The sequence below is a fragment of the Lithobates pipiens genome, unplaced genomic scaffold (assembly GCF_037356315.1).
Source record: "Lithobates pipiens isolate NorthernLeopardFrog02 unplaced genomic scaffold, aLitPip1_a1.2 Scaffold_18, whole genome shotgun sequence".
In the NCBI taxonomy this organism is placed as follows: domain Eukaryota; kingdom Metazoa; phylum Chordata; class Amphibia; order Anura; family Ranidae; genus Lithobates; species Lithobates pipiens.
In genome coordinates, this window is record NW_027507758.1 from 282,266,541 (window position 1) to 282,843,256 (window position 576,716).

Here is a 576,716-nt window from a genome sequence, read left to right on the forward strand (position 1 = left end):
AGTCTCGTTTTTTTGCGTTTATATGCAGTTGCGTTTAATCACGTTTTTCCAGAAGCAAAAAAATGCGTTCAGAGACAAAAATTTCTGCGTTTCAGACGCAAAACGGGGCTAAACGCGGCTAAACGCGGCTGAACGCGGCAACCGCGTTTAGCCGCGTTTGCGTTTATATGCGTTTTTAAAGGTGACCTTTTTTTTTACATTAAAAATCTCAAAAATGATTGCAAATGATGAAAAACCATTAGAAAAATATTTTAAACAATTGCAATTGCAAGTGGACAATCCACAACTTGTGGCAAGTGACGTGGCAAGTGGACAATCCACAACTTGTGGCAAGTGACATGGCAGGTGGCAAGTGATGTGGCAAGTGGACAATCCACAACTTGTGGCAAGTGACATGGCAGGTGGCAAGTGATGTGGCAAGTGGACAATCCACAACTTGTGGCAAGTGACGTGGCAGGTGAAGTGGCAAGTGACGTGGAAAGTGGACAATAGACAACTTGTGGCAGGTGACGTGGCAAGTGACCTGGCAGGTGACGTGGCAAGTGACTTGGCAGGTGACGTGGCAAGTGGAAAATCAACAACTTGTGGCAGGTGACTGGCATGTGACGTGGCAAGTGGACAATCCATAACTTGTGGCAGGTGACGTGGCAAGTGACGTGGCAAGTGGACAATCCACTTGTGGCAGGTGACGTGGCAGGGGACGTGGCAAGGGACGTGGCAAGTGGACGATCCACAACTTGTGGCAGGTGATGTGGCTGGTGACGTGGCAAGTGGACAATCCACATCTTGTGTCAGGTGACGTGGCAGGTGACGTGGCAGGTGACGTGGCAGGTGACGTGGCAAGTGATGTGGCAAGTGGACAATCCACAGCTTGTGGCAAGTGACGTGGCAAGTGGACAATCCACAACTTGTGGCAGGTGATGTGGCAGGTGACGTGGCAAGTGAACAATCCACAACTTGTGGCAGGTGACGTGGCAAGTGACGTGACAGGTGAAGTGGCAAGTGACGCGGCAAGTAGACAATCCACAACTTGTGGCAGGTGATGTGGCAAGTGACGTGGCAGGTGATGTGGCAAGTCACGTGGCAAGTGGACAATCCACAACTTGTGGCAGGTGATGTGGCTGGTGACGTGTCAAGTGGACAATCCACAGCTTGTGGCAGGTGGCATGGCAGATGACGTGGAAAGTGGACAATCCACATCTCGTGGCAAGTGACGTGGCAGATGACGTGGCAAGTGACATGGCAAGTGGACAATCCAAAACTTGTGGCAGGTGACGTGGCAGGTGACGTGGCAAGTGACGTGGCAGGTGACGTGGCAAGTGACGTGGCAAGTGGACAATCCACAACTTGTGGCAGGTGACGTGGCAGGTGACGTGGCAAGTGAACAATCCACAACTTGTGGCAGGTGATGTGGCAAGTGACGTGGCAGGTGATGTGGCAAGTGACGCGGCAAGTAGACAATCCACAACTTGTGGCAGGTGATGTGGCTGGTGACGTGGCAAGTGGACAATCCACAGCTTGTGGCAGGTGGCATGGCAGATGACGTGGAAAGTGGACAATCCACATCTCGTGGCAGGTGATGTGGCAAGTGACGTGGCAAGTGGACAATCCACAATTTGTGGCAGGTGACGTGGCAGGTGATGTGGCAAGTGGACAATCCCCAACTTGTGGCAAGTGACGTGGCAAGTGGACAATCCACAACTTGTGGCAGGTGCCGTGGCAAGTGACACGGCAAATGCAAGTGTACAACTGCTCTCTATGCTGCTGCTGCTCACTCTGATCAAAATAGCAGAAATAGTTAAAAAAAATGCTTTGAGAGCTTGGGGAGGGTCTACATGATGTTATCTTTATAAACGCGTCTAAACGCAAACGCGTCTAAACGCGTCTAAACGCGTCTAAACGCGACATGCAAACGCGGCAAAACGCGCGTTTCTAAACGCGCGTTTCAGCTTTTTTTTGACAGAGGTTTCATCTGCGTCTCGTGTGCATGAGGCCTAAATCGAAATTTGCTGTCAAAATTAACACGGCTTGTAATAGGAGTAAAAGTGATCTGTTTAAAGGGACAGTGTAAAAAAAAAAAAACGAAAGCGCCCAGTCCCTCCATGCTGGTGCAGAGAAGCGAACGTAGAAATTTTTAAACGTTGACTATGGAAATTAAGTGTCAAACTTTGTTGTCCTTCCACAAGCGGATACAATTTCGAAGAATGACATGTTGGGTATCAATTTACTTGGTTCAACATGATCTTTCACAGTGTGTAAAAAAAAAAAAAAAAAAAAAAAATTGGTCTAACTTTACTGTAATTATTTTTTTAATTCAAAAAAGTTTTTTTTTTTTTAAAACAAATTGCGTTTTTTAAGACTGCTGTGCAAATATGGTGTGACAAAATATTGCAAGGACCGCTATTTTATTCTCTAGGGCAGTGATGGCGAACCTTGGCACTCCAGATGTTTTGGAACTACCTTGCATTGTAGTGGAGCATCATGGGAAATGTAGTTCCAAAACATCTGGGGTGCCAAGGTTCGCCATCACTGCTCTAGGGTGTCTGAAAAAAAAAAAAAAGAGACCTATAGATAGCGATAGATGTTTGGGGGTTCTAAACGAGCCCAAAGACCCCATCGCGACTGCCTGCATCAATCAACTAGAAGAACTGGGTCTCCAGCAACTTATAAAGACTCCCACGCATGGGTCAGGACACACCCTGGACCTCATTTTCAAACAGAACATTGATGTCAACATACTCGACAACATAACATTGCCATGGACGGATCACCATGCCATCAAATTCAAAATCGCTACCAACAAGATAACTACAATAACCTTAAACCACTCTACGGAGGAAACACTCAACTCCCTGAACAGGGCATTGCTGCAATCAGCAGACTCTGTAGCACTAAAACGCAGGGCTCTCATCAGGAAGAAAAAAAATGGATGGTTTAATAGCTCCCTCGCCGTACTAAAGCAAGAACGCAGAAGAGCGGAAAGAACTTGGAGAAGAAATACCACAGAGGAAAACCACTTTAACTACAAAGGTCTCACAGAGAATTATCGGAAAGCAATCTTCAAAGCAAAAGGACCACTTCTCATATACAATCTCAACGGCCGCAAACCAACCACGGAAACTGGTTAATCAATCAATGAATCCGGTGTGCATAGAAGCCCCAGAAAGTGAATCCCAGGATTACTGTGACAAACTGTCGGATTTTTTCATCGATAAAGTCAAAACCATCAGGGAAACAATTTGTCATAAGAAAACATCCGACCTCAGCCAGCAAATACATAAAGAGGATGTCTGCACCAACATACCGCAACCGCCGAAATTTTCACTATCCCCAATTACCGTAGACACCGCAAAAAACATCATTAATAAACAGCGTGACAGTACCTCACCTATTGACATCATCCCCACAAAGCTACTGAAAGAATGCTCCGACATCGTGGCTCCAACCATAACCCTCCTCATAAACCGATCATTCCACAAAGGGATTGTTCCCAGCATCCTCAAACAAGGCATCGTCAAACCTCTACTTAAGAAACCAAACCTGGACCCTCAGGATCCAAACAACCGTAGGCCAATTACGAGCCTCAACACCATTTCGAAGATCATGGAGAAAGCTGTAGTACATCAGCTACAACTTCACCTGGATACTCACAAACTCCTGGACCCGCTGCAATCGGGCTTCCGCCCGGGTCATGGAACAGAAACAGCTCTCCTCAAGATTTGGGATGATGCCCTCGAAGCAGCAGATGGCAGAGAGCCGTGTCTCCTTGTACTGCTAGACCTAAGTGCAGCGTTTGATACAGTAGATCACAATACTCTACTCGTCCGTCTCACAGAAGTAGCCGGAGTCCAAGACACAGATCTCCAATGGTTCGTGTCCTTTCTAGGAAATCGGTCACAGACAGTGAAAAAAGAAAATTCCCCTCCGAAACTTGGGCAGTCACCTGCGGAGTCCCTCAAGGCTCTCCTTTGTCACCCATTCTCTTCAACATTTACATTCGCCCACTCCTTCAAATCATCAGATGATCAGATCTCTGCTTCCACTCTTACGCTGACGACACGCAACTTTATTTCCGGATCAATGGAAAAAAACATCACCAACAACAACTTGAAAACTGCCTCAAATCAATAGAGGACCGGATGACCACTAACTCCCTCCAGCTGAACGAATCAAAGACAGAGCTTCTTATCTTACACCCAAATCATAAGCCCGCAACCAAAACCTCCTGGTCTCCACCAACCGTCTTTGGGCAGACTATCTCCCCAAAGCGAAGAGTCTCGGGGTTATTTTAGATGCACAAATGTCAATGGATGCGCAAATAGGATCTGTAGTCAGTGGATCTCACCATCTGCTGCGCATGCTTCGCAGACTCCTCCCTTTTATCCCAAAGAATGACAAAGCAGTGGTAGTTGGAACAATCATTAATTCACGACTGGACTACGCAAATTAGCTTTACATAGGATTACCACAATATCAATTTGTGCGATTACAACTGATCCAAAACACGGCGGCAAGGCTGATAACAGGAAAAAAAACCTGGGAATCCATCTCTCCTTCACTGAGGAGCTTACATTGGCTAACCGTAAAAAATCGGATCACGTTCAAGACCCTTTGCCTCACCCACAAATGCGTACATAGAGAAGCTCCGCAATACCTAATGGGGAAAATAATCATTACACACCAAACCGCAGTCTTCGATCAGCCAACAAAAACCTCCTCCTCGTGCCCAAAGCCCGGTATAAATCCAAGGGGGATCGGAGATTCGCTGTCCAAGGCCCTCGGCTATGGAATGCTCTACCAATCAACATCCGCCTGGAAGAAAATCACCTGGCTTTTAGGAAAAAACTCAAGACCTTCCTCTTTTAGCAGGTGATCAAAGCTCGCCACAGCGCCTAGAGGCGATTCAGTTCGCATTGTGCGCTATACAAGTATTTCATTCATTCAATTAATTTTCGAGCAAAAAAAATAAAGATTTTAACTTGTAAAGTGTAAAAAAAAAAAAAATTGGTCCTTTTAAGTGTTTAAGGTGCATATTGGACTTACCGTGTAAGGCAACTGCTGAGCATGTTTGTGTATGTAAAAATTCTTCCACCATTACAATCTTTTGAATGTATTGGCATTTTTTTTTTTTTTTTAATCTAGTCAGCCCACTGTGCCCTGATGCTAGCGCAGGGTCTTTTTACCTATGCTGAAACAAATAGAACTGGTAAAAATAAGGAAAAAAAAGCCCATCCATTGTTTTATGGAACCTGAATGCTTTACAGTAATTGACAATGCTTTTAATTGGGCTTTAGCTTAAAATAAAAAACACCAAACATCAAATCTGAAGCAAATGCGTAGTATAAAAGTGTATTATGCATTTGAATGCATGTCCTACAGAGTAATGGTAACCAACCAAATGATTGGTGTAATTCCAATTAAATTTGTAAAAAAGGTAGTAACACTCTAATCTCCCAATTGGAAGTATCAATTAATGGCATGTGCTAGGCTAGGACTAACTAATTTGGCAAAGAGGAAAAGTTATACATTAAAGTTAACCGATAGGAATAACTGGACATTTTGGTGAAATTTAGCCCTAAGTACAGATTCCATAATTGCTACAGGATTAAAGCCAAACTCCAGGTTTACTTTCACTTTAAATAGTTTGTGTAGGCCAAGCTGGCCTAATTTAACTCCTTCCTTTACAAAGTGATGGTTAGCACCATATAAACTGTAGCATCAGCTGTGTTGCACAGGGCCTTCCTGTTTGCTGCTCTAGTAAAATCGACTTTGTCCTTTTCAGCCATTGGCAGGAATCATTGTATTCATTAATAAAATACAAGGCTTCCTTTGGATAAAAGGAGTAGGCCTGGTTTTGTTCCAGTAGCTGATAGGAAGTTCCTATACTACTGCCTGGATTCCAAAAACATCTGGACACTGTATAAAATCTACATTCAGAATACAATGATTTAGAAATATCATAAACACATATTTTATTCACAATGGGAAATAGAAAACATCAAATGTTTAAATTGAGAAAATGTGCCCTTAAAAAAAAAAAAAAAAAAAAAACTTGAACAAAAAGCTGGGAAAGTGGTACTAACAAGGAAGAGATGAAACATTTGGCAACAGGTTAGTAGCATGCATGGGTACAAAAAAGGAGCATCACGGGGGGCGGGAGGGGTCTCAGAAGTAAAGGTGGGCAGAGGTTCACGAAACAACTACAAAATATTTATCCTCGATGTAAAATTGCAAAGACTAAATATATCGCCACCTACAGTACATAATATCAAAATATTCAATTTCAACCTTGTTCCTTGTGGACAAATATTTCTCCAGATTCTCTGAATGTTAGATGCCTGTCATCTTTGGGTCCTTAGCACTGCATTAAAAGCAGGCATGATTCTGTGATGGACATCACTGCATGGGTTTAGGAATACTTTTAGAAATCAGTCTCTGAGCACAGTTTGCCGCACCATCCAAAAATACAAGGTACAGCGCTATCATGCAAAGAAGCATGCCTGATCCATCAAAGCTGCCATCTTCTCTTGGGCTAAGCTCATTTAAAATGTTCTGGGGTCAGATAAATCAAAATTTTACAGTCTTTTGGCAACCATGGGCACCACCTTCTTAGGCTTAAAGCGGAGTGGGGGACTGTGGCTTGTTATCCGAGCTTAGTTCAAAAGCCTGCATCTCTGATGGTATAGGACAGGGGTGTCCAAACTTTTTTCAAAGAGGGCCAGATTTGATGAAGTGAAGATGTGCGAGGGCCGGCCATTTTGCCTAACATTCTTTGATCCATTAAAAGTCGGTCTAAGTGTGTTTGTTCAAGCACTAATACACAGCCACAAAGGCAAGAGAATTCTTGTTGGGCAGTGTGTGGTGAAGAGATGAACTTAGGCGTATTATTTGGATATACCATATTTATTGGCGTATAACATGCACCTTCACTTTAACCTCCCTGGAGGTGATCCCAAGTCTGGCTCGGGCTGGGATTTCAGTACCATAAGCGGTAACCCCGAGCCAGATTCGGGATCGCATCGCTGGACACAGGGAGAAGTTACTTACCTTGTCCCCTGGATCCAGCGATGTCCTCCGTGCTGTGTGATCGAGCTGTCCTCCGCTCGATTCACAGAGTGCCCGAGTGCCACCGAGCTCCGTTCCCTGCGACGTTACGGCCCACGGGAGCGGAGATCGGCGCCAAATTCAAAAAAGTAAAAACACACACAGTACTGTAATCTTACAGATTACAGTACTGTATAAAATAAATGACACACCCCTTTGTCCCTAGTGGTCTGTCCAGTGCCCTGTATGCACTTTTATATTATAAATACTGTTTTTTCTGCCTGGAATTTGGAGATTGCCCATAGCAACAAAAAAGTTTCCCTTTATGTCACAAGTAATTTTAGACCAACTAGAAAACAGCGATAATAAATTATAATCACTTGCAGAATTGAGCGATAGCGATTTGTGGGGAAATTCGTCATCAAACACTAAATCTAATGGCAGCGACAATTCTGCAAATGAGCAAATTTCAGTGTTTTTGGATTTGATTAATTATTGAATAATTTTTATTAAGATTTATAATATAATAAATAATGATAATAAATAATATCATACCCGGGATGTCTACTAGACGACTCTGGTTTGAACAGATTTAAGAGAGTTATTCCTAAGAATTGCAAGCCTACAATATAAAACCCCAAATTTACATGCAAAATAATTGTACCGCTTTCAGCACCTAAAATCAGAACTAATCATACCGCCAGGGAGGTTAAGAGGGAAGTTTCACGAAAAAAAACCTTAAAATTTTAAATAAAGAACTGTGAAGCAAAATAAGGGTCAGTGCCCATCTGCAGACCCACAATTGCCAGGAATGCAGCCATTATTGCTAGGAATTCACTCACTATTGCCAGAAAAATGCACTCACTATTTGCCATCAGTGCAGCCTTGGAGGGAGCAGGACGAGCGCCAAGGAGATCCTACAGGAGAATCTCCTGTTTACACAGCGGCCTCTTTAAGGGAAAGTCCCACCTCCTTTGATGGACAGAACAGTCGTGCAATGGCAGCGATGGAGACAGGACTTCCTATTACAGAGGCTGCCGTGTAAACAGGAAAAACTAATCCTGTGTGCATGGCACTCGTCCCCCCTCCTCCCTCCGAGGCAGCCAGCCTATATATCTTTTGTGGCCCTGTCGCTGGGAGATCGTTGGGGGCCACAAAAGATATACATGTTTAAATAACCAGGCGGACCGTTTAAAATCTGGCTGTGGGCCACGATTGGACATGCCTGGTTTAGGGGGTGCATTAGTGTATAAGATAGACAGCTTGCACATCTGCAAAGACATCATCAATGCTGAATGATATCCATGTTTTAGAGCTGCCAAAACTCCAGCAACTGGTCTCCGTTCCCTGATGTTTAGAGAGTGTTGTTAAAAGAAGAGGGTATGTTATACCATGGTAAACGGCCCTGGTCCAACTTTTTGGAGATTTTCTGTTTAAACCAGACTTTCTCAACCTTAACAGAGAGGAGCCCTTTCCGTTCATAGGGAATCCTTCCTAAAAAAAAAATGACTGTATCTACAACTCATGATATATTATTGTGATGATTAGTGGGAAGAATGGTCCTTACACTTGTGGTCATCGGGAAGAAGTACCCCCCTCCAGATAGCTAAAGAGATCAATGGTGTCAGTGGGAACTTATCTGAGAGGCAAAAATTGCTCAAGGAACCTCGAGCAACCCCATGGTGCAATGGAACCCTGGTTTAAACATATGCTGTTACTACAAAAACATTACATTGTTTTTATGTAGATTTTACACAGTATCCCAACTTTTTTTTGTTTTTGAATTGTGGTTGTATGTAGTTTTTTTTTTTTTTTTTTTAGTTCTGACAGAGTGCCCTCAGCATTTAGTAAAGCAAAGAGTAACGATTTAAAGTGAGGTAAACCTGGAGTTTTGGTCACAATGGTGTTACTTTAACCACTTCCCGCCCAATATGACGTCCTGGACTTTCAGTGGGAAAATCTGAATGATGCCAGCAGCCACAGGCATCATTCCAGATATCCTTGTTTTCAGCCAGCGATTCTGTACACCATAAGAATGATCATAGCGGCAGATCTGCTGCTTGATCGTTCTTACAGGCGACAGGAGGGGACATCCCCCCCCTTCCTGCCGCCATCTGGTGCTTCTCCGGGCTCTCCTGTGCCATCGGGGACCCGGAGAAAGAATCGTCCGGCGCCGGATGATGACGATAGGGATTTCTGGTGACCAAATGGTCACCAGTCATCTCTATGACCGCCGGAGGCCCAGGCGCGACGTTATGATGTCACGCCTGGGTTCCCGGAAGTAAACAAAGCCACGAACGCGGCTGTCAGCATGGGATCAGTGACATTTTTTTCACAATCTCATGCTTTTCACCCTGGAGGAGAGATGTGGGGTCTTATTGACCCCACATCTCTCCATAAAGGGGACCTGTCATGAATGATTCTTATTACAAGGGATGTTTACATTCCTTGTAATAGGAATAAAAGTGATCCAAAAAAAAAAGTTGTAAAAATAAAGTAAAATGTTTTTTTTAAAACGCCCCTGTCCCTGGTAGCTCACGCTCAGAAGCGAATGCACACGTTAGTCCCGCCCACATATGTAAACGCTATTCAAACTACACATGTGAGGTATCCCCACATGCGTTATAGCGCAAGCATCAATTCTAGACCTCCTCTGTAACTCTCAATATGTAACCTATCAAAAATTTTTAAAGCGTCGCCTATGGAGATTTTTAAGTACTGAAGTTTGACGTCATTCCATGAGTGTGCACAATTTTAAAGCGTAACATGTTAGGTATCTATTTACTCGGTGTAACATCATCTTTCACATTATATAAAAAATTGGGCTAACTTTACTGTTTTGTTATTTTTAAATCATGAAACTGCGTTTGAAAAATTGTTGTGCAAATACAGTGCGAGATAAAAAGTTGCAATGACTGCCATTTTATTCCCTAGGATGTCTGCTAAAAAAAATATATATATAATGTTTGGGGGTTCTGAGTAATTTTCTAGCAAACAAATTATGATTTTTACGTGTAGGAGAGGAGTGCCAGAATAGGCCCCGTATTGAAGTGGTTAAAGTCAGTCTTGACAAAAGCTGCTGAAACATTTTTTGAAGCACAATTCTTTCCAAAACAGTGCACAAGACATTACCTGGTGTAAGCTTAACAAAACCTGGAGCCTAGAGTGATGGAAAACGAAAATGGTTTCAGAGTCATCTGTTGCTATTTATTCATACATATATAAAAAGAAAACTAAAGAATAGTTTCAAGCCATAATATCTTGTGTCAAGTTTAATTCAGCCATCCAATGGGAGCCATTAAAGTGGTTGTAAACCCTTACAACACACTTTGACCTACAGGTAAGCCTAGATTAAAGCTTACCTGTAGGTCCAAGAAATATCTCCTAAACCTATACGATTTAGGAGATATTTGCCTGAATACAGGCACCGCTGTCTACGGCGCACTGAGCGCGGCATTTTCAACGACGGAGCTGCCGCGCGTGTCAGCTCCCGTGCACAAATTACCTGTAATGGTAATTTTCAACACTGTGTAATCTTAAACCTACTACACACTACTAGTATTTTTTCATTCAACCCAGCAGGGCTGAAAAACAAACAAAAACCTGACCTCTCAGGAGGAGCTGCTGCACTAACTGTGCGATGTACTAGTCTTTAGACTATGTAGTCATGGTCCTTTGGCTATGGGTTGCTAAGACTATTGTTATGTAGCATCTTTCACAGCTGATCTTGAAGACAGTAACTGAAAGCTCATCAACAATAAACACCCTGCTATAGAATTAGCTTATGCACCTCAGTGTTTGCTCATTTGAAAGAGAGCATTTACTTTGTGGAATGGCAACATGGGCTAGAGAGATGTGTGCAGGTGTGCTTTGTAAATATTGTCCTATCTAGTATCCCTGATAAATACTATGTATGAACTGATACAGTGCAATGTACATTTTGCGCTATGTTGGTGGCACTTGTAGGTTTATATGCTGATAAAGCAGGCACAAGCTTGAGGTTCCCTGCTTATCAAACTGGTCCATCTCAGAATAAATGCTGGGAAAATGGATAGGAGGCAGCAAACAAAGCTGGCCTTCAACTAGCCTAGGAGATATGAGGAAACTAGAAGGACCTGTTCAGTCATCTGTGTGCCAGCCCTCCATCACAAAGGGCTAGAGATTAATCTTGTGGCAGCTCTGTCCATGTTTTCTAAAGCACATATCCTCTTTTTTTTTTATTTATTAAAGAAATGTTTAGGCTGCTACTGCTAACCTAAAGATGAGATCTAATGGGCTCATACACACAAGTGTATATAAAGAAAACCACATCTCTGTACATTAGAGGTGTTGAATATAATCAGGGCATCGCGATTCAGTCAGGGAACTCTCCCCAGTGGGAAGTAGAAGATTATTTTAAATCCTAGAATACAGTTGTTGGGGCAGTGTGCTGCAGGCTGTCAGGTGTCCATTGTCGGCCTACACTTACCCCTCCTCTGCCTGGAGATTGCCTGTCTGATTTAATCCTAGGATGTCGAGAAGTCGGGCAGTGGGCATGTCCCTACATCAGTAGGAAGTGGCTGCCCGGTCTCTCAGCTCACTCTTCTGTGATTGGCTCTTGCGAGTCCTGGGCTATGAGGGCCGCCGTTCTGGTGGCAGTGATCGGGATCCTATTAGCTCGGATCTGGCAACAATGGCTGATGAGTGCACAGTACATCTTCTCCCAGGAGGAAATCACCCTGGCCCAGAAACATGCAGGTAACCACACCCCTGACTGATCACTCTGTGATCATTCACATATTTGTGGTGTCTGAGGAAAGGCAGTGAGGGCCCCCAGGCTGGTTGGTGGAAGAAGAGAGGACCCCTGGGTGGCTGAAGAAGAAGAGGGTCCATGGGTGGCTGGGGAGAGAAGAAGAGGGCGTGTGGTTGGTTGGAGAGAAGAAGAGGGCTTGTGTATGGTTGGGGGGGGGGGGGGAAGAGAAGAAGAGAGCCCGTGGGTGGCTGGAGGAGAAGAATAGGACACCTGGGTGGCTGGGGAAGAAGACTCCTGGTTGGCTTTTTGGAGGAAAGGGCCTCCAAGGTGGTTGGGGGAGGAGGAGAGGGCCCTGGGTAGTTGGTTATATATTCACTGTGTGCTAGCTGCTAACTAATCATACAGCTCCCACGTTAGTTTGTTTTTAATGCAGATATCACAGCATGTTTCCCTAGCTGGCTGTCAAACTGCCTGATGTCCTCCACAACCCAATCCTCCCTCCTCAGCTCCCACTCTCTCTCCGCCACCCCCCCCCCTTTTATATGTCTCCAAATTCTTCCGGTCACTAACCCCATATCACCCAAACTCCACATCAGACGGACATGGCTCCCAGCCCTTTCCTCTTCCACCACCCTCACCCACCCCACCTCCATTCAGTCTCCAACTCCCACCCCATGCAACCCTGAACAAGCTGAGGTCCCATCCATTCTTAGCTCTAGACCCCCCCAACTCCTCTATCAAATAATATTCCTGGACTCTTCCAGCCTTCCATTCCTATCCTCTGATTTTTCCATCCTTCTTATTCATGGATTCCTCCTTCCCTATCCCCAGACTTTTCCATTCTCTATCCATGGATTTCACCATCTTTCAATTATTTTCCAAAAGTTTTATAAACATTTTTCAGGTTTACGGAAAATCACAATTGTCAGGTGAACATTGAATCAAAAAAACCCAATACAAACAAAGGTCTTTCAAATTGTCGTTCTAACGGAGATACAGAGTAAGTGTGGAAATGTCCGAGTCGGTCTATGTTTGTATGAAAATACGTCGAGTGTCACGTGTCTAAACTGGGGATCTTTATCATCTCCATGTGAGGGAGGAGGAGTGGTATAAACCGACAAAGGCCAGTCCTGGACCCACTCACCCCTAAAAGGATCTCACTGTGAATGGGTGGGGGCCACAAGTAATGGCGTATGTGGTTTGAACAAGTTTGGTATCTAAAGGTTTAAGAGAGCCATGTTGGAGCATTGTGTTTTCCAGGGATTGGGGGGGGGGGGGGGTGAGGGATCCAGTGACCGTTAAGGCTTGTGCACCTACCAGCACACAATGTGAGTAAGTTAGTGTAGGGTTAGGTACCTGTGGATAAAGCCCAAGTAGATTAAGTGAGGGGCGAATGGGTGGGAAGAAGGTATGGGAGAAGGGAAGGTGTAGTGTGGGCGGTGTTGTGACGCTTCCGGAAACCTGTCTGTATCTGTCATGGTAAAGGGGGTAGACCAGTTTTTCTCAACTCCAGTCCTCAAGGCGCCTCAACAGGTAATGTTTTCAGGATTTACATTATTTTGCACAGGTGATTTGATCAGTTTCACTGCCTTAGTAATTACCACAGCTGTTTCATCTGAGGAAAATCCTGAAAACATGACCTGCTGGAGTGCCTTGGGGAATGGAGTTAAGAAACACTGGGGTAGGCTGTGGGATGGCATCTTTAAATTCTTTCCTTCTTCTCTATCGCCAGGATCCTCCCTTTCCTATTCATGGATTACTCCTTCCCTAGCCACAGACTCCTCAATCTTTCCTTTAATTCTTCCATCCTTCAGTTCTCCTGACTACTTGACTTTGTTAATGAAAACCATGGGCAGTAATCGTGATGCATTGTGGAGACCATGGACGATGCGCACCTCTACTGTACATATCTACGCTCTTGTGTAATGCACGCCATCTGTGTCTGACGAGTTGGACACAAGGTCACATGTCAATGAACTTTTGGTTCTGTAAAGTACACGGAGGCACTAATCTGCCATGTGTATTCATGGTACACTGTGCTCCCTGTATGTCCACTTCCCTGCACTTACGGATTCATGCCAGAATGGTGGACAGAGCTCTGATGCCCAGTGGGGCCCTCAGGTCCCAGTAGCAGTATGAAGTGTTCTAGGACTCAGGGTCATGTGCTTTGAAAAAAGCCTTGCTCTAAGTCAGTGGTCTTCATACTGCAGCCCTTTGCCTCCTTTTATCCAGCCTTTGGGATATTACTCTCTCCGCCCACTGTCAGCAACAGTGTGGTATAGTTCCTGACACTCTATTCCTCCCACTGACACAAATGATGGGGCATTAGTTCTCTTACACCAAAGATGGCGCACTGCCACCGGACATTTTCTACTCCCACTGGCCACCCTAAAGTTTAAAGAACAGTAAACTGGCCCTTTGCTTGGTGAGTTTGGAGACCCTTGCTCTAAGTAAACACTGGGAAGGATAGATAAAGTGCTCTCTGTAGCATATGTGCATGATGAGGACTGTTGCATCCTACCATGGTTCCTGCATTGTCAGAAGCAGAAACTGGGACCAGTGCAGACAAAACATGATTGTGCAGACTTTTCCTCCGTAAAGTGTTTAGGTGGATCTTATAGCAGGTCATATAAATGTAGAGAGCAAACGTGGAGCCATTCATCTGTAAAGAGGTTATATTTAGGGCCGGACTGGCCTACCGGGAGATTTTCCAGTAGGCCTGAAAAGGCACCTGCCCTGGGGTCACTTTGAGGGCAGCGGTGCCCATAAAAAAAAAAAAAAATAGTGCGGGCCTGGGCTGACACGCGCATGCACTGTTCCGAAGCTAGCCCATACACACACTGCCATTGTCAGGCAGATGGGCGCATGCGTAGTGACTTAATGGCACTGTAAGTCACTCATCTCAGTGGTGGTGCGCACCTCTCCACATCACGGGCGGGTAAGACCAGACCCCTCCGCCGCCTCTAATCACTTCCTGTTACTCTCCTGTACTATGTCCACACTGCCTATGAGGCTGGTATGAAATTATTTCCAGGGCTGGTTTTTGCCAGTTCAGCCCTGGTTGTAATGGTAGTAGTGATCTCCTGTCAAGTTTAGAGACATTAAACCCTTTAGATGGGTGTTTGGTGGTTTCCTTGCCACCAAGACTAAGTTTCAACCATGCCCAAATTTATAGAAATTACATACACAGCCTCAGATATTTTTAATCACACAGGCAGCAGAATGGAAAATGGTATTTGACCCAAGCATCAGTAATCCAAATAATGCCCACAAAGGGACAGCACATGCAAACAGCTGCAGCAGAAAATAGTGCCATGTTTGTGGCTGCATTAACTATTTTGTGTGTGTTAGTCCAAAAACGTGCTTTGCTTTTGTGGTATAATTCATTTTTAATAGCACGCCCGAGCTGGCAAAACATACACTTGAAGCTCATAAAGGGTGCATAAGCTACTCTACCATACGTAGGGTAGTAGTCCATTGACATAAATAGGCCACTCTATGCATGTATTGGAGCCCAAAAAACACATGTGCAATGCCATTTTGCATCCTTTTATAAAATGCTGTACTGTGTATTCAACCTAACAATCAGATTGTTTCCATTTTTAGGCTAGCTAGAAAGAAAATAGTTAATTTTGGCCATTTCCTTTGTGCATATGCTTGCAACACAGTCTAATAGTAAATATATTCATACATTATTACTATTGGTATATACCCAGCAGGGGCAGCTATATATATAAACTAGAAAAATATAAAAATACTTTTGTATCAAGAGTAACTTAAAAAAAATAAAAAATAAAATAACAGTAGCAGTGTATAATTATATATACACACACTCTGTTAAGTTAATAAGGGAAAAAAAATAGGATTTTTGTACTCACCGTAAAATCCTTTTCTCTAAAGTTCATTGACGGACACAGCAGCTCATCTTGACCTTAGGGTTATATCGCCCCTTTAGGAGGACTAGGCAGAAAGTGTTAAAAACAGCAACACTTGCACAGTACCGCCCAGGGGGTGGTCCTACTGGCTATAACCGCTCACACTGCATCCAGCAGCTCATTTCGTCAAAAGCAGTACAAACATAAATAGGAGGGGTGGGTGCTATGTCCGGCGATGGACTTCAGAGAAAAGGATTTTAGGGCGAGTACAAAAATCCTATTTTCTCTATCGTTCATTGATGGACACAGCAGCTCATCTTGACCTTAGGGACGTCCCCAAGCAGTGGGAACAGCAAACAATATCTCCACCCATAACAACCAGAGCTCCTCAACGGAGGAGTTGCAACCTTAAACAGCTGCCTGCAAAACCTTGCGGCCAAAGCAAGCATCCAAAGATACACTCACATAAAACTTGTGAAAGTGTGAACGGACGACCTGGTTGCCGCCTTACACACCTGGGAAACAGACGGTTGATGTTGGAAAGCCCAAGAGGCACCAATTGCCCTGGTAGAATGTGCCGTGACAGGAAATTTAGATGAAAGGCCGAAAAACAACCTTTGGATGAAAGGCTGTGGACACAGCACCGCCTTATCCATGTGGAGGATCAAGTAAGGAGACTTGCAAGACAAGGACACCAACTCAGAAACCCTCCCGACAGATGTAATGGCCACTAGAAAGACTACTTTCTGAGAGAGAGTGTCAGTAAGGGAATCTCCCTAATGTTTTCAAACAGCGGTTTCTGAAGCACTGAGAGCACCAGATTCAAATCCCACAGCGGTAGCGGTGGTTGAACTGGAGAGACCACATGTCGAACCCCCTGAACAAAACGTACTCACCAATGAATGAGTCACCAACGGACGATGAAAAAAAAGACAGCCAAAGCTGATATCTGCCCCTTAATTGTGCTTAAGTCAAGTTTCTGATCCACTCCTCGCTGCAAAAACAGCAGGATCCTGGAAACTGAATATGTACGTGGACGCTTCCCCATCTACTCATACATGGAGATGTAGGCCTTTCACGTATGATGATAAATTTTCAGAGAAGATTACTTCTGTGCCCTCAACATAGTGGATATTACCGAATCTAACAGACCTCGGTCCCTTAACACCTGACTTTCAACAGCCATGCCGTTAAAGCCAGTGACGTTAAAGCAGGATGAAGTATTGGACCTTGTGACAGAAGGTCCTCTCGCATCGGCAATCGCCAAGGAACATCCGCCACCATTCACACTATGTCGGCGTACCACAGATGCCGAGGCCAATCTAGGGCAATCAGAATTACCGGAATCCCCTCGGCCTTCACTCTGCAAAGCAGACGTGGTAGAAGTTTGTGTGGGGGGGGGGGGAAAGCATAAATCAGTCAATAATGCCCCCATGGAGCCACCAATGCATCTTCCGCGTCCGTCCAGGGATCCTTTGACCTGGTTACAAACCTCTGTACCTTCCAATTGAGTCGAGAAGCCAGGAGAGCCACATCTGGCGTGCCCCACCTTAGGCAAAGGAGCCAAAATACATCCGGATGTAGCGACCATTCCCCTTGGTCCAGCATCTGACGACTTAGGTAATCCGCCTGCCAGTTTTCTACACTTGGAATGTACACAGCTGACAGAGCTGGCACGTGCCACTCCGCAGGATGGGAGCGACCTCCAGGGCTACATCCAAGCTCCTTGTTTCTCCTTGATGGTTGACATACGCCACTGCTGTGGCGTTGTCCGACTGGATCCTGAAAGGACGCCTCTGCAGCCTATGACCATGTGGAGAAGCACCGCCTGATTGACAGAAGTTTTAGCACGTTGATCGGGCAGGCAGGATTCTTCCTGGGTCCACCGACCCTGGGCTGACTGTACGCCCCAAACTCCCCCCCCAAATCGGTCAGGCTGGTATCCGTTGTGATCACCGTGCAATAAAGAGGAAGGACCGACTTCCCAGCGACCTCAGCCACCAGAGCAGGGAGTCCCCGACTAGCTGGCTCACTAGAATTTGAAAATCCAGGGACAGCGAAGATTTGTCCCATTTTGACAGGATCTCCTTTTGCAAGACTTGAATGTGGAATTGAGCATATGGCACAACTTCACCACAGCTAGAAGAGTCTGCAGCTTGTCTGAAGGAAGAAAGACGGTCGCCTCTGAGGAGTCCCGAAGCAGGCCCAGGTACTCCAGGCATTGAGTCCCTTCCACCAGAATCATGGTTACCTTATTTAACCTGGATACCGAGGGGGTCAAGAGTTGGAGGAGATGTCCATTTCTTCAGGAGACTCTCCTCAAAGGGGTAACGCACAACCATGCGTTTCGGAACTGAAAGGGCCTGCTGCAGTTTTCCCCACTCCTTGCAAATAAACTTATCAAAATAAGTTTGACAAGGAAACCTTCGCCATGCAGGGCAGCTTGTGGGACCCTAAAGGGACCAACACCTCTGCAGATGCTCCCACCGTATCCTCCATTTTTAGGGTATCCTGCACCGCTATAATAAGTGCTCCTACAAGCACCTTTTCCTGTGCTTACCCGGACACGGAGTCATCCTCCCTGTCCGAACGGTCCTGGTCCGCATCCTCGGATACATCTGAACAGGGGCCACCTGTCATGGCGGGGCCCGAGCCCCAATCAGAGCCTTTCCCAGAAGACAGTGGGGGAGGGGCCATTTTTTAATCCCCTTGTGCCCACACACCACTTCCACCCTGGCAACTAAGGCCTCCAGGACCGCCGTCAGAGCGTCCATAGGCACCGCAGGTACAGAGGAACCAGTTGCAATAACAGGGATGTCTGAAAAGAAGCGCCAGCTTCAGACTCCATGCTGACCCACACTCACCTGTCACCACTTAGGGACCCAAGGCAAGTCACACAAAAAGTCCACCCTCCTAGCTGCCACAGACTGAGGGACCCCCGCAGGACTCCCCACCCTGACCCAGGTACTGCGCTGTGCTGCTGCTGTCGGCCCTCCCCTGTGTCATCCATGAGGTGTCTGTGTGGAAAGCACACTGTTCTAGAAGGAAACAAGCACCCAATGCTAGAGGCAAAACTACTAGAGGCTACTAGAAAATGGCCCCTGGCCACCTCAGCAAAAACATCTGAGGGTGCCAAGAAAATGGCTGCCGAACTACTAGAAAATGGCTGAAAGGCAAAAAACTGGCTAAAAGTGGCTACTGGCTGTGGCTACCGCAGAGCACGCGGCGGCCTCCCCACATGACACACACACACACAGCACAAACACCCCACCGTGGCCCAGAAACAGGGAACGGGATGAGCAGACCCCCCGACACTCAGTGCAGCCCCCCCCCCCCCGGAGGACCCCCGGCCAGGTACATGCACTGCACCCCCATGTGCCCAGTCACACAGTGGCCCATAGCATGGGGAGGAGGGAAGGGACAGGGAGAGAAGAAAGGGAGAGTGAGAGAACCCCCTAGTCGACCTCCAGGGAATGCCCAGCTGCTTTATCCTGCTGAGACAGGTGGAACCATACTTACCCCTCCTGCAGGGACTGCTGGACACATTCCACAGACAGACCCATCACCCAAGCAGTACGGGGTGGCTGCCAGTCACGGCACACTGACACAGACAGCAGTAGCCCGGTCATGTGTGCCATGGAGCATATAGCTCACCGGTCGCCCCTGGAATTGATGGGGCATATCGTGGCCGACCCAGCGAGTAGTTAGGGCCTGCTCACACTCGATGGCCAGGCTGGAGAGACTACAAGGATCTATATTATCCAGCCTGTCTGTTGATTGTAGATCACAGGAATCAAAAAAAGCAGAAAAAAGAAAAAATTCCCAGGACCAATGGTCCCAGCGGGAGCCAGGTGCTTCTACACTAGGCAGAAAAAAAAACTGAACTGCTGGATGCAGCGAGAGAGGTCATAGCCAGTAGGACCTCCCCCTGGGCAGTACTGTGCAAGTGTTGCTGTTTTTAACACTTTCTGCTTAATCCTCTCCTAAAGGGGCAATATAACCCTAAGGTCAAGATGAGTTGCTGTGTCCATCAATGAATGATAAAACACAATATATCATAAGCCGTGTGTCAGTGTATCAAGTAGTGTGGAAAAGATTTTTTTTTTTTTTGTAAGGCTAAATGTACACAGGTTGTTTAACCTCTCCTGAACGATTTAACTTGATAGCTAGAAACCAGAGTCTAAAAATTTCATTTAGCCACGTTTGCATCTAGAAGAGTTTGTAAAAAAAAAAAAAAAAAAAAAACACGTTTAGCAGCATTTACAAGCTGTTACAGGCATTTGGCATTTCAAATGCCTCTGAACATCCGTCTGAGCCTATTTTTTTGCGTTCCAAAAAATGCTTCTAAACTCAACTGCCTAGAAATGACTATAAATGACCCTGTGTACATGTAGTGATAAGATACCAGAGGAGAGTTTAGGGGCAGCTGAAAAAAATGCCCAACTGCTCCTAAACATCCGTTTACCAGCAGCAGGGTACATGAGGCCTAACAGTGCCACCTGCAGGGTAGAGAGTTGCCTTGAAGGCTTTAAAAAACCCATGTAAACCTGGTATTGCTTTAAACCAAGATTTTTTTAAACCGTATTGTTAACATTGCAATGCTGGACTATTAAAACAGGAGAGAGCCTAAATCATAATTCTGAACCCAGGATCAAGTTGGAGATTAATGCCACATCAATTTGTTGCTCAGTTGTTGAGGAAAACATTCTTGATTCTGCTAAGAAATAGTTATAAAATGTGCTGTTCTGTTAACCTGTTTGGGCATGGAAATCCACCATTTAGAGTAGGCCATTTTACACCTATATTTAGGGTATAACCTGGTTGCAAGCAGACCCCAGCCCCTCCACATCATCCCCTCTGCAAGCATGCAGGGTTCTTCTCCCTCATGACAACTGTCACTTTTGAATTTTGTGTGGCTGTACCCATTCTTTCAGAGATCTGAATGAATGGACAACCAAGTTCTTTTTGCACTTGTAGTCTATTGATATCTCCTCTGGCTCCAACTTAATATCTGACCTCTGTACAGGCAAGGAGCTGGAGGAAGAGTCTGCAGGAGCCTGGGGATTGCACTCGCAATCCACTGATCATGGTTGCAATGTTTTGAAAGCTCATTTGGAAAAAAAAATATATATATGGGTGCATTTTTTTTTTTTTTGAGCAAAAGGTGGACTTGGCCTTTAACTCATCCCTCAAGTTGGATAACCAAATAGCCAACATGCTCTAATCCATTCCTACCCAGCGTCCCTTTAACATGGTCTCTACAGCAGGGGGGGCCATAAAAGACTGGCAGATCACATAATCACGGATTTGGTTTCAACAGTGGTCATATAATCAGAAGCTGGTCCCGCCAAATCCCAATCATTAACAGAGACGAGGAGTGTTCTTTAAAAGCTTGGTCATGGAGTTGGGAGTGCACAATGAGAAAGTGCTCTCACCACAGAAACTTTGGTCACCCATGGATGCATATGTGTGGGTGTTAAAGCCCATCCTGTTTGGTGCTGCATGTTTTACATTATGTGGGTGGCAAGAGGTTATGTGGGTGAAAATATTAACATTAAGTAGAACTCAATATTCATATTTGTACTCTATAATAAAACTGACTGAAGCAATGCTAAATATGAGCTTGTTCATGTACATTTACTTTTAATAAGAATATACTATTGAGGCATATTGCACAGTTTTATTCTTTTTGGAGACTATACAAAATGTTTTAAGACGGGAACCATACAATTTGTATCTTTTACAACTTGTCATTTAACATTATACAAACATGCCTTTTTGTAAATATATGAACAAAAAATTCTAAGCCATGGAAAGGAGAGCAGCGATGACCACCTTTGATCCCCTGTATAATAGGTTTTGCAAATTTTCTCTAGGACAGAGAAATTAGGAGAACATACAGTTGTGATGGATCCTCAATTCATTTTATTGAACAAGTTGTGTTTTCTTTTTTTTTCTATCACTTTCACACAGAAAAGTAAATTGGAGCTCCAGCCAGAACGGTTTTTAGTATTAGATGGATTACAGATGAGGTAAAACCTCGAGATCTTTGATGGTGTCTTGTTTTTCCACAGGGATGTTGGAGTAAGGGGAAATCTTTCCAGTGGGACAGACAACAATGAAAACTTTGTGGCAAAGATTTCAAACCTCTACTAGGTTTTACTGTTTTCTTGTACCCTGGAGGTGGTTTACCCTCGCTTCTTGGCATGTCACTGGAACGAAGACTAAATTGCTTCAATGGAGGCATGCCAATTAAGGAACATACAAAAAAAAAAAAAAAGTATTAAAAACTATTTTGGAATGGCGCTCTTTCATTTCCATGGAGTATGGTAACCTATAGATTCCTGGTGGAGGTATATTCACTTTGAGCTGACAACATAATTTGTAGAGGGTCTCACTTTAATTTTAATTGAAAGCTTACCTTGCTAATCAAACTACAAGCATTTAAGACATGGTGATATAAACTCACTTTGTGTAGAACAACATAGCTCAAGTGTGTCTATACTGTTATTGGTATGTAAGCTGTCACTAACACGTTAGCGTAGGCATCAGGAGGTGTATGTATAAATCCTCCAGTATTTTTTTTTTTTTTTTTTTTTTAAAGTGGCCTCTAAATGTTGGGTGGTCTAATACTTAAATATCCATATCAAATGAGAACATTGGATATTGGCTCATCCCTTAGCTCCATATTTGCCATCAATGCACTGGGAGGCTTCAGTGAAGAACAGAAAGTCATGAAAAGAGGTGGAGCCAAGTTGATGTCTACATCAAAGGACCCCATGCTTAGGGGCTCCCAGTTTGACCTACAAGGTAAAAGACAATATGTGCCTACATTAACATGCTAGTGCCTATCTCCAGATCACCTATTACTTAAAAACAAAACAAAAAAAAACAAACACATGCAGGCTTGTAGGTTGACTGAAAATTAAGAGGATTGATGTCTCCAGTTAGCGACCAGCAATTAAGAGACATGGAACCAAGTCAATATACAGAATGTCCTTGCACAATTGATCCAGTGTAGAAAATAGGTAAACTCTACAATGTGTGCTACTGTTTAACAAATTACTTTGTATAAGATTTACATTGACAATTATGTTCTGTACTGTTTTAAAAGTGTCTGAAATAAGAACTGTGTGTATTGTTCTGTAGAATAGATTTCAGCTTTTTTTTTTTCAGAAGAGGAATCTGACGACTGCTAGTAGCAACACAGGCAGTTTCTAATGCAGGCGCTATGTTGAGAGGCCAGATGAGACCATTAACTTGAATTGAACGTCAAACCTTCTGTGCAAATACAAATATTATAATAATATATAAAATATATTTTATAATATATAAAATATCTTTTGAAAACCTAAATTTATTTACAAAGTTGCATATTAAGGTAAAACCAAACTGTAGTAATATAAAGTGATTATTCCTTCCAGACGATGCCCAACTTGAGAGAAGACATGCATTTGGAATTTAGGAATACTTTTGCAGATGTGGCAGGGTTTACAAATACAGATCATTTCATCATACAAGACTCCACATGACTTTTCCATTGATCCCCATATTAAGTTAATCTTTAACCTCTTGGCGCCAGTGCCTCCCGGCCCTCTAAAAGGTTTATAATGCCCGGGAGGCAGGGTGCAGTTTAAGATCACGTGACCACCGCGATTAGCTGTCGCGTGGTCCGAAAACTCCCGATCAGTTAGTCGACTGCAACTATGCTGGGTGCACGCTCTCAGCACAAGTGCATAGGCAGCAATTAATTTAAATATGTGGACCCTTGGCGCTAAGGAGCAGGTGCCAAGAGGCTACATATTTGCATATGACCGGCGCCAAGGGGTTAAACAAAAAACACAAAAAAAGGTGAAATAACTCCAAAAATCCTGGCCACTTCTCTGGATTCCACTGACTCATAGTGGCCGTGATGCCCCATGCTGCCGATGTAGTGGTCTGTAGACTAATATACAGCCCTTGAGTGAGCATCCATCATATTGCACACAATGGTAAATGCTTATTGGTTAGCACATGACCATGCTGACCAATGAGTAAAGCATCTGAGGCTTCCTCTACCAGTATGGGTAGTAGTAAGGAGTACTTTTCATTGGTGGTCAATGCAGTCATACGGTTGCACTGATTAATGAGTGATAGCCATTGCCAGCATTATGATTGGTATTGACTCCGGAGCTGTACACTGGCAGCACAGGGCGTCACGACTGCTATGTGCAGTAAAATGCAGAGGGATAGCCTGGATATTTGGAACTAGTTCATATTTTCATTTTTTGTGAACTTACCCTTTAAAATGGTCAGCTCCACTCCAGTGTGGTTGATGAAACTGAATGGCAATATTCTAGGCACCTGTCTGAGTATGCATTTGTAGTCTAGCCATGCAACTGGCCAAATAACTAGATCACCCAATTTTTATTTTTTTTTATCGTCCCTCCCCTAAAAAAGGTACTAGTTAAACCAAAATTTTGAATTTGGGTATCGATATACCAATCCTGTTTTACAGGTAATATAAATTAAAGCTAGTTTACATGTTAAACATTCACAGTGTTAATAATCTGAAAAAAATAATGCACCAGAAAAGTCACATTTTTAGCTAAAAGTGACTACATAAAAGTCAATATAAGATCAAGTCTGAACAAAAAAAGCTGTAAAGCGATTGAGGTCCTCTTAAATATCTTCTGTACACATTGCACAAATCTCACAGTAACATGGGCCTCTGATACTGTACACAACTCACTTCTGAAGTTTCCTATCAGCCTTGAGCAACATCACTAAAAAGAAAAATGTAGAAAAGTCATGTAAACAACGCAGATGTCCAGCAGCTGGGAAGTAACATTCATAGATGTTTTTTTTTTCAAGTCTTGTCCTCTGAGGGGAGTCATAAGAGAGCCGTTATAGCAGTCTGGTTTATGGGCTTTAAGCAGTCTCTTGGAGAAGAGTAGCCTTCTGCTGCTAGTGTACAGTATTGTGGCTTCTGGTAATCGCCACAATCTGCCACAACCCAAGTAGTACTATGGACTTTTGGCCTGTCGTATTCACACTCCTCTATGTGTATCCTGTGGGGTGTTTGGTAGTCCCCTCCACTGTCTTCTGCACTGGATGAGATGGAAAAGCTGACACCAGAGAAGGAGTGCTTGCGGTCCAGTGCCACCACAGGGACGTTGTAACCACACTCTGGTGAGAAGGTATGGTCCCGCATGACATGGCGCTCTATAATTGGGGTGGCATACTCCGGCTCTGGGTACGTCAGCGGCAGTGCGTATTCATTGGTCCTGAGAGGGCAATCATAGTGGTTCTCCCTTTCTAGGCTGCCGTTATTGGCATCTTTGTCCATAGGCTTGAATGTGGATCCTTTCCGTGACACTGTGCCAGTGCCAATCATGAGGGTCTGCTCATAATCTATGTAAAGAAAGGAGATTTAGAATAATGCAATGAAACCGGAGTAATGTGTAGGAATATACTGACTTTGAAAAGCTTCCATAAAAAGATTTCGTAGAGAAGTAAACAATGATTAGATTGAAGGTAAACATACTGGAAAAAGATGTGCATTTTTTTTGTTTTTATTTATTATTGCTTTCAAGCGTCCACCATTTTGGCCCATTTTCTGGCAAATTAGACATTAGTCTATGGTGCTAGTCAGAAGTCAGTCAATCGTGTACAAATTCCAATGGGATGCCACTGATTTACATTACATGCTGCTAGTTTATTCTGTGTTTAAAGTTTTTTTAATTTGAGGTCAAAAGCTAGCATTAGTTTTGGCTTTAACAAAACAGGCGATCATACAAATCCATCTGTTTACCTAGAGATGAGATGTGATCAGTTATACATTCTACATCCTGCATGCGCTTTAGTTTTGTATACCCAATCCCTGTTTTTTTTGTGTTTTGTTTTTTAAGCATGCTGCCACTAGGTGGCACTATAGCAAAGGAAATGCATGTTTCTTCAACCCCAAGTAAACCTGTGGAAATGGCAATATGGGAGCTCTTTATTTTATATTCAACATCGTATGGGAGTTTAGCTACCAAAGCAATTACCTACAGTTTGGTTGTTCAAGGGTGGACTAAAAACAAAAACACAAGGGGCAAGCACTTTTTCTTATAGGATATTTAAACCCAAGAACAAAATGTATTGCAGCTTGCCAGTCTTTACATATACATTCATTTTTTTTTTCTCAGGCCAAGGACATTTTCTGCAAGAACAGAGAAAATCCTTTTGATCCTGCTAGAAATCCAGTGTACTTGTCACATTCTGTGCACTAAACAGAAATCTCAGACAATGTTATCAGTCTTCTTAGTGGTTTTCTGTGAACTACAGAAGACCTCGGCCCTATTTAATGAAAATGAGACGAGGAGAGGAGAAGAGAAGGGGTCTGTGTACTATTCATGAGAGCAGCCTATGGAAACAACGCTTCTCCTTCCCTGGACAGGAAGTGTTTTACTGGCAGGATCACTGCATGCAAATAAGGGGAAATAAACTTGAAAAAAAGAAAACTAATGCAGCCACAGCATATAAGAACTGACAAGCTGTCACATTTTGTTTCGCTTTTGAGTTTAGCTATGCCTTCCGCAGCCAGAGCCAATTTTGCATGTTATTTTAAACACTTAAAAAAAAAAAAATAATAATCTTTATTAAGCCCGGTTCGCACCAGCCGACTTTAAAGTCGCGCAATAGTCGGTGCGATTTTAGATTAAGACTTTTATATGACTTTTACACACATTGGCACTAAAGCCGTATCAAAGTAGTGCAGGGACCTTTTCTGAAGTCGCAGTGAGTTCAACCTAATAGTGGAAGTTCCGCTTTAAGCAATCCTGACCCCCCTGACATGCCACATTTGGCATGTCATTCTATTGGAGGGGGGAGCGGGTACCTAGTTTTAACAGGTACCCAGCTCCCAATTCTGGTCATGCCGCCTAGGCAACTCCCCCCCCCCCCCCCCCCGCAATCTTCTGGGACACGTCACAGACTTGCAATTGCACAGCAGGTGCCCACACTTGCAATGCCGGCACCGCTGAGAGGAGTGGGAGAGAAACAAGGCTTTGGGCGCCCACATCGCTGGATTGTGGGACAGGTGAGTATGTGTTTATTATACAGTGCCTTGCAAAAGTATTCACCCACTTGGCTTTATACCTATTTTGTTACATTACAGGCTTTAGTTCAATGTTTTTTTAATCTGAATTATATGTGATGGATCAGAACACAATAGTCTAAGTTGGTGAAGTAAAACTAGAAAAGAATATATACATAAAACTATTTTTCAGAAATAAAAAAAATGATAATTGCCATGTGCGTATGTATTCATCCCCTTTGTTATAAAAAGGTCTGGTGCAACCAATTACCTTCAGAAGTCACATAATTAGTGAAATGATGTCCACCTGTGTGCAATCTAAGTGTCACATGATCTGTCATTACATATACACACACACCCTTTTGAAAGACACCATGACACACTGATCGTGATTGCAATTTTGCAAGAGTGTAATAAATGCATTTTTTTTTTATTCAATGTTGGTGCATTTATTTAATTTTTTTATATGTATAAGCGTGTAGGGTGTGTATTTTAAATGTGTGTAGTGATCTAAATGGGAGGCTAATCAAATCAGTGCTATATACCCTGTTTCCCCTAAAATAAGACCTAGCGTGATTGTCGGTGTTGGCTGCAATATAAGCCCTACCACCCAAATAAGCCCTACTCTGTTTCCTCAAAAATAAGCCCTACCCTGAAAAGAAAACCTACAAGGACTTTAACCAGGGCTTATTTGGGGGGTAGGGCTTTTATTGCAGCGATCACCGACAATCACACTAGGTCTTATTTTAGGGGAAACAGGGTAGGAAGTGTTTGAGGTTTGCTTCTTACCTTCTGTGTCACACTTGACAAAGTCAAACTTCTGCATCACTTCTTTGTCATTGGAGTAGCTGATGGTAAACTCTGTTGACTGTTGTCTCATAATGGGCTGTTCCAATTGCTTCCAGCACCCTGCACCATAGAATATTCATTAGACACTTGTACATTGTAATAAAATCATAGGAAAATAAAGGCTGTCAACTTACCACCTTTTTGTTCCTCAGTTTTGTAAGTGTCTGTTTTCAATCTATTCCTGCAAGACAAATAAATTCACAATTTAAAATACGATTCTAAGAAAACATACATGCCTTTGCAATGAATCCATAGTTGATGGTGCTGACAGCTTAGCGGCAGTATCTTTAGGCAGACAGGAGGATTTGGCATTGCAATTTCTGTAGCAGGATGAGGAAAGTATACAAAACAAGGGGTTGGTTTAGTGGTGGGGAATAGCTTAATCTTACATGAGGTTAGGTTATAGTTAGAAATCATGGGAGTTTTGTTAATGGGTTAGGCTTAAGGTTAGGTTCACATTGCAGCAATGCGGGAACGCCGCAAATCCACGGCGGGTTCCCGCATCGCATTCCTCCCGGCGGCAGTTCACACTGCCCTATACGAACTGCTGGGAGTGTCAGTGAAACATTAATGACACCTCCAGATCAGTTCGCATATCGCAGTGCGATCTGCAAACTCGGACAGGAATCGGATCGCATGGTGTGAACACCCATGCGATCCGATTCTGCTGCGGACCAAAAAAAGGGTCCTGTGCGAGTTTGGGCCACGTGCGATGCGAATTCAGCCATACTATCTGTATGGCTGAACTCGCATCGCACAGAGATCGGATGTGATTTGCACTGCAGTGCGGTGCGAATCACATCCGGTTCTCGTAACCGCTGCAATGTGAACCCAGCCTCAAGAGGAAGTAAACTCTCCCACTCTGATGCTTCTTTTCATTTAGTCCATTATAATAAACTATCAAAACTATAGCCACTGTAATCCAGCCCAAATTGCATATTACTTACTGTATAAAGAAACTTTAAAAAAACTTGTTTCCAGAGGTAAGGCAGTGCCATCTTAAGTATTGTTTTCTGAGTCCACAGTGGAGTGTATTTCCGCCCTTACATTGAGCACTTCCTGTACTGTTAACCAAGCTCTTTCTCAAGCCAACGTTTCTATGGTAACCCTGTTTCCCTGTTCATAGCTGACTTGTTTTATTTCATAGTATTTATTTGTGCTGATTATCTGGTGTTTGCCTGTGTGAGTCCTATCAGCTTCAGCTGACGAGTCTGCAGTAAATGTGTCCCATGCCCTGCTTTACACTGCATGTGAGGTCACACGGTGTGTAGGAGGAAGCTCTGAGTGATTATGAAGCCTCCTGGGATATCAGTGTTGTGTGCTGTAGGAAGTCCTGATAACAGATAGATAGGACATATAGAGTGTGCCGTAAATCAGGGGAGATCTGGGCATGCTCAGTGACATCATTCTAAAGAACAAAAAGGGATTACAATACTAAGCAAGGAGATATCTACAAGCAGTGTTCATTAGGGTTTTTTATGCTGATTTACATGGGACAAAGTTGTGGGGGAGGGTTTACAACCACTTTAAAGTAGAACTAAAGGCAACATTTTTTTCTTCCCTTTGGATAGGGCAAAGCCGTGTCAGTTTTTATTTCCCACTAGGAAATTCCTCCTGTCCCACAGGTGCCATTGAAATGAATGGGATTTTGCTTGTTGAGCATTTGTTTGGGCATTTTACAAGCGTTTTATCAGCAGAAAACGCTCAGGTGTGAATGCAGCCTAATCATACAATTTAGGATTTAACCTTCATGGTTGTCACAGCAAAGTATTTCAATAGAGAATTCTTAAATACAAACTTTGCCCAAGGAACTTTGGAAGAGTTGATTTTGATTATTATCCGAAGTGGTGAACATTGATTCATGAAACACAGTTTTAAGATATCAACTGAATTATTCTTATATGCAATCATACAACTATGCACTTTTTTTATATACTCCATGCAATTTTAATAGGATTTTAATCATGCATGGGTTTTTTTAAACATGTACTGACTTGTTTTTGTTTGGCGCAACTCTTCCAAGTCCCTTGGGAAATATTTGTATTTTTAAAAGTTCTCATATTTAAGGACTGAGCTCTTGCATTGTGCATATAGTATTTCAATAATCTTTTACCCCCTCACCTGTGGTACTTTGGCGAGGGTGGTGTCTTATTCCTTCCAGTAAGATCCTGAGGAATGCAGAGCAGCCCAAATCTCACAGGAAGACACTCTTGCAATGGACTGGAGTGTCTTCACACAAGATTTAGCCTAGTCTGTACTTCCCAGGAAGGATACTGACATCAAAAGCAGCAATGTGGAAGACTGGGGGGATACAATCTAAATCTTTTCTTTACAGATATCTTTTGGGTGTATCAGCATGTGATTTTGACAGACATTATAAGCCAAATTCAAACTGCAATGCAAGGATTTTCACGATTCATAGACTAATCCGGAGACTGTATTTTATTGGTTCTTTGATCAGAAATTATTCCCCTTCAGACTCCCATCTCCATGACAAGTTTCGAAAACATTGGAGATATGGCAACATCCTTATACCACCAAAACTATTTAAAAACAGAAGACCAAAATTATTGCCAACAATAAAGAGAAATAGATGGCCAAGAACTGATGTGACAGAATGCAATTCTATATGTTCCACAATCAACAGTGTTACAATCAGTAAAGAGAACAATCATCTACACAAAAAAAAAAAATCTGCAGAATTAGAACGTTGCCCAGTACAGACTATATACCTAATAAAAGATTTAGACTTTTTTGGGTATGAAAGTATAGATCCCAACCAGTATGTTATCAGAGTAGGAGAACCTACCTTCGTGTTATGCATATACAGATCCCAGCTACAACTAAACACAGCACCAGCACCACTGCGATGAGGACAACGACGAGTTTCCACCCTAAATTGGAAACAAGGAAAGCATTTATTTTTCTGAGAATAAAATCTTGCTGGATAAATTATGAAGTTCGCTAAAGGTCATAATTCTTATGAAACCATACTATTTCAGAAAGAGATGCATACCAAAGTCATTTTCCTCTGAAGGAACTGGCTCAGTGATGTTCTCTTCCTCTTTTACTGGGGTTTTGGCCCTCTTCTCGTTTGGCTTCTTCCACATAGGATGGGTGGATGAATTGTGAGCTGCGGAGGAAAAAAAAACATGGATGAGCTGTGAAAACTAATGCACTCCTGCACCTGGTCATGGTTAAAGCCCAGTGTCAGGGAAGAATTCAGAGAAGAACTTGCAAATATCCAATACGGCCATGCTAATTCGCGCACGCGCATTACCGAACAGGCACATGCTGGCAAATCTTCCTACGCATCAGCGCACCAGTGTACGCAAAGCGTGCCAATTGCCAGTGTTCAAGTGTTCACTGGCCTATATAAGGACACTAGTGGCTCTCACAAATTGCTGGATTATTGTCAGCCTTGTATACTGTGCCTTGTGCTTCTGCTCAATTACCCGTTACCACCAGCTTACCCCTGACCTGGTCCTCTCCTGGCTCTGAACCCAGCTTGCTTCACAGACCTGCTCCTGCCTATTCCAGATTGACATCCTGGGTTTAACCCTGGGCTTGATCTCGACTATGCTCCTGACTTCCGGTAACCCCTGGCCTGGCTTCTGACCTTGCTCCTGCTTTACCCATCTGTCAAGATCCGCCAGCACCTGCAGAGACTGATTTGCTGTGACCACCTTCTCTGCCCTTGGGTTTCCTCAAATTTGGAATCATCAGCCAGCTTCATCTCCAGGTGACCCGTGCATCTTTGGGCACAGCACCCTCTGTTATCACCTTCATGGGTACTCTGCACTCAGCCTCAAGGGGAGCCCTCTCGTCACCTCAGCCTTCAGTCTGGTACATGACATTGACACCTAGGTAAGCTCATTTCAGGTGCATCAGAACAAAGTCTTAGTTATTTTCTTTAGAAAGCAGCCACAGCCCAAGCAAAAACACCTGTCCCCTGCCAGCATGTGGTAGAGAAGAACCCCTACTCTCCCTGTGGAAGATTATCTCACTGCAGAGGTCCTATGTGTCACTTGCGGAGTCAGAACTAGAGCTCTCTAATCAGCAAGGAGCATGAATTTTGCCGATAGCATAACTATTGGTGTTACTCATGGAGTGTGGACCACAGCTGCTAGAGAGCAAGGGTCTTTCTCTACAGGTAGGGGACAGGCTTTTCTACTCTACTTTTCTAGGCTGGTGCTGCTTTTCTGGACAAAGATTGTAAGATCTGGAATACCTTTTGTTTGAATGCATCTGGAATGTATTTGGCTGACTTAAACTTAAAGTTCAGTTGAGCTTTAAGGCGTTACTAGCAAACAGCCTAAAGCTGGTCATAGATGGTCCGAATCATTTATGGGCAAGCTGATTGTATCCAAGTCAATCGATGGATCGACTTGGGTATAACCAGCATGCCAGATTTTTAATGCGATTATTGCCAGTGGCTATATCTGCTAGCAATAATCAATGTATTCTCCCGACAGGGACGGCTCCCAGCATCTCTACTGCTGGGAGAACACAGTAGCACCACAGGAGGGATTCCCCCCCATCAGCACTGACTGTGTTGATGAGGAAACTGAGCGACTTTCTTTCCAGCAACCGCAGGTTGCCCCATCTATGGTCTGCTTAAAACATTTAGAAATAAGATTACAGGGAAGATACCAGTAATGTTTATTTAAAGATGACTTATTCTGTATTGTGTTGCTGCCAATTCTGCTCTACAAAATACGCAGACCTGTCTACCTATTCCTATCTATGAATACTTTTCATTTAAATTGGATGTAGCTGCTATCTGTATAGTATTCCACACAGAACAATGTGGTGTAAGTGATGCTTCTTGAACTTACACTGTGTAAGAGCGCATCCTATAAGTTCAACTTTCATAGCAATCCTTTGGTTCCAGGTTCGAGGTATTATACGGAGAGCTCGTGCCACAACTGGAGGGATTAAGTTGTTACGAGTCTGATCTTGATAGTCTGAGTTCCCCTCTAATACCTAAAGAATAGTACAATACATACACTTTACTTCACTATAGAATAAAAGTAGTCACACAAGTCATTAGAATGGAAGATTAAAGGTTGCATTGTGAGTTTAGAGAGTCACTTGAACCATTTTCCCAGATAAATTGATAGTTCTGTGTGTTTTGTCTTTAGCAATCTGTCAGATTTTTCTCTTGTATTCAGCAGAGACAAATCTCAGGGGCTGCATCTGACTTGTGCTTTGCACATTCATACATGAGACCCAAACTAGGTTTGAAAGCACAAAACAAATATTTTGAAATAAATGTAAAGTAGGGATTTTCCAGCATGTATTTTAAAGTGAATCCACAGGTAGACTGGCATGACACATACTGTATATTGCCAGTTCTGAAGGACCACAATGCTTGGTGCTGAAGGTCAAGGTCTACTGCACAGAGAAGGGTGACAAATGTTATGATGACCATACACTCAAATTAATAGCCATCATATGGATACAAATTTTTCCACCATAGTGAGCTCATATACAAATACATACATTACACAATTAACTATCAGGGCTTGTTTTCACTGCTGCTCCTTTAAAAAGCAACCTGTATTAACTCCCTAAATGAAACATTACCAAGCTGCAACCATGTGCATTGCATGCGGTACCATCTTGGTCCCATTCACTTGAACGGGATGTGTTCAGCCCAGTAAAAGTGACAAGGTATCATTTCTGCTGTGACCGTGATACTTGTACACCTCCTGCCACTGCCTTTGTAGCTAAGGGTGGAGTAGTTGGTAAACACGCAACTCAAGCATGTGGTTTTAACTGCCCTCAACTGCTACAGTAAGTGAGACCTTAGGATACATTCACATGAGCCTCCAGTGTATGATTTATTTAAATGCAGAAGATATGATCTGGGAGCAATAAAGCTTTTTACTTCCCAGATTATTTTCTTCTGCGTTTAAATGTACCTGTGTTTATGTGCATTTAGACATGTTCAGAGTATCTAATCTCCCCCAAATGCACAAAATTGTATCTTCGCTAAATTAAACTGAACAAATGTAAAACGCAGATAAAACACAGAGGGCTAATTTAAGTTTGAAAACACAGTATGTGTTACATAAATTTAAAAATAATGCATGCGTTTGTATGCATTTAAAAATATCCTACAAATCCATATAAATTGATACAATTGCATACAGCTTATTGCCCACGTGGATGAGGCTTTACTGATAGCTAGGTCATCACTGGGTGCCATAATAATAGTCTTGTAATGCTGTACACAGGCAACATAAATAGGCAGAAAGCAAAAGAAAAAAATTGAATTAAATAATAAATGACCTTTTCTTCATTGTTCATTGCTCCCTTGTAAGTCCTCCACTTCAATCCATCTCTTGTAAAGCTGATTATATAGGATTTCACATAAAAGTTAAAGTTCGGCAAGGTGGATCCTGTAGTGACAATACCTGAAGCAAACCAATGGAAAGGCATGTGTTTTAGTGAATACCAAAAGAAAAAAAAGGGCTGGTTTTAATTTCCAATAAGTGGTCATTTAGAAGCAGGCATCTAGCAGAATCAAATATATCTAAGTCTAATGTATTATGCGCTGTGAACTACATCACAGGAGACCCATAAAACAGCCAAAGCAAAATGTATGTATAGGCAAAGCGATTCGTTTAAAAAGAGTAGGGAAGGGTTACAACCCTTATCAGTTTCTTTTTCGCCTTCTGTGTACTATTGGGGAAGTTGTCAATTAAACAGGTGCCCCTATTGGAAAATGTGCTCTTTGCTCTGGGGACCGCTCTAAAATTTTGGATCTCTCTTTATTTTAGATGACAATGTGCATCAGTAAGAATAGAAGAATGAATTTCCATTATAAGTGCATAGACAGCCATATTTATCTCCTCCCCATTATCTAAAATATTTTTTTAAATTTTTGCCTCTACACTTTAAAGTGGTAATAAACTCTTCATTAAAAATAAAAAATCTTGCATACTGAAAAACTTACCATGAAACAAAGCCCTCACCAATGACAGAGCTGCCATCTTTACCCGGTCTTCCTTCTGGGGCTGCGCCCACTTGAATAGCCATGGCAAAGAACTCTGAAGGGATGGCACGAGTATGCCGTCCCTTCAGAGCGCATGCACCGGTAACATCAGCTGCAGCAACAGTATCTCCTAAATGGTGCACATTTAGGACATATTCACTGTACCTGCAGGTAAGCTTATTATAACCTTACCTGTAGGTACAACTAAAAAAGTGGAGTTTACTACCACTTTAATGAAGTGTACTACACAGCAAACGCTAATCCTCACTTAGGGATGAGCTTGGAGTTCGAGTCAAACTCATGTTCGACTCGAACATTGCCTGTTCACTGAACAGCAAACAATTTGGGGTGTTCGCGGCAAATTTGCGGAACACCCTGTTCTAGTCTATGGGAGAAATCTAAAGTGCTAATTTTAAAGGCTTATATGCAAGTTATTGTCATAAAAAGTGTTTGGGGACCTGGGTCCTGCCCCAGGGGAAATGTATCAATGCAAAAAAAAAAAAAGTTTTAAAAACGGCCATTTTTCGGTGGCAGTGATTTTAATAATGCTTAAAGTGAAACGATAAAAGTGTAATATTCCTTTAAATTTTGTACCTGGGGTGTGTGTATAGTATGCCTGTAAAGGGGCGCATGTTTCCCGTGCTTAGAACTGTCCCTGCACAAAGTGTCATTTCTGCAGGAAAAAAAAGTTATTTAAAAGCACTCGCGGCTATAATGAATTGTCCGCTCCCCGTAATACAGATAACAGTCATTAATAAAAAATAAAAAAAAAATAAAAAAAAAAAGTGTGGAGTTCCCCCAAATTCAATTACCAGGCCCTTTAGGTCTGGTATGGATATTAAGGGGAACCCCGCATCATTAAAAAAAAAAAATTGTGTGGAGATCCCCCCAAAAATCCATACCAGACCCTTTATCTGAGCACGCAACCTGGCAGGCCTCAGAAAAAGAGGGGGGACAAGAGAGCGCCCCCCCCCCCCTGAACCATACCAGGCCACACGCCCTCAACATTGGGAGAATGCTTTGGGGGTCTGTGACCCCTCAAAGCACCATGTCCCCATGTAGAGGGGGGACAAGGGCCTCATCCCCACAACCCTGGCCGGTGGTTGTGAGGGTCTGTGAGCAGGGGGCTTATCAGAATCTGGAAGCCCCATTTAACAGGGGACCCCCAGATCCCAGTCGCCTACCATTTCACAAAGCTAAGTTCCTCAGCTAAGAAGTGTCAGGCTCCCGGGATTCCCGCAGTGTCTCCGGTGGAGACAGGATGGATGCGCTGGAGGGAGAGACCACCCATCGCTGGATCAGATCAGCCATCACTGGACCCCGGAGAGACGATCATCCATCACTGGATAGTAAGTGTCGATTACCACCGCTGGAATCTTTTTAAATTTTTTTTTATTTTTAATAAAGGATTTTTCCCAACGGTGTGTGTGTGTGTGTGTGTGTGTGTGTTTTAAAAAATTTTTACACTTTCTTTTGAAATGGTGGGGGTACTTTTGTACCCCCTTACCATTTCAAACGGGGAGGGGAGGCGGGATCTGGGGGTCCCCTTGTTAAAGGGGGCTTCCAGATTCTAATAAGCCCCCTGCCCACAGACCCCCCAACAACCACAAGCCAGGGTTGTGGGGATGAGGCCCTTGTCCCCATCAACATGAGGACATGGTGCTTTAAGGGCCCAAAGCATCCTCCCAATGTTGAGGGCATGTGGCCTGGTACGGTTCAGGAGGGGGTTGCTCTCGTCCCCCCCTCTTTTCCTGCGATCTGCCAGGTTGCATGCTCGGATAAAGGGTCTGGTATGGATTTTTGGGGGGGGAACTCCACGCCATTTTTTTTTTATTTGACGTTGAGTTCCCCTTAAAATCCATATCAGACCTGAAGGGTCTGGTATGGATATTTGGGGGGGACCCCACTTTATTTGTTTTAAAAAATTTGATGCGGGGTTCCCTTTAATATCCTTACCAGACATGAAGGGCCTGGTAATTGAATTTGGGGGAACCCCACGCTTTTTTTTTAAATTTTTTTTATCAATGACTTTCAATGACTGTTCTCTGTATTACGGGGAGCCGACAAGTTATTATAGCCGCGAGTGCTTTTAAATTACTTTTTTTCCGTGCGAAATTACACTTTGTGCAGGGACAGTTCTAAGCACGGGAAACATGCGCCCCTTTACAGGCATACTATACACGCCCCCAGGTAAGAAATTTAAAGGAATATTACACTTTTATTGTTTCACTTTAAGCATGATTAAAATCACTGCTCCCGAAAAAAACTTCAGTTTTTAAAACTTTTTTTTGCATTGATACATGTCCCCTGGGGCAGGACACAGGTCCCCAAACACTTTTTAGGGCAATAACTTGCATATTAGCCTTTACAATTAGCACTTTTGATTTTGAATGTTCGAATTCCATAGACTTTAATAGAGTTCTAAAGTTCACACGAAGTTTAGGTCTGTTCGCTGGTTCTGGTGCGAACCGAACCGGGGGGTGTTCGGCTCATCCTTAACCTCACTGAAGCATCCAAAGTTCGGTCAGGAATCAGCAAGGCTAATGTTTATTTTTTCCACATTTTCAGTAATTCAAAAGAGAATTACATTTGACAAATTAAAATATTCTTACCAGTTATTTTTCTCTTGTCTCCCAGGTCTATTTCTAGCCATTCACGGTCAAACTGATGACTGGAAGCCCAGGATACCCCCTGTGTATTGGATTGGGCCCTTCCTGGGGACCAGACCGTTGTCTCCCCATTCTCACTTCTCCATTCCCAGGATGAGGTAGCTAAAAATTTCTCTTCTCCGTTCCCTGCAGTCAATGAAGTGTTGCAATCTAAAAAAAAATATATATATATTATGTATGAATTTGATTAAGACGATTTATAGACATGTTAAAAACATACCCATTCCTCTCACTGAACAACAAACCTTACAAAAGTTATCCAAGGAAAGAATGAGTAGTGCTACCTTCAATTTGTATAATTATTAGTGCTTAAGGCAGAAGTTTGCATATTGCTCTATCCTTTCAAAGAAAAAAAAAAAAAAGAAAAAAAATTGAAGGAGCAACTCCACCTGGATCCTGATGTGCTAAATAAGCCACAGATTTGTTTTAGGTCTTGGGATTTAAACAAAGATCTTCCTGCCATAATTCCAGGCTCTCCTTCTTCCTAAGAGTTTCAGAATACATAAAAGGGGAGTGGGGCAAGTAGAATTTTTCTGGTTCCGCCATGAGACATTACAATGACTTTTAAAAACAATTATGTTTTATTTCACAGTCAACATTACTATATAAAAATTCATTCAAAAACACATAAGTTCCTCTGGGCTGGGGGTCAGAAAGCAGTAGATCTTGATCTACCAGTATATCACGGACAGGTGACTGGTAGATTGTGTCTGGGCTTGCTGACCCGCTATTCCAGAACATCAGAGTGCAATGCCGAGGGACTACTTGTAAAGTTGGAGCTGTAGTAGGGAGCAAGAGCCACATAAGCCGATGTCTCCTCTGTAGTGCCGGCTCCTATGCCATGCGGAGCGATACCTTCAGCTAACATGAACGTTAAATCTTCTTATCCAGGTACTATATGTTTGATTGGCATTACTGCACATCTAATTGACTATATGTGTATACAAACAGACATACCCATTTCTGACAATGCTGTAAAGGTTTTTCTTGAGTGCTTACTTATGGCTTACCTACCCTCTTAGGATCTGTCCTGGGACAATAGAAAGTCTCTTCCTACAATCACTATTCCTATCTGGCAGAATTTTAACCCAGTTTATCTAACCTGGGTAAGTTGTGTCTCTATCTTGCTTGCTGTCCTTCATGATACCTTACTTGCCATCTAGCTTTTCATACTATCATGTGCCTGAAATGGAAACTGGAATTGTTTTGTATCTTTATTTAATTTTAGATACTATAATGGTGTGGTCATGCCATCAACATTGATGGAAGCAATACTGAGATGTATTCAGCTCTCTGATATGAAATTCTCCCATCCATAATTCCAAGATTTAGCTGTGCTTCAACCACCCCACCACCAAACAAAAACTTGTGATTTTTTTAAATATCGTTTGCTCAATGGAAATGTCATATTGATATGTATCTTATACTTGCATACTAAATGATGACTGTTTTAGGTTTATAAGCTTAAATAGCAGTAAAGTCTTATGTTACATAGCACTTTGGCCCCTTTGGATATGCGCCCATGCATGTGACCTTGATGCCTCTTTTGCTTGTTGACCATGATTCAGTCTTTGAGGTAAAGATCCTTCATACCAATGTCTCTAATAACTGTAGGCTATGTGAGATAATTGCTATTGATTCTATAATGTTTTCTACTTATGTCTCTTCTTCTTATTCCTAGTGTATGGCGGTCCTACTTTTTTGTTTTCTCTACTGAAGAAGCTGGAAACCATGAAACATGTTGAGAGTGTTTGACTATCCACACAATCATATGATCCCTGGAGGTATCCGTAGCTTTAAGTGACCTCCCAATAGAGGTGTAATAACCGCCTAGAGGAACTTCTGTATCTTGAATGTATTTTTATACTGCAATATTGACTCTATGTGAAATAAAACGTAATTGTTTTTAAAAGTCGTTGTAATGTCTCCAATGTAATGTACCAAAAAATGGGATGTAGGTAAAAAAAGGTCTGCATCACCATTGCAGTTCTACATTCATATCCAGATATAGCGTTAGGCATTTCTTCGTTTTGCCAGGACATGCACTGGACATGGAATGGATAATGAACAAAACTGTACACTGCGAGAACAAAGTTGTGAAAAGCAGACACCTGAAAAATGAGCCCTTGTACAACAAGAAATCATCAAGAGACAATGCTGAGAGTTTTCACATTTTCCAAAAATCCCATTCATTTGGCCTTCCATCATGTTCAGTGAAAGCAAGCTAATCAGCAATAGAAGTAATTATTTCTCCTTCTGTCTCCCAGTAACAGTATGTATTTATACACTATTGGCAGGGGCTGCCCTGCAGGCAGACTCAACATGTGGAATTTGTACAACCTTCGCTCATTGCCTCAACAAGCTAGATATTTACTGAACAGCTGCAGAATCATTCTAACCCCAGGTGACTGCTAGCTGGAACGCTGTCAGAGATCCACATAACCATTTTATTCTGCACTGTGTAAATGCTTCGCTTATAGAGCCTGCTAAGGAAGCTCACGTTCAGATCGGTTCATCGCAAATCTAAAGTAGCCATTTAGACTACGTATTCATGTTTGTGAAAAAAAAAAACATGCACTATGGCTGCATATTTAGAACAAGGCTCTGTTGCCAGACAGTTCGTTTAAATCCTTACAGGAGTATAAATGTGTAATTTATGCATGTTAATTACCTTGTAAAGAATTCCCTTGTGTAAATATTAAAAAGCACTGCCATCTTGGATTTGATTTCAGCAGTCCCAGCAGACAGAGCCATCATGCAACTGACACTCGGGTCAGTGGCGGCCCATCCATAGGGAGCACCGCCCCCTAATCCATGGGGCTGGCCCCTAATCTACACACAGGGCGCCAGACGCATGGATTCCAATGTTTTTTTTTTTTTTTTTAATTATGTGATTAGAGCCCAAGGCTCTGATTGCTTCAAAAAAAAGGATGGGCTCAGGGCGAAGTGAGCCCACCCAGTTGTGTGACCATAGCAAATTAATATTCGCTATTGTCTTCCTGATTCTTCTCCCGGCCAAACAAAGTGGATCCTGAGACCCATCAAGCCTCCAAGGAGAAGAAGGGCCAAACCCAAGAGAAGGCAATGCAGGGTAAAGCCGCCATCCGCCAGGAAGGGGCTGGTGACTGGCTGACCGGGTGGTGGCAGCGAATGGACGGTTTGCCCCCCCCCCCCAAAAAAAAATATACCACCAGCCCCCACGGCACTCTGTAGTAGTCCCCTTCAGTCCTCCCCTGACAATTACATAACATTTGTGCTGCCACAGCTCCATCCTTCACCTCCCATCGACAGTAATGAGAACCTTTCAGAAGAAAAGAGGGTCAGAGCATGCAAGGAGAGTGAGATCTGTGCTAAAGATTTGACATTTCCTAAAGAAGTCAAATTTACTAGCACGTTCGGGGCATGTTGCAAGTCAATGCAAAATAGTTTATGGGAAAGAAAAAAATACTGTAAGCATGTAAATACTAGATTTGTCAGTGCTACATGTAATTTTTTGAGTTGGTGACAGGGTCTCTAACTTAAGCCTCATTTTACTTGTTCCAAACGATAAGTCAGATTCCACCATCTACATCTGTCCACAAATATAGCAGGTGGTCATAGGTGTAGGTTGGATTCCCCTGCCATCAATGCATCTTCTGCAAAGTGCAATTATGTTTTTGTAACATAAAAAATTACTGCCGCTGAATTGCTTTTGTATGTTTAAAGTGGAATTTCACTCGCTCAGTCAACATTGACTATTTTTAATCTTCACGCTGCTAGCATTAGTAAATAGATAAGGTATATTTACTTGTTTTGAACTTTTTTTTTTTTTTTTTTACATTTCTTCAGTTACTTTCTGGTTTTCAGGCCTAGACAAATTATGTCATACATCCCAGGAGTCTTCAGCTGGGCAGGAGGTGTTTTCTCAACTAAGCACATCCACTTACACGACTGCCTGAGCTAAGAGCAGATGGATTACAGGACGTTAACACTACATGAATCATCTGCCCTTACTCAAAATGGCCAGACAGACAAATACTAGTGCAGTGTTTTACAAAGTGATTTCTCAACAAAAAGCATGGATACTTGGATGGATGGGGGAGTTTGCTTTGAATATTAAAAATTAAATAGCCATTTTGGTTTGTTTTCTCCAATGCAGTGTAATTCCGCTTTTAACACCATCTAATGCGTGGCCCTACTGCTAAATGTCTATAGAGTAGACCCTGCTAACTTATGCTCCGGTACTTCCATGGCAGAAAAGCTAAAATGATTTGCTTCACTGTGTGCAATGGCACTACCCAGGAAAAAGAACACTGCTTTCCAAGTTTCCCTTTTGGACTCAGAAAACCCTATATACTGTCTCGGTACTCTGATCACTGTAAAAAAGAATGGAAACATTGTAACAGTGATGCTCTCTGAGATACGTATAGAAACTAGGCCCGCAATGTAAACTCCTTTTTATATTTTTTTCCTGTGTTGAGGATATTAAAAACACAACACAAGACACTACGATCAGGTAAATATTAGATCAGTTGAGTAGGAAACTTTTACACAGCCCCCGATTGCTCTCAAGTGTTGATGGATAAGAGTATCTGTGCGTATTTATAAGAAGATGAAAAAAACACGTTACATTTCAGAAGTGAGCAGGTCACTTCTAAACAACTAACTTACTGTATGTCTCAGGCTATGTATACATTGCGTGGATAGTGTCAAATTCCATGACCATGCTCAATTACTTATGTACATTTTGGGGTGTGTCCAAGGAAGGCAGTACTATCTATGTTCATTCCACAGATGTGGACTGTGGCAGATCTCAGCACTCTCGACCTGTGACTAAAAGGCGGTTTGCAGCTAGGACGCAATATGGTTGATTCACTAAGGGCAGATAGGTCTGTTCACTTTGTAAGGGAGTATTCCCCAGTGCTTAGTGAATGTGGTGAAATTTCACTTTGTAAACAATGCCCAATCAAAACAAGGTTTTGCTTGCACAAGGTTTGATTATGAAAGCCAGCAAAACTTCACTTCATTTATTAAGCTCTGGGGAAAATTCCCTTGCAATGTGAACATGTGTCTATTTTCCCTTTAGTAAATAAACCTTATGGAGTGTCTACCTCACCTTTAGGCTCCATGCACACTGGGCTTAAAGTATTTTCGTGGGAGTAAAAAAATACTAATTTAGAGCATTTTCTGTACAAAGTTTGGATGAGTTAAGGAGGGTTTTAAGCTTTTTTCTGCTAATAAACTACCATCAGAAACGCAAACCAGAAGGGCTTTTTTCCCTGCCTCTAAACTGTGAACTCAAAATATGCCTTTAATCGTCCTAATGTGCATGGACACATAGAATAACACTGAGCTGCTTCTACAAGCAGAACACAAAACTCCTGTAGAAGCAACATTTTTTAGGCTAGTGTGCATGAAGCCTTAAAGACAAATTCACAGCATGCAGTTTGGATGGAAGATATGGCCTTAGACTGGCCAAAAATACTAAACGTATAGTTGGACGTGATAATCTGTGCTGGTGTGTGCACCCTGAAAATGAGCAGTCTCCTTGAGTTACCAATTGTGTTTAGGCCTCTAAAACTTGCCATAGGTGGCTAGTTATTTTCATTTAGCCAGTAAGCTGAACAGAAAAAAAATTCCCCATCCACACAAGTGAACTGAATGGAAGAACCCCCCCATTGAAACATTGTATTTTGACAGGGGCACCAGTCACTGATATATACTGATCAGTGCCTACAGTCGATCAACAATAAAAGTTTTCCAGCATGTCCCTCTGACAAATGTCAACCAAGTGATCATCTTGTGTCAAGTGGAGGTGGCCACACACTGACAGAAATACTTCTGGTCGCTGCTGAATCAACCGAATTTCAATTGCTGTATGGCCAGTTTAAAGTGGAGTTCCACCCAAAAGTGTAACTTCCGCTCATTGTACTCCTTCCCCTTCAGGTACCACATTTGGCACCTTTCGGGGGGGCAGGATACCTTTCTTTCACAGGTATGCTGTCTCCACTTCCGGGAGCCTCAGCCACGGGCATCAATGTCACAGTGGGACCCCCTTCTCCCTCCTCCTTCCCCAGCCGCCAGGCCAGTAGGAGAGAGGAGTGGCACCTCATGCATGCGCAGTAGGGTTCCCGGCGTGAAGCTGTAAGGCTACACTGCCGGATTCCCCTACTCGCAATGGAAGCGGCAGCACCTGATAGCTGAAACATCAGCTGCTGTGCCGACATTGCTGGACTCCAGGACAGGTAAGTGTCCGATTATTAAAAGTCAGCAGCTGCAGGCTTTTAATTTTCCCAGCGGTAGACAGACCTCCACATCAGGAAAGGTGGGGCATGTATGCTGTAGACATGCTCCACACCAGCATATCAAAAGGAAAGGCAGCCATAGATGGTTTTTGATCTTGGCTGGTTCAGCAGGGACCAGCTGAGATGCAAATCCTGTATGGGCAGGCTTGATTGATCAACTTGGGTACAACAAGCCTTTTGGATTTTTCATGAAATCATTGCCTAGTAAAAATCACTGTTTTCCCACCTGGGACGGCTCTCCAGGGAGTAGAGTCAATAAGTATTAACATAAAAATCTATATGAATGAAAGGCCTGGGCCAAAGATGGTAGGGTCAGGGAGATGGTTAGAAACATAGGATGGCAGGGGGATACTAGCAAGTTACAAGATAGAAAAAGAAAGAGGAAAGAGGTGGACTGTGATTGTCTAGTAGTAGTGCACTGATGTATCCATAGAGACCTTGTTAGCCCATGAAAAGTATATGCTGTAAACATGAGTATGTTTGTCAGGCATCTGAAGTAGACACACCCACTCCTGAAGAGTGATCTGGATCTCACGAAAGGGGTCGGATAGTATGATGCCCATGAACTATGACTGCTATTACATTAAAGCGGAGGTCCACCCTAAAATGGACCTCCGCTCATCGGAATCCCCCCCCCTCCGGCGCCACAATCGGCACCTTTCAGGGGGGAGGGGGGTGCAGTTACCTGGATAATCCAGGTAACTGCACCCACTTCCGGGCTAGCTCTCTGCGGAAAGGGGCGTACGTTACGCCCCTTTCCGCAAGCGCCCGCCCCCTTCAGCAAGTGCCCCACTGCCTGCTGGGAAACACACAGCTCCCAGAGGCAGCGGGGACCGTCCGGATTGCGCCGCGCGGCTCGCGCATGCGCAGTAGGGAACCGGGAAATGAAGCCGAAGGCTCCATTTCCTGATTCCCATACCCAAGATGGCGGCGGCAGGACCCGATAGACGAGCGAGCGATCGGCTTCGGGTGCCGACATCGCGGGCGCGCTGGACAGGTAAGTGTCACTATTTAAAAGTCAGCAGCTGCAGTATTTGTAGCTGCTGGCTTTAAAAAAAAAAAAACGCGGAGTCCCGGTGGACTCCCGCTTTAATGTATCAATATTCCTTGTTTATGCATCTTTTTTAAATTGGAAATTGTTGGTGATATCTATGCATGTAAACAATGTTACTTGAATAAACCATATACTGCATTTACTACTGTTTTGCTTACTGACGGAAATGGTACCCACTTCATTTAAAGTCCCAGGGCAAACCCTTCATTTTATTATATGTTACAGGGATGGAAGTTGGTTACTGGGGACACCAGACCTTTCCCTTTTTCTCATGTCTACACGTGCTTTAAAAAAATAATCCAGCTCCCGACTGGGACATTTTCCAGTCTTCCTCAACTTCCAGTGCTCAGCATTTCATGACCTATTACAGAGCTGATGTGTAAATCATTTTTGGGGTGTCTTTTTCCTGCCCCCTTAGCCTCATTTTATTGATTTAAGTAATTTGGAATATATTTCATATTTTTTGTAGATATGCAGTCTGCATTAGAACTTTATTCACGAAACGCTTCACGCCTTTAAATGCAGTTTTTTTTTTTTTTACCAATTATGCGTTTACATCCATCCTATACATGGATTTCATTCATAATGTGTAATAATGGAATTTTAATTGTTAATTCTGCACATCAGCTCATCGTATTTGCAATGTACCATGTGCAATTTATGAATAAACTTTTGTAATATTGTGGAATAATTTTCAACTGTGCAAACACACATCTCACTCAAAGTCCCAACCCCCTCTTCTTATTAATCAACAGGGATGGAGGCGTATGCTCGTTTGACCATATGCCTCATTCAAAGTCCCAAACCTACCCTCTTTTTTTATAATAAAATCAAGCAATGACTGACTGTCTCTAGGGTGTTAGCGAGTCCCTTAGAAAAACTACTCAATGACTGTTAGATATACTAGTACTGTATTTTTCACACAGAAGCTTCATATTGGATCAACAGAGGCACTCTATTCAACAGTATTTGTTTTTCACTTTCTCATTTGCCAGAGCTCTGGCCTTGTTCAAACACATAAAAAAAAAAAACACACACATGCAGGAGTTTACAGTGTATTATTCTTACCAAGGCTGTTAAACACAAACCGGCGGTCTGAAAGTGAGCCACTGCAACATAAAACAAAAGGGGAGCCGCGATTAGTACAAACGAGACAAAGCATTCTTTCACAAGGCAGTTAATCTCATTATCTGGGAGAGTTACAAAGCATTGCTCCTATCGGTGTCTCCGCTAGAGATGACAGATTATTGAACACGACTCCTCTTTACTCCTGAAAGGCCTTTGCCCCACGTCTGTTTGCATAGTGTCCTCTCATTGTCATGGATCATTGTCATGTTTGCCGAGTATTCAGGGGCTGCATTTAAAGTGCCATCTCCTGGTGATTTAACAGCTGCTCTAATGACAGCATCTTGTCTGATGGGAAAATGCCAAGGTGACTGTCATATGGTGGGTGGTAGTCTTTCAACTGTAAAATACATTCCAGAATAATTCTACTGGTGTAATAAATCCAGGTATGAGGGTTTCTGAATGTTCCACCAGGATTCATTGGGAACTCAAATGTGTTTTTAATCCACTGTGTGCGGTGGGATCATGCTGAAACGGTCAGGTGATACTGTTTGAATCATATACATTTTCAATTTTTAGAGATAAATTGCATTAAGTTACCATTTGTATAAATAAAAATGTCTCTCATTACTTATCTATGGCTAAAGCTGTGATTTACTAATGCATCTGTCAGTATATGCAGTCATCCAAGGATTGCATGAATGTTTGGCTCAAGCAGCGAATGTTACATCATTAGGATTTGGCCATCAATGTCTACGGTCCATTATCCTACTCAAGTATTGCACATTATATGAATTTTCATTAAAAAAGCCTATTAATAAAGCTTTTTCATATTTAAAGTGTAACCCTGGGCAAAACCTGTTTTTTGAATAGAGTGGGGGAAGGATTAGACCCTTTGCCATGTTTTTATTGTGGTTGGTTTTCCCAATGGGTAGAGTAACCACCTCTATTTGTACTGGTGGCCATTATTACCAATCATAGATATTTTGGAGTTGTCCCCAGAGCTAGGGGTGTTGGGAAATCTTCCAGTGGGGACAACTGTCTAATGGAAATTCTTGTCACTTTGGGAGATTTCCTTACTGTCGAGTCTCTGACAGGAAGTGAAGGGAAATTTCCCCTATGAAAAACGGTAGAGATTTTGCCTCTTCCCTACTCTATCCACACTTTATGCTTGATACAGAAGCAGTTTAGTGTGATACAAATTAACATTTGAAGGTCTCACTAATAATGGGAAAAAAAACCCAATTGGTTTAGTTAATGAAACTGCAGTCTGTTAAAACAGTTAACAAAATAGCAATATATTCCTATCAGATTCTGGTTGTGCTGATTAGAAAAAATAAATAAAAATAAAATCAGATGGGCTGCCTCACTTTCATACACAAAGGCCAGTGCTCTTAACCGTTAGACATGTCAAACAATAAATTAGTGTGTACAATATTAACAGCAATGTACTGTCTTTTTAATTTTATATACACGTAAAAAAAAAAAAGAAAATAAGTCACCTTGCTGTAAATATTATTCAACATACATTTTACCATACTGTGTTGCCTTCTATAATTTGTATTCATATTTGTTTCCCGATTAGTAAAGCTGCACAGTGGTTGTGTTTTATTGCTCCTTCTTACAATCCAAGTCTATATGTTGACTGAGTGTTGCAAATTGAAGGTTTTCTTTACCTCTAGTGGCTAATCTACAAATGTGTATAAAGCTGAGCTTACGCTTCATACAAAAAAAAAAAAAAAAAAAACACACCCGTTGTAGTGGGTACCAGATGGGAAATTTAAAGAAAATATTTACCCTTCCCATGTCTTCCATGGTTGGTATCCCGGTAAAAACCAAGTAGCCCAAATCTTATGAGATGATGCTACAGCACAGTGCAGTGACATCGTCTAGCAAGATTCGGACTGGTTGGCATTTCCTGAAATGTTGCCTGCAGGTTACAGACATCCTCCTCACCATTGGTGGAAGTGGGTGTATTAAGACTTCCCTTCTCCTTCCCCATAAGTGTTGTTTATTTTGTAGTGTTTACAGATTATTATTTTTTTTTGGGGGGGAATCGTGTTAAATAATAAGTGGACCTTCATCTTTAATAAAACAATAATTAGAACAAGCCTGTAAAAATAAGAACATCCTTAAACAAATGTTTGCAATATTGAAATATGTAATCAGTAAAAATATGCTTCCAGCCCTTTAAAAAAAAAAAAATACCCAGCAGAGTGAAGGTGCTGGAACAAGGACTTGCAGTCTAAAGCAGAACAGACATATGGCCATCTGTACTAGATTTGTAAGGCCCCTTAGCATTTAACCCCCAACAATACCCATTATGTGTCTGAAAGAGGACACTATTGTGTGCCCACACGGTAGAAAAGGACTGCAAATTACTTCCAAGCCAGTGGAATGATCAGACTGGAATGGCAAGGTCAGGTCCATACATTTAGCAAGAAAGCCATTCATGTCGTCACATTACAACTCTTACTTCCAGCCTGGCTACACATTGACATGTCACGGAGATCATTAGAGAACAAGTGACTAAATGTGAAAGTTTAAGCCAGTAAAACACTGAACTGAAAACTGCGAACACAGGGAAATTAACTACATGGGGTTATCACCCACAGGCATTTGTAAAGCTTAACTTGTACTGCTAGTCAATGTTAAAAAGAACCTGTCAGGTTTTGTCAATACATTTTATGACACGCATGGCACAATTATCATAGCGATGCATACTTTGATCTTTCATCCGAAGGGACACCTGCTTCAACATTTCTGCAAGAATCTTTGAATCTAAGTGAAACAAGTCAAATATGACTACACAATCATTGCCCTCAATGTTTACACTGGTAAGGTTTAGACAATAGATGTGAGACTCAGAGTCCCAAATAGGCTAAGTAGAGTCACATGTGGCTACCATTAAGAGTATCAAAAATCTTAATAACTACAGCCAAAATGTAGAAGTATATTTTGGACAGACTCAGGCAAAGCTAGACTGTCAGGCTCTACTGCTGTGTCTCCTATTGTAGAAACCAGGTTACAGGGAGGGAAACTTATTTATATTATTGTAGCTTCTTAGGGGCTTTTCGCATGGGCAGACCGATCAGGGCTGCCTGTCTTTTAGGCAGACCCAATCAGACCAACCACTGTCCTTTAAGGAGTGGCGAATGTCAACGGACATGTCTGTTGACATCTGGTCTCATCCTACCTGCTAAAAACAGACAGATAGGGAATCTGTTCCCCATCCATTTGGCGAGTTGGGTGTGAATGGACAGGCAGTCTGCTTACATCTGACCGCCCACAGAGGAGAGCAAGCAGTGTCTGCTCTGCATAAGCGGACTGGACATAGACCAGCCACCTGCCTGCTCAGCACGAATTAGCAGATTCCTACCTGAGCTGGCAGAGCCTGCCCCATGTGAAAGAGGGGCCTTAGATGTGTCGGCTACATTAGTTTTCTTTTTTTGGGGGGCTTTTTTCACCTGGTAATTCAGCTAGTTTTGTCATGATTTTTTGTTCAAACAATGGCTGGCTTGAATGAAAAAAAACAAAAAAAAATGGACCCAATTCCCCATCATCACATTCGAGGTGTATGCGGGAATCCTCCCCGATGACTTATTGTATTCTGATGGCGAGGAAACTTCCCTATCAGAATACACAGATTGGCACTTGTGTATAGCCTGCAGCACTGATTGACAGGGCAGTTGTAGAGAAGCTGATCAGTAGATCTACTTCTGTTCAACCAGCGTTCCCATACATGGATTGAAATTCAGCTTCAGCTTGTATGGCCAGCTTAAGTCTATTTTTCAACTTTAACAGACCAAGCTGTCCAGAAAAAGTGGCAGAGGATTGAGACAAACTATTTCACAATGACAGTGGTGCTTACAATGGTGAGCTTTTATCCAAGAAAAAAAAAAAAAACTGTTGCTGTAACCGCATAAAAGGTGTTAGCTGGAGTTGAGCTTTAAATTGGTTAGTCAAGTTCACCTAAATCTGCTAGTCCATCTAACACTACCCTCTCCACATGTAGACAGTGCTGCTTTTCAAGGGTGGCTCCATTGTTTCTTCAGTGGAGTGGAGACACCCCAAGACAGGAAATGTGTTACTGGATCAACAGGTAAGAATGAAGTGAAAAAAGAATGTACCCACATTTATGGATTGGTAAGCTGCAATATATTACATTTTTGTGTTTAAGGGCTCTTTCACACATGTGGACCATTTAGGTTCAGTTTTTCAGGTAGACCTGAATGGACGCTCCATGTACCTCAATGGAGTGATGGATGTCAGCGGTGTCACATCCGTTGACATCCGATCCGCTTCGATAATTGCAGATGGATGGAAACCCTATTTTCCCATCTGTCTGGTGGATCGGATGAAAATGGACAGGAGGTCCATTTTCATCCGATCCCCCATAGAGGAGAGCAGAGCTCTGACAGGTGCGTCAGAACAGTGAGCAGTGACCTGTCATCCGCCGGCTCAAGGGATCGATCCCTGCTGAGCAAGCGAAGTCCATCAAAATGGACATATATGTGTGAAAGGTGCCAAACACTGCTTTAAGGCTGTTTGCATCCTCCTCCCCAATGACATAATTCTTCTAGTTTGTGGTCCAGGAATCACTGGGACTGGAAATTAGGAAATCTCCCCAACAGAATCAGAAATAAACATTTCCACTCTATTGAGAATGCAACTCTTGCAGTGTGGGTTTTCAAAAATAAAAGGAGCAAAAAGTCACATAAGCAGAAGACCAGAAACACACAGCAACCTCAACTTTATATATTTCTTCATAATAGAACACAGGGACTCTCCACTTCACCTACAGGGTGCACAGTTTTCTTGTCTGTGTGCAAGCTTATTTTATTTTATTTCATTTCTTGGTAAAGTAAAAAAAACAAACTAAGCTATTATTCAAGAATCCTCTATATTAAAAAAGTCTGCAGACTAATAATCCAAAGACAGTTGTATTTTAATATCTCTTTAATACTCTTATTTGCTTAAAAATAAGGAGCTCTCTGAAAACGTAGGTACAACATATATTACTTACGCTTTTGAAAAAATTCCATTTGCCAGAACCCCTCGGTATCGACTTGCACCTTTCTGATGTGTTACATGAATCCGACCTCCAAGTTCATCTGCAAAAACACCTGCATGAATCGCAGCTTTGCACAGCAAAGAAGTCTATAAGGAAAATAAACATTTTAGATTGTTAACCATTTATACTGATCAGCAAAAATACACATTGCATATTATAAAATACAAAAAAAACTCAATATTTTAGCATTACTGATCTAGTATCTCAAAATTAGGTAAAGTATCCACCTACTAAGCAGTTACAAATCTAAAACAGAATGGCAGGAATCATTAATTTCTATTGTCAGTCATGATAAAAAAAAAAAAAAAAAAAAAAAAAACGCACACAGCTATCTGTCTATTGGCATGAGCACCTAAATTATGGGAGATAAATTCCAACTCGTTATTAAAATATGTTTTTGTTTCTCTCGGTGCCAAAATTCCATCCCTAGGATAAACTTATTTATGTACAGACATATGCCAGATCTGATTTGTTTCCTTAAAGGGAGTTCCAGGCTTTTTTTGTTTATTAAAAGTCAGCAGCTACAAAAAGTATAGTTTCTGACTTTTAATAAACAGACAGTTACCTGTTCCACGGTCCAGCGATATGGCCGAATGGGGTGTCGCTCCTCTCCGCCGACACCTCCATTGCCACTCTGGGCACCCGACTGTGACAGCTTTCGGCTTCACAGTCGCACTGCGTTCCCAGAGTGGACAGGCGATCTCCTGGGACCTGTCACATGTCCCAAGAAAATCACCTAGAGGGAGGGGAGAAAGGAGGAGTCACCTTGCTGGTCCCTGGGCGGAAGGAGGAAGTGGGACAGGAAGTCCCCCTCCTAACAAAGTCCTCACTCCTCCCCCCCCCCCCAAAAAAAAATTACATGCCAAATGTGGCATGTAAGGGGGCGAGGAGTGCTAAAAGCGGAAGTTCCATTTTTGGGTGGAACTCCGCTTTAAGTTGGCCATAGCCGGTTGGAATCTCAACCGGTTCAGCAGGAACCGGCCAAAATTCAAACAATGTATGGTCAGGCTGATTGTATCCAGGTCCATCCACTGATTGACTTGAGTACAACCAGCATGCCTGGTTTTTGCATGCGATTATTGCTGGCGGCTATCACTGTGTTCTCCTGACAGGGACAGCACCCCACGCAACCCCCCATCCCAGGAGAACACAATAGCTCCGCTGAAGGGATTTGCCCATTAACACACAATGTGTTGATGGGGGAATCAAGTGATTTTCTTTCCTGCAAAAAATGATATAATCTTTGGTCAGCTTTACGGTAGATCAGCTTTTCTGATCTGTTTTACCACAAAATAACCATTTTAAGCTGTTAGGGAACCCCTGTTAAAAATAAATTCATTGGGGTGAGTGGGAAAAATGTCTTACTTTGGTGGTCAGTAGGAAGAAAGCACCTATTACAGTGGTCACCCTTACAGACAGCTATCATGTGGGTGATGCTGCTAAGTGGCGTTAGCCCTGAATCTATGTAGGCACCATAAAAATAGGAGGTCAATTAGCCACAACTCAAGGAGCCACTAGCAACATTTAGACGATCCCTAGGATTCCATGGAAGCCTGGTTGATAATAGCTGCTGCAGATTATTATCCGTATGCATGTTAACCAATATTATAAGAGACATGCAGGTTTTCTAGGCCAAAACATTGAACATACCAACAGAGCATCATGCAATACAGGGTTCTAAAGCAATAGCAAAAAGCCAAAAGCATCACAGTTTAAAATGTATCTACCAATGTGGGGGTTGCATTAGTTTACCTTTTTCAGGGTTTATTCCCTTTATTTTCAACTGGTGAACGTGACAGTCATACATAGTCTGTTTTAGGGTATCTACAAAGAACCAGCATGGTCACCCTAGAACAGGAAGCATTACAACTACACAACACCCCCAACCTCTCCTATTCTCCACAACTTAAGGTGGAGGGGTTCTGTAGACCACAAAGAAAAGTGCATTCGATGCAGGGTGTACCAGAACACATTTTTGGCAGAATCAACGGGTATTTTTTTTTTGCATTTCTCAATAAGCTTTAACAAAATTATTTCAGCTGTATAATAGACCAAAAAAGGAGCAAAAGAGCAGCTTGTATTGTTATGTGTAAACCCAAAGTTGATGGTTTATTCAAGCCATACAGACAGGAATCGCAGGCCAGGTAAGCTTTCATATGTTTTTACTAAATATGTAGCACTATCTATCCTCTGAAAACCCAGCCTATTCAATTTGGAAATGATCTTCCTAATGTAAAGATGGGGGGGCCTGTGTCAGGCGCATTCATCCAGTGACATTTCTTATGCGAGTAGAATGCAGTAGATTTACTTCTAGGCACCCTGCCTGTCAGCTGTCCACTGATGTGTAAACTAGAGCACACAATACTAGCTGCAGATGGACAGCTCTGTGAACTGGAAGACCAATAAAGCCCCTCACAGCTGGATGACCTGGACTCATTCATTTGGATCAATGAAGTAACAATGCAGGCAACGTACTCATATGAACTTATTCTCTAGGCAAAAGGCAAACTTGATTTTAATAGTTTGCTCACTCAAGTCATTCGATAGGAGTTTCTACAAATTAGGACATGCCTGCCAGTCAATGTCAGCAGGCCAATTCTAATTCTGCTTTACAATGTCTAAGTGCATTTCTTGTCAATAGTCTGTTGCACAATGATGAAATATTTGCCCACCAATATCACAGACCTCTATCAGGGTATAAGTAAGACAGATAAAATGCTAAATTGGCATGAAATTTGTTTGAATGGTAAAACTGTCCTTGCCATAAGACACTAGAGATTAGATAAAATGTTGGACAATAGCATTTTATCCAGTTGACAATGTGTTTTTCTTCACAACATGTTCACAGACATGCATGTTCCTATATACAAATACACTATATTACCAAAAGTATTGGAACACCTGCCTTTATACATACACACACACACACACACACACACACACAAAACGTTAATGGCATCCCAGTCTTAGTCCATAGGGTTCAATATTGAGTTGGCCACCCTTTGCAGCTATAACAGCTTCAACTCATCTGGGAAGGCTGTCCACAAGGTTTAGGAGTGTGTCTATGGGAATTTTTAACCATTCCTCCAGAAGCGCATTTGAGAGGTTAGGCACACCGACGTGGATGAGAAGGCCTGTCTCGCAGTCTTTACTCTAATTCATCCCAAAGATGTTCTATCGGTTTGAGGTCAGGACTCCGTGCAGGCCAGTCAAACTTGCTCATCTATGTCTTTATGGACCTTACTTTGTGTACTGGTGCGCAGTCATGTTGGAACAGGAGTGAGCCTTCCCCAAAAACTGTTCCCACAAAGTCAGGAGCATGAAATTGTCCAAAATGTCTTGGCATGCTGACACCTTAGGAGTTCCCTTCACTGGAACTAAAGGGTCAATCCCAACCCCTGAAAAACAACCCCACACCATATTCCCCTCTCCACCAAATAATTTGGACAAGTGCACAAAACAAGGTCCATAAAGACATGAATGAGCGAGTTTGGGGTAGAGGAACTTGACTGGCCTCAACCTGATCAAATTCATCCCAAATATGTTCTATCAGGTTGAGGTTAGGACTCTGGGGTGGAGGAACTTGATTGGCCTGCACAAACTCGCCTATCCAAGTTTTTATGGACCTTGTTTTGTGTACTCGTCCAAATTATTTGGTGGAGGGGGGATTATGGTGTAGGGTTGTTTTTCAGGGGGTGGGCTTAGCCCCTTCCTTCCAGTGAAGGTAACTCTTAAGGCGTCAACATACCAATACATTTTGGACAATTTCATGCGCCCAACTTTGTGGGAACAGTTTGGGGATGTTCTGTTCCAACATGACAAAACAAGGTCCATAAAAGACCTAGGATGAGCGAGTTTGGGGTGGAGAAACTTGACTGGCCTGACCTCTCCCCGATAGAACATCTTTAGGATGAGTTAGAGCAGAGACTTTTAGCCAGGCCTTTTCATCCTCATTGGTGTCTAACCTCAAATGCGTTTCTGGAAGAAAGGTCAAAAATTCTCATTGACACACTCCTAAACCTTGTGGACAACCTTGCCAGAAGAGTCAAAGCTGTTATAGCTGCAAAGGGTGAACAATACGGATGAAGACTGGGATGTGTGTGTAAAGACAGGCGTCCCGATACTTTTGGTAATATAGTGTATCTCTGTGCCACTGGGTCTCTGCAGTTATTTTGAGAACAATGAATTGGTTGAGAAACTCAACCTTGCTAAGTTTTTTCCAGAAAGACGTCCATTGCAAAGGTCATTGGCTTCCCATAGTACGCACATTTGCCATCTGAACCTGGTCATATATGGTATAAATGGGAAACACTTGAAAAACTACCAGCATCCATTCACTCCCCATGAATTGGTCAGTAAAAAGCATGCAAAGAATCTGCAGCAGACAAGAAACAAGGCACCTCTCAGCAACAACAACGTCTATCTCGAAGACACAACAAGATATCCCTGCCAGAGATCTGCTTGCCGGACTCCATTCTCTCTAAACAGCTAAACTGGCCACACCAAATTCTGATTGCACAGTCCTTCAGATTCATTTCCAAAATGTAGAGTGAAAATCTAGCTGTCTGGGTTATAAACTCGTTACCGTTTAGGTAGGTCTTCTCAATAAGTCATTTTTAAAGGATTACTATGGTTATGGTGGGGAATCAGATTCAAACTTGGGTACAAAAACTTTCACCAAAGTAGTTCACATAAAAAGTGTGGAGCAACTACTTTTTATTTTAAGTTGACTACACATCAACACAGATATGCGCCTTGTTCGCTCACATATTTTACTGAAAACGCGTAGAAAAGTAACACAGTGTTAGTGACTCATGGTATGTTAACCTTGAGAGTAAAAGATATAGAAAACAAACAAGGAATGGTGTAGTGCAGTCAAATCTTTCTACATAGGTTAAAAAGGAAGGCAAACCTGTTAGAGATGGAATTTATGCCTGAGGTCAAAGTACTAATCATAGACAAGACATGACAGAAACTATGCAAAAGCTTAATGTTTAAAATAACACAAAGACATACAAAGCAAAATCCTGCTGTGGGAAATTAAGGTTTACTTCCCCAAACTGAAATACATGGTAAAAGAAAAATGGCTTTACTTTGAGAAAATGTAATGGCGAGTTGGGCTAAAAGGAGCCAAGAAGTCCTCAATACTTAATATAGAAGCATTGCAACATTTTATCCTAGAGACAAGCACAATTAAACATTTAGCTTGAGCCTCGCGAATTCACTGCAGATTGCACACCACATCCAAATCACAACCCGCTCAAGCGAACAGATTGCGTAGTGTATGTTAAGTTGACAACACCCCAGGATCAGTTTGCAAAACGCAATGTGATGGGACCCGATTCTGGTGTGAAGAAAAAAAAAAAAAAAAAAAAAAAAAAAAAGAGTCCTGCACGGGTTTGGTGAAAATGCAGTGTGATTTGAGCCGGAAAAAAAAAAAAAAAAAAAAAAAAAAAAAAAAAAAAAATCGCACCAGAGTGTGAACCTGGGCTAAAAATTATAGTCCAGGTTATAAAGATACAGAGATAATGAAACAGATGACAAACATTACCAATTACTCCCTTACTCATTACCCATTCCTGTGTGTGTGTGTTTTTTTTTTTTTAGATTGTTATGCTAATATACAATAGAGAAACAGTTCGATTATATACTTTCGTTATTGCCACGACTAAAAAAAAATATATATAAAAATGGTAAACTTCTGGATATGAATCTTATGGTTATTTATGTAGCCAGCAGGCAGCGCTTTAGACTTCTTTCATTGAGCTCTCTGCCTACCACTGTAGTATAAAAAGGAAGACTGAGAGGCGAAGGTGAAAGTTAAAGTGGAACTTCAGTCAGCCAAATCAACATTATTATCCTCCTGCTGCTAGCACTAGTAAATAGATAGTAAAGTTTATCTTTTAGATTGTAAGCAGACCTCATGCATACTGGCCATTATAAAAAAAAAAAAGCCAGAAAGTTAGCTGTAGAAAGCTATAGCTGTGAGTTTCAGTGTTTAGCTTTTTTTTTTTAAGCAAAAGTATACTCCCATACAAGCTTATGGCTCAAAAACGCTGATAAACTTAGAATAGTTGCGTTCAATGTTTTTAAGCTGTTTAACTTTTTTCTGAGTTAGAGCGTTTTTACAGCTAGAAAACGCCCTTGCCAAAAACTGCTGATAACAGCCTATGGGGTTGATTTATTAAAGGCAAATCCACTCTGCACTACAAGTGCACTTGGAAGTGCAGTCGCTGTAGATCTGAGGGGAAGCTCTGAAATGTGGGGAAGCTCTGCTGATTTTATCATCCAATCATGTACAAGCAAAAATGCTGTTTTTTATTTTCCTTGCATGACTCCCTCAGATCTACAGTGACTGTACTTCCAAGTGTACTTGTAGTGCAACGTGGATTTCCCTTTAGTAAATAACCGCCTATGTGTGCATAGATACAGGATAACATGCCGTGGAGTTTATTGGCTGTAGAAAACAAAGAAACCAACATCTGATGCCAAAAACAGCAGCTGTAAAAAAGTCCAGTGTGCATGAGGCCTCACAAGCTGCTCAAACTGTTGACGCTAGGCGACTCAAGTCCCTCTCTCTGCAATCTTCTGGAACACGTCACAGGTCCCAGAAGATTGTCCGGCCATTGAGGAGGTGCAGTGCGACTCTCACATGTGCAGTGTGCACCCGGCTATGAAGCCACAAGCTGTCACAACCTGGTGCCCACACTTGTGATGCCAGTATCGAAGAGAACCGAGGGCTAGGGCAGCCGCATCGCTGGACTGTGGGACAGGGGAGTGTGTTTATTAAAAGTCAGTAGCTACACTTTTTGTGGCTGCTTACTTTTAATAAAACAAAGAACCGAGTGGAACTCCGCTTTAAGCTGGCCAGTTCAGCTGGGACCGGCTGAACATCAATTACTGTGTGTCACTTGATTAACTTCTGTCAAAGAGAGACACTGGAAAAGTTTACGCAATCAGAAGCCAAGATTCCTCCATCCACCACATTTGTGTGGATGGAAGATTCTGTTTTTTATTTTTTTATTTTGTTTAACCTACTGGCAACCTCTGCTGTCTCTTCAGCTAACCCATAACGCCTTTGACGTTTTTTTTTTGTCATGAAATGTGTATTTGTATGCAGAAAAAAAAAAAAAAAAAAAAAAAAAAAAGTATCCATGTATAGTAAAATATACATACTAAACCATTTCGATTCCCTTTATTCCCCAATGCTATTGTGTAAGATATTTTTTAAAGAGACATTAGTTGCTTAGAGCATTGCCAGGTAAGATCTTATGGATACAATTTTTTTTCTAACCCAGGCTAGGGGAGAGTTCTTATTTAATTAAAAATGAAGGTACCACAGCATTAAAAGACAGTTCACAAGCAAGTTAAAGAAGTAAACCCTGGTGGGTTTTTCCTCCTTTAGAATTCCCTGTAAAGTAAAGGCATAATGTGCTAGCATGCATCGCATATTAGCACATTATGTGACACTTACCTGCAAACGTCCCTGCTGCAGGCTGCATCTATCTTCGCCCGTCTTCCTTCCAGGGCTGTGGACTCCAGCTCTGTGACTGTCCGGAGTCGCATGACATCACTCCCGCGCATGCATGCGGGAGCCGCCGGTCATGGCACACTCGCCTGAAGAAACGGCATGGGCATGTTCCTTCTGAGCGCATGTAAACAGTAGATGTTAAGGAGATATTTACAGTACCTATAAGTACAACTTTCAAAGGGAGGATTAGAACCTCTTTAACAGTGACAGAATAGCCACAGAATATAGCTATACACATCTGAACTGTAGCAACAACAAACTGCACCCCGTAGTTAAACAATAAACACCAGAATAATGCACTAGTCTGAACAGAGGTTAACATTGTGGTCAAAAATGTTTGATTCAATCATTCTTGACCGTTTACTCATCCTGCCAGGACAACTACCAGTATATATTCCTTTGTAACTCCTGTTTACTGTATGTTCCTATTTGGCAGTGTCAATAGGTTAAAGTGACATTAAACAATAGCTTTAGCCCCACAAATAATCCATAAACCTCCACTGAATAGTCCCGTAATTTATTTTCTATAAGCCCTTGTACACACGGTCGGACATTCCGATGGACAATGTCCGATAGGACCGTGTTGTCGGATAATCCGACAGTGTGTGGACTGTTTCCATCGGAGTATCCGACGGGCCAAGTTTTCCAGCTGGGCTATAAAATTTTCCGACAACATGATCCGATCGGACTTTGTCCGATCATGTGTAGACAATTCCGATCGGACGAAGTGCCACGCATGCTCAGATCAAATTCCTAGACCAAAGCTATTGGCTACTAGACTGAACGTAGTCCCGTCCTAACGAAATAACGTCATCACGTTAAGTACAATCGGATTTTCTGACAACTTTGTTCGACTGTGTATGCAACAGTTTCGGACAAAATCCATCGGATTTGGTTGTCTGAATGTCCGACTGTGTGTACAAGGGCATAGAGTGTTTTTCTGCCTCCTCCGTGAGCTTCCAAACCTCTGCTTTCCCCCCTCATCTTCATTTGCTTGGAACAAGCAGTGCGATGGTTGCGATCACCTGCACTGCTCTATTCACACTACAAACCCCATAGTTCATCCTAGTCCATAGTCAATCTCAGGATTGTGCAAGAGAGGGTGGCTCTGTTTGTACATACAGTGGGAATATGAAGACAAAATGTAACCACCCTCTAACTGGAAGTCAGATCGTGGCCAAAATAATAATAATTTGGAGGCTGAAAGCAATAGAGGTGCTTTTTTCAGTTAGGAATACATACCTAAATAGGATTTTTTTAAAAACAGTTTGGTGTCACTTATATACAATACATTGTCTCTGTCACAATGCTGATAGAGGGATCAAAATTTGGCCGGTTCAGCAGAGACCGGCTGAATTCCAATCCATCTATGGTTGCTCATGATCGACTTCGAATGAGACTCGTGGATTAGTCGCTATAGCCGCTGAGCAGTGTATTCTGGCATCGGAGAAGTCCTTGCTGGCATAATACAATGGCACAGGTCGGAGGATCCCACCATCCACCTGTCCACCGATTCCCCCATCAATGTGCGATTGGCCCTCTAACTGATCGCAAAAAAAACAACCAAAAACATTACTTTTTTTTTCTTATTATGTTATAATACAATTAATCATATGGACTTATTTAATTAAGCCCTTGAAACATTGGTGACCCATATCTATCAATCAGATTTAAAACAATCTCAATTGGTTGGAAAGTGATATTGAATTTTATGCATGTGAGAATCCAATCCTAATAAAAGATTTTGTGCCCGTCTTACAGCAGTTTCTGTGATGATCTTGTAACTACAACTTCAGAGGTCTCCATAAAACGACTGAAACTAGACTGGTATTGGTCATCAGTTGCTGAGAAAGCAGGCAGATCAATTAATGTACAAAGAGGGGAGGGCACCCAACACCCTTGTGTTATTCTTATAAGTATCATATATAATTGTCAGGTGTGGCTTCTCTCTTTGTTTCCTGAGTCAGCTAAAGGCTCTTCAAAAGAGTACGGGACACACCAAGCAATCTGTGTAGGAAATGCAGCCAAGATCTTAGAGGTCACTAATCTCAGCTGCCTTCATGTGGTTGGGGTTGGCTGCAACAACATTAGGTGTGGACCCTACAGCATTCGGAAAATGAGCGTCTAGAGGCCTGGGTTTCACCCCGGTCATGATCTGTGCCTGACCTTGACAGAACTCTATAATTTAAAGCAATGTCTGCCCATCAAATCACTAGCTTGTCCCAACGTAAAAATTTGTACACAACTAAATTGCAATGTTTAGATCGCTTTAAATAGTCTGAACTATATAATTGGTTTAAGTTATAAAGTATCATACAACTATAGTTACTATACTGGGAGAGCTACTAATAACATTATTCTGCAATCTTACACACACACACACACACACACACACACACACACACACACACACACACACACACACTATAATCTAGATGTAAATACAACTTTAGCTTAACTGAATTAAAAAAAATTGACCAGTTTCACACTGTTCTCTGCTGACCAGATATAGTCAGGCCAGTATCATTTCTTCACAAGCAATGTGTTAATAACAAACAATGACAAGTAAAGCCAACATGATATTGGCATGCATTATAAAGGGGGTTAACTCCAGAGATAAAACAATAATTCTCCCACTCTGCATGACCCTGGTCTGGCAGCACCTGGAGAATGCCGACCAGTTCTGGGCACCAGTCCTCAGGAAGGATGTACTGGAACTGGAGAGAGTCCAGAGAAGAGCAACAAAGCTAATAAAAAGGGACTGGAAGATCTTAGCTATAGGGAAAGACTTCAAGCATTGAACTTGTTCTCTCTGGAGAAGAGACGCTTGAGAGGGGATATGATTTCAACACAAAAATACCGTATCGGTGACCCCACAATAGGGAACAAACGTTTCCACACAAGTGAATTTAAAAAGACGCGACCATTCACTAAAATTATAAGAGCAACGGTTTAACCTTAAACTGCATAGAGGGTTCTTTACTGTAAGAGTGGTAAGGATATGGAATTCTCTTCCACAAGCAGTGGTTTCAGCAGAAAACCCTGATAATTTCAAAAAACGATTATATGGTCACCTTAACGACCACAACATACAGGTGTATACAATGTACTACTAGCATAACACACACACATAACACACACACACACACAGGTTGGAGGTTTTATCAACCTCACCAACTATGTAATGGACGCCCACATCAGACTTGTCCCAATCATTCACAAAAAACAATTAGATAACTTGTATAGTGCCAACTAAACAAGCAGTTTATCTTCAGCTATAATGCTAGGGTCACGATTATTGAAAGTACAAGTAGAAGTAAAAGAAAAATTCCAAACTTTGGGTTTGTCCCCAGGAAAGTAATTTAGTGGAAATCTTCCAATGGGGAGACTAGTTCTGGGGAGCTAGGGGCCCCCAAACAGTCCCTTTAATTTGCAGAAAGTATATATATATATATATATATATATATATATATAAAAGGACGCAAGCAATAGCAGTGTTCATACTCTTTCAGTAGAGGTCTCCCTTTTAGATTGCCAGACCCCCTTTTCTGTATCCTCCACATCAACAGATATTTGTAGATACCCAAAATATACGTTTTTTTATCTGAGACTTGTGCATCCCTAAGCCACCTAATCTTGAATGTGATTTCATAAAATGAATAAAAAGTCTCAATACTTACATCCCTATATCCTTCCACTATATCCCCAGATATATCCCCTGCAAGATCTCTGCATCCAGCCGGACAGTACCTGCTGCAAGCACAAAGAAACAGTACAGTCACATGCATTTTTTTAAATGAGAGTCAATACAACCAGATGAAAACATTACAGGTTGCTTCAATGACAACAGTGGTCTCCAAACTGCAGCCCTTTGCTTGCCTTTATCAGGCCCTTGGGACACTATTCCTCTACTCGATACAAGGCGCCATTCCTTCTACGCCAACAATGGGACATGATTCCTGTCCCCGATACCAACAATAGGGCAATATTCTTACCACTGACCCCAACAATTGGGCACTATTTTTCCCACTGACACCAACTTCAGGGCCCTATTCTTCCCACTGATACCAATGATAGGGCATTATTCCTTACCCTGATACGAATAATGGGGCACTATTCCACCCAATGACACCATTTCTTCCCCTAATACCAATAATGGGGCAATATTCCACCAACTAATACCAATGATGTGGCATGGTTTACTACCAAAGATGCCAGGGCATTTTCTACTCATACTGGCCACAATCCAGCCCCCTAAATGTCTGAAGGACAGTAAACTAGCCCTTTGCTCGTGAAGTTTGGAGACCCCTGTTCTACAATCATCAATGAAAAAGACATCAAACAAGGGGCTACATAACAGTATCCATATGAAAATGATAAACATTCCTGTTCATATGACATCAATACAGGTAGGCAATTCATAAAGCCTCAATATATGAGACTAGCACACACAAGTTACATATGCAATCAGTTGCTTTACTCATTATTGCTAAAACAATGCTTATACAGTATGCAAATCTTTCTGAACTGTAGAATACAGGGAACATAATCCTTACCTGAACTCTGTCTCTATGTAATGGTTGGAACGAGCCAGGCAGGTGATCAAATCTGTTGGAGAAATGTTTGTAAAATAAAACAAAATAATTAAAAACACCAAAAAAATTTACATTATATATTTCATGTCAGAATGAATAAACCAGGCCGCCGATCTTAAAATCAAATTTATTACAGCATCAAAAAGGTTCACATATGATTCCGCCTGTCCTCCTCCCATTCACCCAAAGATGTGCTTAATCATGCCAATCTGATGGCAGTCAGAGCATCAAAGTGAGATGAGTGTTTGGAGAATTGTGTTTTAATTGATGTATCCATTATATTTTATATGAACATATATTTCTATATGAAATGGTCAGCCCAACCAAAACTGTTATTTTAGTTATGAGACGGTTACGTGGAGGTCAGTGGGTTGATTCATCCGTTGGGTGCTTATTTTTTTCTTTGGGTAGCCCTGTAATGAGATCTTCAATGGACTTCCTGACTCCAAAGACCTACTGCAGCAGAAGGAAGAATCTCTCTCTCTAAACCATTTCCTGTCATTTAAGTTTAAACCTCTTTCCAGACAATAGATGGTCTGACAACAGGCAGGTTTCCTACAAAAGATTCTGCCATAAATAATCACATTTGGACCTCCCTGGCTTACATGTTAATGCTCAGAGGGAGGACAAGAGAGCATTTTTCAGGTACTGTACTTCCAGCAACAGTTTATACACACACACACACAATAAATATATATATATATATATATATATACACACATACATACACACACACATACACACACACTAATATATATATATATATATATATATATATATATATATATATATATATATATATATATATATATATATATATATATATATATCCTGCAGACTATTCTAATATATCTGGTGAAGTGAGTACCCACAGGTCTCCAACAGACCTGCAAGGGTAGTCAGATGTGCATGCAGTCCACATCATGCATCGGGAGGGAAATGTTCTACTGGAAAAACGTTCCTGTTTATGGAGGATAGGAAGGAGGTGACAACACCAGTGCTGCTCATTTCCAAGGAAAAGAACAGCAGTGGACAAATCTGTCTGAAAACGGTCACATTAGGAAACCGTCACTGCATGTCTAGGGGTACCTATACACATCCAATCTTTTTACAATCCTGCTGTAAGCAGCCAGATCAGGGAAACTCCATGCACAGCCTGTGGGCAACTTTATAGCTGCACTAATTAAGGGATTGTCCACATTGGCCTGCACGATAAAACACAACATTTTACCAGTGTTCAAGGCACTTTTTTTCTTTTACCTTTTATTGAAGGGTCACATAGTGCCATCCAGCACACTGCAGAAAAATGTAGCATGTGCACATTTTTCACGCACTATACATCACACCAGCATTGTTGTATGAATGTGGCACAAAGAAAACAAGCAGGCATCTGCATTTTTCTTGAGCATACCCTTAGGCAGGGTTTACACTTGTGCGACACAACACTCGTCCTACTTTGGATCCGACTTTGCCCTGTGACTTGAGGCCAAAGACGTGTCCGACTTCAATGACCGGGGGATCCAACTTGAATACCCGCCAATACCAGGCACTGTGTTTGGTATGAATCTTGAGGGGGAACACCACGCCAAATCTTAAATAAAAAACCGCCATGGGTTCCCCCTCCAAGGGCATACCAGGCCCTTCAGTCTGATATGGATTTTAAGGGGAACCCCTACGCTAAAAAAAGGGTATGGATTTTGGGGGGACCCCACACCGTTTATCAGAGCATGCAGCCTGGCTGGTCAGGAAAGGGGGTGGGGACGAGCGTGCGCCCCCCCCTCCTGAACCATGCCAGGCCGCATGCCGTCAACAAAGGGGGGGGGGGTTGGGGGGCTCTCCGGCCTCTTCTCTCGGTCTCCGGTTTTTCTCCCAGGCTCCTCCGCTATCTTTTGCCTTGCCTTTCGCTAGCGTTGGCCTGGTCTTCTCCATCTTCTTCCGATGTTGACACGATGCTCTCTCCCGCTGTAATGCCATGTGCGTGGTGCACAACTTATATAGGCATGGTCGCCGGGTGATGTCCACGCCCCGTGCCTATACAAGTCATTGCGCACCGTGCACACAGCATTACAGCGGGAGAGAGCATCGTGTCAACATCGGAAGACGACGACAGAGAAGACCGGGCCAACGCTAGCGAAAGAGCGGGCAAAAGAGCAGAAGATAGCGGAGGAGCCCGGCAGAAGACACCGGAGAGCGGGAGAAGAGGCCGGAGAAGAAGAGACCCCTGGCGCTGCCTAATAAAATTACTTTAAAAACCTGTCAGGTGTGTTTTTTTTTGACACTTTTTCCCCCCAGGTGAATGGGTAGGGATATGATGTAACCCCATACTCATTCACATAGGGTGGGGGGCCCCTAATTCCGATAAGCCCCCCGCCCGCAGACAACCAACGGCCAGGGTTGTCGGGAAGAAGCCCTTGTCCTCATCAACATGGGGACGAGGCGCTTTGGGGGTGGGGGGCCACAGGGCGCCCCCCTGCCCCAAAGTACCCACCCCCCCATGTTGAGGGCATGCGGCCTAGTACGGTTTTCCCCACCCCCTTTCCTAACCGGCCAGGCTGCATGTTTGGATAAGGGTCCGGTATGGATTTTGGGGGGGCCCTTAAAATCCAGATCAGACCAAAGGGCCTGGTATGCTCTTGGAGGGGGAATCCATGCCGTTTTTTTATTTAAAATTTGGCGTGGCATTCCCCCTCAAAGTCAGAGCACAAGTTGCATGCCAAAGTCGGATCAGGCAAGGCGGCGATCCGTCTTCAATGATATTCAATGGGCTGAAGTAGGATCTAAATCAGACCAAAGTAGTACAGGGAGCATTTTCAAAATCAGACCGACTTGTGTCTGACCAGTTAAGACGACTCCCATAGGGAAACGTTGATTTTAAAACGTCATGCGACATGAGCTCTCAATGTTGGCGCGTTTGACGCACCAGTTTAAACCCGGTCTAAAACTACATGCACTTTCCATTTCAGGTGTGAAAATTTTGTAGGATGCTCCATTCCCTCGATGGCCACTACACAATAGTTTAGAAATTCAGAGACAGGTTTTTACCTGGATAATCACTGCTGGCAAAATTTATTAGGAATCCTCTTCCAGATATGTGGATCCTGCTTTCGAAACGTATGATGGCTTCATTACTGTCCAGATAGAGATCTTTAGCAACATTATTCTGATTACCACAATAGCTAGCTGCAATACAAATACATACATATTTCATTAGTGTATATAGCCATTATAAATTAAAGTAAAATACTATACTACATCACATTTTTATGTCCTAATAAGTTGCACAAGAGTAAGGTCAAAATTAGAAAAATTAGTCGAACTTCGTTCAGTTCCATCCCACCCCTTGTACGCCTCTCTTCTAGACAGGGAGGTTACTGATCACGTTAAATCCAGTAGGGAAGCTTGTGAGTTGGGAAAGCCAAGCTAGACTTTTAAAGCTGAGATCAACTTTCTGGTTCACTTTGCGATTTCTGTATTCCGGATGCATTTCTCCATGTGCCTCTTCATCTCAATTGAGGACATATACGTTCTCGTGCATTTTTTTATGCATTTGGCCAAGTTCCAGATGCATTCCATACAGAAAAAAAAAAAAAAATGCAACGTGTTCTACTTTTGCTGACTGCACTGGTGTAAACTGGGGCCATTGAAATCCATGTTAAACACTTCAATGCGTTTCTGATGCAGAATAAAAAAACTGCACTGGACTGCATCTGGCATGAACTAGGTCTTAAATGCACCTGCCTAAAAATTCTGGATCTTTATGACTTGCGCATAAAGGTTCAGCGAAGGTAAACAAATGATGTATGAACTACTACACACACACACACCTAAAAACACAACTTTCCCACCAGGCTCAGATGGTAATTTTTTTTTTTTTAAAGCATTACACACTGAAGCACTGTTCCTATGGGTTAAAGTAGATCCAAACTGAATAACTATGGACAACTGCCATTAAAAAAAAAAAAAAAAAAAAAAATTGATATATATATATATATATATATATATATATACATATACATATATATATATATATATACATATATATATATATATATATATATATATACACACACACACACACACACACACATATACACACATACATACACACACACACTTATGTTATGTAGCCACTTCTATCCCGTCTATACGCATACACTCTACTTATGGCTGCATGCCATTTTCTCAGGTTCGGCTTCCTGATGGTGACAACAGTGGACCATGTCTGCATAATGCGAGTTGAAAGGTCCATCAGAAGCCGTCTTCACTGTGTTCCATGGGTGTACAGACTTTTTATACATATATACACACACCCCTATAGATAGATAGATAGAGAAAGAGAGAGCGATATCTCTATCTATATATAAACACACATATATATACACACACACACACACACACACACACACACACACGTGAATGTGATTGTTTAAATTCAGTGATCGATTCACCTTCAGTAAATGTTACATACATTGCTTTACAAATATGACCCAAGGAGTTCAAAATAATAAAGTCATTTAAAATAATAAGACAAAAAAAAAAAAAAAAAAAAAACAGGGTTGTAAATTTGTAGGTTTTCTTTGAACGTGCTGAAAGCATTTGCATTGTAGGATTAGTAGCAACACATGTAAGACTGCAGCCTTACTTCTCATTAAACACAAACTAGGACAACAAAACTAGAGGCAACAATGCACCTTCCTTTTTTATATTTTACTAGACAAAGATGACACACGGGTGTTAATGAGTGTGCGTTCACATATTTCATAATGTCATAAATCCACAATGCAAATTAATAAGAGTGGGATTAAGCTCATGAAAATAATGCCATGCCACATTCCCCCGTTTATAACCAAAGCTCGTTTGTCTATATGAAAATCTACAGTCACAGTCCTTTGTGGCTCCACTGACACAGTGGACACACAACAAACAATGTCAAATAACTTTCCATTGAGGTATTTACAGAACATGGAAGTACACTGTACAGTGACAAACACAGGAAGCAAGTCTTTTCATATGTACTATTTACAGTAAGTGGCCTAAACCTCAACCAGAAAAAAAATGTGAATACAAAGGATTGAGAAAACACTGAGATCATTTGTATGTGCACATAAATCTGCAACACTGTCTCCGATATATAAAACTGCTGAACCACACCTGAATTTCATAAAGAAACAAAAAACACATGTTGGCCCCTTTTAAGGTGAATTCCTAGGCTGATATTAATAAATGGCATTTTAGTTTTAACTTGGTTCCTGGCCCATTGATCTATTGGCTGGCTTTTTTTTTTTATTCCTTAACCACTTCGATAATGAGATATGCTCAACAGGACCTGTAGGGTTGCCCAACTGTCAATATATGGTAGCACACTCACTGGATGGAGTCTCCGAAGAATAGAAAAATAGTAGATTGTTCAAGCTAACCATGCCCACCCAAAATCAAAGCATCAATTCCAGATGGGGTTTGCCTTGGTATATAACCACACATTGTTAGTTGTCATAATTCTCCAACAGTACAAGGTATATAAGTGAACAGTGACCTATGGCCCTAAGCAGGAATGACAGATCGGCCAGTGCAAGATAAGCAGGAATCAACACAAACTAGAATACAGCGATCACACTATAATGAAAAAAAAATCTATAGGAGAATATATTGCCGTTTTCTCCACTATTCTGCCATAGAGCTCAAAGTTAGAACAAAGGGGTAATACATTTCCTTATAGATTTTTGTTCATTATTATTATTGACAAAGAATAAAAATAAAGGGGGCAGGTGAGAGGCCACGAGTCTTACAAGATTACTAACAAGCCATGGGTAATATATATGACAAATGATATATATACACACAGTGCCATGATGGAGGTCTCCCCAAAGGAACTCTTTATCAACATTCTATCAGAGACAAGTAATAGATGTGTCAGTAGCAGTCTTCGCATTGAGCCACACAGGCTCAGTGGATTAGAGCGCACACAGTCTGCGACAGATAAGAGGCCAGGGATAATGATACGAGGTGGATTGATCATATGCTGGCACAGGCAAGATTTCTCATCCATGAAGGGTACTGCTGCCTTTATCTTTTCTCTCACTCACCAGACAAATCCTAATAATTCACTGGCTGCTGATTACATGACATGACTTATGGACCTTTCAGCCAAAGGAAGGAAAATGCAGTTCTGTCCTTCATTAGAGATCATGAGCTGGAGCAGAGGGATGTGTTACTGCAGACTGCTAAGGTCAGGCACCAGTCACTACTTTGTTCCATCAGGCGGGTAAAAAAATATATGTGACAAAGCTCTACAAAGTCACTTTCAATAGAAAAGAGAGACTATTTTCTGGCACATAAGGTACAGATCAATAAATACTCTAACACACGTTTTATATAAAAACAAATTCAAGATGACAGGGAAATAAAGGATCCAAGTTATCTTATGGTGACCAGTCACCAGTATGGAATACAAAAACATACACCACACATTTTTGTAAACTGCTGGTCCACATTAAAATGGAAATTTCCAGGGAGAGAAAAGTAGACTTTGTCATTGCAAATCTCCTTCTGAAAAAGCTACTTGCCCGATTGTATCTGGCTTTAATATTTTCTGAATCATTGACCAGAACAAGCACACAGCAAATGATTTCTAAGTGAGGTCAGAAAACTAGGAAGACGCTCAAAGAACTGAACCCAACAAATCAACCTGACAGCCAGGCAACCAGCATTTTGAGAAGGAGAGGGCTGCAAAGGCAGCCTACATATTCAGCGAGACACAAGTGGGCTGAATAACTAAAAATTAAAAAAACAAAAGCCTCCATCCACACAAACAAGGTAGATGGAGGAATGCTTTCACTGGAACACTATATTTTGACAGCAGCACTCACTGCTGACAGAATACACCGATGAGCTTCTGACTGAGGGAAATTTAACAACATGTCCATTTGACAGAAGTTGATCATACAATTGACTTCTGTTGAGCGGGGAAAAGCGAAATTCAGCCAGTCCCCTCCGAACCGGAGAAATTTTGCTCAGCCAGCTTATCTTGTTTTTTTTTCAGCAGGATAGTCACTAGAGGGAGGATCCAGAAAACTGTTCATGAAATACCATCAAGAAACTATGGTGCAGCACGCAACTAAAATAAGAACGTCACTAGAACATTCGAGTAAACCTTACAATAACTGAAAATGTGTTCTCACTTAAAATAGACCGTTTCGTTATAAGCAAAAGCACATACCCGGTACATGCATACTCCCTAAAGCACCCCAAAATGCAATCAGGACTGGTCAAATTAAATAAACCAGCATGTGGGACAAGCACAAGCTTTTATCTCTCAGATAAGTTGCAAGTGACACCAATTATCTTTTTAGACGTGTGTACGAGAAGCATTTCTTGATTATTAGTGTAAGGAAGTTCCTCTTCCACCGACCACCACTGTTAGGGGACCCTCCGCCCACTAACCATCAATGTAACAGGGGGGCCCCTACCCAACTGAGCAAAGTGAGAACTGCTTGGACCAACAATTAAAAGGGGCACTATGCCAATGACCACACTACAATTCTTTATTCATCACATACTGTACACTGTTATCTGCGACTTACTGATAATAATAGTGTACCATGACTGTAGATATAATAAGGATATCCCTAGACCTTAAAATTTACTTCAAGAGTCTCTCCACAGTAGAAAGATCGAGAAAGACTTCTGTATAGGCTTTTAAAAGTTTCATAGTCTTCAGGAAATATCAATATAAAAATTATTCGGATGTGTAAACAACTTAGAGATTTTACAATCTAGTGCATTAGATAAACACAGCCAAAAGCTTGCATGAATTAGTTCACATGATAAGAAGCCTTTTTATTTATAAAATCTGTTTGTAACAAAGACCAATTTATATCTTAATGAGCCAACATCATATTTACATGGTGGAGTGACACAAACGGCAAACATCTAAATTGGCTAAGGGTGCATGAAAGCAACACACCTACAAAACTGTACTTGAGAGACTTTGGCCTTAATTTATCAAGCTGCAGAATCACTATAAATGCACATTTCCCCATATACATTAAATCCCAACTCGAGGCAAATACAAAAAGTTGTCTCTTGGGGCAATGCCTGCACTGCAAGATTCATTCGTGTAGAGGAACACTAAACGTGTGTATATAATAATTTTTTTTTTTTATATACATACTATACATACATATATATATATATATATATATATATATATATATATATATATATATATATATACACATACATACACACACACACACATACATATATACATACACATATATACACACATATACATATATATACACATATATACACACACACATATACACACACACGTGTTCCTCCACTCCTCCTCGCAGCTAGACCGGTCCCCACAGCATCTGCACACCCATGTTCTATCAGTCTAAGGTCCAGGTGGCATCAAAACCAGAGCAAGTTACACAGCCCTGCTCTGGACATGAAGATGCCAAGGGACAGTGCACCCCTCAAATCGTGGGGGGGAGCGCCATCTGCTCGGGGAGTTGAGGATCAGGCAAGTAAACCGGTTTCTCCTCTCCCCTGGAAAAATTAGCCATTAATCTTTGTAGTGCGGGCACGACTCCGGTGCACGGGATAACATTTTATTTGCCTATAGATGGGTTTAATAAGTAAAATAAGCACTCAGCCATTGTTATGACTACTTTTTTTTAGCACCCCTTAAGTACCAATTAGCACTTCTTAAATGATATTGCAGCTTGGGTCGTTATCACTTTCAGTCTGAACAATATAATAGAACATATGTTGCATGGGGTCCTACCAGATTAGCGTCAGACAAATTCAAAATGAATGCCATCAGATTAAACTTCTAGCCAGTCCAAATATGTGTCAGCAAAGCCAGACTGGCAAAACCTGACATAGCAGAACCCAATTGTATCACCATGTGATGCTGCCAATTAATCCATACTTAATATTTCTTTATTCCTGATTCCATATGGTTTCCATACAAAAACCAGTAATGACCAGATCTATGCCTTACAACCTGCACGTTTGCAGTCAACCGATATTAATAACACATGTGTATGACAAATTCAGCTTCCTGAGACAAAAGACAACTGAGACAGTAACATCCGCTAGAAATATCTGCCATGGACACACACAATGCACAGTAAACCTCTAATATGACCATACTTTTGTTCTGGTTCCTTACATCACACAGATGAAAAACAGGAAACCATCCTTTGTCCAGGAATAACCTTACCCAAACATTAACATCTCTTAAAGCAGAACTCCAGACAAATAGCCAAATACACAGTTTTAATACACATAATTGTACACGGCTTTATCTGCCAAAAGATTAGTACTTGTTCAGTCGTGTGATTTATGATTTACACACTTCTACACTGAACAGCCAAGCAGGTAACAGACTTCATTTCATATTCAGCAATGCAGCTTCCGGTCCCCTTACTGTACAAGGGAATCCATTTTTACCGAATTAGGACCAAGCTGAACTAGGATGTAGAAGAAGAGTGATCTTCCTGGCTGTGGTAGGTTTGTGGAAGTCATAAGACTGAAAATACAGAAATACAAACCTATACCCATTTTCTGGAATTCCACTTTAAAGATTATGTATCTGCCAATTCTAATAAACTCAGAATGTTAGTTTAAAAGGTGTATACCAACAGTTCAATTAACCATTTAACTGTCATGTATCAAAGTAATGTAAAAACAAATGCTCATCTGTCCCGATTCTTGTCCTTAACCAATATAATGCAGCAGCAACAGCTGTTATGGAAGGATCAGACTGACAAAGACCTGCAGACCAGAGTATGCAGAAATGAAAATTAAGGTCACATGAGGGCAAGATAACATATGTTAGGAATCCTTAAGCTCAGTGCACAACCTGTTAAGTGTTAATTCTTTGTTAGGGATATAATGCGTAGTTGGCCTCTAATCACATTTACTGGATTTGGGTAAAGAGGTTTGCCACACATGACAGTATGATAGGCTGTGAGACAGCCACCTCTTGTCAAACCTTAGAGGACCGAATACAAGTCTATAGGACTCAGATAATATGCAATATGGCCCACTCTGTTACCTTCTTAATATATATCTAAACCCAAGAACAAATGGTATTTGTTTCAGTTTACCAGTCTGCATTCATTTCTAAAATTTCTATAAGCACAGATAATACCCGTTAAGCCTGCCTGTGTCTTTGTATCTTCCTGTGCATTAAGCTGAAAGCTTGGACCATTTTATTGGCCCTCTCAAGTATTTTCAGAGTGCTACAAAACATATCCCATATATGTAATAAAAAAAATAAAAAATAAAAATAAAAAAGGAGGAGAGCATTTGTAGTCCAATCAGTAGAGCAGCCTAGTGTAACAACACTGCTCCTCCACGGTATGGTGAGTGAACATTGTCAGCCTAGGACAGGAAGTGTTTCTGGCAGGATCACCAGGTGAAAAGAATGCTCAGCCTAGGACAGGAAGTGTTTCTGGCAGGATCACCAGGTGAAAAAGAAAAAGAAAAACAAATACAGCCACCACAACTAAGACAAGTAAGTTGCAATGAATAAAACATTTTTGGGTTTGGGTATGCTTATCAGCAAATCAAAACCCTTCTGGAAAAGCTTGCTGCCCACTAAACAACCCTAATTGGCTTGATCCTCAACATGATTGGCAAGTACACTATTGGAACAGGGCCAGACTGGGTGTTATATGACCATACCACCAGCTGGAAAGCCAGAGTGTGAGAATAGCATTTTTTCCCCCATGAATACATAGAATTATACTATGATTAGCAATACTAAAGTAAATTTTGTCCTTAATGTCACCTCATTAATATTTAAAGTCACAAAAAGAAGACAACCGTTTCAAGCAGTGGCGGGCGGTCAATAAGGGGTGCAGGGACATCTCCTCCTCCTCCCCCCCCCCCCCACAGTTTTGACCAAAAGGAAAGCCAATAGTAGAACAATTTATTTTAAATACATTATATTACTAACATTTAACAATTTGTTAGTTATATTAACATTTATTTAAAAATAAATCATTCTATGTGTATGCAGTGCACTGCGTGGGGCGCATGACTAACAGAGGTCTAGTAGGTCCGTCAATTTTTAACAAGCATGCGATTAGAGCCTGAGGCTCCAATTGGCTCGTTTTATGCTGTCCTCAGGGCACTCAGCAATGCACCCCGAATCCCTCCCACTTTTGATTTTACTGAAGGACCTGGAGGGATTTGTTTGCGCCCCCCCCAAATTATCACCCAATTATCACCAGTTGCCACTGGATTCAGGAACTTTGTTTTGCAAACAGCGCAAAACTGATAAAAACATGCCGATTGCCGTTAAAGGGGAGCTATAAACAAAAAAAAAAAAAAAACTGACTGGTTGCACTGAAGTTGATCAATGGATCAACTTCAGTACAACCAGCCTGCCCATAGACTGATTGAAACTCGGCGAGTTCCTGCTTAACCGAACAAATTTCAACCCCTCTATGGCCAACCTAAGAGTTTAAAGACAGGCTAGTTTAGTTAAAAAGGACAGTCATACTTAGAGCGCAGACGCAAGGGAGGAGATGATCAAGGGTCGCACAATTCACTCACAAGCCTGAAATTGCTCTCCGCTTTAAAAACACCTTCCAAGGAAGTGATGAGAAAAGGCCAAATTGACAAATTTATCATTGTTATTTTTGAAACACAAATATTTTGTAAATAATCCAATATTGCACAAGGTAAAAACTGAACAGAGACCTCCAATAAAGAAATAATTATCCACTGTGTGGGGCAATACCTATACAATGCTAGCTGGGATTCCTTCTCTAATCAACCGCTCCTCTTACTTCACAGCATAGCGCATGTAAGGGGGAAAGCAAGTGACATCTTTCTATACTGTTTTACATTTAGGGCTTTTTTCCACCAGTGCGTTTTTATTCTGCATCAAAAATGCATGGATAGTATTTAACAGATTCCAATGGCCCTAGTTTACGCCATTGCAGTACATTCCAGCGCAGTCAAGAAAAGTAGAACATATTTCTCTTTCTGTATGGAACGTGGCAAAACACACTGGAATGCACATGCCCTCAACTGAAATTAAAAAAAAAAAAAAAAAAAGGGAGGGGAAAAAATAGACTGAAATGCATCAAAAACGTGTCCAGTATGCAGAAATTGTGGTGTGAAGTGACCCTAAAGCAAGAGAAATTCCTTCATAAGAAACAAGCATCTTAAGCCTACAAGGCACATGATCAGATTGTTGGCCAAACTGTATTTATACAGAGATTAAATTACACACAGGTGGACTCTATTTTTTAATTAGGGGATGTCTGAAGGCAATTGGTTGCACTAGATTTTAGTTAGGGGTATCAGATTGAAAGGGGGCTGAATACAAATGCACACCACACTTATTTGTAAAACATTTTGAAAACCATTTATCATTTTCCTTCCACTTCACAATTATGTACCACTTTGTGTTGGTCTATCAAATAAAATTCCAGTAAAATACATTTATGTTTTTGGTTGTAAAATGGCAAAATGTGGAAAATTTCAAGGGGTACGAATACTTTAAGGCACTGTATATACACATTGTACATTTGTATCAGTCCTTGCCCCCAAAAATCTTAAAATTTCTGTTGCCATCAGACATCATCCTTGTGTATTTCTCTCCCATTAATACAGTACCTGTATTACTGCAAACATCCCTCAGATCTTACCTGTGCCTTAAAATTAAAACCGAACATTATAAAAAAAAGGAGGCTGCCCAGTTTTAGAGCAGGTTAGCAAAGCAGAAATGCCAGAGACTCACCAATTTCTTCACTGGATGATCCTTTGTATATTTTGAGATAAGCAGATTCACAGTCTTGGGATTCGATATCCAGATCTGCCAGCTTTAGGTATAGGCTTTTACCAGCAGGCACTTTGATTTTTATTAAGCACAGGGTGTAGTTGGGGTAAGTGCCAGGATAGTTCTTAGATGTCAATGTGCCACTCTCTCCATTAGTAACCATGTGTCCACATCCGTCCACTGCAACAAAAAGGAAGGAAAGAACATCAGAAAATGGGCTGCAGCACGCTAAACATCTAGGAATACAATATGTAAGTAATGACGATTGTATGTTATAATATATATATATATATATATATATATAGATATATAGATATATATATATATATATATATATATATATATATATAGATATATAGATATATATATATATATATATAGATATATATATACACACACACACACACACACACATAATATATATATATATATATATATATATATATATATATATATATATATATATATATATATATATATATATATATATTAGAAGTGATCAGATTTGACTTTGTAAGCTTAGATTTTTTTTTTTAAAAGGTAGCCAACTGTAGCATGTTAGGAAAAATGACTCCTAAAAATGCCAGTTTCTTAGCCAATAACAATTCTGAAAGAAAACAGTAGGACCTTACAAGAAAAACTCAGTCCAGCTGAACGATAAAATTTTAATAGGTACAACTGCTCAGAGCATGGAATTTAATGAGCCGTAGATAATCACTGGCACAACAAACAGAAGAGCACAAGAGTTACAAAGTTTCAAGTTACTATGCTCTCTGTTTGTATGTACATCACTGTACACAATTTTACTGTAACCTGAAATGTGGCGTCTTTGTTTTGTCCAAGTTTAACTAATAGCACTATATAAAGGTCACCTCTGAATCAAAATCCAGGTCTACACTTAAAGCTAAACACTCTCAATCAGCCAATTTTAATCCTTAAATCCCAGTTCACACTGATGCGAATTCTCATGCGATTTAGATCCATTCAGAATGCATAGATTTGCATGTCAGGCTGTAAGGCTGCTCATATTAATGTGGTACAATTCTAATGCAGCTAAAAAAATGGTCATGCGCAAGTTTGATCTGGTAGGGTGTGAATTCAGCTCCATAGACTTCAATCCGCATCAGGTTCGCATTAGAATCGCACTTGCCACACAATATTTGCACTGTGAATTCACACCGAAATCGTACTCAAAAACAGATGTAATTCACACCGAAGCAGTGTATACCGAGCCTGAACCGGCCAAACATGGGTCGGAATGGATGGTTTAGCAAGGACTTGATGGGATTCAATCCATCTATGGGCAGGCTGGTTGTACTGAAGTTAATGCATTGATCAACTTCGGTACAACCAGCCTGTCTGATTTTATTGCATGTGATCACTGCCGATGCCTATAGCCACCGGCAGTAATCTTTGTGTTCTGCCGGCAGGAAAGGCTCCCCAAAGGCAGAACACAACAGCGATACAGGAGGGATTCCCCAATCAACACCGACTGTGTTTGATGGGGGAATAAAGCAATTTGCTTTCCTTACATCAATGTGGTGATCTTCAGCCTCATATATATATTTATTAGTCAAATGACAAACAATGGAGAATAAGCTATGCCCCTCCTGCTTTGGAAGATAAAGTTCTGACAGAAGTTTAGTTACTTTTAATTCAGTACAGATATTCTTTAAAAGGGGTTGTAAAGGTTTGTCTTTTTTTTTTTTTATTAACAAACTTAATCTATCCAATGAAGAACCGAAACAGCAGCTGTGCTTGTCCCAATCGCTTGAATGATCGGGTTCAGGTAAGTAAAAGGGGGGTGGGTTGCTGCACTACAGAAGGTTTTTTACCTTAATGTATAGAATACATTAAGGTAAAAAACCATGAGGGTTTACAACCCCTGTAAAGCCAGGCAAAAATGAAACTTAAAAGTGGGAGTAAATGCCCATGTGTGAATTTTACCTATAGGCAAGCCTATAATAAGGCTAACCTATAGGTGCTGTAAATATCTCAAACATGCACCATTTAGGAGCTATTTACTGTAGAAGCAGCCACTGAAGTCACCAGCACATGCACTTTGAAGGAACGGGATACCCGTGCCGTAAACAATGCCTCTCATGAGCATGCGGGAGTGACGTCATTGCAGTTTTGGTCGCTCACACAACCAGAGACCAGGAAGGATAACTGGGCAAAGATAAAAGATGGAAGCGCCTTCAGAGGTGACATTGTGCTGCTGGAGGGCTTCATTCTAACGTAAGTTTCACATAATGTGCTAGTCTGCAATGAACACTAGCACATTATGACATTGCCTTGCGGGTTTAAAAAAACAAAAAAAAAAAAACAGTGGTTTACTCAAGTAGTGCATTATACATCAATTACCTTACTTATTACTCCCATTCTATATTCCAGATACCTCTTCCAAAGCCATCCCACACTATAATGGCTCAAAGTCACAATGATTTAAATCCAATATCCTGTCCTGGGGATCATTTCTCCTGCTCATTACCTTCTCTGGCACTGGTCCCCTCACCGCCCTCTCCTGCCTTAGGAGCCTATGAGTAAGGCCCTGGCAGTGTCATTTACACCAGTGTTCACATAACACATGTGGACACCCTTCAGGTAAGTAAAATAGACATTTGTCGTTTTTTTTAATACCAGCAGTTAGAGAGGGAAGAGTGGGGGTTGCTAATATCCTGGAGTTGGCATTTAAACAGGGTGACCCAGGGTACTAAAGCTATGCCTACAAAAACAAAAATGTTTTTACATTTTGACTGGAATGAGCCATCAATGCTAGCATGTTTGGAGTTCACTTCCAATCTATAGTGTCAATTATCTCATGATAAATTATGTAGTTGTAATGTAGTCATAACAGTATATAAATTGTACAGTGAGTGTAGACATAGTAGGCCGAAATAAAGGGAAAAGTATAGGGATGTAATCAGGAAAGTTTTCTTCTACTGGTATGTGACAAGTAAAAGGAGGCTGTGAAGTATCATGTATTCTATGCATTCTTCCAGAAAAAAAAAAACAACTCCCATTACAAACCTCACCCATCAGGGATCAGGCAAAGCAGATAAACAGGAACAAACCGCAGGCTATTGTTTGGACTTTGGACAGCAAATACGGAATGCAAATCACAAAAGCATTAAAATGATCCAACTGCTTCAGGAAAATGAATGGCTACAAATAAATATTGCTTTACTCAACCTGCTTTCAAAACGCTTTTGTTTTAAAGAGGAAACTTTTTTAAATAAAAAAAAAAAAAAAATATACAATACAAAATTTAAAGCAAACCTGTGCTTTGCCTATTCAGGGTGAAGAACCAGGTTTGCTGAAGGGCTCATTCACAAAATGGGACACACAGCATTTTTCTAACACCATGCACGGAAAGTAAATTAGTCTGGGTGTATTGTCTGCTACTGTAACTCTGTGCTGTCGCGCTGTTTAAGAGAATTATGAACAGAGCCAAAATAAAAAAAAAACCTCATAAGTATGCGACTCTCAATGGTGTGACAGTGCTGGGAAGACCATAGCCCTGTGTCCACTATGACTCCAGTGACTTCTACTTACCTTCACTTTCGATGGCTGAATACAGTGGAAGGCCAACAAGAGAAAGCTAAGTATATGCTACTATGATGATCTATATTAAAGAACACAACACCAGTAGCTTTTGCCTGTGTGGGCAAAACACAGGCTCACATCTATGCAGTTTGCACGGGCACAGCAGCCCATTCCATTTGAATGAAGTGGGCTGTACCCACTTAAAATGCAGATAAAAAGGTCCCTGTACCTTTTCAGAAAATGCGTCCACAGGGAACCTGCATAGTACAGTGTGGTTTCCATTGTGCGGGGGTGCGGTTAGGATTATGATCCCCTCGCAACTCCTAAACTGCTTTTTTTTTGTGGGTGAGGGAAGGTGTGCGATTGCACACCTACCCGCAGCCTGCACCAATGTGAATCTAGCCTAAAACTGAACTCCAGGCTGGAGCACAAAAAACACCTTGCAGTGCCCCCCTCATCTCAAGGGTTAAATGCTCATCATGTCTAGGGGTGTCTGACAGAAGCCCTCACCTATGTAGAGTGGCTAAAGTTGGCTATAACTAAGAATGCATTTCAGGTATTCATATTTTTACATAGTTACATTGGTCCAACTTTGACCAATGTAACTATGCATATACCATACGTGTGGGAGGCTCCTGGAAGCTAGAAATCACTGTAGTACGCTGTGCTACTACATTGATCTCCACTAGCTGCATTATACTTGCTGCATTCCAAACACAAGAAGTTGCTCATTCAGTAGGGGCGTCATTCAGAAAACACCTTTCAATTTCTTAATTATTATTATTTAAGGTACTTGTATAATGCTGTCAATTTACACACCGCTTTACATATACGTTGTACATTCACATCGGTCCCTGCCTTCAAGGAGCTTACAATCTAAGGTCCCTAACTCACATTCATATACTAGGGCCAATTTAGACAGAAGCCAATTAATCTACCAGCATGTCTTTGGCATGTTGGAGGAAACGGGAGTACCCAGAGGAAACCCACGCAGGCAAAGGGAGAACATACACACTGCAGGCAGGTAGTGTCGTGGTTGGTATTCGAACCAGCAACCCTTTTTACTGTTAAGCGAGAGTGCTACTCACTACACCACTGTGCCGCCCTACGATGAATGCATGCAAAGTATTCTCTGGATTGGATGAGGTGGAGAGGCAGGGCGATGACATCATAATCTCCACCTTGTCCAGAGAACACTTTGCATTCATTGAGAAAATGCATAGCGTTCTCTGAATGGCACCTGTGCTGAGCAAGCAAACCCCTGTGTTCATAACGCAGCAGCTAGGCACGGGACCCAAAAGCTAGTGGAGCTCACTGAAGGAGCAGTGCCTACTTCAATGATTTCCAGCTTCTAGGGATATTGGCCAGGTATGGTATATGCATAGTTGCATTGGTCCAAGCTGGATCAATGTAACTATGTAAAAATATCCACAGCTTCTTTCTCTCTTAGAAGATAGCTTCAAGAACTTCCCCAAGCACCGTCTCTTGGCTTTACACCCTACCCACCTCCCAGTTCCACCCCTTATAGAAAATACAGAACCAAGTATCATTTTGTACAGCATTCAATAGGTTCCTGCCTCAGCAACAGTAGACTCCCCCAGCAACAACAGACCTTACCCCAGCAACAACAGACTCCTCAGCAACAAAATATCATCCCAGCAGCAATAACAGATCTCACAGTGGCCATTCTCAATAGACCAACTATAGACCCCTCCCTCAACAGTAGAATGACATAAGATACTCCCCCACCAGCAACAATAGACCCCTCACACAAAAATAGACCCCCCCAGTAGCCAGCATCAACAGACCCTCCAGGACACCACAGCAATCCTTGCCATAAAATACATTCAGTGCTGGAGGTGCCGGAACTGTGTTCCCACTGAAAAAAAGCCCTGAAAATATCCATATTTTAAATATCCATACCTGGAGTTTTTATTACAGTCAACTTCAGTCATGCACCCCTCGACAAGATGAGCATTTAACCCTTGAAATGATGGGGTTAAAAATATCCATACCTGGAATTCCTCTTTAACGAATCATATGAATCTATACGATTAATGCATACTTAATGCAAAACATAACCAACTAGAGTGTTTTTCAATTGTATACCTGTTTACTAAGCATGCAGCCACATAGTAGTTGCACTGCTATATGCATAAACAGGCGAGTGCCTATAAACACCTACACTTCCGAGTAAACCTGAAAATCTAATACCAAAAAACAAATTCCCCTGTATGTCCAAGTATCTGACAAATGCTTTAAACAGTTCAGTCATTTTTTTTACCAGCTCATTGTGAAAGGTGATGACTGAAAAAAAAAAAAAAGCGTAATTAATCTGCAAGTCCCTGAGAAACTATTTTATGAATGTGACAGCAAAACTTCCTCATATAATTCATTGCAACGCCACTCCCAGGGCACGGCCTTCACTACATTTCTTCTATTTTCTTGTTTTGTGAAATTAAGCAAACCTTTTCTTTAGGGGTTAATCCGATGTCACGGATTTTTCTCTGCTGTTAAACCAAGGGGATTTTCTAGGGTTCATACCGATTTGTGTAATCTGGAGCAGACACGTGCTTTCTGCAGTGCTCATAATCAGGCAATGTAATGTGTTTAATCAGACTGCCAGACTTGCCTGTAAAATTCAAATTTTTAAAATTAAAAAAAAAAAAAAAAAAAAGACAGTTGGAATTTAGATGGTAAAGGCAACAAAGACAATACCACATGCCAGAGCAGAAGAATGTCACCTGCCTTTGGCTAGCACTTATTACTTGACACGTATCCGTCTGACTCTTTTCGGGAAGCCCTCTTCCGGCAGTTAAAGAATGTATCCCCTACTCTACTATTTAAGGTTATACTCCCTTTCAAAAAGAATATATAAAATGCTCACTTGTACCTTACTAAAGCCTTATACACATGGGCCCATGTGTACACCTACCTACCTATGCCACAGAAGCTGGATGAACGGCTTGCTTCTGTCAAAAGGACATGCTGGAAAATCAGCATCCGATCAGCGCTGGAAGCCAAAGGCTGCGAGTGCTGACTGGTGTGTTTTGGTGGGGGACAGTCCCCCTGTCAGAACACAAAACCTCACCTGTACTAACAACGAATAGCAAGTAAAGCAAGCACCTTAGGTTTTTTTTTTTTGTTCAGTCCACTGGGTTGAACGAAATGTTACAAAATGGGAGAGCTCAGTAGCCATTCCGAAAACCCAAAGAGTGCTTCCAAACACTAGAAGGAGATGTAAGGAACCAAATTGGTTTATTAGTTCGCGGGAACCACCCCCTCAACATGGTTATTTTTTGATGCAAAAGTGAGTTATTTCCTGGCCCGCAGTAACACATACACACGCTGCCTATGATTGGCAGTGTGCAGTGATGGCTTCCTGGTGAGATTGTTCAGGTGGGTTGGGACTACGATCCGAACACACCTGAGCCCATCCGTACTCATGACAAAGTAAGCTACACAGGATGTGTTGGTTGGAAAAAAGGTTAAAGCTGAACTCCAAGGAAAAAAACAGCTAACCATGCACATGAAATACTGTACATATGTGGTAGCCATTTTACCTGCCAAAGGATATGTAAATTACAACAAGCCATAGGATTTAGATAATCAATGAAGATAGCTGAACGCCTTTTGTGGCAAAAACAGTATTTAAAAATCCAAAGCTGTCACATCATGGCTTATGTAGGTATAGAAAAATGGCTAACGCATCTCACATCATGGTAGATGCTTAAATCGTAGCTGGTGACCATAGTCTGACTATAATATATATATATATATATATATATATATATATATATATCCCACAGCTCCTCCCATATATACATATATGATCAAGCTAAAATGGAAACCTGGTGTGCAAGAGTGGACAACAGGAAAAAACAGGGACACAGTACCAAACTCTGGATGTATGGCATGATGGTTTGATCATATAATTGTTCAAATTCAAACATTATATACAACCTAAAAGCATGATAATACACTAAACAATGCATTTGAATATATCTGCAGAGCTTTGTGCAATCATATCACAGACAGCAAAAAAGTTTTTTCACCTTGGGTACAACTAGCCTGTTGGATTTCTTATGAGATTATAGCCGCTAGCAATAACCGCTGTGTATTCTCCCAGCCAGGAGGGCTCTCCTCGCTGGGATAACACAAGTGGGAGGGAATTCATGGTTGCAGGAAAGAAAATTGCTCCATCTATGCCCAGCTAAAGCATTAAAACTTTGGCACCCTCTTACCTCCAGCCAGTGACTGAACAATGAGAGAACAGTAGTAGATTCACAAGGTTATCTCTCACAGCTCAAGCAGGAAAATATATGTTAACACAACACAAAGCTAATTGACTCTCACTTTCATGTGCCTGGGGAGCCACACATGTCGTATAGTCACCAATACAAGTGAATGGCTGTGAGCAGTCTTTCTCAGGTAAAACTGCAGACTGCTTTAGTATCAGTATTTACCGGTGTATGGCATTTCTCTCCAAACATGTTTTTGTGGAGAACCACCGTAGGCACATGAATGGGTAAATGCAGATGCACACATATGTCCGTGATCACCTGCGCACATCTGTACATGATCATTTGCGTACATCTGTCCGTGTTTACACAAACTTATTATTATACACTTAACGGGATTTTTGTTGACCAAAAATATGTAGCAGAATACATTTTGGCTTAAATTTATGACAAAATTCGATTTTATTAGATTTCTTTTAAAATATAATATTTTCTTTGTTTTTTGTTTTTTCCCAAATTTCTGCTCTTTTTTCACTTATATTGCAAAAAATAAAAAACGGAGTCACGTTGTAAATACCACCAAAAGAAAGCTCTATTTGTGCAAACAAAATGATAAAAATTTCATTTGGGAACAGTGTAGCATGACCGTGCAATTCTTATTGAAAGTGCGAGAGCGCTGAAAGCTGAAAATTGGTCTGAGAAGGAAGGGGGCAAAAGTGCCTGGTATTGATGTGGTTATGTTTTTTTTTTTTTATTTTTTTTTTTTTTAAATACATAGATATTACAATTGGTTTATTTAATCAAGTTTTGTATTTTTTTTTTAAAGTACCCCATGAAACTAATGTTACCCTACAATTGCATTAATACAGGGATGATGGGGTTGTAAGGAAGAGGGTGGAAGGAACCATTTTATACAGATAAGAACATATCTTCAAAAAATAAGAAAAAACAATTACGTAATTATATGCATTTAGCATCAGATCTGTTACTATTTTACACACAATATGACTTTTTACGCCATCCCACACAATAACGTATATACAGTTTTTTTACATCCTACATGCATTTCTACTTGATAAGCAATATACCCTAGTTCCTGTATAATTTGCACATGGATACCAAAAATTGTCCATAACAAAACTGTGCCCACTCGCTAGTTACACTAGTCCTGTTAAATGTTGCATAGCGCTGCTAACATAATTATGCTCAAGCTGGAGAGATATATCTTTGTGTGTGGGAAGGAAAAGTGATGATTGATGTTACTATCCAACGAGCCTGAATAGACAATGTACTGAAAAAACAAAGACAATACAGAAAACACGAGTGCAAACTGTCACTAAGACTTTACATACTGAAAACTCCAGTATTATATGGTATATACTATTTTTCAAGGTCACAACTGAGACAACTTAAAATGTCTATCAAATACCTTACATGTTAGACTGTAGGGGGTATAGAAAGTTATTGAAAATCGTCACTGCTCAAGTTATAATACACCATGTGGGTGAAATATTTTGGTGCTTCCTGTACATTAAACCTTCTTAAATATTTTGATATCAGGCTTTTTACAGCGATGTACAACACAGTATGACTTCAGCCGTAGTTTCAAATCTGGGCACATCTAGGATACAGCAAGAACCAACTATCATTAGGGTAAAAAGCCTACTTCCTTTTGGGTGAACATTGGCTTAAAAGTGGACAAGTCTTTTCAAGGTGGGTATGGCACCAAAGATGAATCAACTGGGCATTTCTGTCTGCATCTGTGACTTTATCAATTTGTTTCGGGTCACATACATCATTTCAAGAAATAAACACACACAGCCATATATTGTACAGATTACGAACAGTCGCTTTAGAAAGGTAGGTGGAGAAAGGAGCGCAAGTTGAAATAGGAGTTAGAAGGCATTAAAAAAATAAACAAGTACGGTACATCGAGCTAATGTATTTCATGGGAACAAGAACTCTATCAGGGCTATTTCTGCATACTAATAGATGGAGGAGGTTCCCAATTGGGTTTGGTAATAGCAAAGAATCATCGTCAGGTTGGCTTTGGTTGCTGAGGCAGCATGCCCCCATCTTTTAGCATGCAGCAACAGCTCTGGAAAAGGGGAGTGCTTGTTCCCTCAAAACACATTGGCTCAATGTACTTGTTTCTATTGTCAATAAATGCCTTCTAACTCACCTTTCAGCTTGCATATTATTGGACACCGGGCGCTCCTTTCTCCATCTACCCAAGTCTACATGTGGAAACAACCTTAAGGCCATACTAAAAAGGCAGCAGCCTAAGCCCCACTGGAAGAGACTTCTTCCAGATTACCTACACCCACCACAACCAGTGAGTGATCGAGTAAGTCCAGGGCAGATTCCAGCCCCAAGAGTCACTTTGTAATTCTTTGACTCAATTAAAAAAGTGATAATTATGCGATTTAATGCATTTGTATGTTCTGATCTTGTGAATAGATCCCAAAGTTATTTTATTTACAGCATGACGTCCACTTGCGCTAATTAGATATTCTGATATTTACTTCAAAAAGGCACATAAACATTGGTATGAGCCCACGTTCCTACTAAGGGCTGGTTTGAAATCGTGCGAGTTCAGCTGCACTCGCACGATTTGAAACCGGCATTTCAGTCTGATTTTGAGGGCAATTTGACAGACATCTGTGCTGGGTCCTTTTTTGCATAGCAACTGCCTTAGAGAAGATTTCTCTTAGCTCTTGCCCACTTCTGAAGGGTAAAATCTATAAAAGCTTTTCAAATTTCTAGCCCCAGCACTGGGGATGTCTGCTAAGCCCTCCACCTCTTTTTCAATAGGCAAATGTTCGCCAGTGCGAAGATTCATGTTTATGGCACAATCATTTCTTAGATTATTCAGTGACTAGGATCTTGCATGGTCCAACAGCCAAATGTTTAATGCCCACAGGTACTCTATTTCCTCTTAGTCACAATGGTAACATCTGGTTTAATCTGGTGGCACACAATAGAAATACTGTGCAGGTCTCTTGAAAACTGTTGGTACCATATTTTCAAATAAAACACAACAAATGATACAAGCTAGTTAAAAGTGTGACTATATTACATCATTAAAACAGTTGATAACATTGACCACAGATCAACAAGATGGATATTTTATCAATGTGTGCCATATACCACATTCTTGTGGCTGGAGCCCTACACATACAAGAACCCCAGCAAATCCTTTCTGGATTAGAATATAAAAAGGAAAAGAAGCAGAGCAGCACATGAATACCACTCCCCCACAGATGTTACTGCCTCTCCGGGACACACCATTTACTCCCAATTTAATTATCTCCACTATGGTTTGACAGGAGCTATTGCTGCAGGCCAAACTGCCTGGCCTTTCTGTGTGATCGAGTCCCGCACTAGCACAGCTGTGTTCATGTGCTCAGCATAGGACTGAATGCAGAAAGGAGTTTATATATTTTCCAATTCACTATTTTATACACAATATAATAATTATATAATTCCCATCTATGCTAACCCTATGGATGCTCACAAATTGACATCTCAATAGCCTAAGTTCACACATATGTGGGGCAGGAAATGCAGCAATCCCTGCGTGTTTCTCACACTGCGTTTGTGATCTGATGTAGGTGTCAATACAAAGTTAAAACCCCAAATGCATCCCAAAATCAGTGCAGGTTGCCTGTACCAGATGGCATGGTACAAAGATGACCATGCAATCCAGTTATGGCCTGGCTCCAAAAAAGGTGCCTGCGCCTCTTTGGTGCGATTTGAGCCCATTCAAAATGAATAGGCTCAAATCAAACTATACTGAATCACATGTGACTTGCACAGAAATGTAGTGTGGTTCCTGTGTGATTCACATGGGGGTATTATGAGAACTTAAGAGGGGTTCAAGAGTCACTTAGGAACACACAAGCTTACTTCCGTTTGGGTGGAAGATATAACAGACACAAGTCGATAAGTGGCTCTTCATAAGTACACGTTTAGATTTTGGATGGAAATCACCTGCACTGTATGTACATTTCAGGATGTAGGAAATAAACAGGCTTCCGAGTTTTCTTCTCTAGCAATAAATTGATACATTGGACAACTCCAACAGCTAAACAGACTTTCCAGGCTCACACACAATGCATTTCCATAGATTTTCATCAGCAATCAAAGTACATGCTTACCAGAATAAATCCTGCTTTTTAAAAGGATAATTTAACTTAAAAAAATAATAAATGTACTTTTTTTGTAGGTAAAAGAAAATGTGCATTTTTCTTTTTGGAGCCTGTAAAGCATTGCACCAGTGATCAGCAGTTCGCTGGTGCCATGCAGGTCTCCTGCAGATCCTTCTGTATATCTGTGTGCCCATATTTCCCGTACAGGCAAGCAGATATACTGACAGGAAGAATCAGTGAACTACCATGGCGCTCCACAGCACCGTGATGGTTCTTTGAGAACTACAAGCCGACAGCCTCAAAGGATGCCAGGGCTTGTAGTTCATTCACACACAGAGCTGTGGGAATAAACTATGCGGCCATGCGAGTGGAGCCCTGCATGGGCATGCTGATTTCAAAGAGTGACAGCTAGTATCTGGGAACTTCTTCCCGTACTGCAGTCACAAGGACTCAACTAGGGTTCTGTGGAACCCCAGGGTACCTCCAATGGTTGCTGTGGCTGATTGATCCTCTCTTACTGGTGACGAAACATACTTCCAACACCACTTTGCAAAACCAGCAGTATCACACCAATTAACTTTCTAGCTATCTGCAAGGGTGGCATTTTGACTAACACTGTAGGGGTTTTATTCATCCTACTAACAATGTAAGGTGCATTTTCTCATTGCCCCAAGATTAACAGGTTTCAGTAAGGGTTCCTAGACACATGAAAATGATTTTAGGGTGTTCTAGTGTATAAAAAAAGTTGAAAAAAAAAAAAAAAAAAAAAAAAAAAAAAAGGCAGATTTAGAGCTTTTTTTAACCCATGTTACCACTGTAAGGTGAATTTCAAAATAAAATTAGATAGAAAGTTTTCATCAAGCAACTGGCTTTTTAACCTGAAAAGATAGAAGTCAAATGTGGGCCCTGCAGGTGTATCTCTATTCAGTATAAAAGACTGGTATGGAAATTCCCCTCTATTACTAAGCCAGGAAACCTTTGCTGAACTAAAACGGGACGTTTGGGACTTCCACTCTTTGTGAGATCACCAAGCTTAAGTGTTTGTGTCACCTGTAAGGAACAGATATCAGGATGCTGGGAGGTTGTTGGATTACATTAGTCTACTAATTCCAGAAACAGATGGGAAATAGAGCCACAGGAAGTGGAGTGCAAGGGATGATCAAACTGCATTTAATGGGTCCCCAATATTCAGCCACATGATTTTATTGATTAGGTTTAAACTTGTGGAGATCCAGATGTTACTGCGTTTTGGGTATTGTACACACAGGCTTCATATTGTAAGACTGCAGTTCCATTGTCACGCTCCTAACGAGAGCGTTGATTGTCTGTAAGGCTTTATACGTGTTCAGTAAATTTCAGCACTACATGAAACTCATAAAAAAAACTGTCTGCTGAAGCCTGCTAGCAGCACGTGTAAAGAACCAACCAGCAGCATTCAAAATTATGACCAGTTTTTAACATTCCCAAATTTAACCTGAAGGGTGCTTTAAAGTATTTCCACATTTGCAGCCAAATTGGGATAACACATACTTTGAATTTGTTACTTGTCCCTATTCATATAGTATAGCTTAAAAAATATTTAACCATTGCAGCGTACCTTTTTCTGCATGTAATCCGTTGTTTAATTCGGTAATGTAGTAAAGCATGCTGGTTATACTCACCATGGAACCTAAGGGGTTAATCCCCTGCATTGCGTAAAAAGACTTTTTGGTCCTGTCTTCTCTGATCATCCCCTTTTTCCACAGTCCCCAAACCATCTCCTGACAGAACAGGGTCTTGGGGACAAGCTGCACATGCTCAGTTTGGTGTGTATTGCTAGAGAGATTTTTTTCTCCAGACAGAGGGTCAGGGGTACTGCAGCCTTATAGGACAGTCAGAGGAGAATGAAAACTCCTGCTATAAGACATAATGAGACACTGATAGAAGTCACAAGGCTGCTCTAACTGCTGATTAGAAAAGGTATTTAGCAGTTTATATATTTACTAAAACGATTGCCTTTCCACGTTCTGTGGGAGACCAGATATAATGCATGCAGGGTCCTGGATTTAGGAACACTTTAAGGCCGGTACACACAGGCCGAATATCAGCCCGTTCAACAGAAATTGGCCAACATTCAGCCCGTGTGTACAGCAGCCTGTCCGGAGGAAGCTTGTCCAATGACTAGCTTTAATCTAAGGGCATACAGGAAAACCACCATCCGATCAGCGCCTGCAGCCAATGGCTGTGAGTGCTGACCAGTGTGTTCTGGTGGGGGTGCAGTTCCCGGCATAACACAATAGCACAGGGGGGGGGGGGGTGAGATCCCTGTAATAACATTGCTTGTATTAGTACAGTGATCTGTCAGGTTTTTTTTCCATTCAACCCACTGGACTAAACTCCCTTGTCAGCCAGGCATTATTTGATCACACATCACCAAAGTACAACGTAAAACATTTATTTCTCTACTCTCTATTATGGAGTTGGTGCACAACGTTGGCAATGGTGCAAAGCTTAATATGACAGCTTTTTTCTTTAACCAAAAAGATCAGACATTTTGGTAAGACCTTTCAGGGGGTTTACTCCCTTCTTTTGGGTCAGAGCACTGATTGGCCACAAAAAAGGGTGTATGCCCCAAAAGTGTGTCCTGAAAAATGAACTCAACCTTCACTAGCCTGCAAATTAAGTTTAAAGTTATCTAAAACTTGAAGCACATCATTGTTTCAGGTCAAGGGATCTGCATTATAATGTGATTTATAAGACCCTTCCCTTGTCCCCAGAAAACACACTTTTAAAACATGGGATCTAACGCTAAGAGTAAAGCCAATGATAAGGCAAATGAACACCAACAAATAACTACAACACACCAACACTATTACAACATATACCATGAGGTAGCATGGGGTGACAGCTTGGTACCTCACAGGTTACCATCCAGAAGTACTATGGGTTGATTTACTGAAATTGGAGAGTGTAAAATCTGGGGCAGCTGTGCATGGTAGCCAATCAGCTTCTAACTTCAGCTTGTTCAATTAAGCTTTGATAAAAATCTGGAAGCCGATTGGTTTCTATGCAGAGCTACACCAGATTTTGCACCCTTCTGTTTCAGTAAACCAACCCCAAAGCTACATAAGATATTAGTTCACAGGCATAAAGGACTAACAGTTGGGCTGCCATTAATCTATATGCTGAAATGCATACAAGTGAACATTTGACCCTCTCTTTCTGCTAAACATTAACATGCATTTTTAAAAGCACTGCTCCAAGAAACCAAAAATCTCTCCAATAATGATCAATTGCGTCATCACTAGGAATTTACATAAGACATAAGGCCATCTATAAACAGCAGGGCATGTTGTGTTTTATTTCACCCAGATCAGCATACTAAAGTGCCATTCAAAGTCTACGAAATGCTGAACTCAGCTTTGACTCATCCAGCTGGTGCGTCTCCAAGTCTGTTTTCATGGAAAGCAGCAAAGTTTTCTGAGGAAATGACGAGCTGCAGGTGTTAACAACAACCTGTTGGCCACGTACACAATGTAAGAATATTTGTTCACAGAAAAACATTGAGCTATGATCATTTATAGTATTGGGTAGATCCCATAGTATGAATGTGAGTTAGGGATCTTGAGGTGTAGGGACTGATCTGAATGTACAATGTATATGTAAAGCACTGTGTAAATTAACGGCGCTATACAAGTACCTGAAATAAAAAATAAATAAAACACACACAAAGAACAATGTGACATCTCTCTAAAAACTGATCAGAGTAGAAATGTTTTATGGTACAGACGCTATATTGGTGATGCCGCTAAAGCTTTCTATAGTCCATTAAATGACGTGAGAGGATCAGGCAGCATCATGCTTTCATAGACATGGGAAGACCTTTGTTGAGCACACTTAAAAATCTGAGCATATTTGGCAGTACCCAAGTGAAAAAATGGCTATTCACGCTCTTCGCAAGTCAGATCTTTCACTAAAGCCCTCCAATGTCATAAATGTAAATAATTTGGGGCCTTATGCGAATGCCACAAAATATGTCAGCGATATGCAAAATATTTGCATACATTTTTAAGATGACATCCAAGACAAAAGTATTCCCCTTATGCGCTCAACGTTATGTAGGAGTATGAATTAGGCTTCTTAGAGAGCGTATGTCAGTGAAGATAGCTTGGTCCGGAGTCTTGACAATGATCCAATTTTATCTGTGTAGAACAGAGACCCTGTGACATTATTCTCTGTGTCCAGGCCTAAAGTGGCCTTCAAGAAGAATGCTTCTCAGTCTGTGGGGCCTGCTCAAAGTTTGCAGCAGGACCGCTGTGCTCACACAATCAGCTGTAATTAAAAATTCTTTCCTTGGCTACTTTGCTGTCCTGACAGTTTGGTATAATATGCCAGTACTATAAAAGGGTTTAGATCCTTGTAAAATGTAATTATACAAACAATAAAATATAGAACTCATAAGTGCTTAGAAAGTGTGTACTTATGTCATCATTATAAGCCAAATGTTCTAACATTTAAAATGGCAATGCAACCTACACTAATGTTTTGGTCATAATTTTCCAACTTAAACCCTACACTTTGCCAACAGATCACGCTTCCAGGATTGTGTTAATCTTGCAAAAGCCATCTCTTGCACGCAGGGTGTTTGCCCAGCTCTCCTAACCACCTTTCCCCCTGCCTGCAGCATTTTGGCAAAAAAATGCATGAGATGTATAAATGCGTCAAACGCTTAGGTGTGAATTAATTTCATTGGCCAGAATAATAATTTATTCTACTTGAGACCTAGCAATAACGTGCGGTTTTTGGTAAGGTTTTAAACACGCACCAAATATGCATTAAAAATGCAGCACTTTTAACTGACCCACAACTGGCTGACGTGAAGAGTTCCATAGGATTTAATGGTCATTCATTTTTGCATTACAAAAAGCAGATGAAAAAAAAAACAAAAAAAAAGTTTTTATACTTTTTGCTATAATAAATATATATATATATACACATACATACACATATATATATATATATATATACACACATACATATACACATACACACACTTGTTTACCCCAGTTTAGGCCGATACGTATTCTACATATTTTTTGTATAAAAATTGCAATAAGCGTATATTGATTGGTTTGCGCAATAGTCTTCTTTTTTTTTTTAACACTAGTAATGGTGGTGATCAGCAATTTTTATCAGGACCTCGACATTATGGAGGACACGGACAATTTTGACACATTTCTGGGACCACTGGCATTAATACAGCGATCAGTGCGATTAAAAATGCATTGATTACTGTAAAAATGGCACTGCCAGTGAAGGGGTTAATGTGTGTCCTAGCTTGTGTTCCAACTGAAGGGGGATGGGACTGTGCCATGAAACAGATCGTCTGTTAATACTCTGTATGAAAGATGATCTGCCAGCTCTCCACTCAGAGAACCGCAAACTGTGTGTTTACACATACAGTTCTGGGTTCTCCGTGTGCCCTGAGGGATCACAGGAGCCAGGTGGTGATGGAGACCACCGGGCACTCGCATTGGCGTGGGGGCGTGCGCCCCCTAGTGGTCACAGGGCGAAGTGACATTACACAACGTTGTTTCGCCCAGCCATGCCATTCTGCCGCAGTACAACTGTGGCGGCTGGTCAGCATGTGGTTAATGGGCATGTAATTGAAGCACATGTCATCTGGTAGCTTGGCACGTTTCGTGGCTTTAAGTCACTCTTTAGGAGCAGACATGTGATGTATCTGCAATGGGAAAGTAAATTAACTAAACTAGCTTATATCAATACAGGGGAGGATAGATGGAAAGCACCCCCCGCCTCTTTTTTTAAACAAGACCACTTACAGGTGTATGTGCACTAACTGGCACAATGTCAGGGACGTGTGTCACCCACACACAACAGCCTGCGTGTCCAGGAGCAGAGGCTGTTGAGCTGGAAAAATGGCAAAAAAATGCTACTAAACACTAACTTTTACATTATAGGGAGTGTTTTTACTGAAAAAATACCAAAAAAATGCCCATAAACGTTATTCAAAAAACACAGCTAACAGCGCTTTTTTAACACAGTTTTTTGCTGCCATTTTTTAAATGTCCTGTGTGCATGAGGCCTAATTTAACAAGTTGAAGTTAGAAGCTGAATGGCTGCCTTGCAGAGCTGCACCAGATTTTGCACTCTCCTGTTTTAGTAAATCAATCCCAATATGTCAAACAAATGACTTTCCCATAAAATACAAGTTTTCACTTTTTTTTTTTTTTATTCTCTTTGTGCAGCTACTAATGATGCATAATTGTCATCTAAATTGCCCTCAACCAGCTTCCTGATAGTGACAACCATGGACCATACCTGCACAACCTGTGTCAGCATGGCTACTTTAGTCTCTACCAGGGTGTTTGTGACAGGGCGAGAAGACAGGAGCACAACTAGCACACAAGGAAGGTGCGTTCAGAGCGTTGTCACCTTATAACAGGAAGTGCCTAAATAGGAACCTACAAAACTGGATCATTGGGTAGTTAAACAAAACAAAAAACAAAAAAAACTCATTCATTCAATTACATAAAATTTCAAGATTTTATTGAATGAGTTTAGATCTACTTTAAGCTCTCTGCAAAGCACAACAGATCATTCAAACAACTGTAAAATCCTAATACAACGTATGGAGCAAAAAAGCTACCCGTCACAAATCCTTGATGAAAATAACTAAAAAAGGAGTTGTTTGGCTATAAAAGAGAAGCCCTTGAAGCGATTTAATATGCTTTGTAGTATGGAGTGGTAGAACAAAAGAGAAAAGCAGGAAATCCTATGGACACTGTTAGCAGACAGCGTGCTGTAACCACGCTGAGTGGGATGTTATCTCTCAGACAGTAATCAGTGAAAACAAAGCATTCCCCTGACAATTTGTGCTGAAACAGTGCAAACAGATAAAATAAAGTCTGTGTGCAGAATTCTCCACTTCATATGCATAGTCAACAGTCATGACAAAAGAAGAGATTTCCAATCAGCAGATGCTCAATTTCTTATTAAATAATTTTATTGGCCATTAACGCCAAACAATTGATAATTTATTTAAATGAGAAAAGACTGATAAGATCCACCATTAATAAATTGGATTATAGTAAGTAACCATATGCACAGTTTAATTGCAATGTATAGCTTCACTCTCATTATCTGCCCAAGTGCAGGCTATACCAAAGGCTGGTCATATTTGCTCCGATAGAAGGAAAGGTGGCCATAGACATTATGATAGTCTCCTGACCTGGGATAAGGTGGCAGTCCATTGTCTATGGGTCAATAGTGATGGGGCAGTTTAGAAAACCCATGCCCGATTGCTATTTTTTATCAGTGGTGGCATTATCTGTATGATTCAACTCTATGCGTACGTGACTAGGAAACACTGACCCAGAGCACATCATGGAGATGTTGAATTCTTAATACAGGTCAAAACATTTGCCAGTGTCTATGCCCAGCTTAATGTAAACCTGTCATGAAAGAAATAAGGCGGCTACTTGGTTGACCACCTGAAAATGCTAGTTGCCTAGTGGTCATGTAAACCTGCTGGCCTAAATACTTTGAGCCACTGACCTGTGACAAGTATGCAGATTGTTGAGAAAAGTTAGTCTGGCCATAGACAGTGTGAATTTCTTCTCTGCAACCACGGGTTGCAAGAGAGAAATATGCACAGACAGTGTTAGCAGGGAAATCCATCCTGCTGCGCAATTGTCTTCCCCCGGTGGGGGCAGCCTGTGATTATCGCTAGTGGCTATAGCAGCAGAAAACGGCAGGCTGGTTGTACCCAAGTTGAACGATTGATCAATTTGGCACATTCAGCCTGCACATTAACGGTTGGAACATCAGCTGGTTTCTGCTGAACTGGCCGAGATTTGAACCGTGTATGGCTGGCCTTAAGCTCATCACACATATTGAAACCTGACTGTACAATCTTCTTTAGATCTACCAACAACTACACAATGCCTTCCTGACTGAATTCAAATTGCAAGATGGGGACCTACCTAAGCTAACCAAAGTATTGTGTTGTGCATAGGGCAGCCTACTCATTGCCACCCAAAATAAACACCTGCTCCTTTTTTTGGTTGACAAGCTTGATGCGATCTTTAAAAGGCAAGTTTTGCTGCGATTCTGCCCAGAGCACCAATCTCGGCAAAATGACCACATTTGGGTTACCATTTAGAATGAATGGCACCTAAACACATGCCTTGTGTTTCGCGATTAACGTGCATTTTGAATTATGGGCAGAATCGCAGCAAAATCTTAATGTATGGCCTAACCTAGGAGATTGCACAGAGCGTGGACAGTAAATGTGTACGGCAAGTTTTTGAAGCATCAACATATTTTTTTTTAACAGTTCAGGCAGCTAGCATTTCCAGATGGAGAGGTCAGCAATACCAGCCTGAATGTTTCTCTCTTGATAAGTTTTCTAATTAGGTAATCTGTACTGAGAAAATATGGCGGCTTCCATTATTAAGATGCTAGATAACTGGCTGCTATGTTGATTAAGGCCCCTTTCACACTTGTGCTACTTGTCCTGCGCCTTGGGATTGCAAAGTTGCATTACAAGTTGTACCCCATGAGTTCCAATTAGGGATGCACCGAATGGGTTTTTTGGTGCCAAAACCGATACCGAAAATGAAAAATGCACTAGGCCGAAAACCGAAACAGCACCGATACCGAAAATTACTGTTTTTAAAATATATTTTTATACAGGAGGTGGTCAGAGACTGGCGACATGGTACAGGAGGTGGTCAGAGACTGGCGACATGGTACAGGAGGTGGTCAGAGACTGGCGACATGGTACAGGAGGTGGTCAGAGACTGGCGACATAATAAAAGAGATAAGTGCCGCCAGCTATGCCCCCCTCTGATGCCGCCAGCTATGCCCCCCACTGATGCCGCCAGCGATGCCCCCCACTGATGCAGCCAGCGATGCCCCCCACTGATGCAGCCAGCGATGCCCCCCACTGATGCAGCCAGCGATGCCCCCCACTGATGCAGCCAGCGATGCCCCCCACTGATGCAGCCAGCGATGCCCCCCACTGATGCAGCCAGCGATGCCCCCCACTGATGCAGCCAGCGATGCCCCCCACTGATGCAGCCAGCGATGCCCCCCACTGATGCAGCCAGCGATGCCCCCCACTGATGCAGCCAGCGATGCCCCCCACTGATGCAGCCAGCGATGCCCCCCACTGATGCAGCCAGCGATGCCCCCCACTGATGCAGCCAGCGATGCCCCCCACTGATGCAGCCAGCGATGCCCCCCACTGATGCAGCCAGCGATGCCCCCCACTGATGCAGCCAGCGATGCCCCCCACTGATGCAGCCAGCGATGCCCCTCTGCAGTGAAGAGAGTCATCTGGTTGAATAGAGCGCCGGGAACATCACAGCTTTAATTTCAATAGCTGTGTGTTCCCCGTCGCGCGCCGTCACACACAGCCCCTCCCCCTTGTCCAGGCACTTTGATAGACAGATCACCCGTCCAATCTAGACAGGTGATCTGTAATATCAAAGTTCCCCGGACAAGGGGGAGGGGCTGTGTGTGACGGCGCGCGACACGGAACACACAGCTATTGAAATGAAAGCTGTGATGTTCCCGGCGCTCTATTCAACCAGACGACTCTCTTCACTGCAGAGGGGCATCGCTGGCTGCATCAGTCCTGCGCTATTCACCCCCATCATGGGCGGCACCAGGGGCGGGGCGGGGGCGGAGTTCCACCCCAGGCCCCGCCCCATTTTTGGCTCAATTATTGGCCGTTTTTTTTCTTTCGCCAAATTGCTGAAAAGGGCATTTTCGGCCGATATGTTTCGGCGGCCGAAATTTCGGTGCATCCCTAGTTCCAATGACTACCAGTCATATCCGTGTGACTTCAAAGTAGTCCCTGCTCTACTTTGGTCTGACTTTGATGCGACTTGAGGTCCATAGACATCAAGATTACACAGCAATTGCTTCAAGTCACGCCAGTCACATGACCTTTAGGTCGTACAAGTGTGAAAGGGGCCTTAAAAGCTTTAATACACTCTGTGCCGCCAACCCAGAACATGTGCAAGTCAACAGTTCCGAATTTCCTCTGACTTCATTAGTTGCATGCTTGTTTTTGGTCAGTGGCTGAGCCCTGAAACAGTCAAGCAACTAGCATTTTTGAATATGGTCAGCAATAGCACCTTCTGTTTTTCTCTTAAAACAGGTTTTCCTTTAAACTATATGACCAATCTTTTTAATTGAATGGGCTGTCTCCTAATATGTGAGAATCATTTTACAAGTAATGGGAGATTGTTCCCTTTTTCTAAATAAAACAGAACATTGCTTTAATGGAGTGTGTACTGCACCCATCCACCAGCTGAAGTGTAGAGAAGATCATGCAGTTCCAGTGCGCTTCCCATTCAAGGTCAGTCCACTTTTCCTTTTTTTTTTTTTTTTTATAAATTTCTTTTTATTAATTTCAGTAGAAAATATACAATACAAATGTACAAAACAAAAACTAAACTGCCAGTACGCGACTGAACTGGTCTCGCAGGACCAACAACTAAGTATGGCAAAAAAGATAAATGAAACCGTAGAACAGCCATAACAGGCCAATTAAAGTGCTCTAGGCACAACAGCATCAAAGGGGCAGCCAACATTTAATACCTGTTCATGGCCACCCTAAAGTAATCTATTTACATAAAAGAGTGCAGTTGCAATTTCAGTAAAATTCTGAGATAAAGTATAGTCAAAGCAATCATAAAATTTGAATCTGTAAACTACGCTGAACACTTGAGAATGAAGTAGCCAAATTATTTGCTGCTACAACATACTGACAAAATAATCTTACCACATATGTCCAGTATAGGAGTAACAATGTGACAGAGGCAGTAACTGGTTATTAGACAGGTGTATACAGGCAGTAATACACGAGACACAGCATAATGAATGCTAATCAGATGAGGTGGAGGATGTTCTGCTAAATTTCCCACGTACAGATAACAATAGGACTGATTAAGCTCTAGACACATGGGCTATGGAAAGGGAGATGGGGAGGTTATGAGAAATCACTATGCAATACTGTTTATTTTATGCTACAAAATATCATCTCCTCCTCAATGCACTCACTATTTCAGCCTTGGTTCCTAAAAATCATACGTTGTCTGTTGCTTCATAAACGCTACACCAAGTGCACAACGACATGACCTGTGCTTAGTAACACTCCTTTATAGCTAATATACAAAAATTAATAAGTCAGGATCATCATGGTGGTCAGGCAACACATTTTCTCTTGACAAAGTTTAATGTAACAGAGATCACAGTAATGTCCTGTACACACGGTCAGACATTCTGACCACAAAATCCATTGGATTTTTTCAGACGGATTTTGTCTGAAACTTGTGTTGCATACACACGGTCGGACAAAGTTGTCAGAAAATCCAATCGTTCGGAACGTGGTGACGTTCGTTGCATACGACAGGACTACATAGAGGCTAGTAACCGATAGCTTTGGTCTCCTAATTTGATCTGAGCATGCGTGGCACTTTGTCCATCGGAACTCTCTACAAACGATCGGAAAAAGTCAGATCGGATTTATTTTTTTGTAAAATTTTAGATCCTGCGCTCAAATCTTTTCCGTCGGAATTTCCGACCGTGTGTACAGGGCATAACACATATGAAGTGCCACACCTGTGGCGTGAAAGGATGGGGCAGCTCATGGTTGAGGCATAGAGCCAACTGATATATAGTCTTTAAGATACTTCACTTGCTTACAGTGCCTTGAAAAAAAGTATTCACACCCCTTAAAATTTTCCACATTTTGTCATGTTACAACCAAAAAACGGAAATGTATTTTATTGGGATTTTATGTGATAGACCAACACAAAGTGGCACATAATTGTGAAGTGGAAGGAAAATGATAAATGGTTTTCAATTTCTTTTACAAATAAATATCTGAAAAGTGTGGTGTGCATTTGTATTTAGCCCCCCTCAGTCAATACTTTGTAGAATCACCTTTCGCTGCAATTACAGCTACAAGTCTTTTGGGGATGTCTCTACCAACTTTGCATATCTAGAGAGTGACATTTTTTGCAAAATAGCTCAAAATCTGTCAGATTGAATGGAGAGCATCTGTGAACAGCAATGTTCAAGTCTTGCCACAGATTCTCGATTGGATTTAGATCTGGACTTTGACTGGGCCATTCTAACACATGAATACGCTTTGATGTAAACCACAGTGTGCATTTTTCACATATTCGCAGGTCGAAAAAAATTTTTTTTTTAAATGAATCTGCAGCAGAATAAAAATAAAAAACCTGTATCCTCTGCCCGCACCTAAAAGCTGTAACCTCATGCACGGGGACTAAACAAACACACCTCTCTTCTTCCCCACCCCCACACAGTGTCCCTATCAGACCCCCACAGCATGTGTGTCCTCATCACAGGCCTCTCACATATTTATGTCCAAATCAGAGCCCCATTGCATATTTGTGTCCCTATCAGAGATATTGTAAGCATAATTACAGCCATAAAGGACACTGATGCTAACAGAGGGGCGGGAGCCAGGAGGTGCAGCAGTCCTAGCAATCAACAACTAGTTCGGCAGGCATCGCCGGGCAGCAGGACCTGCACTTCATACTGTCAGGGGCGAGTATGCAGAGCAGTTCCTGCTACCCGACATAGCTTGAGCAGGAACCGACCATGCAGTCTGATGACTCAAGCTGCAGGCAGGAAAGAATTTCCCAGCGGGCCAAATTTTGGAGACCCCTGAGCTAAACTATTTAATTGTAGCTCTGGCTGTATGTTTAGGGTCGTTGTCCTGCTGGAAGGTGAACCTCTACCTCTCCAATCTTTTACAGAGTCTAACAGGTTTTCTTCCACGATTGCCCTGTATTTGGCTCCATCCATCAACTCCGACCAGCTTTCCTATCCCTGCTGAAGAAAAGCATTCCCACAACACGATGCTGTCACCACTATGTTTCATGGTGTGTTCAGGGTGATGTGCAGTGTTAGTTTTCCACCACATGCAAAAAAAGTTCAATTTTGGTCTCATCTGATCAGAGCATGCTCCTCTCGCCTGACCTGTCAGTTTAGGTGGACGTCAATATCTTGGTAGGTTTGCAGTTGTGCCATACTCTTTCCATTTTCAGATGATGTAATGAACAGTGCTACTTGAGATGTTTAAAGCTTGGGATATTTTTTTTATAATCTAACCCCCGATTTAAACTTCTTCACAACTTTATCCTATACTATAGGGGAGAGAACAGTTAATCATTTTCCTTCAACTTCACAATTATTTGCCACTTTGTGTTGGTCTATCACATAAAATACCAATAAAACACATTTATGTTTTTTGGTCGTAACATGACAGAATGTGGCAAATTTTCAAAGGGTGTGAATACTTTTTCAAGGCACTGTATATCTCAGGTTGACCCAACCTTGTATAATTAGAAGTAGAGGAGAACCCACATCTTCCCCACTACCTCAGGTTTAGCTTATTCTGCCCAGAGCCAGGAAAGAAGACACCAAATATAACACAGGAGTAGTAGTGGAATAAGTGACTGTCATCGTTCCTTGAGGGGGGCACAAAATGGTATGCAACCATAACACTGGTACTCAGTAGTACCAGAAAAACTTGTAAATTGAGCTGCAATCTTGTAGCAAATGGTGTCATATTCTGGGGGAGATTTTCTAAAACTGATGCACACAAAATCTGGTGAAGCTGTGCAATAGTAGCCAACTTCTAAATTCAGTTTGTTCAATTAAGCTCTTACAAAAAAAAAAAAAAATGGGAGCTGATTAGTTACTATCCAGAGCTGCACCAGATTCTGTGTGCATTGGTATTAGTAAATCTCCCCCTCTGTCTCTTTTCACAGTTTTTTAGTACAGGAAGAATTGATAGATCTACCCCATTAAGTAACTATGCTGGCTCTTCAGTAGACAACAACTGAGCAGGTCTGAACCAAGAAAGTCTTCTCCAACTTACATGATTATCTTACTTTTCAGCATGTTAATGAGGAAAAATGCAATGATTCAGGGTCTCTGAAAAGCTTGTTCATTGTAGAGAAAGGTGGTAAAGCTATTAATTGGTTAAAATTTGTAATTTCTGCAGCTCCAGTTTTGAATTAGGCTGGAATTTCCCACATCCAATTCGCTTTACAGGAGATTATGACATCAATGGATCGGTTCACACATCTCCGGGACAGCCGCAGAGCACATTGCACGGGGGACCTGCGCATCTTTTGCTCCGTTTCAGGTCTGAATTCAGGCAAAAATTCTGGCCTAAATTGTCCCTTAAAAAACGGAGAACAGGGACACACCTGACCCCTGTTGTGAGCCGCATTTGTATTGGGTGTGAACTCAGCCTAAATCCTAGCCTTGCACCAAATTGGAAGGTCAACGTATTCACTCCAATGTAAAAATGCCAAAGTACAGCTTTAAAGATAGCACACATCTAGGAGAAAAGAAAATCATAAAATATACTTTCTTTGGAGGACTTTCTTGCTTCTCATGCCACTGAGATCCTGTAGCCCAGGGATCCTCAAACTACGGCCCTCCAGCTGTTGCAAAACTACACATCCCATGAGGCATTGTGCAGCTCTGACATTCACAGACATGACTAGGCATGATGGGAATTGTAGTTCAAACTGCGGCCCTCCAGTTGTTCAGGAACTACAATTCCCATCATGCCTAGTCATGTCTGTGAATGTCAGAGCTGCACAATGCCTCATGGGATGTGTAGTTTTGCAACAGCTGGAGGGCCGCAGTTTGAAGACCCATGCTGTAGCCACTTTCTACCTACAACGCCTCCAGCGATAGCTACATGACATCTCCTGATACTAACAGTATAAAGGTCTGTACACGCGAAAAGAATAATCGGACAAATAAACCGCCATTCGAACGATCATCTAATAATCAAATTTGTTAGTACACAGCTTTAGAAAGCTGATCACGAACGACAGATACAAAAATATTCTAAAGGACAGCTACAAAATTAAGATAACAGAATGAACAATCTTCATGTAATTTCTATAGTATTTGTATGATAAAAATTGTGTGACCAAGACCATGCATGCTCGGAAACGAAAAAATACAATACATCACTTCTGAAGTTATATTCGGTCTTACAAGAATTTTCGTAACCTAATTTTTCATATGAGACTAGCATGCAAAAAAAAAAAAAAATAAGACAATCATTTGTCCGACAGTCTCATCGCGTATGCTAGGCTTAATCGGTTGAATTGGCCCAATACCGGGACAGCACAGAAAGATGCCTACCTTTTGATCCCCTTTCTTACTAACAATCCCCCCCCCCCACTCTCTAACAATATTAACTCTGGAGACTTTCCCTTAGTCACTCATCCACCACCTTCTGAACGCCTGGTTCAATTTGTCTCTAAATCCTCACTCACCATGTCCTCTTCCCGTGATACCTTTTGAAAAACTAGCCTTTTCGCCTGCAGTTGGAAAACATACCTTCCATTCATGGGATTGCTAAACCCATGAAACCCTAAAACCACAGACTATCACAAATACTTGTCAATGACTCCTACCACCCCTTTCCTTCCTAAAAATAAATTCAAATGACTCTGTTCTCTCTCCAGGCTTGATTACAGACAGATTCAGCGTTTCCTGGCCTCATACCCTAACTATTCAACAACTAAACAAGACCTCTCCCCTCTAAAGAGCTACTCACACAGGAAGCTATAACATTTCCTGGGAACGGGAGCTAAACATTTCACCTATGCCAAAAGAATGGGAAGCAGCATACACTCTACAACAAACTCTGTTGTCTGCTACATCAAGGAGAGAAAAAAAAAAAAAACACGTTCTTGCACTGGTATAAATGCCCAGTGAACATACCCACTATAATTCTTCTCTATCAGACATATATATGGCACTGTCAAAAACCTAAAGGAACAATGACCCACATATTGTAGAAATGTGGGACAAAGGATTGTTGGACACAATTTTACACATATACCAACAAGTCACAGTTATAGCCTTTATCCAGGTGCCACTTTCTTGCAGCTGCCAGATCAGTGATCACTGGCATTCCCAATCCTCAGGTTCTAAAATTGCTGAATGGATCACGGAACCAGACCATATAAAGCAAAAAAAGCAATTGTTGATGAAAGACAATAATGGTACGGAATTGTTCACCCACACCTGGGCGCCACATATAGCATTTAAGCAAATCCCCACCAACTCTTAACCTCCCTTTTGGAGCCATGGCAGGGATAGACCTCCTCCTCCTCCCTCCCTATGCTCTCTCACCCCCACCTAACCCAATTCTACCCCGACTTCTTCTCTGTACCTTCGTACCCCAACCCCTGCAACCTAGCAAATTCCTTCAATCCACCACTTTTGCCTCCATCTAAGGCTATTTTTTTCACAGCCCTATAACAAGTGCAACAAGTTATCCCAAGAAAACCTCTATACTATCGCCAATCTGCAACTTTGCTTTTTTAACATCTCCTCCCTTGGTGACCCCCAGGTATTTTTATATTACCACAAACTGAGAACGTCAGGGTTTAAGCCAATAGTTTTGGATTTTTACACACAAACCTATGTTTCTAGATCTTCCTAACAAAAAAAAAAAACAAACAAAAAAAACAAACAAAAAAAAACCACCACACACACACACACACACACACACACACACACGGGCAATAACACAATTCTATTTTATCTTAAAACTGGCAAGTCATGTTGGCCACGTAATGTGGGTATGGCTATACAATGACTGCATATATAAATGCATGCAGTCCTCATGCATCCTTGTCTATTGTTATGATCTCCCAGCTTCAATAAGGCATTTAAAACCAGCCAGCCAATGGCCCATGTTGTCTGATGTCCTACATGACTTGTTCTTGTATGCTTCCAGTGGTACTCTACCTATTCCACTTTATCACTCCCCCTTTCCAAAAGCCAAGCCATAAAGTAGTTTTACAAATGTTTCTATCCTAAATATATACAGTACAGGGTTACCAAATTTGAATTACTCTTAACATTTACCAATTTAGAGGGAATCAACATCTGGCTCCCACACTCAGTAGGCCAGTCATTGTTTTATGCTTTTTCCTCCAAACTTACACGATACCGTTTAGAAATATTTTCTCACGCTAATTATGTATTTCATAATGGATTTTCCCGTGATCTGGAGGAACGTGTCATTAAAGTTAGACACACAACCTGTCTGGAAAGCTAGTCAGACAACAGCTAATAAGCTTGTAATCTACAACTATGACAGAGCAGTTACTAATTCATCAATGAAACCTATAGAAGTGTACCTGGATGAACAATACTTTGACACAGACAACACCATCACCTGACGAATATCCTAGGGTATACGTCACATCTCTGAAACCCAGAAAGAAACAAATGAATACCTGTCGAGACAAATGTGGGGCTGCCACTGCATTCCTTCTGAAAATGCTAATATACTGGCTATCCTCAATACATTTGAGTAAACAAGCCTGGAATAAACCCTCAAAAGAAAGTCAGAATTTGTTACATATTTTTTTGTTACACATTAAGCTGGCCACATACAGCAAAGTTTTTTTTTTTTTCCATTCAGTCGACGGGCTGAAGAAAAATAAACGGAACTGATTCCCACATTAACGTATTCAAGGTAGATGTGGCAATCCTCCCCACTGTGTCATTGTATTCAGACAGCGGAGGGGTCAGCTGGATTCCTCCACTGTCAAAATACACTGATCAGTGCTGCATCCTACTGCCTGCAGTGCTGATCAAACTAAAGTTTTCCAGCAAGCCCATTCATGAACAATTGATCAGTAGATCAAATGCTTTCCAACAAGACCAGCCATAGATGATCAAAATTCGTCCGATCCCTGCTGAATCAGCTTAATTTTGGTCCAATCTTTGGTCAGGTTAAGAGCTCTGAAACCAAAGTAGTGGCAAATCATGCACAATATTTTCCAATTCTATTTTGATTCATAAGGTCTTACGTTTGTCTTGGGACATCATCCAGTAAAAACGATGGCCTAACACTTCAATATTATCCAATTAATGTGCAACTTGATCAAAATGATTAAATGAGCACACAATAGAATAGACATAACTTACTTTCTGATCGATTTAGGCCTGATCAAGCTAATTCGATCAGTCAGGGCATACATTTTTCAATTGTGTTGCAGTGAATACCAGCACTAAAATGTAATTGTATTTTGGTTGATCAGTGCCTGCATGTTGAAAAGAGAGATGGTAACAATAACTTATGATCGTAATTTACAATCAGATCTTTCAACTATTGATTGAAATCCACATCCGAGTTTGTGGCATATCAATCGAGCAATCAACATTCCTATCAAGAGAGATCAATTGGAAAATAAATTGACCATGTGCCAGAGCATGTAATGCCATCATAGAACTAGAGCTTCAGGGGGTTTCAGTAGTTCAATCATAGCCCAGAGTAGATATGATGGAACATTTGGCTTCTGATGGGGGAAACCAGGGGTCCCCCACCCCTGGGCTGAGGACACCCAAGCCGATAACTGCCTTTGCCTGCTGAAGGTAGGACTGTGCAGGGAAGGCAGAGATTGAAAGGGGGCACTGTGATGTAAGAAAGGAAGGGGGGGGGGGGGCATGACTGCAAGTTGCACTGTAATGTAAAGAGTCACTGTGATATAAACGGGATTGCACTGTATAGGGACACTGTAATCATTACAGGGCACTCCCCTTTACATAATGTAACGGGGAGTGCCCTGTAAAGGGGACCACGATATAAAGGAGCACTGTGATGTGAAGGGGAACTGGGGACACTGATATAAAAGGGGGGACTATGCTGTAAAGTGGGGTTGTGATGTGAAGGGGGGGCTAAGGATTGACTCAGTGAACACAGACCCCCTTCCCCAGTCCCTGGTGCCAAAAAGGTTGGGGACTGCTGGTGTAAACTACAAAAGCAGCAATATATTTTGTTCTTTGCTCCAATTGCATGCAAGTGATTGCTACTGCATGCTACTTGTGTAGCTTACACCACAGGGAGCCATTTGTTCAAGCTGTGAAGTCATCTATTGCTACCCCCCTAATAATTTAGTAACATTACTAAACCACTTTAAAATTGCCCTTGAAATTCTAACCTTAGTAAATGGCCTTTAGATCACATTTGACTATAGACTGCTGTGATCAATCCCACAAACCTCCTCCCATCTGATTCTTCTCGAGATGGTTGTGGGGATTGTGCACAAACAGCAATTGCAGGACAAGTCAATGGCAAGTTGGTTTGTGTGACTGATTGCAGCAATCTGTTACTAGTCTGGTCTGTGTAGTTAAGGCCACAGTGACAGCTAAAGATAATCCAAAAGATATGACGTACATACATGCCTTTACTCAGCAATCGTGTGAGAGGTACAAACATTCACAAAAGGTATCCGAAGACTGCAGCACTGCAATACTAATAAAAGGAGTGGGAAGTTTTCATCTAATGCCTTTATTCATAGTAGAGATAACCTGGCATCACAGTTTACAGCTATGGGGTGTTCAGCTGGCCATACTTTGGTAGATTTTTGTTCACACAGAAAAACATCAGTACATACCATACTGCCATCACAGATTTGATGAATGAATTCAAAATCTAGTTTGCTTTTGGAATACATATGGAATTCCCTGAGGAAAACCACATCCACTGTAAAGCCCCATACACACCATCAGACTGTCTGCTGATTTTTTCCTTCAGATTTACCAAAACTATATAATATGAGGTCAAACCTTAGGAGTTTCAATTTGTATACAATCAGGCAGGCCCTTGCACTACATGGTTTTGGTAAACCTGAAGACAAAAAAATAAAAATAAAAAGACAATCAGCAGAAAATCTGAAAAAAAAAAAAAAAAAAAAAAGTGTGTATGGGGCTTTAGAATTTCATTTGATGAACATTTTCCATCCTGATCCTTCAATGTTTATGTTACTGCAGTTGAAAACAATTATCCATTGACCTCATTTCCTATTAGAAAAATCAAACAAACTTTCCAAAAAAAAATGAAAAAAAAAAAAAAAAAATCCTAACTTTTTTACTGACAAAATTATACCCCTGTATGGTAAAAAAAAAAAAAAAAATAAAAAAAATAAAAAAAACACCACACAAGAAAAACAAACAAACATTCTTCCATAGATCGCTCACATAAAGCCATGAAAAAAGGTCCAAAATTTTTTGAAGCGGAAACCAAAAGAAAAATGATCCTGAAGCTAGTTTATATATGTATGATCATCATCATCATCATCATCATATCTACAATATGCAGTCCCTGTCCAGTGAGATTTTGTCCATCATTTAGGTGTATTGTTCCCGGTCCTATGGTGACACCACTTAGCATTGCAGCCTGTTCATGTATAGTCAGCACTTGCACTTTTAACTATTGGATGAGTACCTAAACACACTGCACTCCTTACAATGTGATTGTATAGTTTACTTGATCCATGTCAAATGCTACAAAACCAGAGCACAATACAACACTAAACCAAATCAGATATCATATTAAAAGCATTCATCTTAAAAAAATTAATAAAAAATGTGTTAACTCCTTTAGTATTGTACAATATAATGAATGAACAGGAGGCAAGGTTCTCTATAAAAGCTGATTGCTTTCTATAAATATATATGCAAGATCTGTGACATGATCTGTAGTGAAAGAACATTTTACTATATTAAACTCACCTATTCGAGTCAATTTTGTTTTATACACAAAGCACTATAATGTGTCTTAGTAACAATCATTTTGGTTTTTATAGTACCTGCACCTTATGAATTGTTCTGCAATTTATTGGCTTTTTCCAAAAAACAAAAAAAAACAAATAATATTTAAAACACAACATTTCTGCCTACAATAGAGGATTTCACAACATAACTTTGAGGTCTTCTAATGTAAACAATTTCTTTAAAATCCATTAAAAAATAAATTTGGTAGATACTCGATAGTGACTTGCATGCTGCCCATAATACAAACATGCAAAAGCTGGGGGAGAAGCCACACTTCAATATGTATATGTTACTGACAGTCAAGTGTAAAGACCTCTAGTTAGAGGTCTATTCATCAATGTTTTCATTCATTTTCTCCATGAGATTCTATATGGGTAAAAGGGGTAATAGTTGGGTGAATCGTGGATAAAGCTTGGGTAAAAGTCAGGTAAGGCTCCATTCGCACTTTTGCGACTTTGGACGTGGAAGCTGCACCCCATGTTTTTCAATGACAACCGTTCAAATATGTGTGACTTAAAGTCATAGCAAGTTTAAAAAGGATTCTGCACTATTTTGGCCTTACTTTCAAGCAACCTGAGTGCTATAAACTGCAAAGTAAACCATCTAAAGTTGCATTAAAGTCACACCTGAATGTTATACATGCGACAGTTGTGTAACAGATGTCCATTGTCATTGGCCAAAGTCACATCAAAGTCTCACCCATCCAAAGTTGCACTTGAAATCGCACTACTTTGGAGTCATACAATCTAAAGGCAGGGCAAAAGTCAGGTGAATCTTGGATGAAGGTTGCATAAAAGATGGGTAAATCCTGGCTAAAGCTTTAAAAAAAAAAAAAAAAAGTTGGGTAAATCTTGGGTATAGGTTGCATAAAGGTTGGTTAAATCTTGGGTATAGGTTGCATAAAGGTTGGTTAAATCTTGGGTATAGGTTGGTTAAATCTTGGGTATAGGTTGCATAAAGGTTGGTTAAATCTTGGGTATAGGTTGCATAAAGGTTGGTTAAATCTTGGGTATAGGTTGCATAAAAGTTGGTTAAATCTTGGGTACAGGTTGCATAAAAGTTGGTTAAATCTTGGGTACAGGTTGCATAAAAGTTGGTTAAATCTTGGGTACAGGTTGCATAAAAGTTGGTTAAATCTTGGATGCAGCTTGAATAAAAGTTGGGAAAAATCTTGGAGTATAAATTGGGTGAAGGTTGCTTAAAAGTTAGGTAATCTTGGGTGAAGATAAGGGAACCTTGAGGCTGGCCATACATTATATAATTTTCCTTCAGATTTACCAAACACCATACAGTATAATAAGAGGTCAAACCTAAAAACAACACTTTCAATTTGTATCCAATCAGATGGGCCCTTGCACTGCATAGTTGAAGGAAAAGCTATAGGAAATTGTACAGAAAATTGTAAAATATATGGCCAGCTTTATTAGTGATGGTGCCCACTGAGAAATAAATGTGTAGAGAGGGCACCTACACATAATCATATAAATCTTGGGTAAACGTTGCATTAAAGTTGAGTGCCCATTGGGTGAATCCTGGGTAAACACATAGATAACCTGCCCCCCTATTAGCCTGTAGTGCCCCATAGCTGGCTGGGAGTATAGGGTGCCCACTTACCGAGAGTCTCAGCCCGTAGTTGTAGCGGTGCGGTGAGTGCAGTGAGCAGTGCGGTAAGTAGTAGTGTGATCCCAGCCATGTCTCTGAGAAGTGGCCACTCTCCGGGAAAGTTGTGAGCGGGCTGTCACTAGACGTAGGATATCCTCTCCAGACAGGGAGCCCCCGACTCTCCATACAGAGACACGATGAATAGGAGCCGAGCTGGATAAGAGAGGCGCACATAGACATAGAACAGTCCTCCTCCGGTGTGGACGATCCTCTCCTACCCCGGCTCACTCACACACACTCCACTACTCCTCCTGATCCCGGGGAGGGGACGAGGGAAGCTTCATCACTGGCCGCAGCAGCGACTCCTGCTGGTGACTCAGGAGAATAGTCAGGCAGGGAATTCAGGTAAGAGAACGCGCTGATATGGGGAATGGGAGTGAAAAAGGCAACAGAGATCCTATGTGTGTGTGTCTTCTAATTATAGCAGTGGTCGAATGGTGCTCAAAACTTTTGGAAGGGGGTGGGGGGGGGGGGGGGGGCGCACAAGCAAACAGAAAAATTCTGAAAAAAAGCCCCCACCAATTGCAGCCACTGTGCCATCAAACACCGCCACTGTGCCATCTAACGCAGCCACTGTGCCATCAAGCGTAGCCACTGTGCCATCAAATGCTGCCACTGTGCCATCAAATGCTGCCACTGTGCCCATCAAACGCAGCCACTGTGCCCATCAAACGCATCCACTGTGCCCATCAAACGCAGCCAATGTGCCCATCAAGCTAGGGTTGCCACCTTTTCTTCAAGTCAAACCCGAACACTTTTGCGGCGCACAGCAATTTTTTTTATAGTATAAACTATATATATATTTTGCTATTAAATAACATTTCTAATCATATGAAGTTAAGAACAAGAGCCCCCCTTTACATCAGAGTCCACAGAGTTCCCCTTTTACATCTGAACACGCAGAGTTCCCTTTCACTGTAAGAGGGGACTCTGCAGACTCTGATGTAAGGGAGAACTCTAACATAAGGGATGCTCTAGGAACCCTGATTTAAGGAGGGACCCTGAGACCTCTGATGTACGGAGAAGACTCTGATGTAAAGGGGAAACACTGTGGCCTCTGGTGTAAAGGGGAAATCAGATGTAAGGGGGGCTCTGAGAACCCTGATTTGCCTTAGTGTACTTACTCAGAGGCAGGAGAGAGAAGGGGGAGACTTCAGTCACAGACAGGGATGGATGGTGAGCTCACTCACCACCTCTCATCCAGATGTATCTGAGGCTGCTGGACTTCAAATTTCCAGCCCCGACTTACTTTCCTATTCTGGGGCTCAGCACCAGGGATTGGAGTGTGGGCAGACACTCCTGTGTGTGTGTTTGGGGGGGATTGTTAGTGTTGGCTTTGGGCAGTGTTAAAGAGTATAACAGACACTCTCAGCTTAGACAACTGCATGCAGCAACCCTGCTGGGAGGCCATAGTCCAGTTTAAATAATGTGTCCGGGTTTCAGGCAGTCTGAAACCCGAACACATGATTCCAAACCCGAACTGTCCGGGTGAATCCTGGACAGGTGGCAACCCTACATCAAGTGCAGCCAATGTGCCCATCAAGCGCAGCCACTGTGCCATCAAATGCTGCAGCTGTGCCCATCAAATGCTGCTACTGTGCCATCAAATGCTGCAAGTGTGCCCATGAAATGCTGCCAGTGTGCCCATCAAATGCTGCCAGTGTGCCCATCAAATGCTGCCACTTTGCCCATGAAATGCTGCCAGTGTGCCCATGCAATGCTGCCATTGTGCCATCAAATGCTGCCAGTGTGCCCATCAAATGCTGCCACTGTGCCATTGAATGCCGCCAGTGTGATCCCCCGCCAGCTCGCCGTCTGCTCAGCACTTACCCTGTCTCAGTGGGGCAGCGGGTGACAGCGACGAGCAGTGTCCTCCATGCATTTCCTGCTGTCCTCTCCCGCTGTACTCTCCCGCCGTCCTCTCCGCCTGATAGGCGTCCAATAGCGGCGCCTGTCGTTTCAGCCAATCAGGTGATGGGTAACAGACCTGAGCACCTGATTGTTGGAGAGGCTGTTCAGTGTTAGGAAAGCAAATATTCATTCGCTGCTCTAACACACCTATTTTGAAGCCTATGGCTCTAATCAGGTGCTTCAAAAACACCCCATGCCTCTGGAATTCAGGCGCCCGGTGCCCGAAAAGGTGCCTGCCACCTGAAAAGGGGGTGGCAGCGGTGGCCATGGATAGATTCATGCAAAGCATGAATCTCTGCATTGGTCATAGAGAGGGTGGTTAGAGAGAGGGGGCACACTGCCACTGAATTATAGTCATAGACCAATACTGTACTCAGGTGTAAGTGTAACCAGGTCATTTGAAGTAGAACCAAAGGCAAAACTTTTTGTTTTGTTTTTGTTTGTTTTTTTGGATAGAGTAAGGGAGGAATGTAAACATTTTTGCTGCACGTGTCCCATTAGGGAGATTTCCCTTCACTTCCTGTTCTTGAGCCAAAACAGAAAGTGAGAGGAAATTTCTACAAAGTGGTGAGGCTGTACTAATGGGTGCTAGTAGACTGCATTGATGAGCGCTGGTGAGGCTGAATTTGATAGGCACTGGTGAGGCTGAATGTGATGGGTGCTGATGAGGCTGCATTTGATGGGCACTGGTGAGGCTGAATTTAATGGGTGCTAGTAGACTGCATTAATGGGTGCTGGTGAGGCTGCATTTGATGGGGCGCTGGTGAGGCTGCATTTGATGGGCGCTGGTAAGGCTGCATTGATGGGCGCTGGTGAGGCTGCATTTGATGGAGCGCTGGTGAGGCTGCATTTGATGGAGCGCTGGTGAGGCTACATTGATGGGTGCTAGTAGACTGCATTGATGGGCGCTGGTGAGGCTGCATTTGATGGGCGCTGGTGAGGCTGCATTTGATGGGCGCTGGTAAGGCTGCATTTGATAGATGCTGTTGAGGCTGCTTTGATGGAGCGCTGGTGAGGCTGCATTTGATGGGCGCTGGTGAGGCTGCATTGATAGGCTCTGGTGAGGCTACATTTGATGGAGCGCTGGTGAAACTGCATTGATGGGTGCTAGTAGACTGAATTGATGGGTGCTGGTGAGGTTGCATTTGATGGGCGCTGGTGAGACTGCATTGATGGGTGCTGGTGAGGCTGCATTCGATGGGCGCTGGTGAGGCTGCTATTTAATGGGCGCCGGTGAGGCTACATTGATGGGAACTGGAGAGGCTGCTGGATTGTCTGGGCCAAAACAAAGTCATGCCTACACATACACATGGAAGTCACACCATAAAGCTGGGTTCACACTTGTGCGAATTGGATTCTGCCCCCGCATCCAATTAGCATGGCAGGAGAGTGTTCCTGGCTCGCAATAGAGCTGGTTCACACAGCTCCGGGACGGCCGCAGACCGCCTTTGAAAAGGGTCCTGTACATCTTTGGCTCCGAATCAGGTGTGAATTCAGGCAGAAATTTGGACCTGATTCACACCTGAATCAGTGAACGGGGACACTCCGGACCGCTGCTGGGAACTGCGGCCGCAGCAAGTGTGAACCCAGCCTCACAGCAGAGTCGTTTTTATAAATGTACTTTGAACTGCATGTGTGTGGCTCACTTTACACAAACGCTGATCAATAGGGTCTCTTTTGTCATGAAAATCCAACCTTTTGGCAAAATAGGTGAATTTATAGCACACCTTTCCCTTCCATCGCTCCCGGCAGATCATAAAGAAATTTTAGATAGTAAAATCATGAGGGAAGAATTTTTGGAAGTGATTAAACAAGCCAGATGGGTTTTCAGCCCCTTATTATAAAAAAAAATCACCCCTATTTTGTGCTCCATTTACTGAAATTTTTGAATGCTCTTCAAGACCACTTGATGCAGATTTTAACAGCGCCCACATCTGCATGATACCCAAGCCAGCCAGGGATCCAGATGATGTATCAAACTGTTACCAAATCTTGCTAATCAATAGCGACCTATAATTGCTGACAAAAATATATAACACATTTTTTAAGGGGTTTTATCCATGTAGAACAGGTCGGGTTTGTCCCCAGATAACAATCGGCAGATCAGATTCAAAGAGCAATTAATCTTGTCTTGATATTACACTCCCACCGGGATGAAATGGGAGTCAGACAGGGAATGCTGCTATTGTTGGATTCACACAAGGCTTTTGATTCCCTGTCCTTGTCTTTTCTCTTCCATATCTTGTGGAAATTGAATTTTGATCCCAAGTTTCTCACCTTGTAAAGCACTCTATACTCAAAACCCACATTTTCGGGTAAGGTTACAGATCGGATCCAATTCAAATACAAACAGGTACTATGCTAGACAGGGTTGCCCCCTATCACTACTACTATTTATCATTGCAATAGAAACAATTAGATCCATCCCGAATATTCCTGGTATTCCAAGTGCTGGTAAGATCCACAAATGTGCTTTATTTGCTGATGACCTGTTGATGTTTATCCCAGAATTATTTATAGCCTTCAAGGTTTTAAAAGATTTTGGAACCGTGTTGGAACTACAAGTATACCCAGAAAAATCAGAAACACTTAATATTAACATTTCTTTTTCAGCACTAGCGTGTCTTAAGATTTCCTTCCCTTATAAAGGGTGTACACATACATTCGGACATTTCATTGATACATCAGGCCAACTATATATACCTTTTTATGATTGCCTGGAAACTGAGTTCAAAACATAGTCTACCTACCTACACTTTTTCCTGGATGGGCAGGATAGCTGCAATAAAATGACTATACTCCCTAAAACAGTGATGGTGAACCTTGGCACCCCAAATGTTTACTAAATTTCCCATGATGCTCAACTACACTGCAGAGTGCATCATGGGAAACGTAGTTCCAAAACATTTGGAGTGCCAAGGTTCGCCATCACTGCCCTAAAATATTGTACTACTTTCCATCTTTGCTGGTTTCTGTTCCTTTATTTTACCTTTAAAAACTTCAAACATTCATCTTTATGAGTTTATATGGGGTTCTAGAAGATGCCAAGTCACCTGCTCAGCTCTCAGTGTCACTGAATCCAATGTGGTCTTGGGAGTCCCACATCTCCAGAGATCTTATCGGGCAGCCAAAAATTACCCAGTTGACACAAATATTCTCCAATGGTTACAGACCGAATTTGATTACACTTGAGGCTCAGACAGGCTCTCCGCATCCAGTAGATCTTTTTATGTGGTTCAGTCCCAAGGATTGCAGGGCGAAAATATGCCCTACTTTATCACACTCTCTTTGTCTCTGGGACATCGCTTGTAAAGTTTATCCCCTCAGGTCCGTCTGTGGCCCCTCTTTTCAACAGTCCACATTTCCCCTCAGGTCTTTCGCCTCACCTCTTCCAGCGGTGGACTAAAAAGAGCCTATATAGGATAGGGCACTGTTTGGATTATTGTTGGGTTAAACCTTCAGAGTACTTCCTTCAAACCTCAAAGATGCATTCCTCAGAAATGCTTCACCTTAAAGAGGAACTGCAATCTGCTCACATAATTTGTAATAAAAACATCTTTGCCATTCTGAAGCTTCCCTCCAACCACTTTGCATATTATTTTATATATACCATAATTCTGTGCTTGCTAAATATGCTGCAGAAATTTCCCTCCACTGAGTCTGGCTGCAGCCATTTTAACTGTGGGCAGCTGAAGCTGCTGCCGGTTCACTTCCTGGATTTACACAGACACACCTCCCACTCTGAAGCTCTCATTGGCCCTCTTATGACTCATCCCCCCTCCCTTTCTTGCAAACTCTCACAAGAGTGAGTGAGAGAGAGAGAGAGAGAGCTGTGCATGATGTCATAATCCTAGGCTATTTACCAGACAAGAAACAGTAAGTGGACTGTATAAGGTATTTACTGGCATAAAAAAAATGATTTACTATCCAAAGTTAAAACAACAAGGGCAGAAGATTTAATAGATGGAAAGTTGAAAAAAATTACTGAAGTTCCGCTCTACGCGCTGAGCTCCCTCAAGCACTTAATTGAAAAAATATAACAATGAGAACACATGCTTGTGGGACCCTGGAATAAAGGGGGGCATCTGGGTGCTGTAATCCAATTTTTCCACTCCAGTGTCCAAGCTTTCTTAGCAAGGTGCATGGGAGATTGATCTGGGTATGAAGATTGAAAAGGAAGACTGGTCACAATGGTTCATCATGGTGCACAGGGGGAATCATAAACATTGCACTCATCAAAATAAACTTTAAAGTACTGTCTCACTGGTACCTGGTAACATCAAGGATTGCTAGGATCTTCCTTGAAGCCTCTCCTCTGTGCTTTAGTGGCTGTGGACTTGAAAGCACTCTGTACCACGTTTGGTGGTCTTTCCAAAAAGTCTAACAAGTTTTTAACTTGATTCACACAGTGACTGATGTGTACATTTCTAAAACATAAAGCAACATGTTGGATGGCATATCTAAACACCCTCGGTCCCTTTATTTTTATTTTTTTTATCCTTTTTGGCTACAAAAATGTATTTTGCTAAAGCCTGGAAAACGGCAATGATTAACATTGTCATGACCAAGAACAAAACTTGTTGGGTAATGCTCCATGAAAAGCCGGCCAGTTTTTTACTGGAAAAACAAGCCAGATTCGGAAAAGTCTGGGATTCCTGGATCAGATTTATAATTGTACTGGGTGCTTCTTTTCTACGCCTTCCTTGTCTTTTTTCTTTTACTCTTCTCCTTTTCCTATACATTATTGGCAGGCCATATGGAAATATACTGTTATTAGACTGTTGTTTGACCCTTTGTAGGCACTGATTTACCACTTGCTGTTGAGCGGGTTGCACTAGGAGCAGACATAGCTCATATCCTCGCTATGTCTAGGGAGGGCAGTCTAAGCCCTTGTACACATGGTCGGACATTCCGACAACCAACCAACGGATTTTGTCCGAAACTGTTGCATACACACGGTTGGACAAAGTTGTCGGAAAATCCGATCGCACAGAACGTGATGACGTTATTTCGTTACAACAGGACTACCATCAGGCTAGTAGCCAATAGCTTTGATGTAGGAATTTGATCTGAGCATGCGTGGCACTTTGTCCGATCGGAATTCTCTACACATGATCGGAGTATGTCCGATCGGAGCATTTTGTCTGAAAATTTTACCAACAAGTTGGAAAACTTGGTCCGTCGGATACTCCGACGGAAACAGTCCGATGGAGACCACACACAGTCGGAATATCCGACAAAATGGTCCGATCGGACACATTCCGTCGGAATCTCCGACCGTGTGTACAAGGGCTAAAAGTAATTATGTCTTCTGCTCAGATTGAATACACAGGATATTGCTTGTGCAGCTGTACCTTATTGGTATTGAAATGAATGTATCCTCCATGGTTAATAATTACCTTTAGATATGACCAACATAACCAAAGCTTGGTTGTCAAATCTGATCTTTGCACTTGTACCTGTCTTTTTATTTTGCCTTAAAGCCTTAATGAAAAATATTGGAATAAAAAAAATCCTATCTGTTAGCATTTTTTAGATGTTTAGTTTTAATTCCACTTAAAGCTGAACTCCGGGCTGCAACAAATACCCTTGCAGTGGGACCCCCCCACTCACACACTGCAAGAGTTAAATTATTATGTCTAGGGGTGCATGAAAACAGAAAATAGCTACCCAGGGGTGGACTGGCAACTCATGGGGCCCCCGGGCAATAGGAGATTATGGGGCCCCCAGGCAATCCGAGTTTATGGGGCCACACAGTATACACACACACACACACACACACACAGTATACAATCACACAGGTTACACATACATGTACACACAGTATGCACAGACATGTTTCTATTGGCTGAGAAGGTACTGGAGAGGTGGGGCAGCTATAATCTTGGGATTTTTAGACCAAAAGGATGTCGGTAAGGGACATTTCAGAGACAGATGTAAAAAAACATAGATTTTTACATACTGTCCCTGGTTTTACTGAGGCTGGCAACCCTGATGGGGCCCCCTAGTGGCTCTGGGCCCTCGGGCAGTGCCCGAGTGGCCCAATGGTCAATCCGCCCCTGTAGCTACCTTATTCTGAGCCAGCAGGCGCCCTCTGCCTGTACAATATTAAAGCTACAAGTCCTGCAAGTCCCAGTCAACATAACATGTATTAATGGATGAGAATGGAAGGAGTCGCTGGTATTCTCCATTAACATACAAAATCTAATTAAGAAAAACCTGGCTTAGACTCTACTCCACCTTGTTTACTGAATATATAACGTGAGAAAATTTATTCAAACATGTTTGAAAACACTCCAGCGTCACCATACATCAATTACAAAGTTATACGACATATTTTTACTCAAAGCCATAAATATTTCAGAAGAAACGTACAAAATGATAAAACACACAAGCATATTGGACAACAAGTAAAAACTACCAGGCAAAAGCTTATGCTCTCTGAAGATTGGGTGTTGCAAAGTATCATAATAGGAACACACTGTATCCAACATTAACAGGAGGAGTCTTTATGAATGTAACCTGTGCTGGGTCCCAATATCTGTAGGATCATATGGGAATGTGTCTTCCAGATTGGATAGTATTGTAACTTAATTAAGGGAATGGCCCAATAGATCCCACAGAAGGTCCACGTATTATAAGACTGGCTTCAGTTAGAAATCATAAGGTACATGTGATACGAGTGTTATAAATGTAATCATTATTCATGTGCCCCCCAGAACTTAATGGATCCCACCTCAAGCCTGAGGACTGATAACCCAGTGCAGGGGATGGCGATTTTAGTCTCTGTTCACATCTGGCGATCCGTTGTAATTCTGCCCGAGAGCTCAAATTGCACTGCAATAGTGGCAAAACACACCATGAGTGTTTGGATGGCATTCATTTTTAATGGCACCTCATACACGGTGCAGTTTTGTCACGAATGTTGCATGTTAAATCGCATTGCAGACTGCACTGAGCGAAGCTTGTCACCCAAAAAAGGAGCAGGAGCTTCTTTTTGGTGAGAAGTGTCATGTGATGCAGTTTTCTGCAATTGCCACGCAATTTATTGTGTGAAAATTGTGGTAAAACTGCACTGCATTTGAGGTGCCATCAGTGGCGTCACTAAGGGGTGGCTTCTGGGGCTATAGTCCCGGATCTGGGGCCCATAGCCCTGAGTCTCTTACCACAGGGGTCCCTAACTACCGGGCCGTGGCCTCTCTGTAGCCAGGCATCATGAGAGAACCAGGGGGCGAGTGGATGAGATAGCCAGGCAAGCGGATGAGAGAAGCAAGCGGGCTGGCGAGCAGAGATAATATCATCTCTCTCCACCTGCCCTGCATCACTGCTCTTCCGCCTTCACAGCCAGACCTCTTCAATCCACATCTAGTGGCAGGCGGTGTGGCAAGTGACAATCCGCATCTGGTGGCAGGCGACGTAGCAAGTGACAGTCCGCAAATGGTGGCATATGACAATGCGCATCTGGTGGCAGGCAACATGGCAAATTACAATCTGCAAATGGTTGCAGGCGTCGCAGCGAGTAACAATCCGTATCTGGTGGCAGGCAACGTGGCAAGGGACAATCCGCAAATTGTGGCAGGCAACATGCCAGAATTTTCTTCCACGCAGATGGTCCCCATTGCCAAAAAGATTGGGGACCGCTGCTATGGGCTGTAGCCGCAGATCTTCTGTAGACCTAGCAAGGCCATTGAAAAAAAAATGCCACGCAAACATACATGGTGTGTTTTGCCACTATTGCAGGTGAATTTGGAATCCAAAATCACCAGATGTGAACAGGGCCCTCATTGTCAATATCAAGAAACAGCACAAGGAGAAGTGTCAAGTTGACACATTTTACACTCTCCTTAGTGCTTAATTGTACACTGGCCATTTACACCTGGCCGACCATAGATCTGTGTGGTCCACCCGTGCCCACTCTGCATAAACAAAACCAAAAAAAAAAAATCCATGCACATCCATTATTTAATGGCCCTGTAATCTATTTTATATAAAATAGTTTTATACCAATTTGTAACATGAGCTCACAAACTTCTCCTGTCCCTCCCTCACCTGTGTTTGTTAGGATGTTAGTTGTGTTCATGTGCATTTCTCTATAGACCTTTCAAGTCCCATAGTCTATAGTCACCTATTCATATGGGGCGCCAGCAGTAGAAGGTGGCTATGCTCCTACATACAGTGGGCCCACAGAGAATGAACATAGTCACAGCAGCAGCAACAGCAAAAAGAAAAGGGGCAGCACAGTGGTGTAGTGGTTAGCACTCTCACCTAGCAGTAAGAAGGGTCGCTGGTTCAAATACCAACCACGGCACTACCTGCCTGGAGTTTGCATGTTCTCCCTGTGCCTGCGTGGGTTACCTCCGGGTACTCCGGTTTCCTCCCACACTCCAAAGACATGCAGGTAGGTTAATTGGCTTCTGTCCAAAATTGGCCCTAGTATATGAATGGGGACCTTGGATTGTGGGCTCCTTGTGGGTAGGGACCAATGTGAGTGTACAAGGATAGGGACAATTGTAGACACTCACTCAGGTTGAACTGGATGGACTGGTGTCTTTATTCAACCTAACTAACTATGAAACTATCAAACTATGAAAAGGAGGCTGAGAGTAATAGGAGGTAGGTGTCACTTTAAGTTAGGTATTGGGGGCACTGCTGCTGATTTCTATTTACATATTTAGTACCCTCATATAAAAATGCCACACTGCATACACTCTAATACAGCCTTTCTCCGCCAGGGTGCCTTGAGGTTTCTTCAAGGGTGCTTTGGCAAAATGCCGAAAAATTGATCTAAAATTGTATACAAGCCAGCATGTTGATTAAAGTGGTTGTAAACCCTTACAAACCACTTTGACCTACAGGTAAGCCTAGATTAAGGCTTACCTGTAGGTCCAAGCAATATCTCCTAAACCTACACGGTTTAGGAGATATTTGCCCGAAGACAGGCAAATTGCAACTTTCTAGACACTGGAATCCTAACAACCAATACGTCATGTCCCTCTGCCTCAGCACTGGGGTAACATTAGCTGTCTGAGGGAGAAGGGAAACATTGGAATACTAGTCAGTACCAGTGTGCTAAAGTTTATTTGCTTTGGAAGAACAAATTGCCTCTAATGTTGGGTGTCCTACATGTGGATGTTGCTGCATTGTGTAAAGCTATTAGAATGGGGTGCCTCAAGACTGTCCATCATTTTAAAAAGTGCCTTGAGATTATTTTTTTTTACAGGGTGACTCGACTAAAAAAAGGTTGAGAAACACTGCTCTAATACCATCTCAGTATTTTCTGTCATCAAGGCTCAAAGAAGTAGTGTATATACACAAACATACTATACCACCCACCCCAAACCATTCCAGCTATGTCAAGAAGATGTAAGAGCCATAGCACATTCCACAAGAGCAAATGACAGCCAAGAAAAGGTGTCATCTTCTCCAGTGAAATATGCACACATTTGTCCCTAGGCAGCCATCACATACATTCCTGTCCCATGTTCTACACTGAATGCTTGAGAAGCAGAGCTTGAGCTCTTACAAAACATGACAATGCTGTAAAAAATGATTTTGTAATTAAAAAACGTGCTCAATTCTTAGGTTTTAGTATTTGCAGTGGTTGCCGATCAATAAATTGATGCAGTCATAGGCGGTGCGCAGGGGGTGTTCCAGGTGCATAGCTCCCAACTGTCCCTGATTTGGAGGATTGTCCCTCTGTCCCTATTTCCTCCTCATTTGTCCCTCATTTTGGTCTGATTTATATACGGTAGTTGTATATAAAATTCACTTTTTATCTATCAAAAGGTGTTTTCCCGTGCTGAACATTTCATCCAGTTTCTAAATTCCTGCATGTGTAAATTCCAAAAGCCAGTATAAAGGAATAGTAGTGGTAAAAAAAGGCACTTGTGGGTTTAACCAATCTTGTGTTTTTGTACAATTCTTTTTTAACTACTTCAATACCAGGCACTTATACACCTTCCTGCCCAAGCCAATTTTCAGCTTTTAGCACCGTCGCACTTTGAATGGCGGTCATGCTACACTGTACCCAAACAAATGTTTTATCATTTTGTTCCCACAAATAGAGCTTTCTTTTGGTGGTGTTTTAATGCAATTTGAATTTTTTGTGCAACAAATAAAAAAAGGAGATAATAATGATTAATGAAAATTGTGATGCCCAGCCATGCCACCCAAATTTTGAAAAAAAAAAAAGTTTTTCTTTGTTTCTGTCAATTTTTTTTGTAAATAAGTGCGTTTTCTTCTTCAATGATGGGCACTGATATGGCTGCACTGCTGCACTGATGGGCACTGATGATGGGCAATGATAGGCGGCACTGATGGGCACTGATAGGTGGCACTGGTATGCGGCACTGATGGGCTCTCATAGGTGGCACTGATGGGCACTCATAGGTGGCACTGATGGGTACTTATGGGTGGCACTGATGGGTACTTATGGGTGGCACTGATAGGTGGCATGGATGGGCACTGATGGGCACTGATAGGTGGCACTGATGGACACTGATGGGTGGCATGGCTGGGCACAATTTTTTTTGCCACAGAGGTGCCAGTCAGTGCCCATCCACATGTTAGGAGCTTCCATGGTGATCCTAGCAGCTTCCCTGGTGGTCTAGTGTGGGCATCCAGGGGGGGGGGGGGCTGCACTGATAAACAATCAGCACAGACCCCCCCCCCCCCTGTCAGGAGAGCTGCCGATCAACTCTCAGATTGTTTACTATGTTTAACTTTGTGAATGAACACGAAGCCACTCAGCAAAGAGCACCCCACAATCATTCACTGTACCGTGCAGCTGAGGCTGCAGAGAAAAGCATGTGTGTTTGAGTTTGGGGTTCACACTATAATGCAATAGTCTGTGCATGGATGCAGTTCTTCATGAATATAATACTGTAGAAATGAGCAGGGCTGCTGTTAGTGGGCACCGTACAGCCTACCTGACAAGGATCCCCCTCACATGATAGTTTCACTAAAATGCCACGGCCACGATGTAATGCTTTGCAGCTATGGCAGAAGTTATACCGTCATTGATCAAAACCCATTCAATTGAATAGGGCTACTCTGCAAGGGGGGAAGTATTTAAATCGGAGGGGGGGGGAGCATTATGTCTCCTCACTGCTTGCTGAAAATTCTGACAGAAATGCATATTTAAACAAATCCTTAATTTTATTTTAATTTTTTTAAATGTTAAATTTATTTAAAATTAGATTTTTTTGGTTGAATAATGTTTTGATTTGTTATATTTTCTGTATTTTTGGATGCATAGAATGCACTTTTTTTAGTTAAAGTGGAGCTTCCGCTCATCGGATTCCTCCCCCCCTCCGGTGTCACAATTGGCACCTTTCGGGGGGGGGGGGGGGGGATACGTCACCACAGGGCTCCCTCCCTCCTCCCTCGGCCGCTGGGCTAATAGGAGAGAGGAGCGGGGCCTCGCGCATGTGCAGTAGGCTACACACCCGGGTTCCCTCATTCACAATGGTGGTGGCAGCACCCGACAGCTAATGGAAACATCAGCTGTGGTGCCAACATCGAGGGACTTCAGGACAGGTGAGCGTCCATTTATTAAAAGCCAGCAGCTGCAGTATGTGTAGCTGCTGGCTTTTATTTTTATTTTTTTCCCGGAACACCACTTTAAGTTCTATTGGCAGATAGCATGTCTAATTTTATTTGTTTTCTTTTTTTAATTCCCCCATTTAAAAATTGTGGAGAATAATACTTGGCTATGTGTTTTACTTCAAATGACAGTTTGGGAGTAGGCAGTTACATTTAAAAAAAATACAATGGAAAATTGACAAGGGACATCAACATAGTTGTATCTTTGGTCTTAAAAACTACGGGATAATGGTGTTGTGGTAACTTGCCCAAAAAAAAGCATAATAATATTATTCCTGATATCACTAGAAAAAAAAAAGCATTTGAAAATTTGTTTGCAATAACTCCATCAGTATCACCAGCAAAGCAGCTTCCCGACCGCCTCACGCATATACTGTGGCAGAATGTCCATGGGGATACCCGCGATCGTCTCACGATGAGGAAGATCGGGGAAATGCCAATGTAAACAAGCATTTCCCCATTCTTCCTAGTGACACTGTAACTGATCAGCTCTCCCTATAATCCCCTATAATCGGGAGCGCTGATCAGTGACGTGTCACACACAGCCCCTCCCCCAACAGTTAGAATCACTCCCTAAAACACATTTAACCCCTACAGCACCACCTAGTGGTTAATCCCTTCACTGCCAGTGACATTTTTACAGTAATCAATGCATTTTTTTAGCATTGATCGCTGTATTAATGCCAGTGGTTCCAAAAATGTGTCAAAATTGTCCGATGTGTCTGCCATAATGTCGCAGTCAAGATAAAAATCACTGATCGCCGCCATTACTAGTAAAAAAAAATTATCAATAAAAATGCCATAAAACTATCCCCTATTTTGTAGACGCTATAACTTTTGCACAAACCAATCAATACAAAAAATATGTAGAAGAAAACGTATCGGCCTAAACAGAGGGAAAAAAATGTTTTTTGAAATATTTTTTGGGGATATTTATTACAGCAAAAAGTAAAAAATAGTCCTTTTTTTTTCAAAATTTACACTTTCTTTTTGTTTATAGCGCAAAAAATAAAAACCACAGAGGTGATCAAATATCACCAAAAGAAAGCTCTATTTGTGGGAAAAGAAGGATGTCAATTTTGTTATGGGTACAGCGTCGCACGACAGCGCAATTGTCAGTTAAAGTGACGCAGTGCCGAATCGCAAAAAGTTCTCTGGTCAGGAAGGGGGTAAATTCTTCCAGGCTGAAGTGGTTAAAAAAAAAGAGAATTGTGAGCTGCATTTCGAGATTTCATAATTTGCCTCCTCACGAATGTTAATTCTCCATTACGAGTGCTAGTTTACAAGACCCACCGCCTCTGGCTTGTCCTTGCTTCCGAGCATGCATGTTTGTACTTTGGACTTTTGTCCGATGGACTTGTGTGCACGCGCTTAGAAAATCCGACCACAGACATTTGTCTACAGAAAATTTGAAAACATAGTTACATGTTTAGTCAGGTTGAAAAAAAGTCCATCCAGTTCAACCATAAAAAATAAATAAAAATATAATAAAAAATATCGTACAATCCAATATATCCCACAGTTGATCCAGAGGAAGGCAAAAAACCCCAGCAGAGCATGCTCCAATTTCCTTCCTGAGCCCCCAAGAGGCAATCTGATTTTCCCTGGATCAACTTTACCTATAAATGTTAGTACCCCGTTATATTATGTACAAAACATGTTAGCCAACATTTGTTGGGCGGAAAGTCCGACAACAATTGTCTGATGGAGCATACACACGATCAGATTTTCCTCCAACAGCCTGTCATCGAGCATTTCCTGTTGAAAAGTCTGATCGTGTGTATGAGGCTTTAGGCTGATGGCACACGTGCAACGATTATTCCTCGTTTTGATTTGTTACTAAAAAAAAAGAATGATTCTCTATAGGATCGCTAACGGCGTCATTTCGAAAGTGATTTGTCGCTTTGGTGTTCAGCGATCCTAATTCAGCATTTCTGCATTTTTACGCAAAGCACTATGAACCCACCTTAATACAGTGTGATGGTGACAACATGGCACATAGAAAACAATTGTTTTCAGTGCCCTTGTGTTGATCCTGCATTGATCTTTGCAGCTCAATGGGGATAGCGTGAATGATCTCTATGGGAGAATCTACAAGTCTGCGTATAAAATATGAAAAGGCAAATACAGAATAGCAATCATGTAAAAAATAAACATTTTGGTAGTAATACAAAATGTTGCGAAGGTCTTCTGAGAATGCACTATAATTTTTCTCTTAAAGGGCTCCTTTACACTTGTGGTTGGGAAGCAGTGAAAAAAAAACAGTAGAGATGGATTTTTACTGCCTCCTGACCAGGGCTGCTGTTAGAAATCACTGGGCCCCGTACAGCCCACGTGACAGGGCTCCCCTGAAAATATCAAATAATATTCTCACTAAAAATGCCATGACGCAATTGCTATGATTTACAGCCATGGCGGAAATTATACTGCAATCGTCCTACAACTGCATGCAAAGTGCTAAAGCGGGGGATGCCTTCTCATCACTTGTCAAATGCTCTCTGAAGAGTGATCTGAATACTGACTGCTCTTCATAGAACAAAGCATATTTGAATAAGTCCTTCATTTCTTTTTTACTTATTTTTTAGAATTTCACTGGCATTGGACAGTGAATGAATAGGAAGCACTCTGAAGCTTCCTGTTACTTGACAGACTGAAGCAGAATAAACGCAGTTTACTCTGCTTCAGTTATGAATGAACACAGGGGGTAATTTGTACCGATCGCTCACTGGGGATTATTTAATAAAGGAAAATCCACTTTGCACTGCAAGTGTACTTGGAATAAAGTCGCCATAGATCCAAGATGGACATGCAAGGAAAATAAAAAACAGCATTTTAGCTTGCACATGATTGGATGATAAAATCATCAGAGCTTCCACTCATTTCAGATCTATCCCTTAGATTTAGAGCGACTGCACTTCCAAATGCACTTGCAGTGCAAAGTGGATTTGCCTTTCGTAAATAACCCCTGCTGTGTTCCTTTAGGTAAGGAAGGGGCCAGTAAATATGACATATACTGGCCCTCTCACTTTCTATCTAGAACCTGATCCTCCTGTGTACCTGCAGCAGTTCCCAGGTGGAGAGGAGAGGGGGGAAGCTGCAGGGCTTGGCAGGAATACAGGTGGCCTGGACAGCAGGGAGTTGGGGGCACAGATACTCATTCCCCTACTACACAGCCGGAGGAAGAAAAAGTAGAAGAATATGGCGGTGCTTCAGGAGGAGACACAAGAGTCTACTTGGCAGGTGCCTGAACCCCCCTTTTGAACTAATGGGGCCCAGGCCCAGTACAGGAGGGCTGGTTGTACTGCCTTATCAGCGACCCTGCCCCTGACCACCCCCTTAAGCCTAAAAGGCGGGGTTGTACACATGCTGATGCTGGCATGCTTTGCTTCGTAGCCACAGCAAAGATGATCCCCGATATCGTGTTCACCGGACAGGACCTCCATCGAACATGATCTATTCAAGCACATAGGGCTGCACTGTAACTGCATGCAATGCAAGCAGTTGAGGCTTAGTAGTGCAGCATTTAAAGGGTTTAAACAGACAGTGAGGAGGTGACATAACACTTCCTAAACACCTCTCAAACACGTCTGAAAATAAATCCACCAGAGGGGCAGCAAGGGCAGTGACAAATCTAAATTTAGCCTTAGGTTGATGATACATGGGAGACTCTGCAGCTAGCTATTCTGACAATTTGTCAAACTGCAGCGGCAGGATTGCAAAGATGTTGCTTTTTTTTTTCTTCCTATGGAATCACTTCCTATGTTAGTGAGGCAATGAGATATTACTGCCATTGCTAGGGATCAAGATTCAATTGCGTTTAGGCCCATGGACAGAGTGTCATGTCTTTGTGTGTGAGGGATTTAATCGATACAGACACAACTCTGTATTAGGGATGGGTTTAGGCATGTTCTGGTACTAGTCCGAACCAGCCTGGGCATTCCCACCAGAAAGTTGTCACCTCAGACCACCAATCATAAGTGGCTGAGGCATTCCCAGTTCTGCAGAATGCATGTTATGGTTGCCACCTCATCCCTTTAAACCCAAACACATATTAATTACACAGGTTCTGTGGCTGATTAAGGTGGTAATTAAACTCACTTGGTGCCTTATTTGCACTTAATTAGCCTCAGAACTTGTGTAATTCAAAGGTGTTTAGGTTTAAAGGGATGAGGTGGCAACTCTAATGCACATGCCCCTGTATATGTGTGGCTGTAGGAAGGGGTATGCCTCAGCCGCTTATGATTGGCAGCCAGCAGGGACAGCTTTCTGGCAAGATAGCTCAAGCTGGTTTCCGACTATTATCAGAACATTTCTGAACTCATCCCTAATACCGAGTTGTGTCTGAGCACTTTAGTTCAATCCTTATCTTGAGTGTAGCTGCCGACTGATAGTTAGGGGATTTAGTGATTGGGTGTAGACATTGGTTTCACTAGAAACTCACTACAATCTCCTTGTTGCCCAATCTGTTTAGTATTCAATTTGTTGTATTTACCAATGACAAAGACCCGCCGCACTTCTGTGTCTTCCTGAATGACTAAAGACGACTTCATACTGAGAGTGAATAAATAAAGTTCTAGTCATGTGCGAACCCGAAACTTCTCACCCATTCAATGAGATTCTCTGCCTTCTACTACTGTGAGGAGACTCGGGGTATTCTATGCAATTAGACGCAAATTCAACTCAACATCATTTAGTCACACGGACAAAGCCATGGACTTTTGTATTTTTTTTTTTGTAATAGGATTGGCTTCTAGTTATTGCTGAAATCAAAGTGGACATGCATTGTAACGTTGGATGTAACATTGCATGAAAAGACTCTATCTCAAATCAGGTGGTTTGATCTTTAACCACTTAATGACCAGGCCTATTTTTCAACCTTGTTGTTTACAAGTTAAAAATCTTTTTTTTTTCTAGAAAATTACTTAGAACCCCCAAAACTTATATATATTTTTTCAGACACCCTAGAGAATAAAATGGCGGTCACTGCAATACTTTGCCATATCATAGATGCGCAGTGGTCTTACAAACGCATTTTTTTTGGGGAAAAAATACACTTTTTAAATAAAAAAAATAAGAAAACAGTAACGTTAGCCTATTTTAAAAATAAAAGATAATGTTACACCGAGTAAATTGCCGCTCGTGGAATGGCGACAAATTTTGATCCTTAAAAATCTCCATAGGTGACGTTTAAAATTTTCTAAAGGTTACCAGTTTTGAGTTACGGAAGAGGTCTTTTGCTAGAATTATTGCTCTCGCTCTAACAATCGCGGCAATCGCGGCAATACCTCACGTGTGGTTTGAACATATGCGGCATGACTTACGTATGCGTTCGCTTCTGTGCGCGAGCTTGGGGGGACAGGGCGCTTTAAATATTTTCATTTTTTCTTATTTATTTTACTTTTTATTTTTACACTGTCCATTTAAAAATTTTGGGTCATTTTTATTCCTATTACAAGGGATGTAAACATCCCTTGTAATAGAAAATTGCATGACAGGACCACTTTAATGTGAGATCTGGGGTCAAAAAAGACCTCAGATCTCCCATTTACACTTAAATGCCATAAAAAAATAAACAAAAAATGTTTTTAAGACCTTTGGGTGGAAGTGACGTTTGACGTCGCTTCCATCATCCAATGGTATGGAGCCGGGTGGGGGGCCATCTTTCCCTCACTCGGCTCCATGTCTCACAGGGGATAGGACCCGATCGTCTCCGCTGCTACTGACGGCTCTGGTAAGTGGAGGAGACCCCTGAGGAGCGCCCGGAGGGGGGGCACCTCTCTCGCCGCTGAAAGATACCTGGGTTATGGCAGCTATCTGCTGCCATAACAACAGTATATAGCTTCAAACTGCTGAAATATAATGACGGCGGGCGGGCCAAAAGTGGTTAAGTGATATTAAGCATTTTTAGCAGCTTAAAGTGTTGTAAACCCTTACAACCAACTTTGACCTACAGGTAAGCCTAGATTAAGGCTTACCTGTAGGTCCAAGAAATATCTCCTAAAAGTACACTGTTTAGGAGATATTTGCCGAAAGACAGGCACTGCTGTCTACGGCGCATGCGCCGTAGACAGCGGCGCGCCGCTGTCAACGGCGATATGCCGCGAGCGGCGGCTCCCGTGTGCATGCACGGGAGTGACATCATCGCGGCTTCGCCAAATGACAGCGGCGGAGCAGCGAGACCCACCGAGAAGATGGATGCGCTGGACTACAGGGGACAGCGGTGACTTCGCTGGCTCCTGTGTCAGGTAAGTGACACATAATGGACTATGCGATGCAGTAGTCCTTTATGCTTTACCTTTGCAGGGAATCAAAGAGGAAGTAAACCCATCAGGGTTTACTTCCTCTTTAATCTTACTAAGTATGCAGCTTCTTTATCTTTTATTCCCTGACTATGTTATTGTTTAACTTGTTGCCCCTGGTTTCTTGTTTTAGGGTGGCTCATTTCTCTTGAAGCATCCTAATGAATCACTCATGTATGCAGGGACTAAAGTTGTGTCTCCGTACAATGTGAGCATTAAAAGAGAAGTATGGGAACAAAAAAAAAAAAAAACATTTATACTGACCTAGGTGGATGCTGCAGTGTTGTTAACCTACCAGATTGAAATTTACTGACACGACACCCAAAATTTACTGGCACAGTTAAGTTTTTACTGGAATTTCCAAAAGTTACTAAATTACTTGCCAACCGCCGCACGCCGATGTACGTCTTGCTGCCATAACCCCGGTATCCCCGTGTTTGGCCGGTGGTCGGCTACAAGATAAAAGCGAGATCACTTTTATTGGTGGTGGGAGAGCCCCCCCCACCCCTTTTCCTGCTGCAATTCGGTGCCCTCTGCCGCTTACCGGAGCCATTGGCAGCAGTGGAGGCGGTCGCGTCTGTCTCCTTGCTAGGTATGGAGACGAGTGAGGGGAAGATGGCCTCCACCTGTCTCCATACCATAGCAGGGTGGAAGCGACGTCAAAATGTCACTTCAGCCCATATGTCTTAAAGGCACATTTTTTTGTCAAAATGACAAAACATTTTTTTTTGCATTTAGGTTTTATTGACCCCAGATCTCATATTTAAGAGGTCCAATCATGCTTTTTTGTATTTTTGTATTACTAGGGATGGTTACATTCCTTGTAGGAATAGGAATAAAAGTGACACTTTTATTTTTATTTTTTTGAAAACAGTGTAAAAATAAAAAATAAAAGGTAAAATAAATAAGAAAAAAACATTTTTTTAAATGCGCCCCGTCCCGCTGGGCTTGCGTGCAGAAGCGAACGCATACGTGAGTAGCGCCTGCATATGAAAACGGTGTTCAAACGACACATGTGAGGTATTGCCGCGTTCAGTAGAGTAAAGCCTCATACACACGATAGGACTTTGTACAAACTTTCCTGTGGATTTTTGTACAAAGGGCGTCGGCCGAGAACTTGTATTGCATACACACAGCAGGACTTTTTCAGCCAACTTTCACCAAATCATGTGGTTTTTCTGCTCTTTACCGCCACCTTTGGTCAACTTCTGTATTGTTGTCTGATCTTTTGCATTGGTTCTGAGCATGCCTGTTTGTACTTTGTACAAAAGTCCGATGGTTTTCTGTACACACGATCAGACTTTGCTCCATCGGACTTTTGTTGCCAGAAAGTTTGTCCGTTCACACATCCAACAAAAGTCCGATGAAAACCAAAAAGTTTGTCCGATGGAGCGTACACACGGTCGGATGTTGCTCCAAAACAGCTAATTTGCATGTTTGTTGTTAAAAAGTCTGATCGTGTGTATGGGCCTTAAGAGCAATAATTCTAGCCCTAGACCTCCTCTGTAATGCAAAACATGCAACCAGTAGAATTTTTTTAATGTTGCCTATAGAGAAAAGTTTGTCGCCATTGGGTATCAATTTACTCGGCGTAACATTATTTTTCACAATATAAAAAAAATTGGGCTAACTTTACTGTTGTCTTATTTTTTAATACAAAAAAGTGTATTTAAAAAAAAAAAAGTGCACTTGTAAGACCGCTGTGCAAATACGGTGTGGCAGAAAGTATTAAGCCCCATACACACGGTCGGACTTGTACAAACTTTTCCGTGGACTTTTGTACAAAGTGTGTTGTCCACAAGTTTGTATTGCATACACACGGTCGGACTTTTTGACAACAAACACGAACGTGGTGACGTCACAACGTACGGACGCCACTTCAAAAGAGGACGTTCAATGACTCCAGCGCCACCTTTGGTCAACTTCTGTATTGTAGTCTGATCGTTTGCAATGGTTCTGAGCATGCGTGTTTGTACCTTGTACAAAAGTCCGATGCTTTTGCATACACACGGTCGGACTTTGCTCCATCGCACTTCTGTTGTCAAAAAGTTTGTCCGTTCGCAGAGCCAACAAAAGTCCGATGAAAACAGAAAAAGTTTGTCCGATGGAGCGTACACACAGTCGGATGTTGCTCCAAAACAGCTAATTTGCATGTTTGTTGTCAAAAAGTCCGACCGTGTGTACGGGCCTTTACAATGACCACCATTTTATTCTCTAGGGTGTTAGAAAAAAAATGTATAATGTTTGGGGGTTCTAAGTAATTTTCTAGCAAAAAAAACTGTTTTTAACTTGTAAACACCACATCTAAAAAAAGAGGTCCGGTCTTAAAGTGGTTAAGTACAAGTTTTAGTATTTAGGTAACAAACAAGTGTAATATGCAATCAGCAATGTGATTTAAGGTAGATATTAACATCTTGCAGACAGCCCCACCATAGGCGTGTGCGCAAGGTTGTGTGCCAAGTGTGCCTGGGCAGGAACATGGATCTTTGCCTTCCCCTAGTCAAAGCACCTCCCACACAGTGACAAAGCACAACTTAGGCATACATTCAACCCTTTGATCGCCCCTGATGTTAACCCCTTCCCTGCCAGCGTTATTAGTACAGTGACAGTGCATATTTTTTAGCACTGATCACTATATTAGTGTCACTGGTCCCCAAAAAGTGTCAGTTGGGGTCCGATTTGTCCGTGGCAATATCGCAGTTTCACTATAAGTCGCTGAACACTGCCATTACTAGTAAAAAAAAAATGTGCGCAAACCAATCTAAATACATTTAATGGGATTTTTTGTACCAAAAATATGTAGCAGAATACATTTTGGCCTAAATTGATGAAGAAATTAGATTTTTTACATTTTTTATTGGGTATGTTTTAACCACTTGCTGACCGCAGCACACACATATCCGTCAGCAGAATGGCACAGGCAGGCAAATGGGTGTACCTGTACGCCCCCTTTGAATATGCCGCCCGCAAACTCAATGTGCCGCCTGCGATTGCGGCGAGGAGAGGCAGAACGGGGAGATGCAAACAAGGCGTTTCCCTGTTCTGCCTAGCAACATGACAGGGATCTACTGCTTCCTGTCATGTTGTAGTGAGACAATCCCCTCTACAGTTAGAATCACTCCCTAGGACACACTTAACCCCTTGATCCCCCCTACTGTTTAACCCCTTCCCTGCCAATGTCATTTATACAGTAATCAGCGGCTATTTGTCGCTCTGATCGGTGTATAAATGACAATGGTCCCAAAATAGTGTCAAAAGTGTCCGATGTGTCCGCCATAATGTTGCAGTCCCAATAAAAATCGCAGATTGCCGCCATTACTAGCAAAAAAAAAAAATTTTAAAACTAAAAATGCCATAAATCTATCCCTTATTTTGTAGACACTATAACTTTTGCGCAAAAACCAATCAGTATACGCTTATTGCAATTTTTTTTACCAAAAATATGTAGAAGAATATATATTGGTCTACACTGTGGAAGAAATGTGTTTTTATATATTTTTGGGGGATATTTCTTATAGCAAAAAAAAATAAAAAATCGCTTTTTTTAAAATTGTCGCACTTTTTTTGTTTATAGCGCAAAAAATAAAAACCGTAGAGGTGATCAAATACCACCAAAAGAAAGCTCTCTTTGTGGGAAAAAAAGGACGTCAATTTTGTTTGGGTACAACGTCGCACGACCGCGCAATTGTTAGCTAAATCAACGCTGTACAGAATCGCAAAAAATGTGGTCTTGTGCTACTTTAACTGACAATTGCATGGTTGTGCGACGCTGTACCCAAATAAAATTTTTTTTCTTTTTATTCCCATAAATAGAGCTTTCTTTTGGTGGTATTTGATCACCTCTGTTTTTTTTTTGCAAAATTGTTGGTCTTTTTTTGTTTATAGTGCAACAAATTAAAACCACAGCGTTGATCAAATGCAACCAAAAGAAAGCTCTATTTGTTGGGAAAAAAGGACAAAAAATTTATCTGGGTACAGTGTCGCACAACTGCGCAATTGTCAATTAAAGTAACACAGGGCCGTATCACAAAAAATGGCCTGGTCATGGGGGGGGCAAAAAACATATTTCCTATTTTATTTTCTATATAGAAAGTAGCTGAGAAACAGGACTCAGGAGGGAAAGAAATTAGAATGGGCAAGCACACACATGACATTGACTAACACAGTGACAATGACAGCAGTGTGCAGATCACCAACACGACACATCTCCTGAGTAACAATGACAAGCTCTCTCCACGCCAGGTGGTTCCTTCGGTCCACTCCAGTCCAAATAGCACTGACAGTCCTACTCCCGGCCTGCTTTGCTCCCCGACCCGCATGCTTGGCTCCAGCTGCTTACCGCGCTCAGGCACCGCCCCACCGGCACCACCCGAGCACACTACAGCAGGCACTTGGATGGTCTCAGCCTGCTTCAGACTGAAATTGCATGTGCAGTTTCGAGCCGGGCATCACAGCCATAGTTTTTACTGGCAACACTTGGCAGGATGAAATTGCCCCCTTTTTTTTACTGGATGCCAGTAAAAATACTGACGGTTGTCAACACTGCCCTGCTGCCTCTAAGACCGAGAACCTAGCGATCAAAGAACGCTGATTGCTCAACTCTCAGTCTTCAGTCACTAGCTCTCTGCTTTACCCCTCCAGCGCTCACTGCAGTGCCAGGCTGTGCAGGGGGTGGGAGCAGCGCTCCAGCAGCTCGCTAATAGGCTGAGCCATCTGCCGGTCCAGGGGCCTGTGTGGATCCCGACATTAAAGTCTTTAACCTGCTGTCTGCTAAAAGCAGGTTACAAGAGTGTAGAACAAAGTACACTCCTGTGACCCACAGGAGAAGTAGTGCAAAAATTGTTTTGGCCCTACTTCTCTGTAGAAACACAGAACCCCATAGCCTAAAAAGCACTCCCCTGTTTAATCCTCCTCTCCCTCCCTTCTCCAAGGTAACAGACTGACTGGAGACTGCACTATCCATTGTTAACTCTTTACTTTGAAGACAGGAAGTTCAGGGAAGCAGCACTGAGAGAGCATGAGCAACCACCCACCAGCATTGAAAGTTGTAAAGGGCAAGTGCTGGAGTAAGAAATTAAACAAATACACATATTTATTTTATTGTGCTCAATGCATACCTCCCAACTTTTTGAGATGGGAATGAGGGATAGTGATGGACGAACTTCCGACGGGACGTTTCGCGAACGCGAAACGCGAACGGACACAAACGTTCGCGAAAACGACCGTTCGCCGCGGGCTCCATTGACTTCAATGGGAGGCGAATTTCGCAAACCTTTAGGTCGAATTTGCGGCCACGGGGTAATTATTAGGGGGTAGCACGTAGTCCCACCACCTGGACAATAGCATAATACATGTATGAGGTGAATTTGGGATCGATAACTACAAGCATTTTTTTTTTATTTGGGAAATTGTTCTGACAATTCAGGACTATGGAGCTAATGAAGGCAATGGAGGAGAGGGAAGGTCAGGGACCAGGGTAGGCAAACAAGAGGGTGCAGGAGATACAGAGCACTGACAGCAGCACCGTAATACAGAGCACTGACATCAGCACCGTGACATACAGCGCTGACAGCAGCTCCGTGACATACAGCGCTGACAGCAGCTCCGTGACATACAGCGCTGACAGCAGCTCCGTGACATACAGCACTGACAGCAGCTCCGTGACATACAGCGCTGACAGCAGCTCCGTGACATACAGCGCTGACAGCAGCACCGTGACATACAGCGCTGACAGCAGCTCCGTGACATACAGCGCTGACAGCAGCTCCGTGACATACAGCGCTGACAGCAGCTCCGTGACATACAGCACTGACAGCAGCTCCGTGACATACAGCGCTGACAGCAGCTCCGTGACATACAGCGCTGACAGCAGCTCCGTGACATACAGCGCTGACAGCAGCTCCGTGACATACAGCACTGACAGCAGCTCCGTGACATACAGCGCTGACAGCAGCTCCGTGACATACAGCGCTGACAGCAGCACCGTGACATACAGCGCTGACAGCAGCTCCGTGACATACAGCGCTGACAGCAGCTCCGTGACATACAGCGCTGACAGCAGCTCCGTGACATACAGCGCTGACAGCAGCTCCGTGACATACAGCGCTGACAGCAGCTCCGTGACATACAGCGCTGACAGCAGCTCCGTGACATACAGCGCTGACAGCAGCTCCGTGACATACAGCGCTGACAGCAGCTCCGTGACATACAGCGCTGACAGCAGCACCGTAAGCAGCCCCAGGAGGAAGTCAGCACAGCACAGGGATGGTGTGATCCCCTCATAATAAGAACCCCCAGGAGGAAGTCAGCACAGCACAGGGATGGTGGGAGCCCCTCATAATAAGAACCCCCAGGAGGAAGTCAGCACAGCACAGGGATGGTGGGAACCCCTCATAATAAGCAGCCCCAGTAGAAATATGACACCGCTCAACCTCTTCAAAGAGGAGGGTAGGGGCATATAGTACGGTGTGCTTTTTTGGGTCAGGGAAGTGAGCCAAATGAATTAAGAAGGTCTGTGTGCTTGATTCCAAAAATTGTTTATAGACATATACATGGTCTACTGATCACATGTGTTGAATTCCTCCGAGATCCATGCCTCATTCATTTTTAGAAATGTGAGGTAGTTAACACTGTCGTGAGCTAGGCGAGTACGCTTATCGGTCACAATCCCCCCTGCTGCGCTGAACGTCCTTTCGGACAGGACACTGGATGAGGGGCAAGCCAACAGTTCGATTGCAAATTGGGCAAGCTCTGGCCAGAGGTCAAGCCTGCCCACCCAGTAGTCTAGGGGTTCATCACTCCTCAGAGCGTCCACATCGGCCGTTAACCCAATGTAGTCGGACACCTGACGGTCTAGGCGTTCCCTGATGCTGGATCCGGATGACACCTGTCGATGGGTCGGCTGAAAGAATGACCTCATATCCGAAGTCACCAACACATCTTCAAACCGGCCTCTTCTTGCAGGCGCTGTTGGATTGGTACCCGCAACTCCTTCTCTGGGAGTGGGAATTGCTCCTCTGCCAGCGCACGCAAAAGCAGAATGCAGCATTTCTCGAAGCAAGGCCTGGAAGTGCTGCATTCTGACAGCCCTCTGCGACGGCGGTAACATTTCCACCATTTTGTGTTTGTACCGGGGATCTAAGTACGTTGCCACCCAGTACTGGTCCTTGACCCTCATGCTTTTTATACGGGGGTCCCTATTAAAACACTGGAGCATGAAGGCCCCCATTTGCACTCAAGCGGAAGGTATGTGGTGGTGGTGGTGTTGTTGGTGGTAGTGTCTTTGGGGGTGCACATAGCAGAGAGTGAAGAAGAGGGTGCAGATCGAGAGGATGAGGAGGGTGCAGAAGAATAAGGCTGAGTGAGCCACTCAACCAAGTCTGGTGCGTCCTTTAAAGTAATTGAACGCACCTTCTGCAACTTCCCACTTTGGCTCAAGGCTGTTGCTCCTGCCCTACCCCTACCACCCCTGCGGAAGGGCCTGCCTCTTCCTCTGCCTGTCATTTTTTAAATCACCCTGTGACAAAACTCTTAGTCCCTATACCGCTGAAGGACTGCTGCAGTATAGGGCAGCGGTCAGCAGTAGTGCACGTCAACCCTATGTATTGTGGACCGATAGCGGTCCTTACAGAACAGCAGACTGTACTGCACTCAGGCCTATGTACCGTAGCACCCTATACCAAGTTACCAGTCCTTATAAAAACTTTTGTGGACCAAGCAGGTTGTGTGTTAGTGTTTAGCAGACTGTGCGTCAGTCCCTATACCGCTGAAGGACTGCTGCAGTATAGGGCAGCGGTCAGCAGTAGTGCACGTCAACCCTATGTATTGTGGACCGATAGCGGTCCTTACAGAACAGCAGACTGTAACGCACTCAGGCCTATGTACCGTAGCACCCTATACCAAGTTACCAGTCCTTATAAGAACTTTTGTGGACCAAGCAGGTTGTGTATTAGTGTTTAGCAGACTGTGCGTCAGTCCCTATACCGCTGAAGGACTGCTGCAGTATAGGGCAGCGGTCAGCAGTAGTGCACGGCAACCCTATGTATTGTGGACCGATAGCAGTCCTTACAGAACAGCAGACTGTACTGCACTCAGGCCTATGTACCGTAGCACCCTATACCAAGTTACCAGTCCTTATAAAAACTTTTGTGGACCAAGCAGGTTGTGTGTTAGTGTTTAGCAGACTGTGCGTCAGTCCCTATACCGCTGAAGGACTGCTGCAGTATAGGGCAGCGGTCAGCAGTAGTGCACGTCAACCCTATGTATTGTGGACCGATAGCGGTCCTTACAGAACAGCAGACTGTAACGCACTCAGGCCTATGTACCGTAGCACCCTATACCAAGTTACCAGTCCTTATAAGAACTTTTGTGGACCAAGCAGGTTGTGTATTAGTGTTTAGCAGACTGTGCGTCAGTCCCTATACCGCTGAAGGACTGCTGCAGTATAGGGCAGCGGTCAGCAGTAGTGCACGGCAACCCTATGTATTGTGGACCGATAGCGGTCCTTACAGAACAGCAGACTGTACTGCACTCAGGCCTATGTACCGTAGCACCCTATACCAAGTTACCAGTCCTTATAAAAACTTTTGTGGACCAAGCAGGTTGTGTGTTAGTGTTTAGCAGACTGTGCGTCAGTCCCTATACCGCTGAAGGACTGCTGCAGTATAGGGCAGCGGTCAGCAGTAGTGCACGTCAACCCTATGTATTGTGGACCGATAGCGGTCCTTACAGAACAGCAGACTGTAACGCACTCAGGCCTATGTACCGTAGCACCCTATACCAAGTTACCAGTCCTTATAAGAACTTTTGTGGACCAAGCAGGTTGTGTATTAGTGTTTAGCAGACTGTGCGTCAGTCCCTATACCGCTGAAGGACTGCTGCAGTATAGGGCAGCGGTCAGCAGTAGTGCACGGCAACCCTATGTATTGTGGACCGATAGCAGTCCTTACAGAACAGCAGACTGTACTGCACTCAGGCCTATGTACCGTAGCACCCTATACCAAGTTACCAGTCCTTATAAAAACTTTTGTGGACCAAGCAGGTTGTGTGTTAGTGTTTAGCAGACTGTGCGTCAGTCCCTATACCGCTGAAGGACTGCTGCAGTATAGGGCAGCGGTCAGCAGTAGTGCACGTCAACCCTATGTATTGTGGACCGATAGCGGTCCTTACAGAACAGCAGACTGTACTGCACTCAGGCCTATGTACCGTAGCACCCTATACCAAGTTACCAGTCCTTATAAAAACTTTTGTGGACCAAGCAGGTTGTGTGTTAGTGTTTAGCAGACTGTGCGTCAGTCCCTATACCGCTGAAGGACTGCTGCAGTATAGGGCAGCGGTCAGCAGTAGTGCACGTCAACCCTATGTATTGTGGACCGATAGCGGTCCTTACAGAACAGCAGACTGTAACGCACTCAGGCCTATGTACCGTAGCACCCTATACCAAGTTACCAGTCCTTATAAGAACTTTTGTGGACCAAGCAGGTTGTGTATTAGTGTTTAGCAGACTGTGCGTCAGTCCCTATACCGCTGAAGGACTGCTGCAGTATAGGGCAGCGGTCAGCAGTAGTGCACGGCAACCCTATGTATTGTGGACCGATAGCAGTCCTTACAGAACAGCAGACTGTACTGCACTCAGGCCTATGTACCGTAGCACCCTATACCAAGTTACCAGTCCTTATAAAAACTTTTGTGGACCAAGCAGGTTGTGTGTTAGTGTTTAGCAGACTGTGCGTCAGTCCCTATACCGCTGAAGGACTGCTGCAGTATAGGGCAGCGGTCAGCAGTAGTGCACGTCAACCCTATGTATTGTGGACCGATAGCGGTCCTTACAGAACAGCAGACTGTAACGCACTCAGGCCTATGTACCGTAGCACCCTATACCAAGTTACCAGTCCTTATAAGAACTTTTGTGGACCAAGCAGGTTGTGTATTAGTGTTTAGCAGACTGTGCGTCAGTCCCTATACCGCTGAAGGACTGCTGCAGTATAGGGCAGCGGTCAGCAGTAGTGCACGGCAACCCTATGTATTGTGGACCGATAGCGGTCCTTACAGAACAGCAGACTGTACTGCACTCAGGCCTATGTACCGTAGCACCCTATACCAAGTTACCAGTCCTTATAAAAACTTTTGTGGACCAAGCAGGTTGTGTGTTAGTGTTTAGCAGACTGTGCGTCAGTCCCTATACCGCTGAAGGACTGCTGCAGTATAGGGCAGCGGTCAGCAGTAGTGCACGTCAACCCTATGTATTGTGGACCGATAGCGGTCCTTACAGAACAGCAGACTGTAACGCACTCAGGCCTATGTACCGTAGCACCCTATACCAAGTTACCAGTCCTTATAAGAACTTTTGTGGACCAAGCAGGTTGTGTATTAGTGTTTAGCAGACTGTGCGTCAGTCCCTATACCGCTGAAGGACTGCTGCAGTATAGGGCAGCGGTCAGCAGTAGTGCACGGCAACCCTATGTATTGTGGACCGATAGCGGTCCTTACAGAACAGCAGACTGTACCGCACCCAAGCCTATGTACCGTAGCACCCTAGACAGACCAAGTTACCAGTCCTGATAAAGAGCTTTGTGGAACAAGTGAGTTGTGAATGATTAGCAGACTGCAGCAGAAGGGCAGCAGTCAAGTATAATATTCTTTCTATATTTGGAAGAAAGAATATTATACGTGTACAAGCCTATTACCGTACCACTGATACCAGTCCTGAAAAGAACCTTTGTGGAACTAATAGTAACAGCAAGTCTTTAAAATTATCCTCACTGCCTGACACACTGCTTCCTGCCTGTCCCTATACAAATTGGCAAAAAAGAGTAGGCTGGAACGATTAGCTGGAATAGCTCTTTTGTGGACCTGATAGTAACAGCTAATGATGATGATGATGATGATGATGAAGAAAGACTAATCTGGCTGAGCTGTCCCTAAAATAGCAGCATACAGCGCTCTGTCCCTTTATCTAAACTGACAAAAGAAACTCAGGCTGCTGACCTAACACCTATACCAGTCCTGAAAAGAACTTTTGTGTACCAAATAGCTAGCGTTTTCTCTGTCCCTACTCCACACAGGATCCTTTCCCTACAGTGACAGAAGAAAGAATGTAAAATGGCCACCGGATCGGGTGTATTTATAGGTTAGGGGGAATGTCCAAGTGTCCATGAGCTGTCATGTCTCAATTGGTTGTCCTGTAACACATGATAAACGTGTCACGAAAGGTTAAAGTTCTTGTATACATTAAACACGTAAGTCCGCCGGGGCGAACGACGGAAAAAGGCGTTCGAACCCGCGGACGGCGAAAGTCGGAAATTCGCCGCGAAACGACCGCCGGGCGAAACGTTCGTCCATCACTAATGAGGGACACCTATCAGCAAAAGTATGCAGGAGTAGGACACACCCCTTGCCACACCCCCTTAAAGGAGAATTGTGCACAAAAAAAACAAGATTGTTTAAACCCACAAGTGCTATTTTTTACCACTACTATTACTTTATATTGGCTTTAGAATTTACAAATGCAGCAATTTAGAAATCAGATGAAAGGTTTAGCACTGGAAAACACTTTTTGATAGAGAAAATGTGCATTTTATATACATCTATATAGAGCAGACCAAAATGAGGGACAAATTGCTCGAAATGAAGGACAGTCCCTTGAAATCAGGGACAGATGGGAGCTGTGTCAATGTACTAAGCTGAAAAATAGTTGAGGGTTTTATACTACTTTAAGGGCTTGTTCCATAGGTGTGCGCAGCCTATTGCATTAGGGTGTGCAATGTGCACCCTAAAGCTCAAAAACACATGTGTGCATCTACCTTCATATATATGGCCCGAGACATTGCACAGTGAAAGAGAAGTGAGTAAGCACTTCTCTTATAGCAGAGCCAGTAAGAGATCTTTCCAATCTTTCAGCTGGCACTGAGAGCGATAATGTTAATGCACATGGGGTAATTAGGGTGTGCCCAGGCACAGCAGACACACCCTAAAGCTTGTTCACACTTGTCCCGAGATCTGCGATGCACTAAAAAAATACCGATCTCCACAGCGGCTCACAGAAAACTATTTTTTCTATATGCCCGGTTCACATTAGAATGCAGGCGGTAACTGAGCATTGCGGTGGGCTGATTGCTGTTCAGAAAAATCTGCCTGTGCACATGTGATCACGGCATCAGATTTAGCTGCAGGAGCAGACAGCCTCTCATTGCATTCAATGGGGCTTCCCTCTGCAATAAATTGTGGGAAGCCCCGCTGGGGTTCTCGCATCTAATCAGAGTGTGTGTGCATTCACAGGTGTGACTACACTCTAATGCCGCGTACACACTCTCATCAGGAAAAAGCTCTGATGGTTTTCCCAACGGAATTCAGCTCAAGCTGTCTTGCCTACACACGATCACATCAAATTCCGATCATTTATAACACGGTGACGTACAACGCGTAGGACGTGATTAGAAAAAGGAAGTTCAATAGCCATTAGCCAATAACTTCTGTCTCGTAGTTGAATCTGAGCATACGTGATTTTTGGCGTGTCGGAATTGCATACACACGATCGGAATTACCGATAGAAAGTTTTTCCGTTGGGAAAATTGAGAACATGCTATCAATTTTTGGCTGGCGGAAATTTGGACAGCTAAATTCCGATGGAGCATATGCACGGTCGCATTTTCTGATGAAAAGCTCTCATCGGTCTTTTTCCGGATGGAATTCTGATCGTGTGTACGCAGCATTAGAACCCTTTCACACCGATGAGTTTTTGATCAGTTTTTCAGTAAAAAAAAAAAAAAACACAAGGAAAATGCATAAAAAATGCATCAATTTAAATCCTATGGAACTCTTCAAACTGTTCAGTTGTGTTTCAGTTGCATCTTTAAAACTGCTTGCTGCGTCTTTGGTGTGCTTTTCAAAACCGCACCAAAAAGGCAGCTCCCCATTGAAATGAATAGAAAGAGGGTCAAACATATGTTGAATCAAAAGCACAGCTCAGTTATGTTTGTGGTGCGTTTTTTGAATCACATTGTGAACATTTCACAGGTGCACACTGGGAGTCTTGCTTACTGGGCACTTAAACCCCCCTCCTGCCCAGGCCAATTTTACGCGCTGACGCACTTTGAATGACAATTGCGCGATCATGCACACTGTACCCATATGAAATTTTTATCATTTTTTCCCCCCAAATAGAGCTTTCTTTTGGTGGTATTTAATCACAGCTGGGCTTTTTATTTTTTGCTAAACAAACAAAAAAATTAAAAATTTTGAAAAAAAAGAATGATGTTTAATAGTTTGCTATAAAATTTTGCAAACAAGTAATTTTTCTGCTTCATTGATATGTGCTGATGAGGCGGCACTGGTGGGCACTGATAGGCATAGTTAAGGCGGCACTGAAAGGCACAGATAAGGTGGCACTGATGGGGACAGATAAGTCAGTACTGATGGGCACAGATAAGGTGGCACTGATGGCCACTGATAAGATGGCACTGATGGGCCCTGATGGATGGCATGGATGGGCACTGATAGGTACCACTGATAGAGGGCACTGATAGGTGGCACTGATGGGCACTGATAGGTTGCACTGGTAGGTGACACTGATGGGCACTGATAGGTGGCACTGATGTGCCGCACTGTTCAGGCACTGATTGTGGGCACTGACAGGTGGCACTGTGGGCACTGACTGATGGCACTGTGGGCACTGACAGGTGGCGCTGGTGGGCACTGGTAGGTGGCACTTGTAGGGGGCACAGGTGGGTGCACATTGCAGTGATCGGGACTGATGTCTCTCTCACTGCCGCCAGTGATCGGCTGATTACCGACTGTGTTGACATCACATGATCAGCTGTCAGCCAATGACCCCTTACGCCGATCTGTGATCCAGTGAGTCTCATAGACTCGCTGATCACAGAGCGCCCCCTTCAGGGGGCGTGCAGGCTGCTCCTGCACGGGACGACGTCAATAGATGTAGTCCCCGCAATGCAAGTCTGCTCTGTAGCTGTCAATCGGCTATAGCGCGGATCTCTAGAGGTTAAACCCAAACACCTTTGAATTACACAGGTTCTGAGGCTAATTAAATGCAGATAAGGCACCAAGTGAGTTAAATTACCACCTTAATCAGCCAAAGAACCTGTGTAATGAATATGTGTTCGGGTTTAAAGGGATGAGGTGGCAACCATAGTGCATATGTATTTTTTTTTTTTTTTTTTTCAACGGTGCACATCAGTGTGCTGGTTTTATGCTGCCCATTCACAGGGTGGGGGAAGGGGAGGGGACCTGTAAGTGAAAGGGAAACTGCAGTAGAGAAAGATCAGGTTCCCCGCCCCAGACAGGGCAGTGTTGTATGGAAGGGCTGTGTAAATCTCAGGACTGAGTGGACAATAAAGCAAATCTTTTGGCAGGTAAAACAGGGTTCATGTATTTATTTCATCAGTGTATTTAGCTATTTGCTTGTAAACCCAGCTCCAGCTGAACTTTGTGCCAGACCAACAATCAACAACAACCTTCATATAAGATTATATCTGCATTTAACATATTTTATTGATGTTTTGACCTGTAAAAGCTTCCTTTTGTGTAGACATCTATAAAACCTAATGTCCCATACACACAATCCGATTATCAGACGAATGATCGTCCGGTTTGTTTTTTATTTATTTTATTTTTTTTTTTTTTTGCATGCTAGTCCCGTGTCGAATCTGATGAGTTTACTAAAGTCACGAAAATTCTCGCACGACAGAAGAAAAATTCGGAAGCGATGTCATGTGTTGTAATGCATTTGTATTGCATTTTCGAACGACAGCTGTACTGCTTAAACAAAAATCGTACGATTTTTTTTTCCATGCATGATAGAATAATATCGGATGAACTGTCTTAATCGGCTCTCGAAAGCTCTGTACTAACGATCCGATTATCGTACGATCTATTAAAATGCGGCACGATTTTTGGATCGTGTGTACGGGGCTAAAGACTGCTGCTGGCCGCTGCCTGAGTGTAATGTGAGTGACCCCAGCAGACTATAGTATTCTCCTTTACTTCTCCCCCACCTACTATATAAAAAGTTATGTAGGGAGTTGAGGGGAGTTTTTTTTTTTAACATCAAAAAGGTACGCAAACCCTTTGCATTATAAACCGTTCTTATTTATTGCAGGAAATAGACCAGAACAAGTGCAGGATTCAGCTAAGTGCAGGGTCACCAGAACTATGTTACAGCAAAAAAAATAAAAAACTAATACTGGAAATACTGAGATTAAACTATTGATGATTTTCTTTTATGTTCCAAGTTATTACTATTTTCAAAATATAATTAAAAATACAGGAAGAGTAATGTATAATTTTTCCCTTATACGCACTCATTTAAAAAATAAAAATAAAAAACGGTGCAGGTGCAATAGTCATAGACTTTCAGACACCGTTGTTTAAAATGTGTTAACTAGATTACAAATAACTGTGAACGTGTGAATTAAAATCTAAGATTGAATGTCTTGCATAGTGTTAATTTTATTCTGATGCTTTATTGAAAAAAAAAAAATAAATGGGCTCTACATAATATGTGTCAGACAGCTATGAAAATGATCTGAGCTGGCATCTAGGTGGTGATTTGAAATTGTTTATAGGGTTCCATAGGTTTTATACAAAATTAACTTATTTGTAAAGGATTATTCACAATGACTCCTCTTTAGCTGCCCATAGATGGTTCAATGTATGGGCATTAGCTCCATGGGAGGGGTTCCCCTGTCAACACCATCTGTATTGATGGGGGAATCAAGCAAATGTCTTTCCTCGCTGCAATCCGCGGTTGCAGGAAAGAATTTGCTCTGCCTAAGGCCCCATACACACGATACGAAAATCAAAAAGGAAAATTTGTAAGATGAGCTGTCTGCAGATTTTCGGTTTGTTAGTACGGTATTTTCGACAGTCTTTCTTCGTCAGACAAAAGCTGGATGAGCGGACTAGTAAATTTTTGACGAACGACAGCTCAACGTCTGATTTTCCGATGGTCAGTACAGAAATCCATCACACAAAAGTCGAAAGTACAAACACGCATTAAACGACCGGGAAGAGTTCGGTCTTGTAAACTAGCGTTTGTGACGTGGCAAATGATGAAATGTTGAAATGCAGCGTATATTCTCTTCTTCTTTAATGGGATAATAATGAAGCTGCTTTGCTGGTGATCCCGATGATGTTATGCCAAACGTATTTTATAAGGCATTTGTTTCGTAGTGATATGAATATTATTATTATGGCTGTTACGGTTTTTATTGTGCAGAAAAAAAAACCCTACACAAATTAAATTAGAGATGCTATCTGCCATCCAAATAAAAATAACTTAACAAAAAAGTGCAATTCAACGCTCACCAAACTTCTACTAACATGAAATTAGCAGAAAGGGCACAAAGGGTGGCACTTGAGAAATGAACTTGTTCTTTATACTCTCATAGTACATCACTACGTTCGTGTTTGTGGACCGACAATTCGTGGATAGTTAGTATGCTAGACAAAATCCTGCACATGTGCTTTTGACACTCGAACTGTGTGTACCACGCTTTAGTCTGTTCGTAATCTACAAGAATCCTATTGGAGTTTTCCTCTTTCAGGTACAACTTCCCCTTCCGGCTTGGGAATTCCATCCCACTGATACTTTTACATGCATTAATTCTGCCTCAGGACATTATTATTATTCAGGATTTATATAGCGCCAACAGTTTGCGCATCGCTTTACAATATGAGGGCAGACAGTACACTTACAATGCAAATCAATACAGGAGGGATCAGAGGGCCCTGCTCGTTAGAGCTTACAATCTAGACATGCATTCCCCAACTAATATATTTAACAAACATAAATGTGCCTGTTTGTGGGGAAGTGCAGCATGGTGCGTGGCAGTAAACACTCAGAGTCCAGTTGCAGAGAACAGAGCTTGTATAGATGATAAAGTTTAGCAATTCACAATAAGCCGGGTGGGAAGGGGCCTGACAGGGAACGCACACAGAAACTAACAGCAATGTGTAGCAGAGCAGGTCTCAGAAGTGCCAGCGTCTGTCTTGAGGGGTGGAATGTGTCCTGGTTGAGCCATACCTAAATCTGGAGGTGTTCAGGAAGGATGGAGTGTCCCTATTCTTTCCCTACTGTTTTGGAACTTCTCCCTGCTTCTAATAATTGTCCCTACCAGGCGCGTAACCTGCCCCTACACTACCCACGCCCGAAATGCCCACCAAGCCTAGGAGCCAGGGCCTTAAATAGGCTCTGCCTGACCCAAGATGGCTGCCAGTCACATTTGGTGGCATCATCCAATCAGATAGCTTCCCCAGTGACCCAGGAAACCATAGAGGAACCATGTTCCTCTTGACTTCCCCTTCAAATGCAATGTCGCTATGGACGAACAAAACCTACAGTGGAGAAAATAGACATGTTGATGTTGGAGTTGTAGAGTAAGTTGAGAGACACCAGTTTGCTGGTGTAGAAAAGGGAAAAAGTGAGTGTTTAGGTGTTATACATTTAAAGAGTTTGTGCTCTGGTGTACTCAATGTACATGTATTATAATTATTTAAATATTGTATTAGTTGGTAAAGAATTTGTGTTAAGTGTGCATGGCTGGTTCGGCAGTAGGGGCATGGGGCACGATCTGTCCATCAGTCTGTAGGTAGGGTGTTGGGGAGGCTGTGTCAGGACTGGGCTCAGCCCTTTCTTATCTGAACTGGCCGCTCAGCTGTCGGCTAATTGCCAGCTCCTATCTCTCCACAGTGACTCACCTGTTGATGATATCCCGTCTGTTAGTTCTGTCTACTTAAGCCATCCAGCCCAGATGATCTCTGTCTTCGCCTTGGTCACATCTCTAGAGATGCTTGTGGTCATGTTAAAGACTTGCTTGGCTGACATCCTTCTGGCTCCAGATCCTGCTTGCTGTTCTACTACGCTCATCTCTGACTATATGCGCTGGTTCCTGAACTCTGACTATGTTTTGACTACATTTAACTTTTTTTATTAAATAAGTGAGATTTAACTGTACTTCTGTCTCAGTCTGATTCATGGTTTCTGACAGGCTGTCAGATTGGGGGATATGTCTGTCACCTTGTGGACAACACATTGCCGTCATATCTGCAGGTGTTTTTATAGAGGGATGTAGATCGAGTGCATGTTTGCAGTGATGAGCTGTATGCAGTACACTGTACAGTATGTATTACAGTATATCATTTATATAGACACATAAATGTATGAATTGATGAACTATATGCATTGTAATGTGTACACTACATTAATTGTGCACTGTTGAATCATATTATCTTACATTACCATGTCATATTTACACGTTTGCAGTCTATCACACAAAATTTGTAATGTTAGTCTTAGTTTTATATAGGAAGTCATATATACATATCTTATCATGTGTGACATTTTGTTACTTGTTTTGATATAGCTTGTATACTAACAGCGACCATCAATATCCCCTGATGAAGCCTTGACATTGAAAGTTGTAGTCCTGCGCATCCATCTTCTCGGTGGGGTCTCGCAGCTCCGCCGCTGTCATTCGGCGAAGCCGCGATGACGTCACTCCCGCGCATGTGCACGGGAGCCGACACGAGCGGCATCTCCGTCGTTGACGGTGCCGCGCTCAGTTCGCCTGCGCGCCTCTATCTACAGCGCATGCGCCGTCGACAGCGGTGCCTGTCTCCGGGCAAATATCCCCTAAACCGTATAGGTTTAGGAGATATTTCTTGGACCTACAGGTAAGCCTTAATCTAGGTTTACCTGTAGGTCAAAGTGTGTTGTAAGGGTTTACAACCACTTTAATTCTTCTCACAATGATTGTGTAGACCGTTATATGGCACCTAGAAGATCCCATATTACCATAACCATTTTCTATATACAGTATGCTATAGAAAATATAACACCTGTTTTCTGAATGAGGACAAAAAGTAAAGAAAACCAAATCTAGTGTCCCTAGTACAACATTGTTTTTCTAAAACAAAGGGTTAATGTATATCATCCAATGGCTAAAAGATATGTAGACTGTCACTAATGAGTTAACCTGAATATTGATTAGTCACTGAGGGGCTAATGCACATATTCTGTAGACTGGTCACAGAGAGGTTAATAATTCACATGCTCTGACGACTTGGCACTAAAGGGTTAAAGTGATATTATTAACTACTTAAGGACCGGAGGGATTTTCTCCCTTAACAACCAGTCCATTTTTGCAATACGGCTCTGCGTCGCTTTAACTGACAATTGCGGGGTCGTGCAATGTTGTACCCACACATAGAGCTTTTTTTTTGTGGTATTTGATCACCTCTGCATTTATTTTTTGCGCTATAAACAAACCTAGAGTGCCAATTTTGAGAAAAAATAATTGTTTTACTTTTTGCTATAATACATACCCCCCCCCAAAAAAAAACAATAAAAAAAAACAAATCTATTCCTCAGTTTAGGCCAATATATATTCTTCTACATATTTTTGGTAAAAAAAACAACAAAACGCAATAGGCGTATATTGATTGGTTTGTCGCAAAAGTTATCACATCTACAAACTTTCGGGAAGATTTAGGGAAATCTGCCAATACATTCAACACTCCCCTACCCCCAGATTAACAATGATATTGTCCCATATGCTCCTTCATCCAGAGTGTAGGCACTCTAATACATGAGGTGCGTTACTGGTTGGATCACCAGGCGAAAACAGAGGGGGAAAAAAAAACAAAGAAAAGAAGACTAATGCAGCCACCACATCTAATAATTGGTAAGCTGCAATATATTACATTTTTGGTTTAAGCTTTAATACCGCTTAATGCAGAGAACCTATTAAGGTAAAAAGCCTTTTGACTTCAGAATCACTTTAATGGCCAAACTGTACACTGCTTGTGTGAATTGCGTGAATTCTGTGTACTATAGACTCCTTATCACTGATGATGGTGTCATCCTGCCAGTAACACACTTTTTATCCTAGGGTGACTACGCTCGCTCACTCACTATTCTGGCACAGCAGGAACAGCATTGCCCTGCTAGTACAGGAAGTATGCTGGGACTACAGAACATCTCCCCCCACTCCTCATTTCCATAACAGGTGAGGAGGTCTTCAGTAATCCACAGGGATAACTGATGACACAGCTAACTGGTAACATGTAATTATCAACTCATTGGATTTCTGGCAGGATCAACAGGTATTTTTTTTTTTTTTTACACCTATTGAACAGGTCTAATAAAATTCTTTCAATAGTATATTTTATAGACAAGGGAGCAATTAAGAGATGTTTCATTGTTAAGGTTTACATTTATTGCAATATAGGCAGTGGGCATTAACTAGTCAGAATTCGTTTTTCATGAAATAATTGACTACACTCACTGACTTCAGTAAAATTAAATCTGATTGACTGGTTAGTGCATTTTTTTACTATACTAGGAGAATAATGCAACTACTAAATTCTTCACATAGAACAAGCACCATTGTTCTGATGTTATATAACCCAGGGATATATATATATATATATATATATATATATATATATATATATATATATATATACATATATATATAAATTATATTCCAAAAAGTCCTGCTGTGCTGATTGCCATCTCTGGAGAGTAGTGAATAGAAGGTCTCCCCTCCTTGTTGACTTGTGATCCTAGTGATGCCTGGATGGATACCTGAATCTGAATTAAGGCCGTCGTATGCTAGGCATTTCCCATTTGAGACATTCTTCATCAAAGCCCAAGCCAAACATCATGTGAGTTGTGTCCTTCAGAGCTCTACAGATTTATCTTGAACAACCATGCTAATGTTTTTAAATAAGATGTATTATTTTTTTTTCTCACTGTAAGGCCTTTTTCGGAAGGTCAGGCGAGGTACCGTAAAAAAAACAAGTGGTTGAGTCATTGTTTCATTGCCCCATGATCACCAAGCTGCAGGTAGACATGGCCAGCAGCCAGGTTAGTACAAACTGCTGTGGTCACAGTCCAATAAGGCAACATTTTTAAAACAGGTTGTGATCGGCAGGCAGTACAGCTACCAAACGTGATACACTCAAATGTATAGGGCCACATCGCTGCTTTGCTACAGTTATGTGTAATGCACTCAGTTGTGGCGTGAAGCTGCTGGCTTTCAGTGGTTAATACAGGCAATGAGCAGGCGACATTTCATCTCTGAGCCTCCTGTCAAATGCGTTCCAGAGGGGCAAACACAACTGCATATGTAAATGAGTTCTAAGTAATTGGATCAGATGGCTCCTTCCCTCCGCTTCTTTGGACCCCTCTGTTATCAAACCAAGCACATCAAATATAAACAAAAAATGCAGTACTACTGAAACATATCCTCTAAGCCCTTGTACACATGGTCGGACATTCTGACAACAAAATCCGTCGGATTTTGTCCAAAACTGGTGTTGCATACACACGGTCGGACAAAGTTGTCAGAAAATCCGATCGTACATAACGTGATGACGTTATTTCGTTACGACGGGACTACGTTCAGGCTAGTAGCCAATAGCTTTGGTCTAGGAATTTGGTCTGAGCATGCGTGGCACTTTGTCCGATCGGAATTCTCTACACACAATCAGACAAAGTCCGATCGGATCATGTTGTCGGAAAGTTTAATAGCCCAGTTACAAAACTTTGTCGGTTGGATATTCTGACGGAAATGGTCCGATGGAGCCCACACACAGTCGGATTATCCGACAACATGGTCCGATCAGACATTTTCCGTCGGAATGTCCGACCGTGTGTACAAGGGCTAACAGATGTCTATAGGAGAAAATGGTTCTATCAAATATTATCCAAAGTCAAAATAAAAAAATTTATATCAAAATATGCGCTGTGCAGCGCCGTTACAGTGAACACACAAATAAAGTCTCTAAATAAACAGAGCAAAAAGGTTCACCAAATATAAAATAGTGATGGAAATAGATAACACGGTCTCTTTTGCAGATGCCCTGTGTAAATATCCCTTGTGACAATGCGACAATTAATATGTGCAATTCGTCTTCAAAGAAGGTATGCAACTTCATGCGATGGGACTCTGTGATATAGATATGTATTAAATACTCTTACCCTCCAGTGGACCCACACACACATATGGTGGTGAATCGATAAAACATGGGAGACGATCATCTCTAGTAAATCCTCCAAACGATTGTCCAGGTAAGATGGTAGGGCTTCAGATCTCGTGTGGAAGGAAGGACATCACAATTTATCATGGACTGCATAGCCAACTTCCAAACTCCCGTGCCAGTGCCGATGAGGTTGACCACAACTCAGATAGTGTACAGGGAAAAAAAGGGAAAGAAAAAAAGCCTCTATATAGAGCAGGTCACTCCGATAAATGTTTATTTAAAAAATAACAACATAAAAAATTTAAAAACGGTCATTTGTACAATTAAGTACAGCCCGAATCAATACAAAAGCGTGGTAAATCCAGCCAGCAGGCTATGTACCCGAAATGTTTTGAATAATAATACTTCAACTGGAGCATAAACTTGCTGTTTGATCCCACGCTATATATATATATATATATATATATATATATATATATATATATATATATCAAACATATAAATTAAATACATATGGATCAGCTGTTATTTCTAAAATGGTCCCACGCTGTGTCCAATCAAAAAACTCACAAGACGAATTGTAACATACGTTGCTGACACTAAAACTTTTCCACCAATGAACTATGCCACAAGCCTCTATGTCACCACGGCAGCACGTCCACGTCATTACGATATCACCAAGAAAGATGTATGCGTTCCAAGCCTCGTTTTAAACTCGCATATTTCAAGATGGTTACGAGGAGGGCATGCATGGGTGACGCGGCAGGCATTGTGTCTTGGCAAATCATAGCCTGGCGTCAATATGTCATCACGTTGCGCCGGCATGTAATGGATAAAAATCAAGCCTTGTTTTCAACTCCAATAAACGGAGATAGATCAAAGGCAAACAGCGACACCAGTGGAACGCTAAGGGAAAATGAAACCCCAGTGTCAAAAACAGACAAGATGGAGCTACGCAAACAAATCAAAAAGAAGGTTTGAACAAAAAAATGGGGAAAAATGCGGGAAACCCCATCGACACTTATAGTGCAGTTATAAGTGAATTATAGTGCAGCAACCGGGACCAATTGAGAAAAAAGAGTCCAACATAAATAACCAACCATAAATACCTAAAATAGCTATTCCTCATTCCAAATAGGAAGGAAAGGGAGAGGCCCAGGCGCTACCTGACGTAGCTAAATGAAATATATGAACCGTATATGTGTGAGCAAAGTAATACCTCCAGCAAGAGGGAGAGAAGGGAAGAGAAAATTCCAGGTGAGTAATAGTTATATCAGCACACACAGAAGATCACAGTAAAAGATCTTGTAGAGAATGTCTCTTATAGAGTTATATCCAGAGCAGGCTGCACAAAGGTATTAAAGACAGGTGACTCTCACGGAGGAGCAAATTATGCCCAGATTATCTGTAGATGTATAACCAGTACGTAAATAATAAATGTAAAAGATTCAGATTTACAATGCTAACTACGCAGTGTATAGGTACAGTCTAAGTGCCACTATAGGAGGTCATAGATGTATTTAAATACCAGAATGTAACTATACTCAATGTCCCATAAGTGCTGTAAATATGTATAGGAGAAGTGCAAACAATTATATATCTGTGCAACGATTATAAAACATATATACCAAATAATGTATATTATGTGCAAAAATAGCAGACAGTATACACTGTTGTGCAAAGAATGCGAGAATTGTACAAAAACAGGCAAGAATTGTGCAAAAAGCAGGCAAAAAATTGTGCAAAAAGCAGGCAAAAAAGTGTGCAAAAAAGGAGTGCAAAAAAATGTGCAAAAAAATGTGCAACAGTTACGCTGAATACATAAATTAATCAGAGAAAAGTCCTCCACAGACAATGAATGCAGTCCTTGTGAAAAACAGAAAACCTAAATCCAAAAGAAGGCCAAAAAAGGGCAAAGGATATATATATATATATATATATATATATATATATATATATATATATATATATATATATATATATATAATTATGTAGAACCTGGAACAAATCCAGGAACAATATCAGAGGGCAAAAACATAAAAAGGAACAAACTAAAAATAAAAATAAAAATAAATAAATGAATAACAAAATTTCTATTTGTTTTTATGTCACATCTCACACTCCTTCGGGTCTTTGAGATATAGGGGCTGCGACACCTGTTTTCGATAGCTGTAGTGTCTGGTTTACTTATATATACCATTTAGCGCGGCTGTGGTTTGAGACCACTCTTATATAGTTTCTTATTCCTCATTCCAAGGCTAGTATTTTAAAAAGCGGAGAACAATTTTTTTCCCGGTACACTATCTGAGGTGTGGTCAACCTCATCGGCACTGGCACGGGAGTTTGGAAGTTGGCTATCCAGTCCATGATAAATTGTGATGTCCTTCCTTCCACACGAGATCTGAAGCCCTACCATCTTACCTGGACGATCGTTTGGAGGATTTACTAGAGATGATCGTCTCCCATGCTTGATCGATTCACCACCATATGTGTATGTGGGTCCACACTGGAGGGTAAGAGTATTTAATACATATCTATATCGGAGTCCCATCGCATGAAGTTGCATACCTTCTTTGAAGACGAATTGCGCATATTAATTGTCGCATTCTCACAATGGATATTTACACCAAGAACCTACAAAAGAGACTGTGTTATCTATTTCCATCACTATTTTATGTTTGGGCACCTTTTCGCTCTGTTTATTTAGAGACTGTAACGGCGCTGCACAGCGCATATTTTGATATACATTTTTTTTTATTGTGACTTTGGATAATATTTGATAGAACCATTTTTCTCCTCTAGACATCTGTTAGGGGATATGTTTCAGTAGGGCTGCATTTTTTGTTTATATTTCTGTTTACACAATTCAATCGTTGTTGATGCTAGCTGCTGCACTTCACTTTTTTTTACTTTGTTTGCGCAATTATATTTGTTTTGTTTGTCAAGCACATCAAAGCCTTCTCCATTTCGTAGGAAGACACAAGAGTGCTGTTAGGAAATAGATATCTTGTACAGGGCTGGACTTGTGACGTCATCACGCCGGATGCAGCGGCTATAAAACTTTTGTTTATGTAAATGTGAGTGCAATATCTGCTTAATAAAATTACTTTTTAATAATTAATGTACTATGGAGATCTGTTTATGCTCTTGTGAGGTGTATCTCTACATACCCTGAAGCTTAGCATTTCAAGTGACTTGTGGTTGGTGCCTTGGCAGGTCCTGGTGGTTCTTTCTGAGCTGGAGGTTCGCTCTGATGGAGACACATTTGCTTGAGTGGATGGAGTGGCCCAAATATATTTGAAACCAGAGAGTGTGCGATTCTTAGGCCTCTTGCACATGATACTCCTGTTTGAGCATCTACTTTTTCAGACTTTTTCTCCTGTATGCATTTTCACGCAATTTCACTGGTTTTCACGCATATGCGCTAAATTCGCGCATGTGTGCGGAAACCCATTCTCGTGTTTTTGTGCGTGATCACGTGTACATTTTTTTTTTTTACTGTAGAATACATGACATAGGCATAGTGTGCATACTATTACAATTACTGGGCTGTATTTTAGCTCAGTAAAAAAAAAAAAAAAAAAAAGCTGTACTGAGCTTTTTCAAGCTGAACTTTGCAAGAGGCCTTAAAGGAGACACATTTAAAGCATAGTTGACTGCTCTTTAATTTGAGGGTAAGCGTATTTAAATACAACTGTGGTGCTGTTTAGGATCATCTTCTTTGCACTGAAGCTGGTGTCTGGTTCCTCCTCTACTTTATTTTGGATTTATATGTGTTTTATGGATATTTATAATTTAGACATATTGTTTTTATTTTTTATTTTTTTTAGCACTGCATATTGAGCTAATACCTGGTAACCTGTAAATGCTTTTTAAGTATTGTCTTAGGCAGGTTGATCGATTAATCAACTTGGGCACAACCAGCATGCCGGGTTTTACCAGTGTTTTTCACTAGCAACTGCTATAGCCGCTAGCAATAATCACTGTCTTTTCCTGGTGTAAACGGCTCCCCCCTGACAGGATTTCCACATCAACACTGTCTATGTTGATGGGGGAATTGAGAAAATTTCTTTCCTGCAACCCATGGAGGGACCAATAGAGTCCCTGAGGGAAAAATTCCCTCTAATGACTCATTCCACCTGTATAATGGTGCAGTGCCACCCATGAAGGAAAATCTGTACCTGTCGACAACCGCTCTGTATGTAATTTTCTGGATGTTCTGAATATTACTTTTGCTTGTAATCTGGTGGCCCTGTCCCTTGTGGCATCACTGACCCAGCATGCCCCCAGAGGCAGATCTGTCAGACAGCAGGAGCCTTTGTTGGAAATGGAGCTTTTTTTCTTCTGGTTTGCCGTGGCGACGGGCATCATGAATCACGATGGGGACATTTATTTATTTTTTAAATAAAGGACTTGTTAAAAACTGCCTGTGTTTTTGTACACTACACTTTTTTTTGTTTGGTGAATGAGTAAGGGTATAAAGGTCTGGTATGGATTTTGGGGGGACACCACATGACTTTTCCCTTAATTTTTCATTTCCGGCAATTCTTTATTTTACATTCAGCTGTCAGCGGGGGAACCTGCGGCCACCCTCTCCTTAACAACCATGTTGTTTAGTGGTTGTTAAGGATGCTAACAAAGAAACAACAAGGCCACGTGTGCTTACCCCAAGGTAGCACTCCGTCCCCAATAATTAGTAGAACAAAAAAAGTAAACTATTTGCCCATGGGACTTTAAGGAGTGGTGCCAAATAAAGTAACAGGATATTAAAAAAATTAAAATGTATTTCATATATAATAAAAACAGACGGACATGGACATTCAAATACAGTATGTCCGGGGTTGCCCGCAAACTCGGAAAAGGGAAAAGGTCAGACCAAAAAGGTAAAGGTATTTTAAATATCATGGTAAGTAAACAGGGTCCGAAAATGTCAAATAGGAACCATACCTGTAGAAGGGGCACCCAGAGAAAACCTTTTGTGTGCCCACGGCTGGTTACGTGCCACTTCTGGCTGGCATTTTGCTGCCATTTGGCAGCATGGCAATGGGCTCAGGCTGTGTCTTCTCAACTGGGCCCATTTGCCCACATGATGCTTGGTAGGGGGTTGGGTCCTTGTAACCAGAACAAACTACAAAAGTGGCTCTTCCCTATGCCTTCTTTCTCTGCTGCTACTCAGCTGTCTTGGTAGGAATATATGAATTTTGAAAGCTTCCACAACATTGCTAATATTGCACTATTTTCAATGTATCGGTTTATTGTGATATGCCTTTTTTTTTATATTGGCATATTTGAATGTCCATGTCTGTCTCTTTTTCTGATTATATGAAATAAATGTTGTGCTTTTTAAATATCTTGTTACTTTGTTTGGTACCACTCCTAAAGTCCCATGGGCAACTAGTTTTCTTTTTTTTGCTCTGTTAAGGATGCTGGCAGCTGCCAGTTCCTTTACATATCACATGCTGGGACCACTACTTAAATATTTATTTATTTTTTTAAATGTTTTTTTTTTTTACATTACATTAGTACATGGTAAATAGACTGTGTAACATTTTTATAACATCATGTTGAAGTCACAGAATAATATAGTGCCTTTAGGAGTGGAAGCAACGTTTGGAGAATTAAGATAGTAATCTTATGTATTGATCTAGTCAGAGCAGTGGTGGTGGGTGAAGTTTACAGGTGATGGTATTAAATAATCATGAACTTCAAGGAGCCTCCAAGATTTGTTTTTGTAGTTCAGGGCGGAAAAAAATGCAGAGGGGTCCGACAGATTGGATAATTTAAGGTTGCCTAGGGAGTTTGTAAGGTCTCATTTGAGATACTAATCCGTGTAGTGAAATGGTTGCATGAGTTTTTGTAGATCTTCTTGGGAGAATGTGTGTTCCATGAATTTATCTCATGAAAAATCGTGAGGTGGGGCGAAGGTTCAATACAATGGTATCTAACCTTTCCAGATAAAAGAGTGACAAGAGGGCTTTTTTGACTTTATCTCCTGTTTTATGCGGTATTTACCGATCGTTTTTTTGCTTTATGCGGTAATCACAGCATGAGGCAATAGTGAAATTATATTTTCATGATCACATGCAGTATTTGGGAAAACACCTAAATACCACATGCGATCTGCTTTTGTGAATGGAGCCCAATATCTCTGCATGGAATTTATGATGTTTTTTCAACTGATGAATTGATGATTATGTGTGTTATGTAACCTCAGCCTGGACACATGCCACTCTGTACCGCACCGCTTGCACATAGCTGACCTCTGCCCATTCATGGCTTATGGCTGGGTGATTTGCTGCTGTCGACCCTGGCCTGTGACCTGACCGTGTCTGAGATTCGTACATCCTGGGGGTAATGCCAGCTGTACTCCTGTACATCTGATACCAATGCTCTTGTGTTCCGCCACCTGGGTACTTGTGCCCTTTCATCATTCTTACAGGCACTGCCTTAGTTTCCAAGGATGTTTGGATTGGGGCTGTGCAAGAGGCTACCCTCATCATCTTAAGCTCCACATACAGTGAGGGAAAAAAGTATTTGATCCCCTGCTGACTTTGTACGTTTGCCCACTGGCAAAGAAATGATCAGTCTATGATTTTAATGGTAGGTTTTTTTTTAACAGTAAAAGACAGAAAAATCCAGAGGATTAAAAAAAAGTAAAAAATTGATGAGTGAAATAATTATTTGACCCCTTCGCAAAACATGACTTCATACTTGGTGGCAAAACCCTTGTTGGCAATCACAGAGGTCAGACATTTCTTGTAGTTGGCCATCAGGTTTGCACACATCTCAGGGATTTTGTCATTCCTCTTTTTAGATACTCTTCAAGTCATTAAGGTTTTGAGACTGATGTTTGGTAACTTGAACCTTCAGCTCCCTTCACATATTTTCTATGGGATTAAGGTCTGGAGACTTGCTAGGCCACTCTAGGACCTTCATGTGCTTCTTCTTGAGCCACTCCTTTGTTGCCTTGGTCATGTGTTTTGGCTCATTGTCATACTGGAATATCCATCCACGACCCATTTTCAAAGCCCTGGCTGAGGGAAAGAGGTTCTTACCTAAGATGTGATGGTACATGGCCCCGTCCATTGTTCCTTTGTTGCAGTGAAGTTGTCCTGTTCCCTTAGCAGGAAGACACCCCCAATGCATAATGTTTCCACCTCCATGTTTGCCAGTGAGGATGGTGTTCTTGGGGTCATAGGCAGCATTTCTCCTCCTCTTCCAAGCACGGCGAGTTGAGTTGATGCCAAAGAGCTCGATTTTGATCTCATCTGACCATAACACTTTCACCCAGTTTTTCTCTGAATCATTCAGATGTTCATTTGACGGGCCTGTACTTGTGCTTTCTTGAGCAGGAGAACCTTGCGGGTGCTGCAGGATTTCAGTTGTTCACAGCGTAGTGTGTTACCAATTGTTTTCTTAGTGACTATGGTTCTACCTGCCTTGAGATCATTGACAAGATTCTGCCATGTAGTTCTGGGCTGATTCCTCACCGTTCTCATGATCACTGAAACTCCGTGAGGTGAGATCTTGCATGAAGCCCCAGACCGAAGAAGATTGACAGTTATTTTGTGTTTCTTCCATTTGGAAATAATCGCACCGACTGTTGTCACCCTCTCACCAAGCTGGTTAGCGATGGTCTTGTAGCCCATTTCAAACTTGTGTAGATCTACAATCTTGTCCCTGACATCCTTTGACAGTTCTTTGGTCTTGGCCATGGTGGAGAGATTGGAATCTTATTGCTTCTGTGGACGGGTGTCTTTTTATACAGGTAACAGTAACAAGCTGAGATTAGGAGCACTCCCTTTAAGAGAGTGCTCCTAATCTCAGCTTGTTACCTATATAGAAGACACCTGGGAGCCAGAAATCTTGCAGATTGATAGGGGAAAAAATACTTATTTCACTCATTAAAATGCAAATCAATGTATAACTTTTTTGAAATGCATTTTTCTGGATATTTTTGTTGTTATTCTGTCTTTCACTGTTAAAATATACCTACCATTAAAATGATAGACTGTCAGTGGGCAAACAAACAAAATCAGCAGGGGATCAAATACTTTTTTTTTTCCATCACTGTACATCACAATACCAGTAGACTAGTGTCAAAATTGTTCATTACAACACTGCAGTTGTTCATGGAAACCATCCTTGTAGTTTGATTCTGTGGGAAACCGAAAGAATGTATTTACATTACAAAAGTAGGTTTTGAAAATACCTTCATGAAAGGAAGGGTGGTCACACATTGTGCAAAACAGATATTTATAGAGTCATGTCATTTCAGGAGTCCGTAAAACCTGAGATACTAGTTCCTCAAGTCTGATCAGTGCAAGACAGGATATGGCGAGATCCAGGAAGAGTATCATCCCACTACCGCTCATTTTGCAGTGCTTGCAATTAGTCCAAGTGACTGATTGTCTGTATGTCATAAACAAGTTTGTATAAAAAAAACAACAACTCCCACCAATTCTGAAGATAATTGATTGTTTAATAAAAGCTAGAGATCGTATGTGAACCTACCCTCAGGTTCAGTTCGCATAGGTGCGATGCGGGAAAATTGCGAATACCCTGCAGGTTCCCGCCATCACGCCGGACTCGCAAGGCAGTTCACACTGCCTTATGCAAACTGCTGGGAGTGTCAATAGAAAGTTAATGACACCCCCAGATTGGTTCACATTTCACAGTGCAAACTGTCAGTTCGGACATGAATTTGGATCGCATAGGTGTGAACACCCATGTGATCAGATTCTGGTGCGAACCAAAAAAAGGTTCTTGCATGACTTTGGTCTAAATGCGATGCAATTTCAGCCATATTATCTGTATGGCTGTAATTGCATCGCACAGACATCGCATGTGATTTGCACCATGGTGTGAATCACATGCGAGGTCGCACAGCTCACTGGTGTGAACCGAGCCTTAAAGAGACACTAAACTTTGCTTTAAAATAAATTCTATTCCATTATACTGCATATTCCTAAAATATTAAATTCCACCACACTTCTTTTTCCCTTTTATTGGCCCAGAGGAGCTTTTTTCAATAATGCGCTAGTATGCCTCATAGATTATGGCTGATTTACCTGTTAAAAAGAACACTCCAGCACTGTGCAGTCATCGCTCCAGCAGGCCCTGGGCTTGTCCACCTTCCCCTAGTCTTCCTTCATGGTTTGCACTCTCCAGCTGCTTGAATAGCCAGGCCGCGATGATATCACTCCTGTGAGGGCGCTTGAGAGGCCTCTTTACCATGGCACAAAGCTGGTGCCATAAATGTGGTGCAGCTGCACATGCATGGCTCAGATTACTTTGCCGCTGATAGGCCAGGAGAGTCATTTATGACAGAAGAGACCACTAAGGTCTCTTTTCTTATTGAAGTGTTTTAAAAAAAAAATTGACTTCAATACTGCCTTAAAGCGGGAGTAAACCCGCTGCCGTTTTTTTTTGACCTGCAGGGGAAAAGTCATAATGAGCTAGTATGCACCGCATACTAGCTCATTATGAAATACTTACCTTAGAAAGAGGCCCCGACATCTGGCCCGATCTACGGGGAGGGACCTGACATGTTCCCTCTGCGTGTCTTCCAGGTATCGCGGCTCTGGCGCTGTGAGTGGCTGGAGCCACAATATCATCACTCCCGCGCATGTGCGCGGGAGATTTCCTTCCGGCAGGGTCTGGCATCTGCCGGGCTTCCAGCCAAGAATCCCCTGTGCGCATGCGCCACTGCAGTCAGCGGTGCATTGCAAGGGTAATATCTCCTAAACCGTACAGGCTTACCTGTAGGTTAAACTTATAAAAAAGACTATACAACCGCTTTAACTCAAAAAAGTATCTTCTATTGCTCTCAGCTTTCTCCAAATTCCTTTTTTTTTTTTTTTCTTTTTTTTTTTTTGCAGCTGTGATCTGATTTTCTGTTAGAAGGTGGCTACATTCATTCTCCATGGTCCCAATGTGTGTGGGAACATAGCCACCCTCTCTTGCTTGTTCCCAAGATGGGCTACGAACTATATAGGATATAGGATCTGTTGTATGTATAGAGCAGTGCACATGACCACAACCATTATGCATTTCTGTTTCCAGACCAATGGAAGTGCAAGGCAAAAGGAGACGTTATGGGAATTTTCAGAGGATGTTACAAGGAGGCTGAAAAAAACACAGTGAGAAACGATTTAATGACAAATAGCTTACAGGGCCTTTGGATAATGGATGTGCATGGATTAGCAACGCCTTCCTGTTTTGAATTATATTGTAAGTATAATGTTTCCCTCCATTTTGTAAAGTGCTATGCAAACTGTTGGCACTATATAAATCCTGTATAATAATTATATTTGGAGAATAGAGGATAGTAGTGTCGCTTTAATAGTTGATATACCCTATAATACCAAAAGTATTGGGACACCGTACAGGCAGATGAATATTAATGGCATCACAGCCTTAGTCCATAGGGTTCAATATTGAGTTGGCTCACCCTTTGCAGCTTCAACTCTTCTGGGAAGACTGTCCACAAGGTTTAGGAGTGTGTCTATGGGTATGTAAGACCATTCTTTCAGAAGAGCATTTGTGAGGTCAGGCACTGTTGTTGGACGAGAAGGCCTGGCTCGCAGTCTCTGCGTTAATTCATCCCAGATGTTTTCTATCAGGTTGAGGTCAGGACTCTGTGCAGACCAGTCAAGTTCCCCCACCCCAAACCCGCTCATCCAGTAATGTTTACACAGTAATCAGTGCATTTTTATAGCATTGATCACTGCATAAATGTTAATGGTCCCAAAAATGTGTCAAAAGTGTCCGATCTGTCTGCCGCAATGTTGCAGTCCCACTAAAAATTGCAGATCGCCACCATTACTAGTAAAAATAAAATAAATAATAAAAATGCCATAACTTTTGCGCAAATCGCTTATTGCGATTTTTTTTTTTTTTTTTTAGAAGAATATATATAAACTAATAAAGAAATTTCTTCTTGGGATATTATTATAGCAAAAAGTATAAAATATTGTTTTTTTTTGTTTTTTTTTCAAAGTTGACACTCTTTTTTTCTTGTTTATAGCGCAAAAAATAAAAACCGAAGAGGTGATAAAATACCACCAAAAGAAAGCTCTATTTGCAGGAAAATAGGACGTCAATTTGGATGATCACATGACTGAATGTTGCATGACCGCGCAATTGTCAGTTAAAGCGACGCAGTGCTGTATCGCAAAAAATGGCCTGGTCATTAAGTGGGAAATTCTTCCAGTCCTTAAGTCATTAAGCTGGGATAAATATACCTAAATCCATGAAGTTGTATAGATTCCCCATCATATTAAATACTTTCTTGTGTACCTTTTATGTACATCATGTTTTCTTCTTGCACCACATGCCAGAAGTAAGCTGTGCTATAATGTCTCTCACCAGGGCTAACGTATCACCAGCAGCTGAGAAAACCAAACAGCTCTGTTTATTTTCTCTTATATTTGTGCTGCTTAGATCCTCATTCACAGTCGGAAGTTACATTTTTCTAGACTGGAATCTGGAACAGCTATACAACTCAAATTACATTGTGGGGAATTTCCAGTTGTTCATAAGTAAACTCTCTACAGGGCCTATGTAAAGTTTTAGCATAGTGCCCCAGATGGATATTATGATTTCTACAAAATTTTCAGGAAAGACCATGGTGGCATGTTTTGCCTATTTTAGTATGTTAATTTGCTTGATGTAATTATTTCTAAATGAAACAAATGTCACCAACTAATTTGGTTGGTAATTCAGGTGGAAAACGCAATTTATCGGTGTGAAAATGTATATAATTGCAAGTACAGGATGATGGTGCTACATTTGTGGTTAGACTTTTGAGGATCTTGGTTTGTTGAGTCATTTGGAATCACCATATTGTGTAGGTATAAAGCAGGGATGCCCAACCTTTTGAAGAGCAAGGGCCACTTAAGCGTCTTGGTAACCGGTCGCGGGCCACAATGAGTGGAGCGGGTGGATGGCATGTCCGTGTCTACTCTGCATTTGCGTAGCCCATGATACTTTTTAGCGGATCGTATTGGAGGTAGAACACAAGTCCGTTTGTGTCTGCCACTACTTAGAGGTGAATGGAGGGTCCAATTGGTCGGACTGACCACGTGAAAGGGGTCCAAGGCTGCTTTCACACTGATGTGCTGTGGTTTACCCGCCCCTTGTGTGCAACACAGTGTACACTTTCAGAAAGCTTACCAAACTCGCAGGTAATAATAGAAGTCTATGGCTCAGTGCAGGTAACCCACAGGTAAACTGCTCTGCACCTGCGGATCAGTTTGAAAGCAGCCCAATAACCACCGCAAAAAGATATGCCCATATATACACTGTGGTTTTAGTAATAAACTGACCTTTAATAACAGTCTTCTTTCAATTCTATCCCAGAGCAGGGGGTCGCGGGCCCCATCAGAGGACCCCACGGGCCACTGGTTGGGCACCCCTGGTATAGAGCTATGTGTGGCTCCAATGTCGCTTAATGAATCTACAAATGTATGGTCATGGCGCATCACCCTGTAAGCTAAGTGATCTGAAAAGGATGTTGAACTGGACCAATTCAAAAGCTTCACACTCAATTCGTACAATCCTAGGGAGTTCTCATGAGAATAGGTGTTGTAAAGAAACTAAAGCCTCGTACACACAATCGGATTGTTGGCCAACAAAACCGTGGACTTTTGTCCAAAGGGCATTGGCCCAAACTTGTCTTGCATACACACAGCCACACAAATTTTGGCCAACAATCATGAACATAGTGATGTACTCTACGTGATTTTTCAGCTCTTTAGCGCCACCCTATGGGCTCCTTCTGCTAATTTCGTGTTTCCCCGAAAATAAGACCTAGCGTGATTGTCGGTGATGGCTGCAATATAAGCCCTACCCCCCAAATAAGCCCTAGTTAAAATCCTTGTAGGTCTTAGTTGCAGGGTAGGGCTTATTTTCAGGTAAACAGGGTAGGGCTTATTTGAGGGGTAGGGCTTATATTGCAGCCAGCACCAACAATCATGCTAGGTCTTATTGTTCGGGGAAACAGGGTAGTAGAAGTTTGGTGAGTGCAGATTTGCGCTTTTCATTTGGCGCTTTTCAGTTAGTTTCTGAACAGCTGTTCATCAACCAGACATGTTGCGGAATCAGGGGAGATAACATGTTATTTATTATTGCCCTCGGAGTTATTGCTTTGACATTATTTTTTGGGTTGAATAATGATTTGATTTTGTGTATTTTTGCATGCATAGACTGCACTTTTTGGTTAAAGTGGTTGTAAACACTTTGACCTACAGGTAAGCCTTAATCTAGGCTTACCTGTAGGTCCAAGAAATAACCTACACGGTTTAGGAGATATTTGCCAAAAGACAGGCACCTCTGTCTACGGCGCATGCGCCATAGACAGCGGCGCGCAGGTGCACTGTCAACGGCAATATGCCGCGAGTGGCGGCTTCCTTGCGCATGCGCTGGAGTGACGTCAGCGCGGATTTGCCAAATGACAGCTGCGGAGCGGTGAGACCCACCGAGAAGATGGATGCGACGGACTACAGGGGACAGCGGTGACATCACTAGCTCCTGTGTCAGGTAAGTGACACATAATGGACTACTATGCAATGCATAGTAGTCCATTATGCTTTACCTTTGCAGGTTTGAATGAAAAAGGTTTGAATGAAAAAGGAAGTAACACCCATCAAGGTTTACTTCCTCTTTAACTTCTATTGGCAGATAGCATGTCTAATTTTATGTGTTTTACTTTTTTAATACACAATAAAAAAATTGTGTAGAATAATACTTGGCTATGTGTTTTACTTCAAATGACAGTTTGGGAGTAGGTAGTCATATTTAAAAAAAATACAATATAAAATTGACAAGGGACACCAACATAGTTGTATCTTTGTTCTTAAAAACTACGGGATAATGGTGTTGTGGTAACTTGCCCAAATAAAAAAAAAACCATAATAATATTGCTCTTGATATCACTAGGAAAAAAAAGCCTTTGAAAATGAGTTTGCAATAACTCCATCAGTATCACCAGCAAAGCAGCTTCATTATTATCCCATTAAATAAGAAGAGAATGTGCGCTGCATTTGGAGATTTCATAATTTGCCATATCAGGAATGTCAATTCTCCATTAGTTCCGGTTCACACCGCTGCGGGTGAGAGATCCGGATGTGCAAATCACATCCGATCTCTGTAGCGATGCGAGTTCAGCCATACAGATAGTATGGCTGAACTCGCATCGCACCCGCCGCAAACTCGCACGGGACCCTTTTTTTGGTCCGCAGCAGAATCGGATCGCATGGGTGTTCACACCATGCGATTCGATTCCTGTGCGAGTGTGCAGATCGCACTGCGATATGCGGACGGATCTGGGGGTGTCATTAACATTTCATTGACACTCCCAGCAGTCCGCATAGGGCAGTGTGAACTGCCGGCGGGAGGCATGCGATGCGGGAAAACGCAGTGGATTTGCGGCGTTCCCGCATCGCTATGGTGTGAACCTAGCCTTACAAACGCTAGTTTACTAGACTGACCGCTTCTGGCTCGTCCTTACTTCCGAGCATGCGTGTTTTGTACTTTGGACTTTTGCCGATGGACTTGTGTACACACGTTCGGAAAATCTGACAACAGACATTTGTCTGCAGAAAATTTTAAAACCTGCCACCCAACATTTGTCCGCGGAAAATCCGAAACAATTGTCCGATGGCGCATACACACGGTCGGATTTTCTGCCAACAGCCTGTCATCACACATTTCTCGTCGGAAAGTCTGATCATGTGTATGCGGCTTAATGGTTATTTTTGTAAAGAAAGCATTCATTACTATGCACGCAAATGTCCCCCATTCCTGCACAACTAGGCCTTAATCATACAGCTGGAAAAAGCAGGTGGTTGATCCATGTTTTACCACCCTGTTTGCCACCTTAAAGCCTAGTGCAGATGGGCCAAATGTGGGGTGACATTGGCCAGTTTCTATTGAACCGGCTGATGCCACCCAACATTCAGCCCTTGTGTACTTTGTTGAAGGGACATGACCCAAAAAGGTCTGCCCATCAGCTCCCAATCAGCACTCTGAGCCAAAGGCTAAGAGTGCTGACCAGAGTGTCCTGGTGGGGAGGGCTTCCCCCTGTCAGAGCATAATAGCACAGCAGGGGAGGTCACTGTCCCAACATCGGATTGTCAGTACAGCAGCTCCTCCTGAGCTGTGAGGTTTTTTTTTGTTCAAAAAAAAAAAAAAGCTAGTAGTGTGTATGGGGCTTAAGCCTACCATGGAAGCCACTTTGATTAATGGCAGCCTCACTGAAGCTTTGACTGATGGCTACAGCAAATTTAACTTGACTTGTGAGGCGACACCACCTGTGTAGGCAAATTCAGTGCAGGAATGAAGCCTGTACAAGACTGAAGGTATCGCTGGAGTTCAGCATAAATCAGAGCTCTATGCAGCCACCCAGATCACTTTTCTTTAAACTTTAGGAGCTGAATGAACAAAACAGATATAAGCTGCTAGCTGCCATGAGAATTTTAAAATGCTTCAGGCTCTTTACGCACTGCGTACATGTAGAGAGCTGAAGTAGCTTAAAATTGTCTATCTATCTATACAAAATGGCAATACACTTTATCACTAAAAAGATGTGGTTAAATCATTTTAACAATTTTCCTTTTCTTTTTTTTGCTGCCATAACTTTCCTAGGTTCGATCCACCTATGGACAGGTTGATTGTACCCAAGTCGATCCAACGATCGACTTGGGTACAACTCGCATGTTGGATTTCTAGCCTGTCCATGGGCTGTCTGAGGATAGCGGCCTCTCAGGCTTTGGAACCCTTCCTTGGAGAAGGAACTCAGCTCTCCAGTGCTTCAGACAATTTATCACCCTTCCAACCCCCTTCTGGACACTAAAGTCCAGGGATTGGCTGGAGGGAGCATGATAAATGGGTATTTGCATCTCCCTCCCTGAGCTCTGGAAGCTTCTTCCAGATGCAGGGGGGAGCAACCAAACTGCCAGCCTGTGAAACCCTGAACATACCAACAGACGCTCTCTGCTCCCTTGATTACAGTAGTATCCTAAGCTATTAGAGTGCTAGAATTTGTTACAAGTGTGAGAAAAATAGTAAGGTTAGAGTTGATTCAGGATAAAACTAGGATGCAGGGTGGGTGGGGGAGGTAGATGACCCTTGTCAGGGCTATCTTTAATACTGATTGGGGGTTGGGCAAAACTTTCCCCCCCCCCCATGCAGTTTTGCTCTCCGCCTGCTCTAAGACATATAATAAATAGCAGCTAGACTCAAAATCAGTTTACTGAATCAGATCAGGCAGCTATTGCGATTGGTTGCCAGAGGTTATAGTGTATCATTATTACTCACTGACTGGTTACTAGAGGTTACAGCACATGATTTCTGCTTGTTGATTGGTTGCTAGAGATTACTGTGGACATGACCTCAGGGGGGCATGATATACATATGAATGCCACCGGCTGTCGCTATTTACATATGAATGCTGCCACTATTTACATATGAATGCCGGTAATTGTAAACACAGGGTCTGCAGGTGAGTCATCTGTAAACAACAATAGGGCCAGAGCTGGGCAGCATTAGTAGCATCACTTCACACTGAGATATTTGGGACACAGCACAGGACTAAAACCTCAAGGGATGAGGGAATTTAAACCAGGATAGTTGGCAAGTATGAGGCAGCTGTTTTGGGCCCCACAACAATGACAGGGCCCAGGGCGGCTGCCCCTTTTGCCCTGCCTTAAAAACGGCCCTGCCCCTTGTTCCAAAAACGAGGGGTTGCATATTTATTGAGAAAAGTAGAATTCTCTGTTTGAAAAAAAAAAAAAATCCCATCCCAGAGAATCAATTAAGTAGATTAACAGTAATATCCCCATTGAATGTAGTCTAATGTAAAGTTGCCCCATAACAATGAGTTACTCACAGCTTGTTCTTCTCAGTATGTTTTTCTCCTTGATGCACTTTCTATTGAAAACAACATGCATTGTTATATGCTTTTAATGTGTGATCCAAGGCACTTTTGCATTGAATGTCAACGTGTATGGTAACATGCATAGACAAGCGTTGATGCGCATAATGATGTATTCATTTGCGTCACGACATGCATTGATGCACGTCTTCATGCATGCTTTAAGATGCATTTCCATTGATTTCAATTTTAAATCGCATCAAGCAAAAACACAAAGGCTTGATTTTGGCTTCAGCCCAAGATAATTGTCATCTGTATCAGCTAATTTTGCCTAAGCAATCAGCAGAGATATAGCTGGCTCTGAACTTGTCAGTAAACTTCCTCCTTATTACAGTGCATGTTTAGCCAATAACTGATTAAAAACAATTTTTTGGCTATTGTATTGTACCCGCAACCCACATGACCAACCTTCATCACGAGTTTGTAGCTGGCTTTTGAAAGAACAAACTGCAGCTTTTGAGGACCAGATCAGAGCTGATGAATGATTCCTTTAATTCTGCTGCTGTATGCCAATTTATTGTTACAGTGCCATCTAGTGGTTTGTGGTGGTTTCTTTTAAATTATACTGTTTATAGCAAAAACTTTTCCTAATAGTCCTGAATAGAATGTGGACATGTTATAACCTCTGTGTGTTTTTTTTCTGACAGTATTCTCTCTGGGAAGATTCACCCTCACTACTGGTCTAGGTGACTATTTCTTAAGACCCCTTTCACAGTGGGACCACTTCCAGAGCGTCGGCGGTAAAGCGCCGCTCTTTTTGCAGTGCTTTACAGCTGTTTAAGTGGCACTTTTCGGGATGCTTTTAACCCCACACTAGCGGGCGACGTAGGGGTTAAAAGTGCCAGTGTTGCGGTGCTTCCGAAACCCTTTTCAGGCGCTTTGGAAGCACTGTCCATTAATTTCAATGGGCAGGGCCTTTTGAGGGCACTGTATACAGCGTTCCCAAGCCACCCCAAAGATGCTACTTTTTCTAACTTCCAGCAAGTGCACCACCCCAGTGTGAAAAGTCACACTAAAATGAATGGGAGGCGGTTTACAGGCCCTTTTAGAGGCGCTATTTCTAGCTAAAATGCCTGAAAACTGTCTCACTGTGAAAGGGGTCTTATAGTTCTGAAACTGATGGGAAAGCCAAAATTTTTGAGCTGACTAAGTATAGGAAGAGAATGGAAGTATACTAAAGGGAAAACATGTTCTAGTGACAACAGAGTGGCTATTCCCTTGCTTTTGAGACACTGCCTGCTGTGTTTTTTGCGAAGAAAAATCCCCCGAAAGAACAGAAAGACAGAAATAAAATGTTTTTTAACTATTCCCTACTTTATTTAAAGCGGAGTTATACCCAAAAGTGCAAGCTCCACTGATCTTCTTCCTCTCACCATTCAAGAGGGGTGGGGGAATGGGTACCTGTTTTCGACAGGTATCTGTCCCCACTTCCAGAAGACTGCGCTGCAGCGCTGTCCCTCAGAAGTTCGGTCCCCCTCCTCCTTCCTCCACCGCCGGATCAGTTAGAAAGGTGCAGCACGCATGCTTAGTAGGGGACTGGCTATGAAGTCGAAAGGCTTCACTGACGGTTTCCCTTACCAAGAATGGTGACGGCAGCACCGAAGAGTCGATCTGAAAATTGTCTAGGGTGCCGACATTGCGGGCTCCCTGGACAGGTAAGTGTCCTTAAATTAAAAGTCAGCAGCTACATGTATATGTAGCTGCTGACTTTTATTTTATTTTTTTCCCCATGCTGTAATAATGCTTTAAAACTAAAAGGAAAGTTTGGGTTTTACATACATGTAGAGCAACCCCCACAGGAGCTGTCATGAATTTGCTGGTTCTTTCCCATGGTTAGTGCAGAGGCAGTCAGGCACACAACAGTTCACTCATTCTGGTCAAATATTAACTCTATCAGAATGTTTTTTTTGCAATTTATTGTTAAAGAATAGCAGGGGAGGGTAAAGTGTTGTTATGTACTCCAAACACTTAACACAGCTTGAAGAGAACACTTCATTGTTAGCAGTAGCAGTGCAAGGACAAATTGACGAGTACAATCTGAGGATGCACAGCTTTTGATTTAGTCTGGATTCTTACTTTTGCATGGTGGTAACAAATATTATGTGCATTGATTCATTCTGAATACCAACCCAATACACCTACGTTGCAGCGAATCGCAATGCATGCTTTCATGCTACTGTGTGCTATTTTGCTAAACAATTGTACATGTGTGTTATACTGCACATTCAAATCAATAGGCTACCTTACAAAAATACACTTTTAAATAATAATAATAATAATGAGTTAATTCATGCACAGATGTAAGTGGGCCCTTACCAGATTGTAATATGAATGCGGATCAAAAGTCCGACTTTCACTCTGACTAGTCCAGGTAGGGCTGGCAAAGGGGGAAAAAAAGCAATTGCTTTTTAGCGTTTACTTTTTCTTTCTTTTTCTTTTAATAAAGGAGGGCTAATGCTGAAAAAAATGGTTAAAGAGGAACTGCAGTCTGCTCACATAATTTGGAATAAAAACATCTTTACCATTCTGAAGCTTCCCTCCAACCACTTTGCATACTATTTTATATATATTGTGATTCAGTACTTGCCAAATATGCTGCAGAAATCTCCCTCCACTGAGTCTGGCTGCAACCATTTAACCATTTTAATTATGCCTAGTGTACAAAAGAAGAAAAGAGGTCCTGTGTAATATCACTACATGCAGAATAATAAAGATACTGATAATTACACTAAGAAGAGGATAGGTCATTCAGCAGGCAAAAGCATAATGACGCAGTTCAAAGTCCATACGTATACAATAAATACTGCACTATAACTGTGTAATTGCTGCAATGTCAAGATCTGTATTAAATAGTATCTATATACAAAATACATTTAGTAGTTTACGTAATTGTACTCTGAAGTATACAGTATACTGTATAAAGACTAATCTAACAAACGTAAGTGTTTTGATGTTAAAAAACTGAACAGCTCCTCAGATTCATATGTTAAACGCATTGTATCTGCACTTTGTGTTTTTTGTCTGCATAAGATGTGCATTGATCATGTAGTTTCATAGTTTTTTTTTGCCCTGTATGCACAGTCAATAGTAGTGTAAATCTTCACATTCCAGTGTCAGAAGTTTCTCTTGGTGTCCAAACATTAGACACGAGGCATGACACTACACAGGTTAATGCATGACCTCTGTTTGCAGTCTAAGAACTGGCACTTCCTGTGATGAAACTAGATATCCCACAATCCATTAGTAAGGGGGAAAGTGTGTGTGTTGCAGCAGGTGGATGACATGTCCTCTGTATAATCCCCATTAACTTGCTGTGCGCCAAGTGTGTCCTTCACATAGGAGGCCTACCCCGAGTGGGTTCTTCGAGCTACGCCAAGCAATGAACAGGGTCATTTGTCCTAACACAAGGTTGACACCTTGCCCAGAGTGGTGTTCACCAATGCCCAGGACCAGGCGTGGGCCACAGTCATGTGAAATTCAAACATTAAAGCAGTCTCCCAACTCAGAGATGAGCCACTAGTGTTGTATGCGGAATTCCTCCAAAATATGTTGTCTCTTATCCTACACAGTTGAAAAGTTGTATGTGTTGCATTAGGAGAGACATGCAGAGCCTATGTCCACTCCACCATTCAGTGTACCTCTGTTACCGCACGCCCAGTAACAGAATGGGGTCCCGGCAAGCACATAGCATGAACCTCATGCATGCTCCAGTTAACCCTTCTTGTTTCATAGCAAGTATTAGATCTCTGTTATGCTAGTCCATTATCAGTGACCGGCGGAGACAGACAGATAAGGAGGGAGACACTGGACCCCCTCACTGCCAGAGAACCTGCCACCTATTTAGGTACCACACCAATGACTGGTTGCTGTTCTTCTTTCCGTTTACTCATAGCAACTTCCTTGCAAGTTAACCTTTTGTTGTAGTGATGATTCACAGACCCTAGTGTGCTAATTCAGACCCTGGTTTCTTAGAAAGATATGCCAGGACCCCACATGCACCCCTTCAGTAATGTCAGACCCAGCTTTGAGCAGAGTAAATAACTATGCTGAACACTTAGCAGAACATGTACAACATGCAACAACGTCCTTTCCCTAATTAAACTTAAAGAGGAACTGCAGTCTGCTCACATGATTTGTAATAAAACACATCTTTGCCATTCAGAGGCTTCCCTCCAACCACTTTGCATATTTTATATTGACTGTGATTCTGTACTTGCCAAATATGCTGCAGAAATCTCCTTCCATTGAGTCTGGCTGCAACCATTTTAACTGTGGGCAGCTGTCACTATAGCCTGGACCTGGAGTGTTCCTTTTGGAAGCTATAAGGAAATGGGAACAGCGATGTGCATAGATTTTGTCAAAGGCAATGCATTGGGTTCATGAGGTGAAGGGTTGAACTTACGGGTCTTGTTCGGGCACGTATTTGCATAATGACCAGCTTCTCCACAAAAGAGACAGAGATTGTTCTGGCGTCGACTCTGCTTTTTTTCCGTAGATAACTGTGAACGAAGCAAGCCTATTTGCATTGGCTCTGGGGCTTCAGAGGTGGTAGCAGGTACATGAGACGTAGGAATGGGAGGATGATTCGGGACCTTAGGCAACATCCATGTGGGACGAATTTGACTGATTCTCTCAGATCTCCGTTCCCTTAGGTGACGATCTATTTGAATCGATACTTGGATCAGGTCCTCCAAAGAACTGGGAACTCCGACACGGGCCAACTCATCTTTTAGAACCTTGGAAAGTCCAATACGGAACTGGTAACGGAGGGCGGCGTCGTTCCACTGAGTATCAGAACTCCACCGCCTGAAGTCCGTTACGTAGTCCTCTACGGGTCTACGACCCTGCTGGAGAGCATGGAGACTGTTCCAATAAGCGTTGAGCCCAGGTTTGGGGTCCCCCCTGAAGTAATGAAATGATGAATCCCACCTTTTGTGCTTTCCAGGGAGAAGGTACGAGGCTGTAGCAGAAAATATAACTGGCAAGCATTCCTGAAGGCATGGAATTTACTGCGATCTCCTGAAAACCTCTCTGGAGTAGGAACTCGAGGCTCTGGGGGTGGCACCACCACTGCAGGTGCAGATGCTGAAGTTTTGCCGGACCGGAGGACCGGGATGTTGTGGCCCCGTGAGAAGAAGCGGTGCTTGGCGTCAATGACTCCACTCTCTGCTCTAGTTGGTGATAACCATCTTGCAGGCCCTGGACTGCTTGGGTAAGGGCGGAGATCTGTTGGCACAAGGCTCCCAAAGGTGAGGCCCCCCTGTCGGACTCCATTATGGCTGGATCGTACTGTCATGTACCTTACAGCGGAGTCTGACTGCTGGGGGTGGCCTCTTGCACGGTTCCGGTCTCAACACCCCTGGAAGTGGGGACAGGGAGTGTTGAGGCAGCGAAAGTGTGCAGGTGCCTGTGGATTGAAGATGGAGGATTGAAGACACTGGATCCTCACGGAGGAAGAGGTGTAGGCTGGTCACCGGAGGTATTCAGCGGAAGCCAAGCAGGTATGAGGAAAACGCTGCACGTCAGGAACGAGCAAGGTCGGCAACTGGCTGGCAACGAGGTACAGGAACGGAAGGCAGGTTCATAGTCAGGGACGAGCAGCGGTCTGGTAAAGTACTGGCAGTGAGGTAGAAAATCAGGAAGCAAGCCGAAGTAGAAAGTCCAAGCCGAGGTCAGTAATAATCCAGGAAGTAGTAAGCAGGGATAATCCAAAAGAATAGTCGAGCAGGCCAGGTAATCAGGAACAAGGTCACAGGTAAAAACAACGATCAGGTATCTCAGGGACAAGTTGGAGACGATCCAGCACTGGTATTAGGTCAGGATCCCGTTTATATATGGTGACATGTGCCAGGATTGGTGGACGTGTTCGTGCGTGCGTGAGTACGCACGTGCGTTCGGTTTGGCGTGTGAGTGCGCTCACGTGTTCAAATTGGCGAGTGCATGCGTCCGTTCGTTCCGGGAACTCGTTCGCCTCTGACGGGGACACCGTGCATGGCCCTTTGAATGAAAATAAGCTGCTGCTACACGGGGACGGGCATTCACACGGTGAGTTCCCTGACTGCTGCCTGTTCACTTCCTGGCTTTACTCAGACACACAGCGGCACGCCTGCAGCTCTCATTGGCCCTCTTATGACTCATCCCTCTCCCTTCCTGGCAAACTTTTACGATAGTGAGAGAAAGAGCTGTGCATGATGTCATAAGCCTAGGCTTTTTCCCAGACAAGAAACAGGAAGTGGGCTGTATAAGGTATTTACTGGCAGAAAAAAAATGTTTTACTACCCAAAGTTAAAACAAGGGCAGAAGATTTAATAGATCAAAAGTTAAAAAAATTACTGACGTTACGCTTTAGCTGTGGCTGCCCCAGGTTACCTGTATGGGTGTAGCATCTCTGAGTAAATTCAAAATGGGTGACAGCTCAAACAAAGGAGTTAATGTCATTGGGAGTATAAATGTATAAATATGTATAAATGTAGAAATGACACGGACAGGGAAGGGGTTAACATCAGGGGCAATCAAAGGGTTAACTGTGTTCCCCAGGTGTGTTTACTTACTGTTGGGGGGGGGGATGGATTGAATTCAGGAAGAGACACATCTGTATTCCTTAATTATCAGGAATCACAGACCTGTCTCCCCCTCGCTGACAGAACGACGGTCTGCCTTGTTTACAGAGAACAATCGCCGGTGGCCGGCAACCATGTCGCCCGTCAGACCCACTGATTGTCTCCCACTGTGTCCAGTTACAGCGGGAGTGCAGCTACGGCAGCGTGCGTGCGTGCCCGAGAGCCAATAAAATAAATAACCTACAGGTACGTGATTTTGCGCTAAATGGCTGCCCTGCTGCAGTATATGTACACGGGGTGGTCGGACGGTCCTTAAGCGGCTAGAATTGTTTATAGGGTGATCAGTAAGTGCTACATATTTCATGCTGTGGGGATGCGTAGGCAATGTCTAAATGATATACATCCCCTCCTGTCTTATTTCCTCTGTGAATCCATGCAACTTTCTGTGGTCCATGCTACCGTCAACACTTGTCCTATCCTGCACTCATATGCTCTGCTTCATCTTGTCCCCCCATCCAACTCTGTTCCATCCTGCCCTACATCGGCTCTGTGTGTCCCATATTCTTACCCTTCCTCCACTCTCTGTTCACTATGATGCTTCTACTTCCATCTCTCTGTGTACTATCCTGCTTCCCCACCAACTCCCTATGCCCCATCCTGCCTCCCCCCACTCCAATTCTCTGTCTGTGCCCCATCCTGCCCCTCTCACTATAACTCTCTCTACCCTATCATTCTGTCTAACTCATAGTTCATATGCTGAATACTCTCCCACTCTCTGTGGCTCATCCTACTCTCTTTACCCCTTCTTTCTCCCCCTACAACTCCATGTGCCCCATCCTACCTCCCACACAAATGCCTTGTGACCCATTCTGTATTCACCCCTGTAATCCCAATGCTTCAATTCTCTATGCCCCATTCTACCTCATTTTCCAATTTTCTGTAACCCATGCTACCCCTACCTCCAACTCTCTATGCACCATTCTGCCTCTTACTCTATCTCCCACACCAACTCTCTATGCCTCATCTTTCTCCTACTCCAACTCTCATTTTATCTCGCATTCCTTCTCCTCCTCCAACTGTCTGTGCCCTATCATGTCCCCTCCTCCTACTTTATGTTCCTCATGCTGCTCCCTCAACTCTTCTGTTCCATACTGCCCCCACTTTAACTCAGTTTACCCCTCCAACAACTCTCTGTGCCCTATCCTGTCCCCCTCCAATTCTTTTTCCCATCCTAACCACAACCTACAACTCGTTGTGCCCTATCTTGACAGCGTATCATCCCTCCCTGCTCCCAACTCTCTTAGCAGCCCCTTCCTGCACCCTACATCAACTTTATGCAGACGTTCTTCTCTTTACTCTTTCAGTCTTTCCCTTCACTGCCAATTTAGCCCCTCAGCTTAGTACTCATAACTTGTAAAAATAAAAATGAATTGGCAGGTAGATTACTGGCAGAGCAGAAGACTGTCCTCCTGTCCTGACCCCCTGGAGCACAAGCATTTAGACAGTGGGGACCCCAGAGGAATCTGGGTGATATGAACTGGCTGCTTCAAGGCTGGGAGAGAGTACTTGAAATCAGAGGACACCCAAGAATTATGTGTGAATTGGCAACGCTGTAATTATTTCTATATATACACACACCACACATAAAATTAGAAGAAATGTGTATATATAAATGTGCTCAACAAAGCAACCATTAGGATTTTACTGTAAATAATCAATATTTCCTTCTTAGTTAAGCACGTTTCCTCGGCACGTGTTCAGTTGTTAAAACTTACAAAGAAAGCTACGACATTTGGCGGGTTGATGAATAACTAGGAAGGCCACAAAACAGTTTTATGTCAGACTACTTGTGGAACTTTAGTCATAGGAGGGTGCGACTGTGTACATTAAGATTAAAGCTGAAAAGACAGATTCAGTCTTGGGATGTATTAGCAATGTCTAGCTATCAGTGGAGAAAAACTTTATTTTTCTAAAAAAAAAATTTTGTATGGCCAAATTTAAGTTAAGATACTCCTTAGATATATAGGAATCACACACCCATCGGAGAAATAGGAAATTCTTTTTTCATAGTGTCAGACAACGCAGAAGTAATCCTTTGTCATCTAGAGGAGTTTTTGTCATGATTTTGCCAATCTATGGTTGATTGCCAGTAATATATCATTTTCAAATGCACTGCTGGAATGTTTTGGAAACCTAAAGCTACGACTTAAAGAGGGCAGAAATTATGTACAGTGTTCTCTGCACGGTTGCTCTATTAATCATTGGAGAGGGTCTCTTTTTACACACATATGGCCAGGTAAGTTATCATTTACTCTTATTTTTCAAGGAGTGAGTTAAAAAGCAGGAATAGACTTACATCATTATCCTATGTATTACATTAAAATGTATGAATGGACAGAAATATTTGGCAAACAGAAATGCGTCTTGACTGAGACACAAAGTATTTTTGATAAAGAAAATATAGTAGTATAATGTGCTTTTTGTCTCACGGATAATTTTCATTTTGGATGGAGTGGGAGAATGGGAAAGGGTTAGGACCCCGTCAAGTCTTATTGTTATCTGTGTCCCAGCTGGGCAGGTAAAAATGAAGCCGCACATTGGAAACTGGCTAAAATTGTTTAGGAGTGAAGATCAACCAGAGTACACATGTATCTGTTAGGTTACAAGTTAGTCTATGTGATCTTAATTTAGAAATGTATAATATACAGTACAGTACACACTATGAGAAAGTCGGAATAAAAATTCTGTACAAGTAACTCTAATAACTTGAATTCCTACACCCTGCACCACAGTATGCAAATTCAGCTAGAATTTTGCTAGAAAATTCAGCTAGTAATTTTGCTAGAAAATTACAGGATATAGGTGTGGTGAACAGCACTCAAAGTCTTATGGGTGCATGCAATCAGGGCCTTCCACAGGCCACAAAAAAATGTCCAGGATTGCTGCACTCAAAATGTATTGAAAAATGAAATAATACATACAAAATATACAAATATAAGTTCCATATCATCTACAGTTTTGGGCTAAAAATATTCACACCCTTCTTTAGGTGGGAACAATCCTACATGATCTACTATTCTCTTTCACAATATATACTTATCTTACACTGGGAATAATTAGGCATTTAACTCTTTACAACATACAAAAAAAAAGTAATTTTATTTCTTAAGTGCCTTAATCTCAAATCGATGGCTACTTTAAGTTTATACTCCATGTGGTAAGGAGGCGATCCTGATTCACACGCACCTATCGTCAAAAATACACATCTCTAATTAAAACTTACGGTAATAAAAACTATTTCTGATGACATTTTCCCATACTAAATAATTTTAAATATTTTTTGCATATATTGTACTGGACCTGACCACAAAAGTTTACCCATTATTAAGAACAAATATCAATTACAAAAAAAAGATGTGAATCAAAATCTGAATTTAACCCCCTAGGCTGTAAAGTTTCTAGACGGTTTATCCAATGTACCTCACGCTTTTTTAGTTTTAACTCACAATTACCTCCTCGTCTACCATGAGGGATTGCTTCAATGACCATAAAACTAAGTTGAGCTACTGTATGTTTCATTTGCACAAAATGTATTATTAATTAGCTGAGTTAATTTATCACGTATGGCATATTTGTCTAGCTATATAATCTTTAACATTCTGTGTGGTTTCCTCCACATACAGGAGACCACAAGGACATTTAATGATATAGACAACAAAGGATGACTTACCACATGGAATTTGAACCTATGCAGCCATTGATTTGAGCTTAAGGCAATGGGGGAATAAAATGACTTTTTTCTGTATGTTTTAAAGAGTTAAATGCCTAATTAATTCCCAGTGGGAGATGAGTATATATTGCGAAAGAGAACAGCAGATCATTTATGATTGTTCCTACCTGAAGAAGGGAGTGAACTATTTTTAGCCCAAAACTGTAGATGATATGGAACTATCTTATATTTGTATATTTTATATATATTATTTCATTTTTCAATACATTTTGAGTGCAGCATTCCTGGACTTTTTTCTTTATTTATATATATATATATATATATATATATATATATATATATATATATATATATATATATATATATATATATATATTGTATGTATTTTAGCATATTAAAAACTTAGCCTATTTGTTTTGTGTAATAGGAAAGATGATGTTAGGCCGAGTAAATAGCTATCTAACATGGCATTCTTTAAAATTGTGCACGCTCGTGGAATGGTGACAAACTATGATGCTAAAAAATCCCAATAGGTGACACTTTAAAACTTTTTACGGGTAACCTGTTTAGCATTACAGAGGAGGCCTAGCATTAAAATTATTACTCTCGCTCTAATGATCACTGCGATACCTCATGTTTGTGGTTTGAACACCGTTTACATATGCAGACATGACATACGTATGTATTCACTTCTGCGCGAGCCTGGAGGGATGGGGCACTTTAAAAAAAAAATCTTATTTATTTTACTTTTTATTTTTACACTATCCCTTTTCACTTTTATTCCTATTACAAGCAATGTACACATCCCTTTGTAGTAGAAATAAACATGACAGGTCCTCTTTATTGAGAGATCTGGGCTTAAAAAGACCCCAGATCTCTCCTTTATCTTTAAAAGCAAAAGTAAAAAATAAAAATAAATTTACATTTTGAATTTAAGAAAAAAAAATGTTTATGGCCGAGAACCAAAAGTGATGACGGAGGTCACTCTGGTCCTCCAAGAGCATAGAGCCAAGCAAGAGCCATCTTGCCTTCTCTTGACATGATGCCCAGCAATTGGCTGCCCAGGTTTAACCCAGACATCTTCCACCACCTATAAAAGTGATTCTGTGGTGAATCCACCCCTAGAATCACTTTTATCAGAAAGCTGGGTGCTTAACAAAAAAAAAGATACCGGGGGTTATGGCAGCTAGCTGCATCTATAACCCCGGTATGTAACGTAAAAAACATGACGTTCATTTACAGTTAGGCAGTTGGTAAGTGGTTCCACTTGTGACACAATGATAATGGGAGACACTTTTAGAGGAGCCCAAAAGTGGAATTGACAGCTCTATCATCATATATAGCTACTTTTAATCCATGGTAGCATAATAATGTCTATTAAACAACTCCTGGAGTTGACTAATCAGTGGTGGAACTACCAGGGTTGCAAAGGTTGCACTTGCGACCAGGCCTGACTTTCTGAGACTGTGGGAGGGACCCAAGAGGGCAAAAAGAGGCCCTGCTGCAGAACCTGGGCTTGAGTCACACTGCTGTGGCTACAAAGCCTTGTGACATGCCTGTGATTTCCTTGTGGCTTGCTTGTAATTTCCTTGCGACTTGCTTGTGACTTTTGCGTTAATATTACAGTCTATTGAAGGTTCTAGTTACACCTGTGCTACTTGTGGAGTTATATATTGACAGATTGTGCATCCTTTGCTCCTCCTCTTCTCTGAGTGTCCCCACAGCAAGCTGTGTCACTCCTCAGGATTTGATTGACAGCAGCAGGAACCAATGGCTCTCACTGCTGCGTCTTTTATCCTGTGAGAAGAGGGAGAGAAAACATCATTGCTGCAGCCAGACACAGCACTGGATCGAGAGAAGAGCCATGTAAGTATTTGAAGGGGGGGGGGGGATTTTTTTTACCTACTGTAGGTAAAGGATGTCTTGCCTTTAGAACCATTGGGGTTTATTTACTGAAATTTGAGCGTGCAAAATCTGGTGCAGCTGGGCACGATAGTCATTAGGCTTTTAACTTCAGCTGGTTCAATTATGCTTTGACAAAAAAAAAAACTGGAAGCTGATTGGTTTCTATGCAGAGCTGCACCAGATTTTGCACTCTCCAGTTTAGTAAATCAACCCCACTTTAAGGAAGCTCTTTTGTTATAGGCTTTTTTTGTAAGATGAATATATAACTTTATACACATTCATCCTGGCTAAGTGAATTTTACGAGTAGCATAAAGAGAACATTATATTATATGCTGTATGAAACCTGTGCTGTCAGTATGACACGAAGAAGGACTGTGGGTTGGAGTTGTCATTTTTATTTTTTGTACATGTTGCCTATCTAATTTTACTTATCAATGCACTGTACATTAAACATTTTAATCTTTTGGAATAAATACTAATGCTTTTCAACTGGGGTTGATACTGTGGATCCTAATCTAGTGTCAGGATATTCCCAAATCTTTAAAATAAACATAATTTAAATGCAACAGGGGTGGTGGCATTTTTTTACCCCTACAACTCTTTAGTAGGTGCTGGGGATGCAAAAAAAATGATTGCAGTCAGAGGATCCACCTGAGAGCCACTAACAAAATAACTAACTAACTTTCCAAAAGGTGGACAGCAATAGTCACTGACCCATTTCTTAGTAGAGGTTTCCTTTTACAATATTCACCAAAAATTATGCAAACTAAAATAATGTACTGAAAATACATCCTAACTGTAGCACCCTCTAGTGTGTGCTGGAATTAGAGTAGGCAAACTATACTCTGAATCACTCACTGTAGATTTTTGTGAGTCTTAATTGGGTCAGGGTTTATTAGAGTTCAGGGCTGGGTGACTTATCCTAGCAGCCCTCTGGTACTGCCCCCTGGAGAACCTTCTAGAATTAGAGGACAGAGGTTAGGAGGAGCTGCCATGCATATTTATGAGGCCTCAGCCAATCCCCAGCAATGGGCTGGCAGGGGGCAGAGAATACCTCATAAATAGACAGGCCAGGCCAGCAGGGGCAGTCAGTTGGAAGACGCAGATACAGTGTTGAAGAGGCTGTCAGTGACCCTGAGTGGTACCCCCTAGACTGGGGGGTGTCCTGCCTTGGGCTCAAGTGCTGGAAGGCATGGGAGCAAGAAAGGACAGTGTGCGTAGTTCAACACTGGTGGGGACTAACAAAGTCTCACTTGAAGACAGCAGTGTGCTTAAGTCTTCAGTCCTTTCCCTGAAGTGTCTCCTGAAAGCCAGTCAGACGGGCTGGTGAAAAGTCAGTCGGGTGGACTGGTGTAAAGAGGCAGCTGCAGCCAGGTGGGCGGGCAGGGCATTAAGAGGTAGTGCTAGGGTCAGTGACCACAAAGGAAAGAGGAGGGAAAATTATATGCTGTGGTACTGTCAAGTTCCTCTAGGAGTGTACCAGCGGAGGCTGAGCAAGAGTGTGCAGAAGGAAAGTGAAAAGGAGACTGTATATAGATGTAAAGTTGTCCCTGAATATGCTGAAGTCAAGGGGGCATTCCATAACTTCCCATCCCTATACAAGTTGTTAAGCCTCTAATAAACAACAAAAACAAGGACTGTTCCCTGACTCTATGTACCTGTAAAGATTTGGTGTGCCTGGTTGTGCAGGGCTGGGTGGTGCCTTTCATCTGTAGATCCTACTTAGGGTATGCTACATAATTAATAACAGTCATTATTATTTACTTAGACTCCTGAAAGTTGATGTGTGATTGGTTCTTATTGCTCTATACGCTATTAAACACCATTAAATAGTCTGTATGACAAATTTTAGGTTCTTCTGGAGGGGACTCTGATGTGAAGGGGGCTGCTGGTGGGGACACTTAAAATGAAAGTGGGCCGGTCATGATGAAGTTCAGGGACAAATCCCAGTCCAGCCCTGATTCACGATATGACTGTAGGTACCTACATAAAGAAGCTGACTATTAAAGTGGTTGTAAACCCTTACAAACCACTTTGACCTACAGGTAAGCCTAGATTAAGGCTTACCTGTAGGTCCAAGAAATATCTCCCAAATATCTCCCTATACGGTTTAGGAGATATTTGCCCGAAGACGGGCACCGCTTCGAGACAGCGGCGCGCAGGCGCACTGAGCGTGGCATCGTCGATGACGAAGATGCTCGGCGCGGGAGTGACGTCATCGCGGCTTCACCGAATGACAGCGGCGGAGCTGCGAGACGCCACCGAGAAGATGGATGCGCCGGACTACAGGGGACAGCGGTGACATCGCTGGCTCCTGTGTCAGGTAAGTGACACATAATGGGCTACTATGCGATGCATAGTAGTCCATTATGCTTTGCCTTTGCAGGGATTGAAAGAGGAAGCAAACTCATCAGGGTTTACTTCCTGTTTAAGGCCACTGGAGCGGAACATCTGTTTTCCAGTTATATTATTCATTTTATTTGTCACATTTAATAGATTTGTCTATTGCATACATTTGTCTAGTCCAGTCCTGTACTGTCAATACATTATGTGTATAATTGAAAGACACCAAAGCCAACTGCACCTGGAAATGTCACAGTAGATCAATATAGTCAAACTGCTGGTGTCAAACAAACATCATTATTAATAACATTCCTTTTTTTTTTACTGGCTCTACAGTCTAAAGGTCATCTAGCTAGGTGTTTCGTTCGATTTGTAAAAAATTTTTTATTCTTGAATCATACTTTTCTATAATTATACTATCAAATCCTGTGAGCATAGAGCAAATTGGGGGCTGGGCTGAGCCACGCTGTGTGTGTCAATGGACGCAAACAGCCTTGCTGAGCCCACAGATGCACCCCCATAGGAAGCTTCCTATAAGGGCACACAGAGAAAGGGAGGAGCCTGGAGTGCTGGCGAGGAACACCAGAAGAGGAGTTTTGAGGTTGCATGCACAGAGAAGGTAAGTATAGCATATTTATTATTTTATAACAAAAAAAATACAAATACAAATGCATTAAATTAAATATTTCCTCCAGGATCTGATCTACATAGCAACAGAAACAAAATCATCCACAATGTTTGAAAGACTAAGATCTAAAAAGATCAAGCTTCATTTTATTTACACCATACTACTGTAGCGCTCCCCTGTAGGAGCCACTGGTAATTTCAAGGTATACTCTGCTTTTTTTCCAGCCTTAGACGATGCCTCACTCTCGCTGACACCAGAATACCTTGTGTGGGAACTCCTAGCAGACGTACATGAATTGCAAAAGATAAGCAGACTGTATTAGCGGGTTAAAGTTACAAATAAAACAGAGCAGATTAGTACATCAACATCAATGCATATGAACACAACAGTAACAGATACAGGGGACTCAACAGAGGTACATCTAGAGTCAAACCCAGCTTATACTACAGTATTTGGAGCATAAAAATTAGCTCTGCCCTTGAGAGGTTACACCTCCAAAAAGAATTATGAAGAGGTGTAGCAGACTAAGTTACTTAAGGGCTATCATACAAAGGGGCTAGGCTTAGGCCTTAAATTTTAAACTCAGTAACAGCAACCCAGTTCTACCCTCAGGAATGAAACAACTTGGCAAGTCTGCCAGCTATGGTTGAGCCCTTTAAATCTGTTGCGTGCAGAATGATGAAAATGTCTATGGATGTGGCGTTCAACAGCAGCCTAGTGTAAACTTGGGCTCCGTAGATGTGTAGACTTCTTGAGGAAGCAATTCAGAAAGTGGAGCCAGCTCAAAGAGCAGTGGGGGATATAAGGACTAGGATACCCTGTAGCAATGGGAAGCAGATAAGTAGTGGGGCAAAGTCAGCATTCTGGAGTATTCATGGCCATATGCTCTATGATTGGCTTTGATGGCCACTGCTTAGTAGTAGAAGGAGCAACAAATGTGATAGATCCTTTGAGACAAAGCGTCAATGGAGAGAAGCGGCTCTTTAACAAATCTAAACTGAAGAAAGAGTCAAAAGGTGGTTGAAACTGTAATGCGGGTGAAAGTCCCTCTCACCCGATTCCTCTGTTGACAGTCCTCTCAAGGCAGCAAGTGGTCTGTATAGTGAGGGGCCCCCTAATGCATTGGTACAGAAGATGGTGGTAAATGCAATGGTGACTTGAGCAGCTACTCTGGATGTGGATGTCCCCGCTTGGATCAGCCTCTTGGTTCCAGCGTCCAGCACATCAACCCACTCTCTCTTTGGTGCTGCACAGCTTGACACAGCATGGATCAGTACAGCGGGGCTCACCACAGGCCGGCTTGACATAGCACAGCTCCGTCTCTCTCCTACCCGGTTGGCACATTTCCCCAACTGATCAGCTCCTTCCAGGGCTTTTACTTTTATATGGTCCCTCCTGCTCTCAGGTGCTTATGGGCATTGTAGATGCAGTCCACGAATATCTGTAGTTAGAATCCTTCTACAAAACTACATCTCCCAAACTACAAACTGTAATTTGTATTCCAGTCGCAGTCAGGTAAGGCTAATTGGCAACACCATCTTGTGGACAATTAGTAGACAAAGGGGTCAATTAACTAAGAGTTAAATAATGGCTCATATAATGTGGTAAAATGTCCTACCCTCCCACCCCAAAGAACCTTGTCCCCATGTTGATGGGGACAAGGGCCTCATCTCCATAACCGTGGCTGGTGGTTGTGGGGGTCTGTGGGCAGGGGGCTTATCGTAATCTGGAAGCCTTCTTTAACGCTTTTTTGGTGAATGGCTAGGGGATACTTATTCACATTGGGGGGCGTGATGTTGGGGTACCCTAGTGATAAGCCCCCTGGTGATAAGCCCCCTACCCGCAGACGAGGCCCCAAAAGCACCCACCCCCCCACGTTGGCATTTAGCCTGGTATATCCAGAAGGGGGGGTGGTGCTCAGATAAGGGTCTAGCATGGAATTTGGGGGGGGGCCCGCATTTTTTTTTCATCATTTTTTGTTTGCTTTTTTTTTAATTTTTAAATTTTTTTTACATTCAGCTGTCAGCAGGGAACCAGCTGACAGCTGATGAGTTATCCGTTGTTAAGGATGCAGCAGCCGGCTTCCTGGCCCTCTCCTTAGCAACCAACTATTTGTCCCCTTGAGCCCCACTCTGTTTTTTTGACAAATAACACATGTGATACTGCTAACAAAACCCTGGTGGTAAATATCACAGGCTTTTTTATTCCCTGGTCTGTTTGTGAATTGGACTTAAGAGTTTTTAAAGTGATATTTACCGGCACATTTTTTTTTCTGGTAAATACATCATAATCGTTATTTTTTTTTGGACTTAATTTGCTGCAGTAAACGTTAGGGAATTGACCCCAAAGTGGAAAGGAACTTGGCAGGCAGGTTGTTCCAAACATATTGGAGAACTAACCACAGATTGTATGTGAATGTAAGCTGCCTCAAATCCTTCTGTCTCTTCCTGTTATCCCAAACAGACTCGCTGATGTTGGGATCAGGGCTCTGTGGGGGCCAAACCATTATGTCCAGGACTTCTTGTTCTTCTTTTTGCTGAAGAATAGTTCTTAAAGCGGAGTGCTGCCCACTGATGCAAAAATTAAAAGTCAGTATGTGCAGCTGCTGGCTTTTAATAATAGGATACTTACCTGTCCTGGAGTCCAGCGATGTTGGCACCGCAGCTGATGTTTCCATCAGCTGTTGGGTGATGCTGCCTCCATTGTGAGTAAGGAAATCCGGCAGTGTAAATTTACGGCTTCACGTGGCAACACTAATGCGCATGTGCAAGGCGCCGCTCCTCTCTCCTACTGGCCCGGCGGCCAGGGAAAGAGGAGGAGGGAGCCCGATGGTGACATCAATACCTGCGGCTGAGACTCCCGGAAGTGGGAACAGGATACCTGTGAAAGACAGGTATCCTGCCCCCCTCCCCCCCAAAAGGTGCCAAATGTGGACAATGAGTTGATGTTCCACTTTTGGGTGGAACTCCGCTTTAATGACATTGGTTGTATGTTTCGGGTGGTTATCCAGATACAGAATAAATTTGGAGCCAATCACATGCCTCCTTGTTGGTATGACACGATGGATAAATATCTGCCTGTATTTCTCAGTATTGAAGACACCATGAATCCTGACCAACTCGCCAACTCCAGTGCCAGAAATGCAGCCCCAAACTTGCAAGGAACCTCCACCATGCTTTACTGTTCCCTGCAGACGTTCCTTATTATAGCACTCTCCAGCCCCCTGCAAACAGACTGCCTTTTGATACAGCCAAATATTTCAAATATCTCATCGCTCCAAAGCACCTTCTGCCATTTTTCTGCACCCCAGTTCTTATATTTTCATGCATAGTTGAGTCACTTCATTTTTGTTTCCATGTCCAGCTTGGACCAATCTAACTATGCACATACCATACCTTGCTGATGCCACTGGAAGCTGGAAACCACTGAAATAGTCACTGCTACAGGCAGGGCAGGACTTAGGGCTTGAGTCACTTTCGGGCCCTACCTTCTATACATTACCGTATTTATCAGCGTATAACACGCGCCGGCGTATAACATGCACCCCAAGTCAAGGAACAAAACTTTTAGGAAGGAAGTTTCAGGAAAAAAACGTTCATTTAAACGCCCATCAATGCAGCCTTATCAGTGTCCATCTGCAGCTGTGCCCATCCATCTGCAGCCTTGTCAGTGTCATTTGCAGCCTTGTCAGTGTAGCCCTGTCATTTGCAGCCTTGTCATTGCAGTCTTGAAGTTTAAAAATACACAGTCCTGTGTATCTCGGCAGCTCTTGGGTCCTCCCGGCGGCTCTCGGGTCCTCTTGCAGTCCCAAGCGGAGGCGAGAGTAGCTGAGTGTACTCTGCTCGGCTCACAGTCATACCCAGTCCCTGTGTTATGTCCATCATAGGGCGGGACTGGGCATGACTGTGAGTGGAGCCGAACCCAGTACACTTGGCATCTCGGGGCCCCATATTGGGCGGGGTCCATGGGCTTGAGCCCACTCAAGCCCAATGGTAAATCCTGCCCTGGCTACAGGTGTCATTCAATGTTTTGTATTATCTGAATTAATTCAAAGTGTTCACTGATTAAACAAGATGGAGAGGAATCTGTAATAGGAATGGGTGGAAAATAGGAATGACTGTTGCTATTTGCATCCTCTGCATGTCCTGTGCACTGCACAGTTTTTGATAATGATGCTGACATTTATATAGTCGTAGAAAGAATTTTAGATTTTATAGGCAGCCCAAGAAATATCCTGTGTTCACAGCTCTGTGCTTGTACTATTTATATGTTGTATGCATTAGAGTTATATACTTTACATTTTCAGTAATATTATGTTTATAGTATTGCTCATTATTATTCCCTTCTAAGCATGTAGAGACAAAGTTAGCTTTGGTTCATATCCAATAACTAAAAATATGAACATGCCAGTACATAATCTTTTACCTTTTGTATGTAGGTGGAATGTATATTATTATTTTTGGAAATTGTATATTTATCCATATAATTTATTAGATTATGCTGGAATAGATAATTGATGGCGGTATTTTCTATACATTTCTACAGATTACACCCTGTGATATCTCCTGCTTTAATGTAAGTGCTTCCCTCGGTGACACACAAGTCTACACAGAAGGTGTGTATAAGTCTAATGGATAGGAGTCCTTTTTATTATGGCATTAGTGGATTCTTATATGCTCATTTGTCAGCTGTGCTTATTCATTTCCTCTTCCTCGTCTTAGCAAATAGACATTTACAGCAATAATACAGTGCAAATAATTCAATGACTAAAGGCCAGTATTTAGAAAAAAGCCAGGTGTCTGCTTTAGGCTATTACTGGTTGTCAGCTTCAGTTTAGCTTATTACCGGTAATATCTGAGACACTTTTTTGTATCAATAACCTTTATGCTTAAAGGATGATACTGTTATAGTGATTTTTTTTCCTTTATCTTCTACTCTAATGTGAGCATATGGAGAACATGGTATTCATGTCCTCTTCTTTTGACAATACCAGTTCTCTGGCTGTCTTGCTGATCCAATATGTTTACTACTTTCTGAATCTTTACTGAAAACAAGTATGCAGACCAGTAGTCCTGACTGTTTAATCTAAATCCTTTGCCGGGTCTTTGAAGCTAGAGTCAGCCAGCAAATTAGCTTTCTCAGAAGGTCAGCAAAAGCAAAGTTCATATTTCTATCAGTACAGATTTCCTCTACTGCCTCCAGAGAGAACTGAGTACTGTCCGTGCTACTTTTTTTATTTGCACGAACATACAATTTTTTTCAGGACAAGCTTTCGGGGTATGTCCCCTTCTTCAAGGTCCTCCTAAAGTATAACTAAAGCCAAATCTTTTCTCCTTTGGTTTTGGATACAGTAGAGAGGGATTAGAACACCCTGTTTGTATTGCTGTCTGTGCCCTCATTAGGGAGATTCAGCCTCACTATGTGTCATGTTTACCATTATCACTGTACGTAAAAAAGTCCAATATTTTGCATTGTCCCCAGAACATAGTGGGGAAATCTACCAATGGGGATACTAGTTATGGTTACCCTGGTGACAACTAGGGATTCTCTTATTTTGGAGGGATTTCCTGCTACTTCTTGTTGGAAGTGAAGTGAATTTTTTCCAATGGGGCATAGATGGTAAAAATTAACTATAAGGGGATTGTTAGCCCACTACTCTATCCAAAATTAGAAAAAAGTTTAGTTCAATGGTTGGCCCAGTGTTCCAGAATACACATTAGATGTGGTGTGCATTTAGTATCAAAATAGATATCATTAAAATGAAAATGTGCATGTTTTAAATACTTACTGTATGTACTAGACATGTGCAGAGTAAAATATTTTGTTTTGGAATTTCGTTTTCGTCCGAAAAATAAATGTATTTTAGTTACTCCCAAAATTCATTTTTATTTATTTCGTTTTTCGTTCAAAAATTGCATTAGTCCGAAAATCCACATGAATTACAGTCGAATCTGTCTTTGAAGGCTTATGGTGTCTGTCGAATGTATAAAGAAGATTCGACGGAGCTAGTATATAGCATACTTCGTGTGAACTTTAGAACCCTATTAACCACTTAATAACCGGCCTATAGCCAAATGACGGCTACAGGTTTGTTATCTCATATGACGTCCTCCCAGAGAATCGTTCGTGCGCGCCCCCTCGGGCGCGCACACCGGAACATCCGTGCTCGCCGGGTTCACGGGACCCGGCGCAACACGGATCGCGGTAAAGGGCCAATAGCAGCGGTCCTTTACCACGTGATCGCTCCGTCCAATGACGGAGCGATCACAAAATGTAAACAACAACGTCATGGGGGTCATGAAAAGTTCATCTCTCTCCTCTCCTCACACCGATGCAGCGTGAGAGGAGAGGAGAGCTATAGAGTGAAGCGTGAGTGTTAAAAACAGTGCCCAGCAGTGCCCCAGCAGTGCCCCAGCAGTGCCCAGCAGTGCTATAACAGTGCCCAGCAGTGCCACAACAGTGATCAGCAGTGCCACAACAGTGCCATCTGTCACCTCTGTGCCATCTGTCACCTCTGTGCCACCTGTGCCACCCCTGTGCCACCCCTGTGCCACCAGATCCACACCAGATCCACACCAGTGCCACTACAGTGCCACACCAGTGCCACCTGTGCCACACCAGTGCCACCTGTGCCACACCAGTGCCACCTGTGCCCATCAGTGCCACCTGTGCCCATCAGTGCCCCACCAGTGCCGCCTGTGCCCCACCAGTGCCGCCTGTGCCCCACCAGTGCCGCCTGTGCCCCACCAGTGCCGCCTGTGCCCGCCAGTGCCGCCTGTGCCCGCCAGTGCCACCTGTGCCCGCCAGTGCCATCTGTGTGCTAGTCAGTGCCACCAGAGCCACACCAGTGCAACCAAAGCCACTATAGTGACATCAGTGCCGCCTGTGCCCACCAGTGCCGCCTGTGCCCACCAGTGCCATCTGTGTGCCCACCAGTGCCATCTGTGTGCCCACCAGTGCCATCTGTGTGCTAATCAGTGCCACCAGAGCCACACCAGTGCAACCAAAGCCACTATAGTGCCCAGTGCCGCCTGTGTCCACCAGTGCCGCCTGTGTCCACCAGTGCCACCAGTGCCACCTGTACCCACCAGTGCAGCCTCACCAGCCACCAGTATGGCAAAAAAATATTTTACTAGCGAGGAGGCCTACCAGCTTCTAAGTATAACCGATGAGAGCAGCGCGGAGCTCTCTGATTCTCTGTCCGATTCGGATTCTGCCTATGAACCCGTTACAAGCAGCGGGTCTGATACTGAATCAGAAGAGGAATATGTGCCCATGAAAAGAAGGCGTTCTGGCGTGGAGCAGCAGCCTACTACCAGCAGCGCAGAGCCGTCCACCTCGAGAGCAGTGCCGTCCACCTCGAGAGCAGTGCCGTCCACCCCAAGAGCAGTGCCGTCCACCCCGAGAGCAGTGCCGTCCACCCCGAGAGCAGTGCCGTCCACCTCGAGAGCAGTCCCGAGAGCAGTGCCGTCCACCTCGAATAGGGGCCATGCCAGCCTTCCCTATGCCCTTCAACACCCCCTGTGGCTGCCCTCTAATTCCGGAGAAGCAAATATCCCCCCCTTCACCGCCCAGCCAGGTGTCCAGGTGAACACCGATGATTTTTCAATGCTAGATTTTTTTCATTTGGCTTTCACCGAAGACTTACTATCGTCCATTGTGGCCCAGTGCAACCTCTACGCACAGCAGCACATAGTAAGCAACCCTGGCTCTAGTTATGCCCGTCCCTTTCAGTGGAGAGAACTAACTGTAGAGGAATTCAAAATTTTCTTAGGCCTAACTTTTTCTATGGGACTTTCAAAAAAAAAAAACAATTGTACTCCTATTGGTCTACCAAACCTGTCCACCACATGCCACTCTTCTCATCCCTTATGCCAAGATCACGATACCTAATGATTATGCTGTTCCTCCATTACAATGACAACACCCAGTGCCTTCCCCGAAATGACCCAGCTTTTGACAAACTATTTAAAATTCGGCCACTCCTAAATTATTTCTCTGAAAAATTTCCCCAATTATATACCCCCGAACAGAATATTTCCGTGGATGAGTCCCTTGTAAAATTCTCAGGCAGGCTTGGCATCAAACAGTTTATCCCCAGCAAAAGGGCCCGATATGGGGTTAAAATGTACAAACTTTGTGACCGAGCCACGGGATACATCTACTCCTTCCTTGTGTACGAAGGGAAGGACTCCCAACTGCACCCCCCTGAATGCCCAGAGTACATTGGAGCCAGCGGAAGAGTGGTCTGGCATCTTGTCTATCCACTCCTTGGAAAGGGATACCATCTTTATGTGGATAATTTTTATACGAGCTTGCCCCTCTTCCGCAATCTTCACCGGAGAGACACCCCAGCATGTGGTACAGTGAGAGCCAATAGAAAGGGCTTCCCGCAAAAACTCGTCAATGAAAGGCTACAACGAGGGGAGACGGCATCTTTGCGGAACCAGGAGCTATTGGCTGTCAAGTGGAGGGACAAACGAAACGTCCACATGCTGACGACAATACATAATGACACCTACATAGAAGTCTCCAGAAGAAACGGCCCAATCCAGAAACCAGCCTGCATCTATGATTACAATTTGTTTATGGGAGGAGTGGACTTTAACGATCAGATGATTCAACCATACCTTCCCACAAGAAAATCCCGCCACTGGTATAAAAAAGTGTCCATTTATCTTTTCAGTTTGGCCATGTATAACACTTATGTTCTTTACCAAAAATCTACAGAGAACCCCGTATCCTATTTGTACTACCAAGAAGAAGTTATTTCCGCCCTTTTGTACCCTGAAGGCCCACCAGAAACTATTCGCTCTGATTGTGTGAGCAGACTCCACGAGCGCCACTTTCCTGACAAAATCCCCCCCCATGAAACAGGCTGCAGACGTCAGAAAAAAATGCCGGGTGTGCTCCAGAGGAGGAATTAGAAGAGTCACCACATTTTATTGTCCCGATTGTCCTTCCCAACCAGGCCTCTGTATAGGTGAATGCTTCCGCCGTTACCATACTTCTCTACATTATTAGGGAAGTATGGTAAACGTAATTCTCATTTCCTGTCATTTTCCTCCACACCCCTTATGCCACTGCACTGAACTGTACATACCTCTGCCTTCTCCGACACCGACCCTGGCCTGTTATACGACCAAGCTTTTGCCTAACGCTAAACATACCTCTGCCTTCTCCGGAACTGACCCTGGCCTGTTATACGACCAAGCTTTTGCCTAACGCTAAACATACCTCTGCCTTCTCCGGAACTGACCCTGGCCTGTTATACGACCACGCTTCTGCCTAACGCTAAACTGTACCTGCCTCTGCCTTCTCTGGAACTGACCATGGACTGTTTGACCACGTTTTTTGCCTGCCTCTTGGATTGATCTTTTACCCTGCTATGCTAGTGGGAACAAAAGGGGTCTCACATATGTGAGGGGCTCCAGAATAGTTTTTCTGGATGAAGAAAACTAATTTTTTAGTTTTCTTATTCCCGAATTAGGGACTGGAGACTCAGAGGCTTCAAAGAGATTTGGGCGGGAGAAGCCTCTACCCCTTTCCCCATTATTTCATAGCCTGCTACTTGGACCATGTTCCTGCTTACTACCAGGATGGACAATATTCCTGCCTGCTGCCTGGACAATTACATTCACTGTCGCTAACCACGTCCCTGCCTGCTGCCTGGATCAGGGCTCTCCTGCGGACAATTGGACTACTAAAACCACAGGTAATTTTTTGTTTACCCCTTACTTGGTATGTACGTGCTATGTTAGAAATATGAAGGGCCTTCAAAAATGTGATAGATTGTAAGGAAATTGGATGCGCAAGTTATGTTCCTAGAACACCTGATGATGCTTCTAAGATGTTGGGCCTCTATGTGGCCAGGCTGTGTAAAAGTCTCACACATGTGGTATCACCATACTCAGGAGGAGTAGCAGAATATATTTTGGGGTGTAATTTTTGCTATGTACATGCTATGTGTTGGAAATATCTTATAAATGGACAACTTTTTGTAAAAAAAATGCATTTTCATTTTTTTTCCACATTTTCCAAAAACTTTGGGAAAAAAATGAACCATTCAAAGGACTCATTATGCCTCATAGATTATACGTTGGGGTGTTTGCTTTCCAAAATGGGGTCACTTTGTGGGCGTTTCCATTGTCCTGGTGCTCCAGGGTCTTCAAAAGTGTAATAGGTGGTTGAGAGATTAGATGGGTAATTTATGCTCCTAGAACGCCTGAAGTTGCTACTTCAATGTTGGGCCTGTGTATGTGGCCAGGCTGTGTAAAAGTCTCACACATGTGGTATCGCCATACTCAGGAGGAGTAGCAGAATATATTTTGGGGTGTCATTTTTGCTATGTGCATGCTATGTGTTGGAAATATCTTATAAATGGACAACTTTTTGTAAAAAAAATGCATTTTCATTTTTTTTCCACATATTCCAAAAACTTTGGGAAAAAAATGAACCATTCAAAGGACCCATTATGCCTCATAGATTATACGTTGGGGTGTTTGCTTTCCAAAATGGGGTCACTTTGTGGACATTTCCATTGTCCTGGTGCTCCAGGGCCTTCAAAAGTGTAATAGGTGGTTGAGAGATTAGATGGGTAATTTATGCTCCTAGAACGCCTGAAGTTGCTACTTCAATGTTGGGCCTGTGTATGTGGCCAGGCTGTGTAAAAGTCTCACACATGTGGTATCGCCATACTCAGGAGGAGTAGCAGAATATATTTTGGGGTGTCATTTTTGCTATGTACATGCTATGTGTTGGAAATATCTTATAAATGGACAACTTTTTGTAAAAAAAATGCATTTTCATTTTTTTTCCACATTTTCCAAAAACTTTGGGAAAAAAATGAACCATTCAAAGGACTCATTATGCCTCATAGATTATACGTTGGGGTGTTTGCTTTCCAAAATGGGGTCACTTTGTGGGCGTTTCCATTGTCCTGGTGCTCCAGGGCCTTCAAAAGTGTAATAGGTGGTTGAGAGATTAGATGGGTAATTTATGCTCCTCGAACGCCTGAAGTTGCTACTTCAATGTTGGGTGTGTGTATGTGGCCAGGCTGTGTAAAAGTCTCACACATGTGGTATTGCCGTACTCAGGAGGAGGAGCAGAATTTATTTTGGGGTTTCATATGTTGAATGTACATGCTGTGTGAGAGAAATAACCTGTTATAATGACAATTTGGTGTGAAAAAAAATTTAATTTAAAAAAATCTTCATTTTGCAAAGAATTGTGGGAAAAAATGACAAGTTCAAAAAACTAACTGTGCCATGTACTAAATACCTTGGAATGTCTACTTTCCAAAATGGGGTCATTTGGGGGGTTTTTGTACTTTACTGGCTTGTTAGGGTCTCAAGAAATGAGATAGGCTGTCAGTACATCAGGTGTGATGTACACCCTATAACTTTCACAGAGAATAAAAAATTTCCACTAATTTGGGTTATTTTTACTAAAGATATTTAGCAGTATACATTTTTGGCCAAAATTATGAAGAAAAATTACTTATTTACAAAAAAATTAATAGAAATGAAGAAAAAAAGCATTTTTTTACAAAATTTTCAGTATTTTTTCATTTATAGCACAAAAAATAAAAAACCCAGAGGCGATCAAATACCACCAAAAGAAAGCTCTATTTGTGTGAAAAAAAGGACGAAAATTTCATATGGGTACAGTGTTGCATGACTGAGTAACTGTCATTCAAATTGTGAGAGCACTGAAAGCTGAAAATTGGTCTGGTTATTAAGGGTGTTTAAGTGCCCAGTTGTCAAGTGGTTAAAGTCTATGGGACTCCAACGTTCAAAATCTTAACTGCTCATTTTAAAGGCTAATATGCAAGTTACTGTCCTAAAAAGTGTTTGGGGACCCGGGTCTTGCCCCAGGGGACATGTATCAATGCAAAAATAAGTTTTAAAAACGGCCGTTTTTTCGGGAGCAGTGATTTTAATAATGATTAAAGTGAAACAATAAAAGTGTAATATTCCTTTAAATTTCGTACGGGGTGGTGTCTATAGTATGCCTGTGAAGGGGCGCATGTTTCTGGTGCTTAGAACTGTCCCTGCACAAAGTGTCATTTATGCAAGAAAAAAAGTCCTTTAAAATCACTCGCGGCTATTATGAATTGTTGGCTCCGTAATACAGAGAACACTCATTGAAAGTCATTGATAAAAAAATAAAAAATAAAAAATAAAAAAGCGTGGGGTCCCCCAAATTCAATTACCAGGCCCTTCAGGTCTGGTATGGATATTAAGGGGAACCCTGCGTCAAATTTAAAAAAAAATTGATGTGGGGGTCCCCCTAAAAATCCATACCAGACCCTTTATTCGAGCACGCAACCTGGCAGGCCGCAGGAAAAGAGGGGTGACGAGAGAGCAGCCCCCCTTCCCTCTTGAACCGTACCAGGCCACAAGCCCTCAACATTGGGAGGATGCTTTGGGGGTCTGTGACCCCTCAAAGCACCTTGTCCCCATGTTGATGCAGAGAAGGGCCTCATCCCCACAACCCTGGCCGTTGGTTGTGGGGGTCTGCGGGCGGGGGGCTTATCAGAATCTGGAAGCCCCCTTTAACAAGGGGACCCCCAAATCCCGCCCCCCCTGTTTGAAATGGTAAGGGGGTACAAAAGTCCCCCTACCATTTCACAAAGAAAGTGTAAAAAATAGTTAAATAAGACAAACACACTTTTGAAAAAATTCCTTTATTAAAAATAAAATAAAAAAAAGATTCCGGCGGTGGTAATCCACTCTTTACAGCGACGGATGATCATCTCTCCGGGGTCCAGCGATGGCTCATCTGAATCAGCGCAGCGAATCCATCCATCTTCTGTCTCCACGGAGGAGACACTGCGGGGATTCCGGCGGCCTGACGTTTGTTATATGCGGAGGGCGGGGCCACCCGTCACCTGACCCCGCCCCCCTCTGACGCAAGGGGAAACACGGGCTTCCCCGTGACGTATGGGTGACCCCGCACCCCTCTGATGTACCGGAAACCTGCCTGTGTTACATCAGAGGGGTGCGGGGTCACCCATACGTCACGGGGAAGCCCGGGCTTCCCCTTGTGTCAGAGGGGTGCGGGGTCTGGTGACGGGTGACCCCGCCCTCCGCATATAACAAACGTCAGGCCGCCGGAATCCCTGCAGTGTCTCCTCCGTGGAGACAGAAGATGGATGGATTCGCTGCGCTGATTCAGATGAGCCATCGCTGGACCCCGAAGAGATGATCGTCTGTCGCTGGATAGCAAGAGTGGATTACCACCGCTGGAATCTTTTTTTAATTTTTTTTTTATTTTTAATAAAGGAATTTTTCAAAAGTGTGTTTGTCCTATTTAACTATTTTTTACACTTTCTTTGTGAAATGGTAGGGGTACTTTTGTACCCCCTTACCATTTCAAACAGGGGGGGCCGGGATCTGGGGGTCCCCTTGTTAAAGGGGGCTTCCAGATTCTGATAAGCCCCCCGCCCGCAGACCCCCACAACCACCGGCCAGGGTTGTGGGGATGAGGCCCTTCTCTGCATCAACATGGGAACAAGGTGCTTTGAGGGGTCACAGACCCCCAAAGCATCCTCCCAATGTTGAGGGCATGTGGCCTGGTACGGTTCAGGAGGGAGGGGGGCCGCTCTCTTGTTCCCTCTCTTTTCCTGCGGCCTGCCAGGTTGCGTGCTTGGATAAAGGGTCTGGTATGGATATTTAGGGGGAACCCCACATCAAATTTTTCTTTAAATTTGACGCAGGGTTCCCCTTAATATCCATACCAGACCTGAAGGGCCTGGTAATTAATTTGGGGGACCCCCACGCTTTTTTTTTTTTTTTTTTTTTTTTTTTTTTTTTTTTAGCAATGACTTACAATGAGTGTTCTCTGTATTACGGAGCTAACAATTCATAATAGCTGCGAGTGATTTTAAAGGACTTTTTTTACTGCATAAATGACACTTTGTGCAGGGACAGTTCTAAGCACGGGAAACATGCGCCCCTTCACAGGCATACTATAGACCCCCCCCCCCCCCCCCCCGTACGAAATTTAAAGGAATATTACACTTTTAATCATCATTAATCATTATTAAAATCACTGCTCCCGAAAAAACTTCCGTTTTTAAAACTTTTTTTTGCATTGATACATGTCCCCTGGGGCAGGACCCGGGTCCCCAAACACTTTTTAGGACAGTAACTTGCAGAATCTTTTCTCTCTGTCAAATATTTTTTCTCTGTCGAATATTTTCTCTATATAATCTTGGACTAATAGCGGTAAGGTTAGGCACATTCGACCACAGGTTCTATAGACACAGATTGTTATTGTCAGAGTCACGTCGAATCTCCTATTCTATATCGAACTGTTGTAACAACGAAAACGAAAATAAAGCATTTATTTATGTCGGATTCTGTGCTTTCGTTATCGTTTGTCAAAACGAAAACGAAAATAGCTGAAATTCGGACGAAAATGCATTCGGACAAAAACTAATGCATATGTCTAGTATGTATTAAAATATGTAGACTGCCATTGTGATCCTCCCTAAAAATGCTAGTTTCCTGTCTGTCTCTGGCTCACATTTTAGATATGTAGCTGTCTAAGGCCTCATACACACTGGATGTTTAGCCTTTGTGCATGAGACTTTGGTGTTTAGGTTTGGGTAGAAGGCACAGGTGCGCCATCCGGCCCTGCTTGTAAAATACCATGAGAGGATGACAGCTGTTGCTGCTGGATGGGGCTGGACGGTGCACCAAGTGTATTAACATTTAGGGCAGTATGCGCCTCGGGACGAATGCCTGGAATGCAGAACATCAAACTGGAGTTAGAATACCTAATTTGCAAGGCCAGGTCATTTCAGTAAAGTAAAAAAAAACTAAACAAAACCATTTCATTAGTATAAAAATCCAGACAATAAGCAATTTTTAAGAGGCCAGCAATAACATTTTAAATGGCCTCTCAGTACAGGCTTATTTTATGTCTGTCATTTATGTTACTCTAAATTAATTGCAAATTATAACTAACAAAACAGACAGAGATGCAACATACCACTAATATCACCTTGTTCAATAAGCTCTGTGTACAATTCACTTGCAAAGTCCAACTTCCTTTGTAAAGTGAACAGCCTTTTTGCCTTTAGTAAATCAACCCAATGTTTGGTTATGACCAAACACGGTTTCCAGATGTTAGAGATTGCAGGATGGAGGGTAACTAAATAAGATTTAGGAAAAGAAGTATCCTTTTAAGGGATAATGTATTCTTCCAGTTTTAATACAATCTTACATAGGGTACATTTTTAAAAATTTGTAGTAACAAAAGAAAACTTTTTTATAGAATACACATGCAACTATTTATTTGTTCTACTTTGATCTAAGAAAATTGAAAACAATTGTTTGGTCAAAATAATTTAACCTTATTTTGTTTTACAGACTGTGTTTTTGAACCAACACCTCCTGTTTTATCCTCCGCTGGGTCACACAATATAACATTAAGGTGGAATGCAGCAAATATATCAGAAGTAACGTATATAATTCAGAGTAAATATGTCAGCATTCCAGGAGAATGGGAATATACGCAGGTAATGTGTCCAACATCACTGACATGCACGCTGTGGTTGAACTTGTCAGTTCATTAGAAGGCGATCTAATGATTGACTTCTGTTGGACAAGGATGGCCACACACTGATTGGAATTTCGCTAGTCCCTGCAAGACCAGCTATATATTAATCTGGCTATAACCACCTTTAGATAAGTACCTTTAAAATAGGAGGTTCCATTAACACAGGCCATTTCTGCGGTTGTAATAAATGATTTGTATAAGAAAACACAATGCAATTTATCAGAGTTTAGTTTACTGTGGTCTGAACAGTGAAAACTTACTGGTTGCTGTGGATTGTGTCATTATTCGGTCCCTTTCACATGGGTAGTCTGATAAGGTCCGCCAGTCAGAAGCTTCATGTTAGTTTAAAGGCAGACGGAAGCAAACAGATGTGCATTTGTATACATCTCATTACCGTCCAGGTCTGCAAAAATAAAAAAATAATAATGGTCTGCAAGGGTCCAGATGCTGTACATCCTACAGCTAAAAACTGAACAGACTTGCATATCACAAAAGTGATATCTGTTCTCTTTTGTTCTTGTTCACCAGGGAATCTGTTCATGAAATCACCTGCTGTTCGATGGATTTTTTTCCGACGGATGTTGGCTTAAACTTGTCTAGCATACTCAAGGTCACACAAATGTTGTTGGAAATTCCGATCGCAGAGAACGCGCTGACGTACAACACATACGACGAGCCGAGAAAAATTACGTTCAATGGCCAGTGCAGCTCTTCTGCTTGATTCAGAGCATGCATGGAATTTTGTGCCTTGAAATTGTGTACACACGCTCGGAATGTACGACAACGGATTTTTTTGTCGGAAAATTTGAGATCTAGCTCTCAAACATCTGTTGTCGGAAATTCCAACAGCAAATGTCTGATGGAGCCTACACACAGTCGGAATTTCCAACAACAAGCTCACATCGAACATTTGTTGTCGGAAATTCTGATCGTGTGTACGCAGCATTACAGTTATCACTGCTCTTGCCACTTAAGTTTGACAGGATGTCTTGGTATTATTGTGGTCACCTCCACAAGCATAGCCAATAGTTGTTAAACCCTTCTCTGTCTCAAAAATCCCATCCCATCATGTATGCTTTCTTCTACATTCCATAAAGCTGTTTGCTTACATTTAGGAATTAGTATTGCTCCCACTGTACTTCCAAGTCACTCAGATGTCAGTCTTGCAGGTCTCATAGACCCCGGCACTGAGGTTTTATCTACATTTCCCTCTCCTCCTGGCCTATCACAAAAGGGCTGTGTGGACCAGAGCATGGTACCATCAACACCGCATGCTGACCATCAGCAGAGGGTCTTTTTTTTCCTATAATGCCCTTGATGGGATGACAATAAATCTCATTTTGGCATTGTCTTGATTGCACCTTATATCTTTTAGCTTCTGTAGCCTAATTTTTCTTGGGACAAAAGGCCTTAAATTAATGAGCACAGCCCCGGAAATTTACCTCAAAATATAACAACCAAAGTCTGGTAATTAACATGATATTACATAAGTATGCTTTTTATATAACACAGTGAAATGGTAAAACTCAAGTGAATGTTTTACTTAAGGAGCAGTTTATTCCCCCTTAAAGTACTAAATTTTGATGCACACAGGAAGAAAATAGCACTTTAAGCATCATTAGGTGTTCTTAAAGCTTGCTAGAGTGGCCTTCGAGTCATATAATCACACACAACAACACACTACTGTGGCTTTGGAAAGTCTTTTAGTCAAATGTAACAAATATTATACACACTGCAGGTATAACCAACATTTAATGTGTAAACAGCAAATTCAAGTGTTGGAAATTTTATTTGGAGGGAAATGGATGTATCAATAATAGCACTTTATAAATAATTTGACTGTTTTATATGTTAACCCCATACAATGAATAATTGGGTATATTTCGTATGGTCTACCCTACATGTTGTGGATGGATTCATATTTTTTTCTGAAACATTAGTAGCTTATTTTTTGGATATTTTCCATTAATGTGATGCTTTCTACTATCTTATACGATTCAATAAAATGCATTTCTCCTTAAAATACATTTGGAAATACTAACGTGTTTTGTTGTGTGGTTTTGTCATTTTACTTGGAATACAGCCAGTAACAGAAACATCATTTACTGTGACTAACCTGCAGCCCTACACTGAGTATTGGTTTAGAGTAATATGGATCATTTGTCATATGCAGTATTATTCTACAGCTAGCCCTGCCTACAGGACACTTCCAAATGGAGGTAAGAATGACATTTGTAATAAAATGGGCTCAGTTTGAATTCTCTTTCATTTTATTACTTAATATTTCTTTATCATATACATTATATAAAGGAATTTGAATATGGATGAGTAAACTGATCTGCGAGAGCTAACATGGATCATTCTGATTTGTAGATTCTAATATCTGTGTAGAGAGGAGTGCCCTTTGGCAATGTAGTTCGTTATTCCACTTCTGCCATCTCTTGATCCAGTGTTGAATAATGAAAAGGACTCGCTCTCATTACATTTCTTATGAGTCATTAATTAAATTAACCAACCAAAGAGTTAGAAATGGGATATGAAATCCATACCTCTAGTAGTATGATGAATCTCTATGACAGACTTTTTCAAACAGGCTTCCATGCTAGTGATTCCTTGGGCAATGAACAATTTCTACCATTTATAAGTTACTACTGACTAGGAATAAGCCCGATGTTCGAGTTGAACGTAAGTTCAACTCAAACATTGGGTGTTCGCCTGTTCGCCGAACAGCGAACAATATGCAGTGTTCGTGGCAAATTCGAAAGCTGCTGGAATATTCCACATTTAAAGGAATATTTCATTTTTATTGTTTCACTTTAAGCATTAAAAAAATCACTGCTCCCAAAAAAAAGACCATTTTTAAAAAACATTTTTGCATTGATACATGTCCCCTGGGGCAGGACCCAGGTCCCCAAACACTTTTTATGATAATAACTTGCATATAAGCCTTTAAAATAAGCACTTTTGATTATTCATGTTCGTGTTCCATAGATTTTAACGGTGTTCGTGTGTTCTGCATGTTCGCATGTTCTGCGTGTTCACACATTCTGCGTGTTCACATGTTCTCAGCGAACCGAACAGGAGGGTGTTCGGCTACTGACATCGATAATCTTTTCAGATATCTGTAAGAGGGGCATAAGTACCACTGGCCACCAATGTAAGGGGCATTATTTCCACTGACCACCAATATACTTACAGACCACCAATGTAAGTGGGGCCTTCTCCACCAAATCACCAATGTAAAGGGTCATTTTATTGGCCACCAGCGTAAGGGGCACTACACTGACTACCAATGTAAATTGTCACTTAATTGACCATCAGTTAAAGGGGGCACTATTTCACTGATCTTCAATGCAAGGGAGAACTTCCCACCAACTAGCAACTAGCAGCCCTAAGGAAGCACTACAATGTTCATAATCTATGTTTGTTTTTTTTTGTCCGTTATTATTATTTTTTTGGTTGTTATCATTGCTGAAAACACATTTGTGTTATAAAACAGCCCTAAGGCCCCATTCACACTTCAGCTCAAAGCTCCAAAATGCTGCAGAAGAAAAAAAAAAAATAATTTTCTATGGAGATGGTTCATATCTCCACTATAAGTCGCCTGAAGTTGAAAAAAGTTCTGGACCTTTTTTGTAGCTCAAATTGGGCAAATTGGTGTGTTTTTGGTGTTTATTTTGTGCCATGAAAATGCATGGAAACGCTTGATTCAAGCATTTTTGAGCGCTTTAGTGCTTTTTGCTGCTCTACCTTTAGCGTGTTTCTGCTTAAAAGAAATAATAAAAAAAAAGTAAATCAATAATAAACAAAATACATAATAAATAAAATAATCCTAACCCCAAACCTTAAGCCTAATATTAACCCCATAACCCTTATTCTAATCTAACCCCTAACCTAACAGCATACATAAATAATAAGGGAATGAATAATAAAATAACTAAATAAATAAGTTAACCCCTAACCCTAAACTCGATAAAACATTTTTAATAAATAATAACAATAAATAAATAATAAATAAATTCAGATGAAAAAGCTGAAAAACATAGCAACAAACGATTAACCAGATTATATTTGTCTCTGGTGGCTAATAGAAAATTGCCAAAGGTGCAAAAACCCTTTAAAAACACTGTACAAAAATGTTCAAAAATGCTCAAAAACAGTTATACAAACACCCCAAAAAATGCCTAAAAAAACACACTAAGGTGTGAATGCAGTGTAAGTGTCAAATATGCTAAATACTACACATACCTTATTTTCTATTATTTATTTGTATATCTAAAATTACTGCTCACACTAATGTCCTTTAATAAGCTGTAGATATAATAAATATAAACAGTGGTGGCTTGAGACCTTGAAGTTTTTTTAATGGTTCCTCCTTGTTAAAAAGATTGAGAAAGGCTGTAATCCCCTCGGTAAAGACAAAACTCAGATTTAACACAAGAAGAATACCCCTGATTTTTTGTTCATGCAAATTTTAAAAATTGTAGAAGTGAAAATTTGTTTTATTTGAATTTGAATCATATACGGTATCTTAAATCAATGTCCATGTTTTTTGCAAATAATTTGTTGTGTGTGGAACAGATAAAGGGCCCAATAAACCCCACTGCCAATTCACTGGGAGAAGGCTTAGCACCTTGTATAACAGGGACTCCTCTGGGACAGTGAAATGCAAGTCAATCTGTTGTGGAGATGATTATTTTAACAGATGGCTAATTTGTTTGGTCCCTCTTAGAAAAAATGTTGAAGAGCATACCTATATAGCAACAGGCCTGAAATTTTATGGGGATACAACCTATAAGTGTAGTCTGCTGGGCTGGAATTTTTAAGCATGCTCGTTTAAATGTTATCTTAAAATTAAAGTAAATTAAATATGAAATTTAAAAAAATATCAAATCTGACAGAATTTTTTCCCTATATGCTCCCCACAAGAGCCTAAGGCAGTTAGGTTAGTAAGCTAACAGCAATAGATTTGTAAGTGTGTGGTAAAAAGAAATGTAAAGGCACTTCACTGGTCTTAGGTCTGTCATCCTCTTGGGTGACCTCAGCACTGGCAACATTGATGAGGAGGCAATTGTTTTGCTATCACTTAATTTTTTTTCTGTTTTGTATTTTTTATTTATTTTTTGCTTGGCAGCTTTGTATGCTGCAATTTTGTACATCTTAAAAAGGCATGGTGAGTTTTTTGCAAAGACAGAAACAGCAGCTTTAAATATTTACAAGATAGCAAGAATGAATCGAATGAACTACTGACTAAGCAAATTTTAAAAGTTTCACTCTATTTCTATAACCATATTTTTCATGTATAGTGTATGCACACTTTAAAAATAAAATTCATCTAACTATAGAATATGTAACTCTAAATTACAGTACCTTCAGTTGCACCACAGATTGAGACTCTTTACAGCTCTAGCAGTCACACAATTGAGGTCAGTTGGCTTCCACCACTATTCCCAAATGGACGAATTACTGGATATAACCTAAACCTTTACACTGTGGGTGAAGCCCAAAGACACTTTTCAGTGGCTGAGAGACAGAGTTTCCAGTTTTACGGAACAAAAGAAGCAACAATGTACAGGTAATGTGTATATGAATATATTTTCAAAATTGAACTCCTTTGTCTACACAAAATTCTGTTCTATATATAACCTTGAACAGCAGTGCAAAAGTGTCAATCTAAGTGGGTATTCAATTAAATGTATCTTGAGAATATGAGTAGGTATTCCAAATAAATATTTATTTTTCTCACTCTCTCGTGCTCTCTTTACACATTCAGTGTCTACATGTTCCCCAACCCTGAAAATTAGGGTGTTTAAGTTGTAACAGTAAGCAGGCTATTTACATTCTAAAATTTACATTTACTAGCGAATTAACTATAAAAAACATGAAAACAAGAGCGCTGTTGGTAGGTGGTCACTAGGTAGTGCTAAAGCACCATTAATGAGTTCAGCTGGATAGACTGATATATGTTTCTATCTAAATAGTTCATGACATAAGGCATATGTCCACGGGTTCCATTAAAAAAGGTTTATTGAGCACATAAGGACAAATTAAAGTGATTATAAACTGCATTACCATAGATAGAGCTTTATTAAAAACAGAACATATAGCAAAATGGCTACTCACAAATGAGTATTGATAAAAGGCATAATCAATACAAATGGGTCCATCACACCGAACATCCACACGTCCAGATCTGATGTCAGATGAATCGACTAATACCCCAACACAAACGGCTGATGCGTTTCAGGGGAGAACCCCTTTCCTCAGAGCCAAGACGCCCATCTTGGCTCTGAGGAAAGGGGTTCTCCCCTAAAACGCCTTTTATCAATGCCTTTTATCAATATTCGTTTGTGAGTAGCCATTTTGCTATATGTTCTGTTTTTAATAAAGCTCTATCTATGGTAATGCACTAGGTCAGTGCGCCTTCCTTTCTTGTTTTGTTTTCTCCAGTATTTGAATACCCAATATTCGGAGGAGGGCTGCAAGACCTTTTTGACACTACCTTTTAAAACTGTCGGTATTACACTTTGAAGACCTAGACACCAGAGAAGTTGTCTTTTTCTTGTATAAACTCTGTTACACCACTTTTATCTAGAGGTCAGCCTATAACAAGGCTGACCTGTAGGTACCATGAGTATCTCCTAACTAGGGTTGTCCCGATACCGATACTAATATTGGTATCGGGACCGATACTGGGCATTTGCGTGAGTACTTGTACTCGCGCAAATGTTCCCGATGCCAGATCCAATACCTGGGAGAGCGACCCGGCGCAACTGGAAGTCATTGGCTAGGAACAACGGAAGTGACGCTCTGTGTCGGCGTACACTCTGCACTTGGCTGCAGCAAGCCAGCAGTGGACATCTTATTACACCCAGCCCATATAGTTCGGGCTGGATGTAATAAGATGGCCGCTGCTGCTTTTAATGCGACTGAGTGCAAGGATTACCAAGATGGGTGTCGCAGGCATCCTTTCCTCATGGCATGACAGTGCCTGGCCTGCCCATCAGTGCCCATAAATGCCACCTATCAGTGCCGAATGCACATAAGTGCAGCCTATCAGTGCCAGCCACATATCAATGCCATCTATCAGTGCCAGCCACCTATCAGTGCCAGCCATCTGCCAATGCCACCTATCAGTGCCACCTAATCTGTATTGTGCTTTGAAAACTGTCACATAACATTCAAAAAAAGTATTGTTAATCGGTATCGGCGAGTACTTGAAAAAAGTATCGGTACTTGTACTCGGTCCTAAGGAAGTGGTATCGGGACAACCCTACTCCTAACCTTGCACAGTTTAGGAGAGATTCAGTATATGCGCTGCTGCCCACATCATCTGCGCATGCTCACTGAAGAAACAGGCCGCTGGTACTGTTTCTTCAGGGCTTATGCCGTGACCGACGGCTCCCACATGCATACACAGCGCCGGAGCGGGGAACCCGGAAGTAACTCCGGTGGAAGATGTCAGCCATGTTCTCAGGTGCTTACAAAGATTCAGTGCATCGTTCTAAAGTAAGTATTTAATAATAAGCTAGTATGCGATCCATACTAGCTCATTATGCCTTTGTCTTGCAGGTTTTTTTTTTTTTAACGAGGTTTACAACCTCTTTAAATGGCTCTTTAAAATAAATTATGCTATGGTAAAAAGATCACTGTGACACTTGAAAGATGACAGTAATAGCATATCAGCCTTAGGGACCACAAGAATCGCGGGACAAACAGGTGACTCCAAGGGAGAGGCCAGAATCAACTGGAGAGATGATGTTCAGTGTGGAGAGATTGTACTGCAGATTCCAAAAAGTCATCCTGCAGGAAGTGACACACAGTTGGACAGGAAATGACCTCACAGGAACTGCAGAAGCCTGGGAGGAAGCCACAATGCTCAAATGGAGGAGCCTTGAACCACAAGCAAACTAGTTGCCATATGTTTCATGGTCTTGCCACTTTTTCAGTTTTAATACTACCTAGTGACCACCTTCCAACAGCGCTCTTGTTTGTGTGTTTTTTTTTCTGATGACTCTTCAACTCCTGGAAGTTTTTCTTTGAGCAGTAAGATCAAGTGGCTGGATTTGAATTCAATTGTTTTTTTTTTCAATAAGGCTGTAGGGCCCGGATGTTTGTAATTAGCTGAAAAAAGCCCTCACTGACCTCTGTAGCTGCAGGTACTGTAGAGGAATTCATACTTGTAGTATTTACCTGAAGCACTGAAGTTAATTTTCTTTGTGTTCTTTCCATCCCAAATTCAAAGTACAACTCCATTAAACACTTTTTTGATAGCTTTGAATAGAGTAGGGAAGGGCTAGAACCTTTCTTGTCTGAGTTCCTCCTTGGAGACATTTCCTTTCACTTCCTGTCCTGATAACTGAGTGTTGTAGGGACTGGAAGTGATGGGAAAATTGTCTAACAGGGACAACGATGATATCAGAACCACATCACTTTTATTAAGGTGGGGATAGATTAGAACTTATTTGAAACATTTTATTGTTGTCAGTGTCTTTCTATCCCTGTGACCTCTGTGACGTGTGCCTAACCAATGTTTTTCAGGCATATTCATGTCAAACAACCAGCCTCCATCTACTCAAATGTAAACCTAGCCTTATGCCAATGCACTAGCTCTTATTTTTCATATTATCCAAAAAGAAAAAAAGTTTTGACTGAAGTCAAGCTTGAATTAATACAATTACAATGCAGGCAATATTTATAACCATAGATGAATGAGAACCAAATGGATATGTGCTTACCTACTTCCTAACCTTCCAGAATGGTTTTATTCGGTATATAGCAAAGGCTTTCAAGCGAGAAATACTTCCAGCAGAAACAAAAAAACATAAATCAAGTTCATATATAGTTTAAATAAACTGTGAAGGTTATTCTGTGATTCATTAGAATGTCCTTTTATCACAATCCTCATTCAATCCTTAGACATAATTTAAATTAAATGAAAACATTTCAATTGAATATTTAAATGAACAACAATTATTTAAATACAGTACCATAAAAGTCTGATCATACATATATAAGCTAACTTAAAGCTAAACTTCATGTAGATTTAAAAAAAAAAAAAAAACAGTAAATGCTGTTTTGTGTTTTATTAAAAGTTTTTTTAATTCAAATAATATTAATACCTGCATTTGACTTTGTATCAGCCTCTTATAATACCAGTACATCAGCACTCTGGGAGTGTCCCACTCCTCGATGGAGCGATCCCTGCTGAGTAAGCGGATGTCCACGGGGCGGATCATCACGGATCCATCCTGTGTGGAAGAGGCCTAAATCCGTTATCTGGGTCAAGCTTGCAAATAAGCACAGACTTTTCTTTGATATCCCTGATCTGTATACTTGCTCGAAAATTGGGGATTCGGAAAATAAAGAATAATCAGCATAACAACCATGCAATCAGGATGTTCGGAAGAAGGCCATCAGTGGAAGCACTTGTCATTTTTTAAGAGAAGGTTGCTAAAAAAATTTCATCCAGAACAGGGCTGAGCTTGTGTTCAGTCCGAACCTGGAAGTTAGTTGTTTTGCTGGCCCAATGGGCTGTGGGCCGGAACTACAGTTAGACAAATGGGCAGGAAAGCTTGGGGCCGGATGGCCATATTGGGAAAATTACATGTAGCCATTTTAGGTCAATGATGTCATCACCATCTCCACCCCTTTGTTTACATACAACGACGGGGCCTCCTGCCCACAGTTCATTGGGTTGGTGGGAATACGATCCTGTGACAGCTTTCAGGGTTTGGACCGAGTTCAGATATGAACCCAGTTCACCCCTAATCCAGACATAGATGTAGCTCATCAATCCATGTCACTTTATTTTTTGGTAATATAATGATAGGACACCTTTTTCTAAACTGTTTACTGTTGTATATAAGGGTCCTTTCACACGGGGCGGATCAGTTCTGATCCGCCCCGTGGATATCCGTTTGCTCAGCGGGGATCACTCCGTCGATCCCCGCTGAGCAGGGAGATGACAGGTCCGTCTCTGCACACTACGCAGGGACAGACCTGTCACAGCGCCGCTCTCCCCTATGGGAGATCGGATGACGACGGACCACAGTGCCCGTCGTCACCCGATCTGATCCGCAGATGGATGGAAAAATAGCTTTTTCCTCCGTTACACTTTTTTGGATCGGAGCGGGTCGGATGTCAGCGGACATGTCTATGGAGCACCCGTTCAGGTCCGCCTGAAAAACTGACAGGCGGGCCTGAACGGGACATCAGTGTGAAAGGGGCCTTAGAGAAACAAAATGCTGAGTTTTTTACTGATCTGAAATGAGATGCATTGTTGTCTATGGAACAATGCACACAGCGGAGGATAGATCAGTAATACAGTAATTAAGTACAGAGCAGTAAAACAAAAATAGAACATTTTTCTATTGAGTGCAGTAATTTACTTTTTAGTGTACGTGGATGCCATAAATATAAATGAAGATATTACAATATTAACAATGAAGAAAAATGTTACCCATCTATATTTGTCTGTATGCTTACACACCTTTAGACACTTATACTCAACATCAATCAGTTCTTTACACACAGTTTTTGGCCCCTTGCACATGGGTATCACAAGTGATGCGGCAAACTGAGAGAAAGGAAGTTATACAATGCATTCTTCTGTAAGTTGACACCACCACCATACATATGAGGCCCTCTCTAAATTCTAGCTACCGTGGAGGTGGATTGCTGGTATGTGCTATTTACAGGATATAAAATCGCATAGAAAACTTGGGTATTTTGGAAAAATCTTGCTGCAGGCGAACTTACACTTTAAATGTGGTAAGCCATAAAAAATAAATAGATTCTTCTTGTCTTTGGTTACTTTGCTGCATTCAAAGCTGAACTAAACCCTCCAAACCTTTACAATCAAGGAAGCTGGCATCAAGGCCTCTGCTTGATATGCCGCTGCCAAGGTGCTGTACATGTGATCAGTTATGACACCAGCCATTTGATTACTTGACAGTTCAGTTTAGCAACTGTGACAGGTATTCATGGCAAGCCTTGGATGTATGGTAACTGTTTTGAGAATCAGTTAAATTGATGGGTTTAGCTCTGCTTTAACCACTTAAGATGCTTGTTTACATTAGCATCTCCCCGTTCTTCCTCTCCGTGAGATGGGGATGGAGATACCCGCGACCCAACTCACAGAGCTCCCAGCCGGCGGCGCGCATGCGATGGTACGGCGACAAATTCAAAGGGATGTACAGGTATGCCCATTTGCCCAGCCGTGCTATTCTGTTCTGTCGACATACATCTGCGTGTGCCAGTCAGGAACTGGTTAAGCATTAGCTATATAAAAAAAAAATAGAACTTCTTTTTGACATGGCTGACAGTTTTGATTTGACCATTATTTTATTTTAGCATTTCCTTCTGCCTTTCACCCAGGGACGGACCGTCCATTAAAGGTGCACGGGTGCCGCCCCCCTATCCATGCGTCCAGTCCCTTTTTGGATGCCAGGCGCATGGATTCCAATGTGGGGTGGGTGTTCTTTTGAAGCACCTGATTAGAGCCAGAGACTCTAATAGGCTTCAAAATCGGGCGCATAGAATGTGAACAGGCCCCACCCAGGTGTGTTACAACAGCAAATTAATATTCACTGTTAAAACACTGATCCCCCTCCTGGCCAATCAGGAAGCGAGTTTTAAGACCTGTCACCCTGTTGGCTGAAAGGACAAGTGATCCTATTGGACGTCTAGGAGGAGGGTAGGAGAAGCACGGCCGCCAAGATGGAAGAATGGAGGAGATGCCCTATCCCTGCTACCGCTGCTTGATGCCGATCCCCAAACTCGCTGCACAATCCTACAGCTGATGCACGATCCTGCTGCAGATGTTCAAACATGCTGCTCATAGAATCCACACAGGCCAATTCATGAGAGCGAAACGGAATTGCTCTTCTGAAGAAGCATTTCAAGCTGAAAGTGAACTACTAGTGGGACGTTTTCTTAAGAGAGGCTACAAAACTCAAGATCTAAGAAATTCATACACTAGAGTGAGAGAAGTACCTAGACAAACTCTCTTGGACCCTAAGGAAAGAAAAACAGATCCCCAATCAGGTATGCAAATTATAGCAACCTATTTGAATCAATCAGGGCAGATTTTTAACATCATTAGATGATATTAGGAGATTCTGCATGATGACAAAGATTTATGCAAGATCCTTTCCAAGAATCCCATGATTACCTATAGAAGGGGAAGAAACTTGAATGATCTATTAGTGCACAGTCACCTGGATAAAGTTAAAAATCAAAAACAACACTCTACCTGCCTGCCTGAACAACCAAAAGGCTGTTTTAAATGCGGCCACAGTAAGGCTTGCAGATATGTCCCCACGATCAAGAAATTCTGTAATCCTAAGAATGATGATAATCAATTACAGTCATTATTTAACTGTATCTCCAAAGGAGTTATCTATGCCGCTCAATGTCCATGTTCTCTTTTATATATATTGGCAAGACAATGTGCCAATTTAGACGACGTGTCATGGAGCATATAAATTACATAACTCTAAAAAGGGGGAGAACTCTGGCAGGACATATGAGAGAAAGACACAGTGACCAATTATTTAATTAAAAATTTTGAATCATTGAACAGGGTCCTCGAAAAGGGGATCTGGACAAAAGATTGTCAAAAGCAGAGGCAAGATGGATCTTCCATTTAAATTCAAAAGCATTTCATGAGTTAAATGAGGGTTTTACTTTTTTACCCTGTGTACACAATTAATAATAAAAATGAAATAGGCTGTGCAGCTGATACCTGGATATCTTGTAAATAAATAAAATAAATATATACCAAGATAATATACATTTATATGTTTGAATAATTAAGAATTTATTAAATTAAGATAATGGCTTTGTAAAATAAAATGAAATAAAAATATTCTATATGCGCTTTTTTGATATTTTAGAGTTGGTGTGTAATATTTATAAAATATGTATACTCTTAGCCCTTGTACATACGGTCGGACATTCCGACAACAAAATCCGTCGGATTTTTTCTGACGGATTTTGTCCGAAACTGGTGTTGCATACACACGGCCGGACAAAGTTGCCGGAAAATCCGATCGTTCATAACGTGATGACGTTATTTAGACGGGACTACGTTCAGGCTAGTAGCCAATAGCTTTGGTCTAGGAATTTGATTTGAGCATACGTGGCACTTTGTCCGATTGGAATTCTCTACAAACGATCGGACAAAGTCAGATCGGATCATGTTGTCGGAAAAATTTTATATCCAGCTCTCAAACTTTGTTGGTCGGAAATTCAGACGGAAAAAGTCAGATGAAACCTACACATGGTCGGATTATCCAAAAACACGGTCCGATTGGACATTTTCCGTCGGAATGTCCGACCGTGTGTACAAGGGCTAAGTGTAAGAACTGAGAGTGTCTTCTCCTATTTCCCCACAAGATGAAATATAACAGTGTTGTGAATGTATGAAGGCAATCATATTCTTATAGAACTAGAGTGCCTTCTTTTATTTTGCCACAAGCTGGCATCACGACTATGTGAATAAATTTATATGATCGCACATAAAGATTTGCAATAACGGCAAACATGTAAATTACGTCATACACCATACGCACGCAGACGTAGCGTCCTTTTTTGAGGGATTGCCTATATATAGGAGAAAAACAAAAACAAGTCAGCCATTTTATGATTTGCCATGTGGGGATAATTTTTCACCTCCCACAATATTTTTAAGCCCTATGCACTCCTTTTCCTTTATCTCTTGGACTTTAACCCTGCCAAAGCTTTCTTTAAAGCGAAACATGTAGGTTCTTTGGACTTTCAGTTCATTTGATGAGTTTTTGGGTTGTGGGTATACATGGCTTCAGTGGGGGTTAAGCACCTCTTTTTGATGAGAGATGAATAGTGGTCATTAGATATGGCATATTATCTACAACAAGGTAGCAATTGTAGTACTACCGATATAGATGGATCGGCTGAAGTAGAGCTGTAGATTGGATACTAAGCATATTCTACAGATAGAACTAATGATAGAATTATCTAAGCTGAGCTGTACAACTGTTGAAAGATATTTATTTTAAACAGCTTATAGGCATCTGTCAGGTTATCTATCTTATTGACAGGTAGGGTATTAAAGTAGCCTCCTGCAGCTAGACAGTTTGCAGCAAAGCCAGCCCAACAGATCAGGCAGTTCTATTATACAGCCAGAGAGATTCTGATCAGATTAATACTGCAAATATCTCCCCTGCTTCTAAAGACCCATGGTTAGATAGTGACCACCATAGTAATCTCTCATCTTTCATTTTTTGAGGTGCCCCCTTTTAGTAAAAACACAATTCATTGTTTCACACACTTTTTCAATATTTTATTTGTGAACTAATAAAAGTTAGGTTTTAAGACCAGTTGACTTAGGTGCGGTGGGATACGCACCCTTGTGTTGTAGTTAAAATATAAAAGTACTAGAGTATGCCTGTGACCTTATCACTCCACTTGTTTAGACAGAAATGAAGGTAGATAATTAGACTGTTTTTCAGAAGTGGACAGAGCTCAGAAATCAGTAAACTACCAGTAATTAATAAGTTGTTTCACAATGCTTGGCTCAGAGTTTAAGAGCAATTCCAGACAAGTAAAAATAAATTAGTGAGCTATTAATTCTACCTAGGAAACATTTCAACTGTGTTAAAGATAGAATTCACTGGAACCACATTGGCCAGGTTTCAAAGAGGGCCTCACATATATAGTGGTTGTTTCACAAGCTCAGCTAGAGAAGGAAAGCGTGCATTGCACATGCGTGCAGTTTGAGCGGCCTAAAGTGGACGTTACTGAGCTCAAGTGGAGTGGGGAGAGGTAGGGTTACCACCTTTTCTTCACACATGATTTTTAATTTTTTTGTAGTATACACTATAGGATTATAAAATACCTGGGACACCTTTGTGTGCCCCAAGAAGAGTAATAATGTGGCTCGCATAGTGCTTAACCCTCACCACAATCATTTTGAGGTTGGTGAACAGTAAAACCATGTGGTTGAAAAGCCTTTTTACTACTTTCATCTGCTCCCCTTTTAGCTGCAGAGGCAGAACCCTGGGTTGTATAAATGCTGTGGCAGGAAGTATACCCCCAGGTGAATGGGGCCGTGCCGCACCTGCTCTGAGAATGTGTGCATTGCACTTAGTGGTGGCACAGTGATGCTGCATTTAAGGGGTTAAAACAGATGCTGCTGAAGATGCACTGCCTGTGAAACTCATTTAAAAGCAACCCAAGCATGGATTGCTTTTCAGAGGAGTGGCAACCCTTGTCACCATTCTGAATAAGTTCTAAAAAAAGTAGTTCTGGTCCTACAGGATTAGGGGTAAAAATTAAAAATACATACATACAGTACATATAAACATACAAATACTCACATACATACACGCATGTATATACTGCTGAGCAGGGAATTAGGGAAGTGACACAAGACAGTTCTTTTAGGAAAGGGGGCAAAAGTATAAATCTAGCCTTGTCAGTGGGCAAACAAACAGCTTTTCTGCAATGTTCAGCACCCTCATGCAAGCCTGGGCAGCACCATGTTGCTGACAATTCCTGGGTAGCGCCATGCTGCTAGCAACATCTGGACTTCTCCATGACAACATCTGGGCACCTCCATATCACCAACAACACCTTGGCACCTCCATGTGGCCAACAACTGGGCACCTCTGTATCACCAACAACACCTCTGCACCTCCATGTCACCAACAACCCCTGAGTACCTCCATATCACCAACAACACCTGGGCACCTCCATGTTGCCAACAACACCTGAGCACCTCTATGTCGCTAACAACACCTGGGCACTTTCAAAACACCAACACCTGGGCACCTCACACTTCGACACTTCACCTCCATATCACCAACACCCCATTTAGCAGAATTGGAGATGCCTATACTTAATTATCAGAGCAATGGCAGCCTGCACCTAACACAGTACAGAGCAGACTGTCCCTGCCTGTCACCACTAGGCTCTGCAAGTCTTGTTAGCCTCAATTGCTGCACAGCACTTATTCCAGTTGGTGCTGTCACTGATCTCCTTCCTGACCTCTTCTCTCAGCATCTTCCCCGCCCCAAACTCCACTCCCTACTTGAACTATATGGTGCGTCCAGCACCCCCATTCCCACTCATCCAGGCTCAACCTTCACCACTGCCAGTGGGATTTAGCTGCCTCCTGGTTGATGTAGAACCAAGCTCACTGGGGGAGCTGCTCCTTCTGCCTGCCCTAATCGAGCTCTGGCTCAACTGACACACTGTTCTGCAGAGCAGTTGGAGCTCAGTGTGATGTCCATTCTCTTCTCAACCAGGATGCGTGGCAGAGAAAGGCTACAGTAGTAGATGTTCATTGTTTTTTTGATTACAAACGCTTTTATTAAAAGATTAATAACATACAATCATTGTATCGGACAATATCCAATGTCTGGAAAGGTATATAGCGGCTCTAAATATAGTGTACTCTTATCAACAGGTAAATAGGGATTAGAAGTAGAAGACAAACATTTAACATTGTGTCAATGTAAAAAAATTATTCAATCAGAGGAGAAGACTTAACAATATTTATCTAAGTCATGAATAAGTTGTATTCCAATGTTTCCATTTATTATTATAGATATGCATAGTGTCATATATTGTATGGTGGATGCGTGGCTGGACAGGTGGCAACCCTAAGGAGAGGGCATTGCACAGGACTGCAGTTTGAACAGCCCAGCATAGCTGCTATGGGGTGCACAATTATAATGTTTAACAGGACCTGCAAACCACAGGACAGAGGGGAATGAGGGGCTAGATGTTTTTTGTGGGAGAACATACATAATTTAAAATAGGTGTGTTGGTAAGTACTATTCATCAAAAATGGAATTGCATGGGGGGATTTTTGGAAAATCTTGTTGAAGGTGAACTTACAATTTAAAGGAGAAGTAGGGGCAAAGCTCTTTTGGCCCTACTTCTCCCAGTGGTAACAGAAGTGTACTTCGTTCTGCAGTCCTTTGACCCATTTTCATCTGACAGTGGGCTAAAATCCACTGTTGGCTGACATCATAGAGCCAGCCCAGGCTCTGGATTGATTCCAACTTTGCAGTAGGGATCCACCCAGATGCCTGGATTGGCATCTCTCAGCTCCACACTGAGTGCTGGAGGAGCAGAGCAGAGAGCCGGTGACAGTCTGCTCAGTGAAGACTGAGAACAGAGCAATCAGCAGTCTTTGATTTTTCAGTTCTCGGTCTAGAGGTGGCGGGGGACATCTGCAGCTGGGATTGGTGCTGCAGCCATCTAGGTGAGTATGATTGTTTGCTTGTATAGATTCCTAAACTTCTTTTTAAAAGAGAAGTGTGGGAATAAAAAATAACATACATCCACACTCACCTAGATGGCTGCAATATTGATCCAATGCTGCAGATGCCCACTGCCAACTCTACACTGAGAACTGAGAAATCAGATACAGCTGATTGCTCAGTTTTCAGGTTCGCTCTGAGCACACAGTGATGACTACCAGTGATCTGCCCCTCCAAATCTCACTGAAGCACTGGGCTATGGAGCTGCATGCTGACATAATGAGCCAGCTGCTGGTCAGGCTTTTGGGTGTATCCTGACATTATTGTCAGGATCCCTGCAGAGCCTGGACCAGCTCCTTGGCTTCGTGTGATTGTTCTGTAGTTCCTCTTGTGTTCCCTGTGTCATCACAGGACACAAATTGTACAAACAGTAGGGCACAACAAGTACACAGTCCATGTAGGTATGTAAGGCTGATCATACACTGTACAATATAATTTAGATCTACCATCAACTACATAGTGCAAGGGCCTGCCTGATTTATTATATATTAAATACAATGTTTAGGTTTGTCCTCCATATTACATAGTTATGGAAAAGATCAAGGAGATTGTACAGTTTATGGCCAGCATAAGGCACCTTCAGGGAGTGTACTACATACATGATTAAAATGATTACAGAAAGCACAAAGGCTTAGTTGTTAGAACCCCTGCCCTGCAGCTGTGGGTCTTGGTTTGAATGTTGACCAGGAAATGAAATGCATGGAGTGTGCATGTTTCTCTGTGCTTGTGTAGGCTTACTTCCCACACTCCAATGATGTGCTTTTAGGCAAGTAATGGTTAACGCTGCCCTAGCTGGGAAGTTTGGAGTTAATTGTATTTGTTTACTCTGGTTTTTCTTGGTGAGTTTTCTTGGGTCTGACCCCCTTGTCTTGTGTGCTATAAAAAGGACAGAGGCCTGGACCCTAGGGCACTTTCTGTCCAGCTCAGTTCTGGTCTGGCCTGTTCTAACTTACTAAGGGAGCCCATACTTGTCGCCATTGCCTGTGCTTGGATTTTCTGTGCCATGCCGATGTCAGAGTTTGATGCCATCCATGGACTCAACCATTTATGGACTTTCTTCAATGCAGGTATGCTGGAGCAGCCACAAGCCTGAGTTAGCGACTAGGGAAGTTAGGGAAATGACAACACTTTTTGGCTTGTGGCTTAAAGCATATTTTGTGCTTAAAAGGACTGTGGCATATGTGCACCGAGTATAGGGGGAGCAGGCTCAGGTTTTATTTAGAGTGGTTGTAAACCTCAGACATGAAATATGAACTAAACATCCCCTCCAGTTAGTGTTTAATTGTAGTAACACACTGAAATATACTGCGTTAAATGTCTCAGTCCAGACCAAGTGTAATTTCTGTCTGAGGCCTCGTTCTTCTGCTATCTGTATGAGTCATGTCTGACAAGTTTTCCTGACACCAAGAGAAAAAAGGTGAGAGGGGAAGGATCTTCAGCACACAGCCTGTAATTGACAGCCTCAGCTCTGTTCCTGTGTGAAGGGGGTATTTTCCTTCCCACCAAATAGCACTCACTAAGCTCTGCAGAGTATAGTTTCAGCTCCCCACTCCCTACTCAGACAAGGTGTATAAATTTGGCAAGAGGAGACTGCAGATAAACGGGTACGACTTATGTAAGAGGATTTGCTTCATCTCTGTGTAACACCTGAGGCCAGTCACTTCACTGGGTATATGTAAGGGTTTACAAACACTTTAACTTTGCCTTTCTTAGCCCCTCCCTCTGTTAGTGTAATCTGGCCACACCTATAATTTGGGTCAATGCACTGCAGGGACCTCTTTATTGTTTCAGATAATTTATTTTTTAATGGGTGTAAAAAAAATAAAAAATATTGTCCAGATATGCTAGGTGTGCCACTGCCTTCTTGCTCTGTGATTCTGACAGTTGCAAAGTATGGGTAGGTTTTTAAGACTTACTTGCTATGGCAAAGAATGTTGCAAAATGTAGGTATTCTGCTTTGATTAAATATATATCTTCTTCTAATATTTTTGTAGATTTTTCATCACTGCTGTAAATGAGCAAGGAGAAGGACCTGCAGCAGAGGCTAATATTACAACCGCAGGACTACCAGGTACAAAATACAATTGCATGAACTGTAGAAACTGACTGTCTGTCTATCTATCTATCTATCTATATATCTATCTATCTATCGTGGGTATAGAAAAGGATCATCCCCTTTAAAATAATCACATTTGGTTGCTTTGAAGGCTGAAATTAAGACAGACAATTTTTGTTTTATCCAGCTGTATTTACTCAGTGCAAATTAGAACACCAACACCAAAAAAACAAAAAAAATCAAAAACAGAATCAGTGAGTTGGAAAAAGGATCACCCCCTCCAAAGAATGACTTGTAAACCCAATCAGGTGTAGATAATCACCTTCACCTGTGACCAGCTGTGGTCATTTTGATTAGCTCAGCATGAAAAGAGCTTTCCCGGACCATTTCAGTCCTTGGCAGTGCAGCTGAAACAAACAACTATGGGTGGCAAGGCACTGTCAAAAGATCTCCAGGAAAAAGTTGTGGACAGGCACAACGCAGGAGATGGATACAAAAGAATTTCAATGGGTTTATCAATGCCTAGAATATTTTATTTTCTGACATATTGGTGTTATATCTTTAACTTGGATGAAATATATACTGTAAATTGTTAAATACAATTAAATAATACCAAAACTGTGTTGGTCTTCATTTTAGGCTGCAAAGCAACAAAATGTGATTATTTTCTATACCTACTGTATCTTTCTATCTCTATCTCTTTTGAGTCTATCCGTATGACTTGTTGTAAAACTCCAAAACAGAACATCTCCCCTCTGGGACACAAAAAAGAGGTCAGACAGAACATGTATTCACTAATGTATTTTATTACAGTTATGTTATGCCAAATGCAATATAATGTTTAACTTGGAAAAATTAGACTTGTTGTACTAATTACATCCCTAACATGGACTGCTGTATTTGTTACGCAATAACCAGCTTGTGTTTGCAGAGTAACCTAAAGTATAACTAAAGGCAAAACCTTTTCTTCAGTTTTAGATAGTCGAGATGAATTAGAACATCTGTCAGGCTTTTGTTGCTGTATGTGCACCGTTAGGGAGAGTAACGCTCTCTGTTTATCCTGTTTACTATTATCATTGAAAGTGAAAGAACAACCCAAACCTTGGTTTGTCACAAGAACATGAATAGAGGGGAAATCTTCCACTAGCTCTGCGGTCATGCAACTCTGTACCCATATGTCATTATTATTATTTTTTGAGACAGATAGAGATTTCTTCTGGTGGTATTTAATCACCACTGGGGGGTTTATTATCTGCTAAATACATGAAAAAAACTGTCATTATTTCTGTTATTAAAATTTTGCAAATCAGTATTTTTTTCTTCATTAATGTGATGTGATGAGGTTGCACTGATAGGGCACTAATGAGGTTGCACTAATGGGACACTGATGAGGCTGCACTACTAGGACACTGATGAGGCTGCAGTGATGGGGCACTGATGGGACACTGACCAGGCTGCAGTCATGGAAGACTGACGAGGCTGCAGTGATGGGACACTGACGAGGCTGCAGTGATGGGACACTGATGAGGCTGCAGTGATGGGGCACTGATGAGGCTGCAGTGATGGGGCACTGATGAGGCTGCAGTGATGGGACACTGACGAGGCTGCAGTGATGGGACACTGATGAGGCTGCAGTGATGGGGCACTGATGAGGCTGCAGTGATGGGGCACTGATGAGGCTGCAGTGATGGGGCACTGATAAGGCTGCAGTGATGGGGCACTGATGAGGCTGCAGTGATGGGGCACTGATGAGGCTGCAGTGATGGGACACTGGATAGGCTGCAGTGATGGGACACTGACGAGGCGGCAGTGATGGGACACTGATGAAGCTGCAGTGATGGGACACTGAGGAGGCTGCAGTGATGGGACACTGACGAGGCTGCAGTGATGGGACACTGATGAAGCTGAAGTGATGGGACACTGAGGAGGCTGCAGTGATGGGACACTGACGAGGCTGCAGTGATGGGACACTGACGAGGCTGCAGTGATGGGACACTGATGAAGCTGCAGTAATGGGACACTGAGGAGGCTGCAGTGATGGGGTACTGATGAGGCTGCAGTGATGGGGCACTGAGGAGGCTGCAGTGATGGGACACTGATGAGGCTGCAGTGATGGGACACTGATGAGGCTGCAGTGATGGGACACTGATAGGGCTGCAATTATGGAGCAATGATGAGGCTGCAGTCATGGAGCACTGATGAGGCTGCAGTGATGGGTCACTGATGAGGCTGCAGCAATGGCACACTGATCTGGCTATACTGATGGGGCTGCACTGATGGGGCTGCACTGATGGGACTCCACTGATGGGACTGCATTGTTGGGGCGACACTGATGGAACACTGATGGGGCGACCCTCATGGCACAGTGATATAACTGCACTGATGGAACATTGATGGGGCTGCACTGATGGAGCACTGATGGGGCTGCATTGATGGGACTTCACTGATGGAACACTATTGAGGGTGCACTGTCGGAACACTGATGGGGCGACACTGATAGGGCTGCAGTGATGGGCAGTGATAGGTCACACCGGCTGTCCAAGAAATAACGCCTCTTGGGCTGCTCAGACCCGACTCAGAGTCACAGTCGGAGCCCCTCCAGGAGTAAACTGGAGCCAAGAATTACCTGTGAGGTGGTGTCTGGCTTGGGGCTGTTGCTGCTGCAGGTTGTCTCCCTGAACAGCTGGATGTAGCACCGCAGCCAGAGGGAGGGAGAAGAGAGACACACAGGGGATGCTTCCTGCCAAGGACTCCATCCCGCCCCTTTTAGCTCCACTCCTCCTCTGACCCACACCTCCCGCCCTTCACCCCTGCATCAGTAAACACTCAGGACACCTGCCAGCCGCCCAGCAATGTTGTGCCTGGCTGTACACCCCATGCTAGCCACCTCAGGCATCAGGGTGCATTTTCTATTTGCCACTTTAACCTGGACCCTGGGGTTTGTTGAGCCCTGTCCAAAACGTAAGTACTGCTTTGAAGCTGAACTCCAGGCGCAAAAACTTTCACTCAAATATATTCCCCAATTTCCATAAATGGTACAAATCCACCTTGTATTCACCAAATGCCTTTGCGAACGCAAATAAAAATAATGGTGACATCATCACTGTGATGTACATGCCCATTGCAGAGAGTGGAACTGTGGGAGGGACCCAAAAGGCCCCACCCACTACAGGCTGTCTTTTAAAAAACACAGCAGGGGGTGGAGACCAGACCGTCCCCCTTCACAAGACGCGAGAGCAGCACTGATCAGTCTTTATTACAGGAAGCTCGTTCACAGAGGAAATATTTCACACCAGATTACTACGCAGATCTGGAAAAAAATACACCAATATTCGTGTAAGAATACACATGACTCTTGTATTTAGACTATAATTACTTATCCTGGAGTTTAGCTTTAAATAGAAATCTTGGAAAGAAAAAAAAAAAGCTTGTAAAGAGAAAAAAAATGATAACATAAGATAATCATCCAGTTTACAGTAGTGCTATACGCACAAGCTGAAACATCATTTTTGTTTTCATCATTTTGCTACTTTTGTATCAGGTGAATATTTAAAAACTTTTATTATTTCCTATGTAATGATAGAAAATGCTCTAATCACAGAATCAACATCGGAATGACCAATTATGCGGTGAACGAAAGGTGTTCGAAAATAAATGTCCTTTTAGGTAGGGAATGGCACCTCTTCTTTGTTCAGCTTAGCTGTTGGCTTTGATCACTCATCACAAAGCAGTTTTATTTGTTTTCAATACATGCCTATCAAAGCTACCATATAAAGCTAACAACCAAGATAACAAATCTCACAAATCCCTTGGAAAATAAAAGTACACATAGAGTAGTCATGGCAACACCAGTACACGGATGATGCTCCATGGGATTGTTCAATGCATTCTGTGGTCTAGTATTCAAAAGAACCTGTTTTAGCGTTGTCGACGCATCTGTGCTTTGGGTTGCAAGACCAATAACATTGACATTTTTAATCTCCTTATCTCATTGGTTTAGATCCAGATAAGTCACAGTGGCTTTTTCTGTCTAGAAACAACACTCTCAAAAAGAGGGATAATCTGGAGGAAGCTCTGCATGAAGCTCAGTGTCTTACAGCACCAGGCAGAATCAACAGTAAGTGGGGCTTATCCTTTCTGATACTAGAATATGGTTATAAGCCAGCCGGTAATGTGTAGAAAATACCACATAATAACTGACTTGTGTGGACATTGACTATGAATCGCTCCTTTCCCGAAAGGAAAGTTAGGCATGTCTTAACATAAAAAACCAAACAAACAAATAAATGATGGATCCATTAATGGCAACTCTACCATGTAATTAAATTAGTACAGACCAGGTGCCATTGACCCATGGAAGGTGTTGCTGCCGTAGCCTGACATATTTAGCAAAAAGAGTTGGGCGAACCTACAGATGGTAACGTCCCGGAGAAAAAAAGCTTAAAGTAAGCCTGTCATGAGGGAAACACATAGGCTGCCACGAGGACCTCCCCTTAAAATAACTGTAAATTTTAAATCTCTAACCAAGAACAAGAGTGTCAGGACTTCTTCCTTTACTCTGACTTTATTTTGTTGCCGATCAGAGGCTCAGAATACTGATGGCAGAGGCCCAGATCAGCAGCCTGGCAACTAACATTTTTCAAATAAATTAGCAATGGCAGCTTTCATATTTCTCTCAGTACAGGTTCCCTTTAAGCCCCATACACATGGTCCCAATATCAACCAGTTCAACAGAAACCGGCCCCTGTGTACATTAGCCCGTCTGACAGAAACCGGGTGAATGACTGGCTTCTGTCGAACGGGCATGAAGCCGAACGGGCATGCTGGAAAACCAGCATCCAATCGGCATCCGATCAGTGCTGGGAGCCAATGGCTGCTAGTGTTGACCAGTGTACTCTGGTGGGGGAACAGTCCCCCTGCCAGAACACAATAGCTGGGGAGATCGCTGTATTAACATTAAATAGTTACTACAGCACACTCATTTATTTTTTTATTCAGTCCGCTGGGTTCAACGAAAAAAAAAAAAAAAACTGATAGTGAGTATCAGGCATTAGGCCTCCTTCTCACTTGCAAATAAGGCCAGTAGCGATAAAATACAGGAGACCCAGCAGGGGTTTGCAAGGTTTAGCTGTGGGCGATAACCCTATTGAAAGCAATGGGAGGCTCACAGTTCCCACAACCAATCATGCATTTGCATTTTGCATTTAACCACTTCAACACAGGGCATTTCCCCCCCTTCCTGCCCAGGCTAATTTTCAGTTTTCAGTGCTGTCATATTTTGAATGACAATTGCGTGGTCATGCAACACTGTGCCCAAATGAAAATCTGCTGTCTTTATTTTTTGCGCTATAAACAAAAGAAAAGTGACAAGTTTGAAAAAAAAAAAAAAATACAATATGTTTTACTTTTTGCTATAATAAATATCCTAATTAAAAATAAAAAAAAGTCCTCAGTTTAGGCCGATATGTATTCTTCTACATATTTTTGGTAAAAAAAAAACACAATAAGAGTATGTTGATTGGTTCGCGCAAAAGTTATAGCTTCTATAAAATAGGGGATCGATTTTTTTTTTGCTTTTTGTTTTTTACTAGTAATGGCGGCGATCTGCGATTTTTATCGTGACTGTGACGTTGCGGCGGACATATCGGACACTTTTTACACTATTTTGGGACTATTCACATTTATACAGTGATCAGTGTTATAAAAATTCACTGATTACTGTATAAATGTCACTGGCGAGGAAAGGGTTAACACTAGTGGGCAATCGAGGGGTTAAATGTGCTACCTAGGGAGTGATTCTAACTGTAGGGGGAGGGGACTCACAAGAGGAGGAGACCTGAGTTATACAGAGTCCATGAATGAATATGTGTGGTGTGTGGGTGTTAAATCCCACCCTATTCCACATTACACATATGCATTACATGCGTGGCAAGAGGTTAAACAGTTGTCAAAAAACAGTTTTTACGCATTTTACAATGATTTCCCTTCACTTCCTGATCCTTTTGAACCCTTCCTGCCCTTAATCTATCCTTTATTATATATCCATTATTATACAGTATATGTGCTCCAACTCAGGAGACTCTCAGAATTCTAAAGTTAGGACAGCAGTACGCTGCAGAACCTGCTAATAAGTCGATTCCATGAGCTCTTCATCCATAGCTACTCCCAGGACCTTCTTCTTTGCGTACCTGTTGGCACCTCTACTTGAGGAGCTATGGGACACCCCAGGCTCCAACTAAAGTATGATCAGACATGTGACTTACTGTCAAATTGTGCCTTTTTAATCATGAAAACTGGAATTTTGAAAAGTTATGTAATGATGAAATATTTATGTCCAGGGACGAATCTTCAAAATCCGAACCTGTCCCCAAAAATTCATAATATGTAGGGACTAAAATCTTCGCAGAGGCATAAGGCACATATTACATAGCAAATAAGTAGAGCGATTGCTGGGCATTGGGATATCGTTGTTGATCATTCACTTGTATTTTTCTTTTAACAGACAAAACTATTTTATTTTGTATTTCTAGGTGTTTCTGCTAATGTCTATGACCAAGTGGTCTACTTTTCGGAGAAAAATCATATTTGGATGAAAGGAACTGCAAACATGTCAGATTATTCTGATCTTGGCACTATTTATACTGGTTATGAAAGCATCACTTCACTATGTATAGATTGGTTATATCATAAGATCTATTTCGTTATGGACAGTCAGGTATGATCTATTTCATATATGTCTCCCTAAGGTGATCATAAGCATGCAAATAAGGTGAGTCAAGTCAACAGCTAAGCACCTGAACCTTTACTTATTGTTGGTCATTTCCTGAATGCTGCACAGCTAAATGTATTGAAATGTCTGTATAGACAACCAGGGCTGGTGTAAGGATTTTTCACACCCTAAACGAAACCTCATTTGCCACCCCCTGGCTCCACCCCCTTTGCCCTGCCCATGTATACCCCACCTTATTAATGCACCCCACCAGCGCCCATCAAATGCAGCCTCACCAGCACCCATCAAATGCAGCCCACCAGCTCCCATCAAATGCAGCCTCACCAGCACCCATCAAATGCAGCCCACCAGCTCCCATCAAAAGCAGCCTCACCAGTACCCATCAAATTCAGCCTCACCAGCACACATCAAATGCAGCCTCACCAGCACCCATCAAATGCAGCCCACCAGTGCCCATCAAATGCAGCCTCACCAGCACCCATCAAATGCAGCCTCGCCCATCAAATGCAGTCTCACCAGCACCCATCAAATGCAGCCCACCAGTGCCCATCAAATGCAGCCTCTCCAGCACCCATCAAATGCAACCTCGCCAGCACCCATCAAATGCAGCCTCACCAGCGCCCACCAATGCAGCCTACCAGTGCTCATCAATGAGTGCTTGCGTGCTTCCATTCATTCAGGAGTCGGGACACACAGTCCTCCGCCACCACTGAGCCTCTGACACTATGTGTGAATGGAGTGGCCGCTGCCTGCTGATGCTGAGACTTAGTTGCTTGCTGCAGAAGGAAGAGAGTAGGAACAGCAGTGGCCGGGCACCACTATGTATAGATTGGTTATATCATAAGATCTATTTCGTTATGGACAGTCAGGTATGATCTATTTCATATATGTCTCCCTAAGGTGATCATAAGCATGCAAATAAGGTGAGTCAAGTCAACAGCTAAGCACCTGAACCTTTACTTATTGTTGGTCATTTCCTGAATGCTGCACAGCTAAATGTATTGAAATGTCTGTATAGACAACCAGGGCTGGTGTAAGGATTTTTCACACCCTAAACGAAACCTCATTTGCCACCCCCTGGCTCCACCCCCTTTGCCCTGCCCATGTATACCCCACCTTATTAATGCACCCCACCAGCGCCCATCAAATGCAGCCTCACCAGCACCCATCAAATGCAGCCCACCAGCTCCCATCAAATGCAGCCTCACCAGCACCCATCAAATGCAGCCCACCAGCTCCCATCAAAAGCAGCCTCACCAGTACCCATCAAATTCAGCCTCACCAGCACACATCAAATGCAGCCTCACCAGCACCCATCAAATGCAGCCCACCAGTGCCCATCAAATGCAGCCTCACCAGCACCCATCAAATGCAGCCTCGCCCATCAAATGCAGCCTCACCAGCACCCATCAAATGCAGCCCACCAGTGCCCATCAAATGCAGCCTCTCCAGCACCCATCAAATGCAACCTCGCCAGCACCCATCAAATGCAGCCTCACCAGCGCCCACCAATGCAGCCTACCAGTGCTCATCAATGAGTGCTTGCGTGCTTCCATTCATTCAGGAGTCGGGACACACAGTCCTCCGCCACCACTGAGCCTCTGACACTATGTGTGAATGGAGTGGCCGCTGCCTGCTGATGCTGAGACTTAGTTGCTTGCTGCAGAAGGAAGAGAGTAGGAACAGCAGTGGCCGGGCACCACTATGTATAGATTGGTTATATCATAAGATCTATTTCGTTATGGACAGTCAGGTATGATCTATTTCATATATGTCTCCCTAAGGTGATCATAAGCATGCAAATAAGGTGAGTCAAGTCAACAGCTAAGCACCTGAACCTTTACTTATTGTTGGTCATTTCCTGAATGCTGCACAGCTAAATGTATTGAAATGTCTGTATAGACAACCAGGGCTGGTGTAAGGATTTTTCACACCCTAAACGAAACCTCATTTGCCACCCCCTGGCTCCACCCCCTTTGCCCTGCCCATGTATACCCCACCTTATTAATGCACCCCACCAGCGCCCATCAAATGCAGCCTCACCAGCACCCATCAAATTCAGCCCACCAGCTCCCATCAAATGCAGCCTCACCAGCACCCATCAAATGCAGCCCACCAGCTCCCATCAAAAGCAGCCTCACCAGCACCCATCAAATTCAGCCTCACCAGCACACATCAAATGCAGCCTCACCAGCACCCATCAAATGCAGCCCACCAGTGCCCATCAAATGCAGCCTCACCAGCACCCATCAAATGCAGCCTCGCCCATCAAATGCAGCCTCACCAGCACCCATCAAATGCAGCCCACCAGTGCCCATCAAATGCAGCCTCACCAGCACCCATCAAATGCAGCCTCACCAGCACCCATCAAATGCAGCCCACCAGTGCCCATCAAATGCAGCCTCACCAGCACCCATCAACTGCAGCCTCGCCCATCAAATGCAGCCTCACCAGCACCCATCAAATGCAGCCCACCAGTGCCCATCAAATGCAGCCTCTCCAGCACCCATCAATTGCAACCTCGCCAGCACCCATCAAATGCAGCCTCACCAGCGCCCACCAATGCAGCCTACCAGTGCTCATCAATGAGTGCTTGCGTGCTTCCATTCATTCAGGAGTCGGGACACACAGTCCTCCGCCACCACTGAGCCTCTGACACTATGTGTGAATGGAGTGGCTGCTGCCTGCTGATGCTGAGACTTAGTTGCTTGCTGCAGAAGGAAGAGAGTAGGAACAGCAGTGGCCGGGCACCCTAGGTAGCATGGCACCCTAGGTGACTGCCTAATTTGCCTAGTGGTGGCACCAGGCCCTGTAGACAATGCATATGTTTGCCATAGATGTGTTTTTTTTTTGTTTTCTATGACTATAGTATCTGTTTCAGGTTTGAAGTCCTCTGTAAAATGTTACAATTTTCACATTATGTATGCAGGACTGTTTCACAAAATGCAGGAATAGTATAAACATTGCTCAGTAATAATAATAATAATAATAATAAATCCCCCCTCCCAGTACAAATCCTTGTCCCCTCCATCCCCCAAATCCCACTAGCACAAATGCCCCCCCCCCAAAAAAAATCACCCCTCCTAGCACAATTTATCCACCCCTCAAATTTGAGTGCAGATTCCCCCCCCCCACTCCAAATTCCCCTCCTAGCACAAATATCCCCCTTGCTGGCACAGTCTCATACACTGAGGCTAAATGCCTAGTGTTCTTGAAGCCTAAAGCTGACCTCTGTCCAAAGACAAATTTTGGCAATTTTTACCGTAAAAATAACAAACACTGTGTAATAGTCTTACTTTTATTTTCCCAGTTCCGCCTGAAGTACACAAATCACAGTGGGTCTCTCTGTCTGCAGCTCGTCCATTTTAAAAAGGTCTTTTCTTTTGAATAAATACAGGGCATTCTGTGATTGTTCGAGGTGTAGATCAATGGTCTCCAAACTGTGGCCCTGGGGCCAGATGCGGCCTTCTGGCTTGCCACCAATAGCAACAGTGGGGCATAGTTCCTGCCACTGACACCAACAATAGGGCACTATTCTTCCCACTCTCACCAATGATAGGGCACTATTCCTCCCACTGATATCAACGACAGGACAGTAAACTGGCCCTTTTTTTATAAAGTAACACTGGTGTAGATGAATGTCACAATCTCCCCTACAATTACAGAACGTCTTTCATTCACTGATAAGAATGCAATATATTTTTGGAATGGATGAGCTGCAGAGAGATTGACCCATTGTGATCTGTGCACTTCAGTATAAGTTTCAGCATTGGACATTTGGCGCTAACTGTACTGTATGGGGCTAAGGGATGAAGGTAGGAGTATTACATAGCACAGGAGTGGCCACACATTGAAAGCACTTCATTACTGTTCATTTTTTCTCACAGTGTAAATGGTAAAAATTTGGATTTGCCTGGAGTTCAGCTTAGGAAAGACATCCTATACCAGCATTTAAATGCTGCGTAAATAAACACTTGCAAACGATATTTGAAAATAGGCTAAACATAATTTGAATTATTTTATATATGTTATAAATTATTTAAAAAATCTAAACATGTTTGCCACACATATTACAATCAGATTGTGCAATCTGCTTTGAATCTATCAAACAATATGTAGAGAAAGGCCCTAGCTGACTGAATAGAAATAGACTGGATAATCTAGGTAGCTCCTTATATTTCATTGGCGAATCTAAAGGAGATTTTGTACAGTTAGATTGTAATATATGGTGCTGCCCAAAATTCCATTAGAGTTTTCAACATTAACAAACTAAACTTTACTAAGCTTAGATATTGGCCTGAAAAGCACTACTGGAAATTAGAGCTGCGCAATTAATTGCTAAAAAATCGTGATTGCGTCACTAGAGAATAAAATGGAGATTGTTGCAATATTTTATGTCACACTATATTTGCACAGCGATCTTTCCAAAAAAAAAAATTTGAATACTGTAATGTGAAAGATGATGTTACGCCGTGAGAATCGTGAGAGAATCATGATCTTTATTCTAAGCAAAAAAATTGTGATTCTCATTTTATCCAGAATCATGCAGCTCTACTGGAAATATACTGTTCTGATAAAAAGTGAAGTGTGATTAGTTGGGTCCCCAACTCCTTGGACCATAAGCCTTGCTTTCTGAAATCTTTGAGGAAATAGCGTTGATTTTGAATCCTGAAACTTCTTCCCCCAGGGTCCAAATCAATAGAAGACATCTGAGGACCATAGTGAAAGGCCTCAACCTCATTTCATGATGATCCTAGAAAGAATGACCTAAGACATAGGCCGCGTACACACGGGCGGATTGTCTGCCCAACTAAGTTCGTCAGACAATCCGACAGACAGTCCGTTCAACTTTTGAATGAACGGACTTGACCACACACGATGAACAGACAGTCCGCTGAAAACTTGCGCGATGACGTGTACAGCACGTACGACGGGACTAGAAAAACGACGTCCAATACACTGCAATGCAACCTTCGGCCGTGTAAATCCTTTCTGAGCATGCGCCATACTTAGTCCGTCCAACTTGCCTACACACGAGCGGACTGTCCGCTGAAACCAAGTTTGGACGGACAAAACCAAGTTTGGACGGACAAAATTACAGAAATTCCGAAAGACAAAGTCCGTCAGATTGTCCCCTGAAAAAGTCCGCTGAAGCCCACACACGAGCGGATTGTCCGCTGAAACACGGTTCAGCAGACTAAGTTGGAAAGACAATCCGCCCGTGTGTACGCGGCCATACTGTATTTTCTGCCTTGCTTTATGACAGGAACATTACAGGCAGTCCCCGAGTTACGAACACAATAAGCACTGTGGGTTTGTTCATAAGTGGAATTTGTGTGTAAGTCAGAACACTGCATTTGTAAGTGTAATAGCCGCCTGTGCATGGATGTGGGATGTTCTGGGAGCTTCTGGGCATGCAGTTATGTTATCTGGCGCTCTTCTGGTCATGCAGTACATGCAATACTGCAGTGTGGGATGTGTCCTGCGCTGCAAGATAGCTGGTTGGAGGTATCCAGGACCAGCATGGAGCACAAGCAGCTGGCATTGAGGCCATTCGTAAGTAGGAGTCGTTCGTAACTCGGGTGTTCCTAACTCAGGGACTGCCTGTACTAGGCATTTTAAGGATATTGTTCATAATAAACACACTTATAATAAACATACATTGACCCTGCAGATCTATCACACAGTCCCGCAACACTGACCTTTACAAATTCAGTAGAAAACAATTGGAGTTGCGAGGCTGTGTGATAGATCTGCAGCTGCTAGTAAACTGACTGCATCATCGAGCTATCTCATAGTTCAGTCAGGCTTCTTTTTAGGTTCAGGATGTTTGGCCAGCTTGATTGACGAAATGCCGTAACTACCTTACAAGCGCTGCAGCGCATGGGACTTTATTGTTTCTGGCACCAAAGTGTACTGGGAATATACACTGAGCTTCATATGAGCAGCTAAGTATACATTCTAGAGAAGATTATGAACATTCAAGTTAGTTGGTTTTTGAGCAGAAGAGACATAGGGGGTCAGATAAACGGCTGTGGGCACCTCTGTTTATTAGGTGCATATTGCACAGTGACAGCACACACTAGGCAAGGTGTCCCTGTGCTGGGAGCGATATAGCGAGCTATAGCAGCTCACTGTCACTTCTTCTCCTCTCCCCTGCAATCAGGAAGTAATCACTGAAAAAAGAGAGAAGTGCAGGCAGCAGAGCAGCACAGAGCTGTTCATTGCCTGCTCATCAGACACTCAGCAGACAGAACCTGCAACCTACCATCTCCCTTCTGTTCAGCTGGGCAGAGGCTAGGGAGGAGGGAGGGAGGACGCAGCTTCTCCAAGCTCAGTCTTCCTCTGGTAATTAGAGAAAGAACTATGGGGGAAATGAGATATCAGCAGAAACACTTAGTGGCATAGCAGTGGATATCTCAATATAATATTTTATAAAGGGGGTGCCATCATCCTCAATGAATATAGACCTTAGAAAAGGATGTGTAGGGACTTTAGGACTTTAGGGACCTTTAAAGTCCTAAAGTCCCTACACATCCTTTTCTAAGTTCCTCTGGTAATTGTCTACACATAATAAATAAATATATTATATTTTATAACGTTAAAGAAATGTGTACCAACATTATTTTAAATACACTTTAATGCTGGTATATCAGTTAAAATGACATTTCTTGTTCTTCCATCTAGATATATAGTTGTGATTTATTAAACTGCATAGCTGCTTATAAGATGCCATTGCAAGATGTTTTAAAACCCAGGAAGATTGCAGTTGATCCATATAATGGGTATGTCTCGTTATCCTTTTTACAAATAAGACAAAATTGTCCTTCCCCTGTAAATTGGCTTACACATGAGCAGCTTATCAAGCAAAATGGTCATGCGTGAATTTTTTTTCTCTCTCTCTCTGTCTATCTGTCTTTCTATTCTCCTTAGTGATTTTACTGAAAGGTGATAGTTCTCAGGTTATTCAGACTTGCAGATTACAAAAAAACCTCTCATACAAGAGCACAGGTCCAGTGTGTACAGAAAACTTTTACAAAGCATTTGCAAAGATTTCAACAAGCATCTTTAATGCAGCTTTATTTAAAGAATTTAAAGCTGAAGTTTAAAGAGTAACTCTACTTCTGTTGAGAAAAAAACATTCCCCTCTGGGTGTTCAATGTACATTTGCAGAGATTTTAACAACATTTTTTTTGCAGATTCCTACCTTTGTTATTCTGAAGAAATCCCTGTTTGTCTGTGTCCATGTGGATCTGATGGGAGCAGTTTCATAATTATCCCAATCAGCTGTGCATCTCAGTGGTGGCTGGCACTGTATATTTTTTTGGGGGGTGGCAAGACACCCATCGCTACCCCCACCCTTCGTTGGTCGGTCACTCATCCGTCCCCCCACCAGCCCCGCACTTACCCCATCTAGCAGCTTCAGCTCCTTCCTGAGCCACCTCCTCCCCTGTGGCGGCTTTCTCCTCGGCGGCTTCACCATGCGTCCCTGGCTTCACAGCAACTTCCTCCCCTCTTCCTTCCCTTGGCAGCCAATGCGATCGCTTCTCCTCTTGGTCATTCAGGTCCTAAGACCCGCTTCCTGATTGGCCGGGAGGAGAATCAGGAAGATAATAGCGAATATTAATTCAGAGCCCGCCCTGTTGAAGCCAATTAGAGCCTCTGGAACAGTGGTGGCTCGTGCTCCATTGGTTGGGAGGGGCGGCAGACAGACCTGACCACAGACTCCCCCCCTTGCCGCTCCAGCCTGCCAACCCACACTAACCCTCCCCCCGTCGCTCAAGCCTGCCACTGCACACCATACCCACACCCCCCACCCTCCCTCCCCTGGTCATTGGTTCACTCACCCTCTGGCCTCCTGTCAGCCCTGCATTTACCCCCTCTGTCTCCTCTGTGTCCCATCCGTTGCTTCTCCTCTCGGTCAATCGGGTCTTTGGACTCCTGGCCAGTGGGCCTCTGGCTCTAATCACATGCTTAAAAAAAAATAAAACCCCATTGGAATCCATGCTTCTGGCACCCTGCATGCAGATTAGGGGCCGGGCGCATGGATTAGGGGGGCAGTGCACGTGTGCCACTAATGAGCGGCCACCACTGCTCTGGCTCTAATCATGTGCTTCAAAAATATAACCCCATTGGAATCCATGCGTCCGGTGCCCTGCATGTACATTAGCGGCTGAATGCATGGATTAGGGGGTGGCACCCCTAATGGACGGGCTGCCACTGGTGCACCTAATGAGGAAATCTATTGGGCCTTCATCCCTTTAGACCTGATTTCCTATTGGGGGTATCTCACCAAAAATTTAATTTTTGTTGCAGGGATACCTGAAATCTGACTTGTATCTTAGAGCAGACTTCTGGGAAAAATCAGCCTAACACACAAGCAGGAAATTATGTTTCTGGCTGGCGTTCTGTACACATTCTGTGTACAAATCACCTCCAGGTAGCCATATTGCATTGCACTTTACAGAATATTACAGAGCTGCAGATTGAAAAGAAATTGTTTAATTGTGGCAAATGAGGTTTAATGTTGATAAATGCAAAGTTATGCATTTGGGAGCTAAGAATATGCAAAAATCATACATACTAGGGGGAGTACAACTAGGGGAATCAATGATGGAGAAGGAGCTGGGGGTTTTGGTAGATCACAAGCTTAATAATAGCATGTAATGCCAAGCTGTGGTTTGGTCCTTTCTTGTATCAAGAGAGGTATAGACTCCAGATAAAGAGATATAATTTTGCCCCTGTACAAATAATTAGTAAGACCTCATCTGGAATATGCAGTTCAGTTTTAGGCACCAGTTCTCAAAAAAGATATTGAGGAACTATCGAAAGTGCAGAGAATGTCAACCAAACTGATAAAAGGCATGGAGGAACTCAGCTATGAAGAAGGATTAGAGGAACTGAATTTATTCACTCTTGAGAAGAAGAGATTAAGAGGGGATAGTGTTTAACATGTACAAATACTTAAGGGGTTCATAACTTGGTGTTGTTATTCCCTTTAAGGTCATCACAGAGGGGTGTGAAAATGTGGAATGGACTCCCTCAAGAGCTGGTTCTGGCCGGCTCAGTAGATTGCTTTAAAAAGGCCTGGATTATTTCCTAAATGTACATGATATAACTGGTTACTAACATTTATAGGTAATGTTAATCCAGGGAATACCCGATTGCCTCTCGGGGGATCAGGAAGGATTTCCTCTGCTGTAGCAAATTGAATCATGCTATGCTGTTTTTTTTTGCCTTCCTCTGGATCAACTTTGGGTATAGGATTGTGTATATAGGATTGTATATATATATATTCTTTGTCTTTTATTGGTTGAACTAAATGGACTGGATGGAGGTAATTTTTAATAACATTCAATTACAATATGACTTGTGTCGCAATTGTATACGCAATATTATTTTTTGTTAATTGTTATTTTATTTTCCCTTTAAAAAAATAAAAAAGCAGCACAATGGACATGACTTACCTTTGATGTGACGTATACATTGTGCTGCTGGTTTTTGGTTTAATGGAAATCTTCATCCTCTGATGCACCCAACCCCCCCCCCCCCACGCTGTTGTAGTCTTCTGGTACGGTGGGGTAATTAACCTAGGGGAGCTGTCACAGGAACTCATGAAGAGTGACAGACTATGCCTGCACTTTCCACCTAGCTCCTCCATTCACAGAAGACGGTACTACAGCTTCTATTAATGAAACACAATCTATAAATAGAGGATCAAAGGATTAATTAACTCATACTAGCTCATTATGAAATACTTACCTTAGACCAGTGTTTCTCAAATCCAGTCCTCAGGCTCCCCCAACAGGTCATGTTTTCAGGTTTTCCATTATTTTTCACAGGTGATTTGATCAGTTTCACTGCCTTAGCAATTACCACAGCCGTTTCATCTGAGGGAAATCCTGAAAACATGACCTGTTGGGGGGGCTTGAGGACTGGATTTGAGAAACACTGCCTTAGACTGAAGCTGTTGCAGTGGTCCCCATACACCGCTGTTACTGGCAACATGTCTCCCAAAGTTATTTCCAGGTTCACGGGCTCCAGTGCTGTGATTGGCTGGAGCCGCGATGACATCACTCCCACGCATGCGTTCGGATGCCGCCAGTCACAGCACAGCTACTGAAGAAATGGCACAAGCAAGCCATTTCTTCAGAGCGCATGTGCCGATGATGTCGGCACATACGGATATAGTGATTGTCTTGAAATCAGGACTAATTCGTAGATATTGTTAGTTGATATCTAACTACTGTGGGGAGCTTTATCTTTGCTAGCTATGTTTAAATTATTATATAGGCTGACCCTGATAGAATCAAGTGGGTTTGTAAAGTTTAGCACATAACTTATCACTAATACATCTTTTTTTTTTATTTATTCTTAGGTACTTATTCCTTCTTCTGGATGATGGTATTCACAGAATGGTCCTCCCTCATTCTCCACTTCATAGTAATGTCACAGAGCATATTGTAAATAGCACTGACATCCTTGACTTCATGGTCAGTGTTCAGTCCAAAAGGCTAGTTTATCTGAATAGCTCTAGCCGAGGGATTTTCTACTTAGCCTCTGTTTTTCTGGATGGAAGTAACGATCATCTCTTTAGAAAAATAGAAGATACCTCAATTAAGGAAATTATAAGCTTTGTTTATTTCGACAACTCCTTGATGTTTACAGATGGAAGTGTTGTGTTTTATGAGGAAGTGTTTTCTGATCAATACTGGTACAATGAATATTTAGTACCTTGTGACTTGGCTGCTCCACCATTACACGGATTTGATAACATGATTTTGTATGGAAAATCAGCTCAGCCTATTCCTCTGCCTGGCAGCCCTGAGCATGTGATGGTAGTGTTTGGACCTCAGTCTGTTGCAGTTCTATGGAAGCCACCAAAACTGACTGTTGGAGCCAGTAAGTTCAATATAAGGTTACAGATACAATGGGCCTAATGTATTAAAACCACCAAAACTGACTGTTGGGGCCAGTAAGTTCAATATAAGGTTACAGCCATAATGGGCCTAATGTACAAATTGACTGTTGGTACCAGTAAGTTTTATATAAGGTTACAGCCGCAATGGGCCTAATATATTAAACCCACTGGATGTAGTAATAGAAATGGTGCCCCTGCCAACCAGTCAGCTTCTATTGTATACATTAGAAAAGAGAAATCTGATAGGCACTCTGGGAAATGCATTTTTTACATTTAAAAGCCAAACTCCAGCCAGAATATTTTTTTTCATCTTGGATTGAGCAGGAAGGATCCTGTCAATTTTCTTTTTCTGTCAGTGTCCCAAATAGGGTACATTTTTCCACACATCCTATTCCTTTTTTGGGTCATTCCCCCCCTCCCCCACTTTTATTTCTTGTATGAGTGTAACAGGGGCAGAAAGTGATAGAAAATCACCTTATAGTGGAATGATTTTACATCCATATACTTCTGGCATTAGTAAATAGATAGGAAAGAATATCATGTTAACCTTTTTTTTACAATTCCTTAGTTACTTGGTTTCCAGGCCTAGACAAATGATGTCATACATCCCAGGAGTCTTTGGGGAGGGGTTTTCTCAGCAAAGCACACCCTTCTGCTTGCATGCCTGAGCTAAGGGCAGACGGATTCCAGGAAGTAAATGCTACTTGAATCATTCTCCCCTTCTCAAGATGGCCATGGCCGGAAGGTAGAGGGTGTTTTTCATAGTGAGTTCTCAGCAAAATGAAGCATATAGACATAGATTGAATATTAAAAAAAAAAGTGTTTTTGTGGTGCTCAGGTTCAGTGTAGTTCCGCTTTTAATGGAGTCACAGATAGAAAAACAAACCTGACCACATTTTAACGATATCCTACTATATTTAAAGCACATACATGTCTGTAGTTAGGGATGGGTGAAATTTTTAACTGTTAAAAAAATAAATCTGCATGGTAACGCTAAGGCCCCTTTCAAACGGGCAGTCTGCCCGGGGGACTCCGCTTTGTTCAGTGGGGCATCGATCTGCTGATACCCGCAGGGCAGGCGGATGACAAAGCTGTCTCCGCTCACTGTTCTGAGATGGACCTGTCAGAGCCCCACTCTCCTCTATGGGCAGATCAGATGAAAACGGACCGTTTGTCCGATCCCATCCAATCCAATCCTCCAGATGGATGGAAAATAGGGTCACCATTCGTCTGGATTTCACAGACAGGGTCGGATAGCAGACATGTCACCGCTGACATCCGCCGCTCCATAGGAGTGAATGGAGGCTTTGATCAGGTGATTGTGTACATGTTTTACAGTGGTTCAAGCTAAAAATGAAAAATCTGTACAAAATAACTCCTATCATATAACTTAAAATAGAACTAAGGTAAAAAACTGAAAAACAATACGCAGCACTATCTGAATCCAGCGGCACAGGCTCAGGGAGGGGGGTTAGAGCAAGCTATTGCAGGTGTAAAATGAGGTAACCATAATTTTATTTATATTTAATAATATGTGTCATTTTCATTAGCTTTTTTAATGGTTCACAAAAAATATATAAGCTGCCTTTAGTTGGATTTTAGGTGCTAAAAGCGGTACAATTATTTTGCATGAAAATTTGGCCTTTTATATTGTAGTCTTGTAATTCTTAGGAATAACTCTCTTAAATCTGTCCAAACCAGAGTCTAGCAGACATCCCGGGTATGATAAAGTTTGAAAAATGAAATCATAAATTATAATATAATAAATAACTATAAATAATTGTACCAAATAATAATATAACAATAATAAAAATTATTCAATAATGTAAGCAAATCAAAAACACAGAAATTTGCTCAGTTGCAGAATTGTCACTGTCATTACTTTTCAGTATTTGATGACGGATCTCCCCACAAATCGCTCAATTCTGCGAGTGATTCCAATTTATTATCGCTGTTTTCTAGCTAGCCTAAAACCATTTTTGATGTAAAGTGACAGTTTGGTTGCTATGGACAATCTCCAGTTTCCAGGCAGAAAGAACAGTTTTTATTATATAAAACTGCATGCAGGACACTGGGCAGAACACTAGGGACAAAGGGGAGGTGAAATATTTACATACAGCAATGTAATCTGTAAGATGACATTATACTGTATGTATACTGTGTGTTTCACTTTTTGAATTTGGCGCCGATCTCCGTCCCCGTCCGTCGCAACGCTCGCAGGGAACGGAGATCGGGTCCGTGATAGATCGAGCGAGACACGGCTCACTCGTACAGCGGGGAGACAACGCTGGATCCGAGGGAGAAGGTAAGTAAACATCCTCCTGGATCCAGCGATGCAGTCCCGAGTCTGGCTCGGGGTTACCACTTTTGGCATAAAAATTCCACCCCGAGCCAGACTCGGGAATACCGTTAGGGGGGTTAACAATCATGAATCTGCATAGTGCTACTCCCGTAGGAGCTGCTGGAATTGCTTGTCCTGGTCTTCCCAACTTCTGCTCCGCAAGTAGTAGTAGTTAAGTAGTAGTCGAACCAGTGGAGCAAAGTTCCTTTAAGTAAGAAGTGTCTGGACAGAGCTCTTCAGGACACCAGCCAGTGTTCCCTCTAACAGACTGGTGTCCTGAAGAGCTCTGTCCAGACACTTCTTACTTAAAGGAACTTTGCTCCACTGGTTCGACTACTACTTAAGCTGACTATCACTAGACACCAGAGGGGTAACTAAAGCACAAGGTCCCCAAGATATTTCAATGTCTGTACTCACGCGGCTCAAGGACAGATGGAGCCCCTTCCAATCTTTCAAGCGATGCCCTCCAGTGATACCAGACCAATTGCCCTCCAGTGATACCAGACCAATCTATGGCAGACAGCTCCCCTCAGTCAGCTTCTTCCAAGCACCTGGGTCTCAGCATTCCTCTTTCAGGTCACCCACCTGAGGCCTCCTTATGATAGCCTGTGCCTGAGGAGGCTGTGTGCCCCTCTCAGGCTTGACTCCTTCACTCTGGGGCAAGACCCAGAGCTCTGTGTGCTCTCAGAATAAATACAGTCTCCCAGCATGCTATCAGAGCCTGCCTCTCTGGGATAGGATGGGGCTGTATCATGTTCATGCAGCCATCTGCATAGTTCCACACCTGTAATCCAGAAACGTCTTAAGATGCCTGGATACAGAGGGAGCTATCCAGCAGACTGGCAACAGCAGAGCACACAGTTCAGGCCCGACTAAATAATCACAGTTCACTGAATACAGTGAGCCAAACTATGCTTTTACCTTAACCAACAATTTAAAGCCACACTGCCTACAATGTGGCAACTAAATTTACCTATCAAAACACACTCTAGCACTTATTTAACTATCCTAACACCTACCTAGGAGGTTGCTACATATACTTTAACTTAAAATACTTTTTTGATTTTTTATAAAAGGTGCTGCTTCTTGGCAGAGGTGGACATACAGTGTTTCAATATCAATGGAAAAACTTGGGATGCAAAAGGTCTTCACCAATATCACTTCTACAAACATGATGGTGGCTAATCTAAACGTATCAACCAAGTATGAGATAATTGTAAGGGCATCATCACCGGCTGGGGATAGCCAATGGACAAATCCTGTGGAAGGAACCACATTAGATGCAGGTATGTTAAAAATAAAATTCTGTGAGAATATGCCAGCTGTGATGAGTTCAGATGATAGGATTATTTGTTACCACTTATACAATGTACAATTATATAGCAGTTTCCCAGCTATGTCATCCATAGGCAAACAGTTTTTGACCTCCATAACAATTTAAATGGAAGTGTGGGAATGAAAAAATAAAAATAAACATACATTCTCACTTAGATGGCAGCAACATCAATCCAATGCTGCAGATGTCCCCCACCGACTCTACACCAAAAATGGAGAGATCTAGTCGCTCTGTTTTTTAATCCGCTCTGGCTTTCAGCAGCAGGGATCCCAGCATGGGCCTGGACTGGCTCTGTGACATCAGCCGAATTTAGCTCACTGTCAGCTGAATCTGGGTCAGAGGACTGCAGAACTAAGTGCACTCCTGTGATCCACAAGAGAAGTATGGCTGAAAAAGTAAAAAAAAAAAAAAATATATATATATATATATATATATATATATATATATATATATATAGAGAGAGAGAGAGAGAGAGAGAGAGAGCGAGAGAAAGAGAAAGAATGGTGGTAGCTCACATTATAAAGTTATTTTTTTAGGTCAATCCAACAGAAAAACATAATATTTCCAGCAAGCTGGGAAGTGAGCCACTGTGATGTCATTGTATTTAGGCAGATCTTAAGCAGGCATTGTATGTATATTTGACTTCTAAGAGCAAAGTCGATTTCTAAAGTTTTCACAACTTCTATCTGCATTGCTAGACACGAGACATGAGCTGTGACATGAGAAAGGGGGCAATAAACAGCTTGCAACAACCCCTAAATACAGATATTGTTACATGGGAAATAATGAATGAATGGTATGGCTTACGTTACGTTTAAGGAGTGACATTACTGGAATAGATAAGCTTTGAAATCTGCCTGTCATCCAAATTACAATAAGTCCACAAAAGTATGTTCATAGAATGTTGGAAAAAGGATTGTTGTTTCTCACACCTGATAAACATTAAAGTGTGTTTCCAGCTTTTTACATTTTCCACAGTATAGATAAATTGGGACTCAATCATGTCCCAAAATCCAGATTGTTGGATAATACATTAATCCAGTTGCACTCCAGTGGGGAATACAACAATATACTACAAAATGGTGCCCCCAATACACATACAAATATACACATTCCCGGCAAGGATAAAACTAATAAAATTGTGTCCTCCTTCCGTTCCATCTGAGATAAACTATTTTTTCCATTCGTTTTTCTAGGACATGAACTAGAACAGAATGTGGGCAATTTACTAAAACTGAAGAGTGCAAATTCTGGTGAAACTCTGCATAGAAACCAATCAGCTTCCAGGATTTATTGTCAAAAATTAATAGAACCTGATTGACCACCATGCACAGCTGCACCAGATTCTGAGTGCACCAGTTTTAGTAAATCCCCCCCAGTATTACTTTGCTTAAGGTGGCCATACACCTATAGATTATCTGCAGATTTTCTATGGTTAGATCAGCCTTTCTCAACCTTTCCAACACAGAGGAACCCTTGAAATAGTTCTCTGGTCTCAGGGAACCCCTGCTAAAAATTAGAAATCTACTACTTATGATACATTAGTGTGATGGTCAGTGGGAAGAATGGTCCTTAGCCCTTGTACACACGGTCTGAGAATCCGTCGGAATGTGTCCTATCGGACCGTGTTGTCAGATAATCCGACTGTGTGTGGTATGCATCGGACTGATTCTGTCGGAATATCCGTCGGACCCAATTTTCCAACATGTTGGAAATATTTTCCGACCAACTGGTTCGATCGGACATACTCCGATCATGTGTAGAGAATTTTGATCGGACCAAGTGCCACGCATGCTCAGATCAAATTCCTACATCAAAGCTATTGGCTACTAGTCCCATCGTAATGAAATTACGTCATCATGTTCTGAATGATCGGATTTTTCGACAACTTAGTCCGACCGTGTGTATGCAACAGTTTCGGACAAGATCCGATGGGCAAAATCCGACGGACAAAATCCGACGGATTTGGTTGGCAGAATGTCCGACTGTGTGTACAGGGGCTTACACTTGTGGTCATTGGGAAGAATTATCTCCTTTCAGATTTTTAAAAAGATCAGTGGTGTCAGTGAGAACTTATCAGAAAGGCAGAAATTGCCCAATGCTAAAGGAACCCCTAGCAACCTCCGGAGGAACCCTAGGGTTCCACGGAACTCTGGTTGATAATCACTGGGCTAGATGGAAAAAGTGCAACAGATTTCTCCATGTATCCTAAACTGTGTGGATTGAGGAATCTCCCACTGGGCCAAGCTTCAGTATCTTGCTAGTTGGCCCCGCTGGCTCTCAACCTAAACAATGCCTGTACCCAATCAGAATGTAGGTATTGTGAGAGCCAGTGGGGCCGTCTAGCAAGATATGAAATCTTGGGCCAGTGGGAGATTCTTCCATCCACACAGTTCAGCATAGATGGAGAAATCTGTTGCACTTTTTCAATCTAACCATAGAAAATCTGCAGATAATCTATAGGTGTATGGCCAGTAGGGATGAGCCGAACGCCCCCCTGTTCGGTTCACACCAGAACCTGCGAACAGACCTAAACTTCGTGTGAACTTTAGAACCCTATTAAAGTCTATGGGAATCGAACGTTCACAATCTAAAGTGCTCATTTTAAAGGGTAATATGCATGTTACTGTCCTAAAAAGTGTTTGGGGACCTGGGTCCTGCCCCAAGGGACATGGATCAATGCAAAAAAAAGTTTTAAAAACAGACGTTTTTTCAGGAGCAGTGATTTTAATAATGATTAAAGTGAAACAATAAAAGTGTAATATTCCTTTAAATGTGGTACCTGGGGGGTATCTATAGTATACCTGTGAAGGGGTGCATGTTTCCCGTGCTTAGAACTGTCCCTGCACAAAGTGTCATTTGTGCAGGAAAAAAAGTCTTTTAAAATCACTTGCGGCTATTGTTGGGTCCCGTAATACAGAGAACACTCAATGAGTGTTCTCTGCATTAGCCGACAATTCATTCATTCATTGATAAAAAAAAAAAAAAGCGTGGGGGTTCCCCTAAATTCAATTACCAGGCCCCTCAGGTCTGACATGGATATTAAGGGGAACCCCGTGTCATATTAAAAAAAAAAATTGACGTGGGGGTCCCCCTAAATATCCATACCAGACCCTTCAGGTCTGATATGGATATTAACCACTTCAGCTCCGGACCAATAAACACCTTAAGGACCAGAGGTCTTTTTGCAATTTCGCACTGCGCTGCTTTAACTGGTAATTGCGCGGTCATGCAATATTGCACCCAAACGAAATTTGCGTCCTTTTCTTCCCACAAATAGAGCTTTCTTTTGATGGTATTTGATTGCCTCTGCGATTTTTTATTTTTGCGATATAAATGGAAAAAGAGCGAAAATGTTGAAAAAAAAATATATTTTCTTCTTTTTGTTATAAGAAAAATCGAATAAACTAAATTTTAGTCATACATTGAGGGCAAAATTTATTCAGCCACATGTCTTTAGTAAAAAAAATGTCAATAAGCGTATATTTTTTGGTTTGCGCAAAAGTTATAGCGTCTACAAACTAGAGTACATTTTCTGGAATTTACACAGCATTTAATTTATGACTGCCGATCTCATTTCTTGAGGTGCTAAAATGGCAGGGCAGTACAAATCTCCCCCAAATGACCCCATTTTGGAAAGTAGACACCCCAAGGAAATTGCTGATGGGTATGTTGAGCCCATTGAATATTTATTTTTTTTGTCCTAAGGGATTGAATAATGACAAAAAAAAATTTTTTTTACAAAAAGTTGTCACTAAATGATATATTGCTCACACATGCCATGGTTATATGTGGAATTGCACCCCAAAATATATTCCGCTACTTCTCCCGAGTATGGGGATACCACATGTGTGGGACTTTTTGGGAGTCTAGTCGCGCACGGCACCCCGAAAACCAATCACCACCTTCAGGATTACTAAGGGTGCAAATTTTTGATTTAACTCCTCACTACCTATCACAGTTTCGAAGGCCATAAAATGCCAAAATAGCACAAAACCCCCAAAATGACCCCATTTTGGAAAGTAGACACCCCAAGCTATTTACTGAGAGGCATGTTGAGTCCATGGAATATTTTATATTTTGCCACAAGTTGCGGGAATATTACAAACTTTTTTTTTTTTTGCACAAAGTTGTCACTAAATGATATATTGCTCACACATGCTATGGGCATATGTAAAATGACACCCCAAAATACATTCTGCTGCTTCTCCTGAGTACGGGGATACCACATGTGTGGGACTTTTTGGGAGTCTAGTCGCGCACGGCACCCCGAAAACCAATCACCACCTTCAGGATTTCTAAGGGTGCAAATTTTTGATTTAACTCCTCACTACCTATCACAGTTTCGAAGGCCATAAAATGCCAAAATAGCACAAAACCCCCCCAAATGACCCCATTTTGGAAAGTAGACACCCCAAGCTATTTACTGAGAGGCATGTTGAGTCCATGGAATATTTTATATTTTGCCAAAAGTTGCGGGAATATTACAAACTTTTTTTTTTTTTTGCACAAAGTTGTCACTAAATGATATATTGCTCACACATGCTATGGGCAGAAGTCAAATTACACCCCAAAATAAATTCTGCTGCTTCTCCCGAGTACGGGGATACCACATGTGTGGGACTTTTTGGGAGCCTAGCCACGTACGGGACCCCGAAAACCAAGCACTGCCTTCCGGATTTAAATATAAAATGCTACCAAAAAACCTGTTAGCGATGGCAGGGATCAGGCCTGACTCTGCGATCGCTGCAGTTATGTGTTTAGTGTTTTGTAAGTGACAGTGATCGATCGATACTGCACTTGGGTGGGCTGGGCAGAGGGGCAAAACGCAGGTGCTAGCAGGTATCTGGGCTGATCCCGCTAACAATGCGTTTTTTTGGAACCCTAAACTGCTGGGGACGCTAGTATAGATCTGATCAGATCAGATATTGATCTGTTCAGATTCTATAGCACTACGGGAGGTGTATGCTTTGCGTGTGGGTGTTAACGGTACTGGCACTAACCTAGCGCTGCCTGGGGCGACGCAGACCCTGACCCTAAAACCTAATTGATATCACCCGCCGGGTGATCAGGGGGTTAAACCTTTATTGGGTAATAAATGGTGGGTGCCCTGATGCTATAAAAAACAAACTAACCAGTCACCCGTAACACTTATACGGTGATCAGTGGTGAAAGGGTTAACTAGGGGCAATCAGGGGGTTCAAATTTTTATTAGGTAGTATATGGGGGTCCCTGGCGCTATATAAAAACCTGACGGGGAACCTAAATAACTAACTGGCTAACCAGCGTCACCAGTGACACTTATACTGTGATCGCTGGTGAAAGGGGGTGAAAGGGTTAACTAGCAGCAATCAGGGGGTTAAAACCATTATTGGGTAGTATATCGGGGTACCTAGCGCTATAAAAACCTGGCGGTGAACCTAAAAAAATAACTAGCTACCTAGCGACACTAGCGACACTGATGCAGCGATCAGAAAAATTATCGCTTAGTGACACTGGAAAAAGGGGGTGAAAGGGTTAACTAGCGGCAATCAGGGGGTTAAAACCATTATTGGGTAGTATATCGGGGTACCTAGCGCTATAAAAACCTGGCGGTGAACCTAAAAAAATAACTAGCTACCTAGCGACTGTAGCGACACTAATGCAGCGATCAGAAAAACGATCGCTTAGTGACACTGGCAAAAGGGGTGAAAGGGTTAACTAGCGGAAATCAGGGGGTTAAAACCATTATTGGGTAGTATATCGGGGTACCTAGCGATATAAAAACCTGGCGGTGAACCTAAAAAAATAACTAGCTACCTAGCGACACTAGCGACACTGATGCAGCGATCAGAAAAATGATCGCTTAGTGACACTGGCAAAAGGGGGTGAAAGGGTTAACTAGCGGCAATCAGGGGGTTAAAACCATTATTGGCTAGTATATCGGGGTACCTAGCGCTATAAAAACCTGGCGGTGAACCTAAAAAAATAACTAGCTACCTAGCGACTGTAGCGACACTAATGCAAACGATCAGAAAAACGATCGCTTAGTGACACTGGCAAAAGGGGGTGAAAGGGTTAACTAGCGGCAATCAGGGGGTTAAAACCATTATTGGGTAGTATATCGGGGTACCTGGCGATATAAAAACCTGGCGGTGAACCTAAAAAAATAACTAGCTACCTAGCGACACATGCAGCGATCAGAAAAATGATCGCTTAGTGACACTGGCAAAAGGGGGTGAAAGGGTTAACTCTAGGGGCAATCAGGGGGTTAAATCTTTATTGGGGGGTGATAGGGGGCTACCCTGGACCTAACACTAACTGTCCTGACAGTTTTTACTGTCACAACTGACACTGAATGCATTGATCAGTAAAGAAATGATCAATGCAATCAGTGACACTGTGACTGGGGGGGGAGGGGGGGGCGGGGGGGGGTCGGGGGGCGATCGGGGGGGGATCGGGGGGGGGGGGGTTTGTGTGCCTGTGTGTACCTACATGTCAGTGTAGTGTTGGTGCACACTTACTATTAGTCTTCTCCTCGTAGTCCGGTCAAAAAGACCGCCCCGAGGAGAATGACATCACTTCCTCCTTCCTGTGTAAACAATACACAGTGGGAGGAAGCTTCTCATTGGCCAGGAGCGATCCAGAGGGGGTGGCCGAAAACCAACGGCCATCCCCTCATCACGGAGCGCTCCTGGAGCGAACCGGACCGCCATATCCAACGGGAGGGGGTCCGATCGGACCCCCCACCCGCTGGAAGGCAGGCACATACATCTACGTGATTGTGCCTGCCTGTGCCATTGTGTTGACGTACATTGGCAATACGGCGGTCCTGAAGTGGTTAAGGGGAACCCCGCATCAAATTAAAAAAAAAAATTGACGTGGGGGTCCCCCTAAAAATCCATACCAGACCCTTTATCCGAACACGCAACCTGGCAGGCCGCAGGAAAAGAGGGGGGGACGAGAGAGCGGCCCTCCTCCCTCCTGAACCGTACCAGGCCACATACCCTCAACATTGGGAGGATGCTTTGGGGGTCTGTGACCCCTCAATGCACCTTGTCCCCATGTTGATGAGGACAAGGGCCTCATCCTCACAACCCTGGCCGGTGGTTGTGAGGGTCTGCGGGCGGGGGGCTTATCAGAATCTGGAAGCCCCCTTTAACAAGGGGACCCCCAGATCCCGCCCCCCCCCCCCGTTTGAAATGGTAAGGGGGTACAAAAGTACCCCTACCATTTCACAAAGAAAGTGTAAAAATGGTTAAATAAGACAAACACACTTTTGAAAAATGTCTTTATTAAAAATAAAAAAAAATAAAAAAAAGATTCCAGCGGTGCTAATCCACTCTTGCTATCCAGCGACGAATCTCCGGGTTCCAGCGATGGATGATCATATCCAGCGACGGGGGATCAGTCAGCGCTGGACTGAGAGATCCCCCGTCGCTGGATATGATCATCCATCGCTGGAACCCGGAGATTCGTCGCTGGATAGCAAGAGTGGATTAGCACCGCTGGAATCTTTTTTTTATTTTTTTTTTATTTTTAATAAAGGAATTTTTCAAAAGTGTGTTTGTCTTATTTAACCATTTTTACACTTTCTTTGTGAAATGGTAGGGGTACTTTTGTACCTCCAAAATGCACATAAAGTATGTAAAACTACCCATACCACACCCTGTAGGCAGTACCCATTTGGGTTGATTTACTAAATCTGGAGCGTGCAAAATCTGGTGCAGTTTCCATAGAAACCAGCTTCCATTTTTTTGTTTTGTCAATGCTTAATTCAACAAGCTGAAGTTAGAAGCTGATTGGCTACCATGTATAGCTGGACCAGATTTTGCACTCTGTAATTTTAGTAAATCAGCCCCATTGTATTTTGACAGCTCCCGATGGCAGATGGCAGAATACCTAAACAGTGCCTGCATCTGAATGAATGCAACTGCTTTTTGGCTATATAGTTTCTGTCTGGTTCCTTAGACTTTTTAAATAAATGGATGTTTGGTGGGGAAATAGCAACAGGGCCACTTTTTGACTATAGTCCACCAGTAAGTGGATGAAATTTGCATAGTGTCATGACAGCTTAAGAAACACGTGTAACTGTATATGTATAAATGTGAGGGGACCTTACTGTCTACACAATCTTCTTTTCAGTGGAAGAAGAGTCCTATTTCCTAGCAGTAGGCTCTGATGGATTATGGAAACAACCTTTGGACAGTTTCGGTCCTGTAGAAGTTGTCAACAAAAACCTCAGATTTGCATCAGGTAAACATCTTTCTCCACACTGTAATTCAGACTAAATAATAAATCATATTATTTTATTAAGTTAAAGATAGGTTTCTTAATATTGTGTACATCACAACCTTAAAGTGGCATTAAAGTCTATTTTTGCCCATAAAACAGATAATTATTATACAACATATGTATTGGCAAAATCCAGTTTCTGCATTTACCTTTGAAAATGTCCCTTGGCTGTGCTGACACACTCGCTGTTCTACATTTTCCCCTGTGCCCCCAGAATTTATAAAGTCCCATAGGAGTCTCCTCTCCATGCATACTTCCACTCTGTACTACAAATGTATGTGCAGCATTCTAAGCACTGCACACAATATCACAGAGCTGGTCCAGGGTCTGTACGGCTCATGATAATAATGTTGGGATCGGCCCAGTTGCCTAACAGGCAGCTGGCTCAGCCTCTCGGTGGCTCAGTGGTGACCTGGGGGTCCAAAGGAATTCCCTTTATTTTCAGAGATTTCCTCTCACTTCCTGTTTGGCTATGGAACTATGTTTTGGCTAAGTAAAGGGAAATCTCTGCAATGGGACACAGATGTTGAAAAAAAATCTGACAGGGGTTATAACACTCATGTGGAGTATCTATAGTGTCTATCCATTAAATTAAATTCTTAAAGAATATGTAAACCCAACTTTTTATATTCCTTATATGTGCCTGTTGTCAGGATTTTGGACACTAGGCAAAACAATATTATGCTGCCCTCCTGCCCCACCCCCTGACTCTGCCCCAACTCCACCCACTTTGCCTTGCCCATGTCCTGGGCTACCTGACCATTACACTGACCTACCTGACACATACACTGACCTACCTGACCACTACACTGACCTACCCGACCCCTACACTGACCTACCTTACACATACACTGACCTATCTGAGCCCTACACTGACCTACCTGACCACTACACTGACCTACCCGACCCCTACACTGACCTACCTTACACATACACTGACCTATCTGACACAAACACTGACCTACCTGACCACTACACTGACCTACCTGACACATATACTGACCTACTTGACCACTACACTGACCTACCTGACCCCTACATTGACCTACCTTACACATACACTGACCTACCTGACACATACACTGACCTACCTGACCACTACACTGACCTAACACATGGCCCCCGCCCCCACCTATAATTGGCCTTCACAGCAAGGAGCACATGGAAGGGCAAACAGAACATTCCATAGCTCAAATCAGCAACCAGTCTGCTGACCAACCAAATTAATCTGTCCAACAATCTGTTAAAAACAATGGTTTAATTAGCACGCATTTGCAAACGCATGCGAAAGCTTCAAGGCCTTCCATGTGCTCCTTGTTGTGAAGGCCAGTTATAGGTGGTGGCAGGGGCCACGTGTTTTGTTACTGGTGTAAATTTGGTCCGGGGACACACTGGGCACCTTCGCTGCCATTGTGCTATTGCTGGATGTCCAGTGTGCGGCTCACCTGTCCACATCTATCCATTCCATACATGTGCTTCCACTGTGGAGACACTTATAAATTTGTAATGTTAGAACTGCAAGCAACACAGGGTGCCATGCAGAGGCCTTGCAGCTTTCACATGCGTTTGCAAATGCGTGCTAACTAAACCCCTGTTTTTAACAGACTGTTGGACAGGTTCATTTGGTTGGTCAGCAGACTGGTTGGTGAGTTGAGCTATGGAATGTTCTGTTTTTGTTTTGCACTACACTGACCTACCTGACCACTACAGTGACCTACCTGACCACTACACTGACCTATCTGACCACTACACTGACCTATCCAACCACTACACTGACCTATCCGACCACTACACTGACCTATCCGACCACTACACTGACCTACCTGACCACTACCCTGACTTACCTGATTCCTACTTCCTGCACTACTCACACTGCCTCCCTCCCCCCACCCCCCCACACAGTATGATGTCAATTGGAGGATCCATCCTTCTCCTCCTTACCTCTTCATGGCGTCATCATCCATCTCATCAGGGCTCTCCTCAGCACCGCTGTGCACTATTGTTTAGGAGTCCCCGCCATCCAGCTGTTTCATGGTGCCCCGCCGGGAGGTCAGCTAACAGCCGCTGTACCTTTCGCAATGCTCTCATGATCTCCACCGAGCCACGCCCTGCTCCCTCTGCTGGACTCACACACAGGCTGCACCAGAGGGACTGGCTGGAGAAAAAGAGTCCCAGGATCGGCACTGTCAGGCATTACTATGAGGCGATATCGCAGTGGGGAGCTCGGTCGGACACATTGGGGAATTGGTGGCACCTGCAATGGATGTGTTCCTGGGACAGCCAGCGCTGAAAGGAGCAGAGATCAGTACACGACGTGGTCTTCACCCGAACAGAGGCAGTGGCTGCGCCCTAGGTGGTAGTACACCCTAGGCGGCTGCCTAGTTTGCCTAGTGGTAGCGCCGACCCTGTCTGTTGTACCATGTACTTGTAATGAAAATGTATCCTGTTTTCTTTGTACTGTTCTTATAAGTGAAATCCCTGGCAGTCCCTCTGCTTTCCTATTAAAAACTGACCACACTAAGAAGAACATACTGTAGTCAGTTCTCTAGCTATGCTCTCCTCCAATGAACAGACTTGTCCCTCCCCCCACAGCATTTCACTGTTAACTGAGAAGATATACGTGTACTGCTGATTCTCCTGCCACAGCTGTTATGCAGCTGAGAACAGAGGGAATGTGATCACTTATTAAAAAAAAGGGAAACATTTATTTATAATGTTTTTTTATATCTACATACAAATGTTTTGCTTTTCATTTCTATTTTAAATTGAATGGGTTGTTTTACAAGGTGAGGGTTTACATTAACATTAGGGAATATATCATTTGTAGTTTGGTACCTTCCAGTAAGTGGGTACATGGCCCCCAAAAATGAAAAACATATTGGAAATTTATTAGCTTGTTTTGGAAAATGCCTTAAGAGGTACATTTATATATAAAAAATAAAATTTGCTTAGTTATTCATCCAGCGAATCTGCACGTACTTTCATCTTGTGCAAATTGGGTAATAGTTGGATATTCTTTAGGCTATGTTCTCTTCTAAATGAATGTTCTTTTATCATGGGCAACAGTAAAACACAAAATTATGGCCACTAAAGAGCTTAGGAAATAAGTACATCTTTTTAACAACAGATACAATGTAACAATTCTAGAGAACACTAGCAGGTATTAGTAAATAAATGTAACTAATGCTTACACTGGTTACAAATAAATGTAACCAGCATATATTGCTAAGACTGTGGGAGGAAGAAGCCACACAACTTGTACTGCAGTGCAAGGAGCATGCTGATAGGATGGGAAAGCAGAGCTACAGGGAGATTAGTTCACTGGTGTGCCGCTTCTCCTTTTACTGTCCAGTCACAGGCTGGGGGAAGGACAAGACCTGCAAGTTTTGCTTAACTGCAGCAGTGAAAATTCAGGTCTCCTTCTCTGCTAGGCAGGGCTTTGCTTTGTACATTCAGTCCATGCCCTTAACAAGCTTACAATCTAAGGTCCCTAGCTCACATTCATACATACCAGGGCCAATTTAGACAGGAGACAATTGACTTACCAGCATGTCTTTGGAGTGTGGGAGGAAACCGGAGTAGCCAGAGGGAACCCACATGGACTGGGACTCCAGGCAGGTAGTGCCGTGGTTCGAATTGGAACCCCTGAATCTTTGTACCCATCAGTGTATTTCGTTTTTTGCATATAGATTAATTTTGTTATTTTAGTTTAAATGCATAGCTTATTTTAACTGTCTCCTAGTGCACAAACACTGATACAGTAAAACCTTGGATTGTGAATAACGTGGTTTACAAGCGTTTCACAATGCGAACTGTTTCTTGACTGATTGTACAATGTTTTTTGGATCTACTGTCAACTAAGTAGTGCAAGGGCCTGCCTGAGTGGATACTAATTCAATGAATTGTTTACATATGTCCTCCCAGTACATAGTTGGTAGATTTATATGAGATTGTACAATCAGATTGTAACATGCGTGCTGAGATTATCACAGTTCTTGAATTCAACCAAATTCCTCTAAAACATGTGTGATATGTGCATGTGTTACACATTAGCCTAATGAGCAATACAAGTACAGTATAGTGTGTATAGTGTGTAGTCACCTATAAAAGAATAAAGTAGCCTTTTAAAACCATTCTGAATTTAGGACAAAAAAAATCATCCCACTTTTTTCAGTAGAATATGAAAATCCTTACCTTCAGAATTGGTTTGCAAAATAGTTTTCTCTTCTGCTGCCTGTGCTTGTACTGGAACAGTAATCAGTAATCTAGATATATATTTTAATGACAGATCTTGACTGGTACAACAGCACCCTCTACTGGAGCAATGAAACAGGACATGTCCACGTGTGGAATATGAATGGCACTGCTGAAGTTCCCTTTTTGTGCATACCTGGAATAAAAAGAGCTGGGCCTTTGTCATTGGATTGGATTGGACAGTACATCTACTGGGCTGACAAAGGGAATGCTAAGGTATGAAAATAGTCTAACTGATATTTATTTCTGCAATGGAGATGAGTGAAGTGATGTAAGCAGGTTGAGATTTCACCTAAATTGCCCTAATTTATCTGCTTTTGACTGACAGATGAAAATATATCCATCTTAAACTAGATTGTTTTCTTGTTTAGCTAAAACACAAATGGTTGTATCACACAAGATGGTCTGTATATGCCAGCATCTACTGACACTTTTTCCAACTTACTCAATAAGTCAGAGTGAAGAGCTACAGTATATTCATGTGTAATTCTGATTGATTCTGATTGGTTGCTATGGTACATATTGCAGTGCCCCCTCATATGTCTTATAGACATTTGAAACTGGAATCTACATGCACAATGTAACCAGTTTTTGCCAACTACCTTGTACCATTTGCTTCCCTTGTGAATTCAAAAACTTGTGGGAGCGCACAATTGAGAAAGTAAAATTGCTTTTTCCAAACGCATGTTGAGGAAAGTGGAAAATAGTGCTGGACCCATAGCGTTTCCTCACTGGTATTGCTATCTTAAAGTATTGATGTTGATTAGGGATGAGCCTGATGTTCGAGTCGAACGTAAGTTTTTTAATGCTTAAAGTGAAACAATAAAAATTAAATATTCCTTTAAATATCGTGCCTGGGGGGTGTCTATAGTATGCCTGCAAAGTGGCACATTTTTTTCCGTGTTTAGAACAGTTCTGTCATTTAAATCTGATCGCGGCTGGTCTGGTATGAATATTAAGGGGATACCGGAATCAAAATAAAAAATGGCATAGAGGTCCCCCCAAAAATCCATACCAGACATCACACCCCTCTGACGCCACGGGGAAGCCATGGGGAAGTCCCTGTGGCGTCAGAGGGTGGCAGGGTCACTCGGTTACATCACCGGGTGGCCCTGCCCTCAGTTATATAAGTGCTGTCAAAGTGAAGACGCATCAGACAGTGGGAGCCTCCCATGGTGGCGGATCAGTCACAGCTTTTTTTATTTATTTTTTGGTCCGTCGGGCAGCGTGAACTTACTTCGTGGGACATTTTTCTTGTTTTCTTTTTTAATAAAGGACTAGTTCCAAGCTGTGCCTTGTCTTTTTTTACTATTTTGACACTTTTTTGTGAAATGGTAGGGGTACATTCGTACCCTGTTACCAATTCACACAGGGGGGAGGCTGGGATCTGGGGGTCCCCTTGTTAAAGGGGGCTTCCAGATTCTGATAAGCTCCCGCATGCAGACCCCCACAAACACCGGGCAAGGGTTGTGGGGATGAGGCCCTTGATGGGGACAAGGTGCTTTGGGGGGCTACCCCAAAACACCCTCCACATGTTGAGGGCATGTGGCCTGGTACGGTTCAGGAGAGGGGGCACTCTCTTGTCCCCTCTGTTTTCCTGCGGCCAGCCAGGTTGCGTGCTTGGATAAGGGTCTGGTATGGATTTTGGGGGGCCCCTACACCATTTTAAGAAAAAATTTGGAGCAGGGTTCCCCTTAATTTCCATATCAGACCCGAAGGGCCTGGTATGGATTTTAGGGGGACCCCCACACAATTTTTTAAAATTTTCATCTGGGGTTACCCTTAAGGGCCTGGTAATGGATGGGGGTGGGGATCCCATGCTCTTTTTTTTCAATTATCTGTATCTATATTACTGAGATCCGACAATTCATTACAGCCGCAATCAGTTTTAAATGACAATTTTTCCTTTAGAAATGTCATTTTACTGTGGTACTGTTCTAAACACGGGTAAAACGTGCCACTTTGTAGGCATACTGTAGACACCCCCCAATCATGATATTTAAAAGAATATTTCATTTTTATTGTTTCACTTTAAGCATTAAAAAAAATCACTGCTCCCCAAAAAAATGGCAGTTTAAAAAAAAAAAATTGCATTGATACATGTCCCCTGGGGCAGGCCCCGGGTCCCCAAACACTTTTTATGACAATAACTTGCATATAAGCCTTTAGAATTAGCACTTTTGATTATTCATGTTCATGTCCCATAGACTTTAACAGTGTTTGTGTGTTCTGCAGAATTTTTTGCCTGTTTGCATCTTCTGCTGAGAACCAGGAGGATGTTCGGCTCATCCCTAATGTTGATGTAAATTACCTGCCTCTCTAAACTGTGTCTCGGCGGCCCGATGTGGCCCTTTGCTTTATTTTATCTGGCCCTCGGGCATTATTTTATTCACTGGCACCAATGAAGGATATAATTCCTCTCAATGACACCAATGATGGGGCACAATCCCTACCAATTAAATTAATGATGGGGCATTATTCCTCCCAATGACACCAACAATGTGGCCCAATTACAACTATGATGGGGTACAATTCCTCTCACTGACACCAATGATGGGGGGTTGCTTAATACCACTGATGCTGGGACATTTTGTGCGCATGTTGGCCACAGACCAGCCCCCCTAAAGTTTGAAAGACAGTAAACTGTCCCTTTGTTTAGAAATTTTGAAGGCCTCTGCTCTAGAGGATCTCCACAGTCTCCTTGCTTTGTAGTGTAAGGCAACAAAAAAATTGAAACGCCAAACCACTGCTAAGACGTTCAGATACAACTTCATCCCATTAAAAGACAAGTGGACAATCAAAAAAAGTAACCAATGCATTTTGGGGGTCCAGGAGCAGCCCACCCCTTCATGAAGATTAGAAAGAACATAAGAACGTTTCCATATCAATACAATATCCCCTCTTCGGAGTCAAATTTAAAACCAAATAGTCAATAGTATTAGAAGTGTCAAAATGAGTATGCAAAACTAAATATATAAATATACATACTGTATAATATCAATAAAAATATACTTTATATATTATTATATAAAAACGTTAGACAAATATGAAAACATGAACACTATACCATACCATTACAGTTCATCAATTAGGTAAAAAAAATAATAGTACTAATAATAAGAATAATTATTAAAATGATACTTTCTGCTTAGTATATAGAGAATAAATGTATGAAAAAATTAGTAAAATTTATCTCACATCTAATATGTGCATAACTTGAGCCATACATTATACAATCAGATTGTACAATCTTTGCACAGTTAAAAAACAATAATAATACTAGTAGTAATAATAGTAATTATTACAATAGTACATTCTGTTTAAAATGTAAACCTAATGAGAATACATATCTAAAAATGAGTAAAATATATCCAAAAAACTGATATAAGCCATACACTGTACTGTCTGATTATACAATTGCTGAACAACCCCACCAGGGCAGAGAGCTGGAGTATTGTGTATATAAGGCAGCAGTGTGTTTTGGGGGGGGGGGGGCAGAGACCTGGAGCATTGTGTGTATAAGGCAGCAGTGTGATCCAGATGAAGAGGGGCAAATAGCTGAAGCATTGTCTGTATAAGGCAGCAGTGTGAGTGATCCTGAGGGAAGGAGGCAGAGAGACAGAAAATTGTGTGTATAAAGCAGCAGTGTGAACCAGAGGGGGGGGGCAGAGAGCCAGAGCATTGTGTGTATAAGGCAGCAATGCGATCCACGGGGAGGGGGGCAGAGAGCCAGAGCATTGTGTGTATAAGGCAGCAGTGTGATCCACGGGGAGGGGGGCAGAGAGCCAGAGCATTGTGTGTATAAGGCAGCAGTGTGATCCACGGGAAGGGGGGCAGAGAGCCAAAGGATTGTGTGTATAAGGCAGCAGTGTGATCCACGGGAAGGGGGGCAGAGAGCCGGCGCATTGTGTGTATAAGGCAGCAGTGTGATCCAAGGTTAGAGGGACAAAGAGCGGGAGCATTGTATGTATAAGGCATGTAAAAGTCATCTTAGTGGTCCGTGGGTTTCAAAATTGTGAGTTTAGTGGTCCATGAGGTCCGAAAGGTTGGCGACCACTGGCCTAGAAGGTGATCATTTTCTTGGTGGCAGTGGCATAGCGTGGGTTGTCAGTGCCCTGGGCAGGGCAAGAGATTTGCACCCCCTAACCCATGGATTTTTAACACTCTCTGAGTCTCTTCCGCTAATACAGTAGTACCAACCAACCTGATTCCTACACCGACCTACCTGACCACTATACTAAGCAACCTGATTCCTATACTGACCTGCCTTATTCCTACACTGACCAGTAAACTGACCTATCTGATTGATATACTAACCACTACACTGACCTAACTGATTCCTACACTGCCCACTACACTGACCCACCTGATTACTAGACTGCCCACTACACATATTATTATTGCTCACTGATTGATTGGTTGCTAGATGATACTGCACATAATTACCCCTTACTCATTGTTTGCTAGAGGTTACTGCACATCATTACTACAAACGGATTGGTTGCTAGAGGTTACTGCAAATTATTATTGCTCACTGATTGCTTGCTAGAGATTACAGCAGATCATTACTGTTCACTAATTGGTTGCTGAAGGTTACTGCACATCATTACCTCTCACTGGTTGCTAGAGGTTACTGCACATTATTAATGCTCCCTAATTGGTTGCTAGACATTTTAGCACATCATTACGGCTCACTGATTGGTTGCTACAGGTTACAGCACATCATTACAACCCACTGATTTGTTGCTTAAGGTTACAGCACATCATCTCACTGCCTGCGCACCACAGACTGTGGAAGTGACGGTACCCACCAATAGACAGAAAAGAAGAACTAGAACTAATTATTAGCAATTAGGGTTGAGGGGTGAGCTGTGTGTGGAGTGCAAGGCTTAGAGATGCGCTTTGTACGGAATACAGGGTTTAGAGGTGCGCTCTGTACAGAATGCTGGGTTTAGAGGTGTTCTGTGTACGGAATGCAGGGTTGAAGGGGTGCGCTGTGTATGGAGTGCAGGGTTGGGGGGTGTTCTGTGTGTGGTGTGCAGGGTTGAGGTGGTGCGCTGTGTGTGGCATGCATGGTTGAGGGGTGCGCTGTGTGTGGTGTGCAGGGTTGAGGGGGTGTGCTGTGTGTGGCTTGCAGGGTTGAGGGATGCACTGTGTGTGGCGTGCAGAGTTGAGGGGGTGTGCTGTGTGTTTTGTGCAGGGTTGAGGGGGGTGCGCTGTGTGTGGTGTGCAGGGTTGAGGGGTGTGCTGTGTGTGGCTTGCAGGGTTGAGGGGTGCACTGTGTGTGGCTTGCAGGGTTGAGGGGTGCGCTGTGTGTAGCTTGCAGGGTTGAGGGGTGCACTGTGTGTGACGTGCAGGGTTGAGGGGGTGCGCTGTGTGTGGCGTGCAGGGTTGAGGGGGTGTGCTGTGTGTGGCTTGTAGGGATGAGGGGTGTGCTGTGTGTGACATGCAGGGTTGAGGGGGTCTACGCTGTGTGTGGGGATGAGGGGGTGCACTGTGTGTAGCGTGCAGAGTTGAGAGGGGTGCGTTGTGTGTGGTGTGCGGGGTTGAGGGGGGTGCACTGTGTGTGGCGTGCGGGTTTGAGGGGAGTGTGCTGTGTGTGGCGTGCAGGGTAGAGGGTGATGCACTGTGTGTGGTATGTGAGGTTGAGGGGGGTGCGCTGTGTACATCCCCCCCAAATACAAAGTTCTCTTTCCCATAGATTTCAGTTCAGAGCTCAGCCCCCCTCCGGCTGCCATCATCCCGTACAGAGCTTTCCTCTGTAGAGGAGTATTCACGATGTCCATGCAGCTGCCGTAAGGAGGGGCTTCTGTCTGCATGGATGATGCCTCATCCTCTTCCTCCTGGCCCCAGTTTCATCCATTCCTGGGGTGGTTGGTGCAGGGTCAAAGTGCCCGGCCATGTAGCAGGAACAGGCAGGACTCTCCTCCCCTCAATAGGAAAAAGGTAAGGAAAACTATTAAAAGTGTAAATATTTAAAGGCCCCATTGCTTCCTACATTTATAAATGTCATATATAAAATGAGCCACCAATATTATTAAACAGCTGTTAATAGAACTACATATTTCAGAATGTTAACCTGCTATCTATATTTTGTATTTGTCAAATGGCAATCGCTGAATGAAAAAAAAAAGGTGTGTCTACATTTTCTTTGTGCACTCCGACCCTCCTACGTTGTGTAAACCTGTGCCAAGCTCCAGTGACACACTTCAGTGTATGTCTTTTATTACAGTGACAGTCATCACATGTCTAGTAATAATACATTCTGACATTTCCCATGCCTTGCCTTTATTGGCTTAGATGATAAGGAAGTTACAACAAAAGTACTTGCTAACATGATCGGTTTTAGTGATAAAGCCATTCAATTTTATTGAATTTTATAAATAATCTATTTAGAGAGAATAAAACAGTCTGTTATAGGAAATTCAATTTTGGTATAGCTTTCCTATGTATTGTATTTGATCAGAAATTCTGAATTTTGTTAATATTGAATGTTTGTTCTGACGTATAATTATATAATCTTCACACAGTTTATTAACCACTTGATAACTGGGCACTTAAAACCCCCTCGTGACCAGACCAATTTTCAGCTTTCAGTGCTCTGAACATGCAGGGAGCACCATTGGATGTTCTACGAGCATAAATTACACATCTAACTTGTTGACTAACTATTACACTTTTGAAGGCCCTAGAGGACCAGGACAGGGACACTGACATGGCACTGATGACAGATGGCACTAATACGTGGCACTGATGATGCGTGACATTGATGTGGCACTGATGACAGATGCCACTAATACGTGGCACTGATGACACGTGACACTGATGACAGATGTCACTAATATGTGGCACTGATGACACGTGGCACTAATACGTGGCACTGACGACACGTGGCACTAATACATGGCACTGATGACAGATGGCACTAATACGTGGCACTGACACGTGACACTGATGACAGATGGCACTGATACATGGCATTGATGACACGTGACACTGATAACAGATGGCACGTGACACTGACAGGTGGCACTGATGACAGATGCACTGATACGTGGCACTGATGACAGGTGGCTGTAATATGTGGCACTGATGACACGTGAGACTGATATGGCACTGACGACAGATGGCACTATGTGGCACTGATGACACGTGGCACTGATGACAGACTGCACTTATACGTGGCACATATGACAGATGCACTTATACGTGGCACTGGGGACAGATGGCACTGACAGGTGGCACTGGGGCAAATGGCACTGACAGCAGGCACTGGGGACAGGTGGCACTGGGGACAGATGGCACTGACAGGTGGTACTGGGGACAGATGGCACTGACAGGTGGCACACTGGAGACATGTTTACATATGAGGTCATCTCTCATTGGGCAAGCCGATCGCACTGTAAACGGCCGCTGTGATTGGCCGTTTACAGCGATCTGTGACTGGCTTCCCCGGGAGCACGCAACATGGAAGTAAACAGGAGGACGTCCAGGGACGGCCTCCCGGCAATTGGCGTCTGGGCTGCAGCCGTTTTTTGGCTATAGCGTGGACGCCTAATGGTTAAACAGGATACACTTTGCATGTTTTCATATTTATAATGGCCATAGTTTTTTGTTTAGCCCTCATTCACATTGATTGCGGTTTTGAAATCGCGCAACTTCATCTGAAATTGCTCAATTTCAAAGCTACATGTCAGTGCGACTTCCAGTGCGCCTTGGAAGACATCTGTGTGGCTTCATGCACAGATATCTATACAAATCGCACCCGAAATAGCCATAAGTAGTATAGGAAATACTTTTTCAAAGCAGTGCAGCACTGCAAAGTTGACGTCGCACCGATTTGAACAGTGCGATTGCTGGCAATAGGGTACGACTTCTCATGCAATTTGACCTGTAAAATCACATGCAAGTCACTCCAATGTGAACGAAGGCTAAAAGTGTAACATCAAATTCAAATATTTACATATTTATAACAAGAAGTAAATAAGCCTCAAAACAATTCCTAGTTGATCTATGTAACTGCAGGAACTGTGGAGTCATTTCTCCTCGTCCTCGGCCTGGGTTCACTCTGCTGCGATGCGCCACATCGCACCATATTCCCATGCAAATAACATGTGATGTCTGTGCGGTGCAATTTTAGTAATTTATTTTGTATGGCTCAAATTGCACTGCATCCGCACTATCCGCACCCTTTTTTTTAGCTGTATTAGAATCAGATCGCATGGGGGTTCTAACCTATGCAATCTGATTCAGGCAAACGCACTTCGTTCTGCGACTTGCGTTTGGGGTGTCATTAACTTTTATTGACAACTACAGCAGATTTCAGATGAACACAATGTGATTACAATGCGATACGGGAAAAAGCAGTGAATCTTGTGTTTCCTGCATTTCATCTAGACATGTGCACTGCCGAAAAATTTGTTTTTTTTAGTTAAATTCGTTTTGTTTGTTTTCTTCCTTTGTTGTATCATTCATTATGATCGATATTTTGTTATTTCGAATCAATTCATAAATTCGGAAAAATTTTAACTTGTTACGTTCCATACGTATAGATGCGGTATTCGTTATTTCGATAATTTGGAAATTTAGATAAATTCATATTGGTTATGTTCACTAACAGACAAATTTGAAAGGAAATTCCAATACCTATAATTAAATAGTTTATAACTATTATTATAGTTTTTATTATTATTATGTATTATGAATTAATAATAACAAAAACGTTCATAGCAGTTAATAAACCTAATAATTTAATTATAAAAGAATGCTTTTTGTTCTTTCAAATTTTCGTTCTTATTTTGGGATTTTCATGCTTTTGTATTTTCAAATTTCGTATTTTCGTTCTTTTAGAAAATGTGTTTTTGGAAAAATGTGCTCTTTTGTTAATTCAGATGTTTCCGAACTAACGAATATGCTGAATTTTAACAAAAAACTAATTCGGAATGAACCGAATTTGCACGTCTAATCTCATCAGTGTGAACCAGGAATCAATGTTTACAGCAGAAACACTTTAAATTTAGCAGCCCACCCTGATGTCTACTCCTTGCAGTGACTTTCCATCAGAATAAACTCCGACGGTCCTTTCGATGGAGTTTCCGATGGAGTTCCGACCGAACAGACTTGCCTACACACGATCACACCAAAGTCCGTTCATTTAGAATGCGATGCCCTTGCGTCGTATTTGGTCCATTGGACTAGCATACAGACAAAAGCCCACAAAAGCTGAAGCCCACAAAAGCTGAAGCCCACACACAATCGGAATATCCGGTGAAATGATTCTGTCGGACCTTTTCTACTGGAAAGTCCGGTCGTGTATATGCAGCATTAGGCCAAGCATACATGGAGAAAATTTCTTTTCTGCAACCATGGGTTGCAGGAAAGAAATTTGCTTGATTCCCCCATTAACACAGATAGGGCTGATGCTGGAATCCCTCCTGCCGGGCAATTGTCTTCTCCTAGTGAAGGTGGGGGAGCAGGGGAAGCCATCCCCGCTGAGAGAAGACACGGATTATTGCTAGTGGCTATAGCAGCCGCTAGCAATAATCATAAGAGAATCCGGCAGGCTGGTTGTACCCAAATTGATCAACTTGGTAGATTCAGCTGAGCCAGCTGAGATTCGAACCATATATGACTGGACTTAGTAGCCTTCCAGTCTTCTTACCTTACCGTTCCAGTCTTCTAACCTCTAATGTAAACATACAACTTAATGTAAAGGTCCACAGGAAGAAGAGAGTAGCAGAATGCTAAGCCCTGATTTGAACAACCTTGCTACTTATTTTATTAAAGTTGAAGATACATTTATTAACAGTGTTTGGAGCTACAACAGTCAACAGAAGTCAAAGGACTTGTTTTAAAGCGTATTTACTTCTGATGAGAATTGAGAAATATTTGAATGTCCACAGCCTGAAAAAAGTTTTACTTCAAGGCGCAGATATAAGATAACACAGCGCTCCAGGAAACAGCCCAGGAATTAAATGGAATAAAAGCGGCTTCAGCCTGACTCCTCCCAGGCTACATTTACTAACGCATTTCGCCTTGTCCACAGGGCTTAGTCATAGACTCCATGACTAAGTCCTGTGGGTGGGGCAAAATGCATTTGTGGTATGGCCTAAGAGGAGTTGGGCTGCAGCCGCTTTTACTTCACACCTAGGCTGTTCTCTAGAGTGTGCCATTTCATGTTCTTCTTCCCCATGTGTGAACACATGGGATGGGCTCTCCTAATGCTGACACCTACAATAAATATGAGTCACCAGAGTATCACACTACCACTGTTTGGAGTGGTGCCCAAAGTCCATATGGCTTTTGGTCACAAAAAACAGGAACACAGCACATTTTTAGACTCTGCACCTTGAGGCAGCCCATGCCTTCCATTCGTGACAAAGAGATTGCATTTAGGCCGGGTTCACGCTATAGCATGCTGCTCATCGCAGAGGAGCGCTGTGCGTCCTTGTTCTCAGTTTCAGGGATGGATCAGGGCAGATTCTATGCTTGAATTCGGCCCTGAAACTGAGCCAAAGATGCACAGCGTATTTGTGCAGTGCGCTCCGCAGCCGCCCTGGAGATATGTGAAACGGCTCCATAGGGAGCCAGTCACATTCTCCTGCTATGCGAATTAGATGCAGGGAAACGGACATCTAATTTGCATAGGTGTGAATGGGGGCTCAAACTTGTGGCAGGTGCTTTAGGGTCAATCCACCTAAGAGTGATATTCAAATTATACATTAGGTGTAGTCTAGTAGGCTGAGTCTGCCTTCTGTTATCTAGCAATTACCTAAAACTAGAAGATCACTTTGAGAGGGCTGAACCTTTGCTACCAACAGACAGAGAAAGCTGAAAGCTTACTGGTTACCTTATAATTATACCTTATCAAATTTATATATAAATGTAACAAGTAGCTTTCACTACAGATATGTTTGGGTATCACTACACTACACTACAGATATGTGGTTGTAGAATCTTCTATAATTGATCTCAAGCAGGGGGAGAGCTCATTTGTGCTTTCACATCGTAGGAAAAAAAAAATATTTATTGCGGGTCATTTCATTGCATTATATATGTATTTTTTTTTACCTGATATATTCAACTTATTGCTGCGAATCAATGCCTACATGTGAGCAGGCATACATAAAATGTAAAGGTAATTTTTAAAAATGTATTCAGCCTCTTTATTGATCAACAGATTCTCAGAACATCTATAAGGACTTTTTTTACTGAAGAAGTTCATGTTGGAAGGCGTCTCATTACTGATGTGACAGTGGACTCGGTCAATGCTTTTCTGTATTGGACAACGGATTACACAGTGGAGACCTGCAGACTGAATGGGCAGGAGCATCTTATCATTCAAAACCTTACTGTGTTTTCCAGTACTCAAGTGAGTGAAAGATTAAGGGAAGCAGAACATTTGATTTATGAATTCTTGCCAATGTGCTACTGAATGCTCGTATGTATTGATCTCTATACACATTATCTCCCATGGTGTCCGGAGAGCTTATCAGGCCTTAGGGAGCACACTTGAAATTCTGCCATTGACTCTTGTGTGTATGGAGCCGAATGAACAGGGATGATTATAACCCTAGTAAGCTTAGGTAAAATACGAAATGTTTAAAGAAAATGTGTGAAAGTAACAAAAGTTTATAAAAACTGAAGGTAATTGCCAAGTGAGGTTATTATGGATTATGGCTATTAAAGTAATACTAAACAGAGAAGTGTTAATTGCCATAATTCATTCACTTACACCATATACATACAGATATTGGCACTGTATTTATTTATTTTTTTTCGTTTTGTTTTTACTGTGCTAATGTATGTTCTCTATGGTGTGAGTCTGTGTCTGGACAGCCCTGATTGGTGCTCTGCCAGTCACATGACAAAAACAAAAAAAACTATTTCAGAAGCTCATTTCAAATTAGATTATAAATATCGAATAACTGTTTTACAACTTCCAATAAATCTTTATTGAACATCAGATGTGTATTTTCTGTACATTAATATGGTATAGTTTTATATATAGAGTTTTCCATAGTCTGGATTTAAGGACACTTTCCAGACTGACAGTGGTGCTGTTCATCGATCCTCCATAGAATAGAGCTACCCTAAGGTAGCTAGCTCCCTTTTACTGTCTGAATCGCTAGGTTCAAATAAAGGAAAAAAAAAAAAACCCTAAAAAAACAAAACAAATGCAGCCACCACATTTAAGTATTTGTAAGATGCAATATATTATATATATATATTTTTTTTTGAGAGGTATAAACATGATGTAAGCTTGTTGATTTGTCATCATTCAGAAATAATAATTCATCCTACAGTATCTATCTGTAAATACACAAATGTTATGTTTACCAGGTTGTGGCACTGGCGTTGGACTTTAAACATGGATGGCTTTACTGGCTTGTAAAGGATGGACTCATTATAAACTTGTACAGGACAAATCTACAAAAAGATGGGTAAATGCTTACAATTTCTCTTCTTACATCGTCTTTTACACCATTAGCCATAGCCATTGATTGGCTTTAATTACTTTAATATTCTCTTTTGTACTGCAGTGCTGCTCGGGTAAGCCAATACCTCAGAGGGCAGTCTATTAATCCATGACAACTTCACACAGAAGGTGCAGACTTCTGTAACTTCTGGACAGATCTACTCCTGGATCCTCATAATGAGCCTATAGGTGCCTTAACATATTATAAATATTAGGGCAGGAGATACATATGGTAAATTCAGTGGAAGAGACATTGGCAGTGGGAATTTCAGTATTTTAAGCACCATGATTTCCTTGACACTATGCAGTCCTAGACACAAAAAATGTGTGAGTATGTCTAATTGTGCAAGAAAAAACTGATGAGCACAATGTTTCTGATTTTATTCATACACAATAGAGGGCCTGCCTAAAAAGCCCTTCTATTATATATATATTATAAGCTGTACTTTATATTGTGAGGCATTATCTCTGAACTCAAATCAGTCTATGCAGTAGTATCTACTTCAGGCCTTTTAACTCACATTTATTCACCCAAAAAAAAAGGTTAACAAAGGTCTTGTGCACACAGGTTCAGCATAAAACAAAATTTAACCTACAACCATCTGGCAGACTTCATGGCAAGTCTGTTGAGTGACGAACATTTAAATATATAATTTTTATACCTACCACCATACATAGGTACTCTCTATGAGAAAAGCTGCAGGGAGAAAAATAAACAGAATTCAGAATCTTGTCAATACTACTTACTATTTCTGAAACCTATTTAATGGGAAAACCACCAGAAGCTTGGAGCAGACATCTCTCACCCCAGGGTGGCAAAATCATACACGCTTATTCCCTAATGTTTATAAATACCAATACCAATAATTATGTTTAGTAGGTTGAAATTTTTCATAGCTTTATGAAGTGCCATTGGTTCAATGTCTTACATTTTACTGAGTATATATGTGAACTATATGTGTGTATTTTGCACATTTATCATCAATTTATTTCACACATATTTTATTCAGTTTTTTACTGAGTTTCAAATAATATAACATACAGTGTGCCCATGCAGGGGCTAAGGAATGGACATTGAAATCCACAAGCAACAGTTTATGGTAAGCATGGCAATTTTTTGGGTCTCAGAACGGATAAAAATACCACTGATCAATTGCCTATGCACCTGCCATGCAGGTTACTACATAGTCAGGAAAACCTAACTAGAAACAACTAAGATGAGAAAGACAGAAAAGAGAGGAAGAGAAAGGGGAGGAGGTAAGTGTTGGCACCTCCCCCACAGACTTGGATCAAGAAAATAATAATGCTATTTTAATAAAAATACAATAAGGTAAAGTAACAAACTCACGAATTTCCAGCAGAGTATAAGCGTATATAAAAATCACGAGGCGGCCGGCTCTCTCTTGTTTACATTGCCCGCCCTTCCTGGTTAACGTGGAAATGCGGTGACGTCAGCACGTCGCTCACCCTACGTCGTTTCGTCAAAAGTCACAAGAGAGAGCCGGCCGGCTCGTGAATTTTATATATGCTTATACTCTGCTGGAAATTTGTGAGTTTGTTACTTTACGTTATTGTATTTTTATTAAAATTTTATGGAGTTACGCTATGGGAGCCTCTCTTTTTTGTTTTGCTAAATGATTGTGGTGGAACGGGAGACACTTTATGAAGGGGGCATGGAAGTTGGAGATACCAGCAGAGCCTATTAAAGGGATCAGGGACGTGCTATTTGCAAGCTCGTATGATCTCCTTAAAAAAGAGATCTTGGCAGCTGGTAAGCCTCACTGAATTTGGTGGTGGATAAACCTCTTTCCTCTGGGTGCACCTACTACATGCGTGAAGGGTGGTTTTGTGGTCACTGAAATGGACTGAGATTCATCATCCTATCTATCTTTCATCTTCTTCGGACTGTTTATATATTTGAAAATTATTGTTTCATTGAACTTTTTTTGCACTATTTTGCAACCTTCGAGATTTTTGCAAAAAATAGGAAAGATTATGTCACTTTATAATTTTGTTTTTTTATAAGTTTTAGCACAGCTGTTTCTTTAAGATTATCGTATATTGTGTGTGTCTCACATTGGGTTACAGCAAGAACTTATTATTATTATTCAATTTTCTTAATCATGTTTTTTATTTCATCAACACTTGATTATTTTTAATTTTAACACTTTTTTGGTCTGTTTTTCAACGAGTTTATATGGGGAAATAAGCTTGGGGGTACCTAGGGAGTGAAGACAGGTGTGCTCAGAGAGAGTTGTGGCCTATGGAAAGGTGTCCAATTTCCGCAAGGACGATATCCAATGGTACAACTGCAGGTATTGGAAAAATTCCAAATTAGGTGACTGTTGGTATTCCTGAAGGGTGGCCTAGTTAGGGAAAGAATGTAAGGTCAGAAAATTATGTACCTGAGTGAATCTGTGTGATGACCACCATCGAAATGATCTCGCAAGCTCTTCACCAGGGAAATAAGAGGACTATGGAAGATAGGAAGGAAAGGCAAAAATGGAGACCTGAGTTTGCTCGAAAAGCAGACAGAGTCCCACACTTTCAGACTGTGGGTCATTAAGGGGCTAAGAGAGGGTGGAACGTGCGATGTGGCGGAGCCACAGCAGGGTTGTTATAGAAACAGAAATATTTTAAAAATCATCAGTCATTTTGTTTTATTTACACATCAGGTAGTTCAACTAGCCCGTCCCATGTGTACACACAAGGAGAAGAACATGAAATGCCACACTCCAGGGAACAGCCTAGGTGTGAAGTAAAAGCAGTTGCAGGCCAACTACTCCTAGGCCATACTGCCAATGCATTTTGCCCCACCCAAAGGACTTAGTCATGGGGTCTATGATTAAGCCCTGGGGACAAGGCGAAATACGTTGGTGAAGTGTAGCCTTGGAAGAGTTAGGCTGAAGCCGCTTTTATTCTACTTCATTCCTCGTGGAATCTCACTGTTCATTGTGCCAAAAATAACAAACATGGTATAGTGATCTGCAATGTGCAATGGAATGCACAGAACGGCCCTGAAACTCTTCTTCTCTGGTCCTCTGTCTGTGCTCCTGGTACCTCCTCTTGCCACCATAGGAAGCTACTTTCTATCGTGGTATGCCTGTGGGCTCAATTCCAAGCCGCAATGCCTGTGCCCATAGACACAGACAGCATGGATTGGCCCTGCCCCTGCTCCCTCATTCACAAGATTTTACTGACAGCAGCGGGAGTCAGTCAAACCAATGGCTCCCATTGACTAAGTGAAGTCATTGAAACAGGGAGAGGTGAGAGCCACTGCATACGGGCACAATGCTGGATCGAATGAGGATTCAGTGAAGTATAAGGGGGGGGGCAATATTGAAATCTAAACATTATTTACCCTAATGCAGAAAATACATTAGGGTAAAATGTTTAGGCTTTAGAACCATTTTAATTTCAGTGTTTTTGACCCCCACAACCACTGGCCAGGGTTGTGGGGATGAGGCTCTTGTCCCCATTAACATGGGGACATGGTGCTTTGAGGGGTCATAGACCCCCAAAGCATCCTCCCAATGTTGAGGGCATGTGGCCTGGTACGGTTCAGGAGGGGGGCACTCTCTGCCCCCCCTTTTCCAACGGCCTGCCAGGTTGCGTGCTCGGATAAAGGGCCTGGTGTGGATTTTTGGGGGGAACTCCAAGCCATTTAAAAAAAAAATTGACGTGGGGTTCCCCTTAATATCCATACCAGACACAAAGGGCCTGGTAATTGAATTTGGGGGAACACCATGCTTTTTTTTTCATCAATGTCTTTCAATGACTGTTCTCTGTATTACGGGGAGCCGACGATTCATTATAGCCGCTAGTGCTTTTAAATTACTTTTTTTTCCTGCAGAAATGACACTTTGTGCAGGGACAGTTCTAAGCACGGGAAACATGTGCCCCTTTACAGGCATACTATACACACACCCCGGGTACGAAATTTAAAGGAATATTACACTTTTATTGTTTCACTTGAAGCATTATTAAAATCACTGCTCCCGAAAAAACGTTAGTTTTTAAAACTTTTTTTGCATTCATACATATCCACTGGGGCAGGACCCAGGTCCCCAAACACTTTTTAGGACAATAATGCCACGTACACACGTAGCAGACTATCCGGCGGACGTAGTCTGGCGGACTTTCCGCCGGACTGTCAGGCTGACTTTCCGAATGAGCTACCTGCCCATACACGGCAATTTTGCGGCGGACTAATACAGCGTACTAAGTCTGCCGAACTATCCGCCGTACTTTTGAAATGAACGGAGTCGCCCACACACGCGGAGGAAAGTCCGCTCATTTTGAGCGCATCTCCAGGTAGCCGGGGCCAGCGAAGTAGGCGTCGCTGGCCCCGTCACCTGGTATGGAGTTAAAGAGGAATCCCTATGGCGAAAAATCGGCGTGGGGGTCCCCCCTAGGTCCATATCAGACCCTTATGCGAGCACGCTACCTGGCCGGCCAGGAAAGGGGGGGACGAGCGAGCGGGCACACCCCCTCCTGAGCCGTACCAGGCCGCGTGCCCTCAACATGAGGGGGTGCCTTGGGGAAGGGGGGCCACGCAGCCCCCCCACCCCAAGCACCTTGTCCCCATGTTGATGAGGACAAGGGCCTCTTCCCGACAACCCTGGCCGTTGGTTGTCGGGGTCTGCGGGTGGGGGGCTTATCGGAATCCATGAGCCCCCTTTAATAAGGGGGCCCCCAGATTCCAGCCCCCCACCCTATGTGAATGAGTATGGGGTACAATGTACCCCTACCCATTCACCTGGGAAAAAAAAGTAAAAAAAACATAACACACAAGGGTTAAAATAGTTTATTGCACAGCTCCGGGGGTCTTCTTCCGTCTTCTCGCCGGACTCCTCCGCTATCTTCTGCTAGCTCTTTTACTAGTGGAGGAGCCCGGCTTTCTTCCGACTTCGGGGGTCTTGTCCCCCTCTGGAGATGTTGCCTCATCGCTGCCTCCGGTCACAATGGCAGGGACGAGGCGTGCGGCGACTTATATAGGGACATCACCCTGGATGATGTCCCCGCCCATTATGATGTCACAGTCCCAGCATCCTCTGGGACTATGACATCATAATGGGCGGGGACATCATCCGGTGATGTCCCTATATAAGTCGCCGCACGCCGCGTCCCAGCCATTGTGACCGGAGGCAGCAACGAGGCAACATCTCCAGAGGAGAAGAACAGAAGATGGCGACAGCGGCAGCGGCGACAGAAGAACGGGCCACCGCCTGTAAAAGAGCTAGAAGAAGGCGTGGTGGCCTGGCAAGAAGAACGGAAGAGGGGGACAAGACCCTCGAAGAGGGGGACAAGACCCCTGAAGTTGGAAGAAGAGGGCGGCGGTGAAGAAGAAAGCCGGGCTCCTCCGCTAGAAAAAGAGCTAGCAAAAGATAGCGGAGGAGTCCGGCGAGAAGACCCCGGAAGACGGAAGAAGACCCCTGGAGCTGTGCAATAAACTATTTTAACCCTTGTGTGTTGTGTTATTTTTTTTACTTTTTTCCACAGGTGAATGGGTAGGGGTACATTGTGCCACCCATACTCATTCACATAGGGTGGGGGGCCGGGATCCGGGGGCCCCCTTATTAAAGGGGGCTCACGGATTCCGATAAGCCCCCCGCCCGCAGACCCATGGGGACAAGGTGCTTTGGGGTGGGGGGGGGCGCGTGGCCCCCCTTCCCCAAGGCACCCCCCCATGTTGAGGGCACGCGGCCTGGTAAGGCTCAGGAGGGGGGGTTCTCGCTCGTCCCCACCCCCTGTCCTGGCCGGCCGGGTAGCGTGCTCGGATAAGGGTCTACTATGGACCTGGGGGGGACCCCACGCTGATTTTTCGGCGTAGGGTTTCCCCTTTAACTCCATACCAGGTGACGGGGCCAGCGACGCCTCCTTCGCTGGCCCCGGCTACTTGGAGACGCGTTCAAAATGAGCAGACTTTTCTCCGGGAGGGAAAAGTTTGTTCATTTCAAAAGTATGGCCTTGCATATTAGCCTTTAGAATTAGCACTTTAGATTTCTCTCATAGACTTGTACAGGGTGTTCCACGGCTTTTCAAATGTGCCACGAACACCCCAAATTGTTCGCTGTTCGTTGAACAGGCGAACAGGCAATGTTCAAGTCGAACATGAGTTTGACTCAAACTCAAAGCTCATCCCTAGTTGAGAGCTATTGCTGCTTTGCTTCAAAACAAGTTCTTATTGCACCAGACTCTGTGAGTTATTGTCTCTGTGCCATGCTGCCCCCTACCTACATGTGTTTCTAGAACAATGATAAGATAAATATTTTCCGTACATGTATTAAGTTATGACTTTCATATCTTTATCCATTTTAGATCTAATGAAGTAAAAATCACAGAATTTGCATCATGGAGTTTATCTCAAGTTTCCCAGCATGCCCTCATTTTCTATAGTGACCGGATATTTTGGATAAATGGGCAGAAATACATCACAGTGCAAGAACTTAATCAAAGTACATGTACACCATTTTCCCAGCCTGGGGAGTTTACAGGCTTTACACTCGCTGGAAAAAACCTTAAGAAATTTCCAGGTAATCTTCACATACTCTATATGCTCCTGTGCTTTCTATTCTACTTTCTGTAGGTTTCCCTAATTATTTATTTTATTTATTTACCCAAGTAAAAAAAAAATCCTGGCTTAGTGGGCTAAGCTCTGGTTTACACAGAATTGCATGACAAGGGAAATCACAATGGGGTTTATTTACTAAAGCTAGGGAGGGCAAAATTTGTCACAGTTCTGCAGAGAAATTATGTTAGGTATCTATTCACTCGGTGTAACATCACCTTTATATTTTACAAAAAAAATGGAAAATTTATATCAAATACTTACCGTAATTTTCCCTTCCTGATGGGCTCCATGGCAGCATACGTGTGGGTTAGCCCCGCCTCCATAATTACCCAATAGGACCTCTACTCCCATAAATCTTTGCTCCAAGCTGCTATCCGTGTTCCGTAACTAGCCTACTCCAACATTTGGGCGGGAACTCCTGCTGCCATGGAGCCCATCAGGAAAGGAAAATTACGGTAAGTATTTGATATACATTTTCCATTTTCCTGACAGGCTCCATGGCAGCATACGTGTGGGAAATAACTCGCCAAACACACCCGGGTGGGCTAAAAATGTTGAGCAAAGAAACTAGAAATGTATTTTTCATTGTCCACTGACAATACTTGTAAACCAAAATTAGCAGAAGAAAGCGCAGCTGGCTCTACACAATAATGGGAAACAAAAGTATTAATTGAAGACCAGGAAGCTGCTCTACAGATAACTTCTGGTGCGACATGTCGAACTGCTGCCCAAGAGGTCAAGATGCCCCGAGTTGAATGAGCCATCACTGCCTCAGGAGGAACCATGCCCTTAGCCTTGTATGCCCTTTGAATCGTTTGGACCACCCAAGATGAGATTGATCTTACTGATGCTCGCATCCCTTTATTTTTGCCATGGGGAAGGACAAAAAGAAAGTCTGTTCGTCTGAACGAGGCTGTAGCGTCCAAATATTGCTTCAAGGTGCGACCAACATCCAAGGGATGAATCTCTTGGTTGTCTGACATTCTAAACGTAGGTAGCACGATCTCCTGATTTTCATGAAATACTGATGTAACGTTTGGATTTGACCCAAGCATAGGGATCAGGACCACTCTGTCCAGAAAGAAGGTTAGAAATGGTTCCACAGACCCAAGATTCCTAATTTCCGACACTCTTTTGGCTGAAGTTATTGCCACCAAAAACACCGTCTTGATAGTGAGATCTCCTAAAGACAGGGGAGCGTCCGAACTTTTTCCAAGATCAGAAAGAAAATCCAGTACTAATGGAAGGTCCCATTTGGGAAACCTGGGCCTTTTTTGAGGCCTAAGCCTGATGGCTCCTTTAAAGAATTGTTGAATTAATGTATGATTTGCCCACGAAACTCCTGTAAAGGCTGAAATGGCTGAAACTTGTACTCTCAGAGAACTAACTGCCAGAGACAAGTCTAACCCTGACTGAAGGAAAGACAAGATATCTTGAACTGCCGGGGAATTATATGAATTTGACCTAGAAGACATGTGGACCATAAACCTGGCCCATATACGTTCGTATACTTTATTGGTACTCTTCCGTCTGGCACTAAGAAGGGTTGGAATCGCTTCTTCTGGGCAACCCAGAGCTTCTAGCTTTCCCCTCTCAAGAACCATGCCCTGAGGTGTAGACAGGATGGGCACGGGTGTAACAGTGTGCCCTGGGACAGTAGATCTGGCGTGTGTGTGGGAACTGGATCCCGATAGCTGAGGAGCAACAGCAGAGGAAACCAAGGCCTGTTGGGCCAGAATGGTATTATCGCAATGATCTCCACCTTCTCCCCTCTGAGCCGCCGAAGAAACTGTAGGATTACAGGAACTGGAGGGAAGGCATAGGCTCTCTGGAACTTCCAACAATCCGTGAGAGCATCTGTCCTGAACGCCTGAGGATCCCTGAACCTCGAGTAGTATCTGTGCATCTTGCGATTGTACGGCGAAGCGAACAGATCGACCTCTGGAGATACTCCCAGAGTCAGAAGCCACTCGAAGACATCCCTGTGAAGGGACCACTCGTTGTTGTCTATTCTGACCCGTGACAGAAAATCTGCTTGAACATTCTGGACCCCTGGGATGTATACAGCAGAAATGTTGACCAAATTCCTCTGAGCCCAGCTCATTATCGGTTCTACTTCTCGTAATAGAGACCAACTGCGAGTCCCTCCTTGTTTCTTTATATAGGCCACCGCAGTTGTGTTGTCCAATCTTAACATTACTGACGACCCTGCCACCAGATGGCGAAATGCTATGAGCGCTTGAAAGGCTGCTCTCAACTCCAGGATGTTGGAGACCACACACAGCGACGGGAACGACCACCTTCCTTGAGCTACTTCCGTAAGGCAATGAGCGCCCCAACCTTTGTTGCTGGTATCTGAAGTTACTATTACCCAAGAAATGGGGACTATCGAATGATGGTTGCGTAGATTCTTCCCTTGAAGCCACCAGAGGAGAGACATCCTCATCCTGGAGTAAGGAGTATGCATTGTGTTTGACTGGACGAGTCCCATTGTTGCAGAAACCCTTTCTGGAAGGGACGAGTGTGCCACTGGGCCCACTTCACCATAGGGATGGTGGCCGTCATTGTGCTAATCACTTTCAAACATTGTAGAGCCGAAAGATGAGATGATTCCCAAGCCTTTTGAATCCTGTCTCGGATCACACTGATTTTATCCTCCGGTAGGGAGATAGTGCCTTTTAATGTGTCGAACATAGCCCCTAGAAACACGATAACTTGAGTTGGAACCAGATGGCTCTTCTCCAGGTTCAGGAGCCAACCAAACGTCTGCAGAGTGGAGATGACTAAACTCTTGTGTTCCAGAATTTGATCTCTGTCCTGAGATAATAGGAGCAAATCGTCCAGATAATGATGGAGACGAACTCCTTTGACTCGTAAAAGAGCTACTATCGCTAGGAGTACCTTGGAGAAGACCCGGGGAGATGTTGTCAACCCGAATGGGAGACAGGTAAACTGGAGGTGTTGATCTCCAACTGCGAAACGGAGAAATTGCTGGAAATCCCTTGCTACTGGCACGTGAAAGTATGCATCTTTCAAATCGATTGAGATTAACCAATCCCCTAGCTGCACCGACTGTTGGATTGTAAGAAGAGATTCCATCTTGAACTTTTCCTTGCGAATGAAGGAATTGAGGTGGGTCAAATCTATCACCGGCCTCCATGCGCCATTTCTTTTCTGAACCATAAACAGAGGAGAATACATGCCGTCGCCACGTTCGTATTCTGGCACGGGTACGGCTGCGCCTTGATCCAGTAAACAACTTACGTAGGTCAATTAGGGTGACCACATTTCCAGACTTCCATTCAGGGACAAAAAAAAAGATAATTTTTGATACTTTTTTTTTTGGCCAATTTTTGAGGCTGGGGCAGTGGCATATTATTAAATCAGTGGGCCTGTGTGCAAGATCATAAGTGGGTGCTAGGATCACTTTTCATAGGGACTACCGCAGGGAGTACAGCAGGTCTATCCCCCCCTTACATTCTCCTCCAGGGTGCCCCCTTAGTACTACTGTACTAAGTGGCACTCCCAGGGTTGTAAGGGGACTCTCTGGAGGATGTAAGGGGGCACATTAGTGTGCCCCGCTTCTTACATTAGTGTGCCACTCCTTACATAAAAGCACTCCCTCCTTACATTAGTGTGCCCCCTTTCTTACATAAGAGCGCCCCCTCCTTACATTAGTGTGCCCCCTTTCTTACATAAGAGCGCCCCCTCCTTACATTAGTGTGCCCCGCTTCTTACATTAGTGTGCCCCTTTCTTACATAAAAGCACCCCCTCCTTACATAAGAGCGCCCCCTCCTTACATAAGAGCGCCCCCTCCTTACATAAGAGCGCCCCCTCCTTACATAAGAGCGCCCCCTCCTTACATTAGTGTGCCCCCTTCTTACATAAAAGCACCCCCTCCTTACATAAGAGCGCCCCCTCCTTACATAAAAGCACCCCCTCCTTACATAAGAGCGCCCCCTCCTTACATTAGTGTGCCCTGTCCTTGCATAAGAGTACCCCCCTGCTTACATTAGTGTGCCCCCTCCTTACATTAGTGTGCCCCCTTCTTACATAAACGCACCCCCTCCTTGCATTAGTGTGCCCCCTCCTTACATTAGTGTGCCCCCTTCTTACATAAAAGCACCCCCTCCTTGCATTAGTGTGCCCCGTCCTTACATAAGAGCGCCCCCTCCTTACATTAGTTTGCCCCCTCCTTCCCCTTTACATTAGTGTGCCCTCTACCTTAAGCAGCATGGCTGTAGCTCACAGTGGGAGATTGGATGAGGAGCAAGTGTGTAACATGGGAAGTTCTGTCCTCCTCTGGGAGCTGGGGGTTAGGACCTCACAGTGGACTTAGTATCCAATAACTGGAGGGAGAAGGGGGAGCACAGAGGTGTTCAGAATTTCAGAGCCCTCTCTTAGGCAGTGAATAGTGATTACAGGGAATGGATCTTTCAGATGTTTTTGTCTCTGTTGGCTGCTGCTAAAAGATTGGTTCTCTGTAATCACTATTCACTGCTCAGGACCCCAGGAGAGCTCAGCTAGGGTGGCATTCCTCCGTGTGCCATGTAGAAGCACACAGTGGGCATGGCACAGGCTACAGGAGACAGATTTATAACTGCACAGATAAGAGACTGAGAGATAAAACAGAGTGAGGATCCTTACAGTGCCGAGAATGAGGTAGAATGAGGCAGGAGAACCATGGAAGCTCCCAATGCACCCCCTCACTCCATATTGGAAAACCACCCAGGGCAGGTGCCCCTTCCACCCCACCCCCCCTGTACTGCCCCTGCCTGTGGCTTACTGCAGCTCCTTGTCAGTGCCACTTGCTCTCAGTCTTTGCGGTGAAGTGCAAGGAGGAGGAGTTCCGGGACTGGAGTCTGGATACATTGTGCTCCTCTGGGGTTAGCCTAGCAGCCTCTGCCACTCCTGCTTCCTGGCACTGTCATCACTGGTAACCAGACCCACCGCCTCAGTAGCAGCAGTGGGGCAGTCTGACACACAGCAGGTGGGCTGGTCAGGGACTCGGGAGACGCTGTTCTGACTCCCTGCTGCATGCTGGAGAAGGAAGAGGTGCTGACTGCTGAGGTGGGTGGAAAGAGCAGAGCAGCATTAGGCGTCGCTCCCGACCTCACTGTGCTGACGTCACTGGTTACTAGACGCCAGGCGGGGCCAGCCCTAGCAACCAGTTCTGCAAATGAAGTTAATAGGGTGGCTGCACTGGCTGTGTTCACTACTTTATTCCGGGACACTATATTGTCCCGGAATGAAGGTGCCCGGGACCAGGGACAGAGATGTCCATTGCGGGACAATCCTGGGCAATCCGGGACACGTGGGCACCCTAAGGTCAATAGGACCTGTTTCTTTTCCTCCGAGCTTGGAATTGTTGTGGGAACGAACCTTAACCTCGGAGTGTTGATGAAAGTCCACTTGTGACCCGAGGAAACCGTCTTGACGGTCCAATAATCTTGAATTGATGCTGCCCAAACATGTCGGTAGTGAAGAAGGCGAGCCCCCACCCGACATGTTTGAGCGGGCCCAATTTCAAAAAGATTTAGTAGAATCTTGGTTACCTGCGGAAGCCCCCTTTGAGGTTTTCTTAAGGGAGGATTGTCTGGACCTCCAAGACCTAGAGAACTCCCTGCCGGGTCTATAACTGCGCGCTTCTCTAGCGCGATCCGCGGTCTGCCTTCTTGGAAAAATACGTTTTTGGTTTTGAAGACGTCTGTCTTGAGGGAGGAACCCAGACCTCCCACCTGTGGCCCGGGATATGGCGCTATCTAGTTTATTACCAAACAAGGAGGTTCCCTCAAATGGTATACGACACCATGCCTGCTTAGATGTTGGATCCGCCAACCAAGGACGGAGCCACAAAGCACGGTGTGCCGAGACTGCTGCCAACATAGCCCGAGACAGAAGGCGGGTAATGTCAATAGATGCCTCCCCCAAAAAGGCTGATGCTAATCTGATCTCCTGAATGGGAGAGTCTTTAGCCGTATTCACTGAGATACCTCTCAAGAACTCCTCAACATTGTCGGCCCATGTTTCAATAGCCTTTGAGACTGCGGCTAAAGCCAAAGTTGGTTTACAAGCCATCCCTGAAGTTAGATAAATTCTTTTCAGATCTGAGTCAATTCTTCTCTCTAACGGATCTTTGAAAGATACCGTGTCTTCCAAAGGGAGAGTCACGTATTTGACTAAACGCATAAGTGCTGCGTCTACCAGAGGAGCTGATTCAAGGTGCTTCACATCATCCTCCTTAAAGGGGTACAATTTAGACACTTTTGATTGCATAGAGCTCTTCCTATCAATCTTGCTCCACTCTTCAGTAATGATTTCTCCCAATTCAGATAGGAAAGGAAAATGTTGCCATTCCTTTTTGAGTTGTTTGAAAAACTTTCTTTGTTTGGGGAGGGGGGAAGTAGTGGGTTCTTCCCATTTTAAAGCTTCTTTCACTGCCTTGACAAGAGCAGGTACTAAAGCATAATCAAATCCTACTCCTGGATCCTCTGGATCCGATTCGCTGTCAGACAAGAGCACAGAGTGGTGGCTTGGTTGAGAAGATTCCCCAGTCTCTTGTAAGAGCCCTTCACCTCCTGAAGGACATAATGGGTCTGAGGGGGATTCCATAGAGTGATGAGCTTCCCTCTGCTGCAGGGATTCCTTTACCACCCTTCTCACCATAGATTCCAAGCGTTGATCCGCACCATCTCCTTCATCTGCGACTTTAGAGAAGCAATGATCACAGAGTGATTTGTCTGATGGGATGGGCATCTTACAGCCCCAACATGAATTAACTGGTCCTCTGCTTGAGTGCGAGTGACCACTGCGTTGTTCAGATCTGGAAGACCTATGGTGACCAGACTTTGATGATGATTTACGGTGGTGCAATTTTGACGATCCACTGCGACTATGCGCCCTGTAATGCGGTTCGGACCTAGAAGGGCTATAAGGAAATATACAAAAGAGAGAGAGAGACACAGACCAGGCTGGTATCAAATGCTAAGGAATACTCCACATATACACAGCAATCCAGCCATGCACATACCTGTTACAAGCGGGCAGGTCACTAGTAGGCAGTGAGGCATCCATGACTAAGAACGCTGACTGTAACAACAATAGACCCTCATAAGCAGCCATACAAAACACAGGAGCAACAATACATCAGAGCAGACCATAACCTACCTTACACCAACCAGAGAATGGCCCCGGGAAGTCGCTGAATTTCCTGCAATCATTCCCAAATTCTGACATCTCTCACTGTGTTTTAAATATGGCGCTCATGACGTCATCAGCGGCGTCAGACGCGAGATGCCCGCGCGCATGCGCGGGAACCAAGCCTCGCTTTGGATTTGGGTCCGCGCATTGCGCAGAGCGCAGCGCTGGACCCGGAAAACAGGAGGAGAAAGGCTGCTGGAACGCGGAAGTGTCAGCGCCTATGCACAAGAACCAGCTGGCATATGAAAAAGACACAGGTAGAAAAAACACATAAACACTGCTGCCATGAAAAACTGAATTTTTACAACTCACCACTCCACCAACGATCATCTGGCCGAACAGATTCAAGCACACACCACCGATCCACCGGGCAGATAATGGCCACCTTACATAGCAGGTAATAAGCCGTGCGCACTTATCTTCGGACAAACCAAGCCTTCAGCGCTACTCTGCCATACACTCCATACCCATGCTTAACAGACAGGGCCTATCGGAGGAAAATAGCTTGATAGTCGGCCGACTTGATCGTAGTGAAGATCTCTTCAGATAGGAAACACCTGTCCTATGGAGGAGGACAAAAAAGGAACACGGATAGCAGCTTGGAGCAAAGATTTATGGGAGTAGAGGTCCTATTGGGTAATTATGGAGGCGGGGCTAACCCACACGTATGCTGCCATGGAGCCTGTCAGGAAATTCGGTTATATAGTGTGTTTTTTTTTTTTTGCATTAAAATTCATTTGAGTCTATTTTTTTCACCCAAAAAAACTGCATTTGAAAAACCACTAGGCAAATACCATTTGACATAAAAAAATTGCAAGGACCATCATTTTATTCTTTAGGGCATCTGCTCTGCATATATATAATGTTTGGGGATTCTAGTAACTTTCTAGCAAAAAAATATCTTTAGGCCCCTTTCACACGGGCTGTTCCATCAGGTCTGCCTGTCAATCCCCGCTGTCATTAAATTTAAATTAGATTTAGTGTTTGATGACTAATTTCACCAGAAACCGCTTTCGCTCAATTCTGCAAGTGGTTATAATTTATTATTGCTGTTTTCTAGCTGGTCTATAACCACTTTTGACATAAAGGGACACTTTTTGGTTGCTATGGACAATCTCCAAATTCCAGGCAGAAAAAACTGTATTTATAATATAAAACTACATGCAGGGCACTGGACAGACCACTAGCGACAAAGGAGGTGTGTAATTTTTTTATACAGTACTGTAATCTGTAAGATTACAGTACTGTATGTGTATTGTGTCTTTTTACTTTTTTGAATTTGGCGCCAATCTCCGCTTCCGTGCGTCGCAACGTCGCAGGGAACGGAGCTCAGCGGCACTCGGGCACTGTGTGAATCCAGCAGAGGACGGCTCGCACACACATCGGGGAGGACATCGCAGGATCCAGGGGACAAGGTAAGTAACTCTCCCTGTATCCTGCAATGCGATCCCGAGTCTGGCTCGGGGTTACCGCTTATGGTACTGAAATTCCACTCCGAGTCAGACTCGGGAATACCACCAGGGGTTAAATCTGTTCAAAGAGCTGAATTCATAAAGCTTTTCAGAATTCAGAAAAAAAGAGGGTGGAGCTGAAATTACATTAGTGAGGAGAGCTCTGAGATCTGAGAGCTGATTGGAGGGAAGAGACTCCCTCTTCACACAGCTCACAGGAACAGAGCTGAGGCTGTCAATCAGCTGGAGGTCCCTCTGCTGCCCCCATTTTTCTCTTTGTGTCAGGAAAACCTGTCAGAAGTGATTAATTCATGCTGATAGCAAAGGAACGAGGCATCAGACAGAAGTGACACTTATAGCTCTTAACTGAAACAAGTACACACTATAGAGGTATATGCTTTGTTCATATTTCATGTCTGAGGTTTACAACCACTTTAAGAAGACACAGCAATAAATCTGAGAGAGGTTAAATCCTTCCTCGCTCTATACAAACAATAATATTGAAGTTTTATTGGCCCTTAAGAATAGTTACAGTATCTAGTGCCCCAATTGATTATTTAAAGCCACGTGTGTGTGAGAGTATTGTTGGTAGTAATTGCTTTTCTATTTATGTTTCTACTGCAGAGAATTTCTCACATACACCTGAAGTGATCCCTGACCTCATCCCCACTTCTTCTTTTGAAATTAGAGGAAATTATTCACATTTTGTCATTTCTTGGAAGGGGCCGTCAAATTTGGAATATGGACTATTGTTCTTCTGTGTGGAATCCACAGTGCTACACCAAATGGTATTCAATTATCAGATTATACTTCTGTTTCCACCGCCACCCCACCCATGCCGTAGAATTACCAGAGCTCTAAGCGGATACAGTGGTAGCTTTAACTCCAATGGAATTGGACTGCAAAAACTTTTGTGGGATAAGCAAATGCTCACTTAACAGTTTGTATGTATACAGTATATTGTACCGATCGCCCACATTTGTTTTTACATCTGACTGGAATGTGGAAGTATTTATGCCTTGAATACATTAACGTACTAGATGCTTTATCTGTGTTTTCATGCCTAGTTCATTTTACAGTTGTCTGTAGATATGGAAATTCTCACCAGATTCACTGTCAACCATTATTATCAACTAAATGAATTTTGGGGTATTTCTAACATGGACCAGAACACTCCTGTGTGATTAATGCAGCGTGATTTTAAGCCCAATTAATATGAATAGTCTGAAATCACACTGGATTACACCAAAAGCACTATTTAAAAAAAAAGCACTTCACCAGATCTCATGCAGTACCATGTGATCCAGTGCAGGCAAATGCACCGAGTTTGCGATCTGCGTTTGGGGTGTTGTTACGAGTAGATTGACACCTGCAGCATTTTGAATGCGCTGCAGGAAGTGTGCCCGAACACAGGTTTCTTGCAACGCATTCTGGAGTGTTAACCTTGTCAGAAAGGGCAAAGCACAGTTCCAGTGCTGCACTGCCCAGCAGGAATATATTAACCACTTCAGGACCGCCGTATTGCCAATGTACGTCAGCACAATGGCACAGGCAGGCAGAATCACGTACATCTACGTGATTGCCTTCCAGCGGGTGGGGGGTCCGATCGGACCCCCTCCCGCTGGTTACGGCGGTCCGATTCGGTCCAGGAGCGCTCCGTGATGAGGGGATGGCCGTTGGTTTTCGGCCACCCCCTCTGGATCGCTCCTGGCCAATGAGAAGCTTCCTCCCCTGTGTATTGTTTACACAGGAAGGAGGAAGTGATGTCATTCTCCTCGGGGCGGTCTTTTTGACCGGACTACGAGGAGAAGAGTAAAAGTAAGTGTGCACCAACACTACACTGACATGTAGGTACACACAGGCACACAAACCCCCCCCCGATCCCCCCCCCGATCGCCCCCCCGATCGCCCCCCGATCCCCCCCCCGCCCCCCCTCCCCCCCCAGTCACAGTGTCACTGATTGCATTGATCATTTCTTTACTGATCAATGCATTCAGTGTCAGTTGTGACAGTAAAAACTGTCAGGACAGTTAGTGTTAGGTCCAGGGTAGCCCCCTATCACCCCCCAATAAAGATTTAACCCCCTGATTGCCCCTAGAGTTAACCCTTTCACCCCCTTTTGCCAGTGTCACTAAGCGATCATTTTTCTGATCGCTGCATGTGTCGCTAGGTAGCTAGTTATTTTTTTAGGTTCACCGCCAGGTTTTTATATCGCTAGGTACCCCGATATACTACCCAATAATGGGTTTAACCCCCTGATTGCCGCTAGTTAACCCTTTCACCCCCTTTTGCCAGTGTCACTAAGCGATCGTTTTTCTGATCGCTGCATTAGTGTCGCTACAGTCGCTAGGTAGCTAGTTATTTTTTTAGGTTCACCGCCAGGTTTTTATAGCGCTAGGTACCCCGATATACTACCCAATAATGGTTTTAACCCCCTGATTTCCGCTAGTTAACCCTTTCACCCCCTTTTGCCAGTGTCACTAAGCGATAATTTTTCTGAACGCTGCATCAGTGTCGCTAGTGTCGCTAGGTAGCTAGTTATTTTTTTAGGTTCACCGCCAGGTTTTTATAGCGCTAGGTACCCCGATATACTACCCAATAATGGTTTTAACCCCCTGATTGCTGCTAGTTAACCCTTTCACCCCCTTTCACCAGCGATCACAGTATAAGTGTCACTGGTGACGCTGGTTAGCCAGTTAGTTATTTAGGTTCCCCGTCAGGTTTTTATATAGCGCCAGGGACCCCCATATACTACCTAATAAAAATTTGAACCCCCTGATTGCTCCTAGTTAACCCTTTCACCACTGATCACCGTATAAGTGTTACGGGTGACTCTGGTTAGTTTGTTTTTTATAGCATCAGGGCACCCACCATTTATTACCCAATAAAGGTTTAACCCCCTGATCACCCGGCGGGTGATATCAATTAGGTTTTAGGGTCAGGGTCTGCGTCGCCCCAGGCAGCGCTAGGTTAGTGCCAGTACCGCTAACACCCACACGCAAAGCATACACCTCCCGTAGTGGTATAGAATCTGAACAGATCAATATCTGATCTGATCAGATCTATACTAGCGTCCCCAGCAGTTTAGGGTTCCAAAAAAACGCATTGTTAGCGGGATCAGCCCAAATACCTGCTGGCACCTGCGTTTTGCCCCTCTGCCCAGCCCACCCAAGTGCAGTATCGATCGATCACTGTCACTTACAAAACACTAAACACATAACTGCAGCGATCGCAGAGTCAGGCCTGATCCCTGCCATCGCTAACAGGTTTTTTGGTAGCATTTTATATTCAAATCCGGAAGGCAGTGCTTGGTTTTCGGGGTCCCGTACGTGGCTAGGCTCCCAAAAAGTCCCCCACATGTGGTATCCCCGTACTCGGGAGAAGCAGCAGAATTTATTTTGGGGTGTAATTTGACTTCTGCCCATAGCATGTGTGAGCAATATAAAAAAAAAAAAGTTTGTAATATTCCCGCAACTTTTGGCAAAATATAAAATATTCCATGGACTCAACATGCCTCTCAGTAAATAGCTTGGGGTGTCTACTTTCCAAAATGGGGTCATTTGGGGGGGTTTTGTGCTATTTTGGCATTTTATGGACTTCGAAACTGTGATAGGTAGTGAGGAGTTAAATCAAAAATTTGCACCCTTAGAAATCCTGAAGGTGGTGATTGGTTTTCGGGGTGCCGTGCGCGACTAGACTCCCAAAAAGTCCCACACATGTGGTATCCCCGTACTCAGGAGAAGCAGCAGAATGTATTTTGGGGTGTCATTTCACATATGCCCATAGCATGTGTGAGCAATATATCATTTAGTGACAACTTGGTGCAAAAAAAAAAAAGTTTGTAATATTCCCGCAACTTGTGGCAAAATATAAAATATTCCATGGACTCAACATGCCTCTCAGTAAATAGCTTGGGGTGTCTACATTCCAAAATGGGGTCATTTTGGGGGGTTTTGTGCTATTTTGGCATTTTATGGCCTTCGAAACTGTGATAGGTAGTGAGGAGTTAAATCAAAAATTTGCACCCTTAGAAATCTTGAAGGTGGTGATTGGTTTTCGGGGTGCCGTGCGCGACTAGACTCCCAAAAAGTCCCACACATGTGGTATCCCCATACTCGGGAGAAGTAGCGGAATATATTTTGGGGTGCAATTCCACATATAACCATGGCATGTGTGAGCAATATATCATTTAGTGACAACTTTTAGTAAAAAAAAATTTTTTTTTTTTTTTTTTGTCATTATTCAATCCCTTAGGACAAAAAAAATAAATATTCAATGGGCTCAACATACCCATCAGCAATTTCCTTGGGGTGTCTACTTTCCAAAATGGGGTCATTTGGGGGGGATTTGTACTGCCCTGCCATTTTAGCACCTCAAGAAATGAGATCGGCAGTCATAAATTAAAAGCTGTGTAAATTCCAGAAAATGTACTCTAGTTTGTAGACGCTATAACTTTTGCGCAAACCAAAAAATATACGCTTATTGACATTTTTTTTACTAAAGACATGTGGCTGAATAAATTTTGCCCTCAATGTATGACTAAAATTTAGTTTATTCGATTTTTCTTATAACAAAAAGAAGAAAATATCTTTTTTTTTCGAAATTTTCGCTCTTTTTCCATTTATATCGCAAAAAAAAAAAATCGCAGAGGCAATCAAATACCATCAAAAGAAAGCTCTATTTGTGGGAAGAAAAGGACGCAAATTTCGTTTGGGTGCAATATTGCATGACCGCGCAATTACCAGTTAAAGCAGCGCAGTGCGAAATTGCAAAAAGACCTCTGGTCCTTAAGGTATTTATTGGTCCGGAGCTGAAGTGGTTAATGTGAGGAGCAAGTATGGTCTCCTTTATATATAAAACAAAAATTATACACTTTTTTTTTTTTACATATTCTATTTTGTATATACATTACCACTTCAATACCAGGCACTTCCCCCCTTCGTGACCAGGCCAATTTTCAGCTTTCAGTGCTGTCACACTTTGAATAACAGTTGGGTAGTCATGCAACACTGTACCCAAACTAAATTTTTTTAATTTTCTTCCTACAACTAGAGCTTTCTTTTGGTGGTATTTGGTCACCGCTGCAGTTTTTCATTTTTGCGCTATAAACAAAAAAAGACCAACAATTAAAAAACAAACAAACTGATGGCCATTGATAGGCAGCACTGATAGGCGGCACTGGATAGGCAGCACTGATGAGGAGCTACTGACAGGCATAAATTAGTGGCATCTGAAGGGCACTGACAGGCATTACTGATGGGGCACTGATTGGCACTGTTGTGGGAGCTGCCACTTTCATGGGCACTGGCAGGCATTTTTTCTGGGGCACAGGCTGGCAGGTGATGGGCACTTATTAGCAGCTAATTGGCACATCTGATGGGGGCTGCATAGATGATCAATGTGCTGATTATCAGCGCAGACCCTCCATCTGACAGGGAGAGCTGCCGATCAGGCTCACCCTGTCAGCGCAAACTGAGGAAAGACGTTTACTGGCACTTCCTGGTTCACACAATAATCAGCTGTGGTTGGTCACAGCTGATCACGTGGTAAGAAGCCTCTGTCGGAGGCTCCATAGCATGATCGGAGGTGCGGTGTGTCAGAATGACACATGGCACCTCCGATCGCCACACTGCGTGCCCCCACGAGTGCGTTCCAGCTTTTTATCCTGATTACATCATATGACGTCTGATTAGGTTAACTAAACCACTTTTCCGCCATCATATTGCTATATGGCAGGCGGAAAGTTGTTAACCTGGTCACCTGCAAATGTATAAAAACACAGTTCCACTGAAAGCACACGCTACTCTGACAGTTATTTTTACGGCTTCCCTTGAATGTAACTGTTTTGGGAAACCAGTAAATCAATGGGATTAGTTCTGCTTTTCCCACAACGATACAGTAACCTATATATATATATATATATATAATGTTAAAGTCTTCTCTCATTTTCTGTCAGAAAAGGAAGCCATGGGTGAAGTTTTGTAGGTGTAGAACTTTTGACAATATTTTTATTGCTATATGTGCCATCCTGCCCTGGTGACAAACCCAACCCCTATTTCCTTTTCTGATATCGCAGGTACAGGACGTGAGGGGAAATCTCCCCTCTCATAGAAATAAACAACAGAGGTTTAATTATTCCACATTTCATTTAATAGATATGAGATATTGAAACATAAGGACATTTTTAGCAAATACAAACAACCAAAAGTTGTCCAAAGTTGCATGATAAGTCGCACAAGTGTGAATAGAGCCTAAATCCATATCTTTACTGATACTATACATATAAGATTCAATGGCTGTTCACTGTCAGCATCATTCCCCTTGCGTATGTCATCATATTGTAAACAGAGTGAATATAAATGTGGAGAGCTGAGTGAATCCCATCTTGTATCTTGTCATATATTTTCTCTGTACTTACAGCTTGGAGAAAGTTCTGACTTCTGCCAAAACTCTGGAAAGGTTACGGATTCATTCTATACTGTAGAAGGTTTGGAGCCATACACAGAATTTGACTTTGCTGTAACTCCTTTTACATACTGGGGAAAAGGACCTTCAACATCATTAACTCTTCAATCACCACAAGGAGGTATGCAACAAATCTGCAAATTGTACAGTTGTAGTATTACTTGAAATAAACCAGGCATAAGGGAAATATATAGGCTGCCACTGCAGACATCTTTTTATAAAAATGCTAGTTGGCTGACTGACATCCTAAAGCTTTTGCCTCAATATCTTCTAAATCACTTACACAGAACAAGTTTCAAGGCAAGGAAATTTGACTTTAATGAGCTGCTTGCTTGTTTTCAGCCTATTACTCAGATGTATTGCAGCCAGGAAGAGCTGGGCAATTAAATTTAGCACCAGTCAAAACTTTATACAGGAATCTGAATAAATAACCTTTAGGCTGGGTTCATACCATTGCCCTGCATGTCTCCTGGTTCACCGTTTCAGCCCGAATTTTTGGCTGAATTCGGACCTGAAATGGACCAAAAGTTACACAGGTATACCTACTGAGGGAATGCTGGTCTGAAAGAGGCCTAAGTTGGAGGCAGCAGCCAGTATCGCCTACTGTAGCAGTTCTACTGCCCTCTAAAAAGTCCACCATTCATTGCTTTTTAGGCTGCTTCTTGTGAAAATCAGCCTTAAATGTTATTATTAATGGGACAAATTATAGAATACAATGAATCATTTTACCTATAGTAAATCTATTTGTTTTTAAACTATTGGCAATTAAGATGAAAAAAAAAGGACTTTGTCTTTTTTTTTTATTTTAACTTTGCCTATGAATTGCATAGAAAATAACAAATTGCAAGACTATATCACCAAACAAAACCTTGTTAATATGGAAAAATATATCTATTATTTTGTTATGTTAAATAATGACAAAGTAATTGCTGAATAAACAGGCTTGAACGCAATATGTAAAATTTGTTCTAGTTCAAGAACTTAGTCTCCATTCACACTATGAGGTGCAGCGGTAAGTGGCACAAATTTTTGCGTGTATGCACTTCTTTTTTCGCAGTGTCAAGCTGCATGTATAGGCCAGCGCATTTTTTTCAATGAGCTGCCATACTCGAAACAAATGCAGCTCATGCACCATTTTGCGTATTGAGCTTCCCACGTTTTTTTAACCTGTGGCTTCCCATGCTTTTTTTTTTCCACCAGCACAAGGGACAGTACTTACATGCAGTGATAGGTGTTCTTTGTGCTGGTAGCTACTCTAGGCTGAAATCGTCAGTCCTCTGCCCCCCACCATACCCCTGCCACTGGACCTCTTCACTTGTCAAATGTGCTGATCATTCCTACCCTTTCCACCTTTCTGCTGCCTTCATAGAAGCTGTACTATAGCTTCCAGCAATGAAAAGCGCTCTATGAATGGAGGACAAGCGGATAAATGAAAGGTCTGCCTCCTCTATTCATAGAGTTCTTTTCATTGATTAAAGCTATAGTACAGCTTCTAGGAAGGAAGGGGGGGAAGTGGAAGGGGCAGGCATAGTTGACATCCTTGATGGGTGCCTATGACCAGTCCAGCAGCTGTATCAACCCCTGCAGCACCAGAAGATTAATGCTGCGGGGTATGGTGAACTTCAGATTTCAAAACAGCAGTCACCAGCACAAGAGATGCTTCCCATTGAATTTTCAAAAGAAAATAACTAAATTTAAGCTTTGTCAAAGGAGTTAATAATCCAGTAGTTCCTATATAAAAGCATATATTTGTCAACTTTCCTTGAGGGTTCATTGTAAGAAATAAATAAATATAAAGGTTTGTTGGTTAAATATATTTAGTTTGCTGATTCAATCAACATATGCTCATACTACTATAAATAGTCTTTGACTATTCTCATCATCATCAAGTAATTAATAAACATTAAAATGCACATTTTATGCTGAAAGTAAAAAAACTTCCCTCTGCTTTAAATCCCAGCATCTTCTGGCATCTGGGAGGCCCAGTGCCCAATATTTATGACAGGCTGAAATAAACAGAGGTTGGAAGTTGTACCAAGTGGTACTCAGGGCTGGGATTTTTGACACCCTAGGCCAAAACATTATTTGGCTGCGCCCCCTCTGGCCCACCCCTGACACCACCCCCTTTTCCCTGCCCATGTCCTGGGCTACCTGACCATTCCGCTGACCTGACCTACCTGACCCATACACTGACCTACCTTACACTTACCCTGACCTAACTGACCCAAACACTGACCTACCTTACACATAAACTGACCTACCTGACCACTACACTGACCTACCTGATTCCTACTTCCTGCACTACTCACACTCCCCCCCCCCCCATCCCCCACACAAACAGTACAATGTAAATTGGAGGATCCATCTCATCAGGACTCTCCTCAGCACTGGGCGGGCAGTATTGTTTAGGAGTCCCCGCCATCCAGCTGTTTCTTGGTGTCCCCGGAACATCTGGCATATGACCCTGTAAGCATAGGGCCTGTAAATGTGAGTAGTTTGGTATAGTGTCCGGCCATGTCCAGCTCATGCATATTTCAGCCTGTCATAGATTTTGACAGGCTGACAGCAGGCCTGGACACTGCACTTGAGCCTCCTCTGCTCCCAGAAATGCTGATGAGATGAATCTCTGGTGCATGTAGCCTAACAAGTATTATCCCAAAAATGTAATAATATACATAATTTTTTTATAGTTATGCTCTTTTAAGATGTAAAGGGCACTCGCTTCTAAGATGTAATTATATCCTTTTTTTTCTCCTTAGTCCCTTCTGCACCTCTGAGTCCACGTGTGTATTCTATAGGAAATTCTAGCTTGTTTGACACAAAAAGTATCGGAGTGGAATTAAGATGGGATGACCCTAATAGGAGCAATGGCATTTTGATAAATTACACAATTGCATATACATTAACACATGGAAGTGAATATAATGAAACAGATGATATACCGATAACACTTAACATTACAGCTATTACAAAATCATATGATCTTTATGACCTTGGTCCTGAGGTTCTACTTCGGTTTCAGGTAAGGCCTCTGCATGATACATGTGTGGTTTAGAAACTTTAGAGCATGAAAGCATTTAGAGCACTACTATTAATGTCTGACAAAATAGAAGCAATTGGGGCTACACTTACTGAGTCCTGGGACCAGTCATCAGTCCTTAGAAATGAAACTGCTCATTGAGATGGCTAACAAAAAGTAAGAGATTGAAGATCAAGTCTACCCAAAACTGAGATGTTTTTATCTGCCTGGGATCCACTGGAGACATCTCTCCAGAAAAAATATCATTAAAAATAAAATTATACAATCAATCAAACAAAAATCATACAATCAATAATTATACAATAAAATCATACACAATCCCATACCCACAGTTCATCCAGTAATAAAAAAAAAACAAAAAAACCTGCAAAGCATGAACCAATTTGCTTCAGCAGGAGAAAAAAATCCTTCCTGATTCCCCAAGAGGCATTCGGATATTGCCTGGATCAAATTTACCTATAAATGTTAGTATCCATTTATATTATGTACAGTTAGCAAAGAATCCAGGCCTTTTTAAAACAATCTACTGGGCTGGCCAGAACCAGCTCTTGAGGGAGTCTATTCCACATTTTTACAGCTCTTACTGTGAAGAAACCTTTCTGTATTTGGAGATTAAATCTCTTTTCCTCTAGGCGTAAAGAGTGCCCTCTTGTCCTCTGTGATGACCTTAGAGTGAATAACTCAACACCAAGTTCACTATATGGACCACATGTATTTATACATGTTGATCATATCCCCCCTTAATCTCCTCTTCTCAAGAGAGAATACAAGAAAGGATTTTGCTCGCTTTAGAAACCTCAGCTTGGTATTGCATGCTATTTTTAAGCTTATGATCTACCAGAACACCCAGATCCTTCTCCACCATTGATTCCCCCAGTTGTACTCCTCCAAGTATATATGACGCATGCATATTCTTAGCACCCAAGTGCATAACTTTATATGTTTCAACATTAAACCTCATCTGCCACATAGTTGCCCAATGAAAAAGAGCATTGAGGTCTGCTTGTAAGTTGGAGAAATTTTGTAAGGACATTATTCCACTGCATAGCTTGGTGTCATCTGCAAAGACTGAAATTGTACTTTTAATCCCAGACCCTATATCATTTATAAATATATTAAAAAGTATGGGTCCCAGAACTGAACCTTGGGGTACACCACTGATAACCTTAGACCATTCAGAGTAAGAATCATTAACCACTACTCTCTGAATTCGGTCAATTAGTCAGTTTTCTATCCATTTACAAACTGATCTTTCCAAGCCTGTAAACATTACCTTACACATTAGCCGTGTGTGGGGAACTGTGTCAAATGCTTTTGCGAAATCCAAGTCTACCACATCCACAGCCACTCCCTTGTCTAAGGTTTTAGTTACCTCTTCATAAAATGAAATCAGATTTGTTTGACAACTTGATGTCTTTTATGAATCCATGCTGTCTGTTGCGTGAAAATTTTTTTTTTCCAGCAAGAACTCATCTATGTGGTCTTTTATTAAACTCTCGAGTATCTTCCGGACTATAGAAGATAAACTAACAGGTCTATAGTTACTTGGTAAAGACTTTGATCTCTTTTTAAATATAGGCAACACATTGGCCTTACGCTAATCCATTGGTACTATGCCAGTCATTAAATAGTCCCTAAAAATGAGAAACAATGGCTTTGAAATCACAGAGCTTAATTCTTTTAGGATCCGTGGGTTAATGCCATCTGGCCCAGGTGCTTTATTCACCATTATTCTCTCTTGAAAAGTGTCAGTGTTTTTTTACGTTATTTTTTATTATTTTTACTTTTAAATCTTTGGTGACACGTCAGGCGTCTAAACAAACCCCCAACATCTCCCCTTTTTATACAAGGAAAGGAACTGAGGACACAGATTCCCCAGTCCCTTTCTCTGCAGCCTCAGCTACACTGAATATGAATGGACAGGAGACAGAGGCTCCTCTCCATTCAAAAACTGAAGCAGAGTAAACAGTTTGCAATGCTCAGTTATGAATGGACTCTGTCCATTCAGAAAAGGAAGGGACCAGTAAATGACATATTTACTGGCTCTTTCCTCCTCTCTCCATCCTGAAAGATCTGGGACAGGGAAGACGGAGGAGCACAGAGGGGGACTGGAGGTGGACATGGGGGAACTGGAGTAGCACACGGAGGAGGACACAGAGGGGACTGGAGAGGGGTGGGGGGGGGGGGATGGGGGGAACCAGAGGAGCACATGGAGGACATAGAGGGGGACTGGAGAAGGATACAGGGGCAGCCAGCAACGATCGGTGTGGCGGGGGGTTATATTCACCGATCTCCCTGAGTGTCTTTCGATAAAGACACTGAAAGCCGTGGGAATGGGAGAGGAGGCTGTTAGATGCTTTATTGAAAACCAAGCAGGGAGATCAGTGATCGTAACTCCCCCTTCCGATGCACCAATTATTCCTGACTGTCCAGGTATCTGGTCAAGCATTGGAGCATTTCCATGAGTACAAGTACTTGTGCAAATCCTCAATATCGGCACCGATACTGATACTAGTATCGGTACTGATACTAGTATCGGTATCGGTGTAACCCTAGTATAAAAGGCTGGTGGGCTGTTTAGTTCTGAAAAAATCACTGGGCAATATGTGCAAGGCAAGGAATGTGTAGAATATGTACATGAAAGCATTCATATTTGTGTATTACATGTGCAGGCTCTGTGTCAGGAAAAATAAAATGTATAAAATGTCTATGCATAGCGTAGAGAATGACCATTAGCTAAACCTATGGTCAGCAAAGAGCCAATGTGCATAGGCGCATGAATATGCAAAAACGGCAAATTCCTGTTAGATGAAACTGCATTTGCGCATACATGACTGCGTGTGCACGCTCACTACTAGATTGGCGCCAAGTGGGCTATTTAAGCACTTCTGCTGCACTAGGGTCTTGCCTTATGGTCTATAACGTTCTATTACCTGTTCCTGTGCTTGATCTCCTTTTGCCGTTCTGACATTTCATCTGACCACGCTTGAACTTTGCCTAAACCAACCCCTGGCTTGCCTTTGACCACGTCCGTGCCTGATCCTTCTGCCTATCTGCTTCCCATTGCCAACTCCACCTGAACCCGACTACTATTCTGCCTGTTGCTCTGTATCTGATGTGCCTGCTAGTTACTGACCCAGCTTGCATGACTCTGCTTTGTGCCAATCCATGGAGGCCATCCCTGCATCCTGCCAAGTACCTGCTTTCTGCCACCTGCCGGCTTGCTGAGTGCTTGCTGCCTGTAACCTGCCAGCCATGAGTCCCTGCTGGCTATCTTTCAGCCTACTGCACCTGCTGCCCTGCGTCACAACCCAGCCTGCATCCAATTGTGCACAGACCTCTCATCTGTAATTGCCATCACTAGAACTGCCAGGCACTTGTATCACTCCAGTCTCTGTACTGCCTGTTACCTTATCGGGGGTTCTGAGCCAGAGGTGAAAGAGATCGCCTTCCTCTCCACGTCAGAATCCATCACCAGGTTACATGACATCTGCCTCCTGCTTTGCAGTGCTGCCGTTTGTTGTTTTACTGCTTCTTCCTATGATTTACGATGTTGGTCAACAGAAAACAATGTACAGGCATACCCCACTTTTAAGTACACAATGGGGTTTATTTACTAAAGCTAGAAAGTGCAAAATCAGGCTCCCTTCTGCATAGAAACCAATGAGTTTACAGGTTTTATTACCAAAGCTTAATTGAACAAGCTGGGGTTAGAAGCTCATTGGTCTCTACGCAAACATGAGTCTGATTTGGCACTTTCTAGCTTTAGTAAATAAACCCCATTGTGCACTTAAAAGTGGGGTATGCCTGTACTATGGCTAATATCTTGCCTTCCTCAGATGCTAAGGCCGCGTACACACGGGCGGACTGTCTGACGGACTTGGTCCGCTGAAACGTGTTTCAGCGGACAATCCGCTCGTGTGTGGGCTTCAGCGGACTTTTTCGGCCGACAGTCTGGCGGACTAAGTCTTTCGGAATTTCCGTAATATTGTCCGTCCAAACTTGGTTTCAGCGGACAGTCCGCTCGTGAGTAGGCTAGCTCGACGGACTAAGTATGGCGCATGCTCAGAAAGGATTTACACGGCGAAAGGTTGCATTGCAGTGTATTGGACGTCGTATTTCTAGTCCTGTCGTACGTGCTGTACACGTCATCGCGCAAGCTTTCGGCGGACTGTCTGTTCATCGTGTGTGGTCAAGTCCGTTCATTCGAAAGTAGGACGGACTGTCTGTCGGATTGTCTGATGGACTTAGTTGGGCAGACAGTCCGCCCGTGTGTACGCGGCCTAAGAAGGAAGGTAACATTATTATAGATTGAGTGCTTGTACTCTCCAACGGCTGATCTACAAATCTCTCCATTTAATACAATTAGAAATATAGGAAAACAAGCTTGTAATATAAAAGTGAAATAAAAAAAATACTTTTAAGTAAGCTGTAGTAATAAAAACTCAAAGTATGTGCTTACTAAAACAGACGTATACTTCCCTTTCAATTTGAAAAACCTTAATTGACTCATAGGGGTTATTATACTAAAACTGGAGAGTGTCAAACCTGGTACAGCTGTGCAGAGATACTAATCAGCTTCTGGATTTTTTTTTTGGTCAAAGCTTAAAAGAGAAGTAGGGGTTTGTTTGTTTTTTTCTAATCATACTTACCTCGGTGGATGGAGCATCAGACCGATGCTGCAGCTGTCTCCCGGCATCTCTGCACTAAGAACTAAGCCACCGAACACTGGTGATAGCTTGGTTCTCACTCCTCCCCAAGCGCTGTCAGTCAGTATCTCTCCTGGTCTGTTTCTGCACGCTCATTGGAGCGATGAGCTGTGGAGGAGCGGGGAGAGGCCATCTCAGTGTCTCAGTAAAATATTTTTAATTCTCGGATTTTGCCTTTCAGGTGCAAGCTTATACTTCTGTTGGACCTGGGCCATTTTCTGATATGGCAGAAGCGCATATCTCAGGTATTTTTCAAGTAGAATTTAAGCTGGCCAGAGATGTGTTTTTTTTGTTTTTTGTTTTTTATACGGTTTAGGAGATATTTGCCTGAAGACAGGCACCGCTGTCTACGGCCCATGCGCCGTAGACAGCGGCGCGCAGGCGCACTGAGCGCGGCATTTCCAACAACGGAGCTGCCACGCGTGTCGGCTCCCATGCGCATGCGCGGGAATGACGTCATCGCGGCTCCGCCGAATGACAGTGGCGGAGCTGCGAGACCCCACCGAAAAGATGGATGCGCCAGACTACAGGGGACAGCGGTGACATCGCTGGCTCCTGTGTCAGGTAAGTGACACATAATGGGCTACTATGCGATGCATAGTAGTCCATTATGCTTTGCCTTTGCAGGGAATGAAAGAGGAAGTAAACCCATCAGGGTTTACTTCCTCTTTAACTGGTATACTGTAAAAATGGTGGGTGAACTAGTTTCTGAATTTTTTGAGCAATAGTACAATATTTTTTATAAAATGCGTAGTTGTTTTTTTTTTTTTTAAAGGACAAGTACCTTTGTAGAAATTGAACAAACCTGAAGAAAAAAGAGAGGCTATTGTACATTTCAAGTAATTATAGTCACAGTTGTTTGAATTGGGTACCAGCCAAATAGATGTTCTGAAAGTCCATGTATGGCTCTTTGTAAATGTGCTATATTTCAACTAAATAAGGCAAAAATGCCTAAAAAATTGATTAAAAACATTTAGCAAATCTGAACTGGAAAAGGTGCAATCTAACATATTCCCCCGATGTACATAACCAATGAATATGCTTCTATAAAAAGCTAAAACAAAGAAATTGTTAGGAAAATTCACCATAAAGCTATCTATTCAGCCCTTTATAAATAGCTCTTATACACTTTGTATAGTTTATTTGGTTAGATTAGGGCAGTGATTTTGGTGCCTTGAGTCTCACAATTATCCCTTTTATTTTACTAATTTATGTCAGTGAATTGTACAAAAAGTCTTGCTTATTAGCACCCTGTGTGTGCCTTGTGTTGTTTATGCTATATTTTTCTTTCCGCAGATATTCACCCTGCTCCGACTCTTATTGGTATCTCTTCTAAACAAATCTCTTTCAATGATCTGGACAGAAATGATATTCTGTGGAATATTACCACAGAGGAGAATATAAAGTTGGCTTCCTACATAGCCCTTGACGGAGGTCTTTATTTTATGCTTAATAATGCAATCTTTCTGAGAGATACTGAGAGCCAATCTACACTTCTGGTACTTGTATTTACTTTAAATTAAAGTTGAGCTGCCCTAAAAATTAGCTAAAGGTAGAGCTGCAGAACCATAGGCATCTTTGGTTTCTGCAAGTCCCTAGGCTAAGCCTAGTACATATGGACCAGATGTCGGGTGGCATCAGCTGGTTCAACAGAAGCTGGCCGACATTTGGCCCGTGTGTACTGTAGCCGGTCTGACAGAACACTGAAAAAGGTCTGCTGACTGGCTCCCGATTGGCACTCTCAGCCAATGGCTGAGAGCACTGTCTGGTGTGTTCTGGTGGGGGGGCTGTCCCCCTGTCACAACACAATAGAACAGCAGGGGAGATCACTGTACTAACGTAGGATAGTTGGTACAGCTGCTCCTCCTGAGCTGTCAGTTTTTTGGTTCAGCCCTGCTGTGTTGAATAATAAAAAGAAAACTACTAGTGTGTACCAGGCTTAAGCCTTCAGATAAAACACTGTGAGTCTTGGAGTCCAGATTGTTAAAACTGTAGTTTGGGCAAATAACTACTGTAAATACACAGTTTAAATACATATATTATAGTTTACTTGACATAGGGGTTTATTTACAAAAGGCAAATCCACTTTGCACTGCAAGTGCACTTGGAAGTACAGTCTCTCAAAATCTAAGGGAAAGATCTGAAATGAGTGGAAGCTCTGCGGATTTTATCATCCAATCATATGCAAGTTAAAATGCTGTGTTTTAGTTTCCTTGCATGTCCCCCTCGGATCTACAGCGACTTTACTTCCAAGTGCACTTGCAGTGCAAAGTGGATTTTCCTTTAGTAAATAACTCTCATAATGTTTGTATTTCAGTCCATCAACTGCTAGGATTTACACAGCCCTGCCACACATCATTGCCCTACCAGGGCAGAAAAACAGATTTTTCTCTGCTGCAGTTAAGTGACGCTTGCAGTTCTTTTGTTTCCTCCAGCTAGTGATTGGACAGTGAAAGAGAAGCAACACATTGTGGTTGATTTACTAAAACTGGAGAGTGTAAAATCTGGTGCAGCTCTGCATAGAAGCCAATCTTAATTGAACAAGCTGAAGTTAGAAGCTGATTGGCTACACCAGATTTTGCACTCTCCAGTTTTAGTAAATCAACCCCACTGTGAGCTCATCTTCCTGTTACTATTTTGTCCTATCACCATGTTCATGGTTGTCACATGAGCACTACAACACAACTGTCTGGCTCCTTGTGCTGCTTTTCCCTCTCCCAGTCTATGCTCTGCTTTACAAAGGTCAAATCTCAGTCCTTACACAGCTTGCATTTAAATAATACAGTTAATTAATATGTAGCTATTTGCATTTGTGTCTTTTTATAGCTGCCTTAAAGTGGTTGTAAATCCTTACAAACCACTTTGACCTACAAGTAAGGCTTACCTGTAGGTCCAAGAAATATCTCCTTAACCTACACTGTTAAGGAGATATTTTACAAAAATAGGGCACCGTTGTCTAGGGCGCATGCGTGCTTTAGACAATGGCGCAGGCACACTGGGCGTGCTGCAAGTGAAGGCAAACATGCAGCCACTGACGGCTCCCGCGCAAATGCGCCGGAGTGACGACAACGCTGCTACGGCCACTCACAGCGCCGGAGCAGCGATACCCGGAAGGAAGATGGACATTTCATGCTACAGGGGACGGCGATGACATCTCTGGCTCCTGTGTCAGATAAGTGACACATAACGGGCTACTATGCGATGCATAGTAGTCCATTATGCTTTACTTTTGCAGAGAAACAAAGAGGAAGTAAACCCATCAGGGTCTACTTCCTCTTTAAGCTCAGCTTTAAAGTAGGTGTAAACTTTAAATGAGTGACGTTTCGTTTACTGAAGCAGTCTGTATCATGAATAGTTGCCCCTTTTTCCCCATAAATACTTGGTTCATCATTATTTCATACTTTGTTGCATCATAGTGCTGCGTCTTCAGTCTGTTTGCAGCCACTTCTTGTTATATGCACCCCAGTGATGACTTCATGGCGGGATTCCAATGATGGCAACAGTGGATCATGCCTGCTTAACCACTTGAGCTCCAGAAGTTTTTACCCCCTTCATGGCCAGCCCATTTTTTGCTATTCAGCACTGCGCTATTTTAACTGGTAACTGCATGGTCATGCAACACTGTATGTAACCAAAATTTATATCATTTCTTTCACACAAATAGAGCTTTCTTTGGTGGTATTTAATCATCACTGGGATTTTCTATTTATTTTTTGCAATATAAACAAAAAAATAAAAAAAAGCAAAAAACAATATTTATTACTTTCTGCTATAAAACATGTCCAATAAAAATAAAGAAATAAATTAAATCTTCATAAGTTTTGACCAGAACGTATTCTGCTATATGTTTTGGATACTGCTAATGGCAGCAATCTTTTAAAAGGACTGCGATAGTGTGGCAGTCAATCTGACACAGGACTGGAGAGAACTGACTAGCTGCTACTGACATCACCAGTGACTGACTGGTGCTAAAAAAATATACACTGTCACTGTTCTAATGACACGGGTTGATAAGGGGTTAAAAGTGTGCCTACCTATGTGTAAAGTGTGCTGCTTTTACTAAAGATCACTCCCTCTGTACAGACCTCTGTATTGTTTCAATGATATGGACGATTGACCGATCAGCAGGTCCTGGCCATGAAAAATGCCTGCCCTAAACCAGGAAGTAGGCAGCGGCGTAGGATTATGTTGCTTTGCCTACAGCCCACGACTCGTCAGCAGTACATTGTGGGGGGGTGGTCAGCAAGTGGTTAATGCAGCATTAATCCCAAAAGCCAACACTTATTTTATTGCAGTTTACCAATTCTTAAATGTGATAGGTTTACTAGCTTTATTTCTTATATTTTCATCTAGTTATTTGGCCAGTAAGACTGTGGTTTTACAAAAAAAACAAGCTCTCTTGCAGATGTATCAGTTACAGGGTTGAGGCAAGTCATTTACCACTGACAGGGGTGCTTACAGTGATCATTGTTTATTTATGTAAAATCTTTATCTCAAAAGGGAAAATGACTTTTGCTAAAAAGTGTTAGCTGGAGTTTGGCTTTGTTAGTGCATTTAAATCTGCTAGTATATCTAAAGCCAAGTACGCACTGAGTTTTTTTCTGCTCAACCCAGCAGGTTGAATGAAAAAAGAAAACTGTTGTCTCCGCATCCAATGTTAGTACAGTGATCTCCCCTGCTGAGCTGTTGTATTGTGACAGGGGGACGCCCCCGCCAGAACACTCAAGTCAGTGCTGTCTGCCATTGGCTAAGGGCACTGATCCAGAGTTGGTCGGCTGCTGGTTGTACAGCATGCACATCTGACAGAAGCTGGACAAGAGGGTGTCCAAATATGCCCTTATGCTTCTTCATTTTAGTGCACACAAACACAATATAATACCCAATTATTTGGGTAAAATATAAAAGATGATATTATGTCAAGTAAATAAGATAACTAACATGATTTAAAGTGGTTAATAGAAACAGGATGTTCATTAAAGTTTTTTTGTTAGCTTTCCAGCACAACCTAGATCAGGGGTGCCCAACCTTTTTAGGAGTGAGGGCCACTTAAGCAACTTGGTAGCAAGTCGCGGGCCACAATGGGCGGAGCGGGTGAATGACAGGTCACAGCTACTCTATAGGCCCTCCGATCCGATCCTCCCAGATGGAAGGGGATGAATTCCCTTCTATTTTTTTATTTTATTTGATTATTAGGATCGGATTGTAGGCAGGCAGGAGTAAATGGACAAAAAACTGTTTACATCTGCCGCTCTGTAGAGGTGAATTGAGGGACCGATTGGGTAGGGCCGATCATGTGAAAAGGGCCTAAACTGTTTCACACTGATGCGATGTGGTTTACGCACACCACGGGTGCAGCCTATTGCACCTGTGTCTATCCTGTGGGTTAACTGAGCTTTGCCATAGACTCTGCCTGTGGCAAAAGACAGCGCTGTACAGGAAGCATCTGCTTATGGGGCTCTGCTCTACAGCTGCTTTCTTCCTCTACCACCAGCTTCATTCACAACACTGATGCTGTGGTATGACGGGTCAGCAACCTGTGATCTGGGCTTGCTAACTCGCCATTCCAGAGCAGGAGGTCACAAGCCACATCAGAGGGCTCCGCGGGCCACTGGTTGGCCACCCCTGACCTAGATAAAAAGAATGCAGAATGTGAACCCAATAAAATTAAAATTATGCATTATGAACAATATATTAAAATAAACTTATCTCTTTGAATTGTGAATCAATTTTAAACATATTTTTATGGAAAGGTTTTCTGACAAATTGATAATAAATACAGGAAATTTTTTTATGAAATAACATGCATTTTTCTGTAGCAGCCAATAAAAAATTAAGCTTTTGTTAACTAAATCCCTATACACACTATCAGATTTTCTGCTGATTTTTTTCCTTCAGATTTACCAAAACCATATAATATGAGGTCAAACTTTAGGAGTTTCAATTTGTATGCAATCAGGCAGGCCCTCGCACTACATGGTTTTGGTAAATCTGAAGGAAAAAATCTGCAGAACGTCTTATAGTGTGTATGGGGCTTTAGAGTGTGTAGGTAAATAAAAAGTGATTTGGGTTTCTAAGAGACTGCATTTTATATATTGTAGTTTTCTATACTTGTTTTTAGTTATTGGAAGATGAACGTTTCTCAGGCGCTCGAAGCATGGCAGCAGACTGGATAGCAAGACATATATATGTAACTGTACATTCCGCACAGAATGGTACTGAGTTCTTCTTGCTTGACCTGGAGCATAAGAAGAAAAATCTCAAACCTATTGGCACATCTCTAAAATTATCCAACCTGACCATAAATGCCATTGCGGTTTACCCTCTGCTTAGGTAAATAGTTTTTCTTATTACCTTTTTCCTGTTCAGTTTTTATCATTTTATTGCATTCTTTGATCTTTTATAAGTTATATAGTAAAACATTGAGGATATAAAAGTCACATTTCCATAAGGTTCAACCAAAAGACATAATTGAACTAAACACCTGTATCCTCTGAACCCTCAACCTGCAGTGGATATAGAGGAAGGCAAGCTAACTGAGGTCCAGTTTGCTCCAACAGGGACAACATTTCTACCTGATCCTTTAAAGCAGTGTTAGGGTCCTTTCACACAGGCTTTTCCATGTACCTTTGCTCAGCAAGGATCGTTCTGGTGATCTCCGCTGAGCAGGGCGGATGACACGTCCCTCTCTGCCCACTGTATTGCGACAGACTTGTCAGAGCCCCGCTCTCCTCTATGGAGATCGGATGAAAATGGACTACCTGTCCATTATCATCTGAGCCAATCTGAACGTATATCGGCAGATGTCAGCGGACATGTTACCGCAGCTCCTAAGGGGTGAATCTATTGTCCGATCAGGTCCACCTGAAAAACTGACAGATGGACCTGATCGGAAAGTCCATGTGAAAGGGCCCTTTCTCAAACTGTCTGCCATGGCACACTAGTGTGCCGTGGGAGAATTGCAGGTGTGCCATGGGATATTTCAGGGGGCCGTCAGGAAAGACGGCAGTCTGCAGGTCTGCAATGGTTGGAGTGCTGAGCTGCTGTTTGACAGTCAATGTTTAATCGCTTTGTTCTCAGTGCAGAGACGCTGGGGACAGATGCAGCATCGGACCGATGCTGCATCCGACTAGGTAAATATGGTTCTGTTAAAAAAAACAAAAACACAGTAAAACCTTAATTTGAGAGTAACTTGGTTTGAGAGCATTTTGCAAGACAAGCAACATTTTAAAATAAATTATGATTTGATATACAAGCAATGTCTTGATATACAAGTAGCATCATGTCATGTCATTTTATGATTACACAACCTATTGCATTGCTATAACATCTTACCATGAGTTGCACAACACTACACTAACACTAGTACATGTAGGTACACTTGTCCCTCCCCCCGATCACCCCCTAATCGCCCCCCCCCCCAGTTAACCCCTTCACCCCTGTCACTGTGTCACCAATTGCAGTTTTCAGATTTTTCACTGGTCACTGCATTATTGTGACTCTAAGCAGTGTTAGGTCTAGGGTACCCCCTAATCAAGGTTTAACCTCTTGATCGCACCCCAGTTAACCCTTTCACCCCCTGTCTCAGTGTCACTAATAGATCTTTTTTCTGATCACCGTATTGGTGTCACGGGTGTAGTTAGCCAGTTAGTTGATTTGTTTCACAGTCAGGTTTTTATAGCAGGTACTAGGGATGAGCTTCGTGTTCGAGTCGAACGTACGTTCGACTCGAACATTGGTCATTCGGGCGTTCGGCGAATTCCGAACGTTTGGGCCGTTCGCGGCAAAATTCGTGTGGCCCACAATGCACTGCGATGGCGCAGTGCATTGCTGGCTCATGATTGGCCAAGCATGCACTGTGACCCCGCATGCTTGGCCAATCGCAGCGCCAGCAGCGAGGAGAGCCATGATTGGCCACGGGCTCAGGCTGTGTAGTGCACGCCCCACACTATATAAGGCCGCCTTTGAGGCGGTCTCGTGTAGTGTGTTGGCATCTGAAGCAGTGGGTGTTCTGTGTACCTTCAACACAGTTACACACCAATCGTTTTTGGCTGATTTCCTATCTTGCTCTTGTGTAGTGGTTATTGTCTGTGCCCTGACCGCAGTATACACCACTATATTCACCTCACCTATATAGCTAGTGATCTATCTTTAATAATAGAGCTTGCAGTCAGTAGTGTTAGGAGATAGTGCGTGCTGTCTGCATGCTCTGTACCCAGTACATACCGCTATAATCCACCTACATAGCTGTTCTCTATTTGGGCCCAATTGTCATCTGCAGGAGTTATTGGAAGTTGTGTGTGCTTCCAGCACAGCACAGTATACATCTGTATATACCCCTTTATCTCTGCTGTTCTATAAAAAAGGCATCTGCAGGAGTTAGTGGGTGTTGTGTGCCTCCAGCACAATATAAACTACCCAACTACTGTTTTACCCAACTCCCTTCAGGCCATTACCATGTCTGGAAGGCCAGCAAGGAGAGGCAGACAGGCGCGAGCCGATAAAAGAGGGCAAGCAGGCTCTGTGTCTAGAGACAACAGTGCTGGTCGTGGACGCGGTGCATTGTCATCAGCACGTGGCCATGGGACATGCTTGTCCTTCTTTTCTGCAGCTGGACATGTTGAACCGCAACATGCCAACGACTTGGTAGAGTGGATGTCCTCCTGAGGAGTGTCCTGAACTCTTTGAGCACAGTGTTGGGTACATGCTCCAGGAGGATGCCCAGTGTTTGGTGGGCTCTGATGATGACACTCAGCTAGAGGAAGGCAGTAGCGTGAGCGCAGAGAGAGGGGATGCTCAAGAAGGACAGCAATCTGGCAGTCATGTTCCACAAGCTGCAGCATACTGCCAGGTTTGCTACAGCGATGAAGAGGGAGGGGATGATGAGGGCACTGACTCCACGTGGGTGCCTGGAAGGAGGGAGGAGGAGGAGGAGGAGGAGGAGGCACATGTCCAACGAGGCAGGATGCCCTCCGGGGGTCAGCTTAGGGGCAGCACACCAACTGAATCACACCGCCGAGCTCCGACTGTGCAGAGCGCTTCCTCTGCGCGTTATTCTAAAAGTTCTTTGGTGTGGGCCTTTTTTGAGACGAGTGCATCAGATCGCACCGCTGCTATTTGCAACATATGTCTCAAGCGTATCTCACGTGGCCAAAACATCAGCCGCTTGGGCACCACATGCTTGACCAGACATATGTTGACCTGCCATGCAGCTCGTTGGCAAGCGTACCTCAAAGTCCCACACCAAAGAACAAAGCGGACCTCTCCTTGCTCCTCATCAGCTGGCATCTCCAACCCCACTAGACCTTCAGTCCTCTCTGAAACCTGCTCTGAGAGGAAGGAAGGTGTAGAATTAGGTGTGTCACAGCCAAGTGCTTCCGGGAACTCTGCTAGTGGTACATCCACATCCGATTATAGCAGGCAAATGTCCCTGCCCCAGCTGCTGGACCGGCGGAAGAAGTTTACTCCCAGCCATCCACATGCCCAGCGGTTGAATGCTAGCTTGGCTAAATTGCTAGCACTTCAACTGCTGCCTTTTCAGTTGGTAGACTTGGCCCCCTTCCGTGAGTTTGTACAATGTGCGGTTCCTCAGTGGCAGGTCCCCAAACGCCACTTTTTCTCACGGAAGGCGATTCCGGCTCTCTACCGGCATGTGGAAGGCAATGTCCTTGCCTCGCTGGACAGGGCGGTCAGCCGTAAGGTGCATATTACCGCTGACTCATGGTCCAGCAGGCATGGACAGGGACGTTACCTGTCTTTCACGGCCCATTGGGTCACTCTTCTGGCTGCTGGGAAGGATGCAGGACAAGGTGCAGTAGTGTTGGAGGTTGTTCCGCCACCACGCCTCCAAAATGCTACTATTGGTTGTGACACACCTCTCTCCTCCACCCCCTCCTCTTCTTCTTCCTCCATGGCCTCTTCCAGTGCTCTGTCCTCAGAACCAGCGGTGCTCCGTAGGCGTTGCAGGGGCTACGCAAGTACGCAGGCAAAACGATGCCATGCCGTGCTTGCGCTGGTTTGTTTGGGGGACAGGAGCCACACTGGGGCGGATGTTTTGTCAGCTCTGCAGGGGCAGGCCGAAAGGTGGTTGACGCCACGCCAGCTTAAGCCAGGAATGGTGGTTTGCGAAAATGGCACCAACCTCCTCTCCGCCCTCCGACAGGGACAACTGACCCATGTGCCCTGTGTAGCTCACGTCCTTAACCTGGTGGTGCAGCGGTTCTTGGGCAGGTACCCCGGTTTACATGATGTCCTGAAGCAGGCCAGGAAAGTCTGTGTGCATTTCTGCCGATCATTTAATGCCTGTGCTCGGCTGGCTGAGCTCCAAAAGGAGTTGAACCTGCCCAAGAACCGCCTTATATGTGACATGCCCACCAGATGGAACTCAACATTGGCCATGCTGCAGCGGCTGCACAGGCAGCAGAGGGCCATCAATGAGTACCTGTGCGACTACGGCACCAGGACAGGGTCAGGGGAGCTTGGTTTTTTCTCACCAAGCCAGTGGGGCATGATCAGGGATGCATGAACTGTCCTGTCACCGTTTGAGGAGGCCACAAAGATGGTGAGCAGTGACAGTGCATGCATCAGTGACACTGTACCTCTTGTCCACCTCTTGGAGCATACGCTGCGTGGAATAATGGACAGGGCACTTGAGGCAGAACAGAGGCAGGAAGAGGAGGACTTCCTTGCCTCTCAAGGCCCCCTTTATCCAGACAGTGTTCCTGCTGTGCCACCCATCACACAGGAAGAGGGTGAGGAGGAGGAAGAGGAGGAGGAGGATGATTGTGTCAGCATGGAGGTGGAGGCTGGCACTCAGCATCAGCATCAGCAGCAGCAGTCTTATAGGGATGATTTACAGTCCCAAGAAACACGTGGACTTGTACGTGGCTGGGAGGAGGTAGCTGCGGATCATGTTGTCCTTAGTGACCCAGAGGACTCCGGACCGAATTCCTCAGCTAACCTACGCTGCATGGCCTCCCTGATCCTGCAAAGCCTGCGGAAGGATCCTCGTATTCTTCGGATCAAGGAGAGGGACCATTACTGGCTGGCCACTCTCCTTGATCCACGGTACAAGGGTAATGTTGCCGACCTTATCTTGCCATCGCAGAGGGAGCAGAGGATGAGACATCTCCGGGAGGCCTTGCAGAAAGCTCTGTGCAATGCGTTCCCAGAGACTGGGAGGTCACAAACTCCTGGTCCTGGACAACGTGTTGCTGAGGCATCAGTCAGAAGGAGCGGTGGAGAAGGTGGCCGTCTGACTGATGCTTTCAGACAATTTTTTAGTCCGCAGCCCCAAGGTATGATTGGTTCCAGCACCCATCGCCAGCGTCTAATTTACATGGTGCAGGAATACCTAGGGGCAAGGTCAGACTTGGACACCTTTCCCACTGAAAATCCTCTGGCTTACTGGGTCTTGAGGATGGATCACTGGCCAGAGCTTGCACAGTATGCAATTGAGCTACTGGCCTGTCCTGCATCCAGCGTTCTTTCGGAACGCACCTTCAGTGCTGCTGGTGGCTTTGTTACCGATCACAGGGTGCGCCTGTCCACCGAATCAGTTGATCGACTGACCTTCATCAAGATGAATCAGTCTTGGATCACCCACAGCTACCAAGCACCTGAAGCTGATGTAACCGAATAATTTTTTTTGAAATACCACATCCCTTCAAGACTGCCTATGCTGATGCTGAGTGACTGTCCTGTTATGTTGATTGTCTATCCTCTTCCTCCTCCGCTGATATGTTGGAAGAACATTTTTGGTTCTGGGTGATGCCAGCAGCCCAATTTTTCTGCCCCTGTTTAACAGGGGCGTTTAATTACAATTTTTGATGCAATGCTTTGCAGCAGGGCTAATTCCTGCAATAAAACTAGAGTATATGGCAGAGGTTGGAGTGTGGTGGCACCAGCACCAGTGCCTAAGGCCCAATTTTTCTGCCCCTGTTTAACAGGGGCGTTTAAGTACAATTTTTGATGCAATGCTTTGCAGCAGGGCTAATTCCTGCAATAAAACTAGAGTATATGGCAGAGGTTGCAGTGTGATGGCACCAGCACCAGTGCCTAAGGCCCAATTTTTCTGCCCCTGTTTAACAGGGGCGTTTAAGTACAATTTTTGATGCAATGCTTTGCAGCAGGGCTAATTCCTGCAATAAAACTAGAGTATATGGCAGAGGTTGCAGTGTGATGGCACCAGTGCCTAAGGCCCAATTTTTTTGCCCCTGTTTAACAGGGACATGTAATTACAATTCTTGATATAATATTTCACAGGAGGGCCCCTTCCTGTGCCCACCCAGAGTAACGGTGAGGACTTATAGTGTTGTGGCACCAGCACCACAACCACCAAAGGTCAATTTTTCTACCACTGTTCAACAATGGCATGTAATTACAATTCTTGATATAATCGTTCACAGCAGGGCGCTCCAGCGCCCACCAAGAGTCACTTTCAGGGCTTACAATGTTGTGGCAAAACCAACACCTTGTTCCGCCATTTCTGCAGAGCATATAGGGCAGGCCCCTACTTTCAAACATCCAACTTACAAACATCTCCTACTTGCAAACGGAAGGAGACAACAGCAAGTGAGATGAAAAAAGATGGACGACAAAACAAATTATACAGGGGTGATAACCCTTCCCTATGTTTCCAAAAAGCTTAAAAATAGTTTTTTTTGACTGGAGCTACACTTTAAAAATGTACCAGTTGAAAATTACAAACAGATTCAACTTAACACAACAAACCTACACAGTCCCTGTCTTGTTTGCACCGCCTGTATACTGCTGTTCTGAGTATATAGGGCCTGGGGGCCAAACGCATTTCCTTTTTTTAATATGGGTACGGGGTTCCCCTTAATATGCGTACAAGACCCAAATAGGCTGGTAATGGGCAGGGAGGGCTACCCATGCCATTTTTCTGAATGATTTTCAACCATATTGCAGGAACCAGATATAACATTAAAACCGCAAGCAGTTTTAAATGGTGTTATTTCCGTTTAATGTCATTTTGTGCAGGGACTGTTCTAAACACGGGAAACACGTGGCACTTCACAGGCATACTACAGACACCCCCCAGGCACCATATTTAAAGGAATATTTCACTTTTTTTTTTCACTTTAATCGTCATTAAAATCAGTGCTCCCGCCAAAACGGCCGTTTTTAAAACCTTTTTTTGCATTGACCCATGTCCCCTGAGGCAGGAGTCAGGTCCCCAAACCCTTTTTAGGATAGTATCTTGCATATTAGCCATTAAAATTAGCACTTGCCATTTCGAACGTTCGAGTCCCATAGACTTCAATGGGGTTCTAACGTTCATTTCGAACGCGGGGTCCGTTCGAAAGTTCTGGTGCGAACCGAACCGGGGGGTGTTCGGCTCATCCCTAGCAGGTACCATCATATATTACCTAATAAAGGTTTTAACCCCCTGATTGCCCCCTAGTTAACCCTTTCACCCTTGTCACCAGTGATCACCATATTAGTGTCATGGGTGACGCTGGTTAGTTAGTTTTTGTATAGCGTCAGGGCACCCGCCATATATTACCTAATAAAGTTTCAACCCCCCGATTATCCGATGGCTGACATCAGTTAAGTTTTAGCATCAGTCAGGGTCTGCGTTACCCCAGGCAGTGTCAGATTAGTGCCAGTAGCGCTAACACCAATGCACGCACCATACACCTCCCTTAATAGTATAGTGTTTAAAGATCTATGCTAGCATTCCCAGTAGTTTAGGGTTCCCAAAAATGCAGCGTTAGCGGGATCAGCCCAGATACCTGCTAGCACCTGTGTTTATCATATATATATATATATATATGTGCAGCGCTTAAAGGTACCTATATCCATTAGTGAAAATATGCATTGAAAAAACAAAACAAACAAATGATGTTGGTGAAAAAGTCCACTAAAGTCAATAAATAAGTGTAACCAGTCCCAAAATTAATCTCTATGGATCTCAGAGTAGTACTTCTGGGACTTTTTTGCAGATGTCGGATAGTATTCGTGGCAGAGTAGTTAGCAACCTTCCGAGACCTCAGAGCCTCTTGCAAGTAGATATTAGACAAATTAAGGAAAGTTGGGTACTCTTACCGGATGGGTTAGACACATCCACCTTATAGTAGTGTGTCGTACGAGTTTATGGGGGGGCTCCAGCCACGCACCCCAATCTACTGGCCGAGTGATGTTTTCCCTCAGGATTCCTTGCGATCTCCAGGTGGAGAAGATGGATAAAATTTCCGAACCGTAAATCATTGAAGGACCTGGCACCAGAATTCTCGTAAGGATTCACCATAAGGGGGACAAAACATGAAAGGCACCTCGCATGGTGAAGTACAACCAATGATGGTTTATTGAAAAAATACAAAATAAAACAAGACTGCTAGTCTATAAAAATCACGTGATACATAAAAACAAAATAATTGCAATGTGGGGAGCAACAAAATGCTGTGTCTACGCGTTTCAACCTCTAAGTCATCAACAGGGGCATAACCAGTGTTTAGCCTCTCAGCCCAGCCCAGCCCACCCAAATTCAGTATCAATCGATTACTGTCACTTACAAAACACAAAACCCATAACTGCAGCATTCGCAGAGACAGGCCTGATCCCTGCGAATGCTAACAGTTTTTTTGGTAGCGTTTGAAGCAGTCACCGACAGTCAGGTGCTCTTTTTTCCTGTGAGTTTCACTAGTTGTACCAGTAGATTTAGAGGCCACAATGTCCAATCAAAGGTAAACTAGTGAAGAGGCTTACATGTTTCTGAACATGACAGATAAGAGTGAAGAGGAAGTCATCCATCTGTCAGATTCAGGCTCAGAATACGATCCTGAAGACAGCAACGGCACCCTGACAGATAGCTCTGAGGACGGAATAGTGGTCCCTGCCAAGGCCAGGCATACCTGACCCAGTTCTTCTGCTGTTGTTGAGGTGCAAGAACTGCAGGGCTCTCGTATAGAGCAGACAGCCAGTACTAGTGCTGTTCATCCTTCTGGTGAACGGCAAGCACCAGCGGCCTAGTATACCCTGGCCGTAGTCAAACCAGCACTTCAGTATCACGTGGTGATGTGGCGAGTCCCATAAATGCAGTTCAAGCTGGTGAGGTGCCTAGCACAACTAGCGTCCTGCAGCCACCAAGAAGCCAAAAACAGGCCTGTTGAGCCCATAGTGCCCTTCCTGCTGCATTTGCCAACATGGAATTCAGGTGGAAACATTTGACTTTACGTCAGTTGATTTTTATTTGCTGCTTTTCACTGAAGATCTCAATAGATCTATTGTGGACCAAAGCAATTGGCATGCTGGTCAATTCATCACCACTAATCCCCAGTTGACCTCTTCCAGAGATTAGAGACTTTTCATGGTCTCTGAATTTAAGACCTTTCTAGACCTATCCCTTCTCATGGGCATAACTAAAAAAAGTGAGTTGCAGTCATATTGATCCACTGACCCAATTCACCATATGCCTGTGTCCTCTGCCTCCATGACCAGGGCTAGATATGAGCAGATCTTGCGATTTATGCACTTCAACAACAATGAACTCTGTCGTCCTTGGGGTGACCCTGAATATGATTGGCTCCACAAAATGTGGCCTCTCGTAAACCACTTCAACCAACAATTTGCAGCCTTGTTTACTCCCGATCAAGTTGTCTGCGTTGATGAGTCTCTGATTACGTTTTCTGGCCGCTTGTCATTCAAACAGTATCTTCCCAGCAAGTGTGCCAGATATAGGTTCAAGATGTATAAGCTCTGTGACAGGGCAACAAGCTATGCATATAGTTTTATGGTTTACGAGGGAAAAGATAGTCACGTGGAGCCGGAGAACTGTCCAAACTACATAGGGAGTGCTGGTAAGATTGTGTGGGACTTGGTGTCACACTTATTCAGAAAGGGGTACCACTTGTTTGTGGACAATTATTACACAAGCGTGACACTTTTTAGTCACTTGTTTGATCATGGAATTGGTGCATGTGGCACCGTGCGATCTAATCGCTGGGGCTTACCCCAGCAGCTTGTAGATTTCCATCTTAGGCTGGGGGAGAGAGCCTGCTTGAGAAGTATTAATTTGCTCGCAGTGAAGTGGAGGGATTCACGGAATGTTTTCGTTCTGTCCTCCCTTCATGCAGGCACAATGGTCCAAATTCAAAATGGGGACTGGTGTTGTGGAGAAACCCCTCTGTGTCCATGAATACAACCTTATTATGGTAGGGTGGACCTCAGTGACCAGTTGATTGGTCGCTGTACTTAATTGCCCATAAGGTCAGACGCTGGTATAAAAAAAGTGTCTGTATACTTATTCGAATTGGCTTCTGCTGTACACTTATGTGCTATAAAAAGCATCAGGATGAACTGGATCCTTCCTTAAATTCCAGGAAGAGATTGTCACAGCCCTTCTGTTTCCAGACTGTGCTGTGCCCCAACTTCCCAATGCAAATGCAGTAAGCCGGTTGCATGGGAGGCATTTTCCGTATGCCCTCCCTGGTACCCCTACGCAATGATCACCCCAAAGAACATGTTGTGTCTGTAGCAAAAGCGGATATAGGAGTGACACCTGCTATTATTGTCCTTCCTTCCCTCCTGTCGTGACCTTCCTGGTCTTTGCATTGGTGAATGTTTCAAACGCTACCACGTACTACTAGTGTAGGGTACAGCACTGCATAGACTAGGACACACTTTCACAGGGTCTCCAAAGATGCCATCACATTTTTAGAGACCTGGACCTGGAACTGTTACAGTTACAAATAAAAGTGTAAAAAAAAAAGCCCAAAATAGTTGTAGTTTTATTGCTCTCTTTCTATTGTTCTCTCTCTATTGTTCTACTCTTTTCACTATGTTTACTATGTTTTATCATGTTTGCTTTTCAGGTATGTAATTCTTTTATACTTTACTGTTTACTGTGTTTTATTGTTAACCATATTTTCTTTTCAGGTACGCTATTCAGCTGAAGCACTGATTTATTTATCTTGACAGCAACAGCATTCAGCGACTCCAGTGCTGTAGGAGAAGCATGGTGGCAGGGGTGGAGGGACGATTTGCCCCATGCTTCGGGAAATATATTTTTTACTCTTTTTTGTGGGCACAGATTGTTGTGGTTTTATTGAGTTAAAGTTTTGTTACTATTGTTTGATTTTCAGGTAAACCATTCAGCTGCTGCGCTGACTTATTTATCTTGACAGCAACAGTGTTTTCTCTCACGATTCATAAATCAGTTTCTCCAGTGTTGTAGGAGGAGATTTCACCACCACAGTTAAAAAAAAAAATGGTGTGCCCATCATTAGAAGTGGTAATCTAATGGTGGGCATACCCACGATCTATATGTTTTTTTTTCGTTCAGCCCACAGGCTGCATAAAAAAAAGAACATTACAATATATGCCCAATAAGGACCAGCAACGTACTGGGATGTTGCTGGACTTTGACTGGTTATACCAGAATGATGCCTGCAAGTTTAGGTTTCACCTTGGTATCTTTCTTTTCATCCAGCAATCCTAGCAGCTAATTAGCTTTTACTTTTATGTGTAATTTCACATATGCCCATGGCATGTTTAAGCAATATATAATTTCACTGACAACTTTGTGACAATCACATGTGACAAAAAAATAAAATATTCAATGTACTCAGCAAGCCTCTCAGAAAATTTCTTGGGGTGTCTACTTTCCAAAATGGGGTCATTGGGGGATATTGTACTGTCCTGCCATTTTAACACCTCAAGAAATGAGATAGGCACTCATAAACTAAAAGCTGCGGAAATTCCAGAAAATGTACCCTAGCTTGTAGATGCTATAACTTTTGCTCAAACCAATTTTTTTTTTTTTTACCTGTGACATGTGGCTGGGAAAAAAGGACGCAAATTTTGTTTGGGCACAGCAATGCATGACCATGCAATTACCAGTTAAAGCAGTGCAGTGACAAATTGTGAAAAGTGCTCTGGTCAGGAAGGGAGTAAATCCTTTCAGGGCGGAAGTGGTTAAAGCAATTGGATACTCTCTGTATCAACAATCTATTGTTGATTACTGTAAATATTATTAGTTATATTTTGTGCAATTAGAAAAACATGCTTGCTCTCCTAAGAAGCCCACTACAGATTTGGCTAGAACTAACTTCTCAAATGCTTATTCTCAAAGAGAACTAAATGTAATTTTTAAAATAATAAATTAATAAATTTAACCTTTAAAATGTTTTCTCATGAGTAGGGCTGAGTGACAGCAAACCTAGCAAGAAATCCACAAGCCCTAAACTGAGAGCTGAACCTTGCTGAAGTCTGAGACAAATCTTATTTTTCTGGCCATTTTAAAGGTTAATAGGCAAGCTATTATTGAAAAAAAAGTGCACCATTAGCTAGGTAAAGCAGCAATACAAATTTTTTTTTCAAATACCATTCAGTGAGGAGAATGTTTTTTCATACGGTTTAAAAAGAGCAACATTGAAAATACACAAATCCTTTAAATAAAATGCCTTAAAATGAGGGATGCCTAAAAGCTGCATGTGGTATTATGGAACAGTATGATGTAGTCCAAGTGTCATTAACAAAAAAAAATGTTATTAGGTTCCCATTAATATTTTAACCAAACCCTTGTCCAGGCATACAGCCTGGGTGACCAGGAAAGGGAGGGTAAAAAGCTTGAACCCCCTTCCTATACCATACCAGGCCATGTGCCTTTCAACATTGAGGATACTTGTAAGCCGGCAGGGGAAGCCTTTCCCCCCTTGCATGCCACCTTGTCCCTGCATTGAGGTACAAGGGGCTCTTCTCCACATCCTGTCTCCCAAAAAAGATATAGGGGCTATGGGGGTATTTTTGGGGGATTAAGTAATAAAGGGATAGTAATATGACCCTGTCCTCTTTTCCTTGGGAGTGGGCCTACTTATTAAAAAGTGATTCCAGATTCCTTTAAGTCCCTTGTCCTCAACATTGAGACATAGGCCCTTATTTCTCCACATTGGGACAAGGTGCATGCAGCCAGGGTGCCCAGAAAGAGGGGCCGCAAGGCATCTTTTTGAAGGACATTTGCACCACTCCCATTCCTCCCTAAAGGATGTGAGGGTTTGGGGTACTTACTGTATAGTAGAATCTTGAAACCCCTTTAACAAAAAAAAAGTACCCTCAGATGTCTGACCTTTCACAGGAAAAAAGATTACTGGGATATTCCCAAAAAGTGTAAAATCTAAATAAACACATCAACACCATTAACAAGTCCTTCAATAATGTTACAGAAAAAAAAAATAGCAGAAAAAATTTAAATAATGCCCTCCAACGTAAATCCATGAACCATCAGGCCATCCAGTGATGTCTTTGACAAGAATGATGTCCAGCCAATTATAAAAAACTTAAAATCGCAATGGCCCACTGTCTGATGATTTTTCCTTCTTGCAAGGATGACCAACTGCCCCCTGCCATCTTGCGCAAATAACAGATCACTGGTGCTGCAGTAATGTAAACATAGTGGAGGGAATGCTGGACAATGTCACTGATCAAATATGATTGTGAGCATATTTGATCAATGCTGTTGTTCTGGATCCCTGTCTGTTTTGAGCAGGTGAACTGGCCAATTGGGGTCAATTTATTCGGAAAACAACAAGCAGTCTGGGTATGGGTCAATCTCATGTTTGACCCAAAATCAAATCTCATCCTTAAACTGGGGTTCTTCATGTCCCTCATTAATTTAGTACGTCTTTTCTGTACTTTCTACAGTCTTGCAACATCCTTTTTGTGAACAGATGGCCAAAACTAGATTACATATTTCAGAGAAGGTCCTACTAATGCTTTTTACAGGGGAAAGATTGTCTTTTTTTCCCCTGAGTTTATACTTTTTTTTTTTTTTTTTTTTTACAAGAAAATATTTTGCTTGTTGCAGCTTGGCTTTGAATGCTTTGATGATCTACCAGAACATCCAGATTTCTTTATATCGTTGTTCTGCTCAGATGTACTATTTTTTTCTTATTCATAAGCTTTGCCATAAATACACACCAGTAAATAAAAACAAATTATTCCATAGTAAGCCGTGATTTACAGACAGTTACATGAAACAATATTATTGACTGTATGTTGGTTTTAATTTTTTTTTCAGCCGCTTGTACTGGATAGAACACTGGGAAATGGATAGTGGCATATCATATTATGATATGTTAAACAACACAATAGTATATGTTTTGGGACAATATACTTGGAAAGATGTTGCTAGAGCAACTGGTTGTGATTGCTATATCAAGAACTTGAAATTAATGACTTTGGACACAACAAATACCAGCGGCTCACTCATAATATTCTTGTGGAATGAAACAAATATCTGGGCCTCTGACATGGATGGGTGTCATTGTTGGAATGTGATTAAAGTACCACTTATGTCTGGTGAGTATTCATTACTATTGATTTATCTAGTAGTACTGAATTCCTTAGCATTTTATGGAATACAATTAACTATTGATATCCACCCCTACCTCCATAGAGCTAGCATTGTAAATTCCCCAGGTCATGTAGTCACAGACTCTATTGCTAATTTAGAGAAAACTGTTAAACTGCCAATTAACTTAATTTATCATTTAAATCCCAATTAAATCTTCAGGGTAAATCGGCTAAATACTTTCCAGGTACAAGAAAACTATATATATTTATTTATTTATAAGTCAAAGAAAAGACGGTACATGTGCTCCGATGCAATCCTTTTACTTGATCAGTTGCATCACTGCTCTTCATCAGGCTTATCTGGCTGACACACATGAAATGTTACTGATAAAAAGTAAAATCAAATTGACCAAGATCCACAAAATTTCCCTTTGAATACAGACTAAAGCCTCGTACACACGATCAGATTTTCCACAGACAAAACCTTGGACTGTTTTCCAAAGAGCGTTGGCCAGGAATTTGTTTTGCATACAAACGGCAAGGAATTATCGGCCAACAAATACGAATGTGGTGACGTACTATGTGGTTTTTCAGCTCTTTAGTGCCACCCTTTGGGCTCCTTCTGCTAATTTCGTGTTAGTAGAAGTTTGGTGAGTGTTGCTATGCACTTTTCATTTTGCGCTTCATATGCCTTTTCATTTAGCGCTTTTCAGTTTGCGCATTTCATTTCTGAACGGCCGTTTGTCAACCAGACATGTTGTTTAATCGGAGGAGATGACATTTATTATTGGCTTTGGAGTTATTGCTTTGACCCAAGTCCAGTCCTGGAACAGGAGGAGGAGGATTTCTTGGACCAAAAATTGGCTGCTTTATTAATCGTGACCAATTATGTCATATGCCTTTGCTGCAAGAGCTCCAGGAGAATAATCCGGATGATTTTCGTAATTATCTCTTGATGACGGACCCCTGCTTTCACCAACTCTTGGCAGATAGCATGTCTAATTTTATTTGTTTTCTTTTTTTTTAATGCACAATAAAAAAATGTGGAGAATAATACTTGGCTATGTGTTTTACTTCAAATGACAGTTTATATTTTTTTAAATGTAACTGCCTACTCCCAATGTACAATTGACAAGGAACACCAACATAGTTGTATTTTTGATCTTAAAAACTATGGGATAATGGGGTTGTGATAACTTGCCCAAAAAAACTAAAAAAAAACTAATAATAATATTATTCTTGATGTCACTAGAAAATAAAAGCCTTTTCAAATATGTTTAGCAGAACTCCCTCAGTATCACCAGCAAAGTAGCTTCATTATTATGCCACTAAATAAGAGAATGTGTGCTGCATTTCGAGATTTCATAATTTGCCGCATCACCAATGTTAATTCTCCATTACGAGCGCTAGTTTACAGGACCGGCCACTTCTGGCTCGTCCTTGCTTCTGAGCATGCGTGTTTGTACTTATCACTTTTGTCTGACGGACTTGTGTACACATGCTCGGAAAATCCAACAACAGATATTTGTCTGCGGAAAATTTTAAAGCCTGCCATCCAACATTTGTCTGTGGAAAATCCAACAACAGTTGACTGATGGTCGGATTTTCCGCTAATAGCTTGTCATCACACAATTCCCATCAGAAAATATGATTGCGTGTACGAAGCTTATGGCTGGACTTTATGTTCTAGCCTGTGCATTTATTTTAGTTGTCCTCTGCACAGCAATGCAAGAGAACTACTTCATATGTTGCTTCATATTAATAAAACAAATATATAATTGCCCTTCCTAAATTCTGTTTATTTTCTTGTTCTTAAGGAAAAGGGACATGTACTGTATGTTACATACTAAGTATCTTTGTTACGTTAAAATGCTGCTGACAGTCATTCCTAGTTCTTAGTCTTCACCTAAAAATGTGTCCCACATTTTTTGTGTTCATATTTTTTCTCTTTATTAAAATGTTCACATAATGGCCTTTACAATGTCTTCATGCATTGATTTTCATAAGATGACCTATAGAAGTATACAGTCTGTGAAATTTTAACTGTATACTAACATTGTTAGGTATAATATTCTAAATTTGAGCTGATCTTCAAATATGACTGTTATTGGATAAAAATGTTTGCACTTTGTCACAAAATTAAGGACAATAAATTGACGGCTGTGATAATATTAAACATTATTTTTAGTGTTACATGTTGACCTTAAAGTGGGGTGCCCCTAAAAAAATAAAATAAAAGTCAGCGGCTACAAATACTGCAGCTGCTGACTTTTAATAATCGGACACTTACCTGTCCCAGGGTCCAGCGATGCGGGGGAACGAAGCCCCCCTTGTTCCCTGTCATTCGTACTGTGGGCACCCGGCTGTGGCTTCACAGCCGGGCACCCACTGCGCATGCGCGAGTGGCTCAGGGCGCCGTGATACGCTTCTGACATGTGACAGGTCCCAGATGACTGTGCAGCGCGAGGGGAAGTGATGTCACCAGCCAGGGCAAGGAAGAAGGCAGACTACGAGGGACCCCCTAGCAACAGGTATTTAGAGGTGAGTAAAACATTTTTTTTTTCCAATTATTTTTTATTTATTTATTTTTTAAGATTTTTTGTCACTTTTTTATTTTTTGGTGGCAACACCACTTTAATAACACAAAATTACCCAATCTGGTGGTACGATTATTTCAGATTTTAGGTGCTGAAAGTGGTACAATTATTTTGCATGAAAATTTGGCGTTTTATATTGTAGTCCTGTAATTCTTAGGAATAACTCACTTAAATCTGTCCAAACCAGAGTCTAGTAGACATCCCGGGTATGATAAAGTTTGAAAAATTAAATCATAAATTATAATATAATAAATAACTATAAATAATTATACCAAATAATAATATAATAATAATAAAAATTATTCAATAATGTAATCAAATCATAAACACTGACATTTGCTCAGTTGCAGAATTGTCGCTGTCATTACTTTTCAGTATTTTATGTCGGATCTCCCCACAAATCACTATCGCTCAATTCTGCAAGTGATTCTAATTTATTATCGCTGTTTTCTAGCTGGTTTAAAACCATTTTTGATGTAAAGGGACAGTTTTGGTTGCTACGGACAATCTCCAGTTTCCAGGCAGGAAGAACAGTTTTTATAATATAAAACTGCATGCAGAACACTGGAGAAACCACTAGGGACAAAGGGGATGTGAAATAATTACATACAGTAATGTGATCTGTAAGATTACATTATACTGTATGTAATGTGTATGCTTTACTTTTTGAATTTGGCGCAGTTCTCCATCCCCGTGTGTCACAACGCTTGCAGGAAACGGAGAGCAGTGATGTGATACATCGAACAGAGGACGAGCCGCTCGCACTGCGGGGGGACATCGCTGGAACCAGAGGACAAGGTAAGTAAACTCATCCTGTATCCGGCGATGCAATCCCGAGTCTGGCTCGGGGTTACCACTAATGGTACTGAATTTTCACCCTGAGCCAGACTCGGGAATACCGTCAGGGGGGTTAAAAGCAGGCATGTGAGAGGCGTTAAAAATGCACCTGAAATGCCTATGCAAATAATTCAATGGACAGCACACAGTGCTGTTCACACTATCAAAACCTGAAGCATTAACGTAATTTCAAAATTTAAGCCTGATGTTGAGTTAGGAGGCATTTGAAGCCTTTTAATGCCTCCCGTTCAAGTCTATGGTAACGCTTCACAAATGCTCTGGGAGGCAGTTGCGGTGCGGTTGTGGGGCGCTAAGGTTAGTTTATTACCTGTAATAGAATAGGAATTTGTAGAGTGGTTTTAACATGCCTTAACACTGCTGAAAGCCTAAGCCAGACGCTTTCGCCCTCTCCACAGCCCAGCACTCCAGTTAGCGCTGGAGGGGCAGAGCAGAGAGCTGGTCACTGCTTCCTGATCTTTTTTCTGACAGCTCAGACAAGCTATGGACTTTGAACCCCTAGGTCCCCCATAGAAATATGATCTTTACTTCCCTTATGGCAGCCCAGATTCCATTAGGGAAGTGCAAACATAAAGCTTATTAATACAGAATGCATTATTGGATAATGTTATTGCATATTGGGTTGTGGGTGCTCTTTTTTTACAGTCCTGTGACAGTATGGGGGATTTAAAATCACTGAATACCTAAACATTTTATACTGTCTTTATGGTAAGCTTTGAACCTATAGTACGGTTGTTTTCATGTATTATTTTACAATGACTGTTTTTCATTACTTTCATAGCAAATTTCACAATTACTAGCCTGACAGTAGATGACTATTTTATATACTGGAGTGTTAAAGATGATGAAAAAACAAGCATATATGGAGCAAGCAAAAAAAATCTCATAGTAACGTTGATGCAAATTATTCCTGAACAGCATGTCCAAGTTATAGCATACAGCACATCTTTGCAACACTTTCCAGGTAAAAAAGAATTACATTTAATGCATTTTTCATTTATCATTCATTTAACATCTGAGTTTATAACTATTCAGGCAGTATGTTAATATGGAAGAAAGGATTGGGATTATTTTAGGTGCAGAGTAATTTACAGCAATATCAAATATAATGATACAAGATTTTTTATTTTGAAAGGCAAGTTAAAAATATTTTAAAACATAATAGTTGGTAAATACAGGTTAGCACAATTCTAAGGGTACAGCACTACAAGATAAGTTTATCTTGTAGTGCTGTACCTTTAGAATTGTGCTAACCTGTATTTACCACTGTTAAGTTTCAATATATTTTTTATTTTGCATTTCAAAATAGAAAATCTTTTATCATTATATTTGATATTGCTGTAAATTACTCTGCACCTAAAAAATCCAAATCCTTTCTTCCATATTTACAAAATCCAGGTATGTGGTGCTCAAATTGAATTGGTTGGTCCGTGATCAAAAAAAAAAATCATCTTGCTATTCAGACTGTATAAAAAATGAATGGTCAAATATGATTTACCATGGAGCAGGCCTGATGTCCAAGTATTTATAAAATAACCGAACACTTTGCTTATAAACACTTTTCTATATTTATTACTAAAGACACTGTGGGGCTAAAGGGAGAGAAGGATAGAAGATGGGAGCTTATTAAGAGACAAGGAGACTTCTACTTCCAAAACGAGTGATGGGTCATCTTTTTACAGCATTGGCCATTCGGTCATAATGCCAGGCAAACTGAGTTTTATCAGCTACTGCCATGTGTGAAGGTGTAGACTGATCCTGTGACTTGGCATTCTACAGTATTCATTTTTAGGTGTAAGCACTTAAAAAACAGCAGAGCAGGCAGCTGTGATCTCCATTAAAACACGTTGGAGATTGTGTAAACCAGACCCGGAAAAGGATGGCATTAGACCTTTGCACCTACCTTTGTTACCAATAATTACTTAGCCAAATAACTTGTTAATAACAATAAAAATAAATGCAATTTATCCTAAGAAAGATGTCCTAAAACACCAGACTTATATTTACTATACAGTTGTACAATATTTTATATTTACCTGAATAAAAAAAGTAAAATACTTTCTGTGTTTCTCCTGCACATAAAAAATTTATAGCAAAATATCTAGAAAACACTGTGCATTGAAAAAAAGTACTATTACCCAGGAACTGTAGTGATCTCTAACACATTAACCCTACTTAAGTGACTTACATCTTACTTTTTTTTTTTAACAGGCAAAGAATGCCTGGTGCTGGCATCATTTACCTCTATACCAGTTGTACTGAACTCTACCAATACCAGCCTTACCTTACTACTGCCTCCAGTTATTTATAATGTAAGCTGCCCTTTAATAAGGAGCAGCACTCCAACATACATAGTAAAATCTAGAAAACTCGAAGATGGCAAACATAAGGAGCCTGTCAAGCCCACAAATATCAGTATAAGCACACAAGTAAGATGGATTCATTTTGTTAATTTTAGTATACAATATTAACACAGTACACATGATACAAAAATCAAAAGTAACATTTTGTCTGACGAACAATCTGTATATGAACACAATGGCCGATTTTCGTATAATTAGTACAGTTTTCATCCGAAAAAAAAAACGTAAGAGCAAGACTACACATGCTCAGAAACTAAAGAATACATACAAAGCTATTTAACACATGAAATCACTTCTGAAGTTGAATTCTGTCGTACGAGAATTTTCGCATTGGTGAGTTACCTCTTCACTTATGACATGTGGCTAGCTTGCAACAAAAAAACGAACGAACGGTCGTCTGAAAATCTGATCGTGTGTGCAAGGCTTAAGGTTAGAAAAGTTAAGCACCAGGTAAACAGCTAAATACACCACTGAAATATTTATGTGGAAACTGTTGTACCTGTCAAAGTATTTGTTTTCTTCTAGTCCTGAGATTTACACTGTTACAGCATGTCTCGCTAATGACCAACCTAACATTTCTCTCAGCTAGGTCACTTCCTTACCCCCAGCCTGTGATTAGACAGAGAAGGAGCAGCAGACTGATTAGGTCACCTCTCTGCCTTCCTGCTCTCTCCTATCAGCATGTTCCTTGACAGCATGTGTGCATGCAGGAAATCAGATTGACCCTAGTGCTGCTCCTCCCTCTATTAATTTGATTTCTGTGCAGGAAAGGAGGCATATACCAAGTCATAATCATGGGTTTACACAAATTGCATTAAGTCCTAGTCCACATTGGTTTTGACATGAGATTTGACATGTCAAATCAGGGGCAATTGCCAGCAATGGCACCGTCCTAATCGCTGCCATGTTGCATTTTCGGCGCTGCACCTATTTCAAAAAGTAGTTCTACTTTTTGCGATTTTGGGGTGCAATTTCTATTGACATCTGTGCAGAAACCCGCATGGATGTCTCTGAAATCGCTGCCCAAATCGGGACTGACATGCGGGAGTAAAATCGTGTGAGTTCAGCTGGAGTCGCACGGCTTCATTCCCACAGCTCAGTGTGAACCTGGGCTTCAAATATTTATAAAAGGTTGTAAAAAAAACATGGCAAATGTAGACATTGTATGTTTTTATACAGTAAATGCCTTGTATGCACTACTACAGAATAATGGAACAATACAACATATATTTCAAATAAACAAAAAATAAATATATACATATATATATATATATATATATATATACACTCCATAGGGAAACCTGCAATAAAACAATCCAAATCACTTTATTATTTGTAGATATACACATATAAAAAGTACACACTATAGAGGGATATGCTTTGATCATACAGTATTTCCAGTGGTGGTGCGTCCATAAGGGCGCACGGACGCTGCCACCCCTCGATCACCAATAGACAGATTCATGCATTGCACCCCCTATTCAGGTGCTTGGCCCCTTTTTGGGTGGCGGGCATCAGAATTACAGCTGCGGGGGTATTTATTTGGAGAACCTGATTAGAGCCATAGGCTTTAATAGGCGTCAAAAAAGGTAAACAGCGAGCGCCATACTGCGCTCAGCGGTGTTAGAAAAGCGAATTAATATTCACTTTCCTAACACTGAACCGCCTCTCTGCCAATCAAGTGCTCGGGTCTGTTACCTGTCACCTGATTGGCTGAAACAACAGGTGCTGCGATTGGACGCCTATCGGGTGTCCAATCATAGGAGAGGACAGGAGGAGTGGATGGGAGAAGATATCCAGGACATGGAAGAAACCGCTCGTTGCTCGCTGCGTCACCCGCTGCCCCATCAAGACAGGGTAAGTGGATGGCGAGGGGGGCACAGTGGCAGCATTTGATGGCACATTGGCAGCGTTTGATGGCACAGTGGAAGCATTTGATGGGCACAGTGGCTGCATTTCACGGCACAGTGGCTGTATTTGATGGTACAGTGAGGCTGCAATTGATGGGTTTTTTTTCAGCTTGTTTGTGCCTCCCCCCCTCCCCCAAGTATTTCATGTCTGAGGTTTACAACCACTTTAAACCTTTCTCCTCTCATTGTAACTTTAATACTTTTAAATAAAAACCTACTTTACTGTAGTAGATTTAGAACATTATTTTTATAATGTTCCTGATACTTTTTGTGCTGCAGGGTAGCATTTTTTTTCTTTCTGACTTAGGTGAGAATGACATTTTGTTCCCGAGGCACTCTAAGGCTAGGTTGACATCAGTCTAGAGCAGGGGTGTCCAAACTTTTTTCAAAGAGGGCCAGATTTGATGAAGTGAACATGCTCGAGGGCCGACCATTTTGTCTGACATTCTTTAAACCATTAAAATTCGGTCTAAGTGTGTTCATTGGAGCTCTAATACACGGCCCAACAAAAATTCTCTTGCCTTTTTGCTGTGTGTGGTGAACAGATGAGCTCTGTGTGTTATTTGGATATACTGGATTTAATCGGCTTATACCACACACCTTATCTTTAAAAAGGAAGTCTCAGAAAAAAATAAAAATAAAAATCTTTCATTTTAAATAAAGACATGTGAAGCAAAATAAGGGTCAGTGCCCATCTGCAGCCCCCAGCGTATTGCCATGAATTCAGCCTCCACCTTATTGCCATGAATGCAGCCCCCAGCGTACTGCCATGAATGCAGCCCCCACCGTATTGCCATGAATGCAGCCCCCACCGTATTGCCATGAATGCAGCCCCCACCGTATTGCCATGAATGCAGCCCCCACCGTATTGCCATGAATGCAGCCCCCACCGTATTGCCATGAATGCAGCCCCCAGTGTATTGCCATGAATGCAGCCCACACCGTATTGCCATGAATACAGCCCCCAGCGTATTGCCATGAATGCATCCCCATATTGCCATGAATGCAGCCCCCATATTGCCATAAATGCAGCCCCCATATTGCCATGAATGCAGCCCCCATATTGCCATGAATGCAGGCCACATATTGCCATGAATGCAGCCCCCATAATGCCATGAATGCAGCCCCCATATTGCCATGAATGCAGCCCCCATATTGCCATGAATGCAGCCCCCATATTGCCATGAATGCAGCCCCCATATTGCCATGAATGCAGTCCCCATATTGCCATGAATGCAGTCCCCATATTGCCATGAATGCAGGCCACACATTGCCATGAATGCAGACTCACCATTGCCATCGGTGCAGCCTGATTCACGTTCTGCAGCCTTGGAGGAGACAGGGAGGGGGGGCGGGATGAGCGCCGACAGACATACAGGAGAAACTCCTGTTTCTATCGACGGCCTCTTTAATTGAAAGTCCCGTCTCCTGTGATGGACAAAACGGTTGTCCAATGGCAGCGCAGGACGGGACTTCCTTTTACACAGGACGCCGTCCTGTATCCACGGCACTCGTCCCGCCCCCTCCATGGCAGCCAGCATATCTATCTTTTGTGGCCCCCGGCGAACGGGGATTCGTTGGGGGCCACAAAAGATATATATGTGAACATGACCAGACGGGCCGCCCGAAACCGGAACGCGGGCCGCGATTGGCCCGCGGGCCGGACTTTGGACATGCCTGGTCTAGAGTGATTTTTTTTGTAAACATGGGCCGCACTATGTGAACATGCACAGATTTGCTGATGTGCTTTTAAGAATTTATGGTACCCTTGTATGTTTGCTAAAGAGCAGAAGGCTTCCCGACAGGCATAGATGTAAATAAAGCTTTACATCATGACTGTGCACTGTTGGATTCTATGCATGTGCAGATGTGCTACAGGGTTTTGGGACCCGCCAGACACTTACCACACATCTGCAGACACAGGGGGGTCTCCCATGCATGCTCAAAGACAATGCAGGTTTGGGGTCTGGGCAGGGGCGTAACTAGAAATCACAGGGCCCCATAGCAAAATGTTGTATGGGCCCCCCCTCCACCAAAAAAAATTAACTAATGCCATTGAACAACAGATTACCACACCCATGTGGCACAGTACCCAGGCAACAGCTTATATTAATTTCAAACAACAAAGTATGCAGTATACTCTATGCAGCCCCTGAAGGACACACATTGCTGACCTCCATCAGTACAGTGCAGACCCCCCAGCAGTACAGACACCCCTCAGTACAGACATCCGCCTACCTCAGTGCAGACCCCCCAGCAGTACAGACACCCCCTACCTCAGTGCAGACCCCCAGCAGTACAGACACCCCCCTCAGTGCAGGACCCCCCAGCAGTACAGACCCCCCTCAGTAGTACAGACCCCCCAGCAGTGCAGACACCCCCTTAGTACAGATCCACCCCAGTGCAGACCCCCCACTTAGTACAGACCCCCCCTCAGTGCAGGACCACCCCAGCAGTACAAATACCTCCCAGTGCAGACACCCCCCCAGTCCAGACCACCCCCTCAGTACAGACCGACCTCAGTGCAGGACCCCCCTCAGTAGTGCAGACTCCCCCCTCAGTAGTGCAGACTCCCCCTCAGTGAAGACCCCCCCCCCTCAGTAGTGCAGACACCCCTCCATTACAGACCCCCACTCAGTGCAGGACCCCCCAGCAGTACAGACACCCCCTTATTACAGACACCCCCAGCATTGCAGACACCCCCCAGCATTGCAGACACCCCCCAGCATTGCAGACACCTCCCCCCTGAGTAGTGCAGACGCCCCCCCTCAGTGCAGATACCCCTCAGTAGTGCAGACACCTCCCATTACAGACCCCCCTCTGTGCAGGACCCCCCAGCAGTGCAGACACCCCCCCAGCGGTGAAGACACCCCCCAGCAGTGCAGGGACACCCCCCAGCAGTAGTGCAGACTCCCCCCTCAGTAGTGCAGACCCCCCTCAGTAGTGCAGACCCCCTTAGTAGTGCAGACCCTCCCTTAGTAGTGCAGACCCTCCCTTAGTAGTGCAGACCCCCCCTTAGTAGTGCAGACCCCCTTAGTAGTGCAGACCCCCCCTTAGTAGTGCAGACCCCCCCCTTAGTAGTGCAGACCCCCCTTAGTAGTGCAGACCCCCCTCAGTAGTGTAGACCCCCCTAGTAGTGCAGACCCCCTCAGTTCTGCAGACCCCCTCAGTAGTGCAGACCCTCCCTTAGTAGTGCAGACCCCCCTTAGTAGTGCAGACCCCCCTAGTAGTGCAGACCCCCTCAGTAGTGTAGACCCCCCTCAGTAGTGCAGGCCCCCCTAGTAGTGCAGACCACCCCTTAGTAGTGCAGACTTCCCCCTCAGTAGTGCAGGCTCCCCCCACAGTAGTGCAGACCCCCCCACAGTAATGTAGACTCCCCCTCAGTGCAGACCCCCCTAGTAGTGCAGACCCCCTCAGTGCAGGACCCCCCCTCAGTAGTGTAGACCCCCCTCAGTACAGACACCCCTCAGTACAGACTCCCCTCAGTACAGACCCCCTCAGTAGTGTAGACCCCCCTCAGTGCAGCAGACCCCCCCCCAGTAGTGCAGACCCCCCCCTCAGTGCAGCATTCCACCCCTCAGTAGTGCAGATCCCCCCTCAGTGCAGCAGACCCCCCCTCAATAGTGCAGACCCCCCCAGTAGTGTAGACCCCCCCTCAGTGCAGCAGACCCCCTCTCAATAGTGCAGACCCCCCCAATAGTGTAGACCCCCCTCAGTGCAGCAGACCCCCACTCAATGCAGACCCCCTCAGTAGTGCAGACCCCCCCTACATACCTCAGAACAGCGCTGATACACAGTGCCGTGCGTGTTCCTCGAGCATAGGCTCCTCCTCCTCTGTGGATGTAAACAGAGAGGAGGGGGAGGCGGCTGCGGTCCGTGCTGCTGTGTCCCTGTCCCAGCACTACAGAGAGCAGTGTTAGTGATGCGGGCGGCTGCCGCTACCCCAGCGTGTCACCCCTCTGGCGGGTGTCACCCGGAGCGGCCAGCACCCGCCTACTAACACCACTCACCAGGCCCCAACTCGGCTGCGGGCCCCATAGCGCCCGCGTGGGTCGCTATGGCGGTAGTTCCGCCACTGGGTCTGGGATCTCAAGGTGTCTGCGCATGTGCAGGAAACCCCCTGGATCCTGAAGATCAAGCAGAGTCCTCCGTCACATCTGCACAAAAGACAGGTTTTCTAAAATAGTGGTGCCTGGGGTGGAAGGCAAGTTACAGGAGACTGAAATATCTCTTTAAAGAGGTGTTCCAGTCTGAGAAAAAAAAATTAAAAGTCAGCAGCTACAAATACTTTTGCTGCTAACTTTTAATATAAGGACACTTACCTGTTCAGGGATCCTGCAATGTCGGCAACCCAACCTGATTCCTCCATCAGCTTTGGGTGCAGGTTCTGGCATTGCAAGTAAGGGACTCGCACATGCCAGTTTCCTACTGTGCATGTGCGAGTCGCGCTGTGCTTTCTGAATGGTCCCATGGTCTTTTGGGACAAACACAGGTTCCAGAAGGCCTCAGGGGGAAGGAGGAGGGCCGGACATGATGTGCGATCTTACCAGGAAGTTGGAACTTTTACCTGTCAAAACCAGTGCCAAAGTGCCAATTGCAGCAGTGGAGGGGGGGAGAGTGCGAACAAGCGGAGCTTCCCCTTTTGGGTGGAGCTCCGCTTTAAGGTGAAAAGGTTCTTTTTTTTAAAATAACAAACATGTTATACTTACCTATTCTGTGCAATTGTTTTGCACAGAGCAGCCCCAATTTTCCTTTTCTAGGGTCCCCCTACCGGTGTTCCTGGCTCCTCCTGCCTTTCTGAGTGCCACCATACCAAGCTACTATTTGATTGACAGCAGCAAGAGCCAATGGCTCCCACTGCTCTCACTTAGTCTAGTGAGGAGGGAGAGAGAGCGAGCACAGCACATCTTCTAGATAAGTATTTAGGAGGGGAAGCTGCACACACATAAGTTTCTTTTACCTTAAAGTGGTTGTTAAGTTACTCTAACCTGTATACACCATCGGCACTGACTCCTATTATAGTATCCCCCTCTGTGTGTGTGATTTATAAAAACAAATGCTGCAAATACCTAATTTCACTGCCGAGATTGTGATGACATTACTGGCCAGAGATGCAGTGGGTGGGGCTAAGAGTCCTCTGCTGAAGTCAGTCTAGAGGGGAGGAGGAGAGAGCTGGCTGGTCATTAGGGTGACCACATTTCCAGACTTCCATTCAGGGACACCCCCCAGCCCCCCCCAAAAAAAAGATAATTTTTGATACTTTTTTTTTTGGCCAATTTTTGAGGCTGGGGCAGTGGCATATTATTAAATCAGTGGGCCTGTGTGCAAGATCATAAGTGGGTGCTAGGATCACTTTTCATAGGGACTACCGCAGGGAGTACAGCAGGTCTATCCCCCCCTTACATTCTCCTCCAGGGTGCCCCCTTAGTACTACTGTACTAAGTGGCACTCCCAGGGTTGTAAGGGGACTCTCTGGAGGATGTAAGGGGGCACATTAGTGTGCCCCGCTTCTTACATTAGTGTGCCCCTCCTTACATAAAAGCACTCCCTCCTTACATTAGTGTGCCCCCTTTCTTACATAAGAGCGCCCCCTCCTTACATTAGTGTGCTCCCTTTCTTACATAAGAGCGCCCCCTCCTTACATTAGTGTGCCCCGCTTCTTACATTAGTGTGCCCCTTTCTTACATAAAAGCACCCCCTCCTTACATAAGAGAGCCCCCTCCTTACATAAGAGCGCCCCCTCCTTACATAAGAGCGCCCCCTCCTTACATTAGTGTGCCCCCTTCTTACATAAAAGCACCCCCTCCTTACATAAGAGCACCCCCTCCTTACATAAAAGCACCCCCTCCTTACATAAGAGCGCCCCCTCCTTACATAAGAGCGCCCCCTCCTTACATTAGTGTGCCCTGTCCTTGCATAAGAGCACCCCCTGCTTACATTAGTGTGCCCCCTCCTTACATTAGTGTGCCCCCTTCTTACATAAACGCACCCCCTCCTTGCATTAGTGTGCCCCCTCCTTACATTAGTGTGCCCCCTTCTTACATAAAAGCACCCCCTCCTTGCATTAGTGTGCCCCGTCCTTACATAAGAGCGCCCCCTCCTTACATTAGTTTGCCCCCTCCTTCCCCTTTACATTAGTGTGCCCTCTACCTTAAGCAGCATGGCTGTAGCTCACAGTGGGAGATTGGATGAGGAGCAAGTGTGTAACATGGGAAGTTCTGTCCTCCTCTGGGAGCTGGGGGTTAGGACCTCACAGTGGACTTAGTATCCAATAACTGGAGGGAGAAGGGGGAGCACAGAGGTGTTCAGAATTTCAGAGCCCTCTCTTAGGCAGTGAATAGTGATTACAGGGAATTGATCTTTCAGATGTTTTTGTCTCTGTTGGCTGCTGCTAAAAGATTGGTTCTCTGTAATCACTATTCACTGCTCAGGACTAGGGATGAGCTTCGTGTTCAAGTCGAACGTACGTTTGACTCGAACATTGGCTGTTCGTGCGTTCGGCGAATTCCGAACGTTTTGGCCGTTCGCGTCAAAATTCGAGTGACTCGCGCGCGGACCATAATGCACTGCGTTGGCGCAGTGCATTGCTGCCCGATGATTGGCCAAGTATGCACTGTGACCCCGCATGCTTGGCCAATCGCAGCGCCGGCAGCGAGGAGAGCCATGATTGGCCACAGGCATCCTGCCTGTGGCCAATCATAGCTCAGGCTGTGTAGTGCACGCCCCACACTATATAAGGCCGCCTTTGAGGCGGCCTCGTGTAGTGTGTTACTTAGCATCTGAAGCAGTGGGTGTTCTGTGTACCTTCAACACAGTACACACCAATCGTTTTTGGCTGATTTCCTATCTTGCTGCTGTGTAGTGGTTGTTGTCTGTGCCCTGACTGCAGTATACACCACTATATTCACCTCACCTATATAGCTAGTGATCTAGCTTTAACCACTTAACAACTGCCCATTGCCGATTAACGGCTTCAGGGGGGTTGTTTAACTCTGAGAGGCCGTTAATTAACGGCCTCCCAGAATTCTGCTCTCGCGTGCCCCGAGGTGTGCGCATTCGAGAGCATCCGTGACCGCCGGGTCACATCACGGATCACGGTAAACGGCCGCTCATAGCGGCCGTTTACCACGTGATTGCTCCGTCAAATGACGGAGTGATCACTTGGAAACAAACCGGCGTCATGTTATGACGCCTGTTCCTCCCTCCCCTCTCTGTACCGATCGGTACAGCGGAGGGGAAAGAGATCGGTGTCAGCAGCGATGTGGGCTGCATCTGCAGTGCCTACATCGCTGCTCACCGAATTTAACCCCTCAATTCCCTGCCAATACTCTGCAATACCAGTGCATACTCTGCAGTACCCTGCCATTACTCTGCAGTACCCCCCATTACTCTGCAGTAACCCCCATTACTCTGCAGTACCGCCCAATACTCTGCAGTACCCGCCATTACTCTGCAGTACCCGCCATTACTCTGCAGTACCCCCAATACTCTGCAGTACCCCCAATACTCTGCAGTACCCTGCCATTACTCTGCAGTGCAGTACCCTGCCATTACTCTGCAGTACCCCCCATTACTCTGCAGTAACCCCCATTACTCTGCAGTACCCCAATACTCTGCAGTACCCTGCCATTACTCTGTAGTACCCCCCAATATTCTGCAGTACCCTGCTATTACTCTGTAGTACCCCGTCAATACCCCGCCAATACTCTGTAATACCCTGCCATAAATTGCCATACCCAGCCATACTCAGAGATACCCATCCATACTCGGTGATACCCTGAAATACCCAGCCATAGACGCCCCCCACCCCTCACCACCCTCCGGTGCTTCTACCAACTCGCCAGTACGATCAAAGCCAGAATCTTTTTTTTATTTTTTATTTCAGGCTTCCCAGCCTAGAGGTGAGATGTGGGGTCATATTGACCCCCCAGATTTCACTGTAAAGAGGACCTGTCACCCCATATTCCTATTACAAGGGATGTTTACATTTCTTGTAATAGGAATAAAAGTGATCAAAAATATATTTTTGGGGGAAAAAATGTCAAACTAAAATAAATAAAGTAAAATGAACAATAAAAAAATAAAATAAAAATTAAAGCGCCCATGTCCCCATGTGCTCGCATGTGCCACACATGTGAGGTATCGCCGAGAATGTTAGAGCGAGAGCAATAATTCTAGTCCTAGACCTCCTCTGCAACTCAAAACATGTAACCAGTAAAAAAAAAATTAAAGTGTCGCCTATGGGGATTTTTTAAGTAGCGACGTTTGGCGCCATTCCACGGGCATGTGCAATTTTGAAGAGTGACATGTTTGATATCTATTTACTCAGCATAACTTCATCTTTCACTTTATGCAAACATTGGGCTAACAAGTGGTTAATAATAGAGCTTGCAGTCAGTAGTGTTAGGAGATAGTGCGTGCTGTCTGCGTGCTCTGTACCCAGTACATACCGCTATAATATAGGGCAGGCCCCTACTTTCAAACATCCAACTTACAAACATCTCCTACTTGCAAACGCAAGGAGACAGCAGCAAGTGAGATGAAAAAAGATGGACGACAAAACAAATTATACAGGGGTGATAACCCTTCCCTATGTTTTCCAAAAAGCTTAAAGATAGTTTTTTTGACTGGAGCTACACTTTAAAAATGTACCGGTTGAAAATGACAAACAGATTCAACTTAACACAACAAACCTACACAGTCCCTGTCTTGTTTGCACCGCCTGTATACTGCTGTTCTGAGTATATAGGGCCTGGGGGCCACACGCATTTCCTTTTTTTAATATGGGTACGGGGTTCCCCTTAACATGCGTACAAGACCCAAATAGGCTGGTAATGGGCAGGGAGGGCTACCCATGCCATGTTTCTCAATGATTTTCAACCATATTGCAGGAACCAGATATAACATTAAAACCGCAAGCAGTTTTAAATGGTGTTATTTCCGTTTAATGTCATTTTGTGCAGGGACTGTTCTAAACACGGGAAACACGTGGCACTTCACAGGCATACTACAGACACCCCCCAGGCACCATATTTAAAGGAATATTTCACTTTTTTTTTTCACTTTAACCACTTCAGGACCGCCGTATTGCCAATGTACGTCAACACAATGGCACAGGCAGGCACAATCACGTAGATGTACGTGATTGCCTTCCAGCGGGTGGGGGGTCCGATCGGACCCCCTCCCGCTGGTTACGGCGGTCCGGTTCGTTCCAGGAGCGCTCCGTGATGAGTGGATGGCCGTTGGTTTTCGGCCACCCCCTCTGGATCGCTCCTGGCCAATGAGAAGCTTCCTCCCACTGTGTATTGTTTACACAGGAAGGAGGAAGTGATGTCATTCTCCTCGGGGCGGTCTTTTTGACCGGACTACGAGGAGAAGACTAATAGTAAGTGTGCACCAACACTACACTGACATGTAGGTACACACAGGCACACAAACCCCCCCCCCCCCGATCCCCCCCCGATCGCCCCCCTCCCCCCCCAGTCACAGTGTCACTGATTGCATTGATCATTTCTTTACTGATCAATGCATTCAGTGTCAGTTGTGACAGTAAAAACTGTCAGGACAGTTAGTGTTAGGTCCAGGGTAGCCCCCTATCACCCCCCAATAAAGATTTAACCCCCTGATTGCCCCTAGAGTTAACCCTTTCGCCCCCTTTTGCCAGTGTCACTAAGCGATCATTTTTCTGATCGCTGCATGTGTCGCTAGGTAGCTAGTTATTTTTTTAGGTTCACCGCCAGGTTTTTATATCGCTAGGTACCCCGATATACTACCCAATAATGGTTTTAACCCCCTGATTGCCGCTAGTTGACCCTTTCACCCCCTTTTGCCAGTGTCACTAAGCGATCGTTTTTCTGATCGCTGCATTAGTGTCGCTACAGTCGCTAGGTAGCTAGTTATTTTTTTAGGTTCACCGCCAGGTTTTTATAGCGCTAGGTACCCCGATATACTACCCAATAATGGTTTTAACCCCCTGATTGCCGCTAGTTAACCCTTTCACCCCCTTTTGCCAGTGTCACTAAGCGATCATTTTTCTGATCGCTGCATGTGTCGCTAGGTAGCTAGTTATTTTTTTAGGTTCACCGCCAGGTTTTTATATCGCTAGGTACCCCGATATACTACCCAATAATGGGTTTTAACCCTCTGATTGCCGCTAGTTAACCCTTTCACCCCCTTTTGCCAGTGTCACTAAGCGATAATTTTTCTGAACGCTGCATCAGTGTCGCTAGTGTCGCTAGGTAGCTAGTTATTTTTTTAGGTTCACCGCCAGGTTTTTATAGCGCTAGGTACCCCGATATACTACCCAATAATGGTTTTAACCCCCTGATTGCTGCTAGTTAACCCTTTCACCCCCTTTCACCAGCGATCACAGTATAAGTGTCACTGGTGACGCTGGTTAGCCAGTTAGTTATTTAGGTTCCCCGTCAGGTTTTTATATAGCGCCAGGGACCCCCATATACTACCTAATAAAAATGTGAACCCCCTGATTGCCCCTAGTTAACCCTTTCACCACTGATCACCGTATAAGTGTTACGGGTGACTCTGGTTAGTTTGTTTTTTATAGCATCAGGGCACCCACCATTTATTACCCAATAAAGGTTTAACCCCCTGATCACCCGGCGGGTGATATCAATTAGGTTTTAGGGTCAGGGTCTGCGTCGCCCCAGGCAGCGCTAGGTTAGTGCCAGTACCTCTAACACCCACACGCAAAGCATACACCTCCCGTAGTGGTATAGAATCTGAACAGATCAATATCTGATCTGATCAGATCTATACTAGCGTCCCCAGTAGTTTAGGGTTCCAAAAAAACGCATTGTTAGCGGGATCAGCCCAAATACCTGCTAGCACCTGCGTTTTGCCCCTCTGCCCAGCCCACCCAAGTGCAGTATCGATCGATCACTGTCACTTACAAAACACTAAACACATAACTGCAGCGATCGCAGAGTCAGGCCTGATCCCTGCCATCGCTAACAGGTTTTTTGGTAGCATTTTATATTCAAATCCGGAAGGCAGTGCTTGGTTTTCGGGGTCCCGTACGTGGCTAGGCTCCCAAAAAGTCCCCCACATGTGGTATCCCCGTACTCGGGAGAAGCAGCAGAATTTATTTTGGGGTGTAATTTGACTTCTGCCCATAGCATGTGTGAGCAATATATCATTTAGTGACAACTTTGTGCAAAAAAAAAAAAGTTTGTAATATTCCCGCAACTTTTGGCAAAATATAAAATATTCCATGGACTCAACATGCCTCTCAGTAAATAGCTTGGGGTGTCTACTTTCCAAAATGGGGTCATTTGGGGGGGGGTTTGTGCTATTTTGGCATTTTATGGCCTTCGAAACTGTGATAGGTAGTGAGGAGTTAAATCAAAAATTTGCACCCTTAGAAATCCTGAAGGTGGTGATTGGTTTTCGGGGTGCCGTGCGTGACTAGACTCCCAAAAAGTCCCCCACATGTGGTATCCCCGTACTCAGGAGAAGCAGCAGAATGTATTTTGGGGTGTCATTTCACATATGCCCATAGCATGTGTGAGCAATATATCATTTAGTGACAACTTGGTGCAAAAAAAAAAAGTTTGTAATATTCCCGCAACTTGTGGCAAAATATAAAATATTCCATGGACTCAACATGCCTCTCAGTAAATAGCTTGGGGTGTCTACTTTCCAAAATGGGGTCATTTTGGGGGGTTTTGTGCTATTTTGGCATTTTATGGCCTTCGAAACTGTGATAGGTAGTGAGGAGTTAAATCAAAAATTTGCACCCTTAGAAATCCTGAAGGTGGTGATTGGTTTTCGGGGTGCCGTGCGCGACTAGACTCCCAAAAAGTCCCACACATGTGGTATCCCCATACTCGGGAGAAGTAGCGGAATATATTTTGGGGTGCAATTCCACATATAACCATGGCATGTGTGAGCAATATATCATTTAGTGACAACTTTTTGTAAAAATTTTTTTTTTTTTTTTTTTGTCATTATTCAATCCCTTAGGACAAAAAAAATAAATATTCAATGGGCTCAACATACCCATCAGCAATTTCCTTGGGGTGTCTACTTTCCAAAATGGGGTCATTTGGGGGGGATTTGTACTGCCCTGCCATTTTAGCACCTCAAGAAATGAGATCGGCAGTCATAAATTAAAAGCTGTGTAAATTCCAGAAAATGTACTCTAGTTTGTAGACGCTATAACTTTTGCGCAAACCAAAAAATATACGCTTATTGACATTTTTTTTACTAAAGACATGTGGCTGAATAAATTTTGCCCTCAATGTATGACTAAAATTTAGTTTATTCGATTTTCCTTATAACAAAAAGAAGAAAATATCATTTTTTTTCAAAATTTTCGCTCTTTTTCCATTTATATCGCAAAAAAAAAAAATCGCAGAGGCAATCAAATACCATCAAAAGAAAGCTCTATTTGTGGGAAGAAAAGGACGCAAATTTCGTTTGGGTGCAATATTGCATGACCGCGCAATTACCAGTTAAAGCAGCGCAGTGCGAAATTGCAAAAAGACCTCTGGTCCTTAAGGTGTTTATTGGTCCGGAGCTGAAGTGGTTAATCGTCATTAAAATCAGTGCTCCTGCCAAAACGGCCATTTTTAAAACTTTTTTTTGCAGTGACCCATGTCCCCTGAGGCAGGAGGCAGGTCCCCAAACCCTTTTTAGGACACTATCTTGCATATTAGCCGTTAAAATTAGCACTTTCCAATTCGAACGTTCGAGTCCCATAGACTTCAATGGGGTTCTAACGTTCGTACCGAACGCGGGGGTCGTTCGCAAGTTCTGGTGCGAACCGAACCGGGGGGGGGTTCGGCTCATCCCTACTCAGGACCCCAGGAGAGCTCAGCTAGGGTGGCATTCCTCCGTGTGCCATGTAGAAGCACACAGTGGGCATGGCACAGGCTACAGGAGACAGATTTATAACTGCACAGATAAGAGACTGAGAGATAAAACAGAGTGAGGATCCTTACAGTGCCGAGAATGAGGTAGAATGAGGCAGGAGAACCATGGAAGCTCCCAATGCACCCCACTCACTGCATATTGGAAAACCACCCAGGGCAGGTGCCCCTTCCACCCCATCCTCCCCTGTACTGCCCCTGCCTGTGGCTTACTGCAGCTCCTTGTCAGTGCCACTTGCTCTCAGTCTTTGCGGTGAAGTGCAAGGAGGAGGAGTTCCGGGACTGGAGTCTGGATACATTGTGCTCCTCTGGGGTTAGCCTAGCAGCCTCTGCCACTCCTGCTTCCTGGCACTGTCATCACTGGTAACCAGACCCACCGCCTCAGTAGCAGCAGTGGGGCAGTCTGACACACAGCAGGTGGGCTGGTCAGGGACTCGGGAGACGCTGTTCTGACTCCCTGCTGCATGCTGGAGAAGGAAGAGGTGCTGACTGCCGAGGTGGGTGGAAAGAGCAGAGCAGCATTAGGCGTCGCTCCCGACCTCACTGTGCTGACGTCACTGGTTACTAGACGCCAGGCGGGGCCAGCCCTAGCAACCAGTTCCGCAAATGAAGTTAATAGGGTGGCTGCACTGGCTGTGTTCACTACTTTATTCCGGGACAAATGACACAGAACAAGCACTGTGTCATATAACATTCTTTAAAGGAACAGAGAAAGAATGCATTAAGGTAAACCTTTCAGCCTTTGCAAGCACTTTAAGTGGTTTTAGGTATTTTATATGTGTCTGTCTACAAATAATAAAGTGATTTGGTTTGTGGCATTGCAGCTTTCTCCTTGGAGTATAATTGAAAATATGCATTGTTTTTTACTATTTTTCTGTAGATGGTGTGTAGAATGGATACAATGTTTTTTTTGTTTGTTGTACATAACATTTACTAACATTAAAAATAACCCACTTTGTCACTTTTAAAAATAATTATCTAGTATATTTTATTCATAAAGAAACCCATTTGCCCTTATTTTTTCAATAGGTGAATTGAGAATAATTATAATTCAGACACTTTAGCAGTATACAGACTGAAAGGACATATTGTAGATAAGTAGTAAACACTGTACAAAATAAAATTCTTTCCATCGGTGAGGATATTTTCTCTGTGCTGGCAGGAATTTCAGAATCAGATTGCACTTATCCATGGGTTACAACCTTTCTCAGATTATGAAATGGAAGTGAGCGTGACAAATTATTACTCATTTTTGCTTGCTGAACAGCCAAGAAATGTTCTTGTTACTGGAAAAACTGATTATGGTAGTAAGTATATAATCCATTATTCTATAATGCTTTTATTGCAAGTGGCAACAGAGACAAAATTGTATTGTTTTACAGCAGGGGTCTCAAACTGGTGGCCCTCCAGCTGTTTCAAGACTACAAGTCCCATGATGCATTGCAGGGCTGACAGTTATTTGCTTTTTTTAAACGGGTCCTATATAAGTGCAGTGTGAGAGAGACACTGTATCCAAATCGCATCAAAAATGCATTAGAATCGCTTTGGAACGGCACTAACTTGCACTAGAGCTGCTCTTTGAATTCTCACCGATTCTACTCACACGCATCAGGGTCAACCTAAGCTTACACAATGCAAAGTCCAATTTAAAGTTAATCTATAGCAAGATCATAATGTTCCCATACAATCTGAAACAACTTGGAAATTGTTGTGCTTTTAAAATTTATACTGCCAGTAATAAGTGGTTGAAAAGTAGCATTTGGGCTCTTTTATTTATATCCATGTTTTTATAGTACATAGCTCCCAACATTTTGAGATGGAAATGAGGGACACCTACTAGCAAATGTATGTAGGCATAGGACACACCCCCTTAAAGGAGCTATAAGCAAAAAAAAGGTTAATTAAATCCACAAAGGCTTTTTTTTACCACTACTATTACTTTATATTAGCTTTTAAAATTTACAAATGCAGTAATTTAGAATTTGAATGACAGGTTTAGCACTGGGAAACACTTTTCTAACTATAAAAAGTGCATTTTATATACAACTATATAAATCAGACCAAAATAAGGGACAAATGAAGAGGAAAGAGGGACATTGCTCCAAATCAGGGACAGTCCCTCCAAATCAGGGACAGTTGAGAGCTATGCTATGAAAATGTGTTCATGTGTATGCAATTCCGACGCGCAAAAACTCACGCATGCTCAGATTCAACTACGAGACAGAAGCTATTGGCTACTGGGTCTTGAACTTCCTTTTTCTAGTCCCGTCGTATGTGTTGTACGTCACTGCGTTCTTGACAGTCGGAATTTGGCGTGGCCGTGTGTACGCAGGACAGCTTGAGCGAAATCCTATCTGAATTCAGTCGGGAAAACTATCAGAGCTTTTTCCAACCAAAATTCTGATCGGATGTACGCGGTATTAGAGACTTTTGGGCTCCTACCACCCCACCCCTTGGTATAGTGAGTCAGTTGTGGGTCTTGTTAAAGGGGAAACTGACTGGTGTTCTGAAAAGCTTAGTCCATCCATTGCTCTATAAAGAGATTCTCCTGTTGTGGCTCTAAGGCAGGAGTTTTCAGTTAACTATTAATTTTCCAAAGCTTCAGTATACTGTTTGTTGCAAGCACAGACTTTACCATAACTTGTCCAGAAAGAGAATACTTAGTCCTCATGTTATACATAGTTCCTGTTCTTGAAGTATGCCACTCAATTCCCTCAACCCTATTTGAGTTTTCCAAAGCTTGGCCTGGTTGCGGGACAGCTTTTGGGGAGGACCTGGGCAATAATCCTGCAGGACCTATTGAAGTAGTGCTACAATTGTTACATTAATGAAGACAGTTACAGACATAGCAGAAACGTGCTGCCACATTTAATAGCTGATGCAAAGAATCCCTGTATTATGATTATGCTGAGCAGATTCCAGCTTGGAAAAGCTTTAGAGCTCCCGTGTACACCAATATACAGGGCACAGTTTAGGATCAATTCACACTGATCAGTTTTTCTGATGTTTTTGCCTTATAAAATGCGGAAGAAAAATGCATGACCATTAAATCCTATGGAACTCTTCACACCAGTCAATTGCAGGTCAGTTGCATTTTTAAAAGTATTGCATGCTGCATTTTTGGTGCATGTTTTGTGTTGTAAAAAGAAATGCACAAAAATGCAACTCCCCATTGAAATGAATGAAAAATGCAAAAAAATGGCAATAATGCATTAAAAACGCACCGGAAATTCAGGCTTTTTGGTGCGTTTTTGAGTCACATTCCCTTTCTTTTACAGGTGCAAAATGCACTAAAAATGTAGCAAAAATACAGCAAAAACACATGGGTTTTTACTGCATTTTTGCAAGGGAGCAGTGTGAAAGCAGCTATAGTCCAAGAGAACTACAGTGAACATCATAATGTTTTGCATTATGCAATGCAGAGTCCATTTTTGTAAACATTTTTGGATGATTCCTTCTATTGCCATTATGCAGTGCAGCCATAGTCCAAGAGAACTACAGTGAACATCATAATATTTTGCATTATGCAATGCAGAGTCTGTTTTTTTAAACATTTTTGGATGATTCCTTCTATTGCTATTATGCAGTGCAGATCCCAATTGAGACTTTAAATAAGGACTCTTTGGATTGATCAATATTTACGGAGATGTGAAGCACATACTAAATACATTTACATGCTACATGTGTGTAGCCAAACCACATCAATTCCCACCAACCATTCATATTACCTGCAAAACTTTGAGCTAAAGAAGTGGGAGATACTATTGACTTGGATAGCATGCCTACGGTTCTTTATTCAAGCTGTTAATAAACAGGTAACTAAGTTAGGTAATGCTACATTTTAAAAATTGCATGAACTTTTTTAAGGTCCATAATATCTTATTTTCCCTTCCTTAAAATTAGCCTTAAATGAAGAGATGTTGGGGAAGCACTGAATCAGGCATGTATTTAGATCTGATTTTTTGGTTAAGAAGCTGCTCTCAAAGTCATTATGGGTCCAAAGAAATCACAGTGGTAAGCTTGGCAGAGTGAGTGAGTTGAGAATCCAGTTCCTTTTAATTTTCATAAGATTAAAAAGGATATTCAGTGTGTTTCAGTGGCTTAACCCTTTCATCAGGACTTGTGCAGGTGTGGGTTGAAAGAAAGCTACACTGACAGCCTGTATAGCCTAGACCAGAGCAGGTAATCTATGCTAGAGAAATCAAGTCTAGTAAACCAGTCCAGCATATTTCTAACCTGCACATGCACAAGCCCTGAAACAGGAGTACCGGTAAGGCCAAAATACCTGAAACACCATGGCTGTCCTTTTCACTACTATGCGGAATAAAAACTTTATTGGTCTGTCAACTTACTATTATTATAAGTCTTGTGATTACTGACCTCTAATGTGAGTTATGTTTTCTTAGTTCCAGAAGCAGTTTCATTTATAAATGTGACAGTTTTATCAGATGCACAAGTTAATATAACTTGGGTAGAACCATCCAAGCCAAATGGTCCACTTGATTTAATCCGATACCAGATCAAAGTTGACAATTCACCTCCAAGTCCTTCTGTACCATTAAGACCAAGAGAATTTCCAGATGAAAAACTTTTGTGGACTTTTAAGAATCTTAAAAGTGGAACTAATCATCAATTCAAGGCAAGTTTACTTAGAATTTTAGAAAATAATTTGGTTTAAGAAATTTGCAATATATTAATCTGAGGTATTCATTTAATTAATCAGGTCCTTGCATTTCACCCAGATGAGAACTGGTACACTGAAAGTACTGCCGTTTATGCCAGAACATTTAAGTCACCTGCACCTCCACATAATATAGTTTCAGGGAATATCAGTTCAGTGATGGAATGGACAGCTCCTGAAGAGCCCATACAGGAATTCTGGTTTGAAGAAAATAAGGTGACTTTTTTTTTGTTTTTACTTCCTGTATTTATTTACTGTCAGCATGAATTGATAACTGATGCCTCCTCTGTAGTTCCATCTCCTGTGATCTCAGAGGGAGGCACAGAGAGTAGCACAGAGAGCGAGAGGTGAAGAAGAAGGGGACTTCCAATGGTAGCGCTGATCACAGAGTGTGGGAGAGAGAATGGAGCTTAAGGTCATGGCTGGATAAAGAGGTGGATAATGATGAATCTGTGTAAAGCGGCATTGTGTTGCACAGTGTGGTGGGGAGGCAAAGAGCCAGAGCATTGTGTGTATAAGGCAGCAGTGTGATCCAGGGGGGAGAGAGCAGAGAGCCAGAGCATTGTGTGTAGAAGCATGTAAAATTCATATTAGTGGTCTGCGGGATTATAAATTGTGAGTTTAGTGGTCCGAAAGGTTGGCGACCACTGATCTAAAATGTAATTTTGATTGACCTCAACCTTTTCATTCAATCTGTCATTAATCTGTAGAATAACTTTTTCCTACTCAATGTTTCATTCTGAGGATATGTTAATCTATGTGCCCCCCTGTCAATGACAGCTCCAGTCCCTACATTACAATCAGGAACCAGGGTGGCTCTCAATCATGTGATCACTATGTCAGCTATGACATAGTGATCTCATGAAGGTTGGAAGCTTTATTCACGAAAAAAGTATTCAGCTTGGAAACGCCACTTGAATCTGAAGGTGTGTCTCTGTGTAACAGTGTAATGGCTCAGAAACATGGGTGTACAATTTGCTGAATTCAGATCCATAACATATATGTAATTATTTTGTATGTAATTTATATATGTATGCATTTGTATGTAATTATATGCCATTTATTTGTATGCTATGGGCCCATTCACAATTGTCCACAGCAATTAGCTTTGTAAAAACAAAACTAGAAAAAATAAATTGTATTCACGGCTGTATTTGGACTGTAATGCTGTACTTGTTGTGTAATGTTACTCTAAAGCCGCGTACACACGGGGCGGACTGTCTGGCCAACTTAGTCCGTCAGACAATCCGACGGACAGTCCGTCATACTTTCGAATGAACGGACTTGCCCACACACACCACTTTTTGAGCGGACTAATATGGCGTACTAAGTCCGCCATACTATCCGCCCTACTTTTGAAATGAACGGACTCGCCCACACACACAGAGGAAAGTCCGCTCATTTCGAGCGCGTCTCCAGGTAGGCGGGGCCCGCGAAGGAGACGTCGCTGGCCCCGCTGCCTGGTATGGACTTAAAGGGGAACCCCAACGCCGAAAAAAATCGGCGTGGGGGTCCCCCCCAAGTCCACAACAGACCCTTGTCCGAGCACGCTACCCGGCCAGCCAGGAAAGGGGGGCGAGCGAGCGCCCCCCCCTCCTGAGCCGTACCAGGCCGCGTGCCCTCAACATGGGGGGGTGCCTTGGGGAAGGGGGGGCCGCGCGGCCCCCCCACCCCAAAGCACCTTGTCCCCATGTTGATGAGGACAAGGGCCTCTTCCCGACAACCCTGGCCGTTGGTTGTCGGGGTCTGCGGGCGGGGGGCTTATCTGAATCCGGGAGCCCCCTTTAATAAGGGGGCCCCCGGATACCGGCCCCCCACCCTATGTGAATGAGTATGGGGTACAATGTACCCCTACCCATTCACCTGTAAAATAAAAGTACAAAAAAAACACAACACACGAAATAAAATACTTTATTGCACAGCTCCGGGGGTCTTCCGTCTTCGGGGGTCTTCTCGCCGGACTCCTCCGTTATCTTCTTGTAGCTCTTTTGCTAGCGGAGGAGTCCGGCTTTCTTCCTCGCCGCCGGCCTCTTCTCCCGATTTCGGGGGTCTTGTCCCCCTCTTCGGTTCTTCTGCCGGGCCACCGCGCCTTCTTATAGCTCTTTTACAGGCGGTGGCCCGGTCTTCTGTCGCCGCCGTCGCCGCCGCCTTCCGTTCTTTTCTTCTCCAGGAGATGTTGCCTCGACGATCTCTCCAGCCGGAATGCCAGGGACGCACTGCGCGGCCACTTATATAGGGACAATGGGGCGGTGTCACATGGCTTTATGTCACATGGGTTGGTGTCACATGGTGACCCCGCCCCCTTACGATGTCATAGTCCCCATGTGACATCAACCCATGTGACCAACCCATGTGACATAAAGCCATGTGACACCGCCCCATTGTCCCTATATAAGTGGCTGCGCAGTGCGTCCCTGGCATTCCGGCTGGAGAGATCATCGAGGCAACATCTCCTGGAGAAGAAGAAGAAGAAGAACGGAAGGCGGCGGCGACGGCGGCGAGGAAGAAAGCCGGACTCCTCCGCTAGCAAAAGAGCTACAAGAAGATAGCGGAGGAGTCCGGCGAGAAGACCCCCGAAGACGGAAGACCCCCGAAGACGGAAGACCCCCGGAGCTGTGCAATAAAGTATTTTATCTCGTGTGTTGTGTTTTTTTTGTACTTTTATTTTACAGGTGAATGGGTAGGGGTACATTGTACCCCATACTCATTCACATAGGGTGGGGGGCCGGTATCCGGGGGCCCCCTTATTAAAGGGGGCTCCCGGATTCCGATAAGCCCCCCGCCCGCAGACCCCGACAACCAACGGCCAGGGTTGTCGGGAAGAGGCCCTTGTCCTCATCAACATGGGGACAAGGTGCTTTGGGGTGGCACCCCCCCATGTTGAGGGCACGCGGCCTGGTACGGCTCAGGAGGGGGGCGCTCGCTCGCCCCCCTTTCCTGGCCCGCCGGGTAGCGTGCTCGGACAAGGGTCTGTTGTGGACTTTCGGCGTTGGGGTTCCCCTTTAAGTCCATACCAGGCGGCGGGGCCAGCGACGTCTCCTTCGCGGGCCCCGCCTACCTGGATACCCACTCGAAATGAGCGGACTTTTCTCCGGGCGGGAAAAGTCCGCTCATTTCAAAAGTACGGCGGACTGGCACACACACGGGCGGATTGTCCGCCGAAATGCGAGTCCGACGGACAGTATTATGGAAATTCCGAAATACTTAGTCCGCCAGACTGCACGCTGAAAAAGTTCGCTGAAGCCCACACACGAGCGGACTGTGCGCTGAAATGTGTTTTGGCGGACTAAGTAGGCCAGACAATCTGCCCGTGTGTACGCGGCTTAAGGTTTACACCACATAAGTGACCCATTCAGAATTGACATGCAAACAATAGTGTGCAAAAAGTGGATGCTCAGGCACAAAATAGTTGCATCTCAACCAATACGGACATAAATGGAGGGAAGAAAAATAAAATTTTCTCAATTTCTCTGCATAAATAGAATAAATAGAATACCAAAAAAACTTATATGCATTATATGCTCTATGTAAAAATGATTGAAGTAGAAAAAGTTTGGTATAAAGTTTGGCATCAGCATGTGGGTTTCAATGACTTCTAGGAATGAAACATTGAAATGCCATAACAGAGGTAATTGTTAATAACTTAGAGCAGTGATTCTCAACCAGGGTTCCTCCAGATGTTGCTAGGGGTGCCTTCAGCATTGGGCAATTTCTGCCTCTCAAATAAGTTCCCACTCACACCATTGATCTTTTTAGCTATCTGTAAGGAGGTAATTCTTCCCTGACCACAAGTGTAAGGATCATTCCTCTCACTGACCATCATACTAATGTATCATGGGTTGTGGAGTTCTAATTTTTAGCAGGGGTTCCCCGAGACCAGAGAACTATTTGAAGGGTTCCTCAGTGTTGAAAAGGTTGAGAAAGGCTGACTTAGAGCATATTTTTGTAAGCAGTGAATGGGACATTTCATAGCTGCAAGGCTAGCTCACATTATACTAGTCAGGTTGTGATTGTGTGTTGGGGAATAAGATAAAAAATTAATGTGTTGCTTTTGTTGCAAATGATCTATCATTGTGTAACTTTTTCCAACATGCATTTGTTTTTCAATTATAACGTTGTGTTTTATAAATTAGATAAACTTACGAACCGGGTATAACCCTATGGATGTATCCTGCAGCACAGGCAGATCTATCTATATCTGCACAGCCATGGGACTTGTTCCCAATACTGATTACAACATACGCACCGCAGTGCTTTATACAACTGGAGCTCAAAGTGTGTCTAGTCCAGCAAACTTCAAGACTGCAGGTTGGAATCTCTTAAATGTAATGCTTTTAACTAACAGAGAATTTGTATTGTGAACCTCTTTGCTTGGAAGATTGACAGTAAAGTCTTTTCAAAATTGTAAATAAAATACCAGGGCATTTAAAGGCTAAGTTTATTGTTGTAAAAAAAAATTAATGCACATGTTTTTGCAGGAAAAAAAAAAAGTGTATTTATTTTAGCCTACAAAGCAAATACCCCTGCGATCGGTAGATCGCAGGTGCAATGCCAGGTTCCTGCAGACACTGCCTTCAGCTCTGTGCTTGTGCTCTGTATGGGCTGTCGGTTTCAAAAGCAGTCTATTGAAACTACAAGTCCATCTTCTGAGGTAGTTTATTCACAGATCACGTGGGTGGACAGCATGCTGTGCTGCTTTTAAATGTGACAGTGGCTGAAGGGGAGAGGAACCCCCACCCCCTGTCATTGGGGGGTTGTTCTGTGCTGAAACATGTTGCAAGTTACACTCTAAATAGGGGTGTAAAACATAATGTGTTCCAAAAGGTGAGCCTATCCTTTAACCCGTAATCCAGGAAAAAATTACAGCTATGACTCATCTCACTAATTATTGCATCTAACATGGATGCATGAATCTATCTGGTGATGGTGATTAGAGCGGTGCAGGCGGGGGGTGTCGGCACCCCTGTGCCCTTTATGGACGCACCGCCACTGGTCAGGACTGTCTTACTGGTGATTTACAGAGCATTTCATTGGGTGGATTCTTTAGCCTTTACGCAGCTACCACTGGCTAAGAAATCCACCGCCTGCTGTCCATTGCCAGCTATAAGGTAGGTGGACCTAATGGGGAACTAGTCTCCTAGAATTCCCCATCAGGGCCGTCTCCCTTCTGATTGACAGAGAAAGTCAGTGGGTCAATTCCATAGCTACTATTGGGCTGTCTAACGGCAATGGAATTCGCTCACTACTATCAATCGCAAGGGAAGCAGACCTGATGGGGAACTAGTCTTAAATTTCCCCATCAGGCGCCACCTACCCTACAACGAGACTTCCCAGCCTCCGACAATACATTTATGTATCTGTTCCCAACACATAAGTGCAACAACAAATGGAGGTGTGCTGGAAGTCAAAAGTGTGTCTATGATACTTTTTATGGATTTCAGGGAATGGGATTTATTAGGTTGTTTTACTAAAGAATGTTCATTTTGCATAGTGTATGTTCATATTGAAAAGTTATTGTTATTAAGTAGAATCTGTGTTCAAGTACATGGGTATTCAAAGTGAATACAACTTCTATATACCATATAAACTAACATTCACAAAATTAAACATTTAAACCATTTAGAACAAAGTAAGGCTTCTTTTGTTGTACTGTTTGTAAAAGTGCTTGTACCGTATTTTTCGGACTATAAGGCGCACGTAAAAGCCTAAATTTTCTCATAAAATCGACCGTGCACCTTATAATCCGGTGCGCCTTATATATGACCTGTTGACATGATGGCAAGCACCGAATTCGTTTTCTTCACTTGGGCTTTAACAGTATCTGTCAGATGGGCGCGCATGGAGTCACAGATCAATAGGGATGGAGATTCGTGGAAAAAGCCACCCGGTCTCTTACCGTAAACTGACGTACCGTAAACCTCTCTCAGGTTGTTCTACTGCGTGACTGATAGCCTTCAGTTTGAAATCCGCTTCGTAAGCATGTCTCTTAACAGGAGCCATTTTTGGGGCAGCGGGTATACCGTAGAAAATGAACGAATGAATGCGCACACCTCCTGACTAAGATGGCCGTAATGCCCAATCCAAGCAGTGCAGCTTCGTGAGCATTACGGCCATCTTAGTCAGGAGGTGTGCGCATTCATTCGTTCATTTTCTACGGTATACCCGCTGCCCCAAAAATGGCTCCTGTTAAGAGACATGCTTACGAAGCGGATTTCAAACTGAAGGCTATCAGTCATGCAGTAGAGCATGGAAATAGAGTAGCTGCGAGAGAATTCAACATTAATGAATCAATGGTACGAAAGTGGAGGAAGCAAGATGATGCCCTGCGCCAGGTAAAGAAGACCAAACTGAGTTTCCGAGGAAACAAAGCAAGATGGCCACGGTTGGAGGACAAAATTGAACAGTGGGTTATTGAACAGAGAACCGCAGGTAGAAGCGTCTCTACTGTCTCTATTCGACTCAAAGCAACAGCGATCGCACGCGACATGGAGATCAACGACTTTCGAGGAGGTCCCTCTTGGTGCTTCCGTTTCATGAAAAGGCGGAATCTCTCTATCCGCACAAGAACCACTATGTCACAGCAACTGCCAAAGGATTACGAAGAAAAGCTGGCCATTTTCCATACCTACTGCAAGAACAAGATCAATGAACAGAAAATCCGACCAGAGCACATCACCAACATGGACGAGGTCCCCCTTACCTTTGATATCCCTGTAAACCGTACTGTCGAGAGAACAGGGACCAGTACGGTATCTATACGCACTACAGGAAACGAAAAGTCATCCTTCACTGTAGTTCTCGGTTGCCAGGCTAATGGCCAGAAACTACCACCCATGGTAATTTTCAAGAGGAAGACTCTGCCAAAAGAAAAGTTTCCGGTTGGCATCATCATCAAGGCTAACCCGAAGGGCTGGATGGACGAGGAGAAGATGAGTGAGTGGCTGAGAGAGGTTTACGTCAAGAGACCGGGTGGCTTTTTCCACGAATCTCCATCCCTATTGGTCTGTGACTCCATGCGCGCCCATCTGACAGATACTGTCAAAGCCCAAGTGAAGAAAACTAATTCGGTGCTTGCCATCATTCCAGGTGGATTAACCAAAGAACTGCAGCCACTAGATATAGGTGTCAACAGGTCGTTTAAAGTTAAACTGCGAGCTGCGTGGGAGCATTGGATGACAGAAGGCGAACACACATTCACCAACACAGGGAGGCAACGCCGGGCGAGTTACGCCACTATCTGCCAGTGGATCGTGGATGCCTGGGCGAAGGTATCAGTCACCAGTGTAATCCGAGCTTTCAAGAAGTCCGGAATTATCACTGAACAGCTAAGTACCGGTACCGATGACAGCAACGAGCCTGACTCGGATACTGATGAGAATGATGAGAGGGATACGGGCGTGCTTGATGCCGAAATCGCCCAATTGTTAAACTCAGACACTGAAGATGAAGAATTTGATGGATTTGCGGGAGAAGAATAAAGTGAAAAAGTGAGTGTCTGGTTTTGTACGGTATTCACCGGTAACTGAACAGTGTTAATAGTTATTGAAGAATAAAGTGAAAAAATAATTGTCTGGTTTTGTATTTAATTGAACAGTGTTAAGAGTTATTGTTATAGACCATTTTATGGTTATTGCTAAAGAGTTGAATAAAATTTGACTTACAGTACCGCATCCGAGTTGTGTTTCATTAAATGCGCCTTATAATCCAGTGCTCCTTATAGTCCGATGCGCCTTATATATGGAAATATCCATTATATTAGCCGGTCGTTGCTAGTGCGCCTTATAATCCGGTGCGCCTTATCGTCCGAAAAATACGGTACATTAGTTTACAATAGACACGTTTTTCTTTACCATTGGGAACAAATATAGAATACAATCTTCTATCTGTTGCTTTTCAGCTGGGGTCCCAGGCAAACCAGGAGTTCCACAGAGTGTTCCTGGAGATAAAAGCACCATCCAGTGGAAGATGGGTGACGAAAATGGAAGTAACCTGACTTATAATATATTAGAGTATAGGTAATAATACCTGTATGGACTTATTTTTAGAAGGGAATGCAGCTGCCAGATTTTACATTTAATTGCTGCTTAAAGTAGGCATGTCACACATCTTAGCTATTTAAACTAAGAATCCATGCCATACAGGAACTGTTTGTAAGGGCTTGGTAGCCCACTTTTATTAAAACGGTAGAAAGCAAAATAGCAGTCCAATATAAGGGTTCCTAAGCAGGGAATATTCTCCAGCTTCAGCAGAATATAAACACTGGAAAAATCAGAGCCACTTGGCCCATACACTCACTTAGCTTCAACAGCAGTTCTACGCTGCACCTCTTACCAGTCTCACTTACTATACTGTCCAGCTATCTCTCCTGGATACTTGGCTTTCTAGCCTTTAGTCACAGCGCCCCACTGCATGGCCCACCTCTGGCCTATGGATTGGGGTTCTCCTGACACCCCAATAGGAGCCAACCTGACTCCTAAAAATGAGATCCTCTTGGCTTCTGGCTGGGCCCTCTGACCCCTCGATAAGACCTTCCATCTCCCCCACTGGGAGCAGTCTCCAAACTGGAAGCTCTGAGCTATCCTCCGACCTGGAATATAATGGCCTTGCACACCTGTGCACTCAACCAGCTTGCAGGTGTCTAGCAAAACCCTGACACAGGATTGAATGTTCTGATCCAGAACTACACAATCTGTAGTCAGGGTCTGGTCTGGAATGTAGCAAACACTAGTCTGGAACGTCTCATTTACCCGAAATGCGAATCTTGTATACAGTATATATCTCTGTAAATCAGTAAACGGTATATAGGCAGAGGAGTCATTATGCAAATCTCAACTTACCCCATAAAAATTGAGTTTGATCCAACGCCATCACAGGTTCAGTTTGAACTGCTTAGGTATGTGACAAGTCTACTTTAAAGCTAAAACAAATGACATATACTATTACTGTTTAAAAATTACATTAGCAAAATACAAAAATGTGTTCAGTCATGTAATTTTATCCAAATCGATAAAAAAAATCATTTTTCAGAATTGTTTATAGTTAGCATGTCAATACTGCTCTCCATGACAAGTGCAGCAAGATTTAACTCTACCCTATGACATCTTTTTATTACTAGATGTCCAAATTAGTTCTAATGGGGCGTACATATGGTCAGAATTTCCAACAGAAAAAGTCAGATGGGAGCTTTTGGTATTCCGACCCTGTGTATGACTTTTTCTGTCGGAATTTCCAATGGACTTAGATATAGAACATGTTCTAAATTTTTCCATCTGAGATGCAGATGGAGATTATCCTGTTGGCAAGTCCGACTGTGTGTACGTGGCATAAGTTTCCTGTGGCTGCAGCAGAAATGAATTCAGAAGTTCAACTTTCTAGAGGCAGAAACACAAGACTAGTTTAAATGTATAAGGCTCCTTAACCTGCTGTGTACAATTTGTAAGATACCTCAATAATAGTACCCTTTTAAAATGATCTTCCAAGTGGTCACATGACTGCAAAGCTCTGAAGAGTATGTCTATTGATGCAGCTGGTGGGCGGTAACTCTCTGAACTTGATAACACCTTAGCACAATGGAGACCGGTGAGGTCGGTATTATGATGTCACTGGATTCAGTGCTGTTGTCGGGCATGTACAGATAGGCACACCCACCAAAGCATTGTTTGAAAAAAAAAAAAGATATTTGAGAGTCATTAAAACTGTATAAAGTAAGTATAAGGGCAGTGGGGAGGTAATGTTTAAAATGTGGATTTTTGTTGGCCTTTCCTTCTACTTTAATCTGAAGAATTAGGAGGAAAGATAGGTATTCTGGGTTATATTTTGTGATTAAAATAAGCTGTAAGAAAAGGCAGGCAAGCTGCTGGCTTACCTGGTACATAGTGAGGATAGACCCCCAGTGGTCATCACGCTACATGGGCCGGAGGGCCATCAGATAACAGATCCCCAAAGAGTGACTGCTAGATTTAGAGACTTCTTTGCAGATTTATACAAGACAATGACTACAGACCCAACGGACCAGAGAACGGCCTTCTTACGTAGCATTACCCTCCCTCAACTGACAACAGACCAGGTTGACCTTCTTGAGGCGCCCCTCACTACAGACGAAATAGCCACGGCCATAGCCAGCTTTGCCAGATCCAAATCCCCTGGTTCAGACGGTCTCCCAATCGAGTTCTATTCTCAGTACAGTGAACTACTTACCCCGAAACTGCTCACGCTATACAACCACCTGTTTGAAAACTTTTCCTTACCACCATCCATGAGAGAGGCAGTAATAGTGCTCATTCCCAAACCAGGGAAAGACCCGGGATATCCGGAATCATATCGTCCAATCTCCCTACTCCAGGTAGACATAAAAGTTCTCGCCAAGGTACTATCCTTGAGATTGAACAAAGTTATCCTGTCCTTAATACATGTCGACCAGGCGGGATTCATGCCGGGTCGCAACACATCCTTTAACCTACGCAAATTGTTCATCAACCTACAGGCTACACACATGGAGGCAGGATCTAGGGTGGTGGTGACTTTAGACACGGCGAAAGCCTTTGATTCGGTGGAATGGGAGTACTTATGGAAATGTCTGGAGGGGTATGGCTTCGGCCCTAAATTCATCAAATGGGTACAATTGATGTATCAGTCGCCCACAGCCAGGGTAATGGCGAACGGATGGCCCTCCGAGCAGTTTGACCTCACCAGGGGCACAAGGCAGGGCTGCCCTCTCTCGCCATTGTTATACGCCCTGGCTGCTGAGCCACTAGCCATATCCATCCGGAATAATCCAGAAATCAAGGGACTATGCTCAGGTAATCTGACTGAAAAAATTAGTATGTACGCGGATGACACCCTTTTATACCTAGCAGATCCGGGTTCCTCCTTGCGGGTGGCACTGCATACAATCGAACAATTTGGGACCTTCTCTGGTTTAAAAATTAACTGGGAGAAATCGCAAATATTACCAATAGACAGTTTCCCACCAACCGAGTCACAGGCCAGTCTGCCACTTCAGAGAGTTAGTACCATCAAATATCTTGGGATCCATGTATCCAGAATGTCGACAGACTTTGTACGTCTCAATATTGAACCCCTCACATCCTATGTAAAAACTAAGCTGAGGACCTGGGCTCGTTTGCCACTGGGGGTGTGGGGCAGAATAAACTTAATTAAAATGGTTCTACTTCCCAAAGTATTATATGTGATGTGGCACTCCCCGACATACTTACCTTTGAAATACTTCAAGACTCTAGAAGCTCTCCTCAAATCTTTCGTATGGGGTCCTAACAGACACAAACTGGCATGGCAGACGCTAAAAAACCCACCTGACCTGGGAGGCATGGCACTACCAGATTTCAACCTATACTATATTTCGTCCCAATTATCACAACTATACCACATTGACAAGACAGACAGGGAGCGGTTCCTCCAGCTGATGTGCCCCAAGTGGGCCAGATGCACTAAAGACCCTATTTATGCGATAACAATAAACACCGGAAATACTGATTTGAGGACTGGTGAACTGGCCCTGCTGCGTCAATACAGACGCATATGGGACATTGCCTCCGCTAAACTAGAGATTCCCCAATATAACGACTTCACCCCGTTATGGCACAACAAGGTCCTACCTGAATTCTTGCAAATTCCTGATGTAGATTGCTGGTCCACCTATGGAATCTTCTATCTCCAACATTTACTTACCAATGGGACTCTAAAAACCTTCCACACACTCCAAGTGGAGTACAATCTTCCCAATCATATGTTTTTTAGATATCTGCAAGTCAAACATGCAATCCGCACTCAATTCCCGTTGTCCCCCCCTAAGCCCACTTCAAATGTCGCTATGGCAATCATCAAAAACACTGATCCTCAAAAACGAATTTCAGCCTTCTACAATCTGCTTTCCACCCCAGTGGCAACTAAAATAGCTTATGGACTTAAACCTCGCTGGGAAAGGGCGGTGGGACCTATCGAGGACGGGGAATGGGAGGAAGCTCTGGAATTCTGTAAGACAGTTTCCCCAAAACTGTCGGACAGGCTGACTCAAATTTACATACTCCATCAAGCGTACCTTACCCCCCTCAGGGTTTCCAGGTACAGAGGCTCCCAGTCCTCCTTGTGCCAAATGTGCGGAAGGGAGACAGGAACATTCATTCACTTACTGTGGTCATGCCCCAAAGTACAGGGACTATGGACACAGATTGTAAGATTCCTCCATGACGAAATGGGCTCTCCAGCCACGCTGGACCCAAAAATGTGCCTTTTAGGACTCTTGCCAGACTCGACCGACAGGTACATGAAGACATTTCTACACGAGACTTTATTCACAGCACGAAAGACCATAGCTCGGAAATGGATGAGGACTTGTCCCCCGAGCATTGCAGAATGGAAAGCAGAAATAAACAACACCCTCCCCTACAAAAAATTTATATACACCAATAGGGGTTGTCCTGAGAAATACTACAAAATTTGGGACAGGTGGCTGCAGGAGTCTAGCACTTGTTCATAGCCGGTCTATGCACAATACATAGTAATGTAAATGACAAGTAGATCCTCCGGCCTCTGGGTAGTGAAGTAGCCCAAACCACTGACACAAGGTACCTTTTGGCTTTAGTTATTTCATGCATAAAACGTGATGTGACATTGACGATTTGAGATGGTTATACAATTGTTATCTGAGGAGCTGTATGATCTGTAGCATTTTTGTAACTGTAATCTGTAACATGTATGCACTGTGAATCGAAATAAACCTGGTTGATTTAAAAAAAAAAAATAAGCTGTAAGGCTCGAGGATAGGTTCAGTTAGAATATTAAAGTGGTTATAAACACCCCACATTTACCCAGTGAAGTGAACAGCCTCAGATGATGCACAGAGATTAAACAAATCCTCCTACATAAGTTTTAACTTGTATATCTGCTGTCTTCTCCATTCTACAATCTTTGGAATGTACAGATTGTGTTACAAATCTTTCTGGCTCTTTCAGCAGTGGGTGGGGAGTCTGGGCTTACACTGTGTGAGAGCTGATTAGAAGAAAGGCACACAATCCCCCTTCACATAGGCAGGAACCACGGAACATGCAGAGCTGTAGTTCCAGACAGACAATCTCTCTGCTTATCTACCTCTAAGCTCCCTCCCGACACAAATTTTCAGTTGCTGTTATCTCATGTGTCATAGAACTTTTCAGAAGTCTCTGAAGACTCAGAAGAGTCTTTTCAGAAGACTCTGCTAATAACAAAGCAACAAAGCACCAGAGAGAAATGACACTTAGAGCTTTGGAGAGAGATAAGTAAACACTGCAGATATATACGCTTAGGTCAACTGTCATGAATGCGGTTTGCAACCATTTTAAGTTAAAGTGGAAGTAAACCCTCTTATTGTTTGCAGCCAAGGAAGTTTCCATCTTGGCCTCTGTTTGATCTTCAACTGCTATGAGCCAGCACACGTGATCAGTTATGATACCAGCCATTGGATGATTTAACAGTTTGGTTGAGAGCAAAACCAATGTGACAGCCTTCCCGGCATGCCGGGAATGTAACTGTTTTTTGAAACTAAATTGATGGGTTTACCTCCACTTTAAGGGGTACATTAAGGTTAGAGGCCAAGTATACTTGGTCAAACACTTTATTCAATACTGTTTTTGGGCCCAACCAGTGCAGAAAACTACTAGTGTTGGGCTAGCAGTGCTAAAAAACAATTTACCACCTATATATGTAATTAATTTAAAAAATAATATTGATGTATAGCTTCTGTCACTTGCTACTTTAAGCAAAAATATATATTTTTCATTGCAATGTAGTGTTTTGGTTTTTCTCTATAAGGCAAACATGTCCTGGTACCTACTAATTGGAATATCTATGGATATCAATCTTCTTCCTTTATTATTTATTTGTAAATTTGATTTCTTTAGTTAATCATTTTGATGACAACTCTGTTTGCCAATTGCATGTATTTTTAGGAAGGTGTCTTCTGGTGCCAAAGTGACAGAGCCATGGATGCTGGCATACAATGGCTCTTGCAGTAACATTTGCATATGGAAGTCTAGGACAATGAGTGGAACATTCCAATTCAGAGCAGTAGCAGCCAACCTTATAGGGCTCGGAGATTTCAGCGACACTAGTGAAAATATTTTGTTACATAAAGGTTTGTTTTTACTTACTAATACTAAATCACAATTGAAAACAAACTACTGTACTCTAGTCATGTTTTAATACTTTTGAAAAATTAAAATGTAAAGATGTTTTATCAGTTGATCACCTTATCTTTGTGCACTCTGTTTTTGCTTAAAATAATTTACTAAGAGATTCAAATTTGTAATGTGCTTCAAGTTCTGAGACTATATACAAAATATATAATTCTAAATGCAGAATTTAAAATTGTGATTCCAGCTGGAAACGAGCATCAGTAAAATGCAATAAAGTGTTTGTTATCCCAACACTTCCTATTCCTGATCCCCTTGATGTCTTATTAAAAACTGATCACGCTAAGCAGGAGAACACATTGTGGTCAGTTCCCTAACTATGCTGGGAACTCAATGTCCCATCCTCTGATGATCAGACTTGTCTTGATATGCCCCCGCTGTACAGCTATTCATTGGAAATCTCAGGGTGCTGATGCTTCTCCTCCCCCCCAGCGCTTATGCAGCAGAGAACAGAGGGGATGTGATCACTTATAAAAAAAGGAAAAAAAGTAACTACAATGTTTCTTTTTATATCTATACAAAAAATGTTTTTCATTTAATTTCTATTTTAAACTGAATGGGTTGTTTTACAAGGTGATTGTTTACAATCACTTTAAATAATTAGTAAGTTCTTTTAGAAACTTTAACTGTACAAACTTTAAGAAACTTTAACTGTACTCTTCACTTAGCACAAATCAAGTGTTCTACAGCAGAGCTAAGGTCAGTATAAACAGGGGCATGTTTATTCTAGCAAGTTTAAATTAAATTTTTTTCCTTTAGAAATGTCATTACTGCTGCAACATGTTCTACACATTGCACATATGCGCCACTATACAGGCAGACTAAGGGGACCCCCCAGGCACGATATTTAAAGGAATATTACATTTTTATTATTTCACTTTAAGCATCATTAAAATCACTGCACCTGAAAAAATGGAAAGAAGCTTCCAGTCATGGCACTCGCTTGTGAAGAAATGGCAAGGGGGGCATTTCTGCAATGCGCATGCGCCAATGACATTATGGGCACAAAACACAGTAAATATCTCCTAAATGGCGCACGTTATGAGATATTTACAGTACCTATAGCTAAGCCTTATTCTAGGCTTACCTATAGGTAAAACTTCCACAGGGAGGTTTACAAACTCTTTAAGCTTGACACTTAAACCTTTTGTGAACTTTTCAATTACTACTGGGGTTGTGGTTACATTTGTTCTTACTGTGTAATTTACAGTATCTCACAAAAGTGAGGGCCTCGTTCTAAGGTAAGTATTTCATAATGAGCTAGTATGCGGTGCATACTAGCTCATTATGCCTTTTCCTTTGCAGGTGGGAAAAAAAAAACCACATCAGCGGCTTTACAACCGCTTTAATGGTTCTTGGTAAATATGAGAACAGCTTAGCTGCCCCAATTTTAGCCATGGCTGTTGGGAAGTATGTATTTATTGTATAAATTTTTTGCATTTGTGTGTACCATGGCAGAAGGTTTTTGTCTCTTTGTATATATTCATATATATTTTTTTTTTTTCGTTTTTCTTTTCTCAGAGAATGGTTCTTCCAATGTGGTTGCAATAGTTGTTGGCTGTGTTTTAGGCCTACTTTTGGTTTTGCTTCTGGTAGCTGCCATTGGTATGTACAAATGAAAGTTATATTGTTTGATATTAGGGTGGGGAAGCTTTTATTAATACTTTTTCCTTTGTAGCGTACTGGAAATCCAAGCAGAAGTCTATTGACAAGAAAGATGACATATTTATTATTTATGAAGACAAACAACTTGCTAAACTTCGAGGGTTATCCTATGCAGTTGGCTTGGCAAATGGATGTTATGCTGTCAGGTAAACAGTGTAATTAGAATTTATATGAAATGTTTGTTTGTTTTGAGGGCATGCGGCCTGGTACGGTTCAGGGGGGTGCTCACTCATTCCCACCCCTTTTCCCGACCGGCCGGGCTTCGTGCTTGGATAAGGGTTTGATATGGATTTTGGGGGACCCCCATGCCAATTTTTTTGGTGAAGGGGGTTCCCCTTAAAAGCCATACCAGAAATAAGGGTCTGTTATCGTCTGAGGGGGAACCCCACGCCAATTTTTTTTTTCATTTTGGTGGGGGTTCCCCTTCATCCTCGGCACACGAGACGCACCACAAGTCGGATCATGATGATCGGACTTCTGGTGCGACTTCTATTCAAATCAATGGGCTTTCATAGGGAACCATTGCTTTTGAATAGAGGCAGAGAAATGCGGCTAAAAGCTAGCGCCGCTAAACGTGCATTAACGGCATTGCAAAACACTGATAAAATCGCGTTTTAAAAGCAGCCTTTTCCTGCCAGCAATCCGACGTTCAGAACGGCCATTTATGAGCTCCAGTGTGACTTGGCAACATCCACAGGCATTTTAACTCTTCAATAAGACACAGATGTTGAATCTAACATAATTTAATTTCCACCAATTGCTGTACAGAAGATGCTTTTCCAGTCTTCTGAAGTGTAAGAAGACAATGACTTTCTGTAACCCTGTCTCTGTGAATAACTAACACTGACTGAGAGAACATGGAATAAATGGGGGGGGGGGGGGGGGGGTTGGATAACAATATCACAAAGTAAACAAGTTGAAGTGGCCAGAAACTGCCACTAGATGACAGCATGCTACTAAAGAATGATAACCTAATGCAGGTTAATGCGAAACATACTAAATACATGAGAGCGGGGCGAAACACCCTGCAATATGAAATCATATATGTTGATGGGCCATAGATGCACTTGGGTCCTATGTAGTAACATCTCGCAGCATTTTTGTGAATTCAGTGTTAGCCCTGCCCAGTTTTCTTTTTCTAAACTATTGAATCATGTCCCTACTTTTTATGTTCACAACAAAAAGACTAATTGCTCTGTATTTCTAAATTATAACTTCAAAGGCTAATCAGGCTCATTGAGTTAACACAGAAATGTGGACAGTACACAGGGCAGCTCTGAATTTCAAAGATTAATATGTATTCTACAAGAGCCAGATTCAGTTAAGGTGTACCTAAACCCAAAAGCAAAAAAGTAATTTATTGCAGCATACCAATCCTTATATGTGGTGGCTGCATTTGTTTTGTTTTTTTAGGCTTTTTTCTCTACTTTCACCTATTGATCCAGCCAGTAAGTCAATAATGCTATACAGTAGATCTGGATTTAAAAAAGCAAAGGAAAAAACAAGAAAAGACAAATAAAGAAAAACTTAATGCATTGAGAGCCCCATTCAGAAAACCCCTATGTTCATGATCTATTATGCATATTTATGCACTTCCTGGTATTGTACCTAAAATGTGTCTAAATCTAAGAACACAAATACAATGTAATGTGTATTACCAATCCTTAGATGTTGTGGTGTTTTCCTTTATTTTCACCCTGTAATTCCCTGTCTACTATCAATGCTTGGCAATGCTTCCTCACTACCAGGGGCGGACTGACAACTCATGGGGCCCCCAGGCAATAGGAGATTATGGGGCCCCTGGGCAATAGAAGATTATGGGGCTCCCGGGGCAATAGGAGATTATGGGGCCACACAGTATACACACACACACACACACACACCCACACACACATACAGTATACACACACAGACACATATTGTCCCTGGTTTTATTGAAGCTGGCAACCCTGATGGGGCCCCCTAATGGCATGGGGCCCTCGGGCAGTGCCCGAGTGCCCCAATGGTCAGTCCACCCCTGCTCACTACTATCTATCTATTGGGGAACAACATTGTCATTCTAGGACAGAAACCATGTTGAGACTATTCAATATACCCCCTCCTTATCTCCATAACCTAGGAGTTCAAAGAGGTGAAATTGGTTGAGCTGAAATATTGCAAAGTGCTCAGGAACAAGCTCACTGGATCTCTGGCAAGATCCACAGGTATTTTTGCCCTTGCCAAACAGATATAAAAAATAGGTTGCACATATTTATATATGTTCAACATATCTGACTGGCCAAAAAGGTGCAAATTAAAGACGTTTTTTTCCTTTAGGGTTTATGTAATTTTTAACAGGAGAAGTTGCTTCACATTTTACCATGTTTTTACTATGTAGCAATCACCAAAAATACAACATTTTCTTTCCATGCTGTACTGGTCTTTACCGTCTTGCAACCTCAGCACCTGGCCCTTATGATGCTCCAAGAGGTCCTGACTAGGGATAAGCCAAACTGCTCTGGGTTCTGTTTGAGCTGGTTTTTTAATATAAAATGCATTAGGTCCCCCTAAAAATTCATACCAGACTCTTAATCTGAGGATACAGCCTGACGGGCCAGGAAAGAGGGGAGGGTATGAATCCCCCTGAAACATATAGGTCACATGTCCTTAACATTCATGTTTATGAAAACAAGGGTCTTTCAATACAACCATGGCCCAGTGGTTGTGGGGGTCCCGTAGAGAGGTTACTTATCCAAATCTGGAGGACCTCTCTAAAAATAAAGGAGCCCCGGATAACCCCCCATGTGAATGAGTAGGGGTACGTAGTACCTCTACTCGTTCACAAAATGAAACAAACTAAAAATAAAGACATCCAAATGTTTGTCAAGTCCTTTATTAAAAAATAAAAAATCCCCCCAAAAAGACCCTCGTAAATCCATTGTCACAATGCCAGCCACCAACTCAACAATATTAGAAACCTGGCAGACACATGACCGATCCATACAGTACTGCTTGCCAAATGACAGCTCCTTGAGCTGTCATCAGCTATAAAAGGGAATAGGCATACATCATCAACCAAATATGAAGCGTGACCATATTTGGGCAGTGGTGTCACCACTATCCCCACCCCTTTTTTTATGTGAGTGGTGATTCCTGGCTATGTAAGCCAATGTAACGGTGAAGGCAGTGACTGCTAGAGACACAGTGGATACCGACATCTGACAGAACCATTGATTGACAGTGAGAATCTGCCATATATAGAGGCAGTATTAATACTGTTTCTATATATGATACACAGCTCCCACCAAACCAGGGGCCAAATGGGTAGAAGTTTGGGCTTTCATCTGCTATTTCTAAGCCTGGACCAGAGAGCAGTAATCCTTCAAATATTGGAGAACAACTTTTATCCCTGGATTTGGAGAACCCAAATTAAATTGCAGTGAACCAGAAGCCTGCAATTGGTTATTAACCTTCATAATGGTGACATCAAGCATGAGAGCACCTAGAGATAGAATGGTTATTCCTGTGGCTGTGAATAATAGCCCATTTATATATAAAATGATTGTTTCTTTTTATTTATTATTGATTTTGAAGAAGCCTTTTGTTTTTCTGCTGTTTAACAATATGGGATAATTTGGGACTAGCATGTGTTCACTTCAGAAACCTAATCAGATTCTGGGGAAAGTTCTGAGCATTCATTCTTGAAAACAACTTTTAGAGTTTGTGCTGATCACTGATTAGTATAACAATTGATTCTGTATAATCAGCAGTTTTGACACCATTTTTTTCAGTACTTTGCCAACAAAAAGTGAAATGGAGAACTTGCCTAGCTTTCCTCGGGAGAATTTAACCCTCTGTGATTTCTTGGGAAGTGGAGCCTTTGGTGAAGTGTATGAGGGAACTGCTAAGGATATTCTAGGGCCTGGGACTGGGACCAGCAAAGTAGCAGTCAAGGTATTACAAACAGAAGTTGTAGAATCTGCAAAGATTTTAATTTACATTTAGATTTTGGAAAAAAATATATTTTTTGTTGCTCGAATAGAAAACAGTCTACCTTTTAATAAAGCAAATTTGCAGCTTATAATTATAATTTTTTACATGCAGTACAGATTGGAGATATGGAATGGACAGATATAGAATTTCTATTTCTACATTTTTCCTTTGGTTAACAAATAAAAGTGTCACTAGAGCACTAGGCACTAGGTACTGTATACATATTATATCACCTTAGCAAAATGAGCCACAAGTTTGCTGGCTACCTGCCATGTGGATAATTGTTTGTCCTATAAGAATGGAGCACAAAAAAGTAGTCCATTCTTTGAGCTGGGTGATGGTGGATACTCGCCTCTTCTGCTTCTCATTGATCCACTGATGGTACAGCAGAGGTTGCTGACGAATGGTGCTTTTACAGTGCAGATTGTTGACCAGGTTGTGATGTCTAACTTGGATGACTGTAACACAAGGCCCGCTGCACAGCATTTCTTGGTAGCAATAAACAACTGATATGTAAAACAATATATTTCAGCAGTATGTTTATCTCTATGCCCAGAGTCCAGCTTTATATTTTAGACACATGAATTTATACTGTGGCTTCAGGTTGTAGAATTACATGAAGCCTATGTGAAGAAAATACAATAAGCGATATTGCTGAACTCACCTTTTAAAATGATAGCTGGCAGGTTGTTATGCAGCTCTTTCTGAAATACTGGCCCAGAACAAGTATGCAGTCTTTACTCTAAATTCACCATCTGCATGCCTATTCCAAGTTAATGATTCAGAAAGTATTGAAACCATAAACAATGAAGCAACTAACATTTTATCGGTGGCAGGTTCCATAGTCATTTAAGTTTCCCTTAATACACTTCACAGAAATTCATTGTAGTATTGGTGCATGGAATTGAAGACAAGGCAACACTTTCTTTTAACTAGTGAGATAATTAACCAAAAAGAGTATGCAACTCTCCTAGAAGCCAAAGCTTCAGTTCTGTAATAAAAAAATTTTCAGGATGGAGCCAGCAACAGACTTTGGGGGTTATTTACTAAAGGCAAATCCACTGTGCACTTCTAAGTGCACTGCAAGTCAGGGCCATTTTTAGGGCAGGGCAAAAGGGGCAGCTGCCCTGGGACCTGTCATTGTTGTGGGGCCCAAAGCAGCTGCCTCATACTTTCCAACTATCCTGGTTTAAATTCCCTCATCCCTTGAGGTTTTAGTCCTGTGCTGTGTCCTGATATCTCAGTGTGAAGTCCTGCTACTAATGCTGCCCAGCTCTGCCATATTGTTGTGTACAGATGACTCACCTGCAGACCCTGTGTTTACATGTAAATTACCAACATTTATATGTAAATAGCAGTGACATTGATATGTAAATAGCGGCGGCCGGCGGCATTGATATGTATCTCATGCCTCCCTGAGGTCAGATCCACAGTAATCTCTAGCAACCAATCAACAAGCAGAAATCATGTGCTGTAACCTCTAGCAACTAATAAGTGAGCCGTAATGTGTGCTGTAACCTCTAGCAACCAGTCAGTGAGCGGTAATGATACACTGTAACCTCTGGCAACCAATCACAATAGCTGCCTGATCTAATTCAGTAAACTGATTTTGAGTCTAGCTTCTATTTATTGTATGTCTCAGAGCAGGTGGAAAGTGAAACTGCATGGGGGGGGGGGGATGTTTTGCCAAGGGTCCATTCAATATTAAAGACGGCCCTGCTGCAAGTGCACTTGGAAGTGCAGTTGCTGTAGATCTGAGGGGGACATGCAAGGAAAATAAAAAACAGCATTTTTGCTTGTACATGACTGGATGATAAAATTAGCAGACATTCCCCTCATTTCAGATCTTCCCCTCAGATCTACGGTGATCGCACTTGCAAGTGCACTTGTAGTGCAAAGTGGATTTGCCTTTAGTATATCAACCCCATAGTCCACAAAGAGCTCCTGTGCAGGAGAACTTATTGCCCTTCCCTATGCATTCACCTGCCATTTACCAACACTTACTTACTATGTACTAATAGAAGAGTAGCCTTTGTAATACTTTGAAAATTATGCAACTGGGGTCAGAACTCAAGCGCTCCCTCTTGTTCAAAATGTGTTGAATGATGGAGGAGCCTCCTGCATGACTCAGTGCCTTTTGGGGAGTTAAGAGGTGTTTACAGCCTGATACTACTTGAACATTACAGACCAGAAATACAGTTAGGGCATCATGAAGAACATCTCCCACTTAACATCTGAGTTCAAAAATGGCAGATTAAAGGTCTATATGACAGCAAAAAGGTTTCCTGGAATCTACCTGACCCACATTTTATGTAGAGGGCTCCTATATCCCAAATAGAAGTTGTGCAGATGCAGTCTGCTAAACTGGTAGGTCTACCCTTGGATGGGATCATCTAAGGATGAAGAGACAAACACTTAACAAGTTCCTTTAGGATTGTCTTTCGATTTTTCTTTATTGAGCGATCAAGAGGGGAAAATCATTTTTAGTCCTTGATAAAATCTATTTTTAATTATGCCTTTTTAGATCACTTGCACCATGGTATATGGCTAAGAGTTCAAAATAGCGTTGGAATAAATGTTCAATAGCCAAACTTTATAATGTGTGTAAATGCTTAATTTTCATGGTTAACACATTTTCTAATACTGTTGTGTTGAATAGACTCTGAAGAGCGATGCAACTGATAATGAGAAAGTGGAATTTTTGAAAGAGGCCCACTTGATGAGGTAAAGTCAAAGATCATAACTGTAACTTTAAATATAATGCAATTTAAATTGTCTGGTGTAAACTGATGACACTACAATACATATAATCCTGTAGGTTTTGTCCGGTTAATGGTGAAACACCCAGTCGGAATTAGCACCACATATATATGCACATACAAACTACCCATGAAAGGGAGAATAATTACAGTCAAGACATAGCAAAGCTGCAACATACATCCATGTTAAAATTACTTAAAGGAAATTTCATTTGAGAAATGAAAATGCATTGTTGCCACTTAGTTTGTCTATACAAAAGGAATTTCTCTCTAATATGTCTTAGGTTTACTTTAGACAAAGTAGTCCAATTACAGATTACTGATGAATCCTCATATTGCAACACGACTACAAGTACAATGTTTCTCTATTGAAACAACTTTATATACAGTATTATTGATAGGACCCCGATGTACCAAGGCAATGCAAATAACAGCAGGACACTCAATGTACTTATACAGAACAGACCAAATTGAACTGGAGATGTTAGTTTACAGTCTGAATTTAAAGCATATCAGTATGGATTAAATCCATTGCACATCTACACAGGAAATAACAATATATGTAATTAATTCAATTTCATAAAAAACAGTACATGGTCAATAATAATCTATGCTTTTGCATAGTAACTTATGCATTGTTTTCAGTATTCCTGGGACACTAATCAGGAACAAGCATGCAGACCAGGAGGCTCAGTCATTGATTCAGATACATTTTTAGGAGGTTAGCATTGGCTTTCTGCACATGTCCCATAGCACACAATTTCTTTATCAAATTTAACATTACTAGGTTTATTCAGTACTACAATTAAATAAGCACAGGTAATGTACAGCATGATGTAAAGGAAATATTTACTAAAAGGCTATGTATTAAATGTATTTTAGTTAAAGGAGACGTAGGGCCAAAGCTCTTTTGGCCCTACTTCTCCTACGGATCATAGGAATGCAGTTCTTTATGCACTTCTGCAAACCTGTTTTCAGTCACTCAGCTGGTCCAGGCTGGGGAATGATCCCAACGTTACAGTCAGGATCCACCCAGATTCCTGGACTGGCAACTGACTCACTCTCTCAGTTGCACCACTGGAGAAGACTGAGTCAGCTGCTCCCTTCCTCTTCAGCTCAGCTCTTCAGTGAGTGTTGGAGGGGTAGAGCACAGAGCAGTCACCAGGTCTCTGCTCACAGCAGAGGGGAGAACTGACCGATCAACTGTGTTTGATCGCTCAGTTCTCAGTGCAGAGGCGTTGGGGGGCAGATGCAGCATTCCTCCAATTCTGCATCTACCTAAGTGAGTATAAAGGTTTTTTGTTTTTTTTTGTTAACCCTTAACTTCTCTTTTAAGAAGAATAGACATTATCATGATAACAACATAACAGTCTCTGACTTTGTGTCCAGTCAGTTCCATCATCCTAATATTCTGAAGCTACTTGGAGTCTGCCTTTTTAATGAGCCACAGTACATAATCTTGGAATTAATGGATGGTGGAGATCTACTTTCATACTTAAGAGGAGCAAGACCAAATACTGTTGTAAGTTTATGTGTTCTGTCCGTGTGTTACAAAGAAATATTTGTCTAAAATATGCCTATGTATGCCATCCTTGTGTGGTTGAAAGTCACAATTGCCCCTCCACCAATCACAGAATGCTTTGCATTCACCGAAAACAATGCAAGGCGCTTTGGGAATGGACAAGCTACACAGATAGTGACATGCTGTGATCTTTAGTTTCAGTGCCAGATGTTAGGCTCTGACCTTACTGTACTGTTCATTTATTTTTACAGTGAAAATCTCAAAAAATTATTTCTGGCTGGAGTTCAGCATTAACGTTCTAAACACTAACTGGATGATGATATATCAAATGTATGATATTTATATATCTGACATGTGTCATATATTATAAGGTATCATAACAATTGCCAGATTTGTTCTTGTAGTAAAACTGTGTTTATTGAGTTTTCATTTTTTTATGCATCTCAGTGCTGCTAATTTCTTACATCTCCCGTCAGGCATTTTCTATCTGCATACATCCTCTCCTATTCCTCCTACATTAACTGCACATCCTTGCCTAGGACCGACTTTCTGATAGTTACAACAGTGAACCATGCATGCACAATATGTTTTGGCACAGCTGCCTGTAGCCTTGACTAGTGGCTAATCATGTTGTAAAGCGCTGCACAAACTGTTGGCACTATATAAATCCTGTATAATAATAATAATAATAATGTGACAAGATGTCAATACAGAAGCACAAAGGGAAGACAGTGACAGTGCATTGTCACTCTATAACAGGTGGTGCCTAAACAACTTTTGAAGTTACATTAACAATTTAAAGCCTAGATGAGATTTTAGTGATAAAGTTTAGATCTATTTTAAGTAGATTTTTTTGGTATCACATGTGATCTGTAATTTAATTTAATTGAAAGTGTAATATTTATATTAGCTACATTCCAATCTTGTCAACATGATGCATTTTAATTTTGACTTCTGTGGAACTACACTAAAAGTAGCTTAGTTGCTATTAAGATGCATGAAGCCTGGTGATGACAAGCTAGAAAAAGGAAACCTTTGCTTACGCTACCTCTTACTATGCAAAGAGTCCAAGTCATAAATCATATACAAAAGGCCATCATAAGAATGTTGTGTAAATAGTAGTCAGTTAAATGAAAGGATGGTAGCTTTCACTGTTCTCCTTTCAATTCTTCTAGTATGAAGACCCACTGCTTTCTTCCATGGATCTTCTTGACATATCACTTGACATTTCAAGAGGTTGTGCTTATTTGGAGAGATTACATTTTGTTCACAGGTACTACTTTAATGCTGTAACTATGACTTTTTCCTTTTTCTAGATAGGAAAACAGAGCAGTAGAAAAATAGTTGTAATTATCTGGAGCTAAATAAGAACATGTGCAAAATAACATTTTACAGTTCTAGTCATTACTTGTGAAACTACATACAAAGACAACTGTCTGTAAAGCCTCATACACATGATACGAAAATCAGAAGGGGATTGACATTTGACAGATTGTTGTTCGAAGTTCTTACCATTAGTACGCTCCTTTCAACAATTGTTTTCCAACTTTCAGGCTAGTCATTTTTTGTCAAAAGTCAGCTCTACGTCAGATTTTCAGATGGTCAGTACAAAAATCTGTCACACAAAAGTTAAAAGTACAAACACGTACTGGTAATCAATGCTCACCAAACACGAATTTAGCAGAAGGGGCCCAAAGGGTGCGTTCAAGAGCTGAAATTCCTCGTAGTACACCACTATGTTCGTGTTTGTGGCATGAAAATTTGTGTAATGTTAGTATGTAAGACAAGATCCTGGCACACGCCCTTTTGACAAAAATCAGACTGTGTGTACGCGTGCTTTACACAGGGTTACTTTCTGCTTAGCAGTCAATCCCCTGGGATACAGAACACCTGACTTCAGTTCACAGAAGTTGGAGATCTGCTAGCTGAATACTGGACCTACCAATCCTCACAGGTCACGAATGGAGCTCCAACCTCAAAACCTCACAGCAACATAGCATTAATTATGCTTTGACTCCCAAGTTACCAAAAACAGGTACCCAAGGTCTCAAATCACCTGGGGTGGGACCAGTGTGTGTGAAAATCATTACCCATGCCATTGTACCCTCAGGGACATAGGGTAGCAACTAGCCTGGTAGAACCAGTTAAACCATTTCATCCCCGGATGGATTTACCCCCTTCCTGACCAAGCCATTTTTTGCGATACGTCACTGCGTCACTTTAACTGACAATTGCGCTGTTGTACGATGTTGTACCCACACAAAATGTATTTCCTTTTTTCCCCACAAATAGAGCTTTCTTTTTGTGGTATTTGATCACCTCTGCGTTTTTTACTTTTTGCCCTATAAACAAAAGAACAGTGACAATGACAGTGACCAACAATCGTGGGTGCCCGGTGGACAACGCGGCCACCGGGCATGTGCATCGGCTCCTTAGGGACGTGGTGGGCATGCATGCGCATGCTCCTTATATACTTCTTAAAGCGCCCGCCATCCAGCTACGGCGGTTCACGCAGGAGTGCCATTCTGCCACCATTATTCGACGCCAGGCAGTCGGCAAGCGGTTAACTAGTACCCGTACCAGAGCCCTAAACATTACAGGTGTCTGCTTTCTCTTCTTCATACACATGTTCTTCCATCAAGAATACTCCCCAGACAAATAAATGAATGTCCGCACATGATTGCCATTACCTTTTATCAGATGGTAATTTCTTTACTTGTATACAATAAAATTACAAGTTTCGAAAGCAGAAAAAGTATTTTCCCTTTACATTTCTTCCCATAACTAAACTCCATAAGGAGATGTTCAAGGTGCACCCAATTTGTAATGTTCTTCTTTCAATGAAGGGGCTAATAATATCTCTCTCACATATTGGCTTTTGAACAAAATCACATATAATGACTTTAACCTAGGTTCATAAATGTGAGCTTATGTGTATGTGCACCTACTGTTTTCTTTTCATCTTTGAACTTTTATAAAGCAAATACAAATTACCAGGAGAGTGACCTAGTGCCCCAAACACACTATGCTTCCATTGGGAGAAGACAGTGATTATGACAAGAGAATGTGGCAGGCTGGATTTACCCAAGTTAATCGATCGTTCAACTTGGTACATTCAGCCTGCCAATTAAAAGTTTGAATCTTGGACGGTTCCTGCTATGTACGCCTTGTGGGCATACTTAGATTAACAAATGGTATATAAATAAATATTTAAATATATTTATAAGGGTTCGACTCTGATGTGTTTGTTATGTAAGTGGCAGCTTTACAAAATGCTTATCCCGACATAAAACATTTCTGCAAATAAAAATCTGTTACATTTTAACAGAAACATCATCTCCTCCCCTCACATTTGAAAAGCAGACTGGGGAAAAAATAAGCGGCGGGCGAGCTACACACAAGCTCTACACTGTTCTCACCTACAAAACCTATTTATTCTAAAATAAGGGATCGGTGCTTAGGAAATTAATTTATAAATTATCTGTTCTTGCCCTGGGACTGTGAAGTAAAGCCCCAATCATTATAATGAACAGGAGAAAAATGTGCCTAGAGGAGAGAAAAAACTTTCACAAAGGACTCTCCTTTTTGTCCTGAAGTGTTGTCTTCAACATGATGCCAAGAACACTCAGTAGAATGTGGTAGGCTCCAGCTTGCGCTCTGCATTTTATGAATGACATGTAAAATACAACAGTAATAACACTAGTGTCCTGTGGAGTGTGGCTTGCAATATCTGCCCTAAAAAATAAATCAGCCCTTCATGCTCTTTTTACTGGTTGTCTCTATAGCTCCAAAAAGCAAAAACATTTTCAGATAAACTGCATCTTCACTTTTCTCTTAATGATTATTCCAGAAAATGTGGAAATCACAGATGTTTACAGGAAGAATACCCAGAAACCAGTTATTTTATGTCCTGGTGATATATAAATTATAAAAAAAAATTCTAGTTACTTATCTAGACCATACTACCTTAGCTGCATATCTCACTGACAATGGTGTCCTCTTGTCTAAAAAATTGCACGACTTTTTTCTCTTTTAAAGAATATTGTTACTATTGCACATAAATAGATGGATGAATGATGAATCAGGATGGTGTACCAAAGAATACATTTTTTTTCATTGTCAAAAATCAAGATTGATGGTAGCTTTTTACATTAACACTCCTGAGCCAGGATAGCTCTTGTCCAACCTACATTATAAAAATTTGTTACAGAATAATGTTAATTTCTATCTAAAAGCATTTGCATATCTTTGTCCACTGATTCATTTTGGATCATTGTGTTCATTATACATTTTGACTTTTTGTTAGAGACTTGGCTGCCCGCAATTGCTTGGTTTCAGTGAAAGAATACAACGACCCAACAAGAACAGTGAAGATTGGGGATTTTGGACTTGCTAGAGATGTATATAAAAGCGACTATTACAAAAAGAAGGGAGAAGGACTTCTGCCCGTCCGATGGATGGCTTTGGAAAGTCTTATTGATGGGATCTTCACCAATCGCTCTGATGTATGGTGAGTTTTACCACCTTAAATTGTGAACTTATTTTAGGGTCAGCAGCCTTATCAAGATTATTTTTTTTCTATTTCTATTTCAGGTCTTTTGGGGTTCTTTTGTGGGAGCTCTTTACATTGGGTCAGCAGCCTTATCAAGGTTATTCAAACATGGAAGTTTTACATTATGTACGCTCTGGAAGGAGAATGGATTCTCCTGATAACTGCCCTGATGACATGTAAGTAGAAATTTTTAATTCATTATACTAGTACCGGTGCAAGTTTAAAGCACCATTACTACTATCACCCACGTTATCTTAATGTAAAGAATCCAAATCATACCAATTAGAGTTTGCAATTATACTCATGTAAAAATCTTATCTACAGTGTACAAATATAACTAAAAATATATATAATCATAAAAATAGCATTCATTTGCTGGCTCTTTAAAGTAAAATTAAATATCTGGAACTAGGCTAGTTTCCAATGTGAGTAAAACAGCTGTGTTAAAAAAATTAATATGATCACTGCATGCATTCTAGGGAAGCTGCCTTGTTATAATACCAGAAATACTGCTTCATTGCTCAGTGGGTAGGCCTGTATATGAGTCATCCTTTATATTTGGAGCTATAAGATACCTACTAGAATACTGAATGACTGTTTAATTGTATGATGGCTACTTTTGTGTATGCATATGGTTACTGTTTGATTGCTTTCATTGGCTCTTGCACAATATATAAGGATTTGGCAAGCATGCAAACACATATCTTTCAGATTTGTCCTGGGGAGAAATGTTGGATGGTCTCCCCCTGCCCCTGTATAGACAGCACAAATTATGTTATTGAATGAATATTTAGGAGATCTCTTTTGAAGGATGCAACCCAGGTTAATAATGAATTGAAAGTTATGAGATCTAGTGGAGCTGTGTTACTCGTTACTGTCAATGTCTCATCTTTATGTACTATTATCCCAAAAATAAGGGTTGTTAGGCTACTGAACATTATTTGAATTTGAATTATTCTCTGCCTCGTATACAGAAAGAGTCTGTATTGAAATTACTTTTGCTATGAAACATAATTATTTTTGGTACAGTGGGACCTTTATTTACAACAAAGGGCATAGCAATGGGAGCAAAATCTGCTCCCAGCCTTTCAAACTTATTGATGGCTTGGTGGGAGGAAGGTGTAATTTATGGTAACCCCTATTCTTGAGTCGTTTTGAAGGCAATGTATTGATGACACCCTCCTTATATGGAGGGGCGACCTTGATTCTTTACATAACTTTATAATCTGCCTTAATAGTAACAATTGGGGTATAAGATTTACCTATAAATGAAAAGTGTTTTACTTAATGTTTTGGATTTGGTAATTTTTGGCAAGGGGGATTGTTTTTTTATCAGAACCAATCTATAATAAAGAGTTAGGAAAGGATACATTCCTATAGGAAGTTGCCACCACCCCTCCTGGCTGATGGCTATTCAGAGGGGACAGTTTCAAAGGATCAGGAGAAACTGCACTCAGAGGAAAGATTATGTGACACAGGTGGCTATTTTAAAACAAACATGTTGTTTAAGAATAGGAAATGAATGCTTTCCTTAAAGGGGTTATAAACCCTTGTGTTTTTTCACCTTAATGCATCCTATGCGTTAAGGTGAAAAAACTTCTGACACTGACTGGCCTCCTAGCGCCCCCATCTTAGTCACCTGAGCCCGTTCGTTCCCTCAGAGGAGACATGCTCTACCCCTCTGCCTGGGGTTCTCGGCTCTTGATTGGATAGATTGATAGCAGTGCATCCATTGGCTCCTGCTACTGTCAATAAAATCCAATGACTTGGGCGCCAGGGGGGGAGGCCTTTTCAGAATTCTGTGTCTATGCATGCAAATGTTGGACTCTGGTGTGTACCCACAAGGTAACCCACAGGGAGATCACTTCTCCTAGGGGGTTTACCGATGCGAGGAGGAGCCGCGAGGGCCGCCGGAGGACCCCAGAAAACAGGGTTCAGGGGCACTCTGTGCAAAATGAACTGCACAGTGGAGGTAAGTATGATATGTTTAATATTGAGCATGATTCTTTGTTAACCTCAAAAGTTAGACAAATGCACCCTCAAAAAAAACATGAATGTTAATTTTTAACTACATTTTCCAATCAGCACCGGCTAATATACTGGCTTTAAAGAAGCATTGGAATGCTCTAAAAAGTGCTTAAATATTGGGATATTTCCTACCGAAACAACCCAATGTAATTTTTGAAAAAGCACAAACATTTAGGGATCAGATTGCTCCCAATATAGTGGAAAGACCTCATAGGGTCTCAATGTTTGAGAGTTTGAAGGGATTTTTCCAGTGCAGGAGATGTGGTGTATGTAAATGCTGTACTCAAAACCAAGCAGCACATAAGACATTAAATATCCATGATTTTGTCACATGTTCCACCCATTGTGTTCTTCTCCAGTGCCTGTGTCGGTTGTAGTACGTGGAGAGGACCACACAAGCATTACATGTAAGAATAGGGGAACATATTACTAATATAAAAAAGGCTTTAAAGGATGCAGCTTACCTAAGCATTACTCCTTTCAACATAATAGACATCCAACCTTTTTACAATTAGTAGAAAAAGATAAGTTCATCCCCACTGGTGTGGGATCACCTCCAAAGGGAAATATTCAGATGTAAAAATGTTGAGTGGAACATTTGCAGTTTTATCAGTTATGCCGCGTACACACGACCAGACTTATGTCCGACAGACTTTCGAAGGGGTTCTGCCGGAGTTCTGACAGAGTTCTGACGGACTTTCTGAATGAGTGGACACACAATCACACCAAACTCCGACGGATTCGAACGTGATGACGTAGGACTGGACTCGAATAAGGAAGTTCATAGCCAGTAGCCAATAGCTGCCCTAGCGTCGGCTTTAGTCCGTCGGAATAGCATACACATGAGCGAATTTTTCGGTAGGAACTGGGTCCGGCAGAGTTCTGGTGGAAAAATTTGAAGCATGTTCCATTTCTAAAGTCTGTCAGACTTTTGCGAATCAAAAGTCCGTTGCAGCCCACACACGATCGAATAGTCTGCCGGAATCATTCCGTCAGACTTTGGATGTTGAAAAGTCCGCTCGTGTGTACGGGGCTTAACAGATTCCAATACAGTAGTCTGCCCTTCTTTTAGATATTGAAGTACAAAAATAAATGTTCCTTTTATTTTTTAGGAGTTTAAATATTTTTTTTATGTGAGTTTTTATTAAGGTTTTAAATTTGGAATGTTGATGTTTTATGTTGGTTGTAAACAATTAGCATTCACATGCCCCAGACTCTAATATAATGGCATTTCAATTATTTGAAACTAAAAAAAAATGTTGGAGCTTTGGGAGATTTTCTCTACGGCAACAACATGATAATGGGATTTTTATATACAGCTTACCTGTAAAATCCTTTTCTTGAGAGTACATCATGGGACACAGGAGCTTCATTACATAATGGGTTATATAGGCACCTCTGGTGATTGGACACTGGTTAACCCCAATTAAGGAGAATTCCTCCCCTATATAACCCATCCCATATGGGAGGCACCTCAGTTTTGTAGCAAAGCAATAAAAAAACACGTAAAACCCAAGAGGGGTGGGAGCCCTGTGTCCTGTGATGTACTCTCAAGAAAAGGATTTTACAGGTAAGCTGTATATAAAAATCCCATTTTCTTGATCATACATCACGGAACACAGGAGCTTCATTACATAGTGGGATGTCTCAAAGCAATGCTCAGATTGAGGGGAGGGAGACACAGATCATAATCAAAGACCACCAGGGACCGGAGGACCTAAACTGCAGCCTGCAGTACACTGCGCCCGAAGGCGATATCCTCTTGCCCTCTGACATCCACCTGATAGAATCTGGTGAATGTATGGACTGACGACCAAGTTGCAGCCTTACAGATCTGAGCCAGGGAGGCCTGGTGATGCACTGCCCAAGAAGCACTTACAGCCCTAGTAGAGTGAGCTTTCACTGGAAAAGAAGGGATTTTCCCTTTAACACTATAGGCCTGAGAAATAATCTGTCTAATCCACCTTGAGAGAGAGGATTTTGACGCCACCTGGCCCTTCCTAGGGCCTTCCGGCAAAATAAACAAGCAATCAGTTTTCCTTATCCGAGCAGTTGCTTGAAGATATATACTGATTGCCCTAACCACATCCAAAGTGTGCAAAGATTCTTCTTCTGCGGACTGTGGGTCCGGAAAAAAGGATGGTAGGATTACATCTTGATTCAAATGGAATCCCGAAACCACCTTAGGTAGAAAGGACCTGTTGGGACGCATGACCACCCGGTCCTTATGAATAATTAGATATGACTCCTTGCTGGAAAAAGCTGCTAGCTCTGCTACTCTTCTAGCCGTGGATATGGCTACCAAGAAAACCAATTTTTTAGTCAGGAGAACTAATGAAGTCAGATGCAAAGGTTCAAATGGTTGCCCCTGCAAAGCGGAGAGAACCAAATTCAGATCCCATGGGCATACCGGAGGTTTGACTGGCGGTCTTATCCGCATGGCCCCCTGGATGAAAGCCCGCACCAGGAAATGCGATGCAAGTGGCTTCTGAAAAAACACTGACAGGGCCGAAATCTGCACCTTGATAGTGCTTATGGCCAAATTCATTTCTAGACCTGACTGGAGAAAGGCCAAGATCCTGCTAATGACATACTTTCTAGGATGCCATTTCCTGAGTTTAGGAAATCAGGACATCAGGAAACATATGCCCTCCAGATTTTGTAATAAATAAGCCTGGAGGCCGGATTTCTGGCATTGACCAGAGTAGAAAGGACTGGCCCCGAAAGGCCACGGTCTCTCAGAATGTGGGTCTTAGCAGCCAAACCGTCAAATTCAGACTGTGTAAAGCAGGATGGTAAATTGGACCCTGTGAGAGCAGATCTGGCCGGAGAGGTAGGATCCATGGCCTGCCTACTTCATGATCTCTGCGTACCACGGTCACCTGGGCCAAGCCGGGGCCACTAAAAGGACCGATTTTTGTCTCCCTCTTGACTCTTCCCAGGAACCGAGACAGAAGCGGGCTCGGGGGGAAGGCATAGATCAGATTGTACTGATCCCAGGGAACTGTCAGAGCATCTGACCCCTGAGCGAGTGCATCTCTTGTCCTTGACACAAAATTGTCCAGTTTCCTGTTGAACCTGGATGCAAACAGATCTACGTCTGGAGCACCGCACCTGTGACATATGTTCCGAAACACGTCGGGGTGCAGAGCCCATTCTCCTGGGCACAACTGCTGGCGGCTCAGAAAATCCGCCTGCCAATTTTCCACTCCTGGAATGAAGACTGCAGAAAGACACGGAACATGCTTTTCTGCCCAGACAAGTATGCGATTCACCTCTTTTTGCGCAACCAGACTCCTGGTACCGCCCTGGTGATTGATATAAGCCACTGCTGTGGCATTGTCGGACTGAACCCAAACAGGGAGACCTCGTAGTCTGTAAGACCACTTTATGAGAGCCATATAAACTGCTCGGATCTCCAAGACATTTATGGGCAATAGCCTCTCGATCGCAGACCATTTCCCCTGCGAGCATGTCTCCTCCAACACTGCTCCCCAGCCTGTCAGGCTGGCATCTGTCGTGATAATCTTCCATGGAAGAGGAAGAAAAGTTTTGCCCTTCAGCAAATTCTTGGTTTGTAACCACCAGATGAGACTCTTGCGTGTCCCTGGGGTTAGACGCATAGGAAGATCCAAGGATTGGGGCTTCCTGTTCCAAGCCGCAAGGATGCATCTTTGCAGATGCCTTGAGTGGAACTGGGCAAATGGGACAGCCTCGAAGGAGTCGACCATTTTCCCTAACAGTCTCATGCACAATCGAATGGGAGATGCTTTCCTGCCCAGAATTAGGCGCACCAGATCCCCAATGGCCAAGGCTTTTGGCCTTGGAAGAAACACCTTGCCCTGAGCAGTGTTGATGATCATACCCAGGTATTCCAACCTGGTGGCAGGCTGTAGGTATTACTTTTCTAGGTTTATAATCCAACCTAGGCGTTCCAGGTGTTCTAGCGTTCTGGTAACGCTGTGGTTCAGGAACGCTACTGTTTTCTCCATGAGAAGTAAATCGTCTAGATAAGCCATGACGGCTATACCCTGAGCTCTTAGGTTTGCCAAGAGAGGGTCCAGAATCTTTGTGAAGACTCGAGGGGCCGTAGCAAGCCTGAATGGCAAGGCCAAAAATTGAAAATGGCGCCGCTCTACCGCGAACCTTAGAAATTTTTGGTGTGCGGGAAAAATTGGCACATGGAGATATGCATCTTTGATGTCTATTGATGCCATAAACTCCCCCCCCCTTGCAGGGAGGAGACCACAGTGCGAATTGACTGCATTCGGAAGGACCGGATGCGTAAAAACCGGTTCAGATCCTTCAGATCTAGGATAGGTCTGACACTTCCATTTGGCTTTGGAACGTGGAAGAGATTTGAGTAAAAACCTGAACCCTGTTCTTTTGAGTCCACCCCCTGGGATAGTAAGTGATCTAAGGCCAGAAATAGCGGTTTTCGCTTTACTGGATCCCTGGGGATCCTTGACCTTAGAAAGCGAGAAGGTGGAATCTCCTGAAACTCTAGCCTGTAGCCCAGAGATACCGAAGAGATCACCCACTTGTCCCGGATCTCTTCCCGCCAGGCTCCTGCAAACTGCAGGAGCCTTCCCTCCACTCGGCCGAGCGGAGGTGCCCCTTCACAAGGAAGCTTTTGGGCTTTGCTTGGCAGGCTTTCGCCCCCAATTTTTCTGCCCCTGGGCTCGGCCCTGAGCCTTTCCTGTAGAGGAGGGCTGAGAAGGCCATGGCCACTGCTTAGAGCTTGATGCTCCGGGAGAGAGAGCACGCCTAAATGAAGGACGCTTGCTCCTTTTGACTGGAAGGAGAGTAGATTTACCTCCTGAAATTTTATGGACGAATTTGTCTAATTCTTCTCCAAACAAATGTTCCCCTTTAAACGGGAACCCAATCAAATGTTTCTTGCATGACAGCTCAGCTGCCCAATTCTTTAGCCATAGGGCCCTTCGCATGTGTACCAACATGAGAGACAAACGTGATGCTTGTTGTACAGAATCCAAAATCGCATCAATCATGAAACACAGAATATGAGGCAACTCTGCATAATTCTCTACTTCCTCACTGGGAAGGAGCCCAAGCATCTGCTTAACCTGTTCCTTGAGGAACTGACACAACCCCACGGCTGCGACTGTAGGTTGCACTACAGCGCTAGTCATGGCTTTTAATAAGGTTTCCAGCTTCTTATCAGTTGGATCTTTAAATACCTGCGCATTATCCAAAGGACAAGTCAGGTTTTTATTCACGCAAGAAACAGCCGCATCAACAGATGGGACCCCCCACTTCTTGGTGAAACTTTCCTCCAGAGGATAATGCATAGAAAACCTTTTAGGAGGAGCAAACAGTTTATCGGGATGTCCCCAATCCTCATACAACAATTCATCCATTAAGGGATGAATTGGGAAGGAATAGGCAGTCTGTGGGGCTTTCCTGACTCCCAGGGAAGAAACAGAGGATGTCGCGACTTCAGCAGCAGGCATTCTGAATGTGGTACGCACCAATTCAGTATAATACTGCACCTACTTTCTGAGCGCCTGGGAGGAGGGGACTCTCTCCTCTTCCTCTGCCTCATCCGACTGCTCATGATCCCTGTCCCAAGATAGGGATCTCTCCTCATTGTCAGAAGAATCATCTGAGAGAAGAATTTCAGCAGAGGGAGGGGATCTACCCCTTTTCCTGCTATCTTTCAGGGAAGCAGAAATAAAATTCATTATTCTCCCATCAAAACCCTCCAATGTAGCCCTAAGAGAGTCCTCAGTGACATAAACTGGGGCTGGGACATTAGGAGAGGCTGCAAAACCTGACAGGGGCTCTGACTCGTCCTGAGAGGCTGGCTCCAGTCTTGCAGGGGGGGATGGTAACTTACAGGCACTTTTAGAACCCCTGGACCTAGGCAGTGATTTACCAGTGCTTTTGTTACCTCCCTCTGAGACCCTCTTACGAGGAGACATAGTCCTAAGCTACAAAGCAGAGGTACTAGTACAAAGTGAAATCACTGTTGTGCTTAAAGTCTCACAATAAATATATACGCTTAAACTGCACAACCTGATGCTGAGTAGGTGTCTAAGGTTTTCCTGGATCCAATCCCCTGGGATGCTTACTGCCCACAGCTCCTGTGTCTCCACTTACAGCCCCCTGATGCTCTGGGCTTTTTAAAACTGCCGTCTGGCACCTGCGCAGTACAGCGCCGTGCACACTGACGTGCACGGCTCACAACCACACTCCCCCCTCCTCCATTAGGCCGGGAGCGCGCCCAGTGCTTGGTCATCCCAATCCTAACTGATATAACATTGACCATGGAGGTCATTGGCCAGCCCTCTTCCCCTCATGATGTCAGTTTAGCAAAGAAATGTGTTGGGCAGGGCCTGGTCCATTATGTCATCATGCATACTGGTGGACTGGCGGCAGTATTTTCTACATGCTGGTCTCTTACATATCTCATGTGAGAGATATTTTTTTTAAAACACGAAGGTGGTTTAAACGCTACACTATGGGATTTGTCTCTTTGTCCTCCTTATGCTCCATATGAGTTGTGATGTTAGATGCAGAGGCACTGGAGTACCTCTGGTGATAAAAGCTGTGTGTTACTATTACTATTGATCTCTTATAATATGAGATCCTATATTTCTGGTAAGGAGTTTGATAACTCTTGGGCACCTCAAAGTGAACACCTGTGTGCTTTAGGGCATATCACTATTTTCATAAGAATAAGCGTGTTTGGTTTTGCACAATCATTTTTTCACATGTTCAATTTGAGACTTTCACTTTAAGCTATTTTGCACTGATATTTAATAAATAATATACATATTTTTTATATATTTCTAATATTTCAATTCTTTGGAATTTGCAGCACTGTTTTCACTGACAGTATTATGCTTAATGAGGTAGTTGTGATATTTTTTTTTCTAACTTCATTTAAAGGGGTAGTTCAACTATTTTAATTTAAATACAATTTTCCACATAGTGTTTTTCTAATGTTTCTAAAAACTGGTTCTATACATTGGATGGTGGCTTGTTGCTACACATTGATTGACTGCTGAGAAATTTCTAACGTAGCACTGGCATAACATTGCCAGCTCATATCTTTCAATTGTGCATTAGTTGAGACCTGTACTGCTAACTCTGCAGTGACAAGGAAAACACTTAGCTGATACTTTAATGGCTGGTATATTATTATAATCATCTTAAACTTATATCAGAAATGAATATGCAATATATTTTGTCTTGTTTCTTGTGCAAGTTAAATATTTCAATGTACTGTATACCTCACTGTACTAGATTAGCTAGTACATTTCACATAATGGTTTAGCTAGTACATTTCACATAATGGTTTACATGCAACACTTGACATTGTGTTTTTTGTACTATTCATATAATACTTATGACTTATCTACTGTACTGAATGTTCATTTCACCATTTCATTAGCAATAAAAGCAAGATCAAGTGGCAATCAGTCTTTCGGTACTGCAACTTTGCATTTGTAGCTAGGAAAAGATGTGTTTATAAAAAAAAAAAAGACCCATCAGTCTTTAAAAATAAACCTAACCTAGCCTGTTGCCGGTGGAGCCCAAGGCTGGCTTATAGGGGTAAGCTGCTTAGGTCATTATCCTTCTTTTTGTGGGATTGACCTAGCACTCAGCGCCTGTATGTTGCTCCTGCCAGTTAACTATATTGTCTGTTGCCACTACAGCCAGTTATTAATGGAAGTGCTGAATTCTTTAAATTCCATTTATCCTATACATAGTTCTGAACATGAAGAGCTGAGGAAAGGGTCATTAATCGTTTCTTATTTCTGCTTCACTATAGCAGATTGTCATTTCCTTAACTATCCATCAATGATCAGTTTAGGGTTCAACGATGAGAAGTGCAAGCCTATTAGAAATATTGGCAGTTTGTATATGGCTATTTATTAAGAAGTAATGAAGTTAGCTTGTAAACTTCACTAGAAGAAATATATTTTCCTAGGAGATTATAATGCAATTTATTGGACAGCTTTTCCTTGCAATTAAATGAGCAAACTATACAATTTTTTTTTTAAATAACAGGAGCAATCAATGCAATAATTTAAAAAATGACATGATCATGAATAGATACAAATATTATGTGTACACTATTTAAAAAAAAGAAACCATGTTCTATATGATAAAAGCTGTGATAGATGCAATACCCTTCACCTAAAAATAGGACTGTACAAAATAAGTGCTACTTTACCTGCATATGTAACATAACACAAAGATATAACAAATTAATAAATGATTACAGCAAAACATTGTCACAACATTGTATGTGTCCAAAAAATGTCCCAATGTTCATTTCTTTTTTTCAAATATACGTTTTTATTAAACACCACATAAAGGGAGGTATCCCGACAGTACAATCAATACAGAGGTACATACATATGAAGCGCTTGCATAACTTAAAAACAGTACTAGCAAAATCACAGGGCCAGGCGTCTCACAGTGAACTGCCAGTAAACCGGGATAATGCGCTGAGCCACCCATCATCCCACCGTAATTACTCATGTCCAAGACGGGAACCTCCCTTCCATTTTCCATATACTCTTCAGGGAGGGGGGGGGGGAGAAAAGAGAGAGTGAAAAGAGGGGGGGGCCCAATGTTCATTTCTTATACTTTGTTATACTTTGTCAGGGGAGGACTGACAACTCATGGGGACCCCGGGCAATAGGAGGTTATGGGGCCCCCAGGCAATCAGAGATTATGGGACCACACAGTATACACACACACAGTATACAATCACACAGTATACACAGAATGAATTAATGAATTAATGAAATACTTGTATAGCGCACAATGCGAACTGAATCGCCTCTAGGCGCTGTGGTGAGCTTTGATCATCTGCTAAAAGAGGAAAGTCTTGAGTTTTTTCCTAAAAGCCAGGTGATTTTCTTCCAGGCGGATGTTGATTGGTAGAGCATTCCATAGCCGAGGCCCTTGGACAGCTAATCTCCGATCACCCTTGGATTTATACCGGGCTTTGGGCACAAGGAGGAGGTTTTTGTTGGCTGATCGAAGACTGCGGTTTGGTGTGTAATGATTTATTTTCTCCATTAGGTATTGCGGAGCTTCTCTATGCACGCATTTGTGGGTGAGGCAAAGGGTCTTGAACGTGATCCGATTTTTTACGGTTAGCCAATGTAAGCTCCTCAGTGAAGGAGAGATGGATTCCCAGGTTTTTTTTCTTGTTATCAGCCTTGCCGCAGTGTTTTGGATCAGTTGTAATCGCGCAAGTTGATATTGTGGTAATCCTATGTAAAGCGAGTTTGCGTAGTCCAGTCGTGAATTAATGATTGTTCCAACTACCACTGCTTTGTCATTCTTTGGGATAAAAGGGATGAGTCTGCGAAGCATGTGCAGCAGATGGTGAGATTGACTGAGTACAGATCCTATTTGCGCATCCATTGACATTTGTGCATCTAAAATAACCCCGAGACTCTTCGCTTTGGTCTTTGGGGAGATAGTCTGCCCAAAGACGGTTCGTGGAGACCAGGAGGTTTTGGTTGCTGGCTTATGATTTGGGTGTAAGATAAGAAGCTCTGTCTTTGATTCGTTCAGCTGGAGGGAGTTGGTGGTCATCCAGTCCTCTATTGATTTGAGGCAGTTTTCAAGTTGTTGTTGGTGATCTTTTTTTCCATTGATCCGGAAATAAAGTTGCGTGTCGTCAGCGTAAGAGTGGAAGCAGAGATCTGAGCATCTGATGATTTGAAGGAGTGGGCGAATGTAAATGTTGAAGAGAACGGGTGACAAAGGAGAGCCTTGAGGGACTCCGCAGGTGACTGCCCAAGTTTCGGAGGGGAATTTTCCTAGTTTCACTGTCTGTGACCGATTTCCTAGGAAAGACGCGAACCATTGGAGATCTATGTCTTGGACTCCGGCTACTTCTGTGAGGCGGATGAGTAGAGTATTGTGATCTACTGTATCAAACGCTGCACTTAGGTCTAGCAGTACGAGGAGACACGGCTCTCCGTCATCTGCTGCTTCGAGGGCGTCATCCCAAATCTTGAGGAGAGCTGTTTCTGTTCCATGACCCGGGCGGAAGCCTGATTGCAGCGGGTCCAGGAGTTTGTGAGTATCCAGGTGAAGTTGTAGCTGATGTACTACAGCTTTCTCCATGATCTTAGAAATGGTGTTGAGGCTTGTAATTGGCCTACGGTTGTTTGGATCCTGAGGATCCAGGTTTGGTTTCTTGAGTAGAGGTTTGACGGTGCCTTGTTTGAGGATGCTGGGAACAATCCCTTCGTGGAATGATCGGTTTATGAGGTGGGTTATGGTTGGAGCCAAGATGTCGGAGCATTCTTTCAGTAGTTTTGTGGGGATGATGTCAATAGGTGAGGTACTGTCACGCAGTTTATTAATGATGTTTTTTGCGGTGTCTACTGTAATTGGGGATAGTGAAAATTTCGGCTGTTGTGGTATGTTGGTGCAGACATCCACTTTATGTATTTGCTGGCTGAGGTTGGATGTTTTCTACTGACAAATTGTTTTCCTGATGGTTTTGACTTTATCGATGAAAAAATCCGACAGTTTGTCACAGTAATCCTGGGATTTGCTTTCTGGGGGTTCTAGGCACACCGGATTCATTGATTGATTAACCAGTTTAAACTGTTCCCGTGGTTGGTTTGCGGCCGTTGAGATTGTATATGAGAAGTGGTCCTTTTTGGCTTTGAAGATTGCTTTCCGATAATTCTCTGTGAGACCTTTGTAGTTAAAGTGGTTTTCCTCGGTGGGATTTCTTCTCCATGTTCTTTCCGCTCTTCTGCGTTCTTGCTTTAGTATGGAGAGGGAGCTATTAAACCATCCAGCATTTTTCTTCCTGATGAGTGCCCTGCGTTTTGGTGCTACCGAGTCTGCTGATTGCAGTAATGCCTTGTTCAGGGAGTTGAGTGTTTCCTCCGTAGAGTGGTTTAAGGTTATTGTAGATATCTTTTTGGACAGAGTGGTTTTGAAGGCTTCGGAGTACAGTTTTTTATGCGATCTGGTCCAGTGCGTTGTTACAGGTTTCCGTTTTGCGTTGGTGATGTTGGTAGCGATTTTGAATTTGATGGCGTGGTGATCCGTCCATGGCAGAGTTATGTTGTCGAGTATGTTGACGTCGATGTTCTGTTTGAAAATGAGGTCCAGGGTGTGTCCTGACCCATGCGTGGGAGTCTTTATCAGTTGCTGTAGACCCAGTTCTTCTAGTTGATTGATGCAGGCAGTAGCTATGGGGTCTTTAGGCTCGTTTGCCCAAAGGTTGAAATCTCAGAGTGCCAGGAAATTTTTGAATTTTAGGGTGTGCATTGCAAAGGATTCCGTGAGGGGTGAAAGAAGATTGGACTTTGGTCCCAGTGGTCTGTAGCACAGTAGAATATGAGTGGTGTCATGGGGTGTTGGTTGAAAATGTAGCGTCAGGGTTTCCATAAAAGGCACTGGGTTCTGAGATGATGGTTTAGTGAGATCCAGGTGACCTTTAAAGATCACTGCTAGGCCTCCTCCTTTTTTCCCTATCCGGTGTTCGGTTAGGATCCTGTAGTTTTCCGGCACCAATTCGGTGAGGATGGTGTTGCAGTCAGAGGTTAACCAGCTTTCGGTGATGAAGAGGCAGTCTACATTGTTCTCGATGATGAAGTCATGTACTTCCAGTCTATGTTTGACTGCAGACCTGGCGTTAATCAAGGTGCAATCTAATTGTAGTGGTCGAGTAGATGTCTTCCTGTGGTTGAGAGCTGCTTGTCGTCCGATTTTTAATAGTTGTTCTCTTTGAAGTATTTTTTGTATGGAAGATGGCAATGTGGTGTTGATGTTCCTTAGTCTGTGCAGAACTTCAGCTGAGTATTTGAAGTAGCACATGGTTTGTGGATGCTGTTGATGGTACTATGGGCCTAAGATGATGATCCTGATCAGGGTATTGATCCTGAGGTGGGGCTAGGTATCAGACTTGCCGCCGTGCTTGAGGCTATTAGCACGCAAGTTGATCAGGGGATGCCTATATGGATGCAGAAGGAGTTGTTGTATTCGGTTGATGGCTGTTCCAGCTACCTTTACTTAAGGTGAAGGTCTCCGGTCAAAAAAGAAGTCTGGCTGTGATCTGGAATAGTCGTCCTAGGATAGAGTGAAAAATGGAATGGAGGCCGGAGGTAGGGGTATGCTAACCTACGGTTGTTCCTGATTGTTCCAGAGGAAGGCGAAAAACCCCCTGACAGTAGCAGCCAAACGCACCTGACCCCTGTAGGTGGTCGGACGGAGTCCCTGGAACAATCGCTGGGGGGGGGGGGGGAGTGGAGGTGCGAGCTTACCTGGCTGCGGTGGTCCCCGTTAAACACTCTGGTTCTGGTGAATCTGGCTTGCTGTCAGCCTGACGTTTCCGGAGAGCTGTCTGGTTGCCCCTTGCAGTGGGATCTTTAAAATGGAGGGGAGGATGGAGGTAGGATAGAGGTTAGACTCCTGTCTTAACTCCCGTTTTCAACTCCTGGTTATTAACTCTCCACTTTAGTTCAAAAAATCCACTTGTGTTCACAAAATCCACATGCAAGCCACCATCAGGGAGCAAGCTCCTGGAGGAGTTTGTATAACTACCTTTTATACACCTGTGAACAATTAACCCCTCCCCTAAATTGGCAGGAAGAAAGAGGAAAAAAAATGCTGTTTAAAAAGTGTCAGAAAAAAGGTCTTTTAAAAACTGCTAGCAAATGTATCAAATAAAGGAGGGGAGAAAATAAATAAAACACCCCCAAAAACAACACTTGCAGCAGAAGCAGTCAAGCAGAAGCAGTCAAAGCACAACTCCTGGTTATTAACTCTCCACTTTAGTTCATAAAATCCACTTGTTTCACAAAATCCACATGCAAGCCACCATCAGGGAGCAACAGACATGTTTCTATTGGCTGAGAAGGTACTGGAGAGGTGGGGCAGCTATAATCTCAGGATTTTTAGACCAAAATACTGTCCCTGGTTTTACTGAGGCTGGCAACCCTGATGGGGCCCCCTAGTGGCCCGGGGCCCTCAAACAGTGCCCGAGTGGCCAAATGGTCAGTCCGCCCCCTGCTTTGTAGATGAAGCAGTGCCATTATATAAATCAAGATTCCCAAATTAGTATAAATGGAAATTCCATCTTATGACATTGTTTCCAAACCATGCAAACCATTGCATTGTAGTATAGAACTAAACCCATCAATGTATCAGTTTCCCAAAACAGTTACATTCAAGGCGATCATAATAATAATAAAGCATGGCACAGTTGCTTTTGCTCTCAGCTAACTGGTCATATGTCATAACTGGTCATATGTACAGCACCACTGCAACACACAGAGGCTAAGATGGCAGCTTCCTTGATTGTAAAGGACAGGAGGTTTTAGTTCAGTTTTAATAAGTAAATAAAGCTGCAAGTAGGTATAAGAATAATTACATAGCTTGACCCATTTTGTTATTGTTTCCCGAAAACGTGAAGCTCTCACTACTAAAACTTGACGCAAAGCAGCCTGGAACTACGAAAATCACTCATGGACCAGTGATACTGATTTATTGCCAGTGTGTAAAAGTTACAATTATGATCAGTGGGATGGTTCTATTGTTAAACTCTTGAGAAGGAAAGTAGAATTTTCACTACTTTGAGCTGTTTGCCCACTAAATGCAAGTAAAATGTGAGAGCTTAGTACAGGGAAGAAAAGGTTATAAAGCTGAATCCTCCTAAGGCTTTGTACTTTGATCTTTTAATAATTTAAGAGGTAAACAGGTAAAAATTCACAAATAAACTTTTTAACCAAGAAAAACCATCCTTTGAAGGCCTTGTGTACACTGCTGACTAAAAAAACAAAACAGTGTTTTGAGGCATACAGGCTTTTTTTTTTCTAAATGTAGCCCATTGTTCTTACTGTGCCAGTACACAAAGGCATGTAAAGATGCACTATGCATAAATAAGTAAAAGAAATCTGAGTTGCCGGTCAGTATTTTATGCGTGTGCGCATGTAAACGTTAATTTAAAAAGGTTAAAATTCCATTCTGTTAGCTAGAAGTTATTGTACTTGTGTATGTGCATACTCACAAATATGCGCAAAATAAACACAAAAAATGTTGGCCAGGAGTGCTGATGTTTAAACCTCAGTACCTTGTGTAGTATTTCCTGACTGTGATGTAGCTAAAATATATTGTGTATATATATATATATATTATATATATACAGTGCCTTGCGAAAGTATTCGGCCCCTTGAACTTTTCAACCTTTTGCCACATTTCAGGCTTCAAACATAAAGATATAAAATTTTTTGTGAAGAATCACCAACAAGTGGGACACAATTGTGAAGTGGAACGAAATCTATTGGATATTTTAAACTTTTTTAGCAAGGCACTGTATATATATATATGATCTTAACTCTTAAAGAGATATCAGAAGGAGATACATGACACCTTACAAAATATACATCACACACATTTTTTTTTTTTTTTATCTCTGCTACTACACTGAGAACGTATGGAATATTGGTCATTGAGGATCATTTACTAAAGACATAAAGATTGTTAAATTACTTCACCAAAAAAAGTTAAAGCTATGCTAATTTGGATTACTCAATCAAGGGGAAAAAAAAGGATTTTGTCTGAAATAAATGATTAATTACTGGGAAACTGATACTATGAAAATATTTAAGAAAGGTGGAGAGAGGCAGTATTTTATGGCCCAAACCCATGTGCACAATTTTCTGTTTGCTTGTTTTTCTTTTCTTACCAGCAGAGGGAACCATATATACACAAAGAATTATAACATGCTTGTGTGTTATTCCCTATATTGTATTTCATTTAGCAGTGTTAAAACACTCAGTCTACCGTAATGAGAACACCAGACATCCTATTTGGCAACAAACAAATGTTAGCATATTAAAACAATGTCATTTTTATAATTATTACGCGTTAAAATGTTGACATTTATGCATATAATTTTTTTAATTTTTTTAATATATATATATATATATATATATATATATATATATATATATATGTAAGTTTTAAAATAACTTTTTATCTTTGCATAAACAAATTATATCCTTCTTGTAACCAGATATACTGTATAAGATCTTGCAATTTTTAGTGCTCATAGCATTGAGCATTTTGTTACATGACCAAGCAATAAAGCCCATATCATGAAGCTTCTGACAAATGATTGATGTTTGATTAATGATTTAATGACAAAAACCTAATGCCCCAGGATCCATTCAGTCATTACCCACTTAAATGGTATAGAGCACTTCTCCAAGTGCTGTGATCAGTAAATAAACTGACAGACGTTTCACAGTTTTACTCTTACGAAATGACTGATAAACCCCTGCGAAGAGTCATCGCTTCATAAAATATTTAATTATCCACGATATTGCACTTTTCAGTTATTTTATATAACTGGTCTGTGGGATATTTGATGTGTCAGTGAAAAAATACCTGGTAATATTGTTTAATTCATATACTGTATTGTCATCTTTCACCCAGCTCATAAATTATATAACTGTGCAATAATCATAACAATCAGTTAAAAAAGTACAAAATGTTTATTTAAATTTGGCACAGTTAGCCTGCTCACTGATTCTTATATTTATCCTCTGATTCAGATTTAAAGATGAACTTCAGGAACAGAGAGAGAGGGAATGGGGGATCTGTCAATGTAAACAGACAGATCCACCATTCTGTCAGGGAGAGGAGAGAGATCTGCTGTTTCTAGTGCTTAGAAACAGCGATGTCTCTCTACTCCCAGTCACTACACTGCCCCCACAGTTAGAAACACCTCCCAAGGACATACTTAACTCCTTGATCCCCCCTAGTGTTAACCCCTTCCCTGCCAGTGACATTTATACAGTAATCAGTGGCTATTTTTAGCTCTGATCGTTGTATAAATGTCACTGGTCCCCAAAAAGTGTCAAAGTTGTCCGATCTTTCCGCCACAATATCGCACATCGCCACCATTACTAGTAAAAAAAAATAGTTAAAAAAAAATAAAAAAAAAATAAAAAAAGGCCATAAATCTTTCCCCTATTTTGTAGAAGCTATAACTTTTGTGCAAACCAATCAATACACACCTATTGCAATTTTTTTTAACCATGCATGCGGCAAGCCATCACTCCCGAGCAGAGGCTAGTTGCGCCTTGCGGTACTTGGCGATGGGGAGAAGTCTCATGACTGGGATCTCCCCCCAGGCTCTGGGAATCATTATTCCAAAGACCTGTTCTGCCATAATTCAAGTCCTGCAGAAGGACTATATTAAGGTAAGTTTTATCCTTTAACATCACAGTCTATGTATTTAATGTTTGCTAATGTATTGTATTAATTTCATCATTCCCTAATTACCATGATTGTAATATGCTGTGAATATCACTGTCAGGGAAAAAGCCGCAATCTCGCGAGGCACGTTCGTGTTAGCGCGCGTCGGCGCCCACGTAAACGCATAGTAGTTTCTAAACGAACGACCGACGCTACGCCTAACCGGGCGGGCATGCGCAGGGATGTTACGAGTACTCTACGTAGCCGTACGATCGCTCCGACGCGCCCACGACGTGACCCGGTCATCTCGTCTATTTAAACGTTCACCTGACAGAGCCGCATCGCTGGATTATCGTCAGCTCTCCTGTGTACCTGTGCCTGTGATCCTTGTTGACTTGACCTCCTGTGTACCGACCCGGCTTGTTTAACCTGTTCCTGTTGTTCTCCTGGCTTCTACCCTTGGCTTGTACCCGACGTTCCTTGTCTGCTTCCTGCACCCGATCTCGGCTTGGCTCAGACTCCTGCTTCCGGTCTCATCTAAATCTCCGAGGACTGACCTCCCGTGTTTGAACCTCAGCTTGGTTTGACCTCTCTACTGAACTTCCTAGCACGGTTGCCCCGGACTCCTATTCACCAGGCCCTTGTCCTCTGCTGCTGCTACCTGGCAACCTGTGCCACTGTGGGCATTGCATCCCTGTATCACCTTCAGGGTTGTGCTGCACTCGGCCGCAAGGGGAGCCCTCTCAGCATCTCGGCCTCATCTCCCGGACGTGACAGTATAATCCAGCCATGTCAGAGGCCGACAGAGGCAACTCCCCAGAAGAAGCCATTCTACAAGAAGTTATGGCTCTTACGCCAGCTATTCAGGAACTCCAGGAAAGTTATCTTTGGCTGAAGGAACGTCTACAGCACTGTCTCGAATTGCCCACCTCTCCTGGTCAAGTACCTGCTCCAGTAGTCTCAACCGCTCCAGAACCACGAGTTCCAGCCCCAGAGCGTTTTTATGGGGACCGAAAGAAATTCCGATCCTTCAGAAACTCATGTTTCCTATACTTCTCCCTGCAACCTCAGACCTTTTCCTCTGAAGTAACCAAGGTGGGGTTCACCATTTCACTGTTAAGAGACGATCCCCAGACATGGGCCCATGGCCTGCTGGAACACCGCAGCCCTTCGGTAGAAACTCTGGATCTGTTCTTCGAAGCCATGGCACGCCTATACGACGATCCTTTTCGGACGGCAACAGCTGAGGCAAACTTGTACGCCCTTCGCCAGGGCGAGCGACCCGCAGAGGACTATACAGCAGAATTCCGCATATGGAGTACTGACTCCGGTTGGAATGAAGCAGCACTCAGATATCAATATCGGATGGGTTTGTCCGAAGCTCTTAAAGACGAGCTAGCCAGATTAGAGGTTCCCTCTACCCTCGAGGATCTTATCCAACTCACCATCCAGCTAGACAGGCGTCTTCGGGAACGTCAGTCCGAACGTGCTCGGATTCCCTGTTCTTCCCAGGCTCCACCTTCGGTTCACCCAGCAATGACTGCTGTCCCGTATAACATGCCCCGTCCCGCCTTAACCTCTGAAGAAAGACTGTATCGCCGACAGGCACGCCTTTGTTTCTATTGTGGGGAATCAGGACATTTCATAGACAATTGCCCTACAAGACCAAGTAGACCTGTCCTCTGTACCCCATTTCACCTACAGGTGACAAGGTTGGCCTCCACCCACGTCACCCTTCCGGTCACTTTGATGGTAGCAGGCAAGAGGGTCCCGCTACAGGCAATACTTGACTCTGGCGCCTGTAGCTGTTTTCTGGATCTAGCCCTGGCTAAAAGTCTGGCCCTTCCACTCAACCTCAAGAAGCAGAGATTGACCGTGCACCTGGCCGATGGCTCCTTACCTAGCTCTGGCCATGTTACCAAAGAAACCATACCCATCCTAACGATCACTGATTCAGGTCATCGGGAATTCCTAAAGTTCGATGTCCTGAGTTCTCCAATGTTTCCCGTTATCCTGGGGACCCCCTGGCTGCAGGCACACAACCCCAGGATTGATTGGATCAAGAAGGAGGTGTCCTTCACGTCTGCCTATTGCCAACAACATTGCCTGGATCCCGAATCAGGTGACTTGTCCCGTTGTCTGACCATCCAACCCGTACCCAGTCCACATCCTGACATTCCAGCAGCGTACCAGGAATTCAAAGATGTCTTCGACAAGAAGAAAGCCGATATTCTACCGCCACACCGTCCCTACGATTGCCCCATCGAGTTACTTCCGGGGGCCCCCATTCCATTTGGCCGGATATTCCCCCTTTCAGAAACTGAACTTGAGGCCCTGAGACAATATATTGATGAGAACTTGGCCAAGGGATTCATTCGTCCCTCTTCATCCCCCGCCGGTGCAGGCATCTTTTTCGTGGAAAAAAAAGACAAGACCTTAAGACCGTGTGTGGACTATAGGGAATTGAACAATATCACCCTAAAAAACCGTTATCCACTCCCGCTCATCCCCGAACTCTTCCAAAGATTCCACACCTCACGTATTTTCACCAAACTTGACCTACGTGGGGCTTACAACCTTGTCCGTATCCGGGAGGGGGACGAGTGGAAGACGGCGTTCAGAACGAGATTCGGGCATTTCGAGTACCTAGTCATGCCATTCGGACTATGTAATGCTCCAGCAACCTTCCAGCATTTCATCAATGATATCCTCCGGGAACATCTAGACCACTTTGTGGTCGCTTATCTTGATGACATCCTTATCTTCTCAACCTCTCTGGAACTTCACAGAGTGCATGTTAAAAAGGTACTATACATCCTTAGAACGCATGGGTTATATGTCAAGGCCGAGAAGTGCGATTTCGAGAAAGAATCTATTCAATTTCTGGGACTTATTATTACCACAGGTGGAATTGCCATGGATCCCCAAAAGGTGAAATCTATCCTGGACTGGCCCGCTCCCTCCGACAAGAAGGGGGTTCAGAGATTCATTGGGTTTGCCAACTTCTACCGAAGATTCATAAGGAACTTCTCCACCATTGTGGCACCCATCACTCAAACTACTCGTCTACACACCAAATTCCATTGGTCCCCAGCAGCGCAGTCCGCCTTTGACCAGCTCAAGACCCTCTTCACTACCGCACCAATCCTGCAGCATCCAGACCCCGCCTTGCCCTACGTGCTAGAAGTTGACGCCTCGGAGGTGGCCACAGGGGCGATTCTATCTCAGCGTCAGGGTTCCAAGGCTTTACTTCACCCCGTAGCCTTTTTCTCTCGGAAGATGAGTTCCCCAGAGAGGAACTACGATGTGGGGGATCGGGAACTTCTGGCGATTAAAACCGCTTTAGAAGAATGGAGATATCTCTTGGAAGGTGCTGCTCACCCCGTCCTCATTTTCACGGATCATAAGAACCTAGAATACCTCCGTACGGCCAAACGCCTGAGACCCCGACAGGCCCGATGGGCTTTATTCTTTTCAAGGTTTAATTTTCACCTAACCTATCGCCCAGGATCTAAGAATGGCAAAGCAGACGCTTTGTCCCGGATGTTTCCTGATACTCCGGAGGATGCTCCACCCAGTACAATCTTGTCTCCCCAAAATTTTCTACTAATACAACCGGATCTGAGGTCTTCAATAGAGCAGGCCTCTAGCCAGTGTACGGAGTCTGAAGTTTCTTCTCTAAGAAGCCAAGGAGGGCTTTTATGGCATCGAGACAAGATCTTTGTTCCCCGGCAAGCCAGGTTACTGGTATTAAAAACTTTCCACGACCACCAACTAGCAGGCCACTTTGGAGTTCGAAAAACAATTGACCTTGTACAGCGGTCCCTATGGTGGCCTACCCTAAAGACGGATTGTAAAGACTACGTTAACTCCTGTACCACCTGTCAACGTAACAAGGGATGCAACGCCAGACCCTGGGGTCTGTTAAGACCACTGCCAGTCCCGGAGAAACCATGGAAAGAAATTTCCATGGATTTCATCGTAGAGTTACCTCCCTCTGAAGGGTTTACGACTATCTTGGTAGTGGTAGACCGCCTGTCCAAGATGGCGCACTTTGTGCCATTGAAAGGAACTCCCTCTGCCTTGGATACAGCGAAGACCTTTATAAAGGAAATTGTTCGATTACACGGGGTACCTGATAGCATCGTATCAGATAGAGGGGTACAATTCACCTCTAAGTTTTGGAAGGAACTTTGTAAACTGCTCTCGATTGGAATATGCCTGTCCTCAGCCTATCACCCACAGAGCAACGGTCAGACTGAGAGGACCAACCAGACATTAGAGCAATATCTACGATGCTTCTGTTCCTTTTCCCAGGATAATTGGGCTTCCTTGTTACCTTGTGCAGAATTTGCCTACAACAACTCAGTACACGCTTCTACCAATCAATCGCCTTTCTGGGCGAATTACGGATTCCATCCCTCATTTCTGCCTAATGTCATTCCTGAATCCTCTGTCCCGGCAGTTCAAGATAGGGTAAACCTTATTCAGGCAAACTACCAAATGCTCCGAGACACCATGAAGAAGGCTCAGGAACAGTACAAGAGACAGTACGACAAGGGGAAAAGGGTTAATCCCGCCTTCAAGACAGGGGACAAGGTGTGGCTCTCAGCGATAAATCTTAAGCTGCCATGTCCATCCCGGAAATTGGGACCTAAATTTCTGGGTCCTTTTGAGATTAAACGGGAGATCAATCCTGTAGCATTTGAGCTCGTTTTACCTGAATCTTTTAAAATCCACCCTGTATTCCATGTTTCTCTGCTTAAACGTGTTACCTTCAGCCCTTTTTCAGGAAGAGAAGAAGTGCCCCCGCCTCCAGTTCAAGTTGATGAAGAAACTGAGTACGAAGTTGAATCTATCCTTGACTGCCGCCGGAGAGGTAGGACTGTTCAGTTTTTGATCAAGTGGAGGGGGTATTCTGCTGAGGAGAACTCTTGGGAGCCTGCTAGTCACGTACATGCTCCTAAACTTATACACAGTTTCCGCAGCCGGTACCCTGAAAAATGGGCTCGGTTGGGCATCCGGAGGCTGCCCCTTGGGGGGGGGGCACTGTCAGGGAAAAAGCCGCAATCTCGCGAGGCACGTTCGTGTTAGCGCGCGTCGGCGCCCACGTAAACGCATAGTAGTTTCTAAACGAACGACCGACGCTACGCCTAACCGGGCGGGCATGCGCAGGGATGTTACGAGTACTCTACGTAGCCGTACGATCGCTCCGACGCGCCCACGACGTGACCCGGTCATCTCGTCTATTTAAACGTTTACCTGACAGAGCCGCATCGCTGGATTATCGTCAGCTCTCCTGTGTACCTGTGCCTGTGATCCTTGTTGACTTGACCTCCTGTGTACCGACCCGGCTTGTTTAACCTGTTCCTGTTGTTCTCCTGGCTTCTACCCTTGGCTTGTACCCGACGTTCCTTGTCTGCTTCCTGCACCCGATCTCGGCTTGGCTCAGACTCCTGCTTCCGGTCTCATCTAAATCTCCGAGGACTGACCTCCCGTGTTTGAACCTCAGCTTGGTTTGACCTCTCTACTGAACTTCCTAGCACGGTTGCCCCGGACTCCTATTCACCAGGCCCTTGTCCTCTGCTGCTGCTACCTGGCAACCTGTGCCACTGTGGGCATTGCATCCCTGTATCACCTTCAGGGTTGTGCTGCACTCGGCCGCAAGGGGAGCCCTCTCAGCATCTCGGCCTCATCTCCCGGACGTGACAATCCTCTTTGTCCTCATGCATTCTTTTTTGTCCTTCAAGCATGTTTGCCTTCACTAACCTCCCCAGCATGCTATCCTGGGCCAATGCACACCTAGCCTAGTCACATAACAATATATTTTATCCATTGTAGTGCTTACCTTAAACACCCCCTAAAATGTGTCAAAATGTTATTGTTGTCCTTAAATTCAGGAAGAGTGCAAGAGGCTTTTTTTGGGGGGCCAAAACCCATTTAGAACCCTCCCTCCCCCACAACTGCTAAGTCAACCAATACTAATACTCTATCTGCTAACTTTGCCAAACCCATACACACTATAACAACCTCTTTTGTGTTCATATTTATGGATGAATTCACCAAGGCATTTAGTGCAAGTACCTGTCTGAACACTTTCAAATGGTACTGTTTAAAGTTTTGTTCTCCTATTATCTTGCTAGGTAATTGCAGAATGTAAAAATGTGCTTTAATTTGGACAGTGTGTATTCATATTTTTGTATTATGACAATTCTTACCTGTCCATTAGTCTGTCAATAGTGTAAGTAAGTAGTAATGCACATTATTTATGCATTCAGCTCTCAGTGAAGTGGAGAGGGTTTCCTGTCCAAAACATCTACCCATCCCCCACCATAAAATTTTTACAATGGACCATCAGAGGGGGTGAGGAATCTGATAAGTGGACCTTATGTGGATTTCTTTCCAACCCACAGGAATGGCAGACTGTAGATGGGAAACACGTCCACATCGTCCCACCCCCCCCCCCCCCCAACTCAGGGTCGTACTACTTTAACTACAAGGGGTATAGTAGTATTGTGTTCTTGGCAGTGGAGTCGGCGACTTATGAATTCCTCTTTGTGGATGTGGGGAAGAATGGCCGGATGTCGGATGGTGGAGTCATCACCCAGACGGAATTCTTCAGACGGCTCCAGAATGGCAGCTTCGGCTTGCCTCCCCCAGCAGACCACGTGGCGGGCCTCCCATTTGTGTTTGTAGCAGATGAAGCATTTGCGCTGGGGACCATCTGATGTGCCCATTCCCTATGAGGACCCTCACCCCGGACCAGAGGGTTTTTAACTACCGACTGGCCAGAGCCAGAAGAGTGGTGGAAAATGCCTTTGGCATAATGGCCAGCCAGTTCCGCCTATTCTACACTTCAATAAATATGGCGGAATATAAACTAAACCACATTATTCTTTGCTGCTGCATTTTGCACCATTTTTTAAGAAAATATGCAGCCAACAACCTGGCCTCAGTTGCGACTGAGGCCGGCTCAATGGACCAAAACATGACGGCACTTGAACCTGGCTGTCCTGGCTTGCTCCCCCAAAGTGCCCGTGAAGTATGGCAAAGCTATCTGGAGTACTTTGCAGGTAGGGGGGCAATTGATATGCCAGATAATGATTAAAACCTTTTTAAAATAAATTTGTTGGTAAAAACTGAACTCATATTTAATTTGATTTACTGCTTGTATTTCTTTTATCTGTCTCCTAGGTTCTCCAACAGCCTTTTATTTTTGCCCATTTTCTTCAATAGTGCAAACGTAACTTATTTGATACATGAGCTGACAATCTCTTCTTCAGCTAACTATTATATTGTGCTGTGGGTCTGCTACACACACACAATGTTTTTGTTGTTAATGTATGCATTAATGATAAAAATAATCATCCTTTTCAACTCAATTAATTGCTTGGAGTCCCTAAAATTGCCTGATTGGGGCAAATTTTAGAGCACTGTGGGGGTTATTTACTAAAGGCAAATCCACTTTGCACTGAAAGTGCACTTGTAGTGCAAAGTGGATTTGCCTTTAGTAAATAACTCCCATTGTCACTGTAACTACAACAACTTATCTAAAAAATTGTATTGAACATTTAAAGAAGAAGCCACACATTGTTGAGTATAAAACATTTTACTCCAAGCACATTCACATGTGCATTATAAAAGGGTTTTTAAACAAACCAACATCTTTGGTGTACAACATGTATGTTTGACAGCAGATATAGCCTTTTTTGTGGCTAAACAGGCATGTTTAAAAACATAACATCCACATCCCCAACCCAGGAACTTACAAAGTTCAACTTTGATAAAGTGAAGGCCATATGAGACATTAGTATGTCAAAACTGTGTTGATTTTGCCTTGATCAGATGGGGTGATCTCACCCCTCTAAAAGCCAAATTTTGAAGATGCACACAAATTGGGACTCAAAATGTGGATTTCCATCATGATCCCATGCCTAAAATGTGTGTCTTTTCCCGACATCTATTTTGATAGATGTTGAGAAAAGACAAGTGTGTTAACATGTGCTATCTGCCATCATGGAATATCAATGTACGTGTTTTGTGGGTGCAACCCCTTCCTCACAACTAAAGTAGATGAGAGGAAGGGGTTTCACCCCCGAAACACATATTTTGATCCACCATGATGTGATCTCGCACATGTTGACACACTGTGTGCATCTTCAAAATTTGACTTTCAAATTACTTTAAAAAAAAATTGAAAAACATAAACAACAACTACAACATGTATTTTTTTTTTTTTAAGATTTTGGCTAAAACATCAATGATGTTGGTCAGTCTTTTTTTAACATCATTGATGTTTTCCTTGACCGTCTCTAAATCCCAGTTGCACACCATTATTTTGCTGATGAGGATTTGTGCACTTGTACTGTTGAAGAGAGTTTCTTCTTTCACAACATCCACATCACCTAAAAAAAACACAATGTATTATAAATATGCAGGCATACATCTATTACCTGAAGCTGTGGTATCGGACACTGACCTGTTGTGGTCACCATTTCACCCACTTCCTGAACCTCGGAATCAACATCCTCATGTTGTGTTTTGAATTCCCCTTCTTCAGGATATGTGGGGGTCCTGGTGTCCTCAGATGTCCTGATTCTTTTTTTTGTGAATACAAAAAAGGTATACTTATCAGACAGATATTTGAGGTGAGAAATAGTAATATGAAACATTGCTTGGAATTGTTGCCCAATTTTCTGTTTTGGCAGAGGTCCAAGCTGAAGACATGATTTTTTTCCCTTTCAAAAGCTGGAATACTTACCTGTTGTGTGCAAGTTTCACACATGGAGAGACCCCTAGTATCCACTGGAGCACCTGCATGGGACACCATAAAGAGGTTGTTATGGTGTCCCACACTAGTGCTCCTGTGTCCAGATGTGTAAACAGCTGCTGAGTGTCCTCTCCTTACACTGAATCTAGTTTGTATCTCCTTATAGTTACAAACACATCTAGACAACAATGTACTAAACTTCTTTTCATACAAATAGACATGAACAAATGTAGTTAACCTGCATCTGCCAAAAACGTTGGCAGATGCAGGTTAACTAGATATTAGTGAGCGAACGATGGTTAATACTAATGAATACTGTGCCCATGAACCTCAAACTTGCCATTTTAAACTGTGCAACAATAAAGAAAAGCACATACTGAGAAGCAAAGAGGGGTGCTGATGGCCTTTCGGCGTAACCTCCAATTTATCTGTTCTAAAGAAATAGCAGACCCTACGGGTAGATATTTGATCCTGCAGGGCACCCTGTGGGACCAGGAGGTCACTTTGGTTGGATACTACGCTCCTATATCATTTCAGCAGAGGTTTTTCTCCCACCTACTCCAAGTGATCACCAGGCACCAAAAAGGCCTTCTGATTATGATGGGAGACTCCAACTCTGTTTTTAACTCCTCTTTGGACAGGCGTAGTCTCAGGGAAGTGCCTCCGTCCCGTGATGCCTCTCAGGAACAACTATTGCATAATTTTTTCCAATCTTATGGCATGGTTGACGTGTGGCGTGAGCAGCATCCATTGTCTCAGGATTTTACCTTTTTTTCTAACCCCCATCAGAGTTTTTGTAGGATAGACCACGTGTTTCTGCAACTTAGCTCCCTGCCATTGGTACAAAAGATTGCTATTGCCACCTCTCCATGGTCAGATCATGATCCCCTTATCTTTGGAATCACTTTAGCGGGATTCTCCCGCCCGGCCTACCTCTGGCGGATTAACGAATCTCTCCTGAGTACGAAAGCTACATCCTCCCAGATAGAAACTCATATCCAAACTTATTTTGCGGAAAATGTAGGCTCAGTCGACTCTCAAGTCGCCTTGTGGGAAGCCCACAAGGCGACGGTCAGGGGCCATTTGATCCAGATCGCTTCCCGTACAAAACGGGCCAGGGAGCAGCAGATACGAGAATTGACCTCCTTGTTAGAGGCGGCGGATGTGACATGGAAGGCGCACCCTACGGTAACCCATAGGCGGACACGTGACAAATTGGCCACTGAGTTGGACTTGCTCGCCTCTGCTCAGGCGGAAAAGGCCCTGCGCTGGTCCAAGTATAAGTTTTATAGTTGCTCGAACAAACCTGGTCCTATGTTGGCTAGGAAACTTAATTTGGTGGGATGTCCGGGCAGGTCGGTTCGACTACAGGTGACGGGAGGGGGATTTACGTCAAATCCATCTAAAGTAGTAGCAGGCTTTGCCTCCTTCCTCTCATCCCTATATAATAGACCGACAGCCTTCGACCAAGACAAGGCTGAGAGATTCTTCCAATCGATTGACCTTCCTATATTGTCTTTGGCGGCACAAGATAATTTGAATGCTCCTATAACTGAAATGGAGGTCGCCAAAGCCCTAAAGTCCCTTAAGCCTTCCAAGGCTCCGGGTCCGGACGGCTTTACTGGTCTATATTATAAGACATTTGCACCCCTGCTCACGCCCCATCTCACATCTTATTTCAACGCTTGGCGGGACGGTGCGAGACCCTCGCCGGACTCGCTGAAAGCCCATATCTCTATGATCCCTAAGTCGTCTGAGGAAGCCATGGACCCACAGTCCTTTCGTCCCATCTCCCTGTTGAATGTTGACCTGAAGGTACTGGGCAAGGTCCTAAGTACGCGGGTCAACAGATATCTTCAGGCCCTCATTCACAGGGATCAGGTGGGCTTTGTGCCCGGTCGCCAGGCGGGGGATAATGTCCGCAAGGTGGTCCATCTCCTCCATATACTTAATCAGCGCAAAATACCAGGACTCTTGCTTTCCCTAGATATATATAAAGCGTTTGATTCGCTCTTGTGGGATTACCTTTATTTTGTTCTAACCAAATGGGGATTTGGTCCACATTTCCTGCAATGGATCCAGGCCCTCTATTCCGCACCGTCGGCGTCAGTAAAATACGCGGGCTTCCTTTCTGACCCTTTCCCGATACTCCGGGGAACTAGACAGGGCTGCCCCCTGTCCCCGGCACTGTTTATCCTGGCATTGGGGCCGCTGGCGGCAGCGATCAGGGCCAATAGTGATATCTCGGGAATTCCTTACGCGGGCACTCAATACAAAGTGAACCTATTTGCGGACGACGCCCTTTTGACCATTTCAAACCCGCTCATCTCCCTGCCCAACCTGCAACTTGTATTAGACCAATTTTCAGCCTTCTCTGGTCTTCAAATTAACCCCTCCAAAACCACAGCGCTGAATGTTAACCTCCCTCTGGAACTGGTACAGTGACTTCAGGACCATTTTCCTTATCATTGGGCATCTCACTCGATTGACTATTTAGGTGTCAAATTGACTCCAGCCTACTCCTCCCTATTCTCTGCCAATTATTATCCCCAATTACGCATGGTGTCCACCCTTATGCAAGCCTGGCAATTTCCCTCACTCTCCTGGGTAGGGAGGATCTCAGTGGCGAAGATGACGATCCTCCCCAAAGTCCTTTATTATTTTCGCACTTTGCCTGTCCGGGTACCCGCTTTTTTCCTCCGACTCCTGCAGAATAGGATCCTCCAATTTATATGGGCGCGCAAACGCCCCAGGGTACCTAGAGCGATCCTTTATACCCATAGGCTCCGGGGAGGCCTGGGGGTCCCCAATATCTCTAAATACTACATAGCGGCCCAGATCTCCCCATTGACCATGCTTCATGCAACCACGGATGTTCCTCTGTGGGTGCTCCTAGAGGTACCTGGTTCTGACCCGTGTTCACTTCAGGCACTCCTCTGGTTTCCCAGGAATCTACGCCCTCCCTCTCTGAGCCCCATGCTGCTTCACGGTCTGCAGGTGTGGGACTCAGTTCGCTCGGCTAACAATCTGATGTCCCCCTTCCTACCCCTACTCCCCATCACCCATAACCCTCTTTTCCCACCCGGTCTGGTGGAGCCCCAGGCATTCTCCTGGTGGTCTTCGCATGGCTACCCACAAGTCCAAAATTTTCTATCTTCACGTTCATTCCCCTCCTGGGAGAGTATCAGGGAAATGCAGGGGGCGCCGGTCACGGAGCATTATCACTTTATCCAATTAAAGCACTGGATTGTAGCATTGCGCCGCACGTCCACCTATCCCTTCCAAAAAACTTTTTTTGAACATACATGCCATCACTCCCCAGGGTCCCCGGGCCTCATTTCGGCCATTTATGCCTCCCTGAATGGTCGCCCACCATCGGCACCCCTCTCTTATATGACTCAATGGGAAAAGGACCTTCAGGCCCCAGTAGACCCAGAGGATTGGAACAGAGCCTGGCACACGGTCGCCAAATGCTCGTTCAACACAAATACCCTAGAGGCCGCATATAAAGTAATGTTCCGATGGTATTGGGTACCTGCCCGCATGGCTCGGGCATTCCCTGGGAGTACTGACAGATGCTTCCGCAACTGTGGACAGCGAGGTGATGTCATGCACACATGGTGGGCTTGCCCAAGGTTGGTGGGGCTCTGGTCTAGGATCTTTGGCTTACTGCAGACACTCTTTCATCTAACGATTCGAAGGGACGCTAGGCTAGCTCTCCTACATTGCCCGGTTCCTGGCCTGCGTGGCCCTCAACAGAAGCTGGCTACCTATCTGTTTATAGCGGCCAAGCTGACCATTGCCCAAGCCTGGAAGTCACAACAGGTAGATTTTCAAGGGGTTAAGACACGCATGACTGCTATGTTACTTCAGGAACGTATGTCCAGTATTGTCCATGATTCTCATGCTAAATTTCTAAAGATCTGGGATCCGTGAATCTCTTATGAGTTCCCCACGCTTCAAGCGGCATGCCTGGGCTTGGTCTAAATTCCCCTGGCGGGGCGTCCGAGCCCGAGCTTCCCCCCTTCCTTTCCTCCCCCTTTTTTTCTCTTTACCCTTCTTTCTTCTGTTCCCTATCTCTCTTCACTCTCCTTAGTAATCTCTCCCATTGCTAATAAAAACTGTTACCACCCATGGACGGGGGTAGTAGGAACAGGGCTTACTCGCAGGAAATGATAAAGGAACGAGTTGTTTGGTACTGAACCAGTCTAGATTCCATCTCTTGCTCATCTCCCTTCCTTATCTTGAGTTTACTAGAAATATATTGTGATGGTTAGCCCTTTGGGTTTGTATTCACGATTAGTGGCCCCTGCGAGGGCTCACAAGGAGTTGATTGTAATCTCTTGTTTATTACTGTTTATTCAAAAATTCTCAATAAACATATTGAAACAGAAAAGCACATGGAGCTGCACTAAAGTACTAATAATAATAGGAACACATGAAAAATACTTACTTTTTAGAAGCACTTCCTGATCTTTCTATACTGATCGTGCTCCCTCAATTTCAGGTCTGGCCACCGTTTCCTCAATTGCACCTTGGTCGTCGTAACCCAAAATTCCTGTGTAGACTTCTCACAACTTTAGTCATGATCTTGGCCTTTCTCACATTTGGGTTGCTGTACGGTCCATACTTCCCATCATAGTCTGCCCTCTTCAAGATGTCCATCATCTCCACCATCTCTACAAAGGGCATATTTGAGACCTTATGTCTCGTCCTGGATCTGGAACTTCCTTGCTCCGGGCTTTCCTCGTCCTCGTCGTTGCTGCACTCTGCAGGCACCTGCTGTGTCTCTGCCATGTGCTTTCCCTCTGCCCTGAAAGAGAAGAGGCGGTGAATACACTAGAAAGAAGGACAGGGGCGGAGTTTCACGCATACGCAGTGAATATAAAGTATAACACGCGGGTGTCGTACGTATGATCTGTGAGTGGAGGACAGAGGATTGTAAGCACAGATCATGCAAACAAAGGTACAATTTTAACTTGGGGCATCCGTGGTTAGTGGTCTATACTGCTTAAGAAATTGAGGCCTATATTGGGACAAGATTAGGTGAGTTTAGCCTGACATTAGGGTTTGTCTTGTGTTGTGTCTTGCAGAGAAAATGGTTGAAAAATTTACTGACCCAGACTTCCTGCCCAGATTCCTGGACATGTACAGGGAGCTGCCATGTCTCTGGCAAGTCAAAAACAGTGACTACTCCAACAAGCTAAAGAGGAAGGCAGCGCTGGAGAAACTGATGGAATTGGTGAAGCCTGTGTATCCCACAGCAGACATCACCTATTTGAAGGCCAAAATTGCTAACCTGAGGAGCACATATAATAGGGAGCGCAAAAAGGTCAAGGATTCCATGAGATCAGGAGCAGCAGCAGATGACATAAATGTCCCCAGCTTTGGTACTATAACAGACTGCTTTTTTGTCAGACCTGAGTGAACCCAGGCCATCACTATCTAAACTTCCTTCCACACTTCCTTCAACATCAGATGAGGCTCCTGAAGTACAACCTGGGCCTTCCACCCAGGAAGAAGATGTGGAGAAGCCCTTGAGCCAGGTATAGCATTGTTGAACATATTTCTTGAATGATGTTAACTAGATGTTATTGATCACTAATTTCTGATTTAGCAAAGTGGTTTACATATCAACAGACAATAGTAGCCAAAAATGATTGGGACAAGAATGAAAAATGCTGGGGTCAGAAGGATAGTCTTTTTTATTTGTTAACATTCAATTTGCAACAGTTGTGAGCTCAAAATTGTGTGTGATTGATGAACAAAAAATTAAAACTATGTACCATTTTCATACACAGGAAAGTCTCAGCCAGGAGGAGGCCCTGGCAAGCAGCCTGACTGAATCACAGGTTCCTCCCCTCTGTCTTCAAACCAAAAGGACCAGGAAGGTCGAGGAACCTGGAGGAGTCAGTGACTACCTTAACTCGCCAGGCTACTGCGGTACTAACAACGACCCCTGGTAGCCCCGAGTTGTATGGCTATCTGACAGCGAGTAAACTGGAACGCATGGAGGAGGGCCAACGCCTCATCTTCAGGCCCTAAACAAGGGGATGAGGGGCCAACTCACAAATAAAAGTCACCTGTGTGAGTTGGACCATACTCCTCCACCACCTCCAGCAACCCCACCCACCTCCAGCAACATCACCAACAATACAGCCAACAATACAGCCACCCAAGAGAGAACATAGGCTGCTGCTCCCAGTCACTCAGAGTCCTGTACCGTATTGTGCCCCCTATTAAATGGACTCCTCAGGTTACCAATTTTGCCAATCAAATAATTGATGTCTGCCCTGGGGTACAAAGGCTTCACCAATTCCAACTGTTTCTCCAGCGTCCTCTTTATTTTGTTAGGACCCCTATTAAATGTCTAATTTTTTTTTTTTGACAAATACTTGGCTATGTGTTTTACTTCAAAAAGGACAGTTTGTTTTAAGTAGGCAGGTACATTCCAAAAATACAATGTCAAATGAACAAGGGACACCAACATAGTTGTATCTCTTTGAAGTTAAAAAATACAAGATAACAATGGTGTTGTGTTAACTTGACACACAAAATGAATAAAAAATATTATGGAGATCACTAGGAAAAAAAAAATGATTCTGAAGATCATGAGAAAAAACAAAAAGCAAAAAATATATGGAGATCATGAGGGAAGAAAAAACAAAGATTATTCATGAGATCACGAGAAATAATAAAAAAAACAGTTTGGCAGAACTCTTTGAATATCAGCAGCAAGGAAAAAGAATCATTATTCTAGCATTATAAAGAAGAGGAGAATGCGCTGAATTGAGAGATTTCAAAATTTGCAGTGTGATGAATATGCTATCTCCATTACGAATGTTGGTTTTACAAGACCGATCGCTTCCGGCTTGTACTTGATTCCGAGCATGCGTGGACTTGTGTACACACGATCGGACTTTTGTTGGTGGAAAATTTGAGAACCTGCTAAGAAAAATTTTTGGGGCGGAAATTCCGACAGCAAATGTCCGATGGAGCATACACGCGGTCTGACTTTCTGACAACAAGCTCACAACGAACATTTCCCAACGGAAAATCCGATAGTGTGTATGCGGCATAAGACTGGGATGAGATTAAAGCTCATGTGCGTGTAAGGGCAGATGTGCCAATACTTTTGGTAATATAGTGTGTGTGTGTATATGTATATATAGATAAAATCAGACAGCTTATGGTGAGTCACTGAACTGGACATGGGCTGCTGCATACTGGGTCAGTATATTTTTCAAAAGGAAAACAGCAATGGCACACAATGTATTTTTGTCTTTATACTGTAAAATAAAGTCTTATATATTTCGGGTCACTTAACCTGTAGCGATAATTTTTTTTTAACCGCTTCGCGCCGGCCCTATAGCCGAAAGACGGCTACAGAGCGGACGCTAACTGCCGGGACTCCCTGGACGGCCTCCTGTTTACTTCCGCAATGCGCGCTCCCGGGAGCGCGCATCGGGGAAGTTCTGTGCTGGCCGTGTCTCTCGGATCGCTGTAAACGGGCAATCACAGCGGCCGTTTACAGCGCGACTGGCGTGTTCAATGAGAGATGATCTCATTTGTAAACATATGAGATCATCTCTCAGCGTCGTTCTCCCTCCTCACACAGACAGCGTGTGAGAAGGGAGAGATAAACGGCTGCAGCGGCCGTAAGTAAAAAAAAAAAAAAATAAATAAAAAAAAGTGCCATCCACCCCAGTGCCATCCTGCCCCAGTGTCATCTTCCCCCAGTGCCATTCGCCCAGTGCCATCCCCCCTAGTGCCATCCTCCCCAGTGCCACCTGTTAGTGCTATCTGTCCCCAGTGCCACCTGTTGTCAGTGCCATTTGTCCCTAGTGCCATCTGTCATCAGTGCCATGTATAAGTGCCATCTGTCATCAGTGCCACGTATCAGTGCCATTTGTCACCAGTGCCACCTGTCAGTGTCACGTGCCATCTGTTGTCAGTGTCACGTGCCATCTGTTGTCAGTGTCACGTGTCAGCAATGCCACTTATCAGTGCCATCTGTCATCAGTGTCACGCATTATCAGTGCCACGTATTAGTGCCATCTGTCATCGGTGCCACGTATTAGTGCCATCTGTCATCAGTGCCACGTATTAGTGCCATCTGTCATCAGTGCCACGTATAAGTGCCATCTGTCATCAGTGCCACGTATACGTGCCATCTGTCATCAGTGCCACGTATAAGTGCCATCTGTCATCAGTGCCACGTGTCATCAGTGACACGTATAAATGTCATCAGTGCCACGTATCAGTGCCATCTGTCATCAGTGTCACATGTCATTGTCCTGATGCTCCAGGGCCTTCAAAAGTGTGATAGATAGTCAACAAGTTAGATGTGTAATTTATGCTCCTAGAACACTTGATGGCGCTCCCTGCATGTTGGGTCTCTCTAAGTGGCCAGGCTGTGAAAAAGTCCCACACATGTGGTATTGTAATACTCAGGAGGAGTAGCAGAATTTTTTTGGGGGTGTCATTTGTGGTATACACATGCCATGTGAGAGAAATAACCTATTACAATGACAATTTTGTGGGAAAAAAAATAAATAAATAAAAAATCTTAATTTTGCAAAGAATTGTGGGAAAAAATGACAACATCAAAAAGCTCACCATGTCTCTTACTAAATACCTTGGAATGTCTACTTTCCAAGAAGGGGTCATTTGGGGGGTATTTGTACTTTCCTGACTTGTTCGGGTCGCAAGAAGTGAGATAGACCACCAGTACATCAGATGTGATCAATTTTGTATGATTCGCACCACAGCTTGTAGACTCTCTAACTTTCACAAAGACCAAATAATATCCACTAATTTGGGTTATTCTTACCAAAGATATGTAGCAGTATAAATTGTGGCCAAAATTTATGAAGAAAAATTAATAATTTGCATAATTTTGTCACAGAAACAAAGAAATATGCGTCTTTTTTCATTTATAGCGCAAAAAATAAAAACCCCAGAGGTGATCAAATACCACCAAAAGAAAGCTCTATTTGTGGGAAAAAAAGGACAAATTAATTTGGGTACAGTGTTGCATGGCTGAGTAATTGTCATTCAAAGTGTGAGAGCACCAAAAGCTGAAAATTGGTCTGGGCAGGAAGGGTGTTTAAGTGCCCAGTAAGCAAGTGGTTAAAAGAAACCTATGCTTTGCCAATGCAGAGCAACTCTGTAGGTTTCCTTTAAGCCCCGTACACACGAGAGGGATTAAGTCTGACAGACCTCCAAAGGAGTTCCGCCGGAGTTCAGACGGAGTTCCGACGGAGTTCTGGCGGACTTTTCGACCGAACGGACTTGACCACACACCATCACACCAAACTCCGACGGAGTCGAACGTGATGACGTACGACTGGATTCGACGTAGGAAGTTCATAGACAGTAGCCAATAGCTGCCCTAGCGTCGGTTTTAGTCCGTCGGAGTAGCACACACACGAGCGAATTTTTCGAAGGGGACCGGGTCCGGCGGAGTTCCGTCGGGAAAATTTGAAGCATGCTTCATTTCTAAAGTCCGTCAGACTTTAGCGGAGCTAAAGTCCGTTGCAGCCCACACACGATCGGATAGTCTGACGGACTCAGTCCGTCGGAGTTTGGATGTCGAAAAGTCCGCTCGTGTGTACGGGGCTTTAATGTTCTCTTCCCCAGCAGTATATACTCTCCTTTCCTTCTCTCCCTTGCTGATCTGCTCAACCATTGGAAGCTAAGAAAATACTTCAGAGAAGGTTCTGAATCTCTTTCCTTCTTCACATGTGACACTGATTGGTCCAGTGCTTTTCCATTGGGCAGGAGAGGCAGTCACACCATCTAAGCATGAACTGGAGGTTTATCTAGAGCAGTGATGGTGAACCTTGGCACCCCAGATGTTTTGGAACTACATTTCCCATTATGTGCATAAGCATCATGGGAAATATAGTTCCAAAACATCTGGGGTGCCAAGGTTCACCATCATTGACCTAGAGCTTACACAAAGCTTTCATTCCTCAATGTTGATGGTTGAATAGAATGGAGTGAAGGAATGGCAATACATGCTGCTGCTTGGGACCGGCTGAACACCAATAAAATCAAAGCGAACAAAGAGAAAAATTCACAAGTGCTTTTTTTTTTTTTTACCACTTCTATTCCCTTACACTTGCTTTTGAAATTTACAAATGCAGCAATTTAGAAATTGGATGAAAGGTTTAGCACTGGGAAACACTGTTTGAAAGATGAAGACAGAAAAAAAAAATGCCATTCAGACATTGCTGGACTGCATGCATGTAGACGAGAAAAATGATATTTTCTTTGTTTGTCCAAAACGCTCTAATGTTTCATGTTGTTGAAAAGAATTATGAGGTATATGAACTAAAAACTGTTATCACATGTATTAATTGTATACTGGTATCAAAATATGTTATTATTTATAGATTTATAGTATAGGTCTTTTAAAAGAAGTTCTAAAGCTTACTACAATGGTAAATAAGCATATTTATTTTCCAAGTTGGATAGCAATAGTTACTGATGTTTACATGCAGGTGGAAACTAATGCGCCTACAGCTTCTCTACATATTAAGACAAATACATTCACATTATTCCTACTCACTACTACAATACAATACAATTAAATGAAGTCTGACACTAATGGTATAATATTGTAACTCTATCTTATTTGTATTACGTTGCTTTTCCCATAAATGCACACTGTAGTGATTAGATACTGTTAATTTCAACATTTCAGAAATGTGTGCCTGTGTATATGCACACTGCCTCTTAAACTTTAGCAGTAAAATAACTTTAAATTGTGATAATTTTGTCACCTCTGCATGTCCACATTATCCTAATACCAAACATGCTTGTAGGAACGCAATCGTGCCCAGTGTTGGAGGGTAGAGGGCTATTTATGTAATGACCATTTCAAACTGTGCAAATGCCAAAACAATTGCTAATTCTTTACTAGTGCCAAAAACTAGATCTAGATTGGACTTAGTTTTGGTATCTTAATCCCTTAAAAAATAAAAATAAATAGATAATGCTTAAAAACTGTAGTGTGCAAAAAGCAGTGCTGTTTATTAGCAACAAATCTGGAATCAGCTTTCATTGGTTTTCCTAACACTAACTCCTGAAACTGATTTCTCATTGGTTGCTACTTGTCATAAGTCACTGCACACCATTGCAAATGTATTTTTAAAAATAACCGTGTGTGCACATCTTTTTCTAACACATTTACCATTATTACAAAATGTTTTTCATTTGAAGCTGTCACTTTTGCTGCTCTCTTTTTGAACATGGCTGTGCTTCTTCTACTCTAATGATATCTTTGGCTATGCATGCACACTTGCCTTTTGCCGATTTCTTCTTTAAGGCTATTTTTCCCATTAAGAGATCAACTGTCTGTCTCGCATTTCACATGCATACCAGATCCATCCAACTTTACTGTGACCTTGTCACTAAACATAGTGTCACATAGCTCACTAACATTTAAGAATACCACACTCGCTGACAGCTTCCTAAACATATTCTTCTTCCATCCCTTCATCAAAGTAACTTTTATACCAGCTACAAGACTGATTTTCATTGCTTGGGCTCTTTAAAGGCAATGATGTATAGGTTCAGTTATTGCATGTGACAGTGTGGTAATGAGGCATCAGTGTGCATATATTTTATAGATCCATAGGCTTTGCTTGTTCCTTTTACTCTCAGCTGGTAAAGAATCAATCATTCAATTGCCAAAAATAACCGACAAAAACACATTTCAGCCCCAGTTGAACTGTTTGATTCTCCCTTTAGAGAAAAAGTATTCAATCGGTTTATATGTAGGATAAAAAGAGTCATGGATGTAATTTTTAAAGGATAAATTATTCCCCCAGATTAATAATTTCAAATATTTAACCTAAACACCTTTCCCAGCAGTGTTGTTGATATACACAGGGGTCACAGTGAACTGGCTCATGTGTTTGCCCATAACAACCCTTTTAGTCATATGGTAGAATTAATAAAGGCGATCTCCCAGCAGATATAAAAGACACACATGAATGTAGCTCTGTATTCATTAATATATAAATAAATGCAAGCAGTGTAAGTGCCTAAATTTGACTTAGCAGCCTCTAGACAGCCTGTAGAAATCTCTAATAAATAGAGTTCAGACTTGGGGGGGGGGGGGGGCACATCCACCACAAATAGCTAATCATCTGTCCTGCACTGTCTATGTGCCAACAAGCAACATTTTAATAGGAGGAGAGCAAAGTGACAGAGAAAGGAACTTATCAGTTTAATGCTTCTTTTTCTATTGTCTGCCCACAGGTCCCTTAAAGTGGTTGTAAACTTTTCTGTCCAATAAATATCTCCTAAACCTACATGGTTTAGGAGATATTTGCCGAAAGACAGGCACCGCTGTCTAAGGCGCATGCGCCGTAGACATCGGCGCGCAGGCGCACTGAGCACGCTGCAGTTAACGGCGATATGCCGCGAGTGGCAGCTCCTGTGCGCATGCGCGGGAGTGACGTCATCGCGGCTCAGACGAATGACAGCGCCGGAGCAGCAAGACCCACCAAGAAGATGGAGGCTCCGGACTACAGGGGACAGCGGTGACATCACTGGCTCCTGTGTCAGGTAAGTGACACATAATGGACTACTATGCGATGCATAATAGTCTATTATGCTTTACCTTTGCAGGGAATCAAAGAGGAAGTAAACCCATCAGGGTTTACTGCCTCTTTAAATATTACTTAACCACACAAACCCCGGACCATTTTGCTGGCCAAAGACCCAACCACTTTTTGCGATTCAGCACTGCTTCTCTTTAACTGACAATTGCGTGGCCGTGCGACACGGCTCCCAAACAAAATTGACGTCCTTTTTTTCCCACAAATAGAGCTTTCTTTTGGTGGTATTTGATCACCTCTGCGGTTTTTATTTTTTGCGCTATAAACAAGAAAAGAGCGATAATTTGGAAAAAAACACATTATTTTTTACTTTTTGTTATAATAAATATCCCCCAAAAATGTGTAAAAGTTTAGGCCAATACGTATTCTTCTACATATTTTTGGTAAAATAAATCGCAATAACCGATTGATTGGTTTGCGCAAAAGTTACAGCGTTTACAAAATAGGGGATAGTTTTGTGGCATTTTTATTAATATTTTTTTTACTAGTAATGGCGGCGATCAGTGATTTTTATTGTGACTGCAACATTATGGCGGACACATCGGACATTTTTGACACATTTTTGAGACCATTGTCATTTATACAGCAATCAGTGCTATTCAAACTGATTCCTGTGTAAATAACACTGGCAGTGAAGGGGTTAACCACTAGGTGGCAGTGTAGGGGTTAAGTGTGTCCTAGGGGCGTGTTGCTAACTGTGGGGGGCATGGCTGTGTTTTACACATCACTGATCTCTGCTCCAATCACAGGGAGCAGAGATCAGTGACACTGTCACTAGGCATAACAGGGAGATGCTTGTTTACTTTAGCATCTCTCCGTTCTTCCTCCCTGTGAGATGATCGCGGGTATCCTCGCGGCGATCGAGTTCACAGAGGTCCCGACCGGCGCATGCGCCGCGCATACGATGGCAGAGTGGCAAATTTAAAGGGACGTACCCGTACGCCCATTTGCCTGTCCGTACCATCCTGCCGACGTACATCAGCGTGCGCCAGTCGGGAAGTGATTAAAGGATAAGTTCTTTTAGTAACAAGTTACAATTCACACCCATTTTTAAGGTGCACATGTAACATGTTAGTAGGCAACACCCGATCCCCCACTGTGACAGTAGGTGGGGGTTCTTCTCCCCATGCCTGCTGTTACAATTTAAATCAGCTCCATCTACACATCTGCATCATTAATTTTACAGAAATCTGTAAATGGAAAAACTACAAGCCCTTGAATAAACTACCGGCATGTTAATCAGCATGCCGGTAGTTCATTCACACTGCCTACTGCTCAGGAACTGTCTGCCCGTACACATGGGCGTCCACAGAACTTTTTTGGGGGGGGGGGCATCATTTTAAGTTCTGGTCATGTGATCTTACCTGTGTCAGTCAACAGCAGCTGCAGGGGATAAAGCACCTGGTAACGGCTGATAAAGCCTGATGAGGTGATGTCACCCATAGGTTCCCATATCACAGTAGTTATTGGTGCTCCCTCCTCTCCTCTGCATATGCTGCTGAATCACACAGGTGAGATAACATGACCAGATTGGAACAGTCTGAAAATAGGGTAGCCCGGATAGGTGTTAGGGGTAAGGGGACAGGGGGTAGTTCTTAAGGCTAGCGCAAGCTGGAATTCTACTTTCAATCTACCCTCCCTATTGATGGCTTGTGGCAGTGTTAAAGCAGAGCTCCACTAAAAAGGGGAAGCTCCACTTGTTTGCACCCACCCCACTTCCACATTTGGCACTTTTTGGGGGAGAGAGTGTACCTGGTTTTGCCATGGCAATCTGAGCCACATGCAAAACCATGAAAAATATGCTGCGAGCGACCACAGCAAGTAAAGGTATAAATAAACATACAATTAGGCAATCAATCAATCACACAAAAAAGTGGACAGTGGAGATTACAATAGCATCTTTATGCTGTTGTGCCCATATAATTGCTTTTGTGCCCATATAGATGCTTGTGTGCTCTATATGGGTGCAACAGCATCTATATAGGCACAATATCAGTTATATTGGCACAATAGCATAAAGATGATATTCTGCCCATACTGTATAACTCCTATTGTGGCCATACAAATGCTACTGTTTCCTATTGTTCCCAGTGACACTGATCTTGCAGCGCACCCAGTGCCAGGACAGGTTTATCTTGTGACCAGGGCGAAGATGCCAAACTGCGCTTAATGTTGGGTGTCTTCAGTTAGCCTGAAATACAGATTTCTTCTAAAATATTAACAGCTTCTATCGAGTGAGAGATTTTTAGATATTTTAACTGACCTTAAAGAATATGTAACTGATCACATGCTTGGTCAGAAAATAATTCTTGCAGACACTCACCTCCTTTGCAATTAAAACATGTAGCCTTAAAAATGTCCATTACAGATTTGTAATGAGCCTGGGAAGTAGTATAATTGTCCTGGTCTGGGGTCTTATTATAATTGCTGGATACTGATAATTAAACAGTAATCTGCAAGCACTGGTGATTACAGACAGACCATGACACAGAACAAGCTGACACTAACCTAGCTTGTTCTACAAATATCATTTAGCGCTTCACCTTAAAGAGGAAGTAAACCCTGATGAGTTTACTTCCTCTTTCATTCCCTGCAAAGGTAAAGCATAATGGACTATTATGCATCGCATAGTAGTCCATTATGTGTCACTTACCTGACACAGGAGCCAGCGAAGTCACCGCTGTCCCCTGTAGTTCCGAGCATCCATCTTCTTGGTGGGTCTCGCTGCTCCGGTGCTGTGATTCGCACATGCGCACGGGAGCCGACACTCGCGGCATATCGCCACGATCTGCGCCTTACCCAGTGCGCCTGCACGCCGCTGTCTACGGCGCATGCGCCGTAGACAGAGGTGGCTGTCTTCAGGTAAATATCTCCTAAACCGTATAGGTTTAGGAGATATTTCTTGGACCTACAGGTAAGCCTTAATCTATGCTTACCTGTAGGTCAAAGTGGTTTGTAAGGGTTTACAACCACTTTAATGGCAGCTTTCATGGCTTCAGGAACTTCTTAGCTGGCCTGGGTTGAGCTCTGGTGACTGTTGGGCTGGACAGTGGCTGCTGAGTGAACTTTAACTTCCTGCTCTGCCCAACCTCACTGCTGCTCTGACTGTGATCACTCTGACTTGGATAGTAGCCAAGCCTGGGATAATCGTCCTTCTCCTGTTTGGTACGGCTGCAGCTACAGAGAAGGAGGCAAGCACAGCTCACAATCTGGCGCCCCCTCTCCTCCTCGCCATGCCTGCAAGGACTGCTCATGGACACCAGTGTCTGTGTGCGAACACCTTGCTGATTCCAGGGGGGACAGTTGACCCCCCTTGCCTCTATCTGCAGACGCCCATGCCCGTACAAGTATATGGGCAGACAGCTCTAGGCAGTGAGGTTGATTTACTAAAACTGGAGATTGCAGAATTTGGTGCAGCCCTGCAAAGAAATCAATCAGCTGCCAGTTTTTTTTTTTTTTTCAAAACTTGGGGAAAAAAATGGAACAAGCTGAAGTTAGAAGCTGTTTGGCTACCATGCACAGCTGCACCAGATTTTACACTCACAAATCCACTGTGAGCAGGAACCTAACATTGCACCCGTGGTCCACTGATCATGGGTTTAATTCTCTGCAGGTTCCTAAGAAAAAAAATACATTCACATTTTTTACCTGCAAAAATATGTGCTTTTCTTATTTTGTCTTAAAATATGAACTTAGCCTTTAACTGCAGCAGACAAAAATCATGTCTTCTGTCCTGACAAACAGGGCTGTGCTGTATGGCAGAGCTAATCCAGGACTGGATGGACAGAAATAAAAGTTCTTTGGTGGTAATACAACTCCAGTATATGTATATATTTTGTGTGTTTAGCCGTTTGCCTGTAATACAGTTTTAACCATCAGAACTAATCAAAGGCTCAACAGTGTTGCATTAAAGTGGTTGTAAACCCTAATGCCGCGTACACACGATCAAACAAGCGGGTGGAAAAGTCCGGCAAACTCAAGTCCGCCAAACAATCCCCCCGTGTGTAGCCTCCGGCATACTTTTTTGACCCGAAAGTACGGCGGACTTAGAATGTAGTTTTACACTCCAATCTTCCCGCCGGACTGGCATTTCGGCGGACAATCCGGCCGTGTGTATGCCAGTCCGCCGTACTTTTGAAATGAACGGACTTTTCCCGCCCGGAGAAAAGTCCGCTCATTTCGAGTGGGTCTGCATAGGCGGGGCCCGCGAAGGAGACGTCGCTGGCCCCGCCGCCTGGTATGGACTTAAAGGGGAACCCCCAACGCTGAAAAAAATCGGCAAGGGGGTCCCCCCCAAGTCCACAACAGACCCTTGTCCGAGCACGCTACCCGGCCGGCCAGGAAAGGAGGGGCGAGCGAGCGCCCCCCCTCCTGAGCCGTACCAGGCCGCGTGCCCTCAACATGGGGGGTGCCTTGGGGAAGGGGGGGCCGCGCGGCCCCCCCACCCCAAAGCACCTTGTCCCCATGTTGATGAGGACAAGGGCCTCTTCCCGACAACCCTGGCCGTTGGTTGTCGGGGTCTGCGGGCAGGGGGCTTATCGGAATCCGGGAGCCCCCTTTAATAAGGGGGCCCCCGGATACCGGCCCCCCACCCTATGTGAATGAGTATGGGGTACAATGTATCCCTACCCATTCACCTGTAAAAAAAAGTACAAAAAAAAACACAACACACAAGATAAAATAATTTATTGCACAGCTCCGGGGGTCTTCCGTCTTCGGGGGTCTTCTCGCCGGACTCCTCCGCTATCTTCTTGTAGCTCTTTTACTAGCGGAGGAACCCGGCATTCTTCTTCGTCGCCGCGGCCTCTTCTTCCGACTTCGGGGGTCTTGTGCCCCTCTTCGGTTCTTCTGCCGGGCCACCACGCCTTCTTATAGCTCTTTTACAGGCGGTGGCCCGGTCTTCTGTCGCCGCCGCCGCCTTCCGTTCTTCTTCTTCTTTTCCTGGAGATGTTGACTCAACGTTCTCTCCGGCCGCAATGCCAGGGACGCGCTGCGACTTATATAGGGACAAGGGGCGGTGTCACATGGGTTGATGTCACATGGGTTGGTGTCACATGGTGACCCCGCCCCCTTACGATGTCACAGTCCTGGGGGATGCTGGGACTGTCGCCATGTGACATCAACCCATGTGACCAACCCATGTGACATCAACCTGTGCGATGCATAGTAGTCCATTATGCTTTACCTTTGCAGGGAGACAAAGAGGAAGTAAACCCATCAGGGTTTACTTCCTCTTTAACCACTTGCTTACTGGGCACTTAAACCCACCCTCCTGCCAAGACCAATTATCAGCTTTCAGCGCTGATGCACTTTGAATGACAATTGCGCGGCCATACAACACTGTACCCAAATGAAATTTTTATCATTTTTTTCCCACAAATAGAGCTTTCTTTTGGTGGTATTTAATTACAGCTGGGAGTTTTATTTTTTGCTAAACAAACAAAAAAAGATGCAAAAAAAAAAAAATCATGTTTAATAGTTTGTTATAAAATTTTGCAAACAGGTCATTTTTCTCCTTCATTGAAATGCGCTGATGAGGCGGCACTGGTGGGCACTGATGGGCAGCACTGATGGGCGGCACTGGTGGGCACTAATAGGCACAGTTAAGGCGACACTAATAGGCACAGATAAGGTGGCACCGATAGGCACAGATAAGGCAGTACTGATGGGCACAGATAAGGCGGCACTGATGGACACTGATAGGTGGCACGGATGGGTGGCACAGATGGGTGGCACGGATGGGTGGCACTAAGGGGCACTGATAGGTACCACTGATAGATGGGACTTATGGGCACTGATAGGTGGCTCTGATAGGTGGCTCTGCTGGGCACTGATGGGCACTGGTAGATGACACTGATGGGCACGGATATGTGGCACTGAGGTGCAGCAATGTTGTTGAGGCAGATTGTGGGCACTGATAGGTGGCACTGTGGGCACTGATAGGTGGCACTGTGGGTACTGATGTATGGCACTGTGGGCACTGATGTATGGCACTGCTGGGTGGCATTATAAGCACTGATGGGTGGCACTGCTGGGTGGCACTTTATTAATGCTCTGGGGGTTACTGGCAGGCGGCAGGTGGGCACTTATACACTGGCCGTGATCGGGACTGATGTCCCAATCACGGCCGCCGGTGATCGGCTTTTTTTTTCTCTCCTCGCGCTGTCAGCGCGAGGAGGAAAAATAGCCGATTACTGGCTCTGTTTTGTCACATGATCAGCTGTCATTGGCTGACAGCTGATCACGTGGTAAGGGGTCGGGATCGACCCCTTGCTCGGATCGGTAATCAGGCGGATTGGTGATCAGGCGAGTCTCATTGACATTCACAGAGCGCGCCGTGCGAGCCCCTCAGGGGGCGCGCAGGCCGCTTGTGCACGGGACGACGTCAATAGACGTAGTCCCGGCAAAGGAGGTCCGCGCTGTAGCCGTCACTCGGCTATAGCGTGGATCTCAAGAGGTTAAGGTCTCCCCAACCAAACGTTTTCTTCCATTGCACAAAAGCTGCTGTCGACATTAATAATTTAAAGTTGAATGTAGTGTCACCTTCCTGTTTTTTTTCCACATGTACCTAAAGATGGAATATATTGTTCTTCAAACTCTAATTTCATTTTGGATATTTTAAATTCTTTGTTATGAGAATCCAGGAAACAAATTTACCATTGAAGAACATAGTATTTTATGAAATTACATGTATAATTTCAACAGGTTTAGTTTAGTTCAAATTGTGTTTGTTTTTATTTTTTAAACTGAAATAACTAATGGCATAAAGTCAAGGGATAGAAGAAATCTGTAGATATAGGAACAAATACAGAAAAGTATATATAAATACCCACGCTAAGGTGTATAAATAAAAAAGAACCAATTCATTAAATATGATTGGACTGCTGTTGACGTGTAAGATAAAAAAAACAATAGTAATGATGCAAATTATTATGTTCAGCGCTGCTCCAAATTAATATTCTTAATAATAATAATAATAATAATCAATAAAATATATCCTTAATAAACCATAATATAAAGTGCAATTAAATGCATAAAGTTTAAAATTGTGCAATAAAGTGCACAACTGCATAAAGTCCTTTCAAAATAAAATACACGTGAAGACTCTTGCTTGTGAGGATTCAAGTGCCACTCTGTGCTCCCCTCCTGGGTCCCCACTCACCAGCAATAAACTATAAACAGGCAAGGTCTTTATTCAACAATGATCAGGATGTCTAATTTCACAATTGGTTATAAAGGACTCCACAATAAGCCAAGATGTCTCTTCCTTATTATTCCATTAGAAGATCATTTTGACAAGCAGATGAAGATGACCTCTGATTGTGAAGTTTCCATAAAATGCTCAGTATGAAATGACAGGCTTACTTTAAGGCTACAACCACAGTTACTGTTTAACAGAGCAAAAAGGAAAGCATAATGTGACAGCAGGCAGGTAAAATTGCCTGGTTGCATCCAGGATGGCCTTTTGCACTTTATGTATTTAATTGCACTATATATATGGTTTATTAGGTATATATTTTATTTATTATTAAGAATATTAATTTCAAGCAGCGCTGAATATAATAATTTGCATCACATATACAGCAACAAATACAGTTATATTTTAAAATAGCCAAATAATGTAATATTGCAAGTCTAAAAAAACAATAGTGAACAATTATAAATGTATTGCAAGAAAATACTTAAATGATTCCTTACTGTCTATACAGTATGATATATCTGTATCAGTATGGTGAAAATGTTCAAGCTCTGTAATTGGGTAGTGCCTGGAAGTATTAGCTTCAATGAATATTACCAGCACAAAAGAAAAAGCAAAACGTCATGAGAAGAGACAGTGAACTGGACAGAAATAGAGCAGAAATAGTATGAAGATGATAGGATTCTGAAAACATGACTTTATTAAGCCTCGCTGTGCCATCTTTGCAATGCTCTTTGAATTATGCGAGTTTGGACAAAGTGAAGTTTTTCTAAATTAATTTCGAGTAGTGGTGGATTTGTAAGACTGAAAACAGGTTGAAAACAGGTGAGAAAAGGAGGGAAGACGAAAATAAATCATAGGTCTGAATAATGTAAAAAAAAAATTGGGTTTGATTATTATCAGTGTTATATATTTAAATAGAAGCTGATCTCATAATCTTGAGTTTTCCAAATTAGGCAATCTTTTACTCCCAAAGTATCAAATATATGAGCGTGAGAGCAACAAACCTAATTAAACTGACTACCATTGTTTACTTTTTAACTTTTTAAAGCCCTTACTTTTTAACTTTTTAAAGCCCAGCTCCAGCCAAAAGTTTAATTTTCTTTTTTATAGTTTTGAATAAAGGGAGAAGGATTAGAACATCTGTCGGGGACTCCAGCCAGCGACAGGATCTCCCTGCCATAGTTTCTTTCTCTGCTCCCGTTCAGCTCAGGTCTTCTGGAGTATATAAATAACTTTAGGTAATCCAACAACTCATTAGGTGTTCTCTAACTTCTATAAATAACACAAAAAAAATGAACAGGGAGTGTGCAAGGTCCAGTTTCGCAATCTCCAAAGATTATTATTCAAATAGTTAGAATTAAAAACAGAAAGTTTAGCATTTCATTATGTGCCACATAATGGATAGGAATGAATCAATACCAATTTTATAATCTGATCATAGCCATGGCAATCTAATATGCTACATTCTGTCTTTCAACCATTTAACCTGGTACTTTACCAGTACCCTTAGAGCTGATTTTATCTGAAGGGAAGAGTAACTTCTGTCCAAAAACTTTCAACCTAACCAGTAGACCAAAGGCTATATAAAATACATAAATAAAAATGCTACCATACTTAACTTTAAAGGTTCAGGCTTGTGGGCTAACATCTTAATCTTGCCTTCACACCTATTAAGTCCCTAACCTGAAATAAACATGCTAATTTCAAGACAGTGACTTACTAAGTAGTAAATCTAGGTTTAGGTTTGCAACCTGCATCTTTAAAACCAAGACATCAATGGTAACATCCTATTTTTATCCTTATAGATTCATTTTAAAGTATAGAATAATGGCAGATTTGTGAACCCATTAAACCAATATAAACCTTTCACACAATAGTGCAATCTAATCAAAATACCTGTCAAAAGCTGGCACAAGCAACAAAAAAATAGGCTTAGAATCACAAATGGCTATCAAACTACCAATTGGGGACAGCTGTACATTTTCAATACCATTTTGTTCAAACAACCCTCTTTCTTTTTATTTACTTTATTTTAAAATTATTATATTAAGGCCTGGTGCACAGTTATATTAACATCAGAATTTCAAGTGAGAAATTTCACATTTTATTGGTGCTGGCCTTTCAATGTTGGGTTAGAGAGTCTTTAAAAAATATATATTTAAAGCCCAACTTTTTGTGTATTACCTGCTCCCTCTTAAAAAAATAAAAAATATAAATATCAAAACTTAACGTTGAACTTTTTTCCCCCTGGTCTTCAGCTGAGTCCAGTGCAATTATGGGCCCTTCCTCTTCTCCAATGGCAACAGCTGTGGTTCTTCCTCCTGACATCAAGGCACCCATCTAATGATGTGGGAGCACCTGATTGTCCAGAAATACTGTGACCCCTGGGCCAGTTTGATAACACAGCCCTAGGGGGGAATGTCCATGACAATCAGGGCTCTCAGAAAGTGGGTTGAATGATACTGGGTGTAATTGCACAAAGAAAAATCATCACTGGATCTGGATACAGGGAATCTGATGGGGGAGACCCCACCAGAGCGAAGGGCAGTGTTGTTGCCAAGGCTACTTTTTTACTTTAATGATGCTAGGTAGATTTTGAAGGTTTGTCTAAAAGGTGGAATTCGTTTTAAGTATCTTCACTAAGGCAACACTTACACTTACCCTTATTGGGCCCCTTTCTCACAGCATTTATGTAAAAGTACTTACGTAAAACCTCACTATAGGTACACTTAGCCTTTAACATTTGGCTATTGATGCAGACAAGTGTATAATTCTCAAACATTTATTAATGGTAGTTTTTTTTCTTTCTGCAGCTGGGACCTGATCCTTAAGTGTTGGATGCAAGATCCGATAAAGAGACCCAGCTTTAGTCATATTCATAAACAGCTTGAAGACCTGAAAGGCTGCTCTTTAAGATGCACTCGGCCCAAACAGAATATGATGAACTTAGAAGGCATTGTTAATCCAGGCTTTGAAGGTAACTCACTATTTACCTATGCATTTCATATATTCTAAAACATAAATTAACTGGTTCATGTGTTAGAATTTGGTGTGGGATCAGGCAATTTCAAGTTTGGAGCATCTATGCTTCTGACAATACATGGATAGTGTAGTAAATAATAGGCAAGTACTAATGTGTTTATCATAGCAGCCATTACTAGATCTGAGCCATAGAACTTTGGTATGACATTCCAATGAAGCCCCACCACATATAGCCATGTGGCTGCATATATATCTCAGGCCCCTGTTTGTAAATGGAAAGGACACAGAGAGGGTGGAGACGTGACACTGGCACTGGTGTCTTTCAAAGAAACCTCTCTGATACAGCCACTGGAAGTAAAACTCCCTTTTTACTTTGGGGAGAAGCAAAAAACAGCAGTAATTCGAGTTTTCATAAAAGCAAACAGTTAATAAAGGGCAGGGATACACATATATTGAGACATCTGAAAGTAATAAAAAGGGTGCCCAGAGTTAGGCTTGGATGTAGATGTAAACTTAGTCTCTAATATCTCATAAAGTCTTTAACACGCTCATACAATTTCATTTTTTTTAAATCTTTTAAATCTGCAACTTTCATGAAATAATACCTGGTAATCTTGCCATGGTGGTTATTGTTCAGACACTTCCTATTATGGGGTAGCAATGCTCTGTGTCTGGCTTAAAAGCACTGAAGTGCAAAAATCAAAAAATCAAAAGCAAAAACAATATTTTCCCAAGAAAAGAATATGAAGAATTGTTCATGGTACACTTGCCAGTGCATTTGCAAAAAAAATCCAGTGATATTTTAGACATACGGTATTTTAAAATTGCTACTGTAATCTTACTCTGAAAAGGAGAAAACCCAGAAGGAATTCACCAAACCCAGGATCCAGTGCTGCAAGTCAATATGCTTTAAACCACTATTGCTTGCATGCAATTTCATATTCATGTGTGTTTTCAATAAGCCAATATAAACTTATTATAATCATTAACACCACCATCAAAACCATATTACATAGTGTCATTCGGTTTCAACACAAGTTTTTTTAGTGGTTTCCCGGAAGCACACTTCATGTCTAAATTCTCAGTCAGAGCTGTTCCACGATCAATCAGCTGACAAAAATAGAAACACAGACATACATGAATAAAAATATCATCATGAGTTCATACAGCTTTGTTTAGGCAAACATCACCACCATACACTTATACAGGAAACTGCTCTAAACATAGGCAGGTTGGCTGGCATGTGTCTGGAAAATAAATACCAAGATTTAATTAGAACCCCTTATTATAATGTTGCCGCCTCAAGAGCAAGTTGAAAATAGGGTACATTTATGGGTTACGTGCTTCAAAACAGCCAATCCTTAAGGGTTTTGAACTAAATGGTTCATGAAACAAAACTTCACCCATGGCAGATGTCAAGGATGGTGAAAAGGCATGCATGTTCTTGAAATATGCTTGCAAAGTCTGCTGTTTTCAAGACAGGAAGACACGTAGAAATTCAATATTCAGGACATTTTTCAAGGATTTAAATGGACATTGCACATAAATAGAAAGGTCTGCTTAACTAGTGAGGGCCACCTCCCCCTTGCTCTAAGTTGAATAAAAAAATGTCACCTTGTCTTTGTGGAGAGATCCCAGGGATAGCCCAAATCTTGTAACTAGTTGACCCTGCTCTCTGCTGGAGTGCAATGTTGTGAGGTTTCGGCCACTTGACATTCGCTGGGATATCAACAGAAGGATGGTGATGTCAGCCTCTGCAGTATGGAAACTGGGGAATACATAAGTATATTAACTTATTTTTAGCAGGGGAGAGGTGGCCATTACTAAATTAGAATCATTACATGGAGAGCAAAGTTATGTAAAGCAGATCTTTAGGCATAGTTTAAATTTAACAGTCAGATTACAGAAAACAAATTTAAAAAGCCATTAAAACAATAAAAAAATTGCTAAAAATATTATTTTAATATTTTCATGTGCTTCTGTCATCTACTCATCCAGCTGTCAAGGATAGACAAAATTCTATAAATAAAGCAAGTTCCATTCTCTCTGCTGGTGTCCACAAGAACCTCAGGATGGGACTGTCTCAGGGTGGATCCATCAGTATGTCTCTTGGTTGGTTTCCCTTCTGTTGGCCCCATGATTTTTTTGTACATACACTATATTGTCAAAAGTCTTGACAAGGTTTAGGCGTGTGTCTATGGGAATGTTTGACCATTCTTCCAGAAGTGCATGTGTGATGCCAGGTACTGATGTTGGGTGACAATGTCTGACTCACAGTCTCTGCTCTAATTCATTCTAAAAGGTGTTCTATCAGGTTAAGGTCAGGACCAGTCAAGTTCCTCCACCCAAAATTGCTCATGTGTGTCTTTATTGACCTTGCTTTGTGCACTGGTGCGCATTAATGTTGTAAAGAAGTAAGGAAGGGGCCATCCCCAAACTGTTCCCACAAAGTTGGGAGCATGAAATTATCCACAATGTCTTGGTATACTGACGCCTTAAAAGTTCCCTTCATGGAACTAAGGGGCCAAACCAAATCACTGAAAAACAACCCCGCACTATAATCCCCCCTCCACCAAATTATTTGTCCTGACCTTAACCCGATAGAACACCTTTGGGATGAATTAGAGCGAAGACTACGAGCCAGGCCTTCTCATCCAACATCAGTGCCTGACCTCACAAATGCGCTTCTGGAAGAATAGTCAAACATTCCCATAGACACACTCCTGAACATTGTGGACAGCCTTCCCAGAAGAGTTGAAACTTGTATAGCTGCAAAGGGTGGGTCAGCTCACTATTGAACCCTGCGGACTAAGACTGAGATGCCATTAAAGTTCATGTGCGTATAAAGGCAGGCGTTTCCTATACTTTTGACAATACTTTAAATTCTATCTCTGATGGCCGAGCAAAATATCTAGGAGGTTGTTGTCTAAACGGTTGTCTATGGAGGAGATGTACTAAAACTGGTGCACCCAAAAACTGGTGCAGCTGTGCATAATAACAAATCAGCTTCTAACATTAGCTTGTCCAATTAAGCTTTGACAACAGGGCTCCTTTCATGCTTGTGCGACAAGATCCGACTTCGCAGGAGATCCCAAGTCACAGGACATGTGAAATACCATGTATCTCTGAGAGCCGTTCCAATTGACATTACTGAAGTTGCTGCAACTTCAGAAAAGGTTCCTCCACTACTTTGATATGACTTTAACATGACCTCAATACCAGAGAGTGTCAAAGTCACTTCGAAGTCGTATCAAAGCCAAGCTCCAAAGTTGCGCTGAAAATCACGCAACTTTGGAGTCGGCTAGTGTGAAAGGAGGCTTAAATCTAAAAACGTATTGGTCACTATGCACAGCTGCACCAGATTCTGTGTGCATCAGTTTTAGTAAATCTCCCCCTATGTCACAGAACATTGACAAGCAGCCAGTGACAAGACAAAATATCAAATTTTAAATAAGCAAATAAATATTTAGAATTTTGGACCTGAATGTTTAAATTACTAATTTTGGTATTCCTTAGGTTATTGTTGTGCTTTAATTGTGAGTATGCCTAGACTTACTACATAAAAATAATGTTTAATATTTTTTTTTTTTTTTAACGAGACCATGGGTTGCACTATCAACAATAAAAGGATACCTTTTAACACATCGTATGAGAAATAAAATGCTTTGTTTTTGTTTGAACTCTTGTTATTAAATACACAATAGGTATTTGTCACCCAAAATCAGAGTAAAATAATAAGGGGCCACTGCTTAGATCTGGACTATCTTACAGACATTCCACTTGTTGCTCAATCATAATGATTTTAGTAATAAATCAAAAATCTGCAGGCCTGTTAATGCATATGCATTGTGGTAACACACATGCACATTGCCACAACACGTGGAAATGCTCAGTATGTGGGTAGATACTAGGGTTGCCACCCTATCCCTTTAAAATGAATTTGTTATTAATTACACAGGTTCTGTGGCTGATTAAGGTGGTAATTAAACTCACCTAGTGCCTTATCTGAATTAAATTAGTCTCAGAACCTGTGCATTTAATATGTGTTCGGTTTTAAAGAGATGAGGTGGCAACCCTAGTTGATATGCCAGGGTGCCATTAATTTTGAATGGCAGTCCAATGCTCCTGTCTTGTAAGGCAGTGCAGTGCACCACAATGCACAGTGTGAGTTACAGTTTACTGAAAAGGGCACAATTTTTAGCACTGCAGCCTCGGAGCATGTGTTGTGGCACAGTGCAGTATGGTGTGGATAGACCTGAAGATCTAATCTATTATTAATCAGCCATGTCAAAAGATATAAAGAATTATTATACTGACCAATAGTGATGGACGAACTTCCGACGGGACGTTTCGCGAACGCGAAATGCGAACGGACCCAAATGTTCGCGAAACCGACCGTTCGCCGCGGGCCCCATTGACTTCAATGGGAGGCGAACTTTGCAAACCTTCATGTCGAATTTGCGGCCACGTGGTAATTATTAGGGGGTAAAACGTAGTCCCACCATCTGGACAATGACATAATACATGTATGAGGTGAATTTGGGATCGATAACTACAAGCATTTTTATTTTATTTGGGAAATTGTTCTAACAATTCAGGACTATGGAGTTAATGAAGGCAATGGAGGAGAGGGAAGGTCAGGGACCAGGGTAGGCAAAGAAGAGGGTGCAGGAGATGATCACCAGCAGCGTGACATACCGGAATGACACATGCACCGTGATAGAGGCATCTGACAGCAGCACCGTAATACAGAGCACTGACAGCAGCACCGTGACATACAGCGCTGACAGCAGCACCGTGACATACAGCGCTGACAGCAGCACCGTGACATACAGCGCTGACAGCAGCACCGTGACATACAGCGCTGACAGCAGCACCGTGACATACAGCGCTGACAGCAGCACCGTGACATACAGCGCTGACAGCAGCACCGTGACATACAGCGCTGACAGCAGCACCGTGACATACAGCGCTGACAGCAGCACCGTGACATACAGCGCTGACAGCAGCACCGTGACATACAGCACTGACAGCAGCACCGTAAGCAGCCCCAGGAGGAAGTCAGCACAGCACAGGGATGGTGTGATCCCCTCATAATAAGAACCCCCAGGAGGAAGTCAGCACAGCACAGGGATAGTGTGATCCCTTCATAATAAGAACCCCCAGGAAGAAGTCAGCACAGCACAGGGATATCATAAGCAGCCCCAGTAGAAATATGACACCGCTCAACCTCTTCAAAGAGGAGGGTAGGGGCATATAGTACGGTGTGCTTTTTTGGGTCAAGGAAGTGAGCCAAATGAATTAAGAAGGTCTGTGTGCTTGATTTAAAAAATAGTTTATAGACATATACATGGTCTACTGGTCACATGTGTTGAATTCCTCCGAGATCCATGCCTCATTCATTTTTAGAAATGTGAGGTAGTTAACACTGTGGTGAGCTAGGCGAGTACGCTTATCGGTCACAATCCCCCCTGCTGCGCTGAACGTCCTTTCGGACAGGACACTGGATGAGGGGCAAGCCAACAGTTCGATTGCAAATTGGGCAAGCTCTGGCCAGAGGTCAAGCCTGCCCACCCAGTAGTCTAGGGGTTCATCACTCCTCAGAGCGTCCACATCGGCCGTTAACCCAATGTAGTCGGACACCTGACGGTCTAGGCGTTCCCTGATGCTGGATCCGGATGACACCTGTCGATGGGTCGGCTGAAAGAATGACCTCATATCCGAAGTCACCAACACATCTTCAAACCGGCCTCTTCTTGCAGGCGCTGTTGGATTGGTACCCGCAAATCCTTCTCTGGGAGTGGGAATTGCTCCTCTGCCAGCGCACGCAAAAGCAGAATGCAGCATTTCTCGAAGCAAGGCCTGGAAGTGCTGCATTCTGACAGCCCTCTGCGACGGCGGTAACATTTCCGCCATTTTGTGTTTGTACCGGGGGTCTAAGTACGTTGCCACCCAGTACTGGTCCTTGACCCTCATGCTTTTTATACGGGGGTCCCTATTAAAACACTGGAGCATGAAGGCCCCCATTTGCACTAAAGTGGAAGCGGTGTGGTGGCCTGGCTCCTGCTCATCATCCAGGATAATGTCGTCCTCTTCATTCTCCTCTCCCCATCCTCGCACAACAGGGATCCCAGAAAGGTTTAAAGCATGCTCTTCTTGCTCCTGCTCATCCGCCCCGGCACCATCCTCCTCTGACTCCTCATCAGACTCCTGTTGTTGACTTGTCTCAGATAGAGTAGCCCCCCCTGGGAATTCATCCAGCATTGCGACTTCCTCATCTTCCCGCTCCTGCTCCTCCACAGCCTGATCAATGACACGACGCAATGCACGCTCCAGAAAGAAGGCATAAGGTACCATGTCACTGATGGCGCCATGGCTGCGACTGACCAGTTTGGTGATCTCCTCAAATGGCCGCAGAAGTCTGCATGTGTCGCGCATGAGCAGCCACTGGCGCGGTGAAAAAAAACCCAGCTCCCCAGAACCGTTTCTTTCGCAGAGTTCATACAGGTAGACGTTAACTGCACGTTTCTGCTGGAGCAGCCTATCAAGCATATAGAAGGTTGAGTTCCATCGCGTCGGGCAATCGCAAATAAGACGTCTGACCGGCAGATGGTGTCGCCGCTGAATGTCAGCAAGGCGAGCCATGGCCGTGTAAGATCTTCTGAAATGGGCCGAGATTTTCCTTGCCTGCCGCAAGATGTCCTGGACCCCAGGGTATTTGACAAGGAATCGCTGCACGACCAAGTTTAAGACGTGTGCCATGCACGGCACGTGCGTGATTTTGCCCTGTTTCAATGCGCTAAGCAGATTGGCACCGTTGTCACACACCACTTTACCAACTGTCAAATTGAGCGGTGTTAGCCACTCATCTGCCTGTGAACGCAAAGCTGAAAGGAGTGCCGGGCCAGTGTGGCTCTTTGCTTCCAGGCACAACAGACGCAGCACGGCATGGCAACGTCTCACCTGGCATGTGGAATAGGTTCTGGGGAGCTTGGGCGGTGCAGTGGAAGAGACGCTAGCAGCGGAAAAGGAGGAGGCAGCTGAGGAGGAGAGGGAGGAGGATGGAGTAGGAGGAGGAGAAGAAGAGTCAGGCCTGCATGCAATCCGTGGCGGTAAAACCAAATCTACACGGGTGCCACGGGTTACATGCTTGACGGCCGTCAGAAGGTTCACCCAGTGGGCAGTAAAACTGATATACCTTCCCTGCCCGTGTTTGCTAGACCACGTGTCTGTGGTCAGATGTATCTTGGCACCGACACTGTGTGCCAGAGATACATTCACTTGCCGCTGAACATGGCCATATAGCTCTGGGATGCCCTTCTCTGAGAAATACTTCCTTCCTGGGACCTTCCATTGTGGTGTTCCAATGGCCACAAATTTGCGAAAGGCCTCCGAGTCCACCAGTTTATATGGCAGTAGTTGGCGGGCTATGAGTTCTGACAAGCCAGCCGCCAACCGTTGGGCAAGAGGGTTATCCGGCATCATCATTTTTTTACGCTCAAACATTAGGCCCACGGAAGCCTGCCTTTTTGCAGAAAAATGTGAGCTTGGCGTGATGGAAGGTGGAGTGGAGGACAATTGTGAGGAGAGAGGAGAAGGAGAAGTAGAAGACGAGGCTGGACGGTGAGAGCCTGCAGTGTGGCTTTGTGTGTTCCGTTGCTCCCACTGGGCTCGGTGATGGCTGCTCATGTGCCTTCTTAAGGCGGTCGTCCCTAGGTGAGTATTGGGCTTACCGCGACTAACGCGTTGACTGCAAAGATTGCAGATGGCAACGCTATTGTCAGCAGCGGACACGTTAAAAAAAGCCCACACTGCGGAGCCATGTGCCGGTGTCCTGGGAGCGCCAGATGTGACCGTACATGGTCGATGACTCGCTCCTGATACATTTGCAGTCTGCTTTGTCCCTGCTGTGCAATGTAAGTCATTGCTGCTTCTCCTCCCTATCTGCTGGTCCATATCTCCCTCTGAACTCCCCTCCTCTTCCTCTCTTGTGGGCACCCACGTGACATCACTAGACACGTCATCATCAACGTCACCTTCCCCACCGCTATAAGTAGAGATCTCGGAGTAGGCAGCAACACCGGGGACCAACCTCCTCCTTGGGCTGATCTGGGTACTGGCGTCAGACTGCTGAGTAGCGCTTGTTGCTACCTCCTCTTCCTGATCCAATACCAAGAGTGGCTGCGCATCAGAAATGTCCTCTTGATATGGATCGGAATATAATTCCAGTGACTCAAGCGGAAGGTATGTGGTGGTGGTGGTGGTGGTCGTGTTGTTGGTGGTAGTGTCTTTGGGGGTGCACATAGCAGAGAGTGAAGAAGAGGGTGCAGATCGAGAGGATGAGGAGGGTGCAGAAGAGTAAGGCTGAGCGAGCCACTCAACCAAGTCTGGTGCATCCTTTAAAGTAATTGAACGCACCTTCTGCAACTTCCCACTTTGGCTCAAGCCTGTTGCTCCTGCCCTACCCCTACCACCCCTGCGGAAGGGCCTGCCTCTTCCTCTGCATGTCATTTTTTAAATGACCCTGTGACAAAACTCTTAGTCCCTATACCGCTGAAGGACTGCTGCAGTATAGGTGAGCGGTCAGCAGTGGTGCACGTCAACCCTATCTATTGTGGACCTATAGCGGTCCTTACAGAACAGCAGACTGTACCGCACTCAAGCCTATGTACCGTAGCACCCTATACCAAGTTACCAGTCCTTATAAGAACTTTTGTGGACCAAGCAGGTTGTGTATTAGTGTTTAGCAGACTGTACGTCAGTCCCTATACCGCTGAAGGACTGCTGCAGTATAGGTGAGCGGTCAGCAGTGGTGCACGTCAACCCTATCTATTGTGGACCGATAGCGGTCCTTACAGAACAGCAGACTGTATCGCACTCAAGCCTATGTACCGTAGCACCCTATACCAAGTTACCAGTCCTTATAAGAACTTTTGTGGACCAAGCAGGTTGTGTATTAGTGTTTAGCAGACTGTACGTCAGTCCCTATACCGCTGAAGGACTGCTGCAGTATAGGGCAGCGGTCAGCAGTGGTGCACGTCAACCCTATCTATTGTGGACCGATAGCGGTCCTTACAGAACAGCAGACTGTACCGCACTCAAGCCTATGTACCGTAGCACCCTATACCAAGTTACCAGTCCTTATAAGAACTTTTGTGGACCAAGCAGGTTGTGTATTAGTGTTTAGCAGACTGTACGTCAGTCCCTATACCGCTGAAGGACTGCTGCAGTATAGGGCAGCGGTCAGCAGTGGTGCACGTCAACCCTATCTATTGTGGACCGATAGCGGTCCTTACAGAACAGCAGACTGTACCGCACTCAAGCCTATGTACCGTAGCACCCTATACCAAGTTACCAGTCCTTATAAGAACTTTTGTGGAACAAGCAGGTTGTGTGTTAGTGATTAGCAGACTGTACGTCAGTCCCTATACCGCTGAAGGACTGCTGCAGTATAGGTGAGCGGTCAGCAGTGGTGCACGTCAACCCTATCTATTGTGGACCGATAGCGGTCCTTACAGAACAGCAGACTGTACCGCACTCAAGCCTATGTACCGTAGCACCCTATACCAAGTTACTAGTCCTTATAAGAACTTTTGTGGACCAAGCAGGTTGTGTATTAGTGTTTAGCAGACTGTACGTCAGTCCCTATACCGCTGAAGGACTGCTGCAGTATAGGGCAGCGGTCAGCAGTGGTGCACGTCAACCCTATCTATTGTGGACCGATAGCGGTCCTTACAGAACAGCAGACTGTACCGCACTCAAGCCTATGTACCGTAGCACCCTATACCAAGTTACCAGTCCTTATAAGAACTTTTGTGGACCAAGCAGGTTGTGTATTAGTGTTTAGCAGACTGTACGTCAGTCCCTATACCGCTGAAGGACTGCTGCAGTATAGGGCAGCGGTCAGCAGTGGTGCACGTCAACCCTATCTATTGTGGACCGATAGCGGTCCTTACAGAACAGCAGACTGTACCGCACTCAAGCCTATGTACCGTAGCACCCTATACCAAGTTACCAGTCCTTATAAGAACTTTTGTGGAACAAGCAGGTTGTGTGTTAGTGATTAGCAGACTGTACGTCAGTCCCTATACCGCTGAAGGACTGCTGCAGTATAGGGCAGCGGTCAGCAGTGGTGCACGTCAACCCTATCTATTGTGGACCGATAGCGGTCCTTACAGAACAGCAGACTGTACCGCACTCAAGCCTATGTACCGTAGCACCCTATACCAAGTTACCAGTCCTTATAAGAACTTTTGTGGAACAAGTGAGTTGTGAATGTTTAGCAGACTGCAGCAGAAGGGCAGCAGTCAAGTATAATATCCTTTCTATATTTGGAAGAAAGAATATTATACATGTACAAGCCTATTACTGTACCACTGATACCAGTCCTGAAAAGAACCTTTGTGGAACTAATAATAACAGCAAGTCTTTAAAATTACCCTCACTGCCTGACAACACTGCTTCCTTCCTGTCCCTATACAAATTGGCAAAAAAAGAGAACGATTAGTGGTTACTGGAACAGCTCTTTTGTGGACCTTGATAGTAACAGCTAATGATGATGATGATGATGATGATGATGAAAGACTAATCTGGCTGTCCCTGTAGCATACACCGTCCTTTCCCTTTCTCTAAACTAACAAAAGACACTCAGGCTGCTGCAAGAATCAGCAGCACAGCAAACCTATCAACACCTAACACCTATACCAGTCCTGAAAAGAACTTTTGTGTACCAAATAGCTAGTGGTTTATCTCTCCCTACTCCACACAGGAACCTGTCCCTATCTTAACAGAAGAAAGAATGTAAAATGGCCACCGGATCGGGTGTATTTATAGGTTAGGGGGAATGTACAAGTGTCCATGTGCTGTCATGTCTCAATTGGCTGTCCTGTATCACATGATAAACGTGTCACCAAAGGTTAAAGCTCTTGTATACATTAAACACGTAAGTCCGCCGCGGCGAACGACGGAAAAAGGCGTTCGAACGTGCGGACCGCGAATGTCGGAAATTCGCCGCGAAACGACCGCCGGGCGAACCGTTCGGCCATCACTACTGACCAAAAATCAAAACTGCTAATATGGTAGAGTGCTGTTAACAACACCACATCTCTCATTGTATGCGTTCATTTCACAATCATTTCTTGCAGTGGCGGCTGGTGAAGTTTTAGGATGGGGGCGCCAGACCCCGCTCTTCCTTTTTGACCCCTCCCACTTGGTGAAAATGGGCATGGTTTCAGAGAAATCATGGGCGTGGCTGTAAGGGGGTGTGGTTAGCGTCTGAGATGACGGAGGGATGGAGGGAGAGGGAGAGAGGGATGGAGGAACAGCAGGCCCAGATCCTACACAACAATAGAAATATGTGTATTCTAGAATGTTTAACAGTCAGCAGCATGGTGTCAGGATGATTGAAGCGCATTATTACTATTATTACATTGTAATATAAAATGAAATCATTCAACACACCATAATGAAGAATCAGTTGGAGCCCTGAGCGTGTCACTAGCCATGTCGCCTGCCACCAGATACCATCAGGTGTCCCCAGCGGAGTCTGTCCTTACTTCAGGTGCCCCCAGCGGAGTCCGTCCCAACAAATGCAGCCCGTGTCACATAAAATGCAGCCTGTGTCCCACCAAATGCAGCCTGTGTCACAAAAAATGCAGCCTGCGTCCCACCAAATGCAGCCTGTGTCACAGAAAGTGCAGCCTGTGTCCCACCAAATGCAGCCTCCTGTGTACCGCCAAATGCAGCCTGTGTCCCACCAAATGCAGCCTGTGTCCCGCCAAATGCAGCCTGCCTGTGTCACATCAAACCCCCCTCCCCCCGTTCTCCGTGGGAGCACAGCGGTACTTACCTTGCTGTGTGTTGTCCTCTCCTGCGGTGTCTCCTTCCACAGAGGCGATGGAGGGGTCTGCTCCTCTCATACTTCCTATCTTCTCTCTCCCGGGCACAATGGGAGAGAGAAAACAGGAAGCAACATCAAACTCGGATGTCAATCAAACCGCCCGGCCGTAGTAATAGATACTACGAGCGCCGGGCGGAAGCTACTCTGCACTACGGAAAGCGCCGCAGGGCAGAATAAAAGCCCGCAAATGAAGTGCCGCGTCTGCAGTCTCATGATTACATAGACATGGCACTTCCCATAAGTGCACTGTGTCTGGGGGCACACTGTGTCTGGCGTCCGAACACAGTGCAGTAAAGGACCTTTTTTTGTAGTTTTTTTTTAAGGGCCAGTTTAAAAAAAATATATCTTTTTTTGTGACTGCCTTGAGGGGCGGGGGACGGCGCCCATACACCCCCTATGGATGGACCGCCACTGATTTATCATACAAGTTTACTAGATAATGTTCCTTTTGCTAAATTAACATAGAGACAGCTGAAATGTATAGCTTATCAGCTGTCAGTTATACCATGGTAAATTAAAAAGTTGGAATAAAACTATATATTCATATCCTCCAATATGTCTCTTATATCTAACAAGCACATTGTTCTCTTATACCACAATAAAGTCTTAATCTTTGTCTTTTCCACATAGTATCTCGGTGTTCATAACAAGTCAAGTCATTGCAGAGATCTTTTATTACAAAAATTCCAATTCCTCATGAAAGCAGAGAAAAAAAACTTCAATTTACATTGCAGACATTTTCTTCTGTTGAAGGCTCTGCTAATGTTTTATCATGAAGTATTTTTCATCAAATAGTTTACATTTTTTAATTTAGATCATTTTCCTTGGACTTTCAGTGAATAAATGTTCAAAACATGTTTACTTTTACAGATACAAATGTTAGCATTCTGGGTTCAGCTTCAGAAGACACTGGATCGGTGACCCTCACAGAAGCAAGGAATGTGGATGGCCTCAATTACCTAATGGTGACTACATAAGTCAGTATACTTGGAAAAAAACAAAAAAAAAATCCCTGTTCTAAGAATTATATAAAAGCAAAGCCTTGAACACTTAATTTAGTGAATATAACAAGCCAACAATTGTAATGGCTACCGTGTGGATCCTGAATGTTGAAGAATTTGAAGTCACATGAGGATGTAAATTGATGGATTCAATCAAATGCCTTCAATTCTGTTTTTAAAGAAGATATTGGTACATAGTAAAAACATGTTGGAATGACCCATATAGCTTTAAAAAAAACTATTTTATAAAAAAAAACTGTGTTTGTATTTGAAATATTATCTTTATTTCTCAGATGGACTTTGTAGCAAGGACTTTATGTAGAATGTTTTTCTCAAACATAACTTATGAATTCTCCTGGTTTTCCTTTAGTTAAGAGAGCACCATCTTGTCTTTTATAGTTACCTTAAATTTCCTTTTTGGCAGCCATATTGGGATAACGCTTCCTTTATGTTTGTTACGTGTTCCCATTCATGTAACGCATCTTAAAAAATGAAAAAAAAAATCTAAAAACTGCTGCTTACCACTTTAAATGCTTCAACTCCGACATTTAACACACAGCTCAGAGTCCACTTCCTGTCCTCCACTCACTTTTGCTCCATTGTCATCACTCACCTCTGCACTCCCTCATCCACTATTCGTCTTTGCACTCACTTATCCACTATTTACCCCGCTTTCAATTAGTGCAGACCTTGATTTCCTCCTTCTCACACTCAATAACAATAGAGACTCTTGCATCCTTCACACTCACATGCAATGCAGATTCCTGCCCCTCTCCTCACACTCACAAATAATACAGTCTTCCTGCCTCTATCATGCACAATGCAAATCCCTGACCACCTCCTTTAACACAATGGAGCCCCATTGCGCCCCCCCCCAACATGCAATATAACTCCACTGCTCACCTCACACATAATACAACCCCCCCCCCCCCTCTCTTCACACATAATACAGCCCCTACCCACCTTTCTTCACACATAATACAACTCCCATCCCCCCTCTTTACATATAATACAACTCCCATCCCCCCTCTTCACATATAATACAACTCCCATCCCCCTTTTTACATATAATTGCAGCCCACATCCCCCCTCTCTTCACACATGATACAGCCCCCCAACCTCTCTCCTCACACATATACAAGCTTCTGTGCTGGACTGTTGAGTTAAGCAAGATGAGAGAGGTAGGTTAGTGGCACTGCAAAAATGAAAGAAAAAAAAGTGTAAAAGTGTTGCATAGTCATGAGACCAGGGGCACTCAGTTGGATGTGTGGGGCACCTGTCTCAGAGACCCAACACGTGACATCTTCAAATGTTAAAAGCTATATTGGGGAGAAGGTCTGAAAGAGGACATCAACTATCATAGGCTGTAGGTTGTTTATGTTATGCTTGCTGCTGTTATGTACATTTATTTTCAATGTTGTAGTATTTATATTTTTTATTTACATTTTTATTATTCTTTTTTTTTTTATGTGTTAGGCTATCCCTGCCCTGGGGAAGCACACATGATCAAGGATAGCAATGCATGCTGGTAGTTCTAGTCCTAAACCCCACAGCTCAGGGGAAAGGACAAGCATCTGAAAGTTAAACATTGAATCCTATGGACAAAGGCTTCCCACCCTACCCCCAAATCATCCTTTGAGCCTGCACATATCATAGAGGCAGTCTGAGAAAGTTCTAAGGAACAGTTTTTTTTTCATCTCACTAGTGGTGATTTCAGAAGGAGCTAATTAAGTGGTTGACAAAATCATTGTCTTCTCATTACTTCCAGGGTGCAGAGCAGCCACTTGCCTGCAAGTACTGCAAATCTGCCCTTTTCCTCCTTCTCCTCAAGGGTTCATAACAGTAACTTTAGTAGAGATGCATCCTTTTCCTCTTTCTTAAGCAGACACTTTATTTTTTAGAGCTGCTAATGCATCCTTTTTCTTGTCTTGTTCAAGGGTACAGAGCAACCACTTTCCTTTCTAGTGTTGATCTTGTGCATTTTTCCTTCTTCTCTTCCTCCTCCTCGGGAGTGCAGCCACTTTTTTTAAGTTGTGCTTTTCCTCCTCCTTCTGCTCATATATCACCATAACTCTGTCAACCTTTCCAAAACATTCCTTTTTTTTTTCTTGATTTCTTTCCCCCTCCTACTTGTTAAGGCTGCAGAGCAGCCGCTTTATATTTTTACATATTTTGCTGCTCCTACTCCTACTTCTTAAGGGTGCAAAACAGCCACTTGCCATTCTAGTGCTGCTTATGCATACTTTTCCTATTCCTCCTCTTCAGCTAATCCCACCTTAGCCTCAACAAAGTTTTCCCCAATTCACCTCCATGCCTAGCATCGTCATGCCAGCTTTGCCTGGTTTATGCAAGCTTGTGGCGTGTGACACCACAGTGTCAGGTATTCAGACACCATTAGTTTCCAAAAGCTCACGCATCAATGCTCATTACTTTACAGAAGAAGGCCATCCCTGCCCTCCACCAGGATGTGGTATGCCATGATGTAGCAGGAAGCAGTGGAGAAATACAAAGAGGACAAAGGGGTCCTGTCAGTAAGGAGGTAAGTTGGGGTGCTGAAGGTAAGGAGGAGAGTTTGGGTGCTGGTGGTGAGGAGGAGTGCTGTAGTTCTGGTAGTGAGGAGGAGTGATGTGGTTCTGGCAGTGGTGTTTGCAGCCATAGTCTAAGGGAAGACAAACAGCGCCATCTGAGTGTCTGAGTGGTCTAAAAAATTGTTTATTATAACAAAATTGGTGATTCACATAGAAAGAGCGTGTATATTGCTCATCAAATATGTAAAAACCGCTGTAATGGACAAGCTTGGTCCCTCTGTGTGTTTACATCAAACAATCCCCAGCCTTGGCCATGTGGTGGCACCCAGAGCTCCACTGCTGGCTTGATGGATTGTCATTTGCATTTACAGCCATAGGCTACCTGCCTTGTCACAACAAAGGGGAAGGACAGGCAGCAGCATATGGAGGGGGGTAATTGTGGGGCCGGGGGTGGAGAGGCCAGGGAACAACAACCTTTAGTGCATACAAATTCTTCTGATTATTAATTATTATTTTTTAATTTGTCATTTTTTTATTACTTTATTTTTTATTTTTTCCTTGTAAGTTCATCTCAGCCCTGGTGAAGCAAATGGACAGGGAGGGCAATGTAAGCTGTGTACTTTTAATAACAAAGTTCTAAACCTATACATCACCTTTTGCCTATGTAAAAATAACAGACATTTACACAAAGCAAGGACAAGGACAAGCAGCAGAAAATAGATGGGGGAAATTTAAGGTCATATGTTTGTTTTTTTACCCATTATGGCCATAGCAATGCAAACTGGGTGCTACTATCAAAGAAAGGAAGCCTAGACCTAAACCACACCTTGTCCCTATGCAAAAATGTAAAAAAATGGGCTGCTATCTCAGATCCTGCCCTTACAGAAATGATGTTTACAAGGAATCCCACCATGTAGGTGAGAGTAGAAATAGAAATGTCTCTAATATATAAAAAAAAAAGCTGTTCGTAATGCACAGTGAAACCCTGACTAGTTCTTCTTAAGATTCAAGCATGTAGCGCTGGTTGGAGGTGGTGCAATATGTGCTTGAGGTACTTGCTTGCACTGCTGCACCTATCATATCAGAGACATCCTTCATCGTAGTGGGGGAAATTTAAGACTGAGGAGCTGAATTTTAATAACCTGCAGTGCAATGCTATGGATGCACAGTTTGTTTATTTATAGTACTGTGCAAATGTTTTAGGCAGGTGTGAAGAAACGCTGTAAAGTAGGAATGCTTTCAAAAATATATATTTATATTGTTATCAATCTAGAAAATGCAAAGTGAGCGAACAGAAGAAACATCTAAATCAAATCAACATTTGATGTGACTATCCTTTCGCTTCAGACCAGCATCAATCCTTACATTTGCACACTTCATACACTTGCACAAAGTCTGGAATTTTGTAAGAGTAGAGTCGGGTGTATGTTTAACCAATTATACCAGGCAGCTGCTAATTATCATCAATTTGATATGTAGAGTTAAACACAGTCATTAAATGAAACGAAAAACAGCTATGTAGGAGTCTTTAACCTGTGTGAGGAAAAGCCAAACTCTGCTACTAAGGCGAGGTTGTAGAAAACAGCTTTACGTCACAGGTCATTCACCATGGCAGATCTGAGCACAGCAGCAAGACACAAGATAGTTATACTGCATCAGCAAGGTCTCTCCCAGACAAAGATTTCAAAGCAGACTAGGGTTTCAAGATTCAATGTTCTTAACCACTTGCTTACTGGGCACCTAAACCCCCCTCCTGCCCAGATCAATTTTCACCTTTTAGCGCTGTCACTCTTTGAATGACAATTGCGCGGTCATACAACAATGTACCCAAATTACATTTAATATTTCTTTTCCTACAAATAGAGCTTTCTTTTGGTGGTATTTGATCACCTCTGGGTTTTTATTTAAAAAAAAAAAAAAAAAAGACAGAATAAAAAAAAAATACAAAACCGTTTTATATTTTGTTAATAAATACATTTTGCAAACAGGTAATTTTTCTCCTTCATTGATGTACACTGATGAGGCTACACTGATGGGCACTGATAGGCTGCATTGATGGGCACTGATAAGGGGACACTAATGGGCACTGATAAGGCGACACTGATGGGCACTAATAGGCAGCACTGGTGGGCACTAATAGGCAGCACTGGTGGGCAGTGATGAGGTGGCGCTGATGGGGGGCACTGATGTGCAGCACTGGAGAGCATTGATAGGCGGCACTGAAGAGCACTAATACTGATAGCTGGCATTGGTGGGCACTGATAGGTGGCAGTGATGTGCACTGAGAGATGGCAGTAATGGGCACTGATCAGCAGCACTGCTAGGTGGCATTGATGAGGCACCACTGGTGGGCATTGATAGGTGGCACTCATGGGCATTGATAGGTGGCACTGATATACTTGTGGGCACTGATTGGTGGGCACCGTGGGCACATATGAGGTTGCTTCGCCTCTCCCTGCTAGGGATCGATGTCCCTTCAACAGGAGTCGGTGATCAGATTTTTTTTCTCCTCACGCTGTCGGTGTGAGAAGAAAAAAAAACGATTACCGATCCTCTGTTTACATCACGTGATCAGCTGTCATTGGTAAGGGGTCGGGAACGACCCCTTACTCGGATCTGTGATCACCCAAGTCTCATTGACTCAGGTGACCACAGCGTGTGTCACGTGTGCCACACGTGCCCTCCAGAGGAGCGCCGCCAGCTTGCAAAGGGGAGGATGTCTATTGACGCCCTCCCGGCAAAACAGATCCACACTGTAGCCGTCATTCGGCTATAGCGCGGATCTGAAGGAGTTAAACCACCTTCTGACATTTCAGTTACTTTTATCATCATATGTCGTTATCTTTCTTTTCCATGATTTGTATTTGATTGTGATGATTATGTTGTAAACTGACAGTTTGTTGTCAACTCTGCTTATGTGTCCCTCATATTATGGACTTTGTTCTTTCTTTATTCTACCTTGAAATTTTCAATAAAATCCTATTGATGAAAAAAGGATGTGACGTTCAAGCTCTTTTGAAGAAGCACAAAGAAACTGGCAATGTTGAAGACTGTAGACGTAGTGGTCGGCTAAGAAAATTTAATGCAGCAGATAAAAAACACATCATGCTTACTTTTCTTCAACATTATAAGATGTCCAGCAGTGCCAGCAACACAGAACTGGTGGAAACCTGCGGGATCCAGGTACACCCATCTACTGTCTGGAGAAGCCTGGTCTTCAAGGAATAATTGTGGCCAAAAAGCCATACCTCCAACATAGAAACAAGGCTAAGTGACTCAACTATGCATGAAAACATAGGAACTGGGGTGCAGAAAAATGGCAGCAGGTGCTCTGGACTGATGAGTCAAAATGTGAAATATTTGGCTGTAGCAGGAGGCAGTGTGCTTGTGGCCTGGTACGGTTAAGGGGGGGGGGGGGTGCTCTCTCGTCCCTCTTTTCCTGTGGCCTGCCAGGTTGCGTGCTCGGATAAGGGTCTGGTATGGATTTTTGGGGAGACCCCACACCATTTTATTTTTATTTTGGTGTGGGGTTCCCCTTAATATCCATATCAGACCTGCAGGGCCTGGTATGGAATATAGGGGGACCCCACAAATTTTTTTTTTTTTGCATTGATAGATGTCGCCTGGGGCAGGACACAGGTCCCCAGACACTTTTTATGACAATACCATGCATATAAGCCTTTAAAATTAGTACTTTTGATTATTCATGTTCATGTCCCATAGATTTTAACAGTGTTTGCGTGTTCAAACAAATTTTTTGCCTGTTCACATGTTCTGGATGCGAACCGAACAGGGGGGTGTTCGGCTCATCCCTAATCAGGATCAATGGTGTCCTCAATGCTGAGAAATACAGGCAGATAATTATCCATCATGCCATACCATCAGGGAGATGTGTGATTGGTCCCAAATGTATTCTGCAGCAGAGCAAGAAACCCAAACATATAGCCAATATCAAAACTATTTTCAGCGAAAAGAAGAACAAGGAATCCTGGAAATTATGGTTTGAGCCCTGACCTCAACAGGTTGTTTACATAAGAAACAGAGAGATGTGAGCATACATCGAGAGAAGTTATGTGGTTAGTTCTCTAATATGTTTAGAACAACCTATCTGCCGAAGCATCGATTCTTCGAGGTACACTAGCTGTGTGTAAGTGTACCTAAAATAAATTATGTTATTTTGATTGCAAAAAGTAGTCACACCAAATAGTGATTTGATTTGGATTTCTCTTCTGTTCATTTACTTTCAATTTTATTGACTGATAAAAATAAACTATTCAAACTTCTATTTCTAAAAACATTCTTAATTTACAGCATTTTTTAACATTTGCCCAAAACTTTTTCACAGTACTGTATATATATATGTTTTGTTTTAAAGGATACAGTGAGGTGCTACGACAAGAAAGGCAGCTCTTGATCAGACTGTCAGCATCAACTGCGTTATGCAGTAAAATCACCTAAAGCTAAAAGCTACAATCTAAAAAAAAAAAAGCAGACATTTGTAATCAGAGAGAATACAGGCAGATTGTAGGCAGGTGGAAGTAAGAGTTCCACTTTAACTCAAGTTAGTTCCCTTAGTTGGTGGTCTTGTAGGAATGCCCTGCCTGCTCTATTTACATTTGGTAGGAGGGATCTAGTTCACTCGCTTGGGATGACAGCAACAGAATAGTCAAGATGATTTGGTGATTGTGTGAGAGCTCCCCCTGGAGTGTGGAGAGGAGGCTCTGGAGCAAAGGAGGCCTATGGACTGGTACATTATGGTAAATCATGTGTGATAGCGGGACAATTACCAGAACTACTACTACTATTACTAGATTATACCCGAGGATTTGGAAGCTGCATATTTGATATTCTGAATCCAATACCATGTACTGGATTGGTATATTGGACACACCCTGCATGATACCACTGTATGGTTTGTTCTAATTTTATTTCCTTGTAGCCCTCTTTTGGGGGGTTATGAAAAATGGCCCTTCCCAAACAGGATAGTATGCCAATCCTGTAGGTAAATAAGAGAACCAGAACCTTCACTATATGGGAAGAGGGGGTTTGATAATAAAGTTGGCAGTGCCTCTACCCAGGACAGGGCCTCTGTGAATAGAGGTGATTCTCTTCCTGGAAAATTAAATAGTAATATAGTCATAGTAATTGGGAGCAGAGAAAGTACTGCAACAAGCATATAATATGCTATACATCGATGTACAGTATATGTACAGTATCTCCCAAAAGCATACCTCCCAACATTTTCAGATGGGAATGAGGGACACCTATCAGCAAAAGTATGCAGGTATAGGATGCACCCCTTGCCACGACCCCTTAAAGGAGAAATTTACAAAAAAACAAGATTGGTTAAACCCACTTATTTTTTACAACTACTATTCCTTTACATTGGCTTTTGGAATTTACAAATGCTGCAATTTAGAAATCAGATGAAAGGTTTAGTGCTGGAAAATACTTTTTGATAGATAAAAAGTGCATTTTATATACATCTATATAGATCAGACCAAAATGAGGAATGAGGGACAGAGGGATATTGTTCCAAATCAGGGACAGTCCCTCGAAATCAGGGACAGTTGGAAGCTATGCCAAAAGAGAGTACACCCCCCACATTTCTGTAAATATTTTATTATATCTTTTCATGTGACAACACCGAAGAAATGACATTTTGCCACAATGTAAAGTAGTGAGTGTACAGCTTTTATAACAGTGTACATTTTCTGTCCCCTCAAAATAACTCAACACACAGCCATTAATGTCTGGAAACAAAAGTGAGTACACCCCTAAGTGAAAATGTCCAAATTGGGCCCAATTAGCCATTTTCCCTCCCTTGTTTCATGTGACTCATTAGTGTTACAAGGTCTTAGGTGTGAATGGGGAGCGTGTGTCAGGATGTGTCAAATGGTGTTATTGCTCTCACTCTCTCATACTGGTCACTGGAATTTCAACATGACACCTCATGGCAAAGAAATCTCTGAGGATCTGAATAAAGAAATTATTGCTCTACATAAAGGTGGCCTAGGCTATAAGAAGATCGCTAAGACCCGGAAACTGAGCTGAAGCACGGTGGCCAAGACCATACAGCGGTTTAACATGGCAGGTTCCACTCAGAACAGGCCTCACCATGGTCGACCAAAAAACTTGAGTGCACATGCTCAGCGTCATATTCAAAGGTTGTCATTGGGAAATAGATGTTTGATTGCTGCCAGCATTACTGCAGAGGTTTTAGGGGTTGGGGGTCAGCCTGTCAGTGCTCAGACCATATGCCGCACAGTGCATCAAATTGGTCTGCATGGCTGTCATCCCAGAAGGAAGCCTTTTCTAAAAATGATGCACAAGAAAGCCCGCAAACAGTTTGCTGAAGACAAACAGACTAAGAACATGGATTACTGGAACCATGTCCTGTGGTCTGATGAGACCAAAAGAAACGTATTTGGCTCAGATGATGTCAAGCGTGTGTGGTGGCAACCAGGTCAGGAGTACAAAGACAAGTGCGTCTTACCTACAGTCAAGCATGGCGGTGGGAGTGTCATGGTCTGGGGCTGCATGAGTGCTGCCAGCACAGGGGAGCTACAGTTAATTGAGAGAACCATGAATGCCAACATGTACTGTGACATACTGAAGCAGAGCATGATCTCCTCCCTTTGGAGACTAGGCCGCAGGGCAGTATTCCAACATGATAACGACCCCAAACACACCTTCAAGATGACCACTGCCTTGCTAAAAAATCTGAGGGTAAAGGTTATGGACTGGCCAAGTATGTCTCCAGACCTAAACCCTATTGAGCATCTGTGGGGCATCCTCAAACGGGAAGGTGGAGGAGCGCAAGGTTTCTAACATCCACCAGCTCGGTGATGTCATCATGGAGGAGTGGAAGAAGACTCCAGTGGTAACCTGTGAAGCTCTGGTAAACTCCATGGCCAAAAGGATTAAAGCAGTGCTGGAAAATAATGATGGCCACACAAAATATTGACACGTTGGGCCCAATTTGGACATCCGCACTTAGGGATGTACTCACTTTTGTTGCCAGCGGTTTGGACATTAATGACTGTGTGTTGAGTTATTTTGATGGACAGCAAATTTACATGGTTATACAAGCTGTACACTCACTACTTTACATTGTAGCAAAGTGTCATTTCTTCAGTGTTGTCACATAAAATTATATAATAAAATATTTACAAAAATGCAAGGGGTGTACTCACTTTTGTGATATACTGTATATATATATATAGATGCACACTAGTATGGAAATGGTACAAGCTTTATTTAAGAAAAGATTAACAATAGTACATAGATCCAATGTACAAATAGGTATTATCAACAAAGGACCCAATAAGAGTCCTGGTGGAATTGTGCACATATACCTGTTTATATATAGGTTTATATAAAGATACTTCAAGATGAATGTTGCAGCAAAGTTTACTTGCAGAGGCCCTTGACGATAATCCAAGATCACCTGTGATGGGGAGATCCTCCAACCATTATCCAACCAGCCTGGAAGGCAGCTTCTCCCCAGCAGAAACTGGGTAGTTGTGTGGCACCGGAACTGAGTCGCCTTTCTACAATGCATCTTAGTAACTAGTAGTTTCTAATCGGTCATGCAACCAGACCTCTAACTATCAGAAATGGTCATCAGATGTCTAACCTAGATCTAGCCTATGCTGGTTATTGAGCCCTAAGCTAGAATTAGCTATTTAATCCTAGACCAGAAGGGACAGGGTTAACTAAAATAGCAGGATCTGTATATACACTCTAATGAAATAAACAGAAGCCAAACCTTGATTTCTAGATAAAGTATTAGCTCCAATGTTCACTGGGCCACATTTGTAATTCAGAGTGAATTGATAATTGAATAAGTCAGCCAGCCTGCCAACAATGTCCTGTGGCATCCAATTTGGCTGTGGTTAGGACATATGTCAAAGAATTATTATCTTTTGTTACAAATGCTGTTGTTAAAATATAGCTCCATACAGATAACTATGTAACTTATGTAGCGCTTACTCCCATAGGAGCCGCTGGAAATTTGCCCAGGTTCTTCCCCAATGGAATGCTCCACAGCCAGGCCCACAATCTCAGCAACATGTTTACTCAATAACCAGTCTAGGGGTGTTGTTTTTGTTTTTATTTTAGAGAACTTGGATAGGGTTGGGGGAATTGGGTGGATACTCCAAAAACAGAAATATGTATGGATTGAGGACAATTAACCCCTTTTGCTTTGAAGCGGAAACAGTTACATGCAAACTTCTCTCTTTAGAGCCACAAGAGCAGAATCCCTGCACACAAAATTACATGGACTAAGCTCTTCAGGACACCAGCTGAGGTTACCTTTAGACCAATACACAGCTGACTGTCTAGCACAAGATCTCAAAGATCTCTCACAGAAGTCGAAAAGTCTCAAAGATCTCTCACAGCAGTGTGTATTCACAAAATGTCCAGGGACAGTTGGTTACCTCCTTCCGACTTCCAAGTGACACCTTTCTCCAGTGATAACAGACTAGATCTTCAGAAGCCAGCCCCTCAGTCAGCTCTCTGAAGCTTTAGCATCCAAGCCCTTAGGTTGCTTACCTGAGGCTTCATGTACAGCAAGTACATGGCAGCACTGCCCTGGAGGACAACAGTCCTCCAGGCTGAACTGATTCTCTGCAAGACTCAGAAGCCCAGTCTCTCAGAGCATTAATGCAGTTTTACGTTTTTGGGCATGAACATATGCAAAGACTGGTGCTTCTGTCAGCTTCTTCAATTGAGTGAAAGCCTCTTAACATGCAGAAATCCAGTGGTCCCCAAAAGGGACAGGACAGACAAAAGCCATGATCTCCATAGGAAGAACATCCTTGTTTTCTATTACTGCAGAGATGGGTTTGAACTATTTATTGATTCTCCCCATAGTGTGGGGAGTCTTGATATTTTTTATTTTCTTGTATTCTTATTGTTACCGTGACTCAAGGGTTGCTAGTTCGGTGGTTTACAAGTTGATAAAAGGCCCGCTTAATGCTAACGATGGGGAATTTGTCTGTTAAGGCAGTTATATGTTCTGTTTGCCTGCAAACTTGTGGTTAAAAACCTGGACTCACTCACTCACCCCCCCCCCCCCCCCCCATGGACATCTAAGTGCACTTCCACTTTTATGTGTGTGTGTGTGTGTGTGTGTGTGTGTGAAATTTCTGATCAGAAGACTAATCTTACTGTTTGTTTTGACCAACTGTACTTTGTGGCAAATAAGGTAAATGTAAAATTGTTTTTATATATATTTATTTCCTGTTTGCGGAGTTTAGACTTTGTTGTTTTATATAGATTTTTGCAGGGTTGGAGAGTAGAATTACCAGTATTGTATTCTAAACTCAAGAAAAAAAAAAAGACATGGGGAATAGTTTCTGGAAAAGAATGTCTTGTGCCTCATGCTGCGGTTGTGTTCCTAATGCACCATTAGAAGGAGATAAGAAACGTATGCATAGCAAAGAACCATAGTCTGTTAAGTATTATGCTTAGTGGGAAAGCAAGTTTGGTTTCAATGGTAAACTAACTGTGAAAGGGTGTCAGGAGTTGGTGGATAAGGTTAAATTGTTAGGACCCAAAGATAAAAAAAAGTATGGTTTAGAAATGGCAGAATACTGGTTTAAGCATGCTAGAATTAGAGCAGAAGGAAAGAGAACAAAAGAAAAATGCCAAGCCCAACTGCCCCTAGTGGACAAAGAGGATGATCTCATTTGTTACCCCCAGAGACCACCTCCTTATAATGGTCCTCCCCCTCAGGTGCAGGCCACAGACCAGAGTACCACCCTTCCTGTGACATCCACCCCTGTCAAAGGAACCACCTCTGAACAAAACCCCAACTCCATTTCCCCAATCTATGCAGATGACATTCAGTTCTGTGCGATGAGCAGATCTATATTAGAGACATTGACTGACACATGGTCCCAGGGATGGGGAGTTCCTGAGAGAACTAAGAGACCCAGAAAACCAGTAGATTATGGTGAGGAGGACATGGAGCATGCTGAAGGGTACTCTCTAATAGAAGTTCCAAACCCTAGAGGTAGACAAAACGGTCAGCTCCCAGCTATAACTGTTTTTAGACCACGGACTGAGAGTGACGTGCAGAAGGCTATGACCATATTTAACATCCTAAGTTTAGGGCCCCAGAATTCATTGAAAATATGGAAGGTCTCATGAACAGTTATAGGCTAAATGGGGTCGAAGTGGAAAGGGCCTTAACCACTTCCTGACCAGCACACGATGATGTATGTCAGCAGAATGGCACGGGCAGGCAAATTGGTTCACAGGTACGTCCATTTGAAATTGCAGCCATGCCAGCGCATGCACGCCGCCAGTGGCGCACGCGTGCCGGTCGGGGCCCCCGTGAGACTGGTCGCGGGTCCCGCAGACTCGATCGCCACGGGGAGGCTGAAAGCGGAAGTAAACAGCATCCCCCCGTTCTGCCTAGCAACAAGTGTCACTGATCTATGCTCCCTGTGATTGGAGCAGAGATCAGTGTTCACTAACACACAGCCACACCCCCCACGGTTAGTAACATGCCCCTAGGACACACTTAACCCCTACACCGCCACCCCCTGGTAAACCCCTTAACTGCCAGTGTAATTTACACAGGAATCAGTGCATTTGTATAGCACTGATTGCTGTATAACTGACAATGGTCCCAAAAATGTGTCAGAAATGTCCGATGTGTCCACCATAATGTCGCAGTCACAATAAAAATTGCTAATTTCCGCCATTACTAGTAAAAAAAAAGAATATTAATAAAAATGCCATAAAAATATCCCCTAATTTGTAAACGCTATAAATTTGCGCAAACCAATCAATAATCGCTTATTGTGATTTTTTTTACCAAAAATATGTAGAAGAATATGTATCGGCCTAAACTGAGGAAAAAAAAATGTTTTAATATATTTTTGGGGGATATTTATTATAGCAAAAAGTAAAAAATAATGTGTTTTTTTCAAAATTGTCGCTCTTTTTTTGTTTATAGTGCATTAAATAAAAACCGCAGGGGTGATCAAATACCACCAAAAGAAAGCTCTATTTGTGGGAAAAAAAGGACGTCAATTTTGTTTGGGAGCCACGTTGCAAGACTGCGCAATTGTCAGTTAAAGCGACACAATAGAGGGGGCTTTTGGGAATTTAAATGAGATGCACAGTAATATGCGACGCAGTGCCGAATTGCAAAAAGTGGTCTGGTCTTAATTTTCCTTTATCTCTAAGCCAGCAAAATGGTTCGGTCTGAAAGTGGTTAAGGAAGGTTCTAGGATCAGATTGGGCATCAGTAAAGGGAAATCGGGACCCCTGTGTAGCCCCAGTTCCCCCTCAACAAAGAGGGGAACCACTGGCCCACGATAGCCAAGATTTGACAGACAGATTGACTGCCTTCCATCAGAGATGCAAACTCCACTGGGTACAACGAACTGACTGACAAAAGATTAATATGACTGTGCAGGAAGACAAGGAAAGTGTCAGTGATTATCTGAATAAACTGCGAGAAGTTTTTAAAGTGCTCTCTGGGCTCCCCGAAGCTGAAGATGTGAATAGTGCATATCGGCAGCAGCTAAAGATAGCTTTTTTAATGGATTAAAACTGGATCATAAGGATTACATTGTTAAAAAAATGGTTACCGTATATACTCGAGTATAGGCCGACCCGAATATAAGCCGAGGCCCCCAATTTACCCCCCAAAAAACTGGCAAACTTATTGACTCGTGTATAAGCCGAGGGTGAGACATGCCTGTCCATCCCTGTGTGTGTGTCCGTCCATCCCTGTGTGTCCGTCCATCCCTGTGTGTCCGTCCATCCCTGTGTGTCCGTCCATCCATCCCTGTGTGTGTGTGTGTCCATCCATCCATCCATCCCTGTGTGTGTGTGTCTCCATCCATCCATCCATCCATCCCTGTGTGTGTGTGTCTCCATCCATCCATCCATCCATCCCTGTGTGTGTGTGTCTCCATCCATCCATCCATCCATCCATCCCTGTGTGTGTGTGTATCCATCCATCCCTGTGTGTGTGTGTGTGTGTGTGTGTGTGTGTGTGTGTGTGTCTCCATCCATCCATCCATCCGTGTGTGTGTGTCTCCATCCGTGTGTGTGTGTGTGTGTGTGTGTGTGTGTGTGTGTGTGTGTGTGTGTGTGTGTGTGTGTGTCCAGCCTACCTGTGTCCCGAGCCTTTGTCCCGAGCCTCCGTCCCGTGTCGTGCCTTGCCTTCGTCCCGTCCCGTCCCGTCCTGTCCTGTCCCGTGCCGTGCCTTGCCTTGCCTCCGTCCCGTGCCCTCTTCGTCGGCGGCCATTGTAAAATTCAAAAGCCGCGCCTCCTCCTTCGCCTGTGATAGGCGGAACACTGAATTTCCCAGCAGGCTGTGTTCCGCCTATCACGGACGTCGTATCATCCTCGTCCGTAGTACGAGGATGAGACGACGCCCGTGATAGGCGGAACACAGGCTGCTGGGAAATTCAGTGTTCCGCCTATCACAGGCGAAGGCGGAGCCGGAGGCGCGGCTTTTGAATCATAGAATGGCCGCTGTCTGTCTGCTCGACACGCTGATCGAGCGGGCAGACAGCGATGACTCGAGTATAAGCCGAGGGGGGCACTTTCAGCCTCAAAAAAGAGGCTGAAAATCTCGGCTTATACTCGAGTATATACGGTACTTACCTAACTGCATCGGTTTGAGATGTTTTGCCATATGCTAAGCATTTTGAGAAGTATTTGAAAAGAATGGCAAAAAAGAACATGAAAGTAAAGGTTTTTGTGCAGGGTGATGAAGAAGATACCCCCTTAAGAAGAAAGCAGAGGAGGGTATAGCCCCTGCAATACCCCAATTTTCCTGTTAAGAAGGCTCCACCTTCCACAGGCTGGAGAATGGTATAAGATTTACAAGCTGTTAACCAGGCAGTAATACCAAGAGCTCCTGTGGTGGCAGATCCACACACACTATTGAATGATTTAGATCCAGGAAATTTATTATTTTCTCTGATTGATATTAGTAACGCCTTCTTTAGTATTCTGGTGCACCCCGGCCATCAATTTTGGTTTGCCTTCACCTACCGGGGGAAAAGGTATACCTACACCAGGGCTATTGTGAGTCCCCCCACTATCCTTTCACAGACAATGTCCTCAAACGGCTCAATTTGTACCCCCAGGGGGAAGCCAGATCCTCCTCTACAGTATGTAGACGACATCCTAGTGGTGTCTCCCTCAGAGGAGGTTTGTAGGACTACCACAATGGCTCTGTTGTATTTCCTCCATGATTAACTGCATAAGGTAAATAAATGAAACTCCAGTTGTGGCAACAGCAGGTCAAATACTTAGGCTATAATATCTCAAAAGAAGGTCATTCACCTGGGTGAGGAGAGCACCTCTTCCAGGTGCCAAAGCCAGAAACAAAGAAACAAATGATGTATTTTTTGTAGGGCTTGAATCCCTGGGTATTCAATACTGACTGCCCAGTTGGTCCATGCCCTACATGGGAACCCCATGGCCCCGCAGGATGCTACAATATAGAGTGAGAAAACAGAGACGGCCTTTACTCACTTAAAACAAGTTCTTTCTAGTTCTTCAGTACTAGCCTTACCAAACTATGACAAACCTTTTGAGCAAACAGTAGACTCAAGGGAAGGTCACATGACATCAGTACTATTCTACAAAACTAGGCAGTGTAACTAGAGCATTTCCACCCTGTGTACAGGCAGTGGTAGCTGCAGCTGAAGCAGTTAAGGCCTCACCATCTATAGTGCTATATCACCTGCTGACACTCAAAGTACCCCATGTAGTGTCTGTTATTCTTTTACAACAAAAAATATCACATTTGAGCCCCAGCATAACACCTTTCCTGTATGACAATACTTTTGACACAACCTCACTTATGCCACGTACACACGACCAGACTTTTCGATGGACTAGGTCCGACAGTCTTCCTGACGGACTTTCGGCGGAGGTCGGACTGACTTTCTGAACAAATGGACTTGGCCACACATGACCAGACTAAGTCCGTTCGAAAGTCTGTTCGTTTTTGAACATGATGATGTAAACGGGACTAAACAAGGAAATTCAATAGCCAGTAGCTAATAGTTGCCCTTGCGTCATATTTGGTCAATTGGACTAGCACACAGACAAAGATTTTCCTGATTTTTAGTCCGTCGGAACTCGAGTCCATCGGATAGATTTGAAACATGCTCTATTTCTAGGTTCGTCTGTTTTTTTAATAAAAAGCGGTCGGACTAGCCCACACACGATTGGATTGTCCGACGGACTGATCTCGTCGGACCTAGTCCGTCGAAAATTCCAGTTGTTTGTGTGAGGCATAAACGATACAGAGGTGTACTATGCTAAACCTATCCACACTACTACCACTTCCTACTGATGGTCATAAACATGACTGTACTGCTGTCATCACTGAAAAGGTACTGCCACAAAGTGATTTGAAAGATGTACCATTATCTAACCCTGACATGACACTTTTTGTTGATGGCTCCATTAAGAAAAATCCAGATGGCACAAATGCAACTGGATATGTAGTAGTGACACAGGTTAAAATCTTAGAATCTAGGCCATTACCAAAACATTATTCAGCACAAGTAGCAGAACTTATAGCAAGCACATGCATACTATCAAAGGGAAAATCCGTAATCATATACACTGACAGTCAATATGCATTTTCAACAGTACATGTTTTTGCACAACAATGGAAAAACACGGGGATGGTCACCTTCAGCGATATACCAATTTCACACATGGACTTCATTCTAGAACTCCTAGATGCAATACAGTTACCAAAAGAGCTTGCAATGTGCAAATTTCAAGCACACACAAAACATACAGACCCCATCTTGGAAGGAAATAAAAGGGCAGATGAAGCGGCTAAAATAGAAGCACAAGAAACACATCAAATAATGACAGAACAGCAAATCATAGAGATAGATCATACAGTCCTTACTGATATGCAGCAGAATGCACCCCTTGGGGAGAAACAATATTGGAAAACAAAAAGTTGCACAATAATAGATAACATCTACACATCACCTGAAGGAAAGCTGGTATTGCCAAAATCCTTATTTAGGTATGCAACAGTATTAACACATGGAGTAACACATGTGTCAAACAGGGGGATGACTGAAATGTTAAATAAGGTATGTACAGCCTATGTCTTTACAAACTACTCAAAACCTTGTTGTTTTCAATGCAATATATGTGCAAGACACAATGCTCAGGGAGGAATAAGACCACAGAAAGGGAAGTTCCCCACACCACAATATCCATTCCAACACATTTGCATGAATTTTATTGAATTGGACAAATGTGAAAGGAAAAAATATTGTCTGGTAATAATAGATGCCCTGACCAAATGGGTGGAGGTATTCCTGATAGGAAGTGCAGATGCACAGACTGTGGCCAAAGCATTACTAAAAGATATAATTCCTAGATTTGGAATCCCTGAAAAGATCTACAGTGATAATGGACCCCATTTTGTAAAAAAAACTATACAACATTTGACAGAAGTGATGGGTATCCAAGTAAAAAAAAAAACATTACGCCTACCACCCCCAATCAGCTGGATTGGTGGAGAGACACAATGGAATCCTAAAAAATAAGCTGAAAAAAGCTATAGAAGAAACATAAAAATTGGATGTATTGCTTATCGTTGGCTGTGACTAGTATGGTTTTAGCCCATTTGAAATGATACATGGAAGGCCATATAGAATACCCTTACTACCAAATGAAGCACCAGCTGAAGAATCTGAAGCTACGTTAGCAGAATATATGTCTGTTGAAACAAATTCATGAAGTCTGTTCTATTCCAGAAGGTCCAATCCAAGGAAGAGAAAATCCATATTAGAGACTGGGTCCTGGTAAAAGTAATAAAAAGAAAACATTAACACTCACCCAAGTGGAAGAGGCCAGATCGGGTTCTTCTCACCACTCCCACAGCTATAAAGATTGCAGAGGTCTACCTGGATTCACCAGTCCCATTGCAAAAAGGTTTTACAGGCAGAGTAGGGCCAGTTGGCTGCAAGAGAACCAGAAAATCACACAAGGTGGGACTTGTCTCAAGCCGGTGAAGTCTCCCTCCCCTTCCAACTCCCCTACTCTATCCGCTGGGGCTCTGTAGCTGGTTAGGATGAAAGGGATAGTAATTATCTTTGGGTTACTGGTGACTCTAGGGGAGAAGTTCATATGGGGAGGCAGAAACTGGAAAGTGGAGGAACCTCTAGAGTGGGCAAGTACAGGAAAGGCTTTGAACGTAACCTTTATATAAAGGAATAACTAGTATCATTTTAGTTGACTTTTGTCCGATTGCAGATTGTGGGGATACAACTGGGGCTAGGGGACTTCTATGGGCAGATAAATACATTTGCTGGCTCTGGAATAGGGCAGGATGTTAAGCATGGGATCAGGCCCTGTGGACCACAGCACATCAAGATTGGGGGTATAACCTACCAGGGCCTAAAGAAGAAAGACTCACAATTACAAAAGTGGCCATCTCCCCCTGCACACATAGTGAGAACTGTAACCGATTATTGATAAAATTAAAGGAGCCGAGGAAGGAAGATCAGTGGGTGTACTCTATGGGAGCATGGGTGTCAGGAACTGACCCCTCAGGCAAATTTTTCCTAAAAGTGTTACCAACTAATAAAACTAGACAACAGGAGGAGGTAGACACAAGGGAAAAAAGAGGAGGGCCGCACTAAAATAGAAATTTTGAGTAAAACCGTGAGATTCACTAACTTAACTGTAGAGGATGTCATAGCCCTAGAGACAGGATATCAGGGAAAAAAAATGAGTGGCGAGATATACAGTTAAAACCTTAAAAAGAGAAAATTGTTTAGTATGTGCCAGAGCCAGACCCTATTTAGTAACTGTCTCTTTTCCTCTAGATCACAATACAGATCCAGAAGGTTTGAAATGTATGTTGCGGTTGTATAATAAGAGCTATAAACTTGAAAGAAATTCTACCTGTCAGACGTTAAGTTTGTTGTTTCCCCCAGTACAGAGACCTCAGATACCTCTGGCAGTTATTGCATATACGGGCAACTTTGCTTGTTTTGTACTGCTGGGGAATGGAAGCGGGTGGATCTTGGGTCACTACCGATGACTACTGCAGGGAGAGGATAAGCAATGGCAATGGTGACTGAGTTGAACATGACACTCAGAGAGCTGATGTCTGGTGGATGTGTGGGGATAAAAAACTGCGAGCTAGGATACACGCTAATGCCCAAGGGGATTGTGCTATGGTCCAGCTAGCTATGCCCCTGAGTTTCCTGTCAAAACACCCGTACACTAATGGCGCATACACACGATCGGACTATCTGGCGGACTTAGTCTGGCAAAAAATCCGCCGAACTTTGCAGCGGAGGTCTGCCAGAATTTCCAAATAAACGGACTTGCCCATACATGGACTAAAGTCTGTTCATTTTGAATGTGACTTCAGGTACGACGGGACTAGAGAAGGAAGTCAATCTCACCACCTCCATCCAGATTGACACCTTAGCCTCATCACCGGGTGTTGCTTTTAAGGGGAAGCTCCTACGCCGAAATAACGGCGTGGGGGTCCCCCAAAGTACATACCAGACCCTTATCCGAGCACGCAGCCTGGCCGGTCAGGAAAGGGGGTGGGGACGGGTGAGCGCCCCCCCCTCCTGAGCCGTGCCAGGCCACATGCCCTCAAAATAGGGGGGTGGGTGCTTTGCGGAAGGGGGGACGCCCTGCGGGCCCCTCACCCCAAAGCACCTTGTCCCCATGTTGATGGACAAGGGCCTCTTCCCAACAACCCTGGCCGTTGGTTGTCAGGGTCTGCGGGCGGGGGGGCTTATCAGAATCCGGGAGCCCGCTTTAATAAGGGGGCCCCCAGATCCCGGCCCCCCACCCTATGTGAATGCGGAGGAGCCCGACTTTCTCCTTCGTTATCGTCGCCATCCGGGGGTCTTCTTCCGACTTCTCTGCGCTTTCTGGCCTGGTCTCCGGTTCTTCTGTTGGGCTCCTTAGGTATCTTCTCCCAGCTCTTATACTAGCGTTGGCCCGGTTTTCTCATTCGCTGTCGCCTCCATCTTTTTCTTCTTCTTCCTTCTTCTCTTCTTCTAATGTTGACACAATGCTCTCTCCCGCTGTAATGCCGGGGACACGTTGCATGGCGACTTATATAGGCATAAGGGGCGGGGTCATCGGGTGATGTCACATGGTGACCCTGGCCCCTATGATGCCACAGTCCCAGCATCCCCCGGTGACCCCGCCCCTTATATAAGTCGCTGCTCAACGTGTTCCCGGAATTACAGCAGGAGAGAGCGTTGTGTCAACATCTGAAGAAGACAAGAAAGAAGAAGAAGAAGATGGTGGTGACAGCGAACGAGAAGACCGGGCCAACGCTAGTAAAAGAGCCAGAAGAACATAGCGGAGGAGCTCGGCAGAAGAACCGGAGAGTGGGAGAAGAGGCTGGAAAGCGTGGAGAAGTCGGAAGAAGACCCCCGGATCGGCAATGACGACGAAGGAGAAGCCCGGTGAGAAGATCCCTGAAGTCGGAAGAAGACCCCCGGAGCTGCCTAATAAACTAAAAAACCTGTTGTGTGTTTTTTTTTATTGACACCTTTTCCCTCCAGGTGAATGGGTAGGAGTACGATGTACCCCATACTCATTCATATAGGGTGGGGGGCCGGAATCTGGGGGCCCCCTTATTAAAGGGGGCTCCTGGATTCCGATAAGCCCCCCGCCTGCAGACCCCGACAACCAATGGCAAGTGTTGTGGGGAATAGGCCCTTGTCCTCATCAACATGGGGACAAGGTGTTTGGGGTGAGGGGCCCGCAGGGTGCCCCCCTTCCCCAAAGCACCTACCCCCCATGTTGAGGGCATGCGGCCTGGTACGGCTCAGGAGGGGGGGCACTCGCTTATCCCCACCCCCTTTCCTGACCGGCCGGGCTGCGTGCTTGGATAAGGGTCTGGTATGGACTTTTGGGGAACTCCCACACTGTTTTTTTTTGGCGTAGGGGCTTCCCCTTAAAAGCCATACCAGGCAACGGGGCTAAGGTGTCAATCTCTCCGATGGAGGCCGCAAGATTGACTTCCTTCTCTAGTCCCATCATACCTGAAGTCACACAAATATAAATGATGATATAGCGCTCCTTAGAAAATAAAAATAATATGTGAAAAATGAAATTATTTAAAAGTTCAATTTGATAATTAGCGACTTCCAATGCGATATCCTTGGATATGGTAATCAATAGTGATGGACGAACTTCCGACGGGACGTTTCGCGAACGCGAAATGCGAACGGACCCAAACGTTCGCGAAACCGAACGTTCGCCGCGGGCCCCATTGACTTCAATGGGAGGCGAACTTTGCAAACCTTCATGTCGAATTTGCGGCCACGTGGTAATTATTAGGGGGTAAAACGTAGTCCCACCATCTGGACAATGACATAATACATGTATGAGGTGAATTTGGGATCGATAACTACAAGCATTTTTATTTTATTTGGGAAATTGTTCTAACAATTCAGGACTATGGAGCTAATGAAGGCAATGGAGGAGAGGGAAGGTCAGGGACCAGGGTAGGCAAAGAAGAGGGTGCAGGAGATGATCACCAGCAGCGTGACATACCGGAATGACACATGCACCGTGATAGAGGCATCTGACAGCAGCACCGTAATACAGAGCACTGACAGCAGCACCGTGACATACAGCGCTGACAGCAGCACCGTGACATACAGCGCTGACAGCAGCACCGTGACATACAGCGCTGACAGCAGCACCGTGACATACAGCGCTGACAGCAGCACCGTGACATACAGCGCTGACAGCAGCACCGTGACATACAGCGCTGACAGCAGCACCGTGACATACAGCGCTGACAGCAGCACCGTGACATACAGCGCTGACAGCAGCACCGTGACATACAGCGCTGACAGCAGCACCGTGACATACAGCGCTGACAGCAGCACCGTGACATACAGCGCTGACAGCAGCACCGTGACATACAGCGCTGACAGCAGCACCGTGACATACAGCACTGACAGCAGCACCGTAAGCAGCCCCAGGAGGAAGTCAGCACAGCACAGGGATGGTGTGATCCCCTCATAATAAGAACCCCCAGGAGGAAGTCAGCACAGCACAGGGATAGTGTGATCCCTTCATAATAAGAACCCCCAGGAGGAAGTCAGCACAGCACAGGGATATCATAAGCAGCCCCAGTAGAAATATGACACCGCTCAACCTCTTCAAAGAGGAGGGTAGGGGCATATAGTACGGTGTGCTTTTTTGGGTCAAGGAAGTGAGCCAAATGAATTAAGAAGGTCTGTGTGCTTGATTAAAAAAATAGTTTATAGACATATACATGGTCTACTGGTCACATGTGTTGAATTCCTCCGAGATCCATGCCTCATTCATTTTTAGAAATGTGAGGTAGTTAACACTGTGGTGAGCTAGGCGAGTACGCTTATCGGTCACAATCCCCCCTGCTGCGCTGAACGTCCTTTCGGACAGGACACTGGATGAGGGGCAAGCCAACAGTTCGATTGCAAATTGGGCAAGCTCTGGCCAGAGGTCAAGCCTGCCCACCCAGTAGTCTAGGGGTTCATCACTCCTCAGAGCGTCCACATCGGCCGTTAACCCAATGTAGTCGGACACCTGACGGTCTAGGCGTTCCCTGATGCTGGATCCGGATGACACCTGTCGATGGGTCGGCTGAAAGAATGACCTCATATCCGAAGTCACCAACACATCTTCAAACCGGCCTCTTCTTGCAGGCGCTGTTGGATTGGTACCCGCAAATCCTTCTCTGGGAGTGGGAATTGCTCCTCTGCCAGCGCACGCAAAAGCAGAATGCAGCATTTCTCGAAGCAAGGCCTGGAAGTGCTGCATTCTGACAGCCCTCTGCGACGGCGGTAACATTTCCGCCATTTTGTGTTTGTACCGGGGGTCTAAGTACGTTGCCACCCAGTACTGGTCCTTGACCCTCATGCTTTTTATACGGGGGTCCCTATTAAAACACTGGAGCATGAAGGCCCCCATTTGCACTAAAGTGGAAGCGGTGTGGTGGCCTGGCTCCTGCTCATCATCCAGGATAATGTCGTCCTCTTCATTCTCCTCTCCCCATCCTCGCACAACAGGGATCCCAGAAAGGTTTAAAGCATGCTCTTCTTGCTCCTGCTCATCCGCCCCGGCACCATCCTCCTCTGACTCCTCATCAGACTCCTGTTGTTGACTTGTCTCAGATAGAGTAGCCCCCCCTGGGAATTCATCCAGCATTGCGACTTCCTCATCTTCCCGCTCCTGCTCCTCCACAGCCTGATCAATGACACGACGCAATGCACGCTCCAGAAAGAAGGCATAAGGTACCATGTCACTGATGGCGCCATGGCTGCGACTGACCAGTTTGGTGATCTCCTCAAATGGCCGCAGAAGTCTGCATGTGTCGCGCATGAGCAGCCACTGGCGCGGTGAAAAAAAACCCAGCTCCCCAGAACCGTTTCTTTCGCAGAGTTCATACAGGTAGACGTTAACTGCACGTTTCTGCTGGAGCAGCCTATCAAGCATATAGAAGGTTGAGTTCCATCGCGTCGGGCAATCGCAAATAAGACGTCTGACCGGCAGATGGTGTCGCCGCTGAATGTCAGCAAGGCGAGCCATGGCCGTGTAAGATCTTCTGAAATGGGCCGAGATTTTCCTTGCCTGCCGCAAGATGTCCTGGACCCCAGGGTATTTGACAAGGAATCGCTGCACGACCAAGTTTAAGACGTGTGCCATGCACGGCACGTGCGTGATTTTGCCCTGTTTCAATGCGCTAAGCAGATTGGCACCGTTGTCACACACCACTTTACCAACTGTCAAATTGAGCGGTGTTAGCCACTCATCTGCCTGTGAACGCAAAGCTGAAAGGAGTGCCGGGCCAGTGTGGCTCTTTGCTTCCAGGCACAACAGACGCAGCACGGCATGGCAACGTCTCACCTGGCATGTGGAATAGGTTCTGGGGAGCTTGGGCGGTGCAGTGGAAGAGACGCTAGCAGCGGAAAAGGAGGAGGCAGCTGAGGAGGAGAGGGAGGAGGATGGAGTAGGAGGAGGAGAAGAAGAGTCAGGCCTGCATGCAATCCGTGGCGGTAAAACCAAATCTACACGGGTGCCACGGGTTACATGCTTGACGGCCGTCAGAAGGTTCACCCAGTGGGCAGTAAAACTGATATACCTTCCCTGCCCGTGTTTGCTAGACCACGTGTCTGTGGTCAGATGTATCTTGGCACCGACACTGTGTGCCAGAGATACATTCACTTGCCGCTGAACATGGCCATATAGCTCTGGGATGCCCTTCTCTGAGAAATACTTCCTTCCTGGGACCTTCCATTGTGGTGTTCCAATGGCCACAAATTTGCGAAAGGCCTCCGAGTCCACCAGTTTATATGGCAGTAGTTGGCGGGCTATGAGTTCTGACAAGCCAGCCGCCAACCGTTGGGCAAGAGGGTTATCCGGCATCATCATTTTTTTACGCTCAAACATTAGGCCCACGGAAGCCTGCCTTTTTGCAGAAAAATGTGAGCTTGGCGTGATGGAAGGTGGAGTGGAGGACAATTGTGAGGAGAGAGGAGAAGGAGAAGTAGAAGACGAGGCTGGACGGTGAGAGCCTGCAGTGTGGCTTTGTGTGTTCCGTTGCTCCCACTGGGCTCGGTGATGGCTGCTCATGTGCCTTCTTAAGGCGGTCGTCCCTAGGTGAGTATTGGGCTTACCGCGACTAACGCGTTGACTGCAAAGATTGCAGATGGCAACGCTATTGTCAGCAGCGGACACGTTAAAAAAAGCCCACACTGCGGAGCCATGTGCCGGTGTCCTGGGAGCGCCAGATGTGACCGTACATGGTCGATGACTCGCTCCTGATACATTTGCAGTCTGCTTTGTCCCTGCTGTGCAATGTAAGTCATTGCTGCTTCTCCTCCCTATCTGCTGGTCCATATCTCCCTCTGAACTCCCCTCCTCTTCCTCTCTTGTGGGCACCCACGTGACATCACTAGACACGTCATCATCAACGTCACCTTCCCCACCGCTATAAGTAGAGATCTCGGAGTAGGCAGCAACACCGGGGACCAACCTCCTCCTTGGGCTGATCTGGGTACTGGCGTCAGACTGCTGAGTAGCGCTTGTTGCTACCTCCTCTTCCTGATCCAATACCAAGAGTGGCTGCGCATCAGAAATGTCCTCTTGATATGGATCGGAAAATAATTCCAGTGACTCAAGCGGAAGGTATGTGGTGGTGGTGGTGGTGGTCGTGTTGTTGGTGGTAGTGTCTTTGGGGGTGCACATAGCAGAGAGTGAAGAAGAGGGTGCAGATCGAGAGGATGAGGAGGGTGCAGAAGAGTAAGGCTGAGCGAGCCACTCAACCAAGTCTGGTGCATCCTTTAAAGTAATTGAACGCACCTTCTGCAACTTCCCACTTTGGCTCAAGCCTGTTGCTCCTGCCCTACCCCTACCACCCCTGCGGAAGGGCCTGCCTCTTCCTCTGCATGTCATTTTTTAAATGACCCTGTGACAAAACTCTTAGTCCCTATACCGCTGAAGGACTGCTGCAGTATAGGTGAGCGGTCAGCAGTGGTGCACGTCAACCCTATCTATTGTGGACCTATAGCGGTCCTTACAGAACAGCAGACTGTACCGCACTCAAGCCTATGTACCGTAGCACCCTATACCAAGTTACCAGTCCTTATAAGAACTTTTGTGGACCAAGCAGGTTGTGTATTAGTGTTTAGCAGACTGTACGTCAGTCCCTATACCGCTGAAGGACTGCTGCAGTATAGGGCAGCGGTCAGCAGTGGTGCACGTCAACCCTATCTATTGTGGACCGATAGCGGTCCTTACAGAACAGCAGACTGTACCGCACTCAAGCCTATGTACCGTAGCACCCTATACCAAGTTACCAGTCCTTATAAGAACTTTTGTGGACCAAGCAGGTTGTGTATTAGTGTTTAGCAGACTGTACGTCAGTCCCTATACCGCTGAAGGACTGCTGCAGTATAGGGCAGCGGTCAGCAGTGGTGCACGTCAACCCTATCTATTGTGGACCGATAGCGGTCCTTACAGAACAGCAGACTGTACCGCACTCAAGCCTATGTACCGTAGCACCCTATACCAAGTTACCAGTCCTTATAAGAACTTTTGTGGAACAAGCAGGTTGTGTGTTAGTGATTAGCAGACTGTACGTCAGTCCCTATACCGCTGAAGGACTGCTGCAGTATAGGGCAGCGGTCAGCAGTGGTGCACGTCAACCCTATCTATTGTGGACCGATAGCGGTCCTTACAGAACAGCAGACTGTACCGCACTCAAGCCTATGTACCGTAGCACCCTATACCAAGTTACCAGTCCTTATAAGAACTTTTGTGGACCAAGCAGGTTGTGTATTAGTGTTTAGCAGACTGTACGTCAGTCCCTATACCGCTGAAGGACTGCTGCAGTATAGGGCAGCGGTCAGCAGTGGTGCACGTCAACCCTATCTATTGTGGACCGATAGCGGTCCTTACAGAACAGCAGACTGTACCGCACTCAAGCCTATGTACCGTAGCACCCTATACCAAGTTACCAGTCCTTATAAGAACTTTTGTGGAACAAGCAGGTTGTGTGTTAGTGATTAGCAGACTGTACGTCAGTCCCTATACCGCTGAAGGACTGCTGCAGTATAGGGCAGCGGTCAGCAGTGGTGCACGTCAACCCTATCTATTGTGGACCGATAGCGGTCCTTACAGAACAGCAGACTGTACCGCACTCAAGCCTATGTACCGTAGCACCCTATACCAAGTTACCAGTCCTTATAAGAACTTTTGTGGACCAAGCAGGTTGTGTATTAGTGTTTAGCAGACTGTACGTCAGTCCCTATACCGCTGAAGGACTGCTGCAGTATAGGGCAGCGGTCAGCAGTGGTGCACGTCAACCCTATCTATTGTGGACCGATAGCGGTCCTTACAGAACAGCAGACTGTACCGCACTCAAGCCTATGTACCGTAGCACCCTATACCAAGTTACCAGTCCTTATAAGAACTTTTGTGGACCAAGCAGGTTGTGTATTAGTGTTTAGCAGACTGTACGTCAGTCCCTATACCGCTGAAGGACTGCTGCAGTATAGGGCAGCGGTCAGCAGTGGTGCACGTCAACCCTATCTATTGTGGACCGATAGCGGTCCTTACAGAACAGCAGACTGTACCGCACTCAAGCCTATGTACCGTAGCACCCTATACCAAGTTACCAGTCCTTATAAGAACTTTTGTGGAACAAGCAGGTTGTGTGTTAGTGATTAGCAGACTGTACGTCAGTCCCTATACCGCTGAAGGACTGCTGCAGTATAGGGCAGCGGTCAGCAGTGGTGCACGTCAACCCTATCTATTGTGGACCGATAGCGGTCCTTACAGAACAGCAGACTGTACCGCACTCAAGCCTATGTACCGTAGCACCCTATACCAAGTTACCAGTCCTTATAAGAACTTTTGTGGACCAAGCAGGTTGTGTATTAGTGTTTAGCAGACTGTACGTCAGTCCCTATACCGCTGAAGGACTGCTGCAGTATAGGGCAGCGGTCAGCAGTGGTGCACGTCAACCCTATCTATTGTGGACCGATAGCGGTCCTTACAGAACAGCAGACTGTACCGCACTCAAGCCTATGTACCGTAGCACCCTATACCAAGTTACCAGTCCTTATAAGAACTTTTGTGGAACAAGCAGGTTGTGTGTTAGTGATTAGCAGACTGTACGTCAGTCCCTATACCGCTGAAGGACTGCTGCAGTATAGGGCAGCGGTCAGCAGTGGTGCACGTCAACCCTATCTATTGTGGACCGATAGCGGTCCTTACAGAACAGCAGACTGTACCGCACTCAAGCCTATGTACCGTAGCACCCTATACCAAGTTACCAGTCCTTATAAGAACTTTTGTGGACCAAGCAGGTTGTGTATTAGTGTTTAGCAGACTGTACGTCAGTCCCTATACCGCTGAAGGACTGCTGCAGTATAGGGCAGCGGTCAGCAGTGGTGCACGTCAACCCTATCTATTGTGGACCGATAGCGGTCCTTACAGAACAGCAGACTGTACCGCACTCAAGCCTATGTACCGTAGCACCCTATACCAAGTTACCAGTCCTTATAAGAACTTTTGTGGACCAAGCAGGTTGTGTATTAGTGTTTAGCAGACTGTACGTCAGTCCCTATACCGCTGAAGGACTGCTGCAGTATAGGGCAGCGGTCAGCAGTGGTGCACGTCAACCCTATCTATTGTGGACCGATAGCGGTCCTTACAGAACAGCAGACTGTACCGCACTCAAGCCTATGTACCGTAGCACCCTATACCAAGTTACCAGTCCTTATAAGAACTTTTGTGGAACAAGCAGGTTGTGTGTTAGTGATTAGCAGACTGTACGTCAGTCCCTATACCGCTGAAGGACTGCTGCAGTATAGGGCAGCGGTCAGCAGTGGTGCACGTCAACCCTATCTATTGTGGACCGATAGCGGTCCTTACAGAACAGCAGACTGTACCGCACTCAAGCCTATGTACCGTAGCACCCTATACCAAGTTACCAGTCCTTATAAGAACTTTTGTGGACCAAGCAGGTTGTGTATTAGTGTTTAGCAGACTGTACGTCAGTCCCTATACCGCTGAAGGACTGCTGCAGTATAGGGCAGCGGTCAGCAGTGGTGCACGTCAACCCTATCTATTGTGGACCGATAGCGGTCCTTACAGAACAGCAGACTGTACCGCACTCAAGCCTATGTACCGTAGCACCCTATACCAAGTTACCAGTCCTTATAAGAACTTTTGTGGAACAAGCAGGTTGTGTGTTAGTGATTAGCAGACTGTACGTCAGTCCCTATACCGCTGAAGGACTGCTGCAGTATAGGGCAGCGGTCAGCAGTGGTGCACGTCAACCCTATCTATTGTGGACCGATAGCGGTCCTTACAGAACAGCAGACTGTACCGCACTCAAGCCTATGTACCGTAGCACCCTATACCAAGTTACCAGTCCTTATAAGAACTTTTGTGGACCAAGCAGGTTGTGTATTAGTGTTTAGCAGACTGTACGTCAGTCCCTATACCGCTGAAGGACTGCTGCAGTATAGGGCAGCGGTCAGCAGTGGTGCACGTCAACCCTATCTATTGTGGACCGATAGCGGTCCTTACAGAACAGCAGACTGTACCGCACTCAAGCCTATGTACCGTAGCACCCTATACCAAGTTACCAGTCCTTATAAGAACTTTTGTGGAACAAGCAGGTTGTGTGTTAGTGATTAGCAGACTGTACGTCAGTCCCTATACCGCTGAAGGACTGCTGCAGTATAGGGCAGCGGTCAGCAGTGGTGCACGTCAACCCTATCTATTGTGGACCGATAGCGGTCCTTACAGAACAGCAGACTGTACCGCACTCAAGCCTATGTACCGTAGCACCCTATACCAAGTTACCAGTCCTTATAAGAACTTTTGTGGAACAAGTGAGTTGTGAATGTTTAGCAGACTGCAGCAGAAGGGCAGCAGTCAAGTATAATATCCTTTCTATATTTGGAAGAAAGAATATTATACATGTACAAGCCTATTACTGTACCACTGATACCAGTCCTGAAAAGAACCTTTGTGGAACTAATAATAACAGCAAGTCTTTAAAATTACCCTCACTGCCTGACAACACTGCTTCCTTCCTGTCCCTATACAAATTGGCAAAAAAAGAGAACGATTAGTGGTTACTGGAACAGCTCTTTTGTGGACCTTGATAGTAACAGCTAATGATGATGATGATGATGATGATGATGAAAGACTAATCTGGCTGTCCCTGTAGCATACACCGTCCTTTCCCTTTCTCTAAACTAACAAAAGACACTCAGGCTGCTGCAAGAATCAGCAGCACAGCAAACCTATCAACACCTAACACCTATACCAGTCCTGAAAAGAACTTTTGTGTACCAAATAGCTAGTGGTTTATCTCTCCCTACTCCACACAGGAACCTGTCCCTATCGTAACAGAAGAAAGAATGTAAAATGGCCACCGGATCGGGTGTATTTATAGGTTAGGGGGAATGTACAAGTGTCCATGTGCTGTCATGTCTCAATTGGCTGTCCTGTATCACATGATAAACGTGTCACCAAAGGTTAAAGTTCTTGTATACATTAAACACGTAAGTCCGCCGCGGCGAACGACGGAAAAAGGCGTTCGAACGTGCGGACCGCGAATGTCGGAAATTCGCCGCGAAACGACCGCCGGGCGAACCGTTCGGCCATCACTAGTAATCAAATTCATACGCAGAAGAAGGAATAATCATAATCAATTTCATACGTAAAGGAAGAGGTGAACCATCACCAACACCCAAAATCACTGACTCTTACCGTCAGTCTGCAGATATAAACGCATGTAGTAAGTCACAAAAGAGAGGCGATCTTCTATGCTGATTTCCCTTCGTCTACAGGAACGTAATCCTCTCAACGAAAGTCATCCAATGGGAAAAAGAATTCTTATTCCTGCTTAGTGGGCACTTCACTTCCCAGGAATTCATCTGATTGTAAATTTTCAGACCAATAATTCTCCCAATAACCATAAAAAACATAAGAAAAGTGGTCTCATTGCGCAGATTTACTGATAGATCAATAACTTTTTATTAAATAAAACGTAGTTCAACTCACATTTAAGATGAGGTAAAAAAGCATCAAATAACATTCAGCAACAGATGAGAAAAGAATGAAGACCACTCCCGTGCTCCTTCTAGTGTCACAAGTCCCAAATACGCCCGACGTTTCGCCACCAACGTGCGTCCTCATGGGCAAGGAGAGGGACCATTACTGGCTGGCCACTCTCCTTGATCCACGGTACAAGGGTAAGGTTGCCGACCTGATCTTGCCATCGCAGAGGGAGCAGAGGATGAGACATCTCCGGGAGGCCTTGCAGAAAGGTCTGTGCAACGCGTTCCCAGAGAGACTGTGAGGTTACAAACTCCTGGACAACGTGTTGCTGAGGCATCGGTCAGAAGGAGCGGTGGAGAAGGTGGCTGTCTAACCGATGCATTCAGACAATTTTTTAGTCCGCAGCCCCAAGGTATGATCGGTTCCAGCAACCATCGCCAGCGTCTGATTTACATAGTGCAGGAATACCTAGGGGCAAGGTCAGACTTGGACACCTTTCCCACCGAAAATCCTCTGGCTTACTGGGTCTTGAGGATGGATCACTGGCCAGAGCTTGCACAGTATGCAGTTGAGCTACTGGCCTGTCCTGCATCCAGCGTTCTTTCGGAATGCACCTTCAGTGCTGCTGGTGGCTTTGTTACCGATCACAGGGTGCGCCTCTCCACCGACTCGGTTGATTGACTGACCTTCATAAAGATGAATCAGTCTTGGATCACCCACAGCTACCAAGCACCTGAAGCTGATGTAACCAAATAATTTTTTTTAAATATCACATCCCTTCAAGACTGCCTATTCTGATGCTGAGTGACTGTCATGTTATGTTGACTGTCTATCCTCTTCCTCCTCCGCTGATATCTTGGAAGAACATTTTTGGTTCTGGGTGATGCCACCAGCCCAATTTTTCTGCCCCTGTTTAACAGGTGAGTTTAATTACAATTTTTGATGCAATGCTTTGCAGCAGAGCTCATTCCTGCACTACAACAAGAGTATATGGGAGAGGTTGTAGTGTCGTGGCACCAGCACCAGTGCCTAAGGCCCAATTTTTCAGCCCCTGTTTAAAGGGGCGTTTAATTACAATTTTTGATGCAATGCTTTGCAGCAGGGTTCATTCCTGCACTACAACTAGAGTATATGGGAGAGGTTGCAGTGTCGTGGCACCAGCAACAGTGCCTAAGGCCCAACTTTTCAGCCCCTATTTAACAGAGGCGTTTAATTAAAATTTTTGATGCATTGCTTTGCAGCAGGGCTCATTCCTGCACTACAACTAGAGTATATGGGAGAGATTGCAGTGTCGTGGCACCAGCACCATTGCCTATGGCCCAATTTTTCAGCCCCTGTTTAACAGGGGCATGTAATTACAATTCTTGATATAATATTTCACAGCAGGGCCCATTCCTGTGCCCACCGAGAGTAACTGTGAGGACTTATAGTGTTGTGGCACCAGCACCACAACCACCAAAGGCCCAATTTTTCTACCACTGTTCAAAAATGGCATGTAATTACAATTCTTGATATCGTTCACAGCAGGGCGCTCCAGCACCCACCAAGAGTCACTTTGAGGGCTTACAATGTTGTGGCAACACCAACACCTTGTTCCGCCATTTCTGCAGAGCATATAGGGCAGGCCCCTACTTTCAAACATCCAACTTACAAACGTCTCCTACTTGCAAACGGAAGGAGACAACAGGAAGTGAGATGAGAAAAGACGGATGGAAAAACAAATTATACAGGGGTGGTAACCCTTCCCTATGTTTTCCAAAAAGCTTTAAATGAGATTTTTTGACTGGAGCTACACTTTAAAAATGTACCAGTTCAAAATTACAAACAGATTCTACTTAACACAACAAACCTACACAGTCCCTGTTTTGTTTGCACCGCCTGTATACTGCTGTTCTGAGTATATAGGGCCTGGGGGCACCACGTCTTTCCTTTTTTTAATATAGGGTTCGGGTTCCCCTTAATATCCATACAAGACCCAAAGGGGCTGGTAATGGGCAGGGGGGGCTACCCATGCCATTTTTCTCAATGATTTTCATCCATATTGTCGGAACCAGATATTACATTAAAACCGCAAGCAGTTTTAAATGACTTTTTTTCCATTAGATGTCATTTTGTGCAGGGACTGTTCTAAACACGGGAAACATGCGCCACTTCACGGGCATGATATAGACACCCCCCAGGCATGACATTTAAAGGAATATTTCACTTTTTTTCACTTTAATCGTCATTAAAATCAGTGCTCCAGAAAAAACTGACCTTTTTAAAAATATTTTAGCCATTGACCCATGTCCCCTGGGGCAGGAGCCAGGTCCCCAACCCCTATTTAGGACGACATCTTGCATATTAGCCATTAAAATTAGCACTTTTTATTTCGAACGTTCGAGTCCCATAAACTTCAATGGGGTTCTAAAGTTCTAAAGTTCTGGTGCGAACCGAAGCGGGGGGTGTTCGGCTCATCCCTAGTCATGAGCCACCAGTGAGCTTCTAGCCAATAGCATTCTTTTTGTTGATCTCATAAAAGAAGGTTTTATTCTGTATTCTGGTATGACTTCTGCATTTTCCCTCAAATGTGTAAGGCCGCATACACACGCGGGGACTGTTCGCCCAACTTTGTCCGTCAAACAGTTTCGGCAAACAGTCCGCTCAAAATTAGCATGGACGGACATGGCCACACACGACGGACGAACAGTTTGCTGAAACCGTGCGCGATGACGTGAACGGCACGTACGACGGGACGAAAAATACGACGTCCTATACACTGCATTATAACTTTCGGCGTGAAAATCCTTTCTGAGCATGCGCGCAACTTTGTTTGACGAACAAGCCTACACACGCGGGGACTGTCAGCGGACAGTTTTTCGGAATTTCCGAAAAAACCTTGTTCAGCGGACTGTTCGCTGAAACTGTCCGCTGAAAGCCCACACACGAGCGGACTGTCCGCTGAAACTTGGTTTCAGCGGACAGTTTCAGCGAACAGTCCCCGCGTGTGTACGCGGCCTAAGAAGCTCATCCTTTTGTGTCGACACAATTGAAATAAATTGTCTGCTTTTCATTACATCTGAAGTTTGACTGATCACAGGAGAAGAATATTTCTAACAACAGTAAACAAGAGAGCCCTAATTTCTTATGCCGCATACACACGGTCAGAATTTCGGCCAGAAAAAGACTGAAGACAGCTTTTTGTCAGAAAATGCAACCGCGTGTATGCTCCATCTGAATTTTTCTGGCTGATTTTCTGTCAGCAAAAGATTGAGAGCAGGTTCTCAATTTTTCAGACGGAAGAAGTTTCGGAATCGGAAATTCCGATTGTGTGTATGCAATTCCGACACACAAAAAAACATGCATGCTCAGAATCAAGTACGAGACGGAACCGCTCGGTCTTGTAAAACTAGCGTTCATAATGGAGATCACACATTCGTAACACAGATAATTTTTAAATCTTTCAATGCGGCACATTCTCTTCTTCTTTATAATGCTAGAAGAATGAAGTTGTTTTGCTGCTCATATTCACACAGAGTTCTCACAAACTTCTTTCTTTATTATTTCTCTTGATCTCATGAATAATATCTTTTTTTAAAAGCCAGATCTCCATAATAATGTTTAGAATACATTTTTTTTGTTGTTTTTTTTAATCAAGATCTCCTGTTTTTTTTTTTTTTGCTAATTATTTTATAGTGATCTCCATTTTGTTTTTGTATGTCACGTTTCCTAACACCATTATTTTCTTGTATTTATAAATCTCAAGGAGGTTGTTTGGTGTTGTTAATTTAACATTGTATTTTTGAAATGTACCTGCCTACTCACTTACAAACTGTCCTTTTTGAAGAAAAACACATAGCCAAGTATTTCAGAAAACAAAATAGCCATTTATTCTGGGTCATAACAAAATAAAGAGGAAAGCACGTTGGATAAACTGGTCAAATTTGCAAAGCCTTTGTACCCCAGGGCACACATCAGTTATTTTACAGTCAGAATTGGTGGCCAGAGGAGCCCTTATAATAGTGAGCACAATCCAGTCCAGGACTCCAAGAGATCGGGAACAGCAGCAGATCACATATCTGTCTCCAGGCTGTGGTACTACAACAGCCTGCATCTTTTGTCAGACTAGACTGAACCCAGGCCATCATTCTCTGGTCTTCCTGAGATGCTTCCTTCCAGGCTGTGGCTCTGGTGTTGGAAGAGTGGCAGGAGGTGGAGGAGGAGGAGTAGGACCTGGAGGAGGAGGAGGACCATGGTTCAACTCACAAACACTTTGTGACACTTTTGTTTTGCCTTGAAAACCTATTCCAAGTAATGATATAAATTGGATCTATTTATTAGAGGCACTTAATCCTCTAGGTTTTCATAATCTTTAGAGGTGACACTTGATGAGGTTGGCGGATGAATGGTTAAACAAGTTTGGCTATAAAGCCAGCTTCTAAGATAGCAGTAAAGCAGCTTCCAGGAGACGTCCAATCAGGACGAAATACGTTAAGGTGTGGTTTATGGGCTCATGTAATTTCTGGTGACATCCCACCCAGTTGCTGGAATGCAAGCCACGTTGGATGTGAGAGCGGCAGCGGGCAGATTCCCCCAGATCAGATGTATACACCTAGCGCCGGTTGTTTGGGACTGATACAAGTGAGTGTAACACTTTGTTTTTTACCCCTTTTTTTTAACAAAGTCTTTTTATTGAACAATATACAAATCCAGGATCACAGTAAGTATATTAGTATGAGTAAAAGGTAACAATTGCGTACACAATAAAGAACATAAAGTTGGGGTAAAAAACTTCCTCTGAATAGATCACTAGGCAAAAGGTACATAGTAAAAAAAAAGAATGACCAATGTGTTACAGTGTAGGTGAGGGTACACATGTGCTGACACTATGATATACTTAGGTTAGACATTGAAATGTAATTGGTGGGAAACCATAACCAACAAATATAACGTTCATTATCGCTATACACATGTTTCGGGAACTTGCAACCAGCAGTCGCAGATTTTATTGTATTTGGATGAGCATCCTCTGTTGATGTACAGGTATTTTTTTATATGGTAGTGTGTTGTTTATTTCAATCAACCAGTCATTAAGTTGAGGAGGTGTCGGTCTCATCCATTGCCTAGCTACTATTTTTATAGCCGAGAATAGAGTTTCTTGCAAAAAGAGCTTGGTAAATTTATCAAGGTCTGAGTCAGGAAATATCCCCAGCAGACACTGTTTCTGGTGTAGGATAAGTGGGGAGCCCATGATATCGTGAAGGAAAAATACAGTTTGCCTCCAAAAACCCTGTATCCTCGGACAGGACCATATTAAATGGTAAAACATACCCACTTCTTGGGAGCACATGAAGCAGGTGGTGTCCAGTGTCAATGTATAGACAGGCCAAGTTTATCAGAGGCTTATGCCCCGTACACACGATTGAGCTTTCTGACAACAAAACCGTGGATTTTTGTCCGAAGGATGTTGGCTCCAACTTGTCTTGCATACACACAGTCACACAAATGTTGGCCAACAAATATGTAATGATGTACAAGATGTACGTGATCTCTCCTTTACGAACGCTAGTTTTACAAGACTGAGTGCTTCCGGCTCGTACTTGATTCCGAGCATGCATGGACGGACTTATGTATACATGATCGGAAAGTCCGACAACAAACATTTGTTGGCAGAAAATTTGATAACCCGCTAGCCAACATTTATTGATGGAATGTCCCACAAAAAGTCTTCGATGGAGCTTACACATGGTCGGACTTTCCGCCAACAAGGGGCGGGGTCTTCGGTGGATGTCACATGGGTTCATGTCACATGGTGACCCCGCCCCCTTACGATGTCACAGTCCCGGAGGATGCTGGGACTGTTGCCATGTGACATGAACCCATGTGACATGAACCCATGTGACATCCACCGAAGACCCCGCCCCTTGTCCCTATATAAGTCGCCGCGTGCCCGTTCCCTGTCATTGTGAGCGGAGGACTCGGCGAGGCAACATCTGAAGAAGAAGAAGAGAAGAACAGAAGAATGGAAGGCGGCGGCGGCGACAGAAGACCGGGCCACCGCCTGTAAAAGAGCTAGAAGAAGGCGCGGTGGCCCGGCAGAAGAACCGAAGAGGGGGACAAGACCCCCGAAGTCGGAAGAAGAGGCCGGCGGCGAGGAAGAAAGCCGGACTCCTGCGCTAGCAAAAGAGCTACAAGAAGATAGCGGAGGAGTCCGGCGAGAAGACCCCCGAAGACGGAAGACCCCCGGAGCTGTGCAATAAAGTATTTTATCTCATGTGTTGTGTTTTTTTTGTACTTTTATTTTACAGGTGAATGGGTAGGGGTACATTGTACCCCATACTCATTCACATAGGGTGGGGGGCCGGTATCCGGGGGCCCCCTTATTAAAGGGGGCTCCCGGATTCCGATAAGCCCCCCGCCCGCAGACCCCGACAACCAACGGCCAGGGTTGTCGGGAAGAGGCCCTTGTCCTCATCAACATGGGGACAAGGTGCTTTGGGGTGGGGGGGCCGCACGGCCCCCCCTTCCCCAAGGCACCCTCATGTTGAGGGCACGCGGCCTGGTACGGCTCAGGAGGGGGGGGGGGCGCTCGCTCGCCCCCCCCTTTCCTGGCTGGCCGGGTAGCGTGCTCGGACAAGGGTCTGTTGTGGACTTGGGGGGGACCCCCACGCCGATTTTTTTCAGCGTTGGGGTTCCCCTTTAAGTCCATAACAGGCGGCGAGGCAAGCGACGTCTCCTTCGCGGGCCCCGCCTACCTGGAGACCTGCTCGAAATGAGCGGACTTTCCTCCGCGTGTGTGGGCGAGTCCGTTCATTTCAAAAGTAGGGTGGATAGTACGGCGGACTTAGTACGCCGTATTAGTCCGCTGAAAAAGTGCCGTGTGTGGGCAAGTAGCCCGTTCGGAAAGTCCGACGGACAGTCTGGCGGGAAGTCCGCCAGACTAAGTACGTCGGACAGACGGCTACGTGTGTACGCGGCTTTATGTAGAGCAGTGTATCATCCACATACATGCTAATTTTTTCTATCTGGGGAACCAAACTCAGACCTTGAATTTCTGGGTTAAAGTGAATAGACATGGCGAGAGGTTCTACTGCTAAGGCATATAAGAGAGGGAGGATAATGGACAGACTTGTTTTGTATCTCTGGTTAGGCCAAATGCATCTGATACCCATCCATTTGCCACAACTTTAGCTAATGGAGCCTAATATAACAGCTGGACACATTTGATGAACTTTGGACCAAAGCCATAGCTTGCCAAGCATTTCCACAGATAGTACCACTCTAGCATAAATCCTGATTGGTCTGCGTAAATCAGGGTCAGAATTACCTGACTGAGAGGTAGTGCAAGTATTTTAGGCAGGATTTTAACATCTACTAAGTTATTTTGGGTGGTAGGATTCAGGAAAACCTGGATCCTTCCCAGGCTTAGGTATGAGAACAATGAGTGCCTCCCTCATAGAAGGGGATAAAGTAAGTGTTTCAAAGATATGGTTATATAAAAATAATAATTTGGGCATAAGTATTTCACTATATTGTGACTAAAATTTAATGGGTAATCCATCCAAACCCGTGGACTTTTTTTGGAGAAACTAGCAATTACTTCAGCTATCTCTTTGGTAGTGAGTGGTGCCTCCAGCATTTTAACCTGTTCTTCTGTTAGTTGTGGAAACATGATACTTTCAAGAAATGTATTTATCGGTTCCATGCCACTGTAGAGGTGTATAAAGATTTGAAAATGTCTCTAAATATAGTCGTTACCCTACGGGGTTCGTAAAGATATAACTACCAGGGGCCTGTCTTTGTAGTGTACCATATATATTGGAGAAGCTTTCTCTCTCCCCATGTTCAAAGAGATTTTGCTTGAAGAAGAAAAGTTTTCATCTAGCCATCTCATACTGCAATTGCTCTACAACTCTAGTCTGCATTTTAAGCGAAGAGAAGGGTTTGTGACATATTTTCTTTCTACGCAGGATAGCTCCGATACTGCTTTATCAAAGGCAGCCATGGAAGTAGCCTTTAGTTTGTTATTATGGGAGACAAAAGTAGATCTAGCACACAATTTGAAAGAGTCCCAAACCGTGGAAAGGGGAAGCAGAATGATAATTTTTTGCAAAATATAGCTTCCATTTACTCGTAAGATCATCAACCTCCGGTAGTAGGGAAAGCCAAAATTAGTTTAGATGCCACATGTAAGGTGCTGTCTTGATGGGGATATTCAATGTTATCCAATATGGCCTGTGATCTGAAAGGAGTCTGGGACAGAAGGCTGCTTCCATTAGCTGGGGAAAAAGAGCATTAGTAACTAGTAGAAAGTCTTTCCAAGACATAGAATTATGAGTGGAGGAGAAACACAACTATGCATGGGTGGAGGGGTATTTATGCCTCCCGGTGTCAACCAAATGGAAATTGCCAATGAGTCTAGAAAATCTGGTATTAGGTGCAATAGTTTGTGGTAACATATGCTAATGGCTTTTATCTAGATTAGGATTTAGGGTAGTATTAAAATCCCCCAACCATATGGTTTGTACCGGTAGGATGATGAGCCATAAACGAGAACCCCTCTGTGAGTATAGTGGAGCAGAGCGGTGGAGGTACATAAAATGCTATCAACAAGAAGGGCTCTCCATACATTGTGGCATAAACAAAAGGTATCATCCCTGAGGGTCCAGCACAGCTCTCTGCAGCTCAAAGTGTAAAGATTAAGCAATGAGGATGCAGACTCACCTATAGTGTGAGGTGTAGGTAGAGAGGAAGGCCCAACTGATCCACGGGCATTTGAGTGCCATTTGTGGTCGTCCTTCTACATGTGTTTCTACCAGGACTATTATGTCCGCATGTTGTTCATTGAGAAAAGAAAGAAGTGCAGATCTCCTTATCTATGATGCCCCAGACATTCCAGGTAATAAACTTTATAGCCACCATAGTGCAAGAGATATACAGTTCTTCACTGCGGTTAACTCACTACCCCCATGAACAAGTACATTTCTTCAATCCGACTAAAAAGACATTTCAACATCAGGAGCAATAAGTCATGAGTTAGAGCAGAAAGATTAAGTAACACATAGGATAGCATTGTCTGCACCCATACCATACATCTAGAAGTACCGTACAAAAGAAAAATAAAAAAACCCTCTCCCCTCCTCCCCGCCTTACACCCACCCCAACTGGTGTGGGCATATACCCTAAACAAGTTGTTAGGTTAAAAAAATTACAGTTTAAAGAAAAAGTTGGACATTGAACAAAAACAGTACCATCAGTTTATGAACAATCGAGGGAATGCATATCATTACCCAGCCAAAACCACTACTGTTATTAATATTGTTTCTAATTGTAAATGGGTCAAAACTTCGCTGTACTTTTTTTTCACATTGTTGAACTGCATCTTCTCAAGGCAGTAGATTGCAGAGAAGAGAAAACCAGAGCAAGGAATCATTCCGCTTGAGCCACCCATGGGCCGAAAAAGAGTTCCGGAATAATATAGACCCTCAGAGGTTCAGGCAGATAGAAGGGAAACAATTTGTGTTTGTATTACAAGACATACTGTGAGGGGCATATAGTTTGTACATAGCAGACAGGACATCCATCTTCATACCAGCATTTAAAGGGTCCAGGGTTAGTCCAGGGCTGGCCTTGGTATCAAATACAGTTATTAAGGCACAAGTGGGGTGGAATGAAGGCAATATGGTTGGAGAGATGATAGACATGTGTAGAACTCACACCACACTAGATTAGTTAGCTACTCCTCCATTAGTCCATTTGTGTTTTTCAAATCACAAACGTTTATGGTGCATGTTACAAAGATGCATTCATTTTTATTTTGCTTTATTTAGTATAAAAAGCTGAATGGTTTGCATGCCATTTATATGGTTGTTATTTGTGTTTTCTTAACAAATAGAATCAATTGCAGCAGCTACCATTATTAACTTATCACTTATCATTTATTTTCTTCTCCTTTTGTTTTAAACCATTATCCTTAGGTACGGACTGAGTAACAATTCACAGATGGATGCTAATGCTGGCAAAGTTTGGTGTGCTGTAGCACCTTTTTAATGTGAGTGTGATTCTGTATGACAAGTGATTACATTTGTTTGAAGGATAGAGCACTATTTAAACCTTTTCTTGCATGCGTGGCTGAGCAGAAGAGTTGGCTGGAGAGTGCCTTAAAGGGATACTGCAGTCTTGATGGAAGAGATTGGAGTTGCATTGGAGAGCTTGTAGAGGAAATCTGCCACCAGGAAGGATCAGCAGAGATACCAAGGAGGAGATATTAATAGTCCACAAAGGGGGACACATGTTTGACATAACCATGAGATGCAGGTGAGAACATCCTTTGGTTGTGATACACTATTTTGGAGATTGTGTGGTTCACAAGGTGGTGAAATACAGAAGAGCACTTACTGCGTTTTTTTAAGAGGTTTTCATGGACATATTGTTGGTTACTTATCTGTCTCCTCCCCCCTCTGGTGCCACGTTTGGCACTTTTCAGGGGGGAGGGGAGAACTGGTACCTGTTTTTGACAGGTACCATTCCATTCTTCCGGAGACGTCGCAGCAGCGCTGTCTCTCTGAAATCTGGCCCCCTACTCCTTTCCCTGCTGCCGGGCCAATAAGAAAGCGCAGCGCGCTTCGCACATGCGCAGTAGGAAACCGGCTGTGAAGCCAAAAGGCTTCACTGCTGTGTTCCCTTACCAGGAATGGCGGCTGCACCAACAGCCAATCCGAAGATCAGCTGGGGTGCCGACATCGTGGGCTCCCTGAACAGGTGTCCATATATTAACCACTTCAGCCCCGGAAGGATTTACTCCCTTCCTGACCAGAGCACTTTTTGCGATTCGGCACTGCGTCGCTTTAACTGACAATTGCGCGGTCGTGCGACGTGGCTCCCAAACAAATTGATAACCTTTTTTTCCCACAAATAGAGCTTTCTTTTGGTGGTGTTTGATCACCTCTGTGGTTTTTTTTTTGCGCTATAAACAACAAAAGAGCGTCAATTTTGAAAAAAACTCATTATTTTTTACTTTTTGCAATAATAAATATCCTCCAAAAATATTAAAAAAATAAAAATTCCCCTCAGTTTAGGCCGATATGTATTCTTCTACATATTTTTGGCAAAAAAAAATTGCAATAAGCGTTTATTGATTAGTCTGCGCAAAAGTTATAGCATCTACAAAATAGGGGATAGTTTTATGGCATTTTTATTAATATTTTTTTTTACTAGTAATGGCGGCGATCAGCGGCGATCATTTTATCGTGACATTATGTCGGACACATCGGGCAATTTTGACACATTTTTGGGTTCATTAGCATTAATACAGCGATCAATGCTATAAAAATGCATTGATTACTGTAAAAATGTCACTGACAGGGAGCAGACGATCGGTGTCCTGTCATTAGGCAGAACGGGGAGATGCTGTTTACATTGGCATCTCCCCATTCTTCAGTTCCATGACGCGATCGCGGGTATTCCCCCTGCAATCGAGTCCGCGGGTCCTGCGGGCACGGTCATGGAGCTCGCGGCAGGCACAGGCACAGCGGGAAATTCAATGTAACGTATGGGTAAGCTGTGCCCTCCTGCCGACGTATATTTGCCAACAGAGGTCGGCAAGTGGTTAAAAGTCAGCAGCTGCTGTATTTGTAGCTTCTGACTCTTAATTTGGACCGCCTCTTTATTTTTTTGGTATTGATTATTATTTATGATATATAAGTGATGAGGTGAAAGCGCTGCACTATATTTAAGTTACAATATTGTGAAAACTATAGTATCTGTTCTTTCCATTCTTTAACCACTTCAATACCAGACACTTTCACCCCCTTCCTACTTAGGCCAAAAATTTAACTTTATCATTTTTTTAGATAGATAGAGCTTTTTTAGTGGTATTTTATCACTACTGTATTTTTTTTTGCTATATAAGCAAAAAAAAACAACATTTTTGAAAAAAAAATAATTTTGTGATTGGTCACAGCAATCACAAGGTACCAGCGCAGAGCCCCAGTGCTCAGTACTCAGGATGGTGATCTGCTGTGGGCACAGCGGTCACAGGATCATGCCATTGGGCTTCCCAGGAGTAGACGCAGGACGCAATTCTGATCGCGCTTGTCCTGTCCAGCTGTATATATGCATTGGCCGGGGAAGTGGTTAAAGCACAACTGAAAATCAGTTCATATGAGCACTCATAATGACAATGTAAGTTTTTGTAGTACTTTTTTTTATTAGATGGCCCATTATTATTCTGCTGTCTGTGGCTTGCCCACAGGTAGTCTTTTTCCCCAGATGTGAGAAGACATGTAGCCTACATACACATGTACTAACAAGTGTCATGAACAAACAAAAGTGGGCATATATAGATGAAAAAAAAACACCTGATGTAAAATGAGTGAATAGTTCATTAAAGAATCAAAATGAAAGAAAATCTGTTTGACTATTGAGCTAGAGGACCAAACCTATACAGTCGTAATTAACATGTCATAGCCTTGTCCTGTAATATCATATATTTAGTTTGCCCCCTTTGTTGATTTTAAAAATTCTATTAGAAATATCTAAATTGTTATTTTTTGATGAGGTTAAGTGGAAAAGGTTAAGTTCAGCATTCCTAGGTACCAATATGCCATTAATGTACCTCTGTTGTAGAAAAGAAAATGCTTTCCATATGCTTTAGGGTAGGCCCACCTCTGGCTCCAGTTTCTTCGAAAACTCCATTAACCACTTCCCACCCGGCCAATGTACATATACGGCCGGGTGGGAGCCACCTCCTTCTGATAGCGATCCCGATGTGCTCGTGTCACTTGGACACGGCACATCTCGGATCGACAGGAGGGCTCTGTGATTGGCCCTCCTGATCACATGACGGCTGTGTCCAATCACGGCCGTCATGTGATGTGAACAAACAGCCGGTTGCTAGGCAATCGGCTCCTCCTCTCCTCACACAGAAGTCATCGCTGAGGAGAGGAGAGCATATCGCTGCAGCCGGCTGATGATCAGTGAGTATGAGCTGATTTTACAGCTTTTTACTAACTGATTACCAGTCTCTAGTGTAATACACACATCACCACACAGTGTAAACACATGTCACCACAATACACATGTCACCACACATGTCCCCAAATAATAAAAAGACATGTCCCCAAATAAAAAAACACATGTCCCCCACATATGTTCCACTAAAATCACATGTTCCAATGATTATCTGCACACATATGTACGTGATCACCTGCACACATCTGTACATGATAATTTGTGTACATATGTCCGTGATCACACAAACCAATTATTATACACTTAACGGAATTTTTTTTACCGAAAACATGTAGCAGAATACATTTTGGCTTAAATGTATGACAAAATTTGATTTTATTGGATTTCTTTTAAAATAGAAAAAAGAAAATATTGTTTTTTTTCCAAATTTTCGCTTTTTTTGTGCTTATATCACAAAAAATAAAAAACGGAGTCGTGAATAAATACCACCAAAATAAAGCTCTATTTGTGCAAACAAAATGATAAAAATTTAATTTGGGTACAGTGTAGCATGACCGCGCAATTGTCAATAAAAGTGCGAGAGCGATGAAAGCTGAAAATTGGGCTGGGAAGGAAGGGGGTGAAAGTGCCCTGTATTGTAGTGGTTAATGACTTAATGGAAATTGACAGGGTGCACAGAGCTCTTATGCCTAAAAAAGCAGATGGACCCCCACGTGACATCATAGCAAAGTTCCATTTTTATCGCACAAAGGAACAACTCTTAATTGCAGCCAGAGAGAAAGACAACCTAACCTTCCAGGGTCACAATTTTCTGATTTTCGCTGATCTCTCTCAAGTAACCATTTCTAAAAGACGTGCCATGAAACCACATTTAATGGAATTACAACGTCATAGCATCACATACCAATGGGGTTTTCCATTCTCCATACGCTTCAGCTACAAAGGTACCAAACACATCTGTAGATCACCAAACTAACTTCAATAAGCCTTACTTGACCTTAAATTGATCGAAGGAACATCTGCAGCTACAATCTCATGTAGAAGAACAGCATCTACCTCTTCCCTACCTAAATCATCCCATGCAACCAGGAAAAATGGGGTTCATCATACACATAAAAGGGGTCGCTATGTTCCCCCCCCCACAGGGCCAAGAAGATCCAATGGACTGACAGGCTATTCTTTAAGAAATACAGTTATAAGCTAATATGGGAGATATGTTCCCAGAGGAACTATAACATACTAAACTCATTAACTATGCTAATTTGACCCAAAATTGCAGCCTGCACCTGTATTCTATGAATAGAATACATTATGAGTCAGGGGAAATCCTCTACTTAGGTTAACCCTGAATATGCTGAGCATAATCATAAGGGAACATCATTTTCATCAGCTATCTCCAATATATGAAACAAAGTTTATTTTTCTCTTTACCTAATTAGAATGGTTAAAAGAGCTCTCCTTATTTACTACTTGCCACCTAGAGTTGCATAATATTATCATTAAACAAATAAGGAGACTCATTCATGACTGGAATTATATCACTTATTTGTAGGGTTGATGTATTTATATAGGCTTTAGAAACAAAGTTTTAGAGAAGTCTAAGTTCTTGATAAAAGACATATCCCATTTACCTTTTTTAGATTATATAGACTACTCTTTCAAGTATTGCAGGAATTTTTTTTTTAATCTTAATTATTTTTATTTTTTTTAATTTTTCATGGAAAACCTATTATAGAAAATAGATAATGCTTTCATTAAGCCATAAGGGCTATAAACATGCATCCTAGTGATGCAAAAAGTTTTTTTTTCTTTATATTTTTGGTTTCTTGTTTAACAAAGCGGTTCTCCTATTCACAGAAGTTCCGTGTGCCTCACCTAGTCTTCCTCGGATCCCCTCCATTAATATGGGGGGATTCGACGAGGGCCTCTTGTCCCCTGTTGGGGGGTTTTACCCTTTATCATGGGTACATTTTGAATACCTTCATATTATATTATTAAACTTAGGTAATTAAACTTATCTGTCTTTTTCTTCTTTCCTAATTTAAATAACACTGGTCTTTTCTTTCTTTTTTCCCTTTTCAAGTCCATATGGGTTGAGTCGAGAAATCGTCTGGTCAGAACAACGGGTGAGTGCTGCCTATTGACTCAGCTACCATGGCCCCCTTAAACATTTTATCCCTGAACGTACAGGGACTCAATGTACCACAGAAACGCACTAAAATGGTTAGGTCATTACAAGCAAAAAATGCACACATTGTGTGCCTGCAAGAGACTAATTTTACAGTAAAATCAACGCCTACATTTTTTAGTTCATACTATCCACAACTATTCACTGCCTCGGCCAATACCAAACAACGTGGAACTCTTGTGGCTTTCCACCGGTCCACTCCATTCACAATTCATTCAGAAATTAAGACACATTTTGGACACAGAAGTAACTGTGGTTTCTTATTATGCACCTAACAAACAGCCAATTCCATTCTTAACACATCTATTACAAGTAGTTAATGCACATAGACTGGGAACAATCATCGTATGTGGCGATTCCAGCCAGGTTCTCCTACCATTTCTGGACAAAACACCATATACTACACCCTGTAACCACTCTAAAATATCTCTCTCTCAACTCCTTTCCAAATACAATTTCATTGATTCATGGAGAGAGAATAATCCAACAAAAATAAATTACACCTATTTTTCACACCCTCACCAAATATTCAGTCGTATTGACCACATTTTCCTGACCACAGGAATGATACCTGAGATTCCCTCATCAAATATAATCCCCATCCCATGGTCTGACTATAATGCAGTCCTAACAACTATTGCATCAACCATACCTAAAGCACAAGATAAAACATGGAATTTACCAGAGGTATTAGTTAAAAACCCTTTATATTGTCACAAAATTGAGCATGCTCTGAAAGAATATTTAACATTCAACAAAAGCCCAGAAATTTCCCAAATAACATTGTGGGAAGCACATAAACTGGTCTTGAGGGGGACACTTCAGCAGCAGTATGGAATACTCAATAGAGAACGCAGAAAACTTGCACGTAAATTAGAAACACAATTTAACTCCTTTTTCTTAGCTTTCCAAAGCAATCCTAATCCAATTACTAAAAATAATTTAGAGAAGGCATGCCTGGAATATGATCTTTTTCTTACAGAATCATCTGATAAATTACTGCGTCGTTCCAGACATGCTTTCTTCATGAAATCTAACAAACCAGGCACATATCTGGTGAGGGCACTCAGATCAACAAATAACTAATTTAAACCAATTAGATTAAAACATCTATACAAGCAACCCCCTTAAAATTGTTCACAAATTTTATTCTCACTTAAATACACTATACACAGTATCAAATACATTAAATTCAAACTAAGCAGATTCCTTCTTCTCACAAATTAACCTACCTGAACTAACTGTTTCACAAAAAACACTTGAGATACCTATCACGGCAGAGGAAGTAGAAAAGGTCATCAAAGAGTTGAAAATTAATAAAAGACCAGGACCAGATGGTTATTCTGCATTATACGACCGCACCTTTTCAGACTCTATTTCCCCTATATTGGCAGAGGCATTCAATGATTTACTCAAAAATAAATCATTTAGACAAGAATCCTTATTGGCGATCATATGTATGATTCCCAAACCCCATTCCGATGATACTTCTTGTACTAACTACCGACCTATATCAATGCTAAATCTTGATATCAAAATTCTTGCAAGGATCTTAGCATCCCGTCTAAGTAGATTAATTGGCACACTTATAAATCGTGATCAAGTTGGCTTTATGCCAACACGACAAGCAGGCAATAATGTACGCTGAGCAGTTCTTTTAGCACAAATTGCCAAAACATGCCACATTCCCTCCTGCTTTCTCTCACTTGGTATTCAAAAGGCTTTTGATTCTATATCCTGGTCCTACCTGCATTACACATTACAGAAGTGGGGTTTTGGCCCAAATGTTACTAACTGGATCAGGGCACTATATAATAAACCTAAAGCATATGTTAAATATGCAGGTTATAAATCAGATACCTTTAATATTGAAAGGGGTACTAGGCAGTGGTGTCCGCTTTCACCACTGTTATATGCACTTCTTATAGAACCACTTGCCCAACAGATCAGATCCCACCATAACGGGTATTGAAGTTGGGGGATTTCAACACAAAATTTGTCTATTCGCGGTTGATATCCCCCTGTTTCTTTCATCGCCACAAGTATCAGGCCCTAACCAATGCTTAATGACTTTGCTACCTTCTCTGGCCTTTTCATTAATCCCAAGAAATGTGTAGCACTAAATGTATCTCTTCAAATTTAGAATTAAGTTCAGCTAAGGTAGGTCTCCCCTTTACCTGGGCAGATAAATCAATTCCATATCTAGGAATACACCTCACTGCATCACTCTTGGATCTTTTTTCAGCTAATTACCCTCCAATGTTAAAAAATATAACAAATATGTTGAAATCTTGGAACCATTTTCCTTTATCATGGTTCGGAAGAATCAACACAATAAAAATTACAGTCTTACCCAAATTATTGTACCTTTTCAGAGTCTTACCAATTCCAATTCCTGCCTATTACCTGAGAATTATACAGAAAAAGGCAAATGCATTTATAGGGGGTTCTTCTAAACCACGTACACAGCAACACACACTTTACCTCCCTAAATTAAATGGAGGTCTAGGTTGTCCTAATTTCGCATCTTATTATAGGGCAGCACATATAGCATCATTAACTAAATATCATGCACTACAAGAATCCCCTCTATGGGTATCGATCGAAGCTGCTGAATGTGATCCCTTGTCAATGGCAAACCTGATTTGGCTCTCACCGAGAGATCATAGAGGGTTGCGTAATCCAATTACAAAACATTTTGTTTCCCTATGGGACAGATACAAATTCAGAAATCAGTTGCAATCATTACATACTCCTCTACTATCTTTTTACAAAAACCCTGCATTTTACCCCCCTGCATTTTACCCAGCATGGGTATCTCCTAGATCTTTCAGAGCATGGGCTAGATCCCTTTCCCAACCCTCTGTGATAATTATGGAATACCGCAATCAGAACTATTTAAGTACCTCCAGATCAAAAATTTCTTTATGCCTCTTTTAACCACAGACAGTTCACTAACTAATTTAACTAACTTTGAAAAATATTGTAAAAACTACCCTCATGCTAGGCAGAAACTACCCTCAGGCTAGTATAGATTGGACCCTGGGCAAACATTTTCTTGGGGCCCCCCCATGCAATTTCCCTCTCCACCTACTCTGAGACATACAATAAATAGCAGCTAGACTTAAAATCAGTTTTCTGTATCAGATCAGGCAGCAATTGAGATTGGTTGCCAGCAGTTACAGCATATCATTATTGCTTACTGACTAGTTGCTAGAGGTTACAGCACACATTACGGCTCACTGATTAGTTGCTAGAGGTTACAGCACATCACCCCCTCACAGCAGGGGAGCATGATATACAGTGGTGTGAAAAAGTGTTTGCCCCCTTCCTCATTTCCTGTTCCTTTGCATGTTTGTCACACTTAAGTGTTTCGGAACATCAAACCAATTTAAACAATAGTCAAGGACAACACAAGTAAACACAAAATGCAATTTGTAAATGAAGGTGTTTATTATTAAAGGTGAAAAAAAATCCAAACCATCATGGCCCTGTGTGAAAAAGTGATTGCCCCCTAAACCTAATAACTGGTTGGGCCACCCTTAGCAGCAACAACTGCAACCAAGCGTTTGCGATAACGTGCAATGAGGCTTTTACAGCGTCCTGGAGGAATTTTGGCCCACTCATCTTTGCAGAATTGTCCTAATTCAGTTACATTAGAGGGGAACGGCCTTTTTAAGGTCATACCACAACATCTCAATAGGATTCAGGTCAGGACTTTGGCTAGGCCACTCCAAAGTCTTCATTTTGTTTTTCTTCAGCCATTCGGTGGTGGACTTGCTGGTGTGTTTAGGATCATTGTCCTGCTGCAGAACCCAAGTTCGTTTCAGCTTGAGTACACGAACAGATGGTCGGACATTCTCCTTCAGGATCTCTTGGTAGACAGCAGAATTCATAGTTCCTTTTATCACGGCAAGTCTTCCAGGTCCTGAAGCAGCAAAACAGCCCCAGACCATCACACTACCACCACCATATTTTACTGTTGGTATAATGTTCTTTTTATGAAATGCAGTGTTCCTTCTACGCCAGATATACTTGGACACACACCTTCCAAAGAGTTCCACTTTTGTCTCATCGGTCCACAGAATGTTGTCCCAAAAGTCTTGGGGATCATCAAGATGTGTTGTGGAGAAATTGAGACGAGCTTTGATGTTCTTTTTGCTCAGCAGTGGTTTTCTCCTTGGAACTCTGCCATGCAGGCCATTTTTGCCCAGTCTTTTCCTGATGGTGGAGGCATGAACGCTGACCTTAACTGAGGCAAGTGAGGCCTGCAATTCCTTGGACGTTGTCGTGGGGTCTTTTGTGACCTCTTGGATGAGTCGTCGCTGCGCTCTTGGGGTAATTTTGGGCGGCCGGCCACTCCTGGGAAGGTTCACCACTGTTCCATGTCTTCGCCATTTGTGGATAATGGCTCTCACTGTGGTTCGCTGGATTCCCAAAGCTTTGGAAATGGCTTTATAACCCTTTCCAGACTGATAGATCTCAATTACTTTCTTTCTCAATTGTTCCTGAATTTCTTTGGGTCTCGGCATGATGTGTAACTTTTAAGGATCTTCTGGTGGACCTTACTGTGTCAAGCAGCTCCTATTTAAGTGATGCCTTGATTGTGAACAGGTGTGGCAATAATCAGGCCTGGGTGTGGCTAGAGAAATTGAACTCAGGTGTGGACAACCACAGTTATAGTATGTTTTAACAAGGGGGCCAATCACTTTTTCACACAGGGCCATGATGGTTTGGATTTTTTTCACCTTTAATAATAAACACCTTCATTTACAAATTGCATTTTGTGTTTACTTGTGTTGTCCTTGACTATTGTTTAAATTGGTTTGATGTTCCGAAACACTTAAGTGTGACAAACATGCAAAGGAACAGGAGATGAGGAAGGGGGCAAACACTTTTTCACACCACTGTACATAGGAATTCCGCCTTTATTTGCATACCAATGCCGCTGGCCGCAGCTATTTACTTAGTATTGTTGCCGCTATTTACATACGAATGCCGTTTATTTACATGTAAACATAGGATCTGCAGGTGAGTCATCTGCACACAACAATAGGGCAGAGCTGGGCAGCATTAGTACCAGCACTGTACACTGAGATATTGGGACACAGCACAGGAATAAAACTTCAAGGGACCAGGGAATTTAAACCTGGATAGTTGGCAAGTATGAGGAAGCTGCTTTGGGCCCCACAACAATGACAGGGCCCAGGGCAGCTGCCCCTTTTGCCCTGCCTTAAAGACGGCCCTGATGCTAGGGGCATAATCTCGACCTTATATGTTCAATTGTTAGCTAAACCTGAAACAGTAAAACCAGCTTATGTACAGAAATGGGAGGTGGACTTAGGACAAACACTGGAAACCACAGAATGGAATCAAGTCTGGTTAACAACCAAAGCAGCTTCTCCCAATATATTAGCGGTAGAGGCGAATTATAAAGTACTAATAAGATGGTACCTTGTACCGGCTAGAATAGCGAAATATGTGCATAACTACTCATCAAATAAGAAATCAACCAGCGCTAAATACAATAATTAAAGTAAAAATAAAAAAGTGAAAACAATGCAGCTAGAATACTATAGGTCAAATTACCAAATCCCACATTACAAAATCAAAAAGTGACAGTACAGCGCAAATAAATAATAAATAATCAATACAAAGTCCATATAGTGAAAAATGATATATGCAGTAATCAAGAAGAATCCGCTTGTGCAGTGTGTCTTCAATCAATATATCAAGTGACGATGTGATCCCTTCACCATTGAACAAGTTGGACTCTCACCTCAACTAGTGGACCCCTGATATATCAGACAGGTCAAAAACACATGTTCCCATCAAGGGTAGATCATAAGTTTGCAGCAGACCAAACGGAAGTACTCCCAGGTAAGGTTCTCCTCCGTATCATCAGATCAATGTGATAACATATGAAAAAAGAACAAGCAAATCTAGTGCTCTCCGTTGGTACCAATTTATTAAAAGCAAGTAAAAGAAAAAAATTACACTCACATTTGTGTGCACTGATCTCCAGTGCTGAGTGCTAGGCAAAGAATACCATGCGTGGATCAGTGTGTCAGCTTGCGGATGACGTCACGGCGCGAGTCACGTGGTCCGTACGCGTTGCGTCCCAAAAAGTAGGCGGGACTTCATCAGCAGTGACGGAATGACGTCGGACGGCCGCTTTTAAACCAACACACTAATATTGAGCCAATAGAAAGCAGAGTTGTGCGCCAGACAAGTGCCAGGGGAAGCACGTATCAAACGTGACACCGGAACACAGATCTGCGCTCAATCACAGTACAAGAAAGAGAGAGAAGATATATTTAAAAACAATACTAATAAAAAGCAAGAACAAAGCCAGAGGAAAGCGCAAATATTGTCTACTAATTAGCGACACATAGCAATCCTCTAGTTATTTCCACATAAACTGTGAAAAAAAGTGATATTGCCTAAAGAAGCAATGCAATATTATAGCACTGAAAAAGGACCACATATGTGTGTATCTCCTAATCAGTCCAACATTACTGGCAATGAGAACCTAAAATGTAAACCCACAATGCCGCTGATGTCATCAGAAAGCTACACTGATCCACGCATGGGTTAATGAAAAATAAATATACATATGCATAAAAAATATATATATATGTACCAAATTTATGTATACTAATCGAAAAAATAAATAAATAAATATAAAAATATATAAATAAAAAACAAACCAAAAACAAATTAAAAAAATGGAAATATATAAAAGGGAAAAAACAATTATCTGTCCGAAATGAAACAATTTAAATCAAAATCCACGTTTAAGCCTCTCGGGGCAAGAACCATTGTTTCATGGATCCAATAAGACTCACGTTTGCTTAATTGGCGTATGAAGTTACCTCCACGCCAATGTTTGGTTACCTTCTCAATCCCCCAAAAACTCAAACTCCTGGGGTTCTGAGAATGCACCAATTTGAAATGGCGAGACACATTATGAGTCTTGAGACCTTTTTTAATATTATTCACATGTTCGCCCAACCTCACATGTAGGGGTCTGGAAGTTCTACCAATATATTGGAGACCGCATCCACATTGTAACATGTATACCACCCCTGCAGTAGAACAGGTAATAAGTTTATCAATCTTATATTCCTTGTTATTACTCGTGGCAATAAAAGATTTTCTCCTTTTCACATTGCATTTGGAATGTCTGCATGCCGTACACCTACCACACGCGTAGAAGCCGGATAAAAAAGAGAAAAGTCTACTTTCGGTATGCACAGGAGGATCGATAACACTAGGTGCTATCTGGTCACGTAATGAGGGAGCTTTCTTGTATATGAAAGAGGGCCGTGTAGGTAAAAGAGGACCCAACACACGATCCTGTTTCAATATAAACCAGTTTTTGGCAACAACTTTTTCAAATTTTTTATACTGTACATTATAATCCAGAACCATTCTGAAATTAACCCCTTCCGTTTCTGATTTTTTTACTTTGTCTCCAACCAAGAGAGATCTATCCATCTGTTGGACCAAAGATATTTCATGTTCAAGAGCAGATCTATTATATCCTTTTTCTTGAAATTTGGAGGATAAGGTTTGGGCCTGAAGCACAAAATCATCCATACGAGAACAGTTCCGCCTTAATCTTACATACTGTCCTCTGGGGATATTGCATAACCAAGACTTATGGTGGCAGCTCCCCAGAGGAATGTACGAATTCCGATCGGTTGGCTTGAAATGATTTTTTAATACTAGCCCATCATTCACTTTGATGATCTCCAGGTCCAGAAACACCATCCGCTCTTGACTAATATTCCATGATAACTGGATGTTTTTATCATTAGCGTTCATGGTGCTGATAAATCTATCCAAACCAAGCCGGTCACCATCCCATATAAAGATTAGATCATCTATGAATCTATTGTAGCAAATTAATTCCTTGGGGCGGTTCCGAAAGACAGAATCCTCCTCCCAGTGGGCCATAAATATATTGGCCACACTGGGAGCAAACCTAGCCCCCATGGCAACCCCCCTTACTTGTAGGTAAAACTGATGGTTAAACCAAAAATAATTCCTAGAAAGACAAAAATCTAAACATTTGAGAATAAACTTTTTATGGCACTCAGACAGATCAGAATAAGTGGACATAGCCCACTGAACTGAAATTCGCGCATCATTGTGTCCTATAATAGTATACAATGAACCAACGTCAGCGGTTACAAGAAAACAAGAGGCCGTAATCTCTAATGATTCAAGAATTTGAATGATGTGTTTAGTGTCTTTAAGGAATGCCTTAGTTTTCAACACCAGGGGTTGTAAAAAGGTGTCAATGTACTGACCCACTCTCGAGGAGATAGAGTCAATACCGTTGACAATAGGCCTGCCAGGCGGGTTGACACAATCCTTATGTATTTTTGGCAGGCTATAAATAATGGGGGTTCTGCAGAACAATGGATCAAGATATGATCCCTCCTTTTTGTTAAGAATGTTTTTATTTTTCCCTTCTTCTATTAACCAATGCAATTCATCCTTGTACTGCAACATAGGATCTTTGTTCAAAATTTGGTAAGTGTCAGTATCACTGACAAGTTTATTCATTTCGGACATATAATTAATCTTATTTAAAATAACCAACCCCCCCCCTTTATCTGCGGGGCGTATGATAATGTCATCCCTGCTCCTAAGGGATTCCATTCCCAATTTGATATACTGGGGGTCCTTTACTTTACGTACTTTGAGATTGTCTAGATCGTTTAGGACAACATTTTTGAAAACCTCCAAAAACTTATTATCGGTATTTAAAGGATTAAACGTAGATTTGTTACGGAGATTAGAGTGTTGATTTTCAAATGTTTTCACTTGTCTAACCGGGTTGGATAAGAAATATTTCTTCATATTCAAATTCCTGATAAACTTTTGGATATTAACATATGTATGGAATTTACTTAAATTCCTAACCGGAGCAAATTTTAAACCCCTATCCAAAACTTTTAACTCATTGTCACTTAATGGGCACCCACTTAAGTTATAAATACCTGCTCCTACTGGGGTTTTTGCTTTTTGAACTCTCCTGCCCCCTCTCCTTCCTCTCTCTCTTTTCTTTTTCGAACCTGATTGCCCGACCGGGGGGTTCCGTAGGGTTGCTGTCTCCACCACTTCTGATGGGTAGGTGGGGGTGCAAATGGTGGATTGATAGGTTGGTGGACAGGGGGTTGCATATAAGGGCCCCTCCCGGGTCCACTCTGTGCACCCGAAAAATCCCCTCCCTCTACAGCTCCTCCATACTGTAATGGTGCATACCTATTAGACACAGGCAAGGGGTACCTAGGTTGACCACCATAAGAAGCCCTCTGATGGGAACCATAATCAGACTGGTATCCACCCTGTCTGCTAGGAGAATGATAACCATAATAGTACTGGGATTCATTAACAGGGACATCCCTGGAATCCAAATTCCTATCATGATTACCATTACCTCTACCTCTTTTTCTTCCATAATTGTTACGGGATCCCTTACTATACGCACCACCCCTAGGAGCACCACTCCTAGTGTTAATGGGCCCAGGCACAGAATATTCCAAAATAGGGGTGCCTTGGGAACCAGGTGGGGGTACAGGGGCCATAACATCAACCTCAATAGGAACATTGTGGGGGATATCTCCCTCAGTTTGGTTCATTTTCTGCCATTTGAAGACATTCCCCCCATTGAAATCATCAGAGTCTCTCATGAATTTTTTCTTTTTCTTATTTTGGACCTCAAAGTCCCACTTTGCTATCACATGGATCACATCGTCACTTGATATATTGATTGAAGACACACTGCACAAGCGGATTCTTCTTGATTACTGCATATATAATTTTTCACTATATGGACTTTGTATTGATTATTTATTATTTATTTGCGCTGTACTGTCACTTTTTGATAACTACTCATCAGATTGTTACCGTGGATGCGCTGAGTTAGGATCACATTTCCACATTTGGTGGTCATGTCCCAAAGCTCAAATTTATTGGAATGAGATCTTTACCATAGCATCTAAAATGTTAGGAATATCCATTACCCCAGATCCCCCAATGTCACTCATCAATCGAAAGCAAGACTTTTGTAACACACACCCAATTTAAATTGTTCATTTATTCACCACAGCAAAACAAACACTTGCAAGAGCCTGGAAATCCCCTTCATTGATTGTGGATGAGGTAGTGAATAGGATGAACAACACTATGACGCAAGCCAAAATGGCAGCTCTTGAAGCTGACACGCTTATCAAATTTGAAAAAGTATGGCTTCCGTGGATAAAAAATTATTTACCATCACATTTTAACCACTTGCCGCTGCCCTATAGGCAATTGACGGTGGCAAAGTGGTTGCATAATCCTGATCGGACGTCATATGACGTCCTCAGGATTATGAGCCGCTGCGCGCCCCCAGGGGCGCCCATCGCGGCGATCGTTGTTGCGGGGTGTCAGTCTGACACCCGGCAACTACGATCTCGGTAAAGAGTCTCCGACGGAGACTCTTTACCATGTGATCAGCCGTGTCCAATCACGGCTGATCACAGTGTAAATGGGAAGAGCCGGTGATCGGCTTTTCCTCACTCGCGTCTGTCAGACGCGAGTAGAGGAGAGCCGATCGGCTGCTCCTCTGACAGGGGGGGTCTGTGCTGATCGATTATCAGCACAGCCCCCCCGAGGATGCCCACACTGGACCACCAGGGACGCCACCAGACCACCAGGGAAAAGGTAATCCTCCCTAGACCACCAGGGATGCCAGTCAGCATAATGGATGCCAATCAGTGCCCATAATGGATGCCAATCAGTGCCCACAATGGGCATCACTGATTGGCATGCATTATTGTTTGGCACTGATTGGCATCCATTAGTACAGTATAACACCAATGCCGCCTATGAGTGCCCACCTGTGCCGCCTATGAGTGCCCACCTGTGCCGCCTATGAGTGCCCACCTGTGCCGCCTATCAATGCCCACCTGTGCCGCCTATCAGTGCCCACCCATGCCCATCTGTGCCGCCTATCCATGCCCATCTGTGCTGCCTATCCATGCCCATCTGTGCCGCCTATCCATGCCCATCTGTGCCGCCCATCCATGCCAATCCGTGCCAGCTATCAGTGCCAATTTGCGCCACCTATCAGTGTCCATCTGTGTCGCCCATCAGTGCTGCCTATCAGTGCCGCCTATCAGTGCCACATATCAGTGTCCATCAATGCCACCTCATCAGTGCCACTTCATTGGTGTCACATCATTGGTGCCCATCAGTGCCCATCAGTGTAGCCCCATCAGTGCCCATCAGTGAAGGAGAAAACGTACTTATTTACAAAGTTTTGAAACTGAAACAAAAAAAACATTATTTTTTTCAAAATTTTCGGTATTTTTTTATTTGTAGCGCAAAAAATAAAAACCGTAGAGGTGATCAAATACCACCAAAAGAAAGCCCTTTTTGTGGGAAAAAAAATTATAAAAATTTCATTTGGGTACAGTGTAGCATGACCGCGCAATTGTCATTCAAAGTGCGACAGCGCTGAAAGCTCAAAATTGGTCTGGGCAGGAAGGTGTTTAAGTGCCCTGTATTGAAGTGGTTAACAAAGAAGTTCTATTACCATGGTAGCTGACCTGATGGGTAAGTGATTACAGTATATGGGTTCTGAGTCATATGGCGGCCCTCGACTCGACCCTGCGGACCTCTCTTCTTCCCTTCCTAGTTTCTTCTCTTCCTATCTTTCCTTTCTTCTCTATCTATTCCTATTATGATTTTGAAGCTCTTTCCTACTTAAGAAGCTAATTCCTCTAATAAACCATACCAATAATATGCGTTATTGTTATAGTAGTAATTATAGTTGAATATATAATTTACATTGTATTGAATATATAACTCTGAGCTTCATTACTTCTGTTGTATATTATGTACTTAACCTATTGTCAAATACTCTATTGTATGTTCAATAAAATCTTTTTGACAAGGAAAATGGGCAGGCACAAACACGTGATATTGACTCTCATGGTAACACCAACAGCAGTGTGCAGCAGCAGAGAAGATAATGACACCTCATTGGCACGACACGTCCCCTACTGAGTCACAGTGACAGTCTCTCTCGCCGCCAGATGGTCCCTTCAGTCCACTCCAGTCCAAACAGCACTGACAGTCCCGCACCCAGCTTGACTTGCTCACACAAGGTCCTGGTCACTCGGGTCGGTTCCATGACATCATGCAAAACGCTCAGCCACTGCTTCCATTAGGTCCCATTCACATCTGATTTTACCGCGATTTTGCGGCTTTTTACCCTGATTTTGCGACGGTTTTAACCGCGTTTTTGTCCAGGGCAAAAGGTCACCAATGTAAAAAGAAAAAACACCCAAATCTTCCCAATTTGAGCAACAAAAAAGGGTCCAGAACTTGTTTGAGCTTCAGGCGTTTGGCTTCAGGCGACATGGAGTGGAGATATGAACCATCTCCATTAGGAATAATAGATTTTTCCCCTCCAGCGTTTTGTAGCTTCAGGTTTCAAGCTACAAAATGCTCAGGTGTGAATGGGGCCTCAGACCCCCCCTACCAGCACTGCTTGAACACACTGTAGAAGGCACTCAAATGGTCTTGGCCGGGCCAAGCGCCACAGCCATATATTTTTTACTGGCAACCTTTTCCTGTCACTGGCATTTAATGGCAGGAGAAAAGGGTCCATTTTTTACTGGTTGCCAGTAAAAATACTGACGGTTGGCAACACTGTTCAGGGCTCAGAATGCATTTTTTACATTTTTGAACAGAGAATTGCAGATTTAAATCTGCCATGGACTAGGCAAATGAAAGATCAGTACATTGGGATGGCTTGTGCAGAAAAGACATTAGAAAAGGCTTCTTTGTTTTATGAAAAGTGAAATTCTGCCTGAAAAGGTGACCTTAGCCTTTAAGCTACTTTTAAAAATTTGTCGAGAGGGCAAGTTACATTTCTGACCCTCAGTTATTGTTTTCCTGAGATAATGCTGGTGTTAGGGTCTTGTCACTCAGAATAATTTGGAGTAGAGATTTGTAAAAGCTAAAATCTCTTATTTTCTCTTGCGTGGCATGGTCTGTATCAGCTACATTAAAAAACACGAATAGCTATTAAAGCTGTTGTTTCTGCATTAGCTTCATGCCCTGTAAACAAGTCAGTTGCTCAGTGGCTGATCTACAAATTGCTGGAATCACTGTAACACAGACCTTTCTTTTGACAGCAATGTATTTATTCTTAGTAACAAAACCACAAAGAAACGCAATTCTATAGCTGCCATAGATTGCTGCTACAAACTTATTTGTGTTGCACTGCTTTAGGGATGTCTGTTCATTACTTAACCGATTCAGCCCTGGAAGATTTTACCCCCTTCCTGACCACAGCCAGGGCCGCTGATAGAAATCATGGGGCCCCGTACAGCCTACCTGACAGGGCCCCCTTCAGCTCCACCCTGGTCCCGCCCCTGGTCCCTCCTTTAGCCCCACCCCTGGCCCCACCCATTGTCCCTCCCCAGACCCCGCCTTGAAACAAAGTGTAGGTTTGTCTACAAGTGATATTTGTTTTTCTCCAGCCAGTTATAGGTTTGATTATCCAAAAGAAATACTGTTTTCAGATGAGAACAGACCTCTTTAATATCTATATGTAATACAAACCATTAATGAATAAATAAAATGGTATTTTGGAGAGTATTGGCAGGGTAAATATTGCAGAGTATTGGCAGGGTAAATATTGCAGAGTATTGCAGAGTATTGCCAGGGTATTGGCGGGGTATTGGCGGGGTATGTATTGCAGAGTATTGGCGGGGTATGTATTGCAGAGTATTGGCGGGGTATGTATTGCAGAGTATTGGCAGGGTAAGTTTTGCAGAGTATTGGCAGGGTATTGGCAGGGTAAGTATTGCAGAGCATTGGCAGGGTAAGTATTGCAGAGTATTGGCAGGGTAAGTATAAAGTATTGCAGAGTATTGGCAGAGTATGTATTGCAGAGTATTGGCAGGGTATGTATTGCAGAGTATGTATTGCAGAGTATGTATTGCAGAGTATGTATTGCAGAGTATTGCAGAGTATTGCAGAGTATGTATTGCAGAGTATGTATTGCAGAGTATTGCAGAGTATGTATTGCAGAGTATTGCAGAGTATGTATTGCAGAGTATGTATTGCAGAGTATTGCAGAGTATGTATTGCAGAGTATTGCAGAGTATGTATTGCAGAGTATTGCAGAGTATGTATTGCAGAGTATGTATTGCAGAGTATTGCAGAGTATGTATTGCAGAGTATTGCAGAGTATGTATTGCAGAGTATTGCAGAGTATGTATTGCAAAGTATGTATTGCAGAGTATTTGCAGAGTAGAAGTAGATGTTGAACTTCAAGCCCCCTCCCTGACCCCCCCCCCCCCAAGCAAGCATACACCTCACCTGTGTAATTGTTAGCTCCAGCAGGGCAGCAGAGATGACTTTCTCCCTCTTCCTGAGTGTCCACAATAGCTCGATCGCCCGGCCCCTGCACTCTCTGCTCCTCTCACTCTGCTACTTATTCTCACGCGGAGAGAGAGAGAGAGAGGAATATCACTCCGCAACACCATAGGGTATGCTGGCCGGGACTGTGCGGTGTGCGGAGCAGGAGGAGCGGGCGCAGAAGACGTATTCTTCCGCGCCCGAAATACAACAAATAGTCCCTCCCCTGCAGCCTCATACAGAACAGACTAATCGCATCTAATAAAAAAAAACCTTACCGAACGGGGGTGGGGTTGTGCGGACGATGATCGGTGGAGGAGAATCTTTTTTTTTTTTTTTTTTTTATTTACTTTGCAGTTCAGGTTGCCCGGGCCCCCCCTGCTGGTAAGGCCCGGTACAGCAGGGCCAGTTGTACTGGCCTATCAGCGGCCCTGACCACAGCACTTTTTACAATTCAGCACTGCGTGTCGCTTTAACTGACAATTGCGTGATCGTGTGACGTTGCACCCAAATAAAATTGACATCCATTTTTCCCCACAAAAGAGCTTTCTTTTGGTGGTATTTGATCACCTCTGCAACTTTTATTTTTTGCGCTATAAACAAAAAAGAGCGACAATTTTGAAAAAAAGCAATATTTTTTACTTTTTGCTATAATAAATATCCCCCAAAAATCTATAAAAAAATTTTTTTAAATCGGCGCCATTGGCAACCGAGTAAAACGAAACCCCGATTAGAAACGAATCCGGCTTCGCTCGGGTCTCAGCCTAATTAGTGTTTGATGTATATATATATAAATGTATACATATATGTATATGTATGATGTATTGATGTATGTATATATATATATATATATATATATATATATATATATATATATATATAATGTTTGTGGGTTCTAAGTAATTTTCTAGCAAAAAAATACTGATTTTAACTTGTAAGCAAACAATGTTAGAAATAGGCTTAGGTGTGAAAGGGCGTGAAAGGGTTTTTAATGTTAAGGTGGAGAGGGTTTTGTTTTCAGTCTTTGATAAAAAATAGGTGCTTAGATATGTAAGATCATTGAGTTGCATTTAAAGTAATTGTAAAGCATAATGTTTTATTTTTAAAAAATAGCAAATATGTCATACTTATCTGCTCTGTGTACAGAGCAGCCCTGATCTTCGTCTTCTAGAGTTCCCTGCCACTTCTGGGCAATTGTGTGTGCTCGCTCCCGAAGTTCGCTCTGTGTGTCCATTTTGTTTTATTGGAAGGAATCTGAAGCCTCATTCACGCGATCAGATGACAGACTGTTGGCAGAAAATCCGACCGTTTGTATGCTCCATCGGACAATTGTTGGATTTTCCGCGGACAAATGTTGGATGTCAGGCTTATAAATTTTCCGTGGACAACAGTCTGTTGTCAGATTTTCCAATCGTGTGTACACAAGTCCATCAGACAATAGTCCAAAGTAAAAATATGCATGCTCGGAAGCAAGGACGAGCCAGAAGCAGTTGGTCTTGTAAACTAGCGTTCATAATGGAGAATTAACATTCGTGATGAAGCAAACGTATGGGAACGGAGTTCCTGAACTTTTTTCACAACAGGAACTCAGTTCCCGTTTGCAGCCACGCCCTGCATATGCCTGAGTAACTGGTTGCTAGGCTGAGCAGCGCCTCCGAGAGAGAGCAGCCAGCCACAGACACCCCACCAGACAGAGCCACACTTACTGTTGGTAAGGATCCAGCCTGTGCCCACTGCAGTCACCAGCTGTCAGCCGGTTACCGGCTGACAGCTGAATGTAAAAAAAGAATTGCCAGCAATAAAAAAAATCTGGAAAAAATGCCTTGTGGGCGTCTTTTGGGTCTGTTATGGATTTTGAGGGGAACCCCATGCTGAAATTAAAAAAATGGCATGGGGCCCCCAAAAAAACATAACAGACCCTTACCAGCAGGTGAGGAGCGGGAGGCCCCTCACTCCTGAAATATACCAGACCACATGCCTCAACATAAGGGGGTGCTATGTTGATGGGGACAAGTGCCTCTTCCCAACAACCCTGGCAGGTGGTTGCGGAGGTCCTCAGCTGGGAGGCTTACTGAAATCCAAAAGCACCCTTTAACAAGGGGGCCCCTAGATCCCATCTCCCCCCCATGTGAATAAAAATGGGGTACAAAAACAAAAGGTGTAGTGTAAAAAAATGACAAGTCCTTTATTTAAAAATAACAAAAAAACAACGTCCCCCGGTGTAAATCCATGGCCAATCATGACAACCACCACCACCGCCAACCCGAAAAAAAAAAAAAAACAGTCCAATCCTACCAAAAGCTCCCACTATCTGCCATCTACACCATCTGACAGTTCTTAAATAACTAAGGGCAGGGTCACCTGCTAATATCACTTGGTGGCCCCCCTTGTGACGTTGTCATTGGGGCCACCCAATGAGGTCACAAGAGCTTTTGGGGCGGGAGTGGACAGTTTTTGTTTTTCAGAATTTTTTTGTGTATTTATTATTTTTGGTTTCTGGACCCTCAATCATTAGGTCATTGGTGTCATACAGATCTGTCAGTATATCTGTGTGGCTGTACATTCCGTACAAATGCAGATACAATCAGACAGGAAGAGAGAATAAAATAGCACAATGCTCCACAGGGCCGTGGTAGTTCATTGAAAACTACAAGCTGACTGCCGCAAAGGCTGTCAAACCTTGTAGTTTACCATTCACAGGATATTTTGAATGAGTGAAATTTTTCTGTAACAGCTAGCGGGGAGGTGGGAGAGGATCCCTGCTAGCTGTCAGATTGTTGCAAGAGTCACCTGCAGGTAAAACAATGAAATTGTGGAGTTCTTGGAGACCTTTTCTAACATCAAACAGTCAGCTCTTGGGCAAAATTCTTGGTGCTTGCCAGCCCTGGGAAATGTAGCAATAGGTTAAAAGTAGATTACAGTGGAATCATTGATTTTAAATAATTTTTGACCTTTCTATATTCCTAAACAGACTTATAGGCATCCACAAACTTCTTTCTGAAGCTTGTTTACACTAGGATGACGAGTGGGGCAATGTAGTCTTATGCCGCGTACACACGACCGGACTTTACAGCAGACTAGGTCCGACGGAGTTCCGACGGACTTTCCGAATGAGCGGATTTGCCCACACATGACCGGACTTTCCGGCAGACTAGGTCTTCTGGTCTTCCCGACAGACTTTCGGTGGAGTTACGATGGACTTCCAAATGAACGGACTTGCCCACACACGGACTAGGTCCGTTCATTTTGAACGTGATGAGTTACAACGGGACTAGAAAATAAAGTCAATTTTGTCGCTTTTATCGGCGAGATTGACACCTTGCGAGCCCCGTCGCCTGGTATGGATTTTAACACCCTATGCCATAAAAACGGTATGGGGGACCCCAAGGTCCATACCAGACCCTTATCCGAGCACGCAGCTCGGCCGGTCAGGAAAGGGAGTGGGGACGAGCGAGCATTCCCCCCTCCTGAACCATACCAGGCCACATGCCCTCAACGCGGGGGGGGGGTGGGTGCTTTGGGGAAAGGGGGCACCCTGTCAGAAGAGACCCCCAAAGACGGAAGAGACCCCCGGAGCTGCCTAATAAACTATTTTAAAAACCTGTCAAGTGTGTTTTTTTCTTGACTTTTTTTCCCCCCAGGTGAATGGGTAGGGGTACGATGTACCCCATACTTATTCACATAGGATGGGGGCGGGATCTGGGGGCCCCCTTATTAAAGGGGGCTCACAGATTCCAATAAGCCCCCTCGCCTGCAGACCCCGACAACCAACGGCCAGGGTTGTCGAGAAGAGGCCCTTGTCCTCATCAATATGGGGACAAGATGCTTTGAGGTGGGGGGGGCCCGCAGGGCGCCCCCCTTCCCCAAAGCACCCACCCCCCATTCTGAGGGCATATGGCCTGGTACGGTTTAGGAGGGGGGGGGGCGCTCGCTCCTCCCCATCCCCTTTCCTGACCGGCCGGGCTGCGTGCTTGGATAAGGGTCTGGTATGGACCTTGGGGGGACCCCCACGCTGTTTTTTTTGGCGTAGGGGTTCCCCTTAAAATCCATACCAGACCTAAGGGACATTGTCGCCTCCCTCTCGCACTCGCTGCAATAGGAAAATGTTTTTCCTATTGCAGCGAGCGCAAGATGTACAGTACCCTGTACCTGAGAACCAGCACGATAGAATCACGTTGGAAACATTCTCGCGGACAGGTGCTGTAGTTCTATTTCTAAAGTCCATCAGATTTTTGGTCAGATGAAGCCCACACACAATCGAATTTTGCTGTCAAAAAATCCGGTCACGTGTACGTGGCTTTAGGGTTGACGGGGAATTCAGCGGCGGGTGATTTGTCGGGTGAATGGCTGGTGTTAGCACATAAATCATTTCAACACCATGATAGATATGGTGTCAGGATGATCAAATCACATTATTTCTATTACCACATTGTAATATATCACAAAATAGTTCAACTCACCATAATGCAGAGTCAGTGGAAACCCTGAGCTTGTCACTTTCCCCCAGATGCAGAGTGCCACCGTCCCCTGCCCCCAGGTGCAGCTTGTTACCTGCCACTGTCACCTGCCACCAGATGCAGCGTTTCTCTTGCCACCATTGCCCGCCACCAGATGTGATGTGCCACTTTCCACCCATAGCCGGCCACCAGATACAGTGTGCCACTTTTCACTCATAGCCTGCCACCAGATGCATTGTTACTTGCCACCCATAGCCCGCCACCAGATGCAGCGTGCCACTTGCCACCTGTAGCCTGCAACCAGATGCAGTGTACCACTTGCCATCCATAGCTTGCCACCAGATGCAATGTGCCACTTTCCACCAATAGCTTTCCCCCAGATGCAGTGTGTCACTTGCCACCCATAGCCTACCACCAGATACAGTGTGCCACTTGCCACCTATAGCCTCCCACCAGATGCAGTGTGTCACTTGCCACCCACACCTCAGATGCAGTGTGCCACATGCTACCCATAGTCTTCCACCAGATACAGTGTGCCAGTTGCCACCCATAGCCTGCCACCAGATGCAGTGTGCCACTTGCCACCTGTATCCTGCCACCAGATGCAGTGTGCTACCTCTCGCCCATAGCTTGCCACCCATAGCTTGCCACTAGATGCAGTGCCACTTGCCAACAGATGCAGTGTGCTATTTGCCACCCATGTTCCTCTGTGTCACCTTCCCTCTTCATTACTGTCCAGTGTCCACTTGTGTGACTGTCACCTTCTTCTTCAAGCTGTGGGTGGGAGGACGAGAAGTCCATCACTCAGGCAGCCATCGATCTGATACAGCAGCAGCACGCAATTCAGACACCAGATGACCAGTCCCTGCTGCTGTCACTCCCTCTGCATCCCACTGGGCGGTGGGCCACAGGTGCCGAGGAAAGAGGTGGATGGAGAGGAGACACTGCCTGGAGAGTGACCCCCCGTGACATCCAGACTGTGGCCCCCCTGTGATATCCACACAGTGGCCCCCCTTGTGACATCCAGACTGTGGCCCATTCTGTGACATCCAGACTGAGGCCCCCCTGTGACATGCAGACTGTGACCCCCCTGTGACATCCAGACTGTGGCCCCCCCATAACAACCAGACTGTGCCCCCCTGTGACATCCAGACTGTGTCCCCCTCTGTGACATGCAGACTGTGGCCCCCGTGACATCCAGACTGTGGCTCTGGTGCCCCCTGTGCCAACCATCCAGCCTGTGTGTAGCCGATACAGTTTGTTGCTGTCCCCTCCTCGCAAGCAGCCTGTGTCCCCCTGTGTCTTCACGATGCAGCCAATCAATTGGCGTTTGAGGGGTTAATCTAACTCAGCTGTATTAGTGGGCAGTAACTCTGCGCTCGGTTTGTTTTGTCTGAAACCGGCACATGCGCAGCAAAGGATACCTTCTTTCATGGGATACCAATCTTACTCCTACACCAGAATGAAGGTGCCCAGGACCAGGGACAGAGATGGCAATTGCCGAGACAGTCCCTGGCAATCCGAGACACGTGGGATCCCTAATTTACACTGGCAGTGTGTCTCCTCACTGCTTTTTTAAAGCCTAAAAAAACTGCACCAGTTGAATTGATTGTGTTTAGCAGGTAGTACTGCTCACCAAACACAACAGTGGGGATACATTTGATTTCACTGCATTCTGGCCATGGCACATGTGGACTCACATCCTCTGCCTTAGCAGCTTAAAAGGGAGTGATAAAAAAACATTTCTTAGCCACGTATTTTTACTACCCCCACCAACCACAAAAGAAAAAGAAACCTTAGAGCACTCTTTTGAGCTCTGCATGATGACACCAAACATGTCAGCAGCAAAGACAACACAAGTTCATATCTATATTATATAAGACAAATTCCACCTGCATACTCCCTAAGGAAGTTCTAATCATTGGAACCTAATTTGGAAAACTTGATTTTAATTTCATGGTTTTTAAAATGAAGCTCAGCTAAAAAAAATCTCTTTACTCACATCACTAATCTGTATTGAAGTATATTCCACATTTTGCAGGAAGCTAGATTCTGGAGAAATCTTCACTGCAGGAATGCTCATCCTCTTCCTGGCTCTGAACTTCCAGCACTGCAGGGGTTAAAAGCGTAGGGTCTTCAGGCTGAACAGCAGTTTAAACTGTGTGGTGGGGAGCCATCTCCTCCTCTGTTTAAAAAAGCACTTTCATCAATTATACTGAATGTAACATGATCTGTGTTTGAGGGAGAGTGAGGTGAGCCACAGGATACTCTCCCCCATTCACAGATCATGTTACAGGCAGTGAAACCAATGAAAGAACATTTCTCAATGAAGGTGGAGGTCCCCGTTGTACCATCTCTACTGCCCGAAGACCTGAAGCTGCAGCATCAGATGTTCCTGAGTCAAGAAGAGGACCGGCATCCAGCTGCCTGCACAATATGAAACATACTTCATTACAGGTAAGTGATCTTACTGAAGCTGTAGGGATTTTATTTTAGTTAACTTTCAGCTTTAAGTGGTGGTTCATGCAGGGGTTTAGTTACTTTTCCATGTGACAAGTCTGCATTTTTATTAATTTCGATTATGAGGATAAATACACCATGTTATTTTTTGTGTGTTATTTATCAGGTATTTCACCTTTATATGCAGGCATTATTTGAAGTGTTTAACTGTTCAAATATGATTAAAAATCAAACAGTTTCTATATAGTGTTGTTACTTTTTCAAAAGACTATATGTGCTTTTCTTGTAATTCATATATTTAGTTATCTTATTTGCTGTAAATTAGGTTAAATAATAAGGAAAGTTAATGTGAACCTGTAACTGGAATTGCTGACATTTGCAATGGTACATGCTCCAGCGCTGTCATCTTCATCTTGATGAGTCACTACTGGGATGAGTTCCATGTTTGGGTCGAACATTGGGTGTTCGCTCATTCGCAGAACAGCAAACATTATGGGGCGTTCGCGGTAAATTTGAGTGCTATGGAATGCCCCATAATACACTTCGAGATCGCAGTGCTTTGCTGTATGATGATTGGCCAAAGCATGCAACTGACCTGCATGCTTTGGCCAATCACAGCGTGCTCTGCTGAGAGAGCCATAATTGGCCAAAAGCAGGGTGCCTTTGGCCAATCATGGCTCAGGGGGATTAAGTCCATGCCCCACATTACATAAGGCTGCGGCAGCCTGTAGTGTTGTTGGCATGAACAGAGAGATAGCTTGCGTTAGATTAAGCAGGCAGGTTATTCAGTTAGTGGCAGTGTTTTTGATATATATATAGAGTCCGTCTAATATATATATATTTTTTTTTGACAAAAAAATGTTATACTAATTTTGTCAAAAAATGTGGGTGTCTAATCTGCATGCAATGTTGATTTGTCAAATTACTAGTTTTTGTTCTTGTTTCACTACACAGTGTCCTTCAACCTCACAGGAATGGCAGACTGTGGCCTCCCACTTTGCCAGTTTTATTAAAGTTGTGCCTTTTTCACCAACAGTGCAAACCCAAGTTCAGAGCGAGATGAGGGGACAGTCTCTTCTTCAGATAATCTTATTATGTTGTGGGTCTGCTACACACACACCTTCTTTTTGTTAACTAATGTATGTACTGCATTACTGATCAAAATCATGCTCATTTTCAGCACCATGGCAGGAAAATGGCATGATTGTCCAAATTTACACCTCACTGTGGGTGCTTTTTACTAAAGGCACATCCACTATGCACTACAAGTGCACTGCAAAAGTACACCTGAAAGTGCACTTGGAGTGCAAAGTGGAGTTGCCTTTAGTAAATCACACTCCTTCTCAACACAAACTCAAATTTGACTACAAATACATTTTATGCCCAATGAAAAAGGAAGCCACACATTGTTGAGAATTCAACTTTTTAATACAAGCACATTCACATGTGCGTTTATTAAAGGTTTTTACAACAAACCAAGAGATTTTGTGTATCCAAAACAGAGTTTAATCTGATTTTTTTTCCTTGTTTTTTTGTGTAAACAGGCATGTATCAAACCGTAAAATACAGAACACAGGAACTTACAAAGTTCAACTTTGAAAAGTGAAGACAATATCAGACATGAGTATGTACAAACTGGGCTGATATTGCCTTCATCACATGGGGTGTGACCCCTGAAAAAAACACATTTGGAAGATGCACACAGTGTGTCAACATGTGTTATCTCCCATCATGGGGGATCAATGTACATGCTTTGGGGCTGCAACCCCTTCATCTCAGACACTTTACACAAAACATGTACATTGATCCCCCATGAAGGGAGATAGTGCATGTTTACACACTCTGTGCATCTTCCAAATTTTTAATTTTGCAAAATACAACATTTTTTTGTTAAAAAGCAAAAATAAAACCCTATCTAGTTTTTTAGTTTTCACACTCTCCCCAAAACATCAATGATGTTCTTCATTTTATTTTTAACATCATTGATGTTTTGTTGTACAATTTCCAAATCCCGATTGCACCCCATTATCTCCCCGATCAAGATCTGGGCACTTTCACTGGTAAAACGTGAATCTTCGTCCACATCACCTACAAAACAAAGCAAACAAACACACCATGTAATCCAAATATGGTGATATACATTGATGAGCTTACCGGAAGCTGTGTTCTCCGACACTCACCTGTTGTGGTGACAATTTGTCCAACCTCCACAATCTCTCCTTCCTCCTCCTCCTCCTCCTGCTCCTGCTCCTGCTCCTGCTCCTCTGTTTCTGCTTTTGGAAGTTGCCCTTCTTTGGAAGGGGTGTGGTCCCTGATGTCCTCATACTTGCCGAGTCTTCTCTCCCCTATGAGAATGTAAACAAAGATTAATTAGCACACAGAGGGCAGAAATAGGAATATGAAACATTGCTTGGAAGTGTTGTACAATTGTGTTTTTGGGCCGTGTTACAAGGTGAGAACATTATTGGGGACACTTTGTTAAGCTGGAATACTTCCCTGCAGAACGATGTTTCATATGAACGAACGAAACCATGACCTTGAAAGTGGCCATTTTAAAATGCACAACATGAAATCAAAGCACATGGAGCATGTATGCAAGCAAGAATAATCATATGAACACACGACAACTACTTACTTTTTTTAAGAACACGCTTGATCCTTAGGTACTGCTCGTGCTCCCTCAGTTTCAGGTCTGACCAGCGTTTTCTCAGTTGATCCTTGGATCGGTGTACCCCAAAATTCTTCAGAAGACTCTTCACAACTTTATTCATGATCTTGGCCTTTCTGATATTTGGGTTTGGGTAAGGTCCATACTTCCCATCATAGTCGGTCCTGTTCAATATGTCCACCATCTCCAACATCTCTCCAAAAGACATATTTGAGGCCTTAAATCTTGTCTTCCTGGATCGGGACGTTTCAGGCTCCGGGCTTTCCTCACCCTCCTCCTCGTTAGTGGAACTATTAGTGCGCACCTGCGTTCTCTCTGCCATGTGCTCTCCCCACTGCGCGGGAAGCGAAGGGGCGGGGAATAGTCTGGAGAGAACGTCAGGGGCGGGCGGAGTTTCACGCATGCGCACTGTATATAAAACGCAACACGTGTGTATCGTCCGTATGATCTGGGAGGAGAGTGGACGCGACGAACTTGGAAACGAAGGTAACATTTTTAACTTGGTGCTTCACTAGACTAGACTGCTTCTATCTAGACCGATATTGGGACAAGATTAGGAGGGATTTTAATTGCATTATTAGTATTTGAGGGTTTGTCTTGTGTTGTGTCTTGCAGACAATATGGATCCATTCACAAATGCAAACTTTATGGGGCTATTCATAGAACTGTACATGTAGATGCCCTGCCTGTGGCAGTTCCACAACAAGTTTTATACTGACAGGTCAAAGAGGAACGCAGCACTGGAGAAACTGCTTGCTTTGTTGCGGATCATGGTCCCCACGGCAGACATGACCTATCTGAATCGCAAAATTGTGGCCATGAAGATGACATATCTCAGGGAGAGAAAGAAGCACCTGGAGTCCTTGAGAGCAGGAGATACAGATGCTGTTTATTACCCCAGGATCGTTCACTTTGACAGGCTGCATTTTTTGGTAGACCAAGGGGCCACCACTCAGGCCACCACTCTCCAGGCTTCCTCCAAGGCACCCTTTACCCCCAGCTGAGGCTACTGATGTACAATCTGGACCTTCCAGGCAGCACCATGTGGTGGGGCCCAGCTTGAGACAGGTATTGCATTGTTGAACATATTTCTTGTGTTACATTTAATGATGTTAACTAGATGTTCTTATTGATCAGTAAGTTATGATTTCTCAAAGTGGTTTACATCTCAAGAGACAGTAGTGACCAAAAATTATTAGGACGGGAAAGAAAAATGCTGGTGTCAGAATGATAGTCTGTTCTATTTGGTAACATTCAATTAGCAAAAGCCAGGAGCACAAAATGGTGTGATTAATGATCAAAAAACTAAAACTATGTCCCCTTTTCATACACAGGATGACCTCAGTCGGGGGGAGGCTGTGGCAAGTGGCAGCCAGGAGGTTGACCAACGCCCTCCTTCTCCTGCCCCAGCTACAGGAGCCCAGCCACAGCCTGGAAGGATGCCTGGTGGGAAGTCCCGAAGGAAGATGAGAGAGTGATGGCCTGGGTTGAGTCTGGTCTGCCAGAAGATGCAGCCTCTTGAAGATCCACATCCTGGGGACAGAAATGGCATCTGAATTTCCTGCTCTCTAGGACTTCGGGACCAGACTTCTCTCCCTGAGATATCTACTCCTCAGGCCACCAATTTTTTAAGATATAATTTAGTCATGTCTGCCCTGGGGGCCAAAGGCTGCACCAAAGATAAGAAGTTTCTCCAGTGCTGCGTTCCTATTTTTAGTTTCTAGTGAACAAAATAAATTTTTTTTTTGTTTGATGAAATACTTGTGAAATGTGTTTTCCTTCAAAAAGTACAGTTTATTTGTGAGCAGGCAGGTACATTTCAAAAATACAAAGTGAACTAAATAACAAGGGGTAACAACACTAAACAACCTTCTGTGGATTAAAAAAGAAAATATAAAAAATACAATAATGTTGTTGTAAGTTTACACAAAAAAAAAAAAAAACAATAAGGAGAAATTAGCAAACTGTCTTTAAAGGCGATTTTTAGGGAATCCCCCCCCCCCCCCCCCAAAAACATCCAAAAAAGAAAAAACCTAATCTAAAATTGTGTAGATGTGACGCAAACTAAAATTGTATTGCTGAAATGGTTAAAAAAGAGTAATGAAATCCGTTCGGGAGAAGTGTGTGTGACTATGAGTATCAAAAGAAGTTCGTTCTTGCAGCATTGTAAAGAACAAGAGAATGCGCTTGATGAAAGAATTTTTAACATTGCAGCGTGACGAATGTGCTATATCGCTTACGAGCAGTAGTTTCACCTGAACGAGCACTTCCGTGTCGGAATTTGAATGTGAGCATGCGTGGCACTTGGTCCGATCAAAATTCTCTACACATGATCAGATTAGGTCCGACCGGCCCAGTTGGTCGGGAAATATTTCCAACATGTTGGAAAATTGGGTCTGATGGATATTCGGACGGAATCAGATGCATACCACACACAGTCGGATTATCCGACGACACGGTCCGATAGGACACATTCCGACCGATTCTCCGACTGTGTGTACAAGGGCTTACACGGCCATGGCTCGCCTTGCTGACATTCAGCTGCGACACAATCTGCCGGTCAGACGTCTCATTTGCGATTGCCCAACATGATGGAACTCAACCTTCTATATGCTTGATAGACTGCTACAGCAGAAACGCGCAGTTAACGACTACCTGTACGAACTCTGTGCAGAACAGGTTCTGGGAGCTTGTTTTTTTTTTCACCACGCCAGTGGCTGCTCATGCACGATGCATGCAGACTTCTGCGGCCAATTGATGAGATCACCAAACTGGTCAGTCGCAGCCATGGCGCCATCAGTGACATGGTACCTTATGCCTTCTTTATGGAGCGTGCATTGCGTTGTGTCATTGATCAAGCCGTGGAGGAGCAGGAAGATGAGGAAGTCGCAATGCTGGATGAATTCCCAGGGGGGCTACTCTATATGAGACAAGTCAACAACAGGAGTCTGAAGAGGAGTCAGAGGAAGATGGTGCCGGGGCGGATGAGGAGGAGCAAGAAGAGCATGCTTTAAACCTTTCTGGGATCCCTGTTGTTGTGCATGGGTGGGGAGAGGAGAACGAGGAGGACGACATTATCCTGGATGATGAGCAGGAGCCAGGCCACCACACCTCTTCCAGTTTAGTGCAAATGGGGGCCTTCATGATCCAGTGTTTTAACAGGGACCCCCGTATAAAAAGCATAAGGGTCAAGGACCAGTACTGGGTGGCAATGTACTTAGACCCCCGGTACAAACACAAAATGGCGGAAATGTTACCACTGTCACAGAGGGCTGTCAGAATGGAGCACTTCCAGGCCTTGCTTTGAGAAATGCTGCATTCTGCTTTTGTGTGTGCTGGCAGAGGAGGAATTCCCAGTTCCAGAGAAAGAGTTACGGGTACCAATCCAACAGCGCTTACAAGAAGAGGGCTGTTTGAAGATGTGTTGGTGACTTCTGATATGAGGTCATTCTATCAGCTGACCCATCGACATCTGTCATCCGGTTCCAGCATCAGGGAACGCCTAGACTACATCGGGTTAACGGCCGATGTGGATGCTCTGAGGAGTGATGAACCCCTGGACTACTGGGTGGGCAGGCTTGACCTCTGTCCAGAGCCTGCCCAATTTGCAATGGAACTGTTGGCTTGCCCCTCGTCCAGTGTCCTGTCCGAAAGGACATTCAGCGCAGCAGGGGGATCATGACCGATAAGCGCACTTGCCTAGCTCACGACAGTGTTGACTACCTCACATTTCTAAGAATGAATGTGGCATGGATCTCGGAGGAAATCAACACATGTGACCAGTAGACCATTTATATCTCTATAAACGATTTATTTAATCAAGCACACAGACCTTTTTTCTACCTTTGGCTCACTTCCTTGTACAAAAAAAGCACACTTTACTATATGCCCATACCCTCCTGTTTGAAGAGGTTGGGCGGTGTCATATTTTTGGGGCCCAGCAGCAAGTTGCTGGTATCAGTGCTGCTGTCAGTGCTCTCTATCTCGGTGCTGGTGTCAGTGCTCTATATCACGGTGCTGGTGTCAGTGCACTCTATCACGGTGCTGGTGTCAGTGCTCTCTATCTAGGTGCTGGTGTCAGTGCTCTATTTCACGGTGCTGGTGTCAGTGCTCTCTATCACGGTGCTGGTGTCAGTGCTCTCTCTCTCGGTGCTGGTGTCAATGCTCTCTATCTCGGTGCTGGTGTCAGTGCTCTAGATCACGGTGCTGGTGTCAGTGCTCTCTATCACTGTGCTGGTGTCAGTGCTCTCTATCACGGTGCTGGTGTCAGTGCTCTCTCTCTATCTCGGTGCTGGTGTGGTGTCAGTCCTCTCTATCTCGGTGCTGGTGTCAGTGCTCTCTATCACAGTGCTGGTGTCAGTGCTCTCTCTCTATCTCGGTGCTGGTGTCAGTGCTCTTGCTCTAGCTCGGTGCTGGGGTCAGTGCTCTAAATCACGGTGCTGGTGTCAGTGCTCTCTATCACGGTGCTGGTGTCAGTGCTCTCTCTCTATCTCGGTGCTGGTGCTGGTGTCAGTGCTCTCTCTCTATCTCGGTGCTGGTGTCAGTGCTCTCTATCACAGTGCTGGTGTCAGTGCTCTCTATCTCGGTGCTGGTGTCAGTGCTCTCTCTCTATCTCGGTTCTGGTGCTGATGTTAGTGCTCTCTATCTCAGTGCTGGTGTCAGTGCTCTAAATCACGGTGCTGGTGTCACTGCTCTCTATCTCGGTGTTTGTGTCAGTGCTCTCTATCTTGGTGCTGGTGTCAGTGCTCTCTATCACAGTGCTGGTGTCAGTGCTCTCTATCTTGGTGCTGGTGTCAGTGCACTCTATCACGGTGCTGGTGTCAGTGCTCTATATCACGGTGCTGGTGTCAGTGTTCTATGTCATGATGCTGGTGTCAGTGCTCTCTATATCGGTGCTGGTGTCAGTGCTCTAAATCACGGTGCTGGTGTCAGTGCTCTCTATCTCGGCGCTGGTGTCATTGCTCTCTATCACAGTGCTGGTGGCAGTGCTGTCTATCTCGGCGCTGGTGTCAGTGCTCTCTATCACGGTGCTGGTGTCAGTGCTCTATATCACGGTGCTGGTGTCAGTGCACTCTATCACGGTGCTGGTGTCAGTGCTCTATATCACGGTGCTGGTGTCAGTGCTCTATATCATGGTGCTGGTGTTAGTGCTCTATATCATGGTGCTGGTGTCAGTGCTCTATATCACGGTGCTGGTGTCAGTGCTCTCTATCACGGGGCTGGTGTCAGTGCTCTCTATCTCAGTGCTGGTGTCAGTGCTCTAGATCACGGTGCTGGTGTCAGTGCTCTAGATCACGGTGCTGGTGTCAGTGCTCTATATCACGGTGCTGGTGTCAGTGCTCTCTATCTCGGTGCTGGTGTCAATGCTCTCTCTTTATCTCGGTGCTGGTGTGGTGTCAGTGCTCTCTATCTCGGTGCTGGTGTCAGTGCTCTCTATCACGGTGCTGGTGTCAGTGCTCTCTCTCTATCTCGGTGCCAGTGTCAGTGCTCTCTATCAAGGTGCTGGTGTCAGTGCTCTCTATCACGGTGCTGGTGATCATCTCCTTCACCCTCTTCATAGCCTACCCTGACCTTTCCTCTCCTCCATTGCCTTCATACGCTCCTGAGTCCTGAATTGTCAAAATTTCACAGAAAAAAAATAATGCTTGTTGTTGTCGATCCCAGATTCACTTCATACTTTTGTTATGTCAGTGGCCATGTGGTGGGACTATGTGTGCACAGCTAGTGAGTATTTTGTGGCTGAAAATATGACCTGTAGGTTTTTAAAGTTCGCCTGCCATTGAAGTCAATGGGGCCCGCCGCAAACTTTGCTGTTCGCGAACTTTTGGGCGCGTTCGTGGTTCGCGTTCGCAAAACGTTCCGTCGGAAGTTTGTCCATCTCTACCAGCCATACCCAGCCATACTCTGCATACCCAGCCATAACCATCCATACTCTGCATACCCAGCCATACCCAGCCATACTCTGCATACCCAGCCATACTCTGCATACTCTGAATACCCATCCATACTCTGCATACCCATCCATACTCTGCATACTCTGCATACCCATCCATACTCTGCATACCCATCCATACTCTGCATACCCATCCATCCATACTCTGCATACCCATCCATCCATACTCTGCATACCCATTTATCTTCAGCAATACTCATCCATCCATCCATCCTTAGCCATCCCATCCACCCCATCCATAATTAGCCATACTCAGCCATACCCAGCCATACCCAGCCGTACTCAACCATACCCAGCCGTACTCAGCCATACCCAGCCGTACTCAGCCATACCCAGCCGTACTCAGCCATACCCAGCCCTACCCAGCCATACTCAGCCATACCCAGCCATACTCAGCCATATTCAGCCATACCCAGCCATACTCAGCCATACCCAGCCATCCCATCTATACTCATCCATATTCGGCCATAGGGATGGCCGAACAGTTCGCCCGGCGGTCGTTTCACGGTGAATTTCGGCTGTTCGTGGTCCGCCCGATCGGCGGACTATTGCCGCCGTTCACCTGGCGGACTTCCGTGTTTACTGTGTAAAAGAACTTTGACCTATGATGACACATCCATCATGGGGTACAGGACAGCCAATTGAGACATTACAGCACATGGACACTTGGACATTCCCCCTAACTACTGCTGACTGCTGCCCTACTGCTGCAGTAGTCCTTTATCAGTATAGGGACTGAGGTACAGTCTGCTAATCATTCACAACCTACTTGTTCCACAAAGGTCCTTATAAGGACTAGTAAGGTCTAGGGTACTGCAGTACATAGGGTTGAGTGAGGTACAGTCTGCTATTCCTTAAGGACTGGTATAGGTCCACAATACATAGGGTTGAGGTGCACTACTGCTGACTGCTGCCCTTCTGCTGCAGTAGTCCTTTATCAGTATAGGGACTGAGAGTTTTGTCACAGGGTAATTTAAAAAATTACAGGCAGAGGAAGAGGCAGGCCCTTCCGCAGGGGTGGTAGGGGTAGGGCAGGAGCAACAGGCTTGAGCCAAAGTGGAAGTTGCAGAAGGTGCGTTCAATTACTTTAAAGGACGCACCAGACTTGGTTGAGTGGCTCACTCAGCCTTACTCTTCTGCACCCTCCTCATCCTCTCGATCTGCACCCTCTTCTTCACTCTCTGCTGTGTGCACCCCCAAAGACACTACCACCAACAACACCACCACCACCACCACATACCTTTGGCTTGAGTCACAGGAATTATTTTCCGATCCAAATCAAGACATTTCTGATGCGCAGCCACTCTTGGTATTGGATCAGGAAGAGGAGGTAGCAACAACCGCCACTCAGCAGTCTGACGACAGTACCCAGATCAACCCAAGGAGGAGGTTGGTCCCCGCTGTTGCTGCCTACTCCGAGATCTCTACTTATAGCGGTGGGGAAGGTGACGTCGATGATGACGTGTCTAGTGATGTCACGTGGGTGCCCACAAGAGAGGAAGAGGAGGGGAGTTCAGAGGGAGATATGGACCAGCACCTAGGGACGACCACCTTAAGAAGGCACATGAGCAGCCATCACCGAGCCCAGTGGGAGCAACGGAACACACAAAGCCACACTCCAGGCTCTCACCGTCCAGCCTCGTCTTCTACTTCTCCTTCTCCTCTCTCCTCACAATTCATCAGGCCAAGCTCACATTTTTCTGCAAAAAGGCAGACTTCCTTGGGCCTAATGTTCGAGTGTAAAAAATGATGACGCCGGATAACCCTCTTGCCCAACGGTTGATGGCTGGCTTGTCAGAACTGATAGCCCGCCAACTACTGCCATATAAACTGGTGGACTCGGAGGCCTTTCGAAAATTTGTGGCCATTGGAACACCACAATGGAAGGTCCCAGGAAGGAAGTATTTCTCACAGAAGGGCATCCCAGAGCTATATGGCCATGTTCAGCGGCAAGTGAATGTATCTCTGGCACACAGTGTCGGTGCCAAGATACATCTGACCACAGACACGTGGTATAGCAAACACAGGCAGGGAAGGTATATCACTTTTACTGCCCACTGGGTGAACCTTCTGATGGCCGTCAAGCATGTAACCCGTGGCACCCGTGTAGATTTGTTTTTACCGCCACGGATTGCATGCAGGCCTGGCTCTTCTTCTCCTCCTCCTCCTACTCCATCCTCCTCCCTCTCCTCCTCGGCTGACTCCTCCTTTTCTGCTGCTAGCGTCTCTTCCGCTGAGCCACCCAAGCTCCCCAGAACCTATTCGACATGCCAGGTGAGACGTTGCCATGCCATGCTGCGTCTGTTGTGCCTGGAAGCCAAGAGCCACACTGGCCCGGCACTTCTTTCAGCTTTGCGTTCACAGACAGATCAGTGGCTAACACCGCTCAATTTGACAGTTGGTAAAGTGGTGTGTGACAACGGTGCCAATCTGCTTAGCGCATTGAAACAGGGCAAAATTACGCATGTGCCATGCATGGCACACGTCTTAAACTTGGTCGTGCAGCGATTCGTTGTCAAATACCCTGGGGTCCAGGACATCTTGCGGCAGGCAAGGAAAATTTCGGCCCATTTCAGAAGATCTTACACGGCCATGGCTCGCCTTGCTGACATTCAGCGGCGACACAATCTGCCGGTCAGACGTCTTATTTGCGATTGCCCGACGCGATGGAACTCAACCTTCTATATGCTTGATAGGCTGCTCCAGCAGAAACGTGCAGTTAACGTCTACCTGTATGAACTCTGCGGCAGAACAGGTTCTGGGGAGCTGGTTTTTTTTCACCGTGCTAGTGGCTGCTCATGCGCGACGCATGCAGACTTCTGCGGCCATTTTAGGAGATCACCAAACTGGTCAGTCGCAGCTATGGCGCCATCAGTGACATGGTACCTTATGCCTTCTTTATGGAGCGTGCATTGCGTCGTGTCATTGATCAAGCTGTGGAGGAGCAGGAGCGGGAAGATGAGGAAGTCGCAATGCTGGATGAATTCCCAGGGGGGGCTACTCTATCTGAGACAAGTGAACAACAGGAGTCTGAAGAGGAGTCAGAGGAGGATGGTGCCGGGGTGGATGAGGAGGAGCAAGAAGAGCATGCTTTAAACCTTTCTGGGATCCCTGTTGTTGTGCGTGGATGGGGAGAGGAGAATGAAGAGGACAACATTATCCTGGATGATGAGCAGGAGCCAGGCCACCACACCGCTTCCAGTTTAGTGCAAATGGGGGCCTTCATGCTCCAATGTTTTAATAGGGACCCCCGTATAAAAAGCATAAGGGTCAAGGACCAGTACTGGGTGGCAACGTACTTAGACCCCCGGTAGAAACACAAAATGGTGGAAATGTTACCGCCGTCACAGAGGGGTGTCAGAATGGAGCACTTCCAGGCCTTGCTTCGAGAAATGCTGCATTCTGCTTTTGCGTGCGCTGGTAGAGGAGCAATTCCCACTCCCAGAGAAGGAGTTGCGGGTACCAATCCAACAGCGCCTGTAAGAAGAGGCCGGTTTGAAGATGTGTTGGTGACTTCGGATATGAGGTCATTCTTTCAGTCGACCCATCGACAGGTGTCATCTGGATCCAGCATCAGGGAACGCCTAGACCGTCAGGTGTCCGACTACATCGGTTAACGGCCGATGTGGATGCTCTGAGGAGTGATGAACCCCTGAACTACTGGGTGGTCAGGCTTGACCTCTGGCCAGAACTTGCCCAATTTGCAATCGAACTGTTGGCTTGCCCCTCGTCCAGTGTCCCGTCTGAAAGGACGTTCAGTGCAGCAGGGGGGATCGTGACCAATAAGCGTACTCGCCTAGCTCACGACAGTGTTAACTACCTCACATTTCTAAAAATTAATGAGGCATGAATCTCAGAGGAATTCAACACATGTGACCAGTAGACCATGTATATGTCTATAAACAATTTTTTTAATCGAGCACACAGACCTTCTTTCTTCATTTGGCTCACTTCCTTGTCCAAAAAAAGCCCACCGTAATATATGCGCGTACCCTCCTGTTTGAAGAGGTTGAGCGGTGTCATATTTCTACTGGGGCTGCTTATTATGAGGGGCTCCCACCATCCCTGTGCTGTGCTGACTTCCTCCTGGGGCTGCTTATTATGAGGGGCTCCCACCATCCCTGTGCTGTGCTGACTTTCTCCTGGGGCTGTACCTCTGCTGTGCATATTATGAGGGGCTCCCACCATCCCTGTGCTATGCTCATTATGAGGGGCTCCCACTATCCCTGTGCTGTGCTGACTTCCTCCTGGGGCTGCTTTTTATGAGGGGCTCCCAGCATCCCTGTGCTATGCTGACATCCTCCTGGGGCTGCTTATTATGAGGGGCTCCCACCATCCCTGTGCTATGCTGACATCCTCCTGGGGCTGCTTATTATGAGGGGCTCCCACCATCCCTGTGCTATGCTGACATCCTCCTGGGGCTGCTTATTATGAGGGGCTCCCACCATCCCTGTGCTGTGCTGACTTCCTCCTGGGGCTGTACCTCTGCTGTGCATATTATGAGGGGCTCCCACCATCCCTGTGCTATGCTCATTATGAGGGGCTCTCACCATCCCTGTGCTATGCTCATTATGAGGGGCTCTCACCATCCCTGTGATATGCTGACTTCCTCCTGGGGCTGCTTACGGTGCAGGTGTCAGTGCTGTATATCACGGTGCTGGTATCAGTGCTGTATATCACGGTGCTGGTGTGAGTGCTTTATGTCACGCTGCTGATGTCAGTGCTCTCTATCACAGTGCTGGTGTCAGATCACTCTATCACGGTGCAGGTGTCATTGCTGTTTGTCACGCTGCTGATGTCAGTGCTCTCTATCACGGTGCTGATGTCAGTGCTGTATATCACGGTGCTGGTGTTAGTGCTTTATGTCACGCTGCTGATGTCAGTGCTCTCTATCACGGTGCTGGTGTCAGATCACTCTATCACGGTGAAGGTGTCATTGCTGTATGTCACGCTGCTGATGTCAGTGCTCTCTATCACGGTGCTGCTGTCAGTGCTGTATATCACGGTGCTGGTGTCAGTGATTTATGTCACGCTGCTGATGTCAGTGCTCTCTATCACGGTGCTGGTGTCAGATCACTCTATCACGGTGCAGGTGTCATTGCTGTATGTCATGCTGCTGATGTCAGTGCTCTCTATCACGGTGCTGCTGTCAGTGCTGTATATCACGGTGCTGGTGTTAGTGCTTTATGTCACGCTGCTGATGTCAGTGCTCTCTATCACAGTGCTGGTGTCAGATCAATCTATCACGGTGCAGGTGTCATTGCTGTATGTCACACTTCTGATGTCAGTGCTCTCTATCACGGTGCTGCTGTCAGTGCTGTATATCACGGTGCTGGTGTTAGTGCTTTATGTCACGCTTCTGATGTCAGTGCTCTCTATCACGGTGCTGGTGTCAGATCACTCTATCACGGTGCAGGTGTCATTGCTGTATGTCACGCTGCTGATGTCAGTGCTCTCTATCACGGTGCTGGTGTCAGATGACTCTATCACGGTGCAGGTGTCATTGGTGTATGTCACACTGCTGGTGATCATCTCCTGCACCCTCTTCTTTGCCTACCCTGACCTTCCCTCTCCTCCATTGCCTTCATGCGCTCCACAGTCCTAAATTGTCAGAACAATTTTACATATAAAAAAAGAATGCTTGTAGTTGTCGATCCCAGATTCACCTCATACATGTGTTATGTCATTGGCCATGTGGTGGGACTATGTTTGCACAGCTAGTAATTATTTTATGGCTGCAAATTTGACCTGTAGGTTTGCAAAGTTCACCTCCCATTGAAGTCAATGGGGCCCACAGCGAACGTTACGGTTAGCAAACTATCGGCCGCGTTCGCGGTCTGCGTTCGCGAAACATCCCGTCAAAAGTTTGTCCATCACTATTCAGCCGTACCCATCCATACTCATTCATGCTCAGCCATCCCCATCCACAGTTCATCCATCCCCATTAATGCTCATCTATCCCCATTCATGCTCATCCATGCCACATCCATGCCACTACAGTGCTTCACAAAAGTGTAATAGATAGTCAAATTAGATTTGAAACTTATGTCCCTAGAACACCTGACGGTGCTCCCTGCATGTTGGTCCTCTGTATGTGACCACGCTGTGGAAAAGTCTCACACATGTGGTATCGCCGTACTCAGGAGGCATAGGAGAATCTATTTTGGGGTGTAATTTTTGCCATGTACATGTTATGTGTTAGAAATATTGTGTAAATGGACAACATTGTGTAAAAATAAAATGTGTTTTCATTTTCTTTATACATTTTCCAAAAACTTGTAGAAAAAAATGACATGTTCAAAAGACTCATTATGCCTCATAGATTATACATTAGGTTGTTTTCTTTCCAAAATAGGGTCATTTTTAGGGCGTTTCCATTTTCCTGGTACTCCAGGGTCTTCAAAAGTGTAAGAGGTAGTCAAGAAATTAAATGTGTAATTTATGCTCCAAGAATGCCTGATGGCGCTCCCTGCATGTTGGGCCTCTGCATGTGGCCACACTGTGTAAAAGTAAAAGTAAAAGTTTCACATATGTGGTATCGCCATACTCAGAAGGAGTAGTAGAATGTGTTTTGGGGTGTAATTTGTGCTATGCGTATGCTGTGTGTGAGAAATAACCTGCTAATATAACAATTTTGTGAAAAAAAAAAGAAAAGAAAATCTTGATTTTGCAAAGAATTGTGGGAAAAAATTACAACTTCAAAAAACTCACCATGCATCTTAATAAATACCTTGGAATGTCTACTTTCCAAAAAGGGGTCATTTGGGGGGTATTTGTACTTTCCTGGCTTGTTAGGGTCTCATGAATTGAGATAGGCCATCAGTACTTTAGGTGTGATCAATTTTCAGAGATTAGCACCATAGCTTGTGGTCTCTATAAGTTTCACAAAGACCAAATTATATACACCAATTTGGGTTATTTTTACCAAAGAAATGTAGTAGTATAAATTTTGGCCAAAATATATGAAGAAAAATTACTAATTTGCAAAATTTTATAACAGAAACAAAGAAAAATGCTTTTTTTTTACAGAATTTTCTGTCTTTTTTTCTTTAATAGCACAAAAAAAACCCCAGCAGTGATTAAATACCACCGAAAGAAAGCTCTATTTGTTTGAAAAAAGGACAAAAATTTCAAATAGGTACAGTGTTGCATGACTGAGTAATTGTCATTCAAAATGTGAGAGCACTGAAAGCTTAAAATTGGTCTGGTTATTAAGGGGGTTTAAGTGTCCAGTGGTCAAGTGGTTAAATCATAATGACAACAGAATCTACCCAAATGACCCTGATCAAAAGTTTACATACCCTGGGGATATTGGCCTGATAACATGCACACAAGTTGACACAAAGGGGTATGAATAGCCTTTAAAAGTAACCATCCTCACCTGTGATCTGTTTTCTTGTAATTAATGTGTGTGTGTGTGTGTGTATATAAAAGGTCAATGAGTTCCTGGACTCCTGACAGACCCCTTCATCCAGTGCTGCACTGATGTTTCTGGATTCTGAGTCATGGGGAAAGCAAAAGAAAAGCAAAACAATTTTCAAGGAATCTGTGGGAAAAGGTAGTTGAACTGTATAAAACAGAAAAGGGATATAAAAAGATATCCAAGAAATTGAGAATGCCAATCAGCAGTGTTCAAACTGTAATCAAGAAGTGGAAAATGAGGGGTTATGTTGAAACCAAAACCACGGTCAGGTAGACCAACTAAAATTTCACCCACAACTGCCACGAAAATTGTTCGTGATGCAAAGAATAATCCACAAATAACTTCAGGTGAAATACAGGACTCGTGGAAAACATGTGGTACGGCTGTTTCAAGATGCACAATAAGGAGGGATTTGAAGAAAGATGGGCTGCATGGTCAAGTCGCCAGAAGAAAGCATTTACTACACAAATGCCACAAAGTAGCTTGCTTACAATACATCAAACAGCACAGAGACAAGCCTCAAACCTTCTGGCACAAAGTCATTTGGAGTGATAAGACCAAAATTGAGCTTTTTGGCCACAAGCGTAATCCGTGGGAGGAAGAGGAGGACTTCCTTTCCTCTCAAGGCCCCCTTTATCCTGAGCCCAACAAGAGTAACTTTGAGAGGTTACAGTGTTCTGGTGCCACCAAAACCAAAGGCCCACTTTTTCTACCCCTGTTTAACAGGGGCATGTAGTTACAATTTTTTATGTAATATTTAACAGCAAGGCCCTTTCCTGCGCCCAACAAGATTAACTGTGAGGGGTTACAGTGTTCTGGCACCACCATCACCCAAGGCCCAATTATTCTGCCCCTGTTTAACAGGGGCATGTAATTACAGTTTTTGATATAATATTTCACAGCAGGGCCCGTTCCTGCACCCAACAAGAGTAACTGTGAGGGGGTACAATGTTCTGGCACCACCAACACCTAAGGCCTAATTTTTCTGCAGAGTATATAGTGTAGTCTGTATAGTATATATATACTGCTGTTCAGAGTATATAGTGCCTGGGGGCCTGGGAGACGCCTACGCCATTTAAAAAAAAATTGGTGCAGGGTTCCCCTTAATATCCATACCAGACCTGATGTGTTTTTGCCGTATAGTGCCTGGGAGCCCCCCCCATGTAATTTTTTAAAAAGTTTTGATGCGGGGTTCCCCTTAATATTCATACCTGACCCAAAGGGCCTGGTAATGGACTGCGGGGGGGGGGGGGGGCACGCCATTTTTTAAAAATGATTTTTATCTATATTCATGGGATCCGATAATACATTACATCCGCAAGCAGTTTTAAATTACATTTTTTCCTTTATAAATGTAATTTTGCTTTGGTATTGTTATAAACATGAGGAAGATGAGCTATTTTACAGGCAGACTGAGGAGACCCCCAGGCATTATATTTAAAGGAGTATTTAATTTTTATTGTTTCACTTTAAGCATTATTAAAATCACTGCTCCTGAAAAAACTGACATTTTAAAAACTTTTTTTGCATTGATACATGTCGCCTGGGGCAGGACCCGAATCCCCAAACACTTTTATAGCAATAACATGCCTTTAAAATGCCTTTAAAATGAGCACATAGTGGTCAGGGAGCCAGCAATTTTCACCCATTCACACTGATGTAATGCAAATATGTAGCCTTCGGCTTCAAGGGGTTGAACCAGGGTGATGCCTGCGGCTGCAGGCATTACCCCAGTACTGTTTTTTGGCTTTCTTATGATAACAATCAATGCGGCTAAGCAGTGATCATTATCACAAGCAGCGGGAAGGGACATCCCCCTCTCCCAACTTGGTGTTTTGAATGCTTTTAAGTGCAAAGGATGGATTTGGGGTCTTACAGAAAGAGTACCTGTCACTGACTATTACTGTCACAAGGGATGTTTACTTTCCTTGTGACAGCAATAAAAGTAATAACAAAAAATGAAAGGGACAGTGTAAAAATAAAAACAATTAAATAATAATAAAAAAAATGAAAGCACCCCATCCTTTTGTGCGTACACACGGATGCGAACGCATATGTAAGTTGTGCCCACAAATATAAACAGTGTTCAAACCACACATGTGAGGTATCGCTGCGATCGTTAGAATGAGAGCAATAATTTTAGCACTAGACCACCTCTAAATTGGTAACCATTAAACATTTTTAAAGAGTCGCCTATGGAGAGTTTTAAGTACTGTAGCTTGTTGCCATTCCACGAACGTGCACAATTTCAAAGCATGACATTTTAGGTATCTATTTACTCAGCGTAACATTATTTTTTCCACATTATACAAAAAATTGGGCTAACTTTACTGTTTTATCTTTTTTTTAATTAGAGAAAGTGTATTTCTTAGAAAAAAATTGCATTTGAAAGACCGCTGCGCAAATACAGTGTGATATAAAATATTGCAACAATCGCCATTATATTCTCTAGGGTCTCTGCTAAAAAATTTGCACAAAAATACAGATTTTAACTTGTAAGCAACAAATGTCAGAAAAAGGCTTAGATGTGAAGGAGTTAAATACAAGTCTGCAATGACATTTCCTATATTTCTGTATTCAAATGTATTAGAAAGCTATTTTTATATATTCAATCCACTCTGGATAAGTAATTAGTGACCGCATAAGATGTTTCTTAAGTTATGTCAACTTGTGAGTTTACCCTTTTCTATAGACAGCTTTTCTTTAATGTTCATTGTTCCCATCAGCTTATTATGGCAAACTATGACTTTAATATTAATACGTTTTTAATTAAGTATGGAAGACAATCTTTCATTTCTCTTGTTACAAGATGCATTTGTATATTCCATAGGCATTGTCTATGTGTAAATCTCTGACATGCAGATTTGCCTACGTGTGAGCTTTGTCCTTGCTCTAATTTCTAAACTCAACATTTCCCTTTTGATGAAGGCTATTCACGACTAAATCCATATTTCAGAGAATGATTTCTTTTTACAAAATACAAATACAAACAAAACATAGATTTCTCTGCACTGTGTTTTTATGTGCTTGTTGGTGTGCTGAGAATGGAAGTTATGTCTTTTAAGCAAGGCATCAGTAATTTAAAAGAAAAAAATGAAGCCTTGTCCTTGATCATATGTGACCTATTCAAGTGACATGAAAACAGAAATGGAATTTTCTTCTTCCTTGGCCCTTAACTTTTAATATAGCAATTACAAAAGAAATATCTGCAGGTGTGCATAATTCTTTCGGATCTTGAATGCTTAACAGGGACAAGGATTTTTGTGTTATTGTCACAAAGCTTTCAGACAAGTCTTTTATATTACAATTTTCAGCAACAATGCCTTGAGGTTAATGCAACAATTTAGTAAATGTCCATTTGCGTGTGGCCTTCTTTGCCAGTAAAAGCTTTGCTGTCTTGAAATGCTGAAATGTGCATTAACTTTTTCTGTTAGGCATATCTATTGTAGTTTACATTTCATTCTACAAAGGACTGGATTTTATATTTTGTTTTAGATGTGTATAATGTAAATTAAGCTATCGGTGGCTAAAATGTTTTGATTTCCAAAGTTTTTTTACCCCGTTTCCTTGGAATAGCAGATCTCTACAATGGAACTTTGGGTTCCCTCAATCTAAACTATAAAAAAAATTCTAAGCATAATTTTTACTTAAAGCAGACCTTCCCTTTGGCAGTGCTTATAGAAACCTCCACTATATATGAGCTATTAATCATAAGTACCAGTTTACCATGGAATTGCACAGAACTTGCTTATGTAAGTTCCTGTGTGATTCTGCTGTATGAGCCTTTTGTGCATAATAATTTACTCATTTAATAAAAAACTATTCTCTAGTCTGTCCCCAAAGGTCCAGTTAGTCCCCGATTGGGTGCTGCTTATTTTGCTTGCAAGCCCCTCATGCAGAAGGTTGAGACAGACTGTCAAAGAAAATTCTGGATGGAGCCTCTGCACACTGCTACACCCTTCACAGCAAACAGGGATATTTAATCCACATATATTGCAATACATATTTAAGCAGACCAACTGATTTGAAGTAATCCCTCTTCTGGCCAGTCCTACACTGCCTTGCCACTGAAAATGCTACGGTGGACACCATGCCAACATGGGGCATAAAGACCCAAGGTCTTTTGTCTGTAGGCTGTCAAAGCAGCCTGCACATTAAATAGACCTCTGTTATTCCTGTGAAAGTCAATTGTCACTGCACTCTTCCGGGCAGTATACCTTTGTTAGCAGGTAGGGTTATACAGAAGGTATGGTTAGCTATTTGTATTAAGTAACAGAGCTGTTTACAGGCATACCCCACTTTTAAGTACACAATGGGGTTTATTTACTAAAGTTGGAAAGTGCAAAATCAGGCTCACTTCTACATAGAAACCAATGAGCTTCCAGGTTTTATTACCAAAGCTTAATTGAACAAGCTGGGGTTAGAAGCTTATTGGTTTCTTTACAGAAGTGAGCCTGAATTTGCACTTTCCAGCTTTAGTAAATAAACCCCATTGTGTACTTAAAAGTGGGGTAAGCCTGTAGTCTGCAGAGGTTGTATGTTTTAGGAAAAGGAGTGTGTGACTAGGGATGAGCCGAACACCCTCCTGTTCGGTTCACAGCAGAACATACGACCAGGCAAAAAATTCAGCAGAACACACGAACGCCATTAAAGTCTATGGGACACAAACATGAATAATCAAAAGTTCTAATTTTAAAGGCTTATACGCAAGTTATTGTCATTAAAAGTGTTTGGGAACCTGGGTCCTGGCCCAAGGGACATGTATCAATGCTATTTTTTTTTTTAAATGGCAGTTTTTTTGGGAGCAGTGATTTTTTTTATGCTTAAAGTGAAACAATAAAAATGAAATATTCCTTTAAATATCATGCCTGGGGGGTGTCTATAGTATGATTTCAAAGTGGCACATTTTTCCTGCGTTTAGAACAGTACCACAGCAAAATTACATTTCTAAAGGAAAAATTGTCATTTAAAACTGATTGCGGCTGTAATGAATTGTCGGGTCTCGACAATATAGATAAAACTCATTGAAAAAAAGAGCATGGGTCCTACCCCTCCCCAGTCCATTACTAAAAATATGATATTTTCTACTTTTTGTTATTAGAAAAATCCAATAAACTCAATTTTAGTCATACATTTAGGCCAAAATGTATTCAGCCACATGTCTTTGGTAAAAAAAAAGTCAATAACTGTATATTTATTGGTTTGCGCAAAAGTTGTCACATCTACAAACTAAGGTACGTTTTCTGGAATTTACGCAGCTTTTAGTTTACGACTGCCTATCTCATTTCTTGAGGTGCTAAAATGGCAGGGCAGTACAAAACCCCCCCAAATGACCCCATTTTGGAAAGTAGACCCCCTAAGGAAATTGATAAGTGGCATGTTGAGCCCATTGAATATTTTATTTTTTTGCCTCAAGCGATTGAATAATGACAAAAAAAATATTTTTTTTTTTTTTTACACAAAGTTGTCACTAAATGATATATTGCTCACACATGCTATGGGCATATGTGAAATGACACCCCAAAATAAATTCTGCTGCTTCTCCTGAGTACGGGGATACCACATATGTGGGACTTTTTGGGAGCCTAGCCGCGTACGGGGCCCCGAAAACCAAGCACCGCCTTCAGGCTTTCTAAGGGCGTAAATTTTTGATTTCACTTCTCACTACCTATTACAGTTTTGAAGGCCATAAAATGCCAAGATGGCAGAAAATCCCCACAAATGACCCCATTTTAGAAAGTAGACACCCCAAGCTATTTGCTGAGAGGCATGTTGAGTCCATGGAGTATTTTATATTTTGCCACAAGTTGCGGGAAAATTACAAACTTTAATTTTTTTTAATTTTTTTTCCACAAAGTTGTCACTAAATGATATATTGCTCACGTATGCCATGGGCATATGTGAAATGACACCCCAAAATAAATTCTGCTGCTTCTCCTGAGTACGGGGATACCACATGTGTGGGATTTTTTGGGAGCCTAGCCGCGTATGGGGCCCCGAAAGCCAAGAACCGCCTTCAGGTTTTCTAAGGGCGTAAATATTTGACTTCACTCCTCACTACCTATTACAGTTTTGAAGGCCATAAAATGCCAAGATGGCACAAAACCCCCACAAATGACCCCATTTTAGAAAGTAGACACCCCAAGCTATTTGCTGAGAGGCATGTTGAGTCCATGGAATATTTTATATTTTGCCACAAGTTGCGGGAAAATTACAAACTTTTTTTTTTTTTTTCACAAAGTTGTCACTAAATGATATATTGCTCACGCATGCCATGGGCATATGTGAAATGACACCCCAAAATAAATTCTGCTGCTTCTCCTGAGTACGGGGATACCACATATGTGGGACTTTTTGGGAGCCTAGCCGCGTACGGGGCCCCGAAAACCAAGCACCGCCTTCAGGCTTTCTAAGGGCGTTACAGTTTTGAAGGCCATAAACTGCCAAGATGGCACAAACCCCCCCCCAAATGACCCCATTTTGGAAAGTAGACACCCCTAAATTTAGGGGTACACTAGTGAGACTAGGTAATAAATGGCGGGTGCCCTGAAACTATAAAAAAATAACTAACCAACCAGCGTCACCTGTAACAGTTATATGGTGATCACTGGTGAAAGGGTTAACTAGGGGGCAATCAGGGGGCTTTATGCGGTAGTATATGGGGGTCCCTGGCGCTATAAAAAGCTGCGGCGAACCTAAATACCTACCTGCCTAACTAGCGTCACCTGTGACACTAATACAGCGGTCAGAAAAACTATCGCTTATTAGGCTGGGTTCACACTGGAGCGATGCGGGAACGCCACGAATCCGCGGCGGGTTCCCGCATCGCATGCCTCCCGGCGGCAGTTCACACTGCCCTATGCGAACTGCTGGGAGTGTCAGTGAAATGTTAATGACACCCCCAGATCAGTTCGCATATCGCAGTGCGATCTGCAAACTCAGATCGCATGGTGTGAACACCCATGCGATCCGATTCTGCTGCGGACCAAAAAAAGGGTCCCGTGCGAATTTGCGGCGGGTGCGGCGGGTGCGGCGAATGGCTGAACTCGAATCGCAGAGATCGGATGTGATTTGCACTGCAGTGCGGTGCGAATCACATCCGTTCTCATAAACCGCTGCAATGTGAACCCAGCCTTAGTGACACTGGCGACGGGGGGTGATCACGGGGTTAAACCTTTATTGGGGGGGGGTTAGGGGGGTACATTAAAACTAAAGGGGGCTAACCCTAACTGCCCTAACAGTTATTACAGTCACAAATGACACCAATGCAAAAAAATAAATAAATAAATAAAATGCATTGGTGTCACTGTGACTGGGGGGGCAGGGGTAATTGCGGGGGTGATCGGGGGGTAAAGGGGGGGTGTGAGTGTGCCTGGCATGTTCTACTGTGAAGTGTCGTGTTGGTGCAACTCACCGATCCTCTCTCCTCGGTGTCGGAACGAAAAATACCGACACGGAGGAGAGATTACATCACTTCCTCTCCTGTGTTTACATTACAGGAGAGGAAGTGATGTCACGAAGGATTTCCATTCGTCGGGAGCGATCGCGAGGGGGTGGCCATGAATGAATGGCCGCCCCCTCATCCTGGATCGCTCCCGAACTAATACCGACCGCCGCAGGCACCGGGGGGGGGCCCGATCGGGCCCCCCACCCGCGGGAAGGCAGGGACGTACAGGTACGCCCATATGCCTGCCCGTGCCATTCTGTCGACGTACATCGTCGTGCGGCGGTCGGCAAGTGGTTAAGTGGCATAGCAGGCACACGCTGCACAGCGGGAGTCCCGATGCTTGTGACCGGTGGTCACAATGACCGCCGGCCATGAGAGGCAGAACAGGGACGTGTGTGCACATCCCAGTTCTTTGAGGAGAGGCGAGAGAGATTGTGAGTTCCTATGAGCTGGGAGCCGTGATCTCTCATCTACTATAGTCAGTCCCATCCCCCACAGTTAGAAAACACACAGGGGGAACATAGTTAACCCCTTGAGACATTTCCCGATCTCAGCAGCCGCGCATCGGGGCAATGTCTCACTGCTTGTGATTAGATTTCCTGACGGGCTCTGAACGTGGAGTGTGCGAACACACCAGAGCTCATTCTTAGTCCTAATAGGCTGGATCACCATTCAGTTGGCTGGATTACCATTCAGTTAAGCTGGAAAACAAGTTTAAACCAGGATTTACAAAAATGACCATCAAAATCAACCTTATGTCATAATTGGCAAACAGGAATATCACATGCAAAGTTCCAAGACATGGTTAACGTAAAGAAAAAAAAGTAGAATGTACCACAATTGCCTAGGTTTATTCACTTCCATTTTTTTCCTTTAATCAAGTAGGCTCATACACACAATATATAATAAGCAACTTTTTTAAATTTGACACAGGGTTCCCCTTAATTTCCATATCAGACCTGAAGGGCCTGGTATGGATTTTAGGGAGACCCCCAAGCAATTTTTTTTTTGCATTTTGGTTCGGGGTTCTTCTTAATATTCATACCAGACCAAAGGGCCTGCTCTTTCTTTCAATGAGTGTTATCTATAATGCCGAGACCTGACAATTCATTACAGCCGCGATCAGTCAGGCACGATATTTAAAGGAATATTTAGTTTTTATTGTTCCACTTTAAACATAAAAAAATCACTGCTCCCCAAAAAAACACTTGTTTTTAAAAAAAAATTTGCCTTGATACATGTCCCCTGGGGCAGGACCCGGGTCCCCAAACATTTTTATAACAATAACTTGCATATAAGCTTTTAAAATGAGCACTTTTTTTATTTTTCATGTTACCGTCCCATAGACTTTAACAGTGTTCCGGCGGCTTTCGAATTTGCTGCAAACACCGCATATTGTTTGCTGTCTGGCAAACACCCGATGTGTGACAGTCCGCCTGGCATCCCACTTAGGTGCTTTCGTCAATATACAGCTTCCTCCACTCTGGAACCAGGAACCAGGTATTATAGCTGAGCATTGCACCCAAGAACTAGACGACACTAGATTAGGTGCAATCTGGAATGGACTTTATTGTAAATTCACACAGAATATTTATCACACAAAATCAGATAAGAGCTTGATCACAGTATGCTAAACAATGCAAAGTGCAAAGTGTAAACAGTAATATCTTCAGTACATCTAATAGTACCTCTTATGAACAGCTAACATAAACATAAACACATAAACTTCCCACAATGGTTTGGCAACAATGTAACGTGGACACAATCCTAGTCACATCTCCAAGAGGATTAGCAGGCATGCAGAAACAATACGTAACTCAATTAACCACTTGCCGCCCGCCCACCGTCAAATGATGGAGAGACAGTGTGGCTCTCGTTCTGGGTGGACGTCATATGATGGCGAACCCAAACGGTGGCTCCCACGTGCCTGCAGGGGGCACACAGCATGGTGATAACAGCCTTCCTGATTTGCTAGGATGCTGACTGTGTCCAATTACAGCCGGTCACATGTAAATACAGGAAGTACCATTAATCATCTCTCCTCGCCTCACACTGACAGAGTGTGCAGCGAGGAGAGCCGATCAGTGGCACCTCCTCACAGAGGAGAACAGGGCATGTAATCACAGCCCCTGATCATCAGTGCCCTAATTACAATAAAGCCCCAGAAGTGCCACCAATCAGTGCCCATGGGTGACACCAATCAGTGCCCATGAGTGCCCATCAGTGACACAAATAAGTTTCCTTCAGTGAAACAGATCAGTGCCCATTAGTGGTGCCAATCAGTGCTACCTTTTACTGCCCAATAGTGCCTGCTCATCAGTGCTGCCCATCAGTACTCATCAGTGCCGCCCATCAGTGTTCATCAGTGGCATCTATCTGTGTCACCTATCAGTGACCATCAGTGCTGCATATCAGTGCCACCTATCAGTGCCCATCAGTGCGGCATAATCTCTAGATCCCTTGTTATCTCCTCGGATGCTCGCCTTCATGACTTCTCCAGAGCCTCTCCCATCCTCTGGAACTCCCTGCCACAGTATGTCTGATCAGCCCTTACCCTGTCCACCTTTAGGAGATCACTGATAACTCATTTATTCAGGGAAGCCTATCCCACACCCACCTAACAACTGTCCCCGAGCCACCCATCAAATCATTCTCTGCAGCTATTACCTTTTGTACCATCCCCTCCCTTTAGAATGTAAGATCTACGAGCAGGGCCCTCCTGTACCTTTTGTATTGAACTGTACTGTAATTGTGTTATCCCCTATACACTGTAAAGCCCTGTGTAAACTGTTGGCGCTATATAAATCGTGTATAATAATAATAGTACCTCCTCATCAGTGCCACCTAATCATTGCCCATAAGGATCATCTCATCAGTGCCTATCAGTGAAGCCTATCGGTGCCTATCAGTGCAGTCTATCACTCTCACTCTCTAATACTGGTCACTGGAAGTTCAACATGGCACCTCATGGCAAAGAACTCTCTGAGGATCTGAAAAAAAGAATTGTTGCTCCACATAAAGATAGCCTAGGCTAGACATGTGCACTGACAAAAAATGTGTTTTTTTTTTTTTTTGCTTTTTTCAGAAATTCTGAAATTTAGAAATTAGAAAAATCAAAAATTCAGAAATTTGAAAATTCGGAATTCGGAAATGCAAAAATTCGGATTTTCAAACCTTCGAATTTTCAAATTTTCAAATTTTTGGATTTCAAATTTCCGAATTTCCGATTTTAGAATTTTCAAATTTTCAAATTTTTGAATTTCGAAATTCGGGAATTTGAAAATTCTGAAATTTGGAAATTCAAAATTTGGAAATTCAAAGATTTAGAATTTCAGAATTTTTGATTTTTCAAATTTAGAATTTTCAAATTTAGAATTTCGAATTTCCAAATTTTCAAATTTCCGAATTTCAAATGTTAGAATTCCGAAATTCATATTTGAACTTAATTTCAAATTTGGCTGTTTGTGAATGTAACGAATACATATTTATCTGAAGTTACGAATTATCTGAAATAACGAATTCCGCATCTAAACAAATGGAATGGAACAAATTAATAATAAATAATAATAATAAAAAGTTATTATTATTATTATTATTATTTATTATTATTAGAGCATTATGTTCCGTTCATTTAGATACAACATTCCTTATTTCAGATAATTCGTAACTTCAGATAAATTCATACTCGTTACATTCACTAACAGCCAAATTTTAAAGGAATTTGAAAGGAAATTCCAATACTTATAATTTAATATTTATTATAAGTTAGTTATTATTTCAGATTTTGGGGTTTTCAAATTTTCATTCTTTTGAATGTTCAGATTTTCATTCCTAATTATGGATTTTCAAATTTCCAAATTTTCTAATTTTTAAATTTGTGAAATTTCAAATTTTAGAATTTCTGAATTTTTGAAATTTTCCAATTTCCAAAATTTCCGATATTTACAATTTTCGAATTTCCAAAATATCCAATTTACAAAAATGTCCAATTTCAGAAATTTCGATATTTCCAAAATTTTCAAATATACAAAATTTAGAATTTCTGAAATTCCAAATTTCCAAATTTCCCATTTCTGAATTTAGATTTTCTACAATTTCGAATTTCAAAATTTTCCAATTTCTGACTTCCGAATTTCCAAAATTCCAAACTTCCGAATTTCCGAAATTAGGAAATTCAAAATTCAGAAATTCGAAAATTTTGGAATTAATGAATTTGTTAAAATTTGTTAAAAAAAGAATTAAGAACTAAATGAATTGCATATGTCTAGCCTAGGCCAGTAATGGCGAATCTAGGCACCCCGATGTTTTGAAACTACATTGGCCACGAGGTTCAACTACAATGCAGAATGCATGAGCATCGTACGAAATGTAGTTCCTAAACATCTAGGTGCCAAGGTTCACCATCACTGGTCTAGGCTATAAGAAGATTGTCAAGACCCTGAAACTGAGCTGCAGCATGGTGTCTAAGACCATACAGCGGTTTAACAGGACAGGTTCCACTCAGAACTGGCCTTGTCATTGTCTACCAAAGAAGTTGAGTGTACGTGCTCAGCGTCATATTCAGAGGGTGTCTTTTGGAAATAGATGTATGAGTTCCAGAAGGAAGTATCTTCTAAAGATGATGCACAAGAAAGCCCACAAAGTTTACTGAAGACAAGCAGACTAAGGACATGGATTACTGGAACCATGTCCTGTGGTCTGATGAGACCAAGATAAACGTATTTGGTTCAGATGGTGTCAAGAGCATGTGGCGGCAACCAGGTGAGGAGTACAAAGACAAGTGTGTCTTACCTACATTCAAGCATGGTGGTGGGAGTGTCATGGTCTGGGGCTGCATGAGTGCTGCCGTCACTGAGGAGCTACAGTTCATTGAGGGAACCATGGATGCCAACATGTACTGTGACATACTGAAGCAGAGCATGATCTCCTCCCTTCGGAGACTGAGCCGCAGAGCAGTATTCCAACATGATAACAACCCCAAACACACCTCCAAGATGACCACTGTCCAGAGCCAGAGCATAACTTCTGGCGTGACCCAGTCTCTGAAGACTCACTTGGGGGTGATGAACATAAGCATGATAAGTCATGCTAAGGCACTGAGCTCTGCTCTAAGGTTTAAATATATTGATATTTTATCAGATTACCTATATAATTCCTATATAATTCCTACCTACACCTTACTTCACTGTTATTTTTTGGGTTACACCTTCACTCATTAAGCTTAGTATCATAGCACGATCCAGACCTCTGTGTATTGTATTAGTCAGCTGCAGGGCACTAGCCTAATCTAGAACCATGGCACAACCCCAAGTGTGACCTAGTCTGCTCAAATTCACGTAGTGAATAAAACCATCTAGTGTGAACCATGTGACAATTTCCACAGCCATATTCATGACCCTCTGTACTTCACTTGTAATCAGGGTATTTTTGTAAGTACAGAGAATTGTCTAATGCTTGGCTTTGATTTTAACATTTTACAAAACATATTTTTTAGAATTCAGAGTGTGGCACAACCTCTAGTATGTAGTAATATTATTGAACCTGAGCAGTCATTTCACAGCTAAATAGGTTGCACACATCTATTACACCCCCCCCCCCCCATTCATCTTGAGGCAAGGTTGAGGGAATTTACAAAAAAATACTATATTTCTACTAAAACTGGAGAGTGCAAAGTCTGTGCAGCTGTGTATGGTAGCCAATCAGCTTCTAAGTTCAGCTTGTTCAATTAAACTTTGACAAAAAAAACTGGAAGCTGATTGGTTTCTATGCAGAACTGCACCAGATTTTGCACTCTCCAGTTTTATTAAATCAACCCATTACCCCATGTCCATAACAAAAAAAGATCAAGTAGATAGCAACTGGAAGCTTAGATAAGATAGCATTAACACTTGATTTAGAACAAGTATATGATATGAGGCCTTTTCCCAGTCATTAAGTAATCTCTAAAAAAGTATAGATATGGGATGATTTTATGTACCCCACTTTGTTAGTAATGGCCTATTTCTCCTTCAAGTATAAGTTTCCTCTTGGGGTTTGTTCTGATTCTAAATATGCTCCCCTCACACTGTTCTTTTCCATATTTGATAAATGATTACCCATCAAGCCTCCATTCAGGCGTCAATTCTAGTAAAAAATGTAACATCTGTTGGTTCCCCCAGTGGTCATGCCCACCACCTTTTTATTTTGCCAGTGCCTCTTTAATTCCTGTAGGCATCAGTTTAACCCACATCCCATAGACTGTTCTACAATCCTGTCTCCCTCAATGGACTAACTTTACAGAAGTATAAAAATCTAATTTTATCCATTGTTTAAAACTATATTTAAGTAAATATGTGAATGCCCATATGCCAGTTGCAGCTACCCTTTAAAGTATACAGCCTCTTAAAATCCACACTATAGTGTCCAGTTAAGTAGATCCTTCCTTATATACTCCTTTTAAGCAATTACATTTATCTTATAGTTGACTTTTATCTATTTCGAAAACATCCTCTCAGCTGCCTCCTTCCCATCTTTATTTTTATTTTTTTAACGGTAATTTTTTTTTTCTCTTGTGGACCTTTACAATCCTTGCTTAGGGTGGGTGACATGTCTACACACCACTGCTTCCTGGAATGTCTATATCACACATCCCAGGAGGCAGTGTGCCAGTATTCGCAAATGTGCAGTGCACCAAATTCTGCAAATGTCGGGATCTGGTAGATCTCCGTGGTGTGTCTGTGAATGCACTGGATCTTCTTTCAAATGGTGGCACAAGAGCAGAGAAGAGCAATGGGAAGCTGTGACTGTAAGAAGGCAACACTGGACTCCATGGACTAGTAAGTATGTTTTTTTTTATTTACGTACAGGGAAAAATGTGAATTTTTCTTTTTTTTTCAGGATAGGTAGGGTGAAGTTCTTCTTTAAAGTTTTTTCACCTATGAAAAAAGAACCCTACTTTTTTCCTAAAAGGATATGGTAAGACAATTAATTACAAGCCCAAGTGGCAGCTCAAACTCCAATTTAACATACATAAAAATAAAATATTACATCAAATACACCTATAAACAGGCATATATTCTAATATATTATTTAGACCTAAAGTGTGGTTCCCGCTAAGTTTATATATCGATTTACCCTCAGATTTTAATATTTTTTAAAATTTATTCTCTTTATTCCGAGTTTATTGGCAGCTAGACTTAAATCTGTACATTCCATATCGAGGTTTGAAGAACTGTGCTTGCAAATTATCAGATTATTAGTCATTATATCATACTTATGTTCATAAATACATTATCTTAGTTATTAAGGACTTTCATAATCCTGTGTAAAAAGCATTACATGTTTTGCATCCGAAGTAATACACTATATATTCTGTGAAACAGTCAACTAGATGTTTTATTCATCTCCTTTTTCCCATCAGGAACTTCAATACAATACAGGCCTGAAATTTAAAGGATTTCTTTTCTTACATGGGGCTCCTGTCCCAGGAAAAACTGTCTACAAAAGAGATTTTCGACCCAGTCTTAGGGGATTTTGTCTCACATCCTGTTAAACAGAGATCTTTAAATAGGGTGCAAAAAAATTTAAAAATTAACAGGGGTTCCACCCATTTCATACTCTATCCAAAACTTAGGAAACTTTTTAACTTGACATTTATTTTCAAATCAAATTGTAGCTTTTTAAAGTTCCTGTGGTATAAGACTGCAGAAAAACTTTTTTTTTTTTGAAATATTAATTTTAACTAAACCCCAGAAGTCATTCCAAGGAGACCTATTCTAATCAACAACACAAGGAGTTTGGGTATTGTGTGTATGGAACACAACAGTTGTTATTCTGTAGGGAGGGTAGGGGACTGTTGAAATACAGAGTTCTGCTCCCACACAGAAAATCAGTGGTCCAAGTCTCTGGGTTTCTGCCAGGAAAGGGCTGTTAGGCATTCATTTGAAGGCTTATTACAGAATATATATATTTTTTTTAAATGTAATCTCTCTTCATATCAACAGTAAAAAAAAAAAACTACCATTGGGCTTACTTACTAGTTTTTGCTTACGCAACTAAATTTCACCTTGCTTCCTAGAATACGCCAATGAAGCCAAGGTTGGGATTTACAGAAAAAAATATGATTTTCTAGGTGGGCAGGTGTCAATATTTTGAGCAAAGTTTTACAACCTTTATACATCACATAAAACAAATCTTAAAATTAATTTTCACATGAGTCTTTAAGCTACAGCCGCTTTCACATTTAGCAGCCAGCGTAAACAACAGTTTGATGTTAGAAGAAAACATTACATGCCAAAGCCATATGAAAGGTTATCCCTGAATTATGCAGAAAATGTTGGTGCTAGTAGTGTGCAAATCACAAGGCATCCAGGACATGTGTACTGCTAAAGTATAATAAAGAGATGCTTTGCAACCAATGCATTGCTGACATTCTTACCAGTCTTCAGTGCTGTATCGTAATGGTCAGCTTGGCCAAAATGCAAAGGAGGTAAATGAGAAAATATACATCAACCACATCGAATGTACTTATTTCTTACATCTACAATATAAGCTTGTTTGATTCTTTTATTTGCATTTTATATTAAAACATATTTCAAACCTATTATGATCTTTCCAGCTAAAGACGGATTATCATTCTGGCTTCCACTGTAGTGCTATAAAAAGTTTTAGAGAGAATGGCATGCAATACAATTAAATAAAAAATAGAATAACAAAAATACATCCAGTGATATGAAAAAAAAACAAGCAACAACCCTGACAATAGAAACATACAACTGATTTACTGATTTTTCTATAGTGAAATATTATTTATGAAATAGGCATTAGAGAATGTTTTGAAGATGAAAAAAAAAAACGATTGGTGTTTCTGAAGTATGTACAATTATAATTACACACTAAAATTGTATTAACATTTTTAAGGTTTGAATAAAATTGTAGACAATTTCATTTTTAGTGTATATAGGCTAAAACTAAAGTTTAGTAAACCTTGATTTCATACTCTCAGTTTTTGTTCCAATATAATATGTTAAAACTAGGATTAATGCCTAATTAATTGCAAGAATCACCTTGAAGTAGTCTAAATGACTGGCCAAGAAGTAAAGCTATATATATATATATATATATATATATATATATATATATATATAATATCAAAGTAATAAAAACAAAAACAAATCAACATTATTTAATAAACCAATAAGCAAAATAAACAATGCATGTTATATTAACTTCTTCAAACAGTACACATATTCTTTATTAACTATTCTCCATCCATTTTTTGCCTAGTGTTTACTTGCCTGTTACTTGTCTAATCACTTTTTAAAGTCCCATTAGTGTATTTGACTATAAATGGTTCTTGGCAATCCTTCTTTTTAGTAAAGCTGAGTTAGCCCCCCACCCATTTAACAGTACAATTGATAGATGCAGATACAACTTTCAATTGCAACCGCTACCTTCTGGAAAATTCTGTTATTAAGGCAGGACCAGTTCCTTATGTTTCATTGGTTGGCCTCCAGTCCACCAAGTAAGCTAAGCTGTAGCAGGACAGGGAACCCTCTCTTAGTACAAGTGTTTTTTGGGTATTGGCAAACCATTCTTAATAAGAATGCACTTATCATGGTACTTTTATCACTGACAATGCTTGTTAATATTAAAAAACACGTTTTTATGAGTTTTTTTTTGTGTGTTTGTAAGCAATAGTAAATCTACAATGGGAGTTTAAAATGCTTGATTTTTTAATGCTGGGGGACTCCTGAACTGAAAGAGATAAAATAGCTAGTTTTGTCAGCATTTTAGGGTTCATTCAGATCTGAACACTTTAATGCATAGTACACATTGATTTATTTCCAGGTGCATTGCATTGTTGAAAAACCTCATTCAGTAGACCAAATATGTAACTTGCATAACTTTATTTGCAGTGTACCTCTATGCAACACTTTGCTGGGAAAGGGTCCAACTGAAAATAATGGATTATCTTCTTTCTATGCATCTGGTATGAGTGAGCCCTAGGACAGCTGCAAAGAGTTTGGAAATAATTGTAATCTAAGCAGGACCTTTCCTTTTAATGATTATATTTAAAGACCTCTATGCTGCTATGTTTAAGTGTTATAAAAGAATGGTTTTCAGCTATGTGCATGGCAAGCTATATATTTATGCATTGCATTAAAGTAGATCTAACCCAATAGCATTTAATTTGCTAAAACACTGTGGGGTTGATTTACTAAAACTGGAGTGTGCAAAATCTGGTGCATCTGGTGAAACCAATGAGCGTCCAGGCTTTTTGTCAAATCTTTATTGAACAAGCTGAAGTTAGAATCGGATTTTGCACTCTCCAGTTTAAGTAAATCAACCCGTGTATCATAAACAATTAAATAAAATGCTGTTCTCACTTTTTTTCATACTTTGTAACCACTTCTTGTCTATATGCATTCACTCCAGTGCATGCAGAGTGAATGCATATCCACATATCAAGAGGCGCACCATTAGAAATGCATGCCATTTCTAATGGTGCGCCTCTTGATAGTAAATCCAGTGGACCATACCTGTGTATGCCACTGCTTTTTACTCACTGATATGCAACAATAAAGAAATTATAAGGATTTATGGAGTTTCCGGCTGTCCCCTTCATTTGACTATCTTGTGTAATGTGTGTTGAAACGGTCACTTGTAGTCTCCATCATAGGCTCATTTGGATGGGTGACAATACAGGAGCACGATGGAAGATTGGGATAGCATTTAACACTACCACAGGATATTCCTGAACAAAGACCTTCCTGGCAGGACCACACAAGATTATTTAAATAAAAACTGCAAATTTGCAATGATTGAAAACTACTTTTGAAATTGCATTAACATATTTAGGTTTATATGACATTTTAGTGTTTGGCTTTACCTATTCTTTATTTAAATATTTTGCAATATTTGATAAAGTTTAGATTTTTTTTAAATATCCAGTAATTAGCTTTATATATATGTTTATTTAAGGGGTTGTCTTTTAAGTTTACTATTCTTTCACTACCTTTTCTAGTTATAGATAGACCCTGCTTGCTACAAAGTGTCTTGCCTAATCCTAAACGCTTGGCACAATCCTATTTACAATTCATTCAGTGCTGTCGTTGCTCTTCCTTCATGTGGAGGTCACAGCTAGAAACAACTGGGATCTCATCTTGGACTCTCTCTTGCCTTTTTAGGTTATGAGGGTCTCTGTGTGTTTAGGATAACGTGATTGACAGCTCCACTCTGGCCCCAATTAGCACCCTATAATTTATTAGCTTCTGCTTTCAGATTATGCGTTAACTTCACAAATATTTCAACCACGGAAACAGCAGCTATCAAGTATCTCTCCCTGATCCAGCAGGCTGGAGCTGCAGTTAAGAGCAGTCAGAACTGTCTGCCCAAGCCTGTGGGGGTGAGACAGGAATAATCATTTGTAAATATGTGAGCTGGTGTGAGATCAAGGCACAAAAGACAGCACTTTAGATGTTACACTGATGGAAACTGTACATTGTGGCAGGATTGCACTCACTTTATTCAGAGGAGATGGGGAATGAAGGAAATGGTAATGAAGAAGGATTGTTTATCTAACTACACTGCTTGAGCAAATACCCAGATTTAGTTACACACTAACAGCAACTGCAAGAATGCTAATGTCACCACAGTCACACTCTTTCTCCCCTTCAACGCGTTGGCTCAGTAGGGCAGTTGTCATATGCCAAAATGTACGTGTGAAGATATAAAACTCAAAGCCGTGGAGCAGACTCGAGATTGAAAAGTGCGAACACGAAAAAAATAGTAGTACCAAGAAGTTAAAGGATATCAAAACCGAAGACTTTTTTTAATATATTGCAACTTACCAGTCCTTAGATGTGATGGCTGCATATGTTTTCTTTTTCAGGCTTAATCACAAAAAGTTGCCTGTTGTCTATAAGCCTAGGTTCACATTGGAGTGATTTGTCATGCGATTTGAGATATCAAATCGCATGACAAGTCGCAGCCTATTGGAGGCAATGGCGCTGTTCCAATCAGTGCGACACAGATTTTGAGGCGCCGCACTGATTTGCAAAAGTAGTTCCTGCATCACTTTTGCCAATTTCAGGTACGACTTCAATAGACATCTGTGCATGAAGACACACAGATGTCTATTATGTAGCACCTGAAATCGCACTGACCTTGCTACTTTGAAATCGCGCTACTTCAAGTGCTTCAAAGTAGCATCAATGTGAACCAGGGCTTAAGTACAGAAAAAGATCGATTGAGCCTGACAGAATTCCAGAGTTCTTGCAAATTCCTGTGCAGTGAACAATGATTTTTGCCTCCCAGCTATCCTATGTTAATTACAGAACAACTCCTTCTAATATAAAAGAGATTAGAAGAGGGGAGAGGTTATAGTCCAAACCAAGAAAGCAGGCTTAGTTTACAACACTGATCCTCCACAAATTCAGTTAAGTCGCTGATAAGGCAGTACAGCCAGCCCTGTACCCCTGTACCCGGCCCACACCTCATCAGTTCAAAAAGGGGGCCCAGGCACCTGCTGAGCAGGAGGGCTGGCTATACTGCCTTATTGCAGACCCGTGTGACTCTTGTGGATCCCCCTACAGCGGATGGATTATAGGAGGATGGATTAAAGGATGGATTGTAGGATCTGTGCACTAGGGATGAGCCGAACACCCCCCGGTTCGGTTCGCACCAGAACTTTCGAACGGACCCCACGTTCGTTACGAACGTTAGAACCCCATTGAAGTCTATGGGACTCGAACGTTCGAAATGGAAAGTGCTAATTTTAACGGCTAATATGCAAGATACTGTCCTAAAAAGGGTTTGGGGACCTGACTCCTGCCTCAGGGGACATGGGTCAATGCAAAAAAAAAGTTTTAAAAATGGCCGTTTTGGCGGGAGCACTGATTTTAATGACGATTAAAGTGAAAAAAAAAAAGTGAAATATTCCTTTAAATATGGTGCCTGGGGGGTGTCTGTAGTATGCCTGTGAAGTGCCACGTGTTTCCCGTGTTTAGAACAGTCCCTGCACAAAATGACATTAAACGGAAATAACACCATTTAAAACTGCTTGCGGTTTTAATGTTACATCTGGTTCCTGCAATATGGTTGAAAATCATTGAGAAAAATGGCATGGGTAGCCCTCCCTGCCCATTACCAGCCTATTTGGGTCTTGTACGCATATTAAGGGGAACCCTGTACCCATATTAAAAAAAGGAAATGCGTGTGGCCCCCAGGCCCTATATACTCCGAACAGCAGTATACAGGCGGTGCAAACAAGACAGGGACTGTGTAGGTTTGTTGTGTTAAGTTGAATCTGTTTGTAATTTTCAACTGGTACATTTTTAAAGTGTAGCTCCAGTCAAAAAAACTATTTTTAAGCTTTTTGGAAAACATAGGGAAGGGTTATCACCCCTGTATAATTTGTTTTGTCGTCCATCTTTTTTCATCTCACTTGCTGCTGTCTGATGTTTGTAAGTTGGATGTTTGAAAGTAGGGGCCTGCCCTATATGCTCTGCAAAAATGGCGGAACAAGGTGTTGGTTTTGCCACAACATTGTAAGCCCTCAAAGTGACTCTTGGTGGGCGCTGGAGCGCCCTGCTGTGAACGATTATATCAAGAATTGTAATTACATGCCATTGTTGAACAGTGGTAGAAAAATTTACCTTTGGTGGTTGTGGTGCTGGTGCCACAACACTATAAGTCCTCACCGTTACTCTGGGTGGGCACAGGAAGGGGCCCTCCTGTGAAATATTATATCAAGAATTGTAATTACATGTCCCTGTTAAACAGGGGCAGAAAAATTTGGCCTTAGGCACTGCTGCTGGTGCCACCACACTGCAACCTCTTCCATATACTCTAGTTTTTTTGCTGGAATTAGCCCTGCTGCAAAGCATTGCATCAAAAATTGTACTTAAACGCCCCTGTTAAACAGGGGCAGAAAAATTGGGCCTTAGGCTGAGGTGAATATCGCGGTGTATACTGCGGTCAGGGCATGCAGACAATAACCAGAAAACAGCAGAGATAAAGGGGTATATACAGATGTATACTGTGCTGTGCTGGAGGCACACACAACTTCCAATAACTCCTGCAGATGGCAATTGGGCTCAAATAGAGAACAGCTATGTAGGTGGATTATAACGGTATGTACTGGGTACAGAGCACGCAGACAGCACGCACTATCTCCTAACACTACTGACTGCAAGCTCTATTATTAAAGATAGATCACTAGCTATATAGGTGAGGTGAATATAGTGGTGTATACTGCGGTCAGGGCACAGACAATAACCACTACACAAGAGCAAGATAGGAAATCAGCCAAAAACGATCGGTGTGTAACTGTGTTGAAGGTACACAGAACACCCACTGCTTCAGATGCCAACACACTACACGAGGCCGCCTCAAAGGCGGCCTTATATAGTGTGGGGCGTGCACTACACAGCCTGAGCTATGATTGGCCACAGGCATCCTGCCTGTGGCCAATCATGGCTCTCCTCGCTGCTGGCGCTGCGATTGGCCAAGCATGCGGGGTCACAGTGCATGCTTGGCCAATCATGAGCCAGCAATGCACTGCGCCATCGCAGTGCATTGTGGGCCGTGCGCGCCACACGAATTTTGACGCGAACGGACCAAGAGTTTGGATTTCGCCGAACGGACGAACAGCCAATGTTCGAGTCGAACGTACGTTCGACTCGAACACGAAGCTCATCCCTACTGTGCACCCTTTCACTTGCTGCATGGGATACTCTGTGAGGATTGTTTTAGGATGGAGAGGGGTAGTAAGCATGTCTGTGTTTACTATGCTTCAGTTTGTGAATGAACAGAAAGCATCAGAGTGCTTGCCATTCATTGACTGTCCAGGAAGGAACTGATGAATCGACTGTATGTCCTCAGTCCTTTTCACTGTCTCAAACATGAGACATCAGGGGTCTGTTTAGACTCCTGATATTTGACCAAAGGCCCTTCTACATTTTTTTTTTAATTTACAGACTTGTTCAAATGTGCTTTGCTCCATGAAGGGCATTCAGCATTTGTATCATTCTTCTTTAATAGGCAGCAAGGAGGTATATTACCGCCTCACTGCTTGCCTTAAAGAGGAAGTAAACCCTAATGGGTTTACTTCCTCTTTGTCTCCCTGCAAAGGTAAAGCACAATGGACTACCATGCATCGCATATTATGTGTCACTTACCTGACACAGGAGCCAGCGATGTCACCGCTGTCCCCTGTAGCACGGAGCATCCATCTTCTTCTGGGTATTGCTGCTCCGGCCACTCACAGCGCTGGAGCAGCGATGAGGTCACTCCCGCGCATGCGCACGGGAGCCGCCACTAACGGCATGTCACCGTTAGCAGCAGCATGACCAGTGTCTTTTTGCAAATATCTCCTAAACAGTGTAGGTTTCGGAGATATTTCATGGACCTACAGGTAAGCCTTAATCTAGGCATACCTGTAGGTCAAAGTGGTCTGTAAGTGTTTACAACCACTTTAACCCTGCACTAGTGCAGAGCAGTGCTATTCAATTGAAAGAATCTTGGTAGATGAGGGTATAATTCCTGCCATGGCTATATTTTTATCGGGATTGCGACATTATGGTGGACACATCGTACACTTTTGACACTATTTTGGGACCATTGTCATTTATACAGCGATCAGTTCTATAAACATGCACTAATAACTGTGTAAATGACACTGGCAGGGAAAGGGTTAAACACTAGGGGGCGATCAAGGGGTTAAGTGTGTACTAAGGAGCGATTCTAATAGTGGGTGGGAGGGATGGGCTACCACTGACATGACAGCGATCACTGCTTCCAATGACAGGGAGCAGTGATCTCTGTCATGTCACTAGGCAGAACACAAAAATGCCTTGTTTACATAGGCATCTCCCCGTTCTGTGGCTCCGTGACACAATCACCTGGACCCCGGCTGACATTGAGTCTGCTGTATGCGACGCACATACGCTCACTAGCCCCACCAAGTGAAGGGGACTTACAGGTACGCCCATTTGCCATTGAGCCAATGTATATCGGCATGCAGCGGTTGGCAAGTGGTTAAGTAGATATACAGAGGTGTAAAAAAGGTAGGGTTTATCTTTACCTATTAGAACAGACACCTCGAATGCTAATATAGCATTCTGGAAAGGTGTGCACATAAGTAGTCAAGTAGTACTACTGGTAGCTGGGCTCCTGGTAGGTTTGGTAGGTTTGGTAGGGACTAAGGTTAACAAAGAGAAAAAGTTGTTTTGCTGGAGTAAGCTTTGTTGGGAGGCAGTGCGGCCACTTATGTAACTAAATTGTTTAACTACTAAATTGCACCCGGGTCCCCCCCCCCCCTTACTAGGACAGACGCCTTGGCAGAATGGCATGGGCAGGCAAAGTAACGTATAGGTACATTACATGCTTCCCACCGCCGGGGGGGGGGGGGGGGCGCATCGCATTGATCCAGGAGCGATCCGTGCCACTGATTCATGGCCACCCCCTCGCGATCACTCTCAGCGAATGAGAAATGTCCCCTGCTTCTGTAATGTAAACAGAAGCAGCGGAAGTGATATCTTGCACCAACACTACACTGACAGTAGAACACGCAGGCACACTTTTCACCCCCAATCACCACCCGATCACCCCCTGCACCTCCTGTCAAAGTGACACCAATAGCATTTTTTTTTTTTACTGATTACTGCATTGGTGTTATTTGTGACTGTTATAAGTGGTAGGGCATATAGTGGTAGGCCCCTTTAGGTCTAGGGTACCACCTAACCCCCCAATAAAGGTTTAACCCCATGATCACCCCCCGTCACCAGTTTTACTAAGCACTCTCTTTTCTGATCGCTGTATTAGTGTCACAGGTGACGCTAGTTAGGCATGTAAGTATTTAGGTTCACCGTCAGCTTTTTATAGCGTCAGATACCCCCATACACTACCTAATAAAGGTAACCCCCTGATTGCCCCCTAGTTAACCCTTTCACCAGTGATCACTGCATAACTGTTATGGGTGACACTGGTTAGTTAGTTTTTTTTTTTATAGTGTCAGGGCACCCGCCGTTTATTACCTAATAAAGGTTTAATCCCCTGACCACCCATTGGGTGACATAAGTTAGATTTTAGGGTCTGCGTCACCCCAGGCAGCGTCAGGTTAGTGCCAGTACTGCTAACACCCACGGACGAAGCATACACCTCCCTTAGTGGTATAGTATCTGAATCAATCGATATCTGATCTGATCAGTTCTATACTAACGTCCCCAGCAGTTTAGGGTTCCCAAAAACGCAGTGTTAGTGGGATCAGCCCAGATACCTGATAGCACCTTTGCCCCTCCGCCCAGCCCAGCCAAGTGCAGTATTGATTGATCACTGTCACTTACAAAACACTAAACACACATAACAGCAGTGTTTGCAGAGTCAGGCCTGATCCCTGTGATCGCTAACAGTTTTTTTGGTAGCGTTGTGATACAGTCGCTAACAGTCAGGGGCTTTTTTACCTGTGAGTCCCACTAGTGTACCACTAAATTTAGAGCCCAAAATGGCAAATTGAAGGTACACTAGTGAAGAGGCCTACATGTTTCTGAGCATGACAGATAGTAAAGAGGAAGTCACTCATCTGTCAAGATTCAGGCTCAGAATATGATCCTGTACACAACAGCGGTTCCATGACAGATAGCAGTACTAGTGCCGCTCATCCTTCTGGTGAACTGGCAAGCACCAGCGGCCTAGTACACCCTGGTTGTAGTCAAACCAGCACTGCAGTATCATGTGCTAATGTGGCGAGTCCCATAAGTGCAGTTCAAGCTGGTGAGGTGGCAAGCACAAGTAGTGTCCAGCTGCCACCAAGAAGACGAACACAGGCCCATCATGCCCATAGTGCCCTTCCAGCTGCATTTGCCGATCCTAATTGGGAACCCACCACTTCTGCAACACTTGTACTTCCCCCATTCACTGACCAACCCGGCATTCAGGTGGAAACAGTTGTTTTTACGTCATTTGATTTTTATTCGCTGTTTTTCATGGAAGATCTCTATAGATCTATTGTGGACCAAAACAATTTCTACGCTGGTCAACACATCACCACTAGTCTCCAGTCCTCCCTTGCCAGAGATTGAAAACCAATTACGGTTTCCGAATTTAAACTCTTTCTGGGCCTATCTCTCAACATAACTAAAACGAGTGAGTTGCGGTCATATTGGTCCACTGACCCAATTCACCATATGCCTTTGCTCTCTTCCTCCATGACCAGGGCACGATACGAGTAGATCTTGCGGTTCATGCATTTCAATGACAATGAACTCTGTCGTCCTTGTGGAGACCCTGGATACGATCAGCTCTACAAAATTCGGCCCCTCGTAAACCACTGCAACCAATGTTTTGCAGAATTGTTTACTCCCCATCAAGTTGTCTGTGTTGATGAGTCCCTGATTACGTTTTCTGGCTGCTTGTCATTCAAACAGTAACTTTCCAGCAAGCGTGGCAGATACGGGGTCAAGATGTGTAGGCTCAGTGACAGGGTCACAGGCTATACATGTAGTTTTATGGTTTACGAGGGCAAAGATAGTCACGTAGAGCAGACAAACTGCCCTGACTACATAGGAAGTGCTGGCAAGATTGTGTGGGACTTGGTGTCACCCTTATTTGGAAGGGGGTACCACTTGTATGTGGACAATTATTATACAAGTGTGCCACTTTTTAGTCACTTGTTTGATCATTAGATTGGAGCATGTGGCACCGTGCAACGTAATCGCCAGGCTTTCCCCAGAGGCTTGTAGATCCCCATCTTAGGCTGGGGGAGAGAGCCTGCTTGAGGTGTAATAACTTGCTCGTTATGAAGTGGAGGGATAATAAGAATGTTTTCGTTCTTACCTCCCTTCATGCAGACATGATGGTCCAAATTACTACAGCGACTGGTGTTGTGGAGAAACCCCTCTGTGTCCAGGAATATAACCTTGACATGGAAGGGGTGGACCTCAATGACCAGTTGTTGGCGCCGTACCTAGTTGCCCGTAAGGCCAGATGCTGGTACAAGAAAGTGTCTATTTATTTAAACTGGCTTTGCTGAATGCTCATGTGCTATTCAGAGTTTCAGGATGGACTGGATCCTTCCCTAAATTCCAGGAAGAGATCATCAGAGCCCTTCTGTTTCAAGACGGTGCTCCACCTCACCTTCCCCAGTAAGCCGGCTTCATGAGAGGCATTTTCCTTATGTCCTCCCCAGTACCCCTACCCAACTAACCCCCCCAAAGAAGATATTGTGTCTGTAGCAAGCACGGATATAGGCATAACACCCGTTATTATTATCCCTCCTGTCCTGACAATCCTGGTCTTTGAATTGGTGAATGTTTTGAACGCTACCATACACTAGTTGAGTATTAACGTAGGGTACAGCACTGCACAGACTAGGCACACTTTCACAGGGTCTCCCAAGATGCCATTGCATTTTGAGAGACCCGAACCTGGAACCGGTTACAGTTACAAAAAAAGGTAAAAAAATCTAAAAAAGAAAAAAATATATATAAAAAAAATATATATATTTGTCATTTTATTGACTCTCTCTATTGTTCTGCTCTTTTTGCTGTATTCTATTCTGCAATGTTTTATTGTTATTGTTTTTTATCATGTTTTCTTTTCAGGTATGCAAATGTTTGTACTTTAATGTTTACTGTGTTTTATTATTAACCTTTTTTGGTTTTCAGGTACGCCATTCAGCTGCAGAGTGGATTTATTTATCTTGACAGCAACAGTGCTTGCTCCCACGATACATAAAGCCGTGACTCCAGCGCTGTCAGAGGTGATTTCACCACCACAGTTAAAAAAAAAAGAGCATATATGCCGAAGCATGCGGCAGCAGGGGTGGGAGAGCGATTTGCCCATACCTTTTAGGGCGGATGCCCCCATGCTTTGGCATATATATATATTTTAGGCACAGACTGCGTTAAAATGTGTTATTTTTTACTATTTTTATGTATTTGCTTTACAGGTATGGTATGTCTTACTGTTATTCTGTAATGTTACTTTGTTTTATTGTTAACCATCATTTTCTTAGCAGGTACGCCATTCAGTTGCAGCACGGATTTATTTATCTTGACAGCAACAGCATTTGCTCCCACGATACATAAAGCCATGACTCCAGTGCTGTCGGAGGTGATTTCACCACCACAGTTAAAAAAAGAGCATATATGCCGAAGCATGGGAGCGGCAGGGGTGGAGGAGCGATTTGCTCCTACCCATGCTTTGGCATATATATATTTTAGGCACAGATTGCGTTAAAAAATAGAGATGGCCTTGCGGTTCGTCCGGCGGTCCGTTCGCGGCAAATTTTGCTCGTTCGCAATTCGCCAAACCGGCGGACTTCTGACGCTGTTCGCGGCGGCCATATTTGTTTACATTGTGAAGAACTTTTACCCATGAAACATCCATCATGGGGTACATGACAGCCAATTGAGACATTTCAGCACATGGACAATTGGACATTCCCCCTACCTTATAAATAGACCTGATCTGGCGGCCATTTTACATTCTGTCTTTTGTCAGTGTAGGGAGAGGTTGCTGTGTGGAGCAGGGACAGACTGTAGTGACACAAATCGCTAGCTATTAGGTCCACAAAAGTCCTTTTAAGGGCTGGTATAGGTGTACAGTATATAGGGTTCTGGTGCACTGCTGCTGACTACTGTGCTGCTGATTGACTGCTGACCGATTCTGCAGCTGTCTTTTGTCAGTGTAGGGACAGGACGCTGTGTGGAGCAGGGACAGTCAGTTTAATCACTAGCTATTACTATTAGGTCCACAAAGGTCCTTTTAAGGACTGGTATAGGTGTACAGTATATAGGGTTGTACACGTATAATATACTTTCTTTCAAATATACAAAGTATATTTTGGTGCACTGCTGACTGCTGTATGGTTGAATGCTGCCCTATTCTGCAGCTGTCTTTTATCAGTGTAGGGACTGAGGGACAGTTTGGTGTTCTGAGCAGGGACAGTCTGCAAATCACTAGCTACTAGGTCCACAAAGGTCCTTTTATAGGTGTACAGTATATAGGGTTGTACACGTATAATATACTTTCTTTCAAATATACAAAGTATATTATGGTGCACTGCTGACGCTGTGCTTCTGAGTTCTGCCTGATTCTGCAGCTGCCTTTTATCAGTGTAGGGACTGAGGGACAGTTTGGTGTTCTGAGCAGGGACAGTCTGCAAATCACTAGCTACTAGGTCCACAAAGGTCCTTTTATAGGTGTACAGTATATAGGGTTGTACACGTATAATATACTTTCTTTCAAATATAGACAGCATATTATACTTGACTGCTGTGCTGCTGAGCTGATTGCTGCCTGATTCTGCAGCTGTCTTTTATCAGTGTAGGGACTGAGGGACAGTTTGATGTTCTGAGCAGGGACAGTCTGCAAATCACTAGCTACTAGGTCCACAAAGGTCCTTTTATAGGTGTACATTATATAGGGTTGTACACGTATAATATACTTTCTTTCAAATATAGAAAGCATATTATAGTACACTGCATGCAGTGCTGCTTACCGATTCTGCAGCTGTCATTTCACAGTGTAGGGAGGGACAGTTTGGTTTTTGGAGCCGGGACAGTCTGCAATTCACTAGCTACTAACTAGCTACTATTAGGTCCACAAAGGTCCTTTTAAGGACTGATATTGGTGTATTATTTGGTGTGCAGTATGTAGTGGTGTAATACACGTATAAAATACTTGCACCTATAGAAAGCATAGTATAGTGTATTTCCACTGTGCAGCATTGTGACTGCTGAGCGGTTCAGCAGCGATGCTACAAAGAGTGACAAACGCAATTTAAAAAAAGTATTATAACTGGTGTGATAGACCAGTGCCCCCCAAAAACGACAGATTGAAGCTGGGTGTTATATACCTTCTTCCACATACATACTGCACTTCTCTAGAGACTTTTGTCACATGGTAATTAAAAAAATGACAGGCAGGGGAAGAGGCAGGTCCTTCGGCAGGGGTGGTAGGTGTAGGGCAGGAGCAACAGTCTTGAGTCAAAGTGGCAAATTGCAGTCGGTGCGTGCGATTATGTCAAAAGATGCACCAGACTTGGTTGAGTGGCTCACTCAGCCTTACTCTTCTGCACTCTCCTCATCCTCTCGATCTGCTCCCTCTTCTTCACTCTCTGCTGTGTGCACCCCCAAAGACGCTACCACCAACACCACCACCATATACCCTCCGCTTGAGTCACAGGAATTATTTTCCGATCCATCACAAGACATTGCCGATGCGCAGCCACTCTTGGCATTGGATCAGGAAGAGGAGGTAGCAACAACCGCCACTCAGCAGTCTGATGACAGTACCCAGATCAGCCCAAGAAGGAGGTTGGTCCCCGGTGTTGCTGCCTACTCCGAGATCTCTAATTATAGCGGTGGGGAAGGTGATGTCGATGATGACGTGTCTAGTAATGTCACGTGGGTGCCCACAAGAGAGGAAGAGGAGGGGAGTTCAGAGGGAGATATGGACCAGCAGATAGGGAGGAGAAGCAGGCAGAACTTAGATTGTACAGGAGGGACAAAGCAGACTGGTGCTCCCAGGACGCCGGCACATGGCTCCGCAGTGTGGGCTTTTTTTAACATGTCCATTGCTGACAATAGTGTTGCCATCTGCAGCCTTTGCAGTCAACGCATAAGTCGCAGTAAGCCCAACACTCACCTAGGGACGACCACCTTAAGAAGGCACATGAGCTGCCATCACCGAGCCCAGTGGGAGCAACTGAACCCACAAAGCCACACTCCAGGCTCTTACCGTCCAGCCTCATCTTCTACTTTTCCTTTTCCTCTCTTCTCACAATTGTCCTCCACTCCACCTTCCATCATGCCATCCTCACGTTTTTCTGGAAAAAGGCAGTCTTCCATGGGCCATATGTTCGAGCGTAAAAAAATGATGACGCCGGATAACCCTCTTGCCCAACAGTCGAAGGCTAGCTTGTCAGAACTAATAGCCCGCCAACTACTGCCATATAAACTGGTGGACTCGGAGGCCTTCCGAAAATTTGTGGCCATTGGAACACCACAATGGAAGGTCCCAGGAAGGAAGTATTTCTCACAGAAGGGCATCCCAGAGCTATATGGCCATGTTCAGCGGCAAGTCAATGTATCTCTGGCACACAGTGTCGGTGCCAAGATACATCTGACCACAGACACGTGGTCTAGCAAACACGGGCAGGGAAAGTATATAACTTTTACTGCCCACTGGGTGAACCTTCTGACGGCCGTCAAGCATGTAACCCGTGGCACCCGTGTAGATTTAATTTTACCACCACGGATTGCATGCAGGCCTGCCTCTTCTTCTCCTCCTCCTACTCCATCCTCCTCCCTCCTCTCCTCGGCTGACTCCTCCTTTTCCGCTGCTAGCGTCTCTTCTGCTGCGCCGCCCAAGCTCCCCAGAACCTATTCGACATGCCAGGTGAGACGTGGCCATGCTGTGCTGCGTCTGTTGTGCCTGGAAGCCAAGAGCCACACTGGCCCTGCACTCCTTTCAGCTTTGCGTTCACAGGCAGATCAGTGGCTAACACCGCTCAATTTGACAGTTGGTAAAGTGGTGTGTGACAATGGTGCCAATCTGCTTAGCACATTGAAACATGGCAAAATTACGCACGTAACATGCATGGCACACGTCTTAAACTTGGTCGTGCAGCGATTTGTTGTCAAATACCCTGGGGTCCAGGACATCTTGCGGCAGGCAAGGGAAATCTCGGCCCATTTCAGAAGATCTTACACGGCCATGGCTTGCCTTGCTGACATTCAGTGGCGACACAATCTGCTGGTCAGACGTCTTATTTGCGATTGCCCGATGGCATGGAACACAACCATCTATATGCTTCATAGGCTGCTCCAGCAGAAACGTGCAGTTAATGACTACCTGTACAAACTCTGCGGCAGAACAGGTTCTGGGGAGCTTGTTTTTTTTTTCACCGTGCCAGTGGCTGCTCGTGCGCGACGCATGCAGACTTCTGCGGCCATTTGATGAGATCACCGAACTGGTCAGTCGCAGCCATGGCGCCATCAGTGACATCGTACCTTATGTCTTCTTTATGGATCATGCATTGCATCGTGTCATTGATCAAGCCGTGGAGGAGCAGGAGCAGGAAGATGAGGAAGTCGCAATGCTGGATGAATTCCCAGGGGGGCTACTCTATCTGAGACAAGTCAACAACAGGAGTCTGAAGAGGAGTCAGAGGAGGATGGTGCCGGGGCGGATGAGGAGGAGCAAAGAGAGCATGCTTTAAACCTTTCTGGGATCCCTGTTGTTGTGCGTGGATGGGGAGAGGAGAACGAGGAGGATGACATTATCCTGGATGATGAGCAGGAGCCAGGCCACCACACCGCTGCCAGTTTAGTGCAAATGGGGGCCTTCATGCTCCAGTATTTTAACAGGGACCCCCGTATAAAAAGCATAAAGGTCAAGAACCAGTACTGGGTGGCAACATACTTAGACCCCTGGTACAAACACAAAATGGCGGAAATGTTACCGCCGTCACAGAGGGCTGTCAGAATGGAGCACTTCCAGGCCTTCCTTCGAGAAATGATGCATTCTGCTTTTGCGTGCGCTGGCAGAGGAGCAATTCCCACTCCCAGAGAAGGAGTTGCGGGTACCAATCCAACAGCACCTGCAAGAAGAGGCCGGTTTGAAGATGTGTTGGTGACTTCTGATATGAAGTCATTCTTTTTGCCGACCCATCGACAGGTGTCATCCAGATCCAGCATCAGGGAACGCCTAGACCGACAGGTGTCCGACTACATCGGGTTAACGGCCGATGTGGACGCTCTGAGGAGTGATGAACCCCTGGACTACTGGGTGGGCAGGCTTGACCTCTGACCAGAGCTTGCCCAATTTGCAATGGAACTGTTGGCTTGCCCCTCGTCCAGTGTCCTGTCCGAAAGGACGTTCAGCGCAGCAGGGGGGATCGTGACCGATAAGCACATGGATGAGGCATGGATCTCAGAGGAATTCAACACATGTGACCAGTAGACAATGTATATGCATAACTCTATAAACGATTTATTTAATCGAGCACACAGACCTTTTTTCTACCTTTGGCTTACTTCCTTGTACAAAAAAAGAACACTGTACTATATGCCCGTACCCTCCTGTTTGAAGAGGTTGAGCGGTGTCATATTTTTGGGTCCCGCAGCGAGTTGCTGGTATCAGTGCTGCTGTCAGTGCTCTCTATCTCGGTGCTGGTGTCAGTGCTCTCTATCTCAGTGCTGGTGTCAGTGCTCTCTCTCTATCTCGGTGCTGGTGTCAGTGCTCTCTATCATGGTGCTGGTGTGGTGTCAGTGCTCTCTATCTCGGTGCTGGTGTGGTGTCAGTGCTCTCTATCTCTGTGCTGGTGTGGTCTCAGTGCTCTCTATCTCGGTGCTGGTGTAGTCTCAGTGCTCTCTATCACGGTGCTGGTGTGGTGTCAGTGCCCTCTATCTCAGTGCTGGTGTGGTCTCAGTGCTCTCTATCACGGTGCTGGTGTGGTGTCAGTGCTCTCTATCTCGGTGCTGGTGTGGTCTCAGTGCTCTCTATCTCGGTGCTGGTGTGGTCTCAGTGCTCTCTATCACGGTGCTGGTGTCAGTGCTCTCTATCACGGTGCTGGTGTGGTGTCAGTGCTCTCTATCTCGGTGCTGGTATGGTCTCAGTGCTCTCTATCTCGGTGCTGGTGTGGTCTCAGTGCTCTCTATCACAGTGCTGGTGTGGTGTCAGTGCCCTCTATCTCAGTGCTGGTGTGGTGTCAGTTCTCTCTATCACAGTGCTGGTGTCAGTGCTCTCTATCACGGTGCTGGTGTGGTGTCAGTGCTCTCTATCTCGGTGATGGTGTGGTCTCAGTGTTCTCTATCTCGGTGTTGGTGTGGTCTCAGTGCTCTCTTTCACGGTGCTGGTGTGGTGTCAGTGCCCTCTATCTTAGTGCTGGTGTGGTCTCAGTGCTCCCTATCATGGTGCTGGTGTGGTGTCAATGCTCTCTATCACGGTGCTGGTGTGGTGTCAGTGCTCTCTATCTCGGTGCTGGTGTGGTCTCAGTGCTCTCTATCTCGGTGCTGGTGTGGTCTCAGTGCTCTCTATCACAGTGCTGGTGTGGTGTCAGTGCCCTCTATCTCAGTGCTGGTGTGGTGTCAGTTCTCTCTATCACGGTGCTGGTGTCAGTGCTCTCTATCACGGTGCTGGTGTGGTGTCGGTGCTCTCTTTCTCGGTGCTGGTGTGGTCTCAGTGTTCTCTATCTCGGTGCTGGTGTGGTCTCAGTTCTCTCTATCTCAGTGCTGGTGTGGTCTCAATGCTCTCTATCACGATGCTGGTGTGGTGTCAGTACCCTCTATCTCAGTGCTGGTGTGGTGTCAGTGCTCTCTATCACGGTGCTGGTGTCAGTGCTCTCTATCACTGTGCTGGTGTGGTATCAGTGCCCTCTATCTCGGTGCTGGTGTGGTCTCAGTGCTCTCTATCACAGTGCTGGTGTGGTGTCAGTGCCCTCTATCTCAGTGCTGGTGTGGTCTCAGTGCTCTCTATCACGGTGCTGGTGTCAGTGCTCTCTATCACGGTGCTGGTGTGGTGTCGGTGCTCTCTATCTCGGTGCTGGTGTGGTCTCAGTGCTCTCTATTTCGGTGCTGGTGTGGTCTCAGTGCTCTCTATCACAGTGCTAGTGTGGTCTCAGTGCTCTCTATCTCGGTGCTGGTGTGGTGTCAGTGCTCTCTATCTCGGTGCTGGTGTGGTCTCAGTGCTCTCTATAACGGTGCTGGTGTGGTGTCAGTGCCCTCTATCACAGTGCTGGTGTCGTGTCAGTGCTCTCTATCACGGTGTTGGTGTCAGTGCTCTCTATCACGGTGCTGGTGTGGTGTCAGTGCTCTCTATCTCGGTGCTGGTGTGGTCTCAGTGCTCTCTATCACAGTGCTGGTGGGGTCTCAGTGCTCTCTATCTCGGTGCTGGTGTGGTCTAAGTGCTCTCTATCATGGTTCTGGTGTGGTGTCAGTGCCCTCTATCTCAGTGCTGGTGTGGTGTCAGTGCTCTCTATCACGGTGCTGGTGTCAGTGCTCTCTATCACTGTGCTGGTGTGGTGTCAGTGCTCTCTATCTCGGTGTTGGTGTGGTCTCAGTGCTCTCTATCACGGTGCTAGTGTCAGTGCTCTCTATCACGGTGCTGGTGTCAGTGCTCTCTATCATGGTGCTGGTGTGGTGTCAGTGCTCTCTATCTCGGTGCTGGTGTGGTCTCAGTGCTCTCTATCTCAGTGCTGGTGTGGTCTCAGTGCTCTCTATCATGATGCTGGTGTGGTGTCAGTGCCCTCTATCTCAGTGCTGGTGTGGTGTCAGTGCCCTCTATCTCGGTGTTGGTGTGGTGTCAGTGCTCTCTATCACGGTGCTGGTGTGGTCTCAGTGCCCTCTATCTCGGTGCTGGTGTGGTCTCAGTGCCCTCTATCTTGGTGCTGGTGTGGTCTCAGTGCTCTCTATCACGGTGCTGGTGTGGTCTCAGTGCTTTCTATCTCGGTGCTGGTGTGGTGTCAGTGCTCTCTATCACGGCGCTGGTATCAGTGCTCTCTATCATGGTACTGTTGTGGTCTCAGTGCCCTCTATCTCGGTGCTGGTGTGGTGTCAGTGCTCTCTATCTCGGTGCTGGTGTGGTCTCAGTGCTCTCTATCACAGTGCTGGTGGGGTCTCAGTGCTCTCTATCTCGGTGCTGGTGTGGTCTCAGTGCTCTCTATAACGGTGCTGGTGTGGTGTCAGTGCCCTCTATCACAGTGCTGGTGTCGTGTCAGTGCTCTCTATCACGGTGTTGGTGTCAGTGCTCTCTATCACGGTGCTGGTGTGGTGTCAGTGCTCTCTATCTCGGTGCTGGTGTGGTCTCAGTGCTCTCTATCACAGTGCTGGTGGGGTCTCAGTGCTCTCTATCTCGGTGCTGGTGTGGTCTAAGTGCTCTCTATCATGGTTCTGGTGTGGTGTCAGTGCCCTCTATCTCAGTGCTGGTGTGGTGTCAGTGCTCTCTATCACGGTGCTGGTGTCAGTGCTCTCTATCACTGTGCTGGTGTGGTGTCAGTGCTCTCTATCTCGGTGTTGGTGTGGTCTCAGTGCTCTCTATCACGGTGCTAGTGTCAGTGCTCTCTATCACGGTGCTGGTGTCAGTGCTCTCTATCATGGTGCTGGTGTGGTGTCAGTGCTCTCTATCTCGGTGCTGGTGTGGTCTCAGTGCTCTCTATCTCAGTGCTGGTGTGGTCTCAGTGCTCTCTATCATGATGCTGGTGTGGTGTCAGTGCCCTCTATCTCAGTGCTGGTGTGGTGTCAGTGCCCTCTATCTCGGTGTTGGTGTGGTGTCAGTGCTCTCTATCACGGTGCTGGTGTGGTCTCAGTGCCCTCTATCTCGGTGCTGGTGTGGTCTCAGTGCCCTCTATCTTGGTGCTGGTGTGGTCTCAGTGCTCTCTATCACGGTGCTGGTGTGGTCTCAGTGCTTTCTATCTCGGTGCTGGTGTGGTGTCAGTGCTCTCTATCACGGCGCTGGTATCAGTGCTCTCTATCATGGTACTGTTGTGGTCTCAGTGCCCTCTATCTCGGTGCTGGTGTGGTGTCAGTGCTCTCTATCTTGGTGCTGGTGTGGTGTCAGTGCTCGCTATTTTGGTGCTGATGTAGTTTCAGGGCTCTCTATCACAGTGCTGGTGTCACTGCTCTCTATCTCGGTGCTGGTGTCAGTGCTCTCTATCTCGGTGCTGGTGTCAGTGCTCTCTATCACAGTGCTGGTGTCAGTGCTCTCTATCTCGCTGCTGGTGTCGGTGCTCAGTCTCTATCGCGGTGCTGGTGTCAGTGTTCTATCTCAGTGCTGGTGTCAGTGAAGGAGATAGCAGCGGAGAAGTTAATCAGCAGGCAGTGCCAGCACCATGGCTGAGGATCAGCACTGGACTGGCACCTCCGGACCACCGCAGTGGAGCCCTGCATAGGTGGGGGTAAGGGTCGGGCAGAGGGAGGGGCTCAAGCACAGCTTGGCACAATGGGACACTGGCACAGGACTGCACTGCCCTGACTGTGGCACTGATCATCTCCTGCACCCCCTTCATAGCCTGCCCTGACCTTGCCTCTCCTCCATGGCCTTCATGTGCTCCTGAATTGTCAAAATTACACAGATGAAAAAAGAATGCTTGTCGTTGTCGATCCCAGATTCACTTAATACTTTTGTTATGTTAGTGTCCATGTTGTGGGACTATGTGTGCACAGCTAGTAAGTATTTTGTGGCTGAAAATATGACCTGGAGGTTTTTAAGGCCTGCCATTAAAGTCAATGGGGTCCGCTGCGAACTTTGTGGTTCGCAAACTTATGGCCGCGTTTGCGGTTCGCATTCGCGAAACGTCCCGTTGGAAGTTCATCCATCACTATTGAAAAATGTTTTATCTTTTACTATTTTTTTTTGTATTTGCTTTGCAGGTATAGAAAGTCTTATGCCGCTTACACACAATCGAATTGTCCGGCGGACATGGTCCGGCAAACAACCCGGCAAACAATCCGCCGGACTTTATAACGAACGGACTTGGCCACACACGGACACTCCGATTTCTAACGCAATGACGTACAGCACGTACGACGGGACTAGAAAAAGGAAGTTCAATAGCCAGTAGCCAATAGCTTCCTTCTCGTACTTGCTTCAGAGCATGCGTCAATTGTGAGTCAAAACTACTTTCTAAGTCCGCCGGACTTCTACGATGAAAAAGTCCGCTGGAGCCCACACACGATCGAATTGTCCGGCGTACTGTGGTCTGGCGGACCAAGTCCGCCGTACAATTCGATCGTGTGTACGCGCCATTACTGTTATACTGTAATGTTACTCTGTTTTATTGTTAACCATTAGGGATGAGCTGAACACCCCCCAGTTCGGTTCGCACCAGAACCTTTGAACGGATCGAAAATTCGTACAAACTTTAGAACCCCATTAAAGTCTATGGGACTCGAACGTTCAAAATCAAAAGTGCTAATTTTAAAGGCTAATATGCAAGATATTGTTCTAAAAAGGGTTTGGGGACCCGGCTCCTGCACCAGGGGACATGGATCAATGCAAAATATTTTTTTTAAAACGCCTGTTTTTTCGGGAGCACTGATTTTAATGATGCTTAAAGTGAAATATTCCTTTAAATATCGTGCCTAGGGGTGTCTATAGTATGCCTGTGAAGTAGCACGTGTTTCCCATGTTTGGAACAGTCCCTGCACAAAATGACATTTAACAGAAAAAAATTATTTAAAACTGCATGCGGTTTTAATGTAATGTCTGGTTCCGGCAATATGGATGAAAGTCATTGATAAAAATGGCATGGGTAGCCCCCCCCTGCCCATTACCAGCCCTTTGGGTCTTCTACAGATATTAAAAAAAGGAAAGGCGTGGGACCTCCAGGCCCTATATACTCAGAACAGCAGTATACAGGCGGTGCAAACAAGACAGAGAATGTGTAGGTTTGTTGTGTTAAGTAGAATCTGTTTGTAATTTTGAACTGGTAAATTTTTAAAGTGTAGCTTCATAGTTTCATAGTTTCATAGTTTGTTAGGTTGAATAAAGACACCAGTCCATCCAGTTCAACCTGAGTGAGTGTCTACAATTGTCCCTATCCCTGTACATTGCACACTCACATTGGTCTTTTTCCCTCAAGGAGCCCACAATCCAAGGTCCCCATTCATATACTAGGGCCAATTTTGGACAGAAGCCAATTAACCTACCTGCATGTCTTTGGATTGTGGGAGGAAACCGGAGTACCCGGAGGAAACCCACGCAGGCACAGGGAGAACATGCAAACTCCAGGCAGGTAGTGTCATGGTTGGGATTTGAACCAGTGACCCTTCTTACTGCTAGGTGAGAGTGCTAACCACTACACCACTGTGCTGCCTTAAAAAAGCTCCAGTCAAAAAATCTATTTTTAAACTTTTTGGAAAAAATAGGGAAGGTGCTATCACACTTGTATAATTTTTTTTGCCGTCCGTCTTTTTTCATCTCACTTCCTGTTATCTCCTTGCGTTTGCAAGTAGGAGACGTTTGTAAGTTGGATGTTTGAAAGTAGGGGCCTGCCCTATATGCGCTGCATAAATTTGGGCCTAAGGTGTTGGTGTTGCCACAACACTGTAGGCCCTCAAAGTGACTCTTGGTGGGTGCTGGAATGCCCTGCTGTGAAATATTATATCAAGAATTGTAATTACATGCCATTGCTGAACAGTGGTAGAAAAAATGGGCCTTTGGTGGTTGTGGTGGTGGTGCTGGTGCCACAACACTGTAAGTCCTCATAGTTACTCTCGGTGGGCGCTGGAACGGGCCCTGCTGTGAAATATTATATCAAGAATTGTAATTACATGCACCTGTTAAACAGGGGGCTGAAAAATTGGGCCTTAGGCACTGGTGCCACAGCACTGCAACCCTTCACAGATACTCTAGTTGGAGCGCAGGAATGAGCCCTGCTGCAAAGTATTGCATCAAAAATTGTAATTACACGCCCCTGTTAAACAGAGGCTTAAAAATTGGGCCTTAGGCACTGGTGCTGGTGCCACGACACTGTAACCTCTCCCAGATACTCTAGTTGGAGTGCAGGAATGAGCCCTGCTGCAAAGTATTGCATCAAAAATTGTAATTATATTCCCCTGTTAAACAGGGGCTGAAAAATTGGGCCTTAGGCACTGGTGCTGGTGCCATGACACTGCAACCTCTCCCAGATACTCTAGTTGGAGTGCAGGAATGAGCCCTGTTGCAAAGTATTGCATTGTAAAACAGGGGCTGAAAAATTGGGCCTTAGCCACTGGTGGCGGCACCCAGAACCAAAAATGTTCTTCCAAGCTATCAGCAGGATCATTGAGGAGGAAGAGGTTAGTCAGTCAATATAACAGGACAGTCACTCAGCATCAGCATAGGCAGTCTTGAAGGGATGTGACATTTCAAAAACAATTATTCGATTACATCAGCTTCAGGTGCTTGGTAGCTGGTGGTGATTCAAGACTGATTCAACTTTATGAAGATCAGTCGATCAACCAAGTCGGTGGACAGACGCACACCCTGTGATCGGTTACAAAGCCTCCAGCAGCACTGAATGTGTGTTCCAAAAGAACGCTGGATGCAGGACAGGCCAGTAGCTCAATTACATACTGTGCAAGCTCTGGCCAGTGATCCATCCTCAAGACCCAGTAAGCCTGAGGATTTTCGTTGGGAAAGGTGTCCAAGTCTGATCTTGCCCCTAGGTGATCTTGCACCATGTAAATCAGACGCTGGCGATGGTTGCTGGAACCGATCATACCTTGGGGCTGCGGACTAAAAAAATTGTCTGAACATCAGACGGCCACCTTGTCCACCACTCTTCTGTGACTGACCGAAGCCTCAGCAACATGTTGTCCAGGACCAGGAGTTTGTAACCTCCCAGTCTCTGGGAACATGTTGCACAGACCTTTCTGCAAGGCCCTCTGGAGATGTCTCATCCTCTGCTCCCTCTGCGACGGCAAGATAAGGTCTGCAACCTTACCCTTGTACCGTGGATCAAGGAGAGTTGCCAGCCAGTAATGATCCCTCTCCTTGATCCGAAGAGTACGAGGATCCTTCCGCAGGCTTTGCAGGATCAGGGAGGCCAGGCAGCATAGGTTAGCTGAGGCATTCGGTCCAGAGTCCTCTGGGTCACTAAGGACGACATGATCCTCAGTCACCTCCTCCCAGCCATGTACAAGTCCATGGGTTTCTTAGGACTGTAAATCATCCCTAAAAGACTGCTGCTGCTGATGCTGAGTGCCAGGCTCCACCTGACACAATCCCCCTCCTCCTCCTCTTCCTGTGTGATCGGTGGGACAACAGAAAAATTGTCTGAATAAAGGGGGCCTTGAGAGGCAAGGAAGTCCTCCTCTTCCTGCCTCTGTTCTGCCTCAAGTGCCCTGTCCATTATTCCATGCAGTGTATGCTCCAACAGGTATACAAGAGGTACAGTGTCACTGATGAATGCACTGTCACTGCTCACCATCCTCGTGGCCTCCTCAAATGGTGACAGGACATTAAATTCATCCCTTATCATGCCCCCCTGGAGTGATGAAAAAAACCAAGCTCCCCTGACCCTGTCCTGGTGTGGTAGTCGTACAGGTACTCATTGATGGCCCTCTGCTGCGTGTGCAGCCGCTGCAGCATAGGCAACGTTGAGTTCCACCTGGTGGGCATGTCACATATAAGGTGGTTCTTGGGCAGGTTCAACTCCTTTTGGAGCACAGCCAGCCAAGCACTGGCATTATATGATCAGCAGAAATGCACACAGACTTTCCTGGCCTGCCTCAGGACATCCTGTAAGCCCTGGTACCTGCCCAAGAACCGCTGCACCACCAGGTTAAGGACGTGAGCCACACAGGGCACAAGGGTCAGTTGTCCCTGTCAGAGGGCGGAGAGGAGGTTGGAGCCATTGTTGCAAACCAGCAATCCTGGCTTAAGCTGGCATGGCGTCAACCACCTCTCGTCCTTCCCCTGCAGAGCTGACAAAATATCTGCCCCGGAGTGGCTCCTGTCCCCCAAACACACCAGCGCAAGCACGGCATGGCATCTTTTTGCCTGCGTACTTGCGTAGCCCCTTGAACGCCTACAGAGTACCGCTGGTTCCGAGGACAAAGCACAGGAAGAGGCCATGGAGGAAGAAGAGGAGGGGGTAGAGGAGAGAGGTGTGTCACAACCAGTAGTAGCATTTTGGAGGCGTGGTGGCGGAACAACCTCTAACACTACTGCACCTTGTCCTGCATCCTTCTCAGCTGCCAGAAGAGTCACCCAATGCGCCGTAAAAGATAGGTAATGTCAGGTACTCACCAAAGCCGAAGTGCTGAGAGCGGCTTCCCTTGCAGCTGGGTGCACAGTACCCCTGAGGATGGAACAGCGGGTACAGGGCACAGAGAGGCACGGGTAGCCAGCAGGTGACTGGAATGCAGCAGGTCCACTGAAGGAAGAGATGCCCGTGCAGAAGATCTTGGAACTGGTAGAGGTAAACGCCTGCCAGGGGTTCCAATACCTGGAGTGAAGGCCGAGGGTCAAACACAGGTACAGTCCGTGAGACAAAGGATGTTCCAGAAGCAGGCCGAGGGTCAAGCACAGGTATCAGTCCGTGAGACAAGAGATATTCCAGAAACAGGCCGAGGGTCAAGCACAGGTATCAGTCCGGGAGCCAGCAAGGCTAAGTGCAGAAAGTCCGTTTAAACAAGCCAGGGGTCAGATCAGGAGAGAAGCAGAGTGGTCTTCAAACAAGCCGGGTCACAACAGGAAGTGGTCAACAGGAACAGGAAACAGGAAACAGGAACACAGGAACACAGGTGAGCTGAGGAGACGAACCAGCAAAGACACAGAGCACATTGATGCCTTTTATAGGACTGTCAGGCCAATCAGGTAAGGCCCATAGCCGTGTGCATAGGCTTGCACATGCGTGTACGACATTGTGTCGTACGACGCATATGCATGCGTCGTTGTGCAGCTCTTCCCCGCAGGCGCACGGGGAAGTGCCGACGTTGAAGTCTGGTGATTCTCTGACAGTGCCCCCCCCCAAGGGGCAGCCTCCGGATGCCCAATCTGGCTGGTAGCTTGGGGTGTCTCCGGTAAAAATCCCGTATCAGGCGAGGAGCGTGGATGTTGCTGGAGGGTTCCCAAGAACTGTCTTCAGGGGGATACCCTTTCCATTTTACCAGATATTGGGTCTGTCTTCCCCTTTTTCGACAGTCCATTATGGCTTCAACCTCGAATTCTTCCTCGCCTTCGACTTGGACGGGTGGAGGTGGTGCCACTTGTCTACCGGTGAAGGAGCTTGGAATCACTGGTTTTAATAGGGATACGTGGAACACCGGGTGAATTTTGTACGAACTAGGTAGCGCCAGTTCAAAAGCTACTGGGTTTACCACCCTTTTGATTGCAAAGGGGCCAATGAACTTGGGACCGAGCTTCCGTGACGGGTATGGCAATCTCAGGTTGGCAGAAGACAGCCAAACCTTATCCCCGATCTTGAAACTTGGGCAACTTCTTCTTCCTCTATTGTAGTATACTTCATAGTCTCTTTGAGCCTTCTTCATGGCCTCCTGAATCTGTAGGAAATTGTCCTGAATTGACTTTACCCGTTCTTGGACTGCAGGAGCGGAGACTTCAGGGACGGAATCTGGCAAGAAAGAAGGGTGGTAGCCATAGTTCGCCCAAAATGGAGTTTGGTTGGTGGCGGAATGTACAGAATTATTATACGCAAATTCCGCGTAGGGCAGGAGAGAGGACCAATTGTCTTGAGAGCAGGAGCAGAAGCAACGAAGGTATTGTTCTAGTGTCTGATTTGTTCTTTCCGTTTGCCCGTTGCTTTGCGGGTGGTATGCGGAGGATAGTGAGGACTTGATTTCTAGTGCTTTGCAGAGGTCTTTCCAAAATTTGGAGGTGAATTGGATTCCCCTATCAGACACGATGTTGAAAGGGACGCCATGTAGCCTCACGACTTCCTTGATAAAAATACTTGCTGTAGCTGAAGCAGAAGGGGTGCCATACATAGGTAAAAAATGTGCCATCTTCGAGAGACGATCTACCACTACTAGGATTGTAGTGAACTGGTCAGAAGGTGGTAAGTCAACAATAAAATCCATAGAGATCTCTCTCCACGGGCGTTCAGGAACAGGTAAGGACCTCAAAAGTCCCCAGGCCTTGGTGTTTGCCCCCTTGTTACGCTGGCAAGTGATACAGGATTGGACATAGTTCTTGCAGTCCCTTCTCCAACCCGGCCACCAGTAGGAATGACTGATTAGATCGGCAGTCTTCTGGATCCCAAAATGTCCTGCCATCTTGTGGTCATGAAAGGTTTGCAAAATCTGAGGTCTTACTGAAGGAGGAATGAATACCTTGTTGTGTGCCCATAGCAAACCGTGTTTCCTTTCCAGGGAGGATACTGTAGTTTGGGAGAGTTGGTTAGTGGCTTGTTTGATGGCAGTTTCTAGATCGGGCTGGATAATTTGAAGGAAGTTGTGTGGAGACAGAATAGTTGTGGGTTCGGGTGGTTCTTCGGCTTCTGGAAACATTCGGGAGAGTGCGTCTGCTTTCCCATTTTTGGAACCGGGACGGAAGGTGATATGGAAATTGAACCTGGAGAAAAAGAGAGCCCAGCGTGCTTGTCGGGGTCGGAGGCGTTTAGCAGCTCTGAGGTACTCCAGGTTCCTGTGATCTGTAAAAATCATGATGGGTTGAGACGCACCCTCCAGCAGGTATCTCCATTCTTCCAGTGCAAACTTTATAGCAAGAAGTTCTCGATCTCCGACATCGTAATTCCTCTCCGGAGGACTGAGTTTCCGAGAGGCGAAGGCAACTGGATGAAGGAGAGCCTTCGGCCCACTTCTTTGGGAGAGGATAGCACCTAATGCGAATTCAGAGGCGTCCACCTCCAGCACATAGGGAAGGCTTGGATCTGGATGTAGGAGGATAGGAGCTGATATAAAGAGTCTTTTTAATTCATCGAAGGCTTCCTGTGCTTGTGGAGACCATTGAAATTTGACCTGCTGGCGGGTTAGTTGGGTGATGGGGGAAATAATCGTGGAGAAGCCCTGGATGAACCTGCGATAGAAATTGGCAAAGCCAACGAATCGCTGTACAGACTTTTTGTCTGAAGGTGCCGGCCATTCTTGAATGGCTTTGATCTTCTTTGGATCCATTGAGATTCCTCCTGTGGAGATGATAAATCCAAGGAACTGGATGGTGTCTCTCTCAAATTCACACTTTTCTCCCTTTAGGTAGAGCCCGTGTTCTCTGAGGACAAGGAGGACCTTCCTGACGTGAGTACGGTGCAGTTCTAAGGAATTGGAAAAAATCAAGATATCGTCAAGATATACTATCACGAAGTTGTCTAGATACTCACGGAAAATATCGTTGACCAGATGCTGGAATGTGGCCGGGGCATTGCAGAGCCCGAAGGGCATCACTAGATATTCGAAATGCCCGAATCTTGACCTGAAAGCCGTCTTCCACTCATCCCCATCACGGATTCGGACTAAGTTATATGCTCCCCGAAGATCTAGTTTAGTAAATATCTTGGCAGTTCTTAGGCGTTGAAAAAGTTCAGGGATGAGTGGAAGCGGGTACCTGTTCTTAATGGTAATTTTATTAAGTTCCCTGTAGTCCACACAAGGCCTGAGAGAACCGTCCTTTTTTTCGACAAAAAAGATGCCTGCACCAGCTGGAGAAGAGGATGGTCGGATGAATCCCTTTTCCAGGTTTTCATCTATGTAAGAGCGTAGGGCTTCTAGTTCAGTCTCTGATAATGGAAAGATCCGACCAAATGGGATTTCGGAACCGGGTAGCAAGTCTATCGGGCAATCATAGGGCCGATGGGGTGGCAGAGTATCAGCCTTCTTCTTGTCAAAGATGTCCAAAAAATTATGATAGGCTGAAGGGACATGTTGCAGGTTATCAGGTATGGTCTGTATGGTCAGGCAGGAGGTGGACTTGTGGGAGGTCGGCAGGTGACAGTGCTGTGAACAGTAGGTAGATGAAAAGAGTACTTCTTTCTTGTTCCAGTTGATCTGTGGGTCGTGGGCTTGTAACCAAGGGAAACCCAGAATGATTGGGAACATAGGAGAGTGGATAACGTCAAAGCGAAGAAATTCGCAGTGACCAGAGTCTGTGGCTGTCAAGATTGGTACTGTTTCCTGGGTCACAGGACCGGAGCAGGGTAGGGAGCCATCGGCCAGATGAATCTGAAAGTGTTGTTTTTTCGAGCAGAGGGGAACGTGCAGGCTCCGAGCTAGGGTTATGTCCATAAAGCAACTGCAGGCCCCGGAGTCAATGATGGCTCCCAGCCGAACCTCCTCTTCCGCCACCTGTAATGAAACCGGGAGGACAAGGTGAGACCGGGTGGAAACCGCAATCTGGGACTTCACAGCAACACGAGGTTGGGACTTACTGGGTCTCACAGGGCAGCTGCGTAGGAAATGGCCCGCTTCACCACAATATAGACAAAGGTTGGCTTGACGCAGACGGAGTCTCTCGTCAGGGGTGAGTGGAGCCCGGACCAAGCCCAGCTGCATGGGTTCGCCATCAGTAGAGGAGGTGGGAGCTGGAACAGGTGCGGGTACCGGGGGTACCCGGGGTAGCATCCAGATGGGTCTAGGTGACTGGAGGCGTTCGGAGCGACGCTCCCGTAGACGTCGATCAAGTTTGGTAGCCAACTGGACCAGATCTTCCAAGGATGTAGGGGTGTCTACTCGGGCTAGTTCATCTTTTAAGGTCTCAGACAGGCCCAGACGGAACTGATACTTAAGGGCAGCCTCATTCCAGTTAGTGTCCCCAGACCATTTTCGAAATTCCACAATGTAGTCCTCTACTGGTCTCTTTCCCTGGGTAAGGGAATGCAGGATGGCTTCAGCCGTAGCGGTGCGCTGGGGATCGTCATATAGTTGTGACATAGCTTCAAAAAAAGTCTCTACGGAGTCAAGAAGGGGGCTCTTCTGTTCTAGGAGGTTATGGGCCCAGGACTGTGGCTCATCGGATAGCAGGGAAATGATGAAACCCACCTTTACCAACTCAGAATGGAAGGTCCTGGGCTGCAAAGCCAAATACAGGAGGCATGCGTTTTTAAATGACCTAAACTTCTTCCGGCTGCCCGAAAAACGCTCAGGAGTAGGTACCCTGGGTTCCGGAAGGGTCATGGCTACCGCAGGTGTAGCATCGCCTTGGGCTTGCGAAGCAGAAGGTCTGCTGGATGAAGAATCTGGTAGACTGGGAGCGACTGCCAAGTGCTGAAGGCGACCCTCAATCTGGAAGTAGCCATCTTGGAGTCGCTGTACGGCCTGGGTGAGGGCTGCAACCTGCTGGCAGAGAGCCTCTAAAGGTGAGCCAGCCCTGTCGGCTTCTGACATGGCTGGTTCGTACTGTCAGGTACTCACCAAAGCCGAAGTGCTGAGAGCGGCTTCCCTTGCAGCTGGGTGCACAGTACCCCTGAGGATGGAACAGCGGGTACAGGGCACAGAGAGGCACGGGTTGCCAGCAGGTGACTGGAATGCAGCAGGTCCACTGAAGGAAGAGATGCCCGTGCAGAAGATCTTGGAACTGGTAGAGGTAAACGCCTGCCAGGGGTTCCAATACCTGGAGTGAAGGCCGAGGGTCAAACACAGGTACAGTCCGTGAGACAAAGGATGTTCCAGAAGCAGGCCGAGGGTCAAGCACAGGTATCAGTCCGTGAGACAAGAGATATTCCAGAAACAGGCCGAGGGTCAAGCACAGGTATCAGTCCGGGAGCCAGCAAGGCTAAGTGCAGAAAGTCCGTTTAAACAAGCCAGGGGTCAGATCAGGAGAGAAGCAGAGTGGTCTTCAAACAAGCCGGGTCACAACAGGAAGTGGTCAACAGGAACAGGAAACAGGAACACAGGAACACAGGTGAGCTGAGGAGACGAACCAGCAAAGACACAGAGCACATTGATGCCTTTTATAGGACTGTCAGGCCAATCAGGTAAGGCCCATAGCCGTGTGCATAGGCTTGCACATGCGTGTACGACATTGTGTCGTACGACGCATATGCATGCGTCGTTGTGCAGCTCTTCCCCGCAGGCGCACGGGGAAGTGCCGACGTTGAAGTCTGGTGATTCTCTGACAGGTAATGTCCCTGTCCATGCCTGCTGGACCATGAGTCAGCGGTAATATGCACCTTACTGCTGACCACCCTGTCCAGCGAGGCATGGACATTGCCTTCCACATGCCGGTAGAGAGCCGGAATTGCCTTCCGTGAGAAAAAGTGGCGTTTGGGAACCTGCCACTGAAGAACCGCACATTGTACAAACTCACGGAAGGGGGCCGAGTCTACCAACTGAAAAGGCAGCAGTTGAAGTGCTAGCAATTTAGCCAAACTAGCATTCAACCGCTGGGCATGTGGATGGCTGGGAGTGAACTTCTTTTAACGGTCCAGCAGCTGGGGCTGGGAAATTTGCCTGGTACAATCGGTTGGTGTACTGTTAGCAGAGTGCTCGCAAGTACTTGGCTGTGACACACCTAATTCTACACCTTCATTCCTCTCAGAGCAGGTTTCAGAGAGGACTGAAGGTATAGTGGGGTTGGAGATCCCAGCTGATGAGGAGCAAGGAGAGGTCCACTTTGTTCTTCGGTGTGGGTCTTTAAGGTATGCTTGCCAATGAGCTGCATGGCCGGTCAACATATGTCTGGTCAAGCATGTGGTGCCCAAGTGGCTGATGTTTTGGCCTTACGAGATAAGTTTGAGACATATGTTGCAAATAGCAGCGGGGAGATCTGATGCACTCGTCTCAAAAAAGGCCCACACCAAAGAACTTATAGAATAACGCGCAGAGGCAGCGCCCTGCACAGGCGGAGCTCTGCGGTGTGATTCAGTCAGTGTGCTGCCCTTAAGCTGTCCCCCGGAGGGCATCCTGCCTCGTTGGAGATGTGCCTCCTCCTCCTCTCTCCTATCAGGCACCCACGTGGAGTCAGTGACCTCATCATCCCCTCCCTCTTCATCAATGGAGCAAACCTGGCAGTATGCTGCAGCTGGTGGAACATGACTGCCAGATTGTTGTCCTTCTTGAGCATCCCCTCTCTCTGCGCTCCTGCTACTGCCTTCCTCTAGCTGGGTATCATCATCAGAGCCTTCAAAACGCTGGGCATCCTCATAGAGCATGTACCCAACACTGTGTTCAAACAGTTCGGGGGACCCCTCAGGGGGACATGGTGGGTCTAGGAAAGGAGTGACTGATGACATTGAGACGAGGGAAGAGCATGCGTTGGCAGCTGCTTTGCCAGTACCCCGAGCCTGGGTGAGAGAGGATGAGGAGGATGAGGAGGGCTTGGTCATCCACTCTACCAAGTCTTCGGCATGATGCGTCTCAACATGTCCAGCTGCCGAAAATAAGGACAAGCATGTCCCATGGCACGTGCTGATGACAATGCACCGTGCCCATGACCAGCACTGTTGCCTCTAGACACAGAGCCTGCTTGCCATCTTTTATTGGCTCGTGACTGTTTGCCTCTCCTTGTTGGCCTTTCAGACATACTAATGGCCTGCAGGGAGATGAGACAACCAGCAATTGCTTTAGGTGCACACTGAGCAGATGACACAGTACACCAACTGTAATTACTGAAGCTGCCTGCCTGTGGTATAGGATCTGAAGAACACCAGCAACTGGGGTAGCTTCAGGTGTATACTGTGCAGGTGGCACAAAACACAGACTCTAACTGCTTCAGCTGCCTGTGGTATAAAAACAGAACAACACCAGCAATCGGGGGTAGCTTCAGGTGTATACTGTGCAGGTGGCATAATACACCGGCTCTAACTGATGCAGATGCCTGTGTTATAGAAACAGAACAACACCAGCAATAAGGGGTAGCTTCAGGTGTATACTGTACAGGAGGCACACTACACCCACTGTAACTGCTGCAGATGCCTGTGGTATAGAAACAGAACAACACCAGCAATAAGGGGTAGCTTCAGGTGTATACTGTGCTGGAGGCACAATAAACCCACTGTAACTGCGCTAGGTTCACAAGAAAAGATGACACTGTCCCTGCCTATCCTGCTCTCTCCCTGAATGCCGCAACACACTACACAAGGCCGCTGTGCTAGCGGCCTTATATAGTGTGGGGCGTGTACTAAACCCCCTGAGCTATAATTGGCCACAGGCATCCTGCCTGTGGCCAATTATGGCTCTCCTCGCTGCTGGCGCTGTGATTGGTCAAGCATGCGGGGTCACAGTGCGTGCTTGGCCAATCATCAGCCAGCAATGCACTGTGATGGTGCAGTGTGTTGTGGGCCGTGAGCACCACACGAACATGGAACGAACGGCCCACAAAGTTCTGGATTCGCCAAATGGGTGAACAGCCGGTGTTCGAGTCGAACATGCGTTCAACTCGAACACCAAGCTCATCCCTATTAACCATCATTTGCTTAGCAGGTATGCCATTTAGTTGCAGCGCGGATTTATTTATCTTGACAGCAACAGCGTTTTCTCCCACCATACATAAAGTCGTGCGCTGTAGGAGGTGATTTTACCACCACAGTTAAAAAAAACAGCATATATGCCGAAGCATGGGGGCAGCAGGGGTGGAGGAGCGATCTGCTCCTACCTTTTGGGGGCGGATGCCCCCATTCTTCGGCATATATAAATGGTGCATGTATGCCCATAATTAGAAGTGGGTGGATGAAGGGAGGTATTCTAATGGTGGGCATACCCGCCGATCAATCTCTTTTTTTCGTTCAGCCCACAGGCTGCATGAAAAAAAGATTACAATATATGCCCAACAAGGACCAGCAACATACTGGCATGTTGCTGGACTTTGAGTGGTTATACCAGAATGATGCCTGCAGGTTTAGGGGGGGTTGTGCCATATGGGCATTTTATGGCCTTCAAAACTGTGATAGGTAGTGAGGAGTGAAATCAAAAATTTACGCCCTTACAAATCCTGAAGGAGATGTTTGGTTTCCGGGGCCCCGTACGGGGGTAGACTCCCAAAAAGTCCCACATATGTGGTATCTCCATACTCAGGAGAAGCAGCAGAATGTAGTTTGGGGTGTAATTCCAAATATGCCCATGGCATGCTTGAGCAATATATCATTTAGTGACAACTTTGTGCAAAAAAAAAGTTTGTAATTTTCCCACAACTTGTGGCAAAATATAAAATATTCCATGGACTCAACATGCCTCTTCACCACTACAGCGGTGATCCCGGGTAAGGTAAACTGGAGAGCCAACAGCTTGATTCAGTGGTGCTGATTAAATACCACCAAAAGAAAGCTCTATCTGTGTGAAAAAAATTATAAAAATTTAATTTGGTTACAGTGTAGCATGACCGCGCAATTGTCATTCAAAGTGTGACAGCGCTGAAAGCTGAAAATTGGTCTTGGCAGGAGGGGGGTTTAAGTGCCAAGTGGTTAAAAATTATGTTTTTTACAAACTTTTTTTCATTGATACATGTCCCCCAGGGCAGTACCCAGACCCCATAACAATTGTATGTCCAATTAGTGGCATATAAGCCTTGAAAATGGGCAGGTATGATTTTTGACATTCGGGTCCCATAGACTTCAATGGAGTTCATTATTCGGGCCCGAACTTTCCCGATTTTTGGTTCTGGTGTGAACCGAACAAGGGGTCTTCCCATCCCTACTCTTGATATGCAGGAAATAAAAGGCTGCAATAGGAAGGATGACTGTGAAACCTCAGACATTACTATGTACACATGAATGTCTCTAGGCAGCCAAACAGTGACTTCACTCAGCTGCAGGGAGTCTAGAGCTTTATTTCTTCCTGACATGTGGCTGCATTCCTGGTCTTCATATTGAATGTCAAAATTAAAAGCATAGGAAGGCCCCTGCATTCAGTTCCTTCTCAGACTATTTAATTTTGAATATGTTACAATACAAGTGACTAACTAAGGACAGCATCTACCAGGTTAGCCACCAACTGTACTGAAGCTTTAGATGTCATGTTTATGACATTACTAACTTGTGTAAAAGTGAAGGAACCTTGTGCTACAGAAATATGGGATACTTTTAGTATATATAATTAAATAAAATATGTCTAGTATGGCGATAGGGGGCGCTGTTGATACACGCTAGTCAGTGTTAAATAATAACAATCTTAGTAACTATATATGATAAAGTGCCTAGTGCTAGTTAACAATTATAAACAATTCATCAATAATAATAGTTCTCCAGTGCTAATGATAATGTTAATCGTGAATAAAGCATTTCATCAAAACAAAGTCCATGTGTCTTTTGTGATAAGACTTCAATCCTTACATCATCACCAGTGGCAATCTTCATATAAATCACTCGGTGGATGTGAGTGAAATGCCTACTCACCGGACCACTGTGACCTCTTTACTTAAAAAGAAGGTCAAATTAGGCTGTTTGAGTGGATCAATAATCATACTGGTATACCAATGTCGATGTAGCTGGAAACCTTGTTGTTTCTCCACTGCCATAGCCTATTAAAAAATAGATAGAAACGGGATAATTTATTTAAAAATAGATGAAAACAAATGCCAAGTGGATGTTTACATTTGCGGGTGCCTTTTTCTGGCACTGAGGCAGTGTTGCCAACCTACCAGATTGAAATTTACTGATATAACACCCAAAATTTACTGGTACAGCCAAGTTTTTACTGGGATTTCCAATAGTTACAAATTACCGTTGTAAGTGCAAATTTCAGTATTTAGGCTACAAATAAGTACAATATACAACTAGCAATGTGATTTGAGGTAGATATTAAGGCAAAATGCATATTTCTTATTTTATTCTCAATATAGTAAGTGGCTCAGGGACAGGACTCAGGGGCAGGAAATTAGAATGGGTGACACACGCACATGAAATGGACTCTCACAGTAACACTGACAGCAGTTTGCAGCAGCACAGATCACTGACATGTCCCATCCTAAGTCACAGTGACAGTCTCTCTGCATGCCTGATGGTCCTCTCAGTCCAAACAGCACTGACAATCCCGCTCCTGGCTTGACTTGTTCCTGTCTCACAGACCCGCACACGAGGCTCTGGCCGCTCCTCTCAGCTCCCTTTCACCATGACATCACACAACATGCTCAGGCACAATCTCCGCCAGACCCGCCTCCTACCGGTACCCCCTGAACAAACTGCAGCAGGCACCTGGATGATCCTGTCCAGCTCTGAAACTGAGCTGCGCATGCCCAGTTTTGAGCCAAGCGTCACAGCCATGTTTTTTACTGGCAACCTTTTCCTCTTACTGGCATTTATTGGCAGGAGAAAAGTGCCCGTTTTTTACTGGCTGCCAGTAAAAATACTGACGGCTGGCAACCCTGCACTGAGGATTACAGCATGAAACGCAAGACAGATACGTCTGCAGCCGCCCAGCTTCCGCTTGGTTGATCGGTGTGCATTCCACCGTAGTAGTGAAGTGGACGTAAATTATGTGACCAGGATGCGCCTCAACGGGCTATCAATCAGACTAGCTTTCCAACCTCTGGGAATAGGACTCCAGGTCCAAAAACGCAATTTTTTCTTTGTTTCTGTTACATTTTTTTGTAAATAAGTAAGTTTTCTTTTTCAATGACGGGTGCTGATATGGCTGCACTGACGGGCACTGATTAGACGGCACTGATGGGCACCAATGAGATGGCACTGATGATGGGCACTGATAGGCGGCACTGATGGGCACTGATAGGTGGCACTGGTATGTGGCACTGATGGGCACTCATAGGCGGCACTGATGGATACTTATGGGTGGCACTGATGGGTACTTATGGGTGCCATTGATAGGTGGCATGGATGGGCACTGATAGATAGGCACTGATGGGCATGGATGGGCACTGATAGGTAGCACTGCTGGACACTAATGGGTGGCACTGATAACACTGATGGGTGGTATTGCTGAGCATCACTCATTTAATTTGTTACATGATGGTGCCAGTCAGTGCCCATTAGGCATTCATTTGCACATGTGGATGGCCATGGGGTACATACCTGGCCATCCACATGTTGCCCACTTCCCTGGTGGTCCTGGTGGCTTCCCTGGTGGTCTAGTATGGGCATCCGAGGGGGGGCTGCACTGATAAACAATCAGAGCAGACCCCCCATCAGGAGAGCCCCTGATCGGCTCTCCTCTACTCACGTCTGTCAGACTTGAGTGAGGAAAAGCCGATCAACAGCTTTTCCTGTTTATATCCTGATTAGCCATGATTGGACACGGCTGATCACGTGGTAAAGAGCCTCCTCCCAAAGCTCTTTACTAAGATCGGTGTGTCAGAATGACACACCGCACCACCGATCGCCACAATGCACGCCCCCACGGGCTGTTATCCTGAAGGACATCATATGACGCCCAGTCAGGATAACGGAACCACCGCCTGGCCGTCATTTTGCTATAGGCTGGGCAGGGAGCGGTTAAAGTACGGATTCATTTGGTAATTTGGATAGAGAGATTCCAAAGACTGACATTAAGCCCCATACACACTATCAGATTTTCTGCTGATTTTTTCCTTCGGATTTACCAAAACCATATAGTATGAGGTCAAACCTTAGGAGTTTCAATGTGTATGCAATCAGGCAGGCCCTTGCACTACACGGTTTTGGTAAATCTGAAGACAAAAATCAGAAGAAAATCTGATAGTGTGTATGGGGCTTTAGTGTGTCTTGTGTGTGTTACACTACTCGTGAAGTTTATTCTTCAGTATGCAAGGAAACTATTATGCTGCGTACACAGGACTGGACTTTCCATCAGAAAAGGTCAGACGGAATCATTCCGTTGGATATTCCGATCATGTGTGGGCTTCATCAGACTTTTTTCTTAAAAAATTTTGACAGACCTAGAAATAGAACATGCTTTAAATCTTTCTGACGGAATCAATTCCTATCGGGAAAACCATTCGTCTGTATGCTGGTCCAACGGACCAAATACGACACAAGGGCAGCTATTGGCTACAACAGACTTTGGTGTGATCGTGTGTGGGCAAGTCCGTTCGGTCAGAACTCTGTCAGAACTCCGTTGGGAAGACTGTTGGACAATTACATGACAAGAATAGCAAAGTTGTAGTAAATCATAGAGCTGTACAAGCGGTTTGGGATTACTGCGCATACTACTCTTTGTTTTCTTTTCTTATCTTGTCTCTTTAACTGCTGTGGAAACAGTTGACCATGAATGCTAAGAAATAAGTAGTATAAATAGCAATACCATAAATACACCTTATGTTATCTCAGTATACATTACAGTGTATCTAAACCAAAGAACAAATATGTAATATATTGCAGCTCACCAGTCCTTACCAGTGACTTACTAAAGTCAAAAACTATTTTTTAATTAACCGCTTCAGCTCTGGAAGGTTTACCCCCTTTATGATCAGGCCATTTTTTGTGATATGGCACTGCGTTACTTTAACTGACAATTGTGTGTCATGTGACGCTGTGCCCAAATAAAATGTATGTCCTTTTTTTCCTACAAATAGAGCCCTCTATTTTTTTATTTTTGTGCTAAAAACAAGAAAAGACAGACAATTTAGAAAAAAAAATATGTATTACTTTCTGCTATAAAATATATCCAGGAAAAAAATGTCAAAAAAATGTCATTTCTTCATCAATTTAGGCCAATATGTATTCTGCTACATATTTTTTGTAAAAAATTTCCAATAAACGTATATTGATTGATTTTCGCCAAAGGACATTGCATCTGCCAGGCCCGCTGATTGGCTCCTGCTGTAATTGGAGTAGGTCTCCGGTGGCGCGCGTGCATGCCCCAGACACGAAAGCGCAGAATCACGTACCTGTACATCATTCTGCACATAGGAGCCACCGCTCCACAGTACATGTAGTACATGCGGTACAATACCATTGCACCTACTCTGTGCAATGGTATTGCACAGAGTGGCCCTGATCCTCCCCTTCTTAGGTCTCCCAGTGGCAATCCGGGCTCCTCCTATCCTAGCCACTTGCTATGGAGGCACACAGTGTCTGTGCACTCCTGAGCTGTGTGTCTATGGAGCTGCGCTCTATAGACTTACACAGCAGGACTTAGCCCCACTTCCTCCTCACTGTCAGCAGCAGGAGCCGATGGCAAGCGGGGGGTGGGGGGGTGGGTGGGTTGGGGGCATGGCTGAGCCACACTGTGTGTCTATGAGACTGCTATATTCTATACTATTGCACAGAGCAGGCAAGTATGACATTTAGGAAAAAAAATAGACGCTTTAAAATCACTTTAAATGCAGTGTCTGCATTCATTTTCTCTTTTTTCAGACATTTTACCTTTTTTTTATATACAGTAGAGAAAATAATCTTTTGATCCCCTGCAGATTTTGTAAGTTTGCTTACTTTTTTTCAATTAAGGGTCTATAATTTTTATCATAGGTGTATTTTAAATGATAGAGACTGAATATCAAGCAAAAACACATTACATAGTTACATAGTAGGTGAGGTTGAAAAAAGACACAAGTCCATCAAGTCCAACCTATGTGTGTGATTATATGTCAGCATTACTTTGTATATCCCTGTATGCTGCAGTTGTTCAGGTGCTTATCTAAAAATGCTAAAAATAATTGTATTATATTATATCTACCCCGAAAACTAATAAGGAAAAAAGAAAAAGAAAGAGCTGAGGTATAATGTCTAGCACCAGTGACCCATAAGGAAAAATGTGTAATTTTCAATAAAGACACCAACAAACCAGCAGACACCATGTGTAAACTAACACAGATAAAATATAAAGCAAGAGTTATAAATGAGCAGACCTTTTTTTTTACCTGCTGATCCTGCCAGTAACACATTTCTTGACATAGGGTGGCAATGCTCACTAACTATAATGTGTATATGGAGAAGCATCATTGTCACCCTTGAAAAGGAAGTGTGTTATTGCTACCAAATCATACTTGGAGGGGCACATAAAAATGCATTTACATTCAAGATGGTGCTGCTATAAGACCAACAAACAGTACAAAATAGATTACAGCACACACATACAAAAATTACATTTAAATCCTGCAAGGCTATTTAACCACTTAAGCCCAGGGAGTTTTTTGCGATTCGGCACTGCATCACTTTAATTTTAAATTGCGCAGTCGTGCAACATGGCTCCCAAACAAAATTGACATCTTTTTCCCCCACAAATAGAGCTTTCTTTTGGTGGTATTTGATCACCTCTGTGGTTTTTATTTTTTGCGCTATAAACAAATAAAGAGCGACAATTTTGAAAAAAGCACATTATTTTTTACTTTTTGCTATAATAAATATCCCCCAAAAAATATATAAAAAAACATTTTTTTCCCTTAGTTTAGGCTGATACGTATTCTTCTACATATTTTTGGTAAAAAAATCGCAATAATCGCTTATAGATTGGTTTGCTCAAAAGTTACAGAGTCTACAAAATAAACATTACATTCTCTGTGGTCATTCCTCTGCTCTCCTCCTGCCTGGACTCATGGAGCCAACCTGAGTAAAGGTAACCAATCCAATTTGAAGTGTCAAATTGTGCTTTAGACATGTGCAATTTGTTTAGTTCCGAATTCATTTTTGAACTAATTTAGACAAATTTGCTAATTCCGAAATTTACTAATTTATCAATTTCGGAAACTTGAAAATTTTGGAAATGGGAAAATTTCAGAAATGTAAAATTTCAGAAATTCAAAAATTTCGGAAATTTGAAATTCGGAAATTTGGAAATTCAAAATTTGGAAATTCTAAATTTCAGAAATTTGAAATTCGGAAATTCGAAATTCAGAAATTGGAAAATGTCAAAATGTGGAAATTTGCAAATCCAAAAATTAGAATGAAAATCTGAACATTAAAAAGAATGAAAAGCTGAAAAATCGAAAACCAGACAATCTGAAATAATAACTAACTAATAATAAATATTAAATTATACATATTGGAATTTCCTTTCAAATTTGGCTGTTAGTGAATGTAATGGGTATAAATTTATCTGAAGTTATGAATTATCTGAAATAATGAATGCCGTATCTAAAGGAATGGAATGCAACAATCTATTAATAATAAATAACAATAATAATAATAAAACCTTTTTATTACTATTATTTATTATTAAATTGTTCCATTCCATTTGTTTAGATGCGGCATTCGTTATTTTGGATAATTCGTAACTTCAGATGAAATTTGTATTCGTTACGTTCCCAAACAGCCAAATTTGAAAGGAAAATCCAATAACTATAATTTAATAGTTAGTTATTATTAGTTAGTTATTATTTTGAATTTTACTGATTTTCTTTCTTTTTTTCAGATTTTCACATTTTTGGATTTCTGAATTTACGATTTTTCAAATGTATGACTTCTCTAATTTTCTAAATATTTAGAAAGTTGGAAGATAAAAGTTGGAGATGTATTTTTGTTGTTAGTGTAGCATCCTCTAGTGCTATAAGTGTAAATAGAGAGAGTTGTTGGTGATGATTTTTTCTAGTACAGGTAAATTTATGCAGGCTTGGCTTGCAGTCAAGCCTGTCTGTTTTTGTCCTGGGTTGGGCAGAAATCCAGGGAGAGCTGGATGACTCACAAGCAGCATCACTGAGACCTCCTGTCAAAAACCATGAATCAGACCGAGACAGAAGTGCAGTAAAAAAATCACACTAGTTTAAAAATAATAGTAAGAGGTAAACAGAGCAAACATAGTCAAAACAAAGCCAGAGTTCGGTAACCGAAATGGATAGCCATACAAGCCAGGACGTCAAGGAGCCAGGGACCAGCGTACTTCAGAACAAGCCAGGAAATCAGGAAACTGGAGAATCAGCATAGCGGAACAGCAAGCAGGATCAGGAACCTGAAGGGACGACAGCCAAGCAAGTCTTTCACATGTACACAGGAGAGAGTCTCTGATATGTTGACCAGGCAAAGGCAGAGAGAATCTGGACTGAACAGCTCAAGTAGCCAGCAGGACTGACAAGCAGGATATTATCACCAAGTGAGTCACTGTGGAAAGATAAGAGCTTGCAATTAACCAACAGCTGAGCGGCCTGCTCTAAGAAGGAAGGGCTGAGCCCAGCCCTGACAGTACCCTCTACTCAATGACCCCTCCCCCTCGGAGGACAACCAGGATTGAGGGGAAAACATCTTTGGAAAGCACAGAGAAGGACAGGGGCATGCATGTCCGAGAATGAGACCCAAGAGCATTCCTCCAGACTGTACCCTTTCTAATGAACCAAGTACTGTACGTAGAGTCAACAATGCACTGTACTTCATACTCCTCATGGTTCTCAACCTGCACTAGGTGAGAATGTGGCACCAAGCAGTCGCAGACCAAAGGTTTTAATAAGGAGGTATGAAATACATTTGAGATACGCATATTTGAAGGAAGGTCTAAAGTGTAAGCCACTGGGTTAATCCTGCGGAGAATATGGAAAGGCCCAATAAATCGAGGTGCCAACTTCAGTGAGGGAACACAGAGTCGGAGGTTGCGAGATGACAGCCAGACTGTCTCCAACCTGGTAAGAAGGCACAGGCAGGCATCTGCGGTCAGCATGGAGTCTGTAGCTATCATTGGCAAGTCGCAAGGACTCCTGGACTTATACCCAAGTGGAACAAAGACCACGGAGATGCTCCTCTAACTCAGGAATGCTCTGATGAGCAAAGAAGTCAAGTACATGGATGGTTGTAAACCATAGTTCGTCATAAACAGGGACAATCGAGAAGCAGAATTCATGGAACTATTGTGAGCAGACTCTGCCCAAGGTAAGAGGTCTGACCAGTTGTTATGTTGGTCAGAAATATAACAACGTAGAAACTGTTCCAAGGACTGGTTGGCTGGTTCTGCAGGCCCCATTAGACTGTGGGTGATATGCAGAGGAGAAAGAAAGCTGAATTCCCAGCTGTGAATTAAAGGCTCGCCAGAATTGGGACACAAACTGACTACCCCTGTCCGAGACGATCATCTTGGGTAGCCCATCTAAGCTAAAGATCTCCGGAGCAAAAATGGAAGCCAGTTACTTAGATGTGGGCAACTTCTTAAGTGGAATGCATTGAGACATTTTCAAGAACCGATCAACCACCATAAGAAGTGTTGCCCTGAGAGTTGGGTAACTCCACAATGAAATCCATGGACAGGTGGGTCAAAGGCCTCTCTCCATTGTGTATGGGTTGTAGGAGGCCCACTGGAAGATGTTGTGGTGTCTTACTCTGAGCACACACAGAACAAGCAGCTACGAAGGCGGCTACATCAGCACGTTGACAAGGCCACCAGAATTGTTGAGAAAGCGTTGATTCTTCCCTGGGTGACCAGCAGCCTTGGGAGAATGGTAAGTCTGGAGCACGGCAGTACAGAGAATCTTGGGGACAAAGCAGTGGTCACAAGGTTTCTCAGGCCTGAAAAAGTGGGTGTGGGTCTAAGAACTAAGAAGAACTACTACCATTTTGCTACACAATAGGGGCCCATGGTCCCTGCCTGCAAAGGACATTTTATTTGGGCCTGGCTGAGCCAGTGTCAGGCATTAACCACATTGCTAGTTGGTCTTGGGAGTGATAGTCTGCAAGCAAATGTATGTGCTGGAGGAAAAGAGGTTGTTTATAAAAGTGATGTATATAGTTCAGTCCCTTAATTCCTTATCATCAATCAAGTGGGCATCCCATATGCACCCTATTCCCATCCAAGTTCTATTCCCCTAATAAAACAAAACAAAGTATAAGGACTATTTCTTGACTGATGTGTGTCTGCAAAATCGTGTGCCTGTCTGTGCAGGGTGGGAGATGGGCCACAATCACCAGCAGCCCCAACGGGGGTACTGCTACATTAGGTAAATTTTGCTTGTCTCACTGTAATCAGTGCAACTCCATGTGATTAGTTAGGTCTATTCAGTGCTTCAGCTGCTGCAGGTATGATTGCTTCCTCATCTTTCTGGAGAACTGTAGATCTCCCTAGAACATAGGTGTGGAGCAAGGCAAATGAACCGCAAGTATATTTATACAGCCCTGGCCAATCCCAGGGAGGATGAAGGCTGCTGGGTGTCTGTATACATACTCTAAGACATAAAGCTCCCAGGTCTTGTCCTAGAAAGGAGAAGTCCAGCCTGGAGGGCAGGGTCGCCCTCTGGGCAGCCCTGCCTTGTGCTTGCTGTTTATGAGGGCTCAGCTGGGCTAGCTGAGGGGTCTGGTAGCTGAAGTTGTACAAAGCTGACTGAATTGCTGTAGTCTGCAGATTTAGTCTGGTATCACAGGAAAAAGGTGCCGCATAGATGTTGGAAGGAGGCAACCAACTTTTCAAGGACATTTGTCAATGCAGACAGTGAGAGAGAACTTTTGGGCTGCTGCCACCTCTCTTGTGCTAGAAAGTCAGCTGTGTATTTGTGTAAAGGGCACATTGGCTGGTATCCCGAAGGGCTCAGTCTATCTAATTCGCTGTGCAGGGACTCGCCTCAAATTGCCCTAAAGAAGATTTTGTGCTTTTAACTGCTTCTATTACAAAGCCAAGTCCACAGTTCTACAAAGGGAAGTTTGCTGTCCTCATCTTTTACATTATTCTTTTTGGAGTATCCCACTCTATTCCTCAACCCTATCCAAGTTACCCCAAAAATAAAAATACCTAAAAGTAAAGCCCTGGACTTGTTACGGAGCCAAAGAGTGACTGTCATCATGTGCCTGGCTGGTGGGCAATTACTGGGAAAAATAATCTGGGCATATTTCTAGCGGCTCCTTCAGGGCTGGCGCTAAAATTATATCTGCAAGCCAATGTAAATGGAGGTCTAAATGGGGCACAATTTAATTACACAAGTGTCCAATGAGCTGCATCCCTGGGGCTTTGACTTACTCCCCCCCCCCTCAGGTTTGGGCCCCATAGCAGTCACATGGGCTGCTACAGTCATAGTTCTGTAATTGTAGTACACTCTCCCAGTGCCCCCCAGTCTAGTACTCACCTGCCACCATTCTAGTGTGTTATTGGTGACTAAGTCAAATGCCTGCTTGTCAAAAGAAAAGCACATGCACTGTACATTAATTCCAAAGAAGCTGTTTGCACTAGGAAGCTACATAGGAACAAATTAAGAGCGCAGAGCTCATGCATTGGCCCAGCTTAGAAGATAGTGGCAAAGAGTAATACAGACAGTTTCTAAGCTGAATTGCCTTGCTGATCAGAACTATCAATCCCTTGGCAGGTAAAACAGAAAACATACAGCATATGTATTTTATCTGTGTATTTAGCTGTGTGGCTGGGCTGTAAAGGAATTGTACATTTTCAGATGTTGTCATTGTTTCAACTAGTTATTAGTGTAGTTTGGGGTTGCACCAATACCGATACTGGTATCAGTGCCGATACTAGGCATTTTTGTGAGTATCGGTGCTCACGAAAATGCTCCGATACCCAGGTCCGGATTAAGAGCATCATGGGCCTGGTGCTGAGGATTTTAATGGCCATTTTTATGGAAATAAATAAAATGAAACACATTTTTTTTGTTGTTAAAATAAATAAAAAAAATTTAAACAAACCACTCATTCACACTGTATGCACAAGAGAACCCATGGGAATGAGCCCTTCACTTTTTTAATTATTTATTAATTTTTTAAATTATTTTTTTAATTTATTATTATTTGTTGCAGTTTTTCTATTTTTTACATTTGTTTTCCACAATGCTTTTTGGGGGAATGGAGCAGTGGAAGGTGTCAGTACTGCATACACAGGGGGGCCCAGAGCAGGGGGAATCTAATGGACAGTCTGGGGAAATCAGTGCAGGAGGGGGTGCAATTACAAGCACC

At 43.3% G+C, this 576,716-nt stretch overlaps 2 protein-coding genes and 1 long non-coding RNA gene across 5 annotated transcripts; 2 read left to right on the forward strand and 1 right to left on the reverse strand.

Moving 5' to 3' along the window:
• Positions 1-21,311: 21,311 nt before the first annotated feature.
• On the reverse strand, positions 21,312-110,166 carry DCBLD1 (discoidin, CUB and LCCL domain containing 1). Its single transcript, XM_077487053.1, has 15 exons — positions 109,865-110,166; positions 75,610-75,828; positions 65,877-66,014; positions 62,796-62,847; positions 61,920-61,992; positions 50,661-50,794; positions 45,638-45,678; positions 37,175-37,381; positions 33,857-33,981; positions 32,398-32,545; positions 30,576-30,692; positions 30,369-30,453; positions 27,694-27,740; positions 27,500-27,619; positions 21,312-25,044 (listed from the first exon to the last, which is right to left on the reverse strand). Exons 1-15 carry the CDS (start codon positions 109,941-109,943, stop codon positions 24,524-24,526), a joined length of 2,106 nt encoding a protein of 701 aa, XP_077343179.1. The 5' UTR covers positions 109,944-110,166; the 3' UTR covers positions 21,312-24,523.
• On the forward strand, positions 24,693-39,143 carry LOC143987893 (uncharacterized). The gene is made up of 2 exons (XR_013276719.1): positions 24,693-24,830; positions 37,200-39,143. It is a non-coding gene; the product is annotated as an uncharacterized LOC143987893 (long non-coding RNA).
• A 66,932-nt stretch (positions 110,167-177,098) lies between the features above and the next one.
• Positions 177,099-437,079, forward strand: ROS1 (ROS proto-oncogene 1, receptor tyrosine kinase). 3 transcript variants are annotated; one of them, XM_077487054.1, is made up of 41 exons: positions 177,099-177,523; positions 188,380-188,449; positions 199,215-199,363; positions 201,488-201,623; positions 204,772-204,979; positions 218,714-218,790; positions 222,776-222,892; positions 225,306-225,490; positions 232,193-232,290; positions 235,884-236,407; positions 239,844-240,053; positions 248,228-248,338; positions 252,666-252,847; positions 263,811-264,002; positions 264,974-265,074; positions 271,431-271,645; positions 280,960-281,123; positions 286,756-286,921; positions 289,560-289,822; positions 294,731-294,794; positions 295,846-296,048; positions 300,668-300,879; positions 314,585-314,865; positions 319,093-319,275; positions 320,523-320,740; positions 336,637-336,781; positions 339,881-340,113; positions 340,198-340,371; positions 344,289-344,463; positions 348,053-348,170; positions 354,099-354,283; positions 355,863-355,946; positions 356,020-356,152; positions 359,777-359,939; positions 362,638-362,702; positions 364,127-364,259; positions 365,435-365,532; positions 368,566-368,769; positions 368,853-368,987; positions 418,486-418,649; positions 431,424-437,079. In XM_077487054.1, the coding sequence occupies exons 1-41, from the start codon at positions 177,452-177,454 to the stop codon at positions 431,528-431,530; spliced, it is 6,717 nt and encodes a 2,238-aa protein (XP_077343180.1). In that variant the 5' UTR covers positions 177,099-177,451; the 3' UTR covers positions 431,531-437,079. The 3 variants fall into 3 exon arrangements, with proteins under 3 accessions (XP_077343180.1, XP_077343181.1, XP_077343182.1); XM_077487055.1 differs by lacking the exons at positions 418,486-418,649; positions 431,424-437,079 and adding an exon at positions 393,480-394,125; XM_077487056.1 differs by lacking the exons at positions 177,099-177,523; positions 188,380-188,449; positions 199,215-199,363; ... (3 more) ...; positions 222,776-222,892; positions 225,306-225,490 and adding an exon at positions 227,212-227,258.
• Positions 437,080-576,716: the final 139,637 nt, after the last annotated feature.

What these genes read in the sequence shown, in the direction of transcription:
- DCBLD1 (XM_077487053.1), bottom strand. Translation starts at nt 109,943, where the DNA reads ATGGCTGGGATCACACTACTACTTACCGCACTGCTCACTGCACTCACC. An exon ending in TACATAGAGACAGAGTTCAG is followed by an intron (nt 61,993 to 62,795) that starts GTAAGGATTATG and finishes TTGTGCTTGCAG; the next exon opens with CAGGTACTGTCCGGCTGGAT. An exon ending in AATGGAATTTTTTCAAAAGC is followed by an intron (nt 45,679 to 50,660) that starts GTAAGTAATATA and finishes TTTATGTTGCAG; the next exon opens with TGGCTCACTTTCAGACCGCC.
- ROS1 (XM_077487054.1), top strand. Translation starts at nt 177,452, where the DNA reads ATGTACAGTGTTCTCTGCACGGTTGCTCTATTAATCATTGGAGAGGGT. An exon ending in AAACCTCAGATTTGCATCAG is followed by an intron (nt 248,339 to 252,665) that starts GTAAACATCTTT and finishes TTTTAATGACAG; the next exon opens with ATCTTGACTGGTACAACAGC. An exon ending in GGCAGAAGCGCATATCTCAG is followed by an intron (nt 294,795 to 295,845) that starts GTATTTTTCAAG and finishes TTCTTTCCGCAG; the next exon opens with ATATTCACCCTGCTCCGACT.